Genomic DNA, 535,857 nt, shown 5'->3' with positions numbered 1-535,857 from the left:
TAACACTGTTGAATTGCGTATAGACTTTCTTCACAGCTTTCAGCACAAAGTTGGCGTACACAAAGGTGTGTAATGATTGCTCTTTGAGGAAGAGAGTATCTTCTTGTTCCAGGTGGCCTGGGGGTTCCTTACTACCTCTAAAGCCCTCAGGTTGACTGACACCCTCCGCTTGCACATCTAGGCTAACGAGGACAGTGACATTATATCATTCCCCCCTTTCATTCCAAAAATACAGACACAATTTTTCCTTTCTTAATCTCTAGGGGTGCCCATACAAGAGAGGTTAATTGTGAGCTTATGGCCATTTGCAAACCATATTCCATAATCTTCTTACCGTATACTTCTGCTCCTCACCACGCTAGCACACAACGTAAGAAACTGTAACGCTCATGTGCTACTTCTCCGGCCTTTTCTTTAGGAAAACTGGCTTGTAGCCTCACATAACTTCATGCTTTTTATTTTGATATCTTCTATTAATGTATTTACAGTTTCATATAGTTGTATATACAAGTCTTTTTTAGGCCAATTAATTCTACTATGTTTTTCAAGCTTCTATGGACCAAAAGCGAAAAAGGAATCCTCCTTTCTAAAATCCCATCTTGATATAACTGTTCCTTTCAACCTAAATGTTTTGCAGACATTTTGAAATGATAATCCAAGGAATCAGCTGTCGCTCAAGGTTTCTTCCAGAGATGTTTGTAATCACGTTCATCATCTTAGCATGCTGACAAGTTATTTAAAACATAAGTGCTTAGGATAATCTCTTTACTCACACATATTGGTTCTGATCTAGAAAAAAATAAGAATCATAAAAAAATCTTCTATAATCTTCAACCGTGATGGATTACAGATTTTAATAAATGCGTGTCAGTTCCTCTCTCAGACAAAAGCCATATTCTAATTAATTTTTTTCTTGTAATCCAAGCTACAGACTCAAAAGACATATAGTCTGCCTTTTCAAACTGGGTCAAGTGTGGAAAAGATGTTATGTATCTCCTGCAAGAAGGAGGATATTAATAAAAAATGTCAGTTTAAGATTTTTTTTTTTTTTACAAAGCTGTTGTCATGTGTGCCAAGGAAAACCTGATTGGTGAGCTCCCTCCTAAGAAATCATCGGTGAGTAGAGAGCTAAAAAAAAAAAAGAAAACCTGAGTAATTTACTAACATCAACTTTTTAGTGATTGTGGTGGTGTGATTTAATACCTATGGAAAAGCTTTACAAAAGTCAGCAGTAAATGATGACTAGAAGCCATACAAACTCATAGCGATCAGTACAACAGCGTATTAGTTAAAGACCTTAGTATGGACTTTGAAAATCAGTTGATTAAACTAGTTAGCAATGTTTTATCACAATGCTTTACCTGGCACAGTTCATCGCGACGTCTTAGGATAACGTGTGTTATTTCAGATGGGTTGAAATTTTCTGTGGTAAACGCTTACTTCAAGACGAGTTTAGCAAAGTTAAACTTGTTTCTCCCTCTAATTGTTCCGAAGCATAAGCAAAGCAGGCTGGGGAGGAGAGGAGCCATGTTGTCTTGTTGGGATTAAAAACAGAAACGGCGACCCAACCACTACCGTAAGTCTGAGGCGTCCTAGGTTACAGTCTTGGTTTTCACCACTTCCCTGCAGCCACGCCAAGGTCTGACCATCCATTTCTTTTCACATTAAGGACTTTGGTGGATTAGGGACTTTACTTTCAAAGGGACAAGAGGGAAGAGAAGTCTCTCAGGACATTTGGCCACATTTTCCCTGATTCCCCTCTGTTTCCAATGGCATTCTTTTCTTTTTAGAACCAAAAAAGTAGAAAAAAAACCCCTTCTGGCTTACTGAACTCACACCCTTGTTTTAGCAAAGTCACCCTGTCACTAATTACAGGGTCATGGGATGTATTTGAGATGGTCTGATTTGCCTTGATAAATTCTGCTGGACACTCGAAGCTAAATTTATTTTTTCTCCCCCTCCTCGTTAGTTTTCCAGACTAATCACAATCACTTTACCCCGGATTTTTTTCCCCTTAAACAGCTATTGTGCTGTGAGCGCATGCCTTTTGTCCGGCAGTCACGCTTTTGTGCTCCAGTCCCTGAAAAGGGATGTAATTCTCATCTACAGGAATATCCGGGGCAGAGAGAGTGTGAAACAGTGAGGCAAAGAAGGGAGTCTGAGTGTAACGGGGCTCAAGCACCTCCATCCCAGAAAGAAACTGGGATCTTATCTGCCATGGAGAGCTGGCACTAGAATAAATTCCAAAATGAAAAAATAACAGAGACACAGTGACAAACAATCTGTTCCTTGCAGCCTGATGTGAACAAACAGCTTAAGAGCCTTTCAGCCCAGGCAGTGATAGCAGAAAGCAAACCGCGTATTCAGCCAAGGAAGGCCCTCAAGCTGAGATAGGCAGACACCAAGCTTTCATTTCTTCCTAGGGTACAGGGAGACATTATACATCTACTGTTCTGTAGCTTTCCACTGAAGTAGTTGTCCTTGAGCCCAAGCACAAAATATGTGCTAAAAAAATTGCATCTCTTAAGATTATAGCTGAAGATGATGTCTAGGTACAGAGATATATATGTAAAAAAAAATATATATATGGGTGTTCGATGTGGATGCTTAAACAATCCTTGAAGAGTCTTCTCTTGTGAGTCTAGCAAGAAGTATGGAAAGGTATTTCATGTACATAGAGAAGTCCATGTGTAGACATCCTTTCAATATAACCACCTATGTAAAAAACCAAATCCCATTCATATACATCTCATTAGAGTGTAAAGATGACATGACAATGAATCACAGGTTTTCAGATTTATTTTTCAAGCAATCTTGTGTATAAGATACAATTATCTTTCCAATAATATGCAATGAGAACTGAGAAGTCTAATCTTCATACAAAAGCTGACCAATAAATTCATTTAAGTCTAAACTTAGAAAATGAAAAGCAGCATTGCACTGGGAAACAGAAATATATTCTGATACAAAATGTTTCAAAAATAGAGGCAGTGTTTCTTGAAGAAAACACTCTGTAGTGCTCATTCTTTTTGTGCTCCAAAGAGATTACATACTTCTTAAAAATTCCAATTTTCTTTTCATACTGCATTTCCTAGGCAGAAAAGCAAGCAAGGTGCATGCATATATACAGTGTCACAACTCCATGGTTGTGTATTTGTGGGGTAAAGGAGGGAACAGAGAATTCTCAAGTGAAATCCTGGTTTCACCAAGCACTGGACTGGAAGGGACCAGCAGATACAAGTCTAATTTTAACCCTTAGTTGTTGGCCATTAATCTACCGGGGGAAGGAGGAGGAGGCAGCAGAGCGCAGAACATTCATTGCAGGCTCCATCCTTACCCCAGCTGCACGTACCAGCCATGCAACAGACCAACAGCCTGTAAGGTCAGTGGGAAGCAAAGCAACTCAGTGGAGCCAGGATTTCATCCGATACTCAGAACATGCATGGCACTGTAACAGAATCCAACTTTGACAGTACAAAAGCATTCAGTGGTTCAGTGTAAAAAGCCCTCCTCTGACAATAATACTCTGCCCTTCATTCTTCCTTCTCCCTTTGGCTCCTTTCGCCCTCCTCTTTGTTGGAGTTGCTACTTCATTACATATGCACAAAGAAAATCCACATCCTGAGTAGCAAGACTTGGAGATCAAAACTTCAGCTATTGTTACGGCTGCTTTTCCTACCGGGCAAAGCAACACCTGGAATTCCAGCCCCTCGGGACCGTGACAATAGCACTATGCTTCTCAAGAGGTAAAAGGCTGTGCGTTTATCAGCAAAGTGCGCTTGCGAGCAAAGTTGAAAGCAGACAGCTTCCAGCATCAGTATTCATCTTTAGAAAAGGGGAGCTCCAGACGATTGCACAGGTACCAGTGCAAATGCTATCTGCCCACAGCGTTGCATCTCACAGGCCTAACTCGTGAAGTCTAAGCCATGCTTGCATTGCACAGTGGTGTAGAAATCCCTGATCAAAAGCCACAAAAGCAGCCCTAAACTGGAAGGAAACAACTGCTGTTTTGTCAGAGAGAAGCTGCGCTCAAGCTAACGTTCAATTCTGGGCTGATGCGGCTAAACTGCCGCTACAGCCGGGCTGGCACACCTGTGCAGCACAGCACTTAGCATCAAATGAGCTGGTACGCTGGCAAACTTCATCAGTCTAAAGTGGCACTGTATTGAGTAGTATGGATAGGCTCCCAAATGAATGATTCAAAAGCATGATAGCAAAAGGACAGAAGTGAACTCAAAAAGTAGTGATTTAAACCTCTGAGCCTACTGCATTTCAAAGCTGCTTATACTACAGTCTATTCCCTTTGTAACAGTACTTAACCTGGACGAGGCACACAGTGTAAGTGGAAAGAGTAAACATGTCATTTGGAGCGGCTCCTAAGCACATTAACTGTGTTGTATTTCAGAATGCCCTTCCTAGCTGCGCAGCTAAACACTAATGTGCTCTCTTGACAGCACAAGGCAACACGTAACAGCAGGTATTTCAGCGTATCGCAACCAGCTTCCACTCTGTAACAGGAAAGGGTACGGGGCGGGGGGGAAGCTTGCTTTAAACTTCCTCCCTCCTAAAATTAATTTAAATTTACAGTCATAAAGAGAGGGATTTCAAAAATATTAAGATCTAGATTTCAAATATTTAACAGCTGAACATTTTCAAGATTTAACAGGATCTTATTTGCTAGTAGTGCAGAATTTCTAAACTATTTCTTGCATATTGTTATTGTGAAAACATTCACAAATACTGTTAAAAGGAAAGGGACAACAAGACAAAATTGAAGTATCACTTTCATCTCTGTTATTCTCATAAATTATTTTTACCACATGAACAATCAAGCTTAATCAATGGAATTCATTAACCAGACTTTTCCACCATGAAAGAACCCACTAATGGATTTTTCTTTCAGCTTAAATTTGTCTCAATAATAACCCTATACACTTAGAAGATAAACTCTATTAATTAAAAAAAAAAAAACACCAAAAAAAACAAACCCTCCCAATATATTTTAGGAAACATATAAGGAAAGATGTGACTGATGCTGAAACACATACATGAAAGCATAACAGTTTTAAAAGGAAAATACCACAATTCATGCATCTGGGTATCTACAGTTCCTACATCAGTCAGGCGACCGGTTTTATGGAAGGCATCATTTGTGTGTGAAGTGGCAGGTGCTGCCTTTCTTTAGCTGGTCCAAATTGAGATTCTTAAAGTGGGGGGAACGAAACAAAGCCAAAACCCGATTCAATCCACTGCTTCCAGTTACTGTTTGATAACGCTGCGAGTACTGTACACAATGCCTTCTGCCCGAACACGTTCAAGTATTGGTCCGTAAACATTCTTTGTCAATGGTATAACCATACCTTTGGCATCTATTTCACCTGAGATAAAGGTAGGGAAAAAAAGGTGTTAAGTGCTGGGTTTACCTGGCAAAGCTTTGGCAGCGGGGGCTGCAGGGCGGCCTCTGTGAGGAGAGGCCGGGGCTGCCCCGCACCGGACACAGCCGGTTCCAGCCGGCTCCAACCGACCCAACGCAGGGCACGGCTGAGCCCTTCAGCCAAGATGGCGGCGCCTTGTGGAAAATGTATTTGAGAAAGGGCAAAATGCTGCACAGCAGTGAGGAGCGAGGAAAAAAAGTGTGAGAAACAGCCCTGTGACACCAAAGTCAGAGAAGGAGGCAGGGAGGAGGTGATCCAAGTGCCGGAGCAGAGACTCCCCTGCAGCCCATGGAGAGACCATGGTGGAGCAGGGGAAAAGTGTGAGGAGGAAGGAGCAGCAGAGAGGAAGTGTTATGGACTGACCACAGGCCCCCATTCCCCATCCCCCTGTGCTGCTCGGGGCAGAGGGAAGAGGCTGAGGAGTCAGGAATGGAGGAGTGAAGTTGAGCCTGGGAAAAAGAGGCGGGGGCGAAGGTGGTGTTTTGTCTTTGTTTCTCGCTATCCAAACCTATTTTTAATTGGCAATAAATTAATTTTCCTCAAGTTGAGTCTGTTTTGCCTGTGACAATAACTGGTGAGTGATCTCCCTGTCTTTATCTCCACCCATGAGCTTTTTCATCTTATTTTCTCCCCCTGTCCTGCTGAGGAGGGGGAGAGAGCAGCTGGATGGGTGTCTGGCAGCCAGCCAAGGTCAACCCACCACAAGTAAAAATATCAATTTGCAATTATATAAATTTCAATTTTTATATTTTTACATATATATATATATACACACACGCAGATTTATCAACCTTGGCATTATGTTCTCACACAGCAGCAGTACTGTATCAAAGAACAAGGGAAAAAAGTTTGAAATAGCATACACAGCTTGAATTTGATTCATAGAGCTATGAAACTGTGATTAGGTGAAAAGCATCTAAACTTCAAAAGTTTGTTTTCTGTTTTTTTTTAAATTACAAAAAAGACAAAACCAAAAAAAAACCAAACCCAAAGTTTTTGCTCATTTCAGTTAGCCAGGAGAAGAATGAAGTTTTAAAGATTAAGAGCAAGCAAGGGGAAATCACGCTATTTCCTTAAACATGGTGATGACTAGGCAGAGTCTGCCTATTTACATACACAGACAATATGATCAGGTAATATGCCCCAAGCCTCAAATTTGATCAATCTGGAAAGTAGCAATGGAAGTTACTAGGTTTGTTCAGCACAGGTATACTTTAGCCTGCTTCACTGTGGCATAATCAATTGTAATATACCATACCAAAGGTCCCCTCTACACCAGTGAAACACTGAAGATTAAACTACTAAAAATCTCTATAGATTAAGAAGTTAAGAAGAGTCACTGAAAAATCCAAACATGCAGATTAAAAATTCCTGTAAAGACAACAGGAAGAGTTTGATTAAATTAAAAAAACAAACAAACAAAAAAAACCCAAACTAAACCAAAAACTTTTATACACTTCAGAAACACTACACATCTGCTTTCTACAGGCAGGAAGATCCAGAGTGATGAAATACTGTTGCTGAAGCCTGAACAGTCACTTACCATCTAGAACCATCTTAGCAGCAATAGCCGTGGGGTATCCTACTGTTTTAGCCATCGCAGAATATCCTTTGTTATCACCATAGACAACCAGATCAATAAATTTGTCTTCCAAATGACCAGAAGGATGCCTGAGACCTATTTCATTTCTCATAACAATCATATCTCTCTCTCCAGTGCCTAAGAGAAAAGCACACAAACTATTCATTACTTGTATTTCAGTCATATCAAGATGAGGCTCCTGACGAGCACGGCACCGTGCATACACAGCATGTATATCAGGGACGTGACTTAAGATAGGGACTATTAGGGAGGACAGAATATTAAGATGAAACTAAAAACATAACAGGGAAAGAAAAGGATAAATTAGGGGAGTAGAGAACATCACAAGACATTAAAAAACCTAACATGAAGAGTTTTTAATGAAGGTGAACAAACTAATCTAATTAAGGCTGATAAGAGATATTGACTTCTTCCACTCAAAGCCATGAAAAAGAAGAATTTCTCACATACCAAAGGGCAGCTTCATCTCCATGTGCTTCGCAAGAGCGCCCACAATGGAATCTGCTGCTGGAACTGGTTCATCTCCCAATAAACCTAGCCTGGCAGAAGAAATGAGACAGATTTATATCATTACCTATCAACAGCTTAGTCTCAGTTTTGTAATTTCCAGCTTGTTCAGCATACCAGTTTAACAGTCTCAACATGGATGAAAATGGATAGAATTCAAACCTTTTTTTTTTTTTTTTTACCCTTTAAAAATCACTGGAACATTTTACCATTCTACTGCCTCCAGCTGACTTTTGTCCTTTTCCAGTTTGCTAAATACAGCTTCTTTAAGAACATGGTACTCAGCAGGCGGCTTAATTCCAACCAGTTTGCACATGAGCTCTTTCTGTATTAAAAGGAAAAAAAAAAATTCCTGAAGGCCTGACATCTGTTCCCACTCCTTTTCCGTCAAGGTTTCAAGAACCCACTGCTCCACTAAGCTCAGTTAATATCCAGGACTTCTAAGAAGACAGGTTATGCGTACAGGGAAAGTAAGATAGTTGGAGATTTTTAATCGCAACAAGTGAGAATAGGGGTCATCTTTTCCTAAAACACTTTGTACCCCACCACTCAGCTGCTTCCCCCTACTTTTTAGTCTTATCCCTTCCTCTGGCAGTGAAGAAAGAATATAGAAATCTGCATAAACAAAGAACACTGGGAGGATGTTAGGGTGAAAGAAGCCACCTGGAGATAGACAGAGAGTCAGGAACTTAAGGATATCTTTCAGCTGGTCTAGAAATGGAGAACATCCCTTTCAAAAGGAAGGAAACAGACTGATGAGATGAACAAGGCTCTGGCAATCCTGGGAATATTACCAAAAAGCTTTCTGAGGATTTTTGTGCATATCTGAAGGCCATTTTGTGCTATCTAGATGATAATTATTGCTTGCTTCATTCACAGCAAGACGGATAATAAACAGAGCTATGAACAAGATATGAAGCAAGCAAGAAGTGCAGAGTCTGTTTAGAAGCCCAGGTTAGCCTATCTCCTCTGCTTCCTGGGCAGAGTAGATAAGGGGAAAGTACTAAGATGTAACAACATTGCTGAGACAAGGTTTGCAGTGAGACTAATGAGTTTATAGTTATTTTCACAGATTACATGACACTGTATACTTATTCATTGAGGCTAGAAGGACTGGAAATTCTAGCCATCCTTGCAAAGAAAACTTGAAGATATCAACCCTAAAATTGAAAGGGGACAAAAATCATCTCAAAAAAATAAAAGTAATTCCCATACAGCAGCCCAAAAACTCCTGGAGTTTGCGAAGATGAGCAGTGCTGTATATTAGTCAGAGACAAGCAAGACTGGGCCTCTTCACCTTCTGCTTTCTTGGTTTTGAGAACACTCAAGACATTCTTAACCTGAAATAATGGCATCATCATCAGAATACTGTGCTCTCCTCAGACCATCACACAGCATAAGCCTGGTGTCTTTTTCCAGATTAATGCTGATAAAAGCACAAGGAAGGAAACAGGAGACAGATCTGAATTTTGTTCATCTGAGTAATAAACAAAGTTACTCTCTCAGGGGTTTGCAAAATGGAAGAAAAATTTCTCACAAGACAGACAAGCAGACCTGACAAGTAATAAGCTGTTTGTCAGTTCAGCTCTCTTTACACCACACTGAAATACGAAAATCCCCGCTTTGGCCACAGAGACAACCAAAACGTTGACTGTCAAATGTAACAGCAGCACATCATAGGAGTCATACCTCGGCTGAGATTAAGATGAAGTGAGGCATCAGAAAGCAAGACAGAAAAGCAGCATAACAGAAGACAAAAAAAATGCTTGTACAGAGTTTTAACAGAAAAAAAGATTTTAATATACTCATTTAGGCATGTTCTCTTACTTCTTGATGCCCTAAAAAATACTTTTACACTGAAAATCATGGGCCAGTACCAATATGGACACTGCAAACTCACAGCACTGAGGGCTAGATTCTGACTGACAGAAAATTTAAGACAAATCATAAAAATATTGTACGGGACCTCTGAGGGTCATCTAGCCCAACGCCCTACTTGAAGCAGGAGTACCACCAGCACTCCAGTCAGCCATGGCTTTGTCTAGCCGAGTCCTGAATGCCTCCAGTGTGAGAGACTCCAGAGTCTCTCTGGGGAACCTGTTCCAGCACTGTATTGCATTCCTGCTGAAGAAAATCTTCCTAATTTCCAGGAACAAAAAGCAGAGAAGACCAGGATGCAACACAGGATTCCCACTGCTAAGCACACCCAAGCCTAGCAATAAGAAAAACATTAATAAAACAGAGGAAAGAAGGCAGAGTAATCAGAGTAACTCACCCAGGTTAGAGGTGGCGTGGTTGAGCTTAGCAAAGGATAAGGATCTGGGTTAATTAATCCTAGTTTTACAAAGCCTCCCATAGTTTTGGAGTATCCCTGAAATAAAAGAATAACATGGTTAAAAATAACAATCACTTGAAACTGAGGTGAGTATTTCTCCTTGGTTTGAATGTAGTGGTGGACACAACCATGGTAGCGTTAAGCATTATTCCCATGGGAAGACAGCCACAATGACATGATGCCAGTGGGGTTACTGCTACAGAGCGGTACCTTCCCCAGCCCCTCTCCGCCCCTCCTCCTACTTTTTCAATACCCTCTTTAATGACTTATTCTGCCATCAATACTTCCATGGCAAGTAGCATTGGTTCATGAGATCAAAGGGCTAAGCTGGCCAGCACTTGTTCAAACTCCAGCACGTCATTACAGATGGGGTTATATCTGCCAGCTGGCCCATAAACAAACTACTGAACACAGAGAACCCAACGCTGAACTCAGCTCACCCCAGTTTTACACTAGTGTGATTGTATGGACATCAGATAAACTGATTTTAAAGATAAGAATCTTGTGTGTTTGTATCTTTCCTTCAGGAATATCAGAGAGACAACCAGGAGAGCAGTGGAATGGTATTTAAAAGGGGCTGCAATAGGCTGCACGATAAAAGAAGTCTCAACTGGTTTCTGCTTATTTTTGTTTGCATCTCCTTAACACTCCCACACAGCTGCTGGATATCTGAAAACACTTGCATGTAAGTGACTAGAAATACTGTAAAAAAGCAGAATGGTGGAAATAAAGCACCCTGACAGAAGGCTAATTATAATTAGGAGCCACCTCCACTGGCACTAGGTTATCGGCTCAGATGGCCTTGCAGTGAGATCTTTCTGTGACACCTCTTTTTAAACTGACTCCATTAGCTATCTGAACTTAATCTATAAAAGGCACTCTGAGGAGATGTTAGCCTCCGCACTGAACGGATTGCTTTCTGCTCTGCAACAAAGCAGCGTGTGCAAAGGCGCAACACTAACTTCTGCCCTGCTCAGCACTATGTTCTGGCGTGTAGGTACCATGCATGTAAGAGGCATGGCAAGCTCTTCCACGCAGCCCTACCAACATCACCCCAACCCAAAGTGATGGACCTGCTTTGGGAGTTTAAAAAACAGCACTAAATACAGAAACGTCATTCTTGCGGCACAACGGTAACAACTGTTCATGTCACCCTGATATTTTTGCTTTTCCTTGTGCTAACACACAAAAGAAGAAAATTTTACCAGGCACCCAATGGGAGAGTAGATACTGTCATATTAACACTTCATGACGAGATAGATGCCTTCCACATATTTTTAGCTTCTGAACAAGAGGTTGTATCTAGACTGACAAAAAGAGAGCTATTGCAATTTGTAACCCTTATTCCCCCACATTGGCCTTCCATCTTCTTCTGCTAAGCAAGCCTCCCTCCCTCCCAGAAATAAAGAAAAACTGTTGTTGTACTGCAACAGAGGGATTAAGAGGGAAAGGACATACACATTCCTCTAGCCATGTACAACAATAACTTAAACCTTGACATAAACCTTAACTCAATAGTCATATCATGACATCCATAAAAGCTTTTTCGAACCTTCAATATGGTTTTAGGTTTATTCCTTCTTAATGTATATTGACCAACAAAATAAAAAAAAAGAAATCTGAAAGAAAAAATAGTATGTTTTGATTCTGCTTTGTGCACCTAACAAATGAAAGGAAAAGAGTCTATCAGTTAGAAGGAAAACACATTTATCTCTTAACATTTTACTTAACTGACCAAAATGTTAAAGCTGCTCAAATTCAAGATTTCCAGTTACTTAATGAAAAACTTTCTCAGTTTGATGGAAGATGGTAAGATTTTTACATTATGTTTTTCCATAGGAATATAAGCAACAAACTGTAAGTTCACATTTTTACCAACTTTAAGAGAATAGATCAATTCTTAAAAATATGTAACAGCAACACATATCACACAAACCCGTCAGATTTAATTTTTTTTCAATCTTCTATTGATCTGACACCAAATACAGAGCCAGAGAAGAAAAGAAACACAGATACAGACTATGCAAGCCAACTGACCAGCTGCCTAAAACAAGTAAAACTATTTTTCTGGTTTGCAACAAACACGTGTTAAATAAACCGAATAAAGCTACATTAAAAAAATGAGAGAAGTGCTTTCAGTTCTCTCTCATTTGGGATAGAGGAGAGCTCATAAATAGCAAGTACAGAGCTATAAAAGGCTGACTTTTAAATGTGCATTTTTCTTGAAACGACAACATTCATCTCTTGAGGAAAACAATAATTAATAACAACAGCAACTTACTTTGTATCTTAAGGTGCCTCTCAACAAAGTGTGAGCTGTCTGAATACCATACGGCTCAGCATATTTTGTACTGTCTCTGTTAGGAAAACCTTCGAGATTTAATCCTGGGAAAAAATCCATCGGAGTAACAGAATCAAGTAATGCTCCTCCAGCTGGAATATTGATAATCTAAATTTTGTGAAAGAACAGCAATATTATTTCGGTGCAGTTTTATTTAATTTATTTTACAACAGAAAAGATGAAGTATGCTCAAAATAGGAACAATACGCTTAAGTGCTTCTGGTGCAAACAAAGGCCCAATCTAAATAAAGCAGTTGCAACAAGCCATTTAAGCATATCCTGTGATGGAGGAGCATGCCCTATGTCAGCCATTACTAATCAAAGGGCTAAAACAAGCCACAGCCTTCTCACACACACTGTTAATTCCTGCTGCACTTACATTAAAGTGGCAGGTTCCCATTTCACTTGCATTAGTGTAATTTTGGAGCACCTCCCCAAACTACACCAGTGTGAAGGGAGAGTCTGCCCATTGGCTCCCTTTTGACCTTTCTGGTCAATTTTTTTATTCTCTTTTTTTATGGGGAAGGAGAAGGCAAATGTAAACAGAAGGATGGGGTTTTGTTTCCTTTTTTTTTTTTTTTTTTTAAGATTAAAACAAATCAGGTGATATCACACTGATATAAAATTGCTGCCCATGTGTATCTTCACTTGCAGCTACAAAGCAAAGAAAGAATGTACCGTTGAAGGAAAACAAAATAAGGTTGACTAGTTCTATTATCACTCCCAACCAAAGCCTTGAACCCTGCTTCCTTCAAGCAGCTGATGCACAGATCTGCTATGCAGCATCAATACAAACTCATTTTGTGACTTCTGAGCAAAGGGGCAAGGTTTCCTTCTAGAAGAAAGACTAAAGTAATGAAGTCTGCAGCAATGCCGAAAGATCTTATTGTGTTTGTCAGGCAAGACACTAGTGTGGAAGAATCCTGCACAACAGTCAAAGACAGCTAAGGATTTAGTGGCAAGGAGGAAAAATTTTACAATTTACTGACAAGCTCGCACAGTGCTCTCATAATGAATCATTCATATGCATGATCTAATTTTTTCTAGCGATGGGTGAACCGGGTCAGAATTAAATAAGAAACATTGTCACGTTCTCCAAGAGACCCTTTCATCTGAAACTTATAACTATGTGTTGTTGCTTTTTAAACAATGATCCAATGTATAATCCCTGAATTTCTCCTTTCTTACTGCAGTAAGAACACTAGAGCACCAAAATGTCATGATAAAACATCTCAAAAGATTTCTCAGTTTTGCAGATCAAAAAGTTTAGATAATTAGCTAAACTTTACAGTGGTTATACAAGGCAGTGCCCTTGACATTTGAAGAGCCCCTGCTCAGTAACTACTCTGAGCAAGTGGGAGAGATCAAACAGATAGGACTGGAAAGCAGAAATGTGATAATGGCTTGCAATAGCTTTGCACAAATCAGTTATGATCTTTCCATAAAACAGATGCAGTGACATTTGCTAGATTAAGCCTACTCTAATGACTCCTGCACAAATAGCAAAACAGAGCTCAAATAAAACACATCAGAAAGCACCGTACACTTTCACAAAAGCCAGTCAGTGGGTTATTGGTATTACAGACTGCACTGAAAGAAAAAGAAATCAAGAGTTCTGCTACACACTGTGCAAGTACAGAATGAAGCTGTTTGGTTTACAAACACCACTAGACAGAAAAGCAAGTAGAAGGATGCACTCTCACCTTTGTTTCACAGAGCCAAAGACAGGGCAATTAAGTGGCAAAAGCAACACACAACAGGGATGGAAGCTGAACCCAGAACACCAACCTCAATCCAGTGCTTTAGCCATTAGAACACGCTCCCTTCTTTGCAATCAGCTTCCATATAGTAAGTAGGAATTAAGATGGCAGCAGCCAGGCACCATCACGCTCCAAACATAGGATTAAGTGATGTATGCAGCTTGCTTAGGCAACTGACTGTCACTGGCTTGAAAGTAAACACAGCACCTTAAGAATCCCAATTTCCTCCTTAGCCCAATACCACCTTCTTTGTCTGGCTTTAAATGGAAGTCTTAAGATTACTTCACCTCTCCATTTTTTAAATACGTAGCAGACTGAACTGTATTCAGCAACACTCCTTGTGGGCTCCAGCTGAACTTGTATCTCAGAGGATTGTCAGAGTGCTCTGGAGCTGGTAGACCACCGCAGAAAGAAGTGTAGGATACAACCTGTCAGATTTATCCACAGGAAAGAAACAATGAAGAGAAGACACACCAGGATGCAAACAGCACAGAGCTATCCCCATTAGCTCTTAAACTTTCTGCTGATGTTATCCCCCAAATGGGCCAAATCTACAGTAGACGGGGAAACCAAAAGAATTTCACTGAGCAACAGTGTCAAGCTGTCACACTGCAGGCACTGTCCGTAAAGGAGAGGAAAACAAAACATACACTGGGACAAAGCCATCTTAGTTGATGGTCTCACCAATTGGATTAGTTGGCACCAAATTCCAAGCATCAGAAAAAGTAAGGTGTCCAGAGTACGTTACACATCAGTGACATATCCAAAAACTGGGTGGTGTTAAAGGAACAACTTTACTAATAAAATCTTGGCAGAACTATGCACTACCTGCCAACCTTACCGTAGCACCAACTTCTTTTGCCTTGTCAATACATTCCATCGCCAACATATGGTCAAGACCAGGATCCAAACCCATTTCGCTGATAACTGTAATACCAGCAGCTTCTACGCTAAAAATAACAGAAATGCAGAGCTGTCAGAATATTCACTATTACTGGCCTTTTATTCAGGAAATCTGTCCAACAAAGGCCCAGTGACCTTTCCCCAACACAGTAAATTCTGGGCTCTGTCTGCAGCTTGTGGAAAAAAACAGAAGCAGATGTTAAAACCTGAACAGTGACAATTGTCTAAGAGTCATTCTAGCCTTGGTTTCTCTTACTTTGCTGCAACATCTAGGGGCTGGTGGAAAAAGACATTCCTACCAGCTACTCCATATCCCACATTCTCCTGGACAATGCTATAATGCAGGAAGGTAGTAATGCAGAGGACAGCACAGAGCTAGTCATAATTGCCCTAAACAGCTCCTGCAGGGGAGAGAGATTGAAAGGCTTACTTTCCCAAATTACAAGCATTTGGGTTTTCTTAACAGTTGCCTACACTCCCAGAGCAGCTCACTTATCACCACAAACTGAGGTGATTTATTTTATTTTCAAAACCACTTTGTGTTTTGACAAATGAGAAGTGTCTTTTTTTTTTTTTTTTTTTTGAGAGCATGGTATGACCTCTTGGCATCACAGCAAAAAGGGGAGGAGAGGCCCCTAAACCTCCCTCATTGTCTGCAATACTGGTTCTCTACCTGTCTAGCTTTCTCTGTTTTATCTTTTGTAGAGACACAGCATGTGCAATTCTCATCTCACTCACTTTAATTCACTTCAGAGTTTCCAGTACCGTGACTGAGAGGAGCACCTAGGTGAAGCTCCATGCCCAAAACAACTTTCAATCATATAGTAAGTAGGGCAACAGAAACATTAGAATAGTTAGAACTGTCACCGGTTTGAGACTAACATAGTGGGCCTGTCCAAAAGAAGGTAGCGTGAAGGAAGATATTACTGTAGATACAATAAGCCAAGAATGAGTTGTTATTAGGGGAATGCGAAGGATGACAAACAAGCTTGCTGTCACTGGCAGAACAGGACAGCCCAGCTGCTCAGCTTGAATATCAGCCCAGCTGAAACACCCTAACAGGTTTGAGGGGAGAGAGGAAGGCACATGGAATAAGATGGGGCATGCAGAAAAGTATGTTCCAGTGTTTAGAGCACTAGTCTGACCAGACTGGGGTATGCACTCATTTCTCCGCTCTGCCACAGCCTCCACATGCAACTTTGGGGAAAGGTACTTAGTCTTCCGTCATAGAAAGGGAAGGAGAAAGAATGCAGAAAACAGTAATTCACAATAAGCGTTGCAGGTGTAATGGACTGCAAAATATTCAGATAACGCACTAAAGAAGGAAGCAACACCAGGGAGATGCCACTCTCATACCTACCTCTCCTGGAGTTCTTTCATAGCTGGTGTTAAGTAGCTGGCTGTTACCAAATTCACTTTGTTGTCAATACATTTCTTCGCAACCAAAGGATGTGCTGAATAAGGCAGCAAACTACAAACAAAGGAGAATTATGCAACATCAAAATCCAGCCAGTTACTTATGCTGTCACTGGAAAGACACTCACAAATGGTTTTTGTATGCCTACAAAAGAGCTCAAGTAAATGCAACAGTCATACCTGCCTTGCCCTGAGCAGTTTCATACCTACGTAAGTGAAATGCTACCCTATCAGAAGAGCATTGTTGTATGCACTCAGAACAGGGCACAGGACAATAGGGGAGTCGTTCTTTAGACAGCATGTTTTGTCACACTTCTCTGTAAAAAACAAACCACTGACCTCTTTTCAAGGCCATCTTCTAAACAGGCATGCTGCAGGTTTAGAAGATGCAAAACTGTAAAACCATCCTTGAGAGAGCTTGCATTACAATGATCTTACTGAAGTACTTTGGGAAAAGCATGCTCTACATGGAAAGGAAACAACACTCATGACATCCACGGCAAAAGGGACAAAATGGCAAGGACTATGAAGTCATTTCCTCCCCTGTTTCAATAACTGGAAAGAGGTCTTTCTTAATGGGATATTCAGGAGAAACGACCAAGATGTCAGAATTTTGCCTCAGCTTGCAAATTTGATCCCAGGAACACATATGCTGGTGGACGCAACTGGCCCCTCACACTAAGGCGGCTGTCCACGTAATTGGTGAATGCTTCTAAAGAGATGCTGCAGTCAAAGCCCCTTTGAAAGTCCTGATGCCCCACTACATGAGAAGGCAGTGGCCAGTTACAACTATTTACACACACAATATGACCCCAGATCTTGGGCATTAAAAAAAAAAAAGTTACCATGTTGATTTAGGTCAGTGAACTAGGAGAAAGAAGCAGCGTGACTTAGGGTTAAGCCTATCATGTTTTACACAGAATTCTGACCTGATCACAAGGTCATGTTTCTTCACCAAAGAGGACAGCTTTTCCTCGTGCTTAATGACATCGATATGAACTGAAGTAACATTGCTGTATTTTTTCACCAGTTGTTCAAGTTGTTCCTTCATGACAGATGCTGTTTTAAAAGTAAAACACATCAACTGTTACCTAAAAATGAAGGTAAGTCCAAAGCACTCCCATGTATAATTGTGCTTTACACACACTTACTTCTTCCCAAAGAGAAACAGTTGCATGGATGTTTTCCTTCACTAACAGTTGAACAGAAATCAGGCATAAAGCACCTTACTTCCCCTAAAATAGTCAATTTTATTATCAATTGCCAGTGTCGGGCCACAGCAGCTATAACTCAAGAACAAGAATCTACAAAGAATACTTACTCTCAGAAGTAAAGTACAACTCACTGCTAAATTGTGTAACAAGAACAGACTTATAACCAATTAGCAACTCTGTGGGTGTACTTAAAATTAACAGAAGTTTTAACTGCAGTTTTCCTATCAGCAGACTGGGTCAACACAAATTATTTATGCAAAACTAGAAGTCATCTTCCTTCTTTTCCACTCTATGAAAAAGTAGGTCTAGAACATGAGATAAAGGACTGTTAAATCTGTCTTTGTGCAGCAGGACACCCCAGAACCCACTGGCTCACTTGCATCATGTGCACGTGTCCTGCCGGCATGGTTTTCTACAGCAGCACTGTCTACATTTGCCAGATAACCGAGCATCTACATGGTGAGAAAACAAATAAACTAAACAGAAAGAAGCACACATTCACACCTAAGTGTTTTTTAGAGAGAGGGAAAAAAGTCTGCTGAATGAATGCATCTCTTATGCAGAAATCTGTCACAAAAGTGCCATTAACTAGTTACAAAAACCCAACACTTTTATTATAGGCTAGGCAGGGTTGTGATCCACCCCAAAAGCATACTCCCATGTCTTTAACTCTGACCCCTCATAAAAACCTGTGGCAAGGTATATTCTAGGTTTTAAACACTCTTTGCTAGGTGTCCAAACGTACTGAAAAAGACATTACAAAGTCTTCAAAGAACAAGTGACCAAACCACTGATGCAAGGATAAAAGCAGATTCTTTTGGAATCCTTAGATTATCCTGTTACCTTGGATCTAGAAGCAGATCAATTAAAGAAAGTGTTTGAGGGTAAAGAATATAAATAACAGTCACACAAGAGGAGCACTTGGATGCGTACATTCAGGCTGAAGAAAAGTTTTAGAGAAAGATCACAAGAAAGCAGCAAGAGCTGTAGTAAACACTTCTATTCATATAGGAGAAGGCGGCTCATCTGAAGTAGAACAATAATCCTACCATGCAAGGCCTAAGAAATATAAAATAAAGACCACCAGCAGAAAAATATAACAGCTCTACTATGCCCAGTCAAAAGTACCACTAGCCCATTCAGGCAGACCAGGTTTTGGGGGTTTTTTTGAGATTTTTTTTTTTTTGAGATACTGGAGTATTAGTGCAAAAACTAATGTTGGTAGGGAATCAAAAGGATCAGACAAATGAAAAACTTTAACAAGGAGAGAAAGAGAACCAAAGTTAGAGTAACAAGTAGGAACTCAATGACATCCCACATACAGCACTATGAAACCAAGCAGCAATTTTTCTTTTCCTTATTTATTTGGTGGACAATCACACAATAGACTTGATCTTCGTGCTTTGATTTGGGGGGGACATCACGCCTTGGGTTTACCAACCCTTACTTAAATGAGTCATCCAGTGGTCTGCTTGGCAGAACAAGGTGTAGGAGAAAACTAGAATGCCAGAAACTCACATCATGGTCCTAGACGTATTAAATACTATTGGCATTCATAATCTCATCCTTGCAGGTTTACAACCTCATGTGAAACAGAATAATTAAATAGCATTGAAACAGGCAGAGGTTTTGTTCTTGCTCTGACTTTCACACGGAAATACAGAAAAGGCATGCCTGGTGCTTCCCAATTCAGTGAAATACTGTGTTGCACTGACTCTTGAGGGAAGATTGCAATGGAATAATTGTATGCCCAATGTGTTTTAAAAGTAAACTGGTTTTGGATTAGCATCATCCTGCTGAAAAACAATCATTTTCAATTAGTGCAACAATTTATCTTGAGGCCTAAAGTATTTTAGGTCACTATGCAGTACATATTTTCTCCCGGTTTTAAAAATGGTCACTTCTCTAACCTGGCCAAATAAATGCAGAGGTGAAGTATTCAATCAGTTTTTGATGGTAGTAGCTATTTCTGCAAAAGCACATACTACTTCACTGAAAAGCAAGAAGCTGACTAGAAGTCCAGGAGGGCAAAAAGTCCAAAGAGGAAAATTTGTTTTTCTTTTTCAGGCTGTGCTTGGTTTAAGTGAAACAGGAAAACCTTAACTGGTTTTAAGGTCTTGATGAACATGCAGGTTCAACAGCGCTAACAGATTTAGTAAACAAACACATGCCCAGAAAAGCTTACCCCATCCCTCATTCCTCGTAGCCATAAATCTGGTTAAAAAAGAAATCTTTCAAAACTCTGCTTCAGTACATTTTAACAGAATTCCCATTTATAGCCAAGAGCAGCTTAATAGCTTAAAACAAAAACAATTCACATCATTCACCATTTTATCTTTGTTATGTTAAAAAACATTGAGCTTTTGCTTAGGCCAAATATGACTAAAAGGCCCCAGCTTCAATCTGACTGGTTTCAATATTTACCTATGGCTTAGTCCTACCAATCCTGTATATGCTGATATTATCACTAAAAGGGAGAAATCCAGTCTCTGCCTGCCTCCACTTATTCCTTCCTATTATCTTGCTCCTACTGCCATCAGCACTTACCATTATAAGGAAAGCAGAACTGAAAAAGAGATCCAGGTTAAAGCAACCAGTATTTGCCACATATGACTGAAAGTGAATTGTTTTCCTGTCCCGGCTCACCATGCTGCCAGCACAAGGACAGCAATGGGAACACAGCCAGGAGAAAGGAGTGGGCAATGAAGGCAGCAGGTGGGGCACAGGCTTACGGGGAATTAAAAGCATCTGTGCCTCTAACTTTGGGCCTTATTTCCTTATGGCCTTTCCAAAGTCAATGGGAAATAAACATGGCCAGAGGGTGATTCTCCGTACCCTACTAATCAACTTGTGCTGAGAGAAAAGAGCTAGGCAAAATCGTCTACAAATTCAAACAAAAAAAAAAGTTGATTACATGAAGGTCTCCCTATTAACATTTTCGTCATTCAGATTTAAAGTGGTGTAGCCTAACAGTAGGGAACCAAATATGGCACTGCAGTGTGCATTTTATGCTTTCTTCATCTACCTTGCCTGCTGTCAAATATTAGACAAGTAACATCTTTGTGTCTCTTTCCTTCTGAGCTTTTTTTTGTGTGTGCTGTAGAAACTGCATGTTTTTAAGCTACCCAGATAAGAAGCACCTCCTGTGTTTGCACAGTGCTTGGCAAAACAGATCTTGCAGTTCACCTGGTTTCCCTTACTGCTACTGTATTGCAGGGACTAGATGCAGCCTCCGTACCGATGAGGAGATGGACACTGCACATTGCTGTAGTCATTCCCTGTTCACCGCATCAGGCAGTGCTAATAACAAGGGTGCAGCTTCCTTGGAGTTCCCCTCTTCTTCCTAGTAAATCTTCTCCCAGGGGTTAAAAAGTCCTATGGTTATCATGACAAAGGGTAGCAAAAGCAGGCAGGTATGAAAGTAGTATGAGGGGAAAAAAACAAACCAAAGCAACAACAACAAAAGTCAACAGCAATACAATGGTAAGTTTTAAAGGAAACCGCCTCCCAGCAAAGTATCTTGCAGGCAACGCAGCCTGGGTTTTAAATCTGAAATCACAGAATCAGGGTAAAGTCAACATCGAGGGTACAGAAAGGTGTTTTTGAGATGCCCAGCCTGAAATACGCTACAGATAAAACCAAAACAAAGGAATAAACAAGCAGGCATGTGGGGCTGATGGGAAGGTCAGGGTCTAAAGGTTTACCACCATGGTACTCGTTACAACAACGGCAGAGGCTTCATTCATACAGGTGTCTATAAAAACAATTTCATCTTCTTGTTGTGTGAGGCTGAAAACACAGCCAAGCACCAACAAAAGTGACTGACTAGCTACAAAACCAATCCCAAGCCCAAAGCAGGTTAGAAGGAAAAATACTTCTAATTTCCCTATAGGTTACACATGCAAACAGTAAACTTTGCATGTGACTATGTCATTTTCAAATTATATAAACTTAAAATGCTCAGAAAGCTACAAAATGCTTTTCTGCTGTGCATAATAGCAAAGACTTTCTTTGTCTGTTCTGAGAACCAGATCAATTTATTACTATGAGAAAGGTTCTGCCATGCTAGCAGGTTTAAATAAGACGTAATTTTTCAATGAAAAACAAGCAAAGTCTTACATACCAACTGTGATGTCAACGTTGGAATCTCTAGTGAGATATTCAAGTACAGGGCCAGAAACATAGCCAGAGCCGAGCAACAAAACCCTCTTCTTATTACCCATCTTCAGTGACTGAGCGTATTCCCTAGGAGGTGTTGCAGGCAAAATTAAAAACCACACAGAAGAAGGAAACTGTAAGCTGCTAAAGCTAACAGAATAAGTATGTTTTAGTAAGTCTACAAACCAAGAGCTCTATTCAGACCAAGAGTCAAGTTCCTGGCTATCTAATCCAAGACTCGGCAATCGCTGTCTAGTACTGCTTCCATTCTTCTGCTGCAAAACTCCTAGTTTCTTTCCTCTAATACAAACATGATTAAATCCATCAACATCTCCACTGCTTCTCCAACTGCTACTCGCTGTTCAACAATTTTTTCCTCAGTTGTCCTTATCTTTTTCCCAATGGCCAAATTACTGTAACCTGATCATTTGAGGACCGCCAAGCTGTCTATGTCATGTTGGGCTGTCAGAAAGGGATTCCAGGCTCTGCCTTGCTCCCTTTACATCATGCGTAACTGTTAAAGTACACAAAACCACACTGGTGAAAGCATATTTTAGGTAAGTTATATTAGGTTCATATTAGTCCATCATAGGAACATGATAGTCAATAAAAGTCAAATAAAAGTTAATGCTCAAATAAGAAATCCTGTTTGCAGACAAGAACACAGATTTGAAAACCATCACAGAGTGTTTCAACCAAGCTTCTACTACTCTCCTAAATAAATTTAAGAAGTAGCTCTCCCGTTGACTTTCAACATAAAATGTATTCACATCAGATTTTGCATTTCTTTTTGCCAACCAGAATAACATAGTTCAGCAGTTGTTTAAATATGCCCTCATAAATGTATAAATTACAGTAGGAAAACACATTTTGGTTGTTTATAATTATTTTTCCTTTTAGCTTAAATTTGCATTAAGTTGTAAAATTAGGATTGTAACACTGTTTGTCTAAAGTATCATCACTATGCAGATAAAAACTACTTACCAAATAAAAAAAAAATTCTTAAAGCACTTTTTATTGTTGAAGAAAAGGAAGCTGTTCATCACCCTATTGTTTAACCTAATTAATGGAGACTGAGGTTTAGCTTTTCTTATCCCGTATCCTGAAAACAAATTTCAATAAATAGGTAGGACCTTCGAAGATACAGACTTATGGGAAACTTCATAAGCGTATAAGCAAGTTTCTTGATTTCCCTTTTATCTACTGAGAGTTTACACAGGCATATACTGCATTGCGGATTATGCCACAGAAAGAATCCTGACCTCTAGCTGACAAGCTCATGTCCACTTTGCTTAAAGCTATTGTCCTTAGAAGAGGACTAACCACATGTCTACTAAATAATGTTTGGTTCAGACCTTTTTAGGGCTCCACATGGCATCCATAAGTCAATTTTCGGTTGTTTTTTTTCAGTTCAAAAATGGCCATAATAATGAAGGATGGTGTTGCAGCCTGCCAGAGCAATACCTAATAGCATGACAACAAGAGTGGTATTGCATGACCTAAAGCGTGGCATGAAGTACCTGAGTACATTTGGGGGAACAAGGCCTCAAGCAATAGCGTTGAAAGACTATCCTGAATGAAGAGAGTTAAATCAATACCAAATACATCTATATCATCTGTCTGAAGCACATTCCAGCCTACTAACTGTGTCTGAGTATTTGTAAAGCTTGAATTACTCTTGAAAATTCCAGATGTTCCATCCTCCCTTCCTCCACTTTCAGGCTTAATTAAAATTTTTTAAAAAGTCATTCTTTTCAATTCATTAAATCTGAATGGGATGTACCAACGTATCACCTCTCTGATCTATCTAAATTATTACTATAGATTACTGTACATTTTGATCTTCATACAAGTTTTACAGATTTTTTTTTAAAGTTAAATCATGATTTAATCCATTCACAGAAAGCCTCCTAAGCCCATCATATCCTTTCGTATGACAAACCCAAGGACCTTCCTCCTACTACTATCAATTCTAACAGAACATATTCTTCCACAGCTACACCCTCATGGGCAAGGGAAGAGAAAGAATTCCTCCCCTTACTTACAGGGAGCAACAGTGGTATGCAGGAGCTTGGAGCAACAGTGTTGACGAAGGGGAGACTTCCTATATGAAAGAAAGCTAGATTTTGCAATCAAACTTATCATATTTATTACAAACTTTTCCAGTGTCTAGAATGAGGTCACACTTGGATCAAACATAGCATGTCTGCTCTGGGACAGGCACAAACATGAGCTGTCAAATGACCCATCGAGAGTGGGAACAGAATCTATATGGTCCCAGAAAAGAACATTTCAGATTATGCCTATTCTCTACATACAAGTTTAAACAATTCAGTTATGTTAATCTACGAACAAATAACAGTAATACTTAGAGGTCCACATTGTTAATGGGGTATGCCATTGCAGCTGCGGATGAGGAACCAGTAGCAGGTATGAAGCAAGTGAAGGTGAAAAGATGGAGATAAGTTCAGTAAATCAAACTGCTTCTGCATTCTGATGACCCCCAAGACAGTTCAGCTCATACAGCCTGGCTATCCTATAGTCTGAAATGTACGTGTACATCCAAAAGGTATGAGCAGTTAGTCTAAATAGAGCCCTCAGAAACTAAACTAGACACAGCATAATACTTTGTTAAAGTAATAACACAAGCCATGTAATTACTACAGGCTCTAAACAAGAGCCTATCTCTAGCTAAACCATCACACTTTAAGCAGGAAAATCCCTGCTTTCATTTGCATTATCTCCAAAGTTTGCAAAGTGAAGCAGGGTATTGTTAGCAGGTCATGCTTTTCTGACAGCTAAGTGACCAACACCAATGAACATCACATGCAACACACAAGTCAGTAGAAGTTATCAAAAATCTACCCGCAAAAACCCCCTTGGGAATGAAGTCTCCAGATTCTCAGGGTAGTTCGCACAAGACCATGCAAGCGATTACAGAGAAAGCAAAAAAACCCAGACCATCGTGCTGTGTGAGGAATAAGAAAATTTGTTACTGAGACAGCCTCTTGAGGTGGTCTACCAAACAGCACACAACAAAAATCACTGCGAGCTGAAGTCTTTGAGAGGCAAACAGCATGTTACCTTGGGTGGAAAATGCACCTATAGTTCATCATGCACAAGTTCATAACCAGAAGTCCCAAAGTTCCAAAGGAAATTGGAGAAGTTTGGCATGCAAAAGTCAACTCACCATGCTTTTAGTGCATAGCACATGCAGTGCTTGTGGTCAGACCAATTTCAACTTTTATATGATGTATAGCGCAGCTGGCACTGACCATGAACATGAAGCCAGAGGTACCCACTTAATGTCAAATTAACATTTTTCACAGGTAAACTATAGGTGTTTGTTAATAATAGGGAGCAAGGAGAAGGGAAGGGATACCCAGGTTATTTACACGTTTGTTAGCTTAATCCACTCAATGCTACTTCTTTCGTGTTACCACTGGCTGATAACTACCGAGACAGGGTACGGATGAAGTGGTAGCTAAAGCTGTAGCTGCAGGAATGTAATGAAAAGTCTGAGAGTCTCACAGAGGCTCCTGAATACATCCAGTCACAGAACAATGCTATACAGCACAGCACTTGAGCCATACTAGAGGAAACTAGATTCAAGGTATATTAGAGAGCCTTTTCCTTTCAGCCATTCCTTTCAAAGGACTGTAATGTTATATCCATTTTAAAAGGGCAAGGAGTAACAGAATAATACTGGCATGTGGCTGTTTTCTGCCTCTGGTAAAACAGTCCTCGTAACATAAGAAAGAGAAAAATGACCACTTTCTCAACTCCAATATAAGTTACTAACAGCACATGTTAATGATTTAGGCAATGTGCATGAAGAAAGGAGGAAATCATCAAGCTAGGAGACATTTAGACACAGTGCAATATAGTATTCCACCAAAACACAAGAATAAATAAATGCAAAAGGGGAGATAGAATGCAGACAAGTTTTTTTTTAAATCCTGAACCAAACAAACTTTAAGAACCTATACATTACCTGCTCTCCCTCAATTTCTGGATATATTCATACTTAGCTGTCAGTGAGCCATTGGATGCAATCACTGCCTAGAAATATATGAAACAAATTTTGAGGGTTGTTTGTACCTGTACATTTTAAAGCAAAGGAAGACAAGCAGAGTGCCAAATTGCAAAACTTACATCTCGAACAATAGATGAGTAATTCTGGCTTTCAAGAGGTTCTGAGCCTTCTGATAACAGCTATGGAGATAAGTTATTTGAAATCAGGTCATTTTATTTCCCATAATTTTTTTCAGAGTAAAATATCAAGATCTTAAGCAACATTTAAATGTACACAACAATACCAGTATCTTGTAGAGCTGAAATTCTCCTGGCCCTGATCAGTGTCATTTGACTTTTATGAAAATACAGGAATTTAGACAGCAGTCTGATTGTGAGCAATTGTTGAGTCCCCCAAGAAAATCAGATTTAGACATCTACTGCAGGGTGCAGGAGCAATGAACTACCTGCCAGAGCCTGTTTCCTGCCTACAGAAAGTGTTCTTGACAAATCCCTAAGGCATCCAAGTCACTAATGTCTCATTCACATGTTGCTTTTTGAAAGTATTCCCTCAAGACTTAGAAAGCTTTTTTTTTTTTTTTTTAAGTACAAAGTCAGTTATGTTCTACAGCAGATTCCTTTTGAATGTATACAGGAGACCAGAAAAGCAACAAACAAGCAGACCAAAGTCCAAGTCTTTTACCTTCTTGTTGGACACATAAGACCTTACCATCTCTTCAATATATGGGAAAAGCATATCGCCAAAGTACTCTGTTGCTTCTATAGGAAGCTGTGCTGGCAGATTGTCAATGGAACACATCAGAATCCCAGAGCCCTCAACACTGAAAGAGAGAACATAGCTCTTCTAAACTACTTCTCCTCAGTACCTGAAAGGTACCACCTTTCAGAAGTGTTTTAAATGCATGATTTTTCAATATAATGTTTCACTGTACAAATTACGGAGGAAAGCAATAAAAATTAAAGGCTCTCCCACCTGTCATGAATAATATGCTGGTCAGCATCATACATACAAAATGGACTGTCAATTGTTGTACACTCCGTCATAAATTCTATAGATCCTCCAGTGTCTGCTGAGATGTCACATATTGCCAGAAGTCTAAAGCAATAGATAATAAAAAAGGGAAAGGAATAGAGCATTACCCAAATTACTAAGGAACATAGGTATAAGAGATCACAAGTGAACAGGAAATAAAAGAAACGTGAGAAGATCTATCAGGCTTGTAGTTTCACTCATCTTAACCAATTTAGAAGTCAACAAAAACAATGACCTCCAGAAACATAATGGAAATCTGGCCCTACTGTAGTCATAAGATTTCCACTCACATCAACAGGATCCGTATTTCATGCGTAACTTCTCAAAGACCAGGAGAATCCACTCATCCATCATTTTTTCTCCGTACTCCATGTACTTCTAACACCTCCCATTCATTATCCATCTACCAATTCCCCTGAGCTGTCACTGAGCAGTCCTGCGCTAGAATAACTTCATCATCCTAAAGGGAAGCCTAAAGAGGTGGCTGCCTCCTTTCAGTTCACAGACGGCTGGCACAGGTGGAGCATTCATTAGCGTAACTCACAACCTCTGGCTCCACTCAAGGTTAACACTTAAATTCTTTATTTGTCAAGTGAGAGAAATAAAGGTGTCAAGAGTGGGCAGAGAAGAGACAAAGACCTGCTTCCTCACCAGGATACACTGCCATATCCTCCCCAAATCCATCCCCGGGCCAGTCTCCCAGAGAACTATTACACAGGGCTATTAGAGAAAGGGTGGCTCCTACCCTCAGTGAAAGGACACTAACACTGGCTTTGCGCCCCATGTTCTATCCTTAAAGCTATTCAGGGTTGTGAAGCATTCCCACTACCTGCTGCAGAAATCAGAGGTGTTAAAGAACAGTTATTGAACTTGTACAAGCCAAATGACAGGGTAGGAAGAACTTAACCAACAAACTCCGCTCAGGCATAGAAACTTCTAGCAATAATGGTGCAGTAGGTACATTTCCCAGATGTCACACTGTTTGTATTGGATTCTGCACAAGGATCAATGGCAGAACTACCTTTGCAGAAAGACAGCCAATACCTGTCAATCAATTGTACTGTGATGTTTTCAAAAACTCCAAACTGTGAAAACAAGACTGCAAAGCACAGAAGAACGGAAGCAGAATCAATGGGGCATTTTGCAACATGCAAGAGGAACAATGTAAGAAACAGAATCATTTGGTAGATACTGCGGTGAAACTGCCTAACATTATGACTTAATCATTATGGTGCCACAGAATTGTTTCAAGTGAGCTGAGGTGTCTTACTTGTGTGGTAACTCAGGACAGCCCTCCGTTGCACCAGCAGCAGATCTAACTGGCACCAGCAGCTTCTGAGCATCCTGTCGACTTAACAAGCGAGGAGTATGTTGTTCCCAGTATATGCCATTAATTAAACAAGTTGTGTAGGGTGCAATCTGCAAAGGAAGTTACAGATGCCTGATGTTCTCATCTAGTACTTGTTGAAAGCGCCTGGTCTAGTGTTTTAAATGAATGCTCTCTCAATCGATGGATATGCAAAGGTGTAGTAACTACCAACACTCTGTAGAAAACCTTTCATAAAAGAACAGAAGAGATGCTCACATCGGTGCTAAAGCGAGAAGTGTAAAGTTCTGGATGTTTATCATAGTCTACTGGATCATATTGTCCATCACGTTTCCTTACAAGATGATGGTGACGACTTAACACTGTCCCATAGACTTTTCTGAGGTCTGAGGTTAAAAAAAAAAAAAATTAGCTGTTATACTTGGACAAAAAGGATTCCAGTGTTTTCAATCACTTCATTGTCACAGCATACCTCCAGATCTGGAAACTTCCTTTAACTCATGTGGTTCCACAAACTCACATGGGAGGGCATTGAACATTTCTTGAGCACCCTGTAAACCATGAATTAGGATTCAGAATGAGCAGAGAATATAAAGGTAGTGTAACACTGCTCATTTGGTGTGTGAAAACAAATATAAAGATGCCACGCACAACTCGACAGTCCTGCCAGAGAACATCTTCAGAGATGTACAAACTGTTTCACACATACCCCCGCTTATCCAAAACAAAGCTGCCTGGGCTCTATGTACAAGGAATTTACATCACTCTCCATTACTGCAGTACACCTGACCCACAGTCCAACGTCTGGTTTAGATTTCTAATGGCAGAGCTGGGAGGCCTCAACTCAGCCACAATAGATGGTTTTGCTGCCACTCTGAGCAGCAGTTTCTCTTTAGGGAAGACCCCTGAAGCCACTCCCTCACCAACCAGGCTGTTCTAAAGGCAAAGAACTTCAAGATGACTTTCCCAACGAGCTGTGATCATAGAACACAGGCCTTTCAGACACGCCATCCTTTTGTGCAGAAAGCACATTTACATAGGCAGTGATTTCACTTTATAACTGGCGCCTAGTTAACTGATCTTTGTTGCCAAAACTAGCAGTAAGCCTTTTCCCTATGTCGTAGAAAATAGCTCCAAAGTCCAGCACTTGTAAGCCAAGTCAATGCTATAAAAACAGATGCAAAAACTCAGCAAATACTAGAAAAAATAATTCTTTCCCCCACACTTTAATGGGGTGATTCAACAAATCTTGTGAGCCCAGAGTCAACAGAGGGGAGAGAGGGAGACAAAAATCATGCAGACAGGAAAGGAGAGAGGAACAGTAAGACTTAATCCATTTTTCGTGGTAAGAAGTTAGCGTGGTCAGCCTTATCAGGCATGATCTCATCTTAAAGGCATTAGTTTAGGGTACTTAAAAATTCTTACTGGCAAAGGAAAACCTGAAGTCCAAGCAAACAAAATGAACCCATCAACCCATTTAACCTGATATGTATCAAATGCCAAGAAGTTCTATTAAAAATAATATAGCATTTTATGTAGACAGAATTTATAAGACAGAATTCTTACCTTAGAAACATTACCAGTGCCTGTAAACACAAATGTTAAGGGCCCAACTGACTTTGGCATCAATCCCAGTGAAATTTCATACCCAGCATCCCGTACTGCCTGCACAGCCTGACTGCTATTCCTGTAGTTATGTGCCATCCCAATGTGCTGAAATCAAAGGCACAGAACCATCAGGATATTTTCCATAGTCAAATACAGATAATTAGCAGATGCTTGAATGTCATTTTGCTAAAGAAAAATACATACACATCTACTCTTACCATGAAGGGAGTGTGATGTCCCAGGGCTAAAAATCGTAATCCCAATCCATGTAGAATGTTGATCATTCCTGTTGTTAAAAAAAAAAAGAAAAATCAGACCATCAGTGTTAATTATGAATATGCACAGTTAGAAACTGCAGAGACTGACTGAAGTCTAAAATCATCCTGGATATTTTTGCCCGCGTTTTAATACTAATACTTTACTTCTAAAGAAAGTCTACATAAAACCAGGGAAGGAGAAATTCGATAGCAGGCCATGACCTTAAACCTGCTCTCGGCCCACATTATGCATTTCAGCACTATTTAATACTTGGATATCCTTTTATGAGATGCATCCACATCACCAGATTCCAAAGAAGAAGATAATAAAGAGAGTCTCCTGAAGAAACAGAGTTGAAGTTCAGTAGAAAGGAATGAGAACCATGCCTCACAAAAATCAGTGTAAATGGATAACAGAGCGACAAACAGATGTTGTTTAAACTTGCAGGACTGACATCAGCCATTTCTTTCAAAAGCCTATTCAGTTGATCTCTTGATATTTAGTCTGCCTCAGATTAGTTGAATAGACAAACGGAACTTCAAGACAACATAAAATAGTAGATTTGCTAGGAATCCACGAGACTATTTGACATGTAGTCTCATCAAAAGCAGGGAGCACAAAATAGAATGGATAAAAGCTCTTAAAAGCAAGAGTTAAAAATGCAGTTAAAAACGCATTGCAAGCCTCAACTTGTCTACTTTCAGGAAATGTAGACAACCAGAAGTATTACAAGATGTTACTTGTTGCAAGCCTGCCTTTACGTTATGCACTATACCTGCTACACCAGCCCACTTTCCAAAGGCCACAACTCGCATTCCTTTATGATCAACCATTTTTTCATAGTCAAACAGTCGAATTTCCTGAAAATACATAGCAAACTGAGTATTAAAATTTTCAGTGAATGCAGTCAGTGGCATGTTGCTCTCCTAGGAACTACCTTTTCATATGCCTTTGTCATCCTTCGTGATAGAGGCTGATGGGCATATATGAGGAAGGCAAATAATTCATAACGAGATGCAAGTATAAAAATAAAAACCTAAAGGTTGCATTAGGTTCTTGTTTTAAAGAGTCTATGCGCTGCCCATGCACTCTTGGCACAGAGCTCCCCAACGTGCCACTCCAGCTGCTGCAGACCTATTCACATCCTCTGCCAAGAGGCTGCTCCTTTCTGAGTGAACTGGCTGCCTCCCTCTGTGACGACCAATACGCACTCTAGCTTAATAACTTTCCAACAAGCCTTCATGCTCACACAGCATGAGCCTCTCTTGAGCATACCATGCTCGCAACTCATCTGACTTACGCACATAAACAGAGCAGCACTGCAAGCACGAGGTCCTCTGAGCAAGAAATACTCAGCTCCAGGAAAGGATATGGAAAACAGTCCTCATTAGCTATCTACAAATATGCATGCTGAAAGTAATCATACTATGCAGCAAGCTTTCAATCGCGCTTCATCATTAAGTTCAGTTTCCACCCCATGCTAACAGCCAATTGTCTTCACTATGACAAAATTTACCTGTCTTAGAATCTCATCCAAAAGGGGCATGTTTGCCTCTTGGGCTTTAATAGTGTGAGAGAAGAAGGCATAGTTCTTTTTAGGGATTAATTTGTCCTCTGGAGGTCTCTTCACACCTACTATCAGAGAAGCCTCGGAAATATCTTCTTGAATAATGCCACCTGCTTTGATGTAATCCTATGAAAGAGAAAAATCAAAGGAAATTTTTCTGGTTTTTTTTCATATTCAGATCTCAGCACATAAGCAGCTAGAACAGAGGACAAACAGGTAATTCTACAAAGCAGAAACAAGTTACTGCATGTGATACATTCATAAACCTCTTTATCAAAAGGGCTATCAAATATCAAACTGAATTTCCATGCTAATATCCTATTATACAAGGCCAAAACATAATTATGTGTTACTAAAATCCTTCATCTTAAATTCACAGACTACAAAAAGGATATTTTACAACATTTAAAGTATCTTATAGTATTGCAGTAATGAACAGTCCTTTGTAATGTGTTGAAATACTTGGAAATAAGTTTAGAGAAATCTGACAAATTAATCTGAAGACTGATGACGTGATTTTATAAAATTGTATAAGACTAAGTCCAAGTTGAAGAGCAACTTCTAAAAGAATGTTTTTCCATATCAAAATTTATTTTTGTTCTCCCTTATCTCAAAAACGTATTAAAATTCCAGCTTTCAGTATCGTAGTTGTGTACCTAATGTGATCTGCGTTGGTGAAAACCAGCACTGTGCCTTAATTAAAAGGTGATATGTGCAAGTGATCACTAATTCCCTACTTATGTTTCAATTTTTATCTGTTGGCTCAGATACCTTACAGCAGAGTATTACTGCTGCTACAAGAACTGTAAAAGCTCTCAGTCCTGAAGCTCACAGCATTAAAGAAAAAAAAAAAAACCTCTCATTTTACATGAGGAATGGGATTGAAGCAGGAATGGGATTCACCAGATTCATCCCTCCTCTTTTTTTTTTAAATATGCTTATTTTTAGAGTGTTGCCTCCATACAAACAGAAGACAAAAACACTAATGTTAAATGAATTCCCAAGTTTCTACTTCAAGAGCACCTAGAACTTCTTCAGAGACAGATGAAAGGGCAAGAAATCAATAAAAACAACTCCAAAAAGCCACCAGTGTGCCAACATTACATTAAAAGGCTAAACAAACTACTCTTTTTTCTCTCCACTAGGACACAATGACTCCTCCTTTAACACAAAATTAATAATAATATGTTTTCTCATGTAAATCCTTTGAATATTATTTTTCCTGTACTATGGTTAATAACTGAACTATGGTTTTGCTTATCTAACTCAAAATGGGACCTTACCTTCTCATGGATGGCTCTCCGGTTTGACGGCTGTACCAAGACCTTGTATCCCATCTGTGTCAATTCCTTAACATGCTTTGGTGCTAGAGGTGCTCTTCTTTCCCATGCATTAACATCTTCTCTCCTGATTGCCAGCACAGACTTTCGATGATGCCAACACTTAGCGTGATGGAATGCACACCTACCATTTGTGTGACTAAAGGCTCGGAGCATGGTAAAGCCTGATGGCAGCAAAGACAAAGTAGTAAAATAATACATGTATATGTATGCTTCAAACATTGTTTGTGCAAAAGTTCTGGTCTCCTTTAACATCTGCTGTAAAACACAAACCAGATACTTTATACTCTAGTAAAACCCTACTTTTGTGAGACATGAATTTACTTTCAGCGTACTTTGTTCCATCTCAGTTTGGTGGGGACAAATTGTTTGTACTACTGTAAAGGAAGGCTTTTAATGTGTTCAATGTACCAAGTTTTTAATTACACGGCTTAAAAAGAATGCTGGAAACTTAAAGATACCAATTAAATTCATTTGCCAGCATAAACATGCGAAGACCAAGCACTTATCAAAGCTTGCATCAAGAACAGTAAGAAGTAACAAACACACAGGAAGAAAGTGGAACACAGGCTATAAAGCAAGCGGTTGATTAAAAGAGAAAGCCCAATATGTAAGACCAATGCTAAGTATTTTTACATAACTAATTCTTACACAAGCCGAAAATGGAAGATAAGGACAAGACCTTAGCTACTGCTTAGCAGTCAGCATATGTATGGCCAGGAGCGACAGGTTTTCTTCCTAATCAAAATTTTATGCAAAGTGGAAAAGCTTCATTAGGACAGATTCCCACTGCAGAGGATTATCCCTTTATTTTCTCTCTCCTCCTCTTCACTCCCAGTGAAGCATGTATGCCACTGCTTAGCCCTGCTGTGAACGGCAAGGGCTCTGCACAGGTCCAGCACCAAATAACTAGGAGCCTAAGGACTTCAGATATTTATGTGATTAAAAGATGTGGATCTCAAAGATAGAGGCTTCAAAGATGGGAACTTGTTTCCACAGCAATTTTAACCTGATAATTACATGAATCTATGTATCCGAATCACTTGGAAAATCCTGTTTGTCCTCATGCCTCAATGTTGTAAAATCTCTATAGGCCTAAAGCCTTAAGAGATCCTATTTAACTCCAGGCTTGGAGTTTTCCAGGCAGAAAAACTAGCACACGAAGGAAGGCATGAACAGAAGCACACAGTCCTCTACTTTAGCTCCAAGTGTGGTCTTCCTACCATCGCTAGATTTGTCCAGCAGCAGAAGTTACTGTACAGAAGTTGGAGTTATTTTATGACACTGCTCTTCAGCATGCTAAGAGGATCCTCAAAGAGCATGTCGGTACCTCTCAAAAATAGAGGAAGTCTTGTCACACAATGTCACTGCTACTGCACACTAAAATATAACGATAAGAGCAGTTCATACCAATGCGCTGTACCTCATACCCAAGCCTGCAGCGAAGCAAATTTCCCTCACACAGAGGAGTCCTACAAGAAGAAAAATGCCGCTTTCAAGAGGGAGTGAGCTGCCCTGCACTTACAGCATGTGAGGGGGAATCAGGGCAGTAAGCAAACACTCCATGTGACCTCTGGCAGGCCAGAAGTTCATACGCATGCCTCCCTGTGTATGCTCAGGCTTAGCCACAGAGATACTGATATCCTGTTATAAAGGTGAAAGTAACTTTAGAATTCAAAGCCTGCAGACCTGATGAATCCTCTCCGGCCTCCTCAGCACCCCAGCTGAGCGAGGGAGCCAAATGGCATCGGTTCTTCGTCACCTATGCTGTGGGGGCTGTTCCACACAACTTTGAGTTTCACTGAGACTAAAATAGCGCTGAGCAATATAGCAAAGGCAAAAAAAAATAACTGCAATGCATTTAATTACAGCACACAATTTGAGTATGATCCTATTTCTAGAGTGAGTTGAATACACTTATACGGGCAACCTGTGCCTCCACTTACTACTTGAGACCCAGCTAAACTAAAGCGCCCGGCGCTGCCAGCATGTTTCGCCCCCCTGACCCTGCGGCTCACAGGGCCCCTCCAGCCTCCCGCGAGGAAGGACGACGCGCAGAAGGAAAAAAAAAATCCCCGTTAAGAGAGGCAGGGAGGCGCAGGGAGGCGCGGGCAGGCGGGCAGCCGGGCGGGCAGGCGGGCAGGGGGAGAAGCGCTGTGAGCGGGCGGCACCGGCCGCGGGAGGCCGGGGCGGAGCGGCCGCCTTGCCGGCAGCGCTGCCCGCGCGGAGGGCACCAGGCCGCGCTCGCTGCCAGGGGCAGCGCCGGGCTCCGCCGCCGGCCGCGGGGGCCGCCGGGTGCCCCAGCGGGACGGCGGGCAGCGCCGTACCTACCTCAGGGCGAGCGGGGCAGCGGGGGAGGCACGGCCGCTCGGCCCAGCTCCCTCCTCCGGCCAACGTCCAGCGCACCGCCGACGCCCAGGGCGGCAGCCAACCGCGAGCCGCGCTCCGGGTACACCCTTCGCTGCCCGCCAATGGGGAGGGGCCCCGGCCGCGGCGTCACGGCGGACGCCGGCACGCCCCCTCGACGCCCCCGGTTCCTGGAAGGCCCAGCCCCCCCGTCACATCCCCCCCGGCGCCTGAGGGGCGCCCGGCGGCGGCCCGGGCAGGCGGGAGCGGGCAGCGCCGCGGCCTGCGGAGCCCGCTGCGCCGCGGGGAGCCCCGCGGGCCCCACGCGACGCCTTGCAGGCTCCGCGCACCGGCACAACGATCCCCCCGAGGCGGGTACAACGGCCTCCGCCAGCGCCCCGCACCGGAGCTTCCCCTCGCCGTGCCCGGGGCGAGGCCGAGCACAGGCCGCACCTGACCCGTCACAGCCGCGTCCTCTCCACGGTCTCCTGTTCGGACCGTTTTCCTGTAACACATCGGCTCAAATTACTTGTGTACGTTCAGTCACGTTGTTCCTTTCAAGTGACTTTAACGTGGTACGGGACACGGTAAAAGTTACTTCACCTGGCAAATAAAAATGATACACGTGTCATTTGATACGGATATCAATATCCATGTGGATATGGATATGATACGTAGGAAATTATCCTACGTATGCTGTTGCCAACTTTCAGCTGGAACTTAGGCCTTGAATTGGGTCCTTTATGACGGGCCTCAACTGCTAAGCTGGCTTATCACCAATAACAATGGGATGCTGTAGCTATAAATCATGAAAATTATGTCTAAGAAACCAAAGCAAAGCCAGAGTCACGTACTGGGTTTGCGGGGTGAAGAAGAGCTTTCCTTTTGGAGAAAGGCAGGCTGTGCACTGTGGAAAGTACACCCCGGTGACTCTCCACGGGGCAGATGCAGTTGCTGTTACCAGCCTCTGTTAGCAGATGTGAGGACGTTGCTACAGAGTGCGAGAACATGAGGCAACGTGCCTGCCCTCAGCAGAGCAACAAGGACTAAAAGGTCTGAGGGGAATTCCTCCACGTCCCACTGTGCCGCAGTGAGATCCTGCTGTGATGAGGGAGAAGTTGGAGCTGTGGCGCAGCCTGCTCCAGCTGTACCAGCCACTACCACTTGACCTCTTCTTAAGAGAGAGTTAAATTTTGATGGTACTGCCACTACATGGCTTTAGAGGTACCTTTCCACAGATTACTTTCTCCTTATAGTTTTCTCACTTTTCTTTAAAACATGCCCTTTTTTCATAATATGAAAACCCCGAGCTTTTCCCTCCCCTCCTGCCTCCTCTTCTGGAGGCAGCATTCGACTGACGATGAGTACCTGTGACTTCAGTTCCCTGGTTTAGAGCCAAATATTTTCCTAACTCAGGGCAGGACGTGAGAGCTGGAAAACAGCATCAAGGCTTGACCTGCACTTCAGGTTTGCTACTGTAACACAAATTATACGGGGAGGTGAGCGGTAGGGAATAAGACCCAGAATGAATCAGCAGAGATTCTGGCCTCAGCAGAATGGACAGAATCAGTGGGGTTTAGAGGTACTGTATACGTACAAAGCCTTTCTCTCCACTCACTAACTCCTGACCTCAATGTCCAGAACCTTCTCCAGTTTGCCTCGTATTCCTGCAGGATCTTCATCCCTTTCCTTTCCTTTCTGGAGAAGAAAGTTACCTCCTCCACGTAACTCCTGGACCATTCTTTTCCCCATCTCTCTGAGGTATGAGGTCTACAGCACACCCAGCCCTGCAGAAGCTCCTGTCCATTCTTCTGCTCTTCTTGGGAAGACGTCCATTGCAGTAGGTAGGGGCTGGGTCCGTAGGTGGGAAGAAGTAGCAAGGGAGAGCTGGCTAGAAGGACTCGAAGAGCACTGGATTTGGGAATCTGTCTGCCATGAGAACAAGGGCAGTAACTGCTCTTCGTTTCCAACCAAATAGAAGTAAATGAAAAAGCTATAATAACAACAACAGAAAAAAATACTGTGTAGATGAGAAGACAGGTTGTCAAGATATGGTCTGTGAATGTACCATGGAATGCAGGCTGCTCCCATCCCTTGGTTGGGGTCAGAGGAGGAAACCATACCTCTCAACCACAATGAGCTTTTTGCTTGGCCCCAAAGACTTTACTCTAGGAAATATTGCTATTGTACAAGGGCATTGTGTGTATGACCTCAATGTCTAATTTCCACTTTGTGGGCTTAATAAAGCACATATAGTTCTATAAGTTACATGTGCAGAGTATAAATATATCCATGCCTTTTAGAAAATGTATCTTTCTTTTCTGTTTTATTGATAAACTTTGCCAAAACTGCTTCATTGGAGGCAGATTCAGTTGAAGTACAGAAAGTGAATTACAGGAATTATGCCATTCTCTCGTTCTCGCACTCAGTGGTTCTAAACTACTTATAAGAACTGATTTTTCAGAGGGCTTTTTTTCATTTTATGATGAAATGCAAATATGGACTTTGGCAAGAATGGAATTGTTGGTATGTGCAAAGTCGCTTGTTCTTATCTTTACTCATTCACAGAATTCAAGTGAAATATGACCATTCTTCTTGCAAAAGCATGTAATTATTTGGTGGCTGTAGAATTTAATTCAACCATGACACTGAAAAAGATGCAATACAGATGGTCCCTCATCATTCTGTGTCACTTCATCATAGAAATCACTTCAAATTGTAAACTAGTATACAGTACATGGCTGAATCCTTCATTATACTCCTGCATAGCCTGGCTTTGATTAAATTAATCTAAGTATTTTAGGAGCTGCTTTGCTTGTTGAATTAATTGAGAAACAAACAATGATTAATTTATTGCTGTAAGTAGACCTCACCAAATCTACTTGAAGCAGGGGGTTTATTATTATTTTCTAAGTTTTGGATTTTTTGGGAAGTTCTTTCTTTGAGTAAGATGTTATCTCAGGACTGTCTACAATAGTTTCTTATAGGTTTAGTGCCTAATTATTTCTCAGTACTCTTCTAACTTTAGCAGATAGGAATCTGAACCCGGAGAAATGAAGGATGAAACCCACAACATGCTCTGTCTTGCACTGGAGTTCCCAGGCCTGAGCTGGGAGCTCAGCCTTCGCGCTACAAGGAAATGCATGGAGAAGGTTATTTACAGGAACTGAGTGGGAGCCATCCTGGCAACTCAGCGGAGCATGCCAGCAGAAGGCACTGTGCCTGAACCTAACACTGCTCAGGAAGGAGCTGACTTCTTTTGCCAAGAGCTGTCAGCTGTGAACTCTCCCCAGGAGTTGGGCACCTTTGCCAGGCCAGGTCTGCCTTGCCAATGGAAAAGTTACACAGATACCCTCCCTTGTCTCGCATGCTCCGGTTTGGCTACTAGCCAAATGTTTAGAGCACTCTACTGGGAAGTTGAGGGCTGTTTTCAAAGTTGCAGTGTCATTCAAAACGTTGACTTAAAAGCATGTGTCTGTAGCATAAGCACTAGAAAACTGGGGTTTCTAAGGTGAGCCTCTTTCAGCTTTTTACATTGGAAGAGACTGTGTAAATGACTACTTATAACTGAAGAGTCTTATGTCTGAGTCACCACTGAATGCCCTAACTACTGTGATGGTAATGAAAAACTTTATACAAGTTCCCGCTGTCCTTTGTGGGGGCCATGATATCATCTAGACACCTACTGGCTCCTGTAGATGAGAAGGGTAGGTTGATTCCTAATTTGAGAATGTTGCTTGGATATAAGCAGGAATGAAGCGTCAGCTCAGCAGGAGCCGACATCTAAACACAGAACTGGATTTTAAAAAACAGTGGCTAAAACCATTTTTTAACACCAAAGCATTTTACTTTCAAAACATTTCTGTTTGAAAGAACTTTTTATTTTGAGATTCCTTCATGTGTATATAAAAGAGACTTCACTTTTAGCTAAAAATCTATATCACTTGGGGTCAAAGTATTCTTCGTGTAATTTGAAATTATTGGGGTTTGTACATTTTAGTTTACTGATCCTTTTAGAATGTTCTCAGGAAATGAAGTTCCAGGCTGGGCCAAAACAGTCAGCAAACCAATGATGCATCCATCTCTATTCACAGAGATATACTTGGTGACTGTGGCTGTATCAGCAGCAGAACTTTAAGCGCAAGCAAGAGGAGCAGAACAAGTAAGGACATGAATGAGATAGTCTGCCAAAATGCCTATCGGAGAGTTGATTTCTGCTACAGTTTTACCATCTCTCTGAGGGGAGATTGAGAATTTTATCAGCACCATTTAAGTCTCTTCCTGCATCTAAAACAGACCAGGTGAACTGCACTCCAGAAGTGCCTATTGTGCTCCATAGAGCAAAAGGCAGCCTAAGTAACCAGCGCAGACTCATGCTGTGACAGTGTAAAGCCAGGTAAGATGAATCCCACCTGCACTGTACTGTGTTCCAGATAAGGAAGGCAGAATTGCTTAAAAAGAATAAAACAAATCTGGAATTCAGGTTTTGCGAAACATGCTAATATGGAATTGGAGCTGTTTTCTGTAATAAATACCTCCTGGTTTGCGTGGACTGTGATTCCATCTGTCTGACAATCCCTAATTATAAGGTCTAATTCTTACCCAGCTGGAACGCTTTTTACTCAGCACTGTGGGGGGAGTGCTGACTTCCATTACGGTAACAATAAACTCCCAGAGCACCTAGAGAGAGGTGGACTTCATAGATTTTATTCTTAGAATATCAAGGATAAATCTTGAATCCGTTGAAGTCAATGAAAAACTCACACCAACTTCTGCTGGGCTAGGATTTCTCCCTAAGTCCCCAATGAACAGGGGAATTGGCATCCTGAAGAGACTTTTGCAGGCTGTGTATCTACCTGTCAAACTCTGTTTCTTGTTTAATTCTGCCTTTATACTGCAGAGATCAAGAAGTTCCAAGAAGCTTTCAGGCTTTCAGTCAGAATGAGGCTATTGAAAAACATGACCTTTTATTCAAAAGCCACTACCTGCAGTGGCTGTTGACTGCCACTGTGAATACTGACCTCACAGCAGAGTACTAGACATCACTGAACAGCACAGAGTGTTGTGTTCTCTACAATCATGTAGAGAATATATTCACATTCCTATTGCCCAGTAGGGGAAATTGCCCTCTCTCAGGGTTTACAGCACCCCCAAAGAAAGGCCTTCTACTTTTAGTAACACCTAACATGTAGGGTATATCTGTTCACGTTTGTACATGCTAGAATTCACAGTAGCATCATATATGTCCATGTTCACCGTAAAACTTGGTACTTTTGCATTTGCAGTGCATATTTAGACTGCTGCATCAAATTGAGATGCCCTTTTAAGTCATTCTCATAATTCCTAAGACCCCGGAGAAGTATTTTAAAATTGCTGTGCAAATAAACCTAAATGCAGAAAATTACAGCCTGTGATATCAAATTAGTGAATTGAGTCATTAGAAGACAAGTACTAGGGTCATTGCAAGAAACCGCAACAGCTCAGCTAAAATAATCTGTCTGAAATATACTTCCATAAGAACCTTCATTGAGTCTATCAATTAGACTTACCGATGCTCACGCTAGTAGGGCTTTCAAATCAATAACAATCTACCACTAAGTATGGATCCATAGTGTGAATAAAATCAAAACCAGGGCCTTCTTTTGAGAGAATCAGGGTTTAGTGCTTAAAGAGTCCATTAAAGCAATTATGCCATAGCTGCATTAAAAGTGCAACCTTGCTTCTGAGGCTCCTTCAGCAAATAATGGTTGTCCCTGCCTTAGCTCCTCCAACAGTGGTTTGTCTCCGTCAGAAGGTGCTGACCTTCTGAAAAAATCAGAACAAAACCCAACAGCTTTTTGCATTTATTTAGCGCTTTCCATTTTTGTACCAGTAATGTCTTTATCAATTTGGCAGTAGGAGAATGTGTATTATTCACATTTTAAAGCTGGGAAAACCAACACAAAAATTATGGTTCAGCCCACGATTCACATTCAGATCAGTGTCAGAACAGAAGTTCAGAAGTTCAGGACTTCTTGACAAATGTGTTTTGCAAGAGTTCTTGATTCTTTATAGGCCTTTAAAATCAGAGATTTAAAACTGCTTTCAACAAAACCGTGAAAATAGTAACAAGTATGTAACGTGTATAGTGACACGTTCTAGACCGGCACAACTATCTCTGTAGCCATGTAGTAAAACAGAACTGAGCTGGCTAAAAAAAGAAATAGCTATCTTTTTAATGAGGATACTTTTCATTCTCCAGTACAACTCAGCAGACTCAAACAGCTGAAGGTGTGTGCAGGCACGGGAACAAAGTGGGACAGGGATGGGAGGAGGGCAAGAAGATGTCTGCTTAAGCCACAATTGCTGGTTAAAAAAAAATGCATATTAGTCCATTGCCTCAATATGTTGGGGTTTGGCTTCCGTTGAGAAGTACATATTGGAGCAGGTCCCGAAGCACAGGATGTAATCAAAATTTTACCCAAGAATAACAACCAGCTGTCCCAAACTAGGTCCCCAATGTGCTCCTGCATGTAATCAGGGTGACAGTACGCCCAAGGGCCAATCTGCTTTCAAATGGCATGTGATTTCTGAGTGTCATAATAAGGCAATTCTGGAACATCTTTGAAAAAGATTAGTCAAAACATTTCTTTGAAGGCACTTCTACTTTGACCCAATATGTATGCATTCTGAAACGCAGAAATTACTCTTTAAATCTAGTTCTCAGTTTTGTTCAGCGGTTCAGCTGTGAACTGGACTATGGTTAAATTAGAAGGGAAATTCTTACACCACCAGAAGCTATAGGTAAAAATCAGGACATGATCTAATAATTCTTTTGCATTCCTAATTTCTATGGTGCACTAAAAAAGAACAAACAAGGATGCAAATGGATGAAAAGAGGCATATCATGAATTATCACGCTTCCATTGTTTCCTTTTCTAGTAAGAAAAATATCTAGCAAGAAAAATATAAAGTGCGGAAAAAGTTTGCCTGTTTGATTATACATGTAAATAAAACCATTTCAATTGTCAGCCTGTGTGTAGCAAAGCTAGTATTGACCTCAGGGCTATATAAATAAAATGTGCAAATTGCTTTATACAATATGTCCCTGTATAATAAATGGATCTCACCGGTTATGGTTTATCATGACAGCCCACCAGAATGTAAGGTTGTATCATATATAAATGACTGGGTTTATTTTAGCTAGTCTATAATTTTATTGGAAAAAGGAGATGAGGATCCAGTTGCTACCAGATTTTCCCATATTCTGATCAAAATTCTTCTTTGAGACCAAAAGCAGTTAAAATTGAACCTACTGAGATTACCCATTACATGTAATTGAGATTACCTTCATCTCTTCAAGGGAAGAGGCCACCTGGGGACTTCTCCTCAGTTTTGGAATTACAGCTTCCCTGTAACACGAGAAGCCCAACTGCATTTTGGCCTATACAAGAAAATTTCTTTATGGCTGTCTATGGTTGTTTAAAGTCAAAATTGATTCTCTAAATGTAACATGCGGTTTATTCATGCAAAGGTGCATAGCAAGCACAGATGGGTTACAAATATCCACATCTAATTAAACTTTTTTTCCCAAGTTTTACTAACCTCTGTGCAGGCATCTGCTTTTATCTCTAGCAGGGAGATCAAACCTCTGATGATGATTCTCTTCTGGTCAAAATGTCACTTCCAGCATCTGAAACCTGACACTGCTGAAGGGGTAAATATCGAGTTACGTCCTTTTGTCCTGGTTTCGGCTGGGATGGAGTTAATTTCCTTCCTAGTAGCTGGTACAGTGCTGTGTTTTGGATTTAGGATGAGAACAATGTTGATAACACACTGATGTTTTAGTTGTTGCTAAGTAGTGCTTACACCAGCCAAGGACTTTTCAGTTTCCCATGCTCTACCGACTGAGAAGGCTGGAGGTGCACAAGAAGCTGGGAGGGGGCACAGCCAAACTGGCCAAAGGGACATTCCATACCATGTGACGTCATGCTCAGTACATAAACTGGGGAAAGCTGGCCGGGGGGGCCGCTGCTCGGGAACTGGCTGGGCATCGGTTGGTGGGGGGTGAGCAATTGCATTGTGCATCACGTGCTTTGTGTATTATTCTTATTACTAGTAGTAGTAGTAGTAGTATTTTATTTTATTTCAATTATTAAACTGTTTTTATCTCAACCCACGAGTTTTCTCACTTTTTCTCTTCCGATTCTCTTCCCCATCCCACCGGGGGCGGGGGGAGTGAGCGAGCGGCTGTGTGGTGCTCAGTTGCTGACTGAGGTTAAACCATGACACCTTTTGATCCTCAGCCCTGGCATTGTGAAGGAGGAATGAGAAAGCAGACTTGCTATGCAGGGTGTATGTTATTTGCCATTCACAATTAATAGTTCTATTATTAGTGCTTCTTTGAGAAGTGAGACCTTTGCTGTCTCTCTTTCCTCTGAGATCCCTAACAGCTCTGGTAACTCTGTATAGTCCAGTACAATCAAACTACTATAAGGAAGAAGATCTGATAGTCCTAAAAGTAATAAACTACCGTCCTCATTCCTACCTCTCCCTCCTGTTTATGAAAAGAACCAAATGAGTAAAGGAAGTGCAGAGAGTTTTAACCCCTCTGTTGTGGGCAGAGCATAGTTGCAATACTGGAATCACCTTCGTGATAGAATTATGGAGGACAAAACTCCACTCTAGCGTCGTCATGACTACTTCACTCTTCTCTACCATCTTTAAAGATTTTGAGCACTTTTCAGCATGAGCTACATGCTGCTTCTATGACTGGATGAAAATACCTTCACGTATGCCATGGTAATTTCTACATCCCTTCTGAGACAGAGTCAGAGGAGCTAGCTAGAACTTCTTTGAATCCACAGGATGAAATGAGGAATTCGGAAAGTCCTTCAGAAGAGCAGAATACTGCTTGAAGCCTGCCTGCAAGTCCATCTTTGCACCTTTGTAAGATGAGATGTAGAAAGATGGATGCGTTTTGCCCAGTTGCAAGTCTGCCAGTGTCTCATCGGTTCTACCAGTGGCGAGTCTGGTAGCCCTGCACTTTCTACAGATAGGCAAAACATTGCAGCCCCACCTTTCCTCAGCACCATCGCCGTCACAAAAAGTGTCAAAGACACCTGGTGTGTCATTGCCCTGCATAATAAGATGTATTGCAGCTGGCTCCCCTTTGTTGAGTGCTGGGAATCAGCCAATTCGCTTGCCCTGTTTCTGTTGTTATATCTATAAAACTAAAGCCTTACCCAGACAGGTAGACAATGAAACTGCCTACGTCCAGCATGACCAAAATTACCTTCTCTAGACTCAGTGCTTCTGCTTTTAAACAAAGCTAGTGGATGGAGATTTGAGTCATATGTACATACTGGAGGAAGGTGATCTTCAAGAAGCGGAGTATTTCTCAGCCTTGGCTTGTTCAAGAATCACATTTTCAGATTAGCAGCATGAAGGCCATCCAAAGCGTTTGCCTGGTATTTGTGTCACCAGATTAACTAGAGTACTCTTTCTCCATCCTTCCCCCATCACGTAGTTAGGACCATACTGCATTTTCACCTACCTTTTACCCCTTGGTCTTAATTTTCATTTTGTTGGTTTGTTCCAATCATCAAGCTGCTTCTCTTTCAGTTTCAGCCACTTGGAACAGCAGATTTTCTGACTCAAGCAGGAGGGGGGGTTTGCCAGGTTGGGATTTAGTTTAGGGCAAACTCTCAGAGATAGGGCCAGCTAATATGTTCCACCAGCTTACTACTGCCGTTGCTTTCAATATCTTCCTCCTCTGATACCACTGGCTAGTGTGTCCCCTGCCTACTACTTCCTGCCAACAAGCTTTGGTCTTTGTCCTGTTCTGGTGTGATTCCCTGCTTGCTCATCTCAATACAGCAGAATGATTACCTGAACCTCATTTAGATTTTTTGAGTCTAGCCTCTGTTTCTTCGCATGTCTACACAGACTGCATCTCATAATTTGTCTTTTCTGTGTGTCCTCTTTCTCTGTCCAGAGAGATCCCCAGCTGTCTTTGCTGGTTTGGGCAGTACTTCCTTTTCACTGAAACTTTTGTTTCAAGCCTGGTGTCCCCAGCCTACAACAGCTGAAGTGCAAGTTTCATTTGAGATCGCACACAGGTACACACTCACACACATGCACACACACTCTCTCTCAAGCTCACAGCTCAGGAAGCAGGCTTGGCTTTCGATTAATAGCTCTTACGTTATTCCCTAAAGGCTCTTAGTATTTTTCCCTGGCGAGATCTTATCCCTGGCATTGTTTTATTTCCTCCTTGCTCTGCCTACAGTCTACTTTTATTTATCAGAGCGGTATTTTCAAGCTGAGGTAGATACCAACATAAATTAATAAATAAATCATACTAATCTCATCTTCTTTCTTCACAATGTGAACTTTCCACCCCAAAATTTGTTAGCTGATGAAGCCTGGACTGAAATCTTTTTTTTCCCTTGTTCTTCTCCAAAATATGAACTGTTCTTACATGATCATTAACTGTAAACTGTGGTACATTAGGGTAAGAGCCTGAATAGTCTTGCAAGTGAGATGAAGCCTGCTCTGCCTTCCCATCCATGTAGCTATGGAGATTCCTTTCACTCCACCAACTGGAATAGTGCAGTGCAGATGAAAAACAGCTCTCCACAGAGAGAATATGAGGGCCACGAACAGGACCTCGACTAAAAAGTCTAATGCCATGAAGATTTTCCCATCTTTTTAATCCCCCTGTTTTGCTATGTAAATTTTATGACCTGGTTCCTTTTCCCTTGCAGCAAATTCCACCTGCCCTGGAATCTGACCAGGTGCCTGACACATAAAATGCTTCTTTTGTGCTACCCTTTAAAAAATACTTTTGTACCCCATAAATAACTCATAAAACATCATACCATTAACCAAGGCATATTACCTTTCTATGTGATTTCCAATTTTAGATTTTAAATCTGGTATGTTTAAAAACACTACACAAAAAATTATAGACCCACCACATAAGTATATGTGAACACATTTATATGCCCATACACACACACCTACAAACACATGCATGTATGCTACTCGTACTCTATGTCTTCATCTTCTTCAGGAAAGCATTTAAAATACATCCAGCACACACATTTGGAGAATAAAAAATGTACTGAAAACTAGTGTGCTACAGAAATTGTTCAGCAAGAGTGAAAGGATAAAAAGCTTCGTATTGTGTTTATGAAATAAAATCTTTGTGTCTCTGCTCTATGTGCATCCCATATCATAAGATAATGAATAGTTCCATAGCAACAAAAGTCTACTACTAAACCATTACCTTGATTTCGATTCTTGAACAGAAAGAACACAAAAAAACCAGAAATACCAGCCCTAAACTTGAGATAATAACAATGATTTAAATAGGCTGGTTCAGAGTATCTCTTTAATCAGAAAATTAAAATGTTTATCATTTTATCATTGAAAAGAAGGACATTAGAATGACTCAAATAAGGCTGCCTTTGGGTTCACAAATTAAATATTGTTTACGCAATTATAAAGTCTTTGAGCCACCTCAGCAATTTTTAGTGATCAGGCTATTGCTTTAACATTGATGTAGAATTCAAATTACTAATGGCTCTGACACTATTCATCAGAATACAAGAAAGGGACCACCTATTAGGGAGATCAAGATGGAGAACAGCAGCATGCATTAACTGACTTAAAAGCAGATGTTTCTGCTATTAAAAGAGATTCTAATAAACAATCAAAATCAAGGCACAGGATGCAACTCCATTTGTTAGTGGCCAATATCAAACTAAGCAAAATTCTCGTGTTACTCAAAGTGATTATAGAACCATTTTCTCTCTCTCAAATATTAGAAACCAAACCACATTTCCAAAGAATTAAATAACGAACTCCCCGTTCCTTTTAACAAGAGTACGCTGTTCTTCTGCTGTGAGGTCTTATGGTTTGCATATTAGTTTCCATGTGCATAAAAAACAACTACATGCTTTCCTCACAGCAACATCCCTGGAGACTTCAAGAGGTATGACACTGAAAGCAAAGATATATAATAAATACATAGTTAAACATACTTCATATGAGATCCTTGAAGCATTTGGCCATGTCCTATCTGCTCTTTTTCCTAAAATACCCACGTATGTATTATAGTTAGTCTCTCCTCCAGATACGACACTCAAAAATGCTTAAATAAATTAGTATTTCAAGTACAGTCATACTATTCCCTTGAGATCCAAGGGGCCTGATTCTTAGTTATATTTATACCCTTTTAACCACCTTGTAATGTAGTGGGCTTCTAAAACCCTTCAAATGTGTATAAACAGCCCCTCTGAGCATAACTTTTGTCTAAGGAGTTTCTTTTTCTGGTACGGTACTGGGACAGGGCTCCAGAGCACCCCTCTTCCCAGAGCCCTGTGCCAGGAGCCAGAGCAGGAGGTGGTAGGTGACACAGGAGCACGCCAGGAGCGTATCTGGCATTCGGTGATCTAAAACGATGCTCTGGTTTCCAGGCCTCATGCAGAGTGCTTTATACATTTACAGCATCCTTAACAATCGCCGAGAAAAAAAAGCAGGAGTCAAACCTTACGGTGACAAATGCATCAGTAATACTTTATTCACAAGTCGGACCCTTTCACTGCGTGCCTGAGGGGATGACAACATGGCAATGACACGCTAGAATTTGTCATACCTTCCCAGCTATTTTCCAGAGCAGAGTATAATACAGTATTTTGGTCTAAATCTGACTGAATATTATAATGCTTCAGGAGAATACTTTGCCAGAGATGCCAAACCACGGAGAGAATTTTTTTATAAATACATACATGTGTGTGTATATATAGTGTGTGTGCATGTGTGCATGCGTATGTGTGTATACAGAGAGACCATCTTCTGAATTTAATTAAAATAATACAATCTACCAATTTTGCTTTCCTAGAAGAAAATGCGGCAGTTGATCATAGATCATAGAATCATAGAATCATTTAGATTAGACCCTTAAGGTCATCGAGTCCAACCATTACAAATACATTATACTTTGTATGTGATAACTGATGGCAAGAGTGATCTCCCTGAATATAACAGTGTCGTGGTTTAACCTCAGCCAGCAACTAAGCACCACGCAGCCGCTCGCTCGCTCCCCCCCAGTGGGATGGGGGAGAGAATCGGAAGGGTAAAAGTGAGAAAACTCATGGGTTGAGATAAAGACAGTTTCATAGGTAAAGCAAAAGCCGTGTGTGCAAGCAAAGCAAAACAAGGAATTCATTCACTCCTTCCCATGGGCAGGCAGGTGTTCAGCCATCTCCAGGAAAGCAGGGCTCCATCACGCATAACGGTTACTTGGGAAGACAAACGCCATCACTCCAAACGTCCCCCCCTTTCTTCTTCTTCCCCCAGCTTTATATACTGAGCATGACATCCCATGGTATGGAATATCCCTTTGGCCAGTTTGGGTCAGCTGTCCTGGCTGTGCCCCCTCCCAGCTTCTTGTGCACCTCCAGCCTTCTCAGTCGGTAGAGCATGGGAAGCTGAAAAGTCCTTGGCTAGTGTAAGCACTACTTAGCAACAACTAAAACATTGGTGTGTTATCAACATTGTTCTCACCCTAAATCCAAAACACAGCACTGTACCAGCTACTAGGAAGGAAATTAACTCTATCCCTGCTGAAACCAGGACAAACAGAAACAACATACTTTGGTGTAATAACAGTTCAGAAATTGGAAAAAAAAATATTTACAAGTGACCAAAGTGAAGAGTTTTTCCAATATTTCACTTAACAAAAAAGTTCAAAGATTTTGATCATTCAGTTCAAACTGAAGAATCTTGGCTCAGCAAAAATGAAACAACTTCTTTTATTTTGAACAATTATTAACATTCCAAAACAAAATTACTTCAGTTTATAAATAAATGTTTTTAAAACAATAAATACCTAAATGTTTGTTTTTAAAACATTTGGGATAGCCATGGAAAAACTCAGTAAAAATAACACAAAGTCCTGAGTTATTTAGGCTAATCCAGGTGTCTTGATATGGAAAAAGAAGCCTCCAGAGGGTGGGAAATGTGTTTTTTAAGCGGCACAGGTCTCTGAAACCCGTGACTATTCTTTCTGTTGAGCTGAAGTTTATCCCATGCAATTCCTCCCTAACATAAAGCCGAGGGATTTGATTGACATTCAGCGAACAAGCAGCTTAGGCAGTGTCAAGCATTACCCATCTCCAGGTGACATTACGCTCTGCCAGTTCCAGTGTGAAAGTAGGGTACTTCCAGAACAGCGGTGAAACGCTAAGGGGCTTCTTGGACTGCTGCAAGGGGACTTGCCAGAGCGAGTTTCCCTCCTGTCAGGTGATCCTGCGTTAAAAAAAAGTGTTTGCCATGAGAAATTTAGAAATGCAAAGGAATGTGACTTTTAATCCCTGCACGTTGGAACAAATTCAAGACATGGCATTGACTGCTGGCTGGCTCTGCAGAAGAGCTCCCTCAGAGGGACCGCTGTGCTCTGGAACGGGGTTCTGGCAATAGGCAACATTCCTGCCGGGAACACAACTGCCACGTCTACGGCAGGGAAATCACAAAAACAGAGAGGAATAGTCTTTAATGACAGCCATAAATGTAATTTGTCAAAAAGCAAGAGATTTTTGCCGTGTGTAAGAGGGGAGGATGTTAGTTCCTAAAACATGTGAACAGGTGGGATTTCTTGCCAATTTTAGACCAGGATATAATGTGTACGATGGGGAAAACATTTCCACTGCAACAGTTTAAAGTGCTGGTATATCTAATGAAATCCATACATTGCCGCTTTGCCAGCTCTTCTCAGCAATACAGAATATGTCCACTTGATGGCACCAAATTTTATTTTTTTTAAACCTCAACTCAATTCTCTAACAAAAGAGATTCTGAATTCCGAGGAGATAATCAGGAAAAAAACCATGCTTTTTTTCTGAGCGCATTTCTTTTCTTAAAAATCTGGAGTTGTTTATAAGGAATACACTGAATTTGTTACAGTGGCTTTGTCTCTTCTATTTGACAATGAGCGTGTAGTCATTCGAACTGCCTATTTTTTTTTCCGCTGCTTAGAGAGTATCTCCTTTCAGTGAAGTAAAGGTTGTGTTATCATATCGTTATAAGAGTCAGCTCCTGAACGTGGATGAATCATGCATTTTAAGATAAATTTTGGTTCTAGCCCCATCCTTAAAACTCATCATGCATTTGCTTGTTTTAAAAATGAAAGGCACCCATACAGATCATAGCAAAATAACAGGCAATTTTTTAAGGGCTGAGTATCAATTTTGATTCTTACCCTAAATTACCTGTTGCTTATTAGTAGTAATTCCTGACTGGTAATTCTCCAATAGCTTTAACTACTTTAAGAACAACTTTTAAACCTTGCTTGTATGTTCTATTTAGGCACTAAAAGTGTAAACAAGCAAAACTGTAGTTCAAATAGTTGCCCAGTTCTTGGAGATTTCACAAGCTGTAGACAGTGGTCAGCATCATGTACAATGTACCAGATAATAATAGATTATGTACCAGATAATATTAGATTACAGTAAATATCCATTTATTGTTTCTCATCTCTTCTTTCAGCAATAAGCCGGGTAAGGCAGGGCCGAGTCCTGTGTCTGTGCGGTACCTGCATGGGGGAGGGAGGATGACCCGGTTCATGACTAAGCCTCCCAGATACTACAGTGACACAAATGATGTACAGAACCATCTGTTGAGGTTCTACAGCTGCAAACTAGCATTTCAGCCACGTATGATGAGATCTGTGATGTTTCTGTCCACAAAACAGAGAATGCAGTGCAGCATTGTACAAGCATCCTACTTGTAGGAGTAGACTCTGCAATGCATGTTCTGTACGGACGTTGTGCATATGTGCAGTAGACAAGCCCTTAGGATGTGCTGTATTTATTGTGCAGGTGCAAATCAACTGCTTAGTACGTGCAAAGCAGGGCTGACACTTCCCAGATACGTCACGTTTACTGTGTGTCCATGACAGAGCTGCGCTGTGCAGCACATGCACCATCACTTCGATGTTCAGATACGCAGCATGATTGGAGCTACTGTCACTACCATGACCAGACTCCTAGATGTCCAAAAGTCTCACTCAACCTAAAGGAAAGAGGACTTCTTTGGAAAAGCCTAGGTATAAGTTGCTTTCATCCACAAATCACCCTCCCCTTCTGCCACCTGCTGTCTTTTCCCAACCTCGAGGTCCAAACTTCCCAGTTGAGTCCACCTCTGCAAGACTCCTCTGCTCTGTGAGTTTTAAAGGATTATCTGATGCAACCTGTTCATCTACCTCCAGTTCACAAATCTGTGATCAGACTGATTGCCTATCTTCTTCAGAAGTATCTTGCAACTCTAATTTCCACAAGGTTTCTCTCTCCTCTGTGAGGAAGTAAGCCACTTGCCCAGTCCTGGTTCCCACCAGGAAGATTTTCAGACAATCTTAGCTCCATTTGAGACCTACTCTTGAAGTCAAACCCCTCTCTTTGAGGATGTGAACATTTCAAGTAGCTGGGGTTCTTGGATCAGGAACTGAACTCGGTCACTGAGATCAGTGTCTCTCTTAGGCTGGCTTTCTTCCTTTCCTGTTTAGAAGAACAGCATGGCAGAAAGCCCAGTCCTACAAATGTGTAAGGACAGCGCTATTCATTGAAATTCAGTTATTGTTTTAAACAAGTTATCTTTTATCATTTCTGTCTAATAACATCACTCATTGCAACTAACTATCAAAAAAAAGCTTTTCATTTGACTTTATGCTCTTCTGTCATTTCTTCCCTGCACATCGCTGTCATTCAATTACTACATGACATTTATGGTGTTTCATTTTCTGTTAGAAGCTGAAAAAAAAGGGTAAGGAAATCCAAGAGCCTGTGAAAAGAGCATGAGCCTCCCTTCTGGCTCTAGAAAATACAAAATTACTAGACAGAACTTCATTAGAGATGAAAAATAGCAGCTGGGAGCAATATTTGTCTTTTCCTCACACAGAAGAAGAAAACTCCTGGCACCATAGCATCTTCCCAAGCCACTTCATCTATCCAGCCCAAAGCTGCTTCTCCGGGAGCACGGATCCTGCCAAGGCACGTCAGCCCCAGCACACACTCCACTGCTGCCGTTCTGCGGAACTATGTGGGGTTTAATTAACAGATGTACTTCCCCTAGGACAGAGGTCTGACAGCCAAACTCATTTTTCATGGGCAAGTTAATCTCACTTAAACCCTTAATTTTCCCTATTTAATAGAGGTCGGTCATGTTAGTCTTAACTCACAATTAAACCAGAAGTTACTAATGCCACAAAACCCCCCACTCTTTTAATTACTCTTTCCCCTCCCATATTCCAACAACTACTTTTGCCTGAGTAGTATCCTGACAACGTACCCATGATTTAGCTCTCATGTTTTAGCAATCATTTACTGCTGTTCCACACAAATTCTGCATCCCCTCATTTTTATTACTGAAACTTACTTTAAATTAGAAATAGAGTCATGGAGCAAAGAGAAAAGATGCATAGATGCATACCAATGCCAAATAATTCTGCAAGCATCCTATCCATATACTTTTGCCTCTGTCTTTTTCTGTCACACGGGCTTTGTGTTTAATTATGATTGATGTTAATGAAGTTGTTAGGAAATTACTTAGATTCTGTATGGTTCTGGCTGTAAGATACTGCTTTGCTCACTTTCTGTTTAAGGGTATTTCTGACATGGTTTCAGTAACCACACTGAAGTCTAGGTGCCACATGCTAGTCTCAGTTTTCTGACACATGTGGTCCAGGCTATTTTGCATCCATATTAATTATAGTGGAAGAGCTCAAGCATGACCCAGGACCCCCACGTGTTTTACCTTTCCCAGGTGGGAAGCCAGCTGACCCTCTCCGAGGTGGGTGTAGAAGATGCCCAACACGTGGGCAGTAGGGGTAAACTGGGACTTTGGGCTCCAGTAAGAGTTTAAGCCCTGAGGTGACATGACAGGCATGAGCCAGGGTACAAGAATACATGTTCAAATTGTTGTTTATTCAGTGTATCCATGTACAGTTCTCCATTGCCGTAAGCAGTCTCACCAAGATGGTATAGTACCAGCAGAAAAAAAATTAACTGACCATGGCTGTTGTGCAGACTAATGCTAGCAATGTGTTCTGCAAGGACTTTAGAAAACAGAAGCCGCTGAAGAGAGCTGAACTAAGTGGAAAGAGTTAATGATGTTAATCTGTGCAGGATCTGAAGCAGCTAAGTGGTCTGCAATCCAGGAAGCTGCTCATTTCCAAATAGTATTGGGCAAAAAGACAGAGATATCAGCAAAGCAAGGGCCTCAAGTGGCAAGCTCACTGAAGCAGAGAGGGAAAAAAATCAGATATGTTATTTATGCCATTTGAGTCATTGTTTTGTCAAGAAAAAAACCCTTCACACAAAGAAGTGTTTTCTATGAGAGAAATTAGGAACCCACAGAGGCAGCTAGTGAGTGGGTAACCCAGTTATACCTATTAATACAAGATAGCTATTTCGCTGATAAATGTGACATGGTGATGACAAAGATCACAAGAGGATGACACTCAAAAGAAATAAAAAAGAAATCACTGACATAGGACAACTTCATATTAGAAAAAATCATTAGAAAGCCAGAACAAGCTATTCAGACGAGCAGAGAGAAATATTCACTAGCACCAGTGACATACATATTATAAAACAGAAAGGTAGTACCAGCAAATAATTACATACACACAAAATGCAGCAGTATGGCACCAGACACTCCAGCTTAGAAACAAGTGTGTAGCAAAGGCAAAGATGCTACAGGTTTTTAGTAGATGTGGATTATATCATGTGAGAAAGGAATGTGTATCATTAGGGAAGCTATGTACAAAATGACACAAAGCAAAGCATTTTACATTAGCATCCCGTCCAGACAAACAGAAGAAACGGGTCACAGAGGGCACACAACTGAAGAACATCTCCAAAAAAAGTAATGTAGCAGCAGTGAAACTATCTTCCTTTTGGCTACTATACAAACTAGGAACTGCATTGTGGTAAAAGCATGTGCAAATATCTAAACAGATCCAGAAAAAAAGACGACATTTAAAATGGATGTTGAAACGCAAATAAGCTGCATCTCTTGAGAAAGAAGGTAGATAAAGTTTAGCCCATACCATGAGACTGTTATCTTTTGGGGAGTATGATTAACGGGATATACAACGCAGAAACCACAGAAGGAAAATACTAAGAACATCACCAAAGGAAATGCATCAGTCGTTTTCCATGCAGGAGGACATGCCTGCAAACGGAGCACATGAAGGCTGATACATTTGCCAAAACTTCTACTGGCAAAGAACATCTCACAGCTAAGGAAATGAAAAAAAAACAAACCTGAAAACAGAGGGTATTGCTGTTATTAAGAAGAATAATTAGTCATGGCATTTCTGAATGCCATCAGTTTTCTGAAGAATGCATAGTATGTGGGTGGAATTAGGTAACTGGTGCATGTGGCCATGTGCCTACCAGAAAAGCACAGGAAGGTGTTATTCAGCTAACTTAGCATTGGGTGCTTACAGCTATAGGCATGTACCCCAAGCTGATTATCACTACTCCTTCTATACTCAATGAAAAAAAGAAAAAAAGCTCATCTAAAGCACGGTTCATGCAACCAGTTTTAGAGGAGATGGATCATGATCTAGAAATGCTTATTTCTCTCCAGTGACTCAAAGGGGATTCTGGACAGGTAGATCATTGGTAGACAATTAGACTGTGAACACCTTCTATTAGGGAAGATTAATGTCAGACACAGCACCAAAAGAAATGCTTTCCAAAGGTTCTCTGTATCTGTTGGACAGAATTCCTGAAAAAAATGGATGTATTTTGAAGTCTTGCTTGTAACACTTGCTTAGTTTGAATATTTCTAGGTCAATTTCCCGGGCTGTGAGCAGTTTGACCCAGGACAATATGTTAAGTCAGGCTCATCACTTTTTATAGAATCGGTGACACTAAATACTGGAAAGTGGAGACATTGTGAGTATAGAAAAATATATATAACAACCTTCTAAATGCTGCTTCAGGCCTGTGTCACCACACCAGACAGCACCAAAAGCATGGTCCCATGCCTGAGTGGACCATATGGTTGAAGAAGCCCTGGCAGCTTCTTAAAGCTTCTCAAAGTTTTCAGTCCAGTCCTCCCTTCAGCACTCCTCAGAACATGAGGGAGCAGACTGCTGGCTTGGACATGCTCTATATGCCCAGAACAGTTTTTTTTTTCCTGTAGATGTGCAACAAGCCAGCCCTTCCATGGAAACACAACCTGAATTGCATAAGCACAAGCATACACAATAGCTGCCTCCGTTTTAGTAAATAAAACACGCACTGGGCTGGTTTGCAAGCATTTAACCTAGTTGGCACAAAAACAACCTGTATCTATATTATTCAACTTTCTTACTCTCCAAAAATAGAGTGGCTGCATCCAGCCTGCCCAGTGGGAATGGTCTCTGGCCAATACTAATCCCTTAACTGTGCCTGGGAATTGTTTTAGCTGGCCCACACTAAACCATGCTAATGACTGGACTAACTAGTTTGATAGTATGGACAACTGAGTCTCAGTGCCCAGGAGGGTTCCCTGGCCCTATTTAATCAACTATTTTGGAATTAGCCGATACAACCCGTCACATGGTTGTGTGGCAGGACCTGTACAGAGTTTTTCCTTTTGCTAAAGCAGAGTCTATGTCTCCATGACGGTGTTATTTATGAGCGGTTTCCATTCTGATGCTGCGTTGAATAGGAGGACTTCATGCAAGCCAAGTGCTCATGTGCAGGGGTCCCTGACAGAAGCAGGGATTCAGGCTGGGATGGTGAGTAAGACACAGGTACCTGCTCTCTACAGGAATTCGTAAAGCCCCAGACACAAAATGAGTATACAGTTACCGGGTTGAATGACTATACGTAAAGTATTTTTTTCCTCTGTGTGTGTGTGTGAGGGAGAGAGAGGGGTGGGGAGAAAGAATTAACTACTTATGCAAAGGGAAATTATGGGAAAAACAAGTTTCTAATCTTGGGTTTTCCAAAAACCCTCCCACTGAATTTCCACTGTTTGCTTTCAATTACCAGCCACAGAAAACAATTGCTTAAATCTCTGTCCTTCACAGCTGAATCATCAAACAAAGATTTAGTTCAATTGGATTTCACAGAGATGACAGGATCTGTCAGTGACTTTAACAATGAAGATTTTCTCGTATGTCTGGTTTTACATGCCAAGTTTCTTTGTGCTTAGCTACAGTCCTAGCCATGGTCAGTGTGATTCCAGTGGAAAAGCCTAACTCAGACTGTTTCTTCAGAGTGGGGAGGGATCTGTTACGTATTACAGAGTTTTATAGCCAGAACAGGTGCTCTAGTCACACACCTCATCGTCATGAGGAGCATGCTCTTCTTAATTAAAAGAGTATATCATTCAAGGATATCTTGTTATGACCCACTTTTGTCTTTAATATGGACAAATACAAAATGATTACATTAGTGGTCAGATTGGGATTTAAAAAAAGACCCACAGTTTTGAATTCCATCTGTCTTCCGTGACAACAGGTTCCTTCAGTGGTGTGATGAAGGTTCAGGACAGAAGGGGCCAATAACAAAATACCTTCTCAACTCATAGATACTGAACCCTTGCATCTTTCCTTATGGCAAAGACCAGGAAAATCTCCTGGCTTGGGAAAACAAAGAAACAAAGCAAACGGACATGATACTCCCTCACAAGGATCCCATGAGAGCTCAGTCTTGACTGTGCCCACCAAAAAGCCCGAATCCTGAGGGATCCATCGTCAGAAAGCTCAAAGAAGACCTGAGTTAGATCTGTAAGCCATCAAGTCACATTTGAAACCTATTCCCTTTTACTGGATAACAGCCTATACAATATATCACAAGAAAATTAGCAATCCCTTTACAGTGCTATTAGTGTTAATAGCTAATGAACTATAAAAGCAACAGACAGTTGGGGTTTTTTTTTCTGATTGATTCATTTAAATTTAACCTTAATTTGTTTAGATCTCACTGAGAAGCTGCTACCTTATTCTGAGCTACAACTGTTGCAATTAGCAGCAGTATCCCACTGTGAGTATAAAGCTGATTGCATGGTATACATCTGCAGCGGAATGACACTGCCCGATATCTATTGAAGAGATCAGACTACTAACTCCAAAAATGCAGGATTATCTATAAATATTTATTCAGCAGCACATTTTGAAATGGACTATAGCATGCTAACATTTTGTGGGTGGAAAATATTGTGTGCCTTACTTCTTGTACCCACCATTGTTGATGCCCAAACATTTTTACAGATGTAAACAGAATCCTTAGATTTTTGGGATACACTTCCATCTTCCTCTCTTTCTATCTTCAGAATGCTTATATCTGGATTTTAACATAACATCTTCACAAAGCAATTAGATACCAAAGTGGACAATATTTCAGCATATTCATATCATCATCTTTCAAATACCCATATCTCATGCTGGTCCTACTGAAGTTGGTGGCAAAATCTAAGTTCTAAGAAGCTTCTATCTAAGCTCTTAATAAAAATAAGTTATTTTATTAAAAATTACACAGCGCTTTTTATTATTAGGTAAACCTTGAGAAGTGGATTAAAAAATCTGTATCTAAATTGTAAAGATTTTCTGCTGCTCGTACTGAAGAATTCATTTTTACAAGAAAACAGAATACTATGGTATATCACCAGATTTTTAAAAACAGTAACAAAGTAAAACTCTAAGATACTTGAGAACATCCATACCAATTAGGATATGGCGTTCCTGACAGCTAGGAAAGCCCCATGGAAATGGAAAATTATTAGTTACAAACTAAGGTACCATAAATCATATTTTACTTTTTTAGATTTCTGATAACACAGGATAATTGCCTACAAAAAAATTGTCTTATCTGACCAGTTGGATTCAAAGGAGGGAGGTTTTTTCCATTCACTTTAATAGGATTTAAATTCCACTCTCAGTAAAAAAAAAACCAAAACCCAAACAAAAATAAAAACCAAAACACCAACTCACCCAAACTCCAGAGACCCTCAGTGTGATCAGAACAGTATAATTTTATGTTAGCTCTTCAGTATTGCAGCCTGGCAGGAGCCCCAGTGCTCGAGATCAAGGGTCTCCAAACTGCAGTTCTCCATTGCAAATGGATCACACACCCTACGAGTGCAGCTGCCACACTGAGGAGATGTGAAATGACTTACAGTGAGTTCATGCTGGCACATGGGTTGCCGCTGAATTCAGGTCCCCAGTGGGGGGAAGAGGCAAGAAAGCAGGAGTGTGTCTGCAGTCATCGCCACCAGCTTGTCTAGGTCTCAGCTTCACATCTGATCCAGCCCCAGCAGTCTCGAGACCACCCTGAGACTCCTCCTAGTGCTTCTTCTCCTCTTGGCTTCCCAGGTATAAGGTATGGGTATGACGGCTCTCAAACATTTGAAGAGGTTGATAGGTATCCAAGTGTCAAGAAGGTTGTCTGCACTTGTTGCAAATGTTTCACAGATGAAGCAAGAAGCATTCCCTTTTACGTGACTTTATACAACCCAAAGTATTATATGTGATTGGGAAATATGGGGAGGTTTATATAGTCAGATTGGCCTATGCTAGCCTTTGTTAGGTAAATACACTCATTCTCCAGTGATATTATTTTCAAACACTATTTTTGCTGGAAAGGTACAGATATCCAAAAGAAATTCCCCTCCAAGGAAGAGCCTTTTTCAAAAGCAAATGAAGGACAGGTTTCCTGATTATTCCAAATAGTTGCAAAGTTTTAACAATTCAATAAATTCAAATTAATTTTGAGATATTTCTTAAAGAGACAGGAGAAGTCTCCTATGAGCTTAATTTTTCTTAACTGAAGAATCCAGAACCTTTCTGTTCCTTCAGCTGTGCTAGGTACTAGGAACAGCAACTCCTTTGACGTTACCTACAGCAGTTACAGCCAGTCTGCCCAGGCCCTTTGCTAGGCTGTAAAGTCTTCACGGTCGAATACGGACACGACCATGGGCTCCAGAATGAGCCATTCCAGCTTGCATTGATGGGAGCCTAAGGTTTCCTAAAATCTACCAGGTGCAAACAAGAGTTACGTTTGATAATGAAATCTAACAATTGTCAGAATTCAGCTTATCCAGCATGAAAAAGTCCTTAATCTGCACAACATGAGATGGACCATACCCAAATCCAAGGGGAAAGTTGAAAACAAGCAAGCCACACAGAGCATTTTTCATCTCTCTTCTTTAAACTGAGACACTGCGCAGCCAGACATGCCAGACATAGAGCAGCCAGTGATTACAGCGCGCACTTGTAAGGCAGTCGGACTGGGATTTCATCCCTGCTTCCAAGGCTGCTTGAAAACAACACGTGCGCTCCGGGGCACCCAGCTAGAACAGCAGCTCTGTCCCCTCTGAAACCCTGACTCAGGAGGGCAGGGGAAGGAGTCTTTTTTGCTTACTGTCCTGCTGGCCCCATCAGTGTTTTCATGGCAGATGCAAAGCAAACTAGGAGGCTTGGAGAGTGCTTTCAGCGTAGTCCATGGCCTGAGGACTAGGATTGTCTCCTAGGATGCAGATGTTGGCATTGTGAGTCAGCCCAGCGAAGCAGGGTACAGCTGCCCATCCTCCGGCTATGTGGATAAGCAACTTCACCACCGAATTATTATGCAAATAGTGGTCACTAGCACCATTTGCTGGGATTTCCTCTTGTCCTCCCAGAAGTCATAACAGAGAAGAGGGATGCTTCGGTAACTGGATTGCTTCAGGAGGCTGCTAGAAGAACTGCAAACTATCTGGAGTAAAGGCAGTACCTAACACAGGAGGGACTGAATCTCTTTTTCATGCCGTTAGAGACACCTATGTCTCTCCAATGACGCTGTAGAAAATACAGACATTTATGTTTGTTTGCTTCCCGTTAAGATGCCCAAAATTTTGGTGTAAGCATTGCCCAAGGTAGACAGGCTGGTTTGACTCATGCCTTGACCAAGATTGTTCTGAATTGAACTTTCATAAAAAGAAAACAAAAATCCAGAAAATAAGTTATTCCTAACCTAATTACTCCATGTGGTGTTTGGCAACCACTTGATTAAAAAAAGGGGGGAGGGCGTAACCTTGGATAAGACTGTGGGGCACTTTACAAGTTGGCTTCACGCTCCTTAAGAAATGAAAAAAACCAGGCTAAGAGCTCTGTAAAAGAAGCAGACGGCTCGTACAAAGAGCATGACCAACAAAACTGGCCGGGAAAGCAAGAATGCCGGTTAGCGAATAATCTCGTAATTCCAGAATTTATCTTCATTATGCACTAGGGTGAAACCAAGATCTTTCAGAAGTATTGCGACCCCACCCTGAGTAACCAACAGTCCTTTTCTGGCACTCACAGAATAAAAACTTAATTCCCAGAATCTGGAATAGCAAACCGCCTGGGGAATGCTCCTGATCCTATGACTGTTTGTCATTTATGTGAAGAGAAGCAGTCCAAGGAAAGCAGGAAAGACCAAAAGAGACACGCTGACTCTATAGCACAGGACACTACTGAAGTGCTTAGAAGCACATGAAGCAGAAGGGGCGTTTGAATGTGAGTGTGACCTCCTCAGGCAAGAACCCAACCCAGCAGACTCGTCCTTACCCTTAAGCTGGTTATCTCTGGTTTCGAGCAAATTCCTCCCAATACAACAAGATTTTATGCTAGTGTTTTATCAAAATCTACTTGTAAACTTCTACAGAGAGTTATAAATGCTGATTTGTCAAAGAAATGTCTACAATTTTTTTTCAGAAAAAAAATCCTAAAAAGTAGCACCCTCTGTAATTAGTATAGAGACAGATGTAAGTTAAATATAGTAAATGCAGCTCAGCTGTGATGTACTCCTTTGCTTGCATAAATTAAAGTAGCTCTTTGCCCACTGTAACTTCCACTACAAGTCAGTCTGGTGTGCAATAACATTCAGCATCAGGGAGGATATAGAACAATTTCTGACTGCTTTTTCAAGAAATATGAGTTTTGCATTGCAGAGGACTCAGCTGCCTGTCTTGTGGCAGACCTGTTTTGGGGTAACTCAGTCTCTGCTGTAGTTATAATCCTTACGTAATTTAATATTTTCACAAAAAATGTAACTGTATGCTGCATTTCTAAAGGTATGTGAGAAGAACATACCTAGAGAACCAGCATGCTCCACAAGAACAGAAGAAACAGTGTTTGTAGGGAAGGGTGTCTCCGCTTCATAAGACTAGCAAATCCAAACAGTCCATGACTTTATTATGTGAAATTGTAATAATTACAGGTTGTCCACAAAAGTAATTATGAATTTGTTTTGGTCTTTACCTAACTGTTCTAGCCAGTTGTATTGTAGCTCTTCAAACTGGATGTTCCCATAAATTTAAAGATGTCACCTAAATTAATTTCTCTGTATCTCTTGCACTTCCCAGGTTTATGGGATGCAAAAGCATTACTGGACGTAAGCAAGCGTTGGTCCTCAGCTTTTAGAATTCAGTTAAAGAAGCCCAAAGTGTTTTTTAAGTTGTATTCTTATTTATGATAAGTAGATTGAGGTATTTGCTGGCAAACATAAAAGAAAAAAAAGATTATGTGATTCCTGCATTCCTCATAATCATTTTTTATTATTTATTTTAAGAGACAATATATTGTTCCTTTAAATTACAGTAAGTTAAAAAAATAAGATTGCCATTTCTTTTTTATTTTCTGGTGAACATGGGAAAAGAAGCAATCAGCCAAAGCTTTGCCTAGTTAAATAGTTAATAGTTAATAAATGATTATTTTTCTGAACATATTGTGGTTCAGAATTTGTTTAACTTCTTCAGCAGGGATTACTTTTACAAATTCTTGCTTGTTCAGAAAAAAATATTCATCTGAACATATTTATCATCCAAGGGTTTTTCATTATTGTTATTTAGAAAGCAAGTTCTTGTTCAAGATTATTTCTTTTAAATCTGAGTTAGGCAAGCTTTTTATGTGGAGGTATAAACTCATCAGATGTTTCATGGTAATATCAAGAGGTTAACAGGTGTTTTAGAAATATTTTGAAAAGGTTTATTTTGTGTCGTCAGTTGTATTTAATCCCTCTAAGCTAACGTACCATGAATCAAGGTTTCCCTGAAAATAAATGTGTAATTTACCTGTGCAGTTGCAGATAAGCTGCTCACGCTTACGTTTGCAAAGTATCACTCTTTCATTTTCAACCCAAAACAAAACTTATCATGTATTAATTTTTCAGAGAATTATTCAGAAAAAAAAAATCAGGAAAACAGCTTCTCTATGTGTTTTAATTGATTGGTAACTGAAGATGATTTCTTAGAAATCACATAATAATGGTGGTGAAATATTAGCCATCTCAAAGACAGAAAGGGAGGAGTTTTTGTATTTCCACAGGCATGGTCATTAGATTTAATATCGTGCCTGATCAAATACACAAGGATTCGATTACAACAGAGCGACTGAACAGTGGAGCCGTTAAATAACTTCCATGAACACTTCAAAGGAGGACCGAAGACAGACACTGCTCATACTTCGTAATACCACCAGAGGTTTTAAAACGAGAAGTTTTGTGTTGTTTCAAGAGTCGCAGATTACTGAAGCAAAATGGCAACTTTCTGCAAACCCACTAAGGGACTAAGGGTGAGTCCAGCCAGCTGTTGCAGGGGGTCGCAGTGTGCTGTGCAGCCCCTAAGTGGTCATCCAAAAGTAAACCAGCCCGCAGCCTCGGACCAGGAGGAGAAGGGGGACCCAGCAGAGGTTGGAGCTGGAGCTACCACTGCTCTTACAGGAGCTAAAACTACCACTGCTTTTACGGGAGAGGTGGGAGTTGCTACTGAATTGTTACTACTACAGTTGCCAGCAGGGTACAACACAATTCTCCCTCTGTAAGGGTGGTGCCTGAGCAAACCAGTAGCCAAATAGCCAGTGGGTGGAAAGACTCACATACCTACAGAGTTATAATTGTTTCATATTACCGTGTCAAAACGCCAGGCGCAAATATTTTCTCTACCAAGCACCAAAGAACAAAATGGTGACTGTCCCATTCTAAGTATGGCACATGAGGTGCAGAGTAGGAGCTTTCTAATTTCTAGTTTTCAAGCACTGTCCAATTAAACTGTTCTGGTGCTATGCTGTGACCGACATGCCTTCATTTGAGCTGGTTCCAGATGAGTTTGTGACACTTTGTTTAGTCCCTCTATTTTCACCACTGTGGTAATAAAGAAGGAAAAAAAAAAAAAGGAAAATAAAACCCAAAATGCTTCCTTGACTAAGTATTGTCCAATATCCATTTTGGGAACCTTGAGATATGCTGGATTTCTATTTAACTACCTGTGAACTAGAGCATGGTTTTGGGTAGCTACTGAAAAGCTTTCTGCTTAGTTTACATTTTGACATGCATGGATTTTTCTTTTAAAAAAACCACCACCGACAACAACAACAAACCCAAAGGTCATTACTAATATCTTTGTCTCTTCCCCCCCCCCCCCCCTTTTTTTTGTTGGGGGGTGTCTGATCGCCAATAAAGCAGTAGTAAAGCAAAGCCGGTACCATTTCAGCTTCAGAAAGAACTTTGTATCTGACTCTGTGAGAGGATCCTGCTGTTGCTGTATTTTATTTCTACAGCGATATATGGCAGCTTTGGTAATTCTGGTAGCTCTTTCAGACACACGGCACTTTCAGCGTTGACACGTGTTAATATAACTGTAGCATCTGATAAGAACAGAAGCAATTCGGTCCCATCTGAGAAATCCTGGGTGGGGACAGGGGGGTCGAGGGCAACAGCTCCTCCTTTACAAGGGCTCTCTGCTCCGGAGTCCCATAGGCACCAGACTTGTCTCCCTTTTATTCAGTACTAAAGTGAAGCTGTTGTGATTGATGGGGGGTGGGCTACGGTGTCATCAGGACGCTAATGCTCAACTCTGCAGCTCTGTTTTAGCAGACCCAGACACACCGACGCCCTTCTCCTCCCAGCATCCACAAGGGACTGGTAGAATGAGGCTGACCAGTTGTCATAGAGGATATGGATAATATGGCAATGATGCGGACTGGCAAGAAGGAACGAGAACATATAACCTTTCCTTTAGGTACAGATTACTCCATTTCTCCTATCAAAATTATTCACAATTAAAAAAAAAAAGATAAAAAGTATTAATCTTGTCTGTGGTAAGGAGAGCTGTTAACAGCTCTAAGCTTTGGATGTATATGAAATGATCGCTTTTGTCTCTCATGATGATTTCACCAGCTTTGAATTGCCTCTGACCATTAACTAGAAATTCACTTAACCTGAGATTAATCTTGAAAGACAGGAAATGAAAGGTAATGCTGCGCAGGCCTTCCGAGACATGTATTAATCCCAGCCTTTGACACAAACATGGGTTTATATAGCGAAATAACAAATGAGCCATCCTTATCTCCCTGTGAAGTCCCACGTCTGTAGTGTTTACCTCAAGAAATCTAGGAAGGAGAAACACTTATCCATGCCCATCACTGACTTTCTCTCCTTCACCTTGGAATAAAACTAGAGTGCCTCATTTCCACTCCATTTCAAAACGCGGTCACTCCTGCACGCGAGTTCCTTAGCGAAATAGCACTTTTCATCAGGAAGACGCAGAAGAACCCAGATCATGCAGTGACTGCAGATCTTTTACAGGAGGGAAGGCAAAATACCGATTACTGTTTATAAACCTGTAAATGGTCTACGGTCAAGCAACGTTGGAAATTCTCTCTCCCTCTCTAACCATACAAAAGGAATAAATTAACTGCCGCTGCCTGGGGAAGCCTGAGCCCTCATTTTTCCCAGCATTCAGAAAACAGTCTGGAGAAAGAAGGTAGAGCAAAGAATTGCCAGTCACCTGGGTAACCAGAGCGCACAGTCTTCTGTGGTGTCTTCAGGCCTCATGTAGATGTTTGATTTGAGACTGATGTTACATGCTCATCACAAGGTGGCCAGATTAGATTCTCCTTTCATTTCATCATATATTTACATCCATATCCTTTTGTCATGATGTGAAATACTTTTGTGACTGTTCCAGTGTACCTGCAGCGTACCTGCAGCTCTTGAATAGTTTTGAACTGTTTAAAAGAGTTATAAAATGAAGGTACTTAGCACCTTGCCAAGATAGTTGCAGTATCTTGTACTATCACACGTGCTGAGCAATAAGTAAGTTGGACTTCTGCTTTGATTTATTTCACTCAAGCAGAGGCATACAGGGACACAGCCACATAATTTCAGTGGGATCTTTGGGACATCTTACCTTTCATTACATGTTGCAAAAGTTTACCTTTGGCAAGCAAGGAAAGAAGAGGAACTAGCGATGCACTGCAGTCACCTGTTTCGGGAGGAATTTATCCCTGTTGAAGCCTGAATGACCCTCTCCTGGCCTCAGGAGCCGGGCAGAGCCGGAGGGGAAGTGACCACAGGGACGGAGCCTCAGGGGAAACCCAGCCTGTCCCCACCGCTCTGCAGGACCCTCTCCCCTCCGCCCCTTTCCAGCCCGCCTCCCAGTTTATCCGGGGTCACTTCAGCTGGTCACTCACCTCCCGCATCCCGCTACCGCCGCCGCCCACGTCTGCCCCTGCCGCCGCAAATCAGCGTGGAAAAGCGGGGAGCGGCTCCCCGCTTCCCCGAGATCTCCGAAGCGGAGACCCGCTCCGTGGGGGGCCCCCGCGCCGCTGCCCGTGCAACGATTGCCAGTGGGGTGGACTGGTCCCTCCACCCAAATCACGGGCCGGGCTCCGGGCTGCTTTTCCCCGGCAGCCGGGAGGGAAACGGCGCGTCCCCTCGGTTCCCCCGAGCTCCGTGAGGCGCTGAGCCCTGCCGGGGTGCCGCGGGGGTCTGGCTGAGCTGTAGGTCCGACCCGCTGCTTTGCTTTTTACAAGTGCAGTCGTCCGTTCAGAGGATGACTTCAGTAATCCGAGATGTGCGAAAGACTCCCTTCCCCTCTCAGCCGCCTTCAAAGGCGCACGGTGGGACAAGTGCCGCCGGCCTGAACTTTAAGGCCAGACCTGCTGGTTGCAAACGCCCCCGAGAGGGACAGCCCGGGGGGGGGGGGGGCGGGACCGCCGCCTGCAAAAGGATATCCCTCTCCTGGATGTAACGCTTTAGGCACGACTATAACCACCGCGTCTCGCTCCTTCCCACGCAGCCAAAACCCAGGGAGGGCTCCAGGTGCTGTAAAACCCGGGCAAGAGCAGGGGTGCCCCGCGAGACCAAACCACCCGTTTGCGAGGGCTCCGCTCCGGAGCGGCCCCGCAGACGTGACCGCCAGGTCCCCCGAGAGCGGGGCAAACCCCCAGCGCCCGCGGGGCGCCCTGAGCTTCTCCCCGGACGCCTCCGGCGCCGCCGTCCTCGGGGCCTGCCCCGGAGAAGCACCACCCGGCCCCCCCCGCCGTCTCCCGGCGCGGCCCCCCCTGCCCGGAAAGGACCCCGAGCCCGGGGCGGGGACTGCGGGCAGCGGGAGGTGAGCGGCTACGCCTGCTCTTCCTGGGGGGGCAGTACCCGTTTTTCATGCCTGCTTCGGTTACCGCCGGGGGCGTTATAAACCCAGCCGCCCCCTCCCGCCGCTCCTCGGGCGCCCACCGACGAGCGGGCTCCGCTTCCAAGGCTCGGCTTGGCAGAGTCTGCTGAGCAGCTAATAACATAACAACCCGGCTTTGATCAATCCGAACTAATTACCCCTCTTAATTAAAGTCTTCAGCGGTTGTTTCAGCGTTTTGGCAAGGAAGCGGGAGAGGTTTGCCGTTAGACAGCGCCAGCGCCGCGCTCCCCGCCCGCCCGGCCGGCCGAGCCGCAGCCCCCGGGGCCGGCCGAGCCGCAGCCCCCGCCGCCGCAGTCACTCGTGTTCAAATATTTATTTCCACCAGGTCAACGAATTCTTTTTTTTTTTTTCCACGTGCAAGAATCAAATCGAAATTCAAATCCGTACATAGCGAACCATCTCTGTCCATATAGATACGATATTCAGGGGGGAGAGGGAGAGGAGGTAAACCAAGAAGGGGGGGATAACCAGCAGGCAGCGGAGGCAGGGCAGGATCAACACAGTGGGAATATATATACATCGAAATAATTAAAGTGGTGCAGCGTTCCCGGCTCGGGTAATACAGATCCCAAATAAATACAGCAGAAATTGGCTTGGCGCTTTTTCTTTTTTTTTTTTTAAACCATCTCTCCACCTGAGATGCAACGGCAACAAAAAATAGAGTCTTTAAAAAACAAACCAAAAAATAATTAAAAAAAAAAAAGAAGAGGAAACAATCAGTCCCACAAACGTTAGTGGCGATATAGAGCATAACACACAAAACCGCTTAACAGGTGCATGCAAAGAGGCGGGCGGGCGGGCGGCGGCGGCGGGAGCTCCCACCGGCGGAGCGGCGCTCCCCGCTGGCGGCCGCCCCTCACGGCTGGAGCGGCGGCGGGCCCTGCAGCAGCGGCCCGGGCGGGGGCGGCTGGTCGGGCCCCCCCAGCTCGGCGGGGGGCCGGGGCAGTCCCAGGGCGCTGTCGTGCAGCTTGCGGACGTGCTTCTTGAGGTCAAAGTTCCTGCAGAAGCCTTTGCCGCAGGTGGGGCAGGTGAAGGGCTTCTTGTCGTTGTGGGTGTGCATGTGGAAGGTCAGGTTGTACACCTGGTGGAAAGCCTTGTTGCAGATATTGCACTTGAACTGCTTCTCCCCGCTGTGAGTCAGCTTGTGGTTTTTGTAATTGCCTGGGGACGAGACAAGAAGGGCAAACGGACCGGGGGGTGAGAACTGGACGCTGCAAGGGGGAGAAAAAAAATCCCCAAACCCTGCCCCGTCCCCAGAGCCCGGCTTTGGCCGAAAGCGACCGCCGATCTCTTAGCAAACGCCCGCCTTCTCCCCGTCCTCCCCGCGGCTGTTCCTTCGACAGACGAGAAGGGAATTATCGAATAAACCGAAATCACATCAATTGCCGAAATAAAACCCCTGGGTTTAGCCTGCCCAGCGACACGGGGAGAAAAATTAACCAAACTCCCGCACGCGGAGGGGAAAAAAGGCGGCGAACTCGTTTGCCAGGGTGCGCTGGAAGCTGCGCGTTGCAGTGCGCGGAAAACGGGCGCTGCCCGCGGGAAGGCTGCCCCCGCGCTCCCCCGACAACGAAAGCCCTGCCCCACTCCGTGGGCCGTGCCGTAGGAAATGTGTCGGGGCTCGCGATACTTAAAATTAACCTAAATCTCTAATAACAGAAATTAAAAACAAAATCAATCTCTCCCCCCCCCCATCGCAAATTGTCCCGACGCTTGACATCGCCTAGGGGGGCCCCGGGCGAGGGAGAGGGCGCTGGAGTCTGGTACCTTTCTGGTGAAATCCTTTGCCACAAAATTCACAGACAAAAGGTTTGTAGCCGGCGTGTATTCGCGTGTGTGTGTTCAGGGTCGAGCTCCGGTTAAAGGCTTTGCCGCACTGGTTGCACTTGTGCGGCTTTTCCTGGAGGGAAACAAACGCCAAGTCGCGCCTTGTTGGTTGGTTTGCAGGGCTCGTGTGCTGGTTTGCAGGGTTTGTGTGTTAGCCGACGGCTCGCCGTCGCCTGGCCCCGCTCCCAGCGCGGGGCACCCCGCGGTACCCCAAACGAAATCCCCCGGCGGCTCCGGCTCAGCCGCCCCCCGCACCGCGCCGCTGCCGCGGAGCGGTCGGACAACGCCGGGCTCCCCAAAAAGCGCGAGCGAAGGGGTCTCGGGGAAGGAGGGAGGGAGGGAGGGAGGGAGGGAGGGAAGGATGGAGGCTCACCTGGGTGTGGATGATCTTGTGCCGGCAGAGCGTGCTCGCCTGTCTGAAGCCCTTCCCGCAAACTTTGCAAACAAAGGGTCTGGCTCCCGTGTGCACCGGCATATGGCGAGTTAAGTTATAATGTGCATTAAATACCTTCAGAGTGAAATCAGACAAAAAAAATAATTGCGATTAGAAGGCGAGAGCGCCGAGGGGAAGCCGTCGTTTAAAAATAAAGCGAGCGAGCGACCGACAACCCGGCGGACAGACGGACGGGGGTAGGAGGCTGGGGAAGCAGGGGGAAGGGAGGCGGGCTGCGGCTCTACTTGCCTTTCCACAAACTTCACACGTGAAAACTTTGGGCTTGCTGCTCGGGGAGCCGCGGCTGAACTCCGAGGTCTTGTAGGCGATTTTTTCCGAGAGGATCTGAGCACTTTCTTTCATGTAATGCTGCAGCTGAGCCTGCGATAGGTCCTTGAAGGCTACCCCCGCCGGGTACTTGTCCACGGACGGCAGCACCAGCTTGTTCCGCTCCGCCAGGTAAGCCTTGGGCTGCGGGTGCAAGGGAGAGCTGAGGAAATAAGAAGCCACCGGGTGGATGTTGACACTGGAGGACGGGTGACAAGGGCTGTCGCCTCGGTTGAAATAGCACAGGGCTCCCATGGCGTGGAAGGAGGAGTGATTGACCACTCGGGGTCTTACCAGTTTGTACTGCTGCAAGGGCAGGGCATCGCGGGGGAAATCTCCTTTCAAGCTCAGGGCACAGTTCAAGAGATCGCCGCAGCTAAAGGAGGGCGAGGAAGAGGAGTCTAAATGAGCCTTCCTGGGTTCCGCTCCGGCCACCGCCGCTTTGGGCAGGGGGTCGTACGCCACCGGGACAAAGGGGATCATGCAGGGGATGGAGGAGTTGAGGTGCAGCGGGTGCTTGGGGTCGCCTTTGGCCACGGAGCCGTGGAGGAGCTGCGGGACGGGGATGGAGCGGGGCTCTGGCGTCCGCGCCATGATGCGCTCAATGGAGAAGGCGAGGGGCTTGGGCGTGCTGATCATGTTGCTCCTGGCAGACAGGCTTTCTCTGGCCGGAGGAGTCGCTAGGATTTTGGTCGCCGTGTGGTGGCCACTATTGTCCATGGCTGGATTGCATTTGTTCGCCCGGTTTGAGCCGCTTTGGTAGACGCCTCTTTTTTTTTTTTCCCCCTCCTCTCCCCTCTCTCTCTCTTTCACTCTCTCTGCCCCTTTTCTTGTCACTGATCTGCAAGGAGGGAGACCAGCATCGCCGCCGCCACCATCACCACAGCCTCCGCCGGCGGAACCAGCCTTCTTAGTCCAGTGGACTCATGCCAGCCCATCACAGTTTACTTTGGCGCACCAGTGACTCGGGACAATCGCTACTTATTTCTATCAATAGAAAGTGTTGTGTCAATAACGCAGCCAAGATCTCGCCAATCGTTAACTTCCAAGAGGAGAAGGTAAACTAGATAATTGCTCAATTCGCTTCCAACAGTCAACAGGAAAAGTTTTTTCCCCCCCAGTAAGCGGCTACTTTTCATTGGCGCCCGCGCCTCCCCCGCCCAGGGAAGGAGGCGTCTCTCCCTCCTTCTTGCCGCTCTCCCCTCTGCCTCCCTCCCTCCCTCCCTCCGTCTCTCTCTTTTTTATTATTATTATTTGCAATCTGCTTAACCAGGCTTTAGAGGCCAAGCAAATCCGAGATCAATTTTCTTGTTTGGCTTTAAGTGACATCATCTAAAATCATTGTCCAAGTGCTAAATAGGGATGTGAAACCCAATTCAAGGGCAAGCGCCAGGGTATTTGTCAAACGAGGTGCTGCAGAAGAAGCGGCTGGAGGGGAAGCTGTTTGTTTCCTTGCCACTTTCCAGCCCGAGCTCTCTTTGTGCGTGGGTGTGTGTGTCGGAGGGAGGGAGGGAGGGAGGGAGATGGCTGCTCTGCTCCTGGGACTGTTACTGGTCTGCTCACTGCTTTAAAGAACAAGGTCGGGTGGCGGTGAGCTTTTGGAAAACACAGTAAACAAATGAGCGGGGAACTTGCGACAAGCAGACAGCGAGAGCAAGGCGTGGGGATGCGGGAACCACCCGGGCCAAATCCAACGAGTGCTTGCGAGCAAAAGGATGAATCGAAGCCTGGGGCTGGGGAAGAGAAGGAAAAGGAGGTAGGAAGAGGGAGTGCCTTTTAAATCTGAAGCACTATTTAGAGAGAAAGAGAGATATGTATATAAAGTAACCTGCCTATACACTAGGTATAGCTTCTCTGCGCTTAAATAATACACGCACAACACAAATACCGGAAACTCAGGATCGGTGTAGATACACGAAGTAGTATACAGCACACACACTGCTTGTAGGTATATGCGCACCTAAGCAGATGCGCTCCCCATGTATTTAAGCGAAGCTTGGCGGCCTTGTTCCGGGCGGGTAGCTCCAACGCCCCGGGTGAGTGTACTTACAGCGAAGCGAGGGGTCGGGGAGAGGAGAGGGACAGCCGTGGGTAAGGGGCTTTCTGTATTCACCCCCTGTCCCACCACCCGGCAGTTCGGGGTCAGAACAAGCTCCCGTTCCTCCCGCCGGCTTGAGGTTCACTTGGCTGGTGACTGAGAGGCCGCTACCGAAATCTCCGGGAGCAGCCAAGGGTCCCTCCGTCCGCGCCCCCCCGCCCCCGGGAGCGGGCGGCCGGCGGGACACCGCGGGGCCGCTTCCCCCGGCGGAGGGGCCCGCGGGGCGGCCTCCACTCCCGCGGCCCAGCACTGCCCTTCTCCGGGGCCGGGGGAGGGAGGAAGGACGTCCTGGGTCTTGCTAGAGGCAGGGAGGCCCGGCCCCCGCTGCTCGGGTACCAGCTGGGGAGCCTGCAAAATGCTGTGTCTCCCCCCACCCCCCCCGGCCCAGGACAACCCGCTTGCGGGGAAGCGGGAGCAGGGAGGAAGGGCTGGGGCCCCGGGAAGGAAGAGATGGAGGGATGGAGGGAGGCGTCCTTGCCCTTGGCGCTGTGACCGGGCCGATGCCGCCCTGGGCCACCGCGGCCCCGTTTGAGGAGGACAAGGCAGCGGCTGTTGCACGGCGGTACCTCCGCAGCCGGGAGCTGCCGTGCGAGCATCGGGGAGCTGCGGGGGACGGAGGAAGAGATGCCCCTCGGTCCCCGGGACAGGCGTCCGACGACGGGCCGTGGCCCGGGCATCCCTCGCTGCGGAGGATGCGCCCCGCACGCCCTGCGACCTCCGTGTCCGCCCCGTCCCCGCGGTGCCCCGGAGCGCAGGCGGGCGACAGGAGCCGGGGCTGACCCCGGGATGGACACAGCCATGCGGACAAGCGTGGGGCGGAGGAAGGACCCGAGCCGTGCCCTGCCGTGCCGTGCGGGGTCCCTGGCCGCGGTGCTCCGCTCCAGCCCCGCTCCCTGCTTTCCCTCGGCCGGGGCGGGGGGCCGCCGGCCGGGGTGCAGCTGCCGCCGCCCCCCCGGCAGATGGGTCGCGGCGTTAAGACCGTAATTGCTGCGCCGGATCGGGTTGCCGCAGCCGCCCGCCTCTTACCTGCTGCTTCCCGCACCGGCACCGCCAGCCCCGGCTCGGCCGGTGTCACCGCCCCGGGGGGCCGCGGGGACCCCGGGGGGGCCGGAGCCGTGTCCCCCCAGCGCCGTGCGGGGCAGCTGCCCCGGGCTGCGCGCTTCTCCGGGGTGTCGGTGTCTCTCGCTTATTTTGTGTCTGCCAGAGGAGAGTTTCCTCCTTCAGAGCAATTTACATTTAATTCAATCTAGGCAAATTTCCTCTTGATTGGTGCTGAAGAAGGGAATTATTGTTGAGTGGGTTTTAGAGGCTTCAAATCCCATATACTTAATATGTTAACAGCTTGCTCTTAACTGGTCTTTTTGGGATTGACTTTTTGACATGTGTTTGAAAGTAAAATATGTAGTGTCATTTGAGCGGGGTAAATATCCCAAAGCAGCAATTACAGCCCTGCCATTACAATTATACTGGCCGCCTCAATACTGAGATACACTCTTGGAGAAGCGGGAGCTTTATTATTCGTTACTTCTTTACGGATATGCCTCCCTTTCTTTCCGTACCGCACACGAAAACTTATGTTCGTGCCTAATTATTGAATAGAGATCTAAAAGCCTTTTTTTTTTTTTTAATTTTTCTTTTTTGGGAAGTCATTCAGTTCCGTCTCAGAGATGGAGCCTTGCTAGTGCTGGGGTTGCCCGCAATATAGACAGACTTACTAAAAACAATGTCGATATATTTTTTTAGTCCTGTCCCGAGCTTTGCCTTGCGCTCGGACGGCGTCTTTTCAGCGATGTTACGTATCTGCCGAGCTGCAAATATCCTGCAGTCGTGCCGGTGCAGAGAGGTTTTTCCCGAGGCAGAGAGATTTACGGGCTCTGAGGGTGGCGAAGAGTAACCTCTTGGCCGGTTTCTTTTTGCAGGGGGCACGGCGGGCTGCAGGCTGGGCCAGCCTCCCCGGGTCCGGACCTCTCTCCAGGCTGGCGGCACGTACCGAGTCCCGGTAGAGGGGGCCGGCGGGGGCAGGAGCGGGCCCGCCGGCCTCCCAGAGTTACAGACCGTCGGAGGAATTAAGGGCAAAAGTTTTGCCTCGGGTTGATTTCGTGTTCTGCCCGGGAAAGCTGCTGTTCTCTTTTTCCCCGTAATCGGTTTTGTGTTTCATTCGCTCCTAGGCTATGTTCTTGATATTGCTCACTTGCATTATTGTCATAACGTATCTCTACATGCACTCAAAATCCGAGTCACCGGAGAATTCATCTCGTCGTCCGGATTACTCCAATCCGATCCCAGAGGCGATTAGAGGGAGGTAAAATACCGCCTAAAGCCTAATCTTTAATTTCTTCCTCCTTAATAAAATGAATAATTCCATTGCGTTTTTAAGTAAAAAATGAATTGAAAAGGATAGTAGCTCCGCTAACCTTCTGTTGCGTGTATTAATCTTTCCCTGGAAGTGTTCTACCGCAGCCCTCCTGCACCTCGCGGCGAGCTCCCTCCCTGCGCTCCGAGCCCGCTCCCCACGGCTGGGGAAGGGAGGGCGCCGACCAGCCGGGCCCGGGGGCCGTTTGTCTGGGCGAGTTTAATGGGGAGGGAACAGGGAGGTTACGGAAAATGCTTCTGGCCGGGGCACCGGCCGACCCGACGGCGCCCGGTCAGAGCCTGGTTACTCTTGTTATTATTTATTGTAATAGTCATCATTACTAGTGCCACCACCGCGATCCGCTGCAAAAGCTGGGGTTTGCCCTCGCTAAAGACCAGTCCTCGCCGTCCCCTCCCGAGCCGCCGGCTTTGTGAAGAGGCGATTTACCCCCGACACGGGACAAAAGCCCCCCCCGCTCCTCGGCTCCGCCGCCGCCGCGCCCCGTGTCCGAGGAGCGCCTTTTCTCCCCGCAGCCGCAGCGAAACGCATTGACCCTGGCTTGGAATTAGCCCCTGGCTGCTGGGCTCGCCGTTCATTCCCACTCAGGGCTTGTTGTTTACTCTCTGTGGAAGGGAAGTCAAAATATAAACGGGGGAAAGAGTTAAAGCGGGGGGGCAGCAGACTCCGGGATTACCAGGCTGGCGGGCGGGCCAGCTGCGGCCCCCGTTTATCAGCCGGCGTTGGGGGAGATCCAGCGCCGCCGTCCTTTTCGGTGGGAACCTGCTGCTGCCGCCGCCCGCCCGGCTGCGGGGGCGGGGGACGGGGCTCCCCGGCGCCCCCGGCCCCGGCGAGGCGAGGGCGGCAGCAGGGCCCGGGCACACCGGGCAGCAGCCTCGGGCTCTGCTGCTTCAGGAGCGAGGGCAAAGGCGCTTGGGCTTTGCCGCGTTGTTTTAAGTTGTAACACTTCGGCGTTTTCTCCACTGACATTTTCTCCGGGGAAAATCGATATATATATATATATCTGTGTATATACCTTCTGAGACTATGTATAGTCTCCCCATACAGGGAGTGCGTGTTGGCATCCCTCTATATCAGTTCCACCGCAAGGAAAAGAATAAAGTATTGCTATTTTTGACAGAATCCATCACGAAAGAAAAACAGTTGACACTGACCCGCCAAACACAAGTGTTCCCGGAGGTAAAACAAAGTTTGACAGTGCAGTACGTGTCATACAGATCCCTCTAAACCGAAACCCAAACGGGTGCAAATTAAGCCTTTTCACGTATAAAGCCTTTAATCACATATAATCGAAATTACAAGTGACCCTCTAAAGCAGCGCTCCCGGCCCTCCCGTAATTCATGCAAGCGATTTGTCTAAGTGTGCCAGCTCCGAACGTGAACTGCAGCAATCACGTCTAATCTAATCAGTCCGCCTGTGCGGGGACCCGGCGGTGTCATCAGCTCCAAAGGGCCCTTGGTGAAAGTGGCTGGGAGGGGCCAGCGGCAGCTGGAGCCATGAATGACACTTTCTCATTTGTTCCTTTCCCAGTTCAACACATGTTTAGCCCCGTTGCTGCTAAATGAACGCCTTGCGCTCTTTGGCTCGGGGAAGCTATTTATTTTTAAGATTCCCGAATAGGATCAGGAGCAATTAACTTATTTTTGTTTCTATTTTCTCCCAGTGTATTGGGAGCTAACCTGGAGCAAAGCAAAGAGCTGGCCGGCTGCGTGGGCGCCTCGGTGCTGCATTCCCGGCACCGGAGTACGCCGGGCTCGCCTTGACGGCGGGGAGAAGGTGTCCGCCATCAACAGGCTGCCAGACGCGGACCCGGGACAAACCCCCGCTCTCTTGTGGCGGGGTCCGTTTCGGTGTGCCGCTGCCGAGAGGGAGGGAGAAACCAAGCGACGAACAGTAAAATAAGAACAAAAGCAGGAGCCGTGCCCCGTCGCGGCCGCTGCTGGACGGCGCTGCGCCCGGCGAGGGCTCCCCGCCGCCCCCGGCTGCTCGCCCGGCACCCCAACCCGGGCACGGACACGGGGGACAACTGGGCATCCCTCGGGGGTGGGGACGAGAGACAGTATTGCCCCTAAGGCCAAAAACTTAAACTTTGATTGTTGTTGATTTTGTTTTGTTTTGTTTTTTATTTTTTTTAGTCGCTATTAGAAAAAACCGCGCCTGTGCCGGTGGGAGCCCGGCCGGACCGGGAGCTGCGCTGTGCAGCCCAGGCCGGCCGAGGTGCCTCTGCGGGTCCCGCGGGGGTCTCAGGTTCCGTCCCTTTCGCACAAAACGAGTTGAAGTCCTCCTTTAGAGAGGACTCTCCTGTCGCTGCCTGGCGGCTCCCGCCGTCTGCTGCTCGCTCGTTTGCTGTTAGTCAAACGCTTGATTCAAAACCCCTTCGGAGGATGCGTAACGTAACGGAGGGTACTCTCTGCGCAGCTCTGCTCACCAGCAACCCACCCCACTGCCTTACACCCCCTCCCCGACACCCCGCGCTCATTGCCCTGTCCCTCGTGGAGCCGCACTTGCTGCCCACGCAGAGGTGCCCCGACCGGCCTCCGCGCCACGGGTTTGGCGTGTCCCAGGAGGAGCTCTGGCCCCCCCACGAGCCTGGAAACAACCGGGGCCTGACCCGAGATCCCCCCAGGACCCCAGGAACCGTTGAGTGGGTGCCGTGTCCCCAGGGCCAAGGAGCGAGGCCGCTCCTCTGGGCGCCATTGATGAGCACCCGGTCCCCCGGAGACGGCTCGCCCCCTCGCAATGGCGCTCCCTCCAAAGCTGCGCCCGCTCTCTGCTCGAGATCGGATTTAAAGCGCGGGGTGGCTCTACAAGCACGAGTCACGGGCGGGGAACAGCCGGTGCGGGCGCACACGGCGCCAAGCGGGAGCCCTGATGCCCCCGCGGGCGGGACCGGCCGTGGCGGGGCCGTGGCGGGCAGCGGCAGCCACGGGGCGGTGCAGCGGAGACCTGCGGGGTCCTGCGGGGCCCGGCACGGGCCCGCCGCGCTCTCCCCTCTTGGCCTCAGCGGCGGTGGAGGGCTGAGCTCGGCTGGAGGTGGGGGACTCCGTGCCCCAAACACGTCCTGCCGCCGCGGCGGTTTCCCCCGGCCTCTGCCTTGCCTTGCCTTGCCCATCGCCTCCTTGGCCGGGGGAGGGGGGGAAGCGATAGCCGGGGGGGGCGGACCCTTGGCCCCGGGCACCCCCCCTGCCCCGACGGCGGGAGAGCTGGCAGGGGCAGCGCCGCTCTCCCGCCCCGGCCCCGACCACCGCCGGCAGCGCGGGGCGCGCACCCGGTCGTGGCTTTTCCTGGTTCGGCTTCAACAACCCCTTCTATGCCACAAAGATGCAGCGGGGTGAATTAAACGAGAGCCCTCCTGCCCCCTTGCTAAGGGCTCCCCGCACTCCGCGCCCGCTTAGGAAAAGCGGAGGCCGCGGTGGGGGCGGCGGCTGGGGCAGTGCCCCCCGCGCAGCCCCGGGCAGCCCCGCGGAGCCCCGGGACGGAGCGGCGGGAGAGCCGCTGCCTGCCTCGCACTAAGACGTACGGCGAGAGGTGATGCTCGCCTCTCCCGGACGGGCACACAGCTCCAGGAGTGTGCCGAGGTTTTAAACACGTAAATTGAAATGTAAAGGCGGACCTTGCTTCCGTGCCAGCGGGGTTTTGCCGCGGCTGCTGGCGGCGGCGGTGCCTGACTCCGAAGCTGTCACACAGATACTCACTGGCCTTCTCAAGCTTGGCGTTGGTTCACGGTTTCACAAATCTAGTTACTAAGAAGATATGTGCATTAATAAGAAATGGAATAACCTTTGGAGCACTGTCATTTCTGTACCTGCCTTCCTGTGATGTCTGCTGTGCTGCCTTTCTAATAATAACTTATCACATACTTTGTGTCTGAGTTAATTTCTCTGAAATCACAAATGTCTTGTAACTTCTTCATGGTTACATCATCTTTGGTTTTTTTACTATTTCCTTACTCATCTCGATCTTACTGACAGACATGTCTTGCAAGTACTGCATGCGGATGAAATTGTATAGCAAAGTGCTCGACATATGGGGTGTACATGTATCATGCTTCATGAAATTTGAGTAACTCAGACCCACTTCAAGCCACAAAAATTCATAGTGTTGTTGTTTTTTTTTTTTTAAATTATGTCAGGGCATAGAAAGGGTTGACTGCTCCCTAAGGGACAGGGAGCTGGGGGGAGTCCCCAGGCTGGCAGGGCAGGGCCCCACCAGCTGGGGCTGGTTCCACCACACCCAGCCAGGGAGCAAGGCAGGCCTGGGCGGGGGGAGAGGTTGTGGCAACCCAGAATCCAGATCGATGACATGTTTGTGATGATCAGGAAGGTCTGAAGTCAATCCATGGGTCAGGCTCTGGATCAACAGGGCCCATAAGCAAGCACAGGCAGGGCTGTAGCTGGGCAAGAAACCAGCACTGCTACTCCCTCACTGGGGCAGAGACTGGCAGCCCTGGACTGAGCTGAGGTGGAGTCCCTGGGCAGAGGCTGTGGGTGGAGGTCCCAGGTGAGGCCCGTCAGGACCATGATGGCCTATGAATCCTCTTGAGGCCCTGACAGGTGAAATTACCATAACCTACTTTGTAATTGTCTGAATTGATAGGGAGAGCTTGCCTTACCAGGAAACCCTTATTGATGGGACAACTTAGGACAGAGGACAAGCCCACAAGGGAGGTGAGTGTAAATCAATATGTTTCCGACAGGGCTTTTTGCTAGCAGGGCTGGGCAGATGGGTTACTGCCAGGTTGGTCTCCGCTGAAGGAGAGTTGGACCCATCACCTCCTGGGCTGTGCTGGTGACAGCCACTTCTGTCCCAGTGTTTCTAGTTCCCACTCCAGGTCCCCACACTGTTAGTGACTTGCTAGGGACAGCATCCAGTTTTGATATTGCTTCCTACCTTCATGTCATCTCAGAACCTTAAAAATCTCCCAGTGCCACCTTCTTAGGAGAGCCCTGCACGGGCCTGGCATGCCCCTGCACTGGGAGGTCTCAGCAGGCACCGCAGGGCCACCGCGGTGACACCTGCCTTCACCTGTTTACAACTGGCTCCTCCACAGGCACCTCCGCAGCATCTCAGGAATGTAAAGATGGTGGGGAGAGGGCAAGCAGGAGGATCTTTGCAAAGACAAAGCTCCCTCTGGGTCTGACCGGCACTGATCTCTCTGCTTCATTGGGTTTGGGAGCTGGGTGTTACATTGTGCAGCCTGGCTTCCTCCGTATCCCGCTGTCTGCTACAGCCAGACTGGGGCTGAGGCTGCAGCTCCTGGCCCGGCAGGCTACCCCTTACCGAGCCTGGGTTTCAGCCAGAGCCCCACCTGGCCCTTCAAATGCCGTCAACTTCCACACACCGGCACGACTAGGACGAGAGACGGGAAAGGGATATGCAATTCTTTTACTGCTAGCAAAACCTAAACCAGCAAATCCGTTTGGGAGCCTGGGCCTGGTGAAGGATACTGCTGAGGCTCCCTGTGCTCGCTCCAGCCCAGCAGAGCTGGTAACATGAAAGCAAAGCAATGGAGGGGAGCCCTGCCCATCCTGCCCCACAGCAGCTGCCTCCCGCTCTGCTGCTCGCCGAAACGTGCACTGCACTGCAGCCGCACGCATCCTGGGGTGGGGAGTGCCCGCACCCCTGCCCTCCCAGCCTCCCTGGGCACCTCTGGGCAAGCACTCAGTCGGGGCATGAAGAGCTGAGAAGAATGGTCTTCCTCACCAGCTCCCATTTCTTCCTTTTTGCTGAATTCACCTCAACTCACATGCAGATGAGGAGGCTGGTTTGCTGCAGGAAAAAAAATGCCGCTTTGGGTTTCTCCCTAGGCAGCTAGGAAGAAGCGTAACTTGCCCTTCCCTGCTTGGCTGAGCTTCCAAGCGTGCTGAAAAACACTTTCCTTGCAGCTCTCATTCTCAGTTCCTGCAGCCCCACGTGCTTGTGACAGACCCCTGAAGTCCTACAGTCTGTTCTTGCAGGGAAACTTCATGCCAGCCTCATAAATCCTCAACAGTCCATCAGCGAAGCCCTTCAAGTATAATGCTATGGCTCAACAGGGACCTCAGCAACCTTCCTTACTTCGTTGGGTATCATCTGTGCTCTTTCTGATTTTGTCTACACAAACCGAGGAATTAGTCATGTTCCCACAAAAAAAAAAAAAGGGCAAAAAAAAAAAAAAGCTGCATTTTTCGTTAAGTTGTGTGAATTTTGACTGATGAAAATTTGAATTCTTTCCAGCTCATATTGAGGGCATAGAAAAAAAGGCAGTGGGCACTGTCTGTTCGTCTGCCAGTGAGGGGTGTTTGTTCGCTTTTTTCCTTTATCAAGGCATCGTGTCCTTGAATATTTTCTTGCTATATATATCTACTCTATAAAATAAAGATATTTGCTATAAATCAATATAGAAACTAAATATAGTAATCTTTCATGAAACTTGTTCTCATGAGGAATCATACAACAGTTCAAATGGTTTGAAATACTGAAAACATCTTTTAATTGTAGAATTCTATACAAACTTGGGTAGATACAGAAGTGGTCACGACAAAATGTGTTCTTATTGCCTGAAATTTTTCACAGAAATAGAAACATTGATGGCAAGCTTACTGACATCCAACATGATGAGATATCTTTAATCTTGCAAAATGAATAGACACAACACCACTTCTAAGTAGTTTGTATGTGTTTGACTGTCCTTGAAGTCCTACTACTTATATACCAACCTCAAAATACAAAGAACCAAGATTAAAATTTTTAATGCACATCACATAATAATGTAAAATTAAGCACAAAAAAAGGTAAACAAAGTGTAATCCTGAAAATACACTATTTTTTTACCTAGGGCACTGACTTATTCCAGGAATGATTTCCTGTATAGTTGTGTTTTAAGTGAGGCACACATTTTGTTTTCTGCACAGGACATCAATATCTGATGGAGATACAAGAACGAATAGTAACGAACGAAAGGGAGAGGAACATAACCACAAGTGGAACTCAAACTCCATGCCAGTGTTCTTGCAGCCCTAAGCAAAGCTATACATTAAAATATGCTACAACCATTGTTCTCAAAAAGTCCTTGGCACTTTTCCTCTGATAATCTCACTTTCCGTTTTTTTTTTTTAAAATGGAGCAAATTACATTTCTGCACCTATATCATAAGGCAAAACTATAAATGCAACTACAAGGACAAGTTACCAAAAAAACCCCAAGCCAAAGATAATCCCCACCCTCAGACCATCACCCCCGAACTCCAAATGCTTGGTGAAATAGTATCATCCTTCCTCCTCATCACTGTCTTTCATAGTAATGCCCTGAAGTCCTCCCGCATCCGTGACTGAGACCGTGGCTTCCTCTACGGTCAGACGGCTGTGAACGGTATCGTAGGTTTTACTGTTCAGCGTTCCCTCCAGCACGCCTTGCAACCTGAAGTCTCGGTAGGTTTTCTGCGGCAAAAATAAAACATCCTGAATTGGACTCGAGCAAGCCTGAGCAGTCTTCCACTATACACCGGCCGTTTCTAGCACGCCAGCGGAACAGCTTCGTTCCTCCTGCAGTTAGGGACCTATCATCTAGAGTTTGCTAAAGATTTTGCGGTCTTAGTTTCTGGGCTGCATGAGATTTCTATAAACTCTAGAGACTCTACAAGCCACACTTTGGTGGTCATTCCTTTAAGAGATTGTGTTCTGTACTACATTTCTATAGCCGTATGCTGATTTCTCAGTAACTTCCATTTGTCTCATTTATTCAATAAGAAACCAACAAAGAATTTTTCTAACTGCATATTGAAATGTGAATTTGGCTACAGGTAGTTCTGGCATTTCACAGAAAATGTAAATGTCTGACTCTTTCCCCATAATATGATTTTATTCGCATTTATCTTTACATTTATATGCCAAATGTGGAAAAATAAAATAAATTTTAGATTATGATCTATATTCTATCATGTAAACGTTTCTCAGGTGACTACTTCAGTTAATTTACATCCTAAGTCATTTACATTTTGACTCACATCTACATCTTTCTTTTTTCTTTCTTTTTTTTACTTGAGAAAGTTTTGTTTCCCTGGTATCCAGCCTTCCTATGAACCAGCAGGTATGACCTTCTTCTTTGACTTTCTATCAAGTAAGAATTCGGAGTGGAATTGTTTTATTCATTGATGCTATGTGCAAGTGAGCATATGGAAAATCATCTACTCTACCTTCTTTATTTTAAAGTTGTAACACATTTGAAATAATCTTTCCTGAAGATAGCCTAAAAAGCTTAAGAAGGACAAGTTGATCTAGCTAGTTTCTTATTTTGTGTACACTGTTACTAGGGGTTCCCAATGTTTATGGGAGAGAATATGGGAAAAAGAAAATGGAAGATAATTAAGGGCTATCAGGCCCATTCCTCTGCCGGAGGAGACCGGGTACAACCCTTAGAAAAAGAAAAGAGAAAAAAGCTCATCTTGTTTCACTCAGTACTTCAGAGAACTGCAAAAGACACCTCTCAAAATGGGTGACATTCAGCTGGGAGAATTTTTTCTGCCACTATCTGTGATGGTTATTTAAACCTTGTTTGAATCACTGCAACCGAGATTTATTTGACTTTCATAGGTCAACTTCAGAGTCAATGGATGCAGCTTATGTTTTGCTCACACACTCCTGCGAGTACCCTGCCTGGTCTTTTTCAAGTGTCACCATTGCATTCCCTTTTTATAACACTGTGCATTCAATTTCCTTTTATGCTGTTAACAGGTCCTACAGCAATTTCTTTCAGTTTTACATTGTATCCCTCCCATTCTCAGACCAGAACTCTGGGGTTCAGCCATTGCTCTTCTCTTGACATACTTTTGCAGGATAATAATGTTCACTTCCAAGCTTAATTTTTCATTTCTCCCTAACTTTCCTCTTGGTCCTTGACCCTTCTTTAGTCACATCCCTCTGCATGTGTGTCAGACATCTAACGATACCTTTTATGCCATCATAAGGCTTTAATGGGAACAAAGAATGTTTCTTCTTCTGGTCATCCTTAATAATGCCACTACCTTTGCTGCATCCCAACCTGAAAGAATCATCTACTTCTTACTCATCCCATGTCCCTTAAAAATTACCTCCTACTTCTTTTTTGGAATATTTTCAAACACAGCCTCCCAGTTTTTCCAAAAGCAAACAGAAAAGCGCCTTCATTCACTCTAGAGTTTGGCGGAACTGTGCCTCCCCATGTGCCTCTCCCCAGCTCGGCTGCAGCAGTGAAAGCTTCTTACGATACTCTACTTGAACCATTGTTTCTTATTTCCCAGCAGCCTCCTGTTTGCTGAGTTCCTGTTTTACCAGATCTGTCTTCTTCACCCACCAAAACACAGGTGGCCAAGACTTTCTGTCTTCTAGCACATTGACCAAAACCTCTGTGATTGACACCATCTTCTTCAATCTTCCGTATCCACAGAAGGTACCATGGAATAACACACTTGGAATTTTTGTGCAAAGCAAACCAGGTGTACGGGCACAGAAAGGCTTCCGCCATAGCCAGTGCGTTCCCATCACCACCGGGAGCCTACTTCTTTTGAACAAGGCTAATCAGTGTGCCAGGCTGCAGAGGGAAGGCTGGCTGACAGTGCTGCTCATTCACCTGAACTTCAGTTTTTTAAGAGCCTCTTCTTTTAATCTCCCAGGTGATATTTAACTGGTGTAATTTAGCCTGCCCATTCTTAGATCTCACTGGGCACAGGTTTTAGATCCTGTAACACTTTTTTTTTTTTCCCCCAGAGGATGATAACTACCTTCAATTGAGAAGAGCTTTAAACCTTTCATAAGAGCCATTCATTTCAACCACAAATAGCAAACTGCTTTTGCCATTTTGGCACATAATATAATGAAAAGCCAAATCCTCTTCCCAGAGAAATCAGTTAAGGTCAAAAATAGCAAAGCTAAGCTTGGGTGGTTCAGGGAGCCATGATGCCATCATTATTACAATTGTTTTCTTGCATCTCTCTCTGTTTTTTTCCCCTTTAGCTAGTGAATCCTGAAAGTTGCAGTTGCAATTCTGGCGTCCATGAGTTAAAATGCTTCTGACTTTACAGTCTTGCATGAACTTCATGAGAAAATATTTTGAAGAAATCAAGGTCACCATTGACAACAGGTGCTTCTTATCCCACATTTATACAGATAACAAGAATGTTCAGAGTTAAACAAGACGGAATTAAAAGGAAAAAGATCTGAAATGGCTTTCTGTCTCTTGCCTAAGGGTATTAACTAAGATCTGAAAGGGAGTTAGGAGGAAATTTTCTTTTATGGTAGGTTAACCCATAATTGCCTATTGCAAAGTATTTTACACTTCGCTCGGAAGCATTTGACGTTGGCCAGTGTAAATGACTGAGGACTGGACTAGTGGGATTGGTATTTCTATTGATACTTATCCCAGAGTACGAAAGATTAGAAAATGTTATCTAATATATTGAATACTGTTTTCCAACTGAACCTAGTGATCACATGCGCATAAAAAAGAAAATAGTTACTTTTTAGGAGAGCGGGAAAAATGGAGAAAGAATGCTATTGGGATTATTGAGGTAAAACAAAAAAAAAATCAGTAATATGGCAAACAATAATTTATTAGGAATACCATACAGCATTGCTGTACAGCTAGCAGTAATCTGTTAAAATTCCTTGGAACAATCTTAATTGTCACTGAGTCCAGAATGGATGGCAATTACTAGTGCACATATAATGAACATTAGAGGTTTTAATAAATTGTTTTTCTTCTGAAATTTGCTACAACTCTGGAAAAAAAAAAATCCCAACCTAAAACTACGTAAGTTCGCAACTTTATTGCACATTTTTTAACTTTTAGGGTGATCTGTACTTATCGATGTTAATACTTTATCACTTTTCTCTCTTTCCTATGCAGCCTAACACAAACACATTTTATTTACCTTCACTATCTTGATGAGAGTCTTCAGCTGGTAGATGTGAAGTTGAAGGTCTAATCTATCAGCCAACCACATGCATATGACTTTCATGGAGCTGCTATACCATTGCTGAAAAGAAGGATAAAAAAAAAAACCAAAACAAACAACCCTGCAGTATTCATTTAACAGATTTGGTAATGAGAGGTAATGAAACACTTTGGAATGATCACAGATCAGCACTTGAAGTCAACAATGATATAATTTCCTGTTAAGAGAATTGCATGGGTCAGTAGGAAATCAAATAACTTGACCTAGACTGTTCTTTACATGAATTAGCAACTGCCATTTTATCTTTCAGTTACAACATTTTCAAGCAAAATAGCGTTATGCACTTTGCTATCTGTCAGTAAGAATGCATATTAAATACACAATTACATGAGAGAGTTGACAGCTAAAACAGCAAGGGAAAAAACAGGTAGGGTATCTTGAGAGAGAATTTGCAATACCTAGATTTTCCAATCCAAACAGGAAAACAGCATCCAACATAGAATATGGAATCTGTCTTGCTTTTTTCTTTTAAACCATTTCTTTATTAAGTAAAAAAATTCAGAAATCCATGGAAACTGTATTTAAGTATGATCAAAACACCACTCCACCTCTCCCAAAATAACGACGTTAAGGTTTTGTTTTATGTTAATTACTAATTATAATTACAGCCTACCTTACTTCCTTTTTATGTCTTAGGCATGGGTATGTTTTCACTCAAAGCTTCACAAATGGATGGGGTAAGAATAAGCTCTCTGCTGTTGGTGTCTATGTTACCGTAAAAAAAATGCTCAGATCCAAATAGCTACTATAATAGTTCTTTCATGCTAACTGGATTAAAAGAGGTTGTACTAAACATAGTTGTAGCAGTTTTCCTCCCCCTCCTGTAAAATACCAACCAGATGTCATTTAGTCAAACTGTAAAAAGGAAGGGATTTTTTTTTTTTCATTTTAGCAGTGAGAGATTAAAAGAGTTTGTGTCGTAGCTCTGCTTCTAGTCTCTTTCCCCACAGGGAAGAGGCTTAAATTCTTTTCTGATGTAATTTCCTCTGTCTTTACAAAATACACATATATGCAAAGAGAGGAAACACTGTGCATATTTTGAAATGCAGCATGTTAGGCAAGGTATACATCCTGAAGTAGTTCAAAGGAAGGATCTACCATGTCTCATTAGCCACCTCTACATTAACAAATAAAATACATATTGAAAAAATGAAGACAAATTACTGGCTACTGGATGTAAGAAAAGACAGAAATAGAATTCTTTCATCAAAATGTAAGCTCTCTGGAAAAAGCTTTAAAGACATACGGTAAATATATGTAAATACTTTTTCCTTACAGGAAACGGTCTCATCTCATTGTAACTATCAGTTTTAAGATAAGTTTGAAATAAGATTTTCATATAATAACGGCTTCCATTTATTTTGTTTGATGTGTTAAAACGTATTTTAATTATAAATCATTGGAAATAAATTACTTCTACATTTTTTAGAGTTTCTCCTAGTAATTTACTATTTTACAGAAGTGAACAAACACACCACACAAAATGCAGATAGCTGCACATTTCATAAAAGTAGTTTGATTTATTCAATAAAATGTGGGACTGATTGGGTCACCATAAAATACTGTTTTTTATCACCGAATGACACTCTTATACTATTTACATTATTTCACCCCAAACATGCATGCTATTTTTTATTTCCTTTATAAGTACCTGTAAAATATTTCTAATGTGACGGAGTTGTTACTAAGTGGCAGCTGCAAACTATATGACAGGTGTTGTATGTATACAGATGTCTAGAAAATAAAATACAGTTGAGCTTATTCACTCAGGGAAGCCTATTGATCTAATAAACATAAAAATTCACTTGCCAAGCATTCTACCCAGAATATCTATTGTTTGCAATAAGATGAGCCCAATTATTATATTGTCACTCAGACTCTACAGTTAATCTTTAACATAACCATGGTAGAGAGAATTATTTTAGTAGTGGAGTTTTCTCAAAACTGATATTCTTCCATAAAAAAAAATCCAGTAACACATCCACGATGTATTTGGTTTGTATCGAGTAGAAAGCGGAAGGGGCTCAAAGTTGCTCACACAAACAAACTACAGACAGGATCGAAAAGTCTGTGATCGGTTTCCCCACGCAACACCACTGAATGGTGCCAGATCACTGAGAATAGACCCAGTCCCAGTTTTCTGGCAAAACGTGTTTTAAAGCCCAGCCAGATAACTTAATTAAGATGGATGCGGTAAAAATTAGACTCTCCATACATATCTGTGACATGCTTACATGCACTGAAAACAAAGCTAAGAAATTGGAGGGAATTAATTTTGCTACTCAAATTTGTGAATGAAAACAATATAATATGTTTTCCTGACTCATTTTGATACGTTAAACTTTCAGTAGAAATGTTTAATTTGGTGATTGTGAAACGATACTACGGTTCTTGCTCCTCTGTCAACATAACTTGTTCAGAAAAAATATGACTGCTATTGTATTAGAAAAAGATGTAGTCTTATTTTGAATCGTCACAGTATTTTTAATAAAAAACACATCCAGTGTATTTTTAGAGTCCTCCCAGAGGTACTTGTGGATAGGATTCTTGTTCACTATTGGCCTTATACCCACTAGTTTTGAGCACTTAGTATAGGCTGAAGCTGCATAAATATAAATCTGCTAGATTTCATAAGAAGAAAAGTAAATATTTCCCTATTGCTTCTTTTGGAACCTGTTAAAATGCACAGCACTGCAAATGCCTCTCAGAGGTGGAATCCAAGGCCACACATTTTGACAACCATGAGCATGTTACAGAGGCAGGGATGCATCTACTGCGACTTATGGGAATCTATTGCAAACTCAAAAGCTTCTGCAATTAGATAATGGTCTTGAGATTATACAGTTTTTAAGTAATAATAATTAAAAGATAAATCCTTCTAACAGGTTTTAAGAAAAAGTCACTTTCCCGCTAGTAACAATAGCACTGAAAGGACAATGCGACTCTTGCAGATGTCAATGATACGGTTTTAGTGCCATATTCTTCGCTGTCGTCTATGCAACAATAAAGCAGTAAGTGTTTATTATATATTTTTTTCACATCAAGCACATAACAGCAGCCAACCACTTTAACAAAAATATGTTTGCCTCCCTGTTTCCCCCCCTCTTCTTATTCATAGCTCATCCAGCTCCTGTAAGGGCATGCATTACTCACTTCATTTTCCTGAGATATCTCTTTTAAAGTAAAAAATAAGAGAAAAGGAAAGGCTAGGGTTGACTCTGTGAGACCCCTGTATTTATTCACACTTATTGTGCATGACTGTAGACTGGTAAATCATATTAGCAGCCTGTCTCCCCATCAAGCTGCTACTTGCTTTCCAGCCCTGGGAAGGTTCAACAAATCAACAGGAGCACGGAAAACAGAACATCAGTCTAATCTAGTGTTTAAGGTGAAGTTTTCAAACCCAATCTAAGAAGATCTTTAGAGCAAGCAACAAGCTGAAGGGCTCAGAAGGTGGTATTGACAATGAAAGAGTGTTGAAATATTGAGAAGCGCAGCACTTGTGCATTTTTAATAACAAGAGGGTCAACAAGGACACAGCTCCCTCAGTGCCAATAGTTGCCACACCAGGGCTATAAACGCTCTCAGTTCATCAGATTTCTTAAACAGTTCATCAGCTTTCTTAAACACCCTAAACCTCCTCAGCGGACCTTTAGTCTTAAATTAACAAACCAAAGCCATGAAAGAGGGTGCAGCTTGAATGGCCAGCATTGATCCCCAACAGGGCTCGGCGCAGCTACAGGCACTGAAAAACCCGCTCCATTGTCGGGAGGAATTGACAAACCTCCTCGCCTAAATAGTCCAGCTGAGGCGGGCTGGAGGCACGCAGCTGTAAAGGGCTCCCCTCGCCCCGCTCCCAGCGCTCACAATGCGCCAGGCATGAGCTCTTTGTCAGGCCCAGACTCTGCAATTTTCTAACAAGGATTAAAGTTGTTTCTCGGCAGGGCCAGTGAAAAGCGATTTAGCAACATACCGTGCTTTCTTCAGGCAAGTTAAAGAGAAGTAGTTAAGGAATTTCATTATTCTGTTGACCAGTGGAAATACAAAACAAATATATTAAATATTCACCATCTTTCTGGGTGCCTGAGCTATAACATTTGCAGAACGGTTCAATTAAATATAACACTCCTTGGCTGAAAGCAAGCACTTCAGATTTATTTTTGAAGTTTTATAAAAAGGTGCAGCTGTTTGCCACCTGGAAGGAGGCTCAATACATACTAATACACAATGCTTTAGTCCTTCTAGGGCTGGTATCCCTAACGCCTGAGACGCAAGACCCCGTCGAGTTTCTGTATCTTGCCTGCTCTTGATAAATGGGCACTGTCAAAATGCTTTTTCTGCTGAATATGGCAGGGGGAACAGCTTTTCTAGGAACTGCATTCTATCTTCCTACCAAAGCCTTTATCGCACTATTGATCAGGAACTGAGTCGCTCAGACGACAACGGGATGTTTTTACTTCCTCCAGCTCTACTTTGCCTACCAGGAACATTAACAGAAAGTATCCTCCTCACTGAAGAGATTGTGCATCAAAGGTAGCATAAGCTAAAATGCATAAGAGATACTATGAGCATCTTCAATATTAAATGCTAAAATGCCCAGTTTTTATTAAAAGGCAATGCTATTGCATTGTTTCAAGATTTTGGTAGCTAGCATTAGTAGTGTGCCAAGGAACTTTTAGAACATTTTAAAAAAATGTTAAATGATGAAAGAATAAATAAGTTATTCCTTAAAAATACAAAAAGCAAAAGTTAGAGAAAAGTTCCTGCTTTAAGTTTCAGAAGTTATTTCCCTCTTTGTAATATATGAATAATCATACTGACTTCCTTTGTTGAATGTTAATGATAATGAGGGAAACAAGTGTTATTTGTAGCGCCTTTGAAAACACTCTGAGGTTTAGAAGTTATAGCTATATTTTCAAGTTTAGGTATAGACATCACCCACTTAAATGAGGATTTTCACCTGAGCAGTGATGAGTTCATACACTCTTCTGAAGGCTGGAAAGCCTCGGTAACTCTTAAAAAAAAACAAACCCGGGGAAGGATTTCTCAGCCTGTGGGCCACCATGATACATCAGAAGGTATGTACACACAGGAACACCAAAATAAGAAATCAAGTCAGAAGTAATTAACATTCAAAATATCTTTATATTTTTTCAGAAATGAAAAATATTTAGTTGCAACCTAAAAGCAACAATGAAGCAACTTTGCATAAGTTGTTTATGCTTTTCCCTCAGGTTTAGGTAGCCTTTTGATTAAGAAAGGCTAAGAAACCTTTGAAGGTTGAGGCAACTGTAGGTAGACATAAACAGAAAATTTAATGTATCAACATGTAGAAATTTTGTTTGTACTCTCTTCCTGGCCTATCAATTCTGATTCCTGACACGGGTAATTTATGAACTGGTTCAAATATCAATTTCTTCTAATAGAGGGAGACCAGAACTTGTTGGCTAGTGACAGAGTGCCCTCTCACCATTCCCTCCTGTATTTTCACTCTCCTGAGAGGAACAAATTACCTCCTCGGTGACTTCTCTTTTCTAGATTGCACTGGTCATACATGTGCACCAGTCTGTGAGGCACTTCCAGTCGCATTTCTGATGAGAATAACTGTGTCAGTGACCACGAAAATGAAAGAACAGAAGCTGGGGAAACCTGAGAGAAGAGAAAGCTCTCGTGCAAGAGCTTTCCCATCCCACTATCAGCTCCACGTGGCTTCATGGTGACAGTCACTGCCCTTCTGCGGCATTATCCAACCCCACAAGGATGTGGTTTCTCATTATACATAGCCTCACAGTGCCATAACATAAAATACTGAGCTAGGTTTGACTCTGAGCACCCAAGTTTACAGTGCCATCCCTGAAAAAATGTTCTCACCAAAACCCAGAATTTTGCCTTCGTGGGAAGTCCATGCAAAGGTGATTTTTTTTTTTGTGTGTGTGTGTGTGTGTGAACATTACTGTTCTGAATCAACAGAGAATTTTATGTTACTGAGATGTGCTTCTACAGTAGAGACAGTAAGATTCAGTTGGCAGAAATGGTCAGTTAGCTGGCCTCTGACTGTAGAAACAGAAATTATACCATCTCCAGATACAATAAAATTTTCAAGTACACTTGTAGCCTTGGCTACTTGGCTATTCTTACAGCTACCCTAATGCTTCTGGCTGTTTGTTTTTTGGCAAGATAGTAATCTTTCTGTTTAGGACATCAAAGAAGTTTGCATTATTTCTCTGAAACATGAAACATTTCTCCACCTTTTGATTCAAAGCACTGCTATGACTCGAGAAAAATTTTTATGTGGCATAAATTTCATAGCAAAATGAATATGGGGGAAACAGCTGACATTACAACTGTGCTGAGAGTTAGAATTGTATCTCTATTTTATGGGCACTGATGGAGCACTACTTCACCTACGTGTTCACTTCCTGTATATTTACTGTATCAGGACATATTACTTATACTGTTATTTAAAACATATCAAATACAATCAATACAAATATTAAAACTGAAAGGGTACTTTAATGTACTTTAGCTTTCACCTACTAATAGTATATATCCTTTAATATGCAGACATCAGACTTGAAAGACCTGGGGGGCTTACTTTTGCATTTTCTTAAATGTTCACAAAGTTCAAGGAGAATACTACTGGTTTTGAGGGTCACCACGATGCCACTACATTTATTCCTTTTGCATTTTTTTTCCCCTAGGAATTTTCATTTAAGAAAAACTGAAAGAAATGAAGATTAAACTAAGCACGAGTGGAAAATCCATGGAGTTAGTCTTGTTGGAACCATGGGGTTAGCAGGCAGTACAAACAAATGAAACCTTTTCCCTATACCAAAAATCAGATGTTTAAAAGCCCTTGATCTGGAAAATGCAAATGATTAAATCAATATTGTGTCATATGAAAAAACTCTATTTATCTCTGCTCCCCATTTCGCTGCAGTTCCTTCCCACATTTTCATTTAAGGACCTGTCCGAAAGTCCCCCTATTGCTGTATCACTCATTTCTGCTGTAATGCTCCCAAGCCCCGTGTTCCCTCACATGCTCCTGCTTTGCACAGAGCCCCTGACACACACCTCTTCCACCCCACCAGTGTCTTACACTTCTAATGCTCGGCACCACTTATCAAGGCATCTTCCTGGAAACGTCTCAGGCTTTCCACCAGCTTCCGTGTTTTGCTTCCTCCTTGAGGCCTGAAATGCTAAGCCAAGTTTTGAACTTTGGCTTGGGAATGTGCAAAGATTTTCACAGCCTAAATTACAGCTACATGTACCCGGAAAGGAGAAGTGAGAAAGAAACCACATACTACTGTCTGCTTCAACACTCATACTTCTCGTGATAAAGGGATCAGGACCAAGATTGCTTTAGCTTGGTCATTTCAAATTACAAACTCTGAGTACAAACCACATCTTTTTTTTCTTTCTTTTTTTTCTTTCTTCCCCCCCTTTTTTTTGTGTGTGTGATTGTAGCAGATTTATTAACTTGCCTCTTGCACCCTTACCTGGCCAAGGAAGAAAGGTTTGCTTCCTTCCAGTGGGACTCTTCCTTTGGTTTCCTTCTGCCTTTTTTGTGCCATTACTCCAATGAACCTCTCAGGGAGCTCAAAAAACATTTTGTTTTTCTTAAGAATGACTAATTGACGAAACAGACACTTTAGTCTCTAGTCAGTCTCTTCCCTGCCTATTTGAATGAAGGATTCCCACTGTTACTCCCAAAGCAATTGGCAGAAAAGGGAAAGGAGCTCAACTGAAAGAGGAACCCAAACGTTGACAGAAAGACCTTGTTCAGCAGGACCTCATGACGACAAACAAGTGAACAGTTGCTGGATGAGATATTTTGGTGATACAAGGAAACAAATTAGGCTGGCTAGTTTTCAGAAATCAGTAATGAGAAGAAAATAGAGAACGGGGCTCATTTAAAAGCATATTAAGCATCTTTGAAACTTCTAGGCAAAAAGGATATTGTTCTGAAATCACAAAGAACATCTAACATATGAAAAGCTTATCTTTTAGGAAGAAAGTGAATTTTTCATATTTTAGGCTTATAATTAGAAGCTGTCTAGATGCTATGGAACTGCTGCCAATTCACAAATAAATATACACTTTTAATACAAAATATACAGTACTCATCTCTCCCTGTATTGTATATTGGTTGCTAAATAGCAATTTACAATATTTATGCTGCTTTATAAGGTTTGTGACCTCCGTTTTTTTCTGGCTTCTTCACATATTGTAGATGCACTGGGAAACTGGAAGTTTGCAAAATTAGACATGCATAACTTCCTTCCATATCTGGACATATGTAATGTTGCTGTTCTGATTTTAAACACTAGGTACTAACATAATGCTCATGACCACGAGAGACTAACAGCACAAACAGTTTCCCTACTCCACTCTGGATGCGCAGTGCATCTGTGAACAGTACTTCCATAGGTTATGCTGGTGCTAAAACTCTCTGGAGCAAACACTGTCAGTCTTGCTAGACTGTGTGTTGTGTTGCCATTTGGGTATATCTGCAAACATCCTCCAAGGCACAGAATGGGGAACATCACTTGAGTGACCTTGAAGTGAAAGCCAGCTTGGACCCTCAAAATAAACAAATGAACATAGTGCAAAATGACCAAGTTGTTACTCGTTATAACACTAGCCTCTTGCTATCAGGCTCTAGTTTTACAAACCTTATGAATGCGCTTAGCTGCACAAATGCTAAGCAGTCTTCCTAAGTGCATGCGTAACATCAGTAAGATTAAAAGTCTAGGTTCACTCTGTCTGTAAGGCATGTAACTGAGACACCCATGTCTGCTTTTGCCCAGTCACCTGGGACTCCCTGGGGACTCCCCGGAGTGAGGCATCAGCAAAGGGTGATTCAGGGAGGTGGCAGAGTCCTCCTGTGGGCTGCATCTCTCCCTTAAGGTGAGCATACTCTTACTAACTTAACTCTACCTTGTATCAAAAGTGAGGTGGACCAAAGCTGGGCAAAAGTCTGTGTTGTAGCTTTTTGGTACTGACTCACATTAGTAGCTCTTGTCCTGGAGTCTTCTGTGTAGACTCCCTGCTCCGTGTGGAACGAGGTCAAGTACATATTTTAATTAGAGTATTTAAAACATCCTGGGTTCCTCTGGGTGAATATTTACAGGCAGCTCGTTTCTTTCCACCTCAGCAATCTTGACTCATCATCCGTTTACTCTGTATGTTATTGTAGTGGCATATGACAGGGCTGGATGCAGCTGTGAAGTTGATAGGGAGTTGCACAGTGGTGTAGCCACTCCTCTCCTACGCAGCATCGATTGGGCACCACACTGAGCAGCGCTAATGTGGAACAGAGGTCCAGCCTCCTGCCTTCCTCTTGCTTCTCTCCTCCTCTCATCTCTTTGGAGAAAGTGTCCTTGGATTGGGCAGGTGCCTGGTTTGCTCCTTTCCATCTCTGACCCTATTGCCCGTGTGCACTCGTTCAGCTATGCAGATTTTACAGCTGCGTGGCTTTTTTTTTTTTCTGGAGCTGATTTTTCTATTCATTATTTGCACTGTTTTTCTTGCACATTGTAAACACTTTTAGTACAGTGTAAGTACAAAGGATAGTCAATGCTGTGTAAATTAAGAAAATATACAATGAAACACTTGAAAATTATTTAAAGGAAATCATCTCTATCTAGGTCAACACTTTTGCACATTTACATCAGAACTAAAGCTTCAGTTCCCCGTGATCAAACAGGTTAAGAAGCTCTTTCTACTGATGAATCACTGACTTTGTCAGAGCACTGTGCAGCATCCTCACCTGGTACTATTTACACCATAGCAACCTCTTTCTGTTACTCCAGACTCATTATAGTAAAACTAGATTATTCTTACACTTTCTGGCACTATTTTTCTTGTAACATGATCAACAGTGTGGTTGTGTGTCTATTTGCGAACACTTACGCACAGTTTTGCTTGATTTTCCTTTTTAAGCTAAGCTTGACCCAAATGAAATACAAGTATAAATATCAAACCCGCAAGTAAGGTTTGAGAAACCACAAGGTTCTCCTGCTGTTTATATGTGTGTGAATTACAGTACATCAAGAAATCAATATTCCCTAGATGGTGCTTGTGCCTGGCACTTCATGGTGAACAAACATTAGATAAGACAATATAAATGGTACAATCCTTATTGATTTCTCTTGACTGCGTAGAATGTGAAAGCTGCAGCCACAGTTAACACTTACTGACAGACTCATCTAAAGTTTCAGTGCTATTTTATATTTTTATAGTTGTCCACGCTCAATTGATTCCATTAAGTTGCTAGACACATTTCAAGCCATCTAGATAAAAAAAAAATGCAGTGCCTGGAATGAGATGCTGCTACTTTGTGCCTAGCAGGATAAAAAGGTTAAAGGACTAAATTGTGCATGGATGTTGGAAGGAGTTCTCTTTTATTTGATACAATTTGTTATTGTTTTTAGTGACGGATAGATGCATTTAACTAAGTTAAATAAATGAACGAACAGCATGGACCAGAAATGTCTATGGGGAAACTGTACTGGAAGCTCCCAATGTTATAGCCCCTCCCCAAACAAACAAGCAAAAAAACCTTGTAGTTCCACCCCTGATTGATAAAATTCCCTCAGAAAAAGAATCAGATTGGCTTTAAAATCTTGAGTTTGGGATTTTTTTCCGTTTGTTTTTCTCTTTTGACTCACGATGCACATTTTAAATTGCCTTTTTATAGCAATTTATATATTGCTCTTTTTTTCAAAAAAAGTGAGCTTCTCACACAAGTCTGGGAAATTAGGGGGAAGGACAGCATAAGAAATTCTGAATATCAGGATATGATATTTAGTTCCCCCCAAACAATTCTCTATTTCCCTTTTATACCCAAAGAGCTCTTTTAGCAAGATATCAGAATATCTATTTCATAGTTTCTTACTCCCCTGCTGGGAAGATTTAAATAATATGATTAAATTAGTGTGAAAAAGGTGGCAGACATCCATTCCATGAATACTAAATGCAGACTGGACTATGGGATACATAATGTCTTGAGAAAACCCTTTTTATATCTTTTTGGGCTGCTTGATACCCAACAAGATGGAAATTCAGAAATTAAAAATGGCATGAAAAATGAAGAAATGGGGAAATGTGTCATATCAAAACCAGATCAAAACCAGCCATTGTGTTATGGTTTCCTCTAGAGAAAACACTCTCAGCTACAGTGTAAAACAGCTTACAAAGTGCTGAATATTCTGATCCTGAAGCAGCGAACTCTGAAGCACATGCTTTGCTTTAAGTGTGTTGTGGTCCTATTGATTTCAACAGTACTGAGCCTTGCTGGATTGATAGCAGCATAATCAGCACCCTCCAAGAGTGGGCACTCCTTTTCTCAGCATATTCCAGGCAAAAAAAAAAAAAAAAAAGGTCAAAGAAAACTTCTATACTATATGAAATGAGATGGAGGTTACATTTTTCAGCTTTCACATGAACTGTTGTTCTTTTATAGAGATTTTTATCTCAAAAAATGAGGTGAATCTACTTGAAAACGTCATGAATCATTTAGTGAACTTTGAAAAGACTTTGAACGGTAAATTTGCAAGATGTCGCTTCCATCTTGCAGAAGAGTTTCATATATTTGAGCATGTTAATATAATTCAGTTTTTTAGTCCATATGTGGTGACACCGCCCACAGTTTTCTGTAAAATTATTTCTTTTACCAAAAAAGACAGGACAAACTGTTTTAAAATGGCAGGAATGTCCTTAGATCCAGAGAAAACTGCAGAGTGGTTCTCATATCAAGAGCTTTCTATCTTCCCTATAAAATATTAGACATAATTAAAGGTGAGTTAAGACTTTGGTGAAAATCTAAAGAGCATCAGCAAATCTGAGCACTGCTCAGCTTTTCAATTGCTTTTCTACTTCTCAGTTCTTTTAAATGGTTTTCTATGGCAGGAACATTTTTCTTAATTAGTCACAGCTAATTAGTGTTCTGGCATAGACAAGTAATCAGAAATGTCAGAGCTGCAAGGCTACATCTCCCTAATCCTTTGATAATAATTTAGCCTCCTGGGAGGGCCTCAAGCTGCGGTAAGTAGTGGCTGACAATAAGGCAAAATTAGGTGGGCAGCAGACCATTAGGATAGAAAAATAAAAAGCACTACCAAATCCTGCTGAGCACCATCAGGCAACTAACTACACTGCCAGATGAGGTGCCTGTTTAAGCCTGTGTTGTTAATTAGCTGATTCTACCAGACCTGCCACATATGTCCAGGTGCATCATGCAAAGATGTGTATTTCTGGGTTTGTGCCAAAGGACAATTTTGCACTGTGATCAAATTTCAAGAATCTGAGAAAGAAGCCCACATATTTCTTGAAGATTATTCTGAGTTATCAAAGAAATAAGAAGATCAACAAGCTACAATCCATTTTTGTTGAGTCTCTTTTAAGTAATTAGGCACGGTCCTCTCATGTTTCTCAGAGGTTAATACAAACACAGCTTTTGATTCAAATGTGGCCTTTAACCAGTTCTACCTAGTCTCAACTTGCTGAAGTTGCCTTGGCATATAATCTAGATCAAAAAGTAGACCTTTTGTCAAATCACACACTTGCAAATAATTACAAAACAATGAAAGTGAAGATTACTTATTAAAAGTAACGTGGCAGGAAGCAATTTGAGAATGAGGAAAAAAAAAACACAATTGAAGTTTTCTAGAAAGACATTGTTGAATACTAAATACTACAGTAATGGTGCTTTTGAGGTAGACATGGACAGCACAAGGAGTTGGTACTACAGAAAACTCACATTTAAAATATGTGTTCCTCTTAGCTGTGTAACACCAGCTGAAGATTAACTCACTTGCTAGGGAGAAGCATTTGCACATCTTTAACACATTTTTTGTAAAAGGTCAGCAAACTTATAGAAATGATGCAATTGAATAAAGCATTTGCTAAAAATGTACTTGCAGATATGATGGCAAACAGAAATGAACCAGATGAGTACTTCATATCTCCATTTAGGCATAGAATGAAGTACATGACATAGTAATCTTTGGAGAACAATTACTACCTCAAATAACCTCAAGTACATCATCGAACTTAAATTGTCCATCCCTGCTACTAATGGAAAAGGAAAATAATGGTTGTGATATGGGAACACAACTAGCATTTAACTGACATTCCACACAAAATACAAGCATTTTTTTGACAGAAAAAGAATATCACATTACATCTGAACTTTTGAAATACAGAAGCCAAAAGCGGCTACGTAAATCTGGAGTGCTGAAGCATTTACATTACTCATAAAGACGTTCAGTCTTTCTGCACTCCAAAGAAAGTTGTAGGAGTTCCCTGCCATTAACATCTCTCTTAATGTTCAGCACTGCTTGCTGAATCGTTACCCTGCATGAGGCCACAACCCCAAGGACATTCACCTACTAGTGAGCAGTCCCTGTGAAGTCAACAGGACTACTCAGTCACCCCACACCAGTTTAACACCCGTAAGAGACGGACAATCGGGGTCAAAGTCAACGTCTGCTAACAGGTGCCATCTTGTACAAGGTAATGAAGGGACCTGTTTGCCAATGCCGACCTATCCAGGATGCGCACTCTGACTACTTTATGCATTTATGGTACACTTGTGCACAGGTTTCCCAGAAATTAGAGCCTAAAAAAATTGGAAAACCTTTAAGTTGTATCAACGGTAAAACACTGATGCGTTAGAACTGTTCTCTTAAACCATTCTTTGTTTCTCAAAGCAGCAATCAATTATTGCATAAAGATTTCATTGCAGATATAGTCTTAATAAAATTGGAATTGTACATCTGTTTACACTATCAGTTTTTCACAACAGATCCAGCACAAATATAACCCATAAGATAATGCTCTTAATGGCAAAAAAACCAAGAAGGGTTTTGAAGGGAAAACGTTTGAAATGAAATTTTTCTGTGTTCAGACAAGAACATCCATATTTCACGTGCAATTAACAGGTACAAGAAAGTGAGAATCTATCCAAGTGGCACTTCGGAACTTTACATTACTACAGAAAGTAAGTATTGCATTGATGTTTTATGCAGTGTTTTATGCAAAATGACTTATCTTTTTAAATCTGGGGTTTGTTAGCAAAATCCAATTTTGTTTTAAAGGACACAGTTTTTAATTTGTAAGTCTAATTTAATTTAAAATACTCAGGAGTAGGGAGACTTAGTCCCATCTTAAAAATTCAGGTAGAAACGTGATTCTAAGTCTAGTCAGTGATGATAACCTGGCATGTTTATGGATACAGCACTGCTTTTATTGAGGTTAATGGTAAAACTCCCGTTGCTTTTGATAGTGTAGAACCAGACCCCATGGGAATTTCATAGTTGGATATTTTTTAGATCTGTTAATTTTGTGATCAGATACACAGCACTGTTCTTTGATAGTCTGCACAAATGTTTTGTATCATCCATCAAGCTGATTATAAATAAGAGGAGCCTTAATAATAATTAGTAATATTTTAGATTTATTCTAGGTTTGTGTAATTCTATTTAAATACATTTTCCCATTCACCAACTGCTACTTTTACAGCCTTTTCTGAAAATAAGTATTTTTCAAACACTAGTTAAAAAAAAAGGAATTAAAGTGCAACTTTGTTTCTAAAACATTTTACTAAACATTATTTTAAAAAATGAGTTCTTGGTTTAAGTGATTAAACTTTAAAAAAGTTTCAGTGAGTGATGCTTTTAATCATAATTAAAAATTGTAATCATTAAACAAACTGTAGTGCCTGTCTTCATGATTTAGTTGTTATACATTGAATCTACCTGAGTCACTGCAGCATTAATGGTAGAAAAGTTTGCTTTATTTGAGTTTATTAGATAAACTTGTCCCAATGTAACTTCATTGTCTTAGTTTACTTCAGTGGAGTATGGGATTGGAAGGAATCACATGGACCATTCATTGAATTAAGCCTACGGAAATCATGAACATGGAGCAGACGTTTACCCCAGAGCTACTGCGGACCATCCACATGTACAACACATTACAAAACCTTTCTGGTGCTCTTTAAGATCTGCGGTGTTAAAAACAAACAAACAAGCAAAACCCCACAACTATAAGCTTCTACAGCATGAGAGTAGGAGATAAATGTCCTGAGTTGCTGTGACAGGAAGGAATTTGATAGGTAAAATTCCCACCTGACCTTAGGAAGAAGACCATGTCCCACACCACAAAGGAAGACAAAAAGTCCTAAGTGTCTCTGACAAACTGACCAAGCAAAAAACTCTATGATTCCAAATCTGGTGGTCATATTTGAGAACAAGAAGATGGCACACTGACCTTGTAGAGACCAGTGCTACCAGGAGCACCACGCCATATTGTTCTGCATGCTGTCTATACCCCTTCCAGAGGAGGTGAAGAATGAAATGCACCCAGAAGCCAAGTTATTCAGAGAAAAGGAAGGAAAAAAAACCCACCTTGGTTCTGCTGCATGATCAGCAGAGGTACTGAAGCATAGCATGATTTAAATGGTTTAAAAATGGTGCAGAAAAAACTAGGAGTTCAGTCTTCTTTCAAAGTCCCCTGGAGATTTGAGCCTCTCTCGTATGTAAGGATTCATATCTCAAGCTTAAATTCCATTCTCCTGATTTTTCATTTTGTATAGCATGGTAGTGCTTTTCCAGGCTTATCAAGCACCACCATAAAACAATGCACATTTTTTGTCTTCTCCTTAGTTTGAGACTTCTCAGATAGGCAGAAAATTTTCCAACTTCTAGCCTTAACATGTTTGTGACCCAGTGGCAGACATTTCTACTTGTATCAATACTATTCTTCAATTTAAATGATCCTCTTTGATGTATACATTACTTCGTATGATATACATCCCGCTCTCTTGGTCACTGTAATAGCTGTTAGTATATAGCAGCCCTGAATCAAGTCAATGAAATCTGTGCATATATAGTTTGTAAGTACACTTTTTTTTTGATTAAAATAGTGTCTGAGGCCTGATCTTGCCTATATTTATAACTATCACTTCTAGCATACAGAACAATCTGGTTTTCTTGGTTATTCTGGATGAGGTGTTTCCCTGGCTGAAACACAGACATGCACTTTTCCTATTTTGCTTGGCTGATGATTTCTTATCTCATAGAAATACAATGTATTTTAAGGGGAAATCAACAGTGATCTACAAGTGTAGCCAGTCAAATGGCTTGAAGTATATTTACATAAAAACTTGAGCATATTTTATTCTTTCTATTGAAATATAACTAGATAGAATTGAATTTATAAAGAGTACCTAGGTTTTGTAATATAACTAATTTAAAAATCCCTTCCAAAAATCATGGTGTCGTGGTTTAATTTCAGCCGGCAACTAAGCACCACGCAGCCGCTCGCTCACTCCCCCCCACCCGGTGGGATGGGGGAGAGAATTGGAAGAGCACAAGTTAGAAAAACTCGTGGGTTGAGATAAAAACAGTTTAATAATTGAAATAAAATGATAATAATAATATGATAATAATAATAATAATAATACACAAAACAAGTGATGCACAATGCAATTGCTCACCACCCGCCGACCGATGCCCAGCCAGTCCCCGAGCAGCGGCCCCCCCGGCCAGCTTTCCCCAGTTTATGTACTGAGCATGACGTCACATGGTATGGAATGTCCCTTTGGCCAGTTTGGCTGTGCCCCCTCCCAGCTTCTTGTGCACCTCCAGCCTTCTCAGTCAGTAGAGCATGGGAAGCTGAAAAGTCCTTGGCTAGTGTAAGCATTACCTAGCAACAACTAAAACATCGGTGCATTATCAACTTTGTTCTCATCCTAAATCCAAAACACTGTACCAGCTACTAGAAAGGAAATTAACTCTATCCCTGCCGAAACCAGGACACATGGGCAAAATCTTGCTCAGTCATACTGTTCTAAATAGGAATTACTCTCAGGAAAGGTGAGTTAACACAGTGAGATGCCTTTGTTTTAAATTTCTGCAAGCTATGAGCTTACATATTAGTTAGTGCATTTATCTGATTCTGCCTAATTGGTTCTATCTCCTAGTGTGATGTTATGTAGGAATGTGATACCACCATATATGAAGAAAAATAAAGATATCTGATACACAGAATACTTATCATGTACATCTTTTTTCTTTCCTTACAGCTACAAGCATTGGCCATGACAGCATACAATGCATACTACTGAGTAAAAGGGGACAGGAATGGTTTTGCGTCTCAAAGGCAAGTGCTATGTCATGGCTTACATCCAATACAGGAGATGTTTTCTTGTGCTGAAAAGCTTGATTGCTGAAATCAAACTTGGAAGAGGTCCTTGACCCATGCTAACCCCATTGTACTGAGGGTCTGTCCTTGGGTTAGTGCTAGTTGGCCTAACCCAAAATCACGCTAGGAAGCATGCTGATGACTGAACGGTACGGATGATCACCTGCTAGTTCTCAGGCCTGCGCCCAGGCCCTGGCCAGTTTACTGCTATGGACATAGCCTAAGGCTTGGTCCAATCCCACTACATCAACAAAGTCAGTGTGGTCTCTCCAGTGAGAGTTAGACTTGGCCTTAGGCACGTAACTTTACTAACATTCAGAAAATTACAACATAAGCAAAAATAACCCCAAAGAAAAACAAAAAATAGAATCTTGAAAATGAAACATATGCTTGCAGATTCAGTGCAAAAGCAAACTGAAGCAGAAGTTGCTAATATGGTTTTAGTACTTTGTGAAGGTGCCAGCTGGATGGATGATAATTTTTCTACCCCTGCAGGGCATCAAAGCTTTTATAAAATCATTCTTTTCACACATATTAGCACTTAGCTTATTAAAACAGATGATACTTTTTTTTGTAAAGCTGCCTGGGAGTGTCTGGAAATATAAAATCTGAGAGATAAGTCTCATTTTGACCACCCAGTCTAACAAACAACGAACACTGACATGACATACCATGGCTGAGAGTCTATGTTATGGGACCTTCTGTGACTGCCACAACTGTAGTGTCACAGTAAAGGCTGTGAATTGCTGTTATGAAAACATTTGCTGTAACTTGCATAATTAAATGAAACTGCCAGCAAAGCTTTCTAAAATACTTAGGAGATGACACACAAATAAATACATTTCAAAGTCTGTATTATGTTCCAGAATTTGTTCTGTAATAAATTGCACTGCACAGTGCCAGAGATGACTTCTTTCCCTGTTCAAATTCCTACATAATTGTAAGTGACTGACATCATTGTCATGTAAATTGATCCAAGTTTATAAAAAAACAACTTTTATTTTAGACATATTTTACATGTGTAGTGCTTTGAATTTAAACAGAAGGTACAACTTCAGCTGCCTACAGCTTCTCCTTCAGACAACTCAGAAAGGGACATACTAGGCATAAATTAGTGGTCAGAACTTGAATGAGCAGAAACATGCCCAAGAGTGTTGCTAATGGCCTTGCATAAGGAAAATTTTGGCAGAGTAGGTGTTCATTTCTAACAAAAAGGGGAGGAATCAGGGCAAAGGAATGAGTGGAGGGAGGCTGCAGAAGCCATTAGTGAAGCTGAGGGACATTATTGCAAAGGTACAGGCTGGCTAGCAATGTGTGGGCCTCGAGGATGAGGAAGAGGATTACTCTGAATTTGCAGAAGCAGGATTAGAATTTTGAAAATGAGTTCGACAATTCAATAAATGTTTGGTCAACTTTAAGAAATTATAAGTCTTAAACTAAAAATCCATAAAACAAAATTCTAAAAGTTATTCCATGAAAGTACCTGTCAAACCCATAGATGTACCTGGCACATCTGTATATGAGCAGGCAGTGATATGTACAAGTTCTTTATTTAGGGAAATTAGGTCTGCAATGGAGTCCACAAACCACACCAATCCAATTCTCTCAATTAACATATTCAAAATCAAAAGATGGAATAAAATTGGACTACTCAGTGGAAAAATGACTATTGCAAATAATAATCATCTACCAATTTTATTTATGCCTTCTAGCACTTAAAAGTTTCATGCAGAAAATGTTTAAAGAAAGGCCACCCTTGACAGCTGAAGATGGTAAATAAAAAGCAAAAGAAAAAATGATCAACAGGGAAAAACATCTGAACGGCGTGTTGAATATCATCAAAATGCAGCTTATCCCTTCTGACGTAGTAGTAATACCAGCAAGCTTTGCAAGGGTAGTTACTTACATCAAATAACTTCTCTATGTACATTTCCTCATTGACCTTTTCTCGAAGTATATCCTGGTTTTGTCGAACAAACATAATGTAGGTATCTGCTAGATCCATCCCTGGTTTCTGTGGAGACATAAAGTAAGGGGAGAAAGTAGTGGGAAGGGAAGGAGATAGACCACTCAACAACTGACACTTATAAGAAGTTATACTTAAACATAATGAAAACTGAGATTATGTTACAATGTTCACACATGTATAAACTGTATTTGCTAAATCTGCTGTGAATTCTGGGTTAGTTACCAAGTTCAGGAGGGTTCACTATTAATAAAGTTTTCAGTGTTATAATTTATGGATGTTTTGAGTCATAAATCTACATTGCCATATATAATGGAATGAAGTCTTGGCTCTGGTAATGTCAATGGCAAACTTTGACTTTTCCCCCTTTTTATTAGTGAGGCTCTCATAGCTACTCCACTCTCAGGGTCCAGATCCTGCTATCATATTCAGAAAATGGTTAAAAAAAGCATTCAGTTCCTTTTCCATTGCCTCAGATTTGCTTCCAACATACAGCTGAATTTTGTGTTTGAGGTTAGCTTCTACTAACTCTGATTCAAACTAAGTTCAAGCATTTCTCTGAAAGCAACGGCATAAAAAGGTTGGTATGAGAGTAGATGTGTATCCCTATTTTTCTGAAACAGTTGCACTGACACAATCAGCTCAGAGGATGACTAGGGAAGGAGCAAGGGCTGAAATGTTTCCCTCCTTGTACCGATCTATGTTCTGTATGAATAGCGGAGTAGGCATAATTTTCATACCATGCTCCCAAACATGGGACAGGCTAGGATATGTCACATGTATGTGATACTACGTCAGACCAGCCAGAGTGGTTGCTGAAACTGCTCTCTCCTGCCCAGCTGGAACTTCTGGACCTCTGTAGCCACAAAATGTTGTTCCACACTAAAGCCCCTAACAGCCTGCAACGTCCCCTCTCCTGGCAGCGTATGCAGAGCTGGTCAGGTGTTCACCTTTCTCTAACAGGAACCAAGAATGAACATAAGCACTTTGGAAAGTGCTTACACAGTGCCCTCTGTGTAAGCAAGTTTGTAAAAGTATCACTTGCTCCCAAATAACAGTTTTTAAGTTCATGGCATGCAAAAGAAGGCTAAGTTTTATAATACTTTACAGTAAGTCTTAGCACAAAGCTATTTATAAAGGATTCAGATTTGTCCAAGACTGACTCTGTACAGAATAATTAACAGTTCTAGGGAAGGAGGACAAAAGCAGTTATACCCAGTCCCTGAATTCCCAGGCATGTCATCTCTATTTCTCAGAAGCTGTTATTGTCTGAAAATAGCATACGTACAAAGCTGTAAGAGTGAAATATTTAGCATATTTTAAAGGCCTGTATGCATACATATGCTCATACAGTTAAAATATTTATGTGTAATTTTATATTAAAGCTTCCTTTCTAGTCTACAAGTGGATAACTTTTATTTCTTCTCATTTCTTATTATCTTGTATGTAATATATTATAATGTATATAAACAGGTCTGAGCACAAGAGGGAAGGAAAGGTGCAACATGCCCAAACTAATACCTGTCCAGAAACTGCCATTACAATAATAGGGTAAGAGCATTCTCCCCTCAAAACTGTGGTGAACGAAACCTTCTGGATCATGAGCTTCATCTCTTTTTTCCTGAATCTACCACGGACACATATAGGAATATGATCCAAAATAAGAAGATTTTTATTTATACATGTGCATCAATGGCAGTTTCATTTCTTAAAAGTAACAGTTAAATGTGGAATGATGGCCTGGTTTCACACTCCTAGCACCTCCAAAACTCACACTGAAAAACTGAAACGTCTCCTGAACATTTAGATCGGTCATTCCGGAGGCAATGAAAGCTCATTTCAAAAACTTATCACATACATACATGCCTACGTGATACTCTTAAGAGGAAAGCAGGACCATTTACATTTAAATCTGAGTTACACACCTTGATCCTAAGCATAGAAATAAAAATGTAAGATTACAATAGAAAAAACAGTTTTCTGTTGGAAAACCTGGTGCACAGAAATCAATAGATTTCATTCATAAAAATGTGCCTTTTTCATTAAAACGTGACAGAAATGTTTTTAAATTACACTAAATCATAAAGTGATTTTTGAGATTTAAAACAGAAAGCTCCATATATTCTCTTAGTATACTCATTTGTGATGGTAGAAAAGAATACAACCAGCGTTGAAACCTTATGTACTTTCTAAAGCTTTCTAGGCAATTGATAGGAATTGGATTACTTTTAACTTGGAAAGATAATGGGAAAATACTTTGAAATCTCAGGCGGTGGGTGAAGGAGACAATCTAACAAATGAAAGGCTGATTATAGTTCTTGGAGATATATATTAAATGTAAAAATGAATCTTCCACTGACCGCTAAAACCTAATGGTTCTCCGATTCATGCAATTTTTTCTTTTACTAAGTTCAATAAAAAATGTTCATCTTGCAGACAGCCAAAGCTAGAAAAATAGCATTTCCCATCAGCATTAACTCTCCCCTTATCTTTGAGATGTTTACCTAGTCTTGAAGCTGTGACATATGGGAATTTCACACCTAGTGAATATATTTTCATGTAGCTTGTGGCACAGGAGTGTAATCATTAAAAGAATATACACAAGTAAGAGTAACTGCAACAGCTGGTGACATTTACCAATTAGAATTACAGTTCTTTAAAACACTTCATCCTTCTTTAATGTGTGCAGGATAATTATCTTTGGAATTGCTGTGGAAAAAAAAAATTAATTTTCCTTTTAAACAGTGTCTGCCTACAGTAGAAATATGTCTGGCTAAGGAAGTTATCAGTACTCCAGCAGTATGACTCTCTGTTTTAAAAGCTCACCAAAATCATTGCAAACTAACCATCTGGGCTCATGGTGGGCAAAACACACATTAAACATTGAATGAACCAATAGCATATCAAATACTTCATTATCCCTCCATACTGCATGCATTGAATTTATTTGTTTTCTCTAAACATGTGAAAGAAGAAAAGAAAGCTATTATAAGCATCAAAACAGGCTTAGTGCTATATATTTCATGTTTTAACTTTTTTTTTTTAATAGGGATTACGTATTAGATGGGAACCTTTGATTACATGATCCTATCATTCCTCTACTATTTTGGATTATTAAACTTCAGAAAAATCCTAGGCTAACATAGAATAAAAAAAACCCCCAACAATTAAGCAACTGGATGTACAATTAAAAGACAAACTAATTGAAACTGAGACATATTTTAAGTAACTGTCACAGGGGGCATTTCATTACTAACATCGGACAGACAAGCAACTCAGTCTCCACTTCTACACCCAAAATAAAAAATTCTGCTCCTCTGAATCTCTGGCAGAACATCTGCTGAAGTTAATGGGAGAGTTATTTGCAATAATATATGGGAGAAGAATTTAACCTGGTATATTTATCTGGACAAGTATAAAAAAAGGTATTCTGTCTGAAAACTTCCCCAAGTAAAAAAGTGTTTTTATATGATAGATAAAAAGTTATTGTAGGTTTGTTTTATTCAGAACAGCGGACAAGATGTTTTCCCTATCTGAAAATGAAAGAGAACCAAACAAAGAGATGAATGGAGAAACTGGAAACACAAAGACATCAAATAAAATACCAGGAAATGAAGAGTTGTAAATAGGGTTACTTTGTGGCTGGTTACACAAGTAACTGAATACACTGGCGAGTGAATGAGTTTAAACAAGGGTGTAGGCTTCAGCACATTCTTTTTTAGGGTTAATCACTAGTTAACCTGGCAAGATGAACATGCTGTTTGGGAAAAAAAAAATCCTTGTTAATTATATACTGCAAGTGCTCTTACTTCCTGCTGCTGCACCTAATCCCACAGGTGCAGGTTGTCTCTTTTACTATTCACTGGTAGGTGGGTCCAGATCGACAGGCACTTTTTCATAGCAACAAATTCAGATAAAGAAGAAACAGCTTAACTTTCCCCCTTTAAACAGGAAAACGCTATCATAGTGCCTATTTTACAAGGAGGCAAATTTTAAAATACGTTACTCCAGCTTCCAAGATGATGTAGAAGCTGTATTATGACTGACACACATCGCTCCCACTGGCAAAATTTGCTTGAGGCACCTAGTCAAAAATAGCGCTGCATTGCCTTGATTTCCAGGCGTTCAAACACTTTGCTGCCAAAAGGTTTGCAACAAGCTTAATACTGCCACTAATATTAGGCTTTCCCTACAGGAGAGATACACCTAAGTTTCTGCACAGCTTTTTGCAATGCAAAAAAAATGTGACAGCTTGTCACAAACCTCAGTAAAACCCGTGTACATTTGTAAATACTTGAGTTATGTTAATTCTCACTTTGGCATTTGTCACAGACATTTCTTAGCATCACGGAGTATTAAACAAACTTGTATTCCTGATATTACCGACAAAAAAATCTAGTTTTACCTAGTTGCTATCCTGTCAAAGCATTCATTTTTCAAAGATGAGAACAGATGTTAGAGACTAACTATATAATAACAAACTTCATCCCATTTTGTGTTTGCTTTCCTCTCCACCCCCTTCTCCTCCCCTGCATCCTGGAGGGAGACGTTTTAACTACAGCGTGGATATAACAATGAAATGAAAAGGAGTGATGAGCTGGAGGGGGCTATTGTGAGAAACACAGGAGATCCTTATTCAGTGTCCACCACCAAATGAAAGACCACATTGGAAAATTTCACTGCCTGAAATTTTCCTCTAAATACTGCCAGGCTCATCACCTGGGCTTTGGAATGACAGAATTGAAATATAATTAAAGTATTTTTGGAATAGAAACTACTTGTACTCATGACAAGATCCTCGCTCCCTTCATTTCTTACAAATCAAAATACATAAATCAGGCAGGAAGATGCATTTGTATAATCAGTCTATTATAAAGGTAACATTTTATTCTCACATGGTTATGAAAAATAATATTTTGCTTAAATGAAAAAATACAATGCATTTTCCCGCCTCTAATACATCTTCTTGTAGATGAAAAAGCAACCTCGGCAAAGGCTAAATGTGTGTATTTTGAGTACTGTCATGCAGAACTTAAGCTGTGATTCTGCAAGCATTTACACAAACACTTTTTCATGTATGTGTACTTTCATTGCATTCATGGGGCAACACAGGCGTGCAAGTGTTTGCACCAGGATCTTGATTTTGCTGTGCAAAAGGTCTTCAAAACACTACAGTTACTATGACAAAATCAGGTATTAAAATATGCTTTTTTCCCCCCAAATAACTATGTTATTTTAGCTTTCCTACTGATTAGCAGCCATCCTTCTGATCTCCATTTAAGAGGTATCTCAAAAACACTGCTGACTTAAAACAGATGATGCAGGGCTTTCCCTCCGATTCTGCAACAGCTTGTTTTTATGGATCTGAAAACTGAGGGGCCAGTTCCCAGGTTGGGGTATACAGAGGAGGAGGAGGAGGAAGGCAGGAGAAGCCCTGAGTGTGAGGATAATGACTGTTCTGTGCTCTTTATTTTTAAACAGAGGTCTCCGAGTAAATCCTGCTTAAAAATGAATGGCACAGTATGGCCACACCTGAATAAACACTGGTTTCCCAGAAAAAAGTCGTTTGCTTCTTAAAACCAGCTAAATGAGGCCATGCAATACAAGTGTGATATTTGGAAATGGAGGTATCTGGAAGGTCCTAATGTGTATCTGCCTGGTAGGAGGCAGAGTTCCTGCTTTGGCCTCTACAGGACCCCATAAGTCAAATGCTGGCACATGTGTGAGGCCCCTTTTCATACCTTTGATCCCCGCATAAAGGCAAGAGCGGAGCGAGAGGCCTGGCATTGTGCGAGCTGTGCACTGCTGTCAGCCCTGGGTCCTTCAAATGGCCTCTCTGCACTTGGTATGACAGGTGGCCTACACGCAGTGAGGGAGGATTAGGTTCCTTCTGTGCCCTCTACATGACTGGCATAGATTACTGGCTCCTACAAAGGGATTTAAACATACCTTTCCGAACAAAAAGCAGTATATAAATATGCATGTAACTGGATGCTCAATTTGTATGAGTAATTGCTCTGGTTATATTTGTAAATGAGGCAAACGTGTGTGGAAATGACCAGCTAGAGACACAATTATTTGTGTGCAAAACCGACTTACATGATGAGAAATTGAACACAATGAAATTATCTACATGATTGAGGAATAATAATCATTTGAGATTAACAATATGCATTTTTTGCCCTTAATTCTACTGTATTCTTTCCCTATTCTCATCAATTAACTGGCTTCGTGAACAGAACATTAAAAAAAAAGAAAAAAAATTAGACAGGTTGTACTTCTACATCTCCTAAGGATTGCTTAGGCTTTAAGAGAAACTAACAAAGAGTTATAGTGGATTTGGGTGAGCTGTTTTTTAAAAATCCTGTAACCTAAATCAGCTCCTGCATTCCCAAACATCAAAACATAGCATAAACAAGAGAACAAAATTGCATCCTTGAAGTACTACTTATATTTGTAATGTTTGTGTTATTTTCCTCCAAACGTTTGGTTTCTTTCAGGTGCACAGCAGCCACAATTTCTTTCACTTCAGAGCATAGCGTACTGTGACAATTACCAACAAAAAGAGTGTAATAGCAACTAGATTTTTTCATTATTATTTTTAGGAAATCATAAGCCTTCATTGTTGTTACGTTTCTTAGTCTGGGTTATTTTGCACTGTTCCTAGCACTTCTGTTGGTGTTTCAATTACCAAAACATACACAGTGTCCATATAGCCCTATACACAATAGCTGGGGAAAGCAACGAGAGCTCCTTGTGACTGTGTATGGCCCACTTCATAACGGGCATTCTGAAAAATGGAGGCCTATATTGAATGTTTTCTTAAACAGGTTAAAGAAAAAAGATGAAACTCTTTTTTTGGATGGAGTTATTCACAATTCTCTGCCAAGATTAATGAATGGAAGGGTAGATAGCAACATTTTTACAAACATTTTTACAAAATCTGCCAAATGAACTGCAAGTCTGTGTCTACATTTCCCACCCTGGCCTGAGAAGTTGAGGGATGCCTTCTGGTGAGTGTGCATCTTTGTGTCCAACTATTTAATGTCTAAATCCCCTCTCAATATTAATAGAATTAACCTTTTCCTCAAAATGATGAAGAATCATCCAAGAATGTCCTTCTTCTTTTTGAATCCTTTATTATTTATATTTTTATTTACCTTTTAACTTTTTTATCTCCTTTACCTCTCATCCTCTCTCTAAAACATTCTGCTCAGTACTACCTTCATTTTCTTCTAACATCTCTTTTGTCTAGTTAGTTTCTTCTTATTTCACTATAAAACAGCGTATTTTTCCCTCTTTGCCAAATATTGAGCCTGGTAATCGAGATCAAAAACCCTGTTGAATTCACACACGCAAAAAAACCCCAAAGGCCTTTTGCCCCCCCCAACCTCCTTCTCCCCCAGATCCACCAAACGATCAACAGCTTTGTTTCAGGGACCCCAAGGACAGCGCTAAGGTGACCCAGTGAGATCTTCGAATGGAAGGGGGGAGCATGGGAGCAGAACGCGGTCATCTAACAAAGTGCAATTTTGCACATATTTGCAACTATATCAAAAGAAAGGGCCTACTGTGGTCATCTTTAAGTCACTTCCATATATGTAGCTATATGGTAAGGAGGGACATGAAGAGATTTTAAACCATATCAGTTCAAAATACAGCCACACGAGGCATTTAATTAGCTTCAGTGCAGGCTTGCTAGGTTACCATCACATGACCAAGAGCTCAGTGTTAATTCCTCACCCTGTGCCACCCCCCTCTCCACTTCTCACTTCAGTTGTGAGCTCAGGAGATGACCTTGTAACGTGATGACTTACAGCCTCCTTTTACAGTTGGAATTTGTAACTTCCACAAGCAGTGATTTTAGACCCTATTCAGACTGGACACTCACTGTCAGTTGTGACAGTAACGGCTCTTCTTGGCCTCAACTACATCTTCACAAAAACGGGAAGAATGCGAAGAAGCAAAACCAGACCCCAGCCTATCAAACTCCTTCAACCCAGGAAAAATGTCCTCCAGAATTTGGAAAATGCTTGGTCAGATCCACAGCCTCCCTGAAGTACAGTTTACACCTGTAGTTTACAACTGTAGTACTATAGTCCAGTTAACATCTTGGGCTGTGGGAAAGGTGTGTGGGATAGCTGAAAAGCGAAGGGGCTGTAAAAATGCAAGGATCCTGGTAGCCTGTCTATAATCTGGTCGTCTCTTCAGGCCAAGCAACACCATTCAGTGAATGTGAGAAAGGCAACAGGGCTCCAGCAACCAGCTCCCCGCCCTGCCTTCCCCTCTCTCTGGAGCAGTGCATCCCTGTGTGACCTGACTCAATATTCCCCTGAGCTTATGGCAAAGGTATTTTTCGGTCTCATCTTTATCATTAACTTCAACGTCAACGTATCCAGGCTAGTAGTAAAAGACTTTGACATCTCCTTCTCATAGATATTCTATGTAATTTGGAGAGTTTTTCATGTTACCTGAAAGAAGTTAATGAATTTCTAGTTTGTTCAGTAATTTTTTCTTTAGGCTTTTGAGTCTTAAGTGCCTCACCAAGGACCTTTTGGGGCAGCTCCACAGCACAATATATTAACAAGAGGTATTCTAAATTAACTGGATTTGATATGAGGTCATTCCTTTGAATGCAAGATTGGGCCTACTTTTTTTTCTTTTTTTATACACTACAACAGCATTTATACAATTCAACAAAAGGAAAAGTCCACACGTAACCAAATAAGAAAAAAATTCTGAAAATATCATCCGAACAGAAATGTTACAATTTGTTATCTTATAAATAAAGCAAATACAAAGATAGCAAAATAACAAATTCCAGAAATAGAGATTTTTCCTTTTATTTAGTATGCATGGATTTAAAAAAAAGTAATTATTTTAAGCTTGCAAGTATTATATTTTTAAATATAGAACTGCTGAAAGGATTTCTGGCCACCTTACAGGCTAGCATGTCCGGCGTTCTTCTATATTTGTAGTTTTATTTCTTGTAAGGTCGTTAACATAATTTTAGCCATTTTTTTGCTATGCTTGGAAAATAAGACTCTTTTAGTATCACATTAAAAAGGGATGAGACGTGAGAGAACAAAGGATATTTATTGACAGTGATAATGACAATATTTGATAACTTCTTGCTTTTTTAAAGAAAAGATATTCTACTATGATACTCTACTAAAAATATTCTAATAGCTGAATTTTGCTTTTATGTATAAAAGACCTCCAACAGCTACCCTTTTTAGTTTTTACTTATACCACACAAACAATGCATAAGCAATGGTAAATCAGATAGAGATTTAGCAAGCAAGGGATTAAATAAGCAAGATTGGGTCCTGAAGTAAGAAATCAATAAATGGATATTCAAGTAAGATGCTTTTACTTGTTGCTTATCCTGCACATTTGAACAATTTAGCCAAATGATGGAAAGACCCCTACAAAAAAGTATCTTAGATAGATACTAAAAAGTGTCTATCCTCACTCTTCCACAACTGAAAAAGTGCACTGAGAATAACAAGAGTTACTTGTTGCTTGAGGGAAATGAAATGCCCTCTGAGGGTTGTAGTGGCTGTTTAAATACTCTGTGTAAAGCTATAATGAATCTCTGTAGGAAAGCAAAATGTCAACAATAAAAAATGTGAGCTAACAAAACCCCTATTTTTGGAATTATTATGAATACTAGAAAAAATAAATTAAAAGGGTTGTACTTACAGGAACGTCAACATATTTTGCAGCTGCTTTCACCTTTAGAAAATTAAAAAATAAAACAACACACAGTAAGTGCTTATTACTACAGATTGTGCACAATTTCAGAATTATGCACAGAAAGAAGAACAGAACCATTGTGAATCCAAACACTTACAGTGAATGAAACTAATGATGAGAAGAAAGTGCCTTCATCGTATCTTGACAATTTAGACAGCACACCTTCTAACACTGAAACAACCTGGAGGAAAAGCACAGAGAAAAATCTAAATGCATAATATGAAAAGTAAATATTTTGAATAAGAATGTGAGTTTTTCTTCCTCAGATTTTTATTGTTCAGCAGGGCAATGCAAACCGTAAATTCGATCACTTTCTCCATCTCACAGAGTGCTGAAATCAAGGACAACATTCTTTTCTCAGCTTCACCTATCAATTGAACTGATGGAAATCATTGTTGAGCCACTGCAGAAATAGAAACCCAACCCAAAAATTCTCCTGATGTGGGCCTGCTACCCAACACCCCTTTGCTGCCTCTAGAATGCGTGGTTAAATATAGGAGTATGTGTACCCAGCATGTATTTTGGATAGAAAACACACTTTATTTTCTAGGACCACAGTTTCTAAGATCACAGCTTCAAAGATGATGGAGTACAATTGTTAAAGGTGGTGATCTCGATATCATGTTCCTCTTTGCTATTGAATAGAAAACCAGCTCTGATTTCATCCAACAGTGTAATAGCACTGGAGTTTTCTGTCAGCTCATCTTCAGCAACAGCATGTGCTGTTGAACTGCTACTACATGGCCAAGAAGGGGCAAGAAAATGTAGGCCCCAGATCTCTGGTATGGTGTGGTTCCTTTCCCCCATACTTTCATCTGAGATTCTCTGAGTAGCGTGACTCCTCAGCAAGTGGCATGAAAAGGCGTTTTTGCCAAAATTTATTTCTGACCAAAAAAAATCTTATTAATTGCATTAATTATAGCCTTAATGTTTAAACTCCCCCAAATTAGCCTTAAAGCAAACAATTCCCCTTCTCACGTCCCTCTGTGATGTTACGTTGCTCAAGTCATTCATGGTATATAACATAAAATATGTCAGCCGTTGTATTCGTGTGCATTTATTTTACACATATGAATTGCTTTCCAGTTTATATAAAGATTGTTTTAAAAGTCATCCCTTGCTCCCAACACAGTCATTCCCACAACCACGGGTATCATTTTATGAGTGTGAGGACAGAACAAAATTCCATCTGGCATGCTGTTAATGGGCACTGTAACAGTGTCACAACAGTGTCACCTCCAGAGGAACTGAGATCATCACTTTACAATAAGCCCTGCTCTGAACAGTTCAAGGAGCAGGAGCAAGTGCAAACTTACATTTGTCATTTATCAATCTAACCTGTCATATTTACAGTGATTAATTAAGACACCAGTAATGTAGGTGCTGATCAAGGAATAAAACCACATCACAAGAGAGAGTGGCAGTCGTTTCTGCACCCCATGCACAGTATAATTACAGTCCCTTTATTAAACCAAATACCAGCTTTCTGCTTTGCCGTTGCATGCCTGTGAGAAGCTGCTGTTCATACTTTAACTCATTTTATCTGACTGGCAAAGATTCTTTCTGCAGAAGGGTGTTCAATCTTACTGTGCAAAGATCCGCTATGGAAGGAGCTGATCTCACAAACAACATGGCGTCCAGAGTGCCAACAAATGGTTCCAATACAGGTGGGACACAAAAGAACAGAGAGCAAAACATTGCAGTGTCAAGGATGTCCATTTAAATGAAAGGCTTAGTTATGAAGCTGGAAACTTGTTTTCTGAGATCTCAGTGTACGGACATGTGAAGCTCTAAGAGCATTTCTGCGTATACCTCACATTCTCTGAATTGGCTGCCCTGAGACACACTGTGCTTTGTTTCACTGTTTTGTGCTATTCCCGTGATTTGTTAAATGCTTTAGCTTGATAAGTCTTGCGTACAAAATGCATGGTATAGTCTTTACCAAGTAAAGCCTCACTGAAGTGAAAGTACTCTTTTCATTTTCGTAGATGACTTGCAGCTAAAAACATTTATTGAAACACTTATTCCACTGGAACACAAAGGAAATAATACAGAGGCAAAAGCTAAAAAATAATGAAAATATATTAGATGAAAAAAATGAACACACACGGCTATTATGCACATTGATGTGCATTTTTCCTGGCCAAAACCAAGAGTGAAACATCAGCCTTCCTCTGTACCCTCAGAGGCTTTCTGTCTTGAAACAGAAGCAATCAGGATGTCACTGGCATTTCACATCTCAAGTGAGGAGACACTGGTTAAGCTTCTAATGATCAGCCAGTGACACAGAATATTTGCTTCCTGTTCTGAGATTTCAACCTCTGGTAATAGTATACGTGATACCTAATAATGCAAATCCCTCTGTATTGATGGCAGTTGTCTCTAGAATTTCTTGTACATACGTTCAGGAGGAACATGACTATTTTCTTCCTTCTTTTATAATCTCAGATATTAAAAAAAATTAATGAAAAGGTTTAACTTTTAATAGCATGATTTGCTCTGATTAAATTCCCCTTTCTTCCTCTTCCTCTTCAATAACACTAAAGCCATAAACTGACAGGTCAGTTCAGAGTGATAACAGGCAGCATGCAAAACTTGAAACTGTCGAGTTGAACCATTTGTAGTTATGTTTTCATCAAAACTTCACTTTAGAGAAAAAATGTGTGTGGTTTTTACACATTTATCAGGAAGTGGACACATTTTGCTTAAACTTCTACAATGATTCTACAAAGACCTTCCTCTTCAACTCCTGTGCAAGCATGGTGGGTGTCAATCCGAAAGGAGATTCCTGCTCCCCCCACCCCGTGCCAGCAAGCTGTAACAAGTGAAGATGAAGGCATGATGAAAATATGACCACAGTCGTCTTTTTTTTTTCCCCACTAACTCACAAATTGTAAATGTACAGCTTTTTCTCCTACTTTGAAAATCAGATATTTCTGGGTAGTTTGCAATGCATAGATAAGAAAATGTCTTACAAAATCTTTCTGTTCTGTCATTATTTGCTGTGTCCTTCAAACTATCAGGGACTGAAAGCTTTTCTTTTATATTGAGCACTTAAGACTTTTGCTGGAGTAGAGGTGCTACAGCAACATAAGACAGTGTTTAAGTTTTCTTTACTTATTCTCCAAGTACCTACATCATGTCCAAACATATTTTCTTTTAAAATATAAAAACCCTACAAAGTAAATTTCAAGAAATAGCAACTTATAAAATATTTTTAAATTAAATGGTTTGTGGAGCAAAATCTCATAAAAAAGTTATACTGATACTCTGGATGTTGTCCGTCTTTAAATACAAAATTTAAATACTACTTAGTGATAGGAAGAAAGTTTTCGTGGGAAAAATTAAACAAAAAATAAAACATGCTATTACTTAAGATAATATTGACATAATCAAGTCCTACCAGTTCTACTAGCTGCTAGCAGTTCTTATCTATAACAGAAACACAGAAGAGAAACTTACCCAATTAGCAAGTTGCACAGAAATTGTTTACCTAATGGGTTATAAAATTTAATTTTGTAAATTCAATATTATTTGGATTACTATTATTTACAAATCATGTTGCTGTCCCCCCCAATCTCATTGCGTACAGAAAAACTGTGTGATACTTAAAGACATTTCAGAAATTCAATAATTAGAGATGTATTTTTCTGCTTTATTATAAATTAAAATCTAAATTGGTTTACCTTCGAAACAAGAAGTGAAATAATTTCTTTAACAGTTTCTTCAATCAAGTCATCTATTTTTGAATGGTATTGTTGCTGCATTTCAAAAGATAAAGAAGCATTAGCATGTATATGAACACACACTTTTGTCATAAGTCATAAATGGTACAAAGCTGATAACCCTGCCAGATCAGATTCACTTAAAATTATCATTTTGAACATCAGAAGAACAAACCCTTGAAAACGATCTACCCAATCAACACTTTCTTACATTCTGTGTTGAAAATTTTCCCATGTACACTGTTGAGTTAAGCAGCTAATGGGGTTATTATTTAGATGAATTGAGTTCTTATTCTTATTCAGGCGAAGGAATGTGAAGGATACTTTTTGTCTTCTCCTATATAATTAAGGTGGCCATGTATTTTTTTTCTAAAGGGTTGGTTTAGCTGGAGAAGCAAAAAGACTAGAATAAGATTTAATTAATACAGCATTTCATGTCTGACAACTCTCATTCATAAGTTATTTTAAATGTCCTCTAGAAATAAAATGAGCTCCAATTGTTCATCCTAAAAGAGCCTTTCTGTTAGCACAGTGAGCTGCAGTTTATACAAATCTTACAATATGCTCAAGCAAGGGCAAAATTAAAATTTCATCAACAAAGCAGAATAGATGGTAACAAATTAATAGGCCTTAAAAGGCATAATAAAACAGACTTCATTCTCCATAGCCTTTTTCTTTTGCTTTTTCATAAAGAAGGTGCCTTTAAGTAAATGCTTTTAAAATAAATCTGAAAGACTTTTTAGATAATACTACAGAGTTCCCTCCTGAAATTAACAGGAACTAGGGATCCCATTCTGTCAAGGAGGCACATCAATTTAAACAGTAATTCTTCCTTTAGAAACATTTATCTGACAGCAAAGATTGTCCCCAATAGCCACTTCACAGAAAATGTGACTTGTAAAGACTAACCCTATCTTCATAGTTCAAGGCTACTTGGAACAGCTAACAGCATAATGCTCGGAGTAAAAGTACGGAGGTCAGTATAAACATTAGCCTAACTTAGCATCTGGCAGCTGAATAGTTTTCAGAGTTGTAAGTTTTTAAAGGCTATTTTTCATCTGTCTCAGAGTTGCCATACAAACCAAAACATTAAATCTGATCTGCTTAATATATTTAGGAATGATTTTCTAAGCAGCGCACCTACCAAACTTGCATTATATTAAGAGAGAATAAAACTATGAGATGTGTTTGCCCACACATACGTATCTGTTCCAGATACCAACACCAAGCGTGTTAATTCTTGGTTTTAACTTCTTTTAAAGTTTAAAAACACTTGGAAAATGTGAATACACGTCTCAGACAAACATCAGCAGACATCTCAGAAGAGTGAAAGAAGGTATTAGAAATACATCAAAGAAATTCCCATAGTTCCAGATATTATTCTGCTAAGGATTTAAATCACTCCAAACTGTCTGACATCTGTTGCTTACAATTGGTTTCTTACTCTCTGAAAACAATAAATAATTATGTTCCCATAGATGCATGTCAAAACTATACATATTCCTGTGATCACAGTTGTCCTACCCATAAAGTGTCTGCAACTTTACCTCCACAGCACATTAAATTAATGGATCTATGTATACTTCCTATATTGTTGCTTTTTTCTTTTCTTGTTTTTTTTTTTTTTCTTTCCTTTTTTTTTTAATCACCACAAGGAAAATATAATTTTGTAGGAATGGAATATGATCAGTAAGTAACTTCACTGTGTGACCAAGAAAAACAAGTACTAAATCAAATTATTCAAAAATCACAACAAGGTTCCAAAATCATGACTTTTTTTAAAAATATTTTTTGATTTTTTTAACCTGAATTTAATTTCCTTTTTTTCAAGATTTATTTTGCAACCTATGAGATCATAAATTTTTTTAACCCACTCCTCCCCAGTGCCAACTTCCACCAAAACAGCCACCCCCGACAAAACAAAACTTCAGATCCTCGTGGAAGATTATTTGACTCCAGGAGACAGGCTTTAGAAAGATGGCAAATATTATGGATATAATGATAAAATCGTATGAGCTGACAAGATTGTATGCACGATCCTGAAATCAGCACTTGTAGGACTCCAGCTTTTCTACTTCTGCCAAGCTTGCTCGGTGAGAGCAGATAAATCCTCATTCCTTTTCCAAACATATTTATGGCTAGTTGTGCCTTTACATTCCTCTGCTGGCTGATGTGATCACAGTCCACATGCAATCTGAATCTAGACAAGTCAGCTCCCACAGGTAAATTATTTGAATACACATTGTGGAGTCTTTCAGCACCATCCCAAAGCCCCTGAAGGGGGCTCTGCCTTTCCAGCTGCCCTAGAGTAACTCCCAGTAAAATATGAAATACAGCTGCAGCTCTAGGAGCTACATGAGAGAAAACTATGCTTAGTGACAAAGTGTGTCAGGAGGTGTAACCAGGCAGGACTGTCTTCTGAGGACAATCTGGCTGGTCTTCCAAACGTGACCCTCTGCTCCTACTAGCATTTGGAAGGAGACAAAGTATTTCAGTGCCTTTTGACACTTGTGCTTTTCAGGCGCAGAGGAGTCTGTTCCTAAATCCTGTGGTGATGAGCTGAGAACTGTAACTTGTTCAATTCTACAATATATTCAATTTTCTTTTCTATTCTACCTCACTGTGACCCAATATTGGAGGTGGCTTTTTTAACTACTTGGGTATTTCGGTTTTGTTTAAAAGATTTTCAAGCTAGCTTTCCTTTGTTTGTTTTAAGGTTGGATGGCTGTGAAAATAAATTGCACATGACCATCTGAACAGAAACTGCTACTGCCAACATATAACATTACAATATTACACACATACTAAATCGTCTCTGCACTTTTACTATCAAATCGGCTATAATCCTCTACTACTTATGCAGTTAAATGAGTCTCCTCCTTGAATTGTATGAACCAAAATAGCTTCAGAAACAAAGTTCATCAAATTAAAGCCCACTTCTCCCTAAGTTTTTCTACAGATATAGATAGCACTGGCTGTGGCACATTCCACTGAAATGGCACATCACTCATTTTTCCCCAAATTGAAAAGTGTGTCTCTCTTCTTTTATACGCGTGATAGGGTACTGGGAGGCTGGAATTCTGAAACAACTAAAATAGCTTCTATGCATGTTCCACTATGAAGCACTCAACAGTATAGACCAATGGCATTTACTGTGTTCGTGCTACCCACTTACACAAAACAACAAGTAAGCTGTGACTCAGATCTAAGGCCCTGCTTCGTTCTAATGATTTGTCAACCTAAGTGGCTCCAGAAATATTTTCTATTTGATTCTTGCCTCCAGCAATATTTCCTGTGTGATTCTTACCTATCATACTCAAAAAGGTGAATGTTGCCAGAATACTGCAGCATTTAGATCATAAAGTTATAAGTTAATAGGTTTTAAACCATTTATCACAAATAACAAAGGCCAAAAAATCTCTGGATTGAATGTTGTGTGACAGAAAAGGTTTGCCTTACTGTCACATTCACATTCACATTCACATTAACTGGTATGTTACTTAGCTGTCTTGCTGCACTCTTCCCCTGTACTCCATGAATTGCCATTCTGGTTGTCCATGAAGCAGGCTGCAGGCACCAACAGTTAGTCTGAGATAAGGTGATTCTCCCCTGGACCTGCTTCTCAAACCCTCCTAAGGCAACTGCCAACCAATGCAGAAGGCATCCAGCCAGCTGAGCTCTCTTTAAACACAATGTAATGATCATCCGTATAGCCAAATTATGCAGCGCTTCTCTTCGGCTTTAAGATGATATCCAGAAGGCAAGGAGGGGAGCCCTCCTGAATGGCTGACTTAGTGACTCTTTATGAGAGTGGACTTAACTGGAAGACATTGGGGAGAATGGTGAGCAGTGCACGAAGTAACGTAGGAAAACCAGAGGACTCAATCAAATTTAAAGTCTAAACTCAAGGTGCTGATTGCTAACCATGACCAGAATGCCCTAATTACATGTTAAGTAAGAATTCTCTCCTATCTGACAACACAGAGTGAAAACTTCCACATCTAACTCTACTTGTTCAAGATATACAACTGCTTATAGCTCCATATAGGGAATGAAAAGAGCATGCTGTATTCAAGGAAATGCTTGAGTCTAACCATCTAATTAAATAACACCCTCCATCACTTGCAGAATAAGTTCTAGAAGCTGTCAGATAGATATTCAGTGTTGAGTTTTAGGTGAATAAACAGCCCTTTTAAAAATTTTTAACTCAGGCCTTATAGAATGCTTTTCTTGACTGGCATAAGGGGCCATGTTTGAGACTAAAATGAAGATGAAAGAGGACAAGCGAAAGAAAGGTAATATGGAAAAGGTTTCAAGACCAAGTGGCTAAGTAGGAATAATTGGAAATGCCAGAGCTTCTATAGAGGAGTCAGAGATGCAACTGTTTGTGTCATGAGATGCTCTCCTGCCTGCTTTGACAGATGAGCGATTCCAGAAGTATCTCACCCAACAAATCTTGAAATGCTTCAAACTATTATGATATCAGCTACACGCAACTGAAAAGCCAATTTTTTCTCAATCTTCCAAAAAAGCCTTGGGAATGGAAGAAACTGATAGACAATAATTCAAAGTTTATGAGAAAGAAGGAAGTTTCCACATTATCTGAAAATTTCTGATATGTGAAGAATCTGAGATTCCTTCGGTTTATTAGATGAATTGGCATGAAGATTAATTTGGGGACATTGAAAGAAGTATGTATTTCATCACAGGTATGCTAAATTGTCAAACTCTTGCACTGAAAAGGAGCACTGGAAGCATTTGGGGTCATGGTCAGACCTACTAGGAAACAAGGGATGGATTTCTGTTTTGGTGTTGTGAAGAGTGTATGATGGGGCTTGAAAATCTAGAGAATGGGAAGATTTCAGAAGATGATCTGGTGAGGGTCAGCAGTCCAAAAGGTACTGCAAATGCTGAACTTTGGCTCTGAGGGGACTGGCTGACAATGCAGGAGGCATCGTCCAGAGCAAGTGAGAGGAATGGCGTGACTGTGGAGAATGAGGCTATACCATCTGTCTGCAGGTCTTTATGGAGGTACTGGTATTGTCTGTCCCCAAAGAAGGGTGTGCACATTTGCAGGTTACTGCTTGGACAGCAAGTAAAAGATGAAATGGCAGCATCAGCCCAAGACAAAGAGTTGCTAGCTGTGGTTTACTTCTGATGAGCCTGAAACAAGTTGTTTGCTGCTCTTTTGCTTCACTGAGAGCTGAAAGAGTCCAAAACTTTGTGACCCAGTAAGATAGGACACTCGGTCTGAAAAGCAGAAGAGTGAAGAATTCATCTGGAACCACCTTAAGAGGATGAACAAGGAAAGAACAGCTGAGAAGCTGATGATCAGTCTGTAGCAAGGTCAGGCTGTAAAGGAATTCCAAGGGCTAGGCTAACAAATTAACAAGAAAAGCAATATTACCATTTAAAATAAAAAGTGGCTGTTAATAACCAAAGAAAAAATGTAGCTTAAAAAACAATAAAAAAACACTTACCCATTGACTAGCAAACTGGTTCACGTCATGGAAAACCAAAAGGAAAAATAAAGATGACAGGGTAGAACAGGAAAATGATGAATGTCTCATTGAATTGGAAAAAAAAAAAGACAATTACATCGAATACGCCAACTTAAAAAAGATGAGTCAATAAAATGAAGAGCGCAGTACAGAAATGCAAAAATCAACAGAAACAATATGACCAAATAATGTAAATGTGAAACTGCCCAAAGCAGACATACTTTTTTGTTACCAAATTCTGACAAATGTTTTTACCCTCTCTCCAAAACTAAATCAAACAAAATTACACTGCTCACGCATTAGCACAGCAAGAACAGTTTTAATTTTATGCTGGTAATCTCACCAGTCTACGTAGTATGCCCTTTTCACTTCACAGATTATTCCTGCCAAGAGTGACAACGTGGGAAGGACAGTAGTCAGTGAAGTCTAAATATCCTTCAAAAGCACATCAGTGCTCCATTGTGGAGTATCTACCGTCCTGGCAGCAGACTACTGCCAAAATGGTCCCTGTCCTTGGAGACCAAATAAAAAATCCCATTAAATTACCTGATTATTTCTTTCCTCTATTTTCAGCATGTATACAGGCATGAATGCTGGGTATATGAGCCATTTAAAAACAAACCTTACTCGTCTAAAACCTGGCTGCAAAGGACGATGTTTTGGCTCTATTTTACTATTTCAAAAGAGTCCTGAAGTGGGCTGTTTCTCTGCTGCAACCCAAGAGAAATTCCCGGAGGGGCTGTGAGTCAAGAAATCCTCTGAATGTTCAACAGACTCGCAGGTCAAAGCAAATAAATTACAGAAGCACTCTGTCTTCTCTGGTGGAAGATGAGGGGTTGTGTCTTGCATGATGCTTCTAGGGAGCAGTCTGCATGCTCCTGTACAAACAGAGCTATGTGACACATTTCAGCTGGTTTGAAATTAATCTACTAAGGACTGTCTGTGGTGTGAGATGTTTCAGATTAATCGAATGTAGGAATTAAACATACAAAATTCCACTTACCTCTTGCCCCCCATCCAGTATGCAGAGTTTTGCCGTCTGTTTTTTGGCATCAACTAAGACATTAAACATTGTACACAGAGAAGAAGGGATACGCAAGTCTGTTGATTTGTTTGTCTTTTGCAGCTTGAGTTCAAATGCAATTCTTGTTCTGTTTATTAAAACACAATTCATAATATGAGTCTCTCTGATAATTCTGAACAACCAGTGTACAAATGTATAAACCTTACTAAACATGTTGGCTTAACAATGTACATGCACGTGAGAACATTTTAGAAATAAAATTCTGTAAGTGCAGAATATCCACCCATTCAATAAACAATTGCATTGATGGTAATCTCAAGGTTCTGCAATGCTTCAGCTAATTCAGTTGAATAATAAAAGTATTATCTTCTAGCCTATTAGATAACAATATGCTTCCTTGTATGATGACTAAGAACAATTTAAAGCAATGAAAATACCCCACATTTTCTAGCACTTCTATGTTAAAATGCAGTTTATCGTACCAAATACGTGCTTCTAAGAAATATAATTAAAAAATCCTCTTCTGGCTTTAATCAAAAAAGGAATTTATTATTAAGCAAATATTAATATCTATATTGAAAAGTAAGATGTATCAGGAAATACATAATACAAAAAAAAATTTTCTTCTCACACCAGTGTAAATAAGGAGCAATGTCACTGAAATAAATTATAATAGTTCAGAATACATAAATATTAAAGTAATGTTTTATTGCCACCCTTATTTTTAAATGTGGGTACCAGAAACTGACACAATATTTTTAAGAAGATGTGAACAGAAGCATCCTATCTCCATTTTAAAAAGTCTTATAGATCTTATTAGTATCACAATAAGAGTTATAATAAAATAGTTCCATCATTCTTTTCTGAGTTGCTACTGTCTAATACAATCCATCCTATGGATATAATTAATTTACTTTCTTTGTTACCTGACGTACAGCATCTTTGACAACACTAAAACATACTTAGTGTATTAACACTAGTATGTTATGTATTAACTCTAAAATATTAATACATTTTATGTATTGACACTAGGATCATTCTGTAATATTAATTAAACCTTCGTTTATTGCCACCAGAATCTTCTTATTCTCTACAAAAGCAAGCAGCAAAGATGTCAGGATTGGTATCACAGACCAAAAACCGATCCATAAGGAATTCTTTTTGTAATGTCTCTGTGTTAATAATTCTGTTCTCAGAATTGTGATCCTGATCTCAGGTTGTGATCCTGGCAGTGAGTCATTTTTAACCTATTTTGTGTGTGCCATTAAAATCCACACAGTCAAATCTGTATGGTGCAAAGTTTTAGATAATGACAACATGTGGCATTTGATTTATTGCCTAGGAGAAATCCAAGTATTTGTATTAACACAAATTGCCTTTCCCACATTAACCTGTAATAAGATGAATTTGAAAAGATTCATTTTTCAATAAATTATTTTAACTAGTACTAATTATATACACCTTTGTATTTTAGTCCTGTTTATAAAAGTCCCAGTGTAAAGATTTTTTTCATTTTCTTCCAGGCTGGAAGTCAATATAATCAATATATTACTGCATCTCAATGCTACTCCTTTTATGGTTTTTAAGACTAAGATTGCACTGATAGCGTTCCAGTCCTTTGAGATTTCACCTTTTTTCTAAGATTTTTTAGGTATTTGTAGTTGACTGAGCTTCTACGCCAAATTCTTTAGAACGGATGGATGTAAGCTTACATGACTTCAATTTTAGTAGATACTGTCTCATATCTTCCTTTGCTACAGAGCTTAAACTTTTATTCCATTCACTACATCATCCCCCTTCCAAAATCAAATAGAAATGTTTGTGAAACGCTTCTGCCTTTTTTACCATGATTTCATCACTGTAGCTCTAGCAATAGGCTCATGTACTAAGCCTGAGGTTCTCCTTGTTCCTACTATGTTTAACAGAAAATAAAACACTATGTTATCAGATTTAACCTTATTGGGCGTTAAAGGTTCTCTGTTTCTCTAGCCTTCCTTATCAATGTTGTATATTTTCTGATTGACACTATTAAACTGTCTACAAACTTTCTTTATTTTCCCCCCATTCTTCTAGTTATTTTTTTTAAAAATCAGTATTTTTATGTGTCCAGACTAAGTTTTCTCTGTATGTGGGATCATGGCTTCTGAAGCAACTAATAGGAGATCCCTGTAAATTTTCTAGACATACAGACATTTCTTCTAAACTTAATGATATGTACTGAAAGCTATGGCAGAGATCTTTTTAGATCACCTATACTTAATTTAAAAGAATATACCCATAACTATAAGATGCAGCTCAAGAAAAAAACAACACTATGTTTTCTATAATTTCCAGAAGCTTAGCAGTATAAAAGTTAGTTTCAGTTGGATGACTTACGGATAGCCTTCTTTTGTTTATTGTATAAATGCAGAAATGCTGTATACTCTTTAGTTTGTAATATACTTCTTAGAGACAGTACTCTAAAATAATGACAAATTAAGTAGTATTATTAACTGAACATAAAGAATGATACAGTCATGGAGAAGGGAAATGTACAAAAAGAAAAAGGATTTCTTCTGGCAGAATTCTGAGATTTGTTAGGATTTGCCACAAACATGGAATAGAAAAGAGATTTGGTTTATTCACTTCCAAGGGTCTATTCACAACATATGTAGAAATTCTCCTTGGTATTTCCTAGATGTTGCCAAATTGCTGATTGCCAGATGCTGGGAAATACACACAAGTCATGATCTCTTTACAGTTGCCCTGATTCCTATGACAGGATTTTGGTACAGATGTACCTCTGCGAGCCAGTATGGCTGTTCCTATGTTAATTTTCAAATTTCTCCCAATTTTTTTAATTGATCATTTCAACTGTACCTTTTAACGCAGGCTTCTATCATGTCAGTGGCCATGAGTTTAAGTCTCTGCTCTAAATGGTGGGCAAATTCTGGTTCTGGCCAGTGAAGATCAAAAACAAACATCTGCAGAGCATCCAGTTTCCAGAAAAGATCTTCTGATGTAGCTGAGCCATTACTATAAGAAACAAAACAAAACAAAGTCCCCAAGAAACAGAAGATAAATGTATGGATATCTATCCCAGTTGCCACAGAATTATCTAAGGTAATAAGATTTCCTTATCACACCATCTTCCTCCTTCACTTCACTGTATTTCATAGCACAGTTGCTCTTATTCCAAGAATGTGAAAGTGGTAATGGAAAATTTAAAATAATTCCCATTAGGGTGAAAAAAGTAAAGTTTCCTCATCTGTTAGCTGAGAAATATGACAGGCTAGGGAGGTAGATGGGATGATGGGGAACGTGGAAAATGAAGTAGCTCAAATTTCAGATCACGACAGAATAAATAAAGGGTACAGGAATTATTAGTTAGTAAGGACCTTTTCAAAACAGTGAAGATTTTGCACATGTTTTCTTGCCTTCAATAACTCTGGTAGATAAGCCTACCAAAGAAATGAGGATGTTAGTAGTTATACTGTAAAAGTGATACCCAGACAAATAGTCCCTTGACAAATGCTCATTAATTCTAGCTAAGGGAATAACATCAGATCCTGGTGGAAAAAAGAGAACAGAAACTATTTAAAGAAATTTATGCACAAACAAAACAGGGGATTAATATAGCTTTATGTCATCTCAGATTGTCCACGTAGCTTTAAAGTTCTTTTTCCACCCTGAACTGATTGCTGAATTTAAAGACATTTGCTTGTGATAAGATACAACAATTTAAGGCTAATCTTAGCAGTAACTATGGTTACACTACCATTGTCATCGTGTATTAATTACATTTTCATGATGCGTTGTATTGCAATGCCTGGGTTATTGTTTAAGGACAGTTACACTACGCAGCATGGCATTCCAGGATGTTAGTGACACAAGCAACCAAAACTCAACCTGACAGTCCCAATTCAGTTCCAAATAGTTTAAATATGTCACTACTGCCATTTTCTTTCTTCTGCCTCATGACAAAAGAACATAATTATCAAAGTGTTAAGGGATCCCAGCTCTCATGGAAGGAGTCAGTGAGTGCCGAGTGTGCTCAGAACAGAGCAGGGTCAGGTTAAAAAAAAAATGAAAAAACTAGAAAGGACCTCTAATATCTGACCACCTAATGCACCCCTCAGACAGTAGCACCACCACCGGTTCACACCAGGTTAGCTGAGACAGCGGGCAGTGAAGTGAAGCAAAGCACAGCACATGTTCAGGGCTCTGAAGAGGCAGCACTGATGCAGCAGGAGCACTGCTTCTCACAGCACCCCGCCAACTTCCAGACCCACCGAACTGTCTCCTTGCCCTGCTGCCTTAACGCTACCACAACTTCAGAGCCATTGCTGTCTTCTGGAACGCTGTCTCTGTGCCAAAAGGGGCTGCCGGGCCAGGTGAAGGGGGCAGCCAGCAAGGGCTGGGCAGTGGGTGACAAGCTGGGAGCAGTGGTGCCTGCCTAAGGAAAAGGCTGGCTCTGAGCAACCAACCCTGACTTCGGCTTTGGTTTTAAATGGTGCACGTTTTGATGTCTTCACTATGCACAGGAGGATATCCCACAGTTTCAGACAGGCCTTTTTGATATCATGCATATTCTCCCCACTTATTTTAAATAGTAATCATTAATTTTACATTGTATCGTGCTCCTGAAAGAAAACAGCAGAAACAAGAAAAAGGCCCATGGGACTGCTAAGATTACAACTGGCATAGGGATGTTACCTGTTAAGGTTGGACCTGAATAGGGAGCACTTTTATACACCGCTAAGTTTAATTAAGAAATAGAAATAACAAAACACCAACACTCCTTAGAAAGTTTATAATCCTGTTGGACTGTTTCTTAAGTTATATGATAACCAAATATTGAGGATTTCATTGCATCTCCTGCGTACACTGGCAGAGTGAAGTTGTAGATGCTATGTTATACACAATATTTGATTCAAAAGTGACTTAGTCAATTTTTGAGATGGCTGGGGTAAAAGACAACGACAAATTATATAGGGACAGAAACAGGGACAATCTCAGTATATATATTACAGTTGATAAGAACACATATTTTCTAGAAAACAAAACATACTTTCTCAAGAAACAGAACTACCATTTTTCATCATCAGATCATACAATTTAACCATATTTTATTCTTCCATTGTTTTTTCTTTTTCGCCTAATGGAATTTCAAATGAAATTCTTTAGGACTCAGGAGGACTAATGTGCTCTCAATAACATCAATGTATTCTTATGCACGTTCACTCCCTGGTAGCCACTTAATTTGGTTTCATTATACTACCAAATAAAGTTGCACAATTATAATAAATGTAATAACAGACACAGATTCATAAAACACTAATTCATTCTGTGAGAAACACTAATTCATTCATTCTCTTTTCATATAATTTTGAGGTCCCATTCTTCAGTTTTTTATTCAGCATTGTCCAATGACATTTGAATTTGACTATCATGTTATACTAGTAAGATGAGGAAGGAAAATAAAGTGCTACAACAGCAACTATTTTTTCTTAGTTCACACATCCAGACACAAATGTCTGATTTGTTTGTTAAATGCTGCAGAAAGCTGTGATTTCAATCAACTTGTTACTGCTATTTGTACCAGATACTTGTTTTATTTGGATTTTAGGATTTTTCCTGGCCCTTATTCAGTAAAAGCATTAGAAATGGTATTAATTGTCAGCACATACCTCAATACCCTGAAGTGACTGTACAGTCTATAGATTTGCTTTCCCTACTAGGAGCTGGTTATGTCACTTCAGGGTTTAATACTCCATAAAGTGTTACATGAAGAAGAGCCAAACTCAGTTTTTACCTCCTCCTGGCAGCAAGAGAAATTCCTGCATTCGAATCAAACCACTGAAGCATTTGAATCTACATCCATAATTGCAGAACCATTTTTTTGTGAAGGGACAGGACATGTTCTTGGCTATTGAACAGTTTTTATTTGAACATGTATGGTAAAGCTACTTCAAGCTAATGAATGGAATAAAATTGCTCTACCAGGAAAATGAACTGGTAGTCTTTTTTTAAAAAAACTGTATTCAATATAGTTACCTATATTTTTAAAATTAAGCACAAACTCCACTGTTTTGCTGGTCAAAACTTAAGCTTTCAGCACTAGTTCTTTGTGCAAAAGGTACTATCTAGTTGTTCACTCTTTAATCAGGTCATGGTGGTAAGAGAAGGTTTCCAATGATTAAAAGAGGCAAATATTACGTCCATCCTATTTTTTTTTTTTTTTAACGGTGATTTAACTTTGTATTTGGTCACACTTTGACTGGGAGATTGGACCAGATACCTCCAGAGGTCCATTTTAACCTAAATTATTTTATGGCTTTATGCCTTGCATCATACTAAACACAGCTAAAAAAGTTCCAAGATATAATATTTCTCCAAGACCCGGCAGAATATTAAACTTAGGAGCTGTATACAGTCTCCTAAGCAATTCACTTATCCATTGACAGCTTGAGAGAGGCAGCTTCCCACTAGGCTTGCCAGCTACCTAAGCAGTAGCAATTAGTCAAACAGTCCACTAATAAAGCACACTGGCTGCAAGATCAGCACACACACGACTCCAGGGTAGACACAGAATATGTCATTTCTTGCCTAGATGTCAAACTCCATAGGGTAGCTTGGGATATGAAAATATAGGAGAAATATTAAACTTCTAAGGACATTCTCAATCAACCACAAGATTTAAAATCAGCTGGCTTCTGTTCTTGTAGAATTTACCAAGGGCAATGATGGTGATTTTATAAATTACTGCAATTATCTTTTTTTAAGGTTGTTACTGAGTTACTACCCATTAGTGTTTTGTGGGGACTGCTTACAAAACAGGGCACCAGCTCTATGTCCTTTGTGAGCCCCCAGCTTGCGAGCTCCAGCTCTATTTCCTTTATGCTGCCTCAAGACATATATTCAGGGCTCAGAAAGTCAACTGAGAATTTCTTCAACAGAAAAGGATTTTCAATAGTTACAGAGTGAGCGGCGCTTGCCCCATCTCTCTATTTTCCATGAGGGCGGAAGGATGGAGCAGAACTTTGGCATAGCAAGTAACTGCTTGTGTACAGTCCCTCAAAGATATTAGGGACAGAGTTACCTCACAGTTCCTCCTACTTAGTTCAAGAGTGAGGCAACCTGAGGATCAAGTAATCAAAACATGTTTCTTGATTTTTCTTTTTTCCTGTACGTCAGTATTTTTGGAAGAAAAGAAATTTGGCCCACAATATACATTTGTCTTCCAGGGCCCTCAATAGGAACTAGCTGTATTCAAAACTCCTTATGCTACAGAAAGTAGATCAGCTAAATTTCACTATTCCATCAGTCCTATGGCTATACTTTTAAATACCCATCCTTAAAAACGCAAACCATGGCCTCCTTCCACTTTACTGCAGGCAAGCAATACAGCAGGAACATATGTGGCACTACAATGCAATCCCTCAAAACAGCACTGAAAGGTGGCCTCCTGACTTATTCAGCATGCATAAACACACAGAGAGGTCCAGCATGGGAGCTCAGACGCATTCAGACCAGATCCCTTCATATCACAATCAAAGCACTGTGACTGCTCCAGCCAGTCCCTCTTGTCACTCATTACAGCTGAGTCATAGCAGGAAGAATATAGCTGACACATTTCCTTTGATGTTGCCTGTTCTGGCTGGAAGACAAGACAGGAGCATCCTCCTGCAAGCATGTACTTTACTCCATGTTTCCCCAGCCTTGAGTTTTGCTGAACCTGATGTTCTAGACCGGCACTAGAGAGCAACAGACAGCCTCAGGTCTGTATCTACATTATTTTTGGTCGGTGAATCTATCTCATGTCTGCACTGAAAGTAATAATATATAAATGAAACCATAAACAATTAAAATCACCCACAAATCTAGCTTAAAAGCCAGGTCCAGAACAGGCATAGAAATTACATTTAAAATATGAAATGGAACAAAAATGCAATTTAAAGTAGTACATTTGAATTAATGAATAAGTAATGAAAAAACCCTCATTCTGGCTGATTAGAAGCTTTTACAGAGTATTCACACTTTTTTGCTCTTTCAGGATGTTGTCTTCAGCCAAATGGAACAGTAATCCACAGTGCTCTGCATGTCTAGCCATGGTGTCCTCTGAGTTGTCCTCTCCTGAGACCAATCAAGAAAAATAGACTACTACTCATAACACTTTCCCCTTTTCATATCTCCCTTTCCAATGCCGAATAATAAAATGTTAAGCCAAAACAACTGAAAATGAGGTAATGATCTTCCTAAGTGCTGTTATAAGCAACATACATTTACTGCTCCATAACACGTGATCAAGGAAAAAAAAATTGCAACAGTTAATTAAAAAATATAAACAATCTTCTCTAGTAATGTTCAAAAGAATTGCAGCACCTTTTAAGTGAAAGAGAGGAAAATCTGTTTTCATCAATAAAGCACACAAAAGAAATGCCTAACTGTGAATGCCTCTTTCTCTTCAGCAAGTTTTTAGATAGGCATGTAACAGCTCTGTTGAATATGAATGGACTTAAACATGAACGTAAGAGCATGAACATGAACATTAGTAAAGTTTGCAGAATATGAAATCTTCCTATTGCAGCCAAAATAAACACAGGACTTGGCATTCTCAGTAAACATTTAACTATAACTCAGTTAGCTCACAGACTATTTTCTCTCATTCTTTTTGCCTGTAGATTCTTCATTGTGTAATTCAAATTGATAAAGATTAAATGGCCAAAATCATCACTTTCAAAGAGAAAGAGAGAAGTCCAGCACAACTTAGTCACATATGTAGTCATCTTTTTGCCAAAGCATCAGCTGTGTGGCCAGGAGGAGAGAGCACAGTGGACTGGGAGAGAAAGACTTGGGGGAGTCAGTGGGGAGAAGGAGCCACCTGCAATGTCTGACAAAGCAGGGCCTGGGGTCCTGAATTTAGGTGCCTCCACTGACTCTATGTACAATACAATATGCCACTCTAGTCCATTTAAGGTGGGTGTTCATCACATCGAAAGGGAGAACTGACAGGAAACACTGGGTTTTGCTTAACAGGTATTGGAGTCTAGGTATTTGGTTACTCTCCACTGGAGAATTTAGCTAGAAAGAGGAAGTTTTGTTCTTCCTGAAAAGGATGGGACGGGAGCAGTGGGGGAAATAAAACTCTCCTTCTTTCTTTCATGTAATAGTGAAAGTAAAGCACTTTCTCCACCGGAAGCTGAGACACCATAACCAGCAGGGAAGAGGAAACTCATTAGCTTGGGAGGAGGAATAACTGGCTTGCAGCGGCTTCACTTTTATTTTTTGATCCAAATGCAATACATGGCCATTCTGAGAAGTTACTTGGCTTTTCAGTAGGACATAAGTAGGCTGATTCTTAAAATACTACCTGAATTCCACAGTATTACAAAGAAAACTTAATACTACCTGCAATCTTGAATGTTAATTTATACACATTTCATAAAAATACAACTTCAAAGCTCTACGTTTGGTAGAACATGAAGAGAACATGAAGAGGTGCCTACAATGGAGCCAGCACCTCGACAGACCTCTTCTCGAATGCTGTGCAGGGTGGCTGAAAGGGGATGATGGCCTTACAGAGGCCACACCATGGTGGGGACACGGCTTGTCCCCACTTCTCTTGAGAAGCAGCAGAGCAACAGCTACTGCTGGCAAGTGCTTGCAGCACACGTCAACCTCAGTGTTCACCGAACGCTTTGAAAACCTCACTGATTAGTTTAGGATGTTACATACACACCATGAACCTTAATACCAGAAGATGGGCAAGGTGGATGAGCCGATGGCTGAATTTCACTATACTTGCACATTTTTTTGACAATACAGTCTAGGAATTTATTGCTACACTGAAAATCTTCATTTAGGAAAGATCTACCACTATAATCCTCCAACCAGGATCCATATTTATTATATATAAATTATAAATTCAATATTCAAAATACATGAATTTTAGTATGTACAAGTTATTTTTACTGGATGGGGCTGCTAGAATACAGACTGTAAGAAGACCACATCTAAGATTAGAACAACTCTTAACTCCGAAAGCTATTCTTTAAAAAAAAAGTAACCCCTGAAAGGATGGGAATAACAGAAAGGAACTGAGTAGCAGAAGACCAATTAGTTTGTATTCAAAGCTGAAATGACTTGCATAAGGACATCAGGTGAAACCTAGCGTTATTATAGTAAACACAAAAGGTACCAAAGCCAAGGATTAAGAGGAATTTTGTCAACTTTTAGGGGAATAGCAGCAGAACAACAATCATAATACTCAACAGACAAGTGCCAGAAGTCTGGCAGAGCACAAACTATCAACTCTTGCAGTAATGGATCTGAGTGCTTGTTAGGAGTGTTTAACTCTGTCATAAAACTTGAGAAGGCAATACTTGGCTTGAAATCATATTATCAAGCTTCGCGTCTTGAATGTATGTTTTTTGAAGCCTTTCACATTCATCCTTTCGTAATACAAATTTAGCTAAAATAAGGTTCTTCTTGAGCCTTTCTCTAATGTATATGAATGTGTACTCACACAGAAATCTGGCCTGTAATTACGTGAATATTCCCACAGAACAGGGTATGTCTGCTCTATTTTTTTTTTTTTTTTAAGAAAAGAGCAGTGAAGTGTTGGGGAGAAATCAAAAATGAATACATAGTTTTTCAAACAGACAAAGAAATGGATGTACTTCTATTCTGGGTACTTATTAACCTTTTACTATTTCCCTGTAACATGGATATTTAATCTAATGACAATATTTGCAATCAATGATTTTCAGAACCAATATCTATATACAATGAGTTAATCAAACCCATGCAAAATTATGATGGGCTGCCTCACTTTGCAAAAGCATGATCTAAAATCAATTATCCAAAAGGTTCCCCACTGCTTATTAATTCAGAAGAATCATTAGGTTGTTTAGGGTATTAAACACTATTCATACTATGACAGACCTTTCCCAAGTTGATTTTGTAAGTTATCAGGTTTAAGACTGCTACATTTTAATGCACTAGAAAGCGCAACTCACTAACAGTCCATGCTTGGCTCACTCCCAAGAAACAATAATTTCCAGCTAAGAGATCATAAACACCATGCAATCCAAATACAGCTGCACAGAACACTAGCAAGGCCATGCAGAGCTGACATACAGTCAGAAGGTTATTGAAGAATACACACGTGGAGTCATACAAAGAAGTCATCCAGGTTGGTGTAGTAAAGCTAGGTATTTGTGGAAGATTAAGAGGCAAACTTGGAACTTTTGGAAGAGCTACATTAGGAAGACTGTTGGTGATGCTCCTGTGAAGAAATAAACAATGTAGGAATACAATAAAAAATAGAATATTTAGAGGACAACGGGGGAGAACACCTGGTAAGACAGAAAGCTACAGGCAGGTGCTTTGTTCAGATCTTGTAGAAAGCACTTACTTGACAGGTTGCCATGACTCTTGTTCAAGACCTCTGTGAATGGACTGGGCAATTGATGATTCCATGAGATCGATGTAGCGGATGACCATGGGAACAAAAATTTCTTGCAAGTGCTTGTGAAACTTTCCATTGCACAAAAATGCTTTAAAAACAAACAAAACACAAATAAAAAATGTCAGGCCTTTCCCTACTTTATTTTGCTATAGGAAAAATTATCTCTTAAAATGTCTTAGTAAACAAAAGCATTTTAAGAACAAGATCCAGCTTGTGTAGGAAATACAGTTCATAAAAGATAAGTGAAGTGCTCCATGAGAATACTGCAGGACATTTTAAACTGCCACTGTTACGAAAACTAGGGGCATACTGAAGTTCTTTGTTGAACCAGAACACTTTTGCATCTTCTTAAAATTAATAATATATTTGGCTGAATCTAAGCCTTAGCAGTTTTGTTCAATACTTAGACACCAAGACAGAACAAAAAACCTAAACCAAACAAACAGTATTTGAATGTCATTCAATTATTTTTATTCTCCTTATGCTAAGAAGAACAAAGATTACAGTAAAACATTCCAGCCTCACTAGGCTATGTGCAAAAATATAGAGGTATACAGCATTTCCTCCAGATTGCTTAATGGAAAAAGGCAGTATGTGACATATGAGTGTTTGGGGGAATAAGAACAGTTTACCCATCTGCTCTGTGTCCTCGGGAGCTGGCAAAGTCCTGAATCACTGCCTATAGCTACACAGGACTTTCAATGAGCTCTTGAATAGAAAACATGTCTTGGTATGCCTATGCATGTCCGTACATAAAAATCTCCAAGGCCGGAGCTCACCACCAGAACGCTGGTGTTTCCCATCCTGACGTGCACAAACCTCATCAAGACCCCCATGAACAAAAGTACCTCCCAGCCAGTCTGTGTTCATGTGAAACTCAGCCCCAGCAGCCACACTTGCCTCTCCTCTGCCCTCTCAACTGTTTTGCAAAATTTTAAAGGACGCTAACTCTACACTTCCCTTTTGGAAGTTTCCTAATTCTCTGGTGTGATTTTCTCCAACTTTACTGCAATTGTAGGTTTATAACTATTTAAAGGAAGTCCTGAAAACTAGTTGCCTAAAGAACTCAGGAAAGCTGACATGTAACACACCTAGAGGTGTTGTCTTGCTTTTTGAAAGAAATGAAGTTGATTGATTGGTGAGCATGCTATAAGCATGAAGCATATTACTCAAGAAAAGTAAAGTAGCTATAAGCAGTAGAAAATTATCTGCTTCACAGATGGGATTTACTGCATGAAAAACGGTACACATAATGCAAACTAAGATGCTTAAAACCTGAAAATTAGTTTGCCACCACCACTGGTTGTCCCTGTACTCCCCTAAAATGTTCTCTTAACAAATCCTAACTCTTAGCACACTAATGTCCTGTCCCACCAAGGCAGTATATCAGTTTCATGTTTTGAATGTGTCTGTGTTCATCCATTAATCCAGCACTATTATTAGGACCTACAAGAATATTCCCATGTGTACATGGAAATCATACAGGCAAGCTGAGCCATAGAGAGAAATTTTCATGATTTTGGTAGCCCTCCTTTTCTCCCACCCATATTCTGTTGTTTTAAATTCTCTTGTGGGTTTCTCCTCCTACCTATTCCTGCATCCAGGCTTCTCATTTGATTTGGATGGGTACCACAACTGCATTTTGAGGAGGCTTCCTCCTCTTCCTAAGAAGAAAAGGCTGGATCATGGGGCTCAAAACCCTGGAAACCATCTCATAAATTTACAATCCCTCTTGTTCCACTAGTGGTACAACTCCATGTATAACACATAAAAATAATTTCTGTAACTTCCAGAAACTCCTTTGCCTTCCATTCCTGAAAGATGTCCACCACAAACTGAACCTGGGAGAGATGGTGACTATGGGGAAAATGTGTCGTCAAGTTTCAGTTCCCTACTGCTACTTGTATTGCAAGGAAGTGCCTTGGTTGCTGAATGTCTGGACACTAATATTATTTTTTTGTTCTTGAATACAATGATCTGAAAGCAAGAAGTATTTTCTTGAAAACATCCTTGTAGAGTAATGGGAAATTATGTATCAATCACTTTTACCTAAGGAGACAATACTAATGCGATCAGCTCTCTCTGGTTTTGTTCACCTGCCTCTCTCTTGCTAAGAATTTTGACACTTTTAGATAATTTCAACCATATGACACACAGGGGTGGAGATATCAGATATATGAAGTTTCATGAAAACAGGCAGCTAGGTAGCAGGCAGAGATTATTAGGGTTTCCACTGAGAAAAAGGCAGTGGCATAGGCTCATCTCTTATTAAACACTTGAGAATCCACCCTTGAGAGCGCCTATGAGTCCATTACAAACATGCTCCATTATTTACACTGCTCCTAGAATTACTTGTTAACTAGCTAGTTCTGGTATAATTATTCATATATCAGGCACTCAAAACAGTGTTATTTTTCCTTATATTTATATATTTTAAATCTGCAGCATCTGTGCATCAGCAATTATAACAACTGAGAAGGATTTGGTTATTAACACAAAGGCGTGGAAGCTTGTCCACGTGCCGTTGTGTTTCACAGTAAACAGCTGATGAACATTGCCTTTGAAAAACAAAAGGTGGCTGGTATCAAGCTACACATTAGGCTGATTTTTCAAAGGCAACTTTGAGCTTAAAAACAACAACAAGAATACAACTGTGTCAATTAAGTAAATTTTGCTGCTTTATAGTGAATCAGTGCAGGACTGGCATTAATCAGGCAATCAGTCACTTGAAGGGATGAGCTTGTAGTTTACTGTTTTCTGAGCACACTGCAGAAATGCTCTGCTACAAGCCCTACTCTGGGAATTACAGTAATAAAGCCTCATGGGCAGGAGGGCGACTCTTGTTATTCTGAAGTCAGAATGAAATTTAAAGAAGTCACAGGCAATAAAAGCTGTTCAACTTAAAAAGCCGAACCATTTTCCTAACATACTGACAGAAGTCTTTGCAGGGAAGTGAAACTTTCCAAAATGATGCCAAGACTCTTAATCTGACTGCACCTCCACAGAGATCCCTCTGTACATGGGCACACACATGAGAGTGCTGTCTCGGATCAATAACTCGGTGAGCATCCTGTTTTCCCAGGGCTGAGGACATGGCAGCTCTGATTTACCCATCTGGAGATCTCCGTCAAGGATTACTGCAGGGCAGGGAAAGAACTCAGAGCACAGGGGTAAGTGATATAGCTGAGTATCATCAGCAGACTCGTGGCTCTCTACCCTATGATTAGAATTGATCTTGCCAAAAGCTACCACCTGTGCATCAAAGCAGATGGGAAACAAGAGATCCTTGAGGAAATGCCACACTTCAAATCCCTCAACTACCACTTGTCTTCAAAGCTATGTAGCTTAATTCTCCATTGTCTTGTCAAAATAGACACCCCACACCCCCTTCTTATAAGCCATCTCATATTCACACAAACAACAACAAAATGAAAGCCTACGTCAGGGCAAACTAATGCATATACAATATTAATGGAAAATGGATTGCAGGAACAGAAACAGATCCCCAAATGAAAAATTCTTGAAATACTGAAGTTGAAGATGAAAGTTATTCAACTCTTACGTATTAGGTAGCTGAAATATATTAAAATATGACAAGAAAAGGCCAGAGATGAAAAGTACAGTCTAATAATGCAGCACTGAAATGAGGTTTCTCCTCTAATAGCAGGAAAAGAATCTGCTATGCTTGTGTACATCAGAAGCTGCGGGGCTTGCTTTGCTTATACTTATACAGGCAAAGTTTAGGAGTTATCCTGGAGTCAGCGTATTAAGCTGCCCTCAAGAACTTCTGCAGAATTAAAGGAAAGGAAGAATGACACAGGTTACACGAATTTCTTTTCTACTGACAAAATTAGCACTTTGGCAGACAGTCTATAATTATCCTGCTCTCCATAGGATTCTTGGGAAGGCACCACTTGGATTTCCTGGCATATTTTTAAATCCAAAATAAAACCAGTAAATTTCAAGAAGGAAATTTCCTTGGGGCTCCATGTTCTATTCGTAGCAGTTGAAAATCATCCAATAACCTGAAAGAAGAAAGCTTATATTTCCATTCATTTCCTGTTTATATTAAATTCTGCCTGCACAGAGCATTTATTAATCAGTTACCTAAATTGTGATAAAAATTGCAAGTGTCTCAGCTTATATACAAATTGTATATTTTTACATACGAGACATACTTTAAAAGTGAATTTTAGAAATGCACTGTATGGAAGCAAGCTGAAAATTTATTTAAGAAGTAAAAATTTCCCTCCCTGTCAGAACTTTGGCAATGAAACTGCAAAGAACTTCATCTTTACAAGACAGAGTGACACAAACAGCTTATTGCACAATTTTCTTGTGCCTAAAACGCCCATTTAGTCAAAAAGGTTATTGGATGTTCTGGTAAGCAATTACATAGCTTGAGTTAGGTCTCAGTATCAGTAACCAAAACACATAGCTCTAAACTGAAGGCAGGTTATTATTTCAAAGCAGCTCCTAATAGGAGCAAAAATCATCAGTCCCTGACCTAAGTAAGAAAAGATTCCTACTACAATTAATAAGAAGTGTAAGGTTTAGATGAAAGGTATCTTTACGTGTGGCTATAAACTTTGCCCTGATTACCTTAAATCTGAATTGTTTTCTGTCTCCAGCCTGTAGTTTAAGATGGGGGCTATGATGTTATAAATAAATTCTTGTACAAAAGTGGTACACAGGCTGTAACAAAGCAGGAAGGTGATGCTGTCTTTGGTGGTGTTTGCTACTCCTCTACTAGCAACAGCAACACTGGAAAAAACTTATCAGAGAACTCCTGTTTGAAGTCAACAGCCATGATAACGACAATGGCTTTCAAGAGGCTAACACTCAACTTGCTGGTTTTTCTAAATCAGCTTCATCAGACTGTCTACAGGTGTACCATGGCTGAGTTAGAGCAGGTACACAGACATTTCACTGAGTAATACTTGATGGAAAATGAAGATTATGACTTAACTTTATAATACTCCTAGTTTTGACTGATTCATGCCAATGTAGTAATGCACTAATGCTGAGCAACAGCATGGTACACAGTGTCAGCAAGTGACACTTGGAAAGAAACCTTTACAAAGAAAAGAGCAGAATATTGAATATACAATGGAAAAACCTCTACAATAAGCCAAATATATGGAAACTTCATGTAACTAGGCACATGCCACTAAAAGATCTCTCTGACACGGTCTTAAACAAAGAGGAATTAATACATGTCTGTCTTGAGGCACTAAAAACCTGATTAATCTGAATAATTAAACAACTACAGAAAGTAAATTGCCCTGTAGAGCAGGCCCCTTCATAGTATAGTTTACAGGCTCTGTGGACAAAAAGCAACGTGGTCATTACAGAAAATAAGATACAATCCTGGGACAACCATGTTCTTTTTCCCTCTACGAATATTCAATTCTGGAAAAAGTAATTTTGCTATCATGGAGAGATATTGGGTACTGTTATCTCTGTAAAATCTGCAAAGCTTTACACAGTCAGGCATAATTGTGTATGAACAATAGAAACTTTGGAGATCATTAAAATGTATACTATAAAAGCAGCTACAATATTTTTTTCAAACCTTTATATTTTGAAAAGTCACAACAAATTTATCTACAATCTATTACTCATCTCCACAGTAAATGTCATTTTTTAAATCACTTTTTGTTATCTGTTAGCTCTTGTCAGAAAAGCTGAAATATTTTATAGGATAGGAAGATCATACTCCTCCATCCATTTTTTTTAAGTAGTTTTTCAGTTAGACTTAACAGGAAAGCAATCACTGATGAACTCACTGATGTACTCTTAATTGTTGTGGAATAAGTTCAGAAAAAATGGAGAAGCTTAAAGTGACTTAAAAGGGAGTCCTTCATAATAGAAATGTGAAGCTTCAGTCAGGACTCCCCCTTCCTCCCCCTTTTTACTTCATGAAAAGTTATACGCTGTACTGGAAAATGCATTTTTTTCCTCATTGTTAAATGATTATTGGCTTTGAAGTATTCGGCTTGAATCTTGTACAATGTTTTGTATACTATGTAAAATAACACATTTGATATTATTTGAATAGCAAAGGCTATGCATTTTCATTATCCCACAGTCTTTCTAATATTATATTTTAGTGACATAGTTATAAAAATAGTCTTACATGTAAGTTTTCTTTAATGCTGTAAATGTTAGATTGTTTCTTTATTGTTAGGAGTTCGCTCATGTCAGGTTTACGTGAAAACTGATTCCTGCATCGAAGATTTAGAGCTCATTTAAAGCTCTTGAGATAGAATAACACGCAGGTGTCAGTCCTCCAAATTTCACTAAAGATTAACCTAATATGCAATATGGTGACCTAACAGTTCTTCATTTGAAAGAAATCTGAAAAGTAATCTCTGATATAGCCGGAGAGTGAGAATAACCCAGTGGGATTTCTACCTCTTCATTTCCTAATGAGTTTTTTGATAATGAGAGGTGACTTTGCCAGTCACTGTGGGCTCTATTATGGCTAATTTACTCCACTTCACTCTCCTTGTTAATTATTAACACTAGCCTTTTTATCCTCATGAGACCACATTCCAGTTTTTCCCTTTTTAGATTGTTTTTCTAAATCTATCTTTATGAAGGTGATAGTTTTCAGGAAAAGGTTTTCACTTAGGGTAAAGCCAGAATTATTTATTTCATTTTGGAAGACTGTAAAATTGATTATATAAGCATGGGGAGCTCTTTCTAATGACTTTAATGCACTTGCAAGGTGAAAAGGCTGTTAATTAAAGAATAAGCACTGAGGTATGTTCCACTTGGGAATCAGTTCTTGGTAGAATGGTCACTTGCCACTTGCTAACATATCCAGCGATTAAAAGGTGACTAATTTCCACGGTTGCTTTCCAATAGTTCTGGGAAAAAAGAGTGTATAATTTTCCAGATGGCTTTCACTTGCCAGAAACTGTCATTTACTATATCTATTACCATTAGGGAATTACTGAAATTGGTATACAGGTGTGACATTTCATACAGCAGCCGTTTTGTATCCTACAGTTAAGGTTTTACAATCTTTCTAATAATTGCTTTGATATGAAAGTTTTCATAAAACGTCTTTCCTAAGGCTGTTTTAATCATATAGTATTTTTATCCATTTAATCTTTTAAGGAAAGAAAAATCAGTAGCCTACCAGCAACCTCTTTACATGTGAGGACAACCCTTGTTTGTTTCTATCACTTCTCTCAGGTTGGAACCAAAGCACAAAGGAACACAAACGGCACAATAACGTAGTTAAAACTGATGCCACAAATGCTTCTTGTCAGACTACTGTAAAATACCTCCACAGCTTTCAGAAACCAAATAGTTGTTTTAAGTGCACATAATATCGCAACTAGAGATGTGCTTCCTAAACTGAAAATGTAAGATGGTAGGAAAGACACTTGAATATAGGCTTCAGATTTTTAATCTGGATTTTAGATAATCAGACACCCACTTCAAGTAATGCAGAACCCACCTCGCAGGAGTCTAACTCTTATGAGATCTGCCCCAAGATCGAACATTTCCTACACCCTTCTGAGCAGCCTTCTAAATCGAGCTTAAATTACCACCAGCGTGGCAATTTTAATACATTTCTGTAGTTGCAGTTTGTCCAACAAGGGATCCAGACGAAACATTCATGAATATCTTAAAAACAAACTAAAGAAAACACTAACAGATACATTTTCTTTCACTAGGATAACACGTGAAAAAAGAAATCATCAGGAGTATGGCATTTCATGTATTGCTAAATGTCAGCGTATGGAAACATAATTCATGAAAAGAGACCTTTAAGACTGGATGGTAATGTTCTTTGGCTCTGTCCTAGACCACATCCAACGTGATGCAATAACAGTGACTTTCAACAATCCTGTTTAAGATTCAGCTTTAGTTTAGTGGCCCTGTCCATTTGCCCCTTTCCCTCCATAAAGTTCATCATCCATCGTGTTACAGTGAATTGTACATTTGCTAGTTGCTCCATTTCATGATATGGTGCTGTGGCCAGCAGGTACTATATTGAAACGACCTATATATTTCAATAAAAACTTGGCAGTTAAGATTAACAATAATATGATGATAAATAATACAGATTGCAATATGTGTAACCTTGGAGAAAAGCTCTTGAATACTATTTTCCATTCTTTCAGTCAAGCAGTTTCCATACATGGAGCTAAAATTCTTCAAAGCTATTGAACTTGCACAGAAATGAAATGAATTTTCCAGGAAGAGTTAAAAATGATTTCTTGTATTTATAATTAAAAAATCAAATTTTGGAACAACTTGAATCCTTGAATAAAAATAGCATTTGTATCTCCAAAATAATAAAAAAACCCAGTGGGTCATTTTCTCATTTTTTTAAAAATAGAATATGAGTAAACATATAAAATGTAGCACAAATATATTTTTTTCTTTATGATGCCTTAAAATGTTAGGAGAAATTACTTGTCTGCAAAATAAGGTGCAATTCAATGTTTTTAAAATAGCATCTAACCCATTTTTTTGGTTATTTCCTTAACTCCATTATTAAAATCCCTTTCACACAAAACTGTTCTAGGAGATCACGTAACTATTATAAAAAAAAAATAAAATTAACTCTTCAAAGATGAATAAAAGCAAGATAACACAGCTATCTCAAATTTTGTTCTCCAACTCAAATAATGAAACAATACACCGAGTGAAAATAACACTCTGATTTGTTGTGTGTATCTCACCACATTCATGCTAAGCCTACAATACCTTTATAGACATAACTAGTCCGAAAGTAGTTTACATGAAGGCTTAGAAGGAAGTATTAACTACAATTTTGTTTAAGCAGTATAGATTAAACATGAAATATTAAATACATATTATGCTGCTTGTACATCATTGATTTAAAACTGAGTAATCTGTGATACTGAATGGTTAAAGGATCTCCAGAATAAGGACTGAAATGGTGCAAGGATAGAGAGAAACTGCTCAACTTCCAAGAAATGGAGCACCGGGATATATGTCATAAACATGGGCACTGCCACTTTTATTTTGAGAATTATATTAATTAGAAATACATTTCTAAGGTGTGGGCACATTGAAAAAATCTTATGCACACAATAAGTAAAAAACTTAAGAGCTTACTGTCGTTTCTGAGGGCGTTATTCAGCAGCTGGAAAAGTGGGAAGCTGTCCCAGGAGTCCTGCGGCTGTGCCTCGAGTGCTGAATCCATATCAACAGAATAAAGAGACAAAAACTTCTCTGCATGCTCAGCCAATAATTCTGGCCACCAAGCGAATGCCTGCAAACATGACAAAATACAATTACTACACACGAGTCATAAAGCAAAGAGATGTGTTGTATCTATGGCAAAATACATTTGGATATGTCACTTCATGTCCTATCTCACTTATGGAGGATGAACAGGCCGAGTGAAAAATGTGAAAATATTTTATAAAACCTTGCATTAAAAATGTACGAAATCAAATAGATTATGCTAGGAAAGATGATATAATCAGAACAAAAATGTAATACAAAAAATGAAAAAAGGAGTATAAATCTCTGCAGCTCTTTTTGCCAGAGAGCAAAGAAAAGAATGAAGGCATCAGCCTTGAAAAATTACTGTATATGCTGCTTCTTGATTTCGTTCCATTCTAAGGCTATAAGTAATCAGACTAATTTATTTTTCAAATAAATTCTTGTATATACATTTTGCACTCATTTGTTAATCAGAAGGGATGGGTTTAGTGTGAAATTTTATTCCTTGAAGCCTAAGGGTTTTTTTAATAGATACAGAGAGCTTTTTAATTCCTGTGTTTGCCTTAAAGATGTCAGCTTCTCCTGAGGAAGGCATCCAGTTGTCCTTCCACAAATGCTATCAATACATCTTTAGAAATTCACTAATGTCTATATCAATTTTCAGTAACTTAACAACATGTTGGAATACATAGTTTTCTTAGGTAAATATTTAGATTCTTAGGTAATCTTAGCTTAAAAGAAGAGAAGAAATCTGTGAAAAATAGTGTGTCAGCAAGTAAAGGCAGCTCCACATTGTAGAATGCTTCACATACAACTCTTGTACCTTTTTACTGTCACTTAAATCTAGGCTTTGAAAGGTCAGTATTGAAGCTGGGTATCGGATCAGAGGGAGCTGCATGATCCTAGAATTAAAGATGAAGGTGACGTGAGCTTATGAAATAGGATGAATATCACATACTGCTGAGAGTGTTTTGCTCACAGTTCACAAAAATATCTGACAGTGAGAAATACCTACACATACTAGACAAGAGAATGTCTTTGCTTTCAAACTTATGCCCCTCATTTTGAATATCTCGTTTTGAATATTTTTGAGTTACCAGCATGGGACATATGTAGCTTGATCTATACAAGTGCTGAGTTCCCACAACTTCAAATACAGTCATAGAAAACCTCACTCGCATTTCTGAAACTCAGGTCCTAGGTAATGTAGAATCATGTACTCAGGCCTGAAAGGCTTCAAATAAAAGACAACTTCTGAAAAGCAGTCTACAAATACGTTCTTGCATCTTGGCCTTTCTGATGACTGCCTGTAATTCTTTTTGACATGGGGCAAATGGAGGAAAGATGAATTGGCAAGAGGTTTCAAAGAAATGCTGAGCATCCTCTGCTATTACTGAAAAGTACTTTGTGTGTTGCAGTGTCAGGATTGAAGGATGCTGATTGGCGCCACAGTGAAAAGGACAGATGAGGCTTCAAAAATTTTGGCAAGAATTTGAAATGGAGTCTTTTTCCTCAAACTGGAAGAAGTTTCTCATTAGTAAATCCTGTTTAAATGGGAGTTTATTAAAGGAAAAGACTCCTTACCCTAGAAAATAACTAAATGCAGAGAAATAAAGAGAGAAGAAAAGAAATGTATACAGGCATTGGCAGGTGTCCCTTTTAGGCAAGCAAACTCTCTTCAGAAAATATTGCCAAAAGCTCAAAACAAACAAAGCAAAACCAAAAACAGAAAACCAGCACATTTTCTTTCCATCTTCTTCCCCTTTGCAAATGACACTCTGAACCCAGACAGAAATTCTTCTGACCCTCTCAAGAACTACCCATCATTGCTTAGGCAGCAAGGAAGAAGAATAGAAAAACAAATACTACAGCTAAGATAGTTGTTCATAACTAAGATAGTCATTATGGATAATATGAAAACAGGCTAAAGGCAATTAGCAATTGGTGACACACACTCTAAGAGAACAAAAACATTGACCAGATTAAAGGAAGACTGAAGTTCTTAGATTCTAGAAAGACACACAAATGTGGCAATACAACACCAGAAATCATCAGAACAATTTATGCTACACATTCAATGCACAGTTCCATGCTATAAACAGTGAAAAATAATGCTTAGTTCATCAGGAATCACATACCTCTCTTCCCTTTGGGAATCCCAGAAATTTGGAAGTGTTATGAATTTAAAAAAAAAAAAAAAATCTAGTATTAAAAAATGTGATACACTATTTTAGAGATTACTGATCCTTTTTGTCAACTGCACCATCAAACACTGAATATTTACTTAACATTATGATGTGAAGTCACCATACTTACTCTTCAGTTTTGAATAGGGAATGTATAATTTTGTGATCTTGTTCTCAGATATATTTTAATATTGAAATTCTGCATGCTCTATAAATTTCAGTAAAATTGAACTTTTATTACATGAATGAAGGAAGGGGAAAATAATCTTAAAATTATCTTTATTCTTTTCAAGCTGTCTTAGATTAGATTGAAAACTTTTGCTGAATTGATTTTTCTGAAGGCACACGCAATATAGTTACCCTTCTGAAAAATACCACATCTCTGACTGCAAATAAGTAGTACAGAAAGTAATCTTTGAACAGAGATGTTTAATCATACACGTATCATTTGATCTGTTTCTTCTGTGTTCTTTTCCATAGGAGTCTAATATTCTTACATTAATGCAGGGCCTCAAAAAACAAAGACAACAATATATACATTTTATTAAGTGATCATTACAGAGTAACACAGTGGCAACAGTAGTGTAGAACAGGACCTCCAGGGAATTAATTTCAAATCATTGAAACAGCTGTTTCTTCAGTATAAGATAAAACATCTATAACAAGTTCACACATGACAGATGTAAGCTAAAAACTAGATTCCACAGTGTGATATAAAACCAGATGTTTTGAATGATCATATTTATAACTATATATACTAAATAATGTTTATCCCTTTGCATATTTTCCTCAAAAATATTTACTGAGTTTTCTGATAACATTTTAAAAACAATTTCCTGAACCTTAGAAAACTATATTTATTAATTAAATGTTAATAATATATACAATTGTGTGTACCTGGTCAAGTTTATTTTTGTAATTCCTTGATATAAAAGGTGTTATAATTCTAAATATTTTAAATATTGTGGTTTCTGTATCATGAAGCAAAAGACTTGAGAGTAAGAAACATGAAATTGTTCTATTTTATTTCTTCTACCTTATAATGCCATTTTAAAACGTGCAGGTTTAAAAGCAGTACTTTTCCAATCAACAGAAAAGCAATGTGAATGTGATTATTATACCCATCATTCTTTTTACGTTAAAATCAAGATCTATACAGCATAATGAAAACTAGCATTCAATTATATTTTCTTTCTATTTTGAATGAGAGGTGAAAAGTTGGAAGGAACAACTGTATAAGGCTATGAACGTTTTCCATACCATTTCACCACCTCCAGCACAAAGATGCTTTATTTTATGCTCTTTAATTTTCATTTCTAAACTTACAGTTCATTTAAGCGTATTCAAGCAGAGTTTTATTTCACTTCACTTTTCATAAGCTTCAAGTCTCTTATTCCTCTGTAAATGTGAACTGCCTTAAACATATGTCAGAAAGTAAAGCTAAAATGTTTCTTGACAGAATTGCTTCACATCAGGGGAGAAAAAAATCTAGGAACAAACCATTCTCTACAGCAAATGCAGTTACAGCCTCACCTCTGAATGATGTTCTTCATTTTGCTGCAATACTTCGATACAGAGCTCTGCAAGGTGAAGAACCTCTTCCAGTTTTCTAGCAGGTGTTGCTTGGTTCATGGTCTCTATATGAATATAAAATGCAAATCAAAATTGCTTTAGTTAGAAATAAGATTCAATAGTAAGAGAGAACAATGTCAGAAAGGAATGGGAATGGTGCGAAGTTACAATTTCTTGAAGTATAAGCCATTTCATGTGTTAAGGACAATCCTTTAATACAAGTAAATGCAGCTGAATGTCCAGATCACTAGAAAGAGAAAATATTTAATTCACAGAAGAATCACTGATCATTATAAACATTATCTGATTTAATATGCGAGAATTAACAGGTGCATCAATGTTTTAGATGCTCAACTTCTGCAACAAGCAAGTTCTAATTCTCTTCAAGGTCAAATGTACAAAGACAGCGGACATTAGAGACCTTTTTTGTTATTGTATCATCAGTACAATGCCGTTCTCGCTAGATGACTCATTACTGTCATCACCAAGATTCATCCATTTTGCAGCAGTCAAAAATTCCAAATGTTTAATCTAAATAAGACACTACGTTAGGTGTATTTAAAAATAAGAAAAGTACAATAATTATTCAAATAACTAATTTCTAATAACTAATTATTCAAATAACTCATTTTCTACCTGCTGTTCAGCAACAAGAGTGAATCTGCATTCTTTTCAGTACCATTGTGAAAAGTAGCACTATAAAATAAAGAAGTTATAACAGAATTGACACAAACCTACTACAACTCCACATAAAAGAAAACAAGGACAAATGTAAATGTTACAAATGACATGAAGATCACTCATTCTGCAGAAAAGACTTCAAAAAGAAAGCAAACAACAAAGGTAAAACAAATGTAACTATGACTCTTACAGGGCAATTAAACTCAGTTTAGTTTTCAATACAAAAAAATTCATAGGACTTTCATTTCAAAATCCCAGGAAAAGTCATGTGAGATAAGGGGAGAGACCAATTGAAGTTTTTTACAATCATAGTTTAATCAGTGAAAGTAATTCCAACTACTTAATTTGTATCATTAGGAATAACTTCAGTATTAGCTATCTGAGCGTGTTTACCTAACAAAGCTCTTGTCCTTAAGCGTAAACCATGGGATGGAAATGATGTTGTACAATATAATTGTACATAAAGTATGGTCACATTAACCAAGTTTGCAGAGGACTTAAGAAGCTGGTAACACAAGGTGAGTGAGGGTCTCAGGAATCCTATTTTCTCATTTTCTGTGTGTATTCAAGGATCACATCAATAGCAAATCACATGAATACACACCTTCATATGCAGAAAATTCTGCTGACATTTCTTTCGCACTTTATGCATTCATCATTACATAGAACATTAGCAGATTAATTAAAAACTTACATAATCTCCTTGGTATCAGTAAGAATATCAAACTGCATGCACTAAATATTTTTAACACTTAATATTTCTGGCAAGTCAAAACAGCTTTTCAGACATCTTAAAGGCAGGTGACCTTGTCCAGTTCTTCAGCACTAACACACTGATGCATAGCACCTCGATGAAGTATACAGCTTTAATGCAATTTTTGAAGAAACATTGGATTAGAACCTCCAGCAAACATCTACATAAGGTGACTACAAAAACACATTATCTTCATGCAAAAAACAAAGCAGGCAAATTAGTTACTGCAGCAACTACAAACAAATTTTCAAAGCTCATTAAAATACACCACATGAGCAGACACGTTCAAATAATATGATTTCCAAAACCACAATCTAACTCAAGAAAGAGTTATTGTATGAACATGGACCAAGCACAGCAGGACACAAAACTGCATGAACAATGTCAAGATCATGGTTATTAATACTGTACTGAATTTGCAGATTTGATACTGTAGAACAATTATATGAATATAACCACAACTATATTAGTGTATTATGTCAAGTGAGATTAGAAAGGTCCACCCCCTATTATTTAGGTTATAGGATAAAGACTACTATTGGATTCAGACTTAAACAGTGGTTTCTATGCATATCCTGGACTGAAACTGCTGTTTCCTCCAGTGGTCAGTGTCCTCCCCTCCCTGAACACACAGCAAGTACTATTCATACAGCTGATACATCACTATCAGTATCATTGATGTTAATGAGTCGTAGGAAGAAACTAGTGATATTAATACAGAGTATGACTGGCACATCTGATTTCAGCATAAACAACTAATTTTATTACAAATTCAGCCTGATCTTCATAGACCTTACCCCTAACCAAGTAAACAAAAGAATTGCATGCATAATTGCATTCATTCCTAATGAAACTAAGCAAGCTGTAAACTATTCAAAAATCATATCCTACAAGGGCTCCTCTAAATTAGTGAGAAAGTAATGCTAATAATTATATTGAATCTGATGTTGCATTTTTGCATTGGAGTAAGTTCACTTATTCCACACCTGGAATAAGCTCAAGATAGCCTAAAAATGGCTACTGAACGGACAGCATTATCAGTAGGGAGAGCAGGAGAAAGACCATAGATTTACTAGCTAACTGTAAGATTATCCTGAACCACCACTGTGATGAGATCATGATGAAGAGAAACATGGGAATACTCAGGGAAGTATTAATCCCATTGAGCAAGGCACTGAGGAAATGCAGTTCTGGTCATCTGTGTTGAAGTGATGAATTGTGATCAGAAATGGCATTGAAAGGATAAGAATTCTGAATTTCAGTCAGAAATGGCATTGAATGGAGAGTCTGTTTTTGTTTGTGTATGTGTGTGTTTGTTTGAAAGGCACAATAAGCCTAATAAAATGAAGGATGAAAGAGGAGATCAGAAGTGTTCCCACAGTGGGAACACTCGGGAAGGAGAAGACCTACTTATGATCAGGGATGATGCTGGCATAAAAATAAATCAATCATGATAAATTATTCAAACTAGAAATTGCAAAGATTTCAGTCATTATGGGACTAATGTTCAGGAATACTTTTTTCAATAGGATTAGTGTGTTTGGGAGGAAAAAGAGGACAAAACCTGTAAATTTCCCTTTGAGGTGAGCATGGCAAGTTTCTGAATGACATTTCATGGGAGGAATGACTAAAAATGTGGGACAGATTAGGCTCAATGAATTCCAGTTTCAAGTTTCCATGAAATTCCCCATGCTATTTACTAGTTTACTCCGAAACTATTTACTACTTGCTAAAAACATGCAAATTACTCTTGATGCTTCATAGAGCTTTTGACAATATTTTAAAAATAATTATTTTCCTGTAAGATTTATTGATAAGAAAAGGTGGCAAATAATTGCACTCACTCTGCATCCTTGGACAAATCTCTCTAATTTTGTTGTCTTTTACTTATTCACAGCATAAATCAATACATGCAATTTCATTTGGATGGTACATGCTTTCCTACATTTTGCTTAGACTTCATCTAGAGCTTCCATTTCCATCTGTAAGTTACCACATCAGCTAGTCTTTTTTCTCTGTAACTAATGACCTTTCTCTTTCCAAAATCTAGCAAATATGTGTTATGGATAACCACCATTTACACGGTTGTATAAACAAGGGGCCATGAAGTAATTTGAGAGAAAAAGAACTAAATATTAACTTTTTTTTTACCAAACAAGTAGTATATTTGAAATATGAGTACCAATAAACTGTTATCTGGATGTTTTAGAACCTCCAAAACATCTGAGCAAAATACTGTGTTTGACTTTATAAGCGTAAAAAAATTACAGGAATGGAAATCAGTGCTGTCAGTTTTCATTATATTCATGATGTCTTTCTCCCCACAATTACTAAGGGTCGTTAAGATGTGTTTACACTGCTCAAACTAACAAGTTGCAGCAGGAGTTGAGTCAGTAAATATGCTGCTTGACATCTTTTAGAAAATAAACAGAAAAAGCCATCAATCATCTGTTTTCAGCTTCACATTCTGCCGAAATGAAAAAGCAAGCCAGGCTTTGCAAATAATGGATGCTTTCTCAAGTATCAAGCATTATCAGTGAGTCATATAGGTACCAAGAAGATATTGTTAAATGAGCTACGTTAACTGACTAAAACACTACTGAAATGAAAAAGTGACTGCTTCATGAACCGATAGAGCCTAGGGCCAGAAGGGACTGTCAGATCATCCAGTCTGACCTCCTGTGTCACACAGGTCAGGGAACTTCTCCCCGTTCCACCTTTCTTGAGCCCATCAGTATGGCTAAAATCTAACATCAGTATGTCTAAAATCTAACTTAAGTTTGCTTTCCAGAAGAGAGTTTATCCTTGAAGATAAACGTACAATTGATCTCTCTCTTTTTCTCCCCAGCATGTAAGCTGCTAACCGTGTGTATTTAACTTCTCATTGGTATTTGCTGAGCACAGGAATCTGCTGATTAAAGAGGTGATTCTTCTCCTCAGATGTGAGTACAGTGCAGCTGGGAGGCACCCGTCTCTGGCCTGCCAGTCTTCCCCCCATGGCACAGCATATGTCCCTTACTGTTTTTCCCTGTCCAGTATTTCATCCTTCCTCCTTTTCTTCCAACAAGCATATCCAGACCAAGATGCTCAGGAGAGCCAACCTGTCTCCAGGCCAGAGGACCTCCCACAGACCAGTGGCAGGGATACTGGAAAAAAGGCAAGTAGTTGTGTGACACTCGAGAACGGCTGCTCCCTTGGATCATCACGTCCCTCCACAGTCAAGGACTCTGAGAGGTTCACAGCCCTGGTGGGCCTACAGGTGCCTCCTCATCCAGCCAGCTAGATGGGGCTGGAGCCTTCTATTGCAGCTTAGGAGTTGGTCAAGCTCATTTTATGCCAAACTGCAACAGAACATCCAGTTTGCATTTTGATCCTTCGTGTAAGACAGTTGGCATTTGTTTAAATTTTCATCAGCACTGTTGCCCTGGTCGCTGGCAGCACTCAGCTGTTGTGCTGCGTAACATTAATGCTACCAGCATTCAAGCCTGGAGAAAGTGCAAGATGTCTACTAATGGTGGTGTCTGACCATCAACTAGGTCGTTCCTATGCATGTGCCAGAATTAGACCCACAGGAGAGCAGGTAACGCGATGACTGCTGGCCGTCAAACTCCTTCCAGGATGTGCTGCACACACAGCAGTGCATGGCCTGAGCAAGTTTTGGAGTTTCTGAAGGAATATTGCCTGTTTGGATATTGTGCAGAGGGACCTAAATCTTACGTGCTTCTTTCCAAATCCAATTGTAGTGCATTGGGCCTAAATGAGCTATCCTTTATTCTATACCAGCTCTCTTGCCAAGGAATCTGACTGATCCACTCCAAATAGGAGCCTGGGAGTGAACTCATGTTGATGCAGAGGGGATGACAGGGAAGCCCTGCAGTAAAACAGGCCATAATACAATTTGATAATATAGATACATCATAATTTGAGCTGTATGGAGCCAACTCTGCTCCAGTAGGGCCCATTAATTTGGACTTTTTGACATGTGAAACCAGCAAGATTGCTTCTAGACTTGTATCAAAAGCAGTACAAACATCAATAAACTGGAGCTAACATGTTACTAGACCTGAACCGACTCTCCAGAGTTAATCCACAACTGGGATAATCCACCCACAGATAATTTCGATTTGACTGTGGTGGATTTTCTTGCAAATTCTCACAGAATTAATTCTGCATAAAAAAGTAAGGAGCGGACATCTGGGAGGACATCCTATATTCTTCTGATTAAAAAAAAATTCTAGCCTTATATAAATAATGGAATTTAGCTTTAATTATGAAGTTGAAACCAGTCTTCCCGTAATTGCTTTCTAAGAATTCAATAGGATTTTAAATTCTAGGGACAAAAAAAAATAAAAAATTAATTACCATTATCACCTATGTACAGAGAGATTATGAGATTTGTAGAAAGAGTTTACATCTCCTAGTCTATAACCTATCATTTTATAAAGTGGGTCACACTCAATGTTTTCCGGTTTTTAAAATTTATCATAGTATTCAATGGAATTACCTTCATGGGACAATCACAGATTTTTTTTTTTTTTTTTAAAAAGGAAATCTTTTGGCTCATGTGAAGCTGGAAAAAAATGAAACAACAAATTTGAAGAGGTAAAAGCAAAATGAAAAAGGCAGAGATGAAAAGAAATCTCAATTTTTGATTACTGATCAATGGCACCTGATTTATGATTCTTTGTATTCTAGTTTTGGCAACACAGATACTAGCAGTTGGTATTTTCTTCCTTTCCCTCACTTCTAATTTCTCTTCAAAAGGGGAAAGAACTAATGTTCTCAGCACTTTCTGTTCCTGTAGAATAAAACTCAGAGGTAACAAACATGGCAAACTGAAGAGCTCCATAATGAAGGGACCTGAATAACTGACATCCTAGACTGAGAGAAAACTGGCACTTGAAAGCGCAGACTTAGTAACAAGGGTTTTCAAAAAAATCTAATATTTTAAGAGTCTGAATTTTAGGGAGTTACTGAAAGATGACAATAGCAAATCTAATGGTGGCAGGTAAGGAGGAGGGAAAAGTAATGTTGACAATTATTAACTTCTTTAAAACAAATTTTGAAGAAATGACTAATTGAGGACATAGAATGAACAGAAAACAGAATAAAATGTACCACAGATTTGCAAAGGTAGGTCGCACTAGACTTGTGCAGTAGCTTTTCTTGATAGGATATTTTCTTAGAAAAGAAATTCAGTAGATCTCATCTGTTCTGACTTTACTAAAGCATTTGATACTGTGCCTCATGGGAAAACTACCAGTTAAGCTGAAGAAAATGAGGATTAAAAAAGAAACTACGTCTTGGATAAAGAAGCTGCCTTGAGACAAAGGCAATGGGTAGTGTTGAGAAACAGCGAAGAAAGATTTCTTGAGGAATCCTTGAAGATCCATCTTAGGGCTGAGCTTCCTTAATATTTTCACCGATGACTTCAGAATAAATATTAGGAGTGCACTGATGACGATGTTGTAAAACACTGGCAATAGACAGCAGGGTCAAAATGCAGTAACAAGAATTGGATAAGTCCAAAGAATGAAAGAGAGAAACAAAATTTAATACTTTAAGAGGGAGGGCAATACATTTTGACACATGAACAGCAATAAACATTTACTATAAACTGGGAACTCATCAGCTGGAAATGATCAAAACTCTGAAGACTGGATTGAATTAACCTTTCACAGAATGGCTGTGTGCCACAAGCACGATATACACATGAAAAGACAAGTGTTCCTTGAGTATATTAGATTAAGCATTTCTGGTATAATAGTACTACTAGTACTGTGTAAGGCATCTCATGGGGATGACTGCACAGTTCTGGTCACCAATGTTCAAGAAGGCAGAATTCAAAGTTTAATAGAGAAAGGCTCCTAAGATGATACAAATGAAGAACAGGAGGCTAAAACACTGAGACAAGGTGATGAAAGCCTAGGTTGTATAAAACAATTGTCTAAAAATGCATCATAGGGTGAGGAGGAATTGGAGATGATGAAATGCTAATGAAGGAGGGAGCTATCCTTCATTACCCTTCATTAGGGATATAGGACAAGGTTAGCATGCTAAAAACTAGGAACTAATTTGACTGTAAGGTAATTCCTACACCTATAGAGCAAACAGGACTTGAAATGGCCTTCATATGGGTGAAGCAGGGGGCGGAAAACGGGAAGAGTAGTGACAAAGACTGACTCAGCCCAGCTGTTAAGAGAGGATGTGGGTGCCTTTACAAAGGAGGTATCAGGACGTGGACCTAACAATCCAGGGGTTCTTTTCCAGACCTCTGCTCCAAAACTGAAATCAGGGATATTTGCCCATATCCTCTTCTTTCCATTTAGTTGCACAACACAGACCAAGAAGGTGGTATGCCGCTGTGCAACTCATTCGTTTTTGTTTGTTCAGTGAAATGAACATGCATGGAGAGCTTTAATCAAGTCCTCTCCAGGTACAATGACTCTCTCCACTTGCCTTCTCAGTTTCAATAATGTTTGTAGTGTTCTTCTTTTTAAGTCAGATAGATCCTTCTGAGCCTTGAGGGCATTTACATACTACCCTTCCTTTAGAAACTTGTATGTAATGAGTATGTTAACGATCGATGTCCTTTAAAAAACAGCAAACTGTTGAGTTGCTCCTGACCTTCTATTGTATGGAGTTAACAGTTATTCAGCCTTTGGCAGTCTGTTTGATAGAAACAAATATTGGGATGACAACTGTGATTTGTCTTTGAGCAATTGCACACTACACAGTAACTATTTGCTCTGATTTTAATCGAATTTATTCTCATTCCTTTTATTAAAACTGATTGGCAGAAGGAGCCCAGTATATTCAGTTACTACAGACTTTTAAAAATAATGAGTTAAAAGACAACTACCTAATAACTCAAATCTTTACAATCTGTCTATTGCCTCAGAAATGAATATATACGGACAACGACAGATACCACCCTGTTCGCTTCACAGCCATTTACCACTTTAATCCCTAACCCAGTCCCTTTTTTCCTCCACAGCAAGGTAAAGCCCTTGTGCTGAAAAATGTATTTACATGTAAGTTTCTATCACTTCTTTTAGGCAATTACAGCAGCCCTGGCAGAGTCCATTACTCCTCAGCCACTCAGATTTCAAATAAATTTAAATGGGGAAACCCATTCATTTCTGTGAAGGAATAAATGAAGTATTTTATTACTCTCTGTGTGCGTTAATGGATGTGTATAAAGTATAAGTAAAAAATATGAATTCTGTATAAGGAAGGCCATCTTTTTTGAAGGAGAGAAAACAGGTGAGGGAGGCATGCAAATTTCTATAAGCTGTTCATTGGAAGCTATGCAAAATGCATCTGAAGAATGCTATTTGCCTCTGGCCTCAGCATCTAGCAGGTCCAGTTATGTTCAACATTATCTGTAGGAAGAGTTAACTCAAGTTAAATCCTGAATAAGACAGGAAAATATGCCATACACAAAATGATCTAAAAAGTACTTTCAGGTAGTGAAGTCTCAAAAGCAGCATGTGCTGAAATGAAAACGGTTTATACTTAAAAAGAGATTTTCACATATTGATGCTGTGATCATCTCCTTGAAAAATTATAAACCCTTGCTGCAAACTACAAGGGCATTATATGAGAGTTCTTAGACATAGTTCAAAATTGTAATAGGAGGTTTGCTGCTGTTCTCCCCATAATGGCAATTATACTGACTGAACAGATTAGCTACTCCATGAGAATTTCAGCTGTACACGTCATAAGGAATGACATGCTGAACCCTGTATAATTGTCATTGCAAATGTAATTTTTATTGAAAAAAGCTGTTCTATATTCATAATAGTACAACGACATGGGAGTGCTAAATAAAATGTCATCCTGCCTGCAAACAAATCCTGTTGATGCAAGTGCTGCTTATACCACTGTGTCTGCCATTAAGAAAGTAACCACCGTCTTCTGGGAAAGCATTCAGAGTCTTGTTCAACTGAGACTGTGAAAATGAGAGCTCTTGGGGAATAGACCTGGGAACCTGGCAACCACACTGCTGAAAAAGGATTCTCCCAACAAAAAGAATTTGCATGTTCACCTCTGTATTACCTAACAAGGACACTCCTGCAATTCAAGACTGTATACAGTATCTAGTGCACAAGTTAAAGGGTAAATAATAGTTATCAATAAATAGTTTTTCCTTATTTTCCACAACAATGCAACATATGGTATTAGGGCTAAGCATACCGTACATCAAGTTCATGATGAAATCTGTAGGAGTTTAGCTAGCGACACCAACAGGAGCAGGATTTGGCCCTGTTAGCCAGGCAAAAGTATAATTTCATTGGGATTCCTTTCAGCTGCTTCATCTTTTGCATCAGAGAAATGGGTTCAATGGGACACAAAATTCTGGTGGAACACAGTCTATTTACTCCATTCAATAAAATTAATTTTTCTGAATTGTCTGATTAATTTTCAGCTGCATTTTTAGTCAGAAGCAGAATTTAATTAAGCAATTAAGTTATAAACACAGCCTATAAACCTCTAGCTTCACCTAACTCACACAGTGAATTTCCATTTACTGTATGTGATAGGCTTTCCTCTCATCCATTCTGTAATATAGTTATTTGCCAGGTCACTTAAGGGACAGCTTTACTATCCTATCTTAAGAACATGGCAATAATTTATTTCAAAGCGTGCATAAACCTAATGTAAAATGACTGAAATCAGGTACAGACTTTCTTTTTTTTCTGTTCTTGTAACTGTGTCATCGGTGCTTAATGGTCTGTATTTCTGATATAATGAGCCTGAGAAAAAATAAGAATAGCAAGCATGTGGCACAAAGAAGATGTGTACTTGAGGTGATGCACATTATATAAAAGTGTACAACTGAGGTTTTAGACTGAAAGGTCAAAGGACGCAAACTCTAAAATGAGTTTTCTCATTTCACAAATTAATTTTGACATTTTTCTAAATTTCTAATTTGAAGAGATATTTTCTTCAATACTTCTAGGCATAAAAATACTAAATGGAATATTTGTGCTATCTAAGCTTCAGGTATCTTACCTAGTAGGGAAACTTTCTTAGGGTGCATAGGTATTTGATGGCATGAGATTGGTCCTTTCACAGAGAAATTGTTGAAGGAGCCTCCAAGTACTCTGAATCACCTGCTTAATGAACCTCTCCCTGTTGATCAGAGGGGATCAGGAGATTACCTGATCAGCGTGAGCTTGTATCAACTCATTCTAACAGGTTGTGGCATGAATGCCCATACCACCAATGCATCGTCTGCTCTCTTTTTTAACAATTCCAAACAGAGCTCTTCTATTTCCAGGGCATTTAAAGCTTTCACATGAAAACCAGTGGAAGTTTTGGGAACCAATGGAATTTTTTGAATCTTCAGTTATGAACAATGACTTTAAAGGTTGCATGAAAGTAGTTCAAAATGGAGCTTCTTGCCAATGAGGGGCTTGAAGGGAGAAAGATGATCCTTTTTTTTGCGGAACAGCTTCCTTAGCCAGTAAACAAGCAAAAAATACTAGCAAATTATAAAAACTACTTTTTTTAAAGTCATCACCCCAGTCTGTCTTTCCAAATGGAAAATGATTTCATCCTGAGAAAGCTACCAGCTCAGTGCCCCTTCCCACAACTGTGGTTGATATTTGTGGAAACCCCACAAAGCATCATGATCATTGATGCTTCCATTGGGTCTGTGTGTACGTCTTTAAAAAAGGTAAGACAAAGTAGTGCATGCATATATTTCAAAGTATATGCACAATCCCTCATACTTCTATGCAGCCAATACTACTCAGCCACAAATACTACTTCAGCTATGCTCTTTTTATGATCACTCTGTTAAATATTTGGATATAAGCACTCAAAAAACCTCTCTGCACTATTGGAGAATATACAACATATCAGCTTCATGAAATGAGGAACACAAAGAACTACCACCCTCCCAAAACTCTGCTGTAACTAGAAAAATAAACATACCACTAAACAAAGCCGTATCAGAGAAATGTAAAACCAGCTTTACAAAATTAGTTCTCCTACCAAGATCTTCATCAATAAATCCAGCATTCCCATTAAAAAATTGAGACCATTTTTGCCAATGACTATGAAATTACATTTCTCTAAATACACAAACTGATTTTTAATTTAACAGCCAAGCTTTTCTGCATCACTTAGTTACACCTCTTTCACAGAAACTACAACTGCATCATATTCCAAATTATAAAATTACCTAAATTGCTAATAAATATGCACATCGTAGTTAAGTATCAGTGTAAATGAAGAATGCATGGACTATAATACATCAATATGAATTTTAATGTTCACACCTGTTCTGGTCAATATCTTGGTATTGTTGAAATCAACAAAAATAATAGAACAACAGACACAACACACTACATCTGTACTACATGCAGACATGCACACAAATAGTAATCACCTGAGTCCTTTTCTGCTGTTGCTAAATATAAAACAAACAAAAAAAGAGAGAAGAAAAACACCATTACAGAAATGTAACTACCTTAATTTCATTAGGGTAGACTAAATAGCAAATAAGGAGTTAAAATCTTAAAATCTTGAGTATAGCAGTGAGAGTCCTGACAATCAGCTCATCCAAGTGATGGGTTTTGTCAGCTGAGGGACAAATGGTGTATGTGTTTAGGTAGTATATTTTTATTTACCAGTTCTATATAGTCTCTATTTCAGGCTTACGGGCTGAGTTTGCATCCATACTGTGCCTGGGAATTTAGAAACATAAATAACAGTAAAAAAATACAAGAATGTAAGAATACAAGAATATTATTTTTGTTAGAGACCTCTTTGCATCTCTGCTTTTTAGGCAGTTACTATTGGTCTATAGCTGATATTATCATGCAATAGTTGCATTTTGACTGACTGATATGATGTTGTTCACTGAAGAAATATTCAAAGAATAGGACAAAAATCCCCAAAATGTATGACAGTTACATTTGAGGACATCAGTAATGTTATAAAGATAATGATTATATGCTTTCTGTATGCAATTTGAGGAATAAGCAATTAATGCAAACACTAACATGAATTACTTTCAAGAGAAGAACATAATTTCAGTGCACAGATACAATAACGCTCCCATAAACCTAAAGAAGCATAATGGAACCTATTGCTGAAAACTATTACATTTATATTGGTAAAAATGTAGCATATTTGTAATGACCAGAGTATAGAAAGAGACGAATACAGGTCTCATTGCTACTGAAAATCAATGATGTGTTTAATTTTCTGATGTTATGATGCTGGAGCCCTTCACTTTCAAATAGTACTCTACTTTATTCTCAGAAAAGTACTCAGCCTATTTCTCGTTGAGGTACTAGACTTCTATATGCAATTATCTATTGTGCTTTGGGTTTACAATTACATGAGTGTAAAACTAGTTACAGAAATCTAGTTGTGTTTCAATCAAAAGAATAAATCCAAAAAGACATTTGCAAGTCAAAATATGCCATGGGATGGACGGCAGTTTTATGTGCTGTTCCAGCTTACTGCAGTGTTAACAGTGTGTATATTTTAAAGTGCAAAATTTGCTACTTGCAGTGGAACTGCCACAATTGTCTAGGATATAGTTAAAAATCCTGGGCAAAGGTGTATTTACATCACTGTAAAAAACTTTTCCAATCCAATTTAGTGTCAGTGAGTTTAGATATCTTTTGCATGCTTTTGTCATCTTTTAAAAATGTTTCAATTTTTATACCCATTATTTCAACAGGTTTGCTAAAAGACTGAAATACTGAACATTAAAAAATCCCCTTTATGAATACAGAAAGATAAAAACTAAGGAAAACAGTTATTTTTGCTTTGTTGTTTTCCAGAATAGATTTAATATTCATCCTTCTTTCTTTAACACAACATGATATCATAATTAATTATGATAAACTGGTTACTAAGATGGTTTCATGTTGTTACTCCCATGATATAATACTGGTTGCTATAGTGATGAGATGGGTTTTTTGTTAATCACTTGTGAGATTGGTTAACTCATGTTTTTCAGAGAATTTGAGCAGACATGGAAAAAAGAAAAAAAGTTGGCTTTATAATATTGCTAAACATATGAGGCTTCTTCATTTTGTTGCTATGATAACTCTATTTCTTCCAGTATATTGCTAGAAATACATGCTATAGAAAAACATACTATGCATAAAAAAGGGATTTTTTTAAAGCAGAATTCATCCTTCATATATTTTCCTGTTAATTGACTCTACCTCCAAAAGAACAGTTGTATAGATGCACACACACTGTTTTCTACTCCTGAATATATCTGTACAGGTATATCTCAAGCTTTCTGCACTTTATGGAGAATAACAGATGGGTCTTGATAAGGCATTTGACTATTATTACTTCCTTTTTGTTCTACATAAGGTTTACAAATATTAAAATGACATTGTGTATCTTAGCCAATTTTTTTGAGCAAAATCTTAGTTCATTTCATGGTATACATTCTAGAACATACATAAATTCCAGAAAAAATGCTGTTTACCATCAGATCTAGTATTTTGTCCCATTAGTTCATCCAGGAAATCAGGATGTAATTAAGGTTTTAATCATCAGATTATTATTATACGTCTGACAACACAACAGCAAAAATAAATAACACTTATCTATCTGTCTGCCTTATACATACATCAGAAAGGCATCTATACCCAGAGTTTTCAAGTTGCAAGGTACTGTTGCTGCTGATAAGGAAAGAATTTCCTGTCAGTAGTTTAATTACTAGAAATAGTTAGAGAAATAAAAAATAACCCATAAACAACCTTTTAGATTTATGGAGAACTCAAAAGTAAGAACAAAGGGCAACTTAAATTAAGAAGTCCTAGTCTTCCATTCAAACAGGGTCCCAGGAGGCATATTAAAGCAATGAATAGGAAAAAGCTCCATAGTTCACCAGCTGAGATTTTAATGAGACATTTCCCCTTGCTGTGGTAGGGGTTTGTTCAGGAAAGGGAAAAGGCTGCTCACAGAATATTCAGTTAATAGGCATTGTTGGCTTTTACAGCCACTTTGGCAGTTGATTGCTGTACTAACCTTCTATTTTGGCATATTCTGTAAGTCGAGTGTAATTGATCAAGGCAGCCTTCTCCAGACATTTTCTAACCACTTTCTTCACCTCTTCTGCTGGTATGGGAGTGGCAATATCTTTCATTAAAACCTGTGTCAGAGACAATTATACCACTTGGTTACACTCATTACCCAAAACCCAAGGGAAAAGGATAAAAGTACCCTAAAGTTACTACGGATCTGATAATGATTAAAGGCAGAAATCAAAAAGGAACTATTTCAGCTGGTGGAACTAGATATTTGTCTTTGAAGGTTTCTGTTCAACCCTGGTTTGACTGCCTATATGGTATTTATAAACAATACCCCTACTGTTTGGCATCTTGCAGCATGCCAGTCAGTCTTCTTTTGGGTGACACCAAGACCAGTATAACAAGAGCATTCCGTGGATGGGCTGGATCATGGTGCCCACTAAAGATGCGGATGTGGAAATGTGTTTGGTTCTCACCTGTGGAAAAGCTTCCACCATTGCATAACCATTGACTCTTCAACAGTGTAAAGGAGAAACTGTGAACAACACCATCAGAGCTAGCTAATACCAACTTGCTTTTCTTCCTTCACAAAGTTATTCAAATTCAGCATGTCCTTGCTGTGAAAAACAGTCATCTATAGTAGGCAGGGAAAACATTGAACTTCTGGTGGAATATTTTATTATGGACAAGTAGAAGAACAGATCATATAAAGCTTTTCAAAACCTGCCAGTTTTTAAAGTCTATTAATTTTTAAAATATTGGACTTTGATAAAATGGATCACCTGTTGCAAGTGAGGTAAACTGAGAATATATACCTCTTTATATGAATGCAACATTACATTCTCTGGATTACTATTAAAAAAATGGAATAAATACTGTTAATAATTCACTTGCATTTTTACTTTAATTCTATACTCCATTAACTTTCAACAGGTAGGTGTAAACAAAACTCAACATATTTTTACCACATTTTAATGTAAATAGTAAAATTTCAGATAACTCACAACCTTTTAAAAATGCTTCTCCAGTGGATCCCCAGACAAGCTTATAAAACATATCTAAAAACTACTGTTAAAGGGAGGAAGGAAGAGATATGGTCTGGGAAAGGATATGGTAGAAAAGAATCAGGTTCAGCAACAGAGAAGCTATTAGGAAGATATTGTTGCAAAGCAGACTTCTTCCATTACTTGCACACACATATGACATATGTGTCATATTTCTTAACTTGCTTCTTTCTAATGCATAACTTCTGGGTTATCAACAAGTGAAAATACAGTATTCAAAAACTTTTATTCTGGATCTGATTTTTTTTCAAAATTTTCAAGACAGGTAAAAGAAAATGTTTTTAACCCATTTTGCATCCACAAGTATAGGCATGCACATTTATTCCCAGTCAAGACTGACAACGGTGTTGCTTGAGCACCAGATAGCGTACCATTACCATTCATAACAGCAGGAACACTGAGCGGAAATGGCTGTTTCATGTAACACAAAGGAGTCTACACAGCACTATGATCACTGAGATTGTAAGTGAAAGAAAACATATATACCCAGACTCTCTATGTGTTTTTGAATATGGCAGAGGTTTTCTAAGGCAGAACCTCTATCCATGGAGTGTTCTGCAGTGCAGAACAACTGACACTCCCTGGGACCAGACCTCTCAGATTTTGGCAAAGCTATACAGACTGGGATCTAAGCTTTTTTTGAATTCGTACCTTCATTGGGCTCCTGCTGATACAATTCCTCTGGAATCTCTGCTGGAATTTAAAGTTCTCTTTCCTCAGAGATGACTGAGATGTTTTTACCATTACGAGGTCTTCTCCCTTCCAGTCAATACAAGAGGATTTGCCGAGCAGGAGTTTACATTTATAGCTGCCCATGTCAGTTTTGCTGCATATAGCTTTTTCTTTTTAAATTGACTCAGATTATGCACTTATGGAAGATTATTTGGATTATATAGAAGCTTTTTAATGTTACATATCAGTATAGACAACTTCAGCAGCATAGAAGTCATAGAAAGCAGGGAAGGGGGCGTGTAGAGTAGGCTTGTACTGCTTTAGAGGCAATGCTGGGTAATTGTTAAATTATAAAGAAACAGAAAGTCACTACAGTGGCTTGAAGTGCAAGTCCAATAAATAAGTCCTATAGAAAACAGCTGTTTGCCTGTGTGGAAGACATTGAGAAAAAAACCTCCCAGTGAACAATTAAAACAAGTAAAATACCTGAGAAGACATGACTCTGCTTTCAGTAGCCTGAATGCAAAAGACAAATGCAGGCTTAGTACTCAAGCAGAATTTAAAACGTGTTCTCAAACTTACCCTTTCAAGTAATGAAAGTGTGGCTTTTAAAGCTCCTTCAGGACGTCCAAAAGGGAAACAGTATCTTAAAAAGTAAAAAAAAAAATGAAAAAGGAAAAAGAGGAAGAGAAAATGATCAGAATTATAATACCTAAGTTAGGAATTTACTTTCAGACGTAAATGTACACAACTTGCATTAAATTATGTTAGCAGAAGACTCCCATACATGAAGTACCAATGAAAGCAGAAGGCCTCTTCAGTAGTCTACCATGGAGCATATACATAGTACAGCAGTATCAGCCCACCAGCAGCCCAGGCCTAAATACAGAAAAAATACAAAAGGCAACAAGCATCACTTCCACCTTCTCAACTATGAAGGATATTTAATGGTCTCTGATGAGCTTACTTGTCATCTTCCTGGAAAGAGGTACTATTTCTCATGTAGCCATGACAGCTACTGGAGCTGTGAAGTAGCACTCTGTATATTATATCTTGTTTTAATATTGGATTAACATAAGGATATAATGTCAGATATTTAAGTTTCTAGAGATATATAGGAATAAAAATGCCTGCAGATATTCCATAATTTTTCCTGTTATATCATAAATAGCTTGGAAAAGCATTTTATGTTATCTTAAATTTTATCAGCTACAACTTAAACCATACCCACTTCTGTCTCGATACTTCTAAAATTATGTAAATTTAAAAAGTGATCCCATTCATAGCTTTGTTTTTAATTTTTGTCTACTGAATGATCCAATATATCAGCTCAACGAGACTACAGTGCTCAGGCAACTGTAACCTCTTTTAATCCTGTCTATAAAATCTAGCTGGGATATCCCCAATTGGAAAAAGGATTTTTTACTTTGCTGAGATTATGCTTTTCTTATTATTACTCACTGAGAATGGTAGCCTCATATTCTAATGTTTTCCAATAGTAAAATATTTTCTAATGATAAAGATTCAGACCAGTGAATTTTAGATATACATTTTGGTCAACCAAAATAAAGCCCTGTAAATGAGGTCAAAAAAGGATTTCCTGCAGCAAGAATTCCAGTATTTGCTTTGCCTCATTTTGTTTCTTTCCTACTGTAGGGCTAACAATTTTCGGGGACAGGTTAACAAATTAGCAAAGCAGATTTAATGACCTTTAGGCATTAAGTCATCTTAAAACAGAACACATCTTTAGGTGTTTTGTCTCCTCCTCCCTTTTCAATATATTTCCACAATCCTTGACTTGTCTTTCCCACTGTTTATTCCTATCAACCTCTAAAGGTAGTTTTTGAATAAAATTCACTCATTTCTTGATGATATTTAATATTTCAAATCAAAGACTTCCTTCCAGGTATGTTCTGCAATGTTATGTTCCAGGTATGTTATGTAAATAACATAACAAGCTTCCAAACCCCAACCCGTTTTAAGTTCATGATGCAGACAGAAGTCCCACAGTAGAATAGGGATTACTCAGTTTATTGCAGAGACAATATGTATGAGTACAACATGGGCAGCAAGCTTATGTGTGCAATTAGTGCAAGGAGCTTCTGACAGAGAAGAGTTGTTTTCTTGAGATAAGCAGCTTAAAGAAAAGGAAATGTTCACAATAGAGGCCTAAAGGGACACTCAGCAGTCCTGCCTCTGTGCTGCTGAAGAGGCAGGGAAGCAGCATCTTGCTGGCAAGGAGAAATTCAATCTCTTAGATAAAACCCCTATGGCAGCCGATTTCACACTGTCTGACTGTGGCAAAGATGCTCCCACAGCTGAGGGGATCTTTAAGGATAGGGAGACGTAGATGGTGACAGTGGTCAATTCAATTATTAGACATATGGACAATCGGGTCTGTGACATCCAAGAGGACCAAGCAGTAAGTTAGTTGCTGGGTACAAAGGCAGTGGACCTCAGGACATGTTTTTATAAGTTACCTAAGGGAGAATAGAGAAGGAGCAGCACTCATGGTCTACATTAGTACCAGCAACATACAGAAGTGTAGGAGGAAGACTTTAGAGATTAAATTCACACAGCCAGGCAAGAGGTTAAAGTCCAAGACCCTCATGGCAGCTTTCTCTGAAATATTGGCTCTTCCACATTAGCTGCCTGAGAGGCAGGCAGAGATCTGGAGTCTCAGTGGGTAGGTAAGATGACAGAGAGGAAAGCTTTAAGTACCTTAAGAACTGGGAAATAGTTTAGATGAGAGCCACCAGCACGGGATGGGCAGACTGCATCTTAATCATAATGGAACCAGGCTGATAGCAATGAAAATTAAAATTAAAAAGACCATAGGGGAGTATTAAAACTGGAAGCTGCGGGTTAGCTGACAGGCATGGGAGAGAATCTGTTTCAGATGGGTGTGACCTAGTGACCTGAGTGGACATAGCAAATGTTCAGTGTACCTCTAAAAAGGCAGGAAGAGAAATACAGTCTTCAGTTAAATTGTCCACAAAGATAGCTGACCAGTGCATGCAATGCAAAGCAATGGAGCGAGGGCAAAGCTTAGAAAAGCTCTGACATATTACGGAATAAAAAAAAAGTGCTTGAAAGTCTGTACCACTGACCCCCTAATTAGGATGATGAGAGTGATTAGGAAATGTTAAGTGACATTAGAGAAGCTGCAAATTGATGACAAATAGTAAGAGATTTCAACTATACACATGTACACTTGATCAATGTCTCATGAGATATAATGATAATATTTTGGGACACAGTTTTGAATTGCTTCCTTGGACAGCTAATTTAGGACCCACAAGAAAAGATGCTATTCTGGATTTGGTCTCAGATGTGAACAGGACATAGTTTGAGAGGTGCAGAGCAGGAGAGGTGCTCTGTAGTAGTGATCATAAAATAATAAAATTTAATAATGTAGCAAAAGAGAACAGGCAAAAAAAATTCAGTACATGTACATTCAGTACATGTATATTCAATTTCAAGAATGGGAACTATGAAAAAATGAAGAACTTGAAAAACAAAAGCCAAAACCTTAAAGGAGCAATCGAAAAGGCAAGAAACCTACAAGCAGCCTGAGGGAAAATTAAAAAAGTAGGAGCCAAGTCAAATGCATGCCACAATTAAAAAAAAAAGTGGTCAAAAAACTAAACAAAAAACCCTCTATGTGACTCCATGAGAAAGACAAAGAGGTTATTGTAGAGAATCTGGCATTTAAAAACTGTAAAACATGGAGGACATGAAAGCCTCTAAAATATTCTAGGGCACGCGTAAACAGCATGGATGCTCAAACTGACAGTAAAAAGAACAGTGGAAGCAGGAAGCCAGCTTGGGAGATGGTGGGACTGCCCGGTGACTGCCCGGAATACAGGGCACTCAGGGACAGTAAGGTCAAAGCAGAGAAAGTGCATGCTTTGCATCCATCTTTACTGCTGAATGTATTTTTCAAAATATTCAGCATTTCAGTTATCACAACAATTTTGATGGATTGAAATATGGAGTAGTTTTAATACCAACTTTTCTTAAGAAAGCAATCTCACAGCCAAGGTTATTCTGTGTTAATTAATGATACAGGTGATCTTACATTATTTGAGTCTAGGTTTTCTTTTAAAGTCTAATACCAATTCTTTATCAGGATGTCCTATATTGTGACTTTATATGCTTTATACATTCAGATTCCAGGGCACTATTGATTCTTCCTTCTACCAGTATTATGCCAGTATCCTCGTTTAAATCCAGACATTCCACCTATTTTTTTTTTTATTTCTAACATTTGCTCAGAGAAAGATATAATAATTGCTCTTCACCTGGCAGAGCACTGTTTGTCTACCTTGATTAAACAGGATTTTAAGGCAAACCTTAGAGTACTCTGAAGGATGGAGGCATTCATCTTTGAATGACACATTTAATTGCTCTCAAGGAGGAGTTTCTAACATTGTTTGAATTCCCTCAAAACCCACCAAGACCGAGGCAGAAAGATCTTATGGTCACTGATATAGCCCAAGCTCATCAACATACTCTAGTGTGTAGGTAAGCAGACATGATGGGTTTTACCTTTATTTGTTCCAACTCAAATAATTATTTAGACATTATTATACATTTTTTAATTAGTGTCATGCACGTGAAAGGCTGAAGGTGAACAGAATTATTCCAAAGATGCCTAGCCTCTCTTCTTGTTCCCCCATCTCCCTCCTATCTCTGAACATACTCAGAAGACTTCTGCTGTTTCAATATTCTTTGGGCCACAGCTACTCTCACTGACTGTGTATGAGTAAAAGTACCTATATTCACTGGAAATTACAGCAATTGTGTTTCTACCATAAACTTGACAGGATATGGTCATAAGTATGCCAATCACAGGCCAGAGGTCTTCTCCCAGCTCCAATACTCCATTTTTTTTTTGTAGCAAACATGAGAAGATATTGTCACAGAAACAAGTTTTCCTTCCCCCTGCGGATTTGTCAGTACTCTCCCCCTGCCTTTCCAAGACCTGGGTAGGAAGCACTCTGTCCTATGCTGCTCTGTATCGCTTCTCTGGCAAGAGCTATTTAATCCTATGGAAGACAGGAAACAGGAACTGTGTCAGAGAAGAATCTTTAAAGGAAATAAAGGAAGGGAACATCATTTTTTCCCAAAAGGAATACCCTCCAAGGAGAATCCTAGCTCTCTTTAGTTTAATACAGAGATGAAGTCCCAAGTGAAGACTGCTACGTCCTCTGTGCTCAAAAACCCCCCGACAACCTAGTTATGAACATGACATATACCAATGAATACTAGACACTTACCTCATCAAACCAGAGGGGCATCCAACAAACTTACAGCCAGCCTTGCCAAATGAAAGAAAGCTGTTTCACACAGCACTATTTAAACTGTGGAACTGGTTGTCGTAAGGTGACACAGAGACAAAAAATTTCTATAAATATATTCTAAAAAAGGATTAGATTGACAGAATGATGGCAGATAGGTTGGCTTAGTGTGATAAACTAACAGATTTGGTGGTCTGCATGCCATGTTTATGCTAAGCTTCATAAACCATCAATTGCTAGAAAATAGAAGGAAATATCACCCCAAGTTTGCTCTGTTTCTTGTACTCCTTCCCTAAACATCTTCTACTGGTATTGACAGTCCTTACATATGGCAAACTCTTTACTGAGGATGACAGACCTTAGCTGATTTGGAAAGATAAGTATACCATGAAACCAAGAAAATGACATTAGACATCTAGAAAAGTTTTGGCTGCCATCTATCAAAGATGTTCTCTACTCATATGATTTTTCTGATCAGTACTAATCCAGAAATTGTGATGGCTCAGTCATTTTCATTCAGACAATTTGCTTAGTTAGAGTTACAGAAAGCTTAAAGTTTAAAAGGATTGACAAAAATCAGATTCTTGCACAATCTTTTCTACCATAGAAAAATACAACTCACATAATACACAAATTTTAAGCACAATCACTTGTCTAAATAAATTATTCCATATTTAATATATTCAAAAATTCTTTGCAGGTAGACTATTTTATTTTCACTTCACTTGTTCAAGAACAAAATTGAACACCATGAGAAAATTCTTCCAGAAAAAACTTAGTATTCATTGAATAAATTATACACTCACCTGAAATGGCTTATTTGGTTTTCTAAAAGGGAGGAAAGTCTGTCCTTAATTTCCTCAAACCTTTCTTTCTCTTCAACAGATACTGTTCCAATTCCATCTGGCCTGTAATAGTAAATATTTAATAATTGTTGATATCTCTTCATGCTGATTCCTCTTTGAGCAGTGATCTTTATTTTTAAAGCTTTCAGTTAACATGCATGCTAACTCCTTTCCCCTTTCCCATTGCCTTGAAGGATAAACAGTAACTTGTGAATATAGTTAAAGAACAGACTGCAACTAGACAAACAGTTTAACATTTGAGCTGAACTTTTAAATTCAGGTCCTAAGTTTCTACCTGATCCCAATGTGAACACAAGGTAGCATATATTTCTCCCAAACCATTCCCAAAGATATATAATATCCTTTCTCAAGAAAATGAATACTACTGGCACAATAGAGGGGCCTACTTGGATCTTGTTGAATTTAAACTCCTTGAATCGTCCAGATATTTTTCCAGAGGCACAATACGGCTGAAAGTGATTTTAAAATAAACATGGGAGGCACACTACAGTGAGAAAAGCCAGAGCAGGCAACACCTAGGAATCCCCCTGCTTAGAGTGAGCATAGATTTTTGATCCCCCATCCCATACTGACAAATAGCAGCATGTAAACAAGCCTTCCATATAAATATAGCATAAAGGATGCAACAAATAAATAGTCTTTAAAAAACAAAAGCACTGGCATTTTTTTAAACATCAAATTTAAGTGCCAATAATTAATAATAAGGGTTGTATTATGTTAAGCACACGCTTAAAGTCTTAGCCTAACGGTGTTATTAATGTATTTATATTAAAATAATGACAAAATTAAAGAAATTTAAATACACATTTCTCAAATGGTATTTTTGCCATGCAGTCACAACTTCCCCACATACAGTGTACTTTAAAAAGAAGTATCCGAAAACTTCCTGTTACTCTCTTAACTTACAGCTCCAGGGTAACAAAACAGCTACTGCTTCTCACCTGAGTTTACTACCCTGACACTAAGTGTGGATCCAACCTGTACCTCCTCCAGAACCTCTAAAACTGCATCTCATGTTTCTAGAAATGAGAAAATTGTAGTAAAATGACATGAAGAAAGACAACATTGTTTTGCTAAATTGTTAGTTTAACTTTCTCCACTATACTTAAATCTAGGAGGGATAAGTTGCTACCTGGTCATGACATAAACAATGCTTTCACCCCTTAAATCACTTATATTTGTGATCTGTCAAGTCAAGGTGGAAAGAATGCCTGACTTTAAATAATTGTGAAGACAACAATAAAAATCAGATATGGTGGAGATATGAGTAACTAGGCACATCAATATACTATTGTATAAATTTGATGTGAAAGAGCAAATAACTTATCTTCTCTCTTTTGATGGATGCCAGGATACTTTACCTCAGCCTTCTGACAGATGGAACGGGTTCAAATTTAAGTAAATTGCACTGTCTGATTTCATTGTCAGGAGAGATCGTGTTCTGGAGTGATAAAGCAAACAGTTCTGTCATATTAAACCTCGCTAAGGCATGTCATATATATGACAGAAAAGACCTAGGGGTCCAGATAACAGTAAGTGAAAAAGGTGAGCCAGTAGGATGTCATATCTGTCAACCTGCACTAAGGCTAGGATCACTACGTACCAGGGACCTGTCACTTCACTGAGTTTGTTGTCATAAAGAACCTTGCTGACAACACCTAAAATTTTCAGAACTGTTAAATATATTTTCAGTGGATGTTTGGACAGAAGCAAATGTCCCAGAAGAAAAAGAAAGTACACAAAAAGGTGTTAGAAAAATGTACCATCTATAGCACTGAAAACCTCATCTCTTGAAAACATGCTTTTAGAAAACAACACAAACTCTGAATCATTATTTTGTTTCTTCCTGTTAGCCTTATTGCAACAAGCAGAATATAAAAATGCATTTTCACAACACAGTTCTGAGACACATATTGTTCTAGTTATCCTTTTTTGTTACTCTTGGGAATGTCTATCTACTACTGAGAAAAAATAATCCACAGAAAAAAGAATCTGACTTTCAGATGAGCTGAGATTGAAAAAATAGATAAATAGTTTCAAAATTCCCACTCATTTTGTCTTCTAGATCTTTTTCTTTGATTGCTTTAAAGACAGAATAAAATAAAATAGCACTGTTTTGAGCTGGTTATTTTTATTTACAAATTACTGTGCCTGCCAAGAAAATCAGACTCAAGCAGTCATTTAGTTTTCAAAGGTTTAAGTCATCCATAAACTATGCAAGAACTATTTTGCAACTAAAACCAACAACAAATGTGCCTCTCCTACTATCCCAAATGTTATGGATAGTGGTTTGGACTTGATTTTTCAATTCAAACCCAGTATTCAGCTTTCTTATTGCAGCCTGAGACCTCTCTTTCAAGAATTAAGCCAAGAAAAGTGATGGACTGTCTTAAGAAGAGTTTTCATTTTAACATTATCTTCTCAAGAAGGTAAAGGGAGAGTGAACTTTCCTTTCCTCCACATTCTTTTCCTCCTTATTCTTCACAACTGCTTTTGGGATTAGAGAACTAGGTGAAACAGTGAACACTCAAAACCTGAGTAGCCTTCTCTCTCTCACTTATACTAGTTTTCCATTTTTTGAGAACTCTGTTGATTGGATTTGGATTGGCCTGTCTGTCTGCTTGTATCACAGTCTAACTGGCACAGATGTAATGTAGTCTCTGGTCACATCTCAAATTGTTTAATTCACTCAGACTTAAATATCAAAAGAGATTTGAAATAAATAACCTCATAAACTAGAGCTAGTAAATTCAAGTGGAAAGTAGCTGTTCAACCATAAGACACTTAAATAATGACACCAAAAATATAAGCTGACCAGAATTTTTAAAGAAACTTTTACTGTGACAATCTTGCAAGATTGCTGTCCTGATGGCAGTTACTCTAGGGAAGCTGATTGATTAGGTGGTGGATTTAGGTTTTCCTCTGGGAATGGACTGTTCTTCCTCACTTGATATAATCCTTCAAGGCTTGGAGTACCCTCTAGAAATATTTTGATGTCTAGAGGTCTTAAAACCTGTAATAATTTGCAGAGGTCACTTGATGCATTGTAGGATTAAAGATTCTTGTCTTGAATAGCTATGGCACGCGAGATAAAAATGGTATTCCAGTTCCAATGGGAATTAGATATGATGGATGCTGGGTTGACTGTAGATCGTTTCCAGCCCTCAACTTTGGAAACAGCTTCTCCTAGTGGCCTCTCAGAGAGTGAATTGTTACCTTAAGCAAGACTGTTTTGTTGAGACAGCCTTGCGAAATACTAACTGAACACGACTGACTTTTCTTTTTTCCTCTGGAACGTTGTTGATACTGGTGCTTTTTGCATATTTGTATACTTTACAAATGTTTAAGTCTTTTCAATAAGCTTTCCTCATTAAAAACATAGACCATCACTTTGGCCTCTCATGAAAAAAAGAGTATGAGGAGAGGAATGCACAGATTGATATTCTAACACGCACACACACATGCATAGATGAAAACAGTAAGGCTGACCAAAAGAATCTGCCAGAGAAAGATGAGAAATTATGATGAAAACCAAAATACAAGAAAAATACTTCAGCCAAGGTCTTACTTCAAGACATTTATATAATAAACCACATTTCAAGGGCGTAGGAAAAACAAAAAACTTAAATGTCATCTTGGCTCCTAGAAACAAATTGTTTTAGAAGACTTCAGTGCTTTCTAAGAGCACTTGTTTTTAAATTCAGCAGGATGCACAATAAAGTGAAAGAACAGTGACAATTTTCAAATTAGCAAGATAAAAGTTTGAATTCTTGTTTCTTAGTAAACAGAAGATTAAATTGTTTAGAATTTTGATGTAGAGATTTTATTATCTATTTATAGGACTTTAATATCCAAGGACTTTAATACCCAAATTTTCCTTTAAAACACAATTGTATTAATTAAGGCTTTTGCAGAGTCCATGGTTTAGGTTAGACAAGTCTAAGAAAAACAATGGTTTACATTATCAGCTTAGAAGCAGGCAGAGCAGACCTCTTTTTATTAACAGAAAATGAAGAGAACAAATTATCACGTGGCATTTAAACATAGCTTTAACCAGCAGGCACTTGAAGACTGAGCATTTTATTGTTTATATTAACTACTCTTCAAACATTCTGACAAAAAAAATGGCACAATAGAGCCTTCTGCTGTATGCATTTCTCAGGCTGATCCTACATCTGCTTACAGGTCACTTCTTTTTCACAAGTGAATGAAAAAGACCAATTCTGAAGGCCACTAAAACAGATTAAGATGATAGATCAGGTTAATTTTAATGATCTTTTATGCAGTTATATTTTAGGTGGGATTCATTAATGCCCTTCTATTGAAAAGCTAAGCATGTACTAATATAATATCATTTTACCCAAAGTATAAGGGTATGTATAGGCATTAATCAGTTGAAAATAATGACAAAGCAATGTATAATGTTTACGGAAGGTGAGAGTATGTCACAGCATTAGCTGTTCCTTCATTGCCTAAGATGGCAAGTATCACCTTAAATATGCAGAACTTTGTTCTAATATTTCTTAATAACGTGTGAATTGTGATCAATTTTCTATTGATAATTTCTCTGAGGCTTTTCAGAAGCAGGTTTGTTTTGATATATTGAAAAATGTGCCTCTGTTAATACTGTAGTGAGGACACATTTTATTATAACATTATTATAGTTATTAGCACTTTCCAACACAGGACAGTATCCTTCCTTAAACCAAAGGTGAGGTCAACATGGCTTCACTTGGTACCTGCAACAGGGTGAAGAACTTTGCTTCTAGCTTTGAACTCAGGAGAACTCTACTGATAACTTTCTTGTGGCTATTTACAACAGTAACATATAGAAAGCTCTGTCACTAATTGAACAACATTAATTAACCCCCCCCCAAACAACTATTTAGAGAAGCCTCACATGGCTTGGGGGTATGATGCTCATAAGCGAACCACTTAAAAAGGAGAATACAGATTAAATTAAAGAAGGTTTACCTTCCTCTGTGCTCCATATACCTTGGAGATTATCAGCTTCCAAAAATGAAGGATGAACTGGATGATGCAAGACGCTTGGCACAGGGCAGTACATAAAACTGAAAGACCTAGTGAAAAAGTTCTATTCTCAGCATTGCCCAACAAGCCTCAGAAAAGGGGAAGATTACATTCACTTAAAGAAAAGGGATATAAATATCCAAGGATCAACTAGTCTTTCCAGTTTTTGAGAGAACACTGCTTCTCATCTAGAAGCACAAACTCACATAGCATATCAATCCTAAAAGGTATATTTTCACATTCCATTATTCTGGGGAAATGCTGACTGATAATAAATGACTTCTGAATAAAAACACACTTTTGCGTATGAGAAATCCACTGTCACCATTTCCATTATAGAGGACTGATAGAAAAATAAGACAAATTACAAAACCAAGAGACTCCTGTTAAGTCTCTAGATGCTGTATCAAACATGAGAAAGAATTTATATAAGATGCTGATAGACTGATGGAATATAACTTCTGATGTAACACATTTCCCTAAAGACCCTACACTGTAAGGGATCTCAGGCTCCTTCCTCCAGCTGTTGGACAGCCTTGGAACAGATCTAAGATTAAAGCAGAAGGCTCAATTGCCAATAAAAACCAGTGAAAGAAGACCTTTCACCTGCTATCATTACATGCGGGGTTGAGAGTGAATAAGAAGCACAGAAGAAAGAGGAAGCGTTTTCAACTGCTTAAAACGGAAAGGTTCCACAAAATCCTGCTAGCAATGGTTTTTTTGGGAAAACCATCTAAGAAGAAGTCTACATGCTATTCAAATATTTTTATAAACAAAATTATACATATAAAAACTTAACACTTCTGGGAAGAGATCAACTGGACAAAACCTTTCATGCCAGATGGTGACCATGTGCAGATAAATGGTGAAATTACTGACTTAAGTTCTGGAATTTTAGATTAAGTCTTATTAGATATTGTTTATGAAAGACATAAAATGAAGGAGAAACCAGCAAGATACAGACACCCTTACTTTAACTCTAGAGTCAGAAGAGAAGGAAATATCTATTCAGAAGCTCCACAAAAAATTATTAGAAGAGACAGAGCAATGTAGTGATATTATTTTCTTTATTTTTACAAAGTTCCTTGTCCCAGATTTGAAAGGGATGATTTCGCTGGACATTCTTTTGTCACTTGACACAAAGTGTAAAATTGCAATAAATGGTTCTTATCACAAAACATTGAAAAATGAAAGAAATATACGAATGCATAGCACTTTCCGAAGTTTCCATAGTTTCATTTCTCTTATGTGTTCATTTACTCCACTTTAAGATATTTCCTCCAAGCATAACAGGAGCAAGAAGCCTATCAGAGAGTCTACGGTGCTAAATGATGGCAAGGATCTAAAAGGAGCTCTCAGAGAGAGCAAGGCTATTGCAGAGCTACAAAATGAATTCTTTATTTTGTTTATTATGAAGGAAATTAAGAAGATTCGTATGCTGGAACCCTTCTTTGTTCACAGCAAAAAAATCTTTATTTTCAGCACAGAATCTGTCCAAAATCAAAGCAACTGTGAAAAAGCTTATGGAACAAATTAGAAAATGAACATTAATAAGTTGCCAGGGCCAGAACTGAATTACCTATGGTTGTGTGAAAGTGCTCATCGAGAACTGCCTTCCTCCTTCATGAGGAATGTGAGATCAATTTAAAATCAGAAGTTTCCAGGGGAGGTAGGGGGAACTACAGGCCAGTAAACTTTACATGCATCCCAGAAAATTAGAAGGAATGATAATATAAGGATATTTAAAGATAAAATTAAAGAAAAATGGCTAAATATTATCTATTGTGAAGAAGTCTGTATGGCTTTGAAGCCATAAGGCAGAGAAATCTTACCTTCTGATCTTCTTGAAGTTCTCTAAAGGGATCAAAAACAGGTAGATGAGTGTGACCTGACTGATATGATGTACCTGGATTTCCAAAAGACTTTTGTCAGTCCCTAACCAAAAGTTTTTAAGGCAATTAAGCAGCCACTGAGTAAGAGTGAAAGTCCTTACATTTACAGTGAAAAAAGAGAGTAGGAATAAATAGTGAGTACCTGCAGTGAAGGCAAGTTATCAGTAGAGTTCTGTAGGGATCTGTGCTGAGACCTGTGTTATTTTACAGTATTCATAAATGACCTGGAAAACAGCTGAGAACTGAGATGACAGTAAATGTAATTGTAATGATAGTTATGTGGTATATAGTATATATGGTATATAGTATAGTGTAGAATTCCAGAAGGACCTTATGAAATCAAGTAGCAATAAAACAGCAAATAATGATCAAGGTAGATAAATAGAAGGAAAAATCAGTTGCTATTCAGGACAGAGATCTTGGTGTTATGATGGATAATTCCATGAAACTGACCCTGTTCAGCAGCAGTCAAAGAAGTAAATCAACATTGGGAATTACCAGAAAAGGATAAGGAATTAGCAGAAAACATCCATCCAGTGTAATCAATGCATGCTTCACTCATACTTCTTGAATCTTAAATAGCAAAGAGACAGCAGAGAAGGATTTTTTTTTTTTTTGTCTCTCCTCAGTCTCTTCCAATAGCAACAGAGAATGAAACAAGATGTGTAGGAGTCAAGTTCAAAGCAAGAGTTCTTCAAGCAAGAGGAGGCTGAGTTGTGGAACTTGCTGCCAAAGGTGTTGAGGGTGCAAAGGGCTTACACAGGTTCAGGGGTGCAATAGACAAGTACCTGCAACAGAAACTCACTCCAGGTTACCGAACAGGCATATTCTGAGCTGCAAAGAGTTGGAAACTGAAAGAGCACTAAGAGGAAATACTGCATATGCTTGCCCTTCTCTTACTCCAAGCAGGTCAATGCTGGCTTAGAAGAACCCTGACTCAATATGACTGTTCTTCTATGCAAACACACATGCGCTGAAGATTTCAAAATGAAGGCAGAAAGAAACTATCTTTGGTTATAAACTGATTTTTGTAGCATTGCTTTCACCTTCACTTCTCATATATGAACTTCCAATAAATCAGCTTTCTTTCTGAATAGAAAAAGTATAACTGGGGAATATGCTTGAATTTTGAATTTTTCAATTCAATCTGTAACTCAGCAGGTGGAAAGAAGTCACTTTGCACTTCATGTGTGTGCTGGTTTTGGCTGGGATAGAGTTAATTTTCTTCATAGTAGCTAGTAAGGGGCTGTGTTTTGGATTTGTGCTGGAAACAGTGTTGATAGTACAGGGATGTTTTAGTTACTGCTGAGCAGTGCTTACACACAGTCAAGGCCTTTTCTGCTTCTCACCCCACCCCCACCAGCCAGTAGGCTGGGGTGCACAAGAAGTTGGGAGGGGACACGGCTGGAACAGCTGACCCCAACTGACCAAAGGGATATTCCACACCATATGACGTCATGCTCAGCATATAAAGCATATAAAGCATATAAAGCTGGGGGAAGAAGAAGGAAGGGGGGGACATTCGGAGTGATGGCGTTTGTCTTCCCAAGTAACCGTTATGCGTGATGGAGCCCTGCTTTCCTGGAGATGGCTGAACACCTGCCTGCCGATGGGAAGGAGTGAATGAATTCCTTGTTTTGCTTTGTTTGCGTGCACGGCTTTTGCTTTACCTATTAAACTGTCTTTATCACAACCCATGGGTTTTCTCACTTTTACCCTTCTGATTCTCTCCCCCATCCCACTGGGATGGAGTGAGTGAGCGGCTGTGTGGTGCTTAGTTGCTGGCTGGGGTTAAACCACGACAACATGATACCCACCAGCATCCATTTCAGACAAGTGGGACTGAATAGAAGTCACAGCATGAAAAGTAGACAAAAGTGAATGTGATGGGGAAGAAAACAATAGCTCCTACCTGGACTGTTTAGACTGAAATCTCAGCATTCAGGAATATCCTATAGGTCCTTGTGCTGCCCATTTCACTCTCACCAGAGATACACAACTGTATGCATAACTGCAGTGCAAAAAGTTCATCTAACTAATGACTTTGATGGGGACCATATAGTGGAACATTTCAGAAGAAAAACATTGTGAAGAGGAGACAAAGGAGATGTTATTGTAAAGTTACATAGCACCAGAAGCACAGCCAATGGAAGATGATTTTATTTACTAGAGGAAAAGGAATCAGTTGATTCAGAAACAAGGATGTGTTTTTGTTTAAACACTCAGCAAGGCTTCTCTTTTACTAAAATATTTTGCTTTTTAGCTATTTAGGAAGATAATATCTTAAGAATGTCATCCACAAAAGCAGAAATACCTTTTCTATGTAAGCAGTTTGTTAGCCCAGTTGTAATGCTCTTCCCAGCAGGAAAGGAAAGGCATGAATGAGGCTTGAATTCCTCAGTCTAGGATTCAGCACGTTGTGCTCAACCCTGCATAAACATTTCTGTTCCCAAACCAACACCACTGGCATAAAAGACACACTAAGTACCAGTATGCTTGATAACTCTTTCAGAACTTGTTACTTATATCTTCGTCTCAGAAAAGAAAACAGTTGGAGACTGTTCTCTGGCCCTGAGACCAGGTGGCAAGGTCTGCTGCATACAGCCTACACCAGAGCTCAGTTCAGGTCTCCTCTGTTCTCCACAATGTCCCTGAAGCTCTAGGACAACAATTCACTTATATGTGTTTGTTCCAGGTGTTTTGAAATAAAACCATGGCTATTGTGTTACAGCCTGCAAGAGCATTACAGCCTGCAGCATGAAACAGAGTTCATATGTCAAGTCCTAGGGTGCAGCAAAAGAGCATAGGGAATACCCGAGGGTTCAAAATCTGCCAGAAGAGTTCTGGAGACATACGAAGGGTGGAAAGAGCCAAAGTTGATTCAGCCTTGTTCACAGTGTTTACTGGGAGCAGTATTCAGTATACGCAATCCCACAATCATGCCTGGGATCTTAGAGAGTGCCTATGACTAATGGACAGTTGGGGTCCATTGTATGAGACTGCTTCCTCACCAGTTTTATTTAGCAAATCAGATGTAGCCATTGGTGTGCTCAGCATATGTCCTGGTATGGCCCCAGTATATTTTGTAGATTTGCTCTGATTTGTGCTTGAGTTTCTCCTCACCAGATTACCAGAAATGAAGGTGAGTGACACCTTTATCTGATCATTTGACTGATGTTACTAGATTGCCTGCTACTCTAAAATTCATGCCTAAAAGAAATTGATAAATTGAACTACAGATACGGCTGCATTTCTACATGCTCCTCCATCATCTGACTTCAAGATCATTTCTGATGATCTTTCTCAGGCTAGTGGAAGGTCTAAGATCCCTCTGTGAAGCAAAGATGAAATATAAATTGAATACATCAGGCCCAGAGTATAAAGCTCTTTGTCTTTGTTCTGTGGTCTTTCTAATTCTCAGCCTGACTTATAAAACTAAGATGTATAATGCCAGGGATCAGCCTAGAACTTTGGCCTGTCGTGCATTGTCTGTGAAATTCTTTTTTCCCTTTTACTATTTCTTAGCGCCGTGGCAGATGAATGAGTGGATGTATTATGTGCGTATATGTGTGTCTGTCATCCTCAGTGAGTGTGTCTGCTTCTGTCCTTGACTTACTTTTCTTCTTTCTTCATGTTTCTTTTTTCTTCCTTATTACAATATCTCAGTTCTAGTCAGACCCTCTCTGTTCAACACTTCTTTTATTCCTAAAACACTCATAATGCTATTCAGAGGATATCTGTACAGAAGGAATAGACAGAATACAAACAGAGTGCTTACCACTGTGTAAATGATGTGCTCCCTGAGATATTGTCATGCACTGCACGCGCTGTTGTCCTTCACTTAAATTATGAAATAAAAAGAAATGTATCTACCTTTCTTTTGAATTCTTGAAATAAGTTTGAGCAATTATCACTGTATATTTGTCTTGTTAGGTTGAAACCGGTAATAAAAAGGCTAGAAACAACAAAGACTTAGACTCAATAGGAAATACGAATGTGTCAGGTTCTTCAGGAACTGACAAAAGAAGCATGCTTTTACAGAGAATAGGTTACCAAGTAAAAGCCAGAAAATCTCCTAACTTACCAGTATGAACGTTAAGATTCTTGAGAGTATTTCAGGCACATTCAAAAACATTTTAATTTTGGATATTATTATCAAGGATTACATAATGTTAATCTCCCACTACTAAATCACTCAGGTCACAAATGCTCAGCTCCTGTTCTGACAGATGAGGCTTTGTTTGAGCCAATGAAGGAAACAATATCCTTTTTAAGGATTGTTCCTTCTTCAGTGGCTCGAGGACAAGTAAAACGGCCTCTGTGACTGACTCGTTGCAGGGCAACATAAGCATACATGTTGGGAAGAAAACCCCTCTCTCTCCTGATCCCTACCAGGATTCAGTTTTGGGGATTTACAGACAGCATCACAGTAATCACCTTTTGGGACTGTGAGTAGGTTTTCCCCTAGCGGCAGAACTGGATCAGTTGAGAGGGGGAGATCTATTGGGTTTTCCCTTGTTATTTTTTAACTTTTTAACCATATTTCCTACAGCAGTCTACAAATCTAGTGTGCACAGTAGGGTGTAAATGCATGTTGTCCTGTAATTTGATAGATTGCCTGCCCCACTCCCCACGCCAGTACAAGGAAGACATGGATAAACCGGAGCAAGTTCAGTGGACAGGGACCATGACAGTCAGAGGCCAGAGCACTTGCTCTGAGGAGAGGCTGAGGGCGCTGGGCTTGTTCAGCCTGGAGAGCAGGTGGTGTCTAGGGGGACTGAATGGCAGCCCCCCAGCTGCTACTGGGAGGTTGACAAGAGGCAACGGATGTAACTTCACTGAAATAAGACAGGTTCAAACTGGGTAAAGACTTGACTGGATAAAGCCCTGAGCAACCTGGTCTGACCTCACAACTGACCCTGCTTTGAGCAGGACATTGGTCTAGAGACCTCCTGAGGTCCCTGCTAACCTGAGCTATCTAATGATCCTACCTCCAATACCTGCTGTTCAACAACAGAGCTAGTTCCCTCACAATTTGGAATAAGACACAGATGAAGCAAAAGCTTTTAAAGAACCTGCTTAGCACAGCAAAGCAACAACTTAATTTTTTCCAAGTCTTTCACTTGCAAGTGGAAGGAAGACATCATCCCAAGAGCATCACTGTGACCAACAGCTCCTGAAGCAGCCCACCCCTTTAGTGGAAAGAATTCCAGAAGTGCCCTAGCTCTTCCTGGTTGGGGGTCACACCACACTCCCAATATACGTTATTTCTCCCTGTGGTAGCACAGCCAGAAGAACTCAGTATAGTATGATTAGTTGCCAAGCTACAGACTGTAAAAAAAGAGTCAAAGCTTCTCTTAAACTGCAGAATTGTTCAAAATGTTCACTGGAAGCACCATTCACTAACACAACACAAACACAAAATGCAGAAGACTACCTTTTTAACAGGGTGATATCCTTTAGCCTTGAATCAGCCTGGCTATACAATGCCCAAGAAAACACAGTGCATTAAGAAAGTACAAACTGAAAGGGATTTTGGTGGGGTTTTTTATAGTAATCTGTATAGAACCTCCAATACCCCTGAAGAAACTTTCATGAACTGATTTCTGTTGTGTGCAACTTCCCTACCTGGTGAATGCAAGAGCCTATAAATAGTTTTGCTTCATCCTAAGGCTATGAATTTAAAAATATACCATTAAATTACCTGTTACCATGAACATGAGAAGCACAAAATGCAAAACTGTAGTGGAGCAAGGTTGGATCAATTACAGAACCATTTTCTGAATGTTCAATCAATTCATTGAGATAGCAAAGATGGCGGTGACAGCCTCTCACTCCGTAGCGAGCGCAGTATTCGTCTAATACAAAGACTTGACCTGGGCTAAACCAACCCTGAAAGAGAAAGGCAAAAAAACCCAAAACATTTTGAGATTTCTTTTCCCACTCACAGCTTTTAAATTAAACAAAGAATAGAGGCATATATTTTTATGTGCATTACATAAACTTTTTATACTAGAATGATTTATATCTGACTAATGCTGATGGCACTGGAAGCTAGATCCAACAATAGCCCTCTTGCTGAAAGGAGTAAATGTCAGGAAACTATTTGCAGTTCTGAGTTATCGCTACTGTGAAATATATGGTTTACAAAAACATGCTAATACATCCAAAGTCTGGTACGGATTCAATTACATCAAAACCTAATATAAAATAAACTGACACTTCAAAATAATTAATTTTGTTAAAGTAATTAATTGTAAGCTATGAGAGAACATTTGGGTAATAGTGAGGGACATTAACATGGACAGTTAAAACACAGTTTCTGGATGGTCAGTTCCCCGTGGCTGGAACTTTAATGTGAAAGAACCACAATTTGAACATTTACCCTGTTTCTTATGTAACATGCGTGCACTTTTAACAACTTTTTAACAACTTATACTAGTAAAGATACACAAAGCTAGGTAGTTTGTTAAAAGCCACCTGAATAAGACGAGTATGATTGACCTTAAATAATAATTAGATATTCTGGGGTATACTGAGGGCTTACTCGGGCAGAGTCTTGATGAGACCAGAACGACGTAATCCCGAGACAGACACGAACAAAGTAGAGACTCCTTCCCACCACAAAAACAGTTCTTGAGTCAGTCCAGAGTGTAAAAAAAAAAAAAAAAATTGATTCTTGATGTAGAAATGTAAAACAGAAGAGCCTTGATTGCTTTGCCTCCCAATGTGAAAAAAGATAGCACAGTGAGCTTCCAAAAAGCAGCAGGGAGAAAAACATAAACCTTGGAAATCCACAGCTACTGCATAGCTGTTCTAAATAAGCATTTTTCTTTGTTCTTTTCTTAATTGTGGTGATATTTCCCACTCACCATCCCTGCCAAATGGTTAAGAGAGATTGGGGAATGCCTGAACTCAAACATACAAATAACTTGGATAAGCAAAATGATTTTGCAAGTCATCATGAATTTATAACATCAGTTTAGCAGCTGAAGACCAGTATTTCCCTACTGCTTGTGAATACTTCTGCAAGCTCAGATGTTTAATATTTATACAAAATATCAGCCAAAATACTATTAAACAATACTTAAAAATATGTTCACATCAGGTTTAAATCACCTGTGTTTTAACTTTACCAAAAGACTTGCATGAGACAGGAATTTAAATTTTATATTCTCCCTCAACTCTTGAATTTAACATACTATTTGCAAACAAGAACACCTCAAAGTTATTTCACAAATTTATTTGCTCCTGATTCATTTCTTTGAAGTCAGTGTTTCCACTGCCTTTAAAGAGCTTCAGCTGTTTCTAGAGAACACTTTATTACAGCACCCAGAACAGTACTCAGTGTTTTAAACTAATATCCTGTCATGTTGCAATGGCTCATGTAGTTTACACAGTGTTTGCTAGAAAATATGGTATTCCATTGAAAGAAAGAAAAGGGATTTTAACTGAATTTCTGCAATAATATGTATCCTATCCCTAGATATAATAAACAGTGGTTATTGTGATTGATATTCTGCCAATACGTCATCATTGTCACTGATCTCTCTCTACATTTTTACGGAAAACATGACAAAATGCTGCATGTCAATGCCTAGCAATACAAAAGGAAATAATTACTAAAATTTCTGTACGTTCTCATAGGAGAAAATTGTGACAAGAATACACATTTTTAAAGAACTCATTACTTTAACTTCAGCCTCTGCAAGAGATCTGTTTTAGTGTGGTCATTTTCATATAAATATGTGCCTTCCTTGCCCTTGTTCAACCCCATACCATGCATAAGTCTCACAAACACATAACAACTATATGCCATAGAGTATTAGGTAACTGCATATTTTTTTATTGTGTAATTGACACCACCCCCCCCCCCCAAAAAAAAAAAAAAAAAGAAGCTCCCCAATACCGAGAAGAATGTAAAATTAAAGTAGTTTAGGTCACATATTAATTTAATACAGAACTGTGCTTAATATTAATTCTTCACATTTTTGTTTTTATTTTTTACAAGTTGTATGTGTGGTTACCCTATATTTATTGAAATAAAGGGATGCATTGTTTCTAAACATGATAGGAAATGAGCTGTTCAGGAAAAAGAAAAATCACACTTACATGCTCATGTATTCTATTGCTACCTTGACATTCTCAATTTTTTTAATTAAAGAATATAGTTAAATATGCAATTTAACAAAAAATGATCACCCATTCTACTTATTAAAAGCTGAATTTTAAAAAGAACAATAAGAAATGCATCTGCTTTATGGTTGCTATAGCACTGTGTATTTCACCTAACCTCTTCTAAAAGTTCCTGATTTCAAGGTTATATTAAGTGTCTTACTATATTATTATTATAAAAAAAGATTTTGACCCCAATGCACTGTTAGAAAGCTAACCATCTTCTCTTTGAGTGCCAATTACTTTGTACAGATGTACCTTCGGGCCTCTTCTTTGATTCAATGTGCAACCCACAGACAGAAAATAAGTCCTTTAACTTTTTCTATACATACTTATCTGGTAGCATTTTAAAAAGGAAGCAACTGTCATCAATTTTTTTTTTTCTTTTTTACACTTGCAAACAAACCTAAAAACCCCCATCATCATCTTTGTATTACATGACTAGTCAGATCAATGAAAAAAAGAAGTAAAAAAAAAGTTATCCTTTTTTGTTGTTTTTGGGATAGTAAAGTGAAAAAAAATTATGTGCTGAGGCATTTTAGGTCCTCAGTGAGAGATAACTATTTCAGACATGATATCAGGTGAAAAATAAAGCCTCAGGAAGTTATGAGGTCTGACCCACACAAACCTGATTAACAAGTGTTTATAATCTGACGGACTTCCACAAGATTGTTGCTGGTTTTCCCCACTGAAAACAAAACCAGAAGCAGCCCCATCCTCAACTCCTAGGCCCACAAAGCATAGAATAGAAAGTGTTATGTAGGAAAGGGAAACTGCAGCCACAAATATGGAAGCATGTTTTGCCAATATCTTATCTTTTATAGCTGTCTTTGAACATGAAAAACATTCTTTTTGATACAGAGATCACACTTTACTTAGTTCTGTTTAATGATTATACTCACATTTGTTTTTTGCAATTCAGGTAATACATATATGCCCATAGGTCTCTATTGCCTGTGGTTCTGCTTCCCTTCTTTTGATGTTTTTGCTTCTTCACACCACGGTGGAATGAAGAATTACAAGATAGGTGAAAATGTCTGACATGAGGCGACTGCATTTGTACCTTAAAATGCCTGTACAGGTGTCAGTAAATGCTACCACAGGAGCTCTTGCCATTATCAAAACCTTCTGTTTTTATTCAAACCCCCATAGAGGACATGATAAATTTCAGCTGATAAAAATCAGAGACCGTTTGGGTCTCTGCTTTCTATTGAGTGGCACAGCAGCAGCTTGCAAGTGTATAATTTTCAAATTTGAAACCAATCGATTGGACCCTTTATTCCAACTACAACTGCAGCTATTGAATGAACTAGGAAGAAAGGACTACTTTGTAACAACTATTTCTCACTTCTGTATACCTATCTTCCAGCCAGTACTCACCAAACAAGAATAGGAGTCATTCAATCTGTGATCCAAGGTCTGCCTCTGAAGCAGTCTAAAGAGGGAAGCATGGTCAAATTTGCAGGGATTAGCAGAAATAAACTCATCCATGCCATGTTTCTGACCACGGTCTGTATCTGTTCATACAAAGGAAAAATATGCAGAACAATACACGTGAGTGTGTGTGCAGATTTACAAACGCAAGGGTACACATGGTGTGTAAGTCTCAACATATAAATTCTCTTGAAAATATTTTAAAGAAACAAGTTACATAAGTAGAAGCTTGCAGGTGACATTATAGAATATTGTTTTTTAATCTGAAAATAATATTATGGAATTATTTTTCTATCATACCAATCTATGGAGTGTAACAGTGAAAAAACCCCAGTTTCTACCCACTGACAGATTAAAGAAAACAATTTAGAAACTCTACCTGAAAATGCAACATAGCACATTAAAATAATTCTTAAAGCATGGTTTTCTAGTGGAGCTCTTCAAATGTTACAATTTACAAAACAATGTTATGAGTACAAAAAAAATGTGTTCTATAATTTCCTGGTTTTGTGTGGCACTCTTTCTAATTTTAGGAAAATAAGCAAATAAATACCCTTCCCTCCACTGCAAAAAGAAAATGTTTATGAATTCATTTCTTCAGATAAGAAAGAGCATCTTTACTGCAGATCAAAGTACCACTCATAGAAATATTCATCATGGCTTGAAGCCTACTTCTCAAATGGCAAACTGGAGCAGAAATGAACACACTGGCTTGAGCTAGGTCATTTCCAGCCTTCTTTTTGTACTCAGCTTTTAATGAGACGAACCTTAATGTAGTAATGGCAAAGAGCTCCTTCAACCTTCCAGCAAAGAGTAGTGAAAAAGGGAGCAGCATTTTTGTGTAAATACATCGAGAAAACATACTATCCCAAATGGCACTTCAATCAAAGGCCCAAATTTATTGTTCTTCACAGACTGCATCTTTCAACGCCTTTAAACCCCGCGGGTTTATCAAAAGAGAAGCTCTAGTGATTGCTTTCATTAATGCTATGTTTTGTCAAAGTCCTCAATGTGAATTATCTATCAAGTATGGACAGAAAAAGCCTTACAGTGCCCAAAAGGACTAGTTATGTATTAGCACATTAGCTGTCTTGGATTCTATAGACTGTACTGGGGTGAACAGTCCTATCAACTTAAAAATTGACTTCCCCTTTCAATAGGGTCTCAGCTCTTTGTTCCTTTAAATTCAAACCTAGGTCTTTTTATATTCATTACTAGAAAAGTATAGATCTAAGTGTATCCTAAATGCAATTTTGAAAACCTGCATAGTACAAACCTAAAATTTCTAAAGAAAAGGAGACAAAAGTTTATTGATTAAACCCAATTATAGAGTCAGGTTCATAATAAAACTCAATATTGATCTGTGGGCATGATGCTAACATAATCAGTCACATTTAGAAATTTAGCCCCAGATCATATTGATCCATGTCAAGTCCAACTTTCAGCTGTATTTGTGGATGGGAGAATTATTTAATTCAAGCTGAAGGATCTGCAGCATCACATCCTGGAAAGATGCAGAAACTAATTCATATCACTTGGCTTTGCATTGTCAAAGCAAGAGTCACATCCATGTGACAGATTTCACCAAGGTGGATGTAGCAAATAAACAGTATGACAATACATCGATGGTGTAAGGTATGAGACCATCATCCCAAAGAAACAGCAGCATATATTTTTAACGGTTTAAAGATCAGTAGCGTATGTGATTACATAGATTAACAATATTTCCATGAGCATTAGACTAGCCTATCATTAATGACAAACTTAGCTCATATTTTTGACATAGGTACATGAAATGCTCTCTCTTAAATGTTTTTAAACACACGAATTCAAAGATAAATAACTGATATCAACACAACTACATAACTGAAAGTACTAAACTACAATGTGAAGTTATCTATAGTTTCCAAAATGATCCACACACAGATAAAAGTTTTCCACACCCAGTCTGTTTAATGTGTAAGTGACTGGTTTCGACATTTCTTGTAAGTTTTCCTTCTTATATGGGTATCTATCTGATTTATTGAGTCATTATTTAAAGTAAGAGAGATTACAGAAAAGAAATAGGATTAATATTTCTTTCTGCCATCGGTCTCAGGTACAAATTATACACAGCTGAATCTTTCTTAATTTAACTGGCTCGATTTTTTTCTCTGGTTAACTACACAAATATAAAATATTATCCTTTTTTAAAAGAAAATCTGTGTAAGTACTGACAAGTAATTAAGTATTTTGAAATCAGGAGACTGGATGTTGCGAAGGAAACAGATCCAACATTCTGATAGAGTCATCTAGATGACCACAGTGTGTAAGGTGACCTATTGAATACAATGTGGCTTGTGAAAGCAGAACCTGCTATTATATAATTTGGGCAAAATAAGCAAAAATATTATTTAAAAATATACATACCTCCTCGATCTAATTCTACAGAAAGATCCCTGACTGATTACCATCTTTTTAAGTGAATCAAACAGTACAAATAACATTGTCAAATAGTAACAGAAGATCTGCTACCAAATACACTCTAATAACAGAAAAACAGTTAAAAACTTACCTTTGCCAGCTGTAGGCAAGCAGGAAATAACAGAAAAATAGATCTAGTGCAATACATTACATTTTACTTTACTGTTATGATATACATACAAGATAACTGGTAAAACTTTTTGAAACAAAATGGATTTAAAAAAATATAAGAATTTGATCAAAGATTATAACAAATTCATAAATGTTATATGACTGTGATTTAAAAATTATTCAACACCCTATTTTTAAAAATTGCTAGAATGATTGTATTTTTCAAATTCCTACACAAATCAGCTTTAGATGTCCTGCTCAAGCTACATACAAATGCAAAAGACATAAAGAGTGCTATATTGCGATATACAGTTAGGAAAAAAAATTCCATTTTATTCTCTACACTTTCTCAATCTTGGGAAATATTGGGAAGATATTTGGGGAGATCTTTGAAGCAGTACTATTTCTCCTGATTTTTCACAATTAATTTTCTTCCCTTCTTAATGGAATTTGTTGTCCTGCTTTCAAGTTGCCTCTAACTCAAACTCATTGTTTTGGCTGCTATTTCCATGTTACACTGTCTGTTTCAGATTGTGTATTTATTTCATCTTTTGGAAACTGTTAGCCAGAAAACTATCCATTTTTTTGGATCAAGGTAGGACAAATAAATATATTTTAAAACCATGGTAAAAACTTACAAAAGCTATTGCAGGAATTTTAGCAAATTCTTTGGGTGTTCTTTTAGACAAGGACATTCAATTTGGCAGAATAGCATCCTGAATATGCCTTTTGCCATCTTTGCAAGAAACTTCCAATTTTAGCCCAGCTGCAAAGGCTATAAAAATCATCACATCCTCAGTGACTCAGTAGAGTGAATTAAGACTACCAAGAATTCCATGTTTATGGCACATGCTCGAGTGGTTCCTAGTGATAACCAAATCTCTGCCCCGTTCCAGCCCAGAAGCAAATACATGTTTTCTGTAGCATTTACTCTGTGCTAGGGTGAACTACAGGAACTGGCCTTGTAAAGTGGTGACCTCCTCCCTTTTGTGGCTCTCGGTGACATCTCTGCTTGAGTTTAAGCATCATGGAAGCAATTTGAACTAACTCAGGCAGGAAGGAAAGAAGAGCAGGTAGAGACAAGAAATCTAGTATTGTAGGGATTAAAAAGATTTAGAGACTGGGAGTAGTAGGGTAAGAACTATGACTCTGATACAGAAGAGGCTGGAACTGGTTGGATGAAGGTGCACGTGCTCTTTGCAAAAGACAGTGGCAAGACATGCATTACATTCCTTCAAGTGCCACTCCATACAGATAGTGACAGCTTACATCGGGAACATTTCGACTCCTGATCATTGACCAGGACTCCAAAGTGCTACATGCTTAGAAACACAGGCCAAAGAGACAATCTATGCCCCCAGAACCTTATCATTTAAATATCAGACAATGAAATAACAGATGGAGAGAAAGCGGCAGAATGTGAGAAAGCAGCTGGCCCATATGGCCCAACCATCAGGCTGGGGATAGCACACTGATGGACTGCCAGTATTTTGCCGAAGGACAGATTTGAAGAGGATACCAGTTAGTTTTTGCATGTTTCTGAGTAGCGTGGGAGAGAGCATAAAGGTGACTTACTGACTGCCTAAGGCGGTGGAGGCCAGTGTTAACCTTTTCTTTCTAAAGGGAGATGGGGGTAGTTGGAGGCAAGCGGGAATGGGACATGAAGGGGAATGGGGGAACATGCAGGGAGGGTGGAGTTACTCCACTCCTCCAGGTGGCAAAGTGTATGATGGATATAAAGCTACCAAACCTGCTGAGAAAACTATGTCAAATGAAAAAAATATCTTTTCTTTCTGTTTGGTTCTAAAAGATTTAATTAATTGAACATACAGATACAAACATCTCAGAACTATTTTAAAAGAACTGCTTTACAAGAACATTACCTATTATTCCAAAACTGAGCAATGCCACCATAAGGTTAAGCAGTGGTATTTCTTGAGTGTATGTATTATGACACCAGTACTTTAATATTAATCATATTTTGGTTTTCCCACAGAGTCTCTGATGTAGCCAATTCAAAGATGTAGCCAGTTCAAAGATTGAGAGTGATACAAATAACATTTACAAGAAATATGAAATTCGTAATCTATTCCCATACCATTAAACTATGATAGGGAGAGAAATTTTATAGCGCTTATCATCGGTATATCCAAATAGACTGAAAATGTTAATGTTATATTTTCATGACTAATCCCAAAGCATTTCTTCATTTGGCAAGTTGCCTGCACTTTCTTCTTGATTACACAACATTGACTGCTCCACTCGGATTATTTAAATGTCCACACAAGCTTCCTCCATGATGCTCTCTTGGTCAGATGGATGTTTCATTTGGAAATGTCTTCAACTTTGCTGTCATCGGATTGATGTCTTGTAATACCAATGTATGGTTTATATATTTGACTCCCTTTGCTACTCCCTTCCTACTTAATAAATAGGATTTGATGTTTTGTACATGGGCTCTAAACAGCATTTTTATGACAACTGTTATAACTGGTCTCTGCAAAATCTCAAATTATTTTCCTTTTGTGAGCTGTTTTGATAAGTGACATCATTCCAAAAGAGAGATGAGGAAAACTCTACATCTGAGATCAAATGATTCCTAACCTCACTTGGTTTACCAGTATCTCTCTCTCTCCTTTCCTATCTGCAGATATTTTCGAAAAGAGACTATCTCTGAACTCATGGTGGTGTAGGACCAGAATGATGTTTGGCTTTGTGTTGCTTCATTAAGACATGACAACCCCCTCATGTGCTGCTGTTACTCCTTTGTTATGACCGAGTTATTAACAGCGGTCATCACTTCAGCAGCCTTTCTAACTGTATGAATAGATCTCCTAATACATTGCTCATTAAGAAAGGGATCGCCTCCTGCACCTTTATGTGACTCAGATGAATCTATTTTTAATTGGCGCTTTCCCTGAAACATTCATGTCCTTGGGAAACTTCTGGCTTTTCTACAATCATGCATCCTTAAAAACTCTGTTCTTTGCATTACAGCATGCTCATTCAGAGTAGTGGAACTGAAGAGCAGTCTCTTTTTCTTGATCATTGCCGACATTAGCCTGTCTTCACTTTTGTTTTGGAGCCACCTAACACTACAAAAACGCAGTACCAAGTTGCTTTACTCAGAAATAAAGAAACTGGCTAGTACTCATTTTCGAAGTTGGACAGGTACAATAGTAGTTTGATTCCAGCGCCACACTGAAATGTGTATTTGCCTCATTTGTAGTATAGAATATCAAGTTTCTTATACATTACATAAATGATCCTAAAGTGCCATACAGCACCAACAAGAAGAAACTGCACATTCAGATCAGTTAGAGATCTGTAGGTTGGCCTTTTGGAGTGCTGCTGCTGTGCGCATGAAAGAGCAACATTTCCATTTTCTGCATTTGTGATAATTGCTGTAAAGATCAGTCAGACCCTGGCTGTCTTGTTATTTTATCTCTGAAAACATAATTTCAGTATATCCAAACTTGCAATTGTTCTTTGTACCTTTTTCTTTCTATAACTTTCCCTGCTCTGTGGTTAGCGTTTTCTAGTTGCTTTCAGTTCCATGTAAACCCTGTGTCCAAGAAGAAGGGCAGTTCCTTGGCTACTACTGACTACAGTCCCTTCCTTTGTATTTTCTAACTGATGCATTTGAAGTAGAAACATTAAGAAGGGAACACAGTGAACTCCCAGTACCCAGCCCCGATCCAGGCAATGGGGAGGAGGTGAGCAGAAGCATTCCTTGGCTGTTGCCCCACCTTTGCTTTTGCAGTGTTACATCCTACAAAATACTTCACCTTAACACCCCCCGTGATGAATGGTTACTTCACCCTTCCAAATTGTTTCAGATTAAAAATTCAACAGATGTCAGTGCTTTTGTGAGATTAAACTATGTTTTTTTCAATGTTCTTGAAGCCCAGTCTGGATTTGAAATAACTATTATGGAGTTTAATGAGCATATTTTACTGTCTTCTAATAGCAAAATGATAAAAGATTACAGGATGAATGGAAAGCCGTGAGACCAAGTGATAGCAGGACTGACGGAGAAGAATGGTTTTGGGTCAACCTGCTATAGACTTCAGACATTAAACCAAGTTGAGTTTAAAACACATATCTCCCTTCTATCACTCTATATATACAGATATATGATAATGAAGAAGGATTATTGTATAAAGTCATATGACGTTGTAAAAATTTGATGGCTATTACAAAAATCCTTGGATTGCACTCAGCCTCCAGAACAACAAAAAAACCATATATGCTTCCTATGTGCAGATAGGAAGAAGACTTTCAAAGAGATTATATGAAAATTTCAAGATATGGTTAATATATGCTAACTACCTTGATTTTCTCTGAAACAATGTTTTCCTCAAAGAAAGATGAAGAAAACTTAAATCTGATTTTTTTGGAAAATTTTTTATATGTAGTTTAATATTACACTGAGGGGTGCAAAAATCCAGCAGCCCATCTAGTGCCTTTCAGCTCACAATGTACTGTCTGCATAGCAATTTTTAGATAACTAATATATACAATATATGATAAAGCTGACCTAAATCTATAAAATTCTGAGAACAGATTGATGCTTTTCTATTCAACACTACAGTGGCTGGCTACTGAAAAATAGAATGTAAACCAAACACCATCTCCATGGTAATATGTGGGTCAACTGTAATGAATATGAAGGTAATTGCCCTATTTTCATGCATTATAATAAAAATAATGACCTGCAAGTCAGGATTTCCCTCACTGGTAATAATAATCTGAGTTAAAGAGCTTCTGGTTAATAACAAACTGCTAGGCACATTTCCCTAGTGAATGAGTTCTGCTTAATTAAACTTCATTGAGGGAGCTGCTACATATTTTACCAACTGAAACCAAAACCAAAGCCACAAAAGAAAAAGAAAGCCAACTTACAAAGTGGGGATATACCTGTGTTGACATTTCCTCCTTTAGGATTCATCTTCTGAGCTTGACTTGCAGGAACAGGCTTATACGATTGACCTGTGGCTCTGTACATGGCTTGAACCCAGAGTATTCTATCCTGCTCATCGTCACTGGCAAATATCACGGTATCGCCTTCTTTAACAGCATTGAAAAACATTCGACCACCCTGAAGACCTGGAGCAGGAAATAGGACGGTAATCTTAATAAATACAAGTTACTCCTAAATTACCATCAATGTTTATCATGTTATTGGTTTTCCTCTGTGTGTGTGTGTGTTAAAATATTTTATAGGTATTTATGACCTAGAAGTATGATAAAATCTAGAGTTATATGGATCAAATGGTAATACATGGAAGTAACATATAAGTAGAATAAATAAAGAAGTCACGGGAGAAAATATTTCCATAATTCCATTTCCAACTCAATTCCAATTTATTTCATATTCATCTTCTCCATGTCATATGCTATTTTGCATTTCTCTAACATATCCTCCTTCTAGGCATCATTTTCATAGCTGGAAGTCCCTGTCAACTTTATCTCTTCTTGAACAGAGGCAGCTCCATATCTCTTATTAGTGTTGCTGCTCCTTCCTTGGTACCTTTTTCTCATTCCAGTGTTTTGTTCTGAGAGCACATAACCAGTACAGCACACACCAGTCAACATGGCTGTGCTGGGGATTTTTTTATGACAACATTGTTTTGGCTTTCCAAACAACTTCTGAGCATTGTTTGCTTTCTCAATTATTCTAAACATCAAGCCAACGTTTCCAAAGATCAATCTTCAATATCTTAGAAGTCTCTTAAATTCATAACCCTCCACTGAGTAGGAAGAGCAGAATCACTGTTCTCTACATGTATAATTTTGATTTCCCTCTGCCATTTTAATATTAACTTGTGTAGATTTTTCTGATAACTTCAAATTTATTTTTGATTACTCTGAGTAATTTGTCTTTAGCAAGCACTGTCATCATTCACCTTCTTTTCTAAGTAATTTATGAATATACTTCACAGTACACTGCCACATGACTCCACCATCAAAAGTAGAGAGAAAAGGGAAAGACTGGCTAGAATTCATAATTTTTTCCTTGTACCATATGTGGTCTTACAATGTTTCAGGCAACCTTAGGGTAAGTTTATTGTTCATTCTTCTTAAAACAAGGTTCTTTCTAAAAGCATGATTTTTCACACTAGAAAATCCTAGTGGAATAATTGCAAAACCTTCAGATGCCGAAAAAAAGAACTTTGGGGTTTCTTGCTGCTAGATCAAAATGAACAAATTGAATCAGCTGTTTTACACAAACATATCATACTTCAAAATCATGAAAAGTACCTGTGTGAGGAGCTGTATAATCCACAGTGTATCCTTCGAGTTGCATTAGTTCCTGAGGCTCAGATTTCTTTTCTCTGTAACTGCACATTGCAAATGTGTATTGGCTAACCTGAATAAGAAAGGACTTCTTAATTGCTGAATTCCATTCTAGAATTGTGTAACACATATACCACTGTTTAAATTAGCTTTCAGTTGTGCTGAAGAAATAAACCCCATTTTTTTTCCAGAAATATTTACAGTGTAAAAAACTTTGCATTCTTTCCCCTTCCTGCCAAAAGGAAGGAAAAAAAAAGCCATAAACACATCTCTCTGCAGTATCCTGAAATACAATGTAATTTGGGCTGTTGCTTTATGAAAAATTGAAAGGAAGCAAATTAGGTTCTAGTAGGGAAAATACTTGGTACTGTGGTACTGATCAAACTGCTTAGTCTACAGTGTGAGAAAAAAAGTCCTGTATTCCAAGAAGCTGGAAAAAAAGGACTTTTATGTATAAAAGCACTGTTTGCATAAGGAGCGCCACAATAATCATGCAGCTGGAAAGACGAACACATAATCTGGCCAATTCTAGTTAAAGATGGTAAGTACCAGAACCTTCAGTTCAATTTTGTAGTCTAATTTCTGCATCTTTTGCACCTGTGTTCACACCCATCTCCAGGCTGCTTGGCTGTATGCAGGATACAGTGCTGTGTAGGCCAAGCAGCTTGCAGCTGGCATGAACAACATCAGTTACTTCTCATCAAGTACAAGTATTAAAAAAAAAAAAAAAAAGGCAGTAAGAAAAGAATCTGTCATCATGTGGTTTAAGGCTCGCTAGACAGAATAGAAAGCAATGAGGACAGCTAAGGAAAAAGTGACTGGAAAGATAAAGAAAGGAATGTAACAGCTGGGAGAGGAAAAGCAATCAAATGAAACAAAACTGAGATGTTCCCAGCCTTAAATGAAGAGCTGGAAAGACTATAAAAGGTGACCAGAAGAAAGAGCTTGTGAATCTGTTGAACACTTGAAACTTAAGGGAACTGAATTTACATGGGCCTCTGAAACTCTCGTCTCCAAGGGCTGTAGGATATCTGGCCAACTGACTTGTTTTGAACTATAATATAATTTCTTAGATCTGTAAAATTATGCAAGGATTTAAGGATAGGCAAGCAGCTTGTCTTCATCCTAGTTGCTGACTGCTCAGCTAACTGTTACCTAGATTTATTGCTTTGGCTACAACTTCAGAAATGATCCTTTTTGAAGTGAAATTTTGACAGCTGATTTCAGCTGGTGCTGTCCCTGCACACCACTCCACCTCAAAGTCCAGTGACTTCAACTGCTACTGACAAAAGATTTTTGACTTTCTGTAAAAGATTGCTATTTTTGGAAAATAAGGATAGAAGGTGTGATTATTATCTGCATAATGCATTAAAAATATTTCATTATTTTAAGTATTTGGGGTTTTTTGAAACAAGATTATGCTGTACTATGTGTATGCAGTGTATGGTGACTGAACATCCTCTGCCACAGCATGTACGAGCAAAAGGAACAAGTGTAACAGCGCTCTCCACAAAATTGCCATCAGGCCTCAAATGCTGAACTGATGTCTCCAGAACCACAGCAGAAGTCTACAGCTGAGAGAAATTAAACTTAGGTGTTCCAGTTTAATTAATACATTAGTTAAGCGAAGGCAGTTTTATAAGAGAGAAGAATTTGAGAGACGCTGTCAGGCAGCTAAAACTGAGTGCTAGCTTTCCACACCAAATTTAGTTCGTTCACTTAAGTGGGCTGTACCAAGGAGAGAGAGCTAAATATAAATAAACACAAAAAACAATCTAGCCCATCACTTTCAGAAATTCAGATTTTCAGGCTACAAGGGACTATTACAACCAGTGAGCCTGTCCTCCAGCATGACATACGTGGCAGAATTTCACCTTACTGTTTGTGCATTAAGCCCATAGTTTTGCTTTCATTTATAGTATGCGTTTTAGAAAATTACTGTATTTTGGTTTAAAGGTTTTAAGTTATCCCTGGGGTGGCAGGGCAGGGCCTGGCAGCCAGGGCCCAGCCCGGAGCAGGGCAGCTGGGGGCCCCGGGGCAGCCCCAGCCCCAGGCGTCGGGCACCTCCCTGGGGCCAGGCCAAGGCTGGGCCGGGATGGGGGCCTGCGGGTGGGCCCGGCTCGGCAGGGCCCATTGCTGAGCAGGGCAGGGCTGTGGGGAGCTGGAGACCAGCCCTGCCGTGGCATCACTGGGGCAGGGAATGATGGCCCTGTGAGGCTGAAATGGTGTCCTGGGCTGTGGGCAGGGTGGGGAGGCCCTGGACAGGGCCAGGAGGCTGGGCAGGGCCAGTCAGGGCCAGTGGTCCTCTCAGGGCCCTGACACAGGGCTCAGCCACTACGCCATGTCATCTGCTCTAGGCCCAGCAGCAGTATCACCTCTGTTACTGCTTGGTATTTCCCTGTTTATATTCCCAAGAACCATATTTGCCCTCATTCACAAGCATGGAGGGAGCTGTTGGTTAGCCACACACCTCTAAATCCTCTGCAATTATCACTGTATTTAATGAGAGCTCCCTCCTCTCCTTTTCTTGTAAACTGAATCTACAGATACCCGGCACTTAAGTAAAAACATTTTTCAAATTATTCAATTTTCTTGAATGAAATAACCTGACAGACACCCACATCACTCACATTTTCATGTCAACAACTCTGTATAACCACACTGTACAGACAAACTCAGCCATCAAAAAGGAAGTTAGCAGACACTAATTCTGGAAATGCATAGAATGCCCAGCTTTTTCAGATTTCTTCAGCCTCTATGGTTTTGAAGATCAGCTTGTGGAAGAGCTGGGCTATGTGTCTTTGTTCATTTTTAACCTTACCCCTATAACAAGACAGAGATTATAATGCTGTTGATTTTACTTTTTTCAAACATATTTCAAATGCATTCTCTTATTTTAAAGGAACAATTTATTAAAAGATATTGATGTCAAAATCAGTCTTACACTTCATCTTTTTGTTGAAAATGAGACATTTTAATGTGTCTCCATCAAAGAAACAAATAGAAAAACTCCAGAAAACTTTGTTGGGGGGGAAATAAAAGTCTCAACAAAATAAAGAAATACAGAACTTGCCTTGTTTGTTTACATTCACAATCTCTAAACCCTTTTCCTTATCATTATCAGTGGCTGCTATCAGTTACTATAGAGAGAACCACCAGGACAATCTGAAATCGCACTTTTTTTATATAGATCTGTGACTGGGTTTACGTGTATTTTTAGTAAAGGGAACTGTAGGTAGTTTTTGCCTAGAATTCAGCAAATTAGTATCAATACTTCATGGAATAATGGGTACTTAAAAGTCAGGATTATGTACAACACATTCTCAGACAATAACAGAATCAAGCCACCTTCTTAAATAGTAATGCTTAATAGGAGAAAAGGGAACCTCCTTCCTATAACTGCATTTACCTGAATTTCATAATTTTACGGAGGTCTAAGCACCCGACTAGCAGCTGTTCTACCTACTTTGTAACAAAGTGGAAAAACAACAACCTGTGCATGCATGACAGACAGCTATGCACAGAAATGTGGACATATGAGCAGTGTCACTAGGGGATGTCCCCATGGGGCAGAAAGACCCCATGTTCAGTGTGCCGGGAGGAACCGTTACTGCAAACCAGGAGGCTGACTCCGTGGTCCCTGCTACAGGGCATCACTGGGCAGCCTGCTTCAGGAGTTCAGCAGCAAGAACTAGCCTGCATAGCTGGGGTGTTTAGAAAAAAATTATCCATGAAACAAATGACTGACTTTTCAAACATTAGAACAGATGAAATTAAAATGACAGAAGTGAAACTGTATTCAGATTACTGGAGGAAGACATTTTCAGACAGTAAACGAAGTAAAACACAGCAAGTCCAGCTGAGGCTTTTTACCTAACATGTTATGTCCCTGTCTTTTTCTAGTTTGAAATGAATAACCTTTTAGAGAAGTTACTGGATTGTAAAAGGAAGAAAAGCAAATATAATGAAGAGGTTAAAATTTCCAGACTCTGTAACCTTCCTATAACATTGAGCTGTTCTTTCACAAACCACTAACAACTTCTAATACGTGTAGCAATAATGAAGATGCACATTACTCACATTACGCTCCTGAAAAATCAACATTATTCATCTAATTTCACACCTGAGTTAAATTTCCAAAGCATGTGTAAATCATACTGATAGCCTCTGTCTTACAACTGAATTTCATGGCCTTCATATTTTACTAACGTAAGCTAAAAGCTAATCTATAGAGGAAGACTCATCAATATGTCAATAATATATCAATACAGCAGACTGATATTCATTACCGAATGCTTATTTCACATGTATTGACTTCAGCTTATTGTCAGTGTATATATCACGACTGGACTATATAAATGAGCCAGAGCTGTCTGGACAGTAAATATTGATTTAACACAGTATTTTTTATATAGCCTTATTGAGTTGATAGCTGCTTTAAAATGAAATAGATGTCTAAATCCCATCACAGTTGGAAAATTCCTATAATATTCTCCTCCAGTATTTCAATTTCAGCATAGAAAGCAGAAGATAGTTAAAATTAACTTGGCTGGAATAAACTGGTCTCCCAGTGTTGTGGTTTAACCTCAGTCAGTCGGCAACTGAGCACCACACAGCCACTCGCTCACTCCCCAGGAGTGAGCTGGCCCCCCCAGCCAGCTTTCCCCAGTTTATGTACTGAGGATGACGTCATATGGTATGGAATGTCCCTTTGGCCAGTTTGGCTGTGCCCCCTCCCAGCTTCTTGTGCACCTCCAGCCTTCTCAGTCGGTAGAGCATGGGAAGCTGAAAAGTCCTTGGCTAGTGTAAGCACTACTTAGCAACAACTAAAGCATCGGTGTGTTATCAACATTCTTCTCCTCCTAAATCCAAAGCACAGCACTGTACCAGCTACTAGGAACGAAATTAACTCTATCCCAGCTGAAACCAGGACACCCAGGTGGCTCCATATCACACGCACAGAAAGACTACATGTCTCTTAGGTACGCACTTTAAAACTCAAATGACACCTGTGGCTTAGAGGAAAAGAACAAAGTCTTTCTTTTTGTGAAAGGGGGGATGTAAAGTAGGAGGAGTGTTAAAGAAAAGCGTGAAGGACAAGGGAGCATCTATCCTTTCTTTCTCTTTTTTCCTGTAACTTTAAGTTATTTTCCCTTCACATCCATACCTTAACAACTATCCTATATAGAGATCTTCCCAACCTTTACAAATCTTAATAAAGTCACAAAAAGTCCTCATCTCTTCACAGAGGACCTTGGTAAAATCATAACCCAAATGAACTCAGTAGGCTTTCCAGAAGATCCTGTTCAAACTTATAACCATTACTCGCCGATTATCAATATGCAAGCCAATTCTCATTGAAGCCAGGAAGAATACTGTATTGACATCAAGCTTAGCAAGAGTAATATGCAAATACTCTCAGCTTTTAACTTTACTTTATTAAAGACCTTGTTCAGGATTTTTTTTTTACATCCTTACAATTTTCACCATTTAGGAGTAGGAGAAGTCCAGGTGAGTGTGACTGGCAGAGGGGTAGAGAAAGGAATCAGGCTTTCTGTAAAGTAGTTTCAGAAGCCTTCATTCTTAAAAAAGCCTTGTTAACAGGCTTCATCCTTTGTATGACGTTTATGGGGACTCACACTTTAACAGTTTTCTGTCAACAAAACAAAGGACACAGAAGAACAGCATCCTCTGAACTGACTCAGAAGGACATCAAATTTGTAACTGCAATCTGAAGACAAGCACAAACAGAAAATAATGATTTTTCCGAAGACTCACAAAAATTGTTCATTTCTCAGTTTTGGCCACTCAAAATCTACTTTTCTGTTCCTATTCTATTAATCTCATGTTAATGTCATCATTCACTAGCATGTGAAAATACTTACAGTTCTAGGTTTGGACAAAAAGTTATGAAATATCAGCCCAGCACATTTTTGTGGCCAAGAACAATTGCTACATTAGATTTTCTGTAACAACTACATAATTTTACCCAATTTAATATTGCAAGGAAGAACAAAAAATAGCATTGTTCAAAAAATATTTACAAAAAAGTTCTTAATAGTAACGATTGTTGCTTTTATTTAATTTTAAAGGCAGGAAATCTTTGTTGAGATAGAATGAATGAAACAGTAAGTACAATCCACTTTATGAAATATAACTTTATTTTAAAGTGAGTGCTGCTAGAAAGCTGTCAGTAGAATGTTTCAAGGTCACAACAATTTCGTTCAGAAATTTCGAGGTTTCAGTTGAAACACTGCTCAGTGTAGGGACTTATTTACATATATATAAAACTCAGTGACATTTCTGTTTACTACATATGTAAATTAAAAAAAAAAAAATACCCTGGATGTCTCTGTGCTGTAAGAAGCTTGGAGTAGTGTTGCATATGTTGCCTTAAGATACTGATTTACTAGTGGCTCCAGAAACCATACATAAGAAAATTGATAGTCCAAGACTACTTTTTAATGAAGTTTCATGGCAGACTACTAACCTGAACAAGAACAAAGTAGCGTTTTTTCCACCGCTTCCAAACCTTCTGTCCTAGAGCATACAAATACCTGCAAAGGAAATAATAAAGGGAACGTTTTTCCATTAATAAGAAGCATGATATTAGGAGGACCTAATACAAACGAGTGTATTCATTTGCGCTACCTACTGAGCTGCTTCTTCAGTGTTGTCACATCTAAGAAGTGTTTTTTTCTTCTATTCACTCAGATCATAAAAATGCAAAGAGATATTCCTTTTCACTCAAAATAAGACAAAAAGCAGAAACAAAAGTTCTCACGTTTGAGAAGACTAACCTGCTTATCATTTACATTTCACCAACTGCCTCTGAAAATAGAAAAAACAGCTTAAAGTAGAACAGTTTTGACTACACAGAAATACTGAATGTTAGAAAAGTTAAACTCCCCAACACTTTTTTTTCCATTTGGTTTCCATAGATTTGCTAGTGTTTCTCTAGTCTGTGAGAAGTCAGTCACAGTGTCAGTTTGCGAAAGTGCTCAAATAACAAAATGCCAGCAGACACACAAGATTAAATTTTTTTCCAGAGTAAACTAGAAACTAATTTCCCAAACAGAAGCATTTCACTATAAAGACTCTCAGATTACAAAAAAACTCCTTGTCACCTTGGCAATTTCCAGGCTTTGAATCAGACGGTGTAATCAGGAGTATCAACCAGTGAGATGACAAAACCACAGATGTTGATACTGTTTGGTGTAGAGGAAGCACCCTCATTACTCAAGAAGTTGCAGCAAGTTTTATGGCATTATAGCGACCCTTTTTTCTGTCACTGTGGTCATGTTGTGCTATTGTTAACAAAGACAGCAAGAGGAAAAGGATGAGCTGTGGGATTGTAAGCAAGAGCCTACGAGTGGTAAGGATCTGCGGCTTAAAACCTGACAGGAGAGCAAAATATTACCCATGAGATGTCCCTTCTGGCTGGCCAGCTTCTATCAAGGGCATCTAGTACAACTAGGTGGGTCAAAGGCAGAACAAAGATCCACATTGATCAGACCAATGAATGCTGGCTTCACAGGGCACTCTCCAGAGGATGCTGGCACATATATTATGGAGAAATTATAATAACTGAGATCGGAGATGGTTGGTTGGATGGTTGGTTGGTAGATGGACAGTGTCTTTGTGGTAAGAGGATAGGGTCTGCTGCCCTCTACTGTCTGATCATTTCTGGGGCTTTGTTGCCCGGTGGTTTTTAACTCAGTCGAAAAACAGAGCAATGAACCAACATCCCATGTGAAACAGGCAAGTAAGATACAGGCAAAACCTTTTTTCCACCTGTCCTGGGCACACACTCAGGCACATTCTTTCCCACTTTAGGTATTACAAAGGACAAATTTTGGTCTAACGTGAATGTTCAGCGTAATGCTTATTAACCGTGGTGGTTTGTCAGATTACATAGCAGCTCCCTCATTACTACGACACTGGTATCTTGCCCTTCAACTCCTGCTACACCTGGGTTGAAGCTCTGCCTCGCTTGGTTACTCTGCTTTTTATTCGTGTGAGAGAGAGAACAATTAGCTTCGTGTACAGGATTACCGTGTGATGTAGCTTTCTTTGAATAGTCCAGATCCCGCCATACTCTTTTTAACTTCTTAATTTTGTGATTATTATAAATTCAATAAAAAGAAAGGAGAGGAGTAAGGGCTATGTCAGAAAAGGGCCTACTAGGGTTTATTTGAAAGTTTATAATGTTTTGCAACTATGGAAGCATTTACCTCACGGAGTAATAGGAGCATATTCCCCCACAAAATACGAACTGTTTTGCTTTCCATATATGTTTCGAAAGAGCCAGGCATGTTCCCCTAAATCAGAGCATTTACTTTCCCCAAAGCATACCACATTGCTATTGCCCCGTTAATCTCTTTACTATTGCCATAGGGTGAAGGGGGAATAACTGATGAATTTCACTCAGCCTTGAAGATTAATGACCGGGGTGTAGAAAAGTAAAAGGGTCCACAGGTAGCCTTTGGGCTCGCTCAGTCCTAAGCCTGCCCTGTTCTTCACCATGATTCTGCCACTGCATCCCTCAGAATATCCTGTAGGTTTCTCTGATGTATGTCGGAGGACAACTGCCCCATGGACTGTGAAGACCAACTGAGAATACACAGTCCTCAAATGCTACAGTACAAAGATATCCTGACCATGTTCCCACCCTCTTGGCATGTCTTAAATGACTTCTTGCTCAAGAGTAATCCTGGTATCATCAGTGGCAGTGACTTTACATTCTAACAGGAACATGGCAGAAGATGAGTAACCCAACCCTAGAAACACCAGGTTTAGTTAATTCTTTTTCATTATTAACCGAGACTGGTATAGAAAGGTGCTTTTAAAATAAGAGATCTTAAAAGAACATTTGCTATCAGAGAAAAGGTTGGTTGCTTTTTAAATTACTTTTCATGTAAGATATACCACAGATGGTCCTGCAGAACAGGCAGAACTATCACAAGTTACAGTAAACTCAAAATTATAAAATAAGAAAGCATACAAAAAAGAAATTAAATAGCAATCTGAACTTTTTATTCCTCCTATAAATCACTTCCAACTAAGGTGTTAAATAAGAGCTTCCTTGCAAAACAAAGGAGTGGAACATTACCTACCTAACTTTAAAATCTGCTGGTCTTAGATAAGATTAGGTAACAAAGAACATAGCATTCATGACACAAAGCTGGGATTTAGTATAGAAGTGCAAAGCCTTATGTTACTTGGTTTTACAAATCACTATAAATACACTGTTATAATCTTATGTTATTAATCTCTCTTCCAGTGCCATCTTTAATGGTGACAGGTTTTTTCTGATGTAGAAAGTTTCAGCCATTTACAAGGGATATATCCTGTGCTCATCTTAAGTGTGCATGCTCCTGAAAGATGAGGAGATTAATTCTTACTCAAGAGTCTAACATTTATACCCAGAAGGAGCCAAATATCCTAGACTCCTAGAATCCTGTTTGAACTTCTCTTTCCCATTTATTTTCCATTGAAAAAAATCGGAAGCAAAGGACCTAAGAACCTTGTTAAATTTGGACAGTAATATCTAGGATTTGTAGAAACTGCAGTTGTTATCTAGAATGGAAAAAGTCTACAAAAGCCAGTTTCCAGAATTAAATGACACCTGGGTTTCACAACTGGAGCAGAAAATTAAGAGGTTAACAGATTCAGAAGTGAACTAAGTCCTAGAGCTAAGTTGAAGAATGTTTCATTTTTAAGATGGGGAATTGCATCATTTTTCACGGGTCTCAGGTAAACGTCAGTACCACAAACCAGAGCAGACCCTCATAGTCACCAACTCACAGAGCTGTAGCCTGCTATTTCTCTACCCATATGTGTATCTGTATTCACCTACGAGCCTTGCTCACTCTCTCCATCCAAAAAAATGTGCACAAGCATAGAGTTAATTCTTCAGACTATTTTAAAAACCCTCAGCAGCAACAAGAAACACACAGCAGCCATTCCTTCAAACACTGTACCTTTCTTTAGGTAAAATATTCTGTGCAATACAAAGAAGAAACTGATATTCAGAAGTAGCCAATTCCATATTTCTAAAAATTAACCACGCCATTTGCTACAATTTTTCTCACTCTAATTTGGGTTCCAGAGTTGGGATAATCTGAAATAATTCTTGAATTATTACAGTTCAGCCATACACTGAGAAGGAAGATACTGAAATAGTTCGCCTGTATCTGAGCACTGAAATAGTAATTGCTTATTACTAAATAGATTTATTTTGACTTCTCTTTAAGACCATGTTTTGAGAGTGTTTAATGAGTAGACTGACAAGAAGTTAGGACAGATTGGTTTTCTGATGTACATAGATATAGATGGCAGACTTTTATTATGTAAAAATATATTAATAAATAAGATACATATACATAACACCTATATCTGTCCATGTGCACATTAGAAAGCATATTTCTAGTTAGGATATATATGCTTGGTTGCCTTCTTCAGTCTTTTTATATTACTCACATAATTTCCAGTAACTTGACTAATACACCTGCTTTTATACAGCACATAGAAAATAGGACCTTGGTCAAACATGTTGAATCATTAGGCGCTACCCCAATGTAAAGATTTTCTAACACAGTTTTGTAGTAATACGAAAATGCAACCAAATGTACAAACCATGAAGTCACTTTCTGAGGCTTTTGCTCTTAAAAACAGTTCTACAGTTTTCTTTTCTTCAACATTATTTAATAGTGCTTTCCTTCTCTGCACTCACTCCCAAATTAAAAAGTAAAAATTGGATTTGTATGAAGTCACAGATTTACCTGATTATACCTCATAATGCTTACAATATGGTAGAAAAATAAACATTTAATTTTTAAAGTTCATTTTCCTGGAAAACAAATAAAAATACAAGAAATTACATTTCCACTACAAAACACAGAAACACCTGGATAAAAATGTTTTATATATCATCCTGTCTCAGTCAGTATCATTTTCTCCTCCGGAAATAGAACAAACAAACTGAACAACCATTTTCTTTAAAAAGTCTGAGCATCACTATATTTTAAATTTATGAAGGTTGAATATTTTTCAAAGTGCATTTCCTTGTGTTACAAAAATGCAAAACCATATTGCTAAATATTATAGTTCAGTTTCAATTATGTGATGGCATACACAGGAAAGAAGATGGCAGCTTATTTGCTCTAAGTCCATGCTGTGAGAGTGCAGGGTTCTACTTTTTGATGAAAAAATCAGCACTAATGAATAGCTGAAAAACATAATTGAGTGTGGAATACCAGAGCTATTCACTGCTGGAGAAATGAGAAAGGACTCACTACTTCTACAGAGATCATTTTTAGACCGGCCTTTTTATTCTAAGGAACGAAGCAATCTATCTACATCTTGAATGATAAATTCTCTACTTGTAAAAGGCTTCATTTATCGCAAACAATGAAAAAAATACAGAAAGAAAAATCAATACGTGTAGCAGTTTAGTCCAGCAAAGACCTTTCTTAAAGAGAAACCTCAGTCAAGGTTGAAAGAGCAATTAATGCAGTCTCAAAAATCTGGGCCACTCTGATAGAGTTCGGTTAACATGTGGCAGAAGTAATCATCCACTTGTGAAAATGATTTTCAGTTCATTCTCAAACACCTTTCAGACACTCATGATCCCATTTAACTGACAACAATACAGGCTATCTGTGGGCATCATTGCATTCGCTGTGAGAGCCAATGGGGACCAAATGCCCACAGGCACTTTCAGTCATCCCTTCGCGCTAGCATAAAAGGAATCTTCCTTGCACCGCATTCCTTCTTTTATTTAACCCCGCAAGATTAAGCCATTTTTTTGTCTTCAGTTGAGGACAAGAGAGAAAACTGATTCAAGACAACAATATGACCTGGGTCATAAGAAACCTAGCTGTAAACATTCTTGGATTCATTTTAGTACTGTCTGTGCTCTTGAGAAAGAGAACTAAATAAGCCTTCAACAGATGGAATGAAAAAAATCAGCCTAAACTTCTACTGTAATTATGCCTGCTAAGGATAAAGAAATGAAGAATGTCAAGTAATACAAACACCACAGCCACAGAAAACAGTTCCATTTATTCCAATGAGCAAGATACTCATAATTTGAACAGGAAAACGTGTGTGTGTGTGGGTTTCCCCCCCTAAACAACTTTTCACTTACTGTATAAATGCTTATTGGTATGCTGGAAGATCAGACATCCCTAGATTCTTTAACAGGGATATCTTACTGCACTCCAGAGCGCTTCAACATTTGTGAATATGCATGCCAGTACTTACGGAACCTGTGAAGTAACTGCAATGGCAACTTGAGAATTATTAATCCAATTTATGTCGTATCATGAAACCTATTCGGTATGTAAAGCGGGAGCGTTTGTCAAGACAGAAAAACATCCTTTAGTCTTGAGAGAATTCCAGGCAACAAAAGAATGAAATTCTTCAGATGCAACATAAATGTAGAAAGTGCTCTGATTCTAATGTAATCTAATTGTAATGTGAACAGGTAATGCAGCACAATTGTGAAACAGCTGGTGCTGAGGAGCAGACATCCACTCTCTGTGCTTTTTGATGCAGCTTACTTTGGACTAGCTCTAGTCTGAACCCATGGACCAAATAGCTACCAGTGGTTGCAGCATATATGCGTGCACCCCTGGAGCTCATCTCTTGGTTTAATTTCACCTAAAAGGATAACAGTCTGTGAACACAAACTGTTCTGTGATGTGAAACAAAGCACAGTAAGCAGGAACAACTAAGAGATTGGTTTTAAAAGTGAAAGCCTGAATTTAAATGCTAATGTTGATGTAGTAGAAAAAGTTTCAATTGCCCTGCTCTCCCTTGAGCATCCAGTTTAGCTGTGGAAACAGTTCTTTACATTGCCAGACCATAAATCAACTCAGAAGCATCCTAAGCACTCAGAAGCATCCGGGCATCCAGCCTAGATATCTCTCCATCATGTCACTGGAAGCACATGACACTGCAATTAGATAGAAAAACTGGTGACCCTTTTTCCAGCCAAGCAGTGATATTATTTGTGATCTAGAAAGCCTAAATGGCCAAGGACCTGTTAATATGAAAAATCTACTTTTGTTTCTAGGTCATACACTGCCACTGATGGAATCAGTCAAAACACCCTGCTCAGTGTCACACTGGTATAAAACAAATCAATGAACTAAGCTGCCAACTGAAGCAACTCCAATTCTGGAGTCCCGGTGTTGAAAATAGCCCAGTTTTGGGAAGAGTGGCAGCGGCTAGTAAGAGCAGTGAACTTTTTTAGGAATGATACTTGGCTTTGGTTATCTCTGGCTGGCTATGTATTTCTTTTCACTGTCTAGAAAGCTGCTTTTGAATTGATATAACTTTAATTTCATAAAGAATACAGACCTCAGCAGAGCCAATTTTGGTTTTTTTTGGTAATAAAACATATAAGCAGAACAAGATACATACATTTCCATCCTAAAGATTGTCAGTTCTAAGTATTTTCATAACATTTGTTGTCATCACCTCTAGTAGGTATTCTAAACTCCTTATGAATTAGTATAAAGAGGTTCATCTGATCTAGCAAAGGCATGAGAAAATACGTTACACCTGGTATCACTATTTGTGATTTGAAATGAAGCACAGAAATTATGATAACGAATTAGTCTAGCACTTTCCTTCAATTTGTGCACACAGATGTTTATTCAGAATGTTATGATGTTTTAAAACTATTTTTTAAAATTCTTGACAGCTGGATTTTTTTAAAAATCCCTAAAATACGTCAATTAAAACCACTATTTTAAAACATCACCAAAGTTTTGAAACAAATCAGTTTAACAAGTCCTAACATACCTATCATTATTTTCTTAATAGGAACATTGCTTGACATTTGAGTAGTGCTTTATAAACTTCAGGTAATTACTCCTCACAACATGTCCAGTGAGGGAGGTTAGCATTATTACATTAGCTTCTGTGGGAGAGAAACCAAAGCGGAGAAAAGCAAGAACTGTGCAGAACCTGAGGTCCTAGCGCAGCAGAAGAAACATTCAGGAAAGCCTCACACCAGCCCTTATCTTCCAGACACCGGAAAATGCATTTCAGAAGCCTGTAAAGCTGTTCAGCCTTTTCACTCCATGTGTCAAAACACGCAAATCGTTCATGAATTAAAAAAATATAAAAGAAAAGGTTCCAAAGGGAAACAGCAAGTTAATTATGTTTGTCTTTGCAACCCCACTATGCCACTTTCAGTGACCATGCATGTTTCCCTCATACTTTGCATGGATCCAGTGTAAACTACTCGGGGCATATTTCATCTTCAGGGCTTTGCAAATTAACCTTTGCAAGCGCCCTTCTGTCTCCATTGGCTATACCAGATCCCTACAGTGCCAAGACTCCAAACTTAGGCATTGCAGTGAGTTGCCTGAAAATAGATGAAATGAAGGAGGCTTTCTGTACCTAGGCATCATGAAAAGTAGATAACGTGACATTCACGGAAAACGTTTGTTGTTTGCAGTCTGACAAAAGTACTCATTCTAAAGCACAATTCGGAATAATATATATTAGTTTGCTCTTTTCAGTCAGTGCTATGAGGTAAAGCTTCTGCGGATGCAATGACTGAACTTAGCTGACAATGAACAGAGACTATGTCGGCTGTACAGATTTCAAAATGCTTGGCACACTTGGTACAAAAAAATACTAGTTGTGCTGCTACAGAGCAGCCCAGAATGAAAAGTGCTGGAGTACAATTTAAGGAACAGTGGGGAAAATGCAGTTACCTTCTTGGAATTCATATACAATCTTTGAAATAGCAGTCTCTCCTCACGTTGCAGAAATAAAAAGCTTTTTATTGGGAACTATGTGATTTTCTTCTGGATTAAAATTTTGACGCTTCATGCTCTCATACACTGGAAAACTCCCTTTTAATCTACCAGACTTCATGTAAACATTGGAACCCATGAATACCACTTCTCTTTCCATCCAACATACAACAGCAGAAAAAGACATGATGCTGCCTGTATCAGTGGTGCAGACTGTCTCCGTTGCATCTCTAGCACCTCCAAGGAATGTAGGAACTGTGCCAGACATTAATTTACATTCTTACACAGCAAAGCAACTGTTAAGGCTTGTTTCCATGAACTCAAATTAGTTACATTTCACTGTGCATTTTAGGCATTCCTGGACAGGTTTGTGAAAGAGAAATTCAATTGCATTCAATGTTAGTATACGCAAAGAACTGTATCTGGCTCAGAAAGTCCTTGCTCTGCAGATGGGTGGAGTCTGAAAGAGTATTGAGGCTACTCTTACAAACTTTGCCAGTCATCTGCTGCTGGCCACAGTGGGAGACATGATACCGGCTTAGATGAGCATTTGGTCCAAGACAATAAGGCTTATCTCACATTCTGATAGAGACATTCCACCTTGGAAAACCTACCAGTGCAGAACGACAACGGTAGGTGATCCTTTCATCGAAAGTTAGAGTCAAAAAAGTACTTTTATATTCCTGGCCACCTTCTGATGACAATACAGGAGTAAGAACAAGGAAGAAAGCTTTCGTAGTATGACCCAGCCAATCAGTTCTCTCAAAATACCCATTTTAAGAAACTTTCCTATACAGAATACATGCAGAATTTTAAAGATGCCATAGAAACAAAAAGACTTCTGACTCCATGTCACTTTGGCTCTTTCGAAGAAATGAAGAAAACGAAGAAACTTTCTTTATGAAAGAACGTAGAAGCAAAAAAAAGCACATTCAGGCCTGTACCTTGTTCCCAACAGGGGAGGGAAGCAGCAACTGGATGGAAACATGCAGTTATACATCCCCAGAATTTTCTCCTATACTCGTGCTATTACTGGCTCTAGGAGTTTCTTTATCTAGAAATGGTGTCTCTGTATTTACTACTTGTTAATGGATTTTTGTTTCAATGAATTTCCGTAATGGTTTTCTCAACCCTTTTAAACTTTCAGAACCTCCACCTAGTAGCACAGTTCCAGATCTCAACTACCTGTGCCTAGAAGCAGCTCTTTTGGTTTGCTCTGAAACTGCCACCTACTAGTATTATTTAGCGACTGTCTTGTGGCAGTGGAAGAGACAGCTTCTAGTGTACAATAATTTCATTAGAACCGTTAACGTGATTGGATGTTTATCCTTGGAAATGCCACACAGAAGCAAACAATCTAAAACTGAATTCCACAGGAGTTATTCTAGGAAACAACAGAAATGCATCACTGAGACATATATTCCCTTTGAGAAACTTACTTTAGTATCCCTTCACGGAATTCAGGATTTTTAAAATGGATTAACATAATTAGGAAAAAAAATTCCTAAAGAAATGTTAATATCTTGAAAATGGTTTTCTTTTGGGTGGTGGTTAGACAAAAACAAAAAAGTGATATACAAGAAAGATATAAGCCTATAACAACAGCATGGATTTGCTCTTTGTCAAAAGTTCTTCACTGTAACAAACACATAGAAAACAAAAACATTCAAACGCACTGTCCCTGCACTAGAGTTATTAAACTGGAGCTGATTCGCCTTTGGAGCTGTAGAAGTAGGACTTCAGGAATACAGAATTTACCACCTGTGAGGGAGCATCAGAGCCATCTACTGGGATCAGCCCAATCCTGCTGCACAGGATTGCTCTGAGAAGCAACTGTCTCCCCAAAACAGCAATACTAAAGTGACATTCAACCGTAAAACTGCTGTTACATAAAAATAAAAAATCCATAAAATCTAAGAGAAAATATAAGTTGTAACTCTGATGAATTGGATGTGAGGGGAGGTTTGTGTGGTTCTGCTCACTTGAAGTTTTAGAAATACTTTTTTAAAAACAGCACTTATTTGTATATAACACAAAGGGTAAAATGCCTTCTATGAGTGTTTTGGTGATCAATTTAAGTGGAACAAAAATTATAATTAATCTTTTTTGTATCACTCATTGATTATTGTTCAAATCTGAGATTGAGATTTTTCAATCTTTTTCTCCAAACAGAACTTTATGTGTGTGCGTGTATACATATATTTAGACACACATATATAAAAAGACTAATTTCCTGCTATAACTCAGTCAAGAGTTAGAGAGCAGAATAGTTCCAGTGTCCTGTAAACCTCCTGGAATAGCTACCTCCACTCTCCAGATGTCTGATTTATCAAAATACTGTAAAAGATTTTATTGGAATATGCAGAGCTAAATTTCCAACTAGGCTTTAATAACTCCCACATTAAATATTTTCAAACCTTCTTCTAAAATAGACTGTATATATACAGAGAAAAACTTCACGTTTATAGCTACTAAGAAGCTACACTTGGAACCTTCTAAAATTAACATGCAATTGCTTTATCTGTATTGACTAGGAAAATACGCACTCTTCTCAATTATAAAAGCTTTCACAAAACAATATAAACAATCAAAAGTGAGATTCATTTAGCTGCATTATAATCATATTCCCATCTTCTCCCTTAATTTAACCATGCTGCCCTCCTGTGGATGTCGGGATATGTATAATGCAATGGCCCAGACTAAGAAAATCTAGTTCAAATTGATCCCTGCTACCTGTTTGTGACTGACTTGAAGAGGAAAAAAAACGCTACTGTGTAACCACAAAAAGTGGTTAAATTAAACTTCAGGGCAAGGACTGTGAAACGTATATTTGAAATGGTTTTAAAATGAGTATTTTAAATAAGTAGAATGTCTTATTATTCCACAAATCATGCATATATGGGAATAGTCATACATATTAATAATACATTTATTCTCAAATTAGGGGGAGAACATTCATTGCATAATGATGAGTTACTTCATCCATTGAAGTGCCAACACAGTTGAACACATATATTATAAAGATTATCCAACAACTCAAAAAGCATGGAAATAATTTGCAAAAGTATCAGTATTTGGTAAACTGAAAAGGTGCCAATTGGTGAAATTGTAATCTTTTTTTTCCTGGTACAGAGATACCAAATACATCTTGAAGAATTATTGAGTAAAAATACATTATGTCTTTAAAGAAAAATATAAAAAATGGTTTGGAATAGAAGAATCTAAAATTAAGGAGAGGTATAATCAATTATTCAAAGACATTATCTCATGCAGAAAAAAAATCTTTTTTGATCAATTACATTTCCACAAAGTCTCTCTTCTAGTGAGCTCTGTTACTATTTAACTGGAAGTTAATATTATGCACTAAAACATTTACATAATTTGAGCTCATCTATACTCTGTTAGAGTTGTCAGATTTGTTAAATCATTGGTTTAAAACAGATCAGTACGGAACAGATACCAAAACCACTAAAGTACAGTAGCTGGAGTGACACCAACGCTGCTCTTTTTCTTCTAGACTAAATTTGTAAACGCTGACAAATTATGCTTAAAGTCTTAATGATAAAGAATGCTTAAAAATACATTCTTCTTTCCAAAGGAAGACTAAAATTTCTAAAAGCTACAAAAGGTAGAGTGATACTTGCTGATTCTAAAATAAGTAAACACTTTTTCTTTAGAATCTTTTTTGTCTTTAATTCAGAAATAAAAATGAAAGTGAAATGCTAAAATTTAAACCATGCCACTCCCTGCAAAAATATTTTATATATTATTGAAAAGACTGTGAAATAAATAAAAAGTCTCAGGAAAGCGAAAAACCATAAGAAATTATTTTGGACAAGACAAGACATTTAGTATAGTCACATGCTATTTTGTGCCAATTAGCAAACTTGCTAACATGCCATATCAATAAAAAACAATTGACCTAAGTAGTGGGGCTAATTAAATGAAATAAGATAATTAAATGCTTCTCAATATGTAATAAAAAATTATGGCTGAAAGTGTTCCATAATGTTGTCTTTTTGTTTTCCTATTATCTGCTTTTCTGCTGAGTTTTAATCAGTGTATCTATATGCATAAAAGATAGATAGTGTCCAGGTATTAATGTGTTGGTGGCAGGAATCAGGTGTTCAATTAAAATTTATTGTGTGTGCAAGGAAAAAACACAAGCCTTCCATTAAGTAGAATACATACAGCTCAATTAAAAAAGAATGTATCATTTGTGATTAAATTAAACACTCACATTCTATAATGGCAATAAAATTTTACATGACATATGATTACTTTATTAACTTAATCATACAATACTAATCTAGGCATCAGAGTTACCTTGTTTGAAAATGGACCCATTGCTTCCTAATACACAAAATAATGGTAAAGCTGCATTTACACAAATTTTTGGTTCCTCTCATCTGATGCATTTTTTTTTGGCATAAGCGAATGAAAGAAAAGCAACCGTAACATTTTTGGAGATCTTAGTCTAGCACATGCTCTCAGCTACTGGCAATATTTGTTATATTTAATACCAGCCCCGGTTGTGTTGCTTGCATAACAACTCCAATTTTGTTTGAATGCATTCATTACTCAGAATGTGTTTCTAAATGGCTTGACTGAAAGATCCTTAAAATGACATCTCATGCCCATGTAACGTTGTATTGGTTCCCAGCCTACGGCCCTTAACCTAAAAGGAATCATTCTGTAGTCTATGTGTTCAGACCCTTGCTTCAGATTTCAGCTTGCCCTTCAAAGCTAAGACTTACAGCTGGATGAAAAAGGGCTAGAGAGCCATAAACATTCTGTTTTAGAGAAGAGACTGGCCATCAGTAGTCCGGCTGTGAGGGGAGCACGTCCTCAGGTAGACTTCTCCATGCCAGCACTACTACAAACTGAACCAAGTTTCTTATTCTCTTCTACTTGGTCAATGGCATGGTGCAGTCCACTTAAAACTTTGAACTTAAAATGGTTTCAAAATTTAAATAAGCTTAAAATATCAGTGGTCAAAATCAGAAATGGAGGAACACGTTAAAAATAGTAACTTCTAAGCCACTGATTTACTGAACAAGGGTTACTAGTTTTGTATTTAGGAATCTGTTCTCTCACCAGAACCATATAGCTTTTCATCTTTGGAATAAACTTTGAAGAAAAGCAGATGGCAGTTTTGGGCTGGCAACCTTCTAACGTTATCAGAGGAGCTCTCCATCTGGTAAAGCAAGGGAATTTGGTCTGACCCTGATGGAGGCAGCAGTGGAACTCAAACCTACACCTACCACAACACTTCCCCTGCCAATTTGTCCCTGGTTTACTCCATAAAAGCAGCATGAAAGATAACCGAACAGGTCTTTTCTGTCTCTTGCTCCAAAGACAAACCATGCACAGGACTTGACATACCATTTCATATGCATGTTTCACATACCTGATCTCTTTTATCATTTATGCATAAAGTGAAAAAAAAATCCCACACATTACAAAAAGGCAAAGCAATACTACATCGTCGAACAGACATAAAGTTGATTTAGGATGGGATCGAATTAAAACAGGTTTGTGACAGCAAGCACACTAAAAAGATTATTTGTAGCGCAGGGTGAACTCTTCATTACAATTTTTATTTAAATAAACAGACCGAGCTAATCGTGCAGATCACTGTATGAAAGCACCGCTACACCAATGACATCGCAGAAACCACCAGCCTACCAAGGTGATGCTGTCATGTTGCTTATTCGGGGATGCTAGATGTACTCAAGGACCCTGACAAAATGGTACAGTATGGAACTGCCAACACAACTGTGTTGACATTTAACAGGACGTAGACTACTTAAAGGGAGCTGGCTGTGATGAATATACTATTTGGGCAAAACAAGAGTAGTGCAGGGCCATGGGGACTCTGTTACTATGTCAAAATTAAATACGATACTGTAATCATTGAAATTATACTGTGAAATTATATTCCACTATTGTGGAGAAAAAAACCCCACTGAATTGAATTTATAAAACGTTACCTCTGCCTTTACATCCAGTATTGCGTTAAAATATTTTTGCCCATACAGAATAGTGTATTATGAATTGAAATCCACCCTCAGACACAGTGTAGCACAACTGACCCTACAGTATTGAACTGAGCCAGCATTCTGGCACATACAGAGGATTAGATTGGTTATGTGCAATTAGCATTTAAAATTAATTTTGCTGTCGTAAGTGCCTCTGATTTTGTAAGGGTTTATATTCCAAAAGACAAAAATTAGGTGAATTTTAGCTTCCTACAAGTAACAGATGGACAGCACAAGCGACAGAAGGAGACAACAGGCAGGTGGCATGCCCCCATCCTTGCAGCTAATAGTACCGGCACTCTCTGTATAGAAATAATGCCAGGCCATGCCAGCCCATATGCAATGTCAATGTATGTCAGGTGGAAATAACTCTTTCTTAAATTCTATGTCACAGATTAGTGTACGGTACCAAGAAAAAAGTCAGATCACCTGACGAGAAAGGCTAATAAATAAACTGCATCTTTCACCTGCATGGTATGTGTGCTATGCTGATTTGTAGCAGAATAAAGCAATATAAACAAAATCTAAACCAATTATTTCAATGCTGTTTGGTCCTGCAGTTTGGGAAAATAAGAATATCGCTTAGGTGACTATGTACAGTAATAATGTTATGAATATCACAATCAGTTACATCTTCATTACTACAGACTCATGCACGTAAAGGAAGTTTCCAGACAACTTTCAAAAGGAACTTAGATGGCAAAAAAGTTAAAAATTATAATACAAAATAAATAAAAATATAATACAAAATAAATACATATATTCTACTATATATAATTCTGGAATAGGTTATGAAGCAGGGATACTTGCGTGCGATTTCATTCTAAAGATACTGTCAGCAATATTTTGGGTGTATTTACAGAATAGTAATTTTTTTCTCAAGTTTTAAGCAAAACTAAGAGTAGAAGTCAGATGTTGTTCTGAATGATACTTTTCCAAAGCTATGGGAACTGTGTAACAATAGCATAAAGAAATTTAAGCTAAGGAAGCCAACCTGAACGTTCCAATCAGACCAGAGTCTCCTCAATTAGAGTGTAGAGTTACTGGGAAGTTCCCACTACTCTGAACTTATCACTGCAAATTTTAGAACACCTCTGATGTGATAAAAAATTTTTAACTGTTCATCATTTACTGTAGTAAAAATAAGCAGCCTACTCTACGCTCTCATTTTAGTAAGACAAATGATGCATAGGAAAAAAAATGACCTGCTTATATTTCACTTCATGTACATGTAGTGACTAAACTGCTCAGATCATGATCTTCCATGTGAGGACCTAATAAGACACATATTTTGCTATAACATAACAACATTTATTTTCTTAATACTACCTTCAATCCACATAGCACTGATGGTCAACCCATCTATTCTTCTTATCTTGTATATGAAAAACACTTATACGTAAATCAAACTTAAACCAAAGTTATTACTCATTGAGAAAAAAAGCCGGTTACAAATCACACTAAACTTTAGATTTTCCCAATTCCTCACCTACAATTTCATGAACTTAAGGTCTATTTTCAGTTAAATATCAGTTCATCATTTGGCCTTCTAAGTTACCACCAGCTTTGTTATTTTTTAATGAAAATATAGAAAAATTCCTTTTTACACATTAATGGCTTTCTGAAGTTGTGATTTGAGCATTTCCAATACCAGGCAAGACACTGTTTAGATTTTATTCTTTATATTTTTTAAAAATCCAGTAAACCAAACATTTACAAGCACAAATGTAAGGTTTCACAGGAGCATGTATTTCATGTATTTTTAGGACGGAGCCCTTGCTTGAACCCTTGACGTGGGCATCAATAGAAGTTGTTGCTCAGTTTTGCCCAACTACTTTTAGGTACTTAAATGAAGTACCTAAGCAAAAAAGGATGCATCTACATTGGGAACTTAGTCTGAATAAGGAGTGTGCTTTTGAAGAGAATCTCTCCATTGCCCCCAGTTGCAGCACTTGGTTGACAGAGTTGCAGAATTGATTCAGAGCATGTGAACTAGACTCCTTTTGCATGAAATGAAATCAGATGTGGTGCTCAGCTAGTGATCTCACATATTCCAGCCACTAAAGGACAGTCAGTCTAGGACAAGACCAGGCAGAGACTGAACTAAATCCCCAGAAATGCATATAAGATGCTTATCAGGTCCTCAGCAAGGACTGAGTCACTTTACAGATCTGTTTGGGCCCACTTCACACTTGGCTCCCTTTGTAGTCAAGAAGGAGGCACATGCCAAGCACAGTTCAGGTCTTCCAGATTTCCATCTCTCTGTATTGGGTAGCATAATTTTGGTAGCCATCAGTGGCTAAAAATCCTTCATAGGTGCCTCAGTTAGACAAGTCTGGGTTACTGCTCTTTGCACCATTCATCCTTTAATTTTTCTCTCTCCATGGTAGGATCATCATATGCAATCTGCCATCTGGGTATAGGGCTTAATCTCATGCCAGTCCTGCAACAAGTGCTTGTTGCTAGAAGATACTCAGTCGACCAGTCTCTCACAGTGATGCTGCATTCAAATTTGTTCAAGTGGAGTAGCCACAAATTAGGAGTCAGTCACACAAACTGTGATGACAAGTCCTCAGTGATGCTGCAGCACAGCTCATCACCATCTTTATGGTCTGAAAGTCATCTTTCTAACATGGTAAGTGATCTTCTCTAACATGATAAACTGAAAATTGCTGCCAAGGTTTTTTTCACTTCTTTTTTCCCCTCACATATGCACACAAAGACCAGGAAGTTTAGATGGGGAGAGAAGTTGAGAATTGCAGACAGAAATTTGATAGTATAGACTAGAAAAGTCTACCTAGCTGTTCTATGGGTCACTGAGATGCTCGGTCATAGGTTCTGAGATCTCACATGGTAAGAAGAAAAAATTGGCATTTACATCTGAATGCAAGGCACCATTAAGGTAAACCATAAGAGATAATCCATGCTGAAAATATAAGAGTTTAGGACCCAGTGAGACTGCGACATAACTGCATTAAAGAATGCTGAGGAGAGAACAAGGCACAAAAACTAGTACGCAGGAAACAGACCGGTGCCAACAGGACCAGCTCACTCCAATTGATTATTTTGTGAGGCTGAATAAGGATTTTAGCAAAGATGAACCAAAGAAGGATTTGACACACACGCAGTACTGATGACGGGGATTCTCCATACCTAATCAATTATGCATACTCAATCCTAGTGAAGGCAGGAAGATATTGAACAAGTGTTGTTAAAGTTAAGATCTAAAGACAATACATATACAACTGAACTTTTTTTTTTTTGTTGTGGTTAAGCTAAGTGAGTTTGGATCTAAATTTATATCTCAGCTTTTACAAATATTTCAGATTAATTACTATGGAATGAATGAAGAATGACACCTTAATTAATAATGCTTCTCTTGGCAATTAGGATTCTCTCGGCTTCTCTTAGCAATTAAAGTGGCAGTGGCGTATCATTAAGGTCTTCAAGATTCCCCATGCCTCCTCAGAAGCAATTACTGTGGGAAGCACTGAAAATCAGGCTCATAGCTATAATCTGTTCTCTAAGGATCTAGCAGCAAGATAAACACTTTTGCTTCTTCCTTCCATAGTAATTTTGCATTAACCCATCATCATTATCCAATTAATCATTAATGTAATTTTAATGTGTCATTTTTCATGAAGTTCAATTTTCATTTTAAAAAAGTAACTGATTACAGTCAATTGATTTTGCAAAAGTGTATAATATTAAAATCATTTAAATGAAGACGGTTAACACATTAACACTTTTCTCCATGGCAAAATGCGCTAGCATTCATTTAGCACAATGAAATACTAGCATTTAGCACAATTTAAGCTAGCATAACAGAAAATACTGCTATGAGACACCTTGGAAAAATAATAGAAGGTATCCATACAACACTAAAAGTGAATTAAAAATCAAGCCATTCTATCATGCTGCTTATAACGTACATGGAAATTTTTACCTTAGTATATACAAGTATATACATGAGCCGACAATGTGCGCTCACAGCCCAGAAGGCCAATCGTATCCTGGGCTGCATCAAAAGAAGCATGGCCAGCAGGTCGAGGGAGGTGATTCTGCCCCTCCACTCTGCTCTGGTGAGACCCCACCTGGAGTCCTGCCTCCAGCTCTGGAGCCCTCAGCATAAGAAAGACATGGACCTGTTCGAGCGGGTCCAGAAGAGGGCCACGAAAATGGTCAGGGGGATGGAACACCTCTCCTCTGAAGAAAGGCTGAGAGAGTTGGGGTTGTTCAGCCTAGAGAAGAGAAGGCTTCGGGGAGACCTTGTTGCAGCCTATCAGCACTTAAAGGGGGCTTATAAAAAAGATGGCGGCAAACTTTTTAGCAGGGCCTGTTGCGACAGGACAAGGGGGAATGACTTTAAACTAAAGGGGGGTAGATTTAGACTAGATATAAGGAAGAAATTTTTTAGGCTGAGGGTGGTGAAACACTGGCACAGGTTGCCCAGAGAGGTGGTGGATGCCCCATCCCTGGAAACATTCCAGGTCAGGTTGGATGGGGCTCTGAGCAACCTGATCTAGTTGAAGATGTCCCTGCCCCACAGCAAGAGGGTTGGACTAGATGACCTTTAGAGGTCCCTTCCAACCCAAACTATTCTATGATTCTATATACAAGCGCATGTTGCCTTATGAATGTAAAAATGAGGACAGGATTGTCAGAATTTAGCAAGAAATACAAGAAAATTATAGCTAAATGAATGACACATTTGACTCTCTAACTAAACAAAAAATATACACCATTGCTATTGGACCCAAATTTTAAAATGGTTATTAATTATGGGCCAAAATTTGACCAATATTTCTGCTGAACTGTAAAGTCACCGTTTTAGTTTTCAAATTTTGTGTTAGTTTCTCAGTAGTCTCATTCCATGTGTCAGAAGTTCTTGGGTTTACTCTGTGCTGGGATTTATGAGTCTTGTCTTGCAGAAAGGGATACTTGCATGCTTGTCTTCAGGGTCTTGGACCTTCGGAGTCAGCAACTGTCTGAGAGTTACTGTTGAAAAGAAAGATAATCTCCTCTTCCTAAGTTTTAGTAAAAAGCTCTTATGGTTTCAAATGAATCATGTAACTTCATACAGCAGGAAGAGTAGTTAAGTTACAGATCAACCATGCCAGTCCTTTCCAGTTCAAGGTATTCAGCAATGACTACATTTCATGAAGTATTCTGAAGTTCGCAGCCAGGATACTTTTCATAGTAGTTTCTGACATATTATTCTGCAGGATCGCTCACTGAGTAAAGAAAATATGCTCTACACATATAAATATGTGGTGCTGGATGTTAGATGACATTTTGGCATACCTTGATGTAAAGAGAAGAGCAGACATTCCTGAATATGCAGTGGTATTTGCTGCGCTGTATAATCCTGTTGCTGCTCACATTTTTTACTGAAACCCCTTTCCTCTTCAACAGTCAACTGTGTTTGAAATTCAACCAAAGCCTATTTCATCAGGTACACAACACATCTTCCGTCAGTGGTGTTGAGTAAAGCACTGGCAATAATACAGTTTGCTTCAGCACTGCAGAGCTGCCTACAGCTACCGCGCTTGTCTTGATCAGTCCTAAGGTTTTTGGATTGTCATGCTAGGTCTAGGTTGAATATGAATTGGAAAATGAAGCTTTGCAGTTCACACCTCTTCTGTCTTCGAAGCCAATGAAACTTAACTGAAACTCTGATACTTCTTTATGCCTTCCTGTCAGAGACTACAATGAAATCTTTCGCCCAGTGTCTTAAAGGTCCTCTGTATATGGCAAGCAAATACATTGTCCATGCTTTGAGTCTAAGCATGAGCCAACTCTAATTCAAAAGTGTTGTGACCGTGTTGGAGACCCCAACAGTTCTGCAGTGCAGGTGCTGGCATCACATTGTCAGTTTTTGGTCAGGGTGGAGAGCTGGCCAAGTATAATCTCTCTGTGTCTCTCTTTCTCTCTCTGCTGCCACATCCCATGACCTCCTCAAATGGTCATATCTGAAATACTTTGTTAGATTAAAAAGAAACTTCTAACTCACTTTGTTTCATAAATAGTTTCTTTACTAGAGAATTCCCTTTAGATATATCTGCTTTTTTTCATCTTCCATATTACTGACATCCGCGTTAGCTTACAAGGAACTCTTTGGAAAAGAGTTCATCTGCATGGGTAGATGAGAATGAGGTTCTTCGGACAACCTGGGCACTAATTTTGAGGCCAGCAAACATTGTCCCATTTGCCGGTAACAGGAGAGACAAGAAAAGCTGTGCACACTATAAAATGATAGCTAGAGGGAGTGACTAAGTTTTACTTAGACCCAGCTGACTTGAATACACACTTGATTCCTGTGATGGGATCCTCTTGCAGCAGACTGCTGCATCCCACAGTGTTTCAACATGTTATAACAAGATTTCACAAGGTAACAACTGAGACAGCCTCAGGAAATAGGAGCATTTCTGGTTATATGGTTAGTGAATCAAGACTCAGGTGAAGACCGAGGCTTTCCTTCATGGCAGGCACCCTTAACCCACACATGAGGAATGAGTGGCAGAGGATTATCTTTTCATCAATGGCACAAAGGTAGTTTAATAACCTCCCATTTGTATATGGATTACAGGTCATCTCAAAATACTGGAAGGCCTGATGTTGCAAATGGCAGTGGGCAATCTCTGTCAGGTATTTGTAGAAAGATTTACCTCCTAAATGTATTTCAGACTAATTAGGAGTAATTGTAATAGAAATGATAAAGAGCACTGATCTACTCCACCCACAATTCTTACAACTCTGCTGTTCTTATGACAGGATAAGAAAATGCTTTGAACAAAACTGCAGATGTTAAAAAAACAAATCAGGCATGTGTGCTGCCAAGTAGAACAAGCTGTACGTGTCAGAGGACATCACAAACCCTAAACTACCACAAGTACAAACAAAAAATCCTCACAGAAATTAACTGGTGACATTTCATATAAAATATCTATTTAATTTCATTCATCTTCATAAGACTATATACACAGACACTATTTTATCTATAAAGATCAATATTTATATCTAGTGAGAAAAACAAGACGTATCAGTAGAAGTGAAGATATTTCTCCTAACGGCATGGTTACCTGTAGCCAAATTGTCTTACTATCTCTCAAAATAGCCCGAGTTTCATTTAAAATAAAAGGAGACTTAGCTTTTAAAAATCACGTAGGCAGCTATGCATAGTTTATCTCTGACGTGAATTTAGATTTGAGAAACTGTAAATTAGGTAGAAGAAAAAATATCACATGACTGAAGCCCACCTCTCGCTCTGGTAATTCATCTTTCTAAAGCTTTGTTGTTTGGTGATTAGGCATTTATTTTAATTTAGTAGATAATCTATACTTCTTCTGAATGCAGTATATAGAGAGAAAAGTTTACCTTACCAACTCCGTTGTACCTTTCTTTTTTTTTTCTCCATAGCCAATGTGTTAGCATTGATAAACCAACCTGTCAAGGTATTCCTCCCTACCTCGGGGCTTTGAGAAAACTCAGAGAACTCTGACGTAGCCTAAATACCTAAATTTTGGGGCTGCTATAGTGAGGCCATATGACTAAATGATCAGAAAAGGATTCCAAACTATCTGATCTTATGTAAAGTTTGCAAAATTCAAACAAACTCAATGGTTTCTTCCATCTGACTTTCCTTATGCTTCCCAGTCTTGATGTTCACAAACCAAAAAATAAGCCCTCTACCAAAGGACAGCAAGAACCTTGCTCTTTGAAGCAGCAGCTGAAGTCAGTGCTCTGCTACCCTTTTTTAAGCTGGAAGAAAAAGTGCAGTAGCAACAAACAGAAAGCTAGATGGTGCTAACATACTGACTTTATGTTACAACTAGATGTGCTGCGCACAAACTTGGAAAGACAAATCAAATGTTATAAAGAGATACAGAAGAGTTTACGTATGTAGATGAAGAAATGCTCTAGTTAGATACGTATCTACTTTACTTAACATTTGGTTCAGGCAATTACGTTCTGTTGATAAGAAATGAGAAAGAGCAACAGGAATCTCTCAGATAGCCCCCTTTCCCTTTCATAAGAGAAAAATGTCACTGTCTTCACTAATGAGAAAACTATTTTCTGTAACTGTTGGAAAGTAATGTAGAAAGTTATTGTTTTTATCTCATGGAAAATAATACTAATTGAAGAAGTCTATGCTACATATTACCATATCGTAACAAGTATTAGTAAGGATTTTCTAAGATGTTGGATACATACAGGTTTCTAACACTTTTCTTCACTTTGAAGTGACTGTATACCTACTCATTCTAAGAGAAACTAAACTCGACACCTTAGCTTAGCCAAAATTTTGTTTCTATCTCATCTTTTTATTGTTGGTAAAAAAAAGGATTTAGAATTATTCTGACATATCTATGTGTTTCGGCTCAGAGGAAGGTCTGAAAACAGTTTCAAATTCATTATATGCAAAACAAAGGTCTATCTGTGACAGGGAGCATGCAGCCCTTGCTAAGAGAAGTGTGACTCTATTCCTGACACATTACTTTATGTGTAAAAGTAACCCAGAATTGAAACAGCGTCATTTCAATGTGGTCACCTTGCACATTACTCTGAAATAATGATACTGGGAGCAGATCTCATCTTCAGATTAGCCTTCAGATTACACATCTTGAAGTTATAAAGCTAATTCTGTTTCTCCTCCTGCCCTTCTTTGCTAGGTGACCATGGACAAGCAGCATGTAAGAGCTTGCACCACCATTGTTCTGGCTAACTTCAGTGTCCCCATGGCTCTTCTTAGCTGACTTACGAGCTCACTAGTAGCTATGACAACGGTTCATCCAGGTGACAGTCACACACTACAGCCCTACCCACTGAGAAGCCAGCAGACCCCAGTGCTATCCTCAGCTCGGTCATGGAATTGCCTGTGACCTTGGGTGATCTGCGTTCATTCCTCTGCTTCATTTCACTCATCTGTAAAACAGAGATAATTATACTTGCCTTCCTCTCCAATGAACTCTTTTATCAATGGGTGACAAGTGTCATAAAAATGAGAGGGGAAAATTACTTATCCTCTAATTTTGCATCTTGGAAGACTGCTAACCAGGGCATTCACCTCACAGATTTCCTTTAGCTCTAAAACTACAGCAGCAGGAGGAGAAATGTGATACTTCAGTCACATACAGGAACCAGTAGCTATATTTATTGTTTATAAATGCTCTCCTAAGAACATTTCAGTCAATTCCAAGTGCACAAGAGAAAAAAATTTAAAAGGTTAGCAAATTCATGGTGATCTTTATATTCTGAAAATACACCCATAAAATAATAATAAAAAAGAAGTTGTGAGAGAAAAATTATTTCACACAGATTCCTTACAATTTCAGAGAGTACAAGTTCGAAAAAGTCACCAAAATAATTGCTTTACAGATGAGAGACAGGGAGAAAATCTGGGCATGTACATACTCAAGTGCTTGTGGAATGTATATTCCAAACACAAATGTTTAACAAATTAAAGGTATAACATTTCTATATGCAACATGTCATAGCAGAAAGCAGAACAGAACTTATAAGAATGAATTTTGCCTTTCAAGTCCTGGAGAAAGTTCTGGAAAAGAGCTATGCTGAAATGTTTTACTTTGGAAGTCAAACTCAAATACTACTACTTTGTAATATTGTCCTGTTCAGGCTGTTCAATTTGTAAGAATTTCATTTTACGTTATTATTTATTTTCCTTTTTTTCAGTATGACCATTAAGCATTACTGATCCTTTTAAAGCAAGCTATGTGAAAAAATCTCAGTATTCCTTTTTTATTTCTAGATTCTAGAAATGTCTAGATATCTATTCTAGATAGAATAATTCCCTTTAGTAACCACTAGGCTATGCTAACAGACAACTTAACTGACACAAAATCTACTTTTAGAAATAATGCATGCCTTAAATGCACGCGGATGTGCAAAGGCACATTGAAAAATCCGGCTCATTAGAAAAGGTAACCCACATATCTTGAGTGGATTAACCCGTCCTGCTTGGGTTTTCAACCCTAATTTAATTATGAGTTAAGGAAAGCCAAACGAGCCTTCCTGAAGCAAACAGTAGCTCCCTAACGCTGCTATTCTAACTCGACAGAAATAAATGGGCTTTTAGCATTTTATATAGGAAGTTTTTAGGTCAAATTTTGCTTATTTCCTCTGATGATTTGTTTTAGATTCAAGATTGCAACAGAATAAGTTAATAGAAACGTTAAAAACCCTCCTTTTGTATGGATGTTGGCTTTACTACCTTAATAAAGAAGATTAAAAAAATATCTGGTATGTGCTCTGCATTTTAGACAAGGAAAAGGTTACCACATTCTATGAGAAGATGACAAACATATTACAAATTATGAGAAAGGAATCTGAAGTATCATGAATTGCTAATAATTGGAACTGTTCTACAAATCCCCATTAATGAGTGACATTTACCTTGTCATTACTCAGTTTCTAGCTGTGCATGTTTGCCCTTGTAATCTATTGACAGAGTTTAAATGGAAAAGGATGGTTACATATCCTTTGGGTTGTTTCATACTTTGAGAGACTTTCATGCAAGAATAAAAAAAATTAGCTAAAATAAATAATAGGATTATGTTTACTGTAAGATGTATATGAGTATTCCTTATTTTTTAAGCATATAACAGAATGCATAGAAAAATCACGGAGTGTTTCCTTGATCAAGTGTTTTTTTTAAAAATCACATTAGTGGAGTAACACTAGATTAGCTGTATGAAGATGACAACATAAACACTAGTGTAAAAGTAGCGTGGTTAGCAAAGCTACCTTTTTTCGCAGAGGTACAAATGAACTGCAATTGAGATTCATAGTAGTGATGAGTCATAAGGATTTTTATTTCTTGCTCTTAGAAAGGTTACAATTTATAATGAAAAAAATCCCAAGTTTATAATTTTATTTGAAATATAATTATTTGTTATGAATGTGGAAACCCAAAGAGGGAACATGATCTGAAGGTGCTGCAGTCCGGAATACTATTTGTGAATTAAAAATTCAGTTTAAGTACAAGACAGTATAATTTGTAAAACTGAATATTCTTGAAGCATAAATGCGAGACAGGTTTTGAAGTCTTTCAGCATAACCCCTGTGTCAATAAGTAAAGTCAGTCTTAAACAGAAGAAACTTTTCTGAAGGAGTAAAACTATAAACCCACAATTAGCTTGGGCCTGTGGGTTTTGCTGACCCTGCAGAAACTGAAATATTTGAGCATAGCTCCCATATCTGAAAAAACAGTCTCTTATTACCATTATTATTATTTTTAATCATGATAGAGCGTTAATCTAATAAAACGCCTCTTTCTGCAATTGGCTGTGGGGTAAAATTGTAATTAAACTTTGAATAAATTTTGAGATTCTCAGCTGAAAGGCATTATTTAATGCCAACAGATTGCCTTTTTCTCCTATGAGACAAATATGAATCTTGTATGTTAGCTTGTTAACTCAGACCGCCACAGAAAATGTAAGTTGTCTAGTTCAAAGATTGGGCAAAGATAAACCATGAGATGTTTCTGAAAAATAAACTGAAGAAATATAACTTAACTGGGATAATCACACTAACTACATTAGAAGTCTGTTATTAAGGTTGTGAAATTCACCTTGCTGACATGACGAAATTCCAGCAGCAAGGACGATCACATTCTTTCATCCTTTTATTTCCCCCCCTTTTGTGTACTCTAAGACACTGTAAATTTCTGACCACATACTAAAAATAAAATAAAATAAAATAAAATAAAATAAAATAAAATAAAATAAACAAAAACCTCCCAGCCGTTTTCACTATTCAGGTTAGCAGCAGCTGCCTTCCAGCTCTTCAACACTTTATCTTCTCCTATGGCCTGTTTCATTGCATGTTACGCAAACACTGCTTTACAGAGAGAATCGAGTTATTTGCTTTTCTACCTCGTGCAGGTTCACCAGGGAGCTGCAGAGCCTGGCACCGCAATAACACTGCCTGGCAGAGTATAAGCCTTTGGCCATGTGTTAGAGAAGTGACCGTGCCCCACTTCCCCCAGCTCGTGAGGTGTGCAGGAACCTTTTCTACCAGTTGCTTCCCAAGATTTACCTTCAAATGTCTACAACACTGGGAGGTGGTATTATTCTCACTTCATAACGGGAAAACTGAAGTACTAAAAACTTTAGCTTCAGATATTAAGATGAAGATCTAATTTTTAGGATATTCGGACTCTAACAGCACAATGTATATTTACAGCCCAGTTCCCACTGATTTCAGTTAGTAGCTGTGAGTGTTGGGCACCTCTATGAAATCAGATTCCAGTTCATCAAACTGGGCACAGGAAACAAATAACATACCACCAGTTACTATAGGTAGAAACGTTTCAGTCTCTTACAGGCAGGTCTTTCTGTGTAGCACAAACGGGGATAAAAGCCAGTTCTTCCAGGCATCCCTCAACTACCTTAACCGCAAAATATTCCTTTGCCTTCCTGTAATACTGTCCATCGTCCACCACGTTTCCAGCCTCTTCACAAATGAGGATTTCTCTGATAACACAGTATCAGTTCAGAACCAGAATAGCTTTAATCTGTGTGTTGAAGCAGGAGGGAATCTCTCTTGAAAAAATAGCAAATGACCACTTAATACTTATATTCACCCAGGAAGTCAAGAGAAGGCTGCAGAGAGTGTCTGGATGATGGCTTTTCATAACATTAATGGTTCCTGACTGTACACATTAATAATTCTTCTAGCAGGCGTTTTTTTTCCTCCAAACACCCTCTTCCTTCCTCTCACTGTAACTCCAGTGCCACCATACAGTATTTCATCAACCTTTTCAACTGTTATTGGAGGAATTTTATTATTTCATTTCATTTTATTTCATTTCACATATATTTATGGTGGAGGAGTCCATACAGCCCTCCCTTGGTGCTCTAACTTTTCTAGACAAATGTGTAGGTAATAATCATTATAGCTAATGGCTATAAAGAAAGGGAAACGATGACTGACCTTGAGCATTTTTGGTGGGAAGAACAACAATATTTGCCTGGAGAATAGTGACAGCAGTAACCCTGAAGTAAAATGAAGAAGTAAACAACTGTGCCAGGAGATTAGGATTCAAAATCAACGTGAGGAAGTAACCAGCAGCAGCAGATGAAAGGGATAATGATTGGATTAAATTATTGAAAGTAATATTTGATTGGGCAACCATTTAATGCTCAGACAAGATGACTAGTGACATAAACCACTATGGAAAAGCAAACTTGGGGGGTTAGGAAGACCCTCCTGAAGACCCCAGAAGAACAGCTCCCAGCCAAGAAAGCCTCTGGGAAAACCCAGGAGCACGATGGGAGGAAGCATTGAAGCCTTGTCCTTGTTTCTGGACCCAGGTCAAAATAAGTTGCATGTTATACCCTACTTGGGGTTGCAGACAGCACAACCCCGACATTATCAGTGACCGGATCAAAAATGGGGACTTCTCCCAGTCATCTGTTGGGATAGGTGCATGGGAGTACAACATCCCTGATGTAGCTGTAGTGTGGAGTATGCAACCGAACCAGGTCACATGCAAGTTAGATGCATCTGTTATGTATTAGTCATTACTGATGTTCAAGTCGTCCCGTCCCCATGGCTGCCTTTTGACAAACCATTGAAGAACGCAGGCAGCACTGTGCCAACCCTGCAATATTCACTACTTCAACTGGCTGAATACCTTCCAGCAGAAGGAGACTGAAACCATGCTAGTGGACTGAACCTAGACAAGGATGTGCCACAATTACCAAACCATTTCAGAGGTGTTTGCTCAGTGCAAATGAATGAGGTGTGAGGTGGGGACTGACAGGAAAGCATCATGCTTCAGTACAGACAAGCACTTTTCTCTCCTTCCTAGGTCCTCTACACTCCAACTTACTCGTGTCAGCCCAGTCTTCCTGCTCTCTCCTGCCACATTATCCCATTTCCCTTAGTCATGTATTTGTAGCCCTACTTCTAAGTCTCTTCATCTCAGTCCCAGTCTCCAAGCACAGTAGCTCCAGTTCCCCTGCTGGCTCGATGACTGGTTTCCCTCTCTTTCCTCCCAGCTCCTGGTCACCAGCCACAGGTCTCCAGCCAGCAAGTCTAATTGTCACAGTCCTGATCATTTGTGTCTAAGTTTCCCAAAACCAAAATGAGGGCTGAGGTTGATACCTGGGAAATTTCAGCCCAACCAATTACAGCTTTGCAAAAACTTAAAAAAGTTTTTTTTTTTTTAAAAAAGTACTGAATATAGGAAATTGTGGCAATTGCTGTCTGTATACAACGAGCAGAATATTAACACGAGGAGATTAAAAAGAAATCTAAATAGTATGGCCACTACATTAATTCTACATTAACATGTTGAATAGTTCTCTTTTTTTGAAATGTACTTCTACTTAATTCAGAAGAAATTAAAAGGATGGAAAACAGCCCTGGTAATTGCTTTACAACAACAGATACAGCCTTGCTTGCTGTCGGCAACACTATCTGGTTTTGCAGCTGGGATGAGGAATAGCGGTGGCAGTTGGCTAGGGGAGCTGTCTTTATGAATAATCTATTCCATATAGTTTCAGTGTTAGACAGAAAAAACATCCTTAAACTGGTATTCTATATGAATTCCTTTCAAGAGAAATACCATACAGTGGACAGAGAAAGAAAAGGGGAGGCTATGTTGCAAGTACCATCACATTCAGGTATATAATTAATCCTATTTTAATGGAAAAATATGTTTCTCCTAAGTATCAACTTTTTTTTCCAAAGTGCTAGAAATTGTAACATTCAAAAGCAGTTTCTAAATGACACCACACTCTTAGTTCTGCATTTCAGAGTTAGCTCATCATCTGTCTTTACACATCACTGAACATCTGAAATGAATGTTATTCCTGACTATTCCAAACTTTATGTATAAAATGAGGATATAACACAATGCCATACTATAGGAACTGTTGTACACATTTATACTGTTTTACAAACTTTATGTTTTTAGCTACATATGCTTAAATACAGGCACAATGAGGCAAAATAGTAAATACAGACAGCCAGAAAATGGACACTTACCCACAGTGCTTCATGTGAGGTGGTTTATCCATTCTCACCGCCAGTTTGATTTTCAAGTCACTGTCCTGGCTGTTTTTGGGGACTATCATTTTATGGAGATCAGGTGACTTTGGGCTATTGGATGTTGGATACAACACTACCTGCAAGTCATAAAATAAAAACTTCAACAAGTTGATTAAAAAAAAAAAAATCTGCTAGTCTTTAATGGAAACTTCTAAGCAGTGAAGATTCTTGTTGCATCTCCTCCAATCTGAAAGAAGACTAAAAAAAGGTTTCATAAATCCAATAAACCAGTTGACTCAATCTTATTGTAATAGATGAATTTCCAAAATGAACTCTTTCATTTTCTTACAAATGGGAATTTTCATATTATGAGTTAATAAGATTTCCTCCTCTGTTAGTTCATTCTGAATTAAGTTTTAAACAAAAAGGAACAGTTGACACTTGAAAATGGTCATGTACAATTAAACAAGAACCTAAACTTTTACATTACCCAGTGCTCTGCTGGAAACATCCTACTGAAACAATTTGCTGTAGCATTATGCAACAGATCGCCCCTCCAGCAGTGACATTGCTTGAGTGAAGAAAACCAAAACATGCTCTTTCTTACCAACCCCATTTTTTGATCATTAGCATTAATAAAAGCCAATTATAGTAAAAATCACAGAAATTGGATATTAATTCCAAAACATCTTTGCTGCAAATGGAGTATAATAAATGTAAGATACCATGTCCAGTTCACATATGATATGATACAAACTTTTTGTTTAATCTACAGTGGTAGACATATAAAAAAACCAACATTGAATTTTAAATATTTGATTTTTAAAACATTTATATAAATTTCTTGATAGTTTTACTAGCTAACCATTCATTTTAGATTAATATTAGTCACAAGCTAGTAAATATTTATTTATCTACCATCCAGAAAGTTTATCCGTTTATAGTCAGTACAATTAAATATTACTACTTCACGAAATCCTTCCCACAGTCACACGTTTAGCTGCTGAAACATAATTTCCTTTCATTTTTATTATAAACACTACTTCTGAATCAATTTAGACTCTAAAATCTTCTAAACATGCTATTTGGGAGACTTTCATAACATTCAGTGGGTTCTGAATTACTATTATCACGAAGCACTATTTCAAAAGCAACAACACTCTAAAAAGCAGCTTTCTTTACATCTTTTATTTCTTGAAAACTAAAATTAGTTTTAACATTAACCATCAAGTTAATTTCTTATACGTAGTCCTTGTGCCTTGTGTCACATATATAAAACACAATATATTCTCTTCTGTGTTATTAGGAAAGTTAAATCAAGGATTTGAGTAAGAATCCAAGCAAGCATAAAGCTAACATATTATTAAGCCAAAAATATTACAATAGTGTCATTCAGATCTAATCATCTGAAAGATGACGTAAGCTGAAGGCCTTCAGCTTCTCATCTCAGTATTTTACAGAAACACATTCCTGCGTGCCGTTAATATCAGGAACTCTAGCGAAGCAGAGAAATATGATGCATCACCCCTAATCAAGTGTGCAACCTTTATAACACCAGTGGGAGAAACAACCTGTCAGAACTATTGAGTACGTTCAGTACCTTTTAAAGAGATAGGAAAAGAAAAAGTGTATTCTGGTTTCAATAAATCAGGAGGCAACTTTTTTTTTCCTTTTTGCAAATGCATAGCAAACACTATTTATAACAGAGCTTATTCCTTCTTTCCCAAGAAACAAGCTGATTTTAATTTTGAGTAAAAGCCATCCCTTAAAAAAAAAAATTAAAACCATTATGAGTATGGCAACCTTTGAATTCTGAAGCATCAAACAGAAAATTATTTTTAGTTTGTTCATCTTTTTAAATGCAAGATTAAATAAACAGAATTATTATTAATTTCTTGCATTTAATCACTTGGCAATTCACATAGGACTGTAGGTGATACGAATTTTTTCTTTTCTAAAGGCTGCAGTTCCTCTTGTCCTGTAACAGCTTATTACAGCTCATGCATCTCAAGCGACATCTTTCTCCTGTCAACTTCTTGAGTTTTTAGAATGCTGATGAAAATATAAGCAGACAAGTGTATTATTAATTCATAAGTTCAGTACTGACAATTCCTTTTCTGAATTTTTAAAGAAGTATTTTGAAGCTTCGTTTTCAAACCTCTCACAATGAATAAGTATCTGGCAGAATATTTAAGTATGCACTGTGTTGTGTTTGTATTACATTTTGTCATGCCTTCCAGCTTTAAACAATGAAAGCTAAAAGAACTTTGTCATCAAACTTTTTATCATTACACACAAGCACACATACACACATGCACATGAAGCATTTGACCGGCATTAATTATCTTCACAATAACCTTCATACTAATATTGCCCTTAAGGGCAATGCTAACCATTGTGTACCATATCATCAGGTGGCACAAACTGTAAGCTCCCATGAAATCACTGAAACCAAAACACTGGGCAAATGTTCCTTGATAGGAAAAGTAAAAAGTTGCTGAAATTTGTATTACAAGCATTCTCTCCACTGTGGCACACTGCCATGCAATGTTATTGCCATTGTCCATGGAGAAACTTTCTAGGCTGTTCTGTCTCAGATTTCCTTTCAGCACTGCTTAAGGGATTTCAATCTTCTAGTTCTTGTTCTATAATCTACTTTAAAAAAATAAAATGGTATCAACTCATATGTCTTCTCAGGGGGATATAAAACTCACCTACAGGATACTCTTTCACTGTGCCTAAAACTTCTAAAAGTTTCATAAAATTCCTCCTACATCATACATTTCTGAATTAAATTTTATTTTGTTTTAATTTACCTTATTTTATTGTTCTTATACCTGTGAATACCACCATAGGAAATTATTCAGCAGCAGCACAGAGAACACAGAGTTATTAGTCTAGGACTGCATTTGCAATAAGTGAACTAACAGGTAATCTGCAGTAAAAAGTATAATGAACTATTAATGACCAGAATGCTACACACCAAACATAGCCGCTGTGCATTGTATTGCTTCAGCTGATGTAAGGCAAATCAGTAGTATCAGAACAGTGTGGGCTGAGATAATTCAGTAAATTCAATCATCTCATGATCATTAAAAATACTCAACCATGTATATGGTCCGATTATATTAGTATTACATTTCCTCAGACCACACCGTAACTGAAAAAGTGGCAAGTTCACTTTATGTCTCTCCTCATTTGGATGTAAAATAAACACAGAAATCTTAAATATTACAGAGCAACACATTTATGGATTTGTGCAAGGTGATGTTCTCAAAACACTGTTTCTTAATTATGAATGACTGAAAACGTTTCTCTCCTGGGATTAAAATATGACAGGTTGAAAGATATGAAGCTAATATCATTCAATGACTTAACTAACCATCATTTATTGTGATTCAGTTGTGTATTTAGGTCCCCAGCTGGATCACAATAGAAGAAGTTATTTGAAGTACACCTGACCCAGTCAGTCAATCCAGCCAAGCAACTATTAACTCTCCTCTATCTTTGGCACATTGATCGTATCTTCTTTTAAAGGTATGAAAGAAAAGTTGAGTTGTCCAAAATACTCCGAAAGCTTGAACAAACCAAACTTGGGACAATCTTGCTTTCTCAGAGCAGATAACCAAGCAGAAGGTTCAGAGTCAAAAGCGCTGTTCAGAAATAGGAATACCTCCTGTCAGTATTCCCATGTTCAGATAAAGCTCTCAAGCTAACTATCCCTGGCCACAGTTGTCCTGTTGTCAAAAGAAAATGCAGCCTTCAAAAGGGACCAACGAAGCTAAGAGGCAAGCACACTGGCAAGCCGTAAGCACACTTGAGAAAAATCAAGAGTCAAGATAATCTCTACTTTTTTCCCCATCCCACACTTGTGGCTGAGTTCAGTTTCAGCCAACTCGTGTCCTCGCGTCCCAGCTGCTCCCCCTCCCCATCCCCTACTTCCACCCAAAACCATGATATTCAAGAGTTGAACCCAACCGCTGGAGTTACCCACTCTTGTGACCCAAGTATTTGAAATGAGATAGCTTTTACAAGTTGGGGTGGTCTAAGACAAATTTTGAGATCTCGGACCTTGGGCACCAGACCTTGGTAGTCATGGTAATTCTGAGCAGACTATGCCGAGTTTTGGCTCACTGTCACAAGTAAAAAAGGTGAAAGTGAAGAAGATCTGCAGCTGCTCCTTAATGCCCTGGCTGGGAGGCAGATGACACTTAACATGCTATTACAGAAAACCCTTATCTTGCCTTCAGTACAGCTCACACCACACAACCTTAAAGAAAATAAAGATGCAGCCCATCAACTTCTCTTCTTCATAACACAGCCTGGGCCATCTTCAAAAAGCAGACCAAACCCTCAACCTACCCCCATCCCCAGGGAGGTGCCCAATGCCTGGGGCTGCCCTGGTGTCCCCCATCCTGCCCTGCTCCCTGCCATCCCAGGGAGCCGCTGCTGCTTCTGGCACACAGCTTCCTGTCCTTTCTTCAAACTGCATGGTCCCCAACAGGAAAGCCAGAAGATTTTATGAGACAAAAGAAGTTCCCATGCCTGATGTACTCTTCCAGAGCACAAATGGTGCTACAAATGATTGCTTTTTGCCACTGACCAAACCCACATTTTCTTTTTATCTTGTTCCATACCTAGGATGAAAAATGTTAGCCTCAACACTTAAGGTTTGGCTAAGTTACAAGCAATTGAGAACTGAATCTTACATCACATGGCCTTAATCATAAGCAGCATTGCAAGTTCTGTTCAGAATAAACAATACACTGGTGGTCATGCAAGAAACCCCACAACGAACTGGAGAAACCAAGTTCTCTAACTCCCGTGCTCTACCAGAGATGCTTCTAACTCAATTTGTGACTATTTAAAACTATGAAAAACAGCAAGTGCCCGACACATAAGATCATACGCTCCCTCAACTGCATTTGTTGAAGCTTTCATCACGCAACAGGACTAATTCATTCTATGGAAGGCTTTTTCTTTCATGTTTTAAAATATGGTGATTTGAAAAGATGCCAGTGCAAGCAGAGAGGACAGGCAGATTTTGTTATGAAATAAGCACCCATTACTATTTGGCACATGCAAATTTATGCTGCTGGTCATTGTCTGAGCAAAGATCATAGGAAAATTTCCTAGTTAAATACACTCTGTTTTACTGATTTGAAAATAGCATTATAGACCAAAAATTATTGAAGCTGGTTTGGGATAGGAAATAGATGACTAGTAACAGTGTAGTGACCCTTTGATGTTATGTTGTTTGTGTAACTCTGGCCCCAGCCTTACTTAGGGGACACTTACCTGTTTTTGATAGAAATGTCTACTGACTCCTTTCAAGTCACCTTCTCCCCTAACTTGAAAGTTTGGAGCTGTTCTGAGTTATGTCAGCCCCTTGCCCAAAGACAGGTTAATGTCAGAAAGCCAGAAGCTGCTGTCAGCGTGACAAGAAGTGAAGTTCCCTCGAACACCCCAGCAGCAGCCTGCCAAGCACAGCACCGCGCTCGCGTCCTCTGAGCGTTAAGTCATGACGCGCTGCCAGGAGGATGAAGCAAAAGAAGCTCAAGGGAAGGGACAAGGTTGGAGGTAGAAGTGGGAAAAGGAGATGGCTCTCTTGAAAGTAACTCCCTTAGAGAAGTTCTCACCTAGGGAACCCCTAAAGACAGGGTTAATAAAAGCTTGATCACCAAGGGAGCTTATGAGTATTTTACACAAGCTCCATTATCTCACCTATTGAGCGATCTCTCGCTTTTCAGCTATGATTGTATTACAGCTGAAACACGGAGACAAGGCTTTGGCTAACAGGTGGTTAAAAAGAAACAAAAATCAAACAGAAAAACTGAACAGGCGCACGGTGAAAGAGCTATCTAAAATACTGTTGTTGACGAAGAAGAGGGAAGATTTTGCAATTTATGCAATCAATGGACCTCTGCTGATGCTGCCAGCTGAACACTTACCTTAATAGACCTTAGCAATTGATAAAAATTGTCTTTAAGTCCCTCCCAAACAGCCTGTCCCCCAAATCTAAGAGATAGCATGCCTGAATGAAAAATATCTCAAGAATTTCTGATGAGAGGCATTCTCAGAGAAGCTACTGAGAAAACCCCTGTTAGCATGGAAACAATAACACTCAGCCAGACATAGCAGGGTGCTGACAGGCAGACTGTTCAGGAAGCAAGAGAAAAAGGGGGAGTGGAAGCAATCTCTTATCATTTTCCAAACTTAAAAAAAAGACAGAAAAACTCAGACCTGCAAAACCTCAGTCATTTCAAAATGAAAATTGAGAAACACATTCCCCAGGATGGCAGGCTTTAAATTAACATATTCACAGTATGAAATCGTCTCTGCTCAGCAGCCCTTCAAACGCAGCACAGAAGATAACCAGCATGCCCGGTGCAGTCGGCATTCAGAAACTAGGCAATCATGTAAGTATGGGTACCTAGCCAGTAGAGCTATTTTATAATGTCCTTAAATCAAACCCAGAGTAACAGCAGCAATGAAAAAAAACATAACCGCACAGCTAATTATTGCTGGCTGCAGCTGACTGTGACAAGCAGGTTGTGAGACAATAGTTCCCTTTTAATTGAATAGTCAGAGGGACAAAGCTGAAATATTCTTATATTCAAAAAGTATCAGCAAACACCACCTGCTGTTCTCACATTGTATTCACATGTGTGCTAAGCAAGCACAATGGCTGTCACTTTGAATTACTAGGTTTGAACATCTTCATACACAAAGTACTGAACAAGGAAAAGTGGTGTCAGATCCCTGAGTTTCAGAAACCACCAGGCTGATTTTTCAGAAGTATTTACTCCAAACTCTGAAGGCTTCTTCACGTTTCGTCAGCTGTTGCACGTACAAATGCAAACATCAATTCTGCCTTCTGTATGCACATACAAAAATTATTGAAGCGACCAGATCAGTGTCAGTCACATTAAAACTGTGCCACACATTTCAAAGATATTTGAATAAAGTAAGGTCTTAACAGTTCCTCATTAGAAGAAACTTAGCTTCAAAGATGCAGCCTGCCTCACTTTCTAGAAGTTAAATTCAGTGGTTCACTGTATGCGGAGGTCCGCACAACCACAGACACAGACCGCGACTCCAGAAGCTCACGTTCTGCAGAACCCAAATCCAAATAACATCCTCTCCCCTCCTGTGCAGCACATGTCCCCATTTTTTCTTTCAGTGGAAAACTGAGTTTGACCAACTATCCTCCAGTTTGTGTAGAACAGAGAATAAAGGTAAAGATTTGGTTTTTTGTTTGAAAACACTTAAAGCGGTCAGCAGGGAGCCAAAAGAATATCCCCCAGCAAGCAAAATCTTCTCTCGGCATTCACAACTAGATTTATTTTGTTTTTTTTAGAGGAAGAGAGCAATGTCACATGAGTGACCTAGTAAGTACTACTTCCTGTCAGTTAAGCACATCTTAAATGCCTTGAAGGGAGAAGTCAAGTACAGACAACAACCCTTACATTGCTTGGTGCTCAGCTGGTGACTTCTGCAGCAGAGGCTGAGCAGGCCCCAGCCTCTGCTTCCCAACCGGGAGTATGTAAAGCTGTAAGTATGGTCTGCCCTCTCTACTGAAAGCACCAGCCTGCATCCCTTCTGCTCCGCCCTGAGCTAGTTACTTCTGGAAATCAGCAGTGTCTCCTCCTGAAACCGAGGAGCTGTAGTGCCATCATACTGAGATCAGGGCCTACATCTTAAGTTCATAAGCATGAGAGACTGCCGTGCACTGATGGGGTCAATGGAAACGCCTTCTCCACTGCAGCTCTGGGGAAACCTTTGCTGGCTCCACATTTCACACCTTAGATCTGTTTTCATAAAAAGCCGATCCCTTGGTGGCAGATGAAACCCTTTGGTATGTGATGGAAGTTCAAAATTCAAATCATGTGGCTTGATGCCACCTTCTATTTCTAATTATAGATTAAACAGGACAAAACCTTCACAATAACCGCAGGGTATGGGAAATGCAAACTTCAATAATGTAGAAAAGTGGTATCAGGTCAAGGCACATGCTTTGAAGAAAGTACTTGACAGATGAGAATTAATGTCCACAGCAAGCCTACCTCAGAAGGGGCAGGTTTGAGTTGAATTTTTAAGTACAGAAAAAATACCAGCAGAAATATCTTCAGGCCTTTTCAGAGCTTAACAAACCTAGCTGAATCAGCTGCGCTCCTGCAAATCACTGCAGCGTACTTACCAGGCATAAAGTTGCCAAACTTTATTAGGATTAAACTTATCTAGTGGGATCCTGTACCTTTCAAAGGCTACCTGAATTTAAATCTCTCAAACCTGAAAATGAAGACATCGACAACAAAAGAAGCCTTTGAAAGCTAAAACATATACCATGAGTGTACACAGTACCTTAAAATTATTTTGTAAAAATCCTGTCAAATATTCTCCCAATCTCCCCTGAAGCTAGCAACCACCACTCTCAAACACCCTGGTTAAACCAGAGAGGTTAGCTGGCAGATTCCCCTTTCTCCTGAGTTGAGTGTCTACCACCACCAGCGGGAAGGTGTCTGTCAGCAACCCCGGGTATTGCCAGACCTGGGAGGTGCAGGACAGACCAGACGCCCCAACAGGCTGATGCGCAGCCAGCATGCCCTTTTTCATGTTCTTTTCCACTGCTAAGGACCATGCGCTGTACATAAGGTCATTGTGGGAGGTTTATCTTTTACTGACTTATCTTTTACAGAAGGTATTTTTTGGGCAAGGATGGGGGCTGGACATTTTTGGTAAATCAGGAATGGATTATAAAACGTAAAACCAGTATCCAAGCATCTCTCAGGTACTTCTGTTTGCTACGCCCAATCTCAGCACATGCTTTAACACAAGGGGAAAAAAGGTGATGGCCTTTGTCCTTTGTGACAAGGGGGAAAAACCCAGCAAAAAGCGATGATTTCAATAGCCTAATTCTGGTACAAACTGCCAAACCTCAGAGCATCTGATAAGAGCATGCAGACTCTCTGCTGAAGAACAACAGGAGAGGAAGAATCAGCAACAGAAACAGAAGATTGCTCTTTCCTCCCTCACCTTTTATATATCTTCCTTTGTGTCTGGGAAAGCTGGGTCAGACTCCATCCAACAACAGGGCAGTGAGCTCAGCCCTAGCCCCTCTCAACTACCTATTTTTGTTTTCTCTCTTTCCCCTCACCACTCCCAAACAAGAAAGGAAAGTTATTACCTTCTTTAAACTGGTTTGGCCAGCTGACAAATACAGATGTGTCAGAAGGCAGCCAGGAGTGGGAAGGGAGAGGAGGCAGGGAAAAAAACCACAAAACAAACCATCTGGGGCCACAGGATACAGTTAAGGCAAAAGCTATATTCAATATTTTACATTTGAAATGTTTCCGTTCGTTAAAATAATTTAAAATCTTTTTAACCTCCTGTCCTAGAAACACGGACAAGCTGCAGCGTAAGAAAGCAGACCAAACTTATACCTGAACTTTGGCTACTTAAGGTTGCAGAGCAAGAGGATCCTGTTAACATTTGTAATTCTTAGCCCCTTTATTCTGTTAATGTTTCTTTTCTTCTGTGACTCCTTGGCAATGACTATGCTGGCTACTGTTCACAAAGGCTATGTAGTCCCTTCTCCACTGCCCTGCACCTTTGCATTGACTTTCCTTTTGCTTCTTTGAAAGGACTGAGCAAGCAGGGACAGAGAAGAAACTTCTCTGTGTTTAATAGCACTATGCAGTTCCTGTAAGTCCACCCTTTCAGTGTCTCTTTTTGTTGTTTTGAATCCAGATATTGCTGACTCCGGTCGCTCAGCTGCACCCCTGTGCTCCTCTGTATCTGCCACGACGCCTGCCTGGCTCCTGCCAGCGTGTTACCCCTACTGGAAATCTTCCCCACGCAGATCCCACCTTCACCTCAGCCATCCTTGACCAAGTGACCCTGGAGGCCTCCTAGAAGGACATGAGAGGATGCAAGAAGTATACTGGGGTATAAAGTAATACTGGGGATACAGTCCTGACCTTAACAAGTGACCCAGTGTGTGGGAGAATCTGTCTTTGTGTAGCTGCCTGCACTTGGAGGACACAAAGTGGGGAAGAGCAGGGATCTTCCAACAAGCTGTCCTCACTTGAATGAGAAACAGCCATGACTCTGAATGCAGAACTGAGCGCTAAAACATGAGCTATCCTCCATGCGTTACATATCAGAGGGGAGAATTTCAACAGGAGATCGGGGCACAAGACTTGCAGACCCTCTCTGCCTCGTTCACACTACCCTCCTCTTTCTATGATACATTGCACTCTCTAGCCCCTGATTTTGGCCTAAGAAGGATAAATGATCCTGTCAAGATAGGGAAAACATGAAAAGGGAAGGGAAGCTTATACAGTACAAGAGTGAGCACTCTTATTTTAGTCTGACATATTATCTCCATCAGTCCTTTCCCTGCCATCCTTCCACCACTTAAGTCCTTCCTTCCCTTTCCCCAATCGTTTGCTGTTTTTATTACATGCCAAGTCTTCTCTCTCTCCTCTTCACTCCTCATTTGAATAGCTACAAGCATTGGTAGGTCACCTAGGAATTAAAAAAAGTTTTAAACAAGACAAAGAGAACCATCATGGATCCCTGATGCAAGTTTCTGAAAGGTAATCCAAGTCAACATATCACATTTTGAACACTGGGAAAAGTCACCCTTAAAAGAATAAGCACTGTCTGGTACAGCTGCAGCAGAGCAGGTGCTGTACTGAATACCTTATACCGTTTTATGGCATGTTTTATCAATACTCGCATTTCTACACATCATTTCTCACATATTTCTTGTTTCTACACATAATACTCACTCTTCCCAGTTCTTTATCTTCAAGTGCCAGCACCCCGGTGCTTTCTGTAAAGAGTTTTACTTTGACAACAGGCCGAGGGTGAGTAGTGGTGAAATCCCCTTGAGTTCCCCATCTGCAACAAATAAAAGAACAGAATTTAACTGGGGCAGAGGACAGGCCTGAGAGTGATAGGACTGTAATCTTTTGTACAGAATATTTATTAATGCACCCCTAGAACTTAATTTCCAAACTTTTGGGGGGAGAGGGTGGGAGAGAAAGGGGAGGTACTTTTTTCAGCATCCAAGATGAAATATCTATATGGGTAAATTGGCTTTTCTCTGTGATAAGACAAATCAGGGTTTTTCTGTATGACTTTTGTCATAAAAAATCAATCATAAATTTGTTAATGGCAAAACCCAAAGAACTGAAATTATATCCTCACAGGGAAAAACAGAACCAAGCAAGAAAGCAAAAAAAGAAAAACAAAGAGAGAACTTTTTTCTATTAAATATATTATGTTCACTATCTTGTGAATACAAGTCAAATTCATTCAATAAAGAATCATATCTCAATTCTAAAAAAAATATTTATATGTTTAACTTGAGGTGACCAAACTATGCAGAAAATAAGAGACTTTACCAGAGAAAACCTTGTTTTATGAGAGGTTACAACTCAGGAAAAATGTAAATGCCTATAGGAAAAATGTAAACACAAACACAACAACTGGAAAAAATTGTTATTTATCAGACTGACTATAGCTCTGCAAGATAATTACTGCCACAGGCTTCATGCTTTTAGAGAAGCTAAATTAGGTAGACAAACTTCTAGTTGTTAATCTCTTATCTCAGTTAAGACACTTGGTTTGTCAGCCCTTTCCCTCCCTCTGTGTGCCAGCGGTACAAAAAAAGGAAAGTTACATGAATTAGATTGCAACTTCCTCCGACAAGGTATTCCATTTTCCTAAACAATTGCATGGTACTCATTGCATTGATGATACTAATTCTGATTATGCTACAGGCACAAACAAAATGCAAAAAGTAGGTGCACCTCCAGTTTCTCTTAATTTTTTCCACTACTTGAGGTATTATGATTAGCAGAAACTAAAGAAATAAAGAAAATAGGTAACCTTAAGAGTATGCTCTATAAAAGGATGTATTACACAAGCTAAAATCTTAGAGGGCCTCGTTTACAAAAAGCAGTATTTTGTTTTTACATTCAAGAATAATTTACATGGACTCTCCACTGTTGGAAAATGAACATACAGTAGTAATCCTCCAGCAAAGGGATCTAACAGAGAAAAGAAAATCCTTCAACTAACGTGAGTTACAGACTTCAAGACAAAGTCTAGAAAGTAATATGCATCCAAAACCAAAAAGTTTTAAGAAAGTGGTGATTCTGTATAAACCAGTCCTATAGGTGGCTGATCACATGCCAGACTATGAAAGTGACGTTCACTGAAAATTAACCAAATCTTACGTTACATTCTGTCTTCTTTGCTATGTCTGTATTAGATAGATGCTTTCGCTCTCTGTCTGTGGTGGACGTAGCTTTAGCCTCAGCTAAAGCAGTAATTGAAACAGGGACTCTGACAAGAAATTACCTTCCTGAGAAGGAGAAAACCTGTTTTGTGATCTGATGATAGATGCTGCAGTTGCAGGACAAGACAATGCCTAGCACTGCTGCTCTTCCCAGTGGCGGTCCCAAGGGTAGGTTTTGTCACAATACAGAAATGAGATTTCCAAGGTGAAAGCATCTTCATAAAAGATGAGATAGTTGTATCTTCAGTCTCCCCCCCAGATCCCACTATTCAGGAAGAATGCTGCCTTGCAATCGCAAACACAATCTAAGCACTTTGTTAGTTGCACTTTCTCTCTCTTGGGCACCAGGATAATTTGCCCCTGAGCTTCCAGAAGCATTCAACTGTACATATCGCAATGGATAGGACCACCCAAATAACCAAGAGAAACTTCTATTAAAATAAGAAAACAAAACAAAAGCCTCTCTACAAAGATTTAGTGCCAGCATTAATTCACTGACAAAAGAAAATAAATCTGAAGAAGTCACGCTGACTAAAGGAAAGAGAAGAGACCCAGCCTGTTCAACGAAGAGAACATCACTGGCAGCAGCTCAGCTTCTGCAAGCTGAGCAGCAGGTATGTGCTACGACATGTGCTGGGGTCTGGGCACCACAGCATCTGGCTCCAGGACCTCCCTAGAAAATGGTACAGCTTCCTCTGGAGACACATACCCAGGCTCCATTTCTGCAGGTCACAGCAGGGAGGGATGGGGCACACGTGAGCCTTGCCCAGGGAGCCTGGCAGAATTTGCTGCTTCTCTGATTTAGATGCACAATGACTGACTGATGTGGATGGGACTAATGCTGGGTCATCCACCTGTTGTTGACACTAATGTAGTACTGGAAATCATCTTTAACATCAGACCTGATCACTGTCCTTGACTGACATCTTTCTCCCACCCCTTTTTCCATCTGCAGCAGTAAGTGAAAATCCTGGGCTGAAAAGCAATGGTCTGAATCTATTCCTAAAGCTTAATGTTCATGGTGGAAACATTCCATGCATTGATCTTCATGCTCCTTGCTGATCAGGACTTAGCTAACTCTCATTGCCTCTTAAGACCATGTCTTTGGAAGTGAATTATCTGGTAGAATCATAGAATCATTAAGGTTGGAAAAGACCTCTAAGATCATCAAGTCCAACCATCAACCCAACACCACCATGCCCACTAAACCATGTCCCTAAGCGCCACATCTACACGTCTTTTAAATACCTCCAGGGATGGGGACTCAACCACTTCCCTGGGCAGCCTGTTCCAATGTTTCACCACTCTTTCAGTAAAGACATTTTTCCTCATGTCCAATCTAAACCTCCCCTGGCACAACTTGAGGCCATTTCCTCTCGTCCTATCACTTGCTACTTGGGAAAAGAGACCAACACCCACCTCGCTACAACCTCCTGTCAGGTAGTTGTAGAGAGCGATGAGGTCTCCCCTCAGCCTCCTTTTCTCCAGGCTAAACAACCCCAGTTCCCTCAGCCGCTCCTCATAACACTTGTTCTCCAGACCCCTCACCAGCCTCGTTGCCCTTCTCTGGACATGCTCCAGCACCTCAACGTCCTTCTTGTAGTGAGGGGCCCAAAACTGAACACAGTATTCGAGGTGCGGCCTCACCAGTGCCGAGTACAGGGGCATGATCACTCCCCTACTCCTGCTGGCCACACTATTTCTGATACAGGCCAGGATGCCATTGGCCTTCTTGGCCGCCTGGGCACACTGCCGGCTCATGTTCAGCCGGCTGTCAACCAGCACCCCCAGGTCCTTTTCCGACAGGCAGCTTTCCAGCCACTCTTCCCCAAGCCTGTAGCACTGCATGGGGTTGTTGTGGCCGAAGTGCAGGACCCGGCACTTGGCCTTGTTGAATTCTCATACAGTTGGCCTCGGCCCATCGATCCAGCCTGTCCAGGTCCCTCTGCAGAGCCTTCCTACCCTCGAGCAGATCAACACTCCCGCCCAACTTGGTGTCGTCTGCAAACTTACTGAGGGTGCACTCCATCCCCTCATCCAGATCATTGATAAAGATACTGAACAAGACCGGCCCCAAAACTGAGCCCTGGGGAACACCGCTCGTGACCGGCCACCAACTGGACTGAACTCCATTCACCACAACTCTCTGGGCCCAGCTGTCCAGCCAGTTTTTGACCCAGCGCAGAGTACACCTGTCTAAGCCGTGAGCCGCCAGCTTCTCGAGGAGAATGCTGTGGGAGACAGTGTCAAAGGCCTTACTGAAGTCCAGGTAGACCACATCCACAGCCTTTCCCTCATCCACTAGGCGGGTCACCTGGTCATAGAAGGAGATCAGGTTGGTCAAGCAGGACCTGCCTCTCATGAACCCGTGCTGGCTGGGCCTGATGCCCTGGTTGTCCCGCTCATGCCTTGTGAGCGCCCTCAAGATGAACCGCTCCAGAATCTTCCCTGGCACCGAGGTCAGGCTGACAGGCCTGTAGTTCCCCGGATTCTCCTTCCAGCCCTTCTTGTAGATGGGCGTCACATTGGCAAGCCTCCAGTCGTCCGGGACCTCCCCCGTTAACCAGGACTGCTGATAAATGATGGAGACTGGCTTGGTGAGCTCCTCCGCCAGCTCCCTCAGCACTCTCGGGTGGATCCCATCCGGCCCTATAGACTTGTGAGCGTCCAGGTGGCATAGCAGGTCGTTGACTGCTTCCTCTTGGATTACGGGGGGTTCATCCTGCTCGCCGTCCCTGTCTTCCAGCTCAGGGGGATGAATACCCTGAGGATAACTGGTCTGCCTGTTAAAGACTGAGGCAAAGAAGGCATTGACTACCTCAGCCTTTTCCTCATCCTCGGTGACAATGTTCCCCCCCCTGCATCCAATAAAGGATGGAGATTCTCCTTGGCTCTCTTCTTGTCATTAATATATTTGTAAAAGCTTTTTTTGTTGTCTCTAACGACAGCGGCCAGATTGCGTTCTAGCTGGGCTTTTGCCTTTCTCATTTCTTCTCTGCACAATCTAACGAGATCCCTGTACTCTTCTTGAGTCGCCTGCCCCTTCTTCCACAAGTGGTAAACTCTCCTTTTTTTCCTGAGTCCCAGCAAGAGCTCCCCGTTCAGCCAGGCCATCCATCTTCCCCGCCCGTTCTTCTTACGGTGTACAGGGACAGCCTGCTCCTGCGCCTTTAAGACTTCTTTCTTGAAGAACCTCCAGCCTTCCTGGACCCCTTTGCCCTTCAGGACTGTCTCCCAAGGGACTCTCTCAACCAGCATCCTGAACAGGCCAAAGTCCGCCCTCCAGAAGTCCATGGTTGCGGTTTTGCTGGCCCCCCTCCTTACTTCACCAAGAATCGAGAATTCTATCATTTCATGGTCGCTAAGCCCAAGACGGCCTCCAGCCACCACATCTCCCACCAGTCCTTCTCTGTTAGTAAACAGCAGGTCGAGCGAGGCACCTCCCCTGGTAGGCTCACTTACCAGCTGTGTCAGGAAGTTGTCTTCCACACACTCCAGGAACCTCCTAGACTGCTTCCTCTCTGCCGTGTTGTATTTCCAGCAGACGTCCAGGAAGTTGAAGTCCCCCACGAGAACAAGGGCTAGCGATTGAGAGACTTCTGCCAGCCGCTCGTAGAACGCTTCATCCGCCCCTTCATCCTGGTTGGGTGGTCTATAACAGACTCCCAGCAGGATATCTGCCTCGTTGGCCTTCCCCCTCATCCTTACCCATAAACACTCAACCGTACCATCATCACAATCGTTGAGCTCTAGACAATCGAAACACTCCCTAACATACAGGGCCACCCCACCGCCTCTCCTTCCTCGCCTGTCCCTTCTGAAGAGTCTATAGCCATCCATTGCAGCACTCTAATTGTGAGAGTCACCCCACCATGTTTCTGTGATGGCAACTAAGTCATATCTATCCTGCTGCACAATGGCTTCCAGCTCCTCCTGCTTGCCGCCCATGCTGCGTGCATTGGTGTAGATGCACTTGAGCTGGGCTATCGATTTCGCCCCCGGCATCGGCATGCCACCCCTAGGCTCATCTCTAGTGAGCCTGGTTTTATCCCCTTCCCCCTTCGAACCTAGTTTAAAGCCCTCTCAATGAGCCCCACCAATTCATGAGCAATGAATGGTAGAGCAGATACAGATACAGAGCAGTCACAGATTTTACTGCCTAGACTTTAACATCATTCCTCATGGAAGAGCACATGAGGAATCATGTTCTGTTAGAAAAGGCAAATCCACGATTGTATTCTTTAGCATTACGCTTACTTGCGGGCATCTGATATTCCTCCCAGCTGCCAATATCACAGCAAACTACACAAGGCTCATAGCTCATCTTCCTTGTTATTCCTTGTGGATTACTAGAACACAAGCCCTGTTTCTTTGGAGCTTTGTGTTGTTGCAGAGGTATCCTTGCTCCTACCATCTGAAATCAGAAGTTGGGAGAAGGCAGCCAAAACAGAAGTGGTATCATGTTCATTTTAGTTTGCTTCTTCCAAGAATGAACGTGGGTATGAGAGACCAAATAATCCAGACACAAATTGAGTTTATCTATATGCTGTACATTTAAAAGCACATTATTATGTTATTATGCATGCTATTCATGCATCAGGCATTAACTGAAGCGGAAATCAGAAATTACAGCATAACCAAAATGTATAATATTGAACTCCCAGCTGTAGGCTAACCCATATGAACATTGCTGCTAATAACAATCTGCAATTTGCGTTCTTCTGTTTTGTCAGTATAAAATGAAGTGTAGTAATAAGAATGGCTTACTGTCTGTATTTTGCACTGTCAGCACCAACTAATAAACTTTTGTCTTGTTAAAAATAAAATTCTGAGCTGTAAAGATTGTCCCATGAATATAACAAGATACCGGGCACTCAACATTTATTAAGGGAGATCCAAACCAAAGGATAGACTGAGTAAAGCATGCCGGTGTACATAAGCTAGCCTATTTTGAAATACACTTTACTGTTCTGAAATCAAATTATATTGGTGCTCAAGATCTGATAGCTTACAACTTTTCTATTTCTTTTATGACACCTGGTCATACTCCATTCCACAAATTAATGATTTGTTTATTCTTCCTGTTTATGAATAATACTTCATTTTAACCAAATTCCATTGAAATGGATATCACACTTTCAGCTTCTATATCTGAGAGGATAAAGAGAGATATCAGATTTTCAGTGTACAGATCATCTTAAAATTACCTATAACGTAATTGCAAACAATAACTTTGGAGTAGCTACTGTCCCATCATCATCTGTGACTAAGAACCATGCAAGCAAATTGCATCAATCCTACATATAATGCCAAGATCCTAAATATAGCCTTCCTAGCCAATAAATATGAATTTAATGAATCCTTTGTTTTTTCCACTGTAAAATTCTGTCAACTTTCTCCATGGTTTTGGCTATTTATTCTATAATTATATGTCTGTTCAAGGAGCTGTTAAGTTTAATGGTGAAAAATAGGTTAGGAAGTTACCTAATAATTCATGGCATAAATACCCAAACAGTAATTATCATGATGCAAATCTTGATCACCATTACTGTAATTTCTTATTTCAATTTATAGATTTTATGTGCTAATATAATTATATCCACTTGGTTTCTCAAAAATTTCACAGTTTTCTTCCAAAACACATTTGTCTTGTGTCAAATGCATTTATTAATACGTACTGAAACACTAATATTTCCTGTTCTCACTCCTGCTTTATCTCATTGGAGTAGCTGTAGTGGAACATTTCCTTTAAATTTAAAAGCTAAGCTGCTAGGTATAGGCCAGACTAATTTGTATTTTTCTTTTAAGGTTGGGGTTGCACCTTGATGTTTTCCTGGAGAAAATATAGTACTTCTCAGAAATATCTTTCTGATCCACAGATTAAAAAAAGTTAACCATCATACAAAGGATTGTTCATATTATTCCTAAGACAGAATAACTTTTTAGTTGTTTAATTGAACAACTTTTTGACTGTTTTTAAATAAGAACTAACAATGTGTCCTCCAGAATTTGAGCACTGAATAAAGAAAAGTTACTTCTCTTTATATTTTAACTTTCAACAGCAACAACAGTGAAATATTTTCTGCAAGAAAATAAATTGTACAGCTGACTTATACTTTTCATACAGGGGAGCAGGTGAACCTGTAGGTTGTAACTTGGTTTTCTGTGAAAACAAAAGGAAATCGTATTGCCATTTTGATCTCATTTGAGTCAAAGTATGTTGCAGATCATTTCTTTCAAGCTTGCTCTGCTATGGAGATACTGAACTGTGGAAGGAAGAGTGAGAAAGAAGAACAGGCAAATTAATTCACCTCATTTCTGAAATTGCTATTTACAAAAAGTGTATCTTTAATAATTCTTAACATAATAGAAAAATGTAATGCTTTGTATTTGTAATAGCACATGTTTTAACTACCAAATGTATGTAAGCAATGGAAACAGCAAATCAGCCACTTCCACAGGTTTGGAGGAGCCGCTGATTTAGAGTATCTGTCCAATGATTTTTGTAATGTGAACAATTTTGGTGCTGAATGTGTCTAGATGGGAAGTGCAAAATTTTTGTCAAAACAAGTGTTTTGTCATGCACTATTCATATTGAGTTAAAAAATTCCCATTCTTGTCTGTTTTTTTTTTTAAAATCTTGCTAGAAAAGTAGTTAAAAGTAACAATAATTTCAGTGCTAAATGCTGCAGTGTCTCTCACTGCACTGTCAGCTGCAGCCCGTGTAGCATACTTGAGACCTCTAAACCCACCAAATTTAAGCCTAAAAAAAACAAAAGAAAAAAAATCCTGCCTCTTTAGGCTCTCATTTTGCCACATCATTTTTCTTTGTATGCATAATTTTTCTGCTTTCACCTACTCATTCTCTTTACTATAGAAAATGCAATGATTTGATGTTTGATCATCTTCAACCATAAGCCCCAGTCTGTTCACCATTTTTACATTTCTGTTAGAGGAACATGGGCTGATACCATAATTATTGGCAAAGTCCTTTACCACAGTTGCTTTCCCTTCACTGCAAAAGTACCCACTACCAGCAAGGAGGTGGATGTTTATTTCAGGTAAAGATTTACCACTGTGTCACAGAACCCACTCTAGGCAAATTTATTTTTCTACTTCATTTTGGAACACATTTGGTATACTGGAAATGGCACCAAATTTCTCTCGCAGGTTTTCCACTCTAATCACGGTCTCTGTTAGTCAAAGCTTTTCTTTATGAGATAGTAAATCTCCAGGTTTACATGGGAGTGAATGTTATAACATTTATTACGCTAAGCAAACATCTAGAGATTTTATTTTAGCACTATGTATTGGAACATTTACTTTCTGACAAAATATCAAGTCTACAGAGTTTTGCACCACCAGGACTCGATTTTCCACAGCAATTAGGAAATCTTTTCTTTTTTGCCTTTTTGAAACCAATACCAGAGTGTATTGCTCTCCTTGGTGCCTCCTTTTGCATCTTTCCAGGTTTGATTCTTGGTTTAAATCTACTGCATAAATCTACCTCAATAGATTTCTTCATTCTTCATTAAACCACCTCAGGAGGTCGTCTGGAAGAGTTTTGTTATTCCCTATCCATACAGGGATGTGCTACAGAGCTGGAATGAGCAGGAAGACCCACCAGAACCAGCTTGTTAGGCAGCCGACTGCTCCACAGGACTAAGAGATTTACCAGCACTCACCTTTGCACATCTCGGAGCTGGACCGGAAATACAATGTTCAGATCTTCGGTAACATCTCTCTCTCTCAACTGTTTCAAGAATCTATACCAACTCTGTTGTTTTCTTTAGAAACATACTTTAACTGTAGAAAACTAGGTATCTATAATCTTCAGGTTAGAAATCACACTCACAGTGCAAGTCGTGAGATGAAAGGCCAGGAAACAAAAAGACAGACGAGACTCACAGAATCTCCCTGACACATCTGACTACATCGATACGTCAATCTAGTTCAAAACACCTTAAATCCAGGTCTGACAAACATTCTGTTGTTAGTGAAGTATTGTGTCAATGTGGAATTTATGAAGTGTGGCATATTACTAACTACAATTGCATATATACAGACAGAGAGAGAGAAAATGTGAGAAAGCAAGCAAGCCGCTGTACCAGCAGTGCAAGTTACCCCACAGCGATCTAACAATAAATCTTTAATTTGACGAGGAGGCTCCATTCAGTCAAACAAAAGTAGAGTTAAATCCATACTTATCTGCTTCTGGCTTTTTTACTGAGGCTCCCAAAGAAAGTATTAGTTGGTACTAATTGCTGCTAGTTCTTCTCCACCAGTAATTGGACAAATATCATAAGCATTTCCTTTTCTCTTATGAGCACAGAAATACCCATCCATTTGGCAATGACTGACACGAGGACGCCACACTAGAAAATCATGGCCTTAATGTTAACAGTTGTCTCACACACCCCAAAAGCATGTTTATTTTCTGTCTTTTGCACACCTTACAAAATAATATGAATACTCCAGCTTCTTCCATTAATGAAAGTTTTTGAAAAAGGATGTTGAAATGTTACTGCACAACCGACAGAAGTTTATTATGCAGCATCAAGGATTTAATAGGGTAATGATTATACCTTATATGTAACATTACAACCACTATTTTATTCAATATATATTTACATATATATTCTCAATTACATCAATGGGATCTGGAATTCAAGTTTGAAACCACAAGGGGAAGAGTTTGTATGTTTGTACCTTTCTATAATGCTTATAATGTGGTTTAGGTTGCAAATATTTTTCTTGGGGAAAAAAAAAAAATCTACATTTTCTTACTTCTGTATTTGAAAATTACTCATTTATTTTGATGGAAGTACAAGGAGCATAATTTCCTCCATCAGAGCAAGCACATTAAATTGCAATTGAAAGGCAATGCATAAAGAAGGTTCTAAACAAATCATAATGTCCTTTTACAGTAGAAGCACAGATAAACCCAGCGCTCAGGCAAACTAAACTGTGAGCATGGCCAAGTATCTTGACCTTTCATCACTAAACTCATCTACTCTTTTACATGTCTTGACTCTGTTCTTCCCTGTGTTCCTGTGACTCCACTATTTTACGCAGAAATCGTGCTGATTGCACTGCAGATTCATTGTTTTACAATCCCTACTACAGAAACACTGATGCTTTGCATAAATACTTTCAGGACTGTCAGCTAGTGAAGGAACATTACAATAGTAAGGCTGAGGTTCTCATCAAAATCTTCCTAAAACTACAAAATATAGATATGAGAAAGATAATTTGTTCCACAGAGATGGATGACAGTAGGAAGTACAGAAAAAAGGGAAATTTTGGTATAAGGATGGAAACTCATACAATTGCCTTTAAGTGTCACCTTTGATTCCACCTAAGCAGGGTCTATAATACTGTCCCTTACTTTTTCTTTTTCTTTTTTTTTTCTTTTACCATTATTCGTTTATTTCCATATGTATGGGAACTTTTGACTCTGCACACTAGCGGTTTGAAAGGCAGACTAACAAGCCATCTCTTCAGCACTTCCCCTACAGAAAAGTTGGGTGTTCAGCACATGCTGCATGCACTAAGTAGCCTGGCATTCAATTTCTGAATGCATTGTTGAGTCACTGTCTAGTACAGACACTCAGACAGAGTGAACCTTTTTTTTTCTCCTGATTCAGCAGCAAAATTAAAGGCTTTTAGGCTGGTTGTTACAAAACATTGGCAATCCCTTCTTGGAACTCTGCTCTGAAGAACTGAAAGCTCCAAAATGGATCCTTACTTCGGCAATGGCAAGGATACAGTGTTTTGATGGATATGCTATATTGTAAAGCCCCTTTCGACAGCTAGACTAATATGAAAGGGAGAAAAGAATAATCTGATCATATGGTGGTTTTTTCAGGGTTTGCTTTTGGTAAAAATAATAACTTTTAAATAAAGGAATTGAGAGCTCAAAATTACTAACCATTTATCACAGAGCTAATAATGAGCTAGACACAATCACGTACTTCTTTTTAAACCTAAAACATTATTAATATCTGAAAAAAATTACTTGTAAAAAAAAGACAAAATCGTGAATAGTTTTTCTTTAAAATAAAAAAGGGTCTAATACAAACCAGAAAGGAAAACCAGAAGAGGAGTTCTATGCATAATAAGCAACTAAGTAAAAACATTCATTTAGGCTTTCTACACTGAAAATGAGAAAAGTGCACTCCAACACTACAAAATGCTATTATGACAAGTATTGTCATCACAAACATAAAACAGTACGAATAAATTATTACTTAGTCTTGCTTTCCCATTTCACTTTCAATACAGGCAACCAAGACAAGTCAGGGTGAAGATTTTCAAGGGTATGTAATGAGACTGACACACCGCCAGGCGCTGGGAACCATTGCTACATATTGTGTGAAGAATTCATGAGAGGCATTAACTGCTCTTTCCCACTGAGTTTCAAACCCAGCTAGGGGCTGGTGATGGACACAAAGGCAAGACATGGTCATTTATGCTCTCGAAATTTCTATATGCATATTTACTTTAATTTTGCCTTGAAAAAGATAATTATGAATCCATCACAACATTATTAAAAGTTGCAAATCCTATTTATTTCACGTTATTTAGTATTTGTGTGACACTTTAAACCTTCAAAATGTTGTACAACTGTTGATAAACTGACAGTACTTTGATGAAGCAGATAGATGTTGTCATCTCAGTCTAAAGATGTGGGAAAACAAATCACAAAATAGACTGACGTATCTGAGCCTGCACTGATCTGAGCCGATCAGGGAAGACTCAGGAATCAAATCAGAAAATTTCAGTATTCCATCTGGCATCACACCACTTCTCTTTTATTCTGAAACCCCTTTTACTCCTCTTTCTGACTCCTACTGTTCTTATCAGCTGTCCACATTATTCTGCCTTTGTTTCTGCTGTCCTCCTACTCTCAATCTGCTGGTATTGCTTTCAAGTAGGCACATTAACCTGCAGATGCATACCTTATATGCTACGTAGTTATTAAGAAATTTCAAGATCTATAAATTCTTTTCTTCATCTGTTCAGTGGACTATTCTGTACTCTAAAAGTACTGGATCTCTTGACACCTCTGAGGATCAATGCACATACTAACACAGCGACAGCAAAGAAGAGTCTGCCCATGGTAGGGTGAAAAACAGTTTGAGATGTACAAAGTATTCTTAGCTGAATAGCACTCAAAAGCAAAAACTTCTTTCTTTTAAACCCTTTTCCTCAACCTTTCTCTTCACCCAAAACAACAAACCAAAACTAAATAAAACCATAAAATTTGTTCCAATTCAAACACTGTTTCTAGCCAAATGTTTAGCAATTATTTTGAATGTACCTGTATTATATTGCTTACAACAAATATAAGCAAATTTTTGCAAGGTGTCTTCAAGCCAAGATACAAGAATGGTATATTTTGAAAATGTAAAATGGGACATTATGATCACATCAAAATTTAAGAGAAATCCAAAGGAACTGTTTTCACATCAACTATTGCCAACAAACAATAATTCAATTTTCCAAAGACCACTTTGAATGACAAATTTCAAATCCACTCTACCAGAGTATTCCAGAAGGAGACTGGAAGTAAAATTTGAGGTAATCCTTCCCAACCCCATCTTTTTTTTGACAGACTGCCATTCCTCTACATGATACTTTACAGGCTGCCTTTGCCTTCACTTTGACCCAGCCAGAGACCATGTAGGTATATTAGTATGAGGCTTAGCCTGATCCAAAACATTTTTCTTCTAAGCAGGATTTAATTGGCTTTGGCTCAACACCACACTATTCATAGCCAAATGCTTTCCAGTTTGAAGCTGGATCACACATCTATAGATGCTTTAGCGCAATGTTAGAGAACGCTTAATGTCTGTCTGCAAAATATTAGTCACATTTGCTGTGGACCAGGTGGGAATGAGAATGGAAACAGATATATCATGTACATTAAGCAGCATGTAAACAGTCTTTCTCCAAGCCCTGATTGTTATAGTGAAAGGGATAACAGTGGGACGTGCATCTTCAAGCCCCAAGGTTTCCAAAATGCATTATGAAATAAAACTGGTATCGGTCTTGCAAGAGACATGTAATGTCATTATACATTTTAAAAGAAGACAGTCACCCCAAAACAGCTATTCTTTCTAGCAGTGACACTAGATGAGGAGGGTTAATATCCTGACTCTGAACAGAGAATCTATTAATCATAAAGCCCTCATCCCACCGGCTTTCTGCCTGGGGTCTAAACGCTGCAGCAGAAGGTGGTGCACCAAAGCTGCCGTCTTCAGAAGTGCAAACATCACACCAGGGCAGAAATCCTGGCTGAATAATAATTCAGTCAATTATTAGCATGCTGAGCACACAGGAGCAAGGAGAACAACCAGGATTTAGCCAGAACAATCAAAAAGATTAAGGTGAAGAAAATTAAAAAAAGATATGTCCTGGTGGCAGAAGGATTATGTTTATTGCTAACTATCCAAATAGAGTACAGATTACAACCAACTTTAATTATCTCTTTCCTCCTCTCATCCCAATTTCTTCCATGCCACACTTGTCTTGATCTGACAAGTGAATATTCCCTTCTAACAGCAGCGGTTTTTACAAGTCCCTTAGGTGGATAGACTTATGAAAGAATATTTTGGGAGTTAATCATAGAATCACTGTAAAATTTAGGCTGGAAGGAACCTCTGGAGTTCATCTAGTTCAAACCCTGCTCAGAGCAAGGCCAGTTAAAATCAGGTCGCTCAGGTTATTATCCAGTCGAGTTTCAAATTTCTTTTAATATTAAGAGCCTGTATGTAATTCATATTTCTCTGTGATGAGAGGTGAAAAATCTCTTAGACAATATAAAATAGTAATCAATGACAGAACATAGCATAGAAACTTACTTATTTTAGAAATCCCATATCTTTTTCTTGTGGATATCATATTGCTCTTTATATTTGAGCTGATTAGGTATTATTTCCTTTCTTTAAAGAAGCAAGCCATTGATCAGGCATCAAGAATAACTGAATAAAATTGTCACGTAAATTTTCAGCTGAATCCATATTCCTTTTGTGAAACTCTTCCATCATTAATCCAGAACACAGGCTGGCATAAATGTGTATTGTTTTCTTCTCTATCTTTTCCTTTGCAGAACCAAGAAAACATCAGATAATTTCCTACTGGCAATTTCTTTTTTCCTCTTTGCAGCTGGATACTAAACCAACATATATGGTATTTGCTCATAGCTTCCAATTTTTTGAAAGGTAATTTCTTCCACCCTATTTTGTCAATTGCTCCAATCATGACAATCCAAAAAAGAAGGACTTACTGACATATGACAAGATGAAAGCCGTGATGGAATTTATCCTTTAAAGATATAAAGATGAATCTTAGAGCAAATGATAATAATCATTATGCAACCCAGTCAAACCTACTTTATGAAAGCAGACACACTCTGTTTTCTGTCATGATCCTTACCCCACTGGCTCCCCTAAAATTCCAAAATACTTATTAAAGGATCACGTTCGCCTTCACTAAGTTTTCAACATAGTCCACATCAACATAATTATGTCTCTCAGGCTTTAGCCTCTGAAATGATCTTACTAATAATACACAGAGGTTCTCTAACATACAACCTCACTTTTGTAAATGTTGCATAAAATGTATTTACGTGTTGAAGAAAATAAGTCTGGATGCCAAAAGTAGGCTGAATAATTCTACTTTGTTATTCTCTGTAAGATCAACGCTGGATTTCACTGCACTTATCTGTAAGTAAAAAACTTCCAGAGGTAACAGTCAAAAGAACAGGTGAAATCCATCAAGTAAAAGACTCTGTTCAAGAAGCTAAACCCTAAAGAGGATTTATCCTCAGAGGATATAATAGGAAGCATATGAACAACAAGCTAAGCATGGTTAGATCAGGCACTATGAAACTGCAGTCTCATTATCCCTCTGTAAAAATGCCACGTGCAAATATACTCATTTCAACAAAGCACCCAGACAAACAACAGAAGAAACCCCCAAACCCTTAGGAGAGTTGGTCAGCTTGCCAGCGACAGACCAGTTTGATTACTGCCTATCTGATCAGCAAACACTTGTGTTTCTGTCCCTTGTTTCTTCCTATGTTTAGTCTCTAGTTTTATACTTAAGATTCAAAGCAACATGAGGCAGGGACAACCTTTTCATTCTGCTTTTTCTCCTGTGCAAGAGCAGTAACATGGATTCCTACACATGATGTCCTGGTTTTGGCAGGGATAGAGTTAATGCTGACTGAGATTAAAACCACGACACATGAAAACAATACAAGGAATGATTACCTTAAACTGACAGTTTAATTAAAGTATTACTGACCGAAATTAATCTCATTTATGCAGATGTATCAGACAAAGAGCAGTAGCAGGTGGGGGAAAAAAAAAAGAGTAGGTGTGCCTTCTCTTTCCTTACATACTGTACATCTGTGTCGTGCAACCACAAGTTAGGTGACAGCTGTAGGTATGATCATCTTTGTTTCCCTTAATCAAAAATAAAAATTAGAAAGTTGCAGGGACTATGATAAAGAAATAAAACTAGCTGATGCTTGGAACATGATTGTCACAGGTTATAAATGTTGTCTATCCTTTTTCCCTTCAGAAATATCATCTTAGGTCATATCTTCAAAACATTCTATTAAAAAAAGTATTATTTTTTTCATGAGCGACCATGTCATTTAAGGAAGTTCTAAATTTTAGAAATTAAGCTTTTTGTTTCTTTTTTTTTTTTTTAAGTGTTCTATAAAATTTTTGCTAAGTAATCTTTAATTATGTATCCGCAAGTACTCATACTTCAAACACTTTATGGAATTAACGATGGTAGAATATTGCATAAAAATAACGTGAGCAGCATTTACTTTATTTGTGCAGTCTTGACGGAGGTTCCCTGCCTCCTCTGGTCAGATATTTAATCATGCATTCTTCACATAGTTCTAATATATAACAGCCCTTTTTATAAGGTTATGCAATCACTGGCAGCAAAATATGATCATCTTATTTTTCTTGTTTACGTGAAGAATATCCTGACTCCATTAAAATTTTCTCATCATGCAAGAGATGATCTTTTTCTATTGCATAAATATGTGACAACAGAATGTCATTTTTAGTGATAAAAGATAGCATATTCCCATCTTTTATCTTTAGGCATGATTATACATACCCAAAAGATGACACCTACAAGAAACCACATTATTTAATATTCAGAATGAATAAAAATCAATGATAAGAAAACACGTGGACACCAGACTCCACAAGACTAAAAGCTAAGCCACATCAGTAACATCTGAAAAATGAAATTAGCACTGGATTTTGCAAGATGACCCCCTGGGGCATCACAGCAACAAAGTTATGCAAAGCTTCATACAACTGAAGGGGTCCTCTAAAGGCTCTGCTTACTGATCTCTGGCAGAAAAGGTCACAGGCTATGTTGGAAGGATTTTCAGCAGGGCTAAAAGGCAGGAAACAGTTGGAAGGAATGAAGAAATATTTCATAGGCGGTAAAAAAAATTTTACAGGGTTTGCATGTGAAGCTGTGCAACTGATCTGTTTGTAAAATTGTCCAAGACTTAAGCTCAGTCAAACTATATTGTTCTATAGCATTTGCATTTTAGAAGAATGACCATTAGCTACTCAGTAACTTACATTTAAACAGTGCTTTATTTAGCTTGTTAAAGAAGGAAATGAAGCACTTCAATATAAACTCACAAAATTATTATTCAAAGAGAGAGAAAGCAGACAGGGGTTAAAAGTAGTAAGAAACCAGAAAACATTTCTTACTGATAAACTGTCAGATAAAACTGTGCTCTTCTCTCTGGGACTCTAATTAGGTCTTGCTGCTTTAAGAAAGAACATTGTTTCTAATTTCCTTATTGCTCTTACGGAAGCATTCAGGGATTCAGAGGAATACACTTAAATACATATTCATAAAAATAATTGAGAAAATATTCAGCATTTTGGAAGAGTGGATAAATCCTGAATTACGTCTCCACTTGACTCATGCTTCCATTAGTCTCCACTCTAAGGTCACACTGGCTTGCACTCCACTTTGAAGCATTCGTCTGAGTATCTTGTTTTCTCCTTTTCACTGTCAAAGCTTTTGAAACTTCTGACTGAATAGTAGCATTGCACTGCATACACTGATGTTTCACAGATGAAAAAAAATAAGCATAAATAATTCTTTACACTGCTTCTTTTCACAAATGGAGCTACCAGTTCAAAACGATAAACCAACTACAGAAAATGTGTGACAACCACATGATTTGGAGCTCTTGCCAGCAGTCTCCCACAGCAGGCTGGTGGTAATCATTCACTTTCCATCACTGTCTCGTTCTACGCTTAGTATGAGAGCTTTGCTACCCTTTTCTAGATGCACGTCCTATATACAATCTGAAGTTACGTTCTCATTTATCTGGGATTTGTCAGCGCAAATATGTTACTGCTAGTGATTTGAAGAGTTGAAGTGAACTACAGTTCTCGATTCTTTTTTTTTTGCAGTGAGTTTTGTGTTTTCTCCTCCAGCCTCACTGATTATTTTCATTCATATCAGAATGACAGCACTGAAAATTATCCCAGTAAGGAGCCAGCTCCAGCAGCAGGCAAAGTAGGCAGTAGCCTAGGGCAGCCGACAGCTTGTTTTTACTGTATCAGAAAAGAGATGGACTGGCTGTGCTTGCCCAGCTGGTCACTGGCCTCTACTTACATGACTTTGCCCATTGCTGCCAAAGGACTGAGAGGGAAAGGAGGCATCTGTCTTCCCAGTAGTAGTACCTTTACTAACATCAGCAGGAGCAGAAAGTCACTTCTGTTTCCACCTCTTCTCATATCTCCTCTTTGCAGGACAACATCCAACCCTTCACCCAGTGACTGACCCTCCCCATCACCCTAGCAGGTCCCTATCAGACAATAGTGATGAGTGCTGGAAGAAGCAGGGGGGCAAAAGGAGGCAGGTGACTGCATGGGGCAAGGGCTGTGTTAGTCATAAAAGTAAGAAAGATCTTAGAAGGACTGGGCACAGGCTGGGATAGGAGAGAGAAAAGAGACACCTTAAGTCTTCTGAAACTTGGGGACTCCTCCTTGCTTATAACAGTATTTCGTAGGCTCTCTTTCACCAGTGCAATTTTCTGGTTAAAATCTGCCAAGCCCTCTTAGTTCCCTCTGCCATCAACCAAAAAAAAGCAGTATTACTAGTGTCAAGAAAACCTGATTTGGCTCTAACAGAAAAATTAAACTGTGGAATAAAGAGTCTCCCATTCCATAGGCAGCTTCCTCCATCTTCTTTACTGTTTGCCCATAATTTGCTAATTTCATGCCTGTCTAATTTAATATCCTCCTCCGTTGTCTCAAACTACATCTCTATATATGCTCACAAACTGCATGTCTCTATATGCTCATAATCATACTGTATGCCAATGTCTCATAATTACTCTTGCCAGAAACGGAAAACAGTACAACTCAGAAGAGCACAAGAACTAGATAGATTTTAGAGCTCTGCCAGCCGTGACCCTTCAAGTTACACTGTTTTGTAGGACAGCAAGTCAACAGCACCAGTAACTCCCATTCCTGTCATTCCAGTATACAGTTCAGGGCATCTCTCAATCATCCACTTCCTAAAGATGCGTAATTTTTTCCATACAAATCCATATGAATTTGGTTCAGACAACATCACTTATATGGAATAGCCTATAACCTGTCTTTCTCCCATATTCAATCAACTCATACCTATTAAGCCTGAAATCCGCTAAATCAGTTTACAAGCTCAGAGCAGATCCTAACATTACCCCTTTTCCTAGAAACACTCCAGTTGTTCTCCTATTGACTCCATCTATTCTGAAACTTCCTTTTCACAAAGTTTCTACTTTGACAGGTAGGAAAATCAACTAATCTGTTATTAACTTTTAACAGAGGTATCTATACACATTGTAGACCTTCTGATTGGTTTTACAACCTTTACCTTAACCTGCAGCCCTCGGTATGTAATAAGTAAACCATGGACTGACCATGAACCATCCCTACCATGTTTTGTCCACCATATCTGGAAACAGCTAGAGAGAAACAAAACCCTTAACATCTGCAAACTCTTTTCTGGAAAGAGCATGATTGTGCCCAAGACTCAAGAATTTGTGTATTCTAGCTGATTTAGGGAGATTTGAAGACTCATACCAATGACATCAGGGGTTAATCGAGTATTTAAAACAGAAGCTAACAAGTTCAAGGGTGAAGAAAAAGAGAGACACACCACCAGAAGAAAGGGGAACATTGACTGTGACAGTAGGCAAAGGTTGGAGGCACTCGTTGCAGGGAACAGTATGAGTAACTCTGAGTTTGAAGAGAAAGCACAGCTTGGAGATGTGCCCTCCATGAGAAAGCCTTGCGACGACTCTCATGGGACTCCGAGCCACCAGAGAACACCCCAACAGGTCCACAGATGAGGAGGGGATGTTGCATACCCACTTATGACCTTTCTTCAATGCATATATCCATGTGTCTTTTAGACTATTGTTTTTAGAAGTTCCTCATGTACTACATGCAAATGGTAAGACTGAGCATTCCTATGCCCTGGAGAAGGAACGCAGCCAGGGACTGCGACAAGTGAATTTTACATCTTGTCCCACATACTTAGAATTCTGCAAAGCTGTCTGAATGTGTTCCTGGAGCAGGCTGCTGGCTTACTTGCCAATGAAATTTGCTGCAACTAGGAGAAAGTCCACCAAATTAGACCTCCTCCTCCTCCTCCCAACCCCAGAAGAGGCAGATAAAACTCTGTGCTTATAATTTTGCCTAACAGAAGTCTGTATTTGTGGTCTGAATGGAATAGAAACTACCATCCCAACTCCATTGAAGATGTTTTCCCTGATACTGTAACAACCGTAATTTTAAAATTGTTCACAAGGCACACTATGGTGCCAGTAAAACCCCAACACGCTGTCTGGAAAGTTATCTACAAAAGATTCCAAATGACATTTTAATCGAGAGAAAAGTGTCTGAAGTCAGTGTGTAAGGTCAAACAAATCAACCAAAAACCACACTTAATTTTCTTCCTCTCTGCCACTCTTGACTGGTTCAACTACAGATGGCATGATGTTATCCCCCTCCAAGTCAGTTTGCTGACTGCCTCCCTCAAAAATTAATTGAAAGAAGTGGATCCTATAATTTAAAATGAAATAGGCTCAGCAGGTGACTAAGCTTTGTCAAGATTGATTACTGAGTATTGATTTTCCACCAATTGTACAAGTTACACTCCACAAGGCCACCTGCACATTAACCTAGAATACGTAAAATCACCTCGGGCTAACATCTATCGAGAGGTTTGTATTTTCAGAGGATGCAGGTAAGAACACAATGCTGCAGTCTCCAGCTCTTTTTCCTCACACATACATTCATTGGCATTTATTTGGACAGCTTTCACACTTTGTACTTCACCATAAATAACTATTATTTGTATTTTCATTTTTCAAAAAGAATTTAAGATAACTACCCAGGAAAAAACTTCGTATAACCTAGCGCTAACTTAATTGTAAAAACCATAAAGATACTCAGTTAGGTTCTCCCATGATATGAAGGAAAGAGATGCTGGATACAGCGACAGCAGAGCAGCTTACTGTGGCCTGGAAGCTTCTGCTTGGTCCGTCTGAAGCTTCTCGCCCCCTTCCACTTCCATGGTGCAGTAGACTATTCGATTGGGAGCGACTGACTTTAAACCTTGTACCTCCATTATAACAATCTGAGGAAAAGAAAGCAAATAGTTTATCCTTCAGAAAACATGCCATAGCGCAGCTATTGCAATACTAAGCTCCATGCAGGTAAAAAAAAAAAAAAAAAAAAAAAAAATCCCCAACCCCCACTCACTCAAATCTTCACAGAGAGAGAAGAGTTTTAATTTTGCCTTCTTTTTCCACTTTCAACAACATATAGTAGCAATTGAAATTTTTGCTTTGTTTCTACTTGGACAATGACCAAAACCTCACTCCAGTCATAATTTAAATGCTAGTAGTTGATTTGAGACTAATGCCTAAATATAATTCTAAATCTTAATACATTAGAAAAATCTATCTTGTAAGCAGTCATCTAAATAAGTATTTATAGAACGAACAGGTTTCTAAGCCAGGCTGTAAACAAGACAAGTAAGTACACTGATCACATCTTGAAAGGTTAATTGTGGTGCTGTGACACTGTGGTGCTGTGGAGGTTGCAACCCTTGAACCTCAGAATGGATTTGGTGTTGCGCTGAGCATGGGGCAGGTCAGAACACTGCTATCTGCTGCTGCAATTTTTTTTCCCCGTTACCTACCCCTTTTCCTTTTCCCAGCTCAGTACTTGCAGTCAGGTTCAGCATGCATATGGGGATGGGGGGGAAGAGAAAGGGAAGAAGCCACCTCTACCAGCTGTGCCCTGAGAAATTTCCTCACCAGGGAAATTCTGAGCTTGGCAGATCCCATAGTTTTTCAGCTCCTCTAAACTACTCAGTTGTAGCTCAGAAGAGCCAAATGCAATCCTACTTCAAATGCTCTCCGCCTTTTATAAACCTTACGATTTGTCACAGTGTGAAATTATTGGAATTTTTACACTTCAGATGTTTCCAATTCAGAGATTTGAGAAGAAAGTCAGGTTTCCCTACTTGTTTTGGAAAAGCTGCTTTCCTTTCCAGCCCTGTTTGGGCCTATGAGAAGAAACTGGGAAAAACGTAGTCCATTTGATCAGCAGAGAAGCTGTCCTCAACTGAACTATACACAAAAACCAGTATTTGTTTGATTGTTTTAAAGGTGACAAAAGTAATGACTACTTTTGGTCTCATTAGAAGCAATTGGTTTCTTAGGTCAGCAAGCAACTACTGAAATATTTTGCTATTAAACTGTTTGCATATTTGCCAATTTGTTTCAATTCAAGTATGTTAAGCCAGACTTCACCCCTAGCTCTAAAATCCTTTGTACTTTAAAACTCCTAGAACCTTAATAATAGTTAGATGTCTTGTAAAATTGCTAGTTTGGTAATATTACAAGGAGATGACAGTCATTAATCACTTAGAACATTTTTACATTACTCATAAATTATCAACACTGCCTATAATGCTTCATAAATAATAACAGCAATTCAGGGAGAATGACGTAATCATCTCTCTCTTCCATCTTTTGTAGTCCAGGAATTCAAGTAGTTATCAAAGTGATCAACGATCACTGAGAGACTGCACTAGAGGTCCTTCTAGCTAATACTGCCTATACGGTCTTTCCACATGCCAAACGTATGTCCTTGTTGAATGTAGACCTCCTGTTTATTCATTTTTATGTTGATACTTCTTTTCCTTGAGTTTCCAATTTAATTGCACAGTACATTTGTCTTTGGTAGCAATTCTGGATTCCAGCAATGTAAAAAAGTTGCATTTCATTAGGAAGGAAACTGTCACTGGCTGATTTACTAGCTCATTAGCTGATAAACAGCTTCCTAAATATTGCTTGTCTACTTCTGAAAATGTCCAACAGCTGAAGACCACACGTGATTAAGTCTTCTCCTACTACTTCGATATTTTATTTATTTATTTTTCAAATTTCTGCAAACAGGCTATTTGAGGAAACATCTAAGTTGCAAAAACAGTCACTGTTGCTTGTAGTGACGCACAGGGGTGTCCCTTATCTTAGCCAGCAAGGTCCATTCCCACCAGAACATTATAAATGTTAGTAACATCTTTTGCTGTTCTGTCTTAATAGCAACATGCAGTGGCAGCATGAACCCCAGCCACTCTTCCCCTCCGCCAAGAAATTTTCGTTGAGTTCTTACACTCTGTCCTAATGTTCAGACGTTACAGATTTCCTGTTAGTTCATGTGCCCGTGCAGCAGCCCTCAGTGGGGATTTTGCTGGTTACCCTACAATTTAGTTAAGTCACACCACAAAAGACATGACATGGATATGTTTACGTGTTAATCAAGAAATGTGAAATTGTGCACATGACATCACATTTTCCAAAAATAAAGTATTCTGTCTACAAGGACATGCAATCAGCTTCTTATTTGTCCATTTGCATAGAAAGAGCAGATCTCCCATGTTTCAGTCTAAATGAATATCAGTTCAGCTGTTTCCTTTTGCCTTTATATCCTCTGAGATTTAGCTTCCGAAGAGTAAGATATGCACATACTTGTCCAGCAAGAAACTCAACTTATGTGGTTAACACCATGTTTAAAATGAAAATTTGCCCTACTAAAAACTGCTACATGTAGAGTAACACTTTAATTCTTTGCCTTGCACAGGAGGAACTGTAGATTACTAACCTTGCAGAACGTCTGTGTGTTTTCTTTATCAGTGATGGGGGGCAGGGGGGAAAAAGCTACGTTCACCAGACCTAATAGTCTACATTTCTGGTGTGAGAGGCGAAGGGCTGTAAACAAAGCAAAACTGTTCCAGATTTACCGGAAATTGTATCTCCTGTCATTTTTCATTTCATGATTGTTTCAATCTTTTACCGTGCTTTTCCCCCAAATACCACATCGTTTTTAGTACATACTTAATATTTCTGTCTAGAGGCACAGAGAAAGCTTTTCTTCTTCTTACATCCCTCACCAAGCAGACTTTTTTGAAGAGAGAAAACATTATCGACAAACTTTTTCAGGTACTTTTTAGGTGCTTCAGAACTACTCTTGTTATTGCTATTTATGGACCATTCCAGGCTTGGTATTCCACTTGAGGCAGACACAGCACACGTGATGGAGACGCGTGGGATTCAGCACAGGAGTTATAAAACTACTTTATCATTTCATATACTTCAGTACTAAGGCCTGCACTCCAGTTTTACATGCTTGATGAACTAATACTTTTTGGCATCTAGAATGATGGTTCTTACTACTCTTTGAAAGTTGATGTTGGGCTTTTACATTATTAGCTAGTAATATTAAAATTGCATACAGTGGAATAAGTAATTTCTCTGTGCCTGATAACAACAGTGTTTCATTATTACACTCAAAAGTATATTTAGACATATAATGTACTGGAATTCATTTAAAGTTACATTTGTGTGGGAGATTCAACTGCCCACATTGCCGTGTGGGCCCAAATGCAACTACTGCTGCAAGAGGCAAACGCAGCATATAGCTGTATTCTAACTCCTAATTATCAAAGAGACAAAGAATAATTTACTTCTTTAACATAAAATTGTAAAATTACCAAGGAAGGACTAATAACAAAAAAGTATCAAGACACAGATATTCTAGTAATTTAAACCGTTAACAAGTTTTCTGTGAAATATGTGATTACCTCTAATGTGAAGGAGAGGACCACATCAGACTTCGATAGCTGAACCTCATTTTCATCTCCTATGTCCAAGAACGCAGAATTCTGTGATCGCTTTAACTTCTGCAGTTTAAATTCCGGCCCACCTTTAGACACTGGAAGACTTTCCAAATTTGCCATCAGCAAATTCACCGAAGACCGCAACTCTTCTATGTACATATTCTCCATTTCTCTTGTTACGAATTTTGGGAATTTTCTTTCCTTGGAAGATATATTTTAAAAGTTAGGGAGGAAAAAAAATCATCCCACATTATACGTCATGTTTATTTACTGATTTGCTCTCAGTTAAGAGATATTTAATAAAAATAAAAGTCTTAATTCCAGTGTCTATCTATTTTTATATCTTGAAAACAGTAATGGGAAGGCTAATCCCATCCCATAAATACAGTTAAGTTTGACAAGAAGAAATGTAATTTGAATTAAGAATTCCATCATATTCCTCAAATATAGTAGACAAAATATCTCTTTGAACATGTCAAAAAAAAACCGTAAAGGGCATTTGTAAAAACGGAACCTCTTGCCCCCTCAGAATCATTTAACCATAAACCCAGGTTGAATATGTACACATAAACTATTTCTAATACACGTGTTTTAAGCGTATCAGTTGACAAGATACCTTTAATGTTACCTTCAAATATTTTATAAATTGACAAAATGAACTGTCCACTAATAATTTTGTTACTTCATCCATTTCCCATGCTACCAAAAATAAGTCAATCACATTCATGCTTCGACATAAAGCTGTTAAACTACAACCATGACATGAAATTCCTATAATTGTTTATTTCTGTTTTTAATAATAGGTCATTCATTTTGAAAGTAATGCTGAATTATTACACATGGGATTAATTTAAACATAAGTGTTAGAGAGAACTTAAAAATAACTTTTTTCCTCTGTAGGAGTTAGATAATAGTGTTTAAATATTGTGTTTATAAACAAAGAGGGAACATATAAACATATATAATGCATATATGAACATGTACAGAGCCAATTTTATGCACAGTTTCTCCCCTGGTATTGAATATAGGGAAACTTGGGAGAATACGTCACTCAAGATGAAACAAAAATGTAAATTATTCTAAAATATATGTTTTATGTATAAATGAGAAACAAACACTGCTCCCCACGTACTGTCTGCAAAGGTAGGCACCTTGCTCCTAAACCAGGCAATTTTTATCATTAGCTGTTATAAGGAGTATCATAAAATGTTTTACATTAAAACCTTTACAGCTGATTTTGTTTCAATAATGAAGACCAAGCAAGTTGACTGTGATCCAAAAGCAGCAAGTCCAGTGGTCTGGCTCATTACAGCAGCTCATTACAGAGCAGTATATTACAGATTGAAAAAGAAAAAAGAAGTTATTTATAGCTAGAAACTAAAAAAAACAGGGTAAGGTTCAGGGTGCTCTAGCCTAAAAAACCCACTTTAGAGTGTTTTTCAAACTGTACCTTATCCTGTGGGAATCATTCAAATAATAACATGCCAACACAGGAGACAGACCGTTATTATGTTGTTAAAAGATCTTTCCTCTTGTTAAGATGCTTTTTCCACCCCAATGTAAAAATTGAGAAAACTTTTTACAATGCCTTTTGCTGTATATTTTTAATGACTATAATCTTCCATGATTTAAGACAGCACTATCAGAATATATGGAGGCTTTTATTTCTGTAAAACCTGAATGTTTGTAACTACTTCTCTCCCTCACAAAACAAGGGTGAGGATCCTCCATAAAGACTGAGGTCTACAAATTTCACCCCTCCCACCCCCCCTCACCTTTTATTTGCTGTTTTAAGACGGTGAATTTGTAACAAATTGCTATAGCACATAATATTTAAAATAATTTAGAGACACAACAAGAATAGTGGATTTTTTCCACTATTTTTCAATGCATATGCACAGGAATGTAATTACGCTGATTTGAAAAGCCCAGATTGTCTGAAGAACACATCCCCCTGCACAACACTGGAATTTTGGGAACTCTGATTGCAACATACTGGAATACATCCTGAAACAAAGACCCTGGGGACAGATGCGAGACACTGATCAGGCTGATGTACACACTAGGCTTTAGGTCTGGATTCTGAGTGCTAAAATGGATTTTCAGGATGCATTTCTCAAGGAGAAAAGACACTGGGTAGTCTCTTCACAGGATCACATAAGTTTATCTTAGAAAAGCATAGCACCAGTTACAATAGGTAGAAAATCCCATTAGGTCATACACACTTTGATTTCAACTACTTTAAATTTAGTCATATGAAGAAACAGATGGGCAAATAGATGCACAAATTCCCCACTGATTTTATTCTGTCATAGATGAACATATTTCTAAGGTTCTTGCCTCCATCAAATAGGCTAAATTATCTTTTCTGCTAAAATAAACTTCTCATTTATAACTAACAGCTTGTAAAATCAGGAAGTAATGTGTTATAGGGACAAGGAATGAGACCTCAACAACAAAAAAGCTATATGCAGAGATTTCTCTTGAGCTGCGCTGATCTTCTGAGACTGCAGTTTAATAACTCTCTGACAGGCAGGTAATCACTGAAAAGCCTTTTCTTTACCAACAAAGATGCTAGAATACATAATCCAGCATCAAAAAGCTTTTTACCTTGTCTTTGAGCTCTGAGAATAAAATTCATATTTTGCAGCATTTGATTGCTTAGGCTTAAATGATCTTAATAATTCTCACAGCTGCTAGAATTAGGACTCTCAAAGTCCCCCACAAAAAATTCTGCTTTTTAAATAATTTAAAAAGTATGAAAACTCTGATTTCTGACTTGGATGTGCCATGTAAGACATGGAGTTCCTTATTCTGTGCAAAACTGGACAGCAGACACTGTGGCAACCATGAGAATTTTCAAGTAATGGTTCTGGTAAAAAAAAGCATAAATAAATTTTTCTTTAAAAAAATCTACAGATGTGCAGTGTATGCATAAATATTAGAGAGAGAATGAACAAGATATACACAGTTTAAATACTGCTCATCATTTTCACTTGCTTTAAAATGAATTTAAAACTTTTATGGACAGCATTTTGCTTTGTAGGAAGATTACACCTCCAGGTTGTTATCTATGAACTTCATAGACATAAATGATACTTTCTTCCTTTTAAAGAAACAAGCAATTCTTAACTGCTTTGCAATTAATATCATATTAATATAACATACTTTTTTCTGCACGCACACAGTATAACATACATGCTTCCAATATTTTGTAACTCTTGGAGCTAAAGGCAAGAAGGCAACAGAACAAACAGGATTATTGGACAACTTTGATTATAAGCCCAGGCTTCACAGAAGATTGAAGAGAGTTGAGATTGCTTTTCTGTGAAAAAGGAGTCTTTCCCCAAAATTTAATAAGATATGGCCAGGGACAATACCAAACCCACCTGTGATATTTAATATAGAAGGGCATAATCCTGTCCACTGAAAGCTATAGGAGAGAAAAATAGGCTTAGCTTTCTAAAATTTACAAAAAAAATTTATAATTTACTCAATCACCCCTAATTTGTCCTACAAGACTCACTCATAATGTTACTTGCAATACTAATATAACCATTATGAATTTAGAATTAAGCTATAGATGTAAACTATCAGTAAGTTTGCAGGCGACACCAAGTTGGGCGGGAGTGTTGATCTGCTCGAGGGTAGGAAGGCTCTGCAGAGGGACCTGGACAGGCTGGATCGATGGGCCGAGGCCAACTGTATGAGATTCAACAAGGCCAAGTGCCGGGTCCTGCACTTCGGCCACAACCACCCCATGCAGCGCTACAGGCTTGGGGAAGAGTGGCTGGAAAGCTGCCCAGCGGAAAAGGACCTGGGGGTGCTGGTTGACAGCCGGCTGAACATGAGCCGGCAGTGTGCCCAGGCGGCCAAGAAGGCCAATGGCATCCTGGCCTGTATCAGAAATAGTGTGGCCAGCAGGAGCAGGGAAGTGATGGTGCCCCTGTACTCGGCCCTGGTGAGGCCGCACCTCGAACACTGTGTTCAGTTTTGGGCCCCTCGCTATAAGAAGGATGTTGAAGTGTTGGAGCGTGTCCGGAGAAGGGCAATGAAGCTGGTGAGGGGTCTGGACCACAAGTCTTATGAGGAGCGGCTGAGGGAACTGGGGTTGTTTAGCCTGGAGAAAAGGAGGCTGAGGGGAGACCTCATCACTCTCTACAACTACCTGAAGGGAGGTTGTAGCGAGGTGGGTGTTGGTCTCTTCTCCCAAGTAACAAGCGATAGGACGAGAGGAAATGGCCTCAAGTTGCTCCAGGGGAGGTTTAGATTGGATGTGAGGAAAAATTTCTTTACTGAAAGAGTGGTGAAACATTGGAACAGGCTGCCCAGGGAAGTGGTTGAGTCCCCATCCCTGGAGGTATTTAAAAGACGTGTAGATGAGGCGCTTAGGGACATGGTTTAGTGGGTGGTGGTGTTGGGTTGACGGTTGGACTCGATGATCTTAGAGGTCTTTTCCAACCTTAACGATTCTATGATTCTATATTATATATACTTAAAAAGTATATCACATATAACCTGTAGTAAGACATAAACATTATGGTTATATCCTAAGCACGGTATAATATAATATAAAAGATTACTTATTTTAGTTCCAAAATACATAAACCCAAATATGCAAATAATATACCCTTTGTTTCACCACTGGACTTGCTGATGAAGGAAAGGTAGGATCACACAGCCTATGACTTTCCAAAAACAAGTTTTGCCTTCTCCCTACCTCTGTTGACACACACACTCCAGAGCAGAAAGAAATGCATCTGCCAGACTGTTATGTTTTCAAATGATCTTCTGCTTAATTTTAGAATCAGAAACCGGAAACACACACTATGTATCGTCCCACTCAATATCTCACATGTTTTTGGTACATGAAAGCAACCACTTACCCTGGCCATTTGTTCTGCTAATTGTAGTCGTCCATCTAGTTCACGTCTGATCTGGGCTGCTTGCTCATCTCCATTATCCAACTCGGATAGAGAACAAAAATAAAGTTAACGATGAGAAAGATGCACTATATTTTAACTTTATAGCAAGCAATGTAGTTAAAAACAAAATAGAAATGAAATGCATCCTTTTCGTCTTAAAATCAGTGAAACACTAAGCAAATACATGGCTTTGAGTCTTACCAAGATGAAAGAAATGTAATGGCCACCAGTTACCCATGGCAGTCAGGGTCTCTGAAGGGTAGTCAGCATTCCCTTGAGTTTTTAATACTCAGGCTAAACAGAAGCAGCATTATTTCCTTATGAAAATAGCAGCTGAAAACATTTCTCCATGAAGCAGAAAACTGGACTGGCAGACTGGCTTAGGAAATGTTTGCAAGGAAATCTGCTCTTTGGTGCTGTGAATTCCTGCATAGGAACATATAGGTATACGGAAAGAAAACTGTGTGGCTATGCCTTCTAAGTATGGTATTATTTCACTCACATAGTTCTTTTCCCCACATATTGGCCAACTGCTCACATCAAGGGATATCCAATTTTTGAGCCTCCAATATTTGCATAGCTAGGGAATAGTCATGACTAAACGTCTGACTTCAGTCAGGGAGGTAAAGGGGAAGGACACATCTCTTCACCTCAACAGAACAGCGGGGTCTCAACAGAAAAGAGACTCCCCAACTCATTTTTCACCTGTTTACTTGTTAAGGGCAGTGGGGGGGAGTGTAGGTGAAGTGGGGCTTCACCTCATCGCACTGACCTGCACGGCTGGTTGAGAGGAAGAAGCATGAAGCATCTGGAAAAGATCAGGCACAACTTGCCTTCTTACCTGAATAAATGCCAAACAAGGACAAAGACGGAGCCCCAGTGGAGGGCGCTCTCTGTCCCTAGGGCTAACCACAGACACGATGCGACATGCTGATACGACCCTACTGCATTTAGTATGCGGCTAAGCTTTAAGGATACCTGAATTGCTCTTCACTAAAAAAAAATTAAATTGATTAGGGATGTAAACTGGCAAAAATTGGTTCTCTAATTAAATGTCATCTTCAGCTAAAGAACACACAATTAATTTGGTAAATGATTGATTACATTAAACTAAGCTTTTTAAGTAAGACCACTATTCAGTGCATCAGGCCAAATACATAACACCACCTCCTCTGCAACCCTCCTCAGCTAACTCCAGTAGATCTTATTGAACCAAGGCACTCTTGAAAATTAGGCATTTTTTCTTTCAAAATCCAATTTTAAAAAAGGAATAATTAAAAATACACTATCCAGTGCTTACAGGTCAATTACAGCATTATGTATAATGCAAATCTGACCACATTTAGCAACAGGATGAAAAATTTTCTACTGCTAGTACGAAAGCAATGACAGAACATGCAGTCTGTCACCTGTGCAATCTGGGTCTCACACGATCCTTGCAGGAACTGATCCAGACTACCAGAAAGCAAGAGAACAAAACCTGATGGCGTCCCTAAAAGAGGCTCAAATTTAAACTAGAGAGTAGAAGATGGATCACGTTCCAGACTGGAAGGGTCCTTCTGCTAAGTGTGTCTGTAAATCTGCTCCTAGTTTGACTGTGAGCATAAATGGCAAGAGCGTTCTTGATGAAAGCAAATATTTTAGGTTTTTAGAATACAATTACAGTATTTCAAATAAATTCCCAAATTTGTATTCTTCCATTTCTTAACAGAGTAAGAGACTGCTTATTGAACTTGTCACCAAGAATATTTCTAACTTCTGGTTTCCTTTGTATTATAACCACATAATTTTTGCAATTATTTTTGTTTAATCAGTATGAAAGTCAGTCTAATATGAAAAACAATTTTGTTTTCCTTTTTGGGCTAAGAGAAGGTCAACATTATTTTAATAATATATCCCATGACTTGAAAAATATCTGCTTGAAGGTAATTTTGATGACTGAATTTTGATTTCTGCAAAAAGGAGGGTGTGGGAGAGCAGAACGAAGCTAAAACTTTTTCCTGTGTCAAGGCACAACTTAAATGACTGCCTCTATTATTAACTCATTCGAAGAGGCAAAAGCTGTTGTTCAAAGACTGCTACTTAGTTACTTTTCCATTTAAAAAGCATATGAAATGATCATTTAAGTTAATGAAGGTGCAACCTGGTTTTGTAAATCTCAACATTTTTTCCTTAAGTATGCATTGCTTCTTATTATCCGTTTGTACTTTACTTAAAAATGTGCTGATTTCCCTACTTCTTATTTTTAAACTTCAGTCTTCTTCCTGAAATACTTACACATTTTAATGGCTTTGTTAATGTGTGTATGTAATGATGTTTTGTAAGGTGCGGAAAGAAGCTGAAGAGGTGAAACACCAAAGTATGCTGCTTTACTTATAGAAAAGAACCAAGGTAAGGATGACTGGTAGGTCATTCATGGCTGTCCTAATAAGTAAAGTTGTTGATATTAGTATTTTTGCAGTTTGCAAAATGAAGTGACAATGAGAAAGACAGTAACTTTGATACCATGTTCCATGCAAGGTCATTCTACTTCTTTTAAATCTAAAATCAACCAAATGCATGAAAAACAACTTTGCAAGCAAAGCAGTCAGCTATTATGAATGTGTAATCAATCATACTTGATATATCTACTGAATCTGAAGTGACAACAACAGTAAGACTGAGTAGATTTTGAAAATGCAGGTGGCATTTGGAATTTCTGAGTTGTGTCCACTTTTTTTACACAGGGAAGACACTTGATACAACCCACCGTATGGGTGGGAAGCAGTGACAAAGGTTAACATTAAGTGTACCCTCTTCCTTAATTCCTTATTCGTGGATCAAACCTGTACCCAAGACATCTGTGGAATACACAGTTATGACAACCACTGCAGTAATTTTCAAACTGTTAAATAAAAACCAGAAAAGCATATGACACTATGCACAGAAATTAATATAAATGTAACAATTCAGAATAGCAACTCAGATTCCTCTCAGTATTGCAACTGAAATTTGGTTAAAAAAAAAATCAGTAATTGGTAACCATGTAAAATTCAAGCAAAAAGTTTTGTTTTGGTTTTGTTTTTTAAAGAATAATTGGCATTTACACGGCATCACATAATGCTTCCCACCTTTAAATATAAAGGCATGTTTTTAAAAAAAACCTTAGAGATTATTTTAAAAGAGGGTACATATAAATTCTATTTAATAAAAACATTTCAGCTTTCTGCAATGGTAGTAATTATACATCATAGCTATTTACTGACTGCACCAACACTAGAGATGCTCCTCATGTTGCTTAAACCTCACATAACCAATTAGTCAGTATTTTAGCAGTGGGGAACCTCACTACAGAAGACTCTACACACAACAGAGACCTGTTTTCAGTATAAAATACACTAGAAGTCTTGACCAAACAAACCAATGGTTCCCCTAAATGCCATATATCTGGCCCCCAAAACTTGTAAAACCTAGGCAAAGACACCGACTCCCCTTTTGAGGGCTAGTTAATTCAGTAGGAAAATTCCCAACTGAGCTAGAGTATGAATAAGACAGCTGTGTCACTTGTGCCCTTTCTTTTTGCAAAGATGATTATATGGATTTTTAAAAGCTTCTTCAGAAAAAATCAGTAGTTATGAATGACTATGCTTGGGTGAATAAGAAGCTACTTTTTATTAAAAAAAAAAAAAGTGGTAGCTCATAATCTTTTTTTTCCCCAATGGTGTTATATAAAAACAGCTTTCTAAAATAAACCTGCCACCGTTAGACATCAAGCTATTAATTCGAAAATGTTTTTGTTCATTAATGCTTGAAGGTGCCTTTATTTTTTCTCACTCTGAAAAGGGCAATCATTTTTATTACAGACTTCTTTATTAGTAGAGATGGAGTGGGAACGTCCTCAATATGTAAGCTGCCCAACAAGTTTTATTAGAGGATGTTTTCAGTTGCTTATATAAGTGTCGACTTCTAAAAGACAGACTGAAGTTTTCTACTCCAAATTTCTGCTTTAACAGTTTCAACCAAAACACTCCATTGCTTCTGAAAAGGCCAGGGAAGACAATACACTGCTTTATCCATAATAAGAAAAATGGTCACCATCTTGCCAAAGAGCTCTAGCACCATCTTGCTTTGAAGTAAGGATCTGAAATTTAGCAGGGTCCCATCTGTGAAAATCGGCTCAACTCTGGCCAAGTTATGAACCTTTGAAAAATGAAGTTTGCAGCAGTAAGCTGCAAACAGCCACTACCAGAGGCTAAATCAGATTCAGCATTCAGACTCATCTTCAGGTCGTGCTGCTCTCTGTCTTGAATATGCATGGAGTCTACGTTCCTCAGATTATTTGCTCATTTAAGAAAGACTGTAAGCTTATCAGTTAAAAAAAAAAAATCACTATTTGGATCAACAGCATGATATCTTGCTTGACAAACTCTTGTGTAATTTGTGTGCCTAAACAGCACAGAACAGAAATACATCTGAATGAATTAATGTTTACGCATTTTAAAAGGTTGGAAAAGACTACATACTTTTTTATTTCTATTTAAATAATAACTTTAAAAAAAAATACTTAAAAGGCTGTAAAATATTTGTGTATTTTGGTGCAAAAGAAAAATGACACACTGGCAAAAAATCTTGTTAATGTGCAAGAGCAACTTAAGGTAAAAAAGGTACTAATGCTGCCAAGAGGTACTGCACTAAAGCCCATGGCGCTCATTTGCATTCCTCTACATACAAAGTAAGTCAGATATCCTTTGCCCAAGAAACAGGACCAGTTTGAGTATGGATGAGTACTGACTTGCTGCAAGTTATTGTTAGTTACTGTTACTCGGTTAGCTTCCCTGAAGCTTTCTAATTCACAGTAACATCAACATGAAATTAAATTTACCTGCCCACAGCAATATAAATTGCTCTACGTTTAATGACTAAATTGACAGTTCACATATCTTAGGACTTGCTCTTACTTCTGCAACACAAAATCCAAAGCTTTTTCACTCTGTGTGACAGTAATGGTTATTTTTTCTTGATAGCCACTTTTTGCCACACGTAACCAAGTCTGGGCCCTGCTGAGCTGACAGGTTATTTGTGGATGCCCACGTGAGGTAACCTGCAGGGTCCATCCCTGACTACTGTCTCGACAGCCCAGGCAGAAAACTGTCAACATACACCAAATGGAGTAAAGGGCTTGGATTAAAAGTGTTGTGATTATATAATGCAGAAAAAAATAGATTTCTGGAAGTAACTAATGGCATCCAGCAGCAAGGCTGGAAGAGAAAGCGAACACCAGAGAGGTCCTGGTGCTCAATTTTGGTTGTCAATCAATCAAGCAGCAAGCAGGCAGTAGGTGTAGCAGATGCAAATACCGGCGTTTTTCAGACCGTTGTCCTTGCTACTCTTATCTCTGACTCGAAAAAAAGGAGTTTTGCTTCAGAGAAACCTGCTGCCTCTAAGACCCACAGGATTCGTTCCCGTTCCTATCTTTACACAGGTGGAGTTGCTCTAAAGGAACAGACTGGGAAGAGATTAAAGGTGTCTGCAATTCTCGGCAGCGTTCAGCTGCTGTGCGCTGAACACAAACAGCCTGTGGAGATTCCCAAAGCTTCCCAAGCTTGTGAACCAAGATTAGCAGCTACATATATAAAAGTAGGAGGATCAACAACTTCCAAATCAGGTCGAAAACAGAGCGCCCAACTCCGGTCTATGACAGCAGACACTTTTGGACATGAATTCAACAGGACTTAACTTCTGAAAAACAAAACCGTGACAGAAGTAAATTGCTTCCTCTTCCTATAGGAGGAAAAAAACCAGATTTGATTAAAGGGTAGGATGTGTGAAGCTTTCTAAATGGCTTCTACTGGACCTTATCATAAACCTTCTGCCTCCTGTTTCACAGCAAGAAAGACACAGTAAAAGGAAAGAAAATGTAGTCACTCCTCTATTTCAGAGGAGGCTATGCTGTTTAGCTTAAATTTTAAAATCTTTTCTCTTCCTTGTGTATAGATTATATAGTGGATTAATTCAGATTGATAAAACAGATTAATAAAATGGTATTTAAAAACTGTTATGTTCTCCGCACCCTGCAAAATCCCTATCATGTATCACGCAAATGGCTGTGCTGATGGCTGACCCTGCCCGTGTGACGCTGAAATCCTGGGGATTTCCCACAGAACTTTGCAAAAGAAAAACTTTAAAAACTCAGTTCCTAAATCTTCCTCTCCCCTCTTCCCAACTCGCTCCTTTTCCCAGTCAACACACAAAAACAATAAAAAATTGCTAGATTGGGCAAATAAACTCAGAGATGGGCAAATAAACTTTGCTTCTATGTTGCATGTGCTCTAAGTGAAACTTAAGAGGAAGAATGTCAGAGAGAGAAAATCTGTTAATGGTTAAAATAAAGGGGGGAAAAAAGCACCTATTTTTGAAAGTCTCTCTCTTGTGGAATACCAGTATACATATTTTCAGCTAATTCTAAGTCAAAAGACAAACTCAGCAACCACTGAAAGCATTTCTACTTTCAATCTGTCTGCAGCAAGTAGACTTGTAAAAGCCTACAGGTCCAAAGCCTGTATGAGGTGTTCTAACAACTTTTCACGATGCACCATCAGGCCTCACAGCCTTTTCTTACCGATTTTGCTCTAATGGAGCACAATGAGATTGCCTTTCAGACAACTGGCCAAGCTGATCGCTCAGTTTTCCTGCAACACAGTGCCAGCAAAAAGCTCAAACGTCAGTTTGAATTAATTTGTTTTAATACAAATTCCTATTGACTACTATAACTTTTTTCTCTTTTTTTTTTTTTCGGGGGGAGAGCAACAGTTTTACAATAATTTAAATATCAAAATTAGGATGGAGAGGGTACAGATAAACAGAGCAAGCAATTAGCATATCACTTTCTCTGTAGCCAATATCGTTAACAACAAGTAATAATGCAGATAAAAAACAAAGCCAGTCAACTGTAAAATATTCTACAGTGACTTCTGTTGGATTAAAAAAAATAAAAAAAGAATAAAATCAATGTTTTCAAAAGCTGTGCCTGAGTACTTTCAAGGAGTCCATTAGATATAACACTTCACTCAATTTTCTTACAAGCTCTATACAACCTAAGATGATCAAAAAATTCATGCACAATCTCAGAGGGTCAGAGGTTATGGTCTCTGAAATATTTTTATAAAGTTCTGGACCTGCTTATGTAATTTCAATGTTGACTTGTATATGTACGACTGATTAAGGTGGGAAAAGACATAATTTATACTAATTGTACTAATTATACTGATACATATTGATTTGTAAAAAATGGTTATCATAAAAATATTAAAAACAAACCAAAACATAAAGTCAAGATTACTTTAATTAATTCAATGAAATAAAACAATTTCAAAGTTCACAAAAACAAAAGTGAAACCTACACAATTTTAAAATCTTGGACTTTTTTTTCAATCTGCCATTGGATGGCTTTCCATTCACTTCGGCAGTTTCCAAAATAATCAAAGCTGAGACTTTGATATGGCATTTCCTTGCACTCAAGCGCTGAAAACATTAGAAGAGCAGATTCGAGAGTTTCAGTACCAGTTGAAAAGTTCTCTCACAAATAGATTTCAGTTTGTTCAGGGACTACCAATACCAAGAACCCCAGGAAAACCTTCCATGAGACTTAAAAATAAACAGGAAAGGAAGCACATACAGTATTCAAGCCAATCAGAATATATGTAAAGGGAATAGTTAAAGTGTATTAAGGCCACTCAAAACTTAACATAGAGTATAAGTTCATAGGTCAAACTTTCACTGTACTTAGCCAACACTGTGAGAAGACATTTGAAGAATTAAATACACGCCATGTATTACTGAGAAAAACTCTAGCAAGAAGCAGTTTATTTTACACCGCAATGTGCAGATGTACAATGCAACTTTATTCAATGACTGTTTCCCTAGCAATCCCCTTTCATATTTGACTGCTATTAACCTTTTAGAGAAACTGTAACAAGTTAAATGCCTTTTATCAACAGCTAACTTGATTTAACTCGCCAGACAACCTTAGTCAAAATATGTCCCAAATGGGAAAGAATATCCAATCTTTAAAAATATGAGCTTCAAAGGATTCCTCAAATGCAACATATATTCTCTGTTTAATATTATCTTTACTGAAGAAAATAAAAAAATAAATTAATGGTTCAAAATATGTCCTAGCCCAAATTAAAATGTAGACCTCAATATTTTATTGCATATTTTCATCTACTGACTAGAACTGATACTTTACGAACAGGACACTTGGAAAAGTAGCACAAATGTCTTTGCATAATACGGAATGAGGTTTTTGTTTGCCTATTAGGATTTGAACAGACCACAGCACTCTTTTTATCTACATGGGCTGAGGAGAGAGTAGGGCTTCCCAGCCAGGATTTTCACTAATTTATATGCATGGGCTTTTCCACAACACACTGCCATATCATTGTTCTGCATTGATTGCCCAAAAGAAATATTTTTTCCATTTTATTTTAGGTCACTGATCTGAAATTAAAATTGGTGGTCTGCTAACCTAAATTCCAAGAGTTAAAAGATCTGTTTCTCTTCTTGGTCAAATCTTGACATGTAGTTTGTAAATAAATAAATCAAATTCAATAATGCACACAAATCACCTTTTTGCCTAGGTATTTGGATGATAACATTTGAAGAAAGTCTGCTAAGCCCTCATATTTACAGAGGAAATCACTCTGTCACAATACTGAATCTGCTACTAATTTTTCCTCTGATTTAATGCAAAGATAAAAGTTGAAGCTTTATTTGGTTCACAGAGGCTGTTAATTATACAGTGTGGGGTTTTAGTAAAAAAGATATACTGACCTAGATACAAATATTTTATTTATTTATTTATGTACAGCAGTCTGTTTAAGCATCAAGGAGAGAAAAATCAGTGTTTCTTGGATTGTATTTTCATGATAGCAGTTCTCTGTAAGTATTAGAGACTCTTTGCATAGCCTTAGAATTATTACTTGGACCTTACTACCAGCAGATTTTGAGAAGGAAAGACCCATTAAAAATAAAATTAAAAAAGAAAACGCCAAAATTAAAAAACAAAAAAAGAATTTTATTTTATTCACTATATAAATGGTTTTTCATTTCATATCAGTGTTGATACACTGTCACAAGCTTGTCCATAAATGCCATGATTCTGGTGCTCTTCTGACTTTCTCTGCAGTGAAGAGAATCAAGATGTATGAATTTTATGAATTGTATAAACACGGATATATATGTACACCGATTAGAATATTCACCAAGAACAGTTTCACTACATTGATGCCCTTTTCTGCAACTGCAGGCTCTTCAATCTTGCTTAGTTTCCTTGAACATTCACTTCATATTATTTTTGTAGCAGAGGCTCTGTTCTATAAAGCAGAGTCCCAGAACTGCAAACCATGACTCTTTCTCCAGTTATGTTTTGGTCTTGGCTGTAGCTCCACTTGCTTTCATAATGCAACTACAACCCACTTGTTACACAAATGGCCCCTACTCAAAGAGTCTAGATAAAAAGAGCAGGAAATTTAAGTATCCCTCTAGTTGTATATATCTAGTGGCCATCGTGGACAGTGAAAACTGTATACATGTAACCCTTTGCATGAGTCTTGCTTGTTTGTTGTCAGAGTGGTTCATATCCCACAGTTCTTACTCTGATGCATGCTTAAAAGTAATATGGCTGTTGCCTTCATGAGCACTATCTTCATGCACTTTCCACTAGGTAAACCATCAAGCTTTAAATAATAAAACTAAAAGCAATTCATTTAGTTTATCCTATTTTTACCTATATTGCATTTATAAATTGTTCCAAAAAAAGTCTAAGAAGAATCTATTTACTTTAAGCTTAATGCAAGCCAAGACCCTTGGCTTTCCCAAGGAAACGATGGGCAGAGATGCAATAAAGCCTGCATAAAACAAGACAGATTATTTGTTTTAAAGCTTAAAAGCGTATACAGACAATCAAAAGAAACTGAGGCTAGCAAACTGATAGAACATTTAGTTTACAGAAGCCATTCCACGCCTACAAATCAGTGCTATAAGAATTTTAAAAAAGAAAGAATTATAAATCATGCTTTATTCTAAATTGCTCACTTTACAAACTACTGGCTTACATCTTTTTTTGGCATTTTGACCAATCTCATAAAATAATGCTAGTCTTCAAATAATAAAATATATAATTATACATATGTATAATTCCTGTTTCATCCCCCAAATTTTAAAGGAAATACCTTCCTATTTTCTCTCTGGATTATACAATCATCTTGCATGCAACAGACATAAGAAACACCCTGTTAGATCAGGCAAATAGTCCATCCAGCCCAGAATTGTGTGTGTGACAGTGACAGCTGCCGAGGTTATTTAGGGAAAATGCTGGAGCTCAGTTGTTCTCTGAAGTGCATTACTCTAATGATAGTCGTGGAGCCCGAGGAAGTGAGAGGGATGTTAGAGGGTACATCCAGGCCTAGTCCTATTAGCATCAATGTATGGACCTGTTCTCCAGGAACTCATCCAAACCCTTTTGAACCTTCTGCTGCTCTCTGCCCTCATTGCTCCCCACGACAAAACGTTCTGGAAGTTCTCCAAAAGCCAGATAAGGAAGTGTTGCATCCATTTTAAATATCCTACAAACTTCCTTGAGTGTACCAGTTTCTAGTGGTGTGGCATTTAGTGAGTGGAGGTACACATTCACCTTGGCCACTGCCTTCATAACTTTGTAAACCTCAACCATACTCTTCCCCGTCAACCTTCTCACCTCCAGACTGAAGAGCTTCAGCCCTTTCAGTCTCTCCTCAAAAGGCATCTGTTCCATGATTTTCAATGCCACCCTTTAGTCCTCATTGACCTCCCCTATATCCCTGAGATGGAGAGACCAAAGCTGCACACAATACTCAACATATGGGCATAAGAAGGTTATATACAGCAGGAAAACGATGCTACTGTTGCACACAGAACTAATGATTTCACCACAGGAAAACCCAAGGTGTCTTTCTCGAGCTGTAACTGCCCATGCTCAGTTCAGCATCCTGTGGGCGTGAGCTAGTTAATTTGTCCTCTGATGTATGACCTTACATTTAGCTACATTGGAACTTATCTGTCACACTTTTGCCCGTGCGGTTTTGTGAGGTCCTTCTGGAGTTCCCCGCAACTAGAGCAAAATTAGAGTACCCAAAACAGTTTAGTAACATCTGTAAACTCTGAGATTTCCCTTACACTGCCTTCTCCAGGACATTCATGAAGATGTTGAATAAAGATGCAACACTTCTAAATAAATTGAATCAGACGGAAACAACACTTAAGCTCTCTAGGAATCAATCAAAAGGAAAACAGAAGAAACCTTCCCCTAGAACCTCCTTCTAAAATATCAAGACTGCACCATAAAAACACTACCATCAGGCCTTGGATATTTATTACAGAACTGGTCATTCAGAAAGAAGTGTCATGGGCTGATGACAAGTCAACCCATTGGCTGTTTAAGAACAGCACCATTTTTAAATTTTAAATCAACATTAAACTCCAGAAGTGACATTAGGATGACTAGAATCACATTAGGATCCACATTATTAGCTTAGTAGTGGGCTATAGAAGAGAAAAAAAAATGTTAGCACAGCTCAAAAGTGTTACTACAAGCAATGGAAATTTCTGCCTCTCATTCTCTTGGCATTTGTGACAATCGCACAGATTGGTAGCCAAAACCCAGGTTTGCCCTTCTTTCTGGTCGAGACTACAATATTCAACCACCTCTGCTGGACAGGATGAAAACCCCAGGAAAGCATATTGTGCTGAGAGAGAAGGAAGGAGAATAATGGCAGGTTCTTACTATTTACAGATCTAATCATTCTGAATATTAAGAAGATAAATCAAAGATGTGGATGCAAAGCATTATTCTTTTATTAACAGGAATGGAAAAATTAAGATCTGTAATATGTCATACTGTAAACATATTTTCTCCAACTGTATCTTGTTTTTCACATCCGTATATTGGAGTTCAGAGATGCTGTCAAGACAGACTACACACTCATCACAGCACTGTGTCTTCCACAACGTAAAAGTCAAACTCTTGCATTGTTGCTAACTATGCAAAACGCCTCCTCCCCCATCTTTGCAACACAAAATCATAAATATCCATACACAAAAGAGTTTAACTTTTAGTTATTTTCCACTCAAGTCTTTGCCTTGTTATTTGTATGGGTGTTCTTCCTACAGCTAGTCAGTGAAAAAAGCTTCACAGCTATGCATAGAGCCTACTGTACCATCCAAATAAAGTATCTTTTAAGTCAGAAACCTAGGATCCCTAGGTAATCAATGGAGAGACAGAGAAGCCTCCGGAGAGTTATTAAAAGCAGTTAACTTAAGCAGTTATCTACACGCCTACCATAAATACTGCGGAGGTAACACTGGTAATCTCTGGTAAGATGATCAAAGAAATGGGTGTTCTTATTCTCCCTCTCACCTTCCCCCGGATCCTGCTGAAATAGACATTGGCTGTCTCCTTCAATACAAGTTGCTTTCAGGTTCTGGCTAGGGAATACCCTCCCACATCCACCCTAACCAGGAAGCGATGGGCCTTAAAAGAGCTATGACTCATGTCCTGATCCTCCTTAGAAAAACCCTTCCGCCCTCCTCCTCTCCCACCACCTGCAGAGAGATTACCATATCCACGACAACCCAAAGATTCACATGCAAACCTTGGTGGTACATGCATATTTATGTCCTGTAATACTAAATGGGCTCACAGTGTTTTATATTTTCCTAAAATTATCCTTGCTTCAGAAGGAAATCCCCTCTCTTTTTGCTTACCCTCCTCACTCTCCAAAAATATCATGCAGAATGTTTTCTTGCCTTATTAATCACTGATTAGATTTTCTTTGGAGTGTTGAAACCAAAGAGAATATATGCAATTAGGGCAATAAATGTTAATGAGCATTGCATTAAGTAAGCAAACCCACCTTGAATGTCATGCCAATATTTTTCCCCAAATAATTATATGTGGCTGACTTAACTAGATAGAAAACTTAAAATTCAGGCTGACAAGTCACAATTGAAACACTGATTTATCACAGATTTTCAAAAAACTGTATATGATGTTGCTTTCAAAATGCACCATGCAAAAAAACCACCCCAGACCAAAACACTCAGTTGCATATAAACAATTCTTCTTTCAAATGGGCAAGATGTTTTTATGTAGTTGAAAGTCTGCATTTGTATTTAAATATATACATCTGAGCATTTAAATAATATTATTTTTAAAAAACAGCTAATAATTTCTTCAAGAAAAACTATTTAAGAAAATCATGGGATAGAAATATATACTACTGAAGTTGTTTGTAAATATGATGAAGAGAAGCTAGGAGATGACAGAAATGGAATCCCATTTTATCCCTTTCTGTTCAACACCATAGCATCAGCTGGAGAATGTTCTGTACTGCTACCTTTTTCTAGAAGTCAGTGGTATTGGTGGTGATACCCATCCATAAAAACAAAAATCCCAAATAGTTGAGTAAGGACTAAAAAATAGATGTAATCTAGAGGTTAATGTATAAGAAGGCAAGCTTCATCTACAGATTTGTGCTGCACGATGAAAAAGCTGACTTCCACATCTATGAAAGTTCTGTTTAAAAATCCTCCCATGGCCGGGGCATGTAGAAAGCTCTCTCCATGTGTATACTCTAGATACACAATAAGATATGACCAACTGTTCTCCTTGATGGAGAACTGTAACCTGCTACTTTGATCAAGCAACCTGTTTACACAGTACTCCAAGAAACCTTTCTAAGTTCTTTTCTTACATCAAATTTCTTTCAAATCAGCAGATGTGTTGAAAGATTGCTAAGGTGACCACAGCCAGATCTTCACCAACTCTCTACTCCATTCATTCCCAAAAGTGAGGAGTTCTGTGGACTGTATTAATCAAATTGTTTTCATTTTCCTACTATTCTTCATGCTCAGGACTAATAATGAGTACAACGGGATTCTTGGCTGCAAGTTGAGAGTAAGAAAGAGCTCATGTTTGGAGTGAGGTCCAAAAGAAAACATGCTATAGATAGTCTATATTCTATTTACTTAATGATCAGGAAAAAGACCTTAACAAGGAAATTGAAAAAATATTGCTTAAGAGCATGTAGCTAGTAAGTCCCTAACATGGGGAACTTTTTTTTTGTGATGCAAGAAAAGATCCAACATCTGTTTTACATTACAATCAACTGTTACTCTTCTGGAAGAAGACACTGTAATCAGAAAATTCCCATGTTTACAAACAACTTCACTGGTAACACATATCTTAGAAAATAGGTCAGAGAACACCTCGTACATCAGTTATCCCAAAAGAAGGATGAACTCTATTTAGCCCAGCCTAGAAACATATTTCTCCAACTTATTAGAAAACACCTCTAGTGACAAAGACTCCATATGCTCTCTAAGCAGCCAACTCTAGTTAAACGCTAGTCCAGTATTTAAGAAGCCTCATATAGAGTTCAGCTGACCAGCAAGGAAGGGTCTACTTCATACTACTCTGCAGATTCCATTGCTTGCTAGATCTCCACTGACTATAACAAGGGTTTGATACCTAGCAAACATATAAACAGTAATATTTAGGTGTTTGCATCGAGAACTGTGTACCATTGTCAGCACCTCCTATCAACACTCTCTTCATTTTGTTCTAAGTACAAGACACAGCACTATAGAAACATTGGTTAGATAGACAATTTTGAGGTAATTAAGTCCAGCCTCCTACTTGGTAACAGTAGATGTCAGCTGTGGCTATGTCACGCAAAGTTCTGAAAACCTCCAAGATGGAGATTCCACAGCTTCTCTGGCTGACCTGTTCCTTTGCTCCACTACCTTCATACTGAAGTTTTCCTCTAAGGATCATTCTGAATCTCCTAAGTCACAGCTTGTGACAGTTAACTCTTGTTATACCATCTGCTACTACACAGTAATACCTCTGTCATCTTTGTCTTTGAAATATCCCTCCAAGTTTCTTGTGGCAGGCTGCTACTACTACTACTAGAAGTAGACTCCTCTTTGCCAGGCTACACAAGTCGAGCTCCCTCACCACTGCCAGGCAGAGGGGAAAAACAACTCCTTCAGTCTCCTACCTATGCTGCTTCTAATGTAGCCCAGCATTATCTCATCTGCAGTTAAAGGACATTGTTGGCTTTTATTCAACCTGGCATCCGTCCTGCGCACCCCCGACCCCCTATGCCATGCCATGCTTTTCAGAAGGGCTGCAACTCAACCAATTGGTTCTTAGCCCATAATCATGCCCAATTACTCTGCCCAAGGTGCAAAACCTTCTGCTTCTCCTTGAACTTCATGAGGTTTCTGTTAGCTTAATGCTCAAGATCACCCTTAACCATTCAGCATGCCAGCTGCATCACCTTCCCCTTCAGTTTAGTACAAATTTGCTGAAGATGCATTTTGTCTCATCATCCAAGCTGTCAATAAAAATACCTAACAATACTAACCTCTGGAGTACTCTGTTCCCAGCTAGCAACTGAGCTTTTAAACCACTGCCTACCACCCTTTCAGCATAGTGACCTAGCCAATTTTCAAGCCCTCTAATAGACAACTTGTCCAGACCATACTTCCTGAACTTACAAATGTGAATGAGGTGGACAATGATGTTAAAAGCCCTACTGAAGTCAAGGTACATGACCATCCACGGCTCTCCTTATTAACATAGTTAGTCATTTCATGAAAGAAAGCAGTCAGGTTGGTCAGGCATGATTTGCTCTTGGTAGCCATGTAAACTAACAATGATTACCTTTATGCACGTGAAAATGGATGGCAAGAGGTTGTGCTCCACAGCCTTTCCACGGGCTAAGGTAATACCTATAATTCTCAAACATTCTGTACAACAGTATGGTTTGTTCCTGAGCTCTTAATATGCTTTCTTAAGAAATCAGCCAACCCCTGGGCTCTCCTTTTCCCCACATGGCAGCTTCTCAAGGGTCTCTGCATAGCAGTTCTTTAAATAGAGAGTAAATTCACAGCTTACCTTCTCAGCCTTCCTCCAACTCCTAAATTGTCAACTGGTGATTTCTGCAGCCCAGCTGCTACCTGTGGTCACGTTCACACCCAACTCTTCCCTGTTTGTGAGCAGCAGGTCAAATAGAGCACTAATCCCAACTGCTCCTTTTGCATTTGTGGTCAGAAATTATCACCAACACAGTCTAGAAACCTCCTTGATTGCACAATGCCATGTTACCCTCCCAGCAATTTTGTGGCAGGTGTCTGAAGTCCACCATGAGGATCAAGGCCTGGTACTGGGAGACTTCTATTAATTGTTTGTAGATAGCCTCATCCTCTTGTGCAGGTGGTCAGTAACCGACCCTCACCACATCATTACCAATATTACTTTCCCTTCTGGTACTGACCCAGAGACTGGACTTCTTGTTTGTTGCCCAAATAGTGTAGACACTATAGTGTAGGCATTAGTATAGACAAATTTATGAATGCTCTCCTTTCTGAGAAGGAATGTTACTGGCTTCCTTGTAGCCTTCTACCATACGTATTTTCTCCACATGCTTTGCTTTCTCATTTAACCCTGAGATTAACTCCCTATCTTGTAACAAACCTAGTTTAAAACCCTCCATGTTAGGTTACCAATCCTGTCCACAAACATGTCCATGTTTTCTTGTCAGATTCATTCTATCACTTCTTACTAGTTCTTCTCAAAACAAGGTTCCACAACCAAAGGTCAAAGCCTCACTGATATCAATTATGCAGGTTGGATGTGTCACCCTGGGCCATCTTTGCTCTCAGAGTCTTACAGTCACCTTTGATCTCCTCAAGGTCACGTCACTGGTGCTCACACAGCAAGCAGCAAGGGACAGTAGCTGGAAGGCTAGATGGGCCTCAGCAATCTCTCTGCAACGTCACAGATCCAGGCTAGAAGCAAGTAAAAAGGTATGGCCAGCCGGTGGGTGCTTTTGTCCTGGACGGGGTGGAGTCACCAAATGCTAACACTTGTTGCTTCCTCTTTGTGCTTTGGTCCCAATCCCAATCCCAGGTGTCCAACATGCATTCTTCCCACAACAGAACTCCATCATCCTCCTCCGCTGCCAGGGTTCTGAACCAGTTCTCTACATGAACAATTGCAGAGAGACAGGGAGCCCTTTCCTGCTGCCAGAAGTTATAAGCTTCCAGCTTCCACCCTCCTGGAAACATGGGAATGGGAGGAAACTACTAATGTTAAACAGGTGGGAAAACACCAGTTACAGAATGTCTGTTATCCATCTGTAAACACAGTAGTTGCTCCAGTATGGTAAAATTGGAATACCGGTCAGGTAAGTTTCCCTAAGCAGGGATAGGTGTTTCAGGCAAGATCCTGCTGTCTCCAGTCTCCTGAGGAAAGACACAGTATGGGGAGAAGGCTGTGCCAGATTGATTGGAGCATGATTTTACAGTGCTCCTAGGAATAAAACAAAGCTACTCCAGAAATTTTGTGTACCTTTGGAGGCTCTCTCAGGCACGGCTCAGTATTATACTCCCTCATTTATGGGCAGTCCTAGTGTTACCAACATTAGAAAAGCTTGGCACTGCATGAACAGTGAAGAAAACAGTTTATTCAGAGGTGACGGAGGGATTGAATCTGCCCTTACTTCATTTGCAAAGGGATATTTCTCCTGTCATAGCCCTAGAGTGCTTACCATACAACTGCTCCTTTCAACAGCAGCTAAAAGTCAACATTTCTACTAAATAAGTAGCCTCAATTTTATTTCAGATTTTTCCTGTTTATAGCTAAAATGCCTGGAAGTAAATTTATTTATGTTATCTCAAGAAACAGATTCCCATAGAGGACACGAAGTACAGATGAATCCTATTTTTACTCTTCTCTTACTCTTCCCCTTCCCAGTAGGCTGTAAGCTTTTAGACTGAGGGTTGCAATTATTTTTTCTTCTCTCTACTCATGTCACTGACCAAAAAAGGGTTCTTTCAGTTGGCCTGAGAATTTTTCATGCCCGTAGCAGAAAACTAAAATGAAGATAATCTACCTACCTATAGAAGACCTATAGAGAGAGAAACAGCCACTTTCTTGTAAACATGTCAGAAGTTTGAAATGATGAACATCTAATCACAAAGCAGACAGCCTCAGCACTGACACCAGACTGAATCTGGATGATATGAACAACTATCTTTGAGCCTTGTAATATAAAATACGGGAATAAATGACAGGCCAAGGAGCATCCCCCTGCATGATGGCTCTTCTGTTGAGAATCAATCCTCTTTTGGGGTGAGAGGGTGTCTGGGGTGGGCAGCCTGGAAGATTAGAAATTGAGAGATTAGATCCTAAAGATTAGGACAGCCTCAGCAGAGGAGACAGCGGAAAAGGTGACCTGAGAGTTCTCTCATTTTCAGGACAGCCACAAAAACACCTTCCTAGAGTATAAAAAGTAAACACACCAATTATAGCATATACAATTATTCTTGCATAGGACAGTCTATCGTCTATTATGGCTGTGCTTTGATATTTCTGTTTAAAATATGTATCTACCATATCTATTAGCCAGCTCATTTCCAAATTTACCTGCATCTTTCCCTTTGGAGTGACTGGGGTGCGGGAACTCATACGAACCTTGTCCAGGCAGCCAGTTGCACAGAAACTTCCTCTCAAGAAGGGAGAGCTAAGAGGGTTCTTCCTTAAAAATTTAAAAAATGGGGGAAAAAAGCAGCTAAGCTTCAGAACAAGACATTCAGTACCAGTGAGAGGGATATGGAAACATAGGCTCGTTCTTTTCCTGTGGCTTTTTCAGCTGCTTCTGCTGGCTTCACACTGGCTGCCGAAGACAACTCACAGGATGAAAAACCCTGCAGAGGAACAAACCTAAATAACCAAATTGATCCTTGGGATGGAAGTGACTGTTCTAAGTAAAACTGCTTTACTTTGAATTGATAAAGAGGGAATACAGAATACTACCATGTCTTCAGCAGAACAGGTGACAAATTCACGCTAAGGGTCATTAACTTATTCAGCTTGCTCACAAGCATTCATTCAAATGCACATATAAGCTAGGAATCAGACACATTAATAAACTTAATCATCAGTTTGGAAATGTAACTGTAAAAATTATTTGTTTTGTATTTATTTACCTCATAACAGGTAAATGTTATCAGGTAAATAAATAGATGACAGAGAATCTCTCCTTAAAAACAAAACACATTTAAAAAAACAAAAATACTACAGCCTTTGGGAGAAAAGATTTATTTTTATTGCTTAATACCAAACTAGAGGAACTTCATCCTCAGCTGGTAATATTAAACACGATGAGTCAAATGCACTGGTGATGTTAATATAAGTGCAAGTTAAATGCTGGATATATTTGGCTTCGAGTGTTGAGGCAGCTTAACTCCCTTGGATCTGGAACTCAAAAGAAAGTCAAAACAAGCATTAATTACTTCATGAAGGCTCCAAAAGAATATTTTAGGGGAAGAAACACAGGGAAGGGTAAAAAATAGAAGAAGCTTAAAAGGATCAGCTTTAACAAAGCCAAAAACAACTTCCTTTTTTTTTTATGCTACAATGCCCATTCTGCTGCCGCTTTCCTGCACTCACTGAATGCCAAAGACAGTCTCAGAAAACAAAACAGCTTGAAAGAAAGGTCTGCAGCCAAAATCCCAACGCCAATGATTTCACTCCTCAGAGGAGGCACAAGACAGAGCAGGGGAGATGGGTAATTCTCAGCTTCTCTCTGCTGATTCTCAGTCAAGCCTGGCTTGCCTCTTGTGACAAGGAAGGTGATACACAGGAGAACAGGCCTAGAAGGATGCTAACTCAGAAAACACAAGCGGATCCACCAGTCCATGAGTGCTGGTAGTCCCTCAGGCTACTAGAGACCATACATGTCCAACTCCTTCACGCAGGTGGAAAACAAAACACAACAAGAACAGAAGCCACACATGCACAAAGAGAGCTCTGTGACAGAAAAATCCACAAGTAAATTTTGTCTGTAAAGTGATTAAAAGTGAAAAGCTATCCCTCAATGTTTTTTCTTGATGCTCATACCGAACAAGTAAACCTTTGAATATTTTCAAGGTTTTCAGATGTCCCACTCAAGATTTCCTTTTAAATGCAGACGTCAAAGCCAATTTTTCTCACCCAATAGCTGAATGCAAGAAGGATACTGCAATACCTCAAGTACTGAAAATGCACTACTGTTGCCAACACACCATTTCTCTCTGGTATTTTCTCAGTATTCCTTCAACTACAAACATAAATATTTCAAAGTACTTCTCCATTATGTAACTTGCAAGGCTTTTAAATGTTGTTCAGAGTCAGATTATTTAAACATGCTAAAAAAGTAACTTGCTTCTCTGAGGATGCTTTAATATTCTTTCCATCATTCTTCTATCATTAGAGTAAATGAGAACAAATCAACACCCTTTGGGGCAAACAGAGATTTTTTTCCAAAGTAAACTCTGCTATTATAGAAAAAACACTCGTTTACAGGAGTTAAAACTTTTTTTTTTCTTTTAAAATATCATCAGTGTGTGTGTTAACAGAACTGAATCACTTAGGGGTTCCAGGACTTCCTTTTTCACCAGAACTCACATTATTAAGCTGAAACTCCAAACTGGCCTGACATATGCTGTTCAGCTTAGCTCTAGATTTCTCACAGTCCCATTACAGAAGTAATCTTAGGAGGAATATTTGACGTTGCAGCACTATTTTCCAAAGCACTGAAACTTTTGTCTTGGAGCAAGACCTCTCCAGACCTCTCGAATGGCGGCAACAGACAAATAAAGCAGGTCAGCAAAAAAACATTTAAAAAAGATAACTGTTGAAATAACTTCATATTAAACTGTTATGTGCATGTAATCAAGAGTGACATCTCATGAAGAAGAGACAACATCTAAAATCCTGTGAGAAATGACAATTTATTTCTCCATTGAAATACTTCGTTTGAATTATTCTGCTCTCGCTCAAGAGCAGACAGTGGCAGGTCTTTTCTCCCCTTGAAGAACAGGGAAAAATCAATCAGAAAGCAGACTTTTTTGTGAGGAGGAGGGCATGGGAGAAGATATATTCTTGTATTTACAGATACTAGAAACCATTAGAGTTGATGTGTGAACAAGCCTGAAGTGTGAACATTTGAATGTTTCTGTTATCAAAGGCATGAAACACTTTTCAGGTTGACAGACACATACAACATTTTTAAAGCACTGACCTGTAAGGAAGCGTATCATTGCATATTGCATCATGACTGTGTGCAGAAACTTTCTAGACTCACATTTATCATATAAAAATGCAGTCAACACCTGAATACTAACTATAACTCTATAGCCTCCCACAGTCCCACAGAATTATTGTTTTTCCACTCCCAAGAGATCTCCCATATCACTGGAGTCCTTTCTGCCCACCAAGAGCCCGGACAGCTTCTCCCCACACTCCTATCCTGCCTGCCATCTGCTCCGCAGTCGCTGCAAAACTGCCTTGTATCTAGAGAGCAAATAAATCGGGCCCCACGCCGAGGGCCTGTGCTGGCTACCCAGCTGTAACCTCTTACGCTGTAAGGCCTGAGGGTAGCAGATCTCCCATATAAAGCAGGTGATCAGCACAAGGGGGTTTTTTTGTTTGTTAGTTTGTTTTTTAAGTAGGGGAGTAGGAATATCGTAGGCCAGGTAAAAGCAAATTTTCAGCCCCGGGGGGTGTTTAAGAGATCAGTGGATGTCTTATCTAACACCTGATGCTACCTCGAAAATACAGCAATGGACCTCGCCAACATTTTTCAGAGGTTACTTTGTTGTATCAGGTATAATTTATCATGAAATATTTACTGACAGTCATTGGTGACTATCGGAAAGATACTAGCTTAGCTGAAGCCCTGGTCACATTATAACATCTCACAGAGCCAGTATCTTTTCTTTTGACTAAAAAGACTCAGATATAGAACACGTACTGTTATGCAATATGTATAATATACAGCCCAAACCAATTTTTCCTGTGCCTTGCCTCAACTTAAAAAATTAATGAATCTGTTTAAGTTTTGGTCTGTATACTAAAGGGAATCTTAACACTTGTTTAATTACTTCAAGAAGAAGATTATCAACTCCACACTGAAACTTTCTGTACGAAGATCTCATTATTCTTTATGCTTCATAAAGTTGCGTTTGTCTCTATAACCTATACAAGGGATGAAAGTTTCTAAGAAAAATATCCAGAAGTATGGGAAATTCTGTGATCCGTGACATAACTGCACTTCTTTTCATGATTTTACTGAGCAAAGGATCAGAACTGCAAACATTCAAAAGTTATGAAGGCCTTGTTGCAATTTAAATTGCCCTTAATTTGACTTACTTAATTTGACTTTAGTAAAGTGCTGGGTGAAACAGTCCAACTGCATTGAGCACCATAAGCAGACTTCAGTTCAGGAGAAATTCTTGACAGAAAATATTCTCATAATGAAAAATACAAAAATTTATTATGGAAGATACAATATAGTCCATCATTCTCAATATTAGACACTTATACAAAGAGTTACATCTTGAAAAAGCTAAAGATAATAAAGGATGTGAACCAGAGGCAATACAAGGCTTTTAAACAGAAAATTATATCTTGCAGCAAAGTACCATCTAAAGCTATTTCCAGAAGAATTAGTTTGTGGTTGATTCCCAAAAAGTCGACAGTAGAAGACTTAGCAAATAATTCTTCTTAAAAACTGTTACATTATTCACAAAATTATTTACTACCTGTCAGAAGAGAGAATGTGACTTGCAAGAATTCTTTCATGATGAAAATCAGTGGTTTTCTCTCCTCCCCATACCCAAGACAAGAGGTTTAGATCAGCCAAAAAAGTCAACCTTATAAAGGTACTTTCAAAATAAAATAAACTCTGGGTGGAGTGATGATTTACCTGATACAGAAATTCTGGTAATGGTGAAGTGGTGTAATAATAGTGCATGACCACACATCAGTTTGAGTTTGACTTTCAGTTTGACTTTCTGCATCAAAGTTATCCTCTACATCAGTGAATAATTAAAAAAAAAAAAAAGAAAAAAAGACTCTATCATGTTTGATCTCTATAAATCAAAGAAATCATTACAACACACTGTGGCCAGGCATCTCAAAAGCAAGTCAAGGAGCTCATTAAGTTCCAGCTAACTGGAACAATCATTTCTTTATCCTAAAACACAGCTCAAGGCAACACAATGTCAGTAAAAATCAGGTGAAAGTGTCAGCACTTACCAAATTGAATCTTTTAATCACAAAGAGATATAGGTGGTTGGCAGCAGTTTCTGGCCTTGCTCTAAGTTGTAAAGTTGAAAAGAAGATCATAGAAGTCTTCAATGTCTTAATATGAATGTCCTGTTAATGTTCACTACCTAAGGACAAGCTTAGGCATTTAGTATATATTAAAAGATTGTGAGAAAAAGTTCTTCAAAGAAAAACGCATAAAATTCTCATAGCTATGTGGACCGTGTTTGACAGTGTCAGAGAGCTGGTCTATTACTATTCACTTTATTTTTGATTAAGTTCTTGTGCTGATTGAACGAACACTGTTTCTCACTGGTGTGATATAAAGGATGGAGACTGGCGACCTGTGTGGACCTGCAGTAACCCACACCCTAGCAGAATTGTCTGATAAGCTGCTGCAAGATACCCAAGGGTTTAAGAGTTGAAGGGAACGCTCCATTTAGAACAGGCTGGAGAGGAAAAGCTGCTGAAAACCAATAAAAAGTTTCTAAACGCAGAGAAAGTCACAAGGAGGAGGCTAGCAGACAATACCTCCTACTGTTACAAATAGCATCCTTGTCTGCTTAGCAGCCCTGTGCAGGATAATTTACTCTTATCATCGACATTGTACGACATTTTTCTGTTTCCTATTTCCAAAGGGCTGGAAGGAACAAAAAAAAGGGGGAAAGAAAAAGACAGAGTTTTCTGCACAAATTATAACTGTAGAGATTTGCTGTTAAAGGCAGCTGTTTTTCAGAGCTGCAAAATATACAGAATTTCATATATCTGAATCTCTGCTAGAAGCACAGGCTAGAAGCCAACTCATCAAAACCTCTATCAAAAATACAATTTCAACATCTGTTTGGACTTTCACTTATCTCACTGCTCCCAGGCACTATTGATTATCATTATCTGCAAGTCTCTAGTATTCTAAACAGCAGCGGCAAAGGGAAATGAAAGTGAGCATTTTCATACAAAGATAGATAGATGCTTCTACAGCAGAATGAAAACTGCTGGTGCTGACTGAAATCCGAGTCCCGCTTCATCTCATCTTCTATAAATACATTGTTAATAGGAAGGAATAAGATACAGCCTAAAATAAAATTTTTATTAAAGCTATAATGAGAAATAAGGGATTTTGCCAAAGGAGAAAAGGCATTACATTATCAGAGACTGGTTGCTGTCTGCAATACACTTCCTGGGAAGGCTATGATTGTTGTCTTTTTCTTTGCAACAGACTTCTCCTCATACCTTTGGTGTATTATGTACTTGACTGGACCACAGGAACAGGATATAAAATGTATGGATGGCAGCAACTCTGTTGGAGTACATAATGAAAGTTCTTGCTTTAGCAAAGTAATCTCATCCTTGCCTTGGAAAACTAAAATCTTCAGAAAGCTAGAACCCCAAACAAGAAGGGTATAGGCTTGAAGCCTTTCCCTCTCCATTCTTCCCAGCTTGAAATATGTTGTTGTTCCTGTATCTGCTGCCAAAGAGGTAAGTCTCTCTTTCTTCCCACCCTCCAATATTTGTATGAATCCAGGGTAAACAATGTGTACTTTGGAGACCTGCACAGATTTTACAACCTTCAGTGCTCAAAATCAGGAAAAGCAAGAGAAGAGCCTTCTCTTAATCCCATTGAGTCATCTTTGAACAAATCAGGATAACCAATCAGTCTTTCTCCCTTCCTACTTACCACAAGATTATTTCCTCTTTAATTTGCAATTAAAAAAAAAAAATAGAAAATAACATCACCCCATGCTCAAAATTCTACCATGGTAGAAGACAAAAATGAGTCACTGCGATGTTTCAGTCACTGTGTAGGTTATGGACCAAGAACAGACAGAAATTTGTTGATATTTGCCAACCAGCTTTGTTCTATCAACATTCCTACAGTTAAGAACCAAAACAAAGAAGCCTTCAAGTACACAAACACATGAACCTCATGGACTGTATCATCAGAACCACCTCCAGCCTAAAGAAACAAATTTTTTTTTGTTTAATTGTTCAAAGCTCTACAATCACATTTGTGTTCCTCTAGCACAATGCAGACTAACAGCAGATTTTGACCGTTCATAGTGACATATAAAGTAAGATTTAGCAATCATCAGACACCAGAGGAGGGAGGAATCATACAGAATTTCTACTATAAGTAACAGGTTATCTACTTTTGGGAAAAAAAATAGTTATTTTTTCATGTTTGCAGGTATTGGAACAGGTTGCCCAGAGAGTTTGTGCAGTCTATCTCCATTCTTTGAAGTTTTAAGACCTGACTGGATGAAGCCCTCAGTAACCTTGTCTGTCCTCACAGTTGACCCTGCTTTGAGAAGGAAGTTAGACTGAATGACCTCCTGACGTCTTTTCCAAACTGAATTCTCCTATGCCTCCATGTTCCAAATAAGCAGGATTATCCCCCAAGATTTCAGTGCTGCTTCATCTTGTTACCAACCTGCATACCGCAGAGGTTAGCTTCATGATATACGTCTGTGAATTAAGAGGCAAATGGAAAAAGATGGGGCAAACAGGAAAAAAAGAAATATTTTCTATCTCTTAGCATTCAAAACACCACTCAATAAGAAGTCAATCACAGTGTCAGTAAACAGAATCCCTCATAATTTCATGCAGACTAAAAATATAGAATCACAGAATCATTGAATAGTTTGGGTTGGAAGGGACCTTTAAAGGTCATCTAGTCCAACCCCCCTGCCACAGGCAGGGACATCTTCAACTAGACCAGGTTGCTCAGAGCCCTGTCCAACCTGACCTGGAATGTTTCCAGGGATGGGGCATCCACCACCTCTCGGGGCAACCTGTGCCAGTGTTTCACCACCCTCAGCGTAAAACATTTCTTCCTTAGATCTAGTCTCAATCTACCCCCCTTTAGTTTAAAGCCATTCCCCCTTGTCCTGTCGCTACAGGCCCTGCTCAAAAGTTTACTGCCATCTTTTTTGTAAGCCCCCTTGAAGTACTGATAGGCTGCAATAAGGTGTCCCCAAAGCTGCCTCTTCTCTAGGCTGAACAACCCCAACTCCTTCAGCCTTTCTTCAGAGGAGAGGTGTTCCATCCCCCTGATCATTTTCGTGGCCCTCTTCTGGACCCGCTCCAACAGGTCCGTGTCTTTCTTATGCTGAGGGCTCCAGAGCCGGACGCAGTACTCCAGGTGGGGTCTCACCAGAGCAGAGTAGAGGGGCAGAATCACCTCCCTTGACCTACTGGCCATGCTTCTTTTGATGCAGCCCAGGATACGATTGGCCTTCTGGGCTGCGAGCGCACATTGCTGGCTCATGTCCAGCTTTTCATCCACCAGTACCTCCAAGTCCTTCTCGGCAGGGCTGCTCTCAATCCCTTCATCCCCCAGCCTGTATTGATGCTGGGGGTTGCCCCGACCCAGGTGCAGGACCTTGCCCTTGGCCGTGTTAAACCTCATGAGGTTCACACGGGCCCACTTCTCCAGCTTGTCCAGGTCCCCCTGGATGGCATCCCATCCCTCTGGCATGTCGACCACACCACTCAGCTTGGTGTCATCTGCAAACTGGCTGAAGGTGCACTCGATCCCACTGTTCATGTCATTGATGAAGATATTAAACAGTACCGGTCCCAATACAGACCCCTGCGGGACACCACTCATCACCAATCTCCATCTAGACATTGAGCCGTTGACCACTACCCTCTGGATGCGACCATCTAACCAATTCCTCACCCACTGCACAGTCCACCCATCAAATCCATACCTCTCCATTTTAGAGAGAAGGATGTTGTGGGGGACTGTGTCAAAGGCCTTACAGAGGTCCAGATAGATGACATCTGTAGCCCTTCCCGTGTCCACTGATGTAGTCACTCCATCATAGAAGGCCACTGGGTTAGTCAGGCAGGCCTTGCCCTTGGTGAAGCCATGCTGGCTGTCTCACATCACCTCCCTGGCCTCCATGTGCCTTAGCATAGCTTCCAGGAGGATCTGTTCCATGATCTTCCCAGGCACAGAGGTGAGACTGGCCTGTAGTTCCCCAGGTCTTCCCTTTTTCCCTTTTTAAAAATGGGGGTTATGTTTCCCCTTTTTGGACATGAGGAAAAATTTCTTTAGTGAAAGAGTGGTTAAACATTGGAACAGGCTGCCCAGGGAAGTGGTTGAGTCACCATCCCTGGAAGTATTTAAAAGACATGTAGATGAGGCGCTTAGGGACATGGTGTAGTGGGCATGATGGTGTTGGGTTGACGGTTGGACTTGATGATCTTAAAGGTCTTTTCCAACCTTAATGATTCTGATTCTATGATTTTCCAGTCAGTGGGAACTTCACCAGACTGCCACGACTTCTCAGATACAATGGATAGTGGCTTAGCAGCTTCATCCACCAGTTCCTTCAGGACCCGTGGAGGGATCTCATTGGGTTCCAAGGACTTGTGCACCTTCAGGTTCCTCAGATGGTCTCAAACCTGCTGTTCTCCCACAGTGGGCGGCTCTTCCTTCTCCCAGTCCCCGCCTTTGCCTTCTCCAGCTTGGGCGGTGAGGCTTAAGCACTTGCTGGTGAAGACTGAGGCAAAAAAGTCATTGAGTACCTCCGCCTTCTCCGTGTCCCAGGTAACCAGGTCTCCCGTTTTGTTCCAGAGAGGGCCCACATTTTCCCTCGTCTTCCTTTTATCCCCAACGTACCTATAGAATCTTTTCTTGTTGCCCTTGACATCCCTGGCCAGATTTAATTCTATCAGGGCTTTAGCTTTCCTAACCCAATCCCTGGCTGCACGGACAATTTCCTCTGTGTTCCTCCCAGGCTACCTGTCCTTGCTTCCACCCTCTGTAGGCTTCCTTTTTGTGTTTGAGTTTGTCCAGCAGCTCCTTGTTCATCCACGCAGGCCTCCTGGCGTTTTTGCCTGACTTCCTCTTTGTTGGGATGCATCGCTCCTGAGCTTGAAGGAGGTGATCCTTGAATATTACCCAGCTTTCACAGGAACCTCTTCCCTCCAGGGCTTTGTCCCATGGCACTCTGCTAAGCAGATCCCTGAAGAGGCCAAAGTCTGCTCTCCTGAAGTCCAGGGGAGTGAGCTTGCTGTGCACCCTCCTCGGTGCCCTCAGGATCTTGAACTCCACCATTTCGTGGTCACTGCAGCCCAGGCTGCCCTTGAGCTTCATGTTCCCCACCAACCCCTCCTTGTTGGTGAGAACAAGGTCCAGCGTAGCACCTCTCCTCGTTGGCTCCTCTACTACTTGGAGAAGGAAGTTATCATCGACGCATTCTAGGAACCTCCCGGATTGCTTATGCCCTGCCGTGTTGTCCCTCCAACAGATGTCGGGGTGTTTGAAGTCCCCCATGAGGACCAGAGCTTGTGAACGTGAGGCTGCTCCTATCTGTCTATAGAGGGCCTCATCCGCTCGGTCTTCCTGGTCGGCTGGCCTGTAGCAGCCCCCCACCGTAATGTCACCTCTCCCTGCCTTCCCTTTAATTCTGACCCATAAGCTCTTGGTCAGCTCCTCATCCATCCCCAGGCAGAGCTCCATGCGCTTCAGCTGGTCATGGACATAGAGGGCGACACCCCCTCCTCATCTCCCCTGCCTGTCCTTCCTAAAGAGCCTGTGTCCCTCCATTCCAACACTCCAGTCATAGGAGCCATCCCACCACGTCTCCATGATGCCAGTAAGGTCGTAGCCCTGCAGGCGTGCACACGTCTCCAACTCCTCTTGTTTATTCCCCATGCTACGTGTGTTTGCATAGAGGCATTTAAGTTGGGCCCCCGATGAGGCTGTCATACTGGCTGGAGTTCCTTTGTGCTGCTCTTCAGGCGCTCTCCTGCTGACCTGTGATCCTCCTCCAGGTTCTGGGCATCTATTGCTGGCCCTGGCATCAAACCGGTAGGAGTGGGATGGATTGAGGTTCCCCTCCCCCAGCATCTCTAGTTTAAAGCCCTCTTCACCAGCTTGGCAAGCCTATGACTGAAGATGCTCTTCCCCTTCTCTGACAGATGGACCCCTTCAGTAGTTCCGTCTACGTGGAGGCATCAGCCACCACTGGGGTAGGTGGTACAGACCCCCCAGCTGGAGCCGCGGCCTTTACCCTCAGACGAGTGCCCACCATTCTGCCTTGAGAGTCAGGTAGGATGAGTGCCCTTGACCTGTGCGCAGTTGCTGGGTTATGTGTACACTGGGTCCCCCACTCAGCCCGTGGAATGCCTCTCCTTCAAAGAGGCGCCCTCCCTCGCGAACTGCCGTGCAAACTGCCGTGCCACGCCCTAGCTGATGCGCCACGCCCTGTTTGCCCATCCTGGTGGCAGCGCTCCTGGTGGCAGTGCTCCCTGGGGCTGCCTTTAGTGGGAGTGGGGGGTGGCTGCCATTACTCCTGGCCCTGCCCACGCCTCGTCAGCCGCCCTCGTGAGAGCTGCTGGCTCCCGGCGTGTCTCTGTGCTCTCCTGTGGGTTCCCCGGCTCAGGAAACCCCCCTGTACGCCACGATCCGCCACTCCGCTGTGGGACAGACCTGCACCAGAGCTGATCGCCTCTGTGAGTGACACTTTACATATTAATATTACACTTTCATATTACACTTTACATATAAATACTACACTTTCTCATTATGAAAGTTGGATCTATGACCCTGAGAAGGATTAAACACCACAGGTGTTTCAATCATAGAACAGTTACAAGATTTCATGCCACACTACTCCATAAATGAAGTAGGCAACAATGTCCAAGATTCGTCATTTGCTCCCAATTAAGATGGCCCATAACAACATGTACAACTATACTTTTAGCATAATATATGAAAAACAGCTTAGCTGTAGTCTAGTGTACTGTTTTATAGACAGTGTAGAAAGCTGTGTGAGCTCAGTTTAAATGCCACATCCACACTGGTCGGTTGCGAGACTTTCAAAAATACCTTGCTTTTTTCAGGTTCTTCCTCCCTAAGTAATTGCTAATTTATAGTTGCATCACTATGAAGACTGGCCAGATAAAATATTTTTACATACCATTTACACTACTGATTAGCAATAGATTATACATATAAATCCAAATATGATTGCTGAATAGACTGTTTGTCTTGGCCTCAGTAATTTATAGCGAACATCACTTTTATCCAACAGAACTTCAAAGCAAAAATGTGCAAATTAGGTTCGTAGATGGTGTTTGAAATGAAGCACATTGAGTTCTAACATACCGAACTTCTAGACACTGGATGGCCAAGAGCATCTTGAATTCAACCACCTATCACCCATCTATTTATGGCAGCAAATTTCTTTTAAAGATGTATACACATACACACAGTTGTATGTACAAACATACATATGTAATTTATATGAACATATGAACCATAGAACATTCTGCAGAATCACCCAAATCGCTGGAGCTGTGACACCATAAAAGATGGCAGTAGATCCCTGTAGCATAAGTACCATATACTCTGGCATACCCTTTTTCCAAGTGCTCTCCAGCGACCAAATGATGCAAAGATTCCTTCCTGAGGGGTCTCATCTCCTTGGACTGTGGAGATGTACTTAAAACTGAAGGCTTCTGCACACAGGGAGGAAGCACTTGACCTGTTGGCAGGGGGGAGATATTTTGAACACAACAGAACCGAGCGACACCAATACTTACTTGGCAGGCATTATAAATCAACTGGTGTTCCAATTTTTTGATCCCTAGAATCTGCTGAAACATTTCATAAAGCTGTTCCTTGCTCAGAATCAGCTCCGATACAGCACTTAAGGCCATTCTATTCGGCTGTTTGCAAAAGTCCTCTTCTCCCCTGTATATGGCATCGTATTTGGCTAGCCAAGAACTCAGCACTGTCTCTTTGCTTAATCCATCGATTTCCGGCAAACTTCGGACCCTCTTTTCTATGTTTTTCTTAAAAACATCTCTAAAGTCATTTGCAGAACACCCTCCACTGTGGACCATTCTTGCAACCCGGTCACTCTTAAGAAATACCTTTTAAAATAAAAGACGAGAAAAAAAAGAAACAGAAAAAGTTAGGCATGGACACAAACACAAAACAATCCCTTATAAAGGGATTACAAGCTAATATTTTGCTTCTATGTAAAACGGCTTTGTAAGGAAGAGTTAAACAGGCCAAGTTTGCTATATTTTTCATACAGAAACAAGTGACCATGTTGAAAAAGTAAGTTTCTGCATTGAATAAGTACTTAAACTAAGTAGCTTTTAAAGTATTTGTGCATAAATTTACAATAGCTAAGCTAGAATGAAGTTTGAATTAACAGCAGTTAATTGAAAACTTACCTACAAGATTTAATTAGTCTTTCCTCCATTAAAACCACAGAAGTCTAAAGTTACTTGCAAGTAACTCATGGATAAGCTGCACTGTCTCAAAACTCGGGAGTATGAGTTAAAATATGATCTTTAAGCCAGCCAAGAATCTCATGGAAGATGAGACAGAAATCCAGGGAAAAAAAAAAAACTATAGAAATACCACAATCAATGTTAACAATAGAGAGAAGAAAGACGCAAAGATACAGAACTGGTTCTACTACTGTAGATACAATACTGGAGACACAATATAGGATTCTCTGTGTAAAAAACCCAAACAAAAACCAACACAAAAAACCCCTCACAAGTACACATACTCTAAGATATGACAAGGCAAATTACAACAACAAACCAATTAAATCAGCATTCTGTAAGAGCTTTTCAATGTTCGAGGATGGTTGCATTCATCTCTTCTTCTAACACAGGCCTTGGCAAGGTTGATCCTTCCAGCCACTGTGCGTGGCCAGCTCATTTCTAGTAGCAAGTCTCATGAAATTGTTCCTCTACAAAATGCAACGAACAAAAAGATGACCGCTGCAGCATGATCAGCCGTGTAAACAACTGACGTCTGCCTTGGACAAGGGATAAACTGCATCATGCCGTTGAACGGGTAACTCAGGGAGAACCACCTGGCTTCCTGCAGCAGAGGGAGATAGGTCAAGGTACTCCTCCCTGCAAGGCTTGGCTGCTGGCAGACTGCTTGGGTGCCACACCAACACCCCAAGCACAGCTGAAATGCAAAGAACAGATGTGATACCACGTAGTCTAAACAGATTTCCTATCCATCACCTTTCTGACTGTTTGCTCTCTTCAATCAGATGCTATGAAGTGGAAGATGAGTTAACTACGTATTTTCAGATAATCATTTTAGTCACCAAAAGCTATGAAAATGCAATGAATGGAGATGACAGCACAGTAGAGCTCTGACTCCGTATGCTATCACATGTTGGAAGATGGTTCACCTAACAACCAACCTAAAACATTACTGTGCTTCATTTGGAAAATACAAAACAGAGCAGTAGGAGAGGAGCTAAAAAGCCAAGCAGAGAGGAGTGCACAGGTTGAAACAGATCAAGAAAAACATATCCTAAAAGTTCCAGTGCTTGTCGATGCATGTTTCCCTGTAGAATATTTTAAAATGCAGTTACTTACAATATATATCTTTCCATTAGATATCCTAATTGATATTGTACAGAAGGCTGCAGATTAAGCCTAGAAGTACTTGCCCAAACAGATTATTTAAGAAAAACCATAACCAATATCTGCTAATCATATTTTATGCTCTAACTGTACCATGATAGATTTCCTTTTTTGGAAACATAAGTATCTAAGGTTAAATTCTTATTCATAAAGGGACCTGATATGATTACTGTCAATTAATGCTGATATTAATTTCCTAAAAATGCTACACAAATATTGAACCTCATTTCAAAACAAATAATAAACAGAAATTCCATTCAGCAGTAAAACTTATCAACACAAACAGGTACAAGGATATTAAGCCTTTCCTTGTTTTAACAGTCTGCAATTACAATTGATTCATTCCTCCAACAGCTTCACTGGAAAGCAAATAGAAAAAAAAAATATTTAAAAAAGATGACTTTAAACTAACTTCAGCTACTTTGTATTGTTCCTAAACAGCATTAAATCCTCCATCACATTAGTTTGCATAGCCAATGAGAGAAAGCAGATGCAGAAGAATGAATGAAATTAAGAATATTTCTAGGCTCTTCCACCCAAAAATCTCATGTTTATCCAAGATTACACAACCCTATGTATTGCTAATATAACTAGATCAGTGTAATTAAAAAAAAAAAACAAACCTGCAAAACACACACTGTAAGATCATCAGAATATCATTTACCTTTCATTACCTCCTTTCAGTCATATTATTCAAAACCATTAATCCAGAATGCAGGGGCTGAAAAGCTGCTAGCACTTCCCTTAACTTATGAACCAGACTAATTAAAAATTTATTTCTGATTTTGAAGTTGATTTTCTAGGAGCCTGCAGGAAAAATCTGTTCCATTCTTCCAATACTTACCTGTGGAAGGGGAGTACTATTGTAACACTTGGTGCCCACAACATTGACAAAGTGACGGCATGTTCATGTTGGGCAAAACAATTTTTTATATAGGTATGTGCAAGTACAAAATACAATTTGCATGTATCCCTGACCTTAAAATGTTCCCTTCTGAAGTGTTTTGGGTCACAAACTCTATTTTTATTAAATATTCAGAAATTATTCCAAGATAATTCTTTCGCAAAACATATGGTGGATATTAAAGGAAATTACTCAAAATATAAACCCAAGGTGTGAGTAATTTATTACAAAAAGTACATGGTTGGTTCTGAAAAGGAATCCATTGGACCTAAACCTCTTCTTGTACTACTCCTTTTTGAGCAGGAATTTACCAAAATTTCTCCTGAGTGGAAAAAAAGTAACATCATCTTTAAAATGAACTACTTGTATTAGAGATAATTAAAAAATAATAATAACATTTGAACAGAAAGACTCCATTTTTAAGACTTTGTTTGCAACAGAAAACCGTAAGAGAATGGAAATTCAGTTAGGAGTGTACCATATGCGCCTCAAATTTGACACAGTAAGTTGCATTAAAAAGCTATTAAATGTCTCATTATTCCTGTTCCTGAAAGACATATGGTACACTTCATGTTAAATTCAAAATCCTTCGCCTCAGTTATATTTCTTGAGATTTGCCTCCTCAGTTTCAAAGCTTTTCTGAGCTGTTTATGGCTGCTTTTTTTTTTTTTAAATTCTAAATAGAAGTTTATGGGAATTGCTACTATATGGAGAATGGTATGCCACCAGTTTCATGCCAATGGAGTTATCGTTTCCACCATTGTTCCAGAAAGCCCGTCTGGCGGAGTATCTGTGGGTCCAGAGTCTAGGCTAGGACTGCAGATTGGGATACATACATGCTCTACAACGCTGGTGGAATTTTCTTGGCAGCATTCATTTTTACAATAAAATATATAAGCTTTTATAGTAGTCTTAACATAGTTCACCACTTTTTCTTCAACGTGGATTATATGCGAAGCACAATCATCCCCATTAGGGAAAATATTTGTGTTGATATCTATCTTTAAAGTAAAATACTAATTAAGTACATTCACAAAACTGTTGGCTCTTCTTCCTTTTATTCATCTATTTGGATTGTCTGATCATTAGACTTTGTTCTAATTACATAATCATTCAAAAACCTCCAGTGTTAAAATGTTATCTCAAGTTTCTCAATACTAGGGGGGAACTGGAGAGACAAAAAATATTAGAGCTTTGAATGTAAAATATAAGGCACCAGAAAAAGTTATTGTGGGGACAAAGAAATCTATTTCTACAGGGAACTAGATTTGGGAGATCAGCCATGATCACTTGGAAATCCTTGTATTATTTAGGAATAATTTGTCAAGAGTCAAAGTTTTTAATGAAGTATTTCCTGTTTCTACCAACATTTTCTGGACTTCCTCAAAGAAATCTTAGGGCAATGCTCTTTGTTAGTTGGCATTTGAACTTTTAGTATCATTGTTGGTTCCTTAAATCTAAGTCAACATCAACTCTTCACGTTACCCGCTGCTAACAAACTATCAAACACCAAAAAAACCTGCTCTATTAACACATACAATGCATTCAGGAAAAAACAGATAGTTAAAAGACAGGTTTGATCAGCCCAATGTATCCATCTTGAGGAACTTTTCCAATTCACATTATTTAGAGCCCTTCTAAATACTCTAGGACCGAGCCATACCTACAGTCTTTGATGGATAAAGTTCTCCTCATACCGTAACCATTCAAAGATGATCAGGTAAGGAATTTAAAAAAAAAAAAAAAATCCCTCAATTTCTTCTTCCGTTATAATTACAGTAACAATTATCATTTGCATCTATCTACTGAAGTATGGTTTAAATTAACTTTTTATCCAATTGTTATATATATGCAATTTCATCTGTTGAAATGCTAGTAAAAAGCTTAATTCAAAATAGTCTTTAGCACTAGATAGTTACATTAAAAGTATATTTCTATTTAGAAATGAAAAATCATCATTTAGCAGTGCCTACAACTTGAAAAAATATTGGAAACACTAAACAAAGAACTGCTTTTACATCTTCTAGCACATACCCCTTGAATAATATTTCTATTTATCAAACTTCATACCAAATTTAACTAATGATAACACAAACATGATAATCTTATTCTCTACTGTAAAGCTTAGAAAAAACCATAAGCAACATGCAAAAGAGTTTGCATAAACTCAACTGTAGATAACTTTTGTCTTTTCTTTGTAAACGGATTAAATATGAGGTCCGTTAGGCCATGCATTGCCAACTTTTATATGTGGTTTTTCATTTGGAAGACACATACTGATGGAGTTTACTATTAAGGTCACCTTTTTAGCCAGTTTGAAAGAAGAAACCCAACACAATAGTTACAAATACCTATAATGTTTCTACCAGTTTGTATAAGTGGTGTTATTAATAAAAACTAAGATTTTGTAATTCTGCTACACATAGCAGTAAAGCACGACCTTTCAGCTACTTGCTCATGTATCAGTTCTAGCAGAGCCTGACTCAGCTCTAGGCACAGCACCAACTGGCAACACGCTAAGCTTGCACTGACCAAATTATTTTACAAGCTCTTTTATTCTCTGGCAGAAAATTTTGCAGAAGGGTTTAATAAAAAGAAAATTTATGATCTAAGCCCCCCCCACTTTTTAAACAAAGGATTGCAAAAACAAGCAAACAAAAAAAATTGTGCTCTAAACAGTACATTACCTCAAAAGGGAAAAATATATATACATTAGGATTTTTAACCAAAATCTCACTTTCATACTAACATTCTCTTCCAAAGTAAAAAACAGAAAGTAACCCCCCCATATTTTTAATTGCAAAAATGTTGTGTCTACAGTACAAACCTCTTGCAGAACACCACTCACATCTGTGGTATATCCAGTGCTATAAAATAAAAAGCCTTCGTTTTGTGGGTAACAAGTTATAATGGAACACTTTTTTCAACATAAAATTGCCTTATTAACCATGTGAAAACTGAAATTTTAGTTTCAGGGAATATAAGTGTGTGTGTATATATATATAAAATATGCATATGTGTCTATGTAATGCATGTATGTATACACACACACAGAGGAAAAGCGTTGCAGTCAGTCATGTTCATCCATTATCCATTTTGGAGACAAACTGAATTCAGCTATGACTTATTGCTTCTTATGTTTTGAGTACATCTTTTGTGTGGTAACATAGGATTTTGTTTAAGCAAAACTTTGTTTGTTCTTTTAAAATTCAGAAGTGTACTGAGAAGGGCAGAAGGACCACAAGACTGATTTCTCAGTCTCTGAAAAGGAAACTCCTTACTCATCTATCCCCTGTACACTTTCTAGTAGTGCAACTGCACCGATACTCTCCTCCCAGCAGCGCTGGGAGCTTCATTTGCCACAAGAGCAGCTAGAGATTTTTCTTCATTTTTGACAGTCAGTGCTGTTCCTCTAGCTTTGAGGAGATCACATTTACACTCTAGACACGTCCTATGTCTTAACAGCCAGGGCTCAATGTATCTCATGGAAAAGACGGCTGCAGCTCAAAATGCACATTATGTCTCTGGGACAGTAAACTTCTAGACATACTAGACATCATCTGAATTAGCTTCCTTGCCACCTTTCTTTCAACACATAGTTCAAGCTGCCTAGTAGCTTTTTTCACTTCTGTTAAATTCTGGCATTAATGGATCCAAGCTCTTGGTAACCTGCATGTTCCAGCACAGTAATAGATGGAATAAAACACCACAGCCCTTATACACAGAGAGGGCCTCTAAATAATGGTTCACCCAGGAGCTGTGGTAGCTTTCTACTTCTATTGCTATGATTACTTATATGCCATTCAGAATTAAGCATAAAACGTCCTTGTCTTCCAGACTACCAATCACAGCTGTAACAGTATCCTCTGCACTGATGCAGACTGTAGGAAATGCTTCATTACCTACACTTGGACATTTATAAGTGATTGCACCAATTGCTCCAATTGATGCTGCACATTTTATTTTGCTTGTGAAAGTACACTATCTCCTTCTAATTAGGACTATCCAGGTCTCTGTTTCTGTTGGCCTCCTGAAGCTTGCTAAGGAGCTGCAAGCAACTGCAGTGTGGTCATTTGGGTAGCACCACCAATCCAGACACAGTCTTTAATGGTGAAGTTCTTCCAAAGACTCCACCAAGGTGCTGACTCCCACAGTGTCCTCTTCCCAGCCTGGAACAAAATGCTTAGGCAAGCAACTCCCAATCCGTGGGCTTGTGATCAAAGCAGACAGGGCACCATCAAGACTGCAAAACATAACTACTGGGAGGATTTGGCCTCTCTTCTCCAAGCCCCAGTCACATCCTGTTCATGAAGAAATACACTTTAAGGGCATTTTTCCCAGTTGGAGCTGGAGCTTGTCACAGACGCTCAGTCTGCTGGGAGCTGTGTTGCTTCACCATATTACTGCCACCAGTGATGGCACTACTACTTTTTAGCCGGAGGGATCCTCCTTGGGCAGGTGGGATACACTTCCCGTTCCTGTGTTTTGTGGTACTGCCATGTCAATCTCCTGTGCTCAGTGCAGAGAAGTAAGACTCAAAAGATTTTGGTGAAGGTGGGGATAGACCCACTGTTGCCAAGATAACAGCTGCCCCAATTTCATCTGCTTGTCATTTTTACTTACTATACAACACTTTAATCCTACATTCATTGAATATCTATGTCCCCACATAAACCTTTAAAGTTCAGTTTAATCTCTCTCTCTCTCGGGGGGGAGTGTGGGGGAAGCAAATTTCTCTGTAAGGCATGTAAGGAAAGTTCAGCCTCTGACAACATCACACATTCCACCTTTCAAGTGTTTTCAGAGCTTTCAAACCGTACTCCACACACATTATAAGTGTATTGCTATACGTGGGCCAAACACTGTCTCTCCTACGCCCACTCACAAAGACTGATGAGCCACCTAGTTAGTTGTCCAGATCTCCAATATATTTATTCATGCCAATGTACTACAACTGATGTTTGGGGCATCCTTAAAACACACTAATGTTAAAACTGAACTTTTTCATATAACTAAGAAAAAAGGTTGTCAGATAAGGCTTACAGACATTTCTCTTCGGAGATTTTTTTCAGGAGAACCCTATCAACCAGACACAGATATACCACTACAGAGGGCAGCATTTTGTCCTTAAGGAATCATTCTTGTATTAAAGGTTTGGTTGGGTTTTTTTTACTTAAAGCTTGCTCGAAACAAAGCTGGAACTATATTAAGATTAATGGCAACTATGTCGTATTGGAAATTGTCAATTAAAATTAAAAAATATAAATGAATCGAAGTACCTCTTTGATAAAGACTGAACAGGACAAAAAGGACTTTGATGGAAGTCCAAGGAACACTCAAGTTTGTGAATGCTTTTCAGGTTTCTGATGTGCTTTTCTGATGTGTTCTCCACTCAAGCTCCTGATGTGCTTTGTACAGTTACCAGAACTCTTGAGTTTATGACACACAGAATAGATTTTTAAAAATGGCCAGCAATTTTCAGGGCTAAATTGAGCTTTAAAATTTCTGCAAAAGACAGTAATTCTCTTTCTAGGAACTAAAAGGAAGTGAAATAAGTTTCTTACTTAAAAATTTGATGTGACATGCATCATCATGCTGTGCTAGAAGCATTATGTGATGCAAAACAAAGCACAGGACATTTACTGTGTGATATTAAATAGCACCTTTGCTGCTACTGCAGCAGCTCCTCAAAGTCTCTCATACAAAAGCTCATTAGCAACTCTCATTGCAGTCAACAGCTCTCACCCACCTCTTAAAGTCCATCCTGTTCCACAGGAATAAAAATATTCCCCACTTCAGTCATTAGCATGAGCAATGTTCTCTGGGACCAGCTCACACAGCCCTCAGTAGTTCTATTGTATTCTGACACCGCACAATGCATCGCACCACAAATTAGGGCTAGTTTGATGAAGGTGCAAAAAACTTCTGACAGTTTGGAGAACAGCTTCCACAACTACATATTTTAAGAACAAAGGCTTATGCCTAGTAGGAATTAACGTATATTATAACCAACACTGTTTGCTGCTATACCCTGGAGCTGCAGAAAAAACCATTGTTTCAGATGTGATGTTCTCACTGCAGTTATGAGAGTCTGGAAAGAAATAAAAAACACTCAAAAAATTATGAAGTTGATGTTTAGATTAGGTTTAGTCTGATCAACTAATCAGACTACAAGAACAAGATCATTTTGGGTCAAAAATAAATAGCTTATGCAGTAGCTTCGTACATCTAATAGTACATATTAATTATTTTTATGCTAGTTGAATAAAATTACTGCATTAGCCATTGAAACAGCATTTATATTCTAAGAAGAGACTAATAGATACCAATGCATTTTAATAACTACTTTTAATAACTATTGGCTGCTGAACATGAGTGGAAATTGAGCTACTGACTGAGATTTGCTCAGTATTTTGAAATCAGAAGTATTTTTACATTTTTAGAAAAAAAATATTTATAAGACTGGCTTGAAGGTCTTCTTCCTCCCTTGTTCCCTTTCACCCCTAGAAATATCCTCCAGGCACCATGTTGATTTTTTTTTTAATGAAATTATCAGAGTTAAAGGGCCATTTTTCTTTATCTGTATAAGTCTTCAGAACAGAGTCCTTACCTTCAGGTAAAGCAAAAGATACTCACATTTTAAGAGGTCACACTAATAAACTCCTATTTCTCTACTTAAGTATTTCTGTCATGATTTTGTTAATCACAGGTTTCTTCTCCTAAAAGTACACTACCCTGTACAGTTTTCCCTAATTCAGGGGAAAAAAATGTGGAAATAAAAAAAATCTTAAATTTTGGTTAACAGCAAGTCTTTTGTTTATTTTTAAAACCTCCTTAAAACATCACATGACATTAAGGTGAGAAAAGGAAATAAAATTTAAAGTAATAAACCATCATCGTCTGAAGAGGTATAATCTTCATTTAATATTTTTCCTCTTTTTTTTAATATTATGTCTACTACCCTTCTGGAATATATTAAGCTATGATTTCTTCTTATCAAGAGTAATGGTTCAGAAACCATCACAAGTTGAAAACTTTAGGTTTACTTTGTTTTCTTCAACTCTTTTGGGCAATATCATAGCTGCACATTAGACATTTCCCACAGCTTAGCAACCAGTTATCTGTAAAAATAACACCAAAACCCAAACTCTTGCAAATTAGAATGTGTGCTACTTCTCTAGGCTTACATGCTTGTAAGCATACTACACAACACTGTGCACTGGGATTTGTTTCTTTGCCCCCTTTTTCAAAATAGCACAAGCAAATGCCCAAAGTCTTCCCAAATTTCTTTTCCTGATGGCTACACATTTCACAGACTCATGTACTGCAATGTTTGTGCCTTGGGCACAAGAACTAACAGAGCTATAGTGACAATCACCGTAAAAAAATCCACAAAACTATTTCACCCAGAAGCAGTGTTTTCTCCTGGATTCATTTATTAAAGTTATCCAGACGTCCTTTTGGAACAAGCATATTTATCCTCCTTTCAAGGCTGACAACAGCAACAATAGTTTTTGCACCCTTGTGAGACATAGCAAGTTATATACTGTTGCCTATATGCCTATATAGTTATGGATTACTTCAGCAATAGCTCTGCTTGCTACAGCCACTGCTATCTTCTCTTTAAAAGTACAGTCTCCCCTTCCACCAAGCCCCAGAGTTCACTGGCTATTTGAAGGGTGTTGAGGGACTTTGTGCACCATGGTATTGGCCCTCAGGTGGTACCGGCACTCTGGAGGAGTTATTCTCCAAATACCACCTGGATGTACAACTCTAAAGTGGTCCAACTTCCCTCCCAAGTGACTTTGCTCACACAGGCAATGAATGTTCACGTGGTTCGAGATCTGTGCAGGCTGATCCACAGCCACGTATTCAACACTGGCAGCCAGAAAGAGGCAAATCCTCTTCCCCAAAGATGAGGCTCGAGTGCCTTCAAGCTAGACCCTGCTAGACATGCTAGACATGAGATGTTTTCAACATCTATCTTTTTAATGTATTGACTGATACAGAACATAAGCACAAGTGAAAGTATTTTATACTGAACAACACACAACCCCAAAGGGAAGGAGAAGAGTTTTATGCTTTGAAGCACACATTTGTTTGCTTGCAAGTTAAATGCAGGGGTTGTCTTGTCACCAAGCCAGACAAGTTACCAACAACCTATTCTCATGCTATTTTCCCAGTTTATTCAAGACTCGGCAATTAAAGCAGACACGAAACTATTTCAGCATGGACATACAAAGCAGAGGTTTTCCTTGACTGCGTAAGGAACTTCTTCCTCTACTGTGTAAGGCTGCAACATGCTCACTGTCCTGGGTTATATCCATTGCCACCTACTTGGCAAAGAAGTCATGTGCAAAGCCCCTTTTTGCCAAAGTGCATTTTCTTGGTTAGTCAAGTGAAATTCAGCAAGCATTAGGAGCTCATCAACACATTGCTTCCAGAGTTTCTCCCCTCTTTACAAAAGAGCTGAAAACTTGCTCCCCAGGATGCTGATCTTGCCTGATCAGAACTCCTCCCCAGTAGAAAGCCCCAGGTGGCAAGAATTTCAAAGGGTCTATTTTAGCTGCCATAAGCCAGAAAAAGGCTGTTAACCTGAACGTGTAACACCTTGGAGATATCACTGAAGAAAGGCTTACTCTCACTGCACTATTGGTCCCATTCATTTTCCAGCAAACAAATTCCAGAAGGAAGGTGTCTGACCCTGACTGAGGGAGGAAGGTGAAGGACAACAAAAGCAGCTAGAAATAATAAAGCAGAAAGAAGAAACTGAAGATTGAAAGAAACAGACTTCAAAAAGGAAACATATATATACACAAAAATGAGTAGCAGACACACCTATGCTGAAAGGATTAGAAAAAAACATTTATTTAGCATACTTGTTTCTTTCACAATCACAGATGATGATTAGTTTATGCATAACTACCCTCCTTTGGTACCTGCAAACTTGAGAAAAACACACAGCTGTTCAAAATCAATAGTCCACACTTCCATCTGCCTTGCTAAGAACTCCTCAATTTGCTGACTTCTTGGTGTTTATTTAGTGCTGTACAAAATACAACAAAACCCAGCACTTTATCTCTTACGATAGCGTTTATCTCTTAGGATACAACCTTTCTAAATATAAGATCCAATTTCTTGCATTAACTTTGAGAAAAAGTGAAGTAAACTGCCAAGTACAATAAGGAAGGGAAAAAAGTCCTTCACTTCACTGAATTTTCCTCTAGAGTCACTTGTGGTTCTAATTTTTATTCCACTTGACTGAAAAGTGTAAGTTATGTAAGTTGCAGTTTTCATCCTTGGTATTGCATTGGGCTCATGTTGTCAGAGATGAAAAGAATTGGCTATTTCATTTACCTATTATCATTAATGTTCTCCTGCATTAACCATTTTCACCTAAGTATGGATTAATAGCTTTTAGTTTGAACAAACATACTACTGTATCTCTATTTTTAAACATAATACCAGGCAGCCTATAGTCAGAGTAGCTCTGCTGAGATCCTTTCGGTCCCTATTCCCCACCACCACCCTAAATACTTCCATTTAAAATGAGGAGGACACAGTTTCAGAATTTTTTTTTTTACTCATCAAGATCACTTTTTCAGTTCCAATTTATATATTCTGCCAGTGCAGATGAATGCTTAAAAAGCACATAAGCAAATAGAAATTGGGCTGAAGCCACCTGAAACGTCATCATGTAACATTATCTTTTTCCTGTCTCTCTTTTAGCGACTGAAAAAGCATCAGCAAACTGACAATTTAAGCAATTAACCTGCCACTTTCTTTCCCTGTAGTATTTAGTTTTGGTGGTTTATTTTTTGGTGGGGTGGAAGGGGCGCCGTTGGGTGGGGAGAAAGGTTAAAGCACTGAGTTCACTCTGTAGTCTAAGGAAACTGGAAAAGAATTGACACACCACGAATACTGCAAAACCTGGATAGTCACTGGAAAACAAAGACAAGAGTAGACCCTTCCAAGGCTTACTGATGATGTCTCATCTTTTAATATAGTATCTTTCTCCTACTATGATCCCCAGGATTTAAGGAAGCAATACATAACATGGGAAAACTCAGCCCCTTTCCATCTAAGGAAAAAGCTTCTTTTGCATCCCATGAAGGGTGACATTGTTTTAACAGTATTTCTGAGAATACAGAGATTTTGAAAACCTGTAGCGTGCAGAAGTGGCAGAGAGAAAGATCTCTGAGAAAGAACCATAGCTGCGTACTTTCCATCCCAAAACCAAAAAGAAGGGCTGTCTGCACCTGTCGTCTCCTGTATGACCCAATAGCTGCTAGGATAATCCACTATGATTGTTTAAAAAATAATCCCATCATTACTAAAATGATGGCAGTAAGAACAAGTAGGCTGAACAGGAGAAAAGAAGGTAAAAACTGCTGTAGACATTGTAAGGGACGAGGCCTAAGTGACTGTGCTGTGAGCACAGGCAACGCCACAAGAGAAAGCTCCAGAAGCCAGCCACAGGGAGGGGCCCAGTGTCACTCTCCTTGACTGACTGATGTCTCAAGCACTCCTGAAACCAGGGTGAGAGAAGATTCTAGAAGCCTTGGACTGGGGACAATAAATAGGGGCACACACGAGCCTCCTCAGGGCACTTTCCACACCGACACCCCCCGCTGGCAGGCCCGACGCTGGATCCGGGATTGGTGATCTCGCTCTCTCTCTCTCTTGCTTTCTCTCTCTTGCTCTCTCTCTGCCCCGCCCCCCCCCCCCCCCCCCCCATGCTGCTAAGTAACACAAGGCCTACCTCAACTTCTCATAAAGCCGCTTAGCTTATGTGACATATTAATACACAGATGGTTGATGCTTATAGAGTGTTTGTTCCATTAAAGTTGATGTTCATGTATGGACCTTGAGTGTTATCTCACCTTAATCCACACCGAGGGGATTTGCAGACCTTAGTCACTCTCCCCTTCTCGTAGGTGGGACATGACAGACATCGAGAGCTGTGTGACTGGAGACAAGTAAATAAAGAAGAGATGAAAACCAGAAGATTAAAGGAGTAAAACCCCATCTAGTTCCTAACTTAGCAATATCTAAACTCTCAGCAAAGAGAAAAATGAAATGTCTTAGTATTGTATCTCCATCTGTATTTATGCACTAAGAGAAAGGAACCATTCAGAGGAGAATAAGGACAAACGGTCCTACAACCCATGTTTAGCTATGCAACTCACCCATTTTAGACCCCTTTCCATGTGCTGGGAAAGGGCATACTCATCCAGAGGACAACTCAAAGCACTTAATGCAGGCTCTGCTCTGAAGCACTCCCTGGAAGAACCTCTCTCTCCGCAATGAGGACAGAGAAGCTCACAAAGATTAATTGTCCAGACTGTTCTACAAAGCATCTCAAGGCAAGTGGTGCGAATGCTTTCCGAAAGTTTCTAAACTGGCTAAACAAAAGACTTCAAATGATTTTGGGAGAAAAAGGATGGAACAACACAGTCAAGTTTAAGTGCAAGCTGATGTGACAGATAATACTTGCTTTGTGGTGACAACATATTTGGTGTTACAGAAATTGCCTCCTTGCCCCCCAAAAAAGACAATCTTCACTTCAAAGTGTTTCTGTTTTAAGAGGAAGACATGAATAACAGAAAATGAGTGAAAATGCTGGCAGGGACAATGCATCATGAAAGCGGGAGTGCTTGGGGAATTATTTGCTTTGTTTTTATGCTTACAATGCATTATTATTTGTCAGGACACTTCTTTTATAGCAATACCATCTCATCACTCATTATAATGCATTTCTATTCTGGAAAGTGGTACAAGGGTTATACAGAGCTGTTAGACACCAAGCCCTTGGCATGTAGGATTTAGCTGTTAACTGTAGTCTTATAAATATTTTTATTCCAACACAACTTTCTTAAAAAGTCAGCCTTTATCATAAATATATTCCCTTCTCTCCCCCAATATAAAGTGTAATCTTTGTGTGTCAAAAACCAACAATACATTTTTCTTTATTAATTTTTCACAAGGGTGATCAATTCATGGTGTTGGTAGGAAAGTTATAATACACATAAAAGCTTCAAAATGCATTCTGAATCTTAAATCCTTCTTTAGATTCAATAATCACCCAGCTGGCTACACTTCAGACAGCAATGCTTCAATGGGAAGATTAATGAACATTTGGTCTGCAGTTTAATCCCTCTAGATTTTAGCATGCAAAGTGCAAACTTTTATAAATTAGAATATTTTTATGCATTCCAATTATATGTCAAGGTCCAAATAGCTTTAATGGTAACTTTGAGGCTTCTTAGTCATAGTTTGCTCTCTCTTTAGAGTACTTAAGTTTTTGAAAATATTAATTCACTCCACTACAGTATTCTCTAGACCATTTTAAAGATTACTTTTCAATATATCATCCCAAGTCAGAAACACCTTCAATTTCTTATTTATTTACTTTATACAATCATCAGTTATTCTGCCTTGCTAGCAGTATATTCTATGGCAAGGATTTAACTGAGCAAACAATTTAAGACACAAAAGTGAACAGTAACTTCCCTACAGACTTCCCTACAGCCACACTAGCCAGTTACTGCCCCTACCTTTTACAGCAGCAATTGCTACCCACCAAGCTCCCGCCACCCCCGACCTCCATGGTGCCCATGCTGTTCAGATATTGCATAAAGTCCAAAAGGATGCTACAGTTGAGGTAAGAAAATCTGCACCCAGGTTGGGGCAACAGGGAAGACGTTGTCCACGTGGCTTTGTCCTCCTCCCTCAGCATTTCCACACCGATGCCTTCCCTTTTCTGTGCTTCTGAAGGGAGATGCTGATAATAGCAGAACAACCTATGAAACTTTATTTGCAGTTAATGGGGTAGTCATAGAATCATAGAATCATTGAGGTTGGAAAAGACCTCTAAGATCATCGAGTCCAACCGTTGACCCAACACCACCACCCACTAAAACATGTCCCTAAGCGCCTCATCTACTCGTCTTTTAAATACCTCCAGGGATGGGGACTCAACCACTTCCCTGGGCAGCCTGTTCCAATGTTTCACCACTCTTTCAGTAAAGAAATTTTTCCTTACATCCAATCTAAACCTCCTCTGGTGCAACTTGAGGCCATTTCCTCTCGTCCTATCGCTAGTTACTTGGGAGAAGAGACCGACACCCACCTCGCTACAACCTCCTGTCAGGTAGTTGTAGAGAGTGATGAGGTCTCCCCTCAGCCTCCTTTTCTCCAGGCTAAAAATGATTACAGTCTGAAATGGTTACAGTCAGAGGAACCTCTTTCTTGGAGATAACTTTGGTTGTTTACCAAGGAATAAAACCTAGCTGCCAATCCAGTGGATTTCAAGATCCTGTGGACAGTTTTGTTGGACAATTACACATAGAAGCAGGCGGGAAAAAAAAAATCTTCATAGAGCTCTTATAATTGAGCCTTCCCTTCTAGCCCCACTCAAAACCCCAAAGCCCACAGCTTTTTTGCTTCACAGTTCCCAGCAATGAGTAGAGAACTGAGGGTGGAAAAAGAAAGGAAAACCGCCACCACCATGATGTTGAAAAGTTTTCCTTCTCCAGTTTGTTCCTAGTCTGGTTTCAAATTTGCAGTAACAAGACTTCATCTCTTTCTCTTTTCTCTAATTATGGGCACCAGTTTCAATAAACTAGAAACATACAGGAAGGTATGCTTATTTTTTAGCTTTTTCTTTTAAATGCCAGTAGTAACTATACAGATGTTCCAAAATATTTTCAATCTAAGCCAGTCAAGAGCTTTTGCAAGAAATGCAAATGGTATACAAGTGAAATGTAATAAGGAAACAAACATTACCCTCCTGCTGTAAAAACAGTGCTACTTACGCCAAGATAAGGCTTAAGTTATTTAGTTATTGTGACTAGCATATTAGTCAACATCCTAATGCATTTTTAATGCACAGAGAGAACAGCGTGCATCTCCTGTCACCTCTAAGGCTAAATCCTAAACAGTGCAAAACCAAAGTCTGATCGCAAATTCTTCTCATTTTAGTTTTTGTTTTGTTATTCCATTCAATTTCTAGTCATAATTCCACTAATGCTAAGATTTTTCATTTTTATTACAGCTTCTTCTAGACTATTCTGAAAACATATTTCCTGCTTACTTTTCTAAGAAGCAGACTTGCACTGATCTAAGTACTTTTTTATAAAAAAGGTAACTCAATTCTGTGTCAGGCTATTTGGAAACATTTGCACCATTCATTTGCCAACTTCTGAAACACAGTACTCGTACCAAGAGCCTTCTGCCATCTTCGAACACAGATTTTCTAATTTGATGCTCTGAAAAGCCCAGAATAATCCCTCAAGGTTTTTTATTTTAATCGTAAATTTTATGACAGCCAGAAACAACCTCCTCATCATGGCCACTTCTACAAATGATTGTACCTTCCAAGACACTTATATTACAAACAGATTAGTTTACTGTGGAATTTGCATACATATCTTAATCACTATTTAAGTAATGAAAAAAATCAGTTAGTAAAAAAGCAATAAGCCATATATTTCGAATTTATATTGTTGGTGTTGCAGAATTAATGCTTCCACTCAGTGAAACAATTCACATTATCTCACCCTTACACTAAGAATTGAGCCCATAAATCATGAAACAGGCAAAAGGCTGGTGAATTTGAACAGGCAAGGGATAAAGATTAAAAGAAGGAACAAAACTATAAGAGGAGGCAGCCTATTAGAAGGTAAATCTAATACTTGCTGCAGCCACAAAGTACATAGCTGCCCAACAAGACAAAAAAGTGAACTCTCTATTGCCAAGTCAAGGAGGAAAGAGTTTTACAAGTTTGTTAAATGTAAACTACAAAGCCCAGCATGCTGGAATACAGCTGCGTAGCAGTGCTGCCACGTCCGAGAGCATGTGCTAGTGGAGCAGCTGTAACTAGGAAGACACATGCATCTACAACAATGCACACAAGCTACAGCAAGTACAAGAAAGCTGCCTCGGCATTACCTGGAGCTGCCCTCGTTCTCCTTGCTCAGCACATCCAAGTGGTTTTGGCAGGTACTTCTTCACACGCTGACAGAGCCAAGTTCAACATCTTTAACTTCCAAGATAATATATATTTTGGCACGTTGCGTTTGGAATCGGTCTGCGTTAAATTATACCAACAATCTTGGAGCTTCCAGGCAGAGAGCAATGTGCAGCATCACTCTTGTAATCAGGAAGCAATTAAAGCTGCAATGTCATCAGGTAAGAGACTGGCAGTGAAATGATCATAGAGGCAGCTCATAAACACGTTGTCAAAAGGGATGAAAACGTCACTGTCACTCTCAGCCTTTGATCTTTTGAGATGCAAAGAATAACTGACACCAAAATAAAACAACATCCAGCTGAGCAGCCACTGCCAGTTTTGAACAAACCCGAAATTAAAACTTCAGCAAAGGCAGTTATGTCTTAATGTCAGCAACAGAAAGAGATTTATATTGAAGTTTGACCAGATCTTGGCTTAATTTGTGGAAGAAGGGGCAGGCAACTCAAGAAGAGTACAGGGATCTTGTTAGGTCATGCAGAGAAGAAATGAGAAAGGCAAAAGCCCAGCTAGAACGCAATCTGGCCGCTGTCATGAGAGGCAGGTCCTGCTTGACCAACCTGATCTCCTTCTATGACCAGTGACCCGCCTAGTGGATGAGGGAAAGGCTGTGGATGTGGTCTACCTGGACTTCAGTAAGGCCTTTGACATCGTCTCCCACAGCATTCTCCGAGAGAAGCTGGCGGCTCACGGCTTAGACAGGTGTACTCTGCGCTGGGTCAAAAACTGGCTGGACGTCCGGGCCCAGAGAGTTGTGGTGAATGGAGTTCAGTCCAGTTGGTGGCCGGTCACGAGCGGTGTTCCCCAGGGCTCAGTTTTGGGGCCGGTCTTCTTCAATATCTTTATCAATGATCTGGATGAGGGGATGGAGTGCACCCTCAGTAAGTTTGCAGACGACACCAAGTTGGGCGGGAGGTTGATCTGCTCGAGGGTAGGAAGGCTCTGCAGAGGGACCTGGACAGGCTGGATCGATGGGCCGAGGCCAACTGTATGAGATTCAACAAGGCCAAGTGCCGGGTCCTGCACTTCGGCCACAACCACCCCATGCAGCGCTACAGGCTTGGGGAAGAGTGGCTGGAAAGCTGCCTGGCGGAAAAGGACCTGGGGGTGTTGGTCGACAGCCGGCTGAATATGAGCCGGCAGTGTGCCCAGGCGGCCAAGAAGGCCAATGGCATCCTGGCCTGTATCAGAAATAGTGTGGCCAGCAGGAGCAGGGAAGTGATCGTGCCCCTGTACTCGGCACTGGTGAGGCCGCACCTCGAATACTGTGTTCAGTTTTGGGCCCCTCACTACAAGAAGGACGTCGAGGGGCTGGAGCGTGTCCAGAGAAGGGCAACGAGGCTGGTGAGGGGTCTGGAGAACAAGTCTTCTGAGGAGCGGCTGAGGGAACTGGGGTTGTTTAGCCTGGAGAAAAGGAGGCTGAGGGGAGACCTCATCGCTCTCTACAACTACCTGACAGGAGGTTGTAGAGAGGTGGGTGTCAGTCTCTTTTCCCAAGTAACAAGCGATAGGACGAGAGGAAATGGCCTCAAGTTTCGCCAGGGGAGGTTTAGATTGGACATGAGGAAAAATGTCTTTACTGAAAGAGTGGTGAAACATTGGAACAGGCTGCCCAGGGAAGTGGTTGAGTCCCCATCCCTGGAAGTATTTAAAAGACGAGTAGATGAGGCACTTAGGGACATGGTTTAGTGGGTGGTGGTGTTGGGTCGATGGTTGGACTTGATGATCTTAGAGGTCTTTTCCAACCTCAATGATTCTATGATTCTAATTTGAATAAAGATTCATGACAGCTTTCCAGCAATTCTTCCCTGTACTTAATTAAAAGCAAGATGCTACTTTTATAACAGCTGCCATTTGAGATAAGACTCTATACCAACTTTGTCCCACCTTCAGTTTAAATCGAGCACATGAGAAAATATCAAAGCTTCCAAATTCTAAAGCTATGTTTTATAAAAAAAAATTGAAATAGTTGTCTAGGAGAAGGAAACTTTGAATACCAAGAACATGGATCCACTAGGTAATCCAGATAAAACAGTCCTTGAACTCAAAACTTAATCTCCTGTCCAGCAGCCCTTCAAGGTAGACCCCTTTTCCCACAGTTTTGTTTTATAGTCTAGAAACTTTCAATGGCTTCCTGGTCCTCAGGAAAGTAATTTTCCTCTTTATTGCCTGTTAGGCTGGGTCTGCTCCCTGCTGGAAGATCCCTGAGATCTCTCCATCTTCCAGGAAGATGGAACCTCCCCTCATCAGAGGTCTCCCCTAACCTGGCATGCAGCAGCCACTGAAATGCAGCCGGGTCCCTTTCTCTTGCCTGCCCAGATACACTCAGAAGTAACCACTAAACTGAACAAAGACACCAGATGCATCCTCCACAACACTCTTTTCTTCATCAAAAACACTGTTTATGAACAGAGTCCATTTATGAACATTATACCCATCGAGTTGTCTGGTAAGCAAGTCATAATGTGAGAAAAAAGGTGGGTTTGTTCTCTGTTGTCAAATATTGCATGGTTACAGTCCAGAATTAGCTTAGCTAACCCTAATTTGCTAGAACTTTCTAGATATGATGCTTGTACTCACTATGCTTCATCTAGTGGTTTTTTGTCTTTAATTTTAGAATAAACCTGAGGCTGGCTTCCATTCTGCAGCATTATTCAGAGAAGAAACAACTGAAGGATTGGAGAGAGCTTCAAAATAATCCATTATACTGAACAGACTTTAGTCTAAATGCTATACAAGCAATATGAATTTCTGATTCCAACACAACCATAGAGAAGAAATCAATGTCATCAATCTAAAACCCAATGGAACTGAGTTATTGACTTTCTCATCTTTTTGGATGACATCATCTGGTATTTCAGTTAAGATCAGAGGACAGTAATTCAGTTTTTCTCATTTTATCTAGTTGGGAAGTCTGGGAACATTGCAGAAAAAAAAGTTACATTTTCTAAACTGTGCAAATAGGAGTAGGAAAGAAATGTACTATAGATATGTACACCAAGCACACAGAGGTGTCTTCTCCCCTTCTTCCCTGACTTTTCCTTTCTCTTTCCTGCAGGTGTTTAATTGGGTTCACTTCACTTTGTGTCTGTAAGAATCACGAGCTACACAGTACACAGAGCACATAATATTAAAGCTCTTTCACACGTCAGAACAGAGTCATGATTATCCATGTCTAAAAGTGAAAAAGTGTGTGGTGAGGGGCATTTACTAGAAATTTGCTATCTCTGAGTGGACAAAGTTTTAGGACCTCTGTTACAGAATGCTGGAAAGAGGTGAAGCAGCACTGGAATTGTTGTCCAATTATTTTCCAGAATAATGTTAAACTAAGAGTTCTTCTAGTGATCAAGTATGAATTATTGTATGCATGTACACAAACACAGTCTCTGTCACCTAAATAATGACATCTCACGAGGCCAATAATATTCTCATTCAATTTCCCCCACAAATTATTAAAATGTTAGGAGAAAGAAGTAGTCTTGAGCAGAAACGTTTAAGGCAACCTGAGATTGGCGGCCAACAAAAGGCAGCTGATACTTCTTGCCCAAATCCCTCATCAAGTGCTCAGTGGCTGTCTTTCAGCTGACTCAGATCTGCTGATGATCTTGTTTATATGACCCAGTCATATAAATCAAGGAACAAATCCAGCTGAAAATTAATAAAATAACACAAACCCAGATAATATTTGAAACAACCTGCTTCATCTCTCTGCCCATGAGTTAGTTTTCAGATGAGTCTGGCTCACAGCATGGCTGTGCAGCAGGGACAGTGAGATGGGGGAGAGAGAAATCCTTCCACAGGCAGTTTTCACTATGGTTGCCTAAATGAATCCTCAAACCGCTGTCTTTGAAAACACCTACATACACATGATAAAAACCTAATTTCACTCTGTCCATTTATTTAAATCATCAATTATTTAAGTAATTGTGGCAAACAGACAGGAGAAGCTGCAGATGCCCTCTATATTGCAAGGAGCTGGGGAAACTCAGGGACAGACCTCAGGAGGACCCTGGTGCTCCGATGGTGGGAATTTACCATGCAGTGGAGAGCCCTGACCGAGGTGCCTCCGTACACTAAACCAGTGTACCAGGAGATTTGGCATAACATTACCCAGTGCACAGATGTCTAAACACAGAGAAAAGGGATCCTATCTAAAAATCCTATTCCTCTTCAGAGCTCAAGTGTCAAGCATCAAGCTGGAGGACTTAACTTGCGTCACAGTCCTGAACACTGTCCTGGAGAGAAATGGTCAAATAATTTCTCCCAGACACAGATGGGAAACCCTTTTATCTATGATGTGAGGTGATGGGGGTTGGGAGAATGAAAACTACATCTCCTATTTCCTAGAAGAATTAATTCTCCATCAATGAGGAGACTGACTGTCCTCAGTCAAGGAGCCTTCTCCATCTTCCTACTACAGCCGAGACATGGAAAGTTGGCTCTCCAGATTAGTGATACTACAACATCCACCTGGGAGGAAGCAGCCTGTACTCTTATTCCTCTACCAAGGCATGTTAATCTGTTTTAACCAGGGATCAATTAATCTAAAATACATAAACAAGAGCATGAACAAATCGCTGGAGAGAAGCCTTAAAGAAGATAAAATGCCAACAAAGTAGACAGAAAAATAGATAAAAACTCTGGAGGAGCTATTGCTATTATAGTTCCTGAAGTCAGAAACTGCTTGCAAGCTTGACATGATCTTGTTTTCATCATTAGAAAACAAATATCTGGCCTTCTGAGCAAGGAATCTTACTCAGTTACCATGCGTTAAGTCTGGTAACTCAAGGGAAACCTAGCTTATGTTTAACTAATATATCAAAGGAGGTACTTATTCTGATCTTAAAGGCTCCAATCAACTAGCTCTTATGGAAGTCTACCCAAAGAGGCAAAGAATTAATTACTGGCATATTAATTACTGGCATATTAATTTTTTTCTTGTGTTAACAAGAAAAATAGCTAAAAGCTGTGTCTCTTTTTGCTAGACTAAAACTGGTTTAATAGTAGTTACAGGTAGTAGTTACAGAAGATGCTGAGGAACACCTTTGACATTTTAATTTGTAGCACTCACTTTTTTTTTCTTTTATGAACTATATGAAGTGCTAAATCAAAGGCAGAGAACATGCATCTTTACCTTGGTAACTATGGCTTTTCTTTTTTTTTTTTCCTTCACCTTCAATGAATACTTCTCTTATCCATCTCCTACGCTCCATATATTCTCAGTTATACTGATTGTTACCAGTTCCAGCTGTTTTACACTCATTCTTAGTTTAATTGCAGGCTTTCCTTCCTCCTGGACATGGTTGCTTTCACCCACCATATTTGCAATCATGGTTTGTGGGTAATCAACTTTTATTAAAAACAGCTCCTAATTTTCCACATCCATTTTTCCCCTCCAAACCAGTGAATCTTACCAGTTTCTTAAGCTTCAGGAAGTTAGCGATTCTGCTGCACTTCAGGAACTGCAAGAGTAGTTGCATTTACTCCAGCAGGCTTGCTGAAGAGCCCTTATCATCTGCAAACTGTTTTATATATAAATATAAAATATACACACATAAATATATATATATATATAATGTCCTTTCCTATGGCTCTTTTAGTTCTGCTATATCCTTTTCTGGATATGGAACAAATGCAGCAGTAGACAGCAATTAAAGTCGTACAGAATAATTATGGTTTTGTTTTCTTTCTTGAGTAGTGTTCCCGCTGTAGAGTTATCACTTGCTCTCTACAGATCATGGTTTGGTTCCTGCCATCTGAAAATATGCTGCACTGTCCTGAAGATGTCTGTCCCCTTCAGTTGACTACAGGGAGCATTTGCACAACTACTCACTTGGATTTTATGGCTGAACTTACTGGAAATTATTTTCAGCTTTTAATTTACATGCTCTGCTTAACTGACATTTGTTTAGATTGCTCTTTACTATTTAGTAACTGATTTTTTACAATTTTTTCCTATTTTTTCGAAGATATGATGTTATGATTTCATTTACAAACAATATATTATCCCAAAGTGATTGCTTTCTCCTACAGCTTACTTTTAAAAATCTGGTACAAACTTTTTCTAATTTTAGGTACCAGCAACCTAGTTCTTTTCTGGCTTAGGTGATGCCTGTCTTTTTCATACAGCCCTCTGACTGCTGAAACTTTTGCTAGTTCTTAACAAACCTCCTCCTCCTTGCAACATTTTCCTCAAGAACATACTGAAATGCTCCCAGCACAAGGCACGGGGCCAGCTAAACAGGCAGGACGAGCTTCAGAATGCTGCTATGGAAATTCTACTCTTTAAATCCTATTTTTACATGACCCAAAAGAGCTCCTTCACTTTAGAAGTCTATCCTATATGAAAAAGCATTGCAAGAAGCCTTAAGAGAGCTGATGGTATTTTACAACCAGCTACATGAAATCTCCAACCAAAGCCATCCAAATATATTTTTTCCATGATAACTTTTCCCCTCCTTGAAACAGAAATTAAGAAACAAGTTTCTCCCACTCTCAAACTTAAATCAGCGGCCTGCATGAGACGCCTTCTATTTTACCCGTGAAGCTAATTTTTCTGTATTTCTTATCTTTCAGACTGTTGCTTCCATAATTGTTCTCACAAAAAATATGCATAGCCACAAGACATATATGATTAGAGCTATTTTTTAACATAATTACTACCTTTTTTGGTTTGGGGTGCTTGAGGTGGATTCATTGCAGGCGGCGCTGTTTGCTTTTTACATCTTTTCCTTGAGGCTGGATACATCCTTTCATTCCCTACTCTTGGTTACCCTGTTTGTTAATCAGTATGATACAGCAGACACTGCCCTGGCCAAAGTTTCTTTTCCAGAAGCACGTCTCAGGATGCTGTTAGCAGACAGAGAGGCCCTGCAGAGCAGCACCGGGTGCCTTGTGCATGGCTGAGGTCTCAGACCAGCTACGAAACTCACAGCCCATACAGCAGCATCCCTTGGGGTCAGCACTCTGCCTGTCGGGGCCCCGAGCAGGTGAACAGCGCAGCCATCCAGCATGGCATGGAGATCCAGGAGAAGGACAACAGGAGCAGTCAGAGAAGGAAGCCAGAATGCACAGCAAGATTCATTATTGCTCTGGTTGCGGTTAGAGCAGTTAAGCAGCAGAAGCACAGCCACTGTTTGAAATGAGTGGCAACACCAGCAAACCCAGCTGAAAGTTATTCCCGAGAGCTCCTGATAGACCACTCCATCTACCCTTCTGAAGGATAATTTTTTAACGTCCCTGTTACACAAATGCTATAACAATACTTTCCCTCTGCTGCACCGAGTTGATTTTCCTGCACCTAGCTTTCAGCTTTCCTAATGAGCTGTCGATTAGTTATGCAAATTTGAAGAAACAAACGTTCAGCTCTGCTTATGGCAACCTCTTGCTTCTTGCCATTTAAGTTCACTAGCCCTCTGTTGCAGAGTATGCATTTGATTATCAATCCCATCCCTCACAGAAGGGAAGGCAGCACCAGCAGTTTCTGTGTAAAACATGGACTTTATGCTAGAACTGTAAATAACTGCACATAAAATTCCCACGGAGTTTTGGTCCATTATTCCCCCTTCAACTGAACAGATGGCCACTGGAAAAACCCATTTTAATTCCTGCTTTTTAAAACACTATGTCTGGTTGTTATTCAGGAACTCAAAAAATTTTAAACCAACCTCCATGTAAGGGAGAAGGCGGGTTTCTGGCCTTGCACAGGACATGTTGAAACTTGGCACAGATCTTCTAACAAACTGAGGGGGATTTCTAGTTTAAATAGCCCTGTCAATCCAGATGCGAGCACCAGAACCCTAGCGTTTCTCCAAAATGTAGCCTGATATGCTGCTGTAGTCCAGACTAAATAAATTTCTGTAGTCTGTAATGTGATGAGTCCCTTGCTGGACCACTACTATTTAGCTAAATGTGTGCTGAATTTCAAATTTAAACAGCCTCCCTTGTAGTTGTTCTTCATGAATGCATTTTATATCACTACTGGGCCATGCTCAGGGCATCTGCCCGACCCATGATCCAGGTGACAGGTAACAGCTCGATCACTTTGGGTCACACAGCTACATGTGAATTACTTCAAGTGCTCCAAGAACATTTTTATAGAAATCATCTTAAAAAGTGTCCTTGTGGCTTTTTCAGACCTCCATTTTAAACATCTCTATATTCCAGACTCGCTTTACCTTCTTTAACCATAATGCTTACCCAGTTACTGAACAAGTAAGGGGAAAAAAAAAACCAAACCCAACCCAAAAACCCACAGTAAATTAGGTATTTTGCACTTATTCCAAATCTCTGAAGTGCAATGGGCTTCTCTCTCCAATTATTTCAACCAGAATAACAGCTGTTTCAGGATCACTGATTTGCATATTTCAGAAGTATGTTTTAAAGGTGAATAAATAAATGTTTTAAGGAACCAACAAAGACTGAGCTAAATACTTCCATTAGTTCAAATATTCTTAATAGAAATATTATTCTGTTGTTATTGGTATCCAAACAGAAGAATGCCAGACACTGAAGTCCTGAGCATTTCCTCAAACAAAGCAATGGCATTTGAACATGCAGCAGGTGGATGCGACCTTTCTGCTACCTGCTCTATGCAAAGAACAAGGTGATCAAAAAGAAGCAACGCTGCGCTTTAGTGTCACTATCGAGAGTCGTGCTTTTGGTGCTGAAAGTAACGAATTAAATTCCATCTCGCAGGCTGTCACCATCGCTGGCTATAACATTATTTTTACAGGAAAAATAGACTTTTTTTTTCAAATCATCAACTCCTTTGTCATAGTCTGTTGTGTGGAAAGGGAAAGTTGTCTTTACTGAAAGCTGTTAACATGTCCACACTGCTGTTTAACTATAACCTTTTCTGACAGTTTAACAGCATCAACTTAACATTAATTAACATCTATTCTAACTTAGGTTAACAGGCAAATCAAGACCATCTCCAAAAATCAAATTTGCAGACTGTTTTATAAGTAATGTTTTCTATATTGTTAACCTCAGAACATTTTAAGAGCTTTCATTAAAAAAGGTTTTTGCCCCCCTCTAAACTAACAGTAATAAGAAGGACTTCTCATTAGTGCTTACACTGAACATTACTTTCAGTCTACGCAAGCTCCTGTTTTGCATGCTCCCCTGCCACCAGTACTCACTGTCATTATTACTTTTTCAAAGGATCAGGTCTGGGCTTGTACACAAAGGCAGGGCTTGTGTACTTCTTCTAAAAGAAACGTCTTGTTCCTTGACACCTGAAGTTATTCCAGCCCCTGTAGCACATGTTATTTACCTATGCATTTTTTCAGACCTTCAGGACCACTTACTCAACTTCTTAACTGTTGAATATGAACACGTTTTGGAAGCAGTGTTTGCCTCCTATCTCGCTTGAGGAAAGACAGACATACCTTCCCTTTCAGTAGAGGAGATCGGGTTTAAAGAAAGAATTATTGTGAAGCCTACAGCCATCACAAGTCTTCGTATTTTAAAAGTCAGGAGAAAAGACTATGCATATTCAGATCAAGAGCCATAAAACAATGCTGAGCCTGAAGACACCCACGGTGATCAATCTGATTCTGAAGAGATATACACTATTTATTCTTCTCAGAGTTAACAGTAGAACCAAAATCTGCATTTCACAACCACAATGAGTTAAAACATCTTCCCCTCAACTGCTTGGAAATCTCTCTGTGACTCCTATTCAAAGGGGCCTTATCTTTTTTCCACAGGCTGTCTTAAAATAGTTATGACAACTCTCACACATAAGTTTTTCCTCTCTTGCTGCCATTTTTTGGTTACAGAAGTCTGACCTCTGCATCATCAGCCTGTCATGTAATGCTGGCAGACAATTCAGTCTCTTCTTCGCAGACCTACAGAATGCAGTCAGATACAAGCTGCACACATGTTAGGTCATGATGATCATATAAGGGTGATGACTCATCTTGGACTTCTCCTATTGATCTTCTCTTCAGGGCCTGCGATTGGTGTGGTCTTGGCTCTGTCCTTCCTTTTAGTCTTAGCTTTGAAGTTCAACACCGGTGTTGAACTATACTACACTCAGAGTAGTAGTATGGTGGCATCAGGAGCTCTTCTACAGTTGGAAGAGTCTTTTAGGTTCAGGTGAGAAGTGGTTCCCAATAGTGGTACTGAGGGGAAAGGGATTCGCAGCAGATTTTGGTATTCACCCAGAGGATACATGCAAATGATGAGCTTTCCTGTACTTTATTTGAGGCATCACATGCCGACAGAACGTGTTGTCAGCAAATGACAAAGGTGTAGTCTTAGCCATGCAGCTCTGCACATTTGAAAATCGTTCAGACAAAAAGATTTGATGGTGTAGCCATCATAAGAAGGGAGAGAAGAAAAAAAAAAAAAAGCAGCATCATAGTGCCAACTGAGCTGCAGAGTAAGCTGAACATGACTTAATATGAAGAAGATACAGAGCTGCTGGTGTAGTTAACACTGCATGTCACACCCAGAGTACGAAAGGAGTGTATTTCTGTTTAGGTACAGATAGTTGTCTCAAGTTCATCTTTAATTTCAATGTTACTTTCATGGAAATGTAAACATAAAAATAGGAAAGCGGTCCATCCTTTTCGACCCTTCTCTGAAGTGAAGGGAAAATGCAGTTAAAAGTGATTCACAGGCTCAAAGAAGAACCCAAGTAGGGAGGAAGGACACTTTACCTTTTCCTTCTTTATCAATTCATCGGCCACAGAGGTCGACTTTCTGAAGCAGTACTCACTGCTAGTTGGATTAGAAAAGTGGTAAATCTCTTTCATGCTGAAAGATGAAAGCTTTAGCTTACTTCCCAGTGAGCCTTTATGGATGTGCTCAGTACTCCAAGAGGGAAACAGAGCTAAAAGCATCACGGTGAGCTGCACAGCCGTGGTGGAGCTGTGGGTTCCCAGCACACTTTGAAACATATGCTCACTTTTATTCCCCTCTGAGTCTCTTGCCAGGAGCAAGGCACAGAAGACCCATCAACTCAAAGCATGCAGAGAAACAGAGGGAGCTAAATGGAAAGCATCGCTTCTTTTTGTTCCCTTGTTTAATTTTCTCAATTGTATTTGCTGCATGTCTGAAGCAGTCAGAAGGCTGAGAGTTGGAATAAGGCAACAGGGATCATTTACAATTAATCACCAATTACTGCTGCAAACATCAGATCAGAACATGTATTTCAAAAGAACTTTCTTCTCCAGCTACACAAATTACATCAGTTACTGGGGCCCCAAGGACCAGCCTACTCGGTCTTTTCACAACTGAACGTTTGTATAGTTGTTAGGACAGGATGCCACTGTCTAGAAGAAAAAAAGTTTGTATTTTAAAATCACTTCTGTAGGTCCATCATTCCCTCCCAACATAAGCAGAGGAGGAATGAGTGGATAGCAACTAAAACCAGCTCCACTACAGTAAGGACAAGGAAATTAATTGATTCTGGAGCTAAGACTACAGGGCTTCTAAAACTTCACCCATATCCCTCCTTCCTACCCTCAAAAACAAACTTCTGAGAAACCTGAGAAACAAGAAAAGGAAACATTTTAATAACTGATGCAAGTCTCATTTTCCAGACACAGAAGACTGCCTGCACAGAATATGAACACAGTAATAGCAAGCGCTTCCTGTTGTTGAAAGACAAGATTGAAGAACTGGTTAATTGCCTTATGCTGTTACCAGTGATGGAAAGGTGGCCAAGCAGAGGATGTCCCTAAGCCCTGATGACTGGAATCAGGGAGAACACTCATGGAAATCATCACACGGGCCTCCCCTGCCCAGGTATTTTTCATCAGACATCTCCTTTGATCTAGTAATGTCTGAGAAAGGGTACTGAATTCCTTGGACTTTGATCTGACACAATATTGCTGCTTGAATGTTATTAAGTTTGGGAAACTTGTAATTGTCCATTGCCTTTTTTTAAAATCAAGTTTTGTAAAAGATTTGGCTGTGTATTTTTTTCATAGTTTTCCGCTAAGTTTTATTGAGCTACTAAAAGCTCAAAAACCAGGTAAAAAGGTAACTTGCTTTCCATTACAAAAGATTAGGTTTTAAAATTACAAAATTACTTCCTAATTAATGGCAAAAATAAAGGATATTTTCTAATTTGCAGATTTATCTCAAGTAAGAAACTGCTGCATTACTGCCCTGGAGGAAGGTGCAGAGAAATCACATGAGAGAGTAAAGCCAAAGGGGTTTGACATGGGCATTTCAATACTACTGATCACATTGCATATGCCACAGCTCATTACGACAGTGCAAGAAAAACAGTACAGAACTAGACAGTTAGCTTTGCTTTGTTTCATTTTGCTTCCATCTCATTTAACTACTTATAGAGGAAATACTCCTGAAAGCATTAAAACTTGAATTGCATTCAGAGACAACCAGTAAAACAGACAAGGGACAGTACTAGGATACTGACTCTTGTAATTTGTCCACAGATTTCTACCACAGCATTCTAGACTGTCTGGACACAAACAAACCAAGGAAAGGAACTAAGAAAGACCAAATAAACAAGCTGTAATTCCATATATAAACTGACAAAGGTATACTCCTTTTATTGTTAGTGTTCAAAGAAAGATTATAGAACACTCGCAAGTGAATAGACTTAAAACACGGAGATAAGTATGTATTCGTGCCTAATTTTATGCTGGTCAGGAAGAAAGGTCTGAGAAAATGTTGGATTTCATTGAAAATAAAATCTGATCTCTGATTGAAGTACTTCTTACTCTTAGACTTGGAAGGCTCTGCTGCCGTAGTATCTGCATACGATGAGCAGAATAACATATTATTCATGGTGCATATTTATCACAGTGAAACTGCAGAGATACAAACACATACAAAGGATGCCTGCTGCTCTCAAAGGAAAACCTTTCCTAGTTTTAGGAAAGGTACACCAAGAACAGAAAATTTAAATGTAACATTAAAACATCATAGTCTCACCCCCAGCAGATTGTTTATTTTCTCATGCTGGGCTGTGAACCAGCATGCTGACATTCCAAACTGAGGGAAAACGCTGAAAGGCATGCAATGCTCACAAGTCCCAAACACCCAGTTGCAGCTTTCTAGCTGGGAAGTGCTGGCCTAGTAGCATGCCACAGGTGAGCATCTTTAACATTTATTTTGCCATCACTGCTGAAAAGATCAAGAAACAGAAAGATGTCCAGAGAAATCATATGCATGTCTAGGACCATATGAATCTATAAATATAGATGCAGAACTGCATCTTTTGACTACTTCATTTCAGAAGAAAAAGAACTAGACAGCAGCACTGTCTTTAATCATCTTGCCAGTCACTGGCAACTGTGCAAGCAGGCATGCTGTGTAGGACTCGGCTCTGAACGCTGGAGTACACCTCCATGACAACGTGCTGGCAAGCAGACAGACAGAAGCTAGTTCTGCACTAGCTAACTGAGGTACTACAGACAGGGTAGCTCTGTGTACAGCTGCCCTAGACACCTGCTCAAAACACCTGCAGACGTAGCTCCAAGGCCCACAGTATTTCCTATCCTGCTACAGTCACTTGTGAATCCTCCTTCCTCTACATCAGCCTTAAAATGCATATCCCTGCTGATCACTCACTTTTTTAAGGACCGTCACCTCGCTGGGTGAGAGGAATTACAGGAGTAAAACATAGAGCGGTACAAAGTATCAGAACCGCACCAGGATTTGGGGCTGCGTCTGGAACCCTAATTTACAAATAAGAAAAGTGAAAGGTCCAAAGAAGGACCATAATAAATGCCCGATATCAAATTATTTACGACAGATTAAGAATAGGTAATTTGCTCAGCATTTTTGTTTTGCTAAGGAGGCACAAGACAGACCCATTTATACAAAGGGTAATACAATAAAAGAAGAGATTGTACAATTTACATTTAAAAAACAGCAAGCTAAGCAATGAGCTTAAGTTAATAAGAAAAACTGAACTAGGAAATTAGGGAAAATGGTTTGATGGCAAGGCCAAGTGGAAAGAAGAACAGTTTCCTTAATGAGGTAGTTACTGTTTACTAGTGGTGCTCAAAACAGGCATTTACTAACTGGAACAGACTGGGTAATCTATTTCTCTTAGTATGCTCTGTTTAAGATAATGTTGTTTCTTGTTGAGAATCTTGGGTGGATAGCAACTTTATGCCTGGATTTAACTTTGAAGAAACCTCTTTCTTGCTCTATGAGGACTAAACCCTTTTTTTTTTTTAAGGCAACGTGAAATAGAAAAAGCCATCTCTACGGCACCACAAAGCTTACTTCAAAAAATAGAAGCTTGAGAAGAACCTTGTTTTCCAATTTAGCTTTTCAGCAATACCCTATGGTAGGAAATGTAGATCAAGCAAAACCTGAAAACAATCACTAAGAAAATATTTACGTTATCATTGTCTGTGTTCTGCCTTCACAATTGTCAGGATGTAAGAATTTGTTGTCATCTTTTGAAATTAGTAATAGAACAGAAATAAAATGGGGTTGAGAGAGATCAGTGAGAATTTAAAACCTCACTTCTCATTTACTGACTTCCGGATTTCAGCTATGCATTCACTGACCTTTTTTATTCCCTACTGCTGTGTTCTCTCTAGCTTGGTTTACTCAGAGATTATCAATTCACCATTAAGAACAAAATGCCACTTTTCCAAGACATTACTTTAAAGTTTAAAAGATTTTGACAAGTCACACATCTCTAAGGATTTGACAGGTAAAGCCTTCTATTGCAAAGTAAAACGGTAAGAGAGAGGTTCAATCAAAATATGCAAACAAAAGTTATTTATCCCACCATCTAGGTATCTAGGAGTAAATGAAGTAATATCCAGAGTAAATATCAGTCCCAGAAATTCAAGCTAATGTTACATGAAAATACAAGGTTTTCTCCTTTACTATTTGATTGCTTGGTGGGTTGGGTTCGGGGTTTTTGTTTGCTTGCTTGTTTGTTTTGTTTTTAAGATCAAGAAATCCTTTAGCTATTAGTTGCTTGCAATTCAGTGGGATGATTAACTAGAAAAATATGGCAACTTTCTACAGTGGATCTCTAATCAAAACTTGAACCCTAAAGAAATTATGTGAGAAAATTCCAGCACCTACAGAGTCAGGAGAGAGAGACCCTGGTTGGACTAACTTTGGCTCAAACAGAATCCACGGGCATCTTGTGGAAATTTTCACTTGTCTTGTATTCAGACACTTTAAGTGTACTATTAACGTGAAACTACATGCCTCCCTCTGGTCATGGAGAAAGACAGCAAGTCAGAGATTGGGCTGAATATCTGTTTGACTGCTGAAAGGAGGAAAAAAGTGTCCTGTTGCTCCCCATTATTTTGGAGAGTCCCTGAGATACTGTTGACTGGAACACATAGACATCACAATATAAAGGCACAAAGGAAAATTCGTTGGCATTAACATAACTCTTTTAACGAAATATTTTGCAGTATTATTTCCACTTCCAAAGGGCCTTAAGGTCAGCTCTGTGCTGAGACCTGGAAAAGGCAGCAGGAAGGATAACTTAAAAAAATCAAGAGTTGTCATCCTTTCATCATCTAGTGAAAGAACAATCCTTCCAAATAATGTTTTCCAAATTAAAAAAAAGGAGAATAAAATTTTAGTATCTCCTGCAAGTTTTCTGCAGCACTGATATTAAACTGTCACATTTCTTATTAGTATCAGACTAGCTGAAAAATACTCCACTGTTTTCAGTTGCCCAGAAGACAGAATCAATAAAAATGTGCGTAGTTCATGTCTCAGTGCAACATACTGTTAACTGTGCAAAACCAACGTCCAGATAAGTTTTGTTTTCCTTTGAGACCAAGTAAAACAGCACTGGGATTAGGAGAAAAATAATTAAGCAATGCAGACCAAATTCACTGTTGTGTAACAATTTGAGCCATTCCTGGTTTTCTAATTGGTTTGTTCAGATTAACAGACATTCAGAATTTACCTAATAAACAAGTAAATAATGTCACGTAATGCTTACTACAGTAGAGACACACCTCGCTACCCAACACTAATTACTTCTGCAGTGTAGTGTCAGATCTACAAGGCATTCCTTGTTTGCCTGGAAAAACAGTGGTCGCAAAATGAACAAAAAGGATACCATTACTGGGATTTTTTTTTTTTTTTCATTTAAATTCAATGAGCCATTTCCTCCTCTCATTTAGAAGTTTGAAATACAGGTCTGTTATAATTACATCTGTAATGCTAATACGGAAACTGTATGACAGCCTCAGTCAAATTACCAATTATCATCCACAAATATCAGTGTCCAAAGAGACTGGATAGACACAGTTTCAACAGCTAGCAATTACGTTCTGTGCAGATGTACAGCAAAATGCTTTGCTTCTCTGACACCATACAGGTGGAAGTGAAAATGGGATTTCCAGTCTTTGAAAACGCGAAGAATATAGTTACATGTAGCAATTTGTAAAGAAGAGACTAGAGGATTTCAGCATTGACACACTTTCCATGCAAGAGCAATACACCACCACTATCTCAAGAGAAAGCTGTGCATCGCAAAGGCTGCAATTCGACTCCTATCAGGTCTCTCCTTAGCACGGAAGAGGTCTGGATCATGTAAAGCATGTTTTAATTTGTTGTATCATATCTCCCCCTCACTTCTTTGAGGAAAATAATTAGACTGCTAACACTGAGACAATCTTCGTTACACGCCAAATTGTGGTTGCTGATCCAAAACATTGATGGCATTAAAGCTTCTTCAATGAAATGGATGACCTAGATAAACCTTCGTTATGCCTCTTTCTTGGAGGTGGCCTAAAAACAATTTTATGAAGCTTTTCAAAGACCTGGCCTAAAACAGACCTCTAAAATAACAGGCCCCATGCCAACATTACACTGACCTCAAGTTTGACAACGTTCTAAAGCAACTGGAAGGAAACTAATTGTGTAAGTGCTCTAAGTGCAACTATAAACGTATTTGTTGTTGAAAGGCTCCCTCACAAGGCAAAATACAAGATTATCCTAAAGCTAATGTAACAAAACATTACATGGTGTACTTAGACAGGTGTACTCTGTGCTGGGTAAAAAACTGGCTGGACGGCCAGGCCCAGAGAGTTGTGGTGAATGGAGTTACATCCAGTTGGCGGCCGGTCATGAGCGGTGTTCCCCAGGGCTCAGTTTTGGGGCTGGTCTTGTTCAATCTCTTTATCAATGATCTGGATGAGGGGATCGAGTGCACCCTCAGTAAGTTTGCAGACGACACCAAGTTGGGCGGGAGTGTTGATCTGCTTGAAGGTAGGAAGGCTCTGCAGAGGGACCTGGACAGGCTGGATCGATGGGCCGAGGCCAACTGTATGAGATTCAACAAGGCCAAGTGCCGGGTCCTGCACTTCGGCCACAACCACCCCATGCAGTGCTACAGGCTTGGGGAAGAGTGGCTGGAAAGCTGCCTGTTGGAAAAGGACCTGGGGGTGTTGGTTGACAGCCGGCTGAACATGAGCCGGCAGTGTGCCCAGGCGGCCAAGAAGGCCAATGGCATCCTGGCCTGTATCAGAAATCGTGTGGCCAGCAGGAGTAGGGAAGTGATCATCCCCCTGTGCTCGGCACTGGTGAGGCCGCACAGGCTCGAATACTGTGTTCAGTTTTGGGTCCCTCACTACAAGAAGGACGTCGAGGGGCTGGAGCGTGTCCAGAGAAGGGCAACGAGGCTGGTGAGGGGTCTGGAGCACGAGTCTTCTGAGGAGCGGCTGAGGGAACTGGGGTTGTTTAGCCTGGAGAAAAGGAGGCTGAGGGGAGACCTCATCACTCTCTACAACTACCTGAAAGGAGGTTGTAGCGAGGTGGGTGTTGGCCTCTTCTCCCAAGTAACAAGCGATAGGACGAGAGGAAATGGCCTCAAGTTGCGCCAGGGGAGGTTTAGATTGGACGTGAGGAAAAATTTCTTTACTGAAAGAGTGGTGAAACATTGGAACAGGCTGCCCAGGGAAGTGGTTGAGTCCCCATCCCTGGAGGTATTTAAAAGACGAGTAGACGAGGCACTTAGGGACATGGTTTAGTGGGCATGGTGGTGTTGGGTCGATGGCTGGACTCGATGATCTTAGAGGTCTTTTCCAACCTCAATGATTCTATGATTCTATGAAAACATCCTGTTGAAACAGCTTCTCCAAATGAGACTGTATCAACAATAAATCCCAAGTTGGCCTGGTATTCAGGTTTTTTAAGAGGATGTGAACAGGACAAAAAGCCCATATTCTGTAATACATACGTATGCCAATTATGACTTTTGAGAAAAACAAATGAAAGCAGAAACCAGTGAAAGCCCTGAAACCCAGCTAGCTTCTACAATTATTATCCTAATGTATTTAAATAAATGTTTAATCTACTGATTCCATTATTTTGCCTCGATAATATCAAAACAGAACATTCCAACATTTAATTACTATTTATTTTGTGTGTACTGTGTTTTGATTCTAATGAATGCTTTTTAGTTCCTTTACAGGTCATCTTCATCCCTGAAATATTCATCAGGATCAACTATGCCTTTTGTAGCCTTGAATAAAAACTGTGTACCTAAAACAGCTGATATTAAAAATCAAGCTGTAAAAGCAACCAAAATACCACTTAGTCCAGAAAGCTAGTTCCTTTCTGCAATTTCATCAGTGAGACCCTTTTGCCCCTCACTTCGGTGCAAAAAACCTTCAGACTAAGTTTTCCATAATTATGGGCAGAAATAGCATCATTGCTTCACTCCTCCTTTTAGAGAAACACCTCAACTTTTTTCAGACTAACCCAACATCTGAATGTCTTCATATAAAAAAGCTCCAATAAACACAATTCATCCTTCTCTATATCCTTAGAGATAGTGCAAGAAATAATCAATGATTTTGTCACACCAGTGCGTGCTTCCCCCATGGGCCAAACAGTTACTCTGTGTTAAGGGAAGGAAAACATTTTCAAGATGCCTGTAAATGCTCACACAGATCTGATCAAAACAATGAAACAGTGATATTATCACAGGTACATCTACACTGGCAGATGTTTACAGGTTTATTTTATATATAATTTTCTTTCATTCTCAGTTTCTGTAGAACTTTCAAACTCCTTAACAGCCCAATATCAACCCCTCTGAATATGCCCAAGACTGGGGTTGGCCACCTTTGCCTTGCACCATGATGACCTCAACCAGCTGCCAAACCCCACAAGGAGTCCTTTCCGCACATCATCCGCAGCCCAGGGAAGGGAAGGCAGGCTACACGAGCAAAGATTGACCAAAGCAGCCCAGTCAGGTTTAGGAGAGGTGTGCCTACAGACACCGGTGCACGTCTAACCAGCAACATGCAGCCAGGATTCACGTCCCACTCCCCCCTTGCCAACACGTTACCCACAAGGGCTTGCGCTGGCAGTTCAGGATTTGGTACTGAATGAGAAAGGTATTTGTAGGACACTTGCTCTACTTACTGCAGAGGCTGAAAGATGTCACCTACCCCTACTGTGCAGAGGGAAGGGAAGGGGCTTCTCTTACCATTTAGAAAGCTGTAGATGGTAGACCTGGATTGGACATAAGGAAGAAATTTTTATAAGGGTGGTGAGTCACTGGAACAGGTTGTCCAGAGAAGTTGTGGATGCTCTATCGTTGGGAGACAGTCCTGAAGGGCAAAGGGGTCCAGGAAGGCTGGAGGTTCTTCAAGAAAGAAGTCTTAAAGGTGCAGGAGCAGGCTGTCCCCATACGCCACAAGAAGAACGGGCAGGGAAGACGACCGGCCTGGCTGAACGGGGAGCTTTTGCTGGGACTCAGGAAAAAAAGGAGGGTTTACCACTTGTGGAAGAAGGGGCAGGTGACTCAAGAAGAGTACAGGGATCTCGTTAGGTCATGCAGAGAGGAAATGAGAAAGGCAAAAGCCCAGCTAGAACACAATCTGGCCGCTGTCGTTAGAGACAACAAAAAATGTTTTTACAGATATATTAATGACAAGAAGAGAGCCAAGGAGAATCTCCATCCTTTATTGGATGTGGGGGGGAACATTGTCACCGAGGATGAGGAAAAGGCTGAGGTAGTCAATGCCTTCTTTGCCTCAGTCTTTAACAGGCAGACCAGTTATCCTCAGGGTATTCAGCTCCCTGAGATGGAAGACAGGGACGGCGAGCAGGATGAACCCCCCATAATCCAAGAGGAAGCAGTCAACGACCTGCTACGCCACCTGGACGCTCACAAGTCTATGGGGCCGGATGGGATCCACCCGAGAGTGCTGAGGGAGCTGGTGGAGGAGCTCACCAAGCCAGTCTCCATCATTTATCAGCAGTCCTGGTTAACGGGGGAGGTCCCGGACGACTGGAGGCTTGCCAATGTGACGCCCATCCACAAGAAGGGCCGGAAGGAGGATGCGGGGAACTACAGGCCTGTCAGCCTGACCTCGGTGCCAGGGAAGATTATGGAGCGGTTCATCTTGAGGGCGCTCACAAGGCATGAGCGGGACAACCAGGGCATCAGGCCAGCCAGCACGGGTTCATGAGAGGCAGGTCCTGCTTGACCAACCTGATCTCCTTCTATGACCAGGTGACCCGCCCAGTGGATGAGGGAAAGGCTGTGGATGTGGTCTACCTGGACTTCAGCAAGGCCTTTGACACCGTCTCCCACAGCATTCTCCGAGAGAAGCTGGCGGCTCACGGCTTAGACAGGTGTACTCTGCGCTGGGTCAAAAACTGGCTGGACGTCCGGGCCCAGAGAGTTGTAGTGAATGGAGTTCAATCCAGTTGGCAGCCGGTCACAAGCGGTGTTCCCCAGGGCTCAGTACTGGGGCCGGTCTTGTTCAATATCTTTATCGATGATCTGGATGAGGGGATCGAGTGCACCCTCAGTAAGTTTGCAGACGACACCAAGTTGGGTGGGAGTGTTGATCTGCTCGAGGGTAGGAGGGCCCTGGACAGGCTGGATCGATGGGCCGAGGCCAACTGTATGAGATTCAACAAGGCCAAGTGCCGGGTCCTGCACTTGGGCCACAACAATCCCATGCAACGCTACAGGCTTGGGGAAGAGTGGCTGGAAAGCTGCCTGTCGGAAAAGGACCTGGGGGTGCTGGTTGACAGCTGGCTGAACATGAGCCGGCAGTGTGCCCAGGCGGCCAAGAAGGCCAATGGCATCCTGGCCTGTATCAGAAATCGTGTGGCCAGCAGGAGTAGGGAAGTGATCATCCCCCTGTACTCGGCACTGGTGAGGCCGCACAGGCTCGAATACTGTGTTCAGTTTTGGGCCCCTCACTACAAGAAGGACGTCGAGGTGCTGGAGCGTGTCCAGAGAAGGGCAACGAGGCTGGTGAGGGGTCTGGAGAACAAGTCTTCTGAGGAGCGGCTGAGGGAACTGGGGTTGTTTAGCCTGGAGAAAAGGAGGCTGACGGGAGACCTCATCACTCTCTACAACTACCTGAAAGGAGGTTGTAGCGAGGTGGGTGTCAGTCTCTTCTCCCAAGTAACTAGCGATAGGACAAGATGAAATGGCCTCAAGTTGCGCCAGGGGAGGTTTAGATTGGACATGAGGAAAAATTTCTTTACTGAAAGAGTGGTGAAACATTGGAACAGGCTGCCCAGGGAAGTGGTTGAGTCCCCATCCCTGGAAGTATTTAAAAGACGTGTAGATGAGGCGCTTAGGGACATGGTTTAGTGGGCATGGTGGAGTTGGGACGACGGTTGGACTTGATGATCTTAGAGGTCTTTTCCAACCTTAATGTTTCTATGATTCTATGATCATTGGAAGTGTTCAAAGTCAAGTTCGACGGAGCTTTGAGCAACTTGATCTAGTGAAATATGTCCCTGCCCATGGCAGGTGGGTTGGACTAGATGATCTTTAAGGTCCCTTCCAACCCAAACCATTCTATGATTCTACAACATGGGACATCTGCTCTTTCTTATTGTTGCTTTTGGTTTTTTTCTACTTCTAGTTCACTTTTTTTAAACCCTCCCCCCAGCCAGGCAGTGCCTGGTTTTAGCTAGGTTTGTACGTGAATCTCCTGCCACACCAATTTTTGCTATTGGCCATACCTCAGTTCTTTCCTATTGCCTGACTGTGGCAGACAACAATTTAATTTGCCAAGGACTACAACACCTGAATTTAAATAGAAATTAATTTAAATATGATCTCTGTATCACAGGCAAACAGGTACAGTCAAACTAAGTCTGATTTTAAATTCTGTAAACCCCTCATAATGCTAACTGCCACAGATCCTACATTTAACATTCAGATTTAAGCAGCATGCAGTAATTATGGCTTAGAACCACATATTTAAAATGAAGCAGCAAGAAAAACAGGAAAAACACCAGTACATAAGATTTCTTGCAGCTGCACAATGCTTTAAGCAGAGTTGAAAACCTGAGAACTTGCAATCATTACATACTGAAAACATTTTTAGAGTACTTCAAATGTTCATTACAGTTCTTTGCACCCATTTTATTCACATCCAAGACTGCATACATTCAAGACTAAAGAATTAGTACTGTGAGTTTAGCCCAAGTTATATATATACCTATTAAAGGTATGTATATTAAAGGTGGCAAATGAACCTCTTAGGGATCTGCACAAGAGCATTTCCCAATCTCCATGAAAGAGCATGCAAGAATTGATAAATGAAAGATTATCTACTATTTTACTAATAACTTTAAAAAACTGAGTTGAATTATGCAAAGAAAGACTTTATTTCATAAGTCACTTTCTCACTTAATTTTACACTTAGCAGTGTGTCCAATATAATTACTCATAATAAATTGCCATGTGATTGAATTTTTCTCTTTATCCAAAACGCATCACCAACATCTGATGTTCTACCAATTAGAATCTGGCTCAACGTCTGTAATGGAATTTTCCACAAAAAAAATCCTGTGTTAGTTCTGAGAGAATGATTACAGAAAGAGAACTGTAAACATTTCCATACCTTCTCTAAAACTGGGATGGAAGAGGAAATAATTCCTCGAGGCAATCTTAATTATATGTATACAAAAATGAATCATGCTAAATTTCAGTGATACTTTCAGGAAGTGTGGTGGGATGCTAGGGGGATATTATGCAGAATACTAAAATAATGATTTCTGGAGAATTAAAGAAGAGTTTATGCAACTTTTCCTATGAACTGTTTTCCTATTAGATTTTTAAGATAAAGGAGAAACAATGCCAGAACATTAATAGAAAGTCTTAAAAACCGCAGCAGCATTAGAAAAGACATAATGCTGGAGGATAAGGCAACAAAACTGACCAGTGTAAACCTTCCCAAGTAGTCCTGACACAGGAGCATGACTCTCTTACACAGTGAAATTCATATTTATTTATTTAGTAAACAGATTACTCTTTCAGCAAATATTTCTATAAAAGTAAGTCAAAGGCTGAGCTATAAGTTTCTAAATCCTAGGAAATTACTCTTAGATTCTTAAGAGGACAAATTCTGAACAAACCCAGTAATTATAGACAAATTTAGTGACTCAAAACACCTGCACCTAGTGATACAGGATTTAAGTCACATGTCCAAAACAAACCTTCTGTTTCACATTCAGAGTTAAAGAGTTGCGTGTGGAAAATCAACTACAGTAATGAGAAAAGCCTGGCTTTGCAACCAATATTGTAATAAGTCTCAAACCATAACTACTGCATAGGATTAAAGGGAAATTAATAATTTTCAGAGTTAAATAATTACTGTGCAGACCACGTATTTGTTTCCTTCCATGTCAGATAAAATTGAACTGTAGCTCAGCAACTAAAGTATAAGGAAATTAACATTGAAGCTTATGAGATGCTGTATGACAGAAACAAGCAAGATGTCCGTAATTCAAACTACTAACAACATCGAACAGGAGGTGTGCTGGATCATATGTGGAAGACAGAGATGAGAAATCATCAGAGCACAGCAGCAACAGAACACACAAAAAACGCCCGAGATTAATATTTTCAACAAACGGGTAACGAAGCACATGAAAAAGGCACAAGAGACACATTAAGTGATGATATGAGAATATGTGGTAAGATACATAAAATTTGATTAAAATGCATTGAAGAGGAGCAGTAGCTTGAACTAAGTCTCCAGATGGATTCCACCATTCCAATGTTCATTAAATCTAATACTGCATACTGGTAACTATCTACACCAATCCTAAAAAGAAATTACATATGACTAGCAAATGCTGACTGAAACAGCACAGCTGGAAAACGTTGTGCAAGCCTGGAAGGAAATCTCTGGAAAGAATGGAAAATGGAACTGGGGGGGTGGAATAAACAAAAAAAAGACTGAAGAACCAAATTACAGCTGGTAGATGAGCTCATGGTGTATTAATATGGGATGAAGATCCCACTAGCCCATGGTGTCATTATAGCCTTGACAGTGATGCCAAGATCTTTGGAATCCTCTGTTTGAAACTGGACAGCTAGAACATTTGTACACTTAATTCAAAGTGGTGAAAGGCTGAAAATACCTGGAGAATGAGTCTTCCATTTTATAGGGCTATCTTAGATTATTAAGTGTAGCCCTTCATTGCAACAGCAGATATGCTGAAAAACATAGTTCTCGACTCGTCCAAAAATATCTCATTAACAAGAGACACAAAGTAAATCTTAACAGGACAGTTACTGTTTAGGCATTTATTTTAAAATCATTTTTATTCACTATCACATCCTTTCCAAAGGGCAGGCTACTTCCTCTAACACATCAAGCTTCTTACACAGCTTGCTGAAAGAAAGAACCATAAACATTATGTCCTTTTCAATTCTACTCCATGTTCAGCATCTTGAGACATCCCACTCCTCTGAAACCTACTGCTGGGAAGCTAACTAGCTCAGCCTTGCCCTGCACCATCTTCCAAACTGTCCTTCCTCCCAGTCTTAACTTCTTCCTTAGTTATACAGAAAAAAGGATTACTTTCTAACAACTTCTGTACTGTTCTCGCACCCCTACGTAGTGCCTCGTGAATGTTCATATTCTCTTGTTTCACCTGCAGACTTGTTGTCATGGTTTAACCTCAGCCAGCAACTGAGCACCACACAGCCGCTCGCTCACTCTCCCCACCCCCGGTGGGATGGGGAAGAGAATCGGAAGAGTAAAAGTGAGAAAACTCATGGGTTGAGATAAGAACAGTTTAATAATTGAAATAATAATAATAATAATAATAATAATAATAATAATAATAATAATAATAATAATAATAATAATAATAATAATACAATATACAAAGCAAGTGATGCACAGTGCAATTGCTCACCACCTGCCGACCGATGCCCAGCCAGTCCCCGAGCAGCGGCCCCCCCGGCCAGCTTTCCCCAGTTTATGTACTGAGCATGACGTCACATGGTATGGAATATCCCTTTGGCCAGTTTGCGTCAGCTGTCCTGGCTGTGCCCCCTCCCAGCTTCTTGTGCACCTCCAGCCTTCTCAGTTGGTAGAGCATGGGAAGCTGAAAAGTCCTTGACCAGTGTAAGCACTACTTAGCAACAACTAAAACATTGGTGTGTTATCAACATTGTTCTCACCCTAAATCCAAAACACAGCACTGTACCAGCTACTAGGAAGGAAATTAACTCTATCCCAGCTGAAACCAGGACACTTGTAAACTAAGTTAGCCCCACCCGCAACCTTTCACAAACGTTTTTATGAGATTTCCTTCATTTGAACTGCCGCAGTACTAATCAGACTGTGATTTGGAGGAACTCGCACTGAGTTCTCACATTTCTGTACAACAAGGAAACCATTTGTCTGCCCCATCTCTTCTTTTTTTGTGCAACATAATTTAATGTCGATAAAACCAAGCTAGGACATGTCACATCTTCTCCATGAAGAAAAGTTTCATTCACTAACAAAGAATAGCTGACAGAGAAAAAGGACAAATAATATATAAAAAATAAAGCTAAAAATTTGGAAAAAGATGCGGTAGAGTGAAATATGGAGAAAGACCCTTCAAAAGAAATAGAAGTTTAACATACAGCCCTTGTGATTCATTGAGCAAGTTTGAAGTTAGATGAGACAAAATGAATTCGCAATACCGTTTGCTAAGAGTAAGTAATAAATTGTCTAGCCGTGTGCTGCTGATGTTACAAAAAGGACAGTGATTGTCCTCTTAGTTTGGAATGGGACCTGTCCCTTAGGCAATTAAAACCACATCTAAAGATCTGCACTGGTGGCCGTAGCCACTGAACATGCCTGGAAGGTCACAGCAGAATGTGAGAGCTGGCCCAGAGGTGTGGAAAGAAGGGAACAGGCGGTTCCCCTCTAAAAAACTCTACATGGTAACTAAAAATCAAAAGACGTATTTCTCAAGATGGTAACTTACAACTGAAGCACTGATTAAAAGTGCTAACTTAGACATATGGAGACAAAGATAGCGGTACCTAGTTGTATCAAATGCTGCCAGAAAGATTTTTAACACCAGGGGTTTTTCCTTTAGTCTTTTTTTTTTTTTCCTTCTTCAAAAAGGGTGAGTATTTTTCAGTTCAGTTTATCCCTTGTGCCCAGGCAGTGGATTTCAACTTTTAAAACGGCAAAGCTGGAGTAGGAGGAAGCTGTTTCTAGAAGGCTTGGAAGTTCACAGCCTTTGAAACTTAAAATTTATTTCCTTGTATCTGCATTAAAAGAGATCCTATGAACTTTTTAAACAATACAGAAAACAAAGTACATAACTTACCTCGTAGTAACTTCGCACAGCATTGCAAAATGCTTCATCTGCTACGATTTGCGTCTCCCCATTCAAAAAGGCCTGGAAACGTTCCTTCAGCATCTGTAGCTGTTGCTTATTGAGCTATGCAAGAAAAAAAGGAGAAAGGAGAGAACAATAATAAATACAGTTAGTCTCGAAGTAAAAATATGCAGCACTATACACACTTGGAATATGTGAACAGGGAAGAAAAGGCAGAGGCTCCCTGGCCAGCTGGCTCCCTAGTGAGCTGCAGCTCTTCAGAGTCCCACCTGGGCAAGCCAGGTTGCTGCAGCAAGTCATGCACGCACTCAGCATGCAACTAAGCCTCTAATCTTTCCCTTGTGTCCTCAGGATGCTACAGGTAAGTCTGCATGGGTACTTCTTCTGAGCAGTATTTTATGTATATGCTGAATAAACTGGCTGACATTCCCCATGGCGCAGCACCAGCTAATAAAATTTAGCTCTTAGCTCCAGTCTTCAAATATTTTGATTTTTTTCAGCCTTCAAATAAGTGAAAAACAACTGAGATGTCTCCATTTTTTGGACTAATCTAGGTGCTACCATTGGCATGTTTTAATAAGCATGCTCACTGTGAAGAAAATGGATGAAACATGCTCCCTATGAAAAAAATGAACTTATAGCCACTGATGTTATACCACTATGAATGACGTGAAACAACTAATCTTGGGGAACAGCAGCCACAAGGCTCCAAGACTGATACCAAACTACATTTGGTGGATTTCATATCAAAATTGAGTGCATTTTGAAAACAAACTCTTGGTAGAGAACATTACATGATTAAACCTTGAAATCAACTCCTTTTTATCAAAGTTTAATGTTATGGAAAAGGCAAAATCTGAAAGGTTTTCATACATACTAATATAACAAAGCAACAGTTAAAAATAGTTGGTTTGCTTTCCCAGAACTTTAAAACTAATATAAAGCCTTTATTCCAGTGAGTATTCCTGAACTTTAAATTTAACATTACAAAAATTCAAACACAACAGATAGAAAAGTTTTTTCATCCTTCCTGTATTTCGCTTAGTTAAAAACAAACAAATAAATAAATGTATAGCCAGAAATTGAAAATATTTTTCCAGAGGGTAGAAAGTTATATTTGTAATGGCTAACCTGCAACAAATAACATTACCCCGATCACGTCATCGTTTCTCACAGAAGAACTTTTTGGCATCTACAGTAAGTATGGTGACCTTAGGCTTTCAGGTCTCTAGTGTTGACACTTTGAAGCCATTTAAGCTACAACACTGTTACAAGATTAGCAAAATCACTGTTATCCTAATAATGTGCCTACCTTGGACAATCTCTATTTCCTTCATATCAAGGGAGGATTTTCATCCTACATAAAGTTTGCTAAGTTTGTCGAGTCATGTGCTTCTGTGAAACAAGTAGCAATTTACTGCAAAACTCTCTCCAAATCGAATGCAAACCTGAAAGCTGTTCTGTTTTCACAGAAAACAATAGTACAGATGCCATCTAAATACTTGATATGAGAAGTCCTCTGAAAAATGGCGAAATGTAGGCATTAGCAATGCAAAGCCAAAGAACTATGCGTTTGAAAGAAATCCAAGCTAGTTAAAAATACACAGTAATTCTGTTCCTCATCTTAACGAAATGATTAGCAGTACAGAACAAGACCCAAGAAACCCCTACAGAAGAAAAGGCCTCCTGCTGAGGCAAGCGAACTTCAGCAGAGGTTGCTGTGACTTGGAAAAATTTCCTGCATGAGCTCTTGACAGCAGCAGCCCAACACTGACACGTTGCCAGCCTGTACCACTGCTAGTTAAAAATCAATGGGAGAGAAGTATTTGTATCATGTCTGCACATACACCAAAAATGGCATCTTTCCACCTGTCTGCCAGACATCCATTCCTTGCACAGAATCTGCACCACAAAGGTTAGCTGCTTCTAACAGTAATCAAACTTTATTCCCAGATATGCAGGACAGGTCTTTCCCTTTATTTGATTCCCCTTATTCTTTTCTCATTTTCTAAAGATATTAGACAAGCTGAGATACTGGAAAATGCGTATCATTAAGGATGGTCTGCAGGTTTTTTCAGCACACACTTGTTCTCGTAGCGAACTTAAAAAAAAAAGCCGAGCGCTCCCGCAGACGGTGCACCACTGCTGTGCAAGCAGCTCCTTCATCCCATGGAATATTCACAGCTCTGCCACAAGAACATGCAGGCTTCCTGCCAAGGCAATTATGGAAATGTGTTTTCATGCTTGCAGACTTCATTCTTCAGGTGATTTGCTTGTCTATTACCCACATATCAAACAAAAACATTATGAATAAGGCAATGAAATATAAATTTAATTCTGACTTCCTAATTTCTAACCATCATAGTTCAGCAAACTGAAATGCCTTTAAAATATTTATGTATGGCTTTCATATTCACTACTTCAGGTAGTAAGTAATTGGAAGGGTTGAGTGGCATTTTAGGATTACTGTACATTTCTTAAATTACTTATGTTCTAGTGCAAAATCTGGATGTCTAGGGGAATAAAGTTGTCCTGCAAAACTAAAAAATAGTAATAATTCCAATGGAAAATATGAAAAGCTACACCTTGCACTGAGGGTGATGTGAAGTGTATTTTACAGGTCTCAAGTACTGTCACATAGAGACACCATTGTGTTAACTGCCAAGATACAGAATAATTTATAGTAGTCTGCTGTAGCATAATTTCCTCTGTTGTTTTTTTTTTTTTCCCCCCAGGATATTGAGTGTAAAGTGAATTCCCACTCATTTTTTTTTCTTATGTTGGTAATTTTTAATGGATTCATTAACACTCTTCAATTTGCAGCCAAGTGCCTTTAAAAATGAAACAAAACAAAACTAACAGTAAAAGTAGTAGCTTAGAAATGCGGAGAAAAAAGGGAAGTCTAATTGCATTAGAATGCCATAATAGCAAATGCAGAGCAACAGGCGTCTGTACAGGACATTAACTCTTGGACACTGCCAAACAGCTCAACCTGTCCAAGTCTGGGCTACCTTTGAAGTTGTGCATCTTGGTTAACAAGGAACAAGAGATGAGGACATCGTGCACAACCAGAATCCCAAGTGAAATGCTTAAATTTAAGGGCAATAAGCCTGGCCACATTCCCTCTAGTAGGAGTTCACATAAAGGAGCTCAAAATCCTTCTGCAGTAGGATTACCTTTCCACTGCACGTGCCCTTTCCTCCTTTCCTCTGTGCAAGACCCATATACGTCAGACCTTTGCTTTCAGTCCCTCACTACTTGACATCTTTACTGTCAGTGCCTCTGTGTGCACATTTTAATTCTAACAGAAAGAACCATGAACAGCAAAATTAAAATAAAAATCAAAACTGACATTACTACACGTACCCCCAAATGTAAACCGAACTCTGAATATCACCTGAACCGTGCAGCAAAGCCTCACTGATTCTATTGCTTTCCATCAACCTGCTTCAGTTTTGTATTGCTTGTTTGGATTTCACATTCTCAGGGGTCTGAAATCTTTTGTCGTAACTCTGTGTGATACTTCATAAATAACTACTGCTGCTTCATGGGAAAATGTATAACTAAATTCCAGCGACTCAGAATATCAGGTTTGATTGCATTCTGCAGAATGACTGAAGATAAGTAAAGACAACTTTAAGGGAAAACAAGATTAGCTGCCTTCAATTTTGCTTTTTCTTTGTTGTAGCCACGCAACAGGTAAAAATTTCTCTTCCCTTCCATCCCTGTGCCTTTCACAAAAGGTAATGTTTATTTTTTATTTTACATTTGCTAACCTTAGTAGACTATCAAAGAATGAAAACATATATTTAAGACAGAATAAACTTCTCAAAGAGCTATTTAATTAAATTAAGAAGTTTTTTCCAAGTTGCAGTAGCAATTTAACTTTTCGTAATTTACAGAGTAATACAAAGGTATCAAAAGAGCCTCAAGCACTTACCTATTAAAAAAAATTCTCACCTTGCATTTAACGTTTCAGAGAAGTCTTATATATCCCAATATATCCCTCTTTCAGCACTAATTTAAAGATCTGCTTTTTCCCTTCTAAAGTGAAACTTGGGTATGAAAACCTAGAGGCATTTCTGTTTTAGCTCCACTCATACCTTTAAACAATTTCAATAAATGGATCTTACACAGAGTTTAAATTCTTATTTTTATAAGAAGTTGCATTTCAAACAGATCTGACAGTTTAGGGAGTTGTTCCAATGTCACAGGTTTCACTTCATTAATTAATAAACTCCAATATTTTGAAGGAAAAATGAAGCATCTATTTATTTGTAACAGTAATAACTGTCTACCTTCTCTTTGAAAGAAAGAAGGAAAAAAATAAAACCCCTAGCTTCGCAAAGTCTGATGCCAGATTTATGAGCATTTTCTTCTGCTTCTCACTGCCTAAATACACAGAGCAGCTCACTACTGCCCTAAACATACTCAGCCACAGCAGCTGGCAAAGACATAACTCACAGCACAACTGACTCCTACAAAATTTTGGCCTTTAAAATGAAAAAGCTTAAAATGTGACCTGTGTGTTGGCCACAACCAGCCTCTCCCCCATGCCCCAGAGCACAGTGGATGCTGGCTTGCAACCACAGCCTGTGGCTGACCCTATTCCCGGCAAGTGCAGTCAGCCAAGGAGCTGGTACTGGAGGAATAACATTCTGAACCATTGCCACCTTGTGGCAATTTTAGAAATATAGCAAAGAAATAACTGCAGGTTGCACATCTTCACACTTGGAGCTGGGATCTGTGCAAATATCATTAAGCCCCTGACCTTAACACAATGTGCTGGTTTTGGCTGGGATAGAGTTAATGTTCTTCACAGTAGCTAGTATGGGGCTGTGTTTTGGATTTGTGCTGGAAACAGTGTTGACAACACAGGGATGTTTTAGTTACTGCTGAGCAGTGATTACACTCAGTCAAGGCCTTTTCTGCTTCTCACCCCACCCCACCAGCGAGTAGGCTGGGGGTGCACAAGAAGTTGGGAGGGGGCACAGCTGGGACAGCTGACCCCAACTGACCAAAGGGATATCCCACACCATATGACATCATGCTCAGCATATAAAGCTGGGGGAAGAAGAAGGAAGGGGGGGACATTTGGAGTGATGGCGTTTGTCTTCCCAAGTAACCATTACACGTGATGGAGCCCTGCTTTCCTGGAGATGGCTGAACACCTGCCTGCCGATGGGAAGGAGTGAATGAATTCCTTGTTTTGCTTTGCTTGCGTGCGTGGCTTTTGCTTTACCTATCAAAATGTCTCTATCTCAACCCACGTTCCGATTCTCTCTCCATCCCACCGAGGGGGAGTGAGCGAGCGGCTGTGTGGTGCTTAGTTGCCGGCTGGGGTTAAACCACGACATGCAAGCAACAGCACTGCTTCTTCTCTACTCCCACACTGTAGTGTGAAATTACCCTTTCTCAGACCATATGGGTATTTTAGGAAAATAGCAGGAGGTGATGACTGCAATTATAGAGAGAGCTAGATAAAATATTTCTTATGCAGACTACAAAAAGAAAGGGGTAGGGAGGAGCCAACCAAAGAGCCATGCCCCGAATTCTCAGCTGCAACGTATATGATCTGCAGCACCAAACATGACTTAAGTCCCTGAACACTTCCTAAAAATAAGCAGCTTTGTTATTTCGAAACCATGCCATTTTGTCCAATGCCTTCCACAGCAGCAGCTGCTTTTAGACAATTTTAGCCAAAACTGTATTTTTTGAGAGCAGAGTGGAAAAAGAAATAACCTGATGAGTGTTCCCTCAAACAGCTGTCTCTCCCTTCCATTTCAGTCAGGAGATAAATTTGCATCTCCTGAATGAACAGAAATGAAAGTACAAATAAATCCTTTTCCAACCAACTTCTCACACGCTTCTTTGAACATAACTTTGTTTCTTGTCCTCCCAGGCTCTTTGTCAAGGAAAAAAAAAGGAAAAAAAGAGTAGAAATTATGCCAAGGACTAACTTTCTGATGTCATGAATTGAGTTTTGCTATAGGATAATTCATCCCACTTGCCCATACCCTCAGCCACAACCAAACCTGGACGATACAACAGGTCAACGCATTTACAGCAATGCTCAATTTAACACACCACTGCCAGGACAATAAAAATTCATCTACCAATAATTTCCTAGCAATTCAAATAGACCATGTGTTCAAGGCCCTCCACATTTAACAGATCCGCTTGCACATCAAACCAAGTTTTCAACTGAAGCTCCACATGCCTACAAAAGGAACATGTATGCGTTTTACATGTTTTTTGATTTTTTTTTTTTAGACTTTGTTTCATATGATTTCACTCTGCCTTGAAAGGTAGCTGGTTAAGTGCCAATCTAACTGCCATCTCCCTGGTCTCCCCACCTTCCCAAATCCTCCAACCGTAGTAGTGTGCTCAAAGGTGTTGAGCTCAGGGACCCCCTTCCTGCACCTCCTCTGCAGGGTCTCCCAGCTCAGCTGTGCAGGGGTACTGGTCAACCCATCACAGCAGGCTTTCCTCTTCCCAAATGAGCCTTAGAAACGGCAGGACAGCATCTAACAACACTTGAAACAACTCTCACTCTACTGCCGAGCGAGACTCAAGAGCCACCCAAGTCTTCGTCCCTGACCAACCCTGCTGCAACCCCAGATTACCACCACCACCCATGGTGGTGGGGAGGGCTTTATCCATAGGGCTGGACTCGGGAAAGCCACAAGCACACTTCCTCTGCGAGAGTCAAGGGCAGGGCACAGAGCCTTAGCCTGAACCCATCATTATTCTCTCCTTCCAGAAAAACGAAAAGCCTGTGCCACATCATTGGCTGTTAATGAGCTTCATCTCACATCAGTGATGAGAATAAGCCTGCAAAGCAAATAGCCAGTTATAAACAGCAATTCTCACTCCATTTCCCCCTCTTCTCCCCTACCTTGCCTCCTCTTCCAGTACCTGCCTACACAAACAAGAATATTACTTGTGTTTCAGAGCAGAGACGGAGAGCGTTCATTTATAGTGAATTACTCGAGAGATTTTCTTCTGAGGAAGAAGACTAAATAAATAGTATTAGAGAATCTCAGTACTAAGACAGGGATGGATAGCTGTGGTTACTTTCCTGAATTATGCAGGTCTTCATCGTGTACAAGAATGGTCCTATACGGCATGTGGGTGGCACACAATATATGTTGTCCTTTACTATTCATTGCATAAACCGGTTTGATTTTCTAAATAACGGATAAATATTTTGCTGTCACTTAGCAACATTAGATGTTCTTTGATTTTCTTAAAGCTGAAGTTATTCCAAGTAAAACAGTGTCTGTAAGGATTGTGTTTGCTGTCACTCAGCGCAGACTACCCTGTGTACATGCTCGTTGTGAAGCAATTCAGCGCCTCATAGAATCAAATATTAGATTTCCAAAATCAGCTAATACATTTACCAAACAAATTTCTCATTCTTTATAATCAAACAAGCACAACATGGCATTTACCTTTCGTTGGTCTGCCACTTGTTTAAAAACCAGAAACACTACCAATAATGTACGGGTCATTCAATTCCACTTACAGGGTATTTCATTGTAAGTTAGAAATATTTTCTGTATCATTAAGTCTGAAATTTTAAATATTTTCATTGTCCAGAGCAGCATATTCAAGATTCTTTGTCAGGATTGTAAAACACTTCACAAGGACAGAGAGTTTGGGCATTGGTTTTCTTCAGGGAGTAGAGGGGATGGGACAAAAATCACAGGCAGTGAGCCAAGGCAAAGTCTGATTTATATGAAGTAATTCAAGCGTACCACACTGACTGCCAAAATATAGAACGGAAGACAGCTTCCAAAAAGGTCAAATTGGCCACCTGAGAGGAAAAGAAAAATAAGTATTTTGATAATGAAGGGGAACAAATATTCGGGGGGGAGGGGATCAGACTCTCCTAGTTTTTAGACAGAAGAATGAAAAGATATCAAGAAATGCAGAAAAACGTAACTACTTAGAAGTTCCTCATAGCGATAGTAGATTTCTTTACTGTTGAAAAAAATTGTCAACCTTTTACAGCCTATGCCATACTAGGAAAGAAAGCATCTGCTACATGTTTGTCCTAAATGCAGTAAATATCACACCCCAATAAAAGCTATCTCCTCTGAGATGAGGTTGTCAGTGCAATTGCAATAATTTTCTTTGTACCTACTCCTACTACCTGAGATTTGCTGTAGAATTTAGCTGACAGTCATCAGCTAGATTTATATTATTGTATTTGTTTCTTCTGTGTGGCAGATTTCACTGATCTCCTCTCAGTCTTGAGTGGCCACATAGACACGATACAGCTAGATCAGCTATGTTTTGCTGTCCCTCGTGCCACCACTGTTTGGGGCCATCTCCCATGCAGAGTACACAGTGGCACCACGGCGTTACTTCCTTGACGTTGCCAGAGCCACAAGGAGATCAGTCATGCCTGAAAACTACGCAAGCAAAGCTTCCAGCCAAGAAAGCTGATGATGGCTTGTGCGGGTGACCATGAAAATTATGCCTAGCAGAGCTGCACACACAGTGATCCTTGCCCATAGTGGGAACCTCAGCTACCAGTGCCTTTCCAGAAACGAAAACTGAGGGAAGTTTTAGAGGTAACTGCTGCTAACATGTAGATAGATGTACAGCTCTGACTCACAGTGTACATCAGCAGTTCAAACTGTGCTGGACTGAATGGATTTACATCAGTTCCTACAGCACAGCTCCTGTCTTCCTCCTCTGCATCTACATCTTCTTTTCCACCCCATGTCAACTGTGCACCCCGAGAACTATTTGTTAGAAGAACTATTTACTCCAAGAAACCAGCTTTCTCATTTTGCAAAACTTCTCCACATATAAATTAAGCTACCAGAAACAGCTTTTTCATACCTCAAAAGTGTTGCACTGAAGAGCTTTGTTTGCCAACAACCTTACACCGGGACATTTTGCCAGCAAAGAGTAGCTGAGGAGGCTACAGCAGAGCTGCTTGAACTAACAGAAGCATCAGCAAAATACATGTTCCTCCAACCTACTCTCATCTTTCCAAGGTTGACATTCATGTTCCGTTTTAGCCCACTTTCTAAGGAGACAATGTGATCATACAACCCTTCCTTGGTTGTGCAAATGTCAGCTTTTTCCACACACACATAACTTCTGCATGCCCTTCTCAGTTTCTATCAGTTCTGATAAAAAAAAAAGAATGCATGGAGGTTTCAGAGATAACAAAATTTTCCCGTCTCTGAAAAATGGAATTAAAAAGAAATTCAAATTATTCTTCTCAGTGATGGAAATGCAAGCAAAACTAAGAGATTGTAATTTCTGTTTGGCATCTGGCAAATACAAGATATATGCCCATGACACACTGTGGCAACATGTTTCAGGACTAGTTTGGCTTAAATTCAAGGAATAGAAAGGATAACAATAAAAGTTGGAACAAAATCCAGAACAAAGTATCCATTTTATTCTGGGTTCTGATAACGTTTAAAACATTATTTCACCAAAGTAGGTAATTTTACAAAATATTTTCCACAAAAATTTATCTAGCTTAATTAATAAGCAGAATTGTGTCCATACTCCATCTACCTTATTTGTGAGGGCCGTGAAACAGAGAAATTTAGGATGGATGAGACCTCTAGAACTCACCTAGTCAAACCTCCTTCTCAAAGCAAGGCTAGCTCTGAAGATATATCATGCTGTTCAGGACCTTGTCCAGACAAGCTTCGTGTATCTCCAAGGATGAAGATACTGCAGATTCTCTGTGTAACCTGCTCCAATGCTCTTTCTGAAGTCCCGGCCCCTCCCCCCCAGCCTCCTAATACCTAGTCAGAAGTTCCTGTGTTGTGGCTTGTGACTATTCCTTCCTGTTCTTTTCTTGTGCACCTCTAAAAAGAGTCTGGCTCCATCTTCTCTATAGTCCTGTCCCCCTTACGCACTACAAGACAGCAGTTAACCTCTTAACCTTCTCCAGACTAAACCAACCCAGATCTCCCCACCTCCCCTTGTGTATCACGTCTTCCACCTCTCTAAGCATCTGAGGGGACCCTGATGGACTTCTTCCAGTTTGTTGATACCACTCTTCTACTGGGGGACCCCAAAACGGGCAGAGTATTCCAGATGTGGCCACACCAGTGTCAAGCAGATGGGAAAATAAACATATTTCCCTTGACCTGCTAGCCGCACTCCTGCTAATACAGCTGAACACGCGGCCAGCCTTCGTTCCCCCAACTCACGCTCTACTTGCTCTCCATCAGGATCCCCAGGTCCTTTGCTGTAGAAGACCCAGCCAGTCAGTCTCTTGCCTGTAAAGATGAATGGGGCTCTGGCCTGAAAGTGTGGCTTGGCTTTTGTCTATGCTGAATGTCTGGAGATTTTTGTTAGCTCATTTTTCCAGGAAATCAGGAGTCCCCTGATTTCCCCCAGAAGGCCCTGCCCTTCTGCTAGCAAATGCTCCTCTCAATTTGAGGCATATCTGAGAATGTGCCGAGGCTGCATTCAGTTCTATTTTCCAAGCTAATCTATGCTTGATTACCATACTTGTACATCAGCATCTTTTGGTCAACCCACCTGTACCCTCCCCCAGTTCATCATCCGAACAGAAACAAGAAAATACCACTTCTTTATGGAGATTGGAAAGATAAATTGGCAATACATAATTGCAGCACAAACAGTTATTTTGAACTAAAGCTTTCTGGTTTCCCTAGAACTAGATAGGAGCAGACGGTCCACACCACTGAATCACTCTTCAGGTTAAGGGCAATAAATTCACATTTAAAAAACTATCTCATTAATTACTTGCCTTCAACTCCAACTAACAAATTAATGTCAAGAACATTTAACAAGATTAGTGGATAACAGACATGTGTCAACACCTTGCCAAAGTACACTGTAGGTACCAAAAATTTACTTGGGAGACTAGACAAGTTTATGGAAGAAATCTACTGCAGGTTATATGCACAGAAATGCTACACGCTAAATACAACCTCCACTCCCCCTCATCCGGTACAGGAAATTTCTGAGATATATAATTACGGGAATTACCACATACACTTGCTCCATTTTCAGTCTCTGCCCAGGCATCTGATTAAGGCCACTGTTAGAAATAGTGTAGTTGTCTAGATGGACTGTTTTTCCAATCCAGTTAACAAACAGAAGAACCTAAAGAAACAGAGGTAAAGCCTGGCCTGTAAGGTCATTAACAGTTATGTCTTCACATCATACAGACACACGTACTTTACACATTACCAGACACAACCCAATTTAGCTATGGTATGGTAGAACTAGGATGCTCAAAGAGCCATAATATTAAGGACCATAGGAAAAAAAAAAACAAAAATACTGTGCTAACCCCAGTGACCTTCAGTTTTGTCTGGCAAGGACACCACTGCTGTGAAAGAGACTGCAGCTTTGAATGAGCTATCCAGGTATCGCCTCATGTCATTTCGTACACTTATATTTGTCACATACTCTCCTACCTTGGAAACCTGTAGTGGGAGAAATTTCTACTTTGAAATCCTTCCCCAGCCTCTCAAGATGACCCTTCAAACATTTCCATCTCCTACTTTTTGACAAGCCTCAGGAATCCATTTATCACAAACATCTACACACTATCTGAACAATGAATACAAACATCTGGATAGCCATCACAATAAACATCCTCTGTGACAGACACATCCAAATCCCTGAATACATTTATTTCTCAGCACATAATATGATTTTGAACCAGCATAGCAGATGACCTCATGAAAACCACAGGGATGAAACCAAGCAACTGCACATGGCAACCAACTCGCACAAACACTTTCTTAACAGCAATGAGAGCACTTCCATGAAAGTGCTCCATCTCTGACCTCCCAGCCCCATCTCTCAGAGCTATCTCTGGGAACTAATTTTCATAAACCTAGAGGATTGCAGTACTCAGGTACCCAAGAAAGTTTAGTTTTGTGTTACATTATAAAATTATACCAGAGAAATGTCCAATAAATAGGTAGAAGCTTTATCATGTCCTCCCCAATACCCATGTACACTTTCCACAACTATCTATTCTCTAACACAGCCTGATTGAGTACTGTAACGTATATCAATGAAGAACAATTATCCCCAGCTAGCAGTTAACTCTGAAATTTTATGCTTCTATCTCAAACTTGAACATCTCACATGCCTTCTCCCCCTCGCCCAACCATACAGACCAGTCTAATAGAAGGTATTAATTTTCTCCCACAAATCTCGCTCTCCTTACACCCAAGAGCCATCATGGCTACAGCATTATTCTACATCAGCAGTCTAATACACTCAAATGAAAATTCTTAAAGACAAAAAAAAAAAATACACCACTAGGTCCTGCTCATCAAGACATGTAGGAGACTCTCCATCATTTGACGACTTAAGTACAAAGGAACATCTTCCTGAACCAAATGTTCTAGCAGAAAGAAAGGATTTGAAAAAAGGAACAGGATGCATTTTTAAATGCACATAATTAGGAAGTCAGAGTAGATCATCACAGTCCTTCTGGTCAGTTTGCAGAAAGTTCTCAGGGCTTAATTTACGCAGCTGAAACTACTGGGTGAGCAATACAGATTTTATAATGACATCTGATTGCAGCTTTAGGCAGCAGTCCACTTAGGTTCAAATTCTCAAACTGAAAAAAAAAGCCTTTCAAAAGGGATGCAGAGATAACATATGATCCTCGAGCATATTACAATCAAACATGTTTTGTCAGATGTCTGTGTACATCGGATTCAATTCATCCTTTCTATACCAAAGTACATAGCCATACTATCCAAATTTACACACTTCATCACATTGACCCACGTATCTGAAACGCAACATCGAGCATTCCACAGTCAATCTCATTTTGGTTATACATACATATACTGTACATGACTATGGTGTCCTCTTTTGTTGAAGCATTGGTTTAGTCCGTGAAAAGTTTACACACAGCACTCAAACACCTGTTGACATCTTTTTTCCGCACCATCTTTATTAACAGGTAAAGTAAATTCATCAATTAGTCCAAATTCACTCACCTTTCCGTAAAAATGAGCTTGTCTCAGAACTGTAAGCTATAACATTAAAATATAGAAGGAAAATACAGTATATAAATCTAAATGTACACTTTTCACATTCTAAATAAATCTGTCAGACTTCACACATTTTTTAAGAGAGGCCCAAGAGAATGGTATACTAATTCTATCCAAAGTTGTATTTCCCCAGGCAATCTTTATATACCTAAGAGCCACAAGAAAACACTTGATTAAAATTCCCTTAAAAAGACAAGTGCTCAAAAAAATCCACCTAGAATATCACAAATAAATGGCTGTCCGTTCTGTTTTAGAGGTTCCAAGCAATGGGATCTTCATAATCATTAAATTGGGAAATTATAACAGTAGCTAACAGATTTTATTGTCAGGCTTTTCCTGATAGTGATTCAGAACTTTCTCTTTTTTTGCTGCATTTTAATCCTATTTCTAGTGCTGCCTTTTGCTATGCTAAGTGATTTCCTCTGCTTGGTATGTATTCATATCATCCAAGCCTTTTAGAATTTACTTCTGTTTATGAGCATCTTTTTCCCATCTCACCCTTGTTCCTGTTCTTTCTTTGGAGGGAAGAAGCAGCTTCATACATTAAAAAGAAAACATTTGTTGTTGTTTTTCTTTCATAATCAAAACTCTGGATTCTGTTTCCTTTTTTACTTAATTAAATATTTCCCTCCTCTTAACCATTTGAAATGAAGTCACAGTATTTGCTATCACACTACCTACTAATTATCATCTGCAAATTCATTCCTGAGTGTTAATTCTGTCTTCCCTTGTGAAAATGCTGTATAAAGCAACCCAACACGGATGCTCCTTGGTTCTTACCAAGTCCTTCTGCGACCTGATGTGCACAATTCAGGCCACCACAATTCCTGTAACTGCTGAGCTTTAATTTGGTCTCCAGCACACATGTGTTCACACCCCAGGTGACTTGAATAACAGACAGTATTAGTATGTTAACATTTCTGAGTGAAATACCTGGTTTGGTCACCTCTGCTGTACAATGTGCTGGCTGAGTCAGAGATCTGCCCCTTTGTGGCAAAGAGCTGTGGTGGAGAAGGGCAGCAGGGAGGTCCTGACCCTCCTGCCTTGGGAGCCGCTCACCCTTGGCCCCTGTGGTGGCTGCGTGGCGCTTGTCAGCACCCTGTCTCCTGCCTCCCTCATACTCAGCCCGATCCTCACCCACTGACATGACTCCTTGGCTTGGCCTTGGGCCTACCTCATCACCATGGCCTTCCCAGGGGACCACCAGATGGAGGCTGACCCTGCCTCCAGACCCGATCCTGACTCCAGCCCCCCGCCGGCATCCCAGCCTGCCTCCCCTTAAGGGCCGGCCTGCCCCTACTGCTCCCCAACATCCCCTTCATTTCCCTCCACTGGCCTCAAAATTGTCCCTTTCCTAGCAATAACCTGAGGCCTCCACATCTGCTCTCCCCTCCTTCCTTACTCCTGCCTCCAGCTTTGGTGACCACAGAGCTTCTAGCATGCTGCTCCCCATCTCACCTCTCCTCCTTCTCTTCTGTCAGGCATACTCCCAGCAGAAAGGCAGAAGACAACCCTGAAAAACAACCACCCCCCACCCTCACGAATAAAAATGTACCTTTAACATTTGAATTTACATTACTCAAAATACAAGCAGAAACGACACCATTTATAACGTCTCCCTGTAGATCTCTACCTCCACCCTATGTAAACTATATAAGCTATGCACTGATGTTATCAGAATAGCTTTCATCAAGATCTTCAATGATTTCTTCCCAATCATAACCCACGTTGTATCTTTGTCTTCCCCATTTTTGTATTGTTTTCAAAATTCTGCAGTCTTTCAGCTTTCATAAATCAATTTTCTGCTTATATATCTTTTTCCTCACAGATGCTTCAGAGAGGATCCAGAAGATTTCACCTTTGCATTCACCTCAGCTCACATGCACAAGTGGATCTCATTCAACAGGCTTATCTAAGCAGACAACCCACAGTTCTCTTTTCTTCTTCCCTCACCTCAGGTTTCACTTAGAAAAAGGGACTGGTGTTACATTGGCATTCTGGTATCTCTCCCATGGTGCTCAGGTGTCAACCTGGGTCCAGTACAGCCCTCCTCAGAGGCTCACAATGCTGTCCATGCTTGAGTCCCCCTTTCCTTCCTTCCTTCCCTCACTGCTCATGGATGGACACCGCAAGTCTCAACCAGGACTAGAAATCTAAATCAGCTTCGGCTCAGTCCTCCTTCCAGGCAGAATTTTTACTTCCCCCTAAATAATCTCTGTGATCCAACTTTTCCTACATTCAACACAAGCTACTTAAACTTGAGTTATTATTTCAAATTCTACCTAATGAGCACAGTACCGTTGTCTTCCAAAGACGTGATTATTCACCACTGCAAATACCTGCTCCTTTCTTTTGCCATGAAAAGAAGGTAGACAGTTGAGATATAACTCAGTCATATCACCAGTTTTACACAGATGCATTTTTCTAAATCAATTTATAGAGAAACTTTGGGGTTTAGGTCCCTAATATTCATGCATTAGGATATTTTATTAGGTTTTCAAAACAACATTTAACTAAAAACTCATTTCCCATACAGCCCTTTTGTGCAAGCAACAGGGACCATCAGACACACTGCAATGCACAATACGAAGCATTGAGAGAAACTTAATTCTGTGAAAATAGAGCATAAAAGTCTGGCCTTAACCCTATCACTTATCCTACTTAAAAAATAAGGAGGAATAAAGTCATAGCAAAATTCTGCTTTCCCACAAGAAATAGTGGAAGAAATCACCTTTCAATTGAAGTTTCAACTTAAAAAAAAAAAAATCTCATCTCCAATTATAAATCAGAGGTTAGATTTACATAAGATTTCAGTATCAGTAATACAGACTTAGAGGAAACAAAAAACCAAAAGACAAGTTTAATTAAGGTGTTCTCCACTGTGCAATAACATTAGCACTAATTTAAAAAGTTATTAAGCTGCACTTATTTCCATAGAAAGTTATTGGCAAAATGTATTTCCTTTATTGAAGTCTTTGATTCCTTGAGGGAACAGAGTTAAATGGCTGAGTCAGTCAGTAAAACAGCAAACCAATTCCCTTACATCACGTTCTCCTCCATGCTCTGAATACTAAACAGGACAGAATATTGAAAACAAAAGCTGACTGTCTGCCAGTTGAAACATGACTCTGTACCATGCTGGATGTATTGATAACTTGCTCTCTCTTCAATGGGTAAACCAAATGAATCACAACAAACAATGAGGTTGTACGATACAATACTACAGATTTGTTTACTCCATACATGTATATTCAACTCAACAATAAATATAGGTAGTTAGTAAAACTCATTCTCCAGGAAAGAATTTTTTTTTTAATTTGTAATATAACAAAGAGGATCCACCGGTAGTGTTACCTCTAAGGTCTTCATTCTTAGTCTGAACAGCATACAGCAAGTATGTTTTATTTCCCTCCTCTTTTTATACAGCCTCCCTATATCAAATAACAAAGAACAAAGGCCTCAAGATGTTCTCCAATGTAACAATCCAAATAATCAGGTTAGGCAAAAGTCACTTCAAACACAAGTACTTTCATTACAAAAACATGTGAATCTGAAGATTCACCTATGATTAATTTTCTTAAAAGATGCTCTTTTTTTATACTCATGGTAGGATTCATGAGTCTTGGCGAGAACAGCCTATGCCTGTGAAACCTCAGTATTCCTTTCTTATAGCAACTATCAACAGTCCACGCTTACCTGCTAGGAAGTGAAAGCGTAGTACACCTGCAGGAATGAGGCTGGAAAGAGAAGAGTGACAGAAAACTTGACAGTCCTATACCATTGATTTAGACTGCAATAATTCCCAGGGCACACTATGGAATAAGGTTTGATAAAACACAGCAAGAGACCAGCAGGAAAAGGCAACAGCATCGGATGCAAGCCGGGCGCAGCAGGGACAGACAGCACCAGATTCAAGTGAGGGAATCAAGCTTGAGCCAAGTTCAGTAGGTTGTCACTTGCCAAAGCATTCAGACAGAAGAAATAACTGTCCTTTGACTAGATAAAGTAACGCAAATGTGGAAATCATTGTATAGCAACAATATTCTGCTGACCCTCAGCTCAACCCAAGAATCAGCCAACAAGTGACCATGTTCATTTCCTCTTCTCTAATGTTTGCTAGAGATTAAATCACTTAAATCAGTGCCAGGGTTTCTTCTGGAAAGACAGGACACAGCAACAGATGAACTCCATTTTTACCACCTCCAAATTTTAACTCATAGAAGATCATTTCTTTGTTCAGAGGACAGTATAGCATCTAATAACTTTTTCCTATAAATACTTTACGAAGTCTAGAACTGTTATAAATATCCCTAATTAACTTGTCACAGATTGTTCATTAAGGTTTGAAAGGGAACTGGATTGACACAGTGTTCTGGGATATGTGCATTTGTTAAACTCAGTGCAGAGGGAAAAAAAATGAGTCAGATCAACATTAAATAAATATTGTAGAGGTCTTACATTTCTGATTAGGAGCTAGCTAAAGAAAACAGGCAAGGAAAAGTACCACACAGTTACAGGAAATCTAGCTGTAAGAAATATTATTAGAATTCAATGATTATTTATTTAGAAAACAGCAGTCGAGGGAATACAGTCTAGAAAAATAATATTATAAATACAGTTTTTGGTAACTGCTTGGTTACTAAACTGCTTGGATTTTATGTACACAGCAAACAACTTTGAAACAACAACTGGTTTTAAAACTTGGTCTGAGGGTATGAAGGAGAGGATGGAGTTTGTCAACCAGCTTTTACACTTGATGAAATCCCTTCACTACTGACATCCTAACACAAGACAATGAAACTTTTAATCACGTATTGTGCTTAGTTTCTGCTTACACTAGAAAAATTTACTTTATAATGTGAAGAAATAGAGGGGAAAAAAAGACATACACAAATGAAATTGGACAGTCGTGAACAAATAGCAGCAGTCTGAAGTATCAGATTCACCGGGGTTTCTGGCATTGAAACTGGCCAGCTGCAAGGCAAGGACAAAGCTCGACGCGATCCAAGCACCAAGGGGCAAGGTCCTGTGGCAGATTTTCATAGACAAGTACAAAAAGGAAGAAAAGAGGGAGCCAAGAGCTTCAAGAAAAACCCTAACTGGGTACAACAGCAATCAGAGACTAGCCCTCAGAGTAACATGGGCTGCAGATAAGTAAGGTTTCCTACTTACCCGAGTTATTCCTGAACGTTCATTAAAAATCTACTGGGAACATTTTCACTTCGGTCTGCTGAAATTCATTCCCAAATTTATGAAGTGTAGAAATGGAACCAGTGAACTCTTCTCAATTTACCTTTACTTCTACGCTGACAAGTATTTGCAGTACGATGTGTTTGATTAACATATTACAAGTTATGGTTCTGAGAGTCATTTCACTCCCTTAAATTGCTACCATCCTAAGACATATATGTAAATTTGATATCCAAGTAATCTAGGAAGAGAACCAAGAAACTACACATCATACAGCTCTTGGAAGATACACAGGCACTACTGCTAATACCAGGAAAAAATGTTTTAAGTTTAAACTAAAAATCACATCTTTGCTTTTCATCTAGTTAAAAATCTCAAAAAAACCTGAAGAACAGAAAATCTGTGAAGTTTAGGATTACAGGTGGGGGTTGTTTTGTTTTTTGTTTTTGTTTTTTTTCCTATTAGTCAGTAGAGCTGTTCCAGGTGATATGGGAAACACATTGCCCAACAGGAGTTACATCTTCTACCTCTACAATTCCCCTTTTCAAAATCAGCTATATCAAAATACCTTCTTCTAGCTACCACAAAGGAGAAAATTAAAAAGCCATCATCCCTCTCTCTTCTCAAAGTCGAAACTTTTGATCACAAATTTTGCAATATGCACATAATAAACTGGAGAGGGTTTTCCATATGGATTTTATTGCCTTAATCTTCTACAACCCTTCCTGTTTTTTCCACCCTCACAAGGAGCAAAGATTCCTTAAACAAAGGAGGAAAAAAAAGGAATGAAATAACAATGGTAACTGTTTTCTGTCTAGTTAAAAGAGTAGATAGAGATGATGAAAACAAGCAAGCACAGACATACCAAAATTGCCTAGTTGACTATCAACAGCTAAAGCCACTGGTTAAACTAAACAGTGGAACAAGTTTTGCCTCCAACACACTAAGCCGTTAAGCAAAAATTTAAGCCTTCAAGGGCTTATTATAATCATTTGGATGATGACTGCATAACTGAGGCTGAGCAACATTTAGTGTATGAAGCAATAATTCAACCTCTTTACATATAATGCCCAAAAGGTTATGTTTAAATTGTTACTTTAAAACTGCAGTAAGCTTTCTAAGAATCACAAATAAACCTATTAATGATCTAACTCAGCTCTTCCAGAGGTATAGCTTTTGCTCAAGTCTTTATTGTTTAAGAATATTTTTAAAAAGAATCCCCAAAAAACAGGTAGTTTCCCATATAGTTACAATTACTTGAAGTCAAGCAAATAGGCTATATTTCAAGGAAATATAAAGTAATTAGGCTAAATTGTAAGAACGGCATTTAACTGATTAATACACTAGAAAGCAGGCCGAGATTAACCAGGGAGGGTATTCTGACATCATCAAAAGTCAACTCTGTCACCATGAGTATTTCCCACAGTACAGGATGATTTCCAATGTCATTTACAGTACCAGCAGCACCTCTGCAACTTCAGACAAGAGCCCGTGTGTTCCAGTGCACTGGCATGCGACGTTGCTACAGCCCAGATTCTTCTCTGACAGTCACATTCAGTTCATGGTTCTAAATCACGTCAAAATAAGCTTGCCCCATCCCTCCCTAACTGGTATACCTAAGCATACTTCTTTCTAGGATTTTCCTAACAGTTGCTTATTTTTGGGCAATGTCGCCAAAGCTCAGTATGTCCCACGCTTTTGAGACACATCTGTTTTCCTGTCCGTGTCTGAATACATCATACAGTTGGTATGCATATGCCCAAATAAAACAATCCAAAATTTCTTGGAAACATCAAGCATACTGTGCAAGTACACACCATTTGTGTATTTCTCATGCACAAAAATCACAGAAAAATTTAGGATGGGTGGGATCTGTAGAGGTCATCTGGTCCAAACTCTTATTCAAAGCAAGGTCAGCAATCAAAGTTGCTGTATTACAACTACTATGGTGGTCAGGGCCTTGGCCAGGCAAGGTCTGCACACCTCCAGGGATGCAGATTCTGCAGAATCTCTGAGCAACCTGTTCCGGTGCTTAACCACATTCACTATCAGAATGTTTTTTTCCTGATATTCAGTTGGAGTTTCCTTTGTTGCAACTTGTGACTTTTGCATCTTAGCCTTTTAGCTGTCCATCTCTCAGAAGAATCTGGCTTCATTTCTCCTATACCACTGACCCCACCTCTGCAAAAGCTGCCAGGAAATTGCTTTTGAGACCATTGTCCATGATTTCTCTACATATCAATAGCAAAGTTATTAATAAAAAAAGATAAACACTGGAACATATCCAGGCAAAAAAGACGACGACACATCAGGAAATAGCTAAATGTGTCTTCTGCACATGTGATTGGCAGATACAGGAACACTTTCACAGTCAAAAAAAAGTAGCAGCGCTCTTAAGTACCTAGTTGTCTGAGAGATACTGCACACATTCAAGTTTCTCTGGGTAACTTAACCTTGCAAACATCTTTGCATTCTTTAAAGGTTCCTCATCTCCAAACCATGCTGGCAATAGCAGAAAACATGGATGACACATTCAAGGTACCACAGATAGGAGATCCTGTGCTAAGGCCCTTAAAAGTGCATACACTGATTCTGCAATCTCATCTCTCCTGCCCGTACCAGAAATTGAATTTTTGATATAGTGTTTCTCTATGCAAAGTAGTTTAACAAGATTTTCAAAACTAAGAAGAGTCGCAGTATATTGGAATTACAGGTGCCAGTACAAGGTTTTTAGTTTACACATTGCAGTCATCCTCCAGAACTATGCCTTACAAATAGTTGAAATTCAGAGTTAAGTATGTTGAAATCCAAACTTAAGACTAAAAGCAAAAAGTATGATTAAGGCACTCAAACACAGTCAGTTATTCCCACAGCATCACCCACAGAAGGAAAAACACAAAACGTGATGAATCTCCTGTTTCTATTAGAGTCAGATCAAACTCACTGGGGAGCAAATGTCAAAGCATGTCTGAAAGCACCAGTTATTGCATGGTCCACAGCAGAACAAGACAACTGCTCTGTAGATGTCTTAACTGTGTTTCTAAGAGTTACTAACCCAATTCTACTATACAGCAGTGATTTTTTTTTTCCTAAAGGGAAAAAAACAGCAATATTTTATGAATATTTTAGAAGTAATGTCCTGACTGTCAAATCATAGCCTTTACCCTATGCATGGGGAAAGTAGCTCTGAAGTAGCTATGTGAAGAACTATTTTTTGTGGAAGGGGTTGCGTTTTGGGGGGGGGAGGGTGCTGTTTCAGAAGACTTGAGTGCTTAGCCTAGTTATTCAGAAGTATGACTTACTTGGATTGCTAAATATTGGCTCTTCAGGTTTCAGTGACCTGACTCTAGAATATTCCTGTTTATTTTGTTCAAGACGAATTACACTCAAACTGCAAAGGAATTAAAGGAAAGACTCTCTAATGACTTAGGTCTGAAGACCCAACCTTACATAAGGCTTCTCCATCACTAGACATGATGGCAAAAAGTGTTAAATTCTTACTTCTTTTTGAAGAACTTAAGTTTCATGTTCTGCCTCTGTGGGCCAGATAAACAGGTGAATATATTTTCTTCCAGTATTTTTGAGCATCAGTTTACATATTCATGTGGACTCTTTTGTTAACAACAGAGCATGGTTTAGTTGGTATTGTGTATACACATCTGAAATTTATCATCCTGACCAGAAAAAGAGAGTATGTTCACAACTACAAATTACATTTAGTTATACATCTGCAGCAGTTAGCTTATGTCAACTATGGTAAGAAACGTCTGCCAAGATTCTCCATATGCTGATTCAGATTTTTTTCTGGTTCATCAATATGTAATTTCTTATCACCTTCTCCGCTTATTCTGCAAGAAAATGTGGGAAGGAGGACAGCGAGTTCTTGACTGGTATAGTCCAAGTGACTTTTAACTCAGAGGCTAAATACAACAGGAAAGCAGACAAGCTTCATATGGATCAATTGGATCTTTCAGCTGGGTTGAAAAAGATATTAAAAGAGTACTTATTAGAATCTTCTAGTTCCCTTAAAACAACTTTCCCCCCCTAAAATGATCCTCCCCACCACTTCTGGTCCCTGTCAGACTTCAGCCTTATGTTATTTGTCTTTAGTCATTCCACCACACTCCCATTGATTTTCTCCCTCATTTCAAAGGCCAAACGTCCATCCATCTTGAACGAGGCTTTCCAGCTTCCATGACTAAAGAGGAGTAGATGCCAACTATTTCAACACTGGCAGAATCTACCCTTGAAAGAGGAGAAGGAAGAAAGGGTTTCCTCACACAAGCCCAGCCAGGTCTCTGCCAGCACACAGGACAGTAATTTCAATAGAAGAACAAAGATAAGCAAGCAATAAGAGGAGGATTGCAGCAATATGGCAAGCAGGAAAAGCCCTCACAGAAAATGGTATGGTTTTGTGCTTTAAAACACAGCCTCAGATATTTATGCCTTATCAGTGGGATGGCACTGCATCAAGAAGACGACCAGCTGGCAGTACTGGTTCCTGCTACCTTGCCAGAGAGAAAACAAGTGGCAGAGGCAGGAATATTTGCTTCTGAAAGGCCCTCTGATCTCAGCAATGGAGTAAGTACAAAACCCCCAATTCATAACAAACTTATAGAAAGGAGGAAAAGCAAAATGCAGAAGCATTAGCAAGGCACTACAGCCACTCCCCAGTTGAGAGCTGCCTATCAGTTACTGCCACTTCCACACCAACATCCACCCAAAAGCAACAATTTGAATACCAATGAGGAAAATAAATCTCAAAGTTCAAGGGCTTGCTAAACTTTGGCTTGAAGAGAGAAGATCGAGAAAGAGGCATGATTGTTCGAAAGCTGCATACACAGGGTTTTAGTTTGGTGTGTTGTTTTTGCTAAGGGGTTTTGTTTGTTTTGGTCGTGTCCCACACACACGTTTTTCTCTTCAGCATCTGATATTTTTTACTGGGGGAAAAAAAGAAAAAAGAAACACTACACTAGATGAAGTGATTGAATCTTTTTATGATTTTTGGCCAAAACTCTCTCCAATAAAGCTACATTACACCTATTTTAAACACTCTCAATTTGGAGGAAAGAACCGATGCCTATTAGCTAGGTTGCAAGCTGTCAGGATTCCAGTATTGCTTTTAGCTCTCTGCATAAAATAACACATCCAATGTAGTTTTCTCTCATTTCAGTATTTTAAAATATTTGCTACTCCTACAAATAAATAAAGAAGAAGCTGGTAATGATCTGTAATTGTCACTGCCTAACATTCTGTCCTTTCAGAAAAGATGCATGCAGTATCCCATAGAAGCTCTGAATCTCATTATTTGCAGCTAATCCTTGGAATGAAATCAAAGCCCTAGACTTCAGATTTATTTTGTGCTTGCCCTGAAGCTTTGTTTAGATTCAGCAGCTATATACATCTGAAAGTCTCCTGGCTTCCCATATAGAAACTAAAAATTCTGTGTGTATCAAGATGTTTGACCATACAGAGGACCAAACACAGGCAATAAATTAATAGCAGCACCATTAGCCCACCTCTCCTTCTGTAGTAACAGACATTTGCAGGCAGTTCGTAGTATGTTCTGAAGAACTGGAATTCTTGTTTTGAGGTTTAAAATTGAGTTATTATGGAATATGGTTTTTTTAGTTAAAAGATAAGGAACTATATACTGAAGTTATGTTTAAATTACCCATTCAAATCACAAAAAACAAGGACTCAAAAAAACCAGAATTAAAGTTACCACCTTAACTTGCCTCCATTATATCTATACATGCTACTGTCACACTGACTGACGTCACAAAAATAATCACAAAATATTTTTCTCACATGACATTCATCTTAATAAATAGCATACACACAGACATATCTATGTTTGCATTCCCCGCATGTCATGTATCTGTCTAGAAGATAGTTCCCATCCTGAGGTACCCCAGTGCCCCAATGACAAATTCAGCTGTTGACTGTGCAGACAATTAAGCTGTTTGATCAAAAGCTCAGTAAAGTTTTATAATTAAAATATCTGCTACTTTTAAGTCAGGAAAACTGCAATCAATTGACACAACTCTAGTTCCTCAAATAGAGCATTTGTCAGGACAGAAGCAGTGGGTTGTTCCGTCCCAAAATCTGATTACTTCAGTGAGGATGAGGTTAAGAATGCTCGTTGAGTACCATTTCTTGCTGTAAAAATAGGCAGTTAAATAACTGACGGAAATCCAAACTAATCACTTCATTCTTTTCTGCGATACGGTGATCTCATTTACACAGATGAAGCTGAATCTCAAGAGAAAGTTTAAATAAATAAGCAGTCATGGAAAAGAACTGAACCAAGCAGTTGAACCAAGTATTTTCAGATCTGTCGTATTAACCAAAACACTTCTATTAAATCTGTTGTGCAAGACTGCTTCACAAATTTCTTAGCAGGAAATCGGGGGGGAAATAAGATCATTAGTATTCTACTTAATGAAAGGAAAGGATGATGGTTGATAAGTTTGGTTGAGAACATTGACTATAAAGGATACATACTAGTGTTGAAAGAAGCAGAACAACTAGTTAATGAATTCCCTACATCCTAGCAGTCTAAAGAGGACAAGAAATCAATCCAAGTGACAAATTCTGAGTCTTAGAAACTTGGTTTAGAGTTCAGACTGAAGACTCTAAGACAGCAGTAGATATTATTAACAACTAGAAAAATTTGCCTTTATTGCAGAGTAGTCAAATTGTCCTTTCCAAACCTACATAAAACATGAGTTCCAAACGGAATTTAACAAACTAATTGCCTAATCTGCAATCACACATGCGATCAATCATGTTTGCAGTCCTGGAACTTTTAATTTGAAATATCAGTTGAATCTAATCATGTAACCATCCATTGTTCCAATATAATCACAGAGAAATTTAGGTTGGTCGGAATGCCTGAAAGTCATTTAGTGTAACCCCAGGACCAGAAAAAAGCTAACTTCAAAGATAAATCAAGTTGTCTAGAGTATTAACAGGGATATAGCTATCCAGGATAATTTAGAAATCCTTCATTTTTAAGTCCCATATTGATGAACTGTTATAAGAAAGGTTTAAAATAAAAAACACAATAAATAACTTCAAAGTTATCAGAAGAAATGAAATTTTGTCTGTCTAGTCAGTAATCTTGGACTAGTATTTAAAAGTCTTCCCGAGATAATCAAATCAGTCCAGTATTTACCATCTTGGATGTGTTTCAAGACACTGTCTTTCCACTGTCCTAATTTGTTAAATGCATTGGAATCGTGATATGTGGTAGCTTAGTGCTTTCATAGTCTTTTTTGTATAACATGGTAAACAAACACAGAATTGCCTGTTTTTACAGACTATCATAAACTGATCCCCCTCCCCATCCCCTTCTTCCTTACACACTGAAAAATTGTGACAAATCAGCTAATCTTACCTGATTCATTAAAACTGGGAAATGCTTAAGAAATTATACTTTTTCTTCCTCCTCCCTACCCCGCAAAAGAAACAACATCCTAGAAAAAATAGTGAAAAAATGTTTAATCTTATACTTAAAACATATGAAACTGTTAGATTTGGGAGTTCATCAGCTATCGAAAGTCAATATAAACGTTCAAAAATCCCCAAAAATCCAACATATACCAGCAATCATAATAAAATCGTAAATTCCCTAATATTACTACCTCAGGAAATACTAGAAAAGGTAATTCTCCCAGTTGCTTTGGGACATCTCAGTTTATACCTTCCTTCTAAGATTTCATAGACGCGTTTAGGGCTGAGATATGGGAAAGCAAGAGGCGGCAAGAAAGGTACAGAAACCGTAAAGAATGTAAATTCAGGTGAAAGAGGTAAAACAACTAGCTGTGCCTTAAAAGAAGCTAAAATTGAGAGCTAAAACCAGAAGATGTACCTACAGAACAGATAGTGCATCCTACAAGTAACAAACATGAATGATATAAATATGGGTCACTTCTCCCTGTCCCATACAGGGACACAGACCAGGATTCTTTTTTTTTTTTTTTTTTTATTGACAGAATTGGGGGTTTTGCTGTTTCTATTTTCCTGGAGAGGAAAAGATTTGAAACATACAGAGGAGAACAAAAAATAGCTTCATAGCTTTCAAGCCTTAGTGTTTACATCAGCACAGGTAATTCCCAGTTTTATTTACTTTTGTACAGGAAAGCCCCACTGAAACCAAAATATAAGATCTGCCATCTTCTTCTCCCATCTTCCTAAGACATTGCTTAAAAGGACTAGCCTCTGTCCCAGCTTCTGCCCCTCATTTTATCCCTACAGCAGGGTAGCATTACTATGCAAGATCCTAAAATACTGCTCAGTGAAGAGAGACATCCTCCAGAAATTTAGGATGCTGATCAAGACACCACAGCTCCTGGGAAGAATTCAGACTCCTTAGTCACTGAAGAGATGTTTCTAAAGATGGAGACATCAGTCTTAACAGAGGCTTACTGCTCTCTTGCCCTGGACAGGGCTTCTTTCCAAAAGCATCCTTCCTCTAGAAGGCAGCTTACAGATGAGAGGCTGCCTAATTTCCCAGGCAAGATGTATAAGCAACACACAGAGAACAAGAAGTGAAATGCTTTTCCTTCACTACAACAGACTGAACTGAAAAACTGATCATCTGGCTCCAGGATACGGTGAGAACAGGTTACAGTTAAGAACTGGTGAGAATCCAGACTCCACCAAGAAAGTGACAAAAATCTCAGGTTTATTCCTTTGTTCACAGTACAAAGGCCAGCGAGTAATAGTGCAACCACCACCAGAATAAAAGGCTTCTGTACTAACTAAAGATGATTTGAGATTAATTATAAATTCCTATCAGTATGACAAAAACACTGAAACTTTAGCAAGACAATGAAGCAGAGGTAATGCACACAGTGCGTAATGGTCTTACAGCTTCAGAAGGGTAAGAACCATGCGCAATCTGTATCAGTTAAGTCAAAGAGGCCCAGTCCCCAAAAATTATGATTTTCCTTACCAGTGTCATTTTTTTTCATCTACAAGTGCTTTTTTCGCAGAGATATGCAGAGTGAGCTCTCGGAGAAGGGCTTTTTTCCCCCCCTACATTGCCAACATAGATTAAAAGTTAGCACATTACTGAACATTATGGTAATAGCAGAGGCTGGTGCTAAGTCTTTTCTCAAGAGTTCTTTACACTGGTGATTTCTACCTCTTGGAAAGAGGGTTGAATTCTCTCACTTAAAAACACCCCACACAATCGCAAATATGTACATCAACAAGGGGAATTAGAAAATATTATTAGAATGATTATATTTTCATAGCTTTTTCACTAGATACAAATAGTATTACTCTTTTTTTCCTTTTTAAAGAATTGTAGGACCCCATTTTATATAGATGCACACATGCTAATGGTAATACGACAGGTTTTAATATAGTGTCTCGTGTTAGCAGATGGCCCTTCGGTGCTGCATTTTATTAGTTTGTTTTGCCCAAGAAATATTTGGCTACAGGAACTGCAGCATGTCATTGATTTTATTATATTGGTGAATTATCTCAGAGCCTGGTAATACAAACTGCTTCGGCAGTTATTCATTTAATTTATGTTTTGTTGTCGTTGAAAACACCTCTTTGTTGTTCCCCTCTGCTATCAGTCCTCTGCTATCACTCCCTTCTCATCAATCCCAACTGATGGTTTTCCATGTAACATTCTTGCCATCAACTCATTTTCCCCATTTCCTGTCCTTTTGGTGTTCAGAGTGGATTCAGCATCCAGCTCAGCTCACATTGCAGTCCGTGCCCTGGCTCATCTCCCTTCCTCCGGTCAGCACTGGTGACAGACTCCCTGCCAGCCACCAGGCTCTGGGACAGCTGCCAGCCTGGCTTCTCTTATGCTTGTATGCTCCAGCGCCTCTCCATCTCCCTGTGCAACGTGAAGCTCGTGCGCAAGTCGAATGCAGGAGGGGAGTGCTAGTGTAAGACCGTCCTTCATTCCTCACAGAGGCACCTGGCACACCGGCGGCTCTTCCACGTCATTCTGTCTGCTGCCAAGACCATAAAGCACACCTCCCTGGTCTGAGCAAACAAACACCGTTAACCAAAAACACACAATGCAATTCTAAATACAGCTTCTCCTAAACACTTTCAACAGTTGCTCCAAAATAATTATAGTAGCTTAAAAAAAAAAAAAAAAAAAAAAAAGTAGTCAACTTTTCAGCCTTATGTAGGTCATCCAGTGTTGGAACTTAAAACTCTCAGATCCACAACACAGTTGATAGGAATGACTGGAGGGGAAGCAGCATGTAGAGAAGCCCATATGGGCAACATATGCTCCACCAGGAAACCACTAACTGTGTGACAGCAGCAGAATTTTCAGGGTAAGAGATGTTTATACGTGGCTCCAAGAACAGAGTGTGGTCTAAAGATGGCAGGCAGCATATCCAATTATAAAATATCCCATTAGAGTCATCTATGGGAAGAGAACAGGCATGATCCCCTGCTAGAATACTAAACACCTAAATGTGCTAAAACACACAGGCACACTAATACAGCCAAGGGTTCCTTGCACGAATTCAGTTTAACGGCAATGCAGTCCAGCAACTTCTGTCTAAAAGACAACATATATTAAAAGAAAAAATAAAATTAAAATAATGCATGGTACATTTTAAAATTATGCCAATCGGCAACAATTTGTGTATTATCAAATACAATGGTAAAGTTTACCTAAGTCCTTTCCAAGAAGGCCAAAAAGCAGAAAACTTCCAAATAGTCCTTAGCACAGAAAGTGCTCAAAAACACCATCTGAGAAAAGACCCAGTGAGCTTGGGAAAACTGACTGCTTAGTACAGGAAAGTGATAATAATCTTCTATTCTTCCCTTAAAAGGTGATAAATCCTACTTGTGTCACATATAAATATGCAAAACCTAAAATAGAAAAAAATTAAAATCCAGTTTTCACCAATTCTTCAGGATCTTAAAAAAAAAAAAAAAAAAGAAGACAAGCAGGGAAATACTGTTAGTATTGTCCTAATTTAGATAGGAGCTAATTAATAAAAACAAAGAGGGGGGGGGAAGAAAAATTCTCTGAGAAAGAACTGTTAGCAGGTGGAAAAATATGTAAGTGAACTATTGCAACAGCCAAAGCTGTTTGTCATCTCTAGGTAAGATTCACTGGTGACTATGAAATCCAAGCACGACTCAAATTCTGAGCCTGCCACCATTTTTTATTTGATGTGCAGAAAGGCATGGAGAAGCCTCCACACTTCCTATGTTGGATGATCACTGTCAGTTACAGAGCTAAATTCTATTCGGAACTCAGCGTGAAGCCACATGTAAGCCTACAGCTTTCAACTGTAAAATGGGCGACTAACAGCTGCATCCCACAAGATAATAATACACAAAGCCTTCAACAGTTCTGAAAGTGTCTAAAACCACAGAAATACAGCTTCAGTCTTTGAATGAGCTGGGTTGTTTTGAGCACAGTAGATAAAATGACAGTACTTTTTCTGCTTTGACTAGATATTCAAAGATTTTCAAGCAAGCCTATGACTTTTTATGAGCTGAAATTAAAAAGTGAAGTTAAGAATCTTGGAGGGGAGAATCAGAAGATATTCTAAGGTAGCAATTTATTGTTTCTTTCATATTTCTCAACTTCTTGGATTGAAAGACTATGATCAAAGAGCTATCAGTGTGAAGACAATTCCAACAACTCGTTTATTCTTCTTTTGTAACCTATATTTAGAGTACTTCTTCATTTACTTATATTCTTCCATTTAATATTAAGGAACTAAATTCTACTAGCTGAAACTTCAATGTATTAGTGTTTACATAATTTTCAACCACCTTATAGCACAAATGATTTTACAAATGTTTTATGAAAACATAAATCTGGGCTGTTTAGACAAGAAAAGGCTCCTTATGACATACTTTCACTGCCTTCTAAATACATACTACCTTATAAATGCATATCACCACAACATATTAATACCTTTTATGGCATTGTTGTCTTTCAAACAAAACAAAACAAAAAACAACCACCAAAACAGAAACAAAACCCAACCAAACCCTCCCCCCCAAACTCCCCACTGTATCATAACAGCTACTTCAAAAGAAATAATCCTATTTTTACTACCAGTGCAACATTCAGCAAACCAGGTCTCTAGGATTCAAGTCTATTTCTCCTCACACTACTGAAAGTACCAAAAGCATACATACAGGCAACAGAGAAACTCATGGTCTCCTGGCTTACAGAAGATTCCCTTAAGATAGAGGACAGTGTGTGGTTATCTTCTCTTGTTACGCTTACTTCTACTATTTCTTTTGCCTCCACTTTCCCGCCCCCTTACCTCTCTCCCAAAACCACATACTTCATAGCAGAGCTCCTGTAGTGCATATTAGGAGCACATTAGTACAGTATTTTAAGTATTCAGAGCTACACTTTTTGCCGTTTCATTCATACACATACAGATATGCTTATACTATACAGGTCAAGACCATTTATATTGTTGGGTGACTGCAAGTGTATGTAAGGGAATACAACAGTCATTTCCCCCCTTCCTTTGCTTATTCATACAAAACACACTTGAGGAGATGACCTTTTAGTTCTAATCTAAGTGTTAACATAATGGAAAAGCGAAGGGAGTAGAGGAGGGGGAAAACCAGCAATTTGCTAAATGTCATCTTGCTTAAACAATACATTCCATACGCGTACATATTCACAGTCTCACAGACCACCGCGCTCTCTTTTATAGACTAAAAAGTACGAAGGTCAATTATCCCTTAAAACTCTTGCATGCCAGCAGAGAAGATTCCTGGTTTGAACTTCAGGGTATGCAATGGATGCATTATGGAAGAACAGTGTATTGAAGGAACGGCACAACACTATCAATTTTCTTTCCTTTCCTCTCCCATATCTTAGTAGTAAGCAGTTATAAAGCCTCAAACCATTATCTTAAAGGAAAGTGCTAGCTAATTATGTCTTTATCGGCATTTCTTTATATTCTACTTGCACAAAAGATGAAAGCCATAGTTTGCATTTAAATGCAAATTACTGAAGATAAGCCAAATATTCAGAATTTTTAAGAAAAAGCATTTCCTAAAGAAAGAGAACCACAAAAAAAAGCGTAAGTATTAAGAAGCAGAGGACAATTTACTTTGTTTTTAAACAAACAGATCTCACTTAATTCCAAATGATGTAGTAGTTCATTTCCTGACAAGAACTTGTGATTCCAACTCATCAGTTAATTACACAGCAACTTGACTGGCAATAAAATCCCTGTGCCAGAAGTCCATAGTCTATAGCTCAAAGTCTTCCCAGTGACAATTTCCCTCCACAGATTCAGGAGCATATGTTATGTCAAGACACAGATTTCTAAGTTTATAAAGTTTTGGGAGAGCTTTCAGGGATTCAAATAGACAACCTACATCCTAGGAATTTTCTAGGCTCTGTCTCAATTTGAGGTAGAAAGGTAGGAGGAAAAATATAAAATCTTGATGCCGGACTGGACAAGTGAAGGAACTCATGTAAATTCACAAGTAGAAAGCCCTTGATCCAGTCAAGTAATGCAAAATAAGACAGTCATTAACAGGAAAAGACGACAGTAACAAGTATTTAAATTAGTGACTTTAAATAAGTTTTTTTAGACTGCAGAAGAATTTTAAATACTTCTACAAGCATTGTAGAGAAAAAAATCGCAACAGAGCAAATGCATTTGCAAAAACATTGTATGACAAACTAGGAGCATGAAAATCATTATTAATAAGGTACTACTTTTTCTCAGTAAATATGGACTAAGCTTCTACAACAAGAGGCCCAAATGATTCTGAAAACCCAAGCCTTCTCACACATCATGACTGCTGTTTAGAAAGCCGGTTACATAAAATTTAACACAATAGTGACAGCGCATGCTGTAATGCTCCCCTTATCTCCTTCAAAGGCACAACCCAAAATATATAGCCAATATCAAAGGCAGAGTTCATCTAATCTAACTGAGATGTCTTTGAATATATATTTATGTCCACAGCTGAACCATCAGCTTAGGCCCCTTCCAGTCAGCAGACAAACAGGCATAGAATCATAGAATCATTAAGGTTGGAAAAGACCTCTAAGATCATCGAGTCCAACCATCAACCCAACACCACCATGCCCACTAAACCATGTCCCTAAGCGCCTCATCTACACGTCTTTTAAATACGTCCAGGGATGGGGACTCAACCACTTCCCTGGGCAGCCTGTTCCAATGTTTAACCACTCTTTCAGTGAAGAAATTTTTCCTCACGTCCAATCTAAACTTCCCCCTGTGGCACAGCACAATCTGCTCATCCTAATGCAGATATCTACAGATGAGACAAATTGCAGCCCATTAATGCCTGCTTTTCCTCTGCTGATGATGGAAAGTGACCTGCAGTACACGCTCAGCCAGACATCTCCACTTGGTAGGATGAATTCCACTCATTCTGCCATATAGGGTCCAATTCCCTCATCCCTGCCATAACTACTAAAACTTAAAAACAAAAAAATAAAACAAGAGAAATCCATTATTTTAAAAGTAAATGTAATTCGTACATAAAAATCATCCTCTAGCTCACAAACTGTCAGAAATTTATTAAAAGATATTTCAATTAAAGAAGCCATTAAAAATGACCATACTGTAAGTATTAAATAAAATCTTACCCAAATCCTAAAAAACGTTTTTTCCCTTACACTTATCGAAAGGTTCAGCTGAAATCACTGCATCTAAAAAGGAATCTGTGGTTATCATTTGCATCAGTAAGCAATAATGGGAATATGATTCAACTCCTGATTTAGAAAATCAAATATAATTAGAAATGTTTTTTGGTTAAAATTCATCAACAAATTCAACTTAACATCAAGTTGCACTACTATATACATTTGGATGCTGCTCAGTTTTTAGCTGTAGTTTACTAGTATATTTCTGATTGCATTTCTTTAGCTTCCTGATTCTTCCTGGAGAAGTTTTACCTTGTTTTACAGATGCAGTCTTCTCACAGATAATTTTTTCCCCTTGTTTTGTATTTCAAGTGATCACCTACACTAGAAAAGTCAAGGCAACTTCTCCAGCAAGAGGAACAATGTAAACTCACATCATGCATCTATGCATTGCACTACCACAGTTAAAGCCTGAGAACTTCTGACTATTAAACATTCTCTAGCAGTGGTTATTGCTGGAAAGCATTAAGTCCTGTGCTTCTACATCACACGAAGTTTTGAAGTCCCCTCCATTAAACACTTACGTATAGGAACTAGAGTTTAACTTATTGAAAGATTTTGGCATTTGTAGGATTGGGGGTTTTATTCTGTTTGTTTTTGTATGCAAACCCAAATCGTAAGGACTCAATAGTATGAAGGAAGTTACAATTATTCTTAGGTTTTCTATTGTTTCAGAACAAGATCTCTCAGTGCTAAAGAGTGAGCTATCAAGAAACAAACTGAGTTTACAGCAAAATTACTTGTATTTCAGTATAGCTTTTCCTTCAAGCATATCAACAGTCTCAAAGTCAACGGGACTATTCAGATAACACTGTAAAACACTAATACCATTCCTTCTCAATGTTCAGCTTGATTTTAATCAACGGAATTTAATTCCTGCTTTCTGCAGGAAAGTACAAGAATGCATGTAAATGTGTAAAGAATCAGGTTCACATGCAAACCTTTCTGTATGCTTGAATACCAGACTATTGGATATACCCAGCTGGCTTTCTTTGCTATTTTGAGCAATAAAAAAAAGTGTCCTGAAATCCAGAAATACAACTTAGTTGCCAACATACCCCATGACAGACGTAGAAAGTAGGACTTCATGTTCCCTGTGTCCTTGTACAAGTAACACTGAGGTTTGCTCTCCAGGCGCTGGCAGGACCTCCATCCTTCCCCGATTCTCCCACGTCTCAAGTGCTGAGCTCTCCCCTACCTGCTATGGCCCTGATAGCCAGTCTTCTCCACACCAACTCGACTTGTCTATTAGTTCTCAATGCCAGCCCAAAACAAAGCACTCCCTCAAATGCATCAGAAGGGAGAGGGAAGAACAGAAAAAGCAAGAATTTCCACTGTGCAACAAAGCACCAAAACCCTCAGCTTTTGCAAAGAGGTTTGGTCCCCTGTTCTGCCTTCCCTGACACATTAAAAGCTAGGAGGGATGAAAGTCTATCTCTGATCTCCAATAGCAATACCAGGTCAGCTTTAGAGACATGGTGCTGCAACGCAGCTCTCATTTCCCCTCCTGGAACCAATCAAAGCCACAATGGACAGAAACCTTTATATTCGGATAATCATATAATCATAGAATCACTTCGTTTGGAAAAGACCTGTAAGATCATCAAGTCCAACTGTTAACCTAACACTGCCGAGTCCACCACTAAACCATGTCCCTAAGCACCACATCTACACATCTTTTAAATACTTCCAGGGATGGTGACTCAACCACTTCCCTGGGAAGCCTGTTCCAATGCTTGACAACCCTTTCAGTGAAGAAATTTTTTTCCTAATATCCAATCTAAACCTTCCCTGGCACAACTGGAGGCCATTTCATCTTGTCCTATTGCTTGTTACTTGGGAGAAGAGACTGACACCCACATTGCTATGACCTCCTTTCAGGTAGTTGTACAGCGCGATAAGGTCTCCCCTCAGCCTCCTTTTCTCCAGGCTAAACAACCCCAGTTCCCTCAGCCGCTCCTCAGAAGACTCGTGCTCCAGACCCCTCGCCAGCTTCGTTGCCCTTCTCTGGACACGCTCCAGCACCTCAACGTCCTTCTTGTAGTGAGGGGCCCAAAACTGAACACAGTATTCGAGCCTGTGCGGCCTCACCAGTGCCGAGCACAGGGGGATGATCACTCCCCTACTCCTGCTGGCCACACTATTTCTGATACAAGCCAGGATGCCATTGGCCTTCTTGGCCGTCTGGGCACACTGCTGGCTCACGTTCAGCCGGCTGTCAACCAGCACCCCCAGGTCCTTTTCTGCCAGGCAGCTTTCCTGTCACTCTTCCCCAAGCCTGTAGCATTGCATGGGGTTGTTGTGACCCAAGTGCAGGACCCAGCACTTGGCCTTGTTGAACCTCATACAATTGGCCTCGGCCCATCGATCCAGCCTGTCCAGGTCCCTCTGCAGAGCCTTCCTACCTTCAAGCAGATCAACACTCCCGCCCAACTTGGTGTCGTCTGCAAACTTACTGAGGGTGCACTCAATCCCCTCGTCCAGATTGTTGATAAAGATATTAAACAGAACTGGCCCCAATACTGAGCCCCGGAGAACACCACTTGTGACCGGCTGCCAACTGGGTTTAACTCCATTCACCACCACTCTTTGGGCCTGCCCATCCAGCCAGTTTTTTACCCAGCAAAGCGTACACCCATCCAAGCCATGAGCAGCCAGTTTCTCCAGGAGAATGCTGTGGGAAACCGTGTCAAAGGCTTTACTAAAGTCCAGGTAAACAACATCCACAGCCTTTCCCTCATCCACTAAGCAGGTCACCTTCTCATAGAAGGAGATCAGGTTAGTCAAGCAGGACCTGCCTTTCATAAACCCATGCTGACTGGGCCTGATCGCCGGGTTGTCCTGTACGTGCTATGTGATGGCACTCAAGATGATCTGCTCCATAATCTTTCCCAGCACTGAGGTCAGACTGACGGGCCTGTAGTTCCCTGGATCCTCCTTCTGTCCCTTCTTGTAGATGGGCATCACATTTGCTAACCTCCAGTCAACTGGGACCTCCCCGGTTAGCCAGGACTGCTGATAGATGATGGAAAGTGGCTTGGTGAGCACTTCTGCCATCTCCCTCAGTACCCTTAGGTGGATCCCATCCGGCCCCATAGACTTGTGTGTGTGTCTAAGTGGTGTAGCAGGTCGCTAACCATTTCCCCTTGGATTATGGGGGCTTCATTCTGCTCCCCGTCCCTGTCTTCCACCTCAGGGGGCTGGGTACCCCGAGAACAACTGGTCTGACTATTCAAGACTGAGGCAAAGAAGGCATTAAGTACCTCAGCCTTTTCCTCATCCTCTGTCACTATGTTGCCCCCCACATCCAATAAAGGATGGAGATTCTCCCTAGCCCTCCTTTTGTTGCTAGTGTATTTATAGAAATATTTTTTATTGTCTTTTACGGCAGTAGCCAGATTAAGTTCTAGTTGGGCTTGGGCCCTTCTAATTTTCTCCCTGCATAACCTCACAACATCCTTGTAGTCCTCCTGAGTTGCCTGCCCCTTCTTCCAAAGGTCAGAAACTCTCCTTTTTTTTTTTCCTGAGTTCCAGCAAAAGCTCTCTGTTCAGCCAGGCTGGTCTTCTTCCCCGCTGGCTCATCTTTTGGCCCATGGGGACCACCTGCTCCTGCGCCTTTAAGATTTCTTTCTTGAAGAATGTCCAGCCTTCTGGACTCCTTTGCACTTCAGGACTGCCTCCCAAGGGACTCTGTCAGCCAGGCTCCTAAACAGGCCAAAATCTGCCCTCCAGAAGCCCAAGGTAGCAGTTCTGCTGACCCCCCTCCTTACTTCTCCAACAATCGAAAACTCTATCATTTTGGGATCGCTATGCCCAAGACAGCCTCCAACTGTCACATCACCCACAAGTCCTTCTCTGTTCACAAACAACAGGTCCAGCGGGGCGCCTTCCCTAGTTGGCTCACTCACCAGCTGTGTCAGGAAGTTGTCTTCCACACACTCCAGGAACCTCCTAGACTGTTTCCTCTCTGTATTGTATTTCCAGCAGACATCTGGTAAGTTGAAGTCCCCCACGAGAACAAGGGCTAGCGATTCTGAGACTTCTTCCAGCTGCTTATAGAATATTTCGTCTGCCTCTTCATCCTGGTTGGGTGGTCTATAACAGAATCCCACCATGATATCTGCCTTGTTGGCCTTCCCCCTGATTCTTACCCATAAACACTCAACCCTATCATCACCATCATCAAGCTCTAGACAATCAAAACACTCTCTAGTGTACAGGGCTACCCCACCACCTCTCCTTCCTTGCCTATCTCTTCTGAAGAGTTTATAGCCATCCATTGCAGCACTCCAGTTGTGCGAGTCATCCCACCATGTTTCCATGATGGCAACTATATCATAGTTTTCCAGCTGCACAATGGCTTCCAACATGTCTTGCTTGTTGTCCATGCTGCGCGCATTGGTGTAGGTGCACTTCAGTTGGACTATTGATCCTGCCACCTTTTTTGGGGAAGAAGCCCTAATTCCTACCTGACCATTCTCAGGCACTTCCGTGGTTTCTAACACATCCATACCCCTCACGTCTTTGCTGCCGCATGGATCTCCATCTCCTACCTCCACTGCGACGGCAGACCGAAGGACCTCACCAGCACACCGTCCCTCAAACATTGGCGTGGTGCCCCCAGGCTTGTCTCTAGCAAGCCTGGTTTTATCCCTTTCCCCCTTCAAATCTAGTTTCTTTGTCTTATTCAAGTAATAGATAAAACCTGAGAGAGAGAAAAAAAGATAAGTAGCCTTCCAAGACATGCCCAACTCAAAAAGCTCTCTCATGTTCCAGTCTCAAAATTACATCTAGTTCGGGTATGAATACTTGTGGCACAATACTGCAAAATAAAAAAAAACACCAATGCCACCGGCATGCAAAGGGAGCAATACCTGCTTTGCACCTCTGAGGGTCAAGCCTCACACATAAGGAGGCCAAGTTCAACTCGTGTTCCTTCTCTCTTTTCAATATTATAGATGAATCATGAAGAACAGCAATAATCGCTGTGAAGCAGTAATATTTAATATAGGGGGGTTTAAGTGACTATATTTATCAGAAAAGCTTCCCCCCCCAGCTTTTATTGGTAGACAGAGTAAAAATGAAATCTCTATAAAGCCTACTGTTTTTTCCTCCTGCATTACTTATACCAATTGTTTTGTTTTAAATAAAAACGAGGAGCAACATGACAAAGGACCATGCAGTTCTTGATTGAACACTACCCCTTCTCTGGCTGCCGCAGCAGATAAATAAAAAGAGTGTGATATCCAGTCAACCTAGACCTAAAAAAAACAAACCACAAAAAGTTAATTACATCTTTTCAAATAAGAAAAGGGGAAGGAAGATAGACTTAAATGTTATCAGAAATAAGTAATCAAGATTATTATTCTACCAGAAAATATCTCAAATGCATAGAGAAGAACAAAAACCGCAAATGGATAAGCAATCGTTGTGTTGTGTAAACGGACAGTTCACTTCTTAATTAATCTGTCTCTTCTTATGCATGATTAAACATACTTATATAGATGTTTTGCTATGGTAAGCGAGACTGACAGCACTATATTGGAAACCCCCTTAATTGGATCACATGGCAAAAATTTCAAACCAATTTTTAGGCTGTAACTTCACATATATCTGCCTGCAGTGATCCCCCCCCTCCTAACCAAGCCAATTCAGCAACACCCAGAGGGGCGGCCCAGGCAAAGCCCACTGCTACCAGTATAGATGCGTTTCTTGGAAAAGCTGTAATACCTCTGTATGCTGAGAGAGGATTTTAGAGCATGATGAAAGAATGTTCCGTGTCCAGAAAAGGTATTTTGCCATCTACATAAAAACAACCTCTGGTTTTGGACAAGCTATTGTACTGGGTGTCCATGCCCCGGTGCTGGCAGCCGGGGCTGCAGGGCGGCCTCTGTGAGGAGAGGCCGGGGCTGCCCCGTGCCAGACACAGCCATTTCCAGCCAGCTCCAACCGACCCAACACAGGGCATGGCTGAGCCCCTTGGCCACGATAGTGGTGCCTTGGGGAAAGGGCAAAGCACTGCAAGAATGAGGAGTGAGGAAAAAAAGTGTGAGAAACAGCCCTGTGACACCAAGGTCAGAGAAAGAGGAGGGGAGGAGGTGCTCCAGGCGCCAGAGCAGAGATTCTCCTGCAGCCGATGGAGACAACACCGGGGCATGTGGTATTTCCTGAAGGACGGCAGCCCCTGGGAAGGACCCATGCTGGAGCAGGGGAAAAGCATGAGAAGGAAGGGGCGGCAGAGAAGAGCTGTTCTGGACTGACCACAGCCCCCCATTCCCCTTTCCGCTGCCCCACTTGGGGTGGGGGGGAAGAGGTAGATGAGTTGGGAATGAAGGAGTGATAATGAGCCTGGGAAAAAGATGAGGTGGGACAGGGGTGGAAGGCATTTCAGTTTTCATCTGTTTCTCACCATCCAACTCTATTCTGATTGACAATAAATTAAATTAATTCTCCCCAAGTCAAGTCTGTTTTGCCTGTGTTGATAACTGGTTAAGTGATCTCCCTGTCTATCTCCACACACGAGACTGTTCATCTATCAAGATAACAGGTTATCATTTGGAAATAGTCACTGCAGTTACACTGAATCAGGACACAGGGAAATACCAACACTCTGAAGGAAATAAACTCAAGATAATTTATACTGAATGCAAACTTGCAGCAGGTTTGAAATGTCTCCCTTTGCCATCTGTAGTTCTGCATTAATTAATATTAAATCTTTCCCACTATATTACCACAAACAGTTACTTTACAGAAGTCTTACACTGCTTATCATAAATTGTGCAATTCAGTAAACACAATGGGAAATGTTACTGCATTGAACATTATTTGTTTAAAAAACAAAAATCCTTTATAGTCTCCAATAATTCAAATCAATCTTATGATTAATGCAAAAATATGAAGGCAACCCATTCCATTAATTATGTGGGGCTTTTTGACGATACATCAAATGCAAGTTTTTGTCTTCAGTTTTTGCTTGCTTCCGTTTCTCCCATAATGCTTTCAGACTCCATGGAAATGTATTGACAAAGGACATTTGGTAGGCGACCTTTGAGTTTTCAAGTAACTTGATTATTCATCACTCTGAGTGACATTATATACTAACCACTATTTACCTTTGGCCTTTGAGTGGCTATGTTCACTTATGTATTTTTGAAAAACAGCATCTTTCTCATCCCCTAGCATTTTTTTCTTTTTTTAAATGGAGTCCTCTACAGATAAAGAACTATTTAGGAAAAAAAAAAAACAAACCACACAGTAAATTAAGTGATTGCACAAAAACCACCTTTCTGACAACATAATCGCCATGCTACCCATGTGAAAAGACTGCAACACCAAAAAGTTTCAGCTTCTTAATATCTTTTTTTAAAGGAGCTTACTGTGCTTTCAAAGTCATTTATTTTGCCCTGTAGTCATTCAAAGGAAAAAGAGAGGTCGAGATGGTATGAAAAAGAGGAAAGCACACAGAATGACGAGACGTAAGCTTAGCAGCTCCTTCACTGGTTCGCTGCAAAACTCTTGTGGCAATGTTTCTGGCCTTTGAACAGCTATCCACATAAGTTTTCCCCTTCTGTCCCATGGCCCATACAAGTCTCCTCCTGCACCCCGTCCAAATTTCCAGCCTCTCAGCTTCACACTACTCTGGGCAGAATGAAGACTACAAAAAATGCACACCAGGTTTCCCAAGACCACAGCTCAGACCACCAGCCACACCCATCCCAACTTCTAATACAGTTAGGAAACTTCAGTCATAGGACTATGCCCATGTTTGCTAGCAAATGTCACCTTCTTAGCTACAACCCTTCATAAAGCTTCTCATCTGCTTTTTCACTGGCATTCAGTTCTGATGTGAGCCTGGACTCCAATAAATCTGTCAGAGAAGGGGAAGAGCATCTTCAGTCATAGGCTTGCCAAGCTGGTGAAGAGGGCTTTAAACTAGAGATGCCGGGGGAGGGGAACCTCAATCCATCCCACTCCTACCGGTTTGATGCCAGGGCCAGCAATAGATGCCCAGAACCTGGAGGAGGATCACAGGTCAGCAGGAGAGCTCCTGAAGAGCAGCACAAAGGAACTCCAGCCAGTGAGACAGCTTCATCGGGGGCCCAACTTAAATGCCTCTATGCAAACGCACGTAGCATGGGGAATAAACAAGAGGAGTTGGAGACGTGTGCACGCCTGCAGGGCTACGACCTTACTGGCATCACGGAGACGTGGTGGGATAGCTCCTATGACTGGAGTGTTGGAATGGAGGGATACAGGCTCTTTAGGAAGGACAGGCAGGGGAGACGAGGAGGGGGTGTCGCCCTCTATGCCAAAGACCAGCTGAAGCGCATGGAGCTCTGCCTGGGGATGGATGAGGAGCTGACCAAGAGCTTATGGGTCAGAATTAAAGGGAAGGCAGGGAGAGGTGACATTACGGTGGGGGGCTGCTACAGGCCAGCCGACCAGGAAGACCAAGCGGATGAGGTCCTCTATAGACAGATAGGAGCAGCCTCACGTTCACAAGCTCTGGTCCTCATGGGGGACTTCAAATACCCCGACATCTGTTGGAGGGACAACATGGCAGGGCATAAGCAATCCTGGAGGTTCCTAGAATGCGTCAGTGATAACTTCCTTCTCCAAGTGGTAGAGGAGCCAATGAAGAGAGGTGCTACGCTGGACCTTGTTCTCACCACCAAGGAGGGGTTGGTGGGGAACATGAAGCTCAAGGGCAGCCTGGGCTGCAGTGACCACGAAATGGTGGAGTTCAAGATCCTGAGGGCACCGAGGAGGGCGCACAGCAAGCTCACTCCCCTGGACTTCAGGAGAGCAGACTTTGGCCTCTTCAGGGATCTGCTTGGTAGAGTGCCATGGGACAAAGCCCTGGAGGGAAGAGGGGCCTGAGAAAGCTGGGTAATAGTCAAGGATCACCTCCTTCAAGCTCAGGAGCGATGCATCCCAACAAAGAGGAAGTCAGGCAAAAACGCCAGGAGGCCTGCGTGGATGAACAAGGAGCTCCTGGACAAACTCAAACACAAAAAGGAAGCCTACAGAGGGTGGAAGCAAGGACAGGTAGCCTGGGAGGAACACAGAGAAATTGTCCGAGCAGCCAGGGATCAGGTTAGGAAAGCTAAAGCCCTGATAGAATTAAATCTGGCCAGGGATGTCAAGGGCAACAAGAAAAGATTCTGTAGGTATGTTGGGGATAAAAGGAAGACGAGGGAAAATGTGGGCCCTCTCTGGAACAAAACGGGAGACCTGGTTACCAGGGACACGGAGAAGGCTGAGGTACTCAATGACTTTTTTGCCTCAGTCTTCACCAGCAAGTGCTTAAGCCTCACTGCCCAAGCCACAGAAGGCAAAGGCGGGGACTGGGAGAAGGAAGAGCCGCCCACTGTGGGAGAACAGCAGGTTCAAGACCATCTAAGGCACCTGAAGGTGCACAAGTCCATGGGAGCTGATAAGATCCATCCGCGGGTCCTGAAGGAACTGGCAGCTGAAGTTGCTAAGCCACTATGCATCATATTTGAGAAGTCATGGCAGTCCGGTGAAGTTCCCACTGACTGGAAAAGAGGAAACATAACCCCCATTTTTAAAAAGGGAAAAAAGGAAGACCTGGGGAACTACAGGCCAGTCTCACCTCTGTGCCTGGGAAGATCATGGAACAGATCCTCCTGGAAGCTATGCACATGGAGGACAGGGAGATGATGCGAGACAGCCAGCATGGCTTCACCAAGGGCAAGGCCTGCCTGACTAACCTAGCGGCCTTCTATGATGGAGTGACTACATCAGTGGACACGGGAAGGGCTACAGATGTCGTCTACCTGGACCTCTGTAAGGCCTCTGACACGGTCCCCCACAACATCCTTCTCTCTAAAATGGAGAGGTATGGATTTGATGGGTGGACTGTGCAGTGGGTGAGGAATTGGTTAGATGGTCGCATCCAGAGGGTAGTGGTCAACGGCTCAATGTCTAGATGGAGATTGGTGACGAGGGGCGTCCCGCAGGGGTCCGTATTGGGACTGGTACTGTTTAATATCTTCATCAATGACATAGACAGTGGGATTGAGTGCACCCTCAGCAAGTTTGCAGATGACACCAAGCTGAGTGGTGTGGTCGACATGCCAGAGGGATGGGATGCCATCCAGAGGGACCTGGACAAGCTGGAGAAGTGGGCCCGTGTGAACCTTATGAGGTTTAACACGGCCAAGGGCAAGGTCCTGCACCTGGGTCGGGGCAACTCCCAGCATCAATACAGGCTGGGGGATGAAGGGATTGAGAGCAGCCCTGCCAAGAAGGACTTGGGGGTACTGGTGGATGAAAAGCTGGACATGAGCCAGCAATGTGCGCTCACAGCCCAGAAGGCCAATCGTATCCTGGGCTGCATCAAAAGAAGCATGGCCAGCAGGTCAAGGGAGGTGATTCTGCCCCTCCACTCTGCTCTGGTGAGACCCCACCTGGAGTACTGCGTCCAGCTCTGGAGCCCTCAGCATAAGACAGACATGGACCTGTTGGAGTGGGTCCAGAAGAGGGCCACGAAAATGATCAGGGGGATGGAACACCTCTCCTCTGAAGAAAGGCTGAGAGAGTTGGGGTTGTTCAGCCTAGAGAAGAGAAGGCTTCGGGGAGACCTTCTTGCAGCCTATCAGTACTTAAAGGAGGCTTATAAAAAAGATGGCGGCAAACTTTTTAGCAGGGCCTGTTGCGACAGGACAAGGGGGAATGGCTTTAAACTAAAGGGGGGTAGATTGAGACTAGATCTAAGGAAGAAATGTTTTACGCTGAGGGTGGTGAAACACTGGCACAGGTTGCCCCGAGAGGTGGTGGATGCCCCATCCCTGGAAACATTCCAGGTCAGGTTGGAGGGGGCTCTGAGGAACCTGATCTAGTTGAAGATGTCCCTGCCTGTGGCAGGGGGGTTGGACTAGATGACCTTTAGAGGTCCCTTCCAACCCAAACTATTCTATGATTCTATGAAATATTAATTTAGCTATTATGGTGCCAATTTGTTCTTGTGCTTTAAGTCACATGTAAGCTTTCTACATCATCTGAAGTGCTGTAGACCACTGTATTACAAGTAGTAATTATTTGAAAGACTACATCTCCACAATACCTTTGTTTATCCCTCTGAAACAGCTTATTCTTTTCCATCCCTCACCTCAGTGAACTCTTCAATAGCAAAGAGTTTGCACAGCAGACTACTAGGCAGCACATCGAAAGCATCTACCCTTGAGAGGCAAGTAGCAACACTGATGGGAGAGCTCTTATGAATTCTCAAGTGCCAGATCTTAGAAGGATGTTACACTTGAACACAAGATTTGCAGCAAACGAAAAGAGATATCAATAGAAATGCTACATTATGCCCATGGTGTGCTTGTTTCCACTTCGTAAGTCTCCTCTAAGTAACTGCATCCCTGTGCTGAAGGCAGACCACTGTTACGAGCCCGAGTGAACAGAGCTATAATTCAGTCCCCCCATAGGGGAAGATTAATTTCACATCTGTAAGAAATGGGAGGCAGTTCCGAACCCGGAGCACCAAGCATGCTCTGGCAGGGTCACCACTTTAACTTCTGCAGTCCATATTCCTGCAAAACAGAAGCTAACAAAAGGCTCCAAGAAAAACAGAGAGAGATATTAAACCTAGTGCCAAAATGACTTTTCCCCATAGTCAAGGCAATTTAGAAGAAATTACTAAACAAAACGATTTTTTTCCCCACAAAGATGTGTGAATGTTAGGGTTCTGTTTCAGTTTTTAAAGAAAAAGCCATATGAAGACCTATGAATATGGCTTAAGACTTCACAAATGTAGGCAGTTAAGTTCTGACTTTTCTGTTCTTTTTTAAAGAAAAACATTTTATACTGTGGCTCCAAAATAAGCTCATCAAGCTGACCGACTTGCAACAATAGTGGTATGTAGTAAAGAGAGAAACACACAATAATTTAAAAAAAAGGAAAAAAAACCCACAAAAAATCCCACCAAAACAAAAAAGCTGTGTAATTTAAATTACAAAAGCTTCATGACCTCAGCTTCATTTAGATTCTGCAATAGAAGACAGCCTTCTATGAACACAGGAATAAGTAAGTCAAGAACTCAATACAAAAACTTTCCAAAGCTTTTCTGACCAGAAATTCCAGCAGAATGGTGCATACCTATTACAGTGTCCTATCAGTGATACAAGTGAATGCAGTTGCCAGAGAAGAGGAAAAAAGGGATTGCGAGCTCCACAGCAGCACAAAGATAACATACCAGAATTGGTCATGGCAAGAATCATCTACAGCAAGATAACGTGGCTTTTATGAAGTATTGACTACTATAATACTGAAGGTATATTCCATCGTCTATTGGGTCTTGCAGATTATGCTCCTATTCTCTAAAGGCAGCACATTACTTAACTTTGTATTTTATTTTTCATCTTTTTTAGTTACTTCATGTGCACCTTCCGCTACATTCATTAAGTAATTCACTTCTACCAATGTCTTTCTCATAATGTTTCAAAAGTCCTTGGTAATCCAACCTGGCTTTACAAGCTAGCCAGCTGTAAACAAAACAAACCAAAAATTATTAGAGACGAGTAAGTTTTTAATAACAATTCTGCTCTAACATTACTGAAATACAGAAATCCTACCTCACGATCTCTCCTGATATTAGAATTCATTATAATCTGCACGTCTGTTTCTTTGAATGAAACACTGGTTCCCCAAGGTATCGCCTCTGACGTGTAAGAAGTCGAAGCTTGCAAGGAAGCAAAGCATTCTCATAAAGGCGTTATGTCTTTCTTTGAAATAAAACTTGAAACTTGCAAGTTTAATTTTCAAAAGCCCATATCCCAAGAAAGTTTGCTTTTAAAAACAGCAAAAAGGAGGTAGCACTTCTGTTCTTATTTTAAAGGCGAACACAGGGAAAGCACGTTGTGAAGCAATAGGAGCTGTAGCATGAAGTTATTATAAAAGGTTTCAGAGGCAGCAAGCTACCTTGAAAGGATTTTCTCTCAGGAGAATGACTGAAAATAAGATTAATACTCTTGAGAAAGCAGAAAGCAAACAAATCATATAAAGAATGAAATTCTGTTTTTCAAGAGAATGAATTGGCATAGGTAGAACAAGCAGTATCTTCTCCTAAAATCTGACTTTATAAAGTTAAGAACTGGATAGCCTAATACCTACTGCCAAAGCTAAAACAGCTGTGCTGTGGTAGCCACTTGTCTACAGATAGATGAATTTAGGGAGAAGTATCTTTTCTAGGACCACTCAATCCACCAGGAAAAAAAAAGGAAGGGAAACTCATCATGAGAGATTACTTCTTCCTTCAAAACAGTGTTTCTAAAGCCCTAAAAACAGGAACAGGCAGGCAACCAACACTGAACAAGCAAACAAAAACAAACAAAAAAAATCACACCAAAAAAAACCCCAAAGCCAATAAGCTAGTTGCTATAGAATAAGGCCCTTTTTCAGAGGAAAATAATTGACAAACAGTTGTTTATAAAAAAAAAAGTAAATGTATTTTGCTAAATAAAGTTTAATATAATTTGGTAACACATTAAAAACACAACTGCTCTTTTCTTCAAATACAACAGAGCAAGTTGCAAGAGGTATAGGGGAAAAAAACCTAATTGGGACAGATAATTATCAACATTAAACACAAAACAAGCTGCAAAAAAATATTCATACTTCTTAATCAAATAAATGTACTTTCTAATTCTAACCATTTTATTATATCTATTATAGAAAAGGGTGTGTAGCCAACTGAAAGAACACTCGTCTTTATTAGTCGAGTGTACTACAGTGAAATTGTCTTGACTTCAGATAGCACGGTATGCCTTCAAACTTAAGGCCTAACTCTATTTCATGGAGCATACCAGCCCACCAGCTGAGAAGTGCTTGTCTGCAGCAGTGTACTACAGCAACACTGATGTACGCATGGCAACGAAGATTCAAGTTGATAGAGAGAGATTCATCTTCACAGAGAAGTGCTTGAACTCCCATTAGATCAGAAACTTTTAAATCCCGTCACCTGACCAAAATTAAATGGGGTAGCTTCATCTTGGTGCTTGCCCCAGTAAATATGGGGACATCATTTTTAGAAGTGGTGTTTGTTTTCTTAAGAGAAAGCAGACATTTCTCAGGGCCTGCCTCCCTCCCTCTCCCCTCCTTACATGCAAGCAAAATAATGTTGTGTGAGTCCTAATCACTTTGGATTTGATGAACTCTGGTCTTGAAGGAAGAGATTCCATGAAAAACACAATGTGGTAAAAATGCAGCAGGCCAGCAAAATGAATGCAACACCCAAATTCGACTCTAGATACAGTTTACACTGTAAACAGTTCAACGACACTTCAGAATGCAGGATATATTTCCTTATGACAGAGTCACACAGATATTCCTTACCACAACTTGGGTTGCAGCCATCACACCCCAACTCAGCACTTTGCACTAGCTGGAGACCCACGCAGCTGTGTCCCACCTACACTGCCTACAGCTGGAGAATTCGGCATGGGAAATTCTTCTCTAGACATATGGAAATTTTTTTTTTATTATTTTTTTCCCCTCCATGAGAGTGGTAAAACCCCAGAAGAGATGTCCAGAGAGGTCAGTGTCTTCATCCTTGGAGGTGTTCAAATTCCCATGGATGCTCAGTGGAGATCTTACCCATGCAGTCAACGCAGCCAAGTGAGCAAGTCACCTCAGTCTACAGCAGATGCCTTATAAATGGCCCAAATGAGTGGATAACCTAATGAATGAACTGACGCACACTAGCCTCTGCTGACCAGATCACCACTATCTAAATGGGAGTCCAGACAAGTGTGCCCAAAATTACAGATCTTACTGAACCTCCTCCCTTCCCAAGCTTTTCTTCTTGCATGAGCAAACCGATCTCTCCAGTTAAATAAAAACATTAAAACCAGCTAACTCATTTCTGAATCACTGGTTACATCCATGACAATATCTACCACTTCAACATTACAGCACTTGAGAAGTAATAAAGCCTCTTCATGTATCAAGTGAGAGAAATAATCCTACTGTATGGATGATTTTGTAATTTACAATAATTAGGTATATTCCCTGCAAATTTTCCACTCTTTCATTTGTAAAATATGAAGTGTAGTTGCAGTGCACCGTATCATAAGGAACAGAGATTCATTCATAGCATGAAGGACACAAATATTGCACAGTCACTAGAAAGGCTGACACAAAAACTTTACATCTCTCAGTTTTCATCTTGATGCAGCATCACAGGTTACAAGATACTCTGAAAGTGGAGCATTTTATTACCCAAAATACCAGATGTTTCATGACAAGACAGCAGCATGCTCACAACATCCACAATAATCTACAACTTGTAGAAAACCCACACTTAAGGGGAGTAACACTTAAAAGACCAATGCCTCTCTTTAGAAAAATATATTCTGCGTAAGCCAAAAATTGGAGTTTTTCATGACAGTATTTAATGAATTATTTAATCATAAACAGTATCAAACAACAGAAAAATAAGGAAAAGAAACCAGGATTCTGTGAGCCTTCTGTAAACACCACCTTATCTTTCAACAAGGGGATTTTTCCCCAGTATTTGATCTCCATTTCTGCTTTCAGAGCTACGGAAATAATGCATACCCAGCCTAAATTCCCAATCTCTAACAACCAGATGCAGGACTTTCAGGCATAATTAGCCACACCATATCGCTCCTATAAACAACTGCTACAAAAGAATCTTAATAAATAAATAAATAAATAAATTACTTTGTTGCTTATATACAATGAAGTCCCAGAGTCACATGTTAAAGAATAAATTCATGCTCTCCATGAGCCATCTGGTTTAAAGCCAAGTATTTTTCTCCTCCACCCAGAAATCTTGTATAAACATAAGAATAGTACATTACTGTTCTTTCAAGAGGAACACACCTAGCAAAAGTTAACAATTCCCTCTAAGCCAGATTCATGAACACATTTTATGAGGATAAATTTGCAGCCTGTCTATTCCTGACAGCAGTCAAAGAAAACCTATTTCTGGACAGGAGGCTGAAAGAAATTAAAGAAAATACATATTTTAGAATCTGGTCATGGGCTGCTATTGCCACACACCTAATTTTCAGTGCAGTATTTCCCATTCACAGTGGTACAGTCTCACGCAAACAACACTGAAGTCCTTTCATTACTTCCAGGTTACCCCAGTGCTCGTATGTCACAGGCCAATTAGTAACTGCTCAGCTGTATATTAGCTCAACAGGCATTTTAAAGTCAAATAAAGACAGATTTGCCTCAGACAACTAATGTCTGATACCAGTGTTTAGATTATCCAAGTCTTTCAGATGCTTGTCCCTTCTCTAATATTGCTTTTTATCTTCACAGTCATATAGTAGGTTCCCATCCACCAACAGCTTTGTAATTCCTGTTAATTTGACTAAATGAGTATCCTCAAAGCAGAAGAGGGGGGAAAAAAAAAAAAAAAAGGGGAAAAAAAAAAAAGGACAGGTTTTGGTGTTTTGGTTTTTTTAAATCATGTCTGACCTTCAGAGGCACTGTTGTTAACAGGTAAAACCAATTAAATTCATTTTTGAAAAAATATAAATTTCTAGGAAACACTATACTATCCAAACTAAAAGTATACCTAGTTCTGAACAATTATGCCAAAAAACTACCTGACAATTTTCCTTTGCTAACCCTCCTGAAGTTTTCTCCTAAGTCAAAACACTCAAGCAAGGGTGTCCATCACTACCAGTAAGGGAAAATCCAGACTGCCTCCCCCAGAACAAATTATTCGCCCTTTCATCTGCCTGTCCTTACACTATATATTGACTCCTCTGCTAATACTTAGCCTGCTCCTCATTCAGTCACCCCAAATGGGAGATCTGCAGGCTCTGCTTGCACACCTGGAGCTTTCCCCCTAGTCGCCCACTGGAGTGGGACAGAAGAGCTGTAACCTTCAGTCTCAAGAGGGTTTTTTGGCTGCAGAGCAATCAGACTAGCAGATTCACCAACTTTCTAGCAAAGGACAAGTGAACCTCTAGACAAAACTGAGGCACCTCCAACCTTTCCCCTTTCCTGATGACATTACTCCTCTCTTGCAATGACAATTAAGAAAGTACATTCTATACATCTTCCTGAAAATAGAGACAACTAGTGTATCATCATCTTGCACATGCCTCCGAAACTTCTCATTCTGATTACTACTGGGGACCACGCAGAAACTCACATGCCAGCCATTTTACAGTTTCTGCCTGTTTTCCTCTACATCTTATATTTAGTTCATAGGCACCCTTTACAGAATCTCACAGTACTGCTTAAAATTCAAGATTTACTTATTTCCTTCAACCACAACACTTAAGGGGTCAAAAGCATTTCCACCCTGTTTCAGACTAAGCCAGTTTAGCCCAGTACTCTGCCTGTGACAAAGGCTAGCACCAGGTTCTCTAGTGAAAGACGCAAGATCCTCATAATAGACTGGAGGCAATTTGCCTTAAATAAACATTTCATCCTGTAATAAACAGAGATAAGCTTAAACCTTGAGCCATAAAGTTCAAGGGCCTTAAAGTATGTTTTGATAGTAATTCAAAATGAGGATAGTCTAGTCTTGACTATTAAAGTTTTTTTGAAGGTAGGAAGACGTTTAGAAAAAAGATAAATTCCTTTAGTCCTAAATTTCTCTCTCAAATTCTTGTCCTACAGCCTCAGGCAGAGCAACAGGCAGGAAAGATCCTCCCAGCACATGCTGCAGAGCGAGCAGAGGGCTTTTGTCCAAGTAATAACATGTTTCACACTGAGGTGCATTGCTGAGAACAAACTGCACAGGCAGAACGCCTTCAAAAGATGTCAACCAAAGGAACAAAGCTCGGAAAGTGTCCGATATACCAATCCTGCTGCAAAAATAGTAATGAATAAATGAAAACACCATGAGATAAGAGTGATAAGAAATAGTTTTCTCCTCTTGCAGGATTTGTTTAGTTTGGGATTTTTGTTTTAAAGACAAGTTACCCAAAGTTTTCATCAGCAACTCCAGCAAGTTATCTGCTGCCAGATTTGCTATTCCTCAATGACAGCAAGCACAGCTGAAAAGACTTCCCTCCTGGAAACTAATTATAAAAATTACAATATTCAGATTACATTATCTCAATTATTGCATTAAAAATTAGGAGTGAGGATAGGAATGGGGACATCTCTCAGTCTAGAAACAAACCCAGAAATGTAGACCCAACATCTGACTAGAGACAATGAAAAACTAGTAAGTTTTGAGTATCATGATAGTCCATGCTTTTACTTACCTGTTTTAATACAATGGCTGGCTCCATAGCCATACCATCTTACATTCCTCCGGACAACTAGGAGGAGCTGACATTTGACTTTTGCACATTGATAAAGACAGGAACCCGGGAGGAGGGGGACACGACACTATTTAGCCATTTTTCAGATCTGTGTAGATTAGGAAAAGGTGTACTTTGTGTTTTTAGTTCTGTACCAGTTATGATTTAATTACTTGATTTCTGTCTAAAGGAAACGGCCAAGAAAATTTTCTCTCTCTGCCTGATGCTGGCAAATCTATTCAAGAATGAGGTATTTAAATTAAAATGTTAAAGTTTATCAGCCCTTTTTTTTTTTTCCCCCTTACTGCCTTATCATTGCAGAGTGGTATGATTTTTCTCAAAGTCTACCACTTAAAAAGCTTAAGGAACAATCTCAGAAATGTTTATTTCAAAGTGTCGCATAATGTCATTATTAGCATTTTATTTCAAATCATGACTCATGGATATTCATTCTGAAAAGCTATAAAATAAAAGCACTAGGAAGCATGCAGTGAGAGACCAGGGCAATAATGAAAACGTGAATGGAAATCAATCAAGAGAAAAAGAACTAGAGCAATGGGACCTGGACCATATCACAGACCATAATTCACTGGTGACTAACTTAGACTGAATGCTAACGACTGAATGCTGGCAGGAACGCGTTTGATCAAAACCTACCTGACACAGCAAAGAGCTCAAAAGGCAAATCAAGCAGGTCTCTCCGAAGCTACTGTAATTAGAGCTTAGCGGTGTGACCATTTTTTGTTCCCTTCTTAAAAAGAAAAAAAAAACAAACAAAAAAACGGTAAAGAAAAAAATAGTCCTAAAGCTATTACTCTCTGTAAATGCTTAGTTACAACTTCACAATATATTCACAGAGCATCTACTTGTGCAAAATCCTACTGAAATGAAAAAAGTTCACTTGCTCGTGTTCCCTAAAGGCCAGGATCTGAGCGGGGCATTACAGGCACATGAATGGGAAGAGGTTAAGTGATTCCAGAACAGCACACATATTTAATAACACGAAGGCAGATGAGATAACATCAGATGTTTGAAAGAAACAATGAAAGGAAGTCGGCTGAAAGCCTCCCAGCCTTCCCCGCTGACAAAAACTGTGCTCAAAGACAAGCCTAACAAAAATGGGCCAACAGGGGAATTACCGGAGTAGAACGAAAGCTGTAAAATCCAAACCCAAGGGAGAATAAAGACACTTTCAAACACAGATCACTACAGGTCTGCATTTATAGAGCAGTCCCTCCAGGTGATGAGGAGTCCTACCAGGGAGCCTGGGGAAAGAGACTGGCATGTCACCTTGGCACCACAAAGCAGAAATACAAAAAGTACAGGCAGCAAGGACAAAAATCCCAAACTGGTAGGTTAATATGCTTCACTGCCCAGTGAACATGCCCTGTTCATCTCCAGTCTATGGCCAGGAAAAGTAACCAACCGCTCTCCCTCTCGGGTGTGTGAGTGAGTGACAGTGCCTTTCCTTCCATCATATTTAAACATGGGGGGAAGCCGCAGCTTTCTCCTCTGAACATCTTAGGACCCATTTTAATCCAATGAGAACCCACTGATCGGCCGCAGTTTTTGTTCAGGGTTTATCTTCTGTCCTCAGGTGTTTCATTTAAGTTCAAACAGAAGAAAAACAGCACTGCTTTACCTTGAAATAAACTCACCGCTAAGTTCTTTGCAGGTGGTTTTACAACAAGTTTAGGAGATAGCTGAACTGTAGCTTTCTGCTTATGAATGGAGCGGTAAGCTGTAGGAAGAAAACACAGTGTCTGCAGATGTCTTTTTAAACCTCTGATGAGTTAACTGGAGTGAGGTACCCAGTCAACCCATCAGTGTCGGAAGTGACACCAAAGGCTTACTCAAATTAGTAAGGGTGGAAAACCTGCATTTTTTTCCTCCCCAAAACACTGCATAATCTACAGGCTGGGTTTTTGTTTGTTGGTTTTTATAATATCCACTTGCTTTAAAGGGAATTTTTCTAACAGTAACAATTCAGTTTTGGAAAAAAGAAATTGGACTAACCTTGTCACATAGAATTATCAAGTACCCTTGCCTCTCGGATCACCAGGAGGAGCTGAGCAACAGATCTTTAGATGCTCAGCACAGGCCCTTCTCGTTTAAGTCAGGAGTAAATTCCTACCTTTTATCCTGCAAAAGCTGCTTAAGAAGATTTCAGCACACACTGTGCTGGTAATTTATGTATCTAACCAAAAGCAACAGAACAGGATTCCTGATCTCTATCTCTCCCACTGTCACAGAAAAAAAAAAATGGCACGGTGATTAGGAACATGCCAGAGGAACAGAGCTGACACTCTTGCAGAGCTATTGCATAGTGAATTGCGGGGGGGGGCGCGGTGTCTGCTATTCTGGAGATGCAATTTCCTTTCCAAACTTCAGATAAAAATCAACTTTCAATATTTCTGTTATTTGCAAAGTGACAGTAGAGGACCAATACTTAGCTATCCTTCATGTTTTGCACAGAGGGCATAACAATGAAGGGCTGAAGCATACAGAAATCAGAGCTTTCAGAGGGAGAGATTGAGCTTATTCGTTCCTCCAGCTTCCAGTTCTGCACTCTTTTACCAAGACTACCAAGTTAATTCGACAGGATGCCTCTCTTCCCCTTTCTAAAGCTTTTCTTCCTTCTGGTGCAAAGGACCAGACAACACAATCCTGAGCCAAAAGAAAAGACAGACATGCTGTTCTGTAAAATCCAGTACAGTTGAGGAAGCGTGAGAAGTGGAAGAGAGTTGTGGTGAATGAGTTTTGCTTAACTTTGTGCAAGTAAACCTCACAGGAACAAGAACCAGAGTTTCCAAGTGCTTCACTCGGTCCCTAGCACAAGCATGAGCACTGTTCCCAAGAAACACAGAAATAATGACTGACCTTCAGTATAATTCACAGTATGTTCTTTGTACCATCTTTTCTAAAAATTATAATTACTCAGAAGTGCTGAAGGCACTCAGGAGTAAGGCAGAGAGGCCAAGGCTCCTTGCAATTTTCCAATGTTGGGAGATGCCTGAATTATAGCACTACAGGCAGGATAAAAGATGAGGTAGACCCAGAAGTCACTCATTGTTGTGTTCTATTCAGCCACAAAGTTGTGGTGTCAAAGGAAGTTAGGAAGGAAGCACGAATCTATGTCTTTTGTCGCACAGAAAACCAATGTGTATACATGGCAGTGGGTTTGAAAACAAAAACATTTGCTCAAGTATGCTGGATAATATTTTAGAGGGGATAATTAACTGCAAACACTGTGGCATAATTGCACCGTTATACATGTTGTCTGCTACGAGCATTCAAGTCATACACAAAAGTATAGTAAAAATTCACAAGTCTGGACACCTTCTGTAGAGAAATCAGTACGTCCTGACCATTTAACCTCCCGTGGTCAATGAAAAGCTTGACCCAACAGATGTTTGTTAAACTCTGCTCTGCAGCGTGCCAAATGTGGCTGAGGCAGAATGCCAGAAAGAGCCTTTTTAGAACCTTATTGGACGACCAGGAACTCAGGACTTTTGATAGCAGTTGGGCTAAAAACAAATTAAAATGAAGGCACACAGCAACGCTGCAACTGAATGCATATGAATTGTGCCACTGAACGGTCTTTGTTCTTTATCACTGCAGCACTTAATTATTTTGAGAGCTTGCTGATATGCATGGTTATTGAACATGAATCTGGTCTCAGCAGTCTGTATTTTGTCAGAAAGATCTTTTTAGCCTGGAAACTGAGAAGTGATAATTTATTCTCTACATCAAGGAATTAAGAGGAGTTAGTCAATTCAGTCATCTAGACTGAAGAGTTGAGAGACCTGAATGAGGCAGCGTGGAAGTTGTTTAGAAGAAGAGTCTGAAAGTTGTCCAGCATCGCCCAAAGAAACCTCCTTCCCAAAGGAAGGCAACAGGTCTCTATATTCAGAGGAGCATAGACTCCTCAGGAGAAGGATATAAAAATAAGGTTAGAGTCAGGGTAACAGAGCAACGTCTGACCCAGAATGGGAAGGATTAGTCATACAAAGTCACAGATTTACCACAATTATTTAAAAGATGATAAAATCAAGTGATCTGTTTGCTTTTTATTCTTGCTTTCTGGCTAAAAGAATGCTGTAGATCTTATCTAGACAACAGTTAAGCAGCTGAGATACTGCCACAAAGGGGAAAAAAAAAAAATCCATAAAAACATGAGGGTAAGTGTTAAAGGAGAAATAGCAGGCCTCCGGAAGGGTAGCTGCAAAGTTCTGGAGGGCTGTACCTGCAAATTAAACATAAATGCAATATTTCCATACTTGTTATGACAGAGAGAACAGGAACATGACATTGTAATCTTCTGATTTTGAAGACTGATATTGAAATTCAAGGTTGGGATGCACTAGCACACAACGTGGATAAGAAAACAGTATTGGAAAACACAGCCAGCGTGGGAGCTGCAGTAACAGAAACGGGGTGAAATTCAGCATCCCACACTTCAGGTCAGGACTCACAAGAACTTCTGCAAGATTTTCGTTCTCCTTGGCTGCTCTGAGCTGAAGGCTCAGATGCACTGCCTCAGCGCACCCCAGGCACCGTGCTAACGTGAAAGGTGACATGAGAAGGAAGGTGCATTAATTCCAGCTGCAAAATCTACAGAGAAAGGGCCATTAGGATAATTGGAGAAGGAGAGAGACTACTGCCTGAGGGATGGTTCAGAGCTTGGATTATTTCATATAGCAGAACGAGACACCATCCTCTATTAAATCCTTCAGGAAGGAAAAGCTGTTATTTTAACTGAAGGGCAGAGCTGACAGAACAGCAAGTGGGTAAAAAACAAACTGCAAATGCATTCAATCAGGAAACAGAAGTCTCACAACTATTAGAGTAATGAAAAACAGTGGGGATACCTACTAACTGAAGTTTCACCTGCTTATAAAAGAGACAATAGGTCTCTTTTTTGGACACGAGACTGCCTCAACCCAGGAGGTCCCTTCCCATTTGGTGTAAAACTACGATACACAGTAACTTGTTTGTACATTCAAGACGTTCATCAGCCTTGCAACACATTTGCAAGATAAGCTTTCCATCCCACAGCAAAGCAATAATTTCATTCCGCCATGATATATGCCAGGGCGCTTACTAGGCATACCTGAGGCATGATAGCTTTGTTAGCCTAGCTTACTACATGTTCTGTCAAAAGCAAAGCATTTAATTAAACAGGTATCACTAAGGGCACAAATAGGGCAGCAGAGCTGTTTGGCAGTAGTGGTGCTATTCCCTGGTAACTATTTTGTGATTCAGAAAGAATCTTCCGAACCAGCAGGTGGATAAAATACCCGTTTGAACACAAGAACTATTGAGGGGAAACCTACAGATAGCCTACCTGTGTCACCTTTCAGAAAAAGCTCTTATTTTGATTTACTAAGTTGTATGCACACAATTTGCAAACACACACATGAAACTGCTTAGAGGCTACTGCATCAGAAACGGTGTCCCTAACTCAGCCTATCTCAAAGCATCCACAAGTTTATGACTCCTCTTAAAAAAAAAAACTTCTCCTGCATTAAATGCCATTCCCTCTTTAAAACTGTATTAGTTTAGTCCATTCTGATCTTTCTTACTCTTCTGCACTGATTGCACAAATTTATTTACTTGCTATAGAAAAAAAAATCAAATTATTTCAATGTTTTATTGGGCTTAAAATTATTAGACTTAAAATTAGCAAGCAACTTGATACAGTTTTACAATTTTGATAGTACCCTGAGTTCTATTTTTTTTACTTACTCATATGAATGGCTGTTGTGAATAAATATTCCTTGACACCCGCCTTAAACACACAAATGCACATACTGTCCAAGGATGGGTTCACTCCATTGACAAAAAGATCTGGTTTCTCACTCTGAATCCTTCACCCTTATTGAAAGAAAAGGTTAGAGGCTACCTATCTTCTTCTGATGTTATTATGCAATTCTGTCCATCTTCCAGGCTCTCCAGCATTATAGATTGAAATGGATTTGCATCACTGACCATCTATATTGCTCAGAGCTTCAACATCTCGCACCTCTTTACTCAATCTCTCAGTCTACATATCACTCCAGCTATTATAATCAGTATGCATTACCCCGTTTATCTTATTAGCACTGAGGCAGTGCGATTCTGATCACTGATAGGAAGAAGCTGTTCCACTCTAACCACATCACTATTAAAAATAAAATGGGCCAACTTCTTCTTTTCCCCCAAAGAGTGGCTTATGACAGCTGTGACAGTTGCTCTGCAGCCTCACTGAAGTCAGAGTGAGAAAAAGGTAAGAGCTATCTGCACAGTTGTGCAGTGCAGGGGGGTAATTTTTTTTTTTTGCCCTTTTTTTTTTTTAACCACACAATCAGGATAGCTGTTTTCCTGTTGGAACTAATTATTTTTCCACTGTAGGGAAAAAAAAACCCAAACTGAATCAAATTAGGAAAATAAATTATCCTTCACACTGAGAACACATATGCTATGTTTCAATCCAGAGCAAGTTTCTGCAGCCAAGGTATAAATCCATCCTCAAATACGAAAACAAATCAGATATTTAGTCTTATGCCTGTAAGCCTTAAAGAGCAGAAATAGAAAAGTAGAAATTCAAGAGGGCACACTCTGAACTAGCCCTAAGGAATCAGATCAATTCTGAAAGTTCATTATTAATAAAAAATAAAACCTCTACTGTTAATAGAAGCCATAGGAACATCTCTGCTTCCTTATCACAAGGTTTAGGAGTTTCATTTTACATGAAGTAGCTACCAAACTGAGCCAAGGCAGAAATATAGATCTGCAGGGCTTGGGGTGTTGCATTTGTTGGTTTGGTTTGGTTTGGCTGGGGGGGGGAGCAGGTGTTGTTTGTTTTTAAAGAAAGTAAACGTCAATTTACAATTTTTACAACAACAAACAGATAAATATGTTTCTGAAAAAGTAGCAGTATTAAGTGACTTGTATTCAGTATTTTACACTCAACGCGTAACCTCTTTAAAACAGATTAGATCATAACATGCTACGGAGCGCCCATTCTACTCCCCTGTCAATATCTATAGCTTTTTTCCCTGCCTCTCTCATGCATACACACACACACACTCTCTCTCCCTCCTTTTACATATAACCATACATACGCGTATTTTTCACATCCCGTAGGGAATTTGGCAGAACCACAGCATGCGGGGAAGCAGGGATGCACCACCAGCAGCAGGACTGCCCCACCACCACCTCGGTTGCACAGTGCAATCGTGGTCTCACTTCAGGTGTACACGAGTTGATAGTTTCCCCTTTTCTAGTATATGAATACATTCGGAGTTACAACACACAACCTTACGGGACCAAAGAGATACTGATCAATTTATTGAATCCCAGAACAAGTAAAAGACACTATGGAGGATACGGATATTTCAGTTCTGGGTCTGCTCCCTCTGTGAACATGAATCCCACACAAAGGGGGGCTCACTACAACGATCGCAGATTGATCAGCGAGAATTAAATGTAATGCCTGCCTGGAGGGACATCATATAGCTGTGGGTTGGTCTCACAGCCTAATTACTTAAAGGCACCCATGTCCCTCTTGGCTGCCTCCATGCACTTTGGGGCATCTCCAGCCTCCCATCTAGGCCTCCAGCAGATGTTTAGAAGAAACATAGGAAATTACACATAGGGTTCAATGCTTCCAAGCATTTATAGCTTTGTTATTCCTAACCTAAGTTTCTATAAACATGTCAAAGTAATTGAGGACCAGGGCTATTAAAAAACATTTCAAGTTTATAAATTAAGGAGTGCCCAATTAGGCAGGAGTGCCCAATTAGGCAGGAGTGCCCAAACAGGTGGCTGGATAAAACTTAACCCCTGATTAGCCCTTTTAAAAAACAGGATTAGAAAACCCACATTAATCAGGCTACATTTTTGTTTTGTTTGCAAGGAAGATAAATCCTTAATCTTTCCATTTTTGTTTTGTCAGATGTAATCTTCAGATTGCTGTTTTTTCAAGAACCTAGAAAAGAGAAATCACAGTCCATTTGGTGGCCCATACACTTGACAGCCAACAGTTGCCACACATACACATGCTACTAATCAACACAGAGAGGATGCTACCCAAAGGCCCTCTCCAAGCATTAAAGACCTCACTCAACTGTAGGAGCAGCAGACTACTGCAAAGCCAACTATTAAAACAAAATACAGTATGTCAGCATATTTCATAACCAGGTTCTATTGAAGTCATACATAAAAAAAACAACCTGAAGAGAGTATTTGATACTAAAATGGAAATACTATTCCTATTCTACCTGTCATTCTGCCCCCATTAATCCCCACCTCAGCACTAGAAAGTATAAGCACAGCAACCTCTTGCAAATTACTTCAGGTCTATCTGCAGGATTAGATTCAGTGGATAGCTCAGGGTGTCACAATATTTTCCAAGGGCACTTTATTTGCTGTCTGAAGATACTCTTGAAAATGATTTCTCAGTCATTAATTATGCATTCTATTTCATATAATCAGTTCTTTTAATTAGTATCCCAGACAGCTTTGCTGAGGATCCCACACTTTTAGTAATTAGGGGCAGCTTGTTGCCCCTAATTAACTTCAGACATAGCAAGACTCTATTACTTTGTTACTTCAGCTGTTTTTATGTTTGCGTTGCATATTCTGTCCTGCTTTACTGGCTCAGAAAGGAGACTGCCCTGTTGTGCTATTTATCTCATTTAGGTTCCATCTCTCTTTCTTGACTCTGTGTTAGTTGCTGTATTTCAAATCTCTCTGACTCTCTCTGAAGTCACGTCTACACTGGCAAGCAGTGTGACACCAGAAAAGTGCATCTATACAGTGAAACTGTTCATGCTGAGGACCTAACACCCACCCTAAATGCATACCCTCCACATAAATGACGAGGCTTTACCTCAGTCCAGTTGCATGGACTTAATATGCTCCCAGAATGTAACTTCTGGTTTACCTTTGCCCACACACAGTCATATTCATGCAGTCCAAACCAGATCTCTGCAAGTGGGACAAGGAGGGTGACTTCAAAGCACGCTCCTGCTCTGAGCTAAAATGGCAATGCAGGTGATGATGTTGTCTCTGATTAAGTGTGTTACCTTTGGGGATGGTCTTACTTTTTAAAAGTCTCAATTATCTCAGCAGATCATACTTCCGCAGCTACTGGACAGTAGCCATGACCACTGCACATCAGCCCAAGACCACCCAGCATGGATTAGCAAAATACAGCAGTCAAGTTTAGGAACAGATTTTTATAATATGGGAAGAACTCTGCCAGCCTGTACAGCCTCCTTTCCTTGTGTGCTGCTCTGCGTAATTAAGTGCATTTGTAACACAGAACTTGTAATACAGCAAGAGGGTCCTGTATGGTGGCTTAACCAGTTTACCAATTTTATCACATCTCTGTGACCTCTTGAAGCCCATTCCAGACTTAGTTCTGACTAACACCTGTAGTTAGCAAATTAATGTGTTAATAATCTATTAGAGTTTAAATATCCAGAACACATAAAACAGCTAGCGGTTTAGTGAAAATCCAAGTAATTTTGTTGCCATTTAAAAAAAATAATACTTCTTATTCTTACATGATGCTTTTCATCTACAGACAGCAAGTTGTATTAAAGTAGCAGAAAGACTGTTGTAATCCAGTTGCTCCAATGCATGAATGAAGCCCCCATAATCCAAGGGGAAATGGTTAGCAACCTGCTACACCACTTAAGACACACACACAAGTCTATGGGGCCGGATGGGATCCACCTAAGGGTACTGAGGGAGATGGCAGAAGTGCTCACCAAGCCACTTTCCATCATTTATCAGCAGTCCTGGCTAACCGGGGAGGTCCCAGTTGACTGGAGGTTAGCAAATGTGATGCCCATCTACAAGAAGGGGCAGAAGGAGGATCCAGGGAACTACAGGCCCGTCAGTCTGACCTCAGTGCTGGGAAAGATTATGGAGCAGATCATCTTGAGTGCCATCACGTAGCACGTACAGGACAACCCGGCGATCAGGCCCAGTCAGCATGGGTTTATGAAAGGCAGGTCCTGCTTGACCAACCTGATCTCCTTCTGTGACAAGGTGACCTGCTTAGTGGATGAGGGAAAGGCTGTGGATGTTGTTTACCTGGACTTTAGTAAAGCCTTTGACACGGTTTCCCACAGCATTCTCCTGGAGAAACTGGCTGCTCATGGCTTGGATGGGTGTACGCTTTGCTGGGTAAAAAACTGGCTGGATGGGCAGGCCCAAAGAGTGGTGGTGAATGGAGTTAAACCCAGTTGGCAGCCGGTCACAAGTGGTGTTCTCTGGGGCTCAGTATTGGGGCCAGTTCTGTTTAATATCTTTATCAACAATCTGGACGAGGGGATTGAGTGCACCCTCAGTAAGTTTGCAGACGACACCAAGTTGGGTGGGAGTGTTGATCTGCTTGAAGGTAGGAAGGCTCTGCAGAGGGACCTGGACAGGCTGGATCGATGGGCCGAGGCCAACTGTATGAGATTCAACAAGGCCAAGTGCTGGGTCCTGCACTTGGGTCACAACAACCCCATGCAATGCTACAGGCTTGGGGAAAAGGACCTGTGGGTGCTGGTTGAGAGCTGGCTGAATGTGAGCCAGCAGTGTGCCCAGACGGCCAAGAAGACCAATAGCATCCTGGCTTGTATCAGAAATAGTGTGGCCAACAGGACTAGGGGAGTGATCATCCCCCTGTGCTCGGCACTGGTGAGGCCACACCTCGAATACTGTGTTCAGTTTTGGACCCCTCACTACAAGAAGGACGTCAAGGTGCTGGAGCGTGTCCAAAGAAGAGCTGGTGAAGGGTCTGGAGCACAAGTCTTCTGAGGAGTGGCTGAGGGAACTGGGGTTGTTTAGCCTGGAGAAAAGGAGGCTCAGGGGGGACCTTATCGCGCTGTACAACTACCTGAAAGGAGGTCATAGCAATGTGGGTGTCAGTCTCTTCTCCCAAGTAACAAGTGATAGGACAAGATGAAATGGCCTCGAGTTGCACCAGGGGAGGTTTAGATTGGACATGAGGAAAAATTTCTTCACTGAAAGGGTTGTCAAGCATTGGAACAGGCTTCCCAGGGAAGTGGTTGAGTCACCATCCCTGGAAGTATTTAAAAGACCTGTAGATGCAGTGCTTAGGGACATGGTTTGGTGGTGGGCTTGGCAGTGCCAGGTTAACAGTTGGACTTGATGATCTTAGAGGTCTTTTCCAACCTAAATTATTCTGATTCTAAATTTGAGAAAGAGCCAAGCAAGCACCACCAATAATACCCGGCCCTGTTCACAGTGTACCACTCTCCTTCCTTGTGATTTAGAAAGTAAAGAGGTCTTAAAAAGCCAGTACTACTCCTAAAATTCCCCAGCCCAGCCTGTGGGAGGCGGGGGCAAAGAAGGGACAAATGAACCCTCATCTCACTGTAACAGCAGTCCCGTAAGGTACTAACCATGCTACAGACAGGGTTCCCGAGTTAGAGCCATGCACAAAAATACTCATATACACTGATACTAGTGGGTGACTGATCTGCAGATCACCTTTAAATTACATGGTTAAGAATGACAACTGTATGAGATTCAACAAGGCCAAGTGCCGGGTCCTGCACTTCGGCCACAACAACCCCATGCAGCGCTACAGGCTTGGGGAAGAGTGGCTGGAAAGCTGCCTGGCGGAAAAGGACCTGGGGGTGTTGGTCGACAGCCGGCTGAACATGAGCCGGCAGTGTGCCCAGGCGGCCAAGAAGGCCAATGGCATCCTGGCCTGTATCAGAAATAGTGTGGCCAGTAGGAGTAGGGAAGTGATCGTGCCCCTGTACTCGGCCCTGGTGAGGCCGCACCTCGAATACTGTGTTCAGTTTTGGGCCCCTCACTACAAGAAGGACGTTGAGGTGCTGGAGCGTGTCCAGAGAAGGGCAACGAGGCTGGTGAGGGGTCTGGAGCACAAGTCTTATGAGGAGCGGCTGAGGGAACTGGGGTTGTTCAGCCTGGAGAAAAGGAGGCTGAGGGGAGACCTCATCGCTCTCTACAACTACCTGAAAGGAAGTTGTAGCGAGGTGGGTGTTGGTCTTTTCTCCGAAGTAACAAGCGATAGGACGAGAGGAAATGGCCTCAAGTTGCGGCAGGGGAGGTTTAGATTGGATGTAAGGAAAAATTTCTTTACTGAAAGAGTGGTGAAACATTGGAACAGGCTGCCCAGGGAAGTGGTGGAGTCCCCATCCCTGGAGGTATTTAAAAGACGTGTAGATGAGGCGCTTAGGGACATGGTTTAGTGGGCCTGGTGGTGTTGGGTTGACGGTTGGACTCGATGATCTTAGAGGTCTTTTCCAACCTCAATGATTCTATGATTCTATGACATTCTTAATTTACTTCCTTTTCAGCAACACATGAGCAAAACATATCTATATATCCACAGGCTGCCAGATCTCATAATTATCAGATTACCTTTATAGGATGTTTATTTTTTTATGTTCCAAGTGGTAAAACAGAAGGCTTATATACACAAAACATAGCTAGTCATTTTCTAACATTTATTATCATGGAAAAAGTTCTGGAAGCATTAAGTAAGAATACCTAAAAACTTGGACGGCAGAGAAAGACAACATTAAAAGTTGGCCTTAAAAATCTCAAGTGATGTTTTTAAATTAAATTTGGGAGCTAAAGCATTCTGAAAAGAACCCAAAACCATATAAATGACATTGGTAGAATTTGTATCACAGAACATTTAAGCTAAAATGCTTCCAATTACTTCATAACCACTTACCAGCACGCTCAGAACCTCCACCGTTTGTAGCATATATGTGGTTTTGAGAATGATACTGTATTTGGTGTTGTCACCACAAGCTGAATCTAAGTGTCCATTCAGGCAAATACTCCAACTCTGCAAGTTGGAGATTACTAGAAACAAAAATTTCTCATGGATTTTGTTAACTCCCATCTCCAAATAATATCGCTATTTGTTGCTCTTCAATCCCCACTGGTAAGAGACTGAAAAATCCTCTGCCTTTTAATGACACCATAGGAAGGAACAGAGAGTCAGAGGGGAACTGATTGCTAAGATGATTTAATATCAGTTCTATACCAAACAACCACTTCTTCTTTATTTTTATTTCTTTTCTTTGTTTATGCTCCATCCATAAGGAGATCAAAATAAAAAAAATAAAAAAACCTGGTCAATATCAATATTTTAACACTAATGCATATTTGATGTATTAAACAGTTGGAATGGTGAAACATTCATAGAACACTTTTGAACGAGAAACAGACACCAGTACCTTGCTACAAGGCCTCAGAATACATAATTTAGAAATAAATGAACGTATGAGCAATAGGCACAAACTGGGATGCTCCCCAGCAAAAGCCAGCAAGATAAATATTTGGCGCAGACTGCCTGGAGGTGGATTTTTATTTTTTAAAAAGAAAACTCATGAATTCCCCATAAGAAAAACCTCCACACATGAAAAACCTGCAACCTTCCGCAGAAAAAAATCTGGGACCGCGAAAACAGTTTTCCCCAATGTACTATATCCTACCACTGCGATTTCCATGGACTCCAACTTCTGAGCACCAAGTTTCTCACCAGCTCCTTGCCCTTGCTACTCTGTATTACACTGACATGGGTATTGAGACAATTCACTTTTTCCCAGCTGAATCCTTATCTCTTTATCCTAGCCCAATATCTTTCTTGCAAATTCTTATATCCAAGATATTCCGCCTTCATTTCTGTTTCATACTGAAAAGCATAACTCTCACAACCAGTGGATTTCTCTGCTACAAATTCATTCCTCTTAACTTTGTCATCGTCCTTGCTGAACAGTTTCTCTACTCCAAAATTAATTCAGTTCCACATACTTTCTCAATACCTTCAACTCAGTCCATGGAACTCTCCATTGCTGATTTCCATTTCTCCCCTAATCTTTGTACATCATCTCTTTGGAGATCTCATTTATACACTATCTGAGCTTTGTCCTTTCTTCCACGTCCTTGTCCGTGGCCCAAGTCTACTCAAAGTACTATCCTAAGGATTTTTTTTGTGTCTATACTACCACTGAGAGTATCCCTCCAGCACTTGTATTAAACAGAAGCTGCCAGCCTCTATTTCCAAAACCCCACAGCCAAGACAATTGAACAGAAATGAATAATTAATGCATGAGATAAAAATGGAAACAGAGCTGGAGAAAAATTCTTGTACAATCACCTTTTCTTCTAATTTTTCTTCACCAGGTCATGTAGTTAAAGAAGTACTCGCTGTAGCTCTGTTCATTCTTCACAATGCTGCTAATTAATGCTTTTCCCATTCCTGACAGGAAAAACACTCAAGAACATTCTTAAACTTATGCATACAAGTAATCATGCTTGAAGAGAAGCATATGTTTTATCTCCACGCTGCAAAATAAATAAGAACCAGAAATAAATTCTTTTGGGCAAGTACCATCAACTTCTAGAGAATTTTAAACAAAAAATGAAAAGCCTTCAACGCTTATAGCTGTGAAAATAACCTTCAAAATGCAAACCTAAGTTGATGCAGCCTGGTACCCACATACAAACACTCTGCCTCTCCTGCTGCTCAGAGTTTCCCCCACACAGCAACAAACTGAAAACTGCCTTTTCACAGCTGCTATTCTGAAACCTGCGGGAATCAACTGCAATGTACAAGAACCGGGCTGCTTTCAATTTGGTGCCAGCACTTCTAGGCAGAAGCAGGCATTGGAGATAGGCACTAGGCAAAGGGAACAGGAGTTCAGCAGATGCTGTTCCTCTCCCTGCCTCCCCTCCTGAACGGCAATAGCTAGAAACCAAGGAGAAGTTTGAGTACCAAACCTGTGCGTGCCACAGCCATCAGCAGGCAGCAAGAGGAGTAAGTTGGAAAGAAATACAGGCGGCATCTTTGCAGCTACTGTGCCAAAAAAACTATATGGAAAGAGACTTAAAGATTAAAAAGTTTAAGAACCTCAGAGGCTGGCACCCAGTTCAGACAGAGTAATATACTAACTGGGGCTCAGTACAACTAAATATAGGACCAGAGTCAAGGCACAAAGACTAGCACCCCAACACACATCCCTCAAGCAGAGGAGAGCCAAGCACCTTCCTAGAAGAAGACGCGTCATCCCATCTTGCTCTTGGGTTGATAAATGGGAAGCAAGTTATGAGCTATTAGCTTTCCAGTTCTAGCAAGCATACAAATAAAAGGGAAGCAGCAGGAGAGAGGGATGTGTTAAGCTAGCAAAGTAAGAGACGTCTACACACAAAAAAGAAGAAACAAGGATAACAGGAAAGTAGAACGCAAAGATAGAGGTACATTACAAAAGCAAAACAATATATACCGAAAGCAACTTCAGGATGATATTCACCAATAGTAAAAAGAAATGGTACAAAGCCAGAAAGAGAAAACACAGGTCTAATAAGCAGCATGCAAATGGAGAGGTGATTGGTTAGTAGTGTCCCCAAATATGAACTGGTGACAACAGGTGTGCACAGGGGAAGAGGAGGGTAAATTTGCTTTTACAGAAATACATCATTCCGTGAATAGTCAGCTAGCACCCAACAAGTATCTTCTGCTCTGGCAATATTCTACAGTTAAAGACAGTACATGGTAATGAATATTTTGATATACCGCCCCTCTCCAGATACAGGGAAAGGAGTATGGTTCGGAGGGGAAAAGAGTATTTTCACCAGCTTTGTTCTTCCATGGCAGCAATGAGTATGTTTCTCAGATCATGTCAGACAAAGTTATAAGGGCAAGATGATCTGATTTGGTATTTCTGCTTCTCTGTCACCAATTACCAACAGTTCAGATACACAAAATATAATGTGAGAATAACAACTGCCTGCAAAGGGTGAGAAATGCAAGGCAGCCCAGCCAGCCAATTCCCCCATACTGTTCCTGCAGAGATGGCGACAGTCAACTGATTCTTCAAACTCCCTTCCTGTCAGCTCCCCTGTAGAAAAAAAACTAATAAGTAGTCTTCCTCAAGCACTTTAAATGGGGTATTTGCCAACAGAGTTAACACACTCGTCAAACTGCACGAGTGACAGAAAAAAATAAACACCTGAGGTCATTCAGAAAAAAAAATTAAAATTATCCCCTCAAATAATAATAATTTAAAAAATAATCAAATTTCAAAGGCAAGTATGAGTAAAATAGGCAGGGAAAACAAAACAAGCAAGCAAAAGAAGATGTTTTTTTCAGCATAGTAGAACTAGGTTTGCAGACTGTCCCTACATGTCACTTCATTACACAGCTGTTCATCACAGCCTTGTTTTCCCAGCACATTGCCCAGCTTTTGGCCAAGCCACACCGATCAATGCTGAGCTGGCAGGGCAGCACAACAGTTTAAGATTAAAACAAAATCCTGATGGATTGTCATTTCTGAAGTGGCACTGGTAACTAGAAGGCTCTGCTTCTCTCATCACCCTTCAGTATTTCCTCAGCTGTGGTTGACTCAATTGCCCATTGTGAGCAACTTTGCTACTGCAGGCAAGAACAACTTCTTCCCAAAAGAGCAAGTTCTGACTGCAGTAAAAAGATCCGTTTGCCAATAATCTTGTCTCAACATGTATAGAGCTGTGTAGGCCACCATCTTAACGGGCTTTGACAGGATTTACTAAAATACTCTATCCTAACTTGACTGAAACAAAATACACGCAGCTTGGAGCATTATGACAAGGTGTTATCAAGGTGTTTGTGACAGGGAAAAACAAAGCAGCAAATAAACTTGATTTAAAATTACTTTCTGAAACACTTCACAAAAAAATTAAAATTTGTAAAGGAAACGTTGAAGGGAGAAATGGAAGACGTCTTCTTAGAAAGCCCTTTAGCAGAACGTTGACCAGATGGCCAAGTTTTACAGCTAAGCTCTTCCTCTGAAATATGTCTAGAGTTTCTGGCAACAATGGCTTTGGATGTACTCTCCTTGCTACCTTAGCAGTGGGGAAAACAGCATCTTACAAAGGAGGCTCAGAAGCCAAGAGACAATTTTTCTTTCCCAAAACATGCTCAGCCAACCGATAAGTAGATACACATCACCAGCTCAAAAGCAAGGAAAAGTGGGGCTTGGGGCAGGAGAAATAAAGACACTGAGAATAAAACTGTGATCCAGAGCATGAAGTCTATCCCTGTAACCAACGTTTTTCTGATCAAGTTATTTAGTGGACACGTATCATTACAAACCTCTCCTTTAGAGGTAAAGCCCAAGAAACAGGAAAGAACAAACTCGTGGAGTTCAGATGAAAATAAATTACTGAATAGTACCACTCCTACATTTGAGTATTAACTAGAAGTCAATGTTTTTGATATACTCACGATTGAGCAGGTAGAGAGAAGAGCGGAAAATGAAGGAAAACACGTCGGCATGTATTCAGGAAGTAAACTCATTTATTTATGATTTCTAAACAGCCAGCTCAATTACTTCTGCTACTTATCACCTATGAAATCAAAACTTGAACTATCAGCTTTGATATACTAAGCCTTTCATGCATTAGGAAATCTTGTTTAGCATAGGAGTGTTACTTCTCTCCCAGTCTTGGGTTTCTACTGTGTGACCACTTGATTACTAGAGTAAATTTTGAAACATTGAGGACAAAAAACACTGGAAGAACACCTTTTCTGTTAGTTAATTGTTGCACTTCACTATCCCTTCGTTCCCCAGGAGCTTTAACTCTGATTCATCTCCCAGATAATAACCTGCCTTTGGCACACACTCCGAATAAAACTGAGTACATACATACAAGTGTACAACTGGTTAGTATAAACCACAGTTACCAGGGTCATCATCTAATCACTGACTCTGCATACGTTCACATACACCACCTTCCCTTGGTGGAAGACAGCCACACTGGGAATGCATTTCTCTTCACCACCTAAATTCCATTCTGAGGACAAATTCAATCTGCTGGTTTGAGATTCAGTTTGGCTGGGGTGGGAGAGAAGAAGGAAGAGGAATGGGATTAGCTAACTATTCTCCTCTTCTCTTTTGCTGGACTAGAAAGGAACTGGAGCGGAGAGGCTAAAAAAGAAAGATGCTGAAATACGTTCCAGAGGACTCATTAAAAAAAGTGGAAACTACAAAAAAGTGACAAAGTCTCTTTAAACCAGGGACAGACAAACCTTGCTTGATAAAGGCATGACATGTAATGCATTGATGCATTAATATTTCTCTAAAAGTTCAGAAAAAACATGACCAAATGTCCATAAGTATCTATTGAAAATGTGTTACTAAGTACATATTAGTTTCACTCTGTAGAACTAACTCCATCTTTGTCAGGATCTGCTACCCCACCTTGAAAAATCATGCCATGCGTCAGTTCCACATCTCCAGTATTAGCTTATTCTTCCTCCTCCACCACCAATCTGCCATTAACCAAAGTAAGACAGGATGTAATAGTAGGTCACCAACTAACTCTGAACAGTTAAAAAAGAGTATTTCTACCACATATCCTACAGATTAAAAAAAGAAATGCAGCCAGATTATAAAAGTATGTGTTTCAGCAAAGTCTGGGCTAAATTACATTGAATTTGGCATTAAAAACAAGTTAGCAGAGTTGATGGACTCTGGTGAATTATGATAGTTCTTTTTTTTCTTAAAGTTTGATTTCTTTTTTTTCTAATTAATCTTATCTATCACAATAGAGTTGAGCTAATTTTACTTAGTGAGAAGAAAGAAGAATGAGAAAGGCCAACAGAGGAGTGAAACACTGCCTGCATTTAAAATTCTTTACGTTAATTAGTATAATTCAGTCCATTGAGTACGATGGTTTCAAGATACCGTATGTACATTTTAATCTGATACTGAAGGAAGAACATAAGAAGCCAGCCATATTGTAAACCATTTCCTTACTGATATTACAATGCAGTTGAGGATATTTGATATGTGAATTCCATCTCATTCCCTTACTGGATAATATGTTCCACATTAAAAAAGAAGCAAACTGCATTCTGCAATATTTGCTCAGCAATATGCCAAATTAACTGGCAGAAAGAACAAATTACTTCTGCTCTCAGGCAGGGTGGATACTATTCTTAGGTTATCAGAAAGACTGCTGGTGCAAAAGCATTACGAAGAGTGCACAACCGGAGACAGGTAGACTGGGCTGGAAGCTGGAACCACAGAACATCATAGGTTCTGGTTCGAAACCATACCTTGGATCGCTTATCCACTGATGACGGACAGGACATGCGGTAGTTAACGGCTCCAGTTAAATAACACAGGTAGGGAATCTCAGTCCAGCTCGCAATGGACAGCCAGCCACATAACAAAAGTCAGATGTGAAGCAAAAGAGCAAGAGATTAAGGGACAGTCCACATCTGTATCGTATCTTGGCAGTGGGAAAACTCAGTCAGGAAATAAGACAGACTTTTACCCTATGGAATATGAGACCAGCTATCACACATCCAAAAGTGTCTTACTACAGGACACAGTGTAAGACAGGTGGTTGCACTCTCATTCCTAAGGCTGACACGGGGCCACTGTGCAACACAGAGTGCAAAAATTAGAGCACAAAAGAGGGCTCCTTTGTATGGCTCTCAGCGATCCTGAACTATCAAAGCAGGTTTTCTGAACTCGTGAAACTCACGAACAGTTCTGCTACCCTATATTCAGTAATTCATTGGGTAATATATCAAATTGTCAAATAAGAGGAAGGATGTTTATGTGCACTTCATTACTTCTAGAAAGAAATGCAACTCCTAGAAAGAATTTTTTTTGTGTGTTGTCTTATTTAAAAACACTAGTTCCTGACCAGCAAAAGACAAATCAACCTTGTTCTGCAGCTAAATTCCTAAACGCGACAAAAATCTCTTCCTACATATAGTAGTTAACTTAAAAGTCAGAGTTCACTTAAAAACAGTAATTAGCAAGAATAACATTTGATTTTAGGTATCAATTCTGTCAATCAATCTGTTCATACGTTTAATCTACAACTGTTGTATTTCTGTATTTGCTGCACATCAGTAATCTCTTTTCATACATCTTATTAATAAAAATAATTAATACTGTAGTTATTTTTAAAACGCAGTTCCTATACTTAGTGACAGAGATGAGTGAGAACTTCTAAATGTTCAGTATCTTCTGCAGTTGATGGCCACAAGTTGTAACCTGGAAGCTGATTAGGAAAATTTCATCAAGAAGAGGACAACGCAGCACTGGAGCAGGTCACACAGATGGGTTGCGGGATCTCATCTCTGGAGGCTTTTGAGCCTCCTGCTTGAACCTAGACTAATATCAACACTACATCAGGTCAGCTTTGGCTTTGTCCAGCGGGAGGTCACACTTAGATGACCTCCAGATGTCTCTTCAAAATATCATTTCTATGATGACTGTTCTGGGGTGGGGAGTCCTCAGTGGGATGGTGAAAATTTTCATTTTGCCAGATTTTCTTTGACTTCCTGCTTACAAGATGTCTTTATACAAGCTTCACAGTTTAAATACCTAACACTTAATAAAAACAAAATGTTCTTCCAGAAATAATCTTATTATTACCGCCACGTTAACTTGTCAGAGAATTCACTAAGCACAAATTACCTATAGCAGGCATAATTCAGACACCCCAAAACATTTAGTATTGGATTTTACAAACCCTTAGAAATATGGAAGTACCAAGATCATAAAAAGCCAAGTGGAACTGAATTCTTTCCCTCTGGAAAGTGATGCGGAGGGGGTTTTTTTGTTTGTTTCTTTTCTGCTTCAATTTGGGTTTGTTTGTTTTAAAGAACTGAAAGTAAAAAAAAAAAAAACAAAAACCAAATTTTTTAGACCAAACATATCAAGAACCGAGCTTTTAAGTAGTTATCTGGAAATGCAGCGCCTTGTTTCAAAACTTTAAGTATTCTACCTATTCAATAGCTCAAAAGTCACAGAGAATAAGCACTGTTACAGCATAAATACCTACCACATACCTGCCAATTCTCAAGGGCTTGTCTCTGATGTACAAGATGCAGAGAATAATTTTGGTCAACCTTCACTGGAAGGCCATTCTCATCACAAACACGCATGTTTCTCTGTACAGAGAGACCGCACTTAATAATTAATGAAACAAAATAGTTTTCTCGTTCACCTCTGTATTATGGCTGAACGTGCTCGAATTGGGCACAGATGGTCAGAATACGATTTGCAGGAGGCACCTCTGGGAGGTTTAACTCCGTCCATCACACAACGCCGAGAAGCAGAAGCATCTCTTCGGCTGCAAAACGGCCCCACCGCCCTTACGCCCGCACTCTGCGCTCCCGTTTCCTTCGCACGGCGACTTTAAGCGCAGCTCTAAAAACTTGAAAGACTTTACCCCTGCTGACTGATGGATTCCTAGGTAAACGTGCTGTTTTGGAGAAGCCGCGCTGAAACCTAGCTGTGCAACACCCTGCTCTAACACCGCCCGCGCTTGCGGTGCCGCCGGCGCCGGCGGCGGCTCCCCCCGCCGTGCCCCGGCCGGCGCCCAGCGCCCGGCTCAACCTGTTGCGGGCCGGAGCGCGGCAGCGCGGCACCCGCGGGCGGGCGGGCGCGGGACGGCCCGGCGGGGGGCGAGCGCAGGCGGCGGGGGCCGGGGCGGCGGGGCAGGGCGGGAGCGGGAGGGGGAAGGCGGGGGCTCACCTTCTGCTGCCGGCGGGCCATGTCCGTGGGCTGCTTGGCGTTGAAGGGGTGCGCGATGCACCTCGCGATGAACACGTAGAGCTGCAGCCGGAGCCGCTTCTCCCGCTCCTCTCGCTGCAGGCGCTCCTGCTCCTCCCGGCCCTCGCTCAGCACCGAGGGGCTGGGGCTGACCGCCCGCGCCGCGCCGGCCTCCCTGCCCCGCGGGTCCCGGGGCGGCGGCGGCAGCGAGCGCGGCGAGCCGCCGCCCGCCGCCACCAGCACGTCCCGCCGCTCCTCTTCCAGCACCTCATCGGACTCCTCCTCGCTGGAGGACGGGTCCAGCATCGCGCTCGGCGGGCGCCCGGGCGCGGAGCGAGGCGGGGAGCGGCGCGCACCTTTCCGGACACGTCGAGTTTACACACAGACTGTTTCCGACCGGCGGCGGCCGCCGGGCGGGAGCGGAGGGGCGGGGAGGGGAGGCGGGGTTTGGGAAGGGGGTCGAGCCTGGGTTGCCGTGGGAATTGCTCCGAGCGGCTCCCGGCGGAGGCGGGGCCGGGGCTGGGCTAACACCTCCGCCCGCCCCGGCGGGGGGCAGCGGCCCGCAGGTGGCTGGTCGGGGCGCGGCCGCGCCGCACCTGCCCCGGCACGGGACGGCTCGGCTCGGCTGCCCTGCTCCCAGCGACGAGGGCAGCTGCTGGCCGGGAAAGCCCTGGCCCCCGCTCAGCAGCGCTGCGCCGCTCGGATCCTGCCGGTCCTGGCAGCGCCTGGCCCGGCTGCGCCCTGCCCCGCGTCCCGGGGCCAGCGTGGGAAACGCGCCCGCCGCTCGCTAGCCGGCTCAGACACACGGGGGGACGCCGTGCTGGGAGGGGAGCGGAGGGGAGCGGAGGGGAGGGTGGTGGGCTCTGAGCCCCGCTCGGCTCGACGCGGCACTGCACGGCTCGCCGCCTACCCCGAGCTGGCTGGCATCCTCTGCCATGTACCGTGGGGGAAAAACGAGAGGCATCTCAAATAGCCCCAGAAAAAGAAGCCACCGAAACCATGCCTTTCTGAGGTGGGGGGTGAGCTGATGCTGAAGCGTGCATTGCTCTCGTAGTATACCTCTGTTGGGAGCCCGCTGCCACAAATAGGTAGTTCACATCTCTCTGAAATCGTTGTTCCAGGCTATCTGCGGATCCAGCCAGGTTCATATTTGCAATGATTAATCTTCACAGTTATGGCTGTGAGAAACATATGAAAGCCTACCACTATCACTCTCCAAAATGAAATAAAAAAGGCTTCACCATGTGAAAGCTAAATTTCTGGAGTCTGATTAGGGCCCCATGGAAAGGTAGCCCTGGGGAGGGAAGGCACATCAGATTTCATATGGATCACAAGTCCTCCTCGTGCTCCCTACACACCCATGGGTGGTGGTGCTGGTACCAGGGAGGATGTGGGAACTACCGAACGGGGAAGGATCAGGGGTCAGGAGGACAAAAGCTGGAGGGATGGACTGACTCACAGGACGGCAGTGTCCCTGTATGCCGATTTGAAACAATGGCAACTGAGGCTCTGCCTGCACAGCTCTAGGCCTCTGCTCGTTAGCTGTGGCAAGTTTTCGAAGCCCGGGATGGAAACTCAACAAACTCAGAAGGCCTACCCAGTTCTTACTGTATGAGCTGGGCTGGGTTTAGAGTGGTGAAAGGCTCTAGTCCATTACCAATATTTTGAAGTGCCCAGTACTTCCAGTAGGAGATTTAGGAAAGGATCTTTAAAGCCGGCAGTTATCTCCTCAGTGAACCAGCTTTCAGGTGGTGAAATTACTCCTGCTGTGGGCAGCAGCTATTAGCTAGATGGCAGTATTAAGCATTAGGAGTCTGGGTTCTGCTTCCGGATCTCTACCAGGGGAATGAGGTGGAGCACTGAGGGAGAGCCATGCTGACAAACACACTGGCTCTCTTCGAAGTTTGGGTGCTAAGTGTAGCAGTCATATAAAAACAGGTGGGTTATTTATATGGTGGGCTCATGTCCTTAACATTAACTGATAATTGTAGGCAAAATTTGTGAAATGCAGAAAGGCAGTCAGGGAAAAGTATGAATGTCAACCTATTGAACATCTCTGGTCACATTTCCTTAGTGCAGGAATTGCTAAGGCCAGTTTTCGTGGGTACCACCATCACCAGTCACGTGTCAGTGCTTATGTTCCCAGCGTACCACTGCAAGTAGTGCTAGTCCTGTAGTAGATAAGAGGTAGTTCCATAAAAAATATGGAATGGGTTACTGTACACTACTTTTTCACTAAGTGGAATACAATGTGCACTCAGATTTGTGGCTGCCTTTTGCAATAACTTGTTCTCATTCTAATGGCAACTAAAAATAAAGTAACACTGTAAAAAACTTGCCACCAAAGATGTGCAAAGCACCAATTGGGATATGAACTCTCTGAAACTTCAAAACAGTTAGGTCCCAAACATTTTTAAATGTAACGGCTCAGTCCAGCAGTGTCATCTCACAACTACTGCTGCATTAAGGCCAGGATGATCACGTTATCATGCATAAGATTACATGACTATTCTTTATAGTAAAGGTTATGTTTGCTCCACTAGCTGCCTGCACCTTTTCGGAGGGAAGATATCTCTTATTTTCCTTCATGCTTCGTATCAGGATCACAGAGGAGTTGAGATTGGCAGGGACCTTCTGAGATCATCTAGTCCAACCCCCAGAGCAGGGTCACCTCGAGCAGGTTGCCCAGGGCTGAGTCCAGTCAGGTTTTTAATATCTTCAAGGACGGAGACTCCACAACCTCTCTGGGCAACCTGTGCCAGTGTTTGACCACTCTGACACTAAAAAAGCTTTTTCTTATGTTTAAACAGAATGAATTTCCTGTATTTCATTTTGTGCCCGTTGGTTCTTGTCTTTCCCTGGGTACCACTGAGAAAAGTCTGGTTCTGTGTTCCTTGACTCCCCTCCATCAGGTATTTATATACATTGATAAGATTCCCCTGAGCCTTCTCTTCTCCAGGTTGAACAATCCCAGCTCTCTCAGCCTCTCCACGTAGCTCACATGCTCCAAGTCATTAATCAGCTCCCTGACCTTTCACTTGCTCCAGTATATCCATGTCCATCTTACCCTGCGGAGCCCAGCACTGGACCCAGCACTCTGGATGTGGCCTCACCAGTGCGGAGGAGTGGGGAAGGATCACACCCTTGACCTGCTGGTGACACTCATCCTAATGCAGCCCAGGAGGATGTCAGCCTTCATTGCTGCAAGAGTGTATTGCTGGCTCATGTTTGGCTTGGTGTCCACCAGGACCTAAATCTTTCTGCAAAGCTGCTTTCCTGTCAGTCAGCCCCCAGCCTGTGCTGATGCATTGGGGTTTTCATCCTCAGGTGCAGGGCTTTACAATTCCCTTTGCTGAACTTCTTGAGATTCCTGTTTGCCATTTTCTCCAGCCTGTCGAGATCCTTCTGAACAGTCACACAACTGTATGGTGTATGAACCACTCCTCCCAAGTTCATGCAAACTGTCAGACGGTGCACTCTGTCCCATTGTCCAGGTCATTAATGGAGATGTTAAATGGTATTGGTCCCAGTATCAATCCCTGGGTACACCACTACTGACTGGCCTCCAGGTGATCTTTGTGCTGCTGACCACAACCCTCCAGGCCAGGCAGTTCAGTCGGTTTTAACTACACTTCACTGCCCACTTATCTAGCCTGCACTTCATCAAGTTGTCTATGAGGATGTTATGGGAGACAGCGTTGAAAGCCTGGCTGAAGTCAAGATAAACGACATCCACTGCTCTCCCCTCACCTACCAGGCCAGTCATTTGGTCATAGAAGCCTATCAGATTGGTCAGGCATGATTTCTCCTCCACAGATCCATGCTGGCTACTCCCAGTCACTTTCTTGCTTTGAATGTATTTGGAAATAGTTTCCAGGATTATTTGCTCCATCACCTTCCCAGGGATCAAGGTGAGGCTGACTGGCCCGTAGTTCTTTTCTCTTACCTTTACTGAAGATAGGAGTGCTATTTGCTTTCTTCTACCACTTAAGACATCCATTTAAAATGTGTTCCCTAGAGCTGCATGCAAAGGACCTTTAGCAAGGCAGGAAAAGTCCTGTACTTTGCTTTCAGGCCTCATCTTTTCTCACTGTATCTCCTTATTTGGGGAAAAAGATAAAAACAAGAACAATTTAGATTTTGTTTTCTATCAGACCAGGCTCAAAATAGAATGTTCTCAACTTGGAATTGACCGCATCGATAAAAGGAATTGACAATATCTATCAGCATATCTAACAGCTTAGGATGAACACTTTTACCTTCTGCAGCTACTTTTAACACAACCCTTTATTTGGTATTGTGTGTTTCCATTCTGTAAAGCTACTCTCATCTAACATTATTTGAGCTTTTGGTTCTGATCTCTTGTTGGTTCTTGGTGCTCTTTTTTCATCTGGTGCATTTAAAGGTAGAGTATCTTCTTTTATATTTTAAACATTTCTGCAGAGCATGAAAGCCACCCTTCCTGAATCCCCTTTGTCTACTTTACTGATAATGCTACCATCAAACACTGGTGGTATCAGTCTTGTAAGAATCAGTCAGAACTTGTCCCTGAATTCCTCAGATGCTTGTGTTCAAATGCTGCTCAACCGGTTAAGTACACAAATGTCAATGCAGAATGTTTATATTTGAATACCTATAAGCTTAAAAAATCCAACCTCAACAATGAAAAGTCATTCATTAGTTCTCATTAACATAATCTAACCAAACCCATTTTATTTGTATTGTCTCTTCGTCCAACCTCAGCACAGGTTTATTTACAGTTGCACTCATTCAAGTGCAATTTTTTCTGCCTAGATGTTATATTTTGCCTAATTTAGTTTGTAGAGCATATTTATTAACAAAATGGTGTTAAGAATTGGACTGTTCTTTTTCATATGGCAATAAAATGAGGATTTCATCAATAAAGCTTTCTATTTAGGGAATAAAAGAAGCAGTAAAAATAGTGGTGAAAAACTCAGTTTTGAATTGATCTAAGACTTTTATTTCAAGATGCAGATAAAAATTTTAGCTATGTTTTCAAATCCTTCATTTGGGAAAACATGACTAAAAATAAGGTATATAAGAACATATTTATAGTCAGTAAAGATTACCTATTATAGAATCAGTGCCTTGTAATTCACTTCTAAACTGTCTTTTGGTCATAAAATTCATTATTATTTTGAGGCTCAGTATTTCACAGTAATGAGTTTTAGCTTCATGCGGTGCATTGTCAGTTTAGACACTTCTTGTGCTATTTTTCCCTGATGCTTTGGATTACTAAATCATGTGATTAAGCAAGAATCTCACCTTATGTTATTTGTAAGCGTGTCCTGGCCATAGCCAGACATGACGGTGATGTTTCTAGGGTGCTTTCTATTGCTTTATCATGGGAATATACTACCCCAGGCAGCACTGAGTGGTGGGTGAAGTACTGCCTCTCCCTTTGCCTTACCCACTGTGACCACCTTTGTTTGTATACCATGAACTTGTGGAGAAAAGCTTGAAAGCGTGAAAGAATACTGCCACAAAAGTACAAAACCTTAAAGTAAAGTAGAAGAAATAGCCACATTTTTATGATTATTTTTTAAATAATATGATGGTGAAGCTGAGCATGTGTTGGTTTTGTGGCCTGGCTTACAGTTTCTGAAGGCGTCTGACTGTTGACGCTATTGTCCATTGATATGTCTGAGTTTTTGCCCAGGCAAGAACACATAATGGAGATGCTGTACGGGGTGCGTGCAATAGGTAATGGGGATTTACAATCCACCTGGAAGCATAATAGTTTGAAAGTGCAGAAGAGCTTGCATTCTTCTTTGTGATGAGCAGTGTCCAATAGATCTTCATAATGATAAATTTATCAGCATTCATGTGCTACCAGGGTGCAGTGCTCAGCTCTACAGTGTGAGAAGTTTGTGCATAGCTGATACATTTCCCAGTCCTCCAGCTTTTCCATGCGGCAGATTATTTTATTCCTTTGTGAAGTGTTTGCAGGAGGTGGCTAAAATTTCTGGAGGTTTAATTTCTGGAATATAAATTAATTTCATTTCAGGAATGCACTTCTCCCAGAGGCATGTCAGATTGTACCTCTCCATTCATTTCAGATGTTCTGTGCAGATTCAAGTATTTGGATGGGAATTTGTAGAAAGAAATCACTAACTAACATTGTGGTGTTGGCCACACCTAAAACGGGTTCGGCAGTAATAACCAAGTGTTGCAATGAACAGAGCTCTTCAGCTTGTGTTCACAAAATAAACAGAGCTTTCCCTGGAAACTAGGCTTGCCACCTATTTACTTCATAGTCGGTCTCACCGTAACACTATATAGGTGGTGGAACTCTCTGCATAAATATTCACACAGCTTCTTTCTGATGCCTGAAAAGATGGGATTTATTTTTTTGGTCCTCTCAACCATGCAAGCAAGTGGCAGAGCATTCACAGGCTTAGAAGCTGGAGAAGACATTACATCATGGTTTTGTTGCACTCTTGCAGCCATCATCACGCTGTTACTCTGCTGCAAAGTCTTTCTTGTCTACCACAACCTCTTGCATTTGCAGACAATGAAGGAATATATTCTTCTTCTTAATCAAACATCTTTGCTCCACTGATCTCTATCAGAACTGCAGAGCTTAGGAAAGCGTTCCTCCCAAACTATTCCATTTGATTTGTCTCCCTAAGAGTAATTATTAAACAAAATGGCCTTTATGTCCTGGTATTTCCTTTTGGTGTGCCAGAACTGGATGCCAGTGTTTATGAGCTAGATAGGTCTCAGACAAGAGCATAGGGAGGAATAAAGAGTGTCCTATCAATCCATGCTTGATTCCTAACTAGCTTTTCTAGCCCTTAAGAGAAATTCCCATCCTCTCCTCAAGTGAGTCCCCAGGGGCAGCTGACCAGGGTAAGTGATGTCAATAGCTAATCCATATAAAGAAAAAAGCTAAGTTAGATGCAAGTATTTCCACACATAGTTTCCAGTTTTGTAGCTCAGGTTTAGTTCATGCATATGCATGTAAATGTACAGAAATATATGAGAAAATGCTAATCATATGTCCTGCTTTGTCATTTTGGAGACACTGCATTACTCACAAGCTGTGCAGCATCAATGTAATGAGCAGGTTATTGCTAAGAGGCCAGATTAAAATTTATGTCACATCATCACTTAGTACTAAAAGCTATTCTAAAAAATGGAGATTTTTGAATTAATTTGATTCAGGGTAGCCTTGTGTCTGAAATGTAGTGTTGTTCTCCACACCTTAAGCTCAAGTAGTTAAGGCAATCTGATTTTTCAGTGTGGGGTTGAAAAAGTGACATTAATATCTCCTTTAAAATTCTAAAGAATTATCCAAATCCATTTTTCTTAGAGGAATGTTTCTACCCACAAGAAACTTCTCTAACCCCGCAACCTGTCTTTATTGGTGAAGGATGTTAGGACCATATACACCGCAGGGTCTATTGTCCTGTTAGCTTAATAATGCCCGTGGAAATCTTAAAATTAGTTTTGTTATAGGTTAATGAACTTTTGCATTAGCAACATCAAGAAATGTACAGAGCCATAAAGTAGCTGTTGTTTAGCCATAATACATTAATACTTTCATGTGGTTGTTATCATTAACCCACAGGTAGTGTTATTTTTACTAGGGATTGTTACTGCTTTCTAAAATACTTGGTTTCTCAGCAAGCCCACATGACACAAAACTTGCTGATGTGAGCGGTGTGGAGTCCTGTGAGCAATATAGTGGAACGTGGTATCTCTTACGGGATGATACAGATGCTGCACGTGTGACACCGCCAGACATTGCTAGCGGGTTCCAGTGTATCCTGTCACATCTCCAGAGGAATGTGCTTGCTTAAGCCCTGTTCAGGTCTATAAGCAATAATAGAAAGTAGGCTTGGAAAGGTTCTTAAGAAGTTATTGGGATTGTACTTCTGCTCCCAGATAAGATCCGCTACACCTAACTCATTCGTGACTGACGCTTGTCTAACCTTATTCTTAGTACCTATTTCATCTCCCTAGGCAAACAGTTCCAACACTGAACTCTCTTTCAATTGAGAAAGCTTGTCTTAATGTTACCCTAAGCCTCCCATTCTGGAAACTTGTGCCATGCATAGGATCATGCAGCCTAGCCTCTGTTATTGCTGCTCAAAAGATTCCAAACCCGTTCCTGCTCGCCCTGCACTGTGTTTTCTCAATTCCTGGGCATGCAGAAGGACAAAACCACTTTGCCTTCACTCCCTTTCCTACGGCAGCTGTTCTGCTCAGTCTAGACAAGGGCAGACCTTAAGAGCTTTCCCTATGTTGGAGGGAAAGACCCTGAGGGGAATCTCTCTGGGTGCAAGAGGGGCTCATTGGAAAAAACTCATGATGTCCATCTTTTTATGCTGAAGAGAAAAGGCACTCGCAAAGGGGACCTGACCTGGTTCTCCACTTGATACCAGGGCGTGGAGAAGGAAGCACAGGGTGGGCTTTCAGGGAGGCAAGCAGAGGTCAGGCATGCATTGAGCAAGGCCCCACCCCTCTTCCAGGAGCCGCTGCTGGGTGTGCTCCTGCCGAGGACTCGAGGACTCGTGGTGCTTTTTGGCTGGAGCAGAGGAGATCGAGTGGCTCATTCTTCTGCTCCCTTCAGCATTGCCTTGGAGCTTGGTCCCAGTCCTGCAGAGAGGAGGACAGGAGCGAGAAGGCACAGTGACTGGGAGACGCCTGGGGGAAGAGCAGGAGAAGGAGTTTTCAGCCTCTTGCCAGCAATGAGCTCGGAGCCGCTAAAATCTACAACATGCCCCTGAGCAATTTAAATCTATTAGTCTCATCGGTCAGCAGTGAACATGGAAAACAGTTTATTCCCTTCCTATTTATAAAAGGGTTTTGTATAAAAAGGAATTATATTCCTCCTGCTCAGCTTTCTGTGGGCTACATGATCCCTCAGTCTTTCTGCGTAGGCAATGGGTGCAAATTCTGATTATCCCTGTTTCTTCCCAGTTGAAGTACACTTTTCCTGAAGTGGCACTCTCAAAGGTAAGCCGGCCTTACCACATCATGCTGAACAGACAGAATACTTTATGAGCTTACATGTGACTGTCCTTTTAATTCTTCCAATGGCAGAGCTGCCTTTTTTCCCTAACGCTATGAGCTGAGCAGCCACTGATGTCATTCTGCTTGTGTTAGAAATATGGCCCCATTATCCAGTCAAAGCAGGGATTTTGTGCAGTCCTATTGCCGGTGAGAATGGCTCTGTGATCATGAGGAGTAGGGGTGAAGTGGGAAGAGTGATAACAGGGATGCAGGAGGGGCTCAGCCTTTCCAATTCTTCCTACTCTCACCACACGAGCCTGCAGTTTTGCATACTGGCCACTTAAAAAATATTTTGAGGTCATTATTATCCTGTTAATTTTGTTTCATGTGTAAGCTGAGATTTCTGGCTGTGTGCATAAGTGATTAATTAACTAAAAATGCCGTTTCTGTGGACTCTTAACCAGGAACCGGGCCTGTAACTGAGTAGTGCGATGGATGACTGCTTGCATAGTTCAGGGAGATCCTTTCCTGATTGTTCTAAACTCTGGACTTCTGTCTCAGTCTAGTCACCTATAATGAATTTGTCTTCCTTTAAGGTGTATGTTGGAGTTCAGGTGGATTGACAATGTCCTTTTCATATCTTCCACTCCATTTGTTATGGAAATGAACTGCCATTTAACACAGCCCTATTCTGCACCGCACTGACTGATGAGTGGAGAATCAACCTTCTGGAAAAGAAAGCAGATTAACTTTAAGCATCGGTGCCCTAATGTCTAGAAAAACAGCCAGAGTCAATGTTTGTTTTGTCAAATTCTGGATAATGAAATAAGTGGTACAGAGGGTCATTAACTCATATCCTAAATGATTCTGTAAAGGAAATATTCCTAGATGGCAAAACAAAATTAGCTGTTTAATCAAACCATTCCGCAAGGATGATGAGAGCGTATGGACATTTCTTCAAGAGTTTGAAATGGCAACAAGAGAACCTTGTGGTTATGACCAGGTCTTCCCACTGCATGCAAGGAAACCAGCTTGGTTCAAACCCTTATGGGGTGATATATGGTAATTTTCTGTTTCATGATGAAGGGAGTGTTTGAACACATTGGCAGACCTTTTACAGCATATGGTCAAAACAAAAAGAATCCCTGCTGTCACAGTTGAAATCTGCATTTTGAGTACTCGGACAGTCAAAATCTGCTCAGATGCCTATGTATGAGCTTGAATTTGATATATTTTCTTCTAGAAGAATTCCTTGCAAATAGCTTATGTACTTTATCGCGCAGAAAAATGTTTCAGAGAATACAGCTGTACCGAGCATACCCAAAGGCTGCGCCCTGGGAAGGGCAGAAAGCTCATCACTGTGATTATGCCTCTCTGAAAAGCCTTCTAGTCATACCCAGTTGTCCATATTTTAAATGTAAATCCTGATAAGTTAGGAATTGATTCAAAGTCCACTGATGACAGAAGTAGCCCCTTTTTTCTCTTCAGTGGGCTTTTCTCCATTCGTTTTCCAAAGGCTCCTAAACTCTGCCCTGCATTTGAACTTGAATGAAGTTGCTAGTGGGATATGCCAGAACATAATCATTTTTAAACCAGGGATAAGAGAAGTCTTGTCAGTGTCTGGATTTATCATTTAGAAGACCTTCTTATAGCCTTTCTGAAGGGGGATATTTTTAGGCCTAGCAAGCTGGAACCATTTTTTAATCACTGATTTTTTTAATTACTATTCTGTGGCTGGACTTGAATCAAATATTTCTTTAGGTTTTATTTTGGACCAGGCCAGCAATTTAAACCACGTGAGTGGAAGTGACATTGCACTCTTTTCTCTGCATCACCATGTGAAAATTTTCTGCTTTCTCATGCTCTCAGCCTCTTGGTCTTCTAACACGATGCCTTGGGTTAGCTGAAGGTCCGATTTCAATATAGTTGTTTTAGTACAGTTTCAGTGCAGATTTAATACAGTTCAGTTCGTTCCTCACAGGTGACCCGATGATTCCTTTTTCCTAGAAATTTTTGGTTACAATATGAAGTTGCATTATTCATGCAATTTGCCGCAATCTTAATAGTATCTGCATATGTTACCTTTAACTTTGTCAACGGCAGTTAGTATATTGAGTGAGAATTCAGCTTGCATATTCCCCCATCCCCTCCTAAAAATCCCTGCCCTTCCGCTTGTGGAGGGAAGTTAAAGTGGCTGCGCTCTAATGGCTTGTCAGAAAGGAGGCAGTTAAAAAGAGCGCAATGGGAGTCTGGTCTTTCCAGATCTGATGATTTTAAAGGCAATATTGTGATTTGGGATCGTGGATTCCTGAGAACTTGGGCTTGGTACTACTGCATTTGGCTGTATGCATCTTTTTATAGCGTCACATTGGCTCCTCAGCATTTTGTCATTTTTCCACTGTCATTACTAGAACTGTGTTTGTCGTGTCCTGGTGACTCTGTCAGGGAGGATGTCATAAAATCACTCTTCTTATCATTCAAGACAGGTAGGATTTTGATTAATATCTTGAATGAAGCTCTGACGTGATTTTTCTGGAATTACCAACTTTCTGTCTGGCAGTAAGCTGAAAGGAGAGCTGGAAACATTTACCAGATAAATAATCCTTGCATTTGCTTCTAAAGTAAGGACATCTGTATGAGCAAAGGTAACATTTTATTTTCCTTTTTTTGCATCTTTTCATACATATAATAGATATTTTAAGTAAAGTGGGCATTTACCAAGTACATTTAATTCAGCTGTTTTAATATAATTCTACTTTTTTACAAAAACTAATTTGAAGAGAGTAGAGTCCTAGATTAAAACATGTGCTTCAATACAAGCTTATTGAAATATATTTGACTTAACAACAGCGATGCAAGCAGAAGGTGACACACTTTCTTCATATTGAATGTGTTTAAATATTTGTGTTAAACTAATTCCAAAGGCAAACAACAAATACAAATATAATTTCTTTCTGCTGTCCTGCATCTTGCAATCAGTGCTTTGGATTACAGCCTTTGAGGATGGTTGCTAAATCATGGCATGGGATTAATGTTAAATGGAAAGTTAGCAAAATGAAATGCCAGGAATTATGCCAAACTCACCTGCCATTCGTTGCTACTAGGTTTTGCAACTGGGTTTTTGATCTCCAGCACCACCTGCCTGATCACCTGGCGAAGGTGTGATCTTACTGGTTCGATGTGGAGCCTCAATACTGTTATCCATTGTCAGGATACTGCACTGGCTGTCCATCGGTTTCCAGGGGAGTTTAAGACGTTTATTGTAAATCACAAAGCTGTAAGTAGCCTGGAATAGGCCAGCGTGGGAGAAGCCAGCAACGTGCTCTTAATGGCCTAAGACAAAGAAAACCTGTCTCCTTCTATACCCCTCAGTGGTGACATTCCAGGAAGGCTGCAAGGATACAGTCTCATGGGATTTTTGGAGCCTATGCTTCCTAGAGAAACACAATCTCAGACGTAAGTTATTCTAGAAATCAATTAATGTTTCAAAGCTCCTAGGATTTCACTGTATGCACTGTATTGTTACTGAGTCGCCAGGGTGCCTAGAATTTTACATTGTATTTTAGATGTAATTTTAGATATATTTATAATAAAACATAGTTGATAACAATAATGTAATTTAAAATATTTGTGTATGATACACACAGAGACATACATCCTAGAGACGCTTTTTCCACCATTTAGGAAGGTACGTCATTTTACATGTAAACTTAACCCTGGTCAAGCAAGTACCTACAAAACTTTAAGACCGTTGAGTTTAATGAGACTAAAACCTAGATTTATGGTTAAACACATACTTACGTGGGTTCCCAAAGAGGCATCTTTTTTTTTGAGGGATAATATGTCCTTTCCCTATAATCAGATATGCATTAGTAGAGGGAGCCAGGGTTTGCGTACAACGTCACTGTTGATGAGTTGGAGCATTCAGTGCTCTCCCATGCTTTATATAATACTTTAACAAACAAAGCATTAAACTCAGCTAATGCTTTGCTTGCCAGGTGAGAAATGGCAAAAATAAATTGAATTAGTTTAATTTTTTGTAATGCTGATGGAAGGAAAAAAGGTAGGGTCTGGATCTTACTTACACAAAAGATTCTTTATGACATTTATGACTAAAAATGCATGAAATGAGAGTGAACATTTACACCTCCGTTAATTACAGATCCCTTAAATAGTGGGGAGTTAAACTGGAAAACAGGATTGCCAGTTCTTGCTATTTGAATGTGGGTTTTTTTCTGGAGCTTCTGGAATCACCGAAATAGGAATGAACTTAAACTGTCATGGAAGGAAAACTGAAAAAGATAGTCACTATTATTTAAAATTGCAGAGAAAATCTTGAAAATATGACCCTACTTCATCTTAATGGCCCAGAAACTCAGAGACAAATAAAATGAGATTTAAGTGTATTTTTTAATATCATTATTAAGAAATGAATCTCAAATGTTTTGAGATCTCTTACATGAAATTTTAGTGCTTATTGGAAGCTGTGATACTAGAATACTGGGAATACTCAGCATCCTGATCATAGACTTGGTAGTTAAATGGAAAATTTGCCAAAGTGAGTGTGTCAGAACAATGTCCTTTCCCATTCCCAGAGCTCATTCTGACTTTTCACATATATAGAAAGTGCACAGTGATGGATAATTCTGCCTTGCTATGTTTTGTTGGCAAAGAAACATTTTTGCCAGCAGAGAAACAGTTGCATTCATTAATCTATACAGAAATATCCATAAGATGGTGCTGTATCTTAAATCTGACCAGTCATTTGCATTGAAAAATAAAAAGTATGTTGCAATTGTAGCTTAGAGCTCTTGTTATAAGCTGAGTGTTGGTAACAATTTCTTTGGCAGGCATTTTGCAAATGTTAGTTTCCAGTCACTCCAATATGTTAATTTACATGTATTAAAATATTACTCACAGCATCTTTGTTCAAGCCTGAAAAATGTAAAATGAGCTGAAAGGTAGTTTCGGTGGTACTCGGGATATGAGCTGCCAGTAGCTTGCTTTCACAACCGAGTTTCATTCCATCCTTTTTTGCTAAAGGCAAGTGATGGTCCAAGGACTCCTCCAGACATGACTTTAATGGAAAAAGAGACAAAATGGTGCACTGGGGGTTCTATTTAAAAGGGTAAGATGAGTGATAATGGCCAAATATGGCTAGCAAATGAAAAGACTGTGGGAGAAATGAATCTGAGACGTTATAACCACCCACACAGGCAGTGAGAGCAGAAATTTCATGAGCAGCCAACACATAGTATTGCAGGATTTTGGTGAGAAAAATGGTGTCGAATGGAGGACTGGCTGGAGAGCAACCAATTACAGCGTTATCTTGCTGGAGTCTGGGCAGTGGATTATAGCTCAGTAATCACCTTCCCCCACATCTCATGGCTGGAGTAACGTACAGCTGGGGCTGAGCTGCCAGTGGTACTGTGGCTCACAGTTCAAGCCAGCCAAATTGCTAACAGGAGGAGAGAAAAGAGGCTGCCGGAGAGGTAAAAGGCTGTCACATCTGCCGAGGTCCCTGCAGTTCCACATGTGTTTCAGCTAGAAAGCTACAATCCTCCAAAGACCTTGTTGCACTGGGAATTTTGCCTGCATCAATCATCCAGGTTTGCCCATACATTTTTCTCCCCGCTCATTTCTCTGAAGGGGTGAGATGACAAGAGCAACTGATCAGCTGATACATCTCTGGTTCTCAATATATATTTATTTCAGTTATGCATTTGCTTCTGGAGTTATTTGTACATAGTCTGAGTCAGTTTTTCTCCTTGAAAACAAGAGTCAGGGGAAGACACAATATGCAAAATGGCTAATGCAGAAGGAGAGGAAGAAGGAAAGATGGGTTCGGTGCAGCATCATGCTGTAGGCAGTAAGGAAAAAGGAAATGGTGAATGAATTGTCCATGGTCAAGGGAGAGGGAGAGCACTTAGTGTCAGCGGTGCACCTGAGCTGATCCAGGCTAGACTGGGAGATGGAATATGCCAGTAAGGGACTCATAACATCTTGCCTCTGTTTTTGAGGGATTGGGGTGATATTCTTTGCAGATATCATCCTCCTTTGCCTTTTTGGATAAACCTGTGACCATGTTGATTCCAGACCTGATGAAACTCTGATTACCTCATTAGAAGGATAGAAACTCCTTTCCAGCTGGCTAATGGATTTCCTTCACTGGTAAATGTTATGTAGAAAAACCTGTGTGCTTATACTCCTAACTTTGTTCCCTAGATTGCAAAAAAAATCACTACTTTTGGTGAAAGGTACAGCACAATCTTGAAAGATATTTTCATTTTTCTCCTTGCTATTTAGCTGTTAAGCAAAAACTGAAATATCATTCTTAATAGTACATGATCATATGATAACACCTCTTTGCAGGGAAATTGGTTCTTGAACCAGTTCGGATGACCAAGGAGGAAAAAAGAAGCATAAGCTACTTTAATGGAGCTAATATAAATTGGAGGCTAAAAATATACATGTATAAAGCAAATGTAGTGTATGCCAGATTATTCATGAGGTGCTGTAGGATTAGTTTCAAGAGGCTACATGCTAATGTAAGGCTGGAACTTCTACCTTGCATCATGTAACAGATGCTGTCAATATATTTTGGTTTACTTTAATCCTATGAATTCTTGTTAAACACACTTCAGGAATTTTTCTTCCTGCCTATAGTGTCATCTTTCAAGCAGCATTCTGGTTGCTTTCCGGTGTAATGATGCAAGACCTGATATAGAGACAGCTAACTCTGCTGATGTGCTGTGTTATTACAATGCCACCGCATTCATTTGGTACATTAGGTAGTGTACTACCTCAACAAACCAAAGCGCTCACATCATTTCTATAAAGATGGAAGGTTTCAGTGGCAAACATGAATTCAGGCTAAAAGCTATACGTATGCAGCAGTGCCAAAATGCTCCTTGGCTTTGTCTTTTTCACTTTATGAAACTTGTTAGATAATTCAAAACCCAGATGAACTATTAAAAAAAAGATGGACTCATGAACTCATCCGTTATGATCTCAACATGACAGAATTCTTGGTTTGCTTTATATATATATATATATATATACCATCATCAAAATAAGAAAAGGAAAGAGTAAAGTGTTTCCGGAATGTATTTATTTTATTGTTTTATAAAGCAGCTATCTCCAGGAGAGCTGATGACTAAACGCTGTCTTTTCAGTAGGTATATAAATGACATACAAACAGAAGTAACTTCTAAAATGAATTCTAAGATATGCCATAAAAGTCATAGATGCTTGCAGTTAACAGTATTTCTGACAAGCGAAGACATCAGTGTCACATGAGGAATAGGTTCCCTGAGCAAAGGTCCCCTCTGAAGAGACATACACTAACAAGTCCCATGCAACAGCAACAGCAGAAGCAAATCACTCCTCTGAACTCAGGTTCTGTGACAGAACATAAAAGGGAGGTAATGAATGAAGCAACCAGGTCCCATACAATGAAGAATATTTAGGTATTATCCTCTGTTCCTGATGTAGGGATTCTTGAGGACATCCCAGGCTGGAGTACAACCTGCATCTATTTTACACACTCTTACAGTACCTCTGTAATTCCCCAGGGATCCACTGTGACCACAGCTGGGAGGTATCTCACGGCGTTTCCATGAGGTTCCATCACTTACACCATTCCTGTCCTGGACTGCAGTGTTGTGTGTCTGCTTGGCCCGGCCTTGAAGAGAGACTGCATCTGCATATGGGACAGGGATGGAGCAGGGCCCATTCCTGCAGGTTCATCGCTACGGCCCTGCTCTCCCTGAGCTAGACTGCAGCTCTGACGGGTGCCCTGAGAGGCAAAGACAGCAGGTGTCCAAGAGAGGTGGGACAGCCTCATAACTGAGGTGCACACGGTGTACCTGCAGGGACACAAGACACCCTTCACACACCACCACTTCTTTTCCCTGGACAGGTTCCTTGTTCATATTTGTTATTCATCATGTCCTGGCTTGTTGCTCAAGCTCCTCCAACTATGCCATTTCTTCTGTAGGCACCAGTGGTGTGGTGCTGGTGGAGGTCACCTGGCTGCCTGTTGCTGCCTGTTTGACGTCCTTAGCAGGCTGCTCGTAGAAAGCAGAGACTTGTAGCTGCGTAAAGGTATATGACGTTGGACTCCCATCCTCTTTGGAAGTGTGCTGGGGGCCGAAGTTTGGTCATCCTTCACAGCATCTTTTCCATGCACATGTATGACCTCTCCGTCACAGTCTTTCTGGGAAAGGTCATTTCTGAAGTACATTTGCTTCTTGTGCAAGTGGAACTCTGCAATGGAGAACTGCTGTCCGTGGCCTGACCGTGGGCCTTCTCCATTTTTTTTCACCTTTATCTACTATCACACCCAATTACAGTGCTTTCCCTGAAAGGTCATCGGTGGTCTCCTATGTGACAATTGTGGTTCAGTTTCCTGAAAATGCTTTCCCAGAGGCACTCCTTCCAGATGGATGGGAAGTCACTGTCATCTCCAAGGGGCGCTCTGGGCAGAGGGCTCCTGAGTGCTGTGACAGGCTGAACAGCCCTGAGTCTTCTCTCCTTTCCCTCATGCTTTTGTGCCTGAGTATTCCTAGTGTGTTTGTCAGGCACTCCTGTGGCTAGATAGTGAGGATGATGAGGGCATTTAGCTTTCAGACGGTAACTGAGGGGAGCTACAAATACGGATGCAGCTTTGAGCTAAACTCCTTCCACTCTGAGTTAAGACCATCCTGCAGAGGTGGCTGCTGATCTGCTTGTCCCTGTGACCTTCACAGTGAGGGCTGCTGAGACTGGGAAAGTTCTTCCTATAGCCAATGACCAGCAGAGCAAAGGAATCTCCATCTCCAAAATATATTGGCTTTTATGTCCATTGTCATGTGAGATCTTCAGGCTATGTAGAGGGCAGTGTCATGAAGAGCGGTCCCATACCAAAGCCATTGGATCCTACAGTTACAGTTTCATATTGCTAGTTTTTCCTGATGGTTCAGAAGCGGGACCTTGGTTTCTGACAAGCTGTGGGTTGGTGGTCCAGTGGAGAATTGTCCTGTCTCTATGCGGACAGAAGACTCGCTGAGAGTGGTGAAGACTACCATGAATTCACAAAGAATGACCAACAACCGTCCAGGCTACCCAATACTGTGACAGAGTGGAGGAAATGCAGGTGCTGAATTGGTTGTGAAAAACATGCTTAAGATTAGAAATATTACAACTGTGATTTTCAAAGCGTGTATGGACTTCCTTAAGGAGGTGGGGGAATTAATGTAGCTTGATTCCTCTGCCACGTTGTCTGCAATAAAGTGCAATCCTCTGTTGAGGTAGGGGCTGCATCCTAATCCTGAGTCAAAAATCTGCCAGCACAAGATTTGCAGAGCACTTGCACTATGATTGGGGTGGAGAATTTCAAAATGTCTTTAGCAGATTCAGTGTAGTGGAGGTTTCATCAGGTGCAGTGTGGGCCTGGGAGGCTGCAGCAGGACTCTTCTGAGACAAAGGCTACAACAGGCCAAGGGAGCCACATCTCAGAGGAGCAAAGCCTGGTTTGTGCTGTGGTCAGAATGTCCTTGTTCCGTCCCTTCTGCCTCTTTCAGTGTCACAGCCTGTAAGTGTTAAAGCATGGCTAGTGCTGAGAGGCTCGGAGGTATTTAGTGTACAGAAAGGAAGTGCTGAGCATACCACAGAGCTGGAAGGGGGACTGGGAGCTGCTTTTTATATGTTTTCAATACATTTCACCTGACACCCCAGCTGAGAACTAATTTGCATGGACTTTAGCCTTGCAAAGGAAAAATCAGTGAAAAGCAGATTTGCTGAATTGCTGCTTAGAGAGCACACTTGAGCAGAACTTGTTGTGCTCATTTGTCAGCTAATTCATTAAGGTTCACGTCATGCTGTCAGGGTGCTTGGCTGTGTTCTGTAATGGCATTTTTTTCCTCTGCTGAACAGCAATTTTGCAATCACTGCATCAATTATTACAATGTAAAATATTTGATATACTATTAGATGAAAAGTAAACTTATCTTGCGCTAGGAGTTGCATCAGAATGTAATAAATGCACTTGATGCTCATTGGGCTTTACAGAGAGAGGCACTCGAGAGAGCAGATTGTCTAGAATGAAACTACCATCTGGAAATTTTGTCTGAAGCCTGATTACAATTGAGGTTTAAAGGGACACTTTAAAAAAAAATAAAGCTTATTTGAAGGAAATATATCTGTATGGGTAATTTGAAAGCCTAACCGAATTTCAATAAATTCTGATAAAGTGGAGGTGTAACCCAGTATCTCATCTGTATCCCTTGTATATCTAATGTTCAACAGGATCTAAATAAGTTTATAAAATGGTCCAAAGTATATCAGATAACTTTATTTGCATGTAAAGAACACTGATTTAGGTTATTTGAAGATTTTTAGTTGTGATAGCAAAAGGTATGCTTTGTGTATTTTCAGGTTTTTGGTTTTTGCTTTTGAAAAGCCTCATGCAAATTAGGTTCTTCAGAAAAATAGCCATAATCCTTCCTAGAAGCTATGAACTTGAAGAAATTTGGTTTAGAAATAAGAAAGACCCAAGGATTCAAGAAATTATGTGATGTGCAATTACTGAGGAGCCAAGGTAGGTCTGTCACAAATGTGTGGGTTTTCATTATGAGATTTTAATAGAAAAATGTGAGTCACAGCGAAGCTCTCCCAGTTTCTTGGCAGTAGTTCTTTAAATGACCCAACTGGCCAAAATTACACGCGGTTCATTCTCTTCTTCATCTGTTCTCCAAGGAGAGAAATGTGTGAAGCGCAGTGCTTTGCTTTGATGGGATTATTGTTTAAGGTTATGTATTTATTTATGTCATTTTTATTATATAATCTGTTGTTTACTTTAAAAGAAGGTAATTTTGAAGATATTTGCTTTGCAGTTGAAGCAACAGGGTGAAGTTTGCAGCTGACCTTACTGCTGGAATTCATCACATTTTCATAAGCCTGAAAAATCCGAGTTCTCCATAATAATTTAGGAATAAAATTATTTTGTCCCTGAGGTTTAAACCATGATATTCATCCTGGATTTTCCAGCTGGTTTGGGTCCGTACCATGGAGCATCATTAAGGAAAGTATGGCTCCTGTGAACCTGAACAGTACTCTGTGGGAAATCAGTGCTGCACAGGTACACAATGGTGGTGTTCCAGTTACCCAGGGTGTTGGTGGGATGGGCAAGTGCACTTTGTGCCGCTGACCCGCCTGCTTTGTGCCGAGGCAGGTTTCTGTAGCCTGGAAGAAGTGTGCTGTAGCCATGAAGGTGTGTGTGAGGGAGGCCAGCTGCTGCTCACCAGAATGGAGTGAGGTCTCCCAGGCAACTGAAGCCGGTTGGAGATGCTGGCTGTGAGAATTTAGTGACACTGAGAAATGAGAGAGCATGCGTTAGCAACAGGCCTAATTGGCCATAATGAGTATGTACCTCTAACCACAGACGGCTGCACAGAAAATTCTTCAAAGTGATTTCATCTGCCTGCTAACATTGTCCTGCCTTCCCTGGACTCAGAGCCAGCCTGCTGGTCCTTACACGGGAGAGAATACGCCCAAGGACCAGGCAATTTACTGACACTGACACGATCAAACATTTTGAAGGACAGCTAGAGCTGTGTGTCATCTGCATAGCACTACCATGCACGTCAGTGTCGTTGGCTCACCTACTGCTAGCATGTATGCGCTGATTTGGATTCCCAGTAAGCGTTATTTTCAAGAGCATCAATAGGCCTCATTAGGTATAGGAGACAGGTCACAGGCAAATGTAGAAGACACATTAAATAGCAAGGTGGCCACAGGGCTGGCTTAAAGAAAATCTTTAATATAGATTTCTTGGTGCTAGTATTATCACCTAGGAAGTAGATAAGACTGATCTGAAGTATGTAGAGTACAGACACCGTCAGGACTGGTTGCACCATAATACAGATGCTTTGGAAAGAGGGACAACATACAAATATTTTTTAAAAGAGATTTTTCATTCAGTATTGTGCATACCTGTATCAATTCTTCTCTGAAAACAGTACCATTCTCTCCCATCTCTCTTTCCTATATCTAATTATTCTCATAAGCTACCTCTGAACGCTTTACTTTTATACAGCATCTTTTGGGGGGATAGGGAGACTAGAGCCAGATGCATCATTCTGTCAATTCGGAGAACTGCATTATTATACTTTCGTTATTACTTTCCCACCCACTCCTTTTAAATTCCAGCAGTTTGTTTGCTTCTTGACTGCTCTCACAGACAGATCAGAGATTTGTATTGCACTGTCTGCAATGATTCCTAAGTCCATTTCCTGAATGGTTACAGTTAATTTAGAAGCACGTAGTGTGGCTGCATGGTTCAGATTGCTCCTTCCACTGCTCATTAACCTCACATTTATCAACTTTTAAGAAAAGCTTAATCCTTTTACCATTAATTAGATTACATGAACATAAGAGTGGAGAAAATGTATATACGTGTATCATTTTAAGAAAGAAGGCATTGAAAACTCAATTTTAAATGAATCCCCTATCAAATCAGAATGAAACCCTGCTACTTACTGTGTGAAAGCCAATTACTTTTGTTCACCAGCCTTTAGAAAGTCTTTGATTGCCAAAAAAAAAAAAAGAAAAAGAAAAAGGGAATTTTCAGGTTAACTTCAAGAGACTATTTGTATAGCCCTTCTAATATAACAGAAAGGGCTGATAAAGAATGGCACATTCAATATATAATGTCTGGTATAAGTAAGGTAATTCCTAAGGTAATATATGTAATTGGGGTCATATTCCCTAACAACTGTCTCTATTTCCCCAAGATCAACCTGCTTTCAAATTTCTATTGCTTTTTCCTGATTAACATTCCAAATTCTGCTCTCCCTCATCATTAAAATTCCTGCCCAAGGCAACTTAGTCGCTCACCCTAATACTCTCTCTGTTCACATCAGCATGACCAAAAGGGTGCTCCAAAATTCATCTCTATCTATCTCCAGGCTCTCTAGTCACATAATTCCTAAATTACTATCTTTCCTCTTATATAAAACTGAACCTTCCCTTTGAAGCCCTACATAAATTTTATCCCAAGAGAGCACAAGCTCTCTCTTGTGCTCTGTTATCTCTTTTGCCTTTTCTGCTCCTGACACTCTTCGAAAAAACTGCAGCTGCACAGACATAAACAAAGCATAATCTGACCTGCAGAAACATTGCCAGCAGGCAACACAGCTGGAAGAAATCAAAAGGATCATGGTGTGATTCCCAATTAACAGGTTGCTTTTCCAGGGGTGGCCGTTTGAAAAATTGTCTGTTTCATTGTAAAGGAACATTTGATGTAGAAGTTGCTGAGATGCTGTCATTTTGCAAAATTATCTTCACCAGGATAAGCTGATGTATAAAGAGGTAGTTAGCTGTGTGAGATTTCCATGCTTAATTTTTACCCATTTGATCAATAGACTGCATTCTTCCAGACTGCATTAGACTTCTTTCATTTCCTAGAAATAAAAAGGCAGTCATATCACAGGAGAACTATGTCATTATTATTTCAGTAGACTTTGCTTTTAACGTAATCATGTAAAAAATAAATAGTTAAAATTCTGTGCTGCCAGGGATAACAACTGGCTTGTCAACTTTTCAGAAGTGTTCCCCATGGAAAGAAAAAAAAAAGCTAGCCTAATTTTTAATGTAAGAGTGGTAGGAAATGGTGAATATTTTTATTTTTTAAAGTCTCTTTATATTTGTAAATATAAACATCTCTTAGTTTGACACACATGGTGTTCTTGATATATCATCTGTCAGATTCTCAACTGGTAGAAATTAATTTAGCTCACTGAGTGTAGCAGGTCTGCATTTTTTCACCCTATTTGTGTAACTTACCCAGAGGAAGAACATGAATGTAGAGGGAAGGCAAAATTTCATTATTATTAGCACTGTTCTGATATATCTGTGGAAATGATGAGCTAAACACTAGCTGTAAGCCATGAAGGGAAGTCTAGAGCCTTCACAGCCGCTCTTCTGGAGTTGGTGAAACATCTCTTGCAGTATGTGTGACCAGTCAAACCCCTTCATATCAGTTTTCAACTGCCCTGAGTACAATTGTGGAAAATAAGAGTAGTTTGATCAGATAAGTGGTTGATGCATTACAAATACTTTTATAAAGGATAAGCAACAAACTCTTGTAGGTCCATTTTCATATCTACAAGCAATTAAACAGTCAGCTGAATTGCTGACTGTTCCTTGGATTAGTTGCTTAGACAAGTTAATAGGCTTCACAAACTTGATATATCAACATTGCTAAAATACCCCAAGAAAAAGACTATGGCAAGTTTTGAAAAGGTGAACCTAGAAACATCAACATATAACTTTTTTTAAGTAAATACTGGGTTCCCATTGTAGCAGCTGCAGCAATGATGTTAACCCACTGCCCGGGCGTTGCAGGATTCCCATGTGGGGTGCTGAGCTGGTTTATGGGTATTTACATGTTTCCCCTAGAACTTCTTCGGAATTCATTGCAGCTTCTGAGGTGAGCCCTCTGAAGCATGTCTCTGAGCAAAAGGGCTTTGAAGGCCAACAAGAAGGCAGTGGAGCTCAGTTCTGAAGTGAGAACACTGCTATGGACACATACTCACTGTCCTGCAGGGAAGGCTCAGATATCCATATCATCTGAGGACCAGAGCAGTTTGGCAATTGAGTGCTTTTGCTTTCAATAAGCCACTCAGCTCGTTATTCTCCTGGAAGGATTAGCCTTCCCTGGGAAACCTCCCAGGTTTTGTTTTCCTAACCCTTTCTTTGCTCACATAGGCTTTCCCCTAAGTGAGGATGATAGAGACCGTAAACCTCCCTGCAGACCTATTCCTAAAGTAAACAAATAAAGAAGAAAAATATTGTCAAACAGGCATCTAGGAATTGGACAGTTGATACTGGAATTAGCTCACAGCCATCTGGCTTTGAAAAGAGGAATTGGCTGGCAGTTCAGCTCTAAAAGAAACAAACAATTCTGGGTATTTCCCCCCCACCTTTTATTTTTTATTTGTCGACACAGAAAGAAAAATAATAATCAGTTCATTTTGACTATATTGAAGAAATCTGTTTCTCACCATATCTGCAAGGAAGTAAAAGACCACAGAAGACTAAATTCAGACTGAGATGCCTCCTGTTTTACTTGTAATTTTTCATAATGACTGTTTATGACTTAAACAAGCCTTTCTTTATTATATGTCAGTGAGACACTCTCAGGCCTATACTGTCCCCTTCTTCCAGGGAAAGTGGATGAAAATCTCTGTAAGACTCTCCCCCTTTAGAGGAAAATGCCCGACTCTTCTGTGTGGAGTGAGCAGCCATGCAGAAGGGATTGACTATGCAGTCATGGGTGACACAACCCTAATCCTGCCCATCCCAGTCACTGGAGTCTCTTGATCAGTGTTACTCATTACTCAGATATTGCCAGCATACCTAGCTCCAGCCTTGTTCTCCTTATGCCTCCTGAGGGAAGAAAGCAGTATGGGCAGGAAGATGTCAGGGCCGTTGTGCGATTGGCATCCTCCACTCAGCTCATGGCCCGTGCTGTCCGTGGGCGGTGGCTGGCCTTGGCCGCAGACGCCCATCAGGCTGGCTCCGACGTGCATCTTCTGTGGGCCGAGAGCTTGTTCCTCTGCTTTCCTCTTGACAGAACATCTGACGTTTGATAAAAAATTCAAAGTCATGCCTCTGTATCCACCTTTTCAGGTCATACACTAACTTCACACAACGTTCTTCAGATATCGGGCCTTATCCAGGGATTAAAGAAGTCAAAATCTTTTTTACTAACTTCTCTGGTTTAAGGCTGGGCTCCTTGCTTTGGTTAGAAGCTCCTCGGATGGACTGGGAAAGTGATAAGGCCTTCAGTGCAGCATGTGATAATTTCTTTTTCTTCCTTCAGTGCAGCGTGTGATAATTTCTTTTTCTTTGTGTGTGGCATTTTTTCAGTGACATTGCGTATTTTTTTCATTCAACCTGCACATCACTTAGATCGCTTGAAGCCATTAGACTTGATGATTTCTTTGCAAAATGAAGTGGAAAAACATATTCAGTCAAGGCCAGCTGCTGAAGAAACCCATTGTTTGCAGTGGTTCAATTTAATTTTAAACATATCACATCAGTTTCTATTGTTAAGTTTAGTATTTCAGCACTATGGAACCTGATGAGATGAAATTGCATTTTCACTGTAAAATCAGATTTAGCTCTTTAAGCGATGAACTGGTGAGGGATTGTATTTCATTATGTATATTGCAAAGAAAAAAAGCATGCTTTGCCACACAATAGTAGCTTGTACACAGCCAGTTTTGGTTTTTTTTTCTTTTTCTTTTAATATACGTTTGTGTGTGAATGGTCTTTGGGTCATTAAGTGCCAGTGTCTAAGTTTTAAGTTCCCTAACTTTGCCAGTGAATTCGAATCTACAAAATGGTTACTATGCTCCTTTAAATTGTTATGTTGTTTTCATAACCTTGGATTTTCCAACACTGTGTAGCTGAATATTGTTGTTCGTTTAAGTGCAGTGTGATTAGCTGTCCTTGAAAATATCATCTGTGGCAGTTTGATCATGTAGCAGAGCACCAGGAGTCGAAGGATACAAGAACATCCTCTACACCCACCAGGTATACTTACACATTCTGCAGCAGGTATATCATTTCAGGCTTTGGTTTGGGAAAATATTCCTAAGAAAGACAACTCAGATAAATACATCTCGTTAAAAAACACTGGCCTAGGGAGATGTACGAGTTCATGTCTTGGCATTTGCATAAAAACATGTTTAAGTGTGTATATTTTCCTGAATAATGGCCTTAGATTTATTCCCACTAAAGTCCAGCAACTGAACCAACGTTAGACACCTAGACTTGGGAGGCCCAGTAATCCCTTTAATAACTTGAGTCTGCCCATTAATTAGGTTTACAAACTCCTTGAAACATTGCATGACTTAGATTTCTTTAAAACTACAGAATCCTCAGAGTTTCCAACATGAACATGCTTTCAGTTACAAAATAGGAATTTATTTATTTACACACAATTTAAAATTGAGGTTTTACAGATTTGAATGCAGAAGATGCTTTTCTATAGGTAAAACTTCCGAAAGGTTGATAAGCCATTTGCTCTACATGGAAAACCAGATTTTTTTTTTTTTTTTTTTTTTTAAATGTGATTACATGAGCCACAAAGTCTATTCAGATATTAACAACATGGTTCTTCTGTGATATTACTGCCTTTTTGGTTGTAAGAAATTAAAGAAGTTCGATGCAGCCTGGAAGAATTCAGTCTTTTGAGCTGATGGGTAAAAATTAAGTATGGAAAGCTCATGCAGTGTAAGATTGATCAAACTAGTAATCCCTTTTTCTGTTCCTGCTTGAAATTTCTAGGACAAGCTTTTTTTAATGTTACAATTGCCAAAAAGTATTTAAAGATTGGACTTGAGGATTAGGAATCTTCCTTAGAGAATGAAATCAGCTGCTACAGGTTTAGGGCTGTTTGTCTTAGACTAATCTACTAGCAAGTTTGTAAAATACAGTGCTGTTAAGCAGACTGAGAAGTGTACAGCTTGAAAGTCTGTTTGAGAACACCATGAAGTCTAACAGCTATGTGCACCCTCGAGCCAGCTAGTTTTGTTTGACTTATTCCTTCTTTCTTTCCTGTAGCTGCAGCTGTGCGTCTCTGCACTCTTGTAATGCACACCTTGCACAGTTATTTATGTCCGTAGCAACGTACCATGGGCAAAAGTATAAATTGACAATTTTGATTTAACATATCATCATTGCTTTGCACAGCTTGTATCACCCCAGAAGCAGAAAAACACTTGGAGAATCTGATGCCAGGTATAACCTGCTTTCTGCACAGTCCAGTCCTTTGCTACAGTACCTACTTGATCTGTCCCTAAGTCCTGAACCTCCAGACGCCATTCCCGTCATCACCAGAGCTGAGGATTTGTTGCATTCCATATTAATGCCACCCTCTCTGTGCATAACTATTTTGATTTACATGTGGAAACGCATAATCTTCTCTCTCTGCTACCAGGAATTAACTTCACTCAGTTTTGAAGCAAACACCTGTTTTTCTCAAGTACTTTTGAGGAACCAGCTGACTAAGTGGTGGGCTGTCAGGACATTTGATGAATGTCAGCCATCTTTATAAGTTTTAAGTAGCTAATAAACCTATGCCATGTCTTTTAACTCATCTGTTTTGCCTCTACCAGATTTCCTACCCTTGTATTGATTACTGTGGGCCCCCTTTTTATTCCTCTTAGTTTCTCCTCAGTAGCACTCTCTACATTGTAATGATACTCCTCAGTGCTAAAAAAAAGCATATATGGAGAAACTCATCATTAAAATATTAAATAAAATAGCTAGACTCCATTTTTATTAATATAATTGCCGTGCTTATTGTCTTGGGATATAATTCAAAATGATAAAATTTCATCAGAAAAGGCAGGTAGGTGACTTATCTGAGTCTGTATATCCTTCTGTCTAACTTTCACATCCGGACTGGCATTTTGTTCGGTACAGTTGTCCAATTCATGTATTACACACAAACAAAGTGATGGTGACAGATACAACTGCTACTTGACAACCTGTCCCAAACATTAATTTCCTTCTGCATTAAAAAAGTGTCATCTGAATATCTTCAGGACTTGCTCTTTCTAAAACTAACATGTCTAGTGGTTGGTCCACAGAAATTCATGCCAATCAATCACAGTCCTTAAAATAGGTTAATTTAGAAGACATTTCACAAAAGTCTTTTCTCCAAGACCGTCTCTCTCTAACCCCCACCCAGATGGCATTCTTTGATGAATAGCATTGAGGGAATAAAGTAACCATGTTCAGGAGTGGGGATTCACCATCAGATCAATTTGCAGAAAAACAATTCAGAGAAATTATAAAGTGGCAGCAAATTAACAACGGCAATATGCCTTTCTCTGAAATCTCTCTGGCAGGATGTTGTATAGAACAATAATTTGAAATATAGAACTATATTTCCTAAGAAGTGTTAAGTACTATTTTATTTCAGGAAACCAAGGGCTTCTCAAGCCTTGTTTTTCCACAGCAGGAATTTCTCTACTGGCTGTCTCTTACCCCTCAGTTGAAGTATTTTACATATCTGATCTATGTTTATCACACCATTTGCGTGCAGCTCTACTTTGTGCACCACAGCTCTTAGTTAGCTAAACAGTCAGAAAGAACTTCAACACAGTGCAAAAAAACCCAGATGTGGTTATTATTAAGCAATTACAGGCCTGGATGTCTCAGCCAATTACCATGATCACAACCCTGTTCTGCCTATTGTATGCAACCACCCTACCTCAAGCTGTGATCTTGTCAGAGCTCATAAGCAAAGTGGAGCGGGGCTGGTGAGGCAGCAAGATGGATTTACTCTGGAAATAAGGCAGAAAAATAACACAAAATGAATTGGTAATTCAGAAGGTAGCATCTCATACACTCAGTATTGCCAGCTTACAGAATTTTATGCTGAAGATTGTGGTAATGGCATTTTTTTTGACTCCTGATTTTCTACGGTAATAAAGAAAAATAGGTTCTAATTTATTTAAGGAGTTTCTAGACAGAAAAAGGAGATTTAAAATATATCCCAGCTGTAGGTATTAGATAGTAAACAACCCCTTCCTACATTACTCTTAAATACTCTCATAGGCTTGATGGTTGACTCGTGAGCTTTGAATACCTGGGCAAAAATGGAGCACTCTGCAGCATTACCTTTCTGGTGAGACATAGAGCCATGGTGCTCACTGCCATTGGGCTATTTGCATTTCTGACCTTAGCCTCCTCACCTCTGCCAGGAGTGAAACACCTGACCATCCTGTGCTTCAGGAGGATCTTGGGCAACAGCCTTTCCTGTGCCGAGTAAGTCAAAGGCTGTATTATTCTACAACATCAAGCCAGAATAACCCTTCGTTGCCATAGGAAAAGCTATCCCTGTCACTGTTTTGCATGCCTGCTTCTTCTTATCCCCACATCGTTAGTTCCCTTGTACTAAGTCAACCTCCTGTCAGCTGTACAACAAAGGACTTAGGATCTCAAGTGGCTTAAAACACACCACATTAACAAAAAAAGAGAAGAAAAATCATAATAGAAAACCCAGATGAGCTAGTTTTAACACAGTGTAATGGTCCCAGAACCTTTATGGATTTTACAAGCCATCCTCACAGCTTTCTTAACTAAATAATAATGATAATGTCTTATGTTAACACTAAAGCTATGTATAACTGAATTGCAATGGGGGGAAAAAAAAAAGCAGTAACTGAATGTTCCTCTGAACACCCAGGAGTGACCCATCATCTAACTGCATCTGACATGTGGGATCAAAGACCGGAAAAGAGGCTGCTCTGCATAAATGTGTGTTCCAGCCCCAGCCGGGAGGCAGCGTGAGCGGGGAGTCTGGTTTCCCCGCATCAGACCTGGTGGGCCTCCCGAGAAATGCTTTGCCCCTAGGCAAAGTGCTGGAAGCATCCTATCAATTTTATTGAATTCATTTTAAAGGTCTTCGTGTCATAATTTCTTTCTCTGTGCTGCAAGGCAATTCATTCTGTGGTTAATTGTGGGCATAGCTGAATAGTTTACATTAGGACTATAGTAATAGCAGGGCAAAGGTTTGTTAAAGAATAATGTAGCTACTAGAAATTGAAGGTCACTCATTGTAAATACTGGAGGCACAAAAGTCCCCAGGCAAAAGATTTGATGAACCAGACAAATCCTTTGTCACATAACAGTCTGCAGCATTCTTTCATGTAGTAGAAAAAGATACTTTAGAAGTCTGAATAAATATAAGATAAGAAGTCCTCACCCACTGTTTTGGCTTTTCTATTCCAGAATAAAAGGCTGAAGTGCTAGAATGAGATCCTAAAAGTTTTGTATTTGGCATGTGGCAGATTCTCCCTTTGCCGAACATAAACACATCAAGCTCTCTGTGAAGACTTCCTAACAGCTTTGGCAGAAAAGAAAAGCCAAGTCTGAGTTGGAGGTGAGGGATGTACATGGTTATTGCATATAGCGACAGAAGCAGTCCAGGAAAGGCAATCTGAATTACATTAGATCTTCTCCAACCCCTGAGCAGCCAAACCCTATAAAGGAAAGAAGATGTCAAGCACAGACATTAACTTTGCAAACAGCTGCAATGACTGAAGAAGTTATTAACCCATAAGCATTTCTTGCAGCCTCTCTTCTGGGGATACTTGCTTCCCAAGCTCTTCTGCTGAACAGATGGGATCACACAAGCATTCTCTTTGGAGCAGCTAAGGAAGTGATCTGAGTTAATTTGGCTGATTCTGCCTGAATTGGATGATGAACAATTCACCTCTCATTCCACCAGAGCTGGAAAACCCGTGAGCTCCAGCTGGTGCATCCACACAGGTCTACAGCTCCAGCTAGCTCTGCAGGGGCAGGTCAGCTCTGGGCTTTTAAGTGCAGTCCACAAATTACCCTAGGACATTAGCAAAGCAGAGTTAAACCCTGATTTTGTTAATCAGAGATTGTTATCTTAGTTTACACTGCACTGAGAAAGGTCATCATTTAACTGTTAACATTTTTGTCCTTTGGGTCTGTCCCTTGCGTTCCTCTCTTTCATACATACAATTACTTTTCATATATATAATTGGTTTTGAATCTCCCTCTGAATGACAGGATATTGCCTTCCTCTTAGACCATCAGTCATATTAAAATTAGCTCATCGTAAAAACATCGACACTTAGATGAAAAATGTTTTTAATATAACTGTCATTGCTTACTGCAGCTTGGTTTTAACTCATACTCTATAATGAATTAAAGCATTTAGCTAATGAAAGCATATCCAAGACTACCAGACTAGTAAATATGGTGTAGAATTACTTAAACTATTAAACCCATCTTAAACCATTAAAAGCTACACTTTGTTACAAAGCATTATTCTGCTTGGGTTTTATGCCAGTCTACAATTGAGTGTACTGACCTGTAGGTAATACCTCTTCATACCTAAAGCCTGTCTGCCTGATTACCTATTTTTAAAGCATAGCTACCTTTAAGTAGCCTTACAATAAATACAGGCTTCAAAATTCTTCATGAAAAGAATAAAATATATTTCATTCATATAAAAAGATACTAAGCTCAGCTTTTCTTTCTTTTGTGTTTATACTGATGATCAAAACGACTTCAGCCAGGACTTAGGGTGTTTTACTAGACAAGCAAATGTATTTGTTTGCAGCTGTGCTAAGCAGCACAGTGCCATCTAGTCCCCTGCAAGCCAGCGATTCCTGGTGCTGTTGTGTGACTTGTTTAAGCATGGGCTGTAGCTCCCCACGAGGTCAGTTCATTGCTGTTGTGACTTGTTTTTATGGAGGACTTCTCTTAAACTGCTGTTCCATCAGCAGTAATGAGGTTGTTTCAGACTATCTTTTCTTTGCACCATTTGTTGAACATGCTGACCACAAAGGAAATAGAGCTGAAAAACTGTTCCCAGAGTTTTAAACAGGTTGTTGTGGTCATAATCAAGCATCATCATGGACCTGCCACCCTAATAACACAAAGCAGATTTACTCCTATGAGCTTATATAAAATCCCAATTTTTTTCCTCACCTTATTTGATAAATTGAATTCCTTTAGTTAGCAGAGAGCAGTCCCACACAAAACAATGTATTGCCCCAGTACAGAAATTAAGACTCCATCACTTAGAAAAGACTTAAGACTAAGGCAGTTCTCCTGCTGCATGACTTAACTGCATTTCAGTTTCATTTGCTTACTCTATCTTGTTTCTTTATCTTGTAGATTTATTTAAGTCATCGAATGTTGAATTTGATAAATATTTTAATGGCCCTTTCCTGGGTATATTTTATAGAGTACTAAGCAAATCTAAACTGGTAATTCTAAGAGGTTGGAGTAGAGGTATCTGAAAAAGCCCAAAAGCTGGAATCACGTTGACACGTGAGTGTAGATATTTATTTTTATTCTTACAAGGTGTAATACATCATAACAAAACTTTATATGTAATTTGTGGTGAGGAAGAGTTCCTGTGATTCAGTGACAACGCTTCATTTTTCCTCAGCTAAAGATGTACATGGTAGGAAATAAATGGTCCTTGCATGCTGTAAAACCATATTCAGACCAGTACCATGTTATACAGATTAAAACGATGTGCACAATACACAGACTGATTCCTGCTTTCCTTTGATCTAAGTTCAGAGAGAGTCTATTGGGACCATTAAAGTCAGCAAGAAAGGAATTAGGACTCAGATCTTGAAACATTTATTATTACTTCCATCACCATGGTGCCCAGGAACCCAAGGCCCTGGTTCAGACTCATTTATCCCAAGAAACAGAGCACATTAAAGGCAATGTCATAAGTGTGACATAAGAAACAGGAGATTTGACACGAGGCAGGGTGGTGGCAACAGCCAGTGCTGACTGCCATTGCTGGAGATGTCTGTCAGGAGCTTCGTGCATGGCTTGGGGGGAGACAACCCAAAGGTGCTTCCTTGAAAAATTAGCAAGTGCCTGGTGGAAGCTGGTATTACGGGAAATCAAAGCTGCAAGTTAACTCCTGGCACCAATGAAGAGGCCCGGGTGGAATAGACAGAGGCTGGGAGGAATTCAAGACACATGGTGTGTAGCTGGAGAAGAGCAAAAGGAGAGTCCATGGAGAGACAGAGAGGAAAGCAATGCTGCCATAGCCACAAGCCAGGAAGGTGCTCCTTGAAGAAGAATTTTAATAGGTACAATTGGGCAAGAAGACAAGTCAAAATCAGCGAAAAATATGTCACAGCAATCAAATATTGAGATCATAAGAATCTGGCCAAGTATTTAGCTGCAGGATAGTAAGACAGAACATAATTTAGAAATATTATTTAGAAAAACTGCTGGTGTTTCAGAGCTCTAGCCAAAGGTGCTGGCTGTGCTATGGGCTTGACTGACAGGCAAGATGAAGATGGTTTCCATGGTGATGACCAAAGGTGGGGGAGACAAACATAGACAGGACCAACTACCACATTAGCAAACTAAAGGGCAGACAAAGTGGGAGAGGGCTGAGAGCTGATGAGAAGTCATTAAGGCTCATGGATTTAAAGTCATAGAGAGGTTGAGCAGAAAAAGGTGATGAGCTTAGGATGGGCAGCCACACCAAGAAGACGCGGGACACAGAAGAATCCGGTAACGAGGAGGTCAGAGCAGAGCAGTGCTTCCTGAGAACGAAGGCAGCTGTGTGGCCCCCATGGCAGCTGGGAAAATTGTAATCAAGGCTGTGGGCTCAGTGAGGAGCTGAGGGTAAAGAAATGAGCATGGAGGAGTCAAATGAGCAATAGAAAGCCCTGTAATAACCCAGGGTGAATTTGTCAGATTTTTAAATGGGGTGCAAAACAATATTGAGAATGTGGTAAGCTCCTGAAGTTCAGCGAGGGGTGTAGACTTGTTTTTAATTAAAACAGGGAGAACTTTAAAGCTGGCAGTCTATGGTATTCCTTCTAACGGTCTGGAAGACATGGTGGGAAGGTCCCTGGGTATCAGCTAATAGTTGGCAGGCAGATAGGGCAGATCGCTTAACCACGGGAAGCGGGAGGCCCTGGGAGTGCGGCATCTAGGCGGGTGAGACTGCTCCGACGTTTCTGCTCAAGTAAAGATGCTGCAGCAGAAAGAATAGAAATGATTTTAAAAGAAGTTTCCACTTAGACTCCAGAGAGACTGAAACACTCTCCATACATACCTGAGATCCTCTCCGAAGGCCTCAGATACAGAAGCAAACAGAATTGCAGCCCTGTGCAAGACTGATGGGTGGATAACTGCCATTGACTGCAATAGGGCTTTCGTGGTCAAAGAGCTTTGTGGGCTGTGAAAATGCAAATTTCATAGAAGTTGTTTTTTCTGTGTGTCTCCAGAAGGTGAGAGCTTCTTTAAAATTAAGTGGAAAGGGTAAAAAGAAATAAAATCTGCCTTAGTCTCTGTAAAGACCATATGATAGCTAAAGAGCTATGTCTCCTGTGTATGACAGGGAAACAGACAATAATAATAGTAGTAACAATGACAAAGTATGCATAGAATAGTTGTGTACTTATATCTATCCAGCTATGTATAATATATGAATCTTGAGGTTATGCAGTCCTATGCTTATAAGGGACCAACTGATCAGCTAGTGCAATTCTGTTAACATCGATCAAGCAACACATAATTATATGCAGAGTGTATGACTCTTGTGCTTAGTTTTTTATTGCTCATTTTGAGGTGAGGAATCTATTCTTCTTAGCAGGGACTCTCATTCCATTCAGGAAAACAAGTAAAGAATGGCACTGATAAGTCACTGATATTAATGGAAACTGCCTGTGTGGATTCCCCATTCATAAAATACTTCTGTAGCACCAACTCTAACTCAGTGGTATTTGCTCTGTAATCCATTGTATTGTCCGATCTCAAAGTCTGTTTTGTTAGCAACAGTAGTTCATGGAATGATTCTAAGCCATAAAAACACAGATATGTTACATTCATAAGTTTGTTTTTCATTTAGACAGAAGTTCATTTATTTTACCTTGGGTGTCTTACACTGGGGGAAAAACAATTCAAAAATTGTATTTTCAGGTATACAGTTATTTTTCCTGGTATGTTTTCTTTGCAGATGGTGAAACTATTTCTCACAAAGATTTAGTAGCAGCTAAAGGTAAAAAAAGTCTTAGCGCTGAGATGGGCCAAGTATAAGCAAAAGTCAGGAGATGTGGTGGAAGATCTGGGCCTTAACAGCTGCGTGTGTATTGTAACGCTGTAGTATGGTAGCTATGCCCAGTCTGGCCACCTGCAGACTTTACATCAGGGCAAACCTGATCCGCATCACTCTTCTGTGCACCCTGGTTTTCTCAGAAAGGGAAGAGAGTGGCCAGGCAGGGCACTCCAGTGAGTCCCTCAGTCTTGGCATCTAGGTACCTGTGCAACAGGGACCTGTGTGGGTGTGCGGTTCATGGTGGAGACATGTCCAGGAAGAGTTCGCGTTGGCCAATGACCTGTCAACATTACTTCGTCTTACAAACCTGTGGCCTTAGGTCTACTTAGGTAATGCTTCTTGTTCTGCTCTGTAAAAGCTAGTGGTCTCTTGGTTGAACTATTTCTGCAGTATTCTTTATTGCTTCATTTTCTTGCTGTCCTATTATTTCAGATCATGATCTTATTAGATACAGTGAGTTCAAATGGAAAACTTTAAGGACCACAGAGGTGATGCTAGAAAAAGTACTAAAAATTTAATGAGTAGCCATATTCTGAAGTCGACCAGTGCCCTGGCATGGGCTTGCCTCCTGGAAATGCTGCCTCTTCAATTATAGATTAAGTTAAAGGTTTACTACTTGCAAGAACAGAACTGTACAAACCTTCCCTGATTTAGTCTGAAAGAATGTGTGTGCCTTTGATTTCAGATATGCAGACTTAAAGGTGAGGGATTATCTTGTGCTAAGAAATGGGGGTGAAGCAGGCAGACCTGGCTTCATTTCCTGCCTGCGCCACAGACTTCCTATGTAACCCAAGATAAGCTGCTAAGCTCTTTGTTCATTATTTCATGCTCTGTAAAATTGGGATAATGCTTTCTTTCCCTTTGTATGCTCTTATTCTTGCCTAATAAAATATTATGCTTTCTTGCTTAATGTAGCTGGTGTTGCATTTGTGTATTAAATAAACAAGCACATGAATACAGAACTCCCTTTCCAAGACTTCATATCTGTGCATATTCAGGACATGCTTATAAATGTAAATTGGCCTTCAATGAGAGTATTTGCACAAATTTGTCTGCCTGTTCAGCTGGTTGCAGGGATATTCAGGTCTAGGTACTGACCTACAGTTGTTTCCAACTGGACTTGATAAATAACATGAGTTTTCAGGAACTATAGTTCAATCAGAATTAAACTAGCTTTTTCTTTATTGAATGTTCATTATCAAGTAATGAGGAAGGTTCATTTCACCATATACCTCTATGACTTAGGTTATTTGCCTGAAATGTTATATTTGGTTAGAATCCTTAGAATATAGTTTATCCAGATTTCTGGTGCATTATACTGGGGAGCCAGTAACTTTGGAAATCAAGAGATTATTTCTCTCTCTGCTTCCCTGGAAACTCTAGATTAGTTAATAACATTTTAATGTAACTAACAATCAACTGGGAATTCTTCTTTGGTATTTTCACGACAAACCATACCTGCTGTGAACGGCCAGACTGCACTTTATGATTTGTCTCAGACAATTCCCTTACAGCCTTAGAACACTAAGAGTCATTCAGGCAGAGTAAAATGTTTATGGCCAACGTTGATAGAAAGCTCATTAAAATGATCACTGTTAGTTAATGACTAGAAATACCTTTGGATCCAAGGCTGATAATGTGACTGAGTTGAGGACCAAAGTAGAGTTATTTACATCTTTTTACAAAAAGCATCAGAAGTGAAGATTTTTGTCATGTATCCCAACTAACCCAAATTTGAGTAAATATATGTATTCTCTCCCCAAAGTCTCCATGGCTATGACCTTACTCTTTATGTGCTTTAATCCCCAACAGCCATGTAGATGTTAATTTGTAGATAAACCAGTGCTGTATTCTTGTTCGGACTTGGCTGTAGATAGAGGGAGTGATCTCTGACGCAGAAGTATTGCCAGTAGGGTAAATGACATCTATCAGCTGTGTCACTGCCTCGTGCCAAATAGTGGCAGAGAAGCAGGGCTGTGTAACCCCACTGCCCTGTTAATACTGTAGTTTTATTTTTGAGAGAAAAGGTGCTAGTTGGATCTGATCATTAAAGCAATGAAAATTTTTCCTATAGTTAGGACTGGAGAAATATTGTCCTTAAAAAAAAAAAGTATTTTATTACTTTATTATGCATGGAACTGATCTGTTCGTGGCATATTCTAAAAATAAAAATGTCCAAGTTTCTCAGCACCTGAGCCTAAGAAATTAAATCAATAACTGTTGGTCTTCTGCATATCTTGCTCCTTAAGATTTATGATATAAATCATATATGATATGCCTTAAGAGGTAAAAATGAGATTTTTATAATTTTATTTGCTTACATGTTTTAAGGCTTTGTTAATGTCTACCTGCTTTGTTTGGCACATACCAAATAGCACCTAGTGTCGTGGAGGCTACTACTATAACTTAGTTCAAAATGCTTACCGTGTATTGTAAATACTGTTACATATTCCCTAAATCCAAAGTGCAGGCTGCATCTTGTTGTTTGACATGCAATAGAACTGCAATTCCATTTGCTTCAGATCAACATAACTTTTTATTTTAGTTTGCTGTGAAAACCATAACCTCTGTCCTATTCTTCATCCCATTTAGAAACTTAGCCAGTCTATGAAAACTGCCAGTATAGCTTTAGAAACACTTGTTTTTAGTTTCCTGTAGTGCAGGTAACCTCCCTGAACCGCAGGTGCCTCCAACAGCAGAACTGCGGTGGGGAGGAGGCAAAGGGTGCAAGGTCTTCTCTAAGACACTACAAGAAGCTCGCATTCCTCTTGATGCAAAAAGGCACTAGACTAAGGTAACGAGGCTGTATCACGGCAGCTTGTGGATCAGTTTGACTCTTTGCAATTTTTTATGAGGGGGAGCAGTTAAGACATTGCCTAGTGAAAAATGGTGCTTATCAGAAGCATGAAAATAACCGGTGCTGGGGAGACACCTTCAGCCAGACAGCCAATAAATCAAAACAAAGAAGTCCTTTTCCTCACAAGTCATGGCCTTGTCTTGTCTCCCTCAAACCATATCAAAGAGAATAATTCTGATTTTTGTTTAATATTGTAACACAATATATACAAAACATAGCAATGAAATAAAGGAAATCCCCAAGTTGTTCTGTTACCAAAATTAAAAACATCTTTTTATATGAGACTATTTTTTCTAAAAAGTTTTTTGTGAGGCTCTGGTAAGTATATCTTCCTGTGTATAAAACAAAAACATATCTTTCTGTAGAAAGTGGGAGACTTCCTGGACTATTCCTCCTAACTCTGTATCTCCACTACTCCATCTAAGTCCAATTCAGCATTTGGAGCCTGCCCATTTTAAAGTTACTCGTGAGAGCTGTACGCTGAATGAGGAATCAGCATTATATTATCAGAAGTGCTATTTAGCTTTGATGTCCTTTCTGGTAGCCTTACCATCTGCAGGTGTATAAAAGTAACACCTGTTCAATGAATTCAGAATAAGGACAGTTTATGGAGGCATCCACACAGAACATTACAGAAACTATCTGGTAGCCTGGAATATTAAAAAGAACACCAAGAGATGAAATACTGATCTTATTCAAAACTCTTACAGCACCGAAAACCAGACAATAGTACTCAGGGTTTAGGAAAAAGAGTGATCTTTCTGACAAATGGAGAGTTGAAGGACAGACTTGTCATTAAAAATGCTAAAGTCTGGAGCAACTCCACTGAAATCAGGGGAGTTTCTTTGAGTTTATGCTGATGAAAGTGAAATTAGAAATTAGTCTTCGGTCTCTAAGTTTTTTAAGTAGCCCAGTAAATGGATGCCTGTACCCACCTTCTTTACCTGAGGGCTTTCTATTTAGCTCACATTTCATTTCTTCTTGAATCAGATACTTCTTGGAGAGACAGAGCTTTATCTTCCGCTATCAGTTGATTCACTTTGCTGGAAATGAACATTTAGCCTTTACTTGCCCATTAATCTAGTATTCTAGGACACATTTATTTTATGCATTTGTCGTGGATGGAAGCGAGACTGCACTTCACTCATAAGAGAGAAGCAACAATACACTTCACTGATATAAAACAGTGAGTTAGAGTTCAATGGTAAATGCGACAGTGATTTAACAAGATGTGGTGGCAAGGTACACTTGATTATTTGCTGCATAGAGGACAGGGTCAGACAAAACTGTCGTGGAGACCCTCCCATTGAACCATGAGGTTCAGAAAGGACCCCCTTGCTTTCTAGACTCCTTCTCAGAGAGAAGTCTAGGTGTGGCTGGATCCAATCCTAGTCCCAGGCTTGGTCAACAGTTTACATCTAAAGGATTATACATGCACAATTAATCCTTTATATCACTTAGCTAAGATTTCAAAATTTAGCATGCTATTAGTCACTTACCGAGTATCTGTCGCAGCAAGGTATAACCTTGATGATGCCTTGAGAGGCATCCCTACTCAAGGGAAGATCCCACCATGCAGCCCACTACCATGCAGGAGAGCTCAAAGGGCTCTTGGGCTGCTCACTATTTATAGGGGTAAGATGATTGACTCACAGTCATATTTGCATACCGATAACTGTGGTTAGGCGGGTGTATTTCTCACAATAGCCCTTGGCTGTTGTGGTGTTATCTGGCTCCTGAATCCACTTTGAACGGAGGCAGCTGCCACTATCAGCATCCATTAACAACCATCCCTGGTAGTTATTGCTTGAGCAGGGTTACAGGAGATAAAGGTCAGGTTGGGCAGGGGAGCACACCGCCACAGCATTTGAAATCCTTATGCCTGTGTGTGCTCACATACCAAAACTCAATACTCTAGTATTAATCTGTAAACAGTCACCATACAGTCTTCTAAGACTGGTTGTGTTGCTTTTTCTCCTTTAGTTTTTAATACTGTTTAATGCAATGACACTCACTGTTACAAGTTTTCACTGTATGAAGGCCTTTGCTGCAGAGACTCATTACATATGGACAGGCACGGGTCTCCATTTATCATGGTGAAGCAGGACAAATGAATCAGTATGTAGTTAAATGTTTATGTTAAGCAGGACAAACGCTGTGTTGAATGAGTTTTGTTACGCTAAAGCCTTATAAACATTATTACATAAATATAGCCTTTGATCACTTAACTGGCTAATAACATTCTTATTTCGGTTTTGTGGAGTAGTTCAATTAAATGGAATAAAACTGCAGTCCAAGGAAGGCTATAATTCCTCTTCCACTGATTTTTACCACTCCTTTCTGTAACAGGTAGTAGTATGACAATTTTCTATTGCAGGACTTGAAAAGGCACAGAGACCAGACAACATGCACTGTTCGGGGATCCTCCTCTTTGCCAGAGCCCTTATGATTCTCACAATTCCTGGTTTTATTCGTCTCAGCCTTGAAATGTTCAGTTTCCAGCTTGGGAGCAGGGTATGGAAGTAACTTAGCAGTTTGCTTTTTAAGATGTTAGCCCCCTTTGTGTTGGCTGATCTGTATCACTTGACTTTGGCTGTAGGCATGGCAAAAAAAAATAGAGGGCATGATTCATTTCACACTCATGCCACCGTAAAAGGTAGCCAAAGTAAACAAGTTAGACTGATATAAGACTCAGACCCGTTTCAGACTCTGGTTATAATGTTGGGATTAGACTGTGGCTCTTCATTTCCTCACAAAGAAGGGTGGAAATTAAAAATGTTGGGCAGGTCTTTTTCCTCCCACAAAGAGTGCATTTAACCACTGGGGGGGATACTGGCAGTGGAAAGGGTCTGACGGTTATAGTTAGCCACAGGCTCACTCTCAAGCAATGATCACAGAGCCATTGAGTAACTCAGGTTGGCAGGGACTCCGGAGGTCATCTAGTCCTGTAATGCAGTTGCAGAAAAGCAAAACTCATTTCGGTTGTACTGATCTAGTAACTGCTGCTGTACTGAGTTAATTAAAAAAAAAAAAAAAAAAAAAAAAGAAGCATTTAAAAGAGTTATTATTTAAAAGAGTTATTCTTTAAAAGGAAAGGTTGATTTTAATTCTGTCATTTTAATCCAAAATATTAATAATTTGTAAGTAGGTTTTCTCTGAAAGCTCTGTATATGTGGGTATAAAAATATGTACTAACAAATCATGGTGACATGGTTAGTGGGAAAAGTTAAAAACAGGAGCAAATTCAGACATTTAGTTATTTAAATTTCTAGATGACTGTAGATGATTGTGGTAATATCACAGTCTATAAAAGGAAGATATCCCTAAAGATTTCTTCTTTTTAAAGTTATGCACATATAATTACTGTATTATGAAATGTAATTATGGTACCCTCAGGATTTTTCCATAGTCTTTACAAGCAACCTGACAAGGAATTGATAAAGTGCAGGAAATAATCCAATAAAACAATTTGCATTTGTTTTATCTCACAATATCAATTTAAATACAAAACTATTAAAGTATGATTGTAATACTCTTACAAAAAATTATTTTACAAAGTGCTCCTTAAGACTACATATAATAACAAGTAAATTTATTCCTCTCTGGGGAAGTGGTCCTCTAAAGACTGGGAAATCTTACTTTTCATAAAGTTATCTAGTATAACACCAAATTTTGTTGCTTGGAAATAGTTGTTTCAAAGCTCATCCTTTTTATATATAAAATTAGGAGTGCAGTGTTAGTTGGTTATCTACACTGAATTTCCTCTGCCATTTTTTCATCCTGTCACCTGGGACAATAAGGTGTCTCTGCACCTCTTTACAGTGGCAGTTGTCTATGCTACCTTGGTGTCATCAGCAGACTTTGTAACCTCGTTATTTATCTCCATAATTGTGTCATTATCATTGAGTCATATATGGATCCCATTACAAAAAGATGTGTATGGGATGGTACATGAGCATATTTAAGGACCTATATAGGAGGAAAAAAGAACCGTGGTCAAAATCTGCAAAAGTGGTGTTCATACTGGTGGATTTGGGGATTAGAAAGCTCCTCTCTCTCTCTTGTTCCCTTCCCCTGTCCTAGTGTGTCAGGTGGGTTGAGCTGGCTTTGTACAAACTAAATCACAGTGTGGATCCAGAATTAAAGAGGTGAGGGACACAGGCATACAGGTGTGGGTCTTGGCTGCAACTGAACATAATTGCCCATGCTATGCTGATCTCCATGAGATCTTTGAGAGGAAGGCTGTGCTTGAACGTCCTATGGTCCATGTGCTTCTGCAATGAGTGCTGAGTGTCCACAAGCAGATGCTGTAACCTAAGAGCCAGGTCTTCCTCTTGAGTTCCTCAGCCATTAAGGCCACAGTGGATGTGAGGAAGGGACTTTATTACCTGCAGCAGCCCCAAGGATTGGTGACCAAGTGCGCATCTCTGGTGTGACACAGGAGCAAAGATTCACAGAGTGTCTTCATGTGGGTAATGATATTGGAGATGAAGAAAGACAGGAAGAGGAGATCTTGGGGGGTGCACAGGCTGTACTAGGAACATCAGTTGATACAGTGGACTGCCCTTGACAGCTAGAAGACATGCACTGATAAGATGGGGAGAATCATCCAGCACCATCTTATTTCTCTCTGCCCCACACAACCCCCATAGATGGGGGTTATGGTTTATTCATGAGAGGGCTCCCTACCATGCTTCATTAAAAATCACTTCTGCTGCAAAGACTGCTGACGGCTGGTCAGAACACATACCTTACTTTGTGTTCCTTTGTCTATCCCAGCTCCCAAATACTGTTAGTGATACAGATACTGTGTGAATTCATTCAGAAAGCATGTTGGGAGCCACAGTGCTGAACAAGTACCTTGTTATCCAACAGGGCAAAACACAGGCTCACTCCCACAAACTTGTGCTCATTCTTGCCTTAATCCATCAGAGACTGTAAGCACGTGCTTATTTTAAAGAGCACAAGGTACTTTTGAATTTCAGTGGGACTACTCACATGCTTCCCATTTAGCGTAGCTTTAATTGCTTTGCTGAATCAGGCCAGCAGACACTTGCAGGGACTGAACCCATACTCCTCAATGTTTTTTCTTTGTTGGTTAGTTGCCCCAGATGTGACAATATCAATTATTGTGCAGTTAAAGGAGAACATCCTCTTTGTTCAATAGTTCAAACTGAAGCATAAGGTGACCTGCAGGTGGGTCCCCCGTATGAGACGTGCATTATTTTGGCAGGCCGGTGTGCCACCTTCTAAGAATGACACCTCTCACCTTCAAAATACAGGGGGATGGCCAAATTACCAGCTGAGCAAAGATCAGGGCTGAGCCACCATCCTTGTCCTGCTGAAAAGATTACTTCATCTTCTAAGTGTGTCATGCAAGCTGCTTTAACGATGAGCTAATTTAAATTTCTTATGCTTTGGCTAAGATTAGTTCATATAGTGACATTTAAACTTCATTTGCTCGCAGTAATTTTGTTGTGCAGAATATTGCAGATAACAGAAATGGCAGATTACGTAAATGGCCATTTATAAACAGCAGCTTTTTTCAATCCATTGTTCTGAACATCCTACCCAAATTGCCTTGTACATGTTCCTCATTTTAAATATGTGTGTCTGTGACCAGACACTTTGCTTCAACATTTTTAACTTTCACCCATCTCCTGAAAAGTACATCAGTTACATTAAAAATGCTGTTGAAAGCCAGTTATTTCAACAATAACAACAAAAATTCCTGTGCAAAGGGTGAAAGATATAAACTAGCCATCTGCTACAAGCAGCAACAATACTGAAAAGTGTAAGAACGAAATGACAATACTTGAAGTGAGATTGCTAGACATTTCCCAGAAAGCCATATACATTTCTTTTTCATCACGATATATGGGTGCCTTTTCAAATTATGTCAGTGAGAGCTTGGGATAGATAGTTAAGCTGAATATTCATACAAGTCCTAGTGTTAAACTCTGCATCTTTCCACATGTCCCTGATTCCTGTAAGGACAGTGCTGTCACGCAGGTAAACAGTAGAGGCTTTGCTGCAGTGGGGAAAGCACTTGCTGCCAAGGACAGGGCTTTGCAAATCCTACTTGAAAGAAGAACCCATGGAGGAATTGCTAAGTGTGGTTTCTGTTTCACTACTAAAATTAAAAATGAAAAATTAAAAAAAGAGAGAAAAGAAAGAAGAGGACGGATTTGCTGAAAAGGGCTGATACAAGCTGAAGACCAAACAGAAGTCCGAAGTGCTAAATGTTAGAGGGAAAACATGAAGAAAAGCAGTACTTCCAGTTGTATTCACTGCGGGTAGATAAGAGATTGAATTAAGCCTTGCTTCTCCAGTGGTGGTGAGGGTGGCTTAAGCTGATGTGACTTGTGGGAATGCTTGATGGATGCCTCGCAGCAGCAGCAGGTCACACCAGCCCTGCCAGGCATGAAGGCTGCTTTCCTCCAGGAGCTGCACCCACATTTGTGCCAGTGGGTTGCCCATTGCCCTGGGCTTTTGCAAAACTCTCCGTTCTCTGCATTGCTCCTCTCTGTGTCTTCCCTTTCCAGACTGGTGAGTGGTTTTCAGAAATAGCAAGATTCAGACAGGAGCCAGAAGGGAATACTTTTAATGTGAATGGGATGCTGCTGGCCTCCTTGAGGTCAATTGATTATATTCAACTTGATTTTGGTTACTCTGGATCAGGTCTTTCAATGCCTGACCTAGAGCAATCCAAATGAAAAAGATTTGAATGGTCCAGAGAAGTAGCTGAAAAGTGTAGGGGAAAAGTTTGTCATAAATGATATAAAGTATATATTGCATAAATAAATGGTATGAAAAAAAAGACAAGGTTGCATGAAGGGTGAACGTACAATTACAGTGAAGTCATTTAAACCCAGTGATCATTGATGAATGTATAAATATATGCACAGAAAACAAAATATTTTAATTACATAATGGTTATTAGTAACTATTATTAATGTACTCCTAAAGTATTTATTATAATCAGGTTTCAATATTATTTATTAATAACAACTATCTTAAAAATTAGTATAATGTAAATACGTGTTTGTATATTTTTTCAAGATAACCTCTGCTATGTACTTTCATTATAGGTGTAAATAAATGGTTTCTAGCATATTTTATTAAATTATGCATAACTACTCTTTTAAATATTTTCTTTTATATTTATGTTTGAGAAAGCAGAATTATACAAACACTGTTTAATGGCAGATGCAGGACAACAAAGTTCAACTATGCATAAAACTGTAAAGCTGTATGGTACAGCTATATACATAAGATAGGCCAACTAGGGTGTCATTGTATTCTGGGGGGAAAAAAAAGAAAAAAAGGCTAGGTTGTAATCTGTAAACTGTGACTATCCACTTAACATGGATCTGACAAGCATGACTAAAGAAGAAAGCATGAGCATGAAGAGAGAAGGATGGAAAGAGTTAAACTGAAAGGCATTCAATTTTATCTGAGATCATTAAGATAAGGATGTGGATGGAGTACACTTCATAGAGGAGAACATTTCAACAGCAGCATTAGAAACTTCCTCCATATTGCGTTTATTAGCATGATAACTGGCTTTCTGCCATCACAACTGTGAGTCATGCCTGTTCTAAAGCTGTGATAGCCCTGCAGAATATATCGGTCAAATCCCAGGGAAGCATATACTCTCAGCGTCAATCTCAAGAGCTGTTTGGACACTGCAGTTATTGCAGACAAAGCATCGGGGGAGGCTGCCAGCCCCACGGTCTGCCCCTCGCATGTGGGATAAACACACAGGAGGGAGGTTGCCACGCACATTTCTGGTTTTCACCTCCCCATCCAGGCAGAGGATGGTCTTCCTGCCTCAGAGAGGTTAGAAGCTTTAATTGGATTGATACAAGGAAGAAGAGAGGATATTACTTTTTTATAGACAATCTGGTCAATCAGATCACAAAGTGGGTCAGCAAGGACTAGTAAAAAGGCACAGTACAGCAAGTGGGATCTTCTCCCTCTTTCTTCCATCAGGAAGGAGGAGACACAAGGATGTTTTAGACACTGTCTATTTCTCAGCCACTGAAACGTGTCTTGAGGGACTGAAGACAGGGATGAAATCCCTGAAGAAGGAGGTTTCAGGAGTGGTAGCTGGTGACAAAGAAAAAAGATACATTTGGGGGAGAAATGGAAGGATGGAATAGCAAGGTTCATGTGCTGTGTCTGCAGCTTTTGTGCTGCCCACTATCTGGTCTGCCCCACGTCGTTGGGAAGACAATGTTCGTCCTGTTTTGGAGAGGAACATGTAAGCAGGTGCGTGTACCTGCTTTGGACTTTTTTAGAGCAACCACAGGAGCTAAATCAGTGACAGGTGTGACTGGGAAGCTAGTTCATGACTGTGTTGAAATTATCAACTAATACCCGTTACAGCCAAAAGACGGCTTTGACTTTGAGCTGTTCTTAGGGTAATAACTAGCTCCCAGTTTTGACCTCATAGGCCCTGCTGTCCTAATAATCGCTTCCAAGAAGATATTGATCACATAATTTCAGAAGGATATAGAGTTCATGATGAATTGTACTAATTTAAATAAATTTCCCCCGTGATGCTATTTCCCATTGCCATTTTCAGAAAATTAGAAAACAAAGTTCAAAAAATGTTAAAAAATAAACAAATACTTTAACTATCATAATTTCTTTTAAAAACTTTTCAAAACTTGAACTTTTTTCATCTTCCTAACATGATGGGGACACAAAAGCTCAATTTGGGGACCTAAATTAGAAGCTGGTAGTCTAGGTGTCTCACTTACCAAGAGAAAACAGCAGAGAACTCCAGAGGGTAATGCAAATCTCCGAATAAGGCTGTAAATTAGTTGGTTAACCTAATCAGTTAACCTAAATCTGTTTGGTTCTGTAAGTGCTCTACCCTGGTGACTCCCTGACTTGTGGCTGAATGCAAAAGTCTATGAAGACTTATGGAGCAAACTTTCAACGACTTTATTCTTTTTGATGCTCGTAATTGACAGTTTACAGGCATGTTTCTATTAATGTCATGCACAATAGGAGTTATACGAAAAATAACTAGAAGCATAATGCAATTTAGGACTTTAAAACTTCCTTTTGATCAGAACTAAAATGAGTAAAATCTTTAAATATTACCACTAATTCCTTTTCTGTTGTCTGCATCACTTTATCCATTTTGCTTTCACCAAAATAAACAGTTTTCTATTTCCTAAGTCTATTGTTATGTTATTATTTAATGAAAAGATGAGATCTGGGCTGGAGTATCAGAGTACTTACAAAGTAGGATTGGTCATTAGTGAAATAATTGCCCTGATAGTTTGCAACACCTTTGTCTGTAGTCTACGTACATCACTTACTTAACTAAGCTTGCTCAACTTTATTCATCAAGTTACATATTTTCAACTGTAGAGAGACACAGTGATCAAATAAACTAACCACTCAACTTAGTAAAGCCAGTAAATTTTTGCACTGAATCCATTATTTTCCATTTAAGCTACAGTGTGGCTTTTGGAAAGATAATTCTGATGTAAAGATTTCAAATAAAGGAAAATCCACTACAATATTGTCATGTGCTGTATCACTGGTTAAACAGAAAGCCTTTCTCACCACAATGATTTTTTATTTTCTAAACCGGAATGCGTCTTGTCCCTCAGAAAGTATAATATAATGATTACTGGGGGAAACCTGCATTTCCTTTCAGTTGATTGTCTATACTTTATTTCCAAAGTTACTTAACCCCCCCACACACATATAGTATATAATTCCAACCAGTTGCCAGCCATTGCTTTTCTAGTTAATTCTGATACTATTTAAGTGAACCTGTCACTCCTACACTGTGTTATTGTAATGGATCACCAGCGTGAGGCTGGCAGATGTGTCAGTTCCCAAGACAGAGTAGTGTCATAAGTTTCAGTAAAAAGAAAAAAAATAAAGGAGAAGTTACTCGAGAGTTTGAGGCCAATATTAATTAGCTGTATAGGCCTATAACAATTCTTTTAAAATTAAAAACTCTCTCAAAGCAGTAAATGTTGTCTGGAGCAGCCTGAGCTCTGAGCCCGCTCTCCCATTCTCTGCTAACACTGGACAGCTTTCCGCCACTGCAGATGGGATGAGAGAGGGTGTTGTGTCCCCCTGTGCCTGGTGAACTGGGGTTTTTCAGCAGATTATGAAACTACAGCGTAAGTGCCACCTACTGATAAGGCACCATGGCTCCTGGTTACCCTCTAAGCATGTGGCCCAAGACCAGTCACTGCGATGTGGATGTCACCTGCACAACCTCATCATCTGCAGTGGATGCTGGAAGTCACAATGTGTCAGGTGTGCAAAAAAACAGCTGTCATCCTTGATGACTATTAGGAATAATTGCTAAGTTTTCTCATTCTTTCTATGTACAGGTGCCAGTCCATCTTAGTTCTGGAACTCAAGCTCTATTCTTTCCAGCATAGGCTTCACTAAAATTATATTTTCTGCTAGTTGAATTCAGTGATTAATTTTACTGATGCACGAGACAATGTGAACTTATATCTCTTCTAGTTTAACTATACGGTCTATCAGGCTGTCTATAAAAGCTATTTGCTTGTATGGTCCCTGTCACCACAGTGTTGTCAGTAGAAAAATTGAGGCAGAATTTCTTTTACTATTGGGAACTTAGCTGACATAGGATAATGCAGAAGTCACGGTAAAACTGCACTGATATTCTCTGAAATGTGCTGGTGCTTTATTGCTGAGTAAAGGAATGACAATTTTCTCCTGTCCCTGGAGTAAGCAGATGGGACTCTGAATACTGAAAGGAACAGATTACTTTGATTTAAAAGAGACTTTAGTGAATAAAATGGCATTACAGCACAGCTTCATGGAGCTCCAAGCTGAAAGGAGAAGGAGAATGTGGTTGTCATATGAGTATTTCTGAGTTATACGACCCCTTAGGCAGTGCTAATAGGGAGGAAAATGGGTAGAACTCCCTTTTGTGCATCCCTTTCAGAATAAGAAATGCAAAGGCAACGCAGCATGTCTCTCATTGCAAAGTCTCGGTGGTGGTTACACAGTGAAGGAGAGAAATGCTCTTTGCAACACTGAGTTATCTCATCTAGTTTAACCTTACGGTATCCGTTGGTGTGAATGTTTTATTACAGCTGTTAAGACTACAATACCTTCCTTTCTCCCCAGCCTCATTATTGTTTGAGAGATGTGGTGGGAGAAAATATGAACTGAAACAATCTTGTTTTCATGCTTCTCACTTGACACAAGTGCTGTTGCACAAGGTTGCCAGCTGGTGGAAAGATTGCCACCATTTTTAAACAACAGGTATTGTCTACAGTATGAGAGGGTAGAGGTTTTTCTCTCTCACCGCAGTAATTTTTGAATTAATTTGCCACAGAAGGTAGTAATCCAGGAAGCCTCCCTACTTTCTGATATTGTCTTCAATATCAGTCCTCAGGTGTCTCTTTTGTTATTATAATCTACATAGGAGGTCAGCTGGCTGCTTTTGCTGTTGTTTAATGACAGAAGGAAAAAGCAGCATCTGGGCTTTTCTTCTGGGGGTGTGCTGTGGTGAGTCCTGACACGCAGGTTCCATCAACAACCCCGCAAGGCTGCCCAGCAGATCCCCCCCCAACTAAGCTGGGGAGCAGTTAGTCTCCTTAGGGACTGCATGTTCAGGTTCCCTTGTTAAATGTTATTCAGGCAGGAGCACATCCAGGTCTCACTCTGGTATGGAGCTGGGACGCGGCTGGTGTGTGCCAGGAGCTCCTGGCTTCCCTGCTCTGCATGTAGTTAGGAAACCTGTGATCAGATGAGAAATGTGTTTGTCCCTTAGAAGACAAAAAAAACTGAGAGGATTTTGTGTGTGTATTTCTCTATCCTATTTTTCTTTTAAACTTTTCTTTTAAATGATTAATTTATATTGTATAACATGACTCATTCACTTCTTTAGTGCAAGGTTGGACCATCTGATTATCAATCTTACTGCTATGTGGGACTCTAGCTCCCTGAGGGTCTTCATCTGCCAATAATCTTAATTGCAGTTTGCTGTAATTGACATCTTATCTATTTCCTCTCCTTCTTCCCACTTAGAAAATTCAAAATGCTGACAAGCTAGCTCTAGTGTTTGGTGAATGTGATAATTGAGGAGGAATTGGCAACCACTTCATCGTCAAACTATGATTTGTTTTTAATTAAAACTGCATTTAAGCTTTTGATAAGCTATAAAAATAAACCTTAACCATAACCATAACTAAAGCTATGGCCCCCAATTTACAGCTGGTATAAATGGATGTCAACAGAAGGTAGCCTTTCTCTGATGATTTACATCAATCAGCTGAAAATGGGATTCATTGATCTTTTCTCAGAACTTTCTGGAAAATTACATCCTTCCTCAAAGACTCCAAAGGAGTAGAAAATGACCCATTAAATACACTTTGGCCTTCATTGCAGTTTATTCAGATTCTATAGAAATGGTTATATTTCAACTCTTACAATCTAAAATTGATAGACATAGTATAGCTCTAATCTACAGATGGCTTAACAAAAAAAGCATTTAAAAGGGGGAAAAAAATCTGGAAAAAATAATTAATGATTAATGATTAATGTTCATAATTACCAATATTAATAATAACATTTATAATATATATAATAATATATAATATATAAATATAATTACCAAATATAAATAACAATGAAGCAGGGTGTTGATACAATTTTGGCAAATACTAATTTCTAAAGTTCTATCTAGTATTATAAATTTTGTGTGGCTGCATTTTTGGTGAAAAAAATTAAATTGGTTGGTTGTCCTCCTTCACAAATGTGTAGAAGGGAGTAGTAAAAATTCTGATGGCACTTTGGAGCACCATGAAATAGATCCTTCCCCATCTTGGAAAGTTTGTAGGAGGAGTCCTTTTCTTTCCCCGAAGGGTCCCTATCCAGCAGGTTCTGCCCTGACTACTTTCTGAGCTAGGCTGAGCAGCTGTCTGGCCCTGACAATATTTCTAAGGATTTGGGCGCACAAGGTAAAGCAATAGTAGAACATTTGGGTTTAGTTATTGTGCTGAACCAGCAGCATTTGAGACACAGGCTGGGACATGTCTCTCTCCAGGGCACCCCTGCTCTCATCCTCCTACCCCTTTTGTGGCAAATGTCATCCCTGGTAAACCTTCTTTCACAGTTAAATATTTATGCTATTTCTAAACTCTGTAGTCTAGAAGAAAAGGTGAACAACACCTTATTCTTCTGTGAGTTTTAGTTGATCTCTCTCTTAAATAAATGACATCTTGGTTGTGCCAGCCTCTGCTTAATTGAACCTTTGTGCCAATCATTTGGCACAGCATGCCAGCTATTGATTTATTATTCCTCTTTGCTTCACTGTGAATTCACACAAACTAGCACTGAAGATATAGTCCAAAGAAATACACTTTGAAATTGCATGGTAGAGATTTGTACAAAGCCAAACAAAAGGAAGAGGTGCTTCACCCCATGCCTAGTTAGACCAGAACTCCTTGCTCTGGGATATTGTCGAAGTTTGGCATGGGTTCAAGGTGAGCCTGTGTTGGGTCATCGAAGAAAAGTACAGTAAGAGTTACTAAACATAGAGAAGTTGCCTTTAGTGAACTAGAGGAAATCCCCATTTCCTCTGATGAAGCTTAGGAGGAGATTTTCTTATTCTGCTTTATACTTTTTCCTAGGCTTCTGCTTTCAGGCACTCTTGCAGGTTCCTTAAGCCCTGGTTGTTCCCTGTGGAGTTAGCAGTAGTCCAGCAAAAAATAAGGAATAAGATGGGGAATAATCAGGGAAGTAGTATTTTGGTAAAGGGTTCTTTACAAGAAGGATGGAAGGTCCCAAAGAATTCTGGGGAAAAAAAAAACTTAGAAAAACCACCTGCAGAGGTTTCTGATAGAGGGATGCGGTCACGGGAGCAAAGCTTACAGGCAGACAACTCCAGATGGACAGACTTGCAGCAAAGCCTGCAAGCTGGGGCTCGGTGGTCATGATTGGCCTAGGGGGAGCTTACGTGTTTTCCCCTCAAATGGGAGAGAGATGGATACATCATCCAGCAGCAGTATCAGTCTTTCAAAAGCACACTGAACACCTTGCACAGTGCTGGTGCAGGTTATTCTCTCTGTCATCACAAAACCCTCCGTTAAGTGTGCTGTGAAGAAGTCATAGTAGATCACTGTACCAAACTAACTTTGAGTTTTTATGTGGTAATTTGCACTAATGTTACAGCAACAGATAAAATCCTGCAGATGTCTGAAGCAGAGGAATGCAAATGAGGAATACACAGGTTGGGGAGGTGGGGGGAATAAGGAGGGAGCCGGCTCAACAGCAGCCAAATTCTGACATTACCCTGAGAAGGGATGGGCTTTGCTTCTTTTCTGAGAAGGGAGGGTTGCTTTTCTTCACAGGGGAGTAGAGAAGAGAAAAGAAGTAGTATTTTTAGAGGATGTTAAAGAAATGGCAAGCTTGTGCTTAAGGGAAGCTTAAGTTTAATCCATAAGCATGCTTTCTTATCGTAGAAAGGAATGGTTGCGGGTGAGAGAAGGGATCTGTACTGCCTCGCAGTGGTTCATGTAGTAAAGCAGCTCGTGTGTGTGTGTGTTTACATGTATTGCTTATGTACTGTGACTGTATATACATATATATAAATATATATGCTTGTATATGCATTGTATTGCACTTTATATAGAAAATCAAATGGCATGAGAAAGTATCCAAGATGGATTGGATCTGAGATGAAGCTTGGTGGCTTGTCTCTGACACACACTATGCAACAAGCTTGAGAGGAAGGCCAAGGCATGCAGCCTTTGGCAGGAAGAGGATCGTGTGCCCTCCATTATGCAAAGGCTTGCCCAATCTGCTGAAAAATAGAGACTGGCTAAGTCTTCAGGGGTAAAGTTTTACATCCCTTCCTACATTTCTATTTTTTGTGATGACGTTCCTGAGTATTGCTGCAAATAATGCTTACTTTGTATTTAAATGCTTTGTCCTGCGGACTGATTTGGAGATGCTTTCAGTGTGGTGCTTGATGAGGCTGGCAAAATGAGAATAACCAGTCCTTGATAAGGCAGGGTCAGGGAGACAGGGCACGGCTGTCTTTTAAAATGGGAAAATTCTTGCTAGTTTCTACAGATGAAAAACACAGGCTCTGTAACCATAGAAACATGATGGGCCAAGGATAATGCTGAACTTCTGATTAATTTCTTTTGTTTAGAATAAAACGCTGTTTGGAGGAAGAGTTATGGTGTAGATAAGGTGAAGTAATAACAGTGCTTTGCCTTCTGTATTTCCTTCCCCTCTTAGGAATTCACATTGCAGAACCAGGCATAAACCCCAACTCTTCTCAGGTTAATCAGGGTTGAATTAACAGAAAGAACTAAAGTGCTTGCAAGCAGCTTTTTGTGTGATCCAGCAGAAGTTACATGAGATGTGACATGCTCTCCTGCCAGAAGGATGCTGCACTCAGTCTTGATTTTTGGCTACATCTATACAATGGGAGATGTGTTATACACATCTGAACTAGCAGCTCTGATATATCCAAACTCTGGACAATTGCTTTGATTTCTTGCCTAAGCTATGGGCTTCATTTTCTGCCTCTATGACTCCTTTGCTTTTGATGTCAAACATATATAGATATACCTGGGCTAACCTGATGTTCCTACCGTGCTGCAGTCACATCATTAACAGCATGGAGATGGAGCTTGAATCTTTCACTCTGTCCATGACACCGAAAGACTTGCTATAAATCCAAACATGCAAACTTCCAGTAGTGTTTTTGGGTAGTAACTCCTAAATACTCACTGAGGATTTAGGATAATACTCCACTCTCCCATACAAGTAATAAACTCCATTGACTTTTTTTGATATGAATGAGGATAAAATTTGTCAATAGAAAATTGACAAGATAACAGGAACACAGTGAGCTAGTCTGAGCAAGAAGGGGAGATCTGTAGAAAGCTGGCCAGTCTTGCTAACTGTCAGTTGTCTTACATGTTGATGTGAAGCAAAAGTCTCATCAACATGAAAAAATAGATGTCAGCCTTAGTGAACAGTGGAGAACATATACTGCAGTGGCAGAAAATAAATGGAACACAAATGTGTTGCCTGGAATTATTTGCCAGGAATTTGATCTGTATCCAGTTTCTGAAAATACCAGCAGTGCAGAGGCATTTTGTTTCTAAACCCATAATAATTGCCCTGAATCTGTGCAAGAAATTCTTTCTGTGAAAGAAAATGTTGATCAATGTAAGACTGTAAACAGCCCCCCTTCAAGATGAAAGAATCTGTACATATGCATAAATACTAAGGGTACCCACCAAGCATCCACAGACATGACACAGAATAAGATAATTAGTTATTAGTGATATGGCACTTCCAGAAGTAAACAACATGCTTAGATCCCACAGTAAGTAGCCTTTCAGTCAATGAAGTAACTCATTTTTCATGCATTCGGGTTAGAAATGAGAGTTTTTTCTGTGGAATCCTTTTTGATTTTGATGCAGGGTAATTAATACGAAGTTCTGTCCTGTGGAGGCATTCATAAAGCCAAAGGACATATTTACAGGAAAAAAAAATCTAAACTCCCATATAGCCACAGGGAACACATTTTTATCTCCAGGCTACAGGAATCTCTTGTGCAGTAAGGTTGAGATGAAAAGAAGCCATTTAGACCCTGACAAATCAAATATTGCAACACTATAAAATTAGGCACTAACCCCATTAGGATAACTTGGAGGGTCAAACTAAGGCCACTATATTCCTTGTAATGTAGTCAGGGAAAAAAGTTAAGTTCCCTTATAAAGAGGATTCAATGATGAGTGACTTGAGGCATCAGGCTGTCTTAGCTTGGTCTACAGAAAAACCCTTTGCAAGGGAGCTGCTTGGAGCTCATCAATAGAGGAATGAGCACAGGCAATATCTGAATTCCTGTTTCTCCTTAGCAAAAGCATGAATTGGGTCTGCTCATAGGATGCTTCCATCCACTTGGTAGCATTTTGTAGCCTGACAGTTGCAGCATTCTTGTGGGGGATACAGCTTTGAATCCCATCAAATTAGGGAGGGAATTAAACCCTGATCTTGCTTTCCTGGATGGTAGCGCTTGGCAGGATCCAACTGTACGAATCACTGCCACCTCTTCATTTGCTAGGAGTCTGAGAGATAACAGCTGTGCCTTTTGTAGGACTTGGTGCTGTCGGTGATGAGGGTGTCTCCATGAGATTAAGGTCAGGCGCCAAAGGCAAGAGAACTTTCAGGGCCAAAATAAAAGCACCTCCTGAATTTTAGATTCAGTTGCAGCTCACTTTGGATCATTTGATCTGAAGTACAGGATTATGCCTTATGGCCATTTTAAACACTGTCCTGCAGGGGTGGGTTTTTTTGTATGTCATACTTAACCTCTGTGGTTTTGTTACTGCTTTGTCACATTCTCTTGAAGTCTTACTGTTGCTGAAATAATCAAAACAGTGTTGCTCAAAAATCAAATAGAATTTCAAACATTTTTGTCATATCCAGCCGTTAAGTGGAGATCAGGGGTGTCAGCGCATTTGGATTATATGCGATGCGCTCTGCTTTTCTTTCGGTGCTAGTTTCAAACAGCTAGATTCTGCATCTGGGAAGAAACAATTATTATTTTTTAAAACTACATATGCCTGTCACACTCTCTTTGAAATGCTAATGGCAATAGAACTGAGAACTCATTTTCTGTTCTGACAGGCAAATGATTAAATCATCCTGTCTATCCCTCTTCAGCCTCTGTTTGAGCTGCCCGGTAGCCATGATGCTTTGGCAATGAAATCAGATTTTAGAGGAGACATCTGATCATGGGGAGCTTTCCTTTGTACAGACACACATGCAAATCTTTATACAGAAAAAAGGATTGGCTCTGGAGTACTGCATGTAGCAAAATAGGAGGCTGATGAAGTCTTCTGTGACAAAAGAGTTAAACTTCTGTAAATAAAGTGTTTATTTTCTGTCAGGCATGAAAATATCACTCAGTGTCTTTTCTTTGTCAGGTCTGTGAACATATATTTCCCAGTGTACATCAGATACTCAGGCCACTCTGACCCAGGATTTTGGCTCAAAGGCCATATTTTCTCAGGATAGTAAACCTTTTTTACTGTTTTCTTAGAGGCTTTCCTTGATTTTGTATAATGCCTGGAGTTCTGGCAATGGTTCTTGAAAACAAATTCATCTTTTAATGAGGAACATAGGTAGCTGATGCAAAATTTCAAACAGAATATTGAAAAATAGACTGTTCGTAAGAATACGAGTGAGTTTCACCTATAGAGTGCCATATAAGACCATTTAAATTCTGAACGTAACTCCAGAACTAGACTTTGAATTGTGCCAGAGCAGGGAATTCCCCCTCCTGTGAAGATGCTACAAGGCAAAAGAAGGAGCTTATTTGAAAAAGTAAATCTCTAGTCCCTTTCAATGTTAAGAGTAACTGCCCTTTGAAAATGTAAATTAATTTAAGGCAGTTGCTATAAGTTTAGAAATTATCAGCAACAAGATGTGTATGTGTGAGGGGATACGTGTAGGAGGCAGGCAGAAAGGGGGCAACAAGATCTAATTCCTATTCAGAAATTGAGATCTGGAGGGGGGCAATTAGACTAATGAGTTGGAGTTCTGACTCTCCCCCGTCATTCTCCCCTCATCTTACACGGTGCAAGCCCACAAAAAATTCTCCAGCTCTATAACAAATGTAAGACTTCTAGTATAAAAGACAAAAATTTTGAGTGTGCCAGGGAAAGAGTGCAGGGGAGCACAAGTACATTTCCAGTGTCATGTTAACCTCTCGTCAATTCAGTTTACTTGGTATATTTCTGTTGGAAATATAAATAATTATATTTTAAATACAAGGGGTTTTATTCTGTTTAAAACTATAGACCAGTAACTATTTCTATGCATTTCTTATAGATTAACAGAATAAGGAGAGCCATGCTTTATTTAGAAGTTTATAGGATTAATCTTTTCATAGCACAAAGCTCGATATCTCAGCCATGGCATTAATAATTTTCTACAGAAAATTTTTGCAGGAAGCCTTTCAGCCTGGTGACTTATTTTGCATGAATTTTTAGCTGCCTGAAATTTCTCTTCAGTTGTGTCTCCTTATAGCTTGCAAATGTACAAAGTCCTACATCTGGAGTATTTAGCAACTGATGCATCGTGCTTCCTCCAGCCCATCAGTGCCTTCATTTTCTAGTGCATTGGCTAGTTTCATATAACTTTTCACAGTAAAAGGAGAATCCATTAAAAATGTTTTTATTGTTTGTAGCAGTCTGTTACCTAATTTCGTCAGCCTTGATTCTTCTGTCTACCTTATTAACCCAATCAGGATGTGGCCAATTTTTTCTTCTGTTTCATATGAGTTCTTAACTCTAAATGTCAGTAAGGAGAGTGTATTTAGCTAGTTCAGTTTTCCTCTGAAATTCTAAAACTCAAAAAATATTTATGTAAAATGAATCTATGTTATAACTCTCTTCTTGATTTCAGATCTTCGCATTTAAAATCAATTTTATATTTAATGTTTTTAAAAAGAGCAGTATTATGAAGCAAGGCAATAGCTTCAAAGCTATTATGATAGCATCCATAATCCTGGGGCAATTTCAGTTTGCTGGAGTTTTAGTACACTGGAAGTTCTAATAAAACTCTTGCATTTGTGATTAATCATATCTAAAGCTACATGAAGATCTAATAATTTCTCCAGAGATGAGTAAGTAGTATACACAGCTGTGTTTACCCAGTACCATGTGTAAAGCATGTACATGAGGGAGAGACATTTGGAACCATCATGACAATCTGAGAAAGACATAATCATCTTGGTCATATATGTTCTCAAAATAAAACAAACAAACTTGAGAAATCATCTGTTTTTACTTAGGTGCCCAAACCTTAGGCCTCTAAGCCTAAGCTAGACATCCTAGGTGCCTTAACCGTCTACATGGGCAAATATGTGAGCAGAGCAATTCAGCTTATTCTAAGATACATCTCTAGTATAAGCCTGATAAACCAAAAGCACCTCTTTTTATCCCTCAGTTAGAAACGGAGCACAACATCAGCTAAGACTTAGGCGTCTAACTTAGAGATGTCACAAATAAATGAAATAAACTTTACACCTATTGAACAGATTTATGAAAACTGTTTTTTACATCTGGGTCTCTGAAACACAGTACATCCTCCAAATCTAGATCTTCAAAGGGTCTTCTGAAGATCAGCAGGGGACTTCATCTTAGTCCATGGGTGGTTTAAATTGCCATCTACTAGAGTATAAGCTTTTAAATTTAGAACTGATAAAGACATAAATTGTCAAGGTATTAGTGATCTGTCTGGCATTCCTATTCTTAGTCTGTTTGTCCTTTGGCTTATTTTTGAGAAAAAATACTGCCAAACTTTTCTTTCAACTTTTCCAGGAAGTAAGCTTTTCATCCCAAGAATGTTTTTGTGATATCAAAAGAATTTCCTTTCCAAGCTCAAGATAAATAGTTGATATCTTGAAAGTTTTTGGCACAATGATGATCATATTTGTGTTTGTTAGTTTGTTTGTGGCAATCAAAATATAGAGTTCCAACTGACTCTGAATGGTTTTTAGATATTGGTTCATTTTTAACATCTCCTTTGTTAGCTTAAATTATGAAGATAAATATAATTTCAAACTGGGAAACTGGAATTTGTATTTTCATAAAAGAAACTGGATCAAAAAATGTCAATACTGCTCCTTTTCAATGTTTCCATTTCAATAAATTGTTATTTTTCTGAGAATGAAGCATATTATCCCCAAAATACCCAACCAGTTTTACTGGCTATCTGGTTTTCTTGTAAACAGGTGTGTGACGTCCTATTCTGAGCTGGAGATAATAAGAAAGCTCTGTCCTACTCCCCTGTCCTTGATGGTCCAAACAAAGGCTGTGTGATAGTAACGGACACCGACTCTTTACGTGATGTCAGTGTACCCTGTGAGGATGTACTGCCTGCTAATGAAAGACAGAAAGGGAAAGTAGTGTAGAAAACAATAATAAAAAGATCTTACTAGATGCAGAAATGGAATCACACAGCAGAAATGCACAGAGATCAAGGATCTTACAATCAGACAGACACAAATTCATTACTTTCATAACTGCAGGTTGTTGCTTCTCCCATTCTTAAATAGGCAGATACACACAACAAAGGACACATAAATAAAGGATAAATCTAAACTAATCTAGCTAGGCTTCATTAGATAGGCAAGGAGACAGATTGTCTTATAAAGTATCTGATCTCCTGTGACTTTTATAGGCAAAAACTACTTGGGAAGTAACACTGAGAGGGTGGTCAGTCACTGGAACAGGCTCCCCAGGGAGGCGGTCACGGCACCAAGCCTGTCAGAGTTCAAGGAGTGTCTGGACGATGCTCTTAGTCAAACAGTTTAGTTTTAGGTAGTCCTGCGAGGAGCAGGGAGTTGGACTCAATAATCCTTATGGGTCCCTTCCAACTTGAGATATTCTATGATTCTATGCATTGGAGGCATTGATAGCTGTGGATTGAACTATGGTCTCATGGATATTCAAGACAAATCTGGAATGAGTTTTTCACGATCTGATGCTTGTACCTCACTGTACAACCTTAGGTTATCTAACAGCTTGACCCGTAGAGAGAAATTAATTTGATCGCTTATATACTGCTCTGTGGGAAGTTTGCAAGAAATTAGTGAAACACTGATAAAGGCTATATAAATGAAGTTAGAGATATGCAGAGGAGATAAACCAGGTTTAACTTTAGCGCATGCAATAAGACATTTTCAAGGGCAGAAATAATAGGGTTTAAGCAATATCTGTGATTACATATGCTGAGAGAAAAAGGATAAGGACCTGACAGGGAAAATACTCTGTGAAGACTCTTACCATTAATTGACTCTTAACAGTCAAAGTGAAGGTTATGCACAGTGTCTTTACAGTGATGAGTAGGTGACATAAGCCTTGCAAAAATAGGCCCCTTTCCTAAAGCTAGCTTGCTATATTCAGGCTCAGATCTCATTTCAGGATGAGTATCATTCAGGGAAAAAAAAATATCTTCAGAACACAAATATCACTTGCTAGTATTTCACAGGGGAACAACGCCTTCTTTAGTTCAGTAATCTGGGTAATTTCCTCCCTCTTACCTCCTTACAAATTTTAGAAGAGCAAAAACTGTAAGCAACCTGGAAAACTCCCAAAACAAAAGAACATCCGGAAAACTCCTTTGCTATTTGTTTCCTGGCTTATGCGAATTTTGAGGTTTGTTAATCATTAGCAAAGGTTAAGTATGTTTTTGTTACTTAGCAACCATGATTAGTTTTTAAAAGTTTTGTTTCAAATTTTATCATGTATTTATCCATGTCTTTCTCAGCTTCTTTTCTCCTCACTGGAATTCAAACTCAAGAAAGTTTGAATGCAGCCAGACATCTGAACTCACAATCTTTGCACCTACCTGCTTGCAATAAACATGGAAAATAAGAACTGAAATACAAACCAGAGCAAGACAACCATTGCTATCTCATCTACATGAGGATCTATTCTTAGCTGGCTTTCAATTTGCACTGGGATGGCTTAAGCAGAGAAAATAACCTAGAGCAAGTCACAAGGGTATTTTTAGTCTTTGTTTTACTTATTTTCCTTTTCAGTGTTTTGGTTGTGGTGGAGCTTTGTTCTTTATCAGTTTCAACCTAAAAATGGAGTGGTATTTTCAAAATTAATTCTGAAAAGTGTGATTAATTTGAGGATTAGCTGAAATATTCATCCTGCTGTGTTTAACTTATGCTCATGTATATTTTAACTTCAGATGAATTTTTAACCTAGTGCAATATGAACTATAAAGCTTGTTCACCCAAAAGCTTACCTGTTTTTTCCAACTGTGTCAGTTACTGTAATAAAAGATGATAGTTGTCTCTAAAACCTTTGCTTTGCTTTCCTGTTTTACAATATTAAGTTGACATCCTAGCTTAGCTAAAATCAATGGGAACTTTCCTGGGGTCAAGATTTTATTCTAAGTGAAAAAACAAAGGCAATTGTAAAAAAAATCATACCCTGAAGATATGAAATGCCAAAGTAGCCAGCTGTCACAGCTGCTAAGCTCTTGTTTCTCCCTGGAAGCTGTGGAGCACAGCACGCACATGAACTGCAAACTGCCGAGGCCTCCAGCTGCCCAGGAGCTCTGCTCTTGGGAGCTGGTAGAGCAGAACTTACCTGGAAGTCGGCAGTTCTCATTGTTTGTCCTTTTTAACATCAATGGTGTCCAGCAATCATTGTGAGTGCCATATGGTACAAGCCATTGCAAATGTACTGATGTAGTGAAACAGATGCTTATTTCAGAATTTTTGCTGTGCTTGTAACACACCTATTTCTGCTCATAGCAATGAGGTGAACCTAAAGAAACACTGTAAGCCCAAGAGCACGATTGCTTGACCGCTTTGGTATATATCCTGAGTCTTGGTCCATGCTGGAATGTATTGTTCTAATTAGAGCGAAGATGAAATTTCAGACTCTCAGGCAGCCAATATAGAGATGAATTCCATTTATCAGGGCAAACAAACCAGCCTGTTTCAAATCCCTGTAGATATCTGGAAAGCTTTGGAACAGTAAATGAGTTTCTATTCACAGGCTGAGGAATATAAAGAAAGGTAGAACTAGAAGGACAGGAGGAACTTTTGCCAAACACCTTTTATTTCCCTCTCTTTGGGAGAAGATTTCTGCTCTTACTCAGTCTCCTATAAGCCACAAGGGCAATGGCCTGAGCCTGACATCAGGGGAAGCAATGGTGAAAATCGACAAATATTGGTGTAGGCAGAGAAGACTGGATGTCTTGGCCTCTACCCAAGGCATTCAAGAGCCTAATTCTGGCCCTAATGATTGTGTCTTCAACCTTCCCACTCCAGAAACGGCTTCTAACTCTCCACCCTACCTTGGTTCAGAGCAAAGGTAGTGTGATTGTTTTTCAAAGGGAAAAATCCTAGATGAAGCTCAGCAGACAGACACAGAGAAGAAGAAGCAGCAGCCTCCAGAAGGGCGCTAGCATGGGGCAGCCAGCCTCCTGCTGCCTCCCAGCCACAGCCCTTTCAGAAATAGCCCGCAGAGGCGCCGCTAGCGTGCAAGCCTGCTTGCTTTGCAGAGACCTGTACGCCTATCCTGTGTGTTCTTGAAGACCATCTGCTGCCCTGCACCTCTTCTCAAAGCCTGGGAAGCTTCAGGCAGGCGTCCACACTTCTCATTCCTCCCTGAACGGGACTTTACCTCCAGGAAAACAGAGAAATATCTAGAGGGCGAGACATGTACATGGGAGGTTCTTGCTTAATTCCAGGAGTGTTCCACAGATATGTCCCCAGATAGGTACCAACCTGCAGCATAAGCCACTCTAGTTTGTCCATCAATGTTTTTATCCTAGTATTCCTTTGCATGGTCTTTGGTTTATTCAGACCCACAAAACTGACTTCATACTTTTAATGTGCTCATGTTTTTCTTTTACACAAAAAATAATGACATTTTCTAGATTTAATCACCAGATTAAGTGCATTTTTCAGAGTTTCCCAAATTTACTTTCAGAAACAGCAACTGACATTTCCTTAAAAAAAAAAATAATAAGGGGGGAGGAGAAAGAAAACCATCCCTGAGCTGACAGAATGCAACAGTAGGAGGCAAGCATTCAGCTGGCAGTTACTTACTTCCTGGCATGCAATTTTAATTAAGGAGTCAGCATGTCTGCTACACAAGCCCACAGGAGGCAGTAACTAAAAATGACTGGGAAAATGTCCATGGATAAAAAGGTAGGAGAAAGAAACAATGACACTGTATTTCAGGAAGCTAGCTGAATATGTTCATCCCTATTTTTCTCCAGATAAGACCTATTACCGAAGAAAAAGCAAGCACAAATTGCTGTATTACAGAATGCACAGGAATACATATTTTGCAGTGTATAGCCAGAGATTCACTATTGATCCAAGATAATTCAAAGACAGCATCTTTTTTTTTCAGGTAGGTCTGCATTTGCACCAGCTTTTAGATCTGTGCATAAGGTTTTGTCTTCTTATGCTGGGAACATTGCATTCACAGCAATTATGGCTTTCACCGAGCAGTTAAACTGCCCAGTGCATAAGAAGCAGAAATTACCTGCTCAGGAGTCATGTTCTGAGATATAAATTCATATATTTAAACTGAAGCCAGGCCAGAAATCTTTCTTTCCTTAGACCATAGGTGTAGTGATTACCTAGCTAAGTAAATCAGCAAGTAGATTGCTTTAAATCACTTCTAGTAATTTTTCATAAATACTTTTTTTCCCTTTGGTATGATGATTGTTTCTTCTTCTCACAGAGCCAATCATCAGGACATAGAGGCTGATTCATATCCTGTACTTTCAACGACGATTATTAATCATACAAATATCTTTCCAAAGAAGTACTGTGAAATCCTACATTGAAATCTCGTTGTTGGCTCTTACTTTCTTCACTGGTAAATATTCAAATGTAACACTGAGGAATAAAAAGGAGGGAGCTCATGCACCTGCCTTGTTTTATATCTATAGACATCAATCTGAAAGGGCTGGGACTAAAAATAATTTGTGAAAGAAAAGCAAATTAATACGATATGACTTAAAATTAGAGCTACGGGTTCTGTGGAGAAAAGAACTGGTCAGCTAATCTCAGTCTTTCTGTCTTTCTGTCACTTTCACTTATTAAGAGCTCTTCAGCTAGCAGGTACATAATTTATGCTTATGGTTAAATAAATTACTGGTTGAGTGTTAGAGAAATACAGTGAAGTCAGATGACAGAATCAGAAAATCTTTCAAACTTTTTTTTGTTTTTATAAGTGCCATTTAATGGGTTCATTATGGGTTGAAAAATTATTTCTGAGAGAATGTAACTTGGGATGAAACACTGAACGATCAGCAATGACTTTCTCCCTCCTGTTGAACTGCCTTTATGAATCAGGATTGATGGGATAGTGTTCGGAGCAAGCTGGGATCACGGTGCGAGTTGTGTGAGGCTGTACACATCTCTCTCTGTTCTGTTTCTCTGCAGCCCTGGAGACCATATCAAAAAGATTCTAATGTCATTACTTAAGATTTTAATGTCTTGCTCATATGAACAAGATTCATGAGAAGAAAGGGTTTTTATTTCCTTTTCTTTTTGTCTTAAGCTAATCTACAGGGAGAAATTTTCTTTTCCTTTTACTCAGCAGAGGAGAAAATATCCTTGATTTTTTTTCTCATAACCCTGAGGAATCCAGACACTGATAGAATAGCCTGAAGATTTCTGTAATTTAAACCAACTGACAATGATCACTTCAGGAGCCATAGGCTCCCTGAAAATTGCCATAGTTTACTGACTGTCAGTTACTTCTCCTAGCTGTCTTAAACTACAAAATGCCCTAAAGGAATTGCAGAAAGGGACAAATAAAGACCCAGTAATAAGCTCTGTATCACTGCGACATTGCCAGGAGACTATTTGTAGCCAAAAAATGGAGAAGGTAATAACCAATAGCTCTAGGGCTACTAAGTTTTGCTCCCAGACCACAGCCATGCCTGTTAGTATTGACAGGTCAGGGTGTGCACAGCCCGGCCATCCTCTGCAACCTGCCAGCACCTGTGGGGAACTTTGAGTTGATGACATTTGCCACCAGGTTTAACCAGCTGATGTTTCTTGGCTTTTTGTGAGAAATAGCTTGAGACACTATTTTGAAGCAGGCTAAACTTTTAGGCATTTTACTGTTAAACATCTTAGCCGAAGCATCCTCTTGCCAGTCTCTCTCCTTGCCTCTAGAAAGAGCCATTTCAGAGGGCTGAAGCTGTGCTCTGTAGGATAGCTGCTAAGTCAAATGAATCTTCTTCTGGGGGCATCTTTCTCTCCCTCTCAACTGGAAAGGGACTCCAGGCAAGTGGATTAATTGAAACACCTATACTGTAGATGGCTAAAATGCAGTGAGAAGAATTTCATGCAGTGAAAAACATCACTCCATTTCAATAACAGACTTTTAAATATCTCAGCTCCTACTTCAGCCCATACTTTTGGTTGGTGAACCTCAGAGTTTTTATTTCCTTTGAACAGCAACCGTGCCTTTAAAAATGAATTATTTATCCTGTACATGTAAAGAAGGGGACAATGACCAAAAGAGGCTACAAAACTGCTTTTAATAAATTCAGTTAAAAGCAATAGCATGCCTATAGTTTCTATCTTTTTATATGAAGACATGAAAAAGTATTTTAGATGAAATAAAGCTGCCTTCAGGCAGTTTTAATTTGCAACGGAAGAACCGATTCAACTGATCATTATATTGCAAGCAGCATGGTTCCTGGCTGCATGGCAGGGATAACATTTTTATATGGATGAGCTGTTCTTGATTAATTTATTTGTGATAGAAAGCTCAGGTAGGCCTCTGTAGGCATCAGAGCATGGTTGCACTGTGATTGTCTAAATACATGCTCACATACATGCTCATTTATTGCATTTAATCAATAACAGCTCACGGATAATGCTTCCTCCTGCCAAGGGCTGCAGGAAGAAACCCAGGCCTTCTCAGGCCATGATGGGGGCAGAGAAGAGGTCCTGTCCCCTCTCAGCCCCCAAGTGCTACTCGTGCTCTGCACACAGCGTGTGCATAGAGGAGAAAAGCTGGGAAAGGGAAAAGAGCCCATGTCTTGTGATACCAGGAATGGGGAGAGGTGGATGAGAAAGAAAATGAAAATTTGGAGGATAGGAAGTGCATGAAACAAAAGCCGAGCGCTCTCTCTGAGGTGACATTAGGAGCCCGATTAAATGCATCACTGGTGATAGACATCCAGCAGAGCTTGGAGAAGAGTTCCCAATAGTCTGTGTATATTGATTATTTCTTTAAGGCATATCCACAATATTCATGAAACTGTAAGAAAAATACTCCTTGGCAAACACTAGCATCCTTTTGGACTTTTCTAATGGAAAAGCAATTTGGACTTTTAAATTTATAAAATTTAAAGTGAATGTGCAAGAGCTATTTGTTCCTTTTCCAAATCTGGTGTCACCTTTATCTCCAATTTGACACTGCTAGAATCCCTTTTCAAGGATATTCCATGATTTTACACAAAATCTCCTGCTTAATTCAAATTGCTTTCCCAAACTCCCTACCATGAAACATACTACTTTTAGGGTATATAGCCGCAACTCATATCTGCCTCTGGACCTAGGTCATGAAATATTTAAATATTAATTCAGGTTATTTTTGTTTTAGTGTATTTTTTGTACAACGTGTGTAAGCAGCACAGAGGCTGGCCAAGAACAGAAACAAAACCAAAGCACACGTGAGGGACAGGGAGTCAAAGAAATGGGAAAACAGAAGAATAATTGCCTCTGGCCATCATTTTACCATTTTTAGATAAGTTTTGGAAAAATATTAACTCATTTTCCCCCTTACTTATGTAGCCACAGCCTCTGTGACTATGAAGAAAGCAAAAACAACTGAGTGAGATGGTCTTGGAGCTTAAAAATGCCATCACTGCTACTGAAAGAGAATATCTCTTATTACAGGTACTTAGGCTTGGTTTTTTTAAAGCATTTGTCCTGTCAGGCAGCTGGATCCCCTACAGGACGGGTGGAATTTAAAGGAACAAATATCATGGTCTTCAGAGTAAATCTATTCATAATAAATAGAAAGGAGAACACTTGAGTAGGTTCCCAAATGTGATGAACAGATTAAGATACTCTTGGGTATATCCAATTTATGTTATCTGTAAATTTTAACTATACAACTGCAGCATTAAAAGCTCAATGAACTTTATCTTGCCTGGTATCATTGGCTGCTATCCAGTAAAACACTTAGACATTGCTTAGTTTTAAGGACATGATGCCCTGGTTTCAAGCCAGAGTACCCAGCAGTATATTGGAACAAACCAGTGATAAGCAGTTTGACAAGCCCTGCAACAAATACTATCCTGCTGCTTCTTAAAGACACCTATATGTAGTTGATTCAAAAATATTATCTTAATAAAATGTATTGAAGATACATCTAGATTATTCTTTTTTCCCCCATTTTTTTCAGTGCTAAACAGCAGAATCATTGCTCTCTCTGCAGTCTAACATCCAGATAAATAATAACTCACTTCTTTTGAATCTGTATTTGATAAAGAGAATGGAATAAAAGGGAGTGCTAATGTGCATTTCTGTGATGTCAATATTTCATTGCTGCTGTTGCTGAAATATAGCCATAGGTTGTCAGACTAGGGTTCCTGGAGATTCTGTCTGTGAATATATGCTTAGTTCTTCCACCTTGTTATGAACATGTTATTAGATTTTCACATCTGTCATTTGCTTAGCATAAATGCCAGCAGTTGCTTTTTCTTCCCCCCACTTCTTTTGAAGTAAAAGGATAATTTTCTCATCCAGCTTCAACCCAAATGACTAGAATAACGACAAAAATGCACCCTACCACAACATTTTAGTTTATTTCCAGCAAAACTCACGATTTAGAATATCTTCCTTCAGGTGAACACAGAACAATGAAAAAGCCATGCTCTTTCCAACCACCATCCAACCCATGGATGATAAGGGTTGTTAGTGTTACATGTATTAAAGGGTAAACTCCTATCTCCGGAATCTTTAAGGGCAGACAAGACAGATTGTTTGATCAGAAGTCACCTTTTGGCTTTAAGTTCTGTAAGTCACATTAATAGTATTTCCATGCAGTGACTGACCACATTGCACAATCTTAAATTCTCGGAGAGCAGTAATCCTTCCTATAGTACAAAGACACTGATTTGTCACAAAATGGGACTATTCATTTAAACCATATTCTGCGAATAAACTGTATTTACTCACAAAACTCTGTCTTAGTTGGCTACCTGTGAGACCCTTTCAGACGGTTATTTTTACAATGACCAAGTTCTCTTAGTACTATGTTTTCAAGGGATGTTTCAAGAAGACAGCGTCTTAAATAGGTCATAACTCTTTCTTTTGATCTCCACATGCTAGCACTCCTGTCTGCATGGGGGATTTGCCCTGATACCAGCTGGCATGGTTGTGGGTCACATCAAAGGAAAAGCAATGATGACCGAAGAAACAGTTATTAGGGCTGTTGGAAATTTGGGATTTATTGAATGTGTGGCATTTTTGTATAATGAAGCATTCCTGCTGTTTTGTGGGCATTTGAACAAGATCAGCCAAACCTTAATCCAGTCTCCTGAGGGATGTCTAGACAATTGCCTCCTCTTTTGTGCACGTGCTTGAACATTTCTTTCAGGATAAAAGGAGTGTGACAATACAGAGGAGAGTATTGTTTTTATAAATAGTAGCTGGAAACTGAACTAGTTAGGAAAGCCAGCCAGCAAGTAGCAAAGCTTATAGCATTCCTTGGTTTAGGTACTAAAAGGGATTTGAGGTTTTCTGGATCTATTAGCTTCAAAATGTGAGGTCTAGGGATCATGCCTGGTCCTACTGGGCTCTATGGTCTCAAGAGGAGGCTGTCTCACCTACGGGTAGTTCCCAGTCTGGGGAACAGTTAACCTTAGTTGACTTTGCTATTGGTAGACCTGGGTAATATACAATATTACCACATCATCCTCAACATAAGCCTCATCTTAAGACAATGCAAGCACCACTTCCCTTCCTTTTTTTTTTTTTGAGCAGAATGATAATCGATACACTACTCAGTTATGAGCAGGTGGTATACTATATTTCTTTACAGCCACATTCATGTCACACTGTACATAAGGGTTGGGTAAGCAACTTCATATAAATCAGTCTTATGATCAGGTTGTCTAAAGCCCATTTAAATGATTGAATAATTTCGCTAAGGCAGACAAGTCCTGCACTGACAATTAGTATTTGTTGCTGATGCATTATGCAGGTATGAGCGATTAATAGTGGTGGTCTGCTTATGTGGAATGAAGCGGTAACATTTTGAGCCACAGCTGGACAGCGCTGCATCATTTTTTCCTAATTTTTCTGTCTGTTTGAACCATGCCATCCTTCTGAATAATACCTGGCTCTGCATTTTTTCCGGGTATTGAGTCCTTCTGACCAGGTTAAGAAGTAAGTGTTGCCCCCTTTACTACTAAAGAGCTTCCACATTTCATCCTGAAGTTGGCTGCATTTTACTAAAGCTGGAAAGTAGTATGATGTACTGAATTGTATTATCCCAACAGGGGAGAATTTTTATTTTGTGTGTAGATTTAACAAAAGAATACAGTGAATGTTTCAACACACCATGCATCTTCTTTTGACCTTCATAAATTTCCATTTTCTCTGGCTTTTCTCCTTGTTCCAATGAAAGTATTAATTCTAACTCTAATAAGCAACTTCTTTTGAATGTCATCAGTCTCCTACAAGAAAGTGAGAGAGAGGGTTTTTTTTCCATCATCTTCGATACTGTTGGTACAGCCAGGGAAAAAAAAAAAAAAGGCACAGGAAAGTTGAGCTACTGGTTAGCAGGAGGCAATAGCAAAACAGTGAAGAGAAGCCTATGTCTCCTACCTCCGGATCCTCTCTTAGCCACTACACTGAACTTCTCTACATGAACTCTTTTCCAGTGAGAGTTGAGTGGTGAGTACCATGTTGCTACATGAATATAATTTATTATTTGGTCACAGATCCATTAAACAGCTTCTGATGCAAATACATTTATAGCTGAGTATGTAATGTTGCACATTTGCTTCACTTAACTGTGATTAGCTGAGGCAATGCCAATTAAAACTGAAACTAAAAAAAGTGTGTGGATGATTATTTAGTTTCATCTTCCTTGTGTTTTTCTAACTGCGACCTGCAGTCCAATTAGTGGCATAGGCCATTTATAAACTCAAGGTCAAATTATATTACCTTAAAAATAGGAGGGAAATGAGCTAGAGAAATTGGAAATATCAGCAAGGCAAAGCTCAAGGACCCTAATAGATTTACTGACCTTTATTCTTGAGATGGGTTAGTAATCATTATAGTGCTGTGAATGTTTCCTTAAATAATTTAGATGCCATTGCTTGCTTCTTGGAGGCACTTCATCAAGGTTCTGTGAAGCCAGCAAAGCATGGACACTCCTCAGAAATAAAATAGACAAAATTGCCGCTCCGTTACATTCTAGGTAGATACCTTTAAGTTTCTGCTCAGCTGTTTGAAGAACTTCCAACATGCTCCTGAATAATTAGTTCAATAATGATGTGCATCCTGAAGCAGAAGAACATGAAGTGGCAAAAAGCCCATTTATGTGTCTCTTCGCAGTGAGAAGGTTTCTTCTATTTTCATTTTAGCAAAATTCCTTTAGCATGGGTGGCCCAATAAGAAAGAAATCAGGTAAAGAAAAGTCATAGCTTAAACCACATGGTTGCCATATGTGAAGTAAAAACAAAACCATAAAACTTAATGTAAAAGACTGAACTTCTAATTAAACTTCAGAGGGTAATTTCTTTTTTCACAGATAAATTGAATGTAAGTACCTCCTGTCTCCCTTAAAAAATTAATGACGAATCACATCCATTCCACTTTTGTGTACATTTGAGGAACAGGCTCATAAAGGGTACCTTTGAGTACAACAGCTGGGTTCCCATGGCTTTTGCAATGACAGGGTCCTGAAGTCTAGATATCTGATAATGCCCACGCTTCTGCTGCCTGACATGCACAGACACCAAGCTGAGCAGAAGCCATGAACTAGGACTGCTTACTGGTAACTACTTACCGGTTCCTGCCTTTTCAGAATCCTCCCCAGCCAATAGTCAAAATGCATTACAAGTAGCAAAGGACATAAAAGATAAGACAAAGAATTGTTTAACAAATGAATTAGAAGGAATATAAAGTGTAGGCCATAACCTACGGGGAAGAGGAGCAATTAATGATGTCACCAAGAAGACAAAATCTTCAGTCCTTTTACTTTTGTTTCAATTTCTATACAAAAGGTCAGTTGTGACCAGATGCCTAATACATGGAAATTATTAAGGGTATAGGAAGCAAGCCAGAATAGAAAAAGAACAGGTGAAAGAACATTTGGATAGGTATGATGTACTCAGACCAGGGTTAACTAATCAAATTTGCCCTCTTGAGTACTTAAGGAATTTACATGAAACAACTTCTGAATAATTAGCACTTGTTTGTGAGACATCATAGCAGATGGTGAGGTCTGCCAGGAGTAAAGATCAACTAAATGTGTCAAACTCACTCTGATATCCAGAAAGCTACTGAAACAAGTAATTAAATAATCAATTTTAAATATTTAGAGGATAATAACTTGATAAGAAACAGCCAACACTAGTTTGTCAAGAGGAAGTCATGTCAAAGAAAACAATTCCTTCTCTGACTACCCAGTGACTTTGACTGGTCTAGCAGATAAAGAAGCAATAAAAGTAATGTACCTTGGTTTTAGAAAGGCTTTTGTTCCATTACATTCTCCTAAGTAAATTAGGATGATATGACCTACAAGAAAATTATATAGTGTGGGCATACATCTGTGTTCAAAATCTGCACTCAAAAAACAGGGGTCACTTGCCAAAAAAGTGGAGGCATATAACCAATAAGTTACCTTGGAGAATATTGTGGTTCCAGGGTCCCAGTAGCATTAATTTAATCTGTGATTTAGATCACGTGTAAGGGTATGATATAGTAAAGTCTGCGGATAACAGAAATGTTTTATGGGTTGTGAGCTCTTTGGAGACAGGTTTAGAATCCAAAACTGTATTGCTAAATTGGGTAAATGATCTGAAATTAATAAAAAATATTAATTTAGTTAAGATAAGTGCAGAGAGCTGTATTTAGCAAGGCAACACCAACTGTACAAATAAAAAATGGGGACTTAGAATTGTAGAATCATAGAATGGCTTGAGTTGGAAGGGACCATCAAAGATCATCTAGTCCAACCCCCCTGCCATGGGCAGGGACATCTTTCACTAGATCAAGTTGATCAAAGCCCCATCCAACCTGACCTTGAACACTTCCAGGGATGGGGCAGCCACAACTTTTCTGGGTAACCTATTCCAGTGTCTCACCAACGTCATCATAAAGAATTTCTTCCTTACCTTGAATCTAAATCTACCTTCTTTCAGTTTAAAACTGTTGCCTCTTGTTCTGTCACTACAGACCTTGGTAAAAAGTTTCTCCCCATCTTTCTTACAAGCCCCCTTTATATATCAAAAGGCTGCTATAAGGTCTCCCTGGAACCTTCTCTTCTCCAGGCTCAACAACCCCAACTCTCTCAGCCTTTCCTCATAGGAGACATGTTCCATCCCTCTGATCATTTCTGTGGCCCTCCTTTGGACCCACTCTAACAGGTCCATGTCTGTCTTATATTGGGGACCCCAGAGCTGGATGCAGCACTCCAGGTGGGGTCTCATGAGGGAAGAATAAAGGGGCAGAATCACCTCCCTCAACCTGCTGAGCATACTTCTTTTTATGCAGCCCAGGATAAGATTAGCTTTTTGGGTTGCAAGTGCATGTTGCTGGCTCATGTCCAGCTTTTCATCCACCAGTATCCCCAAGTCCTTCTCGGCAGGGCTACTCTCAATCCCTTCATCCCCCAGTCTGTATTGATACTGGGGACGGCCCTAACCCAGGTGCAGGAGCTTGTACTTGGCCTTGTTGAACTTCATGAGGTTAAAGATTTCATGAAGTCCTTCATGAAGTTAAGGACTTCTTAACTGGACAGCAGTAGGACAGAAAAAGTCCAAGGTCTATAGTGGATCACAAACAGGGTACGATGCACCAGGGGTGGTTTAGACTGGACATTAGAAAGCATTTCTTTACTGAGAGGGTGGTCAAACACTGGAACAGGCTTCCTAGAGAGGTGGTCAATTCCCCCAGCCTGTCAGTGTTTAAGAGGCATTTGGACAACGCCCTTAACAACATGCTTTAACTTTTGGTCAGCCCTGAATTGGTCAGGCAGTTGGACTAGATGATCGTTGTAGGTCCCTTCCAACTGAAATAGCCTAGTCTAGTCTAGTCTGGTCTGGTCTGTTCTATTGTATTCTTCTCCAAAAGAAAAAAAAAATCTTCATTTTGGGATGTATGAACGGAGGTGTGAGGTTTAAAATAATCATTGTATTGCACTCAGAACTGATGGGGCCTTATCTCAATTTTTCAGGTATATCTGCTTATATTATTGGATTCACAGGGATCGCCACCTTTGTGGGCACCCCCGTGTTCAGGAGGGATGTGACTGTACTGCAAAGTGTCCAGAAGAGAAAAAAATAAAGTTAAAATGTTTAGAAAAGAATTATTATAAAGTGGAAAACAATTGAGGTGATTAAGCAATGCAAAATGGTCAAATGTTGAAAAACCCACCAGTCAGACATCCTACTGAAAGATTTCCTCTGTCAGTTAAATACTTACACTTTGCTTAAAACATACATGGCTTTTCCCATAATTTTGTGTCAATTTTTCTGAGTACCCAGGACCTCAGGCTACTGAATTTCAAAAAGGAGCTACTGCTGCCATACACAGATAATGACAGGAGCAGTACAGCTAATCAGACTCACACACTGAGTAAGGTATAGATTGTCTCTTTGCACATGCTTGATTTCTCTACCCATGACTGGCCATTGGCATCATGCCCAGAAACACACAGAAACATCTTAGTTGTTTAGGCTAGAAAGCAGACGTCTGAGTAAGGGACAGAATGGCAGCTCTAAGTGTTAAAAACAGACAAAAAAAAGAATCCTTTATGGGGAACAATGATCAGCTGGTCACCACGTCCTCTGGTGCTAGCTGAGATGTGACTAATTTACATGAGAAAAATTTAGATTATCTATCAGGGATTAGAATCTGTATTATACAACTTTCTGTAATGTGCTATCCAAAGTCTACTTTGTTGAATGATTCAGTAGATGAACTTGGCATTTATCTGAATGCAGATCTCTTTTCTCATTAGCTATTAATTTCTAGCTGGAATAGTACCTCCTGAAGTTAATAGCAGCATTATCACCTGCAAATGCTAATATGTTAACTGAATTTAAACCATCTCATTATTTTACCACACTTTTTGCATTTACAAGTACTGTTAATACAATTTCATTACTGTCTTGGCTATAATCAAAATTACAAAGAAATATTTCCCCTTTGAATCTGTAGTAATAAGCAGCTACAAAAACATTTTGCTATTTCTAAGTTTTGAGGTCTTAGTAGCCATGGGAAAAAAGCATGAAAAAAGCCCAAACCAATTCTTCATTCCAATCAATCTTTAGCTATTTTCACAATTAAGAAAGAAGCCAATATAATGCTGGCAATGAATTGCTTGGTCCTGCTGAGATGCATCATTTTATCCTAGGGGAGCACGTATTTTGGGAAACGGTTCTACTTCATTTGCAACCATAATCAAATGATGTGATTTTATTTATGTAGGAAAAATGTATGAATTTTATTTACAAATAGATTTCAGCAGGATGTGGCCCACAGCCTTGGGTAATCACACTGAAAGGGCTTACAACTATTCTTATGAGTAAAATGAGTGGGATTTTCTATAGCTCTGATCCACTGCTAAATAGCTGAAAACTTCCACTAATGTTGTCTGTCACCAGTTTCTCAAAAGGTTTTTTACTTTCATTTTCTTTGCTAACCTAAAAGACACTCACACTTTTGCTAAGGCCCTACACAATACAGTAGCTAGCAGTAATTAGTACTATTGTTTTCTTAGTATTTTTTACTTTTCTGCTGACACTATCTACTTGTCAGGAAAACACCCCAGTGGTTTCAAATCAGAGATAGCTTGACATTTCTCAGATGTCGACAAGGAAGAAGATCCAAGATGTGCTTAGGGGAGGCTCATTTTGGAGCTTGTTGCAGAAGCTGAATCAGGTTGAGGACGCCTCCTTGGACTGCAAGCTGCTTGTAGTGGTATCCACCGTCAGAAGACCATCTCTAGAGCTCTCCCAAGAGCTGTGCTCCAAGGTGACAGAGAAAGGTAAAGTCCACGGCAAGAGGCTGGGCCAGGGCCCAGCTACCATTTAGCTAACTTTGGTTGTGACACAGTTTGAGGGAGCATTATAGACAAAAGACCTGTTTGGCTGGACCAAGATCTGCTGTCCACTCCTGTGCTTTGCTAGCTTTGAAGGGGAACCAAAGCAAATGGGAGTTTCCATCTCCCATGAGCTAGGAGGCGGTTTAGATTTCCTGTGATTTAGTCCCATCGTGGCTGTGTAGCAGAAGCAGAAAATCATGCTCCTGGCAAGTTCATATAATAGCCTTCATTGACCTTGTCAGCATCATGAGTAACACAATCTATTTTATCCATGTGGTCTGTAAAACCATCCTGGAAGTGCAATACAACTTGAGAGCGAGGGGGTAAGTGGCTGCAGGAGGGCACTGGAAGTTCAGCTCTGATTATAAGGCTTTAGTCATAATCCACTATTATATGAAGGGTGCTCCACACCTAAGAATTACAAGGGTGGTGTTCAAAAACATCACTCATGAGATATGAATTCTAAAATTGCTGCACTGAAAATATGCAGTGCAGCCAGGGGAGGGTTAATGGCTTATCGGAATTGAAGAGTTGTTCTTAATGGGTGCAAAATTCCATCTGCTTTCACAGTGTGAACAGGGAAAATTATGGTACTATCTATGCCATCCATTTCCTTCTCCTCCAATGCATTATAATAGCATCTAAAGAAAGAACTAGCCAGCACATGGGTTTCTATATTATGCAAACTGAACTTTTCAAATCCATGAAGGATGTCAGCAAAAGTTGTCAGTCTTGTACATGGCTCATTACCAGTTTTGAAAGGTAAGACAGAACTCCAGACTGTAAGTTAGCTTCTTTCTCTCTCTCTCCCTCCATTCCTTCCTTTCCTTCTTCCCTGCTCCCTTGCCCTTCTCATTTCTTTTCTTTTGTCTTTTCTTCCTTTTATTTCTTTACAATAAGAAGCAGAGTTTTGCAAGACAACAGAAAAGTCTGATAAAGGACAATTGTTCAGAGAAATAATCTAGGAGAGCAGAAAATGTTTTTGCCATTTGTTATGCACTCAAGCAAGTGCTACAATAAACAAGAGACTTTTATTCTGTTTACTTCTGCTGAGCCAAATAGTAAAAACTATCAAATGTTTGTGGCTTTGTTGCACATGCCTGAAATGCTTACATTGTGTAGGTTTAGTGCATACACTTGCCACTTTATATTTGCTTTGCTCGCTACACTCATGATGTGCACAGATGAAGATGGACATCATATAGCATGAATTACAATGTTCGAGGTGAAGAACAGCTTATCTCAGTGATGCTCTGTGTACTGTAAAGGCTGAGCCTCTTAGCCTGATAAATCCTAATGAATCCTGTGTTAAAACACACTTATAATGAAAAGATTTTGTTTTATTTTTAGTTAAAGAAAATCACCTGACCTGAAGGTCCAACTTTTGTATTTTAACACAGGCTTCAAACTTCTTTTTTTTCATGCTTACTTACCCAAAGGCCTATATCCAAAGAAGAATCCACAAATCTGACTGCCTGCTTAGTCCTGGAAATATTAAATTACTCTCTCAAACTGTTCAGATTGATTCCTACTTTAGGCATCTCTGAATGTCACTGTGCCTATGTCTCTCTGTGGGGTATGGGACCACGATCCAGCTACAGCAAGACATTCTCACTCTCAGCTGCCCATGGTGAAGGTGTCTCCCCACTCCTTGGAGGGGTACCACTGGGAGAGGGCAAAAGTGTGACTGTGGTCCCAGCTGGCAGACCCAGACCGTCTCCTCACAGCCGATTGCCCATGCTATGGGCTTATAGCTATCCTTTTTGGGCTCATGAATTTTCCTCCGTTGGCTACATAGAGTCTGTCAGGAAGAGAATGCATCTTATAGCCTGGTAACATTGGGCTGTCTTCTGGGATGTAAAAGCTGTGGGTTCATATCACTCAGCATTTGAGGAGGGATCACAAAAGAAGTTCTCATGCTTCCTGTGTTGTTAGAGGATGTTGGAGGATGGAAACGGAAATCTCTAAGTGACAGAAGCAGGTCGCACGAAAGTGCCCTGCAGCACTCTTGGATTGATGCCCGAGAACAGAGTTTCAGGCACGTGCTTTTCATTAGCATTTTATTTTGGATGGGTTGGGTGTATCAGCTTGCTGGTTCTTCAGCCCTCATGTGGTAACTAGTTTTCCCCCATATCTTGTACAGGAGTCTTGAGAGCTTAGGACAGCAATCTGATGCCCACTTTTGGAGCTCTGCACCCAAGTTTCCACATTTGCCACAACTGAATGCGGCAGAACCTGAGGCCCTTCATTGAAGGATGGCCAAATGAAATGCTCAGAAATGACTCTTCCAGCCATCCCTGTGGGTCTGCTCTAGCACCCTGACCTAAAATGATTCTTCCTGACTTCAAGGGCACTGAATCAAGTACAGGCACCCAGGGACTATTTTGCACAGGTATATGCATTGCTTTCTGATTTTCTAATAAAGTACCAAACAGTTAGAGGCTGATATATTTATTCTGTTTGGAGAGGAACTTAGAAGAAAGCAGAATTTTTACTTTAACTGCTTTATAACGCAGTTAAAGGTCTTTCTCCTTTTTGAATTCTTTTAAAAGTGGACTTTTTTGATATCCAGTAAGTTTAAATTATTCTCAGCAGGAACTCTTCTCTGCCATGTATATCAGGTATTGAGATATTGTAACAATAAAAAAGGTTTAAGAAATCTCAGGCACTTTTATTGAAAGATAACCTTTCTTCACAGACCACAATTTTACCTCTTGTTAATTTATCACTAAATACATGTTGGACTGTACAGCATTTGGGAAATATTTATTTTAAAAATAGTAGATCAGTATTGTAAAGGAAAGTTGTACAGAAATTGAAAATTGTGCAGGTAGAGTAACATACAGCAGCTTCCAAAAACACAAGGCAAAAGTATTCAGGAGTAACACTAACAAAGAGTTCAGTAATTGTTAAAAACCATAAATCATCAAATCGACTTTGCAGAGACAAAGAACTAAGCTGGTGACTGAAGCTATCGTTTATCACTAATAGCTGCAAAGCAATCTGAAATCTGTGCAGACCTGACCCCTGGGGAATATCCTCTGGGGCATTGGGAGCTTTGGGAGCTCTGGGGTAGCAGGGTGTCACCATCAGGGCAGCTGGCATCCTACTGTGAGCTGCCAACAGCAGGGCAGGAGACGGGGGCAGGAATAGCCGCCTGTGCATCTAAGGGGTCATTAGAAGTCTTCCGGTCATGCCAGCAACTGCGCATAACATACAACAGTCTTTTGATTGTTGTAATTAATATGCAAATTGTCTTGGTGTCTACATCTAGTCAAAAAGTTGTAAGATCCAGGGTATAAGGCTTTTTTTTTTTCACTACACCCTTCCTGAGCTGCTGTGCTGCATTGCTCCTCAGCGAGACCTCGGGCTATAGGCTAGTTGACTTTAAACAAGCAAGACTCTTGCAGTAAACAAACACAGATATTTCATTTTAAAAGTACATAAGGGGATTTACACTGCAAGATTGGTCTGACTATCTGATTGTAGTAATAGATAGAAAGAATAGAAAAAGAAGCTTTTTCCAGGGTTCACTTGTTTTGTGGTTTCTGGTAATCTAAAAACACATCTTCCAAAAGCAAAGTGAAAGTATATTAAATATAGCATGGCCATAGAAAAGGAGAACAAAGACCTGGCACATCTCCCCTAATGAAGTACATGGCAAAGGCTCCATTTAATTCAGCAGGAATGGGACCACAAATAAATAGTAAGTCATAAATATTACTTATGTACTAATACAGTAGACTAATTAGACTCAGCTGAGACAAAGAAAAACCACATCATTTTATATGACAATTATGCACAAAGCAATTTACAAATAGTTAATGTAGTCATCATATATTAATCAACTCTTAAAATAATTATAGATATATTTCCACCATTTGTCACAATACTCTCAAACTCTGGACAAAGCAATGAATATAATAGTGACATATGAAGAGCATGTTTTCTGCTGGCAGTCAGCATGGTGCTCTGCGCCTGCAGTCAGAGCCAAATCCACCCATTGGGTACCCAGAGAGCCAACCATTTTGAAATTGTCTTTTTCCTCCCTTTCAACGCTCTCAGATGAGGAAGTTCTATCAATATTAGTCTCTGCGCTGCAGAGTTGTTCATTTTGACTTAAAAGGTTCTTAAAAGCTTTAAAAATAAGTTAGCAATAATAACAACTCGGATCAAAGATTGTGTCTGACTTGTTCCTTAAACTTTTAGCAAAATAAGGGAAAAAAATCCTGGTGAAACCCTACATTCCCACTACTACCAACTCATTCATTCATGACTAGTTTACTTACAGGATACAATCTCTGAAAAACCTCATGCTTGATTGTTTCATTTTTGTCACTAATTTGTCACATTATGACAGTTAAGATGCTGGTCACTGAAAGTCAGTTTATTTATAATTCTGCACTTCATTTTGATAACTTATAAATAGACATGGCCTGACAGATGACTTGACTTTACAAATCCCTCCCTTTTCTCTTTGCATATTATTCGCTGCATACACAGATTATAGTGAAAACAGTTTTTAAAAGTGCATCCTTCATTAAACAATTTGAATCTTCTTTCCTGTTTACTAAGATACTTTATCACACTGTCTTTCCTGAAAAAACAGTTAGGGAAATTCTGTGGTCTGCATTATGTGACGGTTCAGACACAATGGGCCTTTCTTATCATATCATCTATGATCCTCTGAATAAGACAAAAAGTAAAGCAAGCGAACAGCTGAAAATCCTCCAGCGCAAACCGAGCTTCAGCTTACACTGAAAACTGTATCACTTACTACAGTTGACAACTTCTGAAGAGTTCTCTTAAATGGTGCAAAATGATTATTTTCTTCCATGAAGATATGCAACTTGAAGAGGTTGTCAAAGCATGATTTCATAGAGCAGTGCATTCATGGACCTCTGTAGACCTCAATGTCATATTCAAGGCTGAGGTTACAACAGCCAATTCTGTATTGTGAACATTAATAAAACTGGGGGACAGCTCATAAGCGGTTAACAAATTTCCTCTGGCTGAACAACAGTTGCCACATGGTTATAATACTGGTGATTCTTTGCAGAGTAGACCAGTGGAGACTGAAAATATCACATGCACTGGGAGTGGTGAACGTAAGGCCACAAAGAGGACTGTCTCCCTTTTTCATGTTTCATTAAAAAATAAAAAACCAGCTTTACACATAGAAAAAAAACTATCCCAAATAAAAGGAAGAAAAATGAGTCTATTCCACTAAAATGAATATATGTTTGTTCATTTGTTTAAAGACAAAACATTTCACCACAAGGACAGTAAAGCACTGGAGAACATTACCCGGGGAAGTTGTGCAGTCTATGTCTTGGAGATTTTCAAGATGTGACTAGGCAAATTCCTGAGCAACCTGGTCTGATTCAGTGCTGACCTTGCTTTGAGCAAGAGGTTGGACGAGATGGTCTTCTGAGATCCCTTCCACTTGAAATATTCTATGATTCACTGTTTCCACTGCTCTTGAATAATCTGGAAATTACTGATAGAACTGGAAAGGTGATACCTGGGAACCTTAAAGTAAGAGCATTCTCTTAGCTGGTTCTCCTCTCTATGCCTGCAGGACGAAAGGCCTACATAAACCATGAGCTCCTTGTTTCTGTGTTGCACATCCTTCTTGGAAGACACTGTATGATATAATCCAAGACATAGCTACTTGCATAAGCATTTCCCTCTAGTACCTGATGAGTTAGAGGCTTCATTTAGCCAGGTGTTGCATCTCTGTAATCATAATCATTACTGCAGGGGATCAGTTAACATTATTTGTATAGTGGCAGCTCCTGATTGGCCTAGTGATGGACATAGCCCCATTTTGCCAAGTACTGAATAAAAAATACAAAAAAAAGAAAAAGAAAAGGGAGTTAGCCATCCTAAAGAGATAGCAGCCTCAGTCAGGCTGAAAAGTGTGGTGGCACGTACAGATAGCAATTACTTACACAAAAACATCATCACTAAGAAAAAGTGCTTCTTTAATAACTCATTGCAGCTGAATCTGCAACCAGTAGCTAATGGAAGCGAACTACATATATAACAATCCTATACATTGTGTTCTGGCATTATAGAAGTCATGACTGACATCTCTAGTCTAAATATGCACTATCAAAAATAGAGGTAAACCATCTAATCAAAAAACAAAAGAGCTTTTTTGTTGTTGTTGTTGCTAGGAAAAATGGATAATTTACATTATCCGTAAAAAACAGATTAAGGTTTACAACTATCATGGAGGTGCTCCAGGGGATGACCCAAGCTAAACACATGCAGCTTTGATTCAGACTATTAACCAAATGCTCTTCACAAATTGTCATGGGTCTTCCCAACAGGTGAAAAGAACAATGCTGTAGTCCTTCCAGTGAAAAACATGTAACAACCATATAAAACATCATTATTTGAAGATATCTTTGAACTCCAAACTTCCAATCTGACTACATTGCGCTGTTTTGTGTTTACAACATTAACACAGTCTAGAAACCTTAAACTGCCACCTGTCCTGTAGAGATCATGAGCCTCCTGGTGAAGATGCACTGTAGTCTTGATTGATGGATTGAGCGCCACATCTTCAGCACTCTGTCTTGTGCTTTCATTCATCAAGGGGATATATTTCTACTTTTGGCAGAGAGGTATGATGATGATTTAGTCTCCATTCATATAGATCAACTCAGATCTATCAATACATGTCTATCCAGAAAAATACTAAACAACAACAACATGTTTCAGTAAGGTCCTGGAAGGAGGTAGATTAAACATATGCTTAAGTATATATTCTCCTTCCAAATTACAAGGTGCTTAACAGGTAAAGTGCTGTGTAAGTGGTCGTGCTGCTCTTCTCCATTTTCTGTGCATTTTTGACAGGTCTGTAAACTATGTGTTCAAGACAATCCCCTGCCTGATCTTTTGTTTGTGATCAACACCATTTCAAACAGTGTTTGAATCTAGAAAACAGAAAAACAATATGTTCTTGGACAAATCCCAAATATCACCAAAGTACTAGTAAGAAAAGGTATTTGAAATAATAAAATCTAAATCTCATTATTCCACTACCCTGAGAACGGGGGCAAACTGCCAGTGATAATGGCTATGCACATTTATTTTTTCCTTCAAAACATGAAGATATAAAAATTCAGACTAGCTGAACGAGATTAGAAACTTGATCTAACTTTGCAATATTTAGAAAATCTAGCACTCTTCCTGATTGAACTCTCAGACTGGATCATCAGTCTCTGGGACTGTTGAAATATGGCATTTATAGCAATGTGGATCCCTATTGTTGTGGTAACAAAAAGCATTTAAGTGACTCACCACATGTCAGTGGAAAAGAAAAGAAACAAAACCAATCCAAACCAACCCCCAGGATTTTTTTTTTTTTACAGCCCAGTGCTATTTGTAGAAGGGATGTTTGGTGCCCAACTTGGGTAAGTATAGAGATCGAATATAGGCACTATCCATGTCATAATTGCAAGCATAACTACAGCAACTCCGATGATGTTAATGCCCAAACCAGCTTTCACCTAAAGGAGAGGAAAAAGAAAGCAGAGACTCACATCAAGACACTGAAGAAAGTTTCTAAAATGCTAAAAATCCCCTTTAGGGAGTTTTGCTTAAAACTCACCATGTCCATAACAGTTAAATGACCGTATGAAAATACAATGGCATTGGCTGGGTTTGCTACAGGAAGCAGGAATGCAAAGGAAGTACACAAGGTAGCAGGTATCAAAATGAAAAGTGGGTTCACGTGAATGGCTTCAGCCTATTGTAAAATAAAAGAGAGAACAGCTGTCAAGGGACACATTTGCCAAATGAAATACGTAAATACAAACTGATTATATTAACACAAGTGAACTCTGAACAGAACTGCCAGTTTAAATAGTGAGAAATAACCTTTTCTGATAACTCATTTTTAAGGTTATATCTGGGAATGCTTCAGAGGAGAAAAGGCGATTCTAATACAGAGTAGCTACTGAACTTTAAATTCACGCCTGGTGTTTTCTAATTGTAGTTGAGTCCATAAAATAAGACTGTTGCAAAGAGTGTGGGCACTGCACAAGCACTAAAAGCAAAACACTGCAAGAAAGATGATAAAGTTGAATTTGAATATAATACTTAGGAAGGATTCGATGAAGTGAGGGAAAGGGCATTAGTACGTCTCTAGGCTGGCCAAGAGTAGAATCTATAGACTAGAAGATAATCAGTAAGCTTTGACGAAGAAAGAACTGGGTGTTTTGATAAAGATGATGAGAAGATAGGACACAACTGAGCTAAGCAGAGAAAAAATGAGAATTACATATAAAGCACATCTACTAGCCCTCTATTCTCTTCGGTGACAGCTTGAAAGTTACAGTGTTAACCATTTTTGCTGAAGATGTGGTCCTGAAGAAACACTAAGAGAGCTGTCCTTTTTAAGTGCTTCGACTATTTGCAAATAGGAGTAACAGTGTCGATTCTTGAGTGTTGAACTTTTACCTAATTTTACTGAATTTTCAGCATCTCTTGTAAGAAACCCCCAAAACCACCAGGTATCCAATGCACAACACAGCACAGCAAAAAAAATGTGTAAAGTATTTCATGGAGACTTTTAAAAACTGCTTCTTTGAGCAGCTGTATTATTACACGGATGATAAAGCAGATTCTGATTAAAAACAACCTGTGTTATACTCACCAAAGGAGATAGTATGGGCAAAAATATCGTAATGGTAGCTGGATTGCTGGCCACTTCTGTTACTGAAGTGACAATAAGGCATGAAATCAGGATAACCAGCCACAAGGGTAATGATCCTAGAGGGGCTAATTTACTTGCTACCCACTCGGAAAGTTTTGAAACCTGCATAAGGAATATGACAACATGATTATGTTTTACAAATCACTGGAAAGAAAATTTAATAAATGGTATAGAACAGGAATTTACTCATCTGCTAATTATGAAGGATTAGGGTAAAAGAGAAAAAATTTGAAGTATTTTCTATATTCCTACCACATGTTTGTAAGCACATTTTTCTAATTCAATGGTGTCCTATAGGAACCCATGCAAACTATATTCCATTTATTTATATTTGCAGCTCTGAGATGTTTAGAGGAGTCATAATCAGAAAATTGTAATAGGCATATATCAGGCTTCATAACCAGAGTTTGGGCCCAAACCTGCTCGATTTATAGCAGGGCTCCATGTGGGAGGTACCTCAGTGACATGGGACATTAACCCTAAGGCTTTGGAAACACTGTGTCTGCACAACTCCTACCACCATCAGGTTTAAATTAAAATAACAAACAGTAGTCATCATTGTGCATAGTCTTTGAAGACAAAGTAAACTCCTTTTTTTGTAACCCTACTTTCTGAACATCTTGAATATTCGTCACATTTATCATGTTCAATATTGCTACAGAATAACTTGCTGAAACAGGAGAATAACTGTAAATTCACTGCATGTCTGAATTGCTCCTGATGTGGGTCATGCTAATTGTTCAGTATCTTCTATAAATTGCATTACCTCACAGCCGTCTGCCAGTGCAAACCCGCCACCAACAAGAATAGCTATTTCCCAGGGCATGCATGACTGAAATTCCTTCCAAGTAATCAGTGGAGTGTAACCAAAAACAGCTAGAGAAAAAAAAATTAAAAAAAAAAAAAAACCAAACCAAAACCCCCGCCAACATTTAAAACCATATTGAAAAACATCTTGAAATAACCTCTCTGAGGAAGTACTTGGGTAATATTCAAAGGCAAAATGTCATCATTACAACATGAAGAAAGTCTTTGACGTGGACAACTTGCACTTCCTGGGACAGATCCTTAGCTGGTGAAAACTGTCACAGCCTGAAGACAATAGAGCTACAACGATTTCCACCAGTGGAGCATTGGTCCCTCTCCCCTCCTTCCCTATGTGGTAGATAGCTATAGGATATCAATGAGTTTAATTTACTCAGTAAAACTGCACTGTTCAGACAGATTGCTGATCAAATGCTGTTTCACTTAGACTCATTTACGTTCTGATCTTGCATTCTCTGTGAACCCCCAGATCTCATTGATTTCAGCAGCAGAATTGAATGCATAAAGAGGACAAGCTGGAGGTATACTTTAATCAGGGCAAATTCCATTCTGAAGGGGAAAAATTAAATGAGAACGGACTCATTTACCATGTCAAATTTTATAGAGTACCTTAAATAAGCAGTAACATTTTCAAAAAATAAACCCAACCCTGCCCTGCACAGATCCATTCAAAGCCCATTGCAGTCAATGGAAAGGTGGTTTCCATTGGCGGTGGTGGGCTGCAGGTAGCAGGTTCCTGCACAGCACTAACTCCTGCTGCTCACATTGTTTAATTGCTGGCACTGACTTCCAGGCCAGGGGTGCTTTATATCCCAGTAAGATATTATCCTGTATTAAGATTGTAACATTAGTATTTAACAACATTCCTCTAACAAGTGCACAAAGTTGTATTTATGTTTGCATCTTAGGTACCTTATTGTAGTAAAATCCACATCAAAATATACTCAACTGTTTTCTCCATTTGAAGTCCTAGAAAATGTTTTTGCTGGAATAATAAAGAACAGGAGGCCTATCACTAAGGCAGTTGTTGAATCCGTAGCATAGCCTTTATACCTAAGGAGAAGATAACAAGAAAAAAACACATAAATATATATAGTCAGGAGGAGCAGGGGAAAAGAGTGAGGAGGAGGATGTAGCAGCAGAAAGAAGCTGGTATGGACTGACCACAGCCCCCCATTCCCCACCCTTCATGCTGCTTGGTGCAGTGGAAAGAGGTAGAGGAGTCAGGAATGCAGGAGTGAAGTTGAGCCTGGGAAGAAAGGGGGTAGGAGAAAGGTGGTTTAGTTTTTGTCTTTGTTTCTCACCATCCAACTCTATTTTTAATTGGCAGTTAAATTAAATTAATTTTCCCCAGATCAAGTCTGTTTTTCCCGTGATGGTAACTGGTAAGGGATCTCTGTGTCTTTATCTCAACCCATGAGCTTTTTGACCTTATTTTCTCCCCTGTCCTGTTAGGAAAGGGGAGCGAGAGAGCGGCTGGGTGGGCATCTGGCAGCCAGCCAAGGTCAATTCACCACATCTGTAGAAATATTAGGTGCAAGCCCTCTAAATTCATAAACAAGCATCTTGAGTAAGCATGTGTTATTTTGTCACACAGAAATAAGCTGGGGGAGGGGAATGTTTGGGAATAGCTGATGCTTAAACAACTAATTTTCACAGTTCAATGATAAATTTAATAACTTTAATATGCTCTGTAATAGATTCAGTCCAACAGGCCTTAAGAGTACTGTGCATACCCAAAAGGATGATGCTTTTGTAGCTAAGAGAAGGCAGCAGAACTTTATTATCATCCTCCCATGGCTGTTACTACTAGGGTCATAGGTACAAGAGCAATGTTTATTTTGGTCATTTCCAGTGCCTGAGAACTGCTTGCATTAGTGTTTCTTAAACTGATCCAATATCCTTCTAACTTGTGCAAAGTAGCCCTAAGATCAGGTAAAGTGCAAAGCTGAGCTCTAAGGCCATTTTAACACATCCATCTGATTCTGTTACACACTGTTAAGTGGTGACATATCCCAGTCCGTCTTATTTCAGTCAAGATGGTCATTCAAATGAATAAGAATTTTGCTGAAGAAAGTTAAAACCAACATTTTCTTAAGCTTTGGGTTTTTTTTTCTATTTTCTGCAAGTTCTTCTGTAAGTTTTCCTGAACCAATAAGCCTATATAGTTGTCCTCTCAGCCTCATACCGCATGCTTTTCTGCATATGCAGCTACAGTAGGTCCAAGCATAACTTCCTAGCAGATCTTCCCAGCCGCTTAAGGTTTTATACTAAACCAGGGCTTTTCACTGAAAGGGAAAAATCATCTCCCAGTTATATGTTACAATTGTATAATCTGGTAGATCCCTTTGCTTTAACAACATTAGGTGAGATTCAAAAACCCTTAGTATGCACAGCACACTGACACCACAACCAGCATACTTTTAGATAACACTGTCACAAAATGAAGCTGCCATAGAAGTTGAAGTGGTTCTCTCATAGATTCTGTCTCCTGCTTCCTATTGTCTGCTAGCATAGGAAATACTTTTAAAAAACAAGTTATTATTTTGTTATGGTTTCTAAAGGCAGAGGGTTCTGCCTATATATCACCTTTAGCCTAGGACCAGATGCACTGGGTCTAAAGAGCAGAAAATCTCTTCCTCTAGGAACCTATCCTGCACTCTCTTAAGACTTGCTAGGAGTTTTGGAGGAAGGCAAGATTTAGATACAGAAACAACTCATGCTTCCACTTTCTTCTAGGCAGCTGATTCTTCACAGAATGGTTGAGGTTGGAAGGTACTTCTGGAGGTCACGTGGTCCAACCCCCCCGTTCAAGCGCAGTCACCTAGAACCGTTGCCAAGGACCACGTCCAGATGGCTTTTGTATATCTCCAAGGATGGCGATTCCACAACCTCTCTGGGCAACCTGTGCCAGTGCTCGGTCACCCCCACAGGTAAAAAGCGTTTCCTGATGTTCAGGAGGAACCCCCTATGTTTCAGTTTGTGCCCATTGCCTCTTGTACTGTCACTGGGCACCACTGAGAAAAGCCTGGCTCTGTCCTCTTTGCATCCTGCCAGGTATTTTTAAACATTGACAAGATGGTCCTGCAGCCTTCCCTTCTCCAGACTGAACAGTCCCAGCTTTCTCAGCCCCTCCTCATAGGAGAGATGCTCCAGTCCCTTAATCATCTTTGTGGCCCTTTGTTGGACTCTCTCCAGTATATCCATGTCTTGTACTGGGGAGCCCAGAACTCGATGCAGCACTCCAGATGTGGCCTCACCAGTGATGAGCAGAGGGGAAGGATCACCTCCTTCGACCTGCTGGCAATGCTCCTCCTAACACAGCCCAGGATACCATTTGCTTTCTTTGTGGCAAGGGCACATTGCTGGCTCATGTTCAACTTGGTGTCCACGAGGACCGCCAGGTCCTTTTCCACCAAGCTGCATTCCAACTGGGTGGCCTCCAGTGTGTACTGGTGCCTGGGATCGTTCCTCCCTAGGTGCAGAACTTTGCACTTCCCCTTGTTGAACTAGGGAGGTGCAATTTTTTGCTTACAAAAATTTTGTATTCCTGATGCAAAACACCATTCTCAGAAAACCTGCTTGGGACACACACAACATCCTACTGTTAGTCATACTATTATGAAGACACACATGGCACCATTCCAAACAGAAGCTTTTCGATCATTATCAAATTTTGATATCAACATTTTTTGAAGTCCATTTATCCAAGCTGTAATACAATTGCATATACAACATCTACCTGCTTGTAACACTGCAAATCTGATTGTCCTATAAGGAAGCAAAAAAGCTCTTGGTTAAGGAGATCTCACAATGACTCCAACTGAGATCATTGTAGAGAACAGGGCTGTGGGCAAAAGTACATAGTGGCCTTGTATTGGCAGTAAAGAAAGGAATAAACCATACAGAAAAAAAGAAAGAATACACTCAGGCAATAATCTGAGGAAGCGTGAGGGAAGCCCAGCTGTAATCAGCTGCAGCCCAGCGTTGAACTTTCTGTTTCTTATGAGGTTCATAAAGTCCTGGCCAAAGGTCAACTTGAAACTAACACCCTACAGCCTGGAATCAGGCCAGGACATGGAAGGAAGCTGCTGTAGCAGAAATGACGTGTGATCCTGTGCTGTCAACAGATGGGGAGGAAACAGGCCTTTTTACCCTGTGCTGCTCTCTGTAGTGTTATACAATGTTTATTAAAACATCCTGCTCTCTGCCTCCAGAGGGAGGTAACAGGAGCTCAGGGCAGGACAGTAAAGGATTAGTCTTTAATAGATTTACAAAATTTTCTTAAGAAAAATTAACCGGTAAAGGTAATGTATATTTGAAAGGCATCTGATAATGCTGCTTAAAAATGAGCTGTACTCAATACTGATACAGCATAAATGTGAATTAAAATTGGCTGACATTTCAAAAAGTAGCCTTTAAAAAATGGGGAGGTATCATCATTAAATACCAATATTTCTGCTGGGATTTAAAAAAAAAATCAGTGTTTGTATTTTAAAGGGGTATTCAGTAAATTGTGAGGATGCACACAAGGGGTTGAGAACATGAACATCGGTGGTGAGTGATGGGAATTTGTTTCTTGAAGCAAAACTTTGAGCATTCCATTTAGTTTGTCAAAACAAAGCTTATAATGTGATATAATTAAACCAGATACCTGTATCCTTAAAGCACGTATCACAGAAAAGTTTTTAATCCATCAGGGAAAGACAAAACCAGATGGCTGGAAGATATATTCAGACAGAAAACAAGGTGTGAGCTTGTCTTATTTAGTTTGGCAACAGAGGTGATTATCCACCAAGACAGACTACCAAGGAAAGTGGTAAATTCCAAAATCTGAGGAACTTGTGCTTTGCCACCCTGAAATCAAGCCTGGTTGCTTTCTGGGAATTCATGTTCTAATAAAATAAATCTATACTGGGTTTAACACAAAATAATGTAGCTCTTCTGATCTTCAGCATGTTAGAATAAATGAACTAATGGTTCTGTCTGATTTAAGACCCTGGGATTGGTGTGAGTCATACCTAATAGGACCCACCCACTGGCCATGGAGGGTCTCAAGGTTACTTATAGCCCTGACATTGCAGCTTTTCCTCAGGACAAAGCTCATCTCTGCAGGTGACAGAACTTCCCTGAGGCTGGCTTGAGACTGTGCAATAAGGTCCTGTGAAAAATAAGTACTATCAGGTTTCTGGTAAGAAATTAGATTTCTAAGGGCAGAGAATATTTCCTTACAGTTGTTTCCTGTAACAGAAACTTAAGGAAGTTGTGCACATGCCTATCAGTATACTTAAATCCAAAACACTGAACAATTTTGTACGCAGAGGCATTAGGGAACACGTGCATAAGAGATGTAAGCCGCAGTTCATGCACTGCTAGAAGCCTCTTGGACATGATGAGTGCAATGTAACCATTGGCAGACCACAGTTCTTGGGTTTTGAGTTCTTTTTCCTGTTTGCTGCTTTGTTTTCTTTAAAGAAGATGGCTCACTACTACTCCCAGCTGTACCTGTGCTGGCTCCTTGCCCCACTCATGTATCTTGGCTGAGAAGTTTTCTGTTGCTCAGAGAAGTAAAAACCCAATTGCTTGGGTTTATGCCAATTAATGCAATTGATTGATAAATTAAAGCTATCTGGAAATAGGCAAGGTCTGAATAGTAAGAAATGCTTTCTTTCCCCTTAAAGGTTTTGTTAGCAGTAACACAAGATTTGTTTCTCTTCAGGTTACCTCACCCAAATTATAACATGATTCAGCCTAATGTGACATGACACATGCTTGCATTCCCTTCCAAGGAAAACATTAGAGGGCATCCACAAAGTCCCCGTGCAGAACCTGTAACCACACTTATTATGAGAATATTTTGCTTTTCCCTGCCAGTGAACAAAATCCTCAGACAACAGTAAACGGACAACTTCAAATAGGAAAATGGGGATCTCTGGACTGAAATAACCCGTTTGAGCTATAAGTCCCAAATTTGAAAGTTTGTTTACAATGTCTGTTTTTCAGTATCAGATGTATCTCGTTAAATGGTGCTCGATGAGCACTGAATGTTAATATGAAGCAGAAAGAGAAACAAAGCCAGCTGATTGCTTAGCTGGCTGATGGCTTGACTAGGTCAGCACTCCAAACCCCCTTCAAGAATACAGTGTTTCATGTGAGATAATGATCACCAGCTCTGCTGTTGTTATAAGGGGAAAAAATGTTCTTTTGCAATTTTTTGGATAATGAAAAAATAACTTTAAAACAGTCTTAGTTTTTATTGCACTTTTTAATGCTATTTTTTACACAAAATAATTTTGCTTTGCACTTTAAATCTTCAAAGGACTACAATTATTTCTTGTAATATCCCCTACCAGACTTTCTGGTGTGGTTGTGTGTGTGTGTATGAACGGTGGGAATATATTTAAAGAGAGGAGGCATGATGGATGCATGTTCACATGTCATTTATGACAGACACATAGGAAAACAAAATGGCAAATTACCATCCATGTCCAGCACTGGCCTTTGACCCATCCAGTAATAAATGTTAAATCCAGAAGGGCCTAAACAGCACAAAGTCCTGTTCCTCCCAATCCTGCAACTACTTCCCAGTACTCCAGAGTAAAACTCAGACCTTTATCACAGGACAGAACTGAAATTTCAGTAATTACAGCAAGAGAACGGGAGATATCACAGTATTATAAGTTCTTGCAAGAGCAACCTATTTCTTAGGGAAAAAAGTAGGTGATCCTGGGGAAGGGACTGAAAACCAAGCTGCAGCAGAGGGCAAAAACCCCATAATAGTTCCTGAATAGTTCCTGGCTTATTTTGTGGTTAGTTGAACTGTGACATTGAGAGAGTTATGTATGAACAGATACTAATTTATATCATTAATTAGAGCTGTCAAAGCAGGGATGTTGGCCTGTATGCATACAAGTGTGGCTGTCACTAAGGGCAGTAGATAAAAAAATTCTAACCAAAGATTTATTCTTGAAATTGTAGATTTGATGAGGAAGTAAGATACTGTAACAACAATCATTATGCATTCTCCCTTACTGGATCAAGCCTAAAAACTAGGCATAGTCCCTCTTAGGAGGCACTTTGTTTTATCCTGTAATGGGTTTAGCACATTTCAGATATTGCACACATACATCAATGAAATTGCTGGAGTTTACCTATTCTGTATACACTACAAAGGTTTTCAACAACTTCAGCCTGGAATATTTCAGAAGTATTGAAAGTTTTTTGGTTTTTTTTTTTAAGTTGAGAAGAAAAGAAGGTATGTAGTTAAGACACAGTACAGTTCTTGTTGGTGTTTCAAAAAGATTACTTACTTTGGGAAAAGTGAAGACCATCCTGGGATGAAGCCAGGCTCTCTTGTGAACCACAGCAGGGTCATTAGAATGAATAGGACAAGTGTAACAATTTCTGGGTAGCTATAGCAGAAACAGAACGGGTTATATATTTTCCTGAATTTGCACTTGGATTTACTTGCTCTTGTTTGCAGATTTATAGCTTGACATACCTCATTGGTCCAAGCTTCTTGTACTCCTCCCGAATCACCTGTGCTGAGGCCTCTTCTCTAGCTGTTTTCTTCTTGCCACACTTGAACATGTTTTTAAAACTGGAATGTAAATCAGCAATATTGAAAAACGAATTAACAGTGTATACAGAAAAAAAAAAAAGTCCAACCTTTTCAGTTACCAATAGCACTTTACAAAAGTAAAATTTCCACTTTACAATGCAGTATCTCCAATTTCATTATCACACACCAAACAGCATATTGGAATTAATTGACGAAGCCCAATGGGAGATTGACAGAGGCAGCAACAAAATGTGTCCTGTTATTGACTAGCTCATTTGCCCAGGAAGGATGAAACTTTAATCATGGGAAATAATTGAAACAATCAAATACATAACCTGGCTATTTAATGAAAGTCATCTATGACTTTGCTTTACTTTGTTTTGTAATGAAAAAGTTTGTATCGCATGAATAGCCTGCATACTGATCAGCAGACTATTTGGTACGAGCTAGGTTTTCATTCTTGGATAAGACCTTTACACAGTGTTAAAAAGAACATTATTGAAACAATCAAGAAAAATGAAACAATAAATGTTCACATATGGAGTGGTAAGTGTGGGATGATTTTAAGTCTGCTTAAGAGTAGACAGTCTCACTCTCCATCTCTTGCGCCACACATAGCCGTGTAATTGTGGAAGACAGGTGTCCCCATCGTTATCCTTGCAGAAGTTAGTGAACCCATGGAGAACAAGGCTTTGAAGAATCAGCCCAAAAGAAGTATTATCCTCTCCAAAACCTTAAAAGCACAAGCTCTGAGGGGAAAAAAACCCCACCATAACACCACATATAAATTTTGGAAAAGTGGAAGTTTTTTACTTCACATTTACAAATATAGTCATCCTGTTTATAACACAGATATTGCTCAAGTATTCAGGCCAATCCCTGACTCTAGCAAAGGGCAACATCCTGACTGTAAATCTTCCAGTCTTAGATCAAAATGTATAAAATTTCAGTATTCTTCTGTCTTGCACACATGCACTGTTTAATGATGATGTCTGCATATTCTAAAGGAATGGCTATCATCGTTTGTGATAAGGACTTTTCACTTTGGACTGATTTTAGAAAATTCTTGTCCCATCCAGAGACTCATCCGTACTAATCAAGGACACAAAATCACTGTTGCTGCATTATCTTATTGCTGCATTATCTTATATTGAGGCTGTTAAACTTAGATGCGATATTTACTCCTGGTACAAAGTAGCTCTTATATCATCAACCTTTAGTTTTATTGATTAGAACATTTACTTACTCAAACCCAAGGAAAAGCCACTGGAGCCAGACCCAGGAGAGCAGCAGAATAACAACTGTGATGGGGATGGAAAGGATAAACCAGGATCCAAAATTGATGCACTGGCAACCTGGGTAACGTCTGGATGAAAGTACAAAACTGTTCAGTTGAGCTTCGCAAAGGAATGAAAACTTGTGAGAAGTGCCAGAAAGCCCTGCTGCAAGAGAGTGCTTCTGGCTGGCAGCTGATTTCAGCATGAGTTGGTCTCTGGTGTCCTCTTCCCTCACCCTCCCGTCCTGTTCCTGATCATCATGACCACTACAGAAACTATCTGTGCCAGTTATTTGAGCACTGGATCAGCAACAAGTCTGGGGATCTGGCACCGACCTAGGTGTGTCTAACCTGAGATCAGTAGGCAAGGAAGGGCCACTCACAGCATAAGGATCATTAGGACTACAAAGAAACAGAACTTGAAGAAAAGCCATTCTTTGAGAGGAGACTTTCGGACGAGAAAATATACTCAAATGAACAAGCTCCAATGAACTTAGAAGACAACAGTGGAGACAACATTGAGACGTGCATTGTTTAAGGTTCCATAAGGGATTCAAAACTGATTAAAACCAAAATTATTATTACTAATTTCTGGGAAAAGCACGAACATTCATTTGTTAGGTGGATTTTCTCTCCAGTCACCTTGTCTCTTTGAAGCTGTCTTAATCTACTGTTTACAGATGTAGGCTATTCAACCAGAGCACTCCCTGCCATGTGCATGTAGGAAAAGGAGAAATGGACTTTGGTTTTCTGAAATAAATTAATTTACTGTTGAATGAGAGAGATGCCAGATAGGCAAAAAGGCCAGGTAAATGAATCCTGTTTTCCAATTTACTTTATGAAGAGAAGTTATTCTTCCTTTGAGCTCCTCCAGCTCTACTGAGAGAGCCTTTAATGCTAAAAGTGAGAAAACTCTAGTCTCTGTGAACAGCCTTCCCCCTTGATGCAAAAATCAGATGGAAGGGAAATCACAATGTCCAGACAGAGACTGTAATGGCTATTTCCAATTATTAGCCAATCTTCTGTATTTCAGACCTTGCTAGAAGAAAAGGAATTCTGACGGTCACATAGGTCTTTGAGGCAGTAAATGCTTATTATAAATACATTCTCAAATATTGTGCAAATTTTAGGATTGATCTATATTTATTATGATGCTTACATATATTGCAATTAAAGTGCCAGCAGGGACTGAACCAAAACTCCTACCCACTTCTTGAGGTGATGCTCTAAATTGCAACTGTACATAGTGATGAGACAGTGAAACTGGAACAAGAAAAGACATTGTGCTATTGTATATAATTTATTGATTACGTGGCTATTTAGCTTTTAAAGCATGATTAGCCACATCAATTTCTGAAGGTATGAATTCCAAGATAGGAAAAAACTGACATCAGCATAGCAATGGCTTAGCATTTCATCACTTGCTAAAGTGTTGATGATCTTTCCTGAATTATGTGTGATAATTCCTTACTCAGCAACAAAACAAGCTCTTGAGAACTTTACACTAAAGAGTCGATTCCGTTATAAAATGTTAATTTATTGTGGTCAGGTTTCACAGTAAGTTTGTGCAGGGCTGAATATATATGTAAGTATTTCTAATAATCTTAATATTAAAGTTAGGTATTCTTCATCTCCAGAGCAAATATTCCTCAGGTAGCTTGGATGATCAATTTAAATGATTTAAAAAATGATCTATTATACAGTGCTGGTTGGATTATCTGCTATTGTCGGATTATCTACTACGGGTCTTGCCTGAGGCAAGGACAGACAGGACACACTGAACTATTTATTTTCTAGACCTATTTCCTTTGGAAAATGAAAAAGTGTGATTGATTTTAATAAGCCTCATTTTACAGTGATTCGGGGCCTATAACAATAAACTCTTTCCAGGCAAACACTACAAATGCCGACAAATTTGGTTGATAGAACAAATCCAGATAAGATTATTTCTTTTATGACTTTTATAAAATTGCTTAGATTGAAAATAATGTAATGTCAGCAAAGTTTGATTCTTCATGTTGGAAGGTCAAAGTCAGTTACCAGAATAGGATTCAGGAAATGGAGTAACCTGTCAGTGAGCCTGACTAGAGAACCAAAGTTTTCATCGTGGGATTTACTCTTCCTCAAGCATAAGAGAACTCAGTTTTCTCCCTGACACATTTTTGTCTGGTAACCCTTTCTCTCTCTAATCTCTCCACAGCCTTCCCCTTTCCCTGGGGTGGAGCTGCCTGTGCTCCTAGGATCCATGGCCCTGCTCTAATATGGCCCAGCTGTGAACCTTGACTTGCAGTGCTGAAGAAACTGCTTCCTATGGGAAAGAGCTGTGAGAAAGTCTCTACCGCAGAGCTATGTAAGATTAGATAGGTAAAACTGCAGATGTGAGATAACTGACATGGGGATCTGCAGCAGCCTGAAGGATTCACGAGGAAAAACACCAATACAGATAAAGGGATAAAATACTAAAGGAAAAACATATGGAGTCAGAAGAAAGGGACCCAGCAGCAACGAGGATCTGTTCCAAGCAGTGAGGACCAACCCATCTCATCTTCACTGATGCCTCCCTGGCCAGTAAAGGCTTCTGGGTATCTTATAGGCAGTGGTGAGCAGACTAATGCTTAGCCTACTAGCTGGTTACACAAATTCTCGGTGTGTTAGCCAATACTTTTCTGTTTTTTCTTTCTTTTTCTTTTTTTTTTTTTTCAGTTGGATATATTCTAGACCCTATATTGTAGTGTCTTTTTGCATACAATTAAAGAATTAATAGAGTGACCCTGAGAGGATCAGTAACAAATCTGTCTTGGAAAGGAGCCCTTATGGAAGTTGGTCTCACTGGCAGGGGTGCTTAGCATTGCATCAACAATTCCACTGTTTGCTTCTGCCCTGTGGAACGCAGCATAATTGCATGTCCTAAATCAACAGCAGGCTGAGGATTCCCAGCAACACACAGGCTCCAATGCCAACACAGATATACTGGTTTCCTCTTCGTGTGACAAATGAAAAGGAGGGAAGTACAGAACAGTAAACACTAATTCCAACTTATTTAATACTGAAATTGGGAAGATATGAGGAATATGGAATTTTGCAGTGCCATTTTAAGTCTTTTGTCAGTGAATGGGAAACCCAGGAATATGCTCTATGTACAGCTCTTTTGCTGAATTATTCTACTTCAGATGCTTATGATACATGAAGGTAGACTGCAAATGTGTCCAAGTCATGCTAACAGGTCAATTCCCACTTCAGACAGGGCATAAATACCAACAAGGCCTCTAAGAAGAAGGGGAGCAAGACAGTTAAAGATAAAAATATTTGCACAGTTAGGTGGTAGATTCAGCTTAAGTTAAGGATTGGCTCAGTGGTTGTGTAAAGATTAAACAAAATCCTGGTGGGGTATAAAACTGGATTACACAGGCAGTGCTCCATGTATGACCCATGCTCCTAGCAGAGGGTGAAGACCCAGGGAGAGAACAACAATCTGCTTATGCATTCTTGAAAAGATTGTTAACAGCTAAGACAAACTGAAAAACCAGCTGCAAGCCAGTTTTCTTCAAGTTTCCTACAACTTCAGGGAAATGAACAAGAACAGTTCTTACCCCTAGTAATCAATCTTGGATTCTTCTAGGCTCCTGAGCGTGAAGCCTGCTTGAATCAGAAATGCTTATATGTCTAAAAGTTCAAGTCTGAAGGACTTATAATGTCATAGTCTGCCCTGTGTAGTTCTTTGGCCCCAATAACAGGCACTCTTATAATTTCCATACTAGTTCCATTGTTGCTATTATCTTAGCACAGGCTGATTTACAGACTGTACCACTTCAATTCTCTTTAGCAGCCTGCTGAAGCCAAATTTCATCCATTCATGGAACACAGGTAGGAAGAAAATCTATCAATAACTGGTCTTTCACCATTTTGCTACATACAATACAGAATAGCGGGCAGAGGGTAATAAAAGGATTGTGTTTTATTTTATTCTATTTTAAAATTAGAGTAGGAATATTTCTGGCAATGAGTAGTTTGCAGATGAAAAAAAAGTTCAGCAAGAACTATTGGTCTTTCAAAAGCTTTGGAATGAAATCTCCAGTAGTTCTACTAATCTAAGGTAGTTCTACTTAGGAAAGAAAGGGAATATTAAAGAATGTTTTTAATAACCTCAAAACAAGGTGTTCCACTGAATGCAAAGTTTCAGACTGGTTTGAAATGATTTGCTTTTTCCTTGATTAACGGACCTAAATTCCTCATTTCGACAATGCACTAAGCATAGCCTCCTGAAAGTCTCCTGATGCTCTTTGCTAAGCAGACCCGAACTTAGCTCCTGCGGTCCTTAGAAATGAAAAACAGTCCTTTAAGGCCAGATAGTGTCTGTCATATTCATGGTAAGTAGTGTCTTCCTCCTCGGATACGCCCATCTTTTTCCATGCAGCTCTTCAAAGAGTAAAGTACAACTTAACCAAAGAATGGTCATCTTGTTGCATGTGTTGGGTGATCACTTACAGCCTTTCCCAGTGTAAAGCAAATACAACCATGCAATTTCATTTTATCTCTTTAACAAAAATATCAAAAATAAAGTAATAGAATCAAATAATATCAAATCAAAGGGTAAGGTTTCTAATGCACTTTAGGAAGCCATGTGAGAGCTCAAGAAAGAACAGTTAAAACTCTGAATTAAGAAGAATACAAATAATTTGATATAGTCTCTTACGTATTGAAGTGTTCAGCAAAAATCAGATTAGTTGATGTTCCTGTGATTGTGGTCAGCCCTCCAATGGTAGCAGAATAAGCAACACATAAGCACATCACTTTGAAAATCCCACTGTATTTGTCTTCTCTGCTTTTTCTCCCTGTTTCAGCAGGTGGTAGGTTCTGCTTAGAAAGAATATACACCAATTAATATATAAGAAGGGCTCGTCGTCAAGCACAAAAGTAGGATTCAAGGATGTCCCAGAAAAAACAGACAATTTGCTGTCAATATAACTGTACACAGCATGGTTTGGTTTGCTGTTTACAGTGGTACTACAATTATTCATGCAAAGGAAAAGGAGGAAGAGTCAAATCCTGAAGTCCTTTTCCTGAGCTGTCCCAGCCTTTACACATGAACTTCCTTTATATATACTGATATATATACACACCTGATATATAGAGTTTGTACTCTGGTGAGGTTGGTTTAACTTGCGTAAAATACACTGGGAGCACAAAACCACTAATGAAATAACTACATAAGCAAACTGTGTAACACATATATCTCTTATTCACATGAAACTAGCTTCATTGCTAGCTATGCCATGTTAGGTGTTACGTAGAAGCGAGATTTAGGTTAAAACTAAGTTACACACATTAGCTGCATAATAAAAAGACACCTTAAGTACCTGTTCCTTTTCTTTTTCATTTTCCTTTTCAGTTATGCACACAGTACTACCCACATTGTTGTCATATCTGGAAAAACAGTTATGTATTGTAGTAAGCAGATATTCTATTTAGATGAATTCTTAGAACAGAATTTAGTAAATGAATAACTATTACCCATTAACTTGTTTTTCTTTCTCTTTCCAGTCACTGCTTTCACATTCTCCTATATTTTCTGTAAGACATTGATACAAAGACAGATAAGTATTTAAGGGAGCAAAACTGGAAAGGCTCCATCAGCATGTCCCATTCCGTGCAATCACTTCACATCATGCCATGAATACATTTACAAGTGCCAATCTGAAAAAGGGCGGAGTTCTGCCCTACTCCTTCATGACTCCTATTCCCCAGAGTCTGAATCTTCTAATGAGGAGAAATCTTTCCAATTTACAATCTAACTGTGTATAGAACCAGTTTAGATTCATTTGTTCTCCCAACACTACTCTAGAGCTTAAAGACCTCTTTTCTCTTGCTAACGTTTAAACCCCAGTGTGTTTATAGCCTGTAGTCATATTTTTTTTCAGACATTTTACTAAGCTGAATAAGCCAGCCTCTTCTCTTCTCCTCTCCTCTCATATAACTGCCATATTCTGCACCTGTTCAGTTTTAATTAATCATTGTGAACATGAGAGACCTCACACACAGTAATCCAAGAGAAGTCTCACAATGAAGCATGTAATGATGCTAGTACTTCCCTAGCCATGCAACTTTATTTTATGTGGTGTTTGCTGCAGGGTGAGGGTGGGCAAAGACAAAAACTGCACTGTTTGCCTACCGTCCAGCTCCAGTGCCGGGTTGATGGAGCCGTTAGAGCAAGGCATCTCCAGCGCATCAGCTTCTGCTTCAGCTCTGATGATCTGCTGAGCTACAGCCTCTACAATTGGCATCACCATGGCAGCAGCAGAGGTGTTGCTAAGCCACATTGACAAGAAAGCACAGCTAACCATGAAACCCAGCATAAGCCTGTAACAGGAGAGAAGTCTGTGGCTGCTAGAGCAACACCTCCTATCACCACTCTATTTAATATAAATGGAAAGCTTTTTCAACAGAAAGCTCAAATGTAAGAAACACTGAAAATTTAAAGCTTGTAATTGACCTCTGAGGACGTTTATGAATTAATATCTTAATCAAAGATACTGAAATTATCATATTTTAGAGTTAAAGGATGAAATATATTATAAATCAAAACAGAAACAACAATATTTATTTACAGAATGATACTGTATTTGAATCATCTTTGAAGAAAGAGCATCGTGCATGTCACAAGTTCAAATGAAAGTTAAAATGGCTATACTGTTAATGCTATTAATCTCATATTGTACAAGCTAGGTCAAAACCCTGGACTTATCACTTAGGCTATAAGTCCTCTAGATACCAATCCAGGTGTTATAGGAAGAAATATTAACAATTCAGTAAGTGGTACTTAACTTAGTTCTTAATCGGAGCCCCAAAACAGGTGTAGGGATTATTTGTGCTTCAGTAAACATCATATTTGATATTTAATGGGAAAGTGAAGGTCATTACAATGTCTTAGTCTGGTCTTGGCACAGCTTATGCTAAACTTATTACCAATAGGAATTGCATCTGTGCAATTCCTGATTGCACTGATGCGATGCACTGAATTGCATCAGTGACTGGAGTCACTCTAGTTTTACACTAAAAAAAATCAAATATTCCATGTCATATCTGGTGAAGTTAGACAGTAAACTTAGAACACAGGCCACATTGTTATTTTTAATGCATCTCTTGGAGTTGTAAATGAGAGTAGTCCTCTTCACTTCCTGTCCCAAGGTGTCGGCAGTGTCATTAAACACCTGCCATGCATCACCACAGGGAGAGGACCACTGTGAGTGAAGGGACTGTGGTGCTGCAGCATTTTCTGGGAAGTCACTGGCGCAATCTGCAAAGATCTTTGCCTAGCCTTGATCAAAGGCTTCACAAAAACTGTAAGGATTACTCAGCACACGAAGGCAAGATTTTATACAAAAATAATGTAAGCAATAATTTATGACATAAAAATACCATTCAAAATGCTTCTCATAGCCTTTCATTTCAGCTAATAACAACAACATTTCAAGCCTGGTTTTTTCTCAGTAGGGGCACCTTGTCTTTTCTCTGTGCACTTTTAATTGCATAGTGATGAAATGATCTGCAGACCTGCAAGTGGTGGGCCTGATTCAACACAAATTGTCATCAGTAGTAGAAAAACCCATTTACTTTATGCAGTTTTTGATTAGGTACTCAGATGGAAGTTGGGGAAGAATTGTATTTTCAGGAGAAATTTTTATGCAGAAAATACTGGTCAGGCTAAGCACACTGAATATGAATGTTCACATTGTAGAGAAATATGATTTTAGTAAAACTTGCAAAAGGATTTAAAACAAAAGCAAATTAAGACATTCACTAACGTGTTTCAAAACTGTTAATCATATATTTCCAACATTTGATGGACTGATGGTCAGGTGACTATTTAGTATAGTGTGGTGTACTCTAATGAGTAACTCTAAAATTGATTAAAAAATAATAAAATAGATCCTAACCTGTCTGCATTATTCTCCCTGTGGTGGTGTTAAAAAATATTCTGCATGGAACCTTGGATGATAACTTCATTTACATTCAACTATAAAGTCACTCTTTGTTATGTAATGCACAATCAACGTTTTATTACTCATTCTAGTCCTTGCAGGTTGCATAGATGTGTTCACCTTTCCCTGCTAGTCTGCAGACCAGGCTGCATAGCTCAAATGACAGGAGGCCTTTAGGAACTCATAGAATCATTTAGGTTGGAAAAGACCCTTAAGATCGAGTCCAACTGTTAACCTAACACTGCCAAGTCCACCACCAAACCACGTCCCTAAGCACCACATCTACAGGTCTTTTAAATACGTCCAGGGATGGTGACTCCACCACTTCCCTGGGCAGCCTGTTCCAATGCTTGACAACCCTTTCAGTGAAGCAATTTTTTTCCTAATATCCAATCTAAACCTCCCCTGGTGCAACTTGAGGCCTTTTCATCTTGTCCTATTGCTTGTTACTTGGGAAAAGAGACCGACACCCACCACGCTACAGCCTCCTTCCAGGTAGTTGTAGAGGGCAATAAGGTCTCCTCTGAGCCTCCTTTTCTCCAGGCTAAACAACCCCAGTTCCCTCATAAGACTTGTGCTCCAGACCCTTCAGTCAGCTTCATTGCCCTTCTTTGGACATGCTCCAGCACCTCAATGTCTTTCTTGTAGTGAGGGGCCCAAAACTGAACACAGTACATGAGGTGTGGTCTCACCAGTGCCGAGTACAGGCGGACAATCCCTTCCCTAGTCCTACTGGCCACACTATTTCTAATACAATCCAGTTTCGCCAGAAGAATGCAGAATGCAGAATCCAGAAGACTCCTGCTATTCTACTTCCACTGCTGCATCCCCCATGTCCTCTAATGCAGAAACCTCCTACAATGATATCTCTACCTTGGGCTGGATGAGGCTCCAGTGTGCACAGGCTGGCTGGGGACTCCTGCTAGCGGAGGAGGAGGGCTATGCATGGAAAACAGCATGCATCACTTTGCAGTGGGCACAGCTAACTAGCAGCAGATGCTGAGAGGTGGGAGGATCCTCTCCTTCACAGATCATCTTATCTTAGTCTTATCATCCTTTTGTCATGATCAGGAAATGTGATAGAGCTGAGATAGTTATGAGGGTTACTGCTTCCTCAGGGTTACAAAGATGTCTGTGGAATTGTTCTAGGTATCCTCAGCAGCTGCTGGCTGTGGGTTTCTGTGTCCACAGCAAGTTCCCCAACAGTGTTGAGCTTAGCACAGCACGCCACCCACTTGTGTTCTCCCTTTCAAGATTTCAGCCAAAAGGTGAGGATTTAGGAGTGATCAAAAAAAGAGAAGTTGAAATAACTAAAACCACATAGCTCAAGAATATAGCTAAAGATAATGGGAGGCAGCTGAACATGAATGTAAGGAGCATTTCTCAAAAAAGAAAGCTACCAGCTATCAAAAGATGCAGGAAAAATCCAAATACGTGATATTTAAAATTAGGACAGACAAATCACTGAGGAATAGAAATAATCCAGCATTTCCATGAGGTGTTATTAGTTAGATCACCTAAGAGGCATCTCATTTTTTAGACCTGGGGTTCCTATTTTTCTGACTTTTTACTTCCTGTCACTGTCTGCTTTCTGACAAGGAGTCATAAGCATCATGTATTCTGGGAAGCCAGACTCACTCTACAGATCTTACCTGCAACCTTATTGGTGTGCTGACAGATGAATCTGTGGGCCTAAAGCTTTTCTACAAGCTTGTAAAGCAAGCAAAGAAAAGAGTTTTCACTTCATAAGATAATATGCTGATAGTAAGTAAGTAGAGAGTGTGTGATTTCATTTCCCTCATCACGTCACCCAGCTGGGGAAGTTCCTATTCCTTTTCTTCATAGGTAGACAAAGAAAAAAACATAAAGGAAGATGTTGGTTTTAATGTGTTTTTCCTTCCCCACCACATCTTTAATTTTATGACTTTTTTTCCTCAGTGTGTATTTGAACTCCTCATGTGTTTTTGGGAATTGTCCAGAATTTTGCAAACAGTATTGAAATACAAATTAGCAATAAGCATAGCACAGATTTTCAGTTGTAGGCATCAGGTATGTAGTGTGCTACCACCACTAAGAAACAGGACCCTTACATTATTCACAAATTAATCAGATTTTTTGTTCAGAAGGATCCTTATTATGAACAGAATCACTGCAGGGAACTTTCAGTTAGCATTTCAGGAAAATAGTAAAGTGTGGCCTACAAATCAATCATATAATTTCAAATAACTGCCTTGTTTCAGTAGAAAAGAAAAGCTGGATTTCTACTACAGGAAAAGCAGTAGGCAATTATTTCTGGAATACATAGCTTTCCACAAGTATTATTGTCCTTCAAGATATTGTTTAGCACATACCATGCAGGGTTGACACCCACCAGCATCACCATTCTTAAAGCCACTCTTTTGTGGAAATTCCATTTTTCTATTGACGTTGCCAAACAAATTACTCCAATCAGGAGCAGATGAAAGTCTTTAAAATAAGCAGATGCCACCTGAAATGAAAACAAAAAATATTTTGTTAACTAACTGGTGACTTTCTCTTAGTATTTGGTATTACCAGTTTAATGAAAAAAAATTTCAATAAGTGTATATATTGAAATAAATATCGAGAAATGTTTTTGGCTTAAATTTAGACTGTTAATTTCATTGAAACTGTTAATTTCATTTAACCAAATGATGCAAAAGTAACTGCACTAAAGTGCATAGTGTTAAAACAAAATGAAAAATTAAGGCTTATGATATGAACAACCTAAAATCATCAGTCACATCTCACATATGAAGTAAATCACCAATGAAATGCTGCTTTTATTACTTTAGTCATCTATCCAACAGATAAAAGAACAACTTTAAACATAGTCTTAGAGTACGATCATCTGTGGTGTCCTCTCTTTGACTTGAAGATGTATACTCAGCATTTTGCATATGGGGTCTTTAACGTGTCATCTCGCTTCTGTAACATTAAGGACACTTTATATCTATCTAGTGTTTTCCCATCGACTGGCATCTAAGCAGTGAATCACAATCTAGAGAAAAAATATTAAAGAAATATGAACAAGTCCTGAGGACAAAGCATGTAAGCAAGTCTTGAGGCAGACCTACTGATTGGCACTCAGCAAATCCATGGATTAGCCCATCAGGTTTCAATATTGTGTGGTTCTTTCTTTGGAGATTTTATCACTGAAATCCATAATATGATAGAGAGGAAAAAAAGGGTTACCTCCTTGGATCCCATTATACCAAACAATGGGAACATAAAGGCAGGGATCAAAGCTGAAACAGCCAGCGGCAAAGCTTCTGTGAGCCAAAAGATGGCAACTACAAACAACGTGTATGCACATTCTGCTTCCTAGAATACAAAAGACACCAACAAAAACATGAGTGGATCATCCAGGAAAAAAATCACAATTGCAAAAAGTCCAGCTATGTCAGTAAAGAGGTTGCCCCCACCTGGAACAAGTATGAGTCAAGGGACCTGAATTTAGGGTACTTATTGTCTGCTATTGATAATCCTGCTAAGATATGAAACATAGTCTGTAAAATAGTTTTAACGATTTTTTTCTAAGAGATAGTAAAATTACTTAAATTCTACCACCTACAAAATGTGGGGAAAAAGTCAGCTGCCTTTTCCTTCAAGGACAATTAATCATATAGGTCATTCTGGAGCATTCTCAGACCATGAATTAACATAGTTCACAAACATTCTGCAGCTGCAAGCAAACCTTTAAACCTCTAGGAGTAGTCGCAGTCAATAATAGGTCAAATTTTGTCTCTCCTGTAATCAATGAAGTTTTGTCATCAACATCAATAAGGCAAGGATATAATCTAATATAAAAAGCATTGTGCAAGACTGATAAGAAACACAGTTGTTTTTAAGACTTGTAAATTTAGTGAGTGTCTTTTATCTAAACTCCTGGAAAACAGCTGTTTTTTCATTTTTTTCAGCAGAATTTACTTCAATGCTGCCTATAAAATGCAGCCACAGACAAATATAATGAGATGAAGTGAGCCTAGTTTCTTCTAGAATACTAGAAACCTCTTTTGTGTAGTTTTGACTTATATTTCTGCTCTTGAGGAAAATGGTTTAGATCTTTTAATGCCACTGGTTACGGCATGAAACTACTCAACAGCAGCAGAGATGGTTTGTATTGAGAAAGGAATAGCTTAATGAAATGGCTCTGGGAACTTCTGTCTGTAAAACAACTGTGTTAAATCCAAGTCAGTCAGCTATGGCTAGCATCTATTTTTTGGGGGAAGCTTGTGTTATGTATGAAACAATTTGACAGTGTCAATTCATTTATCACCTAGCAAAAGTTCATCTCACTTAAGTCCTACCGCATTAAGAATTTCTCAAGAATTTCCTCTCAGAGAGGAAACTGAAATATTGAAACTGTGATGTGAGGCAGTGTGAAACATGTTGCTCTGTAACCACTATCTATCTGTGATGCAAGGACTTCTGAACTGGACTTTCATGTGTTGTTCCGCATGATACCTATAATGCACGTGTGATGATACATCACAGGAGAATTCCATTTCATTCTGCTGACATCAGAGGTGTACCAAATAAAATCACTAATGAAATTTTTAGATAGCTGTTTCATCAGCCTGGAGTTGTCACAAGAGTTACTGAATGCCAGAAGAATTTATTTCAAGTAAAATAAAACTAAGGTGTCCTGCCATAACCTTTGCTCTATTTAGGAACCAGAAGGAATTTCTCAGATCATTGATTCCCATCATTTGTTATCAGACAACACAATATATGATGAACTTAACAAAATCCATCATCAAATAAAAAGGTAATTGCAGCTGTCTTCCTGACAATTCACCTCCATTGTCAATCATACAGAGCTGTTTAAAAGTGGCCAAAATGTAATAGTAAGGACAGGATTTTCAAGGTAGTCTAGATGATGTTAAATGAGAAAAATATTTCCTGAACAAGAAAACAAATACATAATTCAGAACTTCATGCAACCAGCACGGAATCTTACATTAAAGCTGTTGTCTTCTCCACATTTCTATGCAAATACTCTGAGTTGACAAAAAAAAAAAAAAAAGAAAATCCACAATGCAAACATCACGAAGTCATTCAAGGTCCCTTCCAACCCAAACCATTCTATGATTCTGTGATTCCAAAAAGATCTGGGAATCTCAGGCTTGACATACAGGTGCAAAATAAATTACCCCTCAAAGCAGGTCACTTACTTTGGTTTTGATGATAAGTGGAAGTGGAAGTAAAAGCAGTGGGGTGAGGACAATGAGCAGGAACCTCCGGTAAACAAGGAGGTAGCTAAGAATCTTCATGGTTGATGGCTGGTAGACGAAGTTTCCTGCAGAAACTGCAAAAAAAATAGATCTGACTTTAAATAGCTGACTCTGATTAATATTTTTCCAAGCTATCACCTTTAGCCATTGCTAAAGCAGACCAGTAAACCAAGTTAAAATTAAATCTTGCTCTTTATTGTCTTAGTGAGTTTATTAACAGTAGGTTGATAAGATAAGTGTTCATCATAAACCAAGGCTAGATGTCAACCTCCTCATGACTTTCTCTCCCTGCCCTTCCTCATAACAAGTTGTATTGGGTCTGTCTGAGATGGAGTTAATTTTCCCCATAGCAGCCCTCATAGTGCTGTGCTTTGTATTGGTAGCTAGAAAGGCGTTGATAACACACCGGTGTTTTGGCTACTGCTGAGCAGTGCTCGCACAGCATCAAGGCTGTCTCTCCAACATTCCCCCCTCACCAGTAGGCTGGGGGTGAGCAAGATCGTGGGAGGGGACATAGCCAGAACAACTGACCCAAACTGACCAAAGGGATATTCCATACCGTATGACGTCTGCTCAGCAATAAAAGCTAAGAGAAAGGAGGAGGAGGGGGGGCATTCATTATTACAACGTTTGTCTTCCAGAGCAACCACTACGCATACTGAAGCCCTACTTCCCGGGAAGTGGCTGGACATCGCCTGCTGATGGGAAGTAGAGAATATATCTTTGTTTTCCTTTGCTTCCGTGCACAGCCTTTGCTTTTTGCTTTTGCTTTCTTAAACTGCCTTTATCTTGACCCACGAGGCTTTTTTCCATCTTATTTTCTCTCTCCCCATCCTGCTGAGGAGGAAAGTGATAGAGCAGCTTGGTGGCCACCTGCTGTCCAACCAAGGTTAACCCACCACACAAGCTTATGTAATTAGAACCGGTTTTAGACAACTAGATAACCAAAAATTTCAGGTGCTCTCCCAGTCACTATTGGCTTCAATAAGAAATCAAAACATCTAATATACATAGAATATATGTTCAAAACCAGTTATGGCATTATGTGAAAACATATGCAAGATCATTTTACTGAACAGAATTAAAAATTCTTCATCTTCATCTCCATCTGTGGAGATATTCAAAACTCGATAGGACAAGGTCCTGAGCAACCTGACCCAGCTCTGAACTTTGCTCTGCTTTGAGCAAAAGGTTGGACAAGGTGACTTGCAGAAGTCCCTTCCAGCCTCAGTCTTTCTATTGATTCTATCTGTCTAGAATTTGAAATACATGAGAAAAATATTTTTTTTCTGTCTTGCCTGGGAGGGAGTGTATGATAGTTCATTTTCTCTTCTCGTGCAGAAACAGGGTAAGGTGTTCCATGTACATCATATAAAGCTTTGAGGAAGGCTAAGAGTAGGAAAGTTTTTGAGACAAAAGTAAAAAATAAATAAATCTTTTTGCCTGAATTTTCCTGTTTTCAGTAAAAGAAAACTTGGTACAGTCTTTGTAATACAACAGAATAGCATCAAACAAAGAAGAGGAAAAGGTAGGAAAGAGGCTTGTACACTATCTGTGGGTCAAGATCAAAAGGGGAAAGAACACACTGTTTCATGCTCAGGATCTTACATGAAGCAGAAAATTGGAAGAGGAGACAGATGAAGGAGTCTTTGAGCTACCATCAGAACCATCCAGAGAGGCCAGGTAATAAGGTAGATTTTTACTATCCATATAACTTTTTGATTATAAGGATCCCATGTGTCAGGGTACAGACAAACCAAGCGATCAGACTGCCAAGTGTTGCGGAAAAACTTTTGGTTTCAGGAAGGTAAGACTTCAGTTTTACTAGGAAAGCAGTATTTCAAATCTAACTGACAGGAAGGAATTGATTGAAAACCCAAAGGTGGGAAATAATTTGGGGATGAAAGCAATAATGAAATAACAGCCTTTACTACTGCACAGAAAGAATTGGGAAAACAGCTTTGACACAACCTAGGGACCTGAGACTGAGACCTCCTGAGAAGATAATGTAAGGGATAAAGAACTTCAAGTGAACTGGTAGCTTTTGAAAGAGGCTATTCTAAGCATATAATGACAAACCTGGTTTAAAGAGTTCAGAGACAGTGAGCAGAGAGGGACACTATGGTGCCTGCATCAGGAAAGCTTCAAATATCCAAAAATGAAAAAGGAATTGTATGACATCTGGAAAAATTGGCATGTGCCTGAGGACTGCTATAAAGGAGTAACAAAAATATAGATGAATAAATTCAGGAAGACTGTGATGAGAAATATATTTCAGTTGGGGATGTCAAAGAAAATTTCTGTAAAAATGTCAGAAGTAAGAAGAAAACAGGAGAGTAGAGGGATTTAGTAAACAGAAGGGAAGACAAACTGCAGACAGTACTGGAGTATTCAACACTTTCTTTGCTTGAGTCTTCACAAAGGTAAAGGGCAGTCAATTCTCTAATGAAATTAATTTTAACATGGAAAAGGGAATGCACTATGGGCACGGTGCTGGTGGGAGTGCTGAATATTTAGATTTAACATATGTATTCAAGTCAACAGTTCCAGATGAAATTCACCCATAATTCATGGGTGAGAATTGATGCAGTAATCTGAGAACTATTTTAGAATATATTTGAATATATTTTGATATGCCATATATTTGAAAAACTGAGTTCCTAGAAAGTTGGTCAGGCATACATGGAAATGAAATATGGCTAATATGTCATGTAAACTCAACCTAATTTTCTTCTTTTCTGGGGCAACAAGCTTAGTGATCGAAGATATAAAAAATATGCATTTTATTTGATTTTAATACACCTTTTAGATTAACTAAGAGCAATTCAGAAGTAAGCACAGAAGAAATGCTCTAGCAGAAATTATGTTTGGGTTCACAACTGGTAAAAAAAAGTTGTTCCTGAAGAGCAGTTACAAATGTTTCACATTCGTACTTAGATGACATTTCAAATGGGGTCCTTAAGGGGTCTATTCTGATTAATTTTCTAACCCATATTTTCATTAGTGGTTTGAATCATAAACTAGCAATGGGCAGGACAAAGATAATACCTTCTAGCTAATATTAGACCATAAAGGCTGTTTTTTCAGCATTCTCAGACCATCATGGCTACAGCAAAATGCCGTGTGGAGATAGGCATACACATTTCAGAACAAAAGAGAAAAGGGAAAGAGACTTCCAGTACTAATCCAAGTGAATTACTGCTGATGAGGCAGAGAAATTGAAATTCTCAAGCCTGTCTGCAGGGCCCTGGTTTGAGACTTGCAGTCAGCCACCAGAGATGGCCAGGGCAAAACTAGGAGTTAAAAGGAAGAGGTTTCCTTCCAAATTTATGCTGAGATGTTTCTGGAGCAGTCAAGCTTTTACAGGTAACCTGAGAATGGATCAACAGATAGATGCTCAGCTAGATAACAAATTTGTAGTGGAGTAAGTTTAGTGGAGGAGGGCTGAAGGCTTTCTGAGAGGCCATGAACTTGGCACAAAACTTTCCTTAAGAGTCAGGAACCAGGAACAAGCAAGGGTATGGAAAGCTGCTTACAAGGACCTTAAACATACAGCCCTGCATGTGAAGAGGAAAGGGGTTCTAATGCGATTTGAGGTACTACTGAATGATTAGGGAAAAACCTGATAAATTCAGTTTGAAAAATAAGGATGTGTTTGCAACAACAAAAAAAATAGGAAAGAGATGAAGTTTGTAGGGAGAAAGAATATTTCTCGTTATACCAGCCACTGTTAGCTGATCTGGGTCAGTATTGATCCCTCACTCCCTAGCCTCCTTGGAATGCTTTATTTATTTTTGTTATGTCTTGAGTAAACTGTGGACAGCTCCAGTGTGTTTTCTCAGTAGCTGAATTGAGTTTTGTGGTTCATCTTTCCAGACCTCAGGAAAGCCTGTGGGGATGATCCTTTTATGCTGAAGCTTTGTCCAGATAGCAGTATTTGCAACTTGGCTGAGGACTACTATTTCTCTTTCATTCTTGAAGAAGGGCTTGTGTGCTCAGAAACTTATCATTGTGTGAGGCAACACAGCAGAGGAAGTGTTTGAGAAAGAGGAAAGAAAAATTCAGATTCTTCCAAAAGCTGATTTTGCCATAAAACAAAGCAAGATCAAAGGACTTGCATGAGAGATCCAGTTATGGGGAATAAAATGGCAAGATGGGCATCCCAATAGATATGATCAATAAGATAACAGTCATGTCCCCACCGGTTAGCAAAAAAGAAACCCAAACTTTTCTAGGCATTATGGGATTCTGGAGAATGCATATTCCAGGTTACAGTCAGCTTGTGAATCCTCTCTGTTGAGTGACCCAAAATAACTATTTTGGCTGAGGCCCTGAGCAACAACAAGCTGTTGAACAGATCAAACAGCAGATAGTTCATGCAGTAGCCCATGGGCCAGTCCAGACAGGACCAGATGTGAGAAATGTTCTCTATGCTGCTGTCGGGGAGCATGACCTCAACTGGGGCCTCTGGCAGAAAGTACCCGGAGAGACCCAAGGTCAGGCTCTAGGGTTTTGGAGCTAGGGGTATAGGGAGGCATTGCTCAGAGGCTGGCTGGGAATCAGTCTACTTGTGGGAGGTGGTCAGTGATTGCCTTTGCGTCAATTGTTTTATTTTGTTTTTTTCTTCCTCTTTTCTTCGCTTATTAAACTATCTCAATCTACAGGTTTTCTCACTTTTGCTCTTCCTAGTCTCTCCCGTCCTGTTGGAGACAGAGCAAGTGAATAGCTGGGTGGTGCTTAGCTGCTGAACTGGGTCAATCCACCACACCTTGTCAATGGTCCTGTAAATTACATCACCGCTCTCTACCTTGCCATGCATTTGTCTTTTGACCATCACAGATAAAATGGTAATACTACTGTACAAAACTAAGAGAAACACTTCAGTTAAGCAATACTTCCTGGTAATTTCAAAAGCATGCAAAATTTTAGTACACTGTTCAGCAGGACAAGATCCTTGGAAATGTGGAGAAAAAAAATATCAGTATTTCCTTGTCAAAGGTTGATCATATGGGATTAGCAGGATAGCTTTCTAGAATGAGATAAGCAACATTTTAGAGCAGAACATCTAATCTAGCAGCAAAGTATGTTATACCAATATATGACTAATTACTGTAACAGAAAGGCTATATATCGCTACCAGAGCTGTAAGATGGGTAAGATACTGCACAAAGGGAAGACATCAGTGGAAGAACAATCGGGGCAAAGGAAAGTTATAAAAGCAGCTTCTCAAAGGTATTTGAGGGATTTATACTATTACAAGATTTTATTAATGATTCTCAAGAATTACTTATTGATAACAAAATTGAGAGGTGTTATCAACAAAGTTAAGTTTTTTACATAAGAAGAACTTGAGAGCTTGAATTCTGAAGTTACCATGTTCTAAAACACGTAGTGGGCAGAGAAGAAAGCTCCAGAAATGGCCTGAGTAAGCACTGTGGCGGGATTCACTTCTAATTTTACACATCCATATCTAAACTGGTCACCGTAACCTTTTTTCACAATCTACAGAGAGATGTAAGTACTTCCACCCTGCTTAACTGAGGTGCTTACACCAGGCTGAGGTGAATTACACTCTAAAGATGAGTGTTTCTCTTCACTGACTACAAAAAGCCCTAGGCAGATGGGTTGGAGCAAGATGTCTAACTTTTAGATATCTGTGCTAGGACAGATGTGTTCTATCCTCTGCTGTTTGGGGAAAAAAATCTTAAGAAGCTATGTGAAGTCAAGAATGGCTGCAAGAGACCTGGAGTACTGAGCAAAGAAACAACTCTCTTTTCCTTGGGTCTTAGAGTTTAAGCAAACAGGATATAGCCATGTACCCATCGATAAACAAGATTGCATCGGAATTATAAACTTAATTATTATTATTATTGAATAATTAGCTTTCACTCCCTCCTCATTATTGCAAAAAGTGGAAAACATCTCTAATTTTTTTTGTGTATTTATTTACCAGTGGGATCAAGGAGTTTCTTTATTACCAGAGAAAAGTTAAATACCTTTAGTATGAACACAACATTTATTGCCACCTTTTGAAAGATGCCATTGAGAATAAATGTTTACTAAACAGAAAGCATGGATTTTAAATCACAAGCACTAATTCCCCAAGATCTTGCATATTCTGCAAGGCTTTTAACCAGCTTAGGAAATTTTGTCTGGCTGCTTCCCATTGTTACTGCTCATTATTTTTCCTCAAAAGCGTAACAGCTTTTGGGACTGAAAATTCTATTTTCATCCCCAGAAAACATATTTGAAGAAAATGAAACTCTCCTTCTCCATCCCTTTCTCCCTGTTACAGATGTGAAAGCAGGGAAGTGAAAACAGTCAGAATTACACCAAGGATCAGTGGCAGAATTAGGTGTGTAGCCACAGGTGTCTCCCACCAGACACAGTGTCTCCCATCAAATCAGTGGTGAAGAGAAACGATTGTATGAAAGTGCTGGGCCTTGATCAAGATTTGCTTCTCTAAAACCCACAAGGGAATCAAAGCAACAGATGTTGGGAAAATGTAATAGCATATCTAAGATTTAGCACTTAGGGGTGTCGGTTGAAATCCCACCCTGAAGTGCTCCCATTTCTAAGTACATATACAACATGATGACAGCCAACTGCTCCAACAATTCTAAATGCTTTAAAAACTAAGTTAGTAAATCTTTATGGAAGTGCAATTTGATGCATTTTAAACTGTGTTTTTTCATTTTTCCATTGGTCTTTTTTTTTTAAACTGTCTCCTAAGGAACAGTCACTACTAAGCTTAGCAGAATGCTATCAGGGACAATGAGATTTGTATGGAAAAGGAGGTAAACTAATATGCAGAGCAATCAGGAAAAAAAAAGTACCTTTCTGGAATTTTAATAACATGAGATTCAAGACTCTGAACAATACGTCAGTTTTATCTCCAGACTGAGGATGGAAGCTTCTGAAATAATTTGGATGTTGTACTCCTATGATCTTGGCCTGATTTGCTAAAGAGTAGTAATTAAAAAAAAACCCTGCAAATCACTTTTTCTTTCCACTTTTCCCTATATTTCTGTTTCTAAACTACAGAACTGCTGGGAAAGTGCTGTTTGGAAGAGATTATTGACAACTTTTGGAGAAACAGTTCACAGAAACCAGATGAAATCTATTTTCAGCATGTGATGAGAGAAGAAGAAACACATTTCATATCTATGTTCAGGCTGTATTTCTGAACGGACAGAACCTAACATGTTGAATACATTTCCAGATTCCTTACTGCATAAAAGCAAACAAACTGAAAAGAAAAAAACCCCAATGACTTGACTTTGAAAATGTTAAAGACTAAAATGTTCACTATTTATTTTAAGCACATTATATCATTCCTTTTCGTTTTGAATAGAAACCCACTGTGCCTGAAGGACACTGGTGCCATGATTTTTCAAGATGACCTGTACTTAGAACCTTTTTCTTTGAATCAGTTCAAGTGCTTCAGCAATTACTATATAATCTTCCATCTTTCTGTAGCAGAATCCTCTCTTCTAATGACACTAGATAGCACAGAGCTCTTCCAATATACTCATTATTCATCCCGGGTACTCTATTCCTGTGAGTCTTCCCACAGGAATCACTGGCCAGTGACACAAAGTAGTATTTCCAAGATATAAACTACATATAAACTTCCTGTAGAAATGTAAAACACAAATGAATAATGGGATTTTAAAACAATAAAGGCCCCAGACACTGGTCTCTTATACCTGAAGCACACCCTGAAAGCTTAAAAAGGCCCAGTTACTTGACACTTATTATACTAAGTCTGTCTCTACATCAGTCTGCTTCTCCCAAACGACTCCTTGATAATGCTTCTCTTCACCTTTGAACTAGCTGTAAGTAAGTTAATTTCAGAACTGGAAGCAATTTAGCTTCATCAATGCAATATTGTGCCTACAGTAAATAAGTTCTGCTGAGAGTGTTACCTGGATGGAGAATGACATTAACCAGGTGAGTCCAATTCCACATATTGGAACCCATCCTGGAAACCTGCCTGGGGAACCTGCCACTCAGCTTCCACAGCGTAACTTATTTACTTGGCCAGGACCTCTCTGTTGAGCTCAGTATGGTCCTCTTGATGAAGGAACTGCCATGCTTCCACTTTGCCCAATGTTTTGCTCCACCCTCATTCCAGAGGCTTCACTGAATGCCTCAGCCTCCTGTACATGGTTGTCCACTGTGCTCCTTTTAAGGACAACAGGCATTCTGCCTTTGGGCAACTGATACCTGTGCTCCTAAATTCTGGCAAACTTCCCTTGCCAGTTATCAGTATGTGACGAAAAAAAAACAAGTCTTCAAAAACTTTCCATCTTCCTGCATATCCTGCTCACTGACTGAACAGGCAATAATATCATTCTTTAAGAGACGCGTCCTCCGGGCTGCTGTCACACGACTCTGGCATAAAACCAGAACACCAACCCTGAATCATTTATAGGCCTAATTCACCATTTAACAACTTTTTGTCTCCCTAAAATATGGCCTCCGTGTTTATTCTTGCTGAATGATGACAGTTGGTGTTGTGTGAATCGGAGACTGCTGTGCGCACCAAAACCTTTAACCTGTAGTGGATCTGCATAGGCAAGTCTTCTTACCAGAAGAGACACTCCCAAAGCCTGGGTGAGTCTGTGTGCACACCAGAGTGGCTATACGGGCAGATCTGTTTGCTGTGCACCACGGTCTCATGCTCTCCTGGTCTTTAACACAAGCTTTTCAGACTTCTTCCCACTGGAATGTGTACATTCCTCATATAATAAGGTGATAGAGACTGTGCTAGAGTAAACATAGATTTGTAAGCCTCTTCATTTCATGAAGTGCTAATAACATTCTTCAAACTTACAAAACACAAGCTTGGCAGTGAATTTCAAAATATATTTCTGAAAATAGTGCACAATTTTCAGCAAACAATCTGAGCTACAAAAAAACAGATGCCACCTGATTAAACACAATACTATGCTTCTGATTTTTGTCATGTTGGAGGAGGAATTTTGCTTTTAAATTAATTGCACAACATGACTCCCAGATCACGGTTTTCATTTTTGGAAGGCTACATGTTCAAGGTCAGGTTGGAGGGGGCTTTGCGCAACCTGATCTAGTGAAAGATGTCCCTGCCCAAAGCAGGGGGGTGGACTAGATCTTTAAATGTTCCTTCCAACCCAAACCATTCTATGTTTAGTCTCATACAGAATGCAAAAGCAGCAGGAAAAAAAGTCTGCCTAGAATGACACTATAAAATGTGGCTTTGTTTACAGGGGGCTTTCCTTCATGACAGCAAAATCTATTTTACATGGTCTTCTATCAACTAAAATTTGAGTCAATAGTACCATAATGATGTCTGTTGAGAAGCAACATGAGGAAGGAAAATATTTAAATCATTTCATCAATTGTTTGCTAGCTTAAGAGCTTTTTGTTGTTTAATTATTTCAGATTATGACAGCTAATTAGAAGTGGTATAATTACACTTTTTGCAATTGAAGTTGTCTGTGTGTTGATGACATGCTAATGCTGGTTTTTGTCTAAGGTGTTTGATCAGTTTGTGTTATTGTTGAGGAAAGATGTTAATCAGTCAAACCTGTTAACTATTATCTTTGACTTATACTCAGAACAAAGTTCAACTTCCGCTTCCTTGGAAGCCACAG

General features: G+C 39.9%; 4 protein-coding genes across 19 annotated transcripts; all 4 read right to left on the bottom strand.

Moving 5' to 3' along the window:
* Positions 1–2,781: 2,781 nt before the first annotated feature.
* AASS (aminoadipate-semialdehyde synthase) lies at positions 2,782–35,664 on the bottom strand. 4 transcript variants are annotated; one of them, XM_076330063.1, is made up of 24 exons: positions 35,640–35,664; positions 32,784–33,004; positions 31,450–31,626; positions 30,709–30,793; positions 29,894–29,961; positions 29,634–29,780; positions 28,540–28,618; positions 28,326–28,453; positions 28,011–28,159; positions 26,681–26,803; positions 26,417–26,528; positions 25,828–25,887; positions 25,667–25,734; positions 21,638–21,759; positions 17,230–17,359; positions 16,245–16,355; positions 14,823–14,931; positions 14,269–14,409; positions 12,162–12,329; positions 9,821–9,916; positions 7,755–7,870; positions 7,489–7,577; positions 6,979–7,155; positions 2,782–5,378 (listed from the first exon to the last, which is right to left on the bottom strand). In XM_076330063.1, exons 2-24 carry the CDS (start codon positions 32,994–32,996, stop codon positions 5,260–5,262), a joined length of 2,787 nt encoding a protein of 928 aa, XP_076186178.1. In that variant the 5' UTR covers positions 32,997–33,004; positions 35,640–35,664; the 3' UTR covers positions 2,782–5,259. The 4 variants fall into 4 exon arrangements, with proteins under 4 accessions (XP_076186178.1, XP_076186152.1, XP_076186162.1 ...); XM_076330037.1 differs by lacking the exon at positions 35,640–35,664 and adding an exon at positions 35,172–35,239; XM_076330047.1 differs by lacking the exon at positions 35,640–35,664 and adding an exon at positions 34,530–34,976.
* Positions 35,665–67,518: 31,854 nt separating this feature from the next.
* FEZF1 (FEZ family zinc finger 1) lies at positions 67,519–69,969 on the bottom strand. The gene is made up of 4 exons (XM_076328641.1): positions 69,172–69,969; positions 68,863–68,997; positions 68,430–68,562; positions 67,519–67,823 (listed from the first exon to the last, which is right to left on the bottom strand). Exons 1-4 carry the CDS (start codon positions 69,967–69,969, stop codon positions 67,519–67,521), a joined length of 1,371 nt encoding a protein of 456 aa, XP_076184756.1.
* A 10,195-nt stretch (positions 69,970–80,164) lies between these two features.
* Positions 80,165–420,592, bottom strand: CADPS2 (calcium dependent secretion activator 2). 12 transcript variants are annotated; one of them, XM_076329917.1, is made up of 30 exons: positions 420,225–420,592; positions 347,501–347,614; positions 303,147–303,479; positions 272,375–272,455; positions 267,453–267,689; positions 263,815–263,936; positions 242,710–242,821; positions 231,911–232,050; positions 202,565–202,631; positions 196,039–196,147; positions 194,680–194,883; positions 187,147–187,283; positions 183,296–183,483; positions 170,609–170,710; positions 165,082–165,145; positions 162,762–162,885; positions 160,144–160,164; positions 148,268–148,371; positions 144,435–144,591; positions 135,273–135,414; positions 135,024–135,143; positions 126,734–126,889; positions 123,854–124,001; positions 122,830–122,844; positions 117,311–117,385; positions 113,722–113,805; positions 113,571–113,603; positions 103,806–103,913; positions 84,605–84,709; positions 80,165–81,137 (listed from the first exon to the last, which is right to left on the bottom strand). In XM_076329917.1, the coding sequence occupies exons 1-30, from the start codon at positions 420,546–420,548 to the stop codon at positions 80,967–80,969; spliced, it is 3,897 nt and encodes a 1,298-aa protein (XP_076186032.1). In that variant the 5' UTR covers positions 420,549–420,592; the 3' UTR covers positions 80,165–80,966. The 12 variants fall into 12 exon arrangements, with proteins under 12 accessions (XP_076186032.1, XP_076186053.1, XP_076186043.1 ...); XM_076329938.1 differs by having other exon boundaries at positions 194,695–194,883; XM_076329928.1 differs by lacking the exon at positions 122,830–122,844.
* A 76,650-nt stretch (positions 420,593–497,242) lies between these two features.
* Positions 497,243–526,259, bottom strand: SLC13A1 (solute carrier family 13 member 1). Of its 2 annotated transcripts, none has more exons than XM_076329893.1 (15): positions 526,160–526,259; positions 524,178–524,306; positions 523,316–523,452; positions 519,155–519,342; positions 518,497–518,554; positions 518,343–518,409; positions 517,679–517,842; positions 512,956–513,075; positions 511,650–511,748; positions 511,459–511,560; positions 505,098–505,201; positions 504,090–504,199; positions 503,264–503,425; positions 502,217–502,354; positions 497,243–502,115 (listed from the first exon to the last, which is right to left on the bottom strand). In XM_076329893.1, the coding sequence occupies exons 1-15, from the start codon at positions 526,256–526,258 to the stop codon at positions 501,972–501,974; spliced, it is 1,821 nt and encodes a 606-aa protein (XP_076186008.1). In that variant the 5' UTR covers position 526,259; the 3' UTR covers positions 497,243–501,971. The 2 variants fall into 2 exon arrangements, with proteins under 2 accessions (XP_076186008.1, XP_076186017.1); XM_076329902.1 differs by having other exon boundaries at positions 517,679–517,839.
* Positions 526,260–535,857: the final 9,598 nt, after the last annotated feature.

This window comes from Aptenodytes patagonicus, chromosome 1, assembly GCF_965638725.1.
Source record: "Aptenodytes patagonicus chromosome 1, bAptPat1.pri.cur, whole genome shotgun sequence".
Lineage (NCBI taxonomy): Eukaryota > Metazoa > Chordata > Aves > Sphenisciformes > Spheniscidae > Aptenodytes > Aptenodytes patagonicus.
The sequence above is the reverse complement of the archived record's forward strand: the minus strand, read 5'-3'. Positions and strand labels throughout refer to the sequence as shown.

Bases quoted from the DNA above. Each gene is read 5' to 3' on its own strand.
- FEZF1 (XM_076328641.1), bottom strand. From the start codon at position 69,969: ATGGACAATAGTGGCCACCACACGGCGACCAAAATCCTAGCGACTCCT. The intron at 68,998-69,171 runs GCAAGTAGAGCC...TTCACTCTGAAG, and splicing joins CGTGTGAAGTTTGTGGAAAG to GTATTTAATGCACATTATAA. The intron at 68,563-68,862 runs GTGAGCCTCCAT...GTTTCCCTCCAG, and splicing joins ACAAGATCATCCACACCCAG to GAAAAGCCGCACAAGTGCAA.
- SLC13A1 (XM_076329893.1), bottom strand. From the start codon at position 526,258: ATGAAGATTCTTAGCTACCTCCTTGTTTACCGGAGGTTCCTGCTCATT. The intron at 523,453-524,177 runs GTAACCCTTTTT...TTTTCATTTCAG, and splicing joins GTATAATGGGATCCAAGGAG to GTGGCATCTGCTTATTTTAA. The intron at 511,561-511,649 runs GTATGTCAAGCT...TTTCTGCTATAG, and splicing joins AAGAAGCTTGGACCAATGAG to CTACCCAGAAATTGTTACAC.
- CADPS2 (XM_076329917.1), bottom strand. From the start codon at position 420,548: ATGCTGGACCCGTCCTCCAGCGAGGAGGAGTCCGATGAGGTGCTGGAA. The intron at 170,711-183,295 runs GTAATTTAATGG...TTACTATTACAG, and splicing joins TCTCATGTTCATGGTAACAG to GCCAGATGGAATTGGAACAG. The intron at 84,710-103,805 runs GTAAGTAACTAC...CCTTCTTTTCAG, and splicing joins ACATAGAGAAGTTATTTGAT to CAATGGTATAGCAGCTCCAT.
- AASS (XM_076330063.1), bottom strand. From the start codon at position 32,996: ATGCTCCGAGCCTTTAGTCACACAAATGGTAGGTGTGCATTCCATCAC. The intron at 14,410-14,822 runs GTAAGGTTGGCA...TAAATCTGACAG, and splicing joins CAAAAGAAGTTGGTGCTACG to GTTGTATCCTACACTTCTTT. The intron at 5,379-6,978 runs GTAAGTGACTGT...CCTTTATCTCAG, and splicing joins TGCTAAGATGGTTCTAGATG to GTGAAATAGATGCCAAAGGT.